Source organism: Notothenia rossii, assembly GCF_949606895.1.
Source record: "Notothenia rossii genome assembly, chromosome: 1".
NCBI lineage: Eukaryota > Metazoa > Chordata > Actinopteri > Perciformes > Nototheniidae > Notothenia > Notothenia rossii.
This window is the reverse complement of record NC_136912.1, coordinates 49,374,824-49,854,823: the sequence shown is the minus strand read 5'-3', so window position 1 is coordinate 49,854,823 and position 480,000 is coordinate 49,374,824. Positions and strand designations below refer to the sequence as shown.

At 42.4% G+C, this 480,000-nt stretch overlaps 12 protein-coding genes and 5 long non-coding RNA genes across 37 annotated transcripts in view; 10 read left to right on the top strand and 7 right to left on the bottom strand.

The window, feature by feature from the left end:
* The first annotated feature begins 48,053 nt into the window (after positions 1-48,053).
* LOC307037398 (glycine receptor subunit alpha-3-like) lies at positions 48,054-287,016 on the top strand. The gene is made up of 10 exons (XM_079678243.1): positions 48,054-48,345; positions 109,932-110,062; positions 117,833-117,900; positions 181,495-181,718; positions 182,382-182,464; positions 216,665-216,802; positions 217,315-217,529; positions 278,800-278,952; positions 280,156-280,446; positions 283,227-287,016. Exons 1-10 carry the CDS (start codon positions 48,281-48,283, stop codon positions 283,554-283,556), a joined length of 1,698 nt encoding a protein of 565 aa, XP_079534369.1. The 5' UTR covers positions 48,054-48,280; the 3' UTR covers positions 283,557-287,016.
* LOC307037436 lies at positions 128,239-212,242 on the bottom strand. 4 transcript variants are annotated; one of them, XR_013807679.1, is made up of 4 exons: positions 211,411-212,242; positions 203,171-203,333; positions 202,538-202,605; positions 128,239-128,964 (listed from the first exon to the last, which is right to left on the bottom strand). It is a non-coding gene; the product is annotated as an uncharacterized lncRNA (long non-coding RNA). The 4 variants fall into 4 exon arrangements; XR_013807680.1 differs by having other exon boundaries at positions 211,587-212,242; XR_013807681.1 differs by lacking the exon at positions 128,239-128,964 and adding an exon at positions 155,972-156,797 and having other exon boundaries at positions 211,587-212,242.
* Positions 148,765-150,465, top strand: LOC307028226 (uncharacterized protein; the record flags this gene model as incomplete). The annotated part of the gene is made up of 2 exons (XM_079663064.1): positions 148,765-148,967; positions 149,839-150,465. The coding sequence occupies exons 1-2, from the start codon at positions 148,797-148,799 to the stop codon at positions 150,463-150,465; spliced, it is 798 nt and encodes a 265-aa protein (XP_079519190.1). The 5' UTR covers positions 148,765-148,796.
* Positions 235,016-239,243, top strand: LOC307037376 (E3 SUMO-protein ligase ZBED1-like). Its single transcript, XM_079678209.1, has 2 exons — positions 235,016-236,682; positions 237,387-239,243. The coding sequence occupies exons 1-2, from the start codon at positions 235,788-235,790 to the stop codon at positions 238,394-238,396; spliced, it is 1,905 nt and encodes a 634-aa protein (XP_079534335.1). The 5' UTR covers positions 235,016-235,787; the 3' UTR covers positions 238,397-239,243.
* Positions 245,194-247,189, bottom strand: LOC307037391 (E3 SUMO-protein ligase ZBED1-like). The gene is made up of 2 exons (XM_079678226.1): positions 247,135-247,189; positions 245,194-246,999 (listed from the first exon to the last, which is right to left on the bottom strand). The coding sequence occupies exons 1-2, from the start codon at positions 247,153-247,155 to the stop codon at positions 245,287-245,289; spliced, it is 1,734 nt and encodes a 577-aa protein (XP_079534352.1). The 5' UTR covers positions 247,156-247,189; the 3' UTR covers positions 245,194-245,286.
* On the bottom strand, positions 267,144-271,319 carry LOC307037371 (E3 SUMO-protein ligase ZBED1-like). The gene is made up of 2 exons (XM_079678196.1): positions 270,135-271,319; positions 267,144-269,527 (listed from the first exon to the last, which is right to left on the bottom strand). Exons 1-2 carry the CDS (start codon positions 271,051-271,053, stop codon positions 268,512-268,514), a joined length of 1,935 nt encoding a protein of 644 aa, XP_079534322.1. The 5' UTR covers positions 271,054-271,319; the 3' UTR covers positions 267,144-268,511.
* Positions 287,017-288,300: 1,284 nt separating the features above from the next.
* On the top strand, positions 288,301-323,152 carry hpgd (15-hydroxyprostaglandin dehydrogenase). 2 transcript variants are annotated; one of them, XM_079653328.1, is made up of 7 exons: positions 288,321-288,593; positions 289,289-289,412; positions 312,357-312,463; positions 314,105-314,201; positions 320,609-320,685; positions 320,823-320,986; positions 322,558-323,152. In XM_079653328.1, the coding sequence occupies exons 1-7, from the start codon at positions 288,501-288,503 to the stop codon at positions 322,679-322,681; spliced, it is 786 nt and encodes a 261-aa protein (XP_079509454.1). In that variant the 5' UTR covers positions 288,321-288,500; the 3' UTR covers positions 322,682-323,152. The 2 variants fall into 2 exon arrangements, with proteins under 2 accessions (XP_079509453.1, XP_079509454.1); XM_079653327.1 differs by lacking the exons at positions 312,357-312,463; positions 314,105-314,201; positions 320,609-320,685; positions 320,823-320,986; positions 322,558-323,152 and adding an exon at positions 296,852-300,151 and having other exon boundaries at positions 288,301-288,593.
* A 14,593-nt stretch (positions 323,153-337,745) lies between these two features.
* LOC307047215 (uncharacterized protein) lies at positions 337,746-345,969 on the top strand. 4 transcript variants are annotated; one of them, XM_079694019.1, is made up of 17 exons: positions 338,894-339,371; positions 339,886-339,961; positions 340,309-340,504; positions 340,687-340,888; positions 341,092-341,167; positions 341,436-341,716; positions 341,797-341,847; positions 341,937-341,990; positions 342,097-342,170; positions 342,282-342,353; positions 342,611-342,816; positions 343,000-343,096; positions 343,186-343,348; positions 343,575-343,678; positions 343,837-343,981; positions 344,886-345,012; positions 345,321-345,969. In XM_079694019.1, the coding sequence occupies exons 1-17, from the start codon at positions 339,294-339,296 to the stop codon at positions 345,719-345,721; spliced, it is 2,403 nt and encodes an 800-aa protein (XP_079550145.1). In that variant the 5' UTR covers positions 338,894-339,293; the 3' UTR covers positions 345,722-345,969. The 4 variants fall into 4 exon arrangements, with proteins under 4 accessions (XP_079550148.1, XP_079550145.1, XP_079550147.1 ...); XM_079694022.1 differs by lacking the exon at positions 345,321-345,969 and having other exon boundaries at positions 337,746-339,371; positions 344,831-344,966; XM_079694021.1 differs by lacking the exon at positions 340,309-340,504 and having other exon boundaries at positions 338,965-339,371.
* LOC307047228 (uncharacterized protein) lies at positions 345,612-350,085 on the bottom strand. Its single transcript, XM_079694062.1, has 8 exons — positions 349,203-350,085; positions 347,953-348,623; positions 347,788-347,833; positions 347,304-347,395; positions 347,087-347,197; positions 346,662-346,938; positions 346,124-346,298; positions 345,612-345,742 (listed from the first exon to the last, which is right to left on the bottom strand). The coding sequence occupies exons 1-8, from the start codon at positions 349,221-349,223 to the stop codon at positions 345,708-345,710; spliced, it is 1,428 nt and encodes a 475-aa protein (XP_079550188.1). The 5' UTR covers positions 349,224-350,085; the 3' UTR covers positions 345,612-345,707.
* A 9,770-nt stretch (positions 350,086-359,855) lies between these two features.
* Positions 359,856-362,011, top strand: LOC307047372. Its single transcript, XR_013810401.1, has 2 exons — positions 359,856-361,691; positions 361,912-362,011. It is a non-coding gene; the product is annotated as an uncharacterized lncRNA (long non-coding RNA).
* Positions 362,012-362,667: 656 nt separating this feature from the next.
* On the bottom strand, positions 362,668-366,351 carry LOC307047366. The gene is made up of 2 exons (XR_013810399.1): positions 365,810-366,351; positions 362,668-362,854 (listed from the first exon to the last, which is right to left on the bottom strand). It is a non-coding gene; the product is annotated as an uncharacterized lncRNA (long non-coding RNA).
* A 7,495-nt stretch (positions 366,352-373,846) lies between these two features.
* LOC307042796 (uncharacterized protein) lies at positions 373,847-380,002 on the top strand. Its single transcript, XM_079686908.1, has 2 exons — positions 373,847-375,705; positions 375,933-380,002. The coding sequence occupies exon 1, from the start codon at positions 374,202-374,204 to the stop codon at positions 375,528-375,530; it is 1,329 nt and encodes a 442-aa protein (XP_079543034.1). The 5' UTR covers positions 373,847-374,201; the 3' UTR covers positions 375,531-375,705; positions 375,933-380,002.
* A 13,846-nt stretch (positions 380,003-393,848) lies between these two features.
* wdr17 (WD repeat domain 17) lies at positions 393,849-476,093 on the bottom strand. Of its 13 annotated transcripts, XM_079645636.1 has the most exons (33): positions 475,937-476,075; positions 472,575-472,723; positions 472,157-472,284; positions 471,237-471,420; positions 470,922-471,152; positions 470,264-470,374; positions 464,485-464,625; positions 463,740-463,862; positions 461,738-461,925; positions 461,477-461,645; positions 460,723-460,814; positions 459,585-459,667; positions 459,377-459,463; positions 458,715-458,879; positions 457,776-457,891; positions 457,117-457,203; positions 456,487-456,636; positions 456,283-456,413; positions 455,477-455,602; positions 453,964-454,119; positions 453,098-453,162; positions 452,341-452,473; positions 452,077-452,165; positions 451,358-451,457; positions 451,093-451,232; positions 450,505-450,616; positions 450,230-450,371; positions 449,750-449,852; positions 439,733-439,834; positions 438,340-438,438; positions 395,386-395,453; positions 394,958-395,046; positions 393,849-394,861 (listed from the first exon to the last, which is right to left on the bottom strand). In XM_079645636.1, the coding sequence occupies exons 3-33, from the start codon at positions 472,277-472,279 to the stop codon at positions 394,742-394,744; spliced, it is 3,825 nt and encodes a 1,274-aa protein (XP_079501762.1). In that variant the 5' UTR covers positions 472,280-472,284; positions 472,575-472,723; positions 475,937-476,075; the 3' UTR covers positions 393,849-394,741. The 13 variants fall into 13 exon arrangements, 10 of the variants coding, with proteins under 10 accessions (XP_079501762.1, XP_079501761.1, XP_079501755.1 ...); XR_013801835.1 differs by lacking the exons at positions 472,575-472,723; positions 475,937-476,075 and adding an exon at positions 475,679-475,709 and having other exon boundaries at positions 438,344-438,438; XM_079645635.1 differs by lacking the exon at positions 472,575-472,723 and having other exon boundaries at positions 475,937-476,093.
* On the top strand, positions 399,671-402,565 carry LOC307017206 (zinc finger MYM-type protein 1-like). The gene is made up of 4 exons (XM_079646755.1): positions 399,671-399,693; positions 399,783-399,890; positions 400,166-400,213; positions 400,451-402,565. Exon 4 carries the CDS (start codon positions 400,543-400,545, stop codon positions 401,689-401,691), a length of 1,149 nt encoding a protein of 382 aa, XP_079502881.1. The 5' UTR covers positions 399,671-399,693; positions 399,783-399,890; positions 400,166-400,213; positions 400,451-400,542; the 3' UTR covers positions 401,692-402,565.
* Positions 403,766-410,920, top strand: LOC307017095 (uncharacterized protein). Of its 2 annotated transcripts, XM_079646559.1 has the most exons (9): positions 403,766-405,093; positions 405,763-405,882; positions 406,214-406,883; positions 407,504-407,921; positions 408,146-408,769; positions 408,893-409,163; positions 409,270-409,406; positions 409,533-409,736; positions 410,077-410,920. In XM_079646559.1, the coding sequence occupies exons 4-9, from the start codon at positions 407,505-407,507 to the stop codon at positions 410,854-410,856; spliced, it is 2,433 nt and encodes an 810-aa protein (XP_079502685.1). In that variant the 5' UTR covers positions 403,766-405,093; positions 405,763-405,882; positions 406,214-406,883; position 407,504; the 3' UTR covers positions 410,857-410,920. The 2 variants fall into 2 exon arrangements, with proteins under 2 accessions (XP_079502685.1, XP_079502686.1); XM_079646560.1 differs by lacking the exon at positions 407,504-407,921 and having other exon boundaries at positions 403,768-405,093.
* On the top strand, positions 438,324-439,321 carry LOC307017297. The gene is made up of 2 exons (XR_013802120.1): positions 438,324-438,462; positions 439,139-439,321. It is a non-coding gene; the product is annotated as an uncharacterized lncRNA (long non-coding RNA).
* A 2,968-nt stretch (positions 476,094-479,061) lies between the features above and the next one.
* The window catches only part of LOC307031365, a 12,824-nt gene continuing 11,885 nt past the window's right edge, over positions 479,062-480,000 (bottom strand). Inside the window, exon 2 of the long non-coding RNA XR_013805933.1 lies at positions 479,062-479,775. This is a non-coding gene — a long non-coding RNA (uncharacterized lncRNA). The remainder of the gene's footprint in view (positions 479,776-480,000) is intronic.

Below are 480,000 nucleotides of genomic sequence, written 5' to 3'. Positions count from 1 at the left end.
CTAAAAGTGACTTTTAATGGTGGGTTTTGTATTTAAATGATGGGTCTTATCGTTCTCCAGGGTCCCCGACACAATGCACATAGTCTGGAGCTCGCTGGGGTCCCGCAAATGCTTTAATCACACTTTTGTCCATTTGCCTATCAGTTTGTTAACGAAGTGGACAGAGGCTGTTTTTTGCCCCTAAAAGTGACTTTTAATGGTGGGTTTTGTATTTAAATGATGGGTCTTATCGTTCTCCAGGGTCCCTGACACAATGCACATAGTCTGGAGCTCGCTGGTGTCCCGCAAATGCTTTAATCAGGCGTTTTAACACTTTTCCCCACGAAAATGATTTTTAATCATTTTTTGGGGGCTATATAAATTAATTCCGGTTAATGCCGAGCACAATCGTACCTTTTACTATTTTAATGTATTTGCATGATATATCTTTGGGCTATAAAAGTGACATATTTGGATGACTTTGTCAGTTTATGGAGCTTATCCCACAAATCCCGGATGATCCGGGCCAAATTTGGGAGCTCATAGGCAGCCTGCCATAGGCCCCCACCCGTGGAATGAAAAAAAAATGAGAGAAAACGGTCAATTATATGTTAAAATAATCAAAAAATGAACTTTTAAAATTACATGGGAGAGGGGATCTGAAAATTGGAGAAGGGGAAAAGAAGGGGAGACTTTTCCCCTCCCCCGTTGCAAGGTACAACGGAGAGGGGAATCCAGACTTCCCCTCCTCCGTTGTAAAAAACCGTTCATGTTTTACAAGCTACCTTCTGCACGAAATCGGAAACCCGGTTTTTGAGAGGACTCAGAAAAAAAACGGCTGTGTAACTTCATGGAGGAATTCATCCGCTGTATGTGCACTTTGGCTCGGATACATTTTGTTGCCTGGAGACCCCCCAGCATGGTTCTTACCAAACTTAAAGTTTTTGAACTGGGCTCTGGAGGAAGGTGAGGGGAGTTGACAGGGGACTTTATCCGCCTTATGGGGCACTATTCTCGGATACATTTCAACACTTTTAGCCCTTTTTGATGGTTCTCCAAAAAATAACTCTGACTTTTTCAGAGTGTGGAGGAAGGTAAGGGGAGTTGACAGGGGACTTTATCCGCCTTATGGGGCACTATTCTCGGATACATTTCAACACTTTTAGCCCTTTTTGATGGTTCTCCAAAAAATAACTCTGACTTTTTCAGAGTGTGGAGGAAGGTGAGGGGAGTTGACAGGGGACTTTACCCGCCTTATGGGGCACTATTCTCGGATACATTTTTTCATTTTCACCCATTTTTGATGGTTCTCCAAAAAATAACTCTGACTTTTTCAGAGTGTGGAGGAAGGTGAGGGGAGTTGACAGGGGACTTTACCCGCCTTATGGGGCACTATTCTCGGATACATTTTTTCATTTTCACCCATTTTTGATGGAACTCCAAAAAGACAAGTTAGTCTTTTTTTCCCCCCTTCCTCTTCTGATTTCTCACTGATCGAATGGCAAACGCGACCCGCCATCGGAGGGCCTCCGCCGGCCCGGCCTCGTGCCGGTGCTCTGGCGGTCGGTTCCTCCGAACTGCGGGTTCGACTCTGATGGCCGGGAGGGACGAGGGAAACGTCGGGGGGGTCTGCTGGAGGCTCCTGCTGGAGTCTTGCGTTCACTGGGACCTGGCTCGAAAAACTGGAAACCCTGACTCCAGTGCGGTGTTGCGGCCATGCGCCTCCGGGTACCAGACTCCCCTGCCTCCTCCGTGTTGCGTGGGCTGCGTGGGGGTAACCCTGCGTGTCCGTTACCCTGCGTGTCTCTTACCTCCCAGGCCGACCGATATGAAGCGTTTCCAAGACGAACCGTCTGACTCAGGGGTCCCACCACAGGTTCCGTAGCGGGGTGGAAGTTCCACCTCCCCTCTTTGCCGCGGAATGCAAAACAAACACCTGTTTCTCTCATCCTCCACTGTGGCATAGCGGCCTTAGTCGGCTGCGGCATTCAGCAATTGGCCTTGCTCCGGGCACAGGACCCTACTTCATCAAACTACCTGTTTGATCCTGCGTAACAACCACATATATGCTTGTCTGCAAAGACATTGATCGAATGGCAAACGTGACCCGCCATCGGAAGGCCTCCGCCGGCCCGGCTTCGTGCCGGTGCTCTGGCGGTCGGTTCTTCCAAACTGCGGGTTTGACTCTGCTCCTGGGAGCACATATGCTTGTCTGCAAAGAGGGACATGCCTGGTCCCGCCCAGGTGTTCTTCTACGGCTAGTGTCCAGCCAGCTGCGGTATCATCAAATTTGACCCGCCATCGGAGGGCCTCCTCCCCGGGTCCAGCTTCCGGTGCTTGGCGGTCGGTTCCTCCAAACTGTGGGATTGACTCTGCTCCTGGGAGCACATATGCTTGTCTGCAAAGAGGGACATGCCTGGTCCCGCCCAGGTGTTCTTCTACGGCTAGTGTCCAGCCAGCTGCGGTATCATCAAATTTGACCCGCCATCGGAGGGCCTCCTCCCCGGGTCCAGCTTCCGGTGCTTGGCGGTCGGTTCCTCCAAACTGTGGGATTGACTCTGCTCCTGGGAGCGCATATGCTTGTCTGCAAAGAGGGACATGCCTGGTCCCGCCCAGGTGTTCTTCTACGGCTAGTGTCCAGCCAGCTGCGGTATCATCAAATTTGACCCGCCATCGGAGGGCCTCCTCCCCGGGTCCAGCTTCCGGTGCTTGGCGGTCGGTTCCTCCAAACTGTGGGATTGACTCTGCTCCTGGGAGCGCATATGCTTGTCTGCAAAGAGGGACATGCCTGGTCCCGCCCAGGTGTTCTTCTACGGCTAGTGTCCAGCCAGCTGCGGTATCATCAAATTTGACCCGCCATCGGAGGGCCTCCTCCCCGGGTCCAGCTTCCGGTGCTTGGTGGTCGGTTCCTCCAAACTGTGGGATTGACTCTGCTCCTGGGAGCGCATATGCTTGTCTGCAAAGAGGGACATGCCTGGTCCCGCCCAGGTGTTCTTCTACGGCTAGTGTCCAGCCAGCTGCGGTATCATCAAATTTGACCCGCCATCGGAGGGCCTCCTCCCCGGGTCCAGCTTCCGGTGCTTGGCGGTCGGTTCCTCCAAACTGTGGGATTGACTCTGCTCCTGGGAGCACATATGCTTGTCTGCAAAGAGGGACATGCCTGGTCCCGCCCAGGTGTTCTTCTACGGCTAGTGTCCAGCCAGCTGCGGTATCATCAAATTTGACCCGCCATCGGAGGGCCTCCTCCCCCGGGTCCAGCTTCCGGTGCTTGGCGGTCGGTTCATCCAAACTACGGGTAATCCTGGAGCGCACATAAACAAAGAATGATATTTTACAGGACATGATGGATATGTGTTTTTTCCAGGCTTTTTGGAAATAAACCAAATGTGATTTTGCAGTGCATGATATAGCTCATTTTACCCATGTGATGTTGTGCAGTACATTACTGAGCTCATTTAACGATATGGTCTACCAGGCGAAGTGGGATGCTGCCATTTCCCAACTGGTCTCCGGAGGAATATAAGGAGAGTTGACAGGGGACTCTGCCCAGTGCTCATGAACCAAATGAGGGGTGTGTTAGAGGGGAAAGGCTCTGGCTGTTTCTGCAGCCTCTGCATCTACCTTCTCTCCCCACCCCGATACCAGCGCGTGCCTGCTGTAAAAGGCAGGTGCACGGGCTCTCACTTCCACTAACTCTGAGCCTGGCTCCCGAGCAGCACGTTCTCCCCGGCAGTCCGCCAGCAGATGAAAAACACCCACCTCTCCGCCTCTTCCGAGGGACGAGGGAACCGCGCGGGGGGGTCTGCTGGAGGTTCCTGCCGGGTGCTCCGTACTGCGTTTCACCGGGACCTGGCTCGAAAAACTCGGAACTCTGACTCCAGTGCGGTGTGGCGGTCTCGCCCTGGCCGTCCACCGTGCGCCTCCGGGTACCTGACTCCCCTGCCTCCTCCGGGGGCAGGTGCGAGGGGTTCAATGCCTCCTCCCCCCGCTGCGGCGAAAGCCGGAGCGGGACGGAGCGCCCGGAAGTACTGTTACCCCCACGTTTTGTACCCAAAACTGTCTTGTGAGTTCGTGGCAGAACCATGAAACAAAAAACAATCAATGTATCGGACCCATCGCCAGTCGCGTTGGTGCGGAGGTGGGACCATTTTAACCAGGTGGTAACCCAAGTCCTCCCCTTGGTCCGTGTTCCCTGCATTGAAGCATCGGACCCATGGTTGCAATCAGCAGTTGGCTAACGCATATAAACGGAGAAACAGAAAACCATTTAAATAGAATTCATTGTGTGTGTTTTTGGAAGGATGTTGACCGAATGCCCGGTGTGCAGCCTCCGCTATCTGGCTTTGAATAAGCACCTTAAGCACAAACATGCAGTGCGGAACCTGGATGAAAGAGGCATCATTCTTAAAATGGCCAGTGGTAGAATAAATGTTCGGACCAAACCCTGTCCCATCACAGGGTGTTCGTATGCTGGGAGGAAACTACACCGTCATGTAACTCGTGACCACCCTGAGTTCTCCCGAGATGAGGCATATCAGGTCATGGCAAGGCTGAAGCATAGTGTGGCCCTGCAGTTGCTCCATGACCTCCGAGAGACTAATCCCATCATTGGAATGGCTACATCATTGGATATAGACAATGAGGAGGAATACCCGGTGCACCCTCCACCCTTCTCCCCACATACCGAGTGTGACGAAGAGGACTGCATGCAGGTGAGGCTGGACAATGTGGCATTGAGGGCTCAGAAGGATGCCCTCATTGATGAGGTGAAGACCCTGCGCTCCAGGCTAAAACAGGGTCTAAAACCCAGGAAGCAGAATGCCACTGCTGCTCTGCTTGAGGAAGACGAAGAATGTATACGATTTAAGGGCGTAGCAATCCCAAGTACCCCTGACATGAACTCAGTAGCCTCCGGCAGCAATACCCCTCTCAAGACCCCGGTGAAGACTGTCATGCGGTCCATAGAAGCCTCTGCGAGTGAGACCCCCCTCAAGTCTGTGATGCGGTCCCCAGAAGCCTCCGGAAGCAAGACCCCGGTGAAGACTGTCATGCGGTCCGACAAAGCCTCCGGTAGTGAGACCCCGGTGAAGACTGTCATGCGGTCCCCAGAAGCCTCCGGAAGCAAGACCCCGGTGAAGACTGTCATGCGGTCCGACAAAGCCTCCGGTAGTGAGACCCCTCTCAAGTCTGTGATGCGGTCCCCAGAAGCCTCCGGAAGCAAGACCCCAGTGAAGACTGTCATGTGGTCCCCAGAAGCCTCCGGTAGTGAGACCCCAGTGAAGACTGTCATGCGGTCCATAGAAGCCTCTGCGAGTGAGATCCCTCTCAAGTCTGTGATGCGGTCCCCAGAAGCCTCCGGAAGCAAGACCCCAGTGAAGACTGTCATGTGGTCCCCAGAAGCCTCCGGTAGTGAGACCCCAGTGAAGACTGTCATGCGGTCCATAGAAGCCTCTGCGAGTGAGATCCCTCTCAAGTCTGTGATGCGGTCCCCAGAAGCCTCCGGAAGCAAGACCCCGATGAAGACTGTCATGCGGTCCGTAGAAGCCTCCTGTAGTGAGACCCCTGTATGCCAGAAGACCCGTGCGTCTGTCTCCAATAAGCTGAAAGCTAATCTGGCTAAGGACTGGCCCTCTTCCCAAAATCAATGGTGCACTGGGAAGGGACTGCGGAATACCATGCGTGAAATCAAATTGCCTAAAAGCATGGAGACGTACATTCAGACATACAGAGGTCATTGTGAGGGTCTTGCACCGACAGTAAAACGGAAAGAGAATTGTATGTCCAATGTCAGCCGGATAAAGAACTTCATAGTATTCATGGCCCATGGTTTTGACCGGCTGTCAGACTGGCTGTTTCTAAAAGACACAAAGAGGGTCCGTGGCTGGAGCAAGTATATTTCAGAGTCGGGCCGGACAGTCACAACATCGCTGTTGTTCCTGAAGACTGTGAACCATTTCCTGAGGTACTTGTCTGCATCAAAGCTCCGGGGGTGCAGGCTCACCCAGTCTGATATGACCAACATCATCAGAGAGGTGAAAGCCAACATTAACGATTTGAAAAAGTCTGCCACTCTCCACCAGTTTAAGGTGAAGAGGGACAAGCTGGATCGTCTGCCGAGCCAGGCGGAGCTTCTCGCCGCCATGGCGGCCGCTGAGAAGCGCATCCCTGATCTCCTTGACCTGATGGCTAGCAATCCGACCTCAATCACCCAGTACCTGCTATATGGCTATCTAACCCTCCATTGGAGCCTCCTGTATGGCCACCGTCCGGGTGTGTATGCAAACATGACCAACACGGAGGTCTTTGAGGCGGACAGAAGGGGCACTGCTGAGGGCTACATCATCCACGTGCATGATCACAAGACTGCCAAGACATTTGGTGAAGCACAGCTGGTGCTTACAATAAAGGAGTTTAGCTGGGTCATGCGGTGGATGGGGATAAAAGAGGGCTTGTCGGGTCCTCAGAATGAATTCTTCCTTTTCACATCGGGGAAGCAGGCTTCCAAGAACCTGAACGCTCACTTGAAGAGGGCTTGGGCTGATGCTGGGCTAGAAACAGCCGTCACCTTCACCATCTTGCGCACTGCCCTGGCTGACAATATCAAGCATCACCAAGATCCAGAAAGCAGGTCGATTCTGGCTAGGTTTATGTGCCACGACGTAAGCACTGCAGACCGGTTCTACGCGAATACGCCTGGAATAAAGGAGGCATTGAAGATCCGCTCCATGTTCAGGGCGGCGGCAGCAGCTGCAGCAGCATCATCATCAGAAGGAGGTCTACCACCGTCAGCTACCTCCGAAGAGGATTCAGGGGCGGAGAGCAGCGATACCTCTTCTTCAGGACCGATTGGTACTCCTGATGAGGGGAAAGGGGCCGTGGACTCAACCTTTTTTCCCCGGTGCACTGTACAAGTTAGACGGCTAATATGGCCCCCAGGCCCCTGTTAATCATGTTGTTATTATGTTTATTTTGTATACTGTTTTTGTAAAAGTGGTGTGATAATTAAATAAAAAATAAAAAAAAAACATTAGTATAACCTTGAAGGTTCCCAGGGGCAAATACAGTGCCTGTCATTTTGCAGGATATAATTTAACATGTAACCTCTCCTGGAAATGGACATACTCTGTGCATTTCCAGGAGAGGTTCCATGTTAAATTATATCCTGCAATATCCTCCAAAGAAGGGGTGGTAGTGTCATGAATAAGGCCGAATATGTATGCCGATGTGCGGACGGTAAAGCACCGCAAAATCCACCCCTTTAGGGTAACCAGGGGCATGAAGTTCTGTAGGGTGTGAACATCTGGGTTTAGTCCGAGTGAGGAGTGCTCGAGCGTGGGAGGATGTGTAATGCAGAGGAGGGGAACAAAAGGTGTGTGCAGGAGCAGGGAGAAAAGAGAAAATAAAAAGACTCAAAGTGTTCCACCTTCCAGCAGCAGCAGCAGCGGGCCCGCTCTGTCCGTGGTGCTGAACACCTGCCTGTCTATGTGGAGTACAAAAACAAACAAAGACAAACACCTTTAAGGTCACCAGGGGCGTGAGGTTCTGGTTCTGGCGGTGTGCATGGAGGGGTTTAGTCCGAGTGAGGAGTGCTCGAGCGTGGGAGGATGTGTAAGGCAGAGGAGGGGAACAAAAAAAAACGAATACAAATAAGTTAAAGTGTGAACCTCCAGCAGGGCAGGTGCTGCTGCTGCTGCTGCTGCTGCTGCTGCTGCTGCTGCTGCTGCTAGTGCTGCTGCTGCTGCTGCTGTGAAGGAGGACGAATATCGATGCTTGTGTTCGGACGGTAAAGCACCGCAAAATCCACCCCCCCTTAAAGGTTACCAGGGGCATGAGATTCTGCAGGGTGTGAACATCTGGGTTTAGTCCGTGGGGGAGTGCTTAAGTCCGGGGGCCCGGGGTCTCACGGTGCACGAGGTTATGGAAGTGCCACTGTTGCCGGAGGTCCTTAGTCCGTCCTTTGGGGCTCTGTCAGGGGCTACAGAGAGGTGGTTTTCCCGGTCCCTCTCCTGGAGGTATGAAATAACCTGAGCTCCATGTGAGGGAGCCGTGCTGGAGCTGCTTAGTCCATCCTTTGGTGGTCTTTGAGGGGCTAATGAGAGGTGTTTTCCCCGGTCTATTTGATGGAAGTCTGACACGAGCAGAGTGTGCATGCTTTGAAACTAATCCACCCACGCTTAGCATGCTATTTTAGGGTATAAATCGTACCTTGTCACCATGCACTGTGCTCCCTGGGACGACGCGCCCTCCTGTGGGGACACATGAGAACTGCACTCAAATCACTTTGTGCTTTTTAAACAGTTTAACATATTTTTTTCCACATTTAAAAAACGCTTTCTGCCCTGGAAATCATTTCTAATCATTATTACCGTTATGGAGGGGCTGCAGGAACACTTTCCCCGCCTTGCAAACATTTATTCCTGGTTCAAATAATCAATTTGTTCCGCCTGCTTTGCGTCAGCACCTCTGCGGCTGTCGGATTAACACAGATGAATGCACTTTTAACACTCACGCAGCCAGAATTCCTGCTCTTTTCCTGGGTTACAAAGTGAGGTGACGCAGCCTGTCCTCTGAGTCTCCCCGCCTCTCATAGACTTATTTCTGGGTAAAAAAAGCCATGTGCTCCGCCCCCTGGATCTCTGCATGTGTGTGTGCCTGTGAGTCTGTGGCTACTGTCCACATGCCCGCATTAGGAGGCACTATTTTCGGATACATTTTCTCATTTTCACCACTTTTCATGTTTTTATTATGTATATTGTTATATTATTATTATTATTATTATTATTGTATATATGTATACTGTGTATACTGTTTTTGTAAAAATCATGTGATTATTAAATAAATAATAAAACATGAATATAACCTTGAAGTTTCCCAGGGGCAAATACAGTGCCAGGTGTCAGACTATTTAAACAATGTTTACCCAGGATTCAGACACCTTCCCTGGCTTGTAAAATGCGGTGATGCGCCCTGGAGGTATCAGACTATTTTAAACAACTTTTCCCCGCCTTTCAAACACTTGTTCCTGGGTTATAGCCTGTCATTTTGCAGGATATAATTTAACATGTAACCTCTCCTGGAAATGAACATACTCTGTGCATTTCCAGGAGAGGTTCCATGTTAAATTATATCCTGCAAAATGACAGGCAACAACTCTCTTCCAGACGTTTAAAAACACTTTTCCGACTATTTTAAACAACTTTTCCCCGCCTTTCAAACACTTGTTCCTGGGTTATAGCCTGTCATTTTGCAGGATATAATTTAACATGTAACCTCTCCTGGAAATGGACATACTCTGTGCATTTCCAGGAGAGGTTCCATGTTAAATTATATCCTGCAAAATGACAGGCAACAACTCTCTTCCAGACGTTTAAAAACACTTTTCCGACTATTTTAAACAACTTTTCCCCGCCTTTCAAACACTTGTTCCTGGGTTATAGCCTGTCATTTTGCAGGATATGATTTAACATGTAACCTCTCCTGGAAATGGACATACTCTGTGCATTTCCAGGAGAGGTTCCATGTTAAATTATATCCTGCAAAATGACAGGCAACAACTCTCTTCCAGACGTTTAAAAACACTTTTCCGACTATTTTAAACAACTTTTCCCCGCCTTTCAAACACTTGTTCCTGGGTTATAGCCTGTCATTTTGCAGGATATAATTTAACATGGAATCTCTCCTGGAAATGGACATACTCTGTGCATTTCCAGGAGAGGTTACATGTTAAATGATATCCTGCAAAATGACAGGCAAAAACTCTCTTCCAGACGTTTAAAAACACTTTTCCGACTATTTTAAACAACTTTTCCCGGGCTTTCAAACACTTGTTCCTGGGTTATAGCCTGTCATTTTGCAGGATATAATTTAACATGGAATCTCTCCTGGAAATGGACATATTCTGTGCATTTCCGGGAGAGGTTCCATGTTAAATGATATCCTGCAAAATGACAGGCTACAACTCTCTTCCAGACGTTTAAAAACACTTTCCCCGACCATTTAAACATTATTTATGGCTTGTAAAGTGCGGTGATGAGCCTTGACAGTATCAGACTATTTAAAGGGTTACCAGGAGCATGAGAATATCCTCCACAGAAGGGGTGGTGGTGCCGTGAATAAGGCCGAATATGGATACCGATGTGCGGACGGTAAAGCACCGCAAAATCCACCCCCTTTAGGTTAACCAGGGGCATGAAGTTCTGTAGGGTGTGAACATCTGGGTTTAGTCCGTGGGGGAGTGCTTAAGTCCGGGAGTCCGGGGACTCACGGTGTGCAAGGTTATGGAGGTGCCCATGTCAGGGACACATGCTGGAGGTCTGTGTTCCGTCCTTTGGGGGTCTTGGAGGGGCCACAGAGAGGAGATTTCCCCGGTCTCTGTCCTGGATGAGTGAAATAAACAGAGTCTCCATGTCAGGGACACATGCTGGAGGTCTCTCTCCCGAGAGTGGATGTCCATTGCCTGTAAATTGGTCTAACATTAGGTCTGTCACTTTGGCTAACCGCACCACTGTCTGTCGTCTCCCGCAAGTGGACATCCATTGTCACTTTGGCTAACCGCACCACTGTCTGTCGTCTCCCGCAAGTGGACATCCATTGCCCCTAAATAGGGGTGGGGAGAGAAGATAGATGCAGAGACTGCAGAAACACCCAGAGCCTTTCCCCTCTAACACACCCCTCATTTGGTGCATTGAACCCCTCGCACCTGCCCCCGGAGGAGTCAGGTACCCGGAGGTGCACGGTGGACAGCCAGGGCGAGACCGCCACACCGCACTGGAGTCAGAGTTCCGAGTTTTTCGAGCCAGGTCCCGGTGAAACGCAGTACGGAGCACCCGGCAGGAACCTCCAGCAGCCCCCCCCCGCGCGGTTCCCTCGTCCCTCGGAAGAGGCGGAGAGGTGGGTGTTTTTAATCTGCTGGCGGACTGCCGGGGAGAACGTGCTGCTCGGGAGCCAGGCTCAGAGTTAGTGGCAGTGAGAGCCCGTGCACCTGCCTTTTACAGCAGGCACGCTCTGGTATCGGGGTGGGGAGAGAAGGTAGATGCAGAGGCTGCAGAAACAGCCAGAGCCTTTCCCCTCTAACACACCCCTCATTTGGTGCATTGAACCCCTCGCACCTGCCCCCGGAGGAGTCAGGTACCCGGAGGCGCACGGTGGACGGCCAGGGCGAGACCGCCACACCGCACTGGAGTCAGAGTTCCGAGTTTTTCGAGCCAGGTCCCGGTGAAACGCAGTACGGAGCACCCGGCAGGAACCTCCAGCAGACCCCCCCGCGCGGTTCCCTCGTCCCTCGGAAGAGGCGGAGAGGTGGGTGTTTTTCATCTGCTGGCGGACTGCCGGGGAGAACGTGCTGCTCGGGAGCCAGGCTCAGAGTTAGTGGCAGTGAGAGCCCGTGCACCTGCCTTTTACAGCAGGCACGCGCTGGTATCGGGGTGGGGAGAGAAGGTAGATGCAGAGGCTGCAGAAACAGCCAGAGCCTTTCCCCTCTAACACATCCCCTCATTTGGTTCATGAGCACTGGGCAGAGTCCCCTGTCAACTCTCCTTATATTCCTCCGGAGACCAGTTGGGACATGGCAGCATCCCACTTCGCCTGGTAGACCATATCGTTAAATGAGCTCTGGTATCGGGGTGGGGAGAGAAGGTAGATGCAGAGGCTGCAGAAACAGCCAGAGCCTTTCCCCTCTAACACACCCCTCATTTGGTGCATTGAACCCCTCGCACCTGCCCCCGGAGGAGTCAGGTACCCGGAGGCGCACGGTGGACGGCCAGGGCGAGACCGCCACACCGCACTGGTGTCAGAGTTCCGAGTTTTTCGAGCCAGGTCCCGGTGAAACGCAGTACGGAGCACCCGGCAGGAACCTCCAGCAGACCCCCCCGCGTGGTTCCCTCGTCCCTCGGAAGAGGCGGAGAGGTGGGTGTTTTTCATCTGCTGGCGGACTGCCGGGGAGAACGTGCTGCTCGGGAGCCAGGCTCAGAGTTAGTGGCAGTGAGAGCCCGTGCACCTGCCTTTTACAGCAGGCACGCTCTGGTATCGGGGTGGGGAGAGAAGGTAGATGCAGAGGCTGCAGAAACAGCCAGAGCCTTTCCCCTCTAAAACACCCCTCATTTGGTTCATGAGCACTGGGCAGAGTCCCCTGTCAACTCTCCTTATATTCCTCCGGAGACCAGTTGGGACATGGCAGCATCCCACTTCGCCTGGTAGAACATATCGTTAACTGAGCTCTGGTATCGGGGTGGGGAGAGAAGGTAGATGCAGAGGCTGCAGAAACAGCCAGAGCCTTTCCCCTCTAACACACCCCTCATTTGGTGCATTGAACCCCTCGCACCTGCCCCCGGAGGAGTCAGGTACCCGGAGGCGCACGGTGGACGGCCAGGGCGAGACCGCCACACCGCACTGGAGTCAGAGTTCCGAGTTTTTCGAGCCAGGTCCCGGTGAAACGCAGTACGGAGCACCCGGCAGGAACCTCCAGCAGACCCCCCCGTGTGGTTCCCTCGTCCCTCGGAAGAGGCGGAGAGGTGGGTGTTTTTCATCTGCTGGCGGACTGCCGGGGAGAACGTGCTGCTCGGGAGCCAGGCTCAGAGTTAGTGGCAGTGAGAGCCCGTGCACCTGCCTTTTACAGCAGGCACGCTCTGGTATCGGGGTGGGGAGAGAAGGTAGATGCAGAGGCTGCAGAAACAGCCAGAGCCTTTCCTTTCTAACACACCCCTCATTTGGTGCATTGAACCCCTCGCACCTGCCCCCGGAGGAGTCAGGTACCCGGAGGCGCACGGTGGACGGCCAGGGCGAGACCGCCACACCGCACTGGAGTCAGAGTTCCGAGTTTTTCGAGCCAGGTCCCGGTGAAACGCAGTACGGAGCACCCGGCAGGAACCTCCAGCAGACCCCCCCGCGCGGTTCCCTCGTCCCTCGGAAGAGGCGGAGAGGTGGGTGTTTTTCATCTGCTGGCGGACTGCCGGGGAGAACGTGCTGCTCGGGAGCCAGGCTCAGAGTTAGTGGCAGTGAGAGCCCGTGCACCTGCCTTTTACAGCAGGCACGCTCTGGTATCGGGGTGGGGAGAGAAGGTAGATGCAGAGGCTGCAGAAACAGCCAGAGCCTTTCCCCTCTAACACACCCCTCATTTGGTTCATGAGCACTGGGCAGAGTCCCCTGTCAACTCTCCTTATATTCCTCCGGAGACCAGTTGGGACATGGCAGCATCCCACTTCGCCTGGTAGACCATATCGTTAAATGAGCTCAGTAATGTACTGCACAACATCACATGGGTAAAATGAGCTATATAATGCACTGCAAAATCACATTTGGTTTATTTCCAAAAAGCCTGGAAAAAACACATATCCATCATGTCCTGTAAAATATCATTCTTTGTTTATTTCCATCCTTCAGGCAAATACACATATCTTTGTCCGCTCCAGGATTACCCGTAGTTTGGATGAACCGACCGCCAAGCACTGGAAGCTGGACCCGGGGAGGAGGCCCTCCGATGGCGGGTCAAATTTGATGATACCGCAGCTGGCTGGACACTAGCCGTAGAAGAACACCTGGGCGGGACCAGGCATGTCCCTCTTTGCAGACAAGCATATATGCGCTCCCAGGAGCAGAGTCAAACCCGCAGTTTGGATGAACCGACCGCCAAGCACCGGAAGCTGGACCCGGGGAGGAGGCCCTCCGATGGCGGGTCAAATTTGATGATACCGCAGCTGGCTGGACACTAGCCGTAGAAGAACACCTGGGAGGGACCAGGCATTTCCCTCTTTGCAGACAAGCATATGCGCTCCCAGGAGCAGAGTCAAACCCGCAGTTTGGAGGAACCGACCGCCAGAGCACCGGCACGAAGCCGGGCCGGCGGAGGCCTTCCGATGGCGGGTCACGTTTGCCATTCGATCAATGTCTTTGCAGACAAGCATATATGTGGTTGTTACGCAGGATCAAACAGGTAGTTTGATGAAGTAGGGTCCTGTGCCCGGAGCAAGGCCAATTGCTGAATGCCGCAGCCGACTAAGGCCGCTATGCCACAGTGGAGGATGAGAGAAACAGGTGTTTGTCTTGCATTCCGCGGCGAAGTGGGGAGGTGGAACTTCCACCCCGCTACGGAACCTGTGGTGGGACCCCTGAGTCAGACGGTTCGTCTTGGAAACGCTTCATATCGGTCGGCCTGGGAGGTAAGAGACACGCAGGGTAACGGACACGCAGGGTTACCCCCACGCAGCCCACGCAACACGGAGGAGGCAGGGGAGTCTGGTACCCGGAGGCGCATGGCCGCAACACCGCACTGGAGTCAGGGTTTCGAGTTTTTCGAGCCAGGTCCCAGTGAACGCAAGACTCCAGCAGGAGCCTCCAGCAGACCCCCCCGACGTTTCCCTCGTCCCTCCCGGCCATCAGAGTCGAACCCGCAGTTCGGAGGAACCGACCGCCAGAGCACCGGCACGAGGCCGGGCCGGCGGAGGCCCTCCGATGTCGGGTCGCGTTTGCCATTCAATCAGTGAGAAATCAGAAGAGGAAGGGAAAAAAAGACTAACTTGTCTTTTTGGAGTTCCATAAAAAATGGGTGAAAATGAAAAAATGTATACGAGAATAGTGCCCCATAAGGCGGGTAAAGTCCCCTGTCAACTCCCCTCACCTTCCTCCACACTCTGAAAAAGTCAGAGTTATGTTTTGGAGAACCATCAAAAAGGGCTAAAAGTGTTGAAATGTATCCGAGAATAGTGCCCCATAAGGTGGGTAAAGTCCCCTGTCAACTCCCCTCACCTTCCTCCACACTCTGAAAAAGTCAGAGTTATTTTTTGGAGAACCATCAAAAAGGGCTAAAAGTGTTGAAATGTATCCGAGAATAGTGCCCCATAAGGCGGGTAAAGTCCCCTGTCAACTCCCCTCACCTTCCTCCACACTCTGAAAAAGTCAGAGTTATTTTTTGGAGAACCATCAAAAAGGGCTAAAAGTGTTGAAATGTATCCGAGAATAGTGCCTCATGAGGCGGATTGAGTCCCCTGTCAACTCCCCTCACCTTCCTCGACACTCTGAAAAAGTCAGAGTTATTTTTTGGAGAACCATCAAAAAGGGCTAAAAGTGTTGAAATGTATCCGAGAATAGTGTCCCATAAGGCGGGTAAAGTCCCCTGTCAACTCACCACACCTTCCTCCACACTCTGAAAAAGTCAGAGTTATTTTTTGGAGAACCATCAAAAAGGGCTAAAAGTGTTGAAATGTATCCGAGAATAGTGCCCCATAAGGCGGGTAAAGTCCCCTGTCAACTCCCCTCACCTTCCTCCACACTCTGAAAAAGTCAGAGTTCTTTTTTGGAGAACCATCAAAAAGGGCTAAAAGTGTTGAAATGTATCCGAGAATAGTGCCCCATAAGGCGGGTAAAGTCCCCTGTCAACTCCCCTCACCTTCCTCCACACTCTGAAAAAGTCAGAGTTCTTTTTTGGAGAACCATCAAAAAGGGCTAAAAGTGTTGAAATGTATCCGAGAATAGTGCCTCATGAGGCGGATTGAGTCCCCTGTCAACTCCCCTTACCTTACTCCAGAGCCCAGTTCAAAAACTTAAAGTTTGGTAAGAACCATGCTGGGGGTCTCCAGGCAACAAAATGTATCCGAGCCAAAGTGCACATACAGCGGATTAATTCCTCCATGAAGTTACACAGCCGTTTTTTTTCTGAGTCCTCTCAAAAACCGGGTTTCCGATTTCGTGCAGAAGGTAGCTTGTAAAACATGAACGGTTTTTTACAACGGAGGAGGTGAAGTCTGGATTCCCCTCTCCGTTGTACCTTGCAACGGGGGAGGGGAAAAGTGTTCGGGGCTTCGTCCCGAAGCGCAGAACACTTGAGCCCCTTCTCCCCTTCTCAGAGCCCCTCTCTGTTGTAATTTTAAAAGTTCATTTTTTGATTATTTTAACATATAATTGACCGTTTTCTTTCATTTGTTTTTCTTTCCACGGGTGGGGGCCTATGGCAGGCTGCCTATGAGCTCCCAAATTTGGCCCGGATCATCCGGGATTTGTGGGATAAGCTCCATAAACTGACAAAGTCATCCAAATATGTCGCTTTTATAGCCCAAAGATATATCATGCAAATACATTAAAATAGTAAAAAGTACGATTGTGCTCGGCATTAACCGGAATTTGATTTATATAGCCCCCAAAAAATGAATAAAAATCATTTTCGTGGGGAAAAGTGTTAAAACGCCTGATTAAAGCATTTGCGGGACCCCAGCGAGCTCCAGACCATGTGCATTGTGTCGGGGACCCTGGAGAATGATAAGACCGATCATTTAAATGCAAAAGCCACCATTAAAAGTCACTTTTAGGGGCGAAAAACAGCCTCTGTCCACTTCGTTAACAAACTGATATGCAAATGGACAAAAGTGTGATTAAAGCATTTGCGGGACCCCAGCGAGCTCCAGACTAGTTGCATTGTGTCGGGGACCCTCCACAATGATAAGAACCATCATTTAAATGCAAAACCCACCATTAATAGTCACTTTTAGGGGCGAAAAACAGCCTCTGTCCACTTCGTTAACAAACTGATAGGCAAATGGACAAAAGTGTGATTAAAGCATATGCGGGAACCCCGCGAGCTCCAGACTAGTTGCATTGTGTCGGGGACCCTCCACAATGATAAGACCCATCATTTAAATGCAAAAGCCACCATTAAAAGTCACTTTTAGGGGCAAAAAACAGCCTCTGTCCACTTCGTTAACAAACTGATAGGCAAATGGACAAAAGTGTGATTAAAGCATTTGCGGGACCCCAGCGAGCTCCAGACCATGTGCATTGTGTCGGGGACCCTCCACAATGATAAGACCCATCATTTAAATGCAAAACCCACCATTAAAAGTCACTTTTAGGGGCGAAAAACAGCCTCTGTCCACTTCGTTAACAAACTGATAGGCAAATGGACAAAAGTGTGATTAAAGCATATGCGGGACCCCCGCGAGCTCCAGACTAGTTGCATTGTGTCGGGGACCCTCCACAATGATAAGACCCATCATTTAAATGCAAAACCCACCATTAAAAGTCACTTTTAGGGGCGAAAAACAGCCTCTGTCCACTTCGTTAACAAACTGATAGGCAAATGGACAAAAGTGTGATTAAAGCATATGCGGGACACCAGCGAGCTCCAGACTAGTTGCATTGTGTCGGGGACCCTGGAGAATGATAAGACCCATCATTTAAATGCAAAAGCCACCATTAAAAGTCACTTTTAGGGGCGAAAAACAGCCTCTGTCCACTTCGTTAACAAACTGATAGGCAAATGGACAAAAGTGTGATTAAAGCATTTGCGGGACCCCAGCGAGCTCCAGACTAGTTGCATTGTGTCGGGGACCCTGGAGAATGATAAGACCCATCATTTAAATGCCAAAAACACCATTAAAAGTAACTTTTAAGGGCAAAAAACAGCCTCTGTCCACTTCGTTAACAAACTGATAGGCAAATGGACAAAAGTGTGATTAAAGCATTTTTCGGGACCCCAGCGAGCTCCAGACTAGTTGCATTGTGTCGGGGACCCTGGAGAACGATAAGACCCATCATTTAAATGCCAAAAACACCATTAAAAGTCACTTTTAGGGGCGAAAAACAGCCTCTGTCCACTTCGTTAACAAACTGATAGGCAAATGGACAAAAGTGTGATTAAAGCATTTGCGGGACCCTAACGAGCTCCAGACTAGTTGCATTGTGTCGGGGACCCTCCACAATGATAAGACCCATCATTTAAATACAGAAAACACCATGAAAAGTCACTTTTAGGGGCGAAAAACAGCCTCTGTCCACTTCGTTAACAAACTGATAGGCAAATGGACAAAAGTGTGATTAAAGCATTTGCGGGACCCCCGCGAGCTCCAGACTAGGTGCATTGTGTCGGGGACCCTGGAGAATGATAAGACCCATCATTTAAATGCCAAAAACACCATTAAAAGTCACTTTTAAGGGCAAAAAACAGCCTCTGTCCACTTCGTTAACAAACTGATAGGCAAATGAACAGAAGGGGGAACACGGCCCAGCCGCTGCTCCGCTGCTCCAGACTATGTGCATTGTGTCGGGGACCCTCCACAATGATAAGACCCATCATTTAAATGCCAAAAACACCATTAAAAGTCACTTTTAAGGGCAAAAAACAGCCTCTGTCCACTTCGTTAACAAACTGATAGGCAAATGGACAGAAGGGGGAACACGGCCCAGCCGCTGCTCCGCTGCTCCAGACTATGTGCATTGTGTCGGGGAGCCAGGTCAAACCCCTCCATGCACACCGCCAGAACCAGAACCTCACGACCCTGGTGACCTTAAAGGTGTTTGTCTTTGTTTGTTTTTGTATTCCACATAGACAGGCTGGGGTTCAGCACCACGCACAGAGCCTGCCCGCTACCTCCAGGGCGCATCACCACATTTTACAAGCCAGGAAAGGTGCATGGATCCTGGGTAAACATAGATTAAGTGTTTTTAAATGTGTGGAACAGTGTTTTGTCACTTTCAAAACTCTCCTGTCATTGACCGGAGAATTTGGGTCGATGTTGTATTCAATCTGGCCATTAATATTCCAGTGAGACGAAGTACGTACATTGACCGGAGTGATCCCATGTTAATTTTGTCCAAATACCGGAACATTCCCTAACCCATCATATGAAGTCTGGTGGCGTTTGGACGATTTTCCATTGAATTACGACAACATAGAGTTGTATGGCGAGGGATGCGTTGCCATGGAAACGGCATATGATGACATCCCCTAATTGACATAGAGCTGTTGAGGGCCTGACCATTAATGATAGTCTGAAGTCTGGTGCCGTTTGGACGATTTTCCATGGAGTTATGACAATACCAGGTATTTTGGCGAGGGATGCGTTGCCACGGCAACAGCTTTTGAGGAAAACTCACTATTTTCACAGTGAGGTGTTGAGGGCCGGACCATTAACTGTGATCTGAAGTCTGGTGCCGTTTGGACGATTTTCCATTGAATTACGACAACATTGTGTTTTTTGGCGAGGGATGCGTTGCCATGGAAACGGCATTTGATGACATCGCATTATTGGCGTAGAGCTGTTGAGGGCCGGACCATTAGCCATCATCTGAAGTCTGTTGCCGTTTGGACGATTTTCCATTGAGTTAAAACAACACCGTGTTTCATGGCGAGGGATCTGTCGCCATGGCAACGGCATATGATGACACCCCATAATGGAGTTAGAGCTGTTCAGGGCCTGACCGTTACCCATCATATGAAGTCTGGTGCCGTTTGGACGATTTTCCATTGAATTAACAGAACATCGGGTATTTTGGTGAGGGATGCGTTGCCATGGCAACAGCTTTAGAGGAAAAGTCACTATTGTCACATTGAGGTGTTGAGGGCCGGACCATTAACTGTGATCTGAAGTCTGGTGCCGTTTGGACCATTTTCCATTGAGTTAACACAACATCGTGTTTTTTGGCGAGGGATGCGTTGCCATGGAAACGGCATATGATGACATCGCATAATTGTCGTAGAGCTATTGAGGGCCGGACCATTAGCCATCATCTGAAGTCTGTTGTCGTTTGGACGATTTTCCATTGAGTTAACACAACACCGTGTTTCATGGCGAGGGATCTGTCGCCATGGCAACGGCATATGATGACACCCCATAATGGAGTTAGAGCTGTTCAGGGCCTGACCGTCACCCATCATATGAAGTCTGGTGCCGTTTGGACGATTTTCCATTGAGTTAACAGAACATCGGGTATTTTGGTGAGGGATGCGTTGCCATGGCAACAGCTTTTGAGGAAAACTCACTATTGTGACATTGAGGGGTTGAGGCCCGGACCATTAACTGTGATCTGAAGTCTGGTGCCGTTTGGACCATTTTCCATTGAGTTAAGACAACATTGGGTTTTATGGAGGGGGATGCGTTGCCATGGAAACGGCAAATGATGACATCCCATAATTGGCATAGAGCTGTTTAGGGCCTGACCATCACCCATCATATGAAGTCTGGTGGCGTTTGGACGATTTTCCATTGAATTACGACAACATAGAGTTGTATGGCGAGGGATGCGTTGCCATGGAAACGGCATACGATGACATCCCATAATTGGCATAGAGCTGTTTACGGCCTGACCATCACCCATCATATGAAGTCTGGTGCCGTTTGGACGATTTTCCATTGAGTTAACAGAACATCGTGTTTTTTGGCGAGGGATTCGTTGCCATGGAAACGGCATACGATGAGATCTCAGATTTCATGTAGAGCTGTTGAGGCATTCACCGGTGATATAAAAGTGAAGATTGGGGGACGATGGTACCGTGTCCATTGGAGTTACAGCGACACCGTGTGTTATGGCGAGGGATCCGTTGCCATGGTTACGCCATATTAAGTAACATCAGATTTGACGTAGAGCTGTTCAGGGCCGCAGTGTTAATCATCATGTGAAGTTTGGTGGCGTTCTGAGCATGTCAGTTTGAATTATGACATCATCGTGTTCCATGGCGAGGGATGGCCTAGCATCGAGCGAACGCGAACTTTGGCGCCAAATCACGGCTGCGCCGTGCGAAAGAAATAAAGTTCCGTGATAACTTTAGATCGCCCAAAAAAGTTCCGTGATAACTCTAGATCCCCCATTTGTCGAGAAGCTACCCGACGAATTTGGAGTCGTACGGATAAATTCCCTAGGAGGAGTTCGTGAAAGTGCGGAGGACGAAAAACGCGATAAATCGCATTTTTCCAACGCCAAATTCAAAATGGCCGACTTGCTGTACGTTATTTTATACCCCTCCAAGAGGCTTTTTTGCTCGTCTCCGCACCCTAGATATGCGTAGCGAGTTTCGTTGGTTTACGTGAAAGTTAAAGTAGGGGGAGTTAACGTTAAAAACGGAAGTGGGCGTGGTCTACGCAATTTTTTACGCAAAGTTCCGGTACCAATTACACATCGCTATTTTCACGACTTGTGATGCGCATGCAAAATTTGGTGAGTTTTCACATATGTTGCGGGGGTCAAAAGTGCGCGCAATGTATTCAAATAATAATCAGAAGAAGAATTAAAGCTGCGAGCAGCGTTGAGTGGGTCTTCGACGCTCCGCAGGCTGTTGTCCGCACGTTGACGTCAGTCAGATGTCTCGAGGACTCGGCCGTTGGCAAACGTGGGAAGTTTCAGGCCGATCGGACAACGTACACAGGAGTTACAGCAGTATCACAAACATTGTGTTTGATGGGGAGTGATCTGTCGCCATGGCAACGGAATTTGATGACACCCCATAATACGCCTAGATGTGTTGAGGGCTGCATCGTTATCAAACCTGTGAAGTTTTGGGCCGTTTGGGGCAAGTTAACTGGAGTTATGAGAGAACCGTGTTTCACGGCGACCATTTAGTTACCATAGCAACGACATTTGACGAAATCTCAAAACTGACACATATATGTCTCGAGGGGTTGACCGTTAGCACACATTTGAAATTTGAACACTTTTTGAACATTTAAACAGGAGTTTTAGCAATATCGTGCTTAACGGCGAGGGATGCGTTGCCATGGCAACAGCTTTTGAGGAAAACTCACTATTGTCACATTGAGGTGTTGAGGGCCGGACCATTAACTGTGATCTGAAGTCTGGTGCCGTTTGGACCATTTTCCATTGAGTTAAGACAACATTGGGTTTTATGGAGGGGGATGCGTTGCCATGGAAACGGCAAATGATGACATCCCATAATTGGCATAGAGCTGTTTAGGGCCTGACCATCACCCATCATATAAAGTCTGGTGGCGTTTGGACGATTTTCCATTGAATTACGACAACATAGAGTTGTATGGCGAGGGATGCGTTGCCATGGAAACGGCATACGATGACATCCCATAATTGGCATAGAGCTGTTTAGGGCCTGACCATCACCCATCATATGAAGTCTGGTGCCGTTTGGACGATTTTCCATTGAGTTAACAGAACATCGTGTTTTTTGGCGAGGGATTCGTTGCCATGGAAACGGCATACGATGAGATCTCAGATTTCATGTAGAGCTGTTGAGGCATTCACCGGTGATATAAAAGTGAAGATTGGGGGACGATGGGACCGTGTCCATTGGAGTTACAGCGACACCGTGTGTTATGGCGAGGGATCCGTTGCCATGGTAACGCCATATTAAGTAACATCGGATTTGACGTAGAGCTGTTCAGGGCCGCAGTGTTAATCATCATGTGAATTTTGGTGGCGTTCTGAGCATGTCAGTTTGAATTATGACATCATCGTGTTCCATGGCGAGGGATGGCCTAGCATCGAGCGAACGCGAACTTTGGCGCCAAATCACGGCTGCGCCGTGCGAAAGAAAAGAAGTTCCGTGATAAATCTAGATCGCCCATTTGTCGAGAAGCTACCCGACGAATTTGGAGTCGTACGGATAAATTCCCTAGGAGGAGTTCGTTAAAGTGCGGAGGACGAAAAACGCGATAAATTGCGTTTTTCCAACGCCAAATTCAAAATGGCCGACTTGCTGTACGTTATTTTATACCCCTCCAAGAGGCTTTTTTGCTCGTTTCCGCACCCTAGATATGCGTAGCGAGTTTCGTTGGTTTACGTGAAAGTTAAAGTAGGGGGAGTTAACGTTAAAAACGGAAGTGGGCGTGGTCTACGCAAGTGCGCGCAATGTATTCAAATAATAATCAGAAGAAGAATAATAATAATATAATATAATAATAATAATAATAATAATCTAGGATGACACCAAAAGCCTCCCAGACGTTGGATTTCGCTCTTGAGGAAGAGTTATTGAAAATGCTGTATTCTCCGCTAGAGAGCTTATCCTCAGCCATTCAGAATGTGGCGCGCTCAGCAGCAGATAGATGCGCTGCAGAGGTTATGAATATGCTCGGTCCCGCGGGGGAGGGGTCTGAGGATTTAAACATTAAACTAAATTATTATTATTTAAATATATTTATTATGCAACACCCGCAACCCGACCCGCATCATCTTTGTTTTACCCAGAACCGAACCCGGAAAAAAGCGTTTGAAAAAATACCAACCGCAAATCACCTTTTTTGCGGGTCACCCGTCGGGTACCCGCGGATACCCGACCCGATGCAGGACTCTGGCGTGGGCTACCTACTGTCATGATTTAGGCCGCTTTTGCCCGTCTTTTGCCCTGTTTTGTGTGGGTTTTGCATGGTTATCGCTCGCATTGCGAGCGACTAAATTGATCCTACCGATATCAATCATGCGAGTTGCAGTCACGTGGGCTCACGCGGCCTATCACCCGTCATGATTTCTGAACCTTTTCTGTGCTTTTGCCGGTCGTTTTCCCTGTTTTGTGTGTGTTTCGCAGGTTTATCGGTCGCTGCGCGACCGATTTCAATAGGGTCTTCGCCGACCTAGGTCTCAGACCCTAATTATGTGTTATAGTTGAGTCAATAACAGTGTGTTATTTTGAAAATAATAACAAATTAGAAAGAAAAAAAAGATTTAAAAAATACAGATTTCAGTATCCTGAGGCTCTGAGCCCCATTTCTTTTCCTCCCAGACGGCAACAAAAGTCAGAAATTATACGATTTAAAATAAAACCAATAATTGTGGCTTGATATTGAGTAAGAACATGTTTTTATGAACCATACAGCTTCCGGTCTTCCTATAACACGTAATGCCGTGAGACTACCAATAGAAATACATTGCTTTTAAAATGGAACACGAAAAAAAGGGGAAAATCGTGTAGAACCGTAGTTACAGTAGTAACTATAGCCAGTACTTACACAGCTTAGAACCGTAGTTACAGTAGTAACTATAGCCAGTACTTACACGGCTTAGAACCGTACAGTAGTAACTGTGGCCGGTGCTTAAAAGTGTCAGCCAAACGGCTGCACACTAGATCATATAATATTGGGAGGATGAAATCCTCTTTAATGGCCACACATGCAGAGCACACAGCACACACAGTGAAGATTGTTCTCTGCATCTACTCATCCTAGTGCTAGGAGTCTAGTATTAGTAGCAGTAAATACAACGATATAGCACTACTGCAATCAGAACCATATGTTACCGGGAGCGGGAGCGAGAGCACTGCCCTCACCGGCTGAGTTAAATAATGAAGCTTAACAGTACATGCAAGGTGTTAGCCAAGCGGCTGCTGCTTACAATCAAGCGACCAAGTCAAAACACAAATGTTAAGACCAGTGTTGGGGAAGTTACTTTTAAAAAGTAACTAGTAATAGTTATAGTTACTGCTCTCAAAAAATTAACTGGTTACTTTATTAGTTACTAAATTATAAAAGTAACTAGTAACAAGTTACTTTAGTTTAAAAATAGTAACAATAAAAATACAAGTTTTTGTGTTGTTTTTGCTGACTAGTTCTCTGAAGGCAACAGACTCGACCGTTGCGATGGGCAGCATGTCCTCAACAACATACCTGGCAATCTATTTAGTTGACTCTGGGTGACATGTGGCGATTTGAAAGAATCGTTTTTTGGCTGTTTAGATGGTGTTGCTCCATCTGGGTCACTGCCGGTGGTTGAGACGGTGGGGTCTTTGGCGACTAGTTTTATAGCCCCATGTACATTAGTTAGGTGCAGTGAAGTTCAATGCTGTGAGGAGTCCAGTTCTTTCTCTCACTCTCTGGTCCAGCCTGTCTGCATCACCTGGACACCTTAAACAAACAGATATATATGTAAAGTACCATGTGTACAAACAATATAACTGATTATCTTCTGTTGAATATGTTGGATTGTGTATTGTCCGAGTCAGGGTCCTTTTTATTTTATTGTCACTTTGGAAGTTGTGTTACCAATGCTTACTGTTTATTTGATACCAATTTGGTAATGCAATTCATAAAAACAACAAGGTTTGGGTTCGTTCTTCAGATGACTGTGACGTTAATGTGTAAGCTCAATAATGAACTCCAGCTCAACCAACCATATTGTAATATCTAAGTAATCATCTTGAAATATGACATTAATAATTGTAATATACACACATCTTATTGTGAGGTTGATTTCACATACACTACTTCGACATTAGCTTGTCTACATACTTGAGCATAGCCAATTTAAATTAACCTTAGCATGCATACAGTTCCTAGCTACATAATAAAATATCTCTCTAGGTTACAAGGATGACCTTATTTTATCAACCTCAAACAGAAGTCTGAGAGAGAAGGGGCGTGACTCTAACTGTCTTATACCCCAGGTAGTGCATCACAATCATGCGACAAAGCGCTACCCAATGAACACAGTAGTAGTCGCAGCTACTTACATAAACAATATGATAGGGCTACACAGTAATACATGGAGTCATACAATATACATATTATACCTCAACAATCCATGACTTAAACACTTAATCCAGGATAAAAGCAACATAGTTGCACCTGCAAGGTGAATACAGAACAGCTGGTAAAAAAAAAGAGTTTGAATGCGTACATTAACAGTTTTATGATATCACTGCTCCGTCTAAGACACGAGTGGACCTGAATTTAATTACATTTGAGTGTTTCGTCAACTTAATGTTTGGTTTTAAATAATACTTCACAGTATGCGACAATGTAAGTGTTGCATGGCCAGATACTACGGAAGAGGATTTGAAAAATCTCAGAATTCTGGAATGTTTTGGAGACACTAAAAAAAAAACACAAAAGAATATATATTTTTGACTTTTATTTATTTAGTTTGAGAAAGTTACCGGTGCGCCAAGGAGGAAGTGGAGCACAAAGGAGACAACCATTTCATTGCAGACTGTTATGTTTATGTGGGGAAATGACAGTGCATACATTCGGACTCAGATTTCATTTTAAGGACATTTCGGCCAGGGGTGTAGAGCTATTTGTTTAAACACCGGATTGGCAAAACAGGAGAGTCTGTAAACCAGTCTGCCTTGATCTATGAATTCATGCCCGTGGCTCTCACAGTATCTGATGCCCACAGCTGTTTTATAGAAGGAAAAAAAAATACTCAGAACACACACAGAGCGAACTGAGCAGAGCACAAACAGACTCACATCATGCACCCTGGTGACTGGACTTCTCCTTCATAAAATGAGTAATAGGGGGAATAATTGGGCAGTTCGATGTGTGGTTGTATGTGTAGAAGTGTGTGTGTATGTAGAGGTGTGTGGTTAAAACCAGTGGCGAACCGTCAGGGCCTTCAAGGTATTCAGAGAATACCCTGGAACACTCAGATAAAACAAACCAAAAAATCGATGTAATTATATAAATAAAATGTATATGAAATGAATAAATGAGAATTGTATCTGTGTTGTTTATCTGTAATATTACAGTGTTACGTTGATTTGTTTGTCTTTCTCGTATTTCAGTGGTTTTGTGTTAGAAAAGAGATACAACCAAACAGATATTTTTCTTGGTCTCTGGGTAGAATATCCTTCAAGGTATTGTACATCCTTGATAGAATGCCCTGGCCGTTGCACTGAATGAGAGCATACGTTTGGATTGACAGTTTGATCAACCAATCATATATTGATTTGAAGCCAATGGGCGTATTCTTTGAGAGTTTCCCTCGGTTCCAGGGTACTCTAGAAGGCCCGGTAGTTCACTGGAGAGAGACAGAGGAGATTCGAGATGAATGCGACGAAGCAATTCATGCTGTTTTATTGTTTTTAACGTTGAAATGGCAAGTGCAACAGATGAAGATGAAGTTGTTGCGGAATTGTTATGAGTACCCTTTTCAAGACGACAATTCAGTGAAAAGACGGACATAATAATGGCGGCGGGAGTGTGTGTGTGTGTCTACAGAAGGTCCAGTTGTTATAGACACGGTTCGCCACTGGTTAAAACGTAGCAGCTCTTTAGCTGTTCTAATGAAGATAAAAACAGTGAAGGTGTGCGTAAAAGACACAGCTGGTGATGCACTTCTCAGAGGCTGAGTTACACGTCCCGCTGCCTCCTGGTGCTGCAGCCATTTCAGGAAGTGAATGAGGTTCTCCTTCTCTATAACCTATAAAACAAACAGAATTCTGACTTTTTTCTTGAAAAATAAAAAAGAATTCACATCCCCCACATTTTTTTTTCATGCGGCTCTTTTCGTCTTCCGTAAGATACGGCTCGAGAAGCTGACACAGATAACGAAATATATTATATATTATGATGTGATATGATGTGATTGCTCAGTTACTTTACTCTGGTTACTTGTGTTGTGGCAGATATTTAAGTAAGCTTGCTTAACGCAAATGTAATAATAGTCAGATTGCTCTCAAGATGGGAGGTGATATTCTATATTAATTTTCGTATTCACACAGTCGGGGATTTGTGGACCTCTTCCCTGCAAACAGCAGTTTAAACTGTATTTCCTTTCTCCTGTAATATGACTTGATAGCTTTAAACTCCCCACACTGAGCTCTGATTAGTCAGCAGGCAGTGCTTTCACTCTTATCTGGAACATAACCTGCTCCAGGGCAGGTTAGGTTTTCAGCATAAGAAGTGAATCTGTGTCATAGATTACATTACATTACATTGCATTTAGCTGACGCTTTTATCCAAAGCGACTTACAATAAGTGCATTCGACCAGGAAGATACAACCTTGAAGAAAACAGAATCATATAAGTACATCAGGTTTCATAGGGCCAAAAAAGTTCAGTCCTTTATTAGTATATAAGTGCTTTGTTAGCAATTCTTTGTTAGTAATTATATCGCTCGCAGTGGAGTCGAAAGAGATAAAGTATCTATATATATTATGAGCAAGTAAAGACGTTTGTAAATTCGTGTTTATCGGTCATAGGACCGGAAACTCAGAGTTAACCCTTAAGTTACCTCACTAACTCAGAGTTAACCCTGAAGTTAGGGTCAGGCCATCCTGTGCTATTTGAAAATGGCCCAGTAATACAAACAGAAAGTTTGTCTCAATAATCAGTGTTTAGAGTTTAAGAAAGAGATTTAAATATTGTAGCGTCTCGCTTCAGGAAGACAGGGAGGCTTAGTTTGTCCTTTATCCGGGAGTTTATTGTACAGATCCAGGTTACTGTTGGCCATAACCACGCCAAAACATTCCACTAACCCTGTCGTATTGTCACACTCCGTCATGTCTCCCGCTAGCTCTCTCCTAGCCTCCCGCGTCCCTCTCGCCAGGAACCTCCCTCTTCCAGCCCCAACCAACCAGACAACACTCTCCCACCCAAACCCACAGCTACAGGTCACAATAACCGTCCATCAAAACAGTGGCACGTTCACTAACACTCTGTAAATACAAACAAACTCTGAACAACAAACACATCAAACATCAACATTATAACCAGTCCGTTACACTTTCCCGCCTCGTCAAAGTCCCTCAATCTCGAGGGAATAAACAGAGTCTCTCAGGTGGTTAGGGGGTCTGCGATTTCTCTGCGGCCATGCCTGGTCTGCGGCAGGGGGAGACACGCCCCCAGTGTCCCTAGCCCTATTTAGGGGCAATGGATGTCCACTTGCGGGAGACGACAGACAGTGGTGCGGTTAGCCAAAGTGACAATGGATGTCCACTTGCGGGAGACGACAGACAGTGGTGCGGTTAGCCAAAGTGACAGACCTAATGTTAGACCAATTTACAGGCAATGGACGTCCACTCTCGGGAGAGAGACCTCCAGCATGTGTCCCTGACATGGAAACTCTGTTTATTTCACTCATCCAGGACAGAGACCGGGGAAATCTCCTCTCTGTGGCCCCTCCAAGACCCCCAAAGGACAGACCACAGACCTCCAGCATGTGTCCCTGACATGGAGACTCTGTTTATTTCACTGATCCAGGACAGAGACCGGGGAAATCTCCTCTCTGTGGCCCCTCCAAGACCCCCAAAGGACGGACCACAGACCTCCAGCATGTGTCCCTGACATGGAGACTCTGTTTATTTCACTCATCCAGGACAGAGACCGGGGAAATCTCCTCTCTGTGGCCCCTCCAAGACCCCCAAAGGATGGACCACAGACCTCCAGCATGTGTCCCTGACATGGAGACTCTGTTTATTTCACTCATCCAGGACAGAGACCGGGGAAATCTCCTCTCTGTGGCCCCTCCAAGACCCCCAAAGGACGGACCACAGACCTCCAGCATGTGTCCCTGACATGGAGACTCTGTTTATTTCACTCATCCAGGACAGAGACCGGGGAAATCTCCTCTCTGTGGCCCCTCCAAGACCCCCAAAGGACGGACCACAGACCTCCAGCATGTGTCCCTGACATGGAGACTCTGTTTATTTCACTCATCCAGGACAGAGACCGGGGAAATCTCCTCTCTGTGGCCCCTCCAAGACCCCCAAAGGACGGACCACAGACCTCCAGCATTTGTCCCTGACATGGGCACCTCCATAACCTTGCACACCGTGAGTCCCCGGACTCCCGGACTTAAGCACTCCCCCACGGACTAAACCCAGATGTTCACACCCTACAGAACTTCATGCCCCTGGTTAACCTAAAGGGGGTGGATTTTGCGGTGCTTTACCGTCCGCACATCGGTATCCATATTCGGCCTTATTCACGGCACCACCACCCCTTCTGTGGAAGATATTCTCATGCTCCTGGTAACCCTTTAAATAGTCTGTTACTGTCAGGGCTCATCACCGCACTTTACAAGCCAGAAATAATGTTTAAATGGTCGGGAAAAGTGTTTTTAAACGTCTGGAAGAGAGTTGTAGCCTGTCATTTTGCAGGATATCATTTAACATGTAACCTCTCCTGGAAATGCACAGAATATGTCCATTTCCAGGAGAGATTCCATGTTAAATTATATCCTGCAAAATGACAGGCTATAACCCAGGAACAAGTGTTTGAAAGGCGGGGAAAAGTTGTTTAAAATAGTCGGAAAAGTGTTTTTAAACGTCTGGAAGAGAGTTGTAGCCTGTCATTTTGCAGGATATCATTTAACATGTAACCTCTCCTGGAAATGCACAGAATATGTCCATTTCCAGGAGAGATTCCATGTTAAATTATATCCTGCAAAATGACAGGCTATAACCCAGGAACAAGTGTTTGAAAGGCGGGGAAAAGTTGTTTAAAATAGTCGGAAAAGTGTTTTTAAACGTATGGAAGAGAGTTGTTGCCTGTCATTTTGCAGGATATAATTTAACATGGAACCTCTCCTGGAAATGCACAGAATATGTCCATTTCCAGGAGAGGTTACATGTTAAATTATATCCTGCAAAATGACAGGCTATAACCCAGGAACAAGTGTTTGAAAGGCGGGGAAAAGTTGTTTAAAATAGTCTGATACCTCCAGGGCGCATCACCGCATTTTACAAGCCAGGGAAGGTGTCTGAATCCTGGGTAAACATTGTTTAAATAGTCTGACACCTGGCACTGTATTTGCCCCTGGGAAACTTCAAGGTTATATTCATGTTTTATTATTTATTTAATAATCACATGATTTTTACAAAAACAGTATACACAGTATACATATATACAATAATAATAATAATAATATAACAATATACATCATAAAAACATGAAAAGTGGTGAAAATGAGAAAATGTATCCGAAAATAGTGCCTCATAATGCGCGCATGTGGACAGTAGCCACAGACTCACAGGCACACACACATGCAGAGATCCAGGGGGCGGAGCACATGGCTTTTTTTACCCAGAAATAAGTCTATGAGAGGCGGGGAGACTCAGAGGACAGGCTGCGTCACCTCACTTTGTAACCCAGGAAAAGAGCAGGAATTCTGGCTGCGTGAGTGTTAAAAGTGCATTCATCTGTGTTAATCCGACAGCCGCAGAGGTGCTGACGGAAAGCAGGCGGAACAAATTGATTATTTGAACCAGGAATAAATGTTTGCAAGGCGGGGAAAGTGTTCCTGCAGCCCCTCCATAACGGTAATAATGATTAGAAATTATTTCCAGGGCAGAAAGCGTTTTTTAAATGTGGAAAAAAATATGTTAAACTGTTTAAAAAGCACAAAGTGATTTGAGTGCAGTTCTCATGTGTCCCCACAGGAGGGCGCGTCGTCCCAGGGAGCACAGTGCATGGTGACAAGGTACGATTTATACCCTAAAATAGCATGCTAAGCGTGGGTGGATTAGTTTCAAAGCATGCACACTCTGCTCGTGTCAGACTTCCATCAAATAGACCGGGGAAAACACCTCTCATTAGCCCCTCACAGACCACCAAAGGATGGACTAAGCAGCTCCAGCACGGCTCCCTCACATGGAGCTCAGGTTATTTCATACCTCCAGGAGAGGGACCGGGAAAACCACCTCTCTGTAGCCCCTGACAGAGCCCCAAAGGACAGACTAAGGACCTCCGGCAACAGTGGCACTTCCATAACCTCGTGCACCGTGAGACCCCGGGCCCCCGGACTTAAGCACTCCCCCACGGACTAAACCCAGATGTTCACACCCTACAGAACTTCATGCCCCTGGTTACCCTAAAGGGGTGGATTTTGCGGTGCTTTACCGTCCGCACATCGGCATACATATTCGGCCTTATTCATGACACTACCACCCCTTCTTTGGAGGATATTCTCATGCTCCTGGTAACCCTTTAAATAGTCTGATACTGTCAGGGCTCATCACCGCACTTTACAAGCCAGAAATAATGTTTAAATGGTCGGGAAAAGTGTTTTTAAACGTCTGGAAGAGAGTTCTAGCCTGTCATTTTGCAGGATATCATTTAACATGTAACCTCTCCTGGAAATGCACAGAATATGTCCATTTCCAGGAGAGATTCCATGTTAAATTATATCCTGCAAAATGACAGGCATTAACCCAGGAACAAGTGTTTGAAAGGCGGGGAAAAGTTGTTTAAAATAGTCGGAAAAGTGTTTTTAAACGTATGGAAGAGAGTTGTAGCCTGTCATTTTGCAGGATATAATTTAACATGGAACCTCTCCTGGAAATGCACAGAGTATGTCCATTTCCAGGAGAGGTTACATGTTAAATTATATCCTGCAAAATGACAGGCTAAAACACCCAGGGGATACGTGTTTGAAAGGCAGGGAAAAGTTTTTTTAAATAGTTTGATACCTCCAGGGCGCATCACCGCATTTTACAAGCCGGGGAAGGTGTCTTAATCATTGGTACACATTGTTTAAATAGTCTGATACCTGGCACTGTATTTGCCCCTGGGAACCTTCAAGGTTATACTAATGTTTTTTATTTTTTTTTATTTAATTATAACACCATTTTTACAAAAACAGTATACAAAATAAACATAATAACAACATGATTACAACATGATTAACAGGGGCCTGGGGGCCATATTAGCCGTCTAACTTGTACAGTGCACCGGGGAAAAAAGGTTGAGTCCACGGCCCCTTTCCCCTCATCAGGAGTACCAATCGGTCCTGAAGAAGAGGTATCGCTGCTCTCCGCCCCTGAATCCTCTTCGGAGGTAGCTGACGGTGGTAGACCTCCTTCTGATGATGATGCTGCTGCAGCTGCTGCCGCCGCCCTGAACATGGAGCGGATCTTCAATGCCTCCTTTATTCCAGGCGTATTCGCGTAGAACCGGTCTGCAGTGCTTACGTCGTGGCACATAAACCTAGCCAGAATCGACCTGCTTTCTGGATCTTGGTGATGCTTGATATTGTCAGCCAGGGCAGTGCGCAAGATGGTGAAGGTGACGGCTGTTTCTAGCCCAGCATCAGCCCAAGCCCTCTTCAAGTGAGCGTTCAGGTTCTTGGAAGCCTGCTTCCCCGATGTGAAAAGGAAGAATTCACTCTGAGGACCCGACAAGCCCTCTTGTATCTCCATCCACCGCATGACCCAGCTAAACTCCTTTATTGTAAGCACCAGCTGTGCTTCACCAAATGTCTTGGCAGTCTTGTGATCCTGCACGTGGATGATGTAGCCCTCAGCAGTGCCCCTTCTGTCCGCCTCAAAGACCTCCGTGTTGGTCATGTTTGCGTACACACCCGGACGGTGGCCATACAGGAGGCTCCAATGGAGGGTTAGATAGCCATATAGCAGGTACTGGGTGATTGAGGTCGGATTGCTAGCCATCAGGTCAAGGAGATCAGGGATGCGCTTCTCAGCGGCCGCCATGGCGGCGAGAAGCTCCGCCTGGCTCGGCAGACGATCCAGCTTGTCCCTCTTCACCTTAAACTGGTGGAGAGTGACAGACTTTTTCAAATCGTTAATGTTGGCTTTCGCCTCTCTGATGATGTTGGTCATATCAGACTGGGTGAGCCTGCATCCCCGGAGCTTTGATGCAGACAAGTACCTCAGGAAATGGTTCACAGTCTTCAGGAACAACAGCGATGTTGTGACTGTCCGGCCCGACTCTGAAATATACTCGCTCCAGCCACGGACCCTCTTTGTGTCTTTTGGAAACAGCCAGTCTGACAGCCGGTCAACACCATGGGCCATGAATACTATGAAGTTCTTTATCCGGCTGACATTGGACATACAATTCTCTTTCCGTTTTACTGTCGGTGCGAGACCCTCACAATGACCTCTGTATGTCTGAATGTACGTCTCCATGCTTTTAGGCAACGTGATTTCACGCATGGTATTCCGCAGTCCCTTCCCAGTGCACCATTGATTTTGGGAAGAGGGCCAGTCCTTAGCCAGATTAGCTTTCAGCTTATTGGAGACAGACGCACGGGTCTTCTGGCATACAGGGGTCTCACTACAGGAGGCTTCTAAGGACCGCATGACAGTCTTCATCGGGGTCTTGCTTCCGGAGGCTTCTGGGGACCGCATCACATACTTGAGAGGGGTCTCACTCGCAGAGGCTTCTATGGACCGCATGACAGTCTTCACCGGGGTCTTGCTTCCGGAGGCTTCTGGGGACCGCATCACAGACTTGAGAGGAGTCTCACTACCGGAGGCTTTGTCGGACCGCATGACAGTCTTCACCGGGGTCTTGCTTCCGGAGGCTTTGTCGGACCGCATGACAGTCTTCACCGGGGTCTTGCTTCCGGAGGCTTCTGGGGACCGCATGACAGTCTTCACCGGGGTCTCACTACCGGAGGCTTTGTCGGACCGCATGACAGTCTTCACCGGGGTCTTGCTTCCGGAGGCTTCTGGGGACCGCATCACAGACTTGAGGGGGGTCTCACTCGCAGAGGCTTCTATGGACCGCATGACAGTCTTCACCGGGGTCTTGAGAGGGGTATTGCTGCCGGAGGCTACTGAGTTCATGTCGGGGGTACTTGGGATTGCTACGCCCTTAAATCGTATACATTCTTCGTCTTCCTCAAGCAGAGCAGCAGTGGCATTCTGCTTCCTGGGTTTTAGACCCTATTTTAGCCTGGAGCGCAGGGTCTTCACCTCATCAATGAGGGCATCCTTCTGAGCCCTCAATGCCACATTGTCCAGCCTCACCTGCATGCAGTCCTCTTCGTCACACTCGGTATGTGGGGAGAAGGGTGGAGGGTGCACCGGGTATTCCTCCTCATTGTCTATATCCAATAATGTAGCCATTCCAATGATGGGATTAGTCTCTCGGAGGTCATGGAGCAACTGCATGGCCACACTATGCTTCAGCCTTGCCATGACCTGATGTGCCTCATCTCGGGAGAACTCAGGGTGGTCACGAGTTACATGACGGTGTAGTTTCTTCCCAGCATACGAACACCCTGTGATGGGACAGGGTTTGGTCCGAACATTTATTCTACCACTGGCCATTTTAAGAATGATGCCTCTTTCCTCCAGGTTCCGCACTGCATGTTTGTGCTTAAGGTGCTTATTCAAAGCCAGATAGCGGAGACTGCACACCGGGCATTCGGTCAACATCCTTCCAAAAACACACAGAATGAATTCTATTTAAATGGTTTTCTGTTTCTCCGTTTATATGCGTTAGCCAACTGGTGATTGCAACCATGGGTCCGATGCTTCAATGCAGGGAACACGGACCAAGGGGAGGACTTGGGTTACCACCTGGTTAAAATGGTCCCACCTCCGCACCAACGCGGCTGGCGATGGGTCCGATACATTGATTGTTTTTTGTTTCATGGTTCTGCCACGAGCTCACAAGACAGTTTTGGGTACAAAACGTGGGGGTAACAGTACCTCCGGGCGCTCCATCCCGCTCCGGCTTTCGCCGCAGCGGGGGGAGGAGGCATTGAACCCCTCGCACCTGCCCCCGGAGGAGGCAGGGGAATCAGGTACCCGGAGGCGCACGGTGGACGGCCAGGGCGAGACCGCCACACCGCACTGGAGTCAGAGTTCCGAGTTTTTCGAGCCAGGTCCCGGTGAAACGCAGTACGGAGCACCCGACAGGAACCTCCAGCAAACCCCCCCGCACGGTTCCCTCGTCCCTCGGAAGAGGCGGAGAGGTGGGTGTTTTTCATCTGCTGGCGGACTGCCGGGGAGAACGTGCTGCTCGGGAGCCAGGCTCAGAGTTAGTGGCAGTGAGAGCCCGTGCACCTGCCTTTTACAGCAGGCACGCGCTGGTATCGGGGTGGGGAGAGAAGGTAGATGCAGAGGCTGCAGAAACAGCCAGAGCCTTTCCCCTCTAACACACCCCTCATTTGGTGCATTGAACCCCTCGCACCTGCCCCCGGAGGAGTCAGGTACCCGGAGGCGCACGGTGGACGGCCAGGGCGAGACCGCCACATCGCACTGGAGTCAGAGTTCCGAGTTTTTCGAGCCAGGTCCCGGTGAAACGCAGTACGGAGCACCCGGCAGGAACCTCCAGCAGACCCCCCCGCGCGGTTCCCTCGTCCCTCGGAAGAGGCGGAGAGGTGGGTGTTTTTCATCTGCTGGCGGACTGCCGGGGAGAACGTGCTGCTCGGGAGCCAGGCTCAGAGTTAGTGGCAGTGAGAGCCCGTCCAACTGCCTTTTACAGCAGGCACGCGCTGGTATCGGGGTGGGGAGAGAAGGTAGATGCAGAGGCTGCAGAAACAGCCAGAGCCTTTCCCCTCTAACACACCCCTCATTTGGTGCATTGAACCCCTCGCACCTGCCCCCGGAGGAGTCAGGTACCCGGAGGCGCACGGTGGACGGCCAGGGCGAGACCGCCACACTGCACTGGAGTCAGAGTTCCGAGTTTTTCGAGCCAGGTCCCGGTGAAACGCAGTACGGAGCACCCGGCAGGAACCTCCAGCAGACCCCCCCGCGCGGTTCCCTCGTCCCTCGGAAGAGGCGGAGAGGTGTGTGTTTTTCATCTGCTGGCGGACTGCCGGGGAGAACGTGATGCTCGGGAGACAGGCTCAGAGTTAGTGGCAGTGAGAGCCTGTGCACCTGCCTTTTACAGCAGGCACGCGCTGGTATCGGGGTGGGGAGAGAAGGTAGATGCAGAGGCTGCAGAAACAGCCAGAGCCTTTCCCCTCTAACACACTCCTCATTTGGTTCATGAGCACTGGGCAGAGTCCCCTGTCAACTCTCCTTATATTCCTCCGGAGACCAGTTGGGACATGGCAGCATCCCACTTCGCCTGGTAGACCATATCGTTAAATGAGCTCTGGTATCGGGGTGGGGAGAGAAGGTAGATGCAGAGGCTGCAGAAACAGCCAGAGCCTTTCCCCTCTAACACACCCCTCATTTGGTTCATGAGCACTGGGCAGAGTCCCCTGTCAACTCTCCTTATATTCCTCCGGAGACCAGTTGGGACATGGCAGCATCCCACTTCGCCTGGTAGACCATATCGTTAAATGAGCTTAGTAATGTACTGCACAACATCACATGGGTAAAATGAGCTATATAATGCACTGCAAAATCACATTTGGTTTATTTCCAAAAAGCCTGGAAAAAACACATATCCATCATGTCCTGTAAAATATCATTCTTTGTTTATTTCCATCCTTCAGGCAAATACACATATCTTTGTCCGCTCCAGGATTACCCGTAGTTTGGATGAACCGACCGCCAAGCACCGGAAGCTGGACCCGGGGAGGAGGCCCTCCGATGGCGGGTCAAATTTGATGATACCGCAGCTGGCTGGACACTAGCCGTAGAAGAACACCTGGGCGGGACCAGGCATGTCCCTCTTTGCAGACAAGCATATATGCGCTCCCAGGAGCAGAGTCAAACCCGCAGTTTGGATGAACCGACCACCAAGCACCGGAAGCTGGACCCGGGGAGGAGGCCCTCCGATGGCGGGTCAAATTTGATGATACCGCAGCTGGCTGGACACTAGCCGTAGAAGAACACCTGGGCGGGACCAGGCATGTCCCTCTTTGCAGACAAGCATATATGCGCTCCCAGGAGCAGAGTCAAACCCGCAGTTTGGATGAACCGACCGCCAAGCACCGGAAGCTGGACCCGGGGAGGAGGCCCTCCGATGGCGGGTCAAATTTGATGATACCGCAGCTGGCTGGACACTAGCCGTAGAAGAACACCTGGGCGGGACCAGGCATGTCCCTCTTTGCAGACAAGCATATATGCGCTCCCAGGAGCAGAGTCAAACCCGCAGTTTGGATGAACCGACCGCCAAGCACCGGAAGCTGGACCCGGGGAGGAGGCCCTCCGATGGCGGGTCAAATTTGATGATACCGCAGCTGGCTGGACACTAGCCGTAGAAGAACACCTGGGCGGGACCAGGCATGTCCCTCTTTGCAGACAAGCATATATGCGCTCCCAGGAGCAGAGTCAAACCCACAGTTTGGACGAACCGACCGCCAGAGCACCGGCACGAAGCCGGGCCGGCGGAGGCCTTCCGATGGCGGGTCACGTTTGCCATTCGATCAATGTCTTTGCAGACAAGCATATATGTGGTTGTTACGCAGGATCAAACAGGTAGTTTGATGAAGTAGGGTCCTGTGCCCGGAGCAAGGCCAATTGCTGAATGCCGCAGCCGACTAAGGCCGCTATGCCACAGTGGAGGATGAGAGAAACAGGTGTTTGTCTTGCATTCCGCGGCAAAGTGGGGAGGTGGAACTTCCACCCCGCAACGGAACCTGTGGTGGGACCCCTGAGTCAGACGGTTCGTCTTGGAAACGCTTCATATCGGTCGGCCTGGGAGGTAAGAGACACGCAGGGTAACGGACACGCAGGGTTACCCCCACGCAGCCCACGCAACACGGAGGAGGCAGGGGAGTCTGGTACCCGGAGGCGCATGGCCGCAACACCGCACTGGAGTCAGGGTTTCGAGTTTTTCGAGCCAGGTCCCAGTGAACGCAAGACTCCAGCAGGAGCCTCCAGCAGACCCCCCCGACGTTTCCCTCGTCCCTCCCGGCCATCAGAGTCGAACCCGCAGTTCGGAGGAACTGACCGCCAGAGCACCGGCACGAGGCCGGGCCGGCGGAGGCCCTCCGATGGCGGGTCGCGTTTGCCATTCAATCAGTGAGAAATCAGAAGAGGAAGGGAAAAAAAAGACTAACTTGTCTTTTTGGAGTTCCATAAAAAATGGGTGAAAATGAAAAAATGTATACGAGAATAGTGCCCCATAAGGCGGGTAAAGTCCCCTGTCAACTCCCCTCACCTTCCTCCACACTCTGAAAAAGTCAGAGTTATTTTTTGGAGAACCATCAAAAAGGGCTAAAAGTGTTGAAATGTATCCGAGAATAGTGCCCCATAAGGCGGGTAAAGTCCCCTGTCAACTCCCCTCACCTTCCTCCACACTCTGAAAAAGTCAGAGTTATTTTTTGGAGAACCATCAAAAAGGGCTAAAAGTGTTGAAATGTATCCGAGAATAGTGCCTCATGAGGCGGATTGAGTCCCCTGTCAACTCCCCTCACCTTCCTCGACACTCTGAAAAAGTCAGAGTTATTTTTTGGAGAACCATCAAAAAGGGCTAAAAGTGTTGAAATGTATCCGAGAATAGTGCCCCATAAGGCGGGTAAAGTCCGCTGTCAACTCACCACACCTTCCTCCACACTCTGAAAAAGTCAGAGTTATTTTTTGGAGAACCATCAAAAAGGGCTAAAAGTGTTGAAATGTATCCGAGAATAGTGCCCCATAAGGCGGGTAAAGTCCCCTGTCAACTCCCCTCACCTTCCTCCACACTCTGAAAAAGTCAGAGTTATTTTTTGGAGAACCATCAAAAAGGGCTAAAAGTGTTGAAATGTATCCGAGAATAGTGCCTCATGAGGCGGATTGAGTCCCCTGTCAACTCCCCTTACCTTACTCCAGAGCCCAGTTCAAAAACTTAAAGTTTGGTAAGAACCATGCTGGGGGTCTCCAGGCAACAAAATGTATCCGAGCCAAAGTGCACATACAGCGGATTAATTCCTCCATGAAGTTACACAGCCGTTTTTTTTCTGAGTCCTCTCAAAAACCGGGTTTCCGATTTCGTGCAGAAGGTAGCTTGTAAAACATGAACGGTTTTTTACAACGGAGGAGGGGAAGTCTGGATTCCCCTCTCCGTTGTACCTTGCAACGGGGGAGGGGAAAAGTGTTCGGGGCTTCGTCCCGAAGCGCAGAACACTTGAGCCCCTTCTCCCCTTCTCAGAGCCCCTCTCTGTTGTAATTTTAAAAGTTCATTTTTTGATTATTTTAACATATAATTGACCGTTTTCTTTCATTTGTTTTTCTTTCCACGGGTGGGGGCCTATGGCAGGCTGCCTATGAGCTCCCAAATCTGGCCCGGATCATCCGGGATTTGTGGGATAAGCTCCATAAACTGACAAAGTCATCCAAATATGTCGCTTTTATAGCCCAAAGATATATCATGCAAATACATTAAAATAGTAAAAAGTACGATTGTGCTCGGCATTAACCGGAATTTGATTTATATAGCCCCCAAAAAAAGAATAAAAATCATTTTCGTGGGGAAAAGTGTTAAAACGCCTGATTAAAGCATTTGCGGGACCCCAGCGAGCTCCAGACCATGTGCATTGTGTCGGGGACCCTGGAGAATGATAAGACCGATCATTTAAATGCAAAAGCCACCATTAAAAGTCACTTTTAGGGGCGAAAAACAGCCTCTGTCCACTTCGTTAACAAACTGATAGGCAAATGGACAAAAGTGTGATTAAAGCATTTGCGGGACCCCAGCGAGCTCCAGACTAGTTGCATTGTGTCGGGGACCCTCCACAATGATAAGAACCATCATTTAAATGCAAAACCCACCATTAAAAGTCACTTTTAGGGGCGAAAAACAGCCTCTGTCCACTTCGTTAACAAACTGATAGGCAAATGGACAAAAGTGTGATTAAAGAATATGCGGGACCCCCGCGAGCTCCAGACTAGTTGCATTGTGTCGGGGACCCTCCACAATGATAAGACCCATCATTTAAATGCAAAAGCCACCATTAAAAGTCAGTTTTAGGGGCAAAAAACAGCCTCTGTCCACTTCGTTAACAAACTGATAGGCAAATGGACAAAAGTGTGATTAAAGCATTTGCGGGACCCCAGCGAGCTCCAGACCATGTGCATTGTGTCGGGGACCCTCCACAATGATAAGACCCATCATTTAAATGCAAAACCCACCATTAAAAGTCACTTTTAGGGGCGAAAAACAGCCTCTGTCCACTTCGTTAACAAACTGATAGGCAAATGGAAAAAAGTGTGATTAAAGCATATGCGGGACCCCCGCGAGCTCCAGACTAGTTGCATTGTGTCGGGGACCCTCCACAATGATAAGACCCATCATTTAAATGCAAAACCCACCATTAAAAGTCACTTTTAGGGGCGAAAAACAGCCTCTGTCCACTTCGTTAACAAACTGATAGGCAAATGGACAAAAGTGTGATTAAAGCATATGCGGGACACCAGCGAGCTCCAGACTAGTTGCATTGTGTCGGGGACCCTGGAGAATGATAAGACCCATCATTTAAATGCAAAAGCCACCATTAAAAGTCACTTTTAGGGGCGAAAAACAGCCTCTGTCCACTTCGTTAACAAACTGATAGGCAAATGGACAAAAGTGTGATTAAAGCATTTGCGGGACCCCAGCGAGCTCCAGACTAGTTGCATTGTGTCGGGGACCCTCCACAATGATAAGACCCATCATTTAAATGCAAAACCCACCATTAAAAGTCACTTTTAGGGGCGAAAAACAGCCTCTGTCCACTTCGTTAACAAACTGATAGGCAAATGGACAAAAGTGTGATTAAAGCATATGCGGAACACCAGCGAGCTCCAGACTAGTTGCATTGTGTCGGGGACCCTGGAGAATGATAAGACCCATCATTTAAATGCAAAAGCCACCATTAAAAGTCACTTTTAGGGGCGAAAAACAGCCTCTGTCCACTTCGTTAACAAACTGATAGGCAAATGGACAAAAGTGTGATTAAAGCATTTGCGGGACCCCAGCGAGCTCCAGACTAGTTGTATTTTGTCGGGGACACTCCACAATGATAAGACCCATCATTTAAATGCAAAACCCACCATTAAAAGTCACTTTTAGGGGCGAAAAACAGCCTCTGTCCACTTCGCTAACAAACTGATAGGCAAATGGACACAAGTGTGATTAAAGCATATGCGGGACCCCCGCGAGCTCCAGACTAGTTGCATTGTGTCGGGGACCCTCCACAATGATAAGACCCATCATTTAAATGCAAAACCCAACATTAAAAGTCACTTTTAGGGGCGAAAAACAGCCTCTGTCCACTTCGTTAACAAACTGATAGGCAAATGGACAAAAGTGTGATTAAAGCATTTTGCGGGACCCCAGCGAGCTCCAGACCATGTGCATTGTGTCGGGGACCCTCCACAATGATAAGACCCATCATTTAAATGCAAAACCCACCATTAAAAGTCACTTTTAGGAGCGAAAAACAGCCTCTGTCCACTTCGTTAACAAACTGATAGGCAAATGGACAGAAGGGGGAACACGGCCCAGCCGCTGCTCCGCTGCTCCAGACTATGTGCATTGTGTCGGGGACCCTCCACAATGATAAGACCCATCATTTAAATGCAAAACCCACCATTAAAAGTCACTTTTAGGGGCGAAAAACAGCCTCTGTCCACTTCGTTAACAAACTCATAGGCAAATGGACAGAAGGGGGAACACGGCCCAGCCGCTGCTCCGCTGCTCCACACTATGTGCATTGTGTCGGGGAGCCAGGTCAAACCCCTCCATGCACACCGCCAGAACCAGAACCTCACGACCCTGGTGACCTTAAAGGTGTTTGTCTTTGTTTGTTTTTGTATTCCACATAGACATGCTGGGGTTCAGCACCACGCACAGAGCCTGCCCGCTACCTCCAGGGCGCATCACCACCTTTTACAAGCCAGGAAAGGTGCATGGATCCTGGGTAAACATTGATTAAGTGTTTTTAAATGTGTGGAACAGTGTTTTGTCACTTTCAAAACTCTCCTGTCATTGACCGGAGAATTTGGGTCGATGTTGTATTCAATCTGGCCATTAATATTCCAGTGAGACGAAGTACGTACATTGACCGGATTGATCCCATGTTAATTTTGTCCAAATACCGGAACATTCCCTAACCCCCTGTGTCTCACCACCTGATCCTAGTGGTGTCACTGTATCCCGATAGGGTGCCAACCTGTCCCGGTGAAGGGCAACTATTCTCCATCTCCGCTGCAGTTGGACCCTGTAGACGACTTCACTCAGTCTCTACAGAACCTTGCAGGGCCCTTCCCAGTTGCTGTCCAGCTTTGGGCATCTGCCCTTCTTCCTCTGTGGGTTATACACCTAGACCAACTCGCTTGCACTGAAATGCCGTCCTCTAGCATGCACGTTGTAGTTCCTCTTCTTCCTTGCCCCTGCACTCTGTAGCTGGCGCCTGGCAAAGCCGTGAGCAGACTGCAACCGTTCCTGGAGTATCCTGGCATATTCGAACCCTGGGAGGTCCACAAGAGCGTCGGGGGGCAAGCCCATCATCATCTCGCCCGCCGTGCGCATCTCCCTTCCTAACATGAGGAGGGCAGGGGAGCAGGAAGTGGAATCTTGGGTTGCAGACCGGTACACCATCAGCACGAGGGGGACATGGGCGTCCCAGTCTCTTTGGTGTTTTGCCGTCACTATGGCAAGCTGTTGAGCCAGTGTGCGGTTGAACCTTTCTACGAGGCCATCGCTCTGTGGGTGAAGGGGTGTGGTGCGGGTCTTATGGGATCCCAGTTTTTTGCACATAGCCTTAAATACTCGGGACTCAAAGTTCCGGCCCTGGTCTGTGTGTATGACTTCAGGCGCCCCGAACCTGCTAAACATTCCCTCCACCAAAGCGTACACAATAGTCTCTGCTTCTTGATCTGGTAGGCTGTATGCCTCAGGCCACTTAGTGAAGTAGTCCATGGCTGTGAGGATGTAGTGGTTCCCTTTTTCTGTGCGGGGAAACGGCCCAAGAACGTCGATCCCGATCCTCTCCATTGTGCACCCTACCGGAAACTGCTGGAGCTGGGCATGAGATCTGTCGGTAGGGCCCTTACGTGAAGTGCAGCTGTCGCAGCGGCGACAGTAATCTTCCACATCTCGTCTGTGTTGGCCCCAGTAGAATCTCTGTCGCAGGCGGCGGAGAGTCTTAGAGACCCCAAAGTGACCAGATCCTGGAGTCTCCCGCAGGGTCCTCTGCACCACCACCTGCCACCGTGTCTCTCCTGCAGCCGGTTCCTTCCACCCCCTCTGCAGCACTCCATCACACAGGCGCAGGGCTTCAAACATTGACCATAGCCCTTTAGTGGCACGAGAAAACTCAGAGAAATGTTCCCACCGGGGTTTTTGTTGTGCAGCCACCCAAGCGGTTACCGGCCTGATGTCGACATCCCCCTCCTGATTCTTCCTCCATTCGGCAGCATCTACAGCTAAAAGTCCATGGTCAGTTGATGCCCCGACTGGTCCCACCGCTGCACATATCACCTCAGTCTGTAGACATTCCCTCTCCTGTGTCTCTCTCTTCACGCAGTAGCGGCAGTTATCACTGTAGCATGGGCAGCGGGAGAGTGCGCAGCGTTGCCGTGCTGCACGCCAGGTCTGTGAATTATTGTGAAGTCATATGCTTGTATCTCTTCAATCCAGCGTGCCAGCTGGCCTTCTGGTTCTTTGAAGGACATAAGCCACTGTAAGGCAGAGTGATCAGTCCGGACTGTGAAGTGGAGGCCCCCTAGGTAGTACTTGAAGTGCCGGATGGCGCTGACCACAGCAAGCTGTTCCCGTCTGGTGACACAGTAGCAGCATTCCGCTTTATTAAATGTTCTGCTATAGTAGGCCACTACTCTCTCTCCTTCTGGTGTCACCTGGGCCAGCACGGCTCCTGCTCCACTGTTGCTGGCATCCTTGTCGAGGATGAAGGGAAGGGTGGGGTCAGGGGGGAAGAGGATCGGTGCCTCCACTAGGGCTTCCTGTAGTAAAGCAAATGCTGCCTGACACTCCACTGTCCATGAAAACACCTCTCCTTTCTTTAACAGGCGGTACAGCGGCGCAGCTATGCAGGAAAACCCTTTCACAAACCTTCTGTAGTAGGAGGACAGGCCCAGGAAGCTCTTCAGGTCCTGCACAGTGCTGGGGGTGGGCCAGTCCTTCACAGCCTGCACCTTCTCTCCCATGGTGCCAACGCCGCCCTCCGTTAGCCTGTGACCGAGAAAAGTCACCTCACGCTTCAAGAAACAGCACTTCTGGGGGTGCAATTTCAGTCCTGCTCCAGCCACTCTCACCAGCACACATTTGAGGGCCCGGAGAGCTGATTCGAAGGATTTTCCATGGACGAGGATGTCGTCCAGGTAAACAACACACTCATGGCGGGGGATGTCTGCCAGCACTTGGTCCATAAGCCTCTCAAACGTGGCAGGGGCATTACAGAGGCTGAATGGGAGAACTTTAAACTGCCATAAACCCCCGTTGGTGATGAAGGCTGTTTTCTGTCTGGCCTCAGGGGCAAGGGGGACCTGCCAATATCCGCTGTGCAGGTCCAGGTAGGAGAACCAGGAAGACCATGCCACTGTATCGAGTGCTTCATCGATGCGAGGAAGGGGGTATAGGTCCTTCTTGGTCACTTTATTGAGCGGTCTGAAGTCTATGCAGAACCGAAAGTCCTCCTTCTTTTTCTTGGGAACCATGACTACTGGTGCGGTCCAGGGGCTGTTGGAGGGTTCGATGAGTCCAGCCCGTTGCATCTCCCCCAGTGCTTTATCTGCTGCAGCTTGTCTGGCCAGAGGGAGGCGTTGTGGTCTCATTCTAATGGGCTGTGCATCTCCAGTTTCGATGTTGTGTTTGATGAGAGCTGTCCGGCCAACATCGGCCTCAGACAGTGAAAAACAGTCTTTGAATTCCAGCAAGAGCTGCAGCAGCAGGTTCTGCTCATTGGGAGTTAGTCCATCAGAGTTTCTCTGCCAGACGTCTGTCACTGCCGAAACTCTCTCATCTGCGACAGGTTCTGCAGCAATGACTGGGTGAAGGCAAGGGTCCAGGGTAGGCAGGGTGGGGGTTTGTGCAGGTGCCGTCATCTGGGGGTCGCAACAAGCAACGGCGTCGGACACTGTCTCGGTTGTCTGTTTTATCATGGTGTGGGTCACACGACAGCCTGTCTGGGGTGGCCGCCTACACATCTGAACGACCTGTCCATCTGGAAAAGTGAGTGTACCCCTCTTTGTATCAATGACACAGTCTAATGTCCCAAGAACATCCAGCCCCAGGACGCAATCTTCCAGGTTTGCGACCCACACTGGGCAGCGAACAGACTTCTTTCCCACCCACTATGGTGGGGAAAATAGTTGTTTTATTTCTCACCGTTTCAGGCTTCACCAGGGTTGCTGAAGAATCTGTGTCGACCAGCGCAAAACAGTCTGTTCCCACAATAGTCACTGGGGCATACCAGTAGTCCTCGACCCAGGTTCGGCCCAGCCTGATGATTCGCTCCGGCTGGCCGCCAGCCTCTTCTGTTGGTTGTAACACTTCTGGTTGGTTAATGCACTGGGATGTTTCCTCATTTGAAGAGGGACGGGACACATCATCAGGGTTCCACATTGTCCTGGTTATGCAGACCCGGCCCCGTTTCCCTGGTTAGCTGTGCTGTGAGGGCAATCTCGAACCAGATGGCCAGGCTGTCCACACCCCCAGCAGATCCTCTGACGGGGTCTCGGAGACGGCTCCTCTCTCAGCGTGGTGGCACGCACAAGCTGTGTGAATTTTTCCACCCAGGCCGGCTCTGCTGTATTCAGCTCAATACCACATGCGGCGCTCACCTTCGGTGTGTGGTCATCCGTACTCCATGAAGCAGTACATAGCATCTCTCTCTGTGGCTAGCTCCAAAGCCTCCTGTAGAGACTTGGGGTGGGTGAGCAAAGTTTGTGTACGCAGGTCGGCTGGTAGTAGGCCCTGGAGGAAGTAGTCCCGGGCTAACTCACTCTGGATAACAGGAGGCATGTGAGCATAGGTGCGGTGAACCAGCCCCTCAATCTCATTGGCGAGCTCCCTCAGGGGCTCCCCAGGCCGACGCTTGCGGCTACACAGTTCAGAGCGGAGCAGGCTAGCTGTAGAGCATAGTCCAAAGCGCCTCTTTAAAGCTCCCACCAAAGCATCATAGTCACTGCTAATTTAATTTAATTTCAATCCTTTATTTAACCAGATTGGTCCCATTGAGATCATAGATCTCTTTTTCAAGGGAGACCTGCAGGGTCCTATCATCAGGGTTAAGTAGCAGCAGGCTGGTTAAAGCATCCCCAGTAAGGCACATTGCAAGCTGGAGGGCCTTTTCTTCAGCAGACCACCTGCCAGCCTTGGCTAGCAATTCAAATTGTGCCTGGAATGCTTCCCAGTTAGCTTTGCCATCATACCTGGGGGTTTTCATAGATGAGGGGAGGGCTTCTCTGTGCTGCTCAGTGTGTTGACTCGTGCCTGCCCTCTTTGTCTCTTATTTCCCGCGTGTGGCGTCTCTATCGGGGGAGTAGCCGGAGCGGTCGAAGCCAGCCTCAACGGCCATTCTCATGGTCATTTCTCTCACCCGAGTTGAACTTTTACTTCTGACACCAAATGTAGCGTCTCGCTACAGGAACACAGGGAGGCTTAGTTTGTCCTTTATCCGGGAGTTTATTGTACAGATCACAGGTTACTGTTGACCATAACCACGTCAAAACATTCCTCTAACCCTGTCGTATTCTCACACTCCGTGACGTCTCCCGCTAGCTCTCTCCTAGCTTCCTGTGTCCCTCTCGCCAGGAACCTCCCTCTTCCAGCCCCAACCAACCAGACAACACTCTCCCACCCAAACACACAGCTACAGGTCACAAGAACCGTCCATCAAAACAGTGGCACGTTCACTGACACTCTGTAAAATACAAACAAACTCTGAACAACAAACACATCAAAAATCAACATTATAACCAGTCCGTTACAATATATTTAATATTAATATTTTTTTTGTATTTGCGTGATTTCTTTTTTTCAGGTATTTTTTTTGCATTTGTTGAAGGTGTTTCACATTAACAGATTATACATTTACACATAACTCCCCGATCAGCTCACACAAGTATATCGTGCAAAATTCGTTCTCGATAAATGCTTCATTCAACATGTTTTAGGAATCAAAAATATCTTCAAATAATATTAAACAGGAATTTGCAAACTTTAGTACTTGCTCATAATATATGTAGTTACTTTATTTTGATTTTATTTGTATAAACAACTATTACAATTGTATTAGTTGCCTCAGGTTCAACATCACATACTGGTGACATGACATCAGCTTTTGTGTAATTTCCTCAGGAAATTATACAGATGTAGAATAAAACTGCTCCTGTAAAAAGTATGTTATGTGTATGTTTACTTATTTTGACCCTATAAACAATTTAGGAGCTGCTAATTAAAATTCTAACCTATTAAGTGTGTACAAATTGTAGCTCTTAATATAAATACTTCCAAGGGGGATTTAATCACATTGGGCCTCACCTTGTTCACCTAATATAAATGCCAGCACATGAACACTCTAGTGAGGACTGAATGCTATTCATTCTTGCCCCAGGCTGCTCTTGATGCAAATAAGAACTTTAATCAGCATCTCCACTCCACCCACGCCAACTTTGGCCACATATGGCAAACTGTCATCATCATAGGCTAATTTACAGCCGGGAATCACAACCACATGCGACTCTATGCGATCCTGCCTAACAGAGCAGAATAACGTAGAGCAGGAGACAGATGGAGAAAGAAACAGAGAGGAGAAGAAAAAGGGAAAGAAAACGGGGAGGATGGCAGGATAATGAGCTATAATGGGATACACACACGCACGCACGCGCACAAACACACACTAGCAAAAGGGCATACTAATGCATGGGTGGGTGTTACATTAGATGCAGCTGGCTGGGCTTTTAATTTCAGATGAGATTCAGCTGGAACTGTAACAACACTGGAGCCGATTGGTTGAGCTGTCTGCCAGTCATGCCGAACCGGAGTGGCGGGCGGACCTCTTTCCCCGCGCTCTGAGGGCACACAGCGAGTCCAGAGCAGCGCGTGAACAGCTGGCGTCCGCATTCTCTTCGCCAGTTAAATGTGTTCTGAAGAATGCCTAGCTTCACTGCTGTTTTCGTACTAGTTAACCGAAAACATTGAGTTTGGAGAGTTCTTGTTACTATGGCATGTTTTGTATCAGTTGTCCTCCGCGTGTTGTTTGAGAACAGCTGGAGCTAGAGCTCTATTCGTGGTGCTGAAAGCCTCACGAGCCGAGAAGAGAGCCCCTTCGGACGACCAACATGAGGAAGAAGAGGCTCTCTGTGGCGGGCTTTCTGCTCGCCTGCAAACTAGGAATGTTTCTCAGGTAAGGCCAAGGCTACATTTTGGCAATATAAATGACATGGCTTATGGTTTCTTTATGAACCTACATTGTTTCTGAATGATTTGAAATGGACAAATAATTTGGTAATATCAATAGTTTATCAAAGTTCACACAGACAGTTAAACCTTTGAAATCTTCAAGACTTGACTACATCTTAAAAGTATACACATTTTTGCATTTGTTCTCATTTATTTTTATCCAAATGTCATAACCAGTTAAATACTTCAATTTACTTTACCTATCTTTTTATTTTCGTGAAATGTTAATTAGGCATGCTCGCTGTGTTGTAGTTGAATACTGTGGTTGTTAGCAAGGCCCCCATGACGTGCCGCGGGTGTTCAGGCACATTTTTGTAGTGCCCAAACTGTGGTTTTGCAACTTCGGTTCCAGTCAATTGATAACTGGGCCAATACATATTTTTGCCCATCAACTTACATTTGGATAAGATATTTTATTTTAAAGAGGATTCTTTATCAAACCCCATGGGGAAATTCAGTTTTCCGCTCCATTGTATACACACATTACAAATAAACAGATGCATCTGACCCATAGGTGTGAACTCTTCGCTCGGGTTCACCTTGCGCTTTATCAGTTGAATCCCTGTGAACATTCGTTTGAGATGCCGACGGGGTGGCCAAACTTTTGACCCCACAGTCAAACAACTTGATTTTTTTCGCCATTTTTTGTAAAATAAACACACAGCGCATCGTGCACGCGAGTATACATGCATCGCTTTCTGGCTCCGTAATCACACCAATGCACGTGCAACTTAAGTAACAGGTTCCGACTATTTTGGGGTGCACATTTTGCTGTTTGCTGTCCTTATTTATTTATGTTAAAAACTTAAAGCCACTTTGCCACTGATGGCAACCAAAGATTGACAGGTAGTGCTCACTAAGCACAAGAGCAGACAATAAACTAGTAAATTAATAGTTGCTCATTTAATAGTTATTAAATGAGCAGCCAGCAATCAACATGATGAAGTTACTGTTTAAGGACATTACAGGCAAAAATATCGTTTTTTCATGTAGGCCTACTTGTAATTTTGGATGAAGGTAGATATGGTGCAAAATGCGAGAGCGTTTAAAACCTGATGTGAGCACTTGCAGAAAAAAAAATCTGAGCTTGTGTGCATACATCTACACTTGTATAAAATATCCACGTAACTGTGAACCAAATTTACACTTGTATAAAATATCCACGTAACTGTGAACCAAAATTTGAAGAAAAAAAAAGGTTTTGTAGCTTGTAGAAAAAAAATGAACTTACAGAAGTGATGAAATGTTCACTTGCAGAAAAATACATATTTTTTAGATATATTTTCCATTCCAACTGCAATTTGGTTATTACAACCTCTCAAATCAGTCATTACAACTTGACGAATCTGCTCTGCGGTAGTATAAATCGACGAATCTGCGGTCTTGACTTTTGCTACACTTCTTGCGATAAATCTGTCGCAAAAGTAATTTTCACCTGTAGATGTGGGGGGAGGGGCGAAGGGGCGAAGGGGCGGAGCTATCAGAACGACGAGGCTCGGGTCAGTTACAGAGTGAGGTCGAACCGGATGATTGTGGGGCTAACGGTTCGTGTCACTACCAGTCCGCTGACATGGCGCGTCAATCAACGGTAAGTTTTGCCCATTACTTGCCCAGTATTACTTTGAATATTATTATTGTGATTGAGGATTAAATCCGCTTTGAAGACCATCGTTTTATATCGTGTAGTTTAGTGGCAAAATAACGTCAGTTAGCCAGCTAACGCTAGCTTTGTTGAGTTTATGCTGGCTAAACAAGTAGTGGTTGTAGTCTACAGCAGTAATTAATATGTTATAGCCTACTGCTTTGGCACTAACGGTTGATAACCGTTTATGAAAATAAAACCAACTGAACTGTACTGAAATAATGACAAGTTTTATAATTGTCTTGGGCTCCTGCTGTGTTTTTAAAGCCTTTGTAAATTATCCATGCTATTTTCTATTGAGCTAACGTCGAAGTAGTGTATGTGAAATCAAGCTCACAATAAGATGTGTGTATATTATTACAATTATTGTGGAAGCTATTCACATTTATTTTGTATATTTATTTGTTTTGTAGAGCTAGCTAATTTGCAGCCATGTAATTTTATGTTAAGTTGTGTTCCAGCTGGGATGCTTTTATTTTGAAGGTGATGGGTCAATTTGGGCACGCAGCTGGGTGTATTTAGGACAATCGGGGCACAGCAGCAGCGAGTGAGCACCGCGAAGGTGTATGGTTTTTTACCAGCATCAGAGCAGTATCAAGGCTGAGTCTAGCAAATATTCAACACCTTTTGCTGTATTGTTCTTGCCGAGGTGAAGACAATAAACACCACAAAACGTTGATGCCTTGACTGGACAATGGACTCATTTACTCACTCATGATCTGCATATGATCCGCCGTACCTGGTGCCTCAGTGGCCTTTTGAAGTTTTATTGAAAAACCTCCCTTATTGAAGCGGACACTTTTATTGTTTTTTTTGTGTGGATTTTTTGCACTGCATGGACGTTTGGACTGGAATCACCACCACACTGAAACGGAGATGATCATGCTGATCAAAGGACAAAGGAACATGGACGCCGGCGCATCAGCGTTTGATCTGGAGATCTGAGACAATGCTCATTGACTTTGTGAAACTTTGAATTGCCTGTTAAAGACACGATCGGAGAACAGAGGACCACCCACGGCTTAAATGGACGCCGCACAAACCTACTCCACAACAACATAACATTGGTATGTGAAGGATAATCTGTCAGCTTTATTGGAAAAAAGCAAACTTATTTGGAGTGACTGAATTACTGTTTCGCTACATGTTGATGAATATTGGGAGTTGTTGGACTTGAAAAGACATTTATTCATAAATCTCTGACGTGAAGTGTCAATATAATTGCCTGTGTGAACTCAATCGGACAATATGGAGCAGCTGGTTGAGACAAACGAGACAATGCCTGTGGTTGATTCAAATGTTTTAAGTGTGGAGAATGTTGCTCCGCCCGAGCCCTCTGTAAAACGGGGCCTCAAGTTTACCCCAAAAGGCTTGACGTTTTACATAGAAACGTGCCAAGAAAAGAGATCGGCAAAAATCAAGCATGCCAAAAAATACATTGAACCAATACGTGTCTGGATGAAATCTACTGACAATGTGAAGTCTGTGCAATCTCATTTGCGCAACTTCATCAAGTGTTATGAGGACGCTAAGGACATACAAGAATCTTTTATAGATATGGATTTGCCCGAGGAGGAGTTCAAAAGGCAAAATACATATTTCAATGCAACAATTATGACATTTTGTAATTTCACTGAGTCTGTAAAGGATTGGTTGTCTGCTGCTGGGCACCCTCATGTGGAATCAAATGAAAATGTTGACAATGAGGTGGAAAATAATGACAATGATGTTAGCGATGTTGAAACTGATGTTGAGACTCAAACTAAACAAAGTGCTGTTATTGATGATATCAATCCGGAGGACAGTGCCTCTAACATTTCAGGTCCAAAGGAAAGGCAACACAAAACACACTCTAATGTATCTAAAACATCATCCACCGCATCTGCCAGGCTAAAAGCAGAGGCTGATAAAGCAGCAATTGTGGAGCGCATGAAGGCTTTAAAAAGGAAACATCAGTTGGAAGCAAAAGAGGAGGAACTAAGAAAAGAAAAAGGAACAGTTTGCTCTGGAAACCGAGCTAGCTGCAACTAATGCCAAAATCAATGTTCTGGAAACTACCTCAAAATGTAGCTCCAAAAGGGATGGAATGAACTCTTATCTGGAAAGGAACAAGGCTCAGAGTACAAGGCAACTCAATCCTCAGGCTAATCAATTTGTCCCACTGAGAAATGACAAAAATAATGAATTTCACCCTAATGCCCAGGCTGTCACTGTAAGACCAAAGGAAACCTCACAGACCATCAGGTTTAAAGACACATCACAAACTGTCAGGCCTAAACAAATGGTAGTGTTACAGACGGACCTCAGACCACTATACCCTCAGGCATCAACGGAGGTGGTTCATGATGCTCAACAGGCAGAGCGAGCATCCTCTTTGAATATGACATGCAATAATGACACCCAAAATGACATTGTGAATATCATGCAACGCCAAACTGACATCACTACAATGTTAGTACAGCAACAGTTAGCATCCTCCCTACCAGTGAGAAAAATACCCACATTTGATGGTGATCCTCTTCAGTATCATTCTTTCATCAGATCCTTTGAAAATTGTGTTGAGGTTAAAACTGATAATGCAAGTGATTGTTTACATTTCTTGGAGCAGTTCACCAGGGGGCAACCAAGAGACCTGGTGAAAAGTTGTCAGCACCTACCCTCTGTTCAAGGATACCAAAGAGCCAAATCCCTGCTTGCTGAACATTTTGGAAATGAATACACAATTGCTTCTGCTTATATGGACAAAATTGATAGCTGGCCTCTGGTTAAAGCAGAAGATGTCAAATCACTGAAGTCCTTTTCTCTGTTCTTACGGGAATGCTCAAATTTAACACAGCGAATTATGCACATGAATGAGTTGGACATGCCATCAAACCTCAGAAACATCATGATGAAGCTTCCTTATAAGGTGAGGGAGAAGTGGAGGAGCCATGCATGTGATTTGCAGGAGAAACGTGGTTGCAGATCACTATTCATTGACCTTGTGAACTTTGTTGAAAAACAAGTTAGAATTGCCTCTGACCCACTGTTTGGAAATATTCAGGACTCAAAATGTACCAGCTGCAACAAACCCCCCACTGTCAGTGAACCAAGGCATAGGAAACGGGACACCTTTGCCACCGGTGTCACTGCAATGGAAGAAAGAAACAAAGGCTACATGGATAATAAGATCAAGTCCTTTTCTGCCCAAAGTCACAACAAATGCTGTTTATTCTGCCAACAAACCAGCCACTCACTTGAAAAATGCTCACAGTTTAAGTTAAAGACACAAAAGGACAAGATACATTTCATAAAGGACCATGGAATTTGTTTTGGTTGCTTGAAACGGGGACACATAAGCAAAGACTGCAGGAGTCGATTGGATTGCAGTGTGTGTCAGCAAAAGCATCCTTCAGTCCTTCACATTGAGCAGAAGGGTATAAGTACACCTTTTAATGAAGCACAAGAACCTGTGAGCCCTCTGAGTGTAACATCTGGTCAGTCTCAAACATGTGGCCATATAGGGGCCGGAGATGAGTGCAATGCTGTGTCTTCGATTGTTGCAGTTCAAGTGAAAAGCCAAATGAGTGACAGAGTTGTACAGACCTATGCATTTTTGGATCCGGGGAGTTCCGGTACCTTTTGCACTTATAGCCTTGCAAAGAGATTGGGGCTTAGTGGCAAGCCAGCCAGTATTCTATTGCAAACAATGGGGCAAAAGAAAATTGTGAGTACCAATGTATTGTCTCACTTAGAAGTGTCTGGCATGGATACGGATGATTTTATTGAATTGCCCAATGTCTTAACCCAAAGAGTTATGCCAGTGTCACGTGTGAACATTCCACGACAGGATGATGTGGAAAAATGGCCTTACTTGAGTAACATAAAGCTGCACGACTTGAATGCAGATGTGGATTTGCTCATCGGAACTGATGCAGCAAAAGTGATGGAACCATGGGAGCTGATCAACAGCCAAGATGAAGGCCTGTACGCAGTCAGAACAAGAGTCGGCTGGGTCATTAATGGACCACTTAGGAGTGGAAGTAACGGCAGAGTTAAGACTGGCTGCTCTGTTGTCACAACAAACCGCATATCTGTGGAACATCTGGAAGAGATGCTCATTAAGCAATACAAACATGATTTTAATGAAAAAACATCAGAGAGGCAATTGGAAATGTCGAGAGAGGACATTAAATTCATGAATATAATGAGAATTACTACAGAACTGAAAAACAGACATTATTACATTGACTTACCTTTCAGAGAAGAGGAACCGGTCTTGCCAAGTAACCGCTGTGTCGCAGTCATGGCTGACATCCAGGCCATGTTTCATTAGGTGTGGGTGCCTGATAAACATGTGAACATTCTTCGCTTTCTTTGGTGGCCTCAGGGCAACATTGACCAGGAACCAGCAGAATATCGAATGAGGGTACACTTGTTTGGAGCTGTTTCGTCCCCCAGCTGCGCCAATTACGCCTTGAGGCGAACTGCAGAGGACAATGCAGCTCACTTCCCTCCGGAAGTGATCAAAACAGTCAATCACAACTTTTATGTAGACGACTGCCTGAAGTCTACAGTCTCGGAGAGAAATGCAATTAAGCTTGTAAAGGATTTGACTCTGCTCTGTAGTCAGGGAGGATTCAACCTCCAAAAATGGGTGACAACCAGCCGTTGTGTCTTGACGTCAATCCCAGGTGACATCAGAGCAACAGAGATGAAAGAGCTGGATTTGGACACAAATCACCTACCTATGGAAAGAGCACTTGGACTGCAATGGTGCGTGGAGTCTGACCAGTTCAGCTTTAGGACTTAATTACAGCCACGCCCACAGACCAGGAGAGGTATCTTGTCGGTGGTCAGCTCTCTGTATGACCCTATAGGATTTTTGGCTCCTTTTACAATGCCAGCCAAGTTACTGTTGCAGGAGCTTTGCCGGCAAAACCTGAAGTGGGATGAACAAATCTCCCCCTCCTTCTCCAAACAGTGGTCTGGATTGGCTGAGCGACCTCCAAAGGATGAGTGTATTCCAGGTGGAAGGCTGTATCAAAACCCTGAGCTTTAAAACATCTGTGAAAGCACAAATTCATAATTGTTCTGATGCAAGTGAAGCTGGTTATGGTACAGTGTCGTACCTGAGACTGGAAGGTGGCAATAAGGTGCATGTTTCATTTCTTGCTGGAAAGGCCAGAGTTGCACCTCTGAAGCACATTACTATTCCTCGTTTGGAGCTCACAGCGGCAGTCCTCGCTGTCAGAATGGATGGAATGCTTCAAAGGGAACTACAATGGCAACTGGAGAAGTCAGTGTTTTGGACCAATAGCATGACTGTCATCAAATACATCTCCAATCAAACCAGACATTTTCATACGTTTGTTGCCAACCGAGTCACTGTGATCAGAGAAGCTACAGATGTTGACCAGTGGAAGTATGTGGGCTCCAAGGCCAATCCTGCTGACGAAGCCTCACGTGGATTAAGAGCCGAAGAATTTCTCAAACATTGAAAATGGATTAAAGGCCCAGAATTCCTGTAATTGCCTGAGAGTGAGTGGCCTACACTGGAAATGGATTCAGTCATTCCCATTGATGACCCGGAGGTCAAAAAAGAAGCAGCAGTGAATGCCATTGTTAATGATTCAGAAAATCCAACAGACCATCTCATCAACTACTTCTCATCTTGGAAGAAGCTTAAAACGTCTGTTGCCTGGTTCCTTGAACTTAAAAGACTTCTGTTGCTTCTGAGTCAAAAGAAAAAGGAACTTAAAGCTACCGAAGGTGACAAGGATGCAGGAGTTAAAAGTACAGTTGAACAGAAGCTTAAGAGCTTCAAAACCACACTCGGTGGAAAACTTTTGACTCCAGAAGATTGTGATGAAGCAGAGAAGACAATCATTCATTTTGTTCAGAAACACAGGTTCAAAAGTGAAATTGCCTCCCTCAAACATGGCTTAAATATTGTCTCCAAGGACAGTCCACTGTACAAGCTAGACCCCATACTGGAGGATGACATTCTCAGAGTTGGTGGTCGTTTGCACAAGTCTGCATTACCATCAGAAACAAAGCATCCTGTTATTCTTTCCAAAGACCTGCATGTCTCCCAGCTCATTTTACGTCATATCCATCAACAACTAGGACACGCTGGGAGGAACCACATGTTGTACAGACTTCGACAGAAGTATTGGATAATTAATGCCAATTCAGCTGCAAGAAAGACCATTACAGAATGCATGGTGTGTCGACGGCACAGAGGAAAACTTGGGGAACAGAAGATGGCAGACCTGCCTGAAGAGAGAGTTGTGCCAGACAAGGCTCCTTTTACTACAGTGGGAGTTGATTATTTTGGCCCCATAGAAGTGAAAAGAGGAAGAAGCCTTCTAAAAAGGTATGGAGTTATTTTCACTTGTCTGACCAGCCGTGCAGTACACCTGGAGGTGGCACATTCCCTTGATACAGACTCTTGCATTAATGCCTTGAGGAGATTCATTTGCAGAAGAGGCCCTGTGTCAAGTTTAAGATCTGACAACGGCACAAATTTTGTTGGAGCAAACAAGGAGTTAAAGAAAAGTCTTGCTGCTTTGAATAATGCAAAGATCCAGGATGCCCTAATTCAGGATGGAATTAAGTGGAGCTTTAATACGCCAACAGCCTCACACCAAGGTGGCGTTTGGGTGCATCTCATTCGATCAGTAAGGAGTATACTGACCTCTGTTCTTGGACAACAGGTTTTGGATGATGAAGGCCTGCAGACACTGCTTTGTGAAGTAGAGGCGATACTAAACGACAGACCTCTCACAAAAGTGTCTGATGACCCTAATGACCTCGAGGCCCTCACCCCAAACCATGTTCTTCTGCTGAAGGGAAAACCCATCTTTCCCCCTGGACTCTTTGAAATGAGTGACCTGTACATCAGAAGGAAATGGAAGCAAGTACAGTATATCGCAGAGTTGTTTTGGAAAAGATGGACATCTGAATACTTACTTGTGATGCAAGAAAGGCAGAGATGGGCAGCCCCAAGAAGAAACTTTTCCCCAGGAGATATTGTCATCAGTGCCGATGCTACAGCTCCAAGAGGATCCTGGAAGATGGGTCGAGTTGTGAGTACCAAGTCTGACTCCAAAGGATTGGTCCGCTCTGTGAGCATCCAAACCAAAACCAGCGTCTTGGAGAGACCCGCGACGAAGATCTGCCTGCTGATGGAAGCCAAAGAATATGATCATGGACAATTCTATCTATTTTCTCTTCCTATCCTGTCTTCTAACCATCTGTTTATCTTTCAGTGGCTACAGAAAAGGCGACACAGAAGACACTATGGCTCATGGATAGAAAGAATAGCTCCCTTATATGTTTACATAAGGGTAATTGTGATTCTCACAATTAGGGGCCGGAATGTGGAAGCTATTCACATTTATTTTGTGTATTTATTTGTTTTGTAGAGCTAGCTAATTTGCAGCCATGTAATTGTATGTTAAATTTGTGTTCCAGCTGGGATGCTTTTATTTTGAAGGTGATGGGTCAATTTGGGCACGCAGCTGGGTGTATTTAGGAAAATCGGGGCACAGCAGCAGCGAGTGAGTACCGGGAAGGTGTATGGTTTTTTACCAGCATCAGAGCAGTATCGAGTCTAGCAAATATTCAACACCTTTTGCTGTATTGTTCTTGCCGAGGTGAAGACAATAAACACCACAAAACGTTGATGCCTTGACTGGACAATGGACTCATTTACTCACTCATGATCTGCGTAAGATCCGCCGTACCTGGTGCCTCAGTGGCCTTTTGAAGTTGTATTGTTGTTGACATATTAATGTCATATTTCAAGATGATTACTTAGATATTACAATATGGTTGGTTGAGCTGGAGTTCATTATTGAGCTTACACGTTAACGTCAGTCATATCTGAAGAACAAACCCAAACCTTGTTGTTTTTATTAATTGTATTACCAAATTGATATCAAATAAACAGTAAGCATTGGTAACACAACTTCCAAAGTTACAGTCAAATAAAAAGGACCCTGTCTCGGACAATACACAATCCAACATGTTCAACAGAAGAGAATCAGTTAAAACCAGTGTTGTGCTAGTTACTGAAAACCAGTAACTAGTTACCATTACTAGTTACTTCATTTCAAAAGTAACTCAGTTACTTTACTGATTACTTACACCAAAAAGTAATGCGTTACTGTGAACAGAAACACATTAGTTAATTAAAAAAAAGGGCCCATTAATGCCCTTATAGCTTTCATTGCAGTAATGTTATTGCATTGGAGAATAATACAATCTGTTGATCAAGAAATAGCAATGGAAATAGTAGAAATAGCCTGCATGTGTTCTACAACATACCGGGCAATGGCTTTATCAACTTTTCCCTGGCTAGCAGTCCCTCGGTTAAAATCCAGCCGCTGTTGCCTAGGTGGAGGTGGAGTGGCGTCGGATGAGTATGTGGTCTTAGCTACTAGCTTCGTCCCTGCATGTTGTTTCTGCAGATGTTTCAACAGATTTGAATTGCTGTTTTGGGCAGTAGATAGGATCTTTGGCCCGCCAAGACACAACTTACATTTAACTAAAACGTTCTTTTCTTTGTGCTCGACCAAAATGAAATAGTGAGAATATCTCCAGGCGGAGAAACTCGACTTGAGCTCCACCGCCGCCATGATAGTCTTGTGAGTAAACACAAACACACCCACAGCGCGTCTCCGCATGTGACACAGGAAGTATCTAAGTACAGTTCTCATCTCTGTTCGCCTCGCTGTTGGCGCCGCTCACCAACGTCTGGGAGCCGAGACTATATAAAAAAAATAACGGAGTAACGCACCATGGAGTAACGGTAACTGAGTTACTGAATTTAAAAAATAATACGTTAGAGTACTAGTTACTGCCAAAAATAACGGCGTTACGGTAACACGTTTCTTTGTAACGCGTTAGTCCCAACACTGCTTATAACTGATTATATATATTATACAGTATATATATATATATATATATATATATATATATATATATATATATTGTTTGTACACATGGTACTTTACATATATATCTGTTTGTTTAAGGTGTCCAGGTGATGCAGACAGGCTGGACCAGAGAGTGAGCGACAGAACTGGACTGAACTTCAGCACAGGTACAAAGACTCAAGAAAGTACAGTTTTCATACTGTACAAAGAATCAAGAAAGATATTGGTTTAAATAAATGAAGTATTGACTTTAACACACTGATATACATTCCATTAAACAATACTAAATACTAGATCACCTACACATCAGTGAAGTTGAGGGTTTTTTCCATGCAAAAGGTTACATTTAGATGTTAACAAACAATATGATTTTGTCAGCTTTCTAATTTAATGTATTGAATGCAAAGCTATTTAACACATAGTGAGAACTGCTACTATTTATCTCTCAATATTGTCTGTAAAAACGTGGTAAAAGTTATTCTGTCAGTGAGCCAACAGAGCAAGCTTCTACAGTTGCACTACGTTTTGATAATAAAATATATTTCAAACTGTTCTTTCATAATCTGATTACAATTAAAAATTAATGATATTAACAGCTCCTAAACACACAAACACACCTCTTTCATAAATAACACACTTGTTCCCTTTCATTTTTGTTAGGAAAGGACATGCCTGAAAGACACGACATTTTCTCCTTCTCTGAGGGTGAAGAAGAAGATCCAAGAGGAAAATTAAAAGCTGATGTTATGAGATTTTAAGACCAGTACAGGACATTCACTCAGAAAATACGTTTATTGTGAAAACAAAGATCTGCACACCGAATATTTTTGTAGTCTATCAGGACCATCATTTGTTTGTGACGCTGCCTGCACCTCAGAGAAGGGGTGGTTATAGTCAGGCTTATAAAGTGTGAAGAAATGGGATGCATCTATTTCCACATCTACACTCCATCAGCTGATTATTTCTATTTGCCTCACTTTATGAGCTTCACATCACTTGTGCCTTGTACCGCAGAGTTTGCAACATCACAAATAAAAGTGGCCAATCTTCAGTCAGATGTGAATGTGGAATCTAACATTTTCAGTAAGAATAATGGACAAAAGGAGTGCAAATACAATTTACTGAAATGTGAACCAAAAGTTAATCAAATGTTTTAAATAAAAAGCACATATGGACAGAAGGTGTAAACCTATTAAATGTATAAGTAAACACATTTAGTCAAATAAAGTGACAGACTAGGCCTGTGCAGTTGGTATCAGCTATGCCCAGCATTGGCTCCTCCATCAGGCCTGGTCCTGCTCGCAGAGGAAAGATCCTCAGTCCTCTCCAAACCAACAGACAGGATGTCCATCACACGGAGGTTTCTCCCTGAAGTCTCTGCAGCTCTCTGGACACCACACTGTCTCAATCCGTCCACACTGAATATGAGAGGGGGAAAATGAAAATAATAAATGCTTTAGACAATAAGAAATATAAAGTTGACTGTTGAGTTGCTCAGTTTTTTTAGATTGTCAATACTATTACTGTATAACTAATATATCAGGTTAAGAGGCACATTCAAATAAAGATTGGTCTTTAAATACATTTAGTTGATTTTGTCTCTTGAATTGTTTGTCTAAAGTCAAGGATCCAGAACTGGTACTTAGTTTTAATGATACAGTCTGGTTATTATGCTGTTTGGAGGAGGCATCACAGGTAAGACTACTAACTAGCTACCATCACATGTTCCTTAGCTTGACTTAAATGTATTAAACGTATAATTAAGTGATGGCAAAACATAAATAACTAATGTCATGCAAACATATTAATATTTGCTTGATTCCAGAGTTGAATTTAGCACAATTGCATACAAACGTCAAGGGATTTTAAGATTCTGAAGTGTTCGTTCTAAATAGAAAATAGCATGGATAATTTACAAAGGCTTTAAAAACACAGCAGGAGCCCAAGACAACTATCAAACTTGCCATTATTTCAGTAAAGTTCAATTGGTTTTATTTTCATAAACGGTTCTCAACCGTTAGTGCCAAAGCAGTAGGCTATACTATATTAATTACTGCTGTAGACTACAACCACTACTTGTTTAGCTAGCATAAACTCAACAAAGCTAGCGTTAGTTGGTTAACTGATGTTATTTTGCCACTAAACTGCACGATATAAAACGGTGGTCTTCAAAGCGGATTTAATCCTCAATCACAATAATAATATTCAAAGTAATACTGGGCAAGTAATGGGAAAAACTTACCGTTGATTGACACGACATGTCAGCGGACTGGTAGCGACACGAACCGTTAGCCCCGCAATCATCCGGTTCAACCTGACTGTGGCTGTGACTGACCCGAGCCTCGTCGTTCTGATAGTTCCGCCGGTTCGCTCCAACCCCCCTCCCTCCCCCCACATCTACATGTGAAAATTACTTTTGCAACACATTTATCGCAAGAAGTGTAGCAAAAGTCAAGACCGCAGATTCGTCGATTTATACTGCCTCAGAGCAGATTCGTCAAGTTGTAATAACCAAGTTGCAGTTGTAATGGAAAATATATTTAAAAAATATGTATTTTTCTGCAAGTGAACATTTCATCACTAAGTTCATTTTTTTTCGACAAGCTACAACACTTTTTTTTTTCTTCTGTGACTTTTGGTTCACAGTTACGTGGATATTTTATACAAGTGTAAATTTGGTTCACAGTTACGTGGATATTTTATACAAGTGTAAATTTGGTTCACAGTTACGTGGATATTTTATACAAGTGTAAATGTATGCACACAAGCTCAGATTGTTTTGCTGCAAGTGCTCACATCAGGTTTTACACACTTTCGCATTTTGCACCATGTCTACCTTCATAATTTTGCTTCCATGTTTTCTTTCACTCTAATGGAAATAAAACTTCCAAGAAACACATATAAATGGTGTTCGTTTTACTACCATGTCTGAATTCATCTATAGATTTAAAGCTAATTTGCATTTAAACATAACATTTCAGGGGAAAATACTGATTTGACGAAAGTAACTATCTGGGGAAGTTGTGAGGTGATGTGTTTTTTTGTTATATCCTTTTCACCTGCAATGCCTTGGTAACTGTAAGGGAAACTTCTGCAGCAATGAAGAGTCAGGACTCTCTCTCTGATACTCTCTCTGATAGACCTTTTAACTGGTTTACAGAGAGTTAATCCACATATTGGGGGATTGTGCGTAAACACCTGGGAACACTGGAGATACTCTTAGGCTGACCGAGAGTTGACCGGTCATAAAACTGAGACTAAGTGCAGCAGTACATTCCTTAAAGTGGACCTATCATGCTATATTTGAATAATATAGTGTAGGACCATACCTATATAAGGCATATTTATACTTTTTATTTTTCAAAATACCAAACAGCTGATGCATTTTAGCCATTCCTCATTTCGCTCAATTTAACACTGTCTTTTCATGGGCTGATTCTGTGAGAACAGCACCATCTACAGGCCTGGCATATGTACTACAGCGTCTCCAGCGCTTTCGAACGGCAATGTCCGTGGCTGTCTCCTCCTGATTGGTGGAGTTGGCCCAATAGCCGTAGCGCCACTTCTGTGACGTCACAGAAGTGTTCAAATCTATATCAGTCTGTATCAGATCCGTTGCACCCCCTTTTTAAGAGATTTGGGTATGGAGGAAAATAGAGAGGGTTGTGTTTTCTGACACTTGGTGAGTTCCCTGGAACACCGGGGACACATATTCATGTATAAAATACATACAAAAGTGCATTTTGCATGATAGGTCACCTTTAAAGGAGAAAACAGACGTCAGGGTTGGTGGTAAACGTCAACTGGCAGACAGGTTAAATATCTAGAAGTAAAGACAGAAATATTCCCTCACAGTAACTGCATCCAAATTTGCGCATTTTAATTAGGCCTAATGTGGCGATTGTGATGACGTTATTAGATACACATTTTACTGTGTTCACTTTAAGTGTCTCCCCTTAAGTACATTACATTAGCTTGTATGCCCATGCCATGATAAATTACCTTAGCTAAACCTTGAGCTAACTAATCCATTAGCTAGTAGCCATACCATAGTTAACTATAATTGTTATTGTCTTTTAGCTAATTAGCTGTAAACTCGAGGCACTGGCAGTTTAGTCATTTGTTCATCACCACTCACCTTCTAAATAAGCCAAGAAAAGCCGGTGTTGTGCCGTAGGTTGAAGGCTTGCCGTAGATTGAAGCCCTGTTCGCGGGGATGCGCAAAGGTGGCGTCATCGCCTGTATTGAGCGTTCCTCTAGTTTAATACGCTTTTTTCTCTCTTTTGAATGATATATTTCCCATCAGATTAAACAGCAAACGACTGAATAAATAATTTGTATTATTTTATAGAGGGGCTTCCATATCCGGCAGCCAGCCACAACACCTTCTCTGCCAGATGTGGAAGCCCCTCTTTAGTTTTTCACCTGCTGGGCCCAGAGTAAAATGCTTTTGTGAGCACAAACTAGAGGGGAACAGGCAACACCAGTGTGATTTTGGTGAGTCTATGACTATCCTGGACAAAGTTGTAGGGGGGGTTCCAAATTTGGCAGGAGAAATACCTGCTCTGCTGAATATGTTATGAACAGTGCAGATCTTCCCTATTGACACCAGGATTAACCTAGTCTAAAATAAGGAACATTAATAGTGTGATATAGGCACAAATATAAGATCAATAATACACTTTATTTTAGGGCACCTTTCAAAGCATTCAATGTCACCTTAAAATACAATAAAAAATAAAATATGAGTGGCATTACAATACAAACATGTGTTGAGTAGGAAACCACAGAGGAAAATTACATTCAAAGGAGCAAGTGAAGCTAGTTTGAACACATTATCTTTTAGGGTTGATTGAAAATAACACATTGTCTGACATTATCATATATGTTATATCATTACTGTCATATCATTGCTTACTATTCGTGGTTATTAGACACTTAAACAACAGAGAAGGTTTTAAGAAATAGGACTATACTGACAAATGACATATTATCCTGTCATTGTCTGTTCTGTAGGAAGTAGGAACATAGCAGAGTGGGACTACACTCAAAAACTGAAGTTTGTTCCAATGCGAAGACTGTGACAGATCTGAAAAGTGTCCTTAAAACGAGCCTCCTCGCAATTGTATGCACATTATTTATTCAGCCGTTTGCTGTTTAATCTGATGCGAAATATATCATTCAAAAGAGAGAAAGTAAATAGTATCTTTCGTTTTTCCGCTTAGAAAACTAGGCGAATGCTCAATAAGCGGCTTGAAGTCACCTTCCCTGCAAACAGGGCTTCAATCTACGGCATAACACCGGCATAACATGGGACAGTAAAGTGGGAGGTGCTGCTGCTGTCAGTCTGAAGGGGATAAATCGGATGTGGATGCTTTCATATGGATGGGAGCATACATGGTGCTCATGTTTCTGTTTGTTACATTTAATTCACCCGTTTTGACATTTGCTGTTTATTGCTGAAGATTGCTGCTTAATCATCATTGGTGATTAGTGATTTCAACTCAGGTGTGAATGTTTTCATAAGGATATGTTCATATCAAAAAGGTTGCTGACCCCTGCCACTATATAGACAGAAGGTATTGGGACACTCTTCTTAATCATTGAATTCAGGTGTTTCATTAAGTCCCAGTGCCACAGGTGTATACTATCAAGCACCTAGCAATGCAGTGTGCCTTCACAAACATTTGTGAAAGAATGGTGTCGTTCTAAATGGAAACATTTAAGAACCACAGAAACTCAGCCAGGAAGTGGCAGACCACGTAAAGTTCTTGAGCAGGGATGCCGAGTGCTGAGGCGCATAGTGGGTAAAGTGGCCAAAGCTCTGCTCACTCAATAACTGCAGAGTTCCAGCTCTGGCATTGATATCAGCACCAAAACTGTGGGAGCTTCATGGGTTTTCATGGCCGCACAGCTGCATCAAGCCTTACATCACCAAGCATAATGCCAAGCGTCGGATGGAGTGGTGTAAATAAGGTGTAATGTGTAGGTGGCCCAATACTTTTGTCTATATATAGTGTATATTTGAGGTTGAGGGAGAGAAAAAGAGATTGTGTGTGTGTGTGTGTGTGTGTGTGTGTTTTTATAGTGTATAAGTTAGAAGTCTCAAGTGTTTTCTCCTTTTCTCCCCCTATGTGTCTCAGCACTTCCTTTGTTATAAAGGTCACTTTTAGTTTGAATGTCTGCTATATTTAACTTTGACATGTTTAATTATTCAGATTGTATGCTGCCTAAAAGTTACAGATACGGTTTTCCAAAAGTTTTGAGGATATAAAGGCAGCTGAGAAGATCAAAGCCAGAGTAAATCTTCTTAGAGGGTCATGGATGAAAGATAAAATCTAACCGGCTTATGGTTTGTTATTCAACGGGAGCCGGACAGGATCTGCATCCATTCATGAAAAAAGTCAAAACCTTTTCCGGTTGTTGTTTCCGTGTCTGAAGGCGATTTGCTATGGTCACTTCTATGGTTTCTATGAGTGCAACACCAACATTAATTCAAAAGTCCTGTAGAGAGCACTGATTCAGACAATTGAAAGTATTCAATTTAATTATCATGAGCAATTGTTGCATACTGCATAACACCTTAGCACAGACCCGTTTCTCTTGAATGTTTTAGTGCAGGGGTCACCAACCTTTTTGTCACCGAGGGCTACTTCAAGGGTACTGAGTAATACGAAGGGCTACTTGTTTGATACAAACTTCCTGAATAACATAATTGCACGGTTCACCTTTAATGATAATATTATTATTAATAATAATCAGAATACATATTAATGTTCTGTATGTGAAGGACTGTCTGATCACATGTTAATGTTAATTATTCCTCACAATAATTATTAACAATGATTTACCATTGCTATAGCAACCCAATTGTTTTGTTATGAAAATGTATTTATATTTACACACATTCTCGCGAGATCTATCAGGGGTCGTTGTAATGCTGCGTTCACACTGGACGCGACTTCGCTCTAATCCCTCGAGTTTCACCGCTGCTGCCAGCTGTGTTTACTCGCATCATTCAAACAAGACGCGCTGGCTCGGGAGCTACAACTACAACAAAATGAACATATTTTACCGTGATTAAATTGTAATACACGTTTCTAAATGATGCCGAAGTAACAACATACTGATACCGGTTAGTAAAAACCATGAATTAATGCTTGAAAAGTCTGCAGACAAGACGGCAGGCGAAAAACCTTTTAAAATGCTTGTTTTCTGAATGGAGATTGGGTCGACCAGGCTAAGCTAACGTTGTATATGCTCATTCCAGACTCATAACAACGGCCTACAGACATAAATAAACCAGCGACTGTATTCGCCATGACACAGACAGTCTGTGGTTTGTACTTGTTTAACTTTTGTCCAGTTTCTGAAAAGATATGAGGAGCTGTGATCTCTGTTTGCTAACTGCTAACAGCTAACAGCTGATGTTTTCTGGTTGAACGTCAGTGGCAGGCTGAGATCCTCACCACTGCTGTGTGTGTGTGTGTGTGTGTGTGTGTGTGTGTGTGTGTGTGTGTGTGTGTGTGTGTGTGTGTGTGTGTGTGTGTGTGTGTGTGTGTGTGTGTGTGTGTGTGTGTGTGTGGTGATGAGGTCCATGATCGTAGCTGCTCATGCTAGCTTGTCTCAGCTAAAGGTGGAACGGAGATTTGGTGCGTGGAGTTCAACTCTGAACCTATTTGGGGTCAGAGTTCAATTTCACGCACCAAATCTCCATTTCACTTACATGTACATACAAAATGTGTGCTTTTAAAATGTTATATTCAATATTGTCATTTTAAAAATAAAAATGTATTCAATAATTTTTTTAGACGGAGCTCCATGGTGACTTGTGCTATTTTTAGAACATGCACGCGGGCGACCAATTTCCCCCCTGCGGGCGACTTAGTGCCCGCGGGCACCGCGTTGGCTACCCCTGTTTTAGTGTCTGCCTCTTCTTGCCTCCACATTACAAGCCATTGTCAGCCTCCGGCCTTTTCTGTATTTTGGTTTATGTTTTCCATTGTTGTTGTTTCAGAGCCATTGTTGTTGTTTCAGAGCCTTTTCTAACCCACTCTATGGCAGAGTCCTGCACGGGTCTGATTTTCAAGACCCGCTCCCGCCCCGCACCCGCGACGTGCAATACCGAACCCGCCCCGCTACCCGCACATATTACCAATTAGTTCCGCAACCCGACCCGACCCGTCGGCACAGGATCCGCAACCCGACCCGACCCGTCGGCACAGGATCCGCAACCCGACCCGAACCCGCATATATATATGAGCAGTGAAAACGTGCAATTATTAACACACGCAGTTGCATATTTCTCTCAAAAAGCGTGGGATGTTGGTTATTCTCTCCATCTAGGAGGACACCAAAAGCCTCCCAGACGTTGGATTTTGCTCTTGAGGAAGTGTTGGAAAATGCTGTATTCTCCGCTAGAGAGCTTCACCTCAGCCATTCATAATGTGGCACACTCAGAAGCAGATTGATGCGCTGCAGAGGTTATGATTATGCACGGTCCCGCGGGGGAGAGGTCTGAGGATTTAAACATTAAACTACATTATTATTATTTAAATATATTTATTATGCAACACCCGTGACCCGACCCGCATCATCTTTGTTTTACCCAGAACCGAACCCGGAAAAAATACCACCCGCGAATCACCTTTTTTGCGGGTCACCCGTCGGGTACCCGCGGGTACCCGACCCGATGCAGGACTCTGCTCTATGGTTAATCAAAATAGAGAGAACATAAATATCACTATGCATAAAATAAACTTGTAATGGCCATAACACAAATATTAACAAAAATAAAACATACCTGTATTATAATTATTGTTAGAAGATGAACAAAGAAGCTGCAGACCTTGAAAGTCTTAACATGGAGAATTACATTTATTTAATTTCCTGATTTATGAAAAAGGGACTGAGGATGACAACATATACATAAAAATGAGGTGCACACTTTCTCTTTCTCAGGATTTAGTCTAAAATGTATGCTTTTAATCAGTCTTGGGGAGAAATGGAGGATTATGGCAAAAATAGCAGTTTGGTTTGACTGTAAAACATGTGTACAAAATAAGTGCTTGCTTTAAAAAAGGGAGATTCTTATATATAGTAAAATACCCTTACAATAATGTTTCCATTATATTTCATTTAAAATAATAACTTCAAAATAAGAAAAATAAAACAAATTTGAGTTAACTCTGAAGTGTCAAGGTTGTGTGACTGATAGTATTTCTTGAAATACAACAATATGTAGGAACATAACATGTGGATTAATTTGTAACCCTCTATTTCAGTGTAAACATATTTATTAATGCTCGTAACATTAACACACCATTTGACAAAAAGTATTCAGAAAGCAAGGGGTTTTCAGCATGTGCTATTTTCATATGAATGAACTATTTTATGGATAAAATAGTTAGTATTTCTCATTATTTTTGAATTATTTGAATTTGTTACAAATGATGCAAATTTCATTTCTAGGTTTATGAAGCCAACCGTAACACAGAATGTACATGTTAACAAACCTGATGCATGTTTTAACATTTAAAAAAAAAAAAACATTTCTGAAATGCTCGTCCTCGTAACTAACCCTCTCACAGTTACAAAAGGATTAAGAACAAAATATGAAAAATCAATAGAAGTCTGAGGACAGGAGACGCTGACTTTTTTTTAGAACACAACCTAAGTATGTCTCTTCAAGCATACACAATTGCAGCTTAGCGAGAGAAGCTATGTGACTGCTTTAACTTAAGCAGGGGCAGAAACTAGTGTCCTCTAAAGGCCTCTTTAGAGTGGAATCCATTTCAGGGTCTAAGTTATAATTAAAGAATTATAATTGAAGAATTGCTCCTTCAGGGAACAATACATCATCGATATATCTCTTTACCTTGGGCATATCTTGTATAAAAACAATAAATAAAATCAGGATGCACACAAATGAATAAGGAATATAATTCTGAACACTGATCCACCATTGTGAACAATGTAGATTCACTTTAAATGAGTAATAGGTGTTGAGACCATATCAGAATTAGCATTAGTCAAAATAGGACTTTTGTCTTTTCAGATGTGTTGGCTGAAGGGATAGTGAGAAGAGTTATGTTACAGGAGATGTAGTTGGATTATATGCCACCTTGATTTTGAAGAAATTAAATTAATGGTTACTGCTTTTTCAAACCAGCTAAATTTTCCACAATGCCAGAGCTGTTCCCTTCAACAAAGACGCAAATGTTCAGAGCAGGCATGTCCAAAGTCCATCCAGGGAGACAATCACGGTCAGATTTAATACGGCCCTCAGCTTCGGCCTTATAATGTTTTATTATGGCCCGCTAGCACTGTCAAACAGAATACATCTTTAAAATGTAATTATTTGGAGCGAAATCTGTGCCAAAAGTTTTGATGAATAAAAATAAATAAATTGGATTTGAAAGGTTTGATCCTAAACTTTGAAAAATATAATGATGTATTCGAACTATCATGTCATGTTGCCTTCATAAATTGAAGATAGCCCAGGAAACATTTTCTGAAATCTTTTTATACATAATAATCCCGCTATTTTCGTTCAACTTCCCAGACTATACAGTGGAGGAAATAATGATTTTATCCCTTTCCAATTTTGTAAGTTTACCTACTTACAAAATAATAATTAAACTATAATTTTAATGATAGGTTTATTTTAACAGTGAGAAACATAATATCAAAAATAATATCCTGAAATGTACATCATATAAGAGATATACATTTATTTGCATTTCATTGAGGGAAATAAGTATTTGATCCCATTGCAACCAACAAGAATCCTGGCTCCCACCGACCGGTTACAGAAGTCCTCTTCCTTTAAGAAAGTACTCCTAACATCAACTTGTTATCTGTATAAAACACACCTGTCCACAGAATCAACCACTCAGATTCCAACATCTCCACCATGGACAAGACCAAAGAGCTGTCTAAGGACCTCAGGGACAGGATTGTAGACCGGCACGGCTAAAATAACTGGATGGCCTACCTGCCTGTCAGCCTTCCATCTGTGTACAACCTGGAGTGATCCTGATTTTCTGCCGAAATCTGATTGGCTCTGTCATTTTCTGAGTGCCTGCAACAGGGACGTGCACAGACATTTGGAGGGCCTATTGCTCTAAACTGGAAAAAGGCACTCCCCCCTTTCATCTCTACCCCTGAAGGCCAAGCCTTGTCTTGCAAGATATAATGTGCAGTGTTTCCCCTACCATTGTCTTGGCGGGGCGCTGCGCCCTGCCAACGGAGCCCCGCGTCCTGCCTGAAATTCAAGGTTTTTTTATTTTTTATTTAAAAAAATATATATACAGGACTGTCTCAGAAAATTAGAATATTGTGATAAAGTTCTTTATTTTCTGTAATGCAATTAAAAAAACAAAAATGTCATACATTCTGGATTCATTACAAATCAACTGAAATATTGCAAGCCTTTTATTATTTTAATATTGCTGATTATGGCATACAGCTTAAGAAAACTCAAATATCCTATCTCTAAATATTAGAATATCATGAAAAAGTATACTAGTAGGGTGTTCAACGAATCACTTGAATCGTCTAATTAACTCGAAACACCTGCAAGGGTTTCCTGAGCCTTGAAAAACACTCAGCTTGGTTCAGTAAACTAAATCACAAGTATGGGGAAGACTGCTGATCTGACTGCTGTCCAGAGGACCGTCATCGACACCCTCCATCAGGAGGGTAAGACACAAAAAGAAATTTCTCAAAGAGCAAGCTGTTCACAGAGTGCAGTTTCAAAGCACATCCACAAAAAGTCTGTTGGAAGGGGGAAATGTGGCAGGAAACGCTGCACAACCAAGAGAGATGACCGCAGCCTTAACAGCATTGTGAAGAAGAGTCGCTTCCAGAATTTGGGGGAGCTTCAAAGACAGTGGACTGAAGCTGGAGTCCAGGTATCAAAAGTCACTGTTCACAGACGTGTCCGGGAAATGGGCTACAATAGCCGTATTCCCATGGTCAAGCCACTTCTGAACTCAAGACAACGGAAGAGGCGTCTGACTTGGGCTAAGGAAAAGAAGCACTGGACAGTTGCACAGTGGTCCAAAGTCCTCTTTTCAGACGAAAGCAAGTTTTGTATTTCATTTGGAAGTCAAGGCGCCAGAGTCTGGAGAAAGGCTGGAGAGGAGCAAAATCCAAGTTGCTTGAAATCCAGTGTGAAGTTCCCACAGTCAGCGATGGTTTGGGGAGCCATGTCAGCTGCTGGTGTTGGTCCACTGTGTTTCATCAAGCCCAGAGTAAATGCAGCTGTGTACCAAGAGATTTTAGAGCACTACATGCTTCCGTCTGCTGAAAAGCTCTATGGAGATGAGGAATTCATTTTCCAGCATGATCTGGCACCTGCCCACAGTGCCAAAACCACCAGTAACTGGTGTACTGACCATGGCATTACTGTCCTCGATTGGCCTGCAAATTCCCCTGACCTGAACCCCATAGAGAATATGTGGGGTATTGTGAAGAAGAAGCTGAAAGACACCAGACCCAACAATGCTAATGAGCTAAAGGCCGCTATTGAAGCATCCTGGGCATCCATAACACCTCAGCAATGCCACAGGCTGATTGCCTCCATGCCACGCCGCATTGATGCAGTAATCCGTGCAAAAGGATTCCCAACCAAGTACTGAGTGCATTAATGGACATTTTCAAATGTTTGATTGTGTTTTGCTGTTATAAATCTTTTTTTTTTACTTGGTCTGAGGAACTATTCTAATTTTTTGAGATAGGATTTTTGAGTTTTCTTAAGCTGTATGCCATAATCAGCAATATTAAAATAATAAAAGGCTTGCAATATTTCAGTTGATTTGTAATGAATCCAGAATGTATGACATTTTTGTTTTTTTAATTGCATTACAGAAAATAAAGAACTTTATCACAATATTCTAATTTTCTGAGACAGTCCTGTATATAGCACCAAATTGCAACTGAAGTAATCTATCTACGGTCACGTTTCACATTGAACATCTGCTCTTTTATTAAATAAACTAAACGCCTATGTTATTTATCCAATGTGCATGTTTCAGTGTCCACTGCCTTGCGTATTCACATTCTCCCTCCGCTCTTTTTCTGAAGGGCGGGGCTCCGCTCCCCCCCCACACACACACACACGCGAATGCACACAATCAGAGACAAGAGCGGAGGAAAGGAGGAGAACAACAGCTCTGCTGTCTGCCCGTTTGTGTCCCCCCCCCAGTTTCAAATTCGTTTATTATTATTTTTTAACCGCAAGCCGTTATCGTCGATGGAGAAGGACACAAACAGCCTGCCCAGGTGGACGCGCGCGAACGCGACAACGAACGTAGCATGCGCATTCTAAAAATAGCTCACCGATGGTGAGCAGGTACCGCGGTTTTGAACTACAGTATTGAATTTGACAGAAAACAACAATGAAACGCCAATAGAACAATAGTCTAATGAGTTGGGTGAAAAAAAAGACAGGAGATGTGAGTTGGTTTATTCAGTAAATTAGCTCAGGATAATTGGATGTTCTGTCTACACCTGTTGATGTGAGGCTAATGCAAGATTTGCTAGCTTGATGCTACCGGCATTTAGCGGCAGTGACTCAACAAATTGCCACTTAAAATGTATCGTCAGCAATGTATGACAAGCAGACTGCTTGTTTAATGTTAGATTCACACCAATAGCTCAATATGATCATAACACGATTGCTTTCATATCAGAGATCAGATGAGGTGGAGCTGCCTCCAGCAATAGAGGATGAGGCAGAGAGAAGCAGCAGCAGCAGCAGCACAGGGTTGCAGCAGGTATGTTATATGCTGTAGTCAGGTGATTTAAATGTATCAATGAAAGGAAGAAGTGTAGGCTACATGATAAGAAGGGAATAAAGTTTGAATTAAAGTAATAAAGTACAGTGTAACACTGTACTTTATTACTTTTTAATGTACAAATACTTTGTTACTGTACGATATCAATAACAATAATCCACAGCTCCTCTCTCTGCTCCAGAGGATAACACATTTTTTTCGGGGTACCCGAGCAGCACCCTGCCAAGGCAGTAAACCTAGGGGAAACACTGATGTGATCTCTATTAACCGGAAGATGATCTCTTTTTTTTCTGCCTCTCCCTTTCTTTTGCTGCTTGCATCTGCAAATCTGCTACTGCAAAAGCCATGTCCAATGGCTTTATCTTGTATTTATTCCACCTGGTCATGCCAATCATGTGCGATTCACTGCAGCAGTGCTCCTTCGTTCTTACTTTTGCCTGCCTCCACCTGTTTACACCTCCAGACTTCCATGTAGACCTACTCTTGTACTTATCGTCATTCAGAAACATGCGACAGCTGAAGCAGTACATAGCATCACTCTGTGGAGAATACTCCAACCAGGGGGTTCATCGTACCAGTGGCCCTGAAAAGACCTTGACCAGAGGACGACAGGGTCCAATTGAGTTTGAACATCTGAAGAAGGCCTCATTGTACTTGATATTGTTCTTCTGAACATGGGCTGGATTGGTGGGGTTTGGTAGCTGTAGCAAAAAACAAATTCTGAAGGTGCTTTCACTCTTGTGGACTCTGATGTTACTACCTCATTCTCCATCTCTTCCCTCTCAATCTCCATATCCTCCCCTTCCATCTCTTTGTCCTCAGGTCCTGTCCCTTCATTCTCAATTCCTGTCTCTTTCTCCTCATTTTCAGATTCTGTCTCTATCCTTTCTTCATTCTCTGAGTCTGAACTGTTCTGGGCATCATTGTGTTTTGTCTCAGGCTCACCATCTATCAAATACAATTAAGATAATGTTTTAGAGCTCTTTATAAGGCATTGCTGTTGTGATCTCCTTTTCACACTTTATAGGAGTTCAAAGATGGAGCTGTCTCCAAAAGAAACATTTAAAATATATTCATATTCTTAAACAGAATGATTAGAATCAGAATTAAGTAACATATACACTTAATTCTTTACTGCTATAAAAACCTACAAAGACAACTGGATACTAGTCAGTTACATTTTAGATTGGAGAAGGTTATATCTAGTCATTCATGTGAAAATAAATATGTTGGCTACTTGTATAGAATGTTTGCAACCTGTTGTAAAGCCTTTGTGAACCAGTTATCTGGCCATCTTATCCATATTATACTACAGCTATTAGTATGTCACTAGATCACCAAGCTCTCCAATGCGCTCTGAACTGGAGGCTTAGGGTTAGCCCCCAACAGAGAAATATTAATATCACTCAGCACAGATAGAGGCTTTGCATTGATCACTGATTTCAATATGTTTTAATTAGTTATTAATGTACTCCAACTTATGTAGTTGCTTGACATAATCAGCTGCCCTGCTGGCACCTTTTATCCAGCTCTGCAAAGTTGCAGTCCTTTTAGCTGCCTCCTTCAGATCTCTCTCTCTCTGCTTCTGTCTTGAAGGCATTCTTAAGCACAGAAAAGTAACATTAGGCTATGCATCAAATAACCAAACGATTATTACATTTACTAATTTGAAACGTAATTCACATCATCATCTCATAACAAAATAAGCTGAGGTGACTTGATTTTTAAAATGAAAACAAGGGACATTTTTAGTTTTTTGTCTCATTAAAATATGTAATGTTATACTATTAAAGAAAAAATGGGGACAATTCTGTTTCAATGTAGTTTGACCATTGTAACTGCTGTGCAGACATACCTCCAAATGTCTGTGCACGTCCCTGGGTCTTTAATGCACCGGCACCAATACAATATGTAAAACATGTAATCACACACATAGCGATATAGAACATAAATAATAAAAACGTACCTGGTTTAAGAACACTTTTGTGGTCATACTGTGGAATGAGTTCACACTGAAACGAGATATTCATTCAAAATTTTGCGGGCAAAGTAAAAAAGGTTACAATAATTGTATTGTTGCGAACAAGCACCACACCATTGAAACATCAACTTTGTTACAATTGTATTTCACCTTGCTATGTGTTTATAAAGCATATTTCAAAACGGGGACATTTCCGGGGACAGATTGAGACGGGGATAGGCCACCAAAGCCTGGGCAGGCATTTGGTATGATCACCATAGCCATATGAGGCCGTTCGCCGGAGGGCTTTCCTTTGCTTCCAGCTGTCACATTGTAAACAAAGTCACGTGACTGGTGGCAGATGACAGCGCTACAATACTACTTGTGGGCTTATCATGTTGATTCGGCCCAGCCAAAGAGGGAAAACAGGCCGATGCCCGGGCAACATGAGCCCGTACATGTGCACGTCCTTGGCCTGCATTGTATTTTGATTTTAAATTGAAAAAGATTGCGTATCCTAGTCTGAGTCTCAGTATGATCTTCATTACTGTCTCTGCTAATGGCCAAAACCCTTCTTTAGCATTTCAGTGGCCCTCGACCCATCTATATCCTCAAAAATACTTTACAGTTTTGTGTATGTGTAATGTTGCCAACACACACAACCATACAAATGTGTGACACATTTGGCTGTGGCCTGATCCCCATCACATTTATAATGTATGTCGGAAATAAGGGACCCACAATAGCACAACCTACTATCTGTGTTTCAGATTCAAACAAAATGGGCTGTTTGAATATCTTTAACCACAACCTACTTACTCACCTGCTGTGGTCTAACATGAATTAAATATTGTGCTCACTTGTTATCATTGATTTAGTAGCATTAGTTAAAGCAGGAGCAGCAGATTAAATCAGCAAATAAATATATTAAATACATTACATATATTCAGCCTTTGAATATATAATAGCCTTTGTGTGTGAGAGAGACTGTAGATGTAGATTAAAAGCTCATCCATTATTGATAAGGATCCAATGTTATGCTGTGTTTCTCTACATTCTCTCCTATTGTTCTCTCGTGTTTTAAAAGCAGGAAAGTATAGCAGAGAGGGGGCAGGAAGATGAGGAGGAAAAAGGAATTGCTCAGAGGAGAGAACATGAGAAAACATGGGGAGAGGTAGTGCTACAGTAACCTAAGCAGTTTAGCAGCTGATTTAAGATTCCCCGAGCTGACAACTCTGAGAGTGAGCGCAACTGTTAAGTGCCTTCCAAAGAGAGTGCTCCGGGAGAGCTGGAGCAAAATGGATAGCCTGCTAAGATTGCAACACAGTCTCACAGCATTTCGTGTTATAGTCACAAAATTAATTGATTCGTGTTCACCAACACAATTTCGTCATTTTTTTCGTGTCACACAGAACGATTTTAAAAGCAATGTATATAATAACAAATTAGAAGGAAAAACAGATTAAAAAAAATACAGATTTCAGTATTCTGACACATAACGATTTTAGAAGCAATGCATTTCTATTGGTAGTATGTTTGGTGCCTGCACCAAATAATAACAAATTAGGAGGAAAAAAAGGTTTGAAAAATACAGATGTCAGTATTCTGAGGCTCTGAGCCACATTTCTTTTCCTCGCAGACGGCAAAAAAAACTCAGACATTATACAATTTAAAATAAAACGGATAGGGAAAATGTTTTTATGAACCACACAGCTTCTGGTCTTCCAAGACCCGAACGGACAAAAAGACGTGGTGCAGACACGAAACATACTACCAATATAAATACATTGCTTTTATTGTTCTGTGTGACACGAAAAAAATGCGAAAATCGTGTTGGTGAACACAAATCAATAGATTCAATTCATTTTGTGACTATAACACGAAATATCGTGAGACTGGGTTGAAGATTGACATAAACTAATGAGACAAAGGCCTTTAGAGTGATGGCGGTCTCTCTGAGTACGCTCGCAAACAAGAGCACCACTAAGGGCAAAGACAGTAACAAAAAATTTGGGGCAAATTCATTTGTATACATTACAAGGTTTACCATGTAAACCTGTTAATAGGGCTGCTCGATTATGGCAAAAATCATAATCTCGATTATTTGGGTTAATAATTGTAATTGACCTTTCGCAAAGCCACGCCCCCCCATTGGTTACTGTTGCTAGTCCGACAAGCTGAGAGCCAGATGCGTTAAACAAAGCCATAATGGAGGGTCTCCGTAACGTCGGAGTCGCCTTAACAGACTCATTTTGGAGCAATAACGCAGCAATATCCTCCAGGTCCCGAGGGGCTACAATACGCTATGGAGGGTTATATCCACAGTACAAACATTAGAAAAGAGGGAGGCAAAACACCAATAGAGGCACTTGCATACAGGTCGCAGTGCAAGAGTTAAAAACCACATGAGCAGCTGTATGTCAAATTCGACGGAATTATTATTATTATTTTGGAATAAAACAATACAATCACAAGAGGCATTAAATGTTGTAGTTTGTCTAAAGTTAAATACCGTTTCCTTGGTGGCTTTCTGCATCCACCTTGTTGTTCCTTTGTGGGGGCCGACACCCCGAGGTGCCCACTTGTGCAGCAGGATTAGGGAAGTCGGCAGTAGGCTTTCCATTAACAAAATGCTACAAAGATTAAAGCAAAATATAAATGAATGATTGCCTGTTGGCTTTCTTGTTTGTACTTTGACCACAGGTAGACTAATAACGGAGCTCAGCTGTTCAGACATTATTATGCATCAAGTGATATACATGGTCAAAGCGACCGAGAAGCACACAGCTTACAGCTGTAGTCGTGTGACTTTAGCTAACGTTAGTTAGTGAAATTAGTTAATTAAATTAGTTAGTTAATTTGTGAATGTAATATTTGCTAGCTAGCTAGCTACGTTAGCACGTACAGTGGGGCAAAAAAGTATTTAGTCAGCCACCAATTGTGCAAGTTCTTCCACTTAAAAAGATGAGAGAGGCCTGTAATTTGTAATTGTCATCCTAGGTATACCTCAACTATGAGAGACAAAACGAGAAAAAAAAATCCGGAAAATCACATTGTCTGATTTTTAAATAATTTATTTGCAAATTATGGTGTAAAATAAGTATTTGGTCAATAACAAAAGTTCATCTCAATACTTTGTTATATACCCTTTGTTGGCAATGACAGAGGTCAAACGTTTTCAGTAAGTCTTCGAAAGGTTTTCACACACTTTTGCTGGTATTTTGGCCCATTCCTCCATGCAGATCTCCTCTAGAGCAGTGATGTTTTGGCGCTGTCGCTGGGCAACACGGACTTTCAACTCCCTCCAAAGATTTTCTATGGGGTTGAGATCTGGAGACTGGCTAGGCCACTCCAGGACCTTGAAATGCTTCTTACGAAGCCACTCCTTCGTTGCCCGGGCGGTGTGTTTGGGATCATTGTCATGCTGAAAGACCCAGCCACGTTTCATCTTCAATGCCCTTGCTGATGGAAGGAGGTTTTCACTCAAAATCTCACGATACATGGCCCCATTCATTCTTTCCTTTATACGGATCAGTCGTCCTGGTCCCTTTGCAGAAAAACAGCCCCAAAGCATGATGTTTCCACCCCCATGTTTCACAGTAGATATGGTGTCCTTTCTCCTCCAAACACGTCTTGTTGAGTTTTTACCAAAAAGTTCTATTTTGGTTTCATCTGACCATATGACATTCTCCCAATCCTCTCCTGGATCATCTAAATGCTCTCTAGCAAACTTCAGACGGGCCTGGACATGTACTGGCTTAAGCAGGGGGACACGTCTGGCACTGCAGGATTTGAGTCCCTGGCGGCGTAGTGTGTTACTGATGGTAGCCTTTGTTACTTTGGTCCCAGCTCTCTGCAGGTCATTGACTAGGTCCCCCCGTGTGGTTCTGGGATTTTTGCTCACCGTTCTTGTGATCATTTTGACCCCACGGGGTGAGATCTTGCGTGGAGCCCCAGATCGAGGGAAATTATCAGTGGTCTTGTATGTCTTCCATTTTCTAATAATTGCTCCCACAGTTGATTTCTTCACACCAAGCTGCTTACCTATTGCAGATTCAGTCTTCCCAGCCTGGTGCAGGTCTACAATTTTGGTTCTGGTGTCCTTTGACAGCTCTTTGGTCTTGGCCATAGTGGAGTTTGGAGTGTGACTGTTTGAGGTTGTGGACAGGTGTCTTTTATACTGATAACGAGTTCAAACAGTTGCCATTAATACAGTTAACAAGTGGAGGACAGAGGAGGCTCTTAAAGAAGAAGTTACAGGTCTGTGAGAGCCAGAAATCTTGTTTGTTTGTAGGTGACCAAATACTTATTTTACCGAGGAATTTACCAATGAATTCATTAAAAATCAGACAATGTGATTTTCTGGAATTATTTTTCTCATTCTGTCTCTCATAGTTGAGGTGTACATAGGATGAAAATTACAGGCCTCTCTCATCTTTTTAAGTGGGAGAAATTGCACAATTGGTGGCTGACTAAATACTTTTTTGCCCCACTGTATTTACCTTGGAGCAAACTTATTTGTGTTTGTTGATATTCGCCATCTTCAGCTTTGCATGGGGCCTGCCGCATTTCTTTATCCACTGGCGGCATCTCTCCTCTCGGGTTTTGGGTTTAGGAAACAGGTAAAATATCACCCCCCCCTCTAAGCTTATGGGATATATGCTATCCGATTTCCAAAGACCATAAGCACAACGCTTCACCATTTTCGCAATGAATTTGAACGCTAAGCTTGTCGGACTTCCACAGGGAGCTGCGCACGTGATCGAATATGATTGGACAACGGGCATGTAGGGGCGTGGCTTTGCAAAAGGTAAATTGCGATTATTAAAAGTAGTAGTACTGATAACGCTTTCGTCTCATTAGTATGCATGAAAAGTGACAGATGGGCCCTCCACCAATTATGCAAATGAGCTAAGTCCCGCCTCCCTTTGTTCGGGGTGGATGTTGGTGGAATGAGCTCTCCATTGAAATCAGGACAGCAGAAGGCTTACACATCTTCCGGGGGAGACTGAAAACTCATCTCTTTCGACTCCACTTCCAGCGATAGAATTACTAACAAAGCACTTATATACTAATAAAGGACTGGCTTATCTATCTTAGTTGAGTAGCACTTGAAATGTTTTTGCTCTATGAAACCTGATGTACTTATTTGATTCTGTTTTCTTCAAGTTTGTATCTTGTTGGTCGAACGCACTTATTGTAAGTCGCTTCGGATAAAAGCGTCAGCTAAATGCAATGTAATGTAATGTAATAATATTAATTTAAAAGTAGATATGAATGTATAATTTATTTCATTTTGTATTGGTTTTTCAGTTGATTACCCTGAACGTATAATTCAACAGTTAAAAAGTTCAAATTTGTATTTGTATTAAAGTACAATAAATGATCGCATTTAATAGTAGTAGTACTAATACCGCTTTCGTCTCATTAGTATGCGTGAAAAGTGACAGGTGGGACCCGCCCCCAATTATGCAAATTAGCTAAGTCCCGCCTCCCTTTGTTCGAGGTGGATGTCACACCTAGGTGTGATATCACACCTAGGTGTGAGATCCTTTGATGTGAGGGGTGAGGTGTCATCACACGTAGGTGTGAAATGCCCCTCTGTGTAGCGCCTTTGTTGTCTAATCCTTTGATGTGAGGGTTGAGGTGTTATAACAGGCAGGTGTGATTTCACACCGGCGTGTTATAAGCCTCTGATGTTAATCTAGGTGTTGATTAAGGCAGTCTCTTTGAAGTTGTGCGTGAGACTGTCTCGCCCCCGTCCTCTCACGGCCCCGGCCTCTCCCCCTTTCTCCACCCCTTCCTTTGGCTATGAGGCCAGAAGATAGTGGGGGCGGAGTTAGGTGAACAAAAAAAGAAAGTCTCTTTGAAGAGGGTAATACTAATTTAAAATATCCTATTCCCCCCATGATCTTGTCTTTTTTATTGTTTAATTACTTCACACAACTATAAGGAAGCCCAATATGAAGTTATGTGAGGGTGTATAGGGATAATATTAGAATTTGCTGTATGCAAAAAAGAGAAGTTTTAAAAAAAAGTTTGTTTCCGCTGTATTCAGACAAAGTATGCAGATCCAGAAAAGCTGTAAACACTTAAAATGCATAGAATCAACAGTGTGAGGGTAAATTAAAAATATTCATTTACAAACATACAAGGCTTTTGTCTACTAAAGATCAGTGCAAGGGCAGAGTTTCACTCTGTGGGGGACAAAAGAAGCATCATTAATCACCTGGACAAAGGACTCTTTAAAGCAGAGATACAGGAATAGTACTGCCAGAACGAACGATATCCAAAATGTCTTCTAGTTTACAAACTTCAGCCATTCTGTTTATACGGGGGTCACTACTCATTCTGTTTTCAATCGTCCTCATCACCACACTTATTAAAAGGGTATTGACTACATTCTGATCAATATATACCGAGCGTTTTGCATAGTAGTTCCCCATTTTTATTTTACTTTAAAGAAAAAAAGTCAATGTATCGAAAAAGAAAAAATCCCTGGCTTCAATCAACCGCTGGTTATTTCAATCAGGAGAGACGTGATGTATGGAATACATGTTTATTATCGGGTCACATTATATAAATGAAACATAATGATGACAGTTTATAACAAGTGAATGAAATGGTGTTTGGCGATTAGGCCCAGGTTTTGTAGGATGTCATTCGGGAAGGGAAGAACCATTTCCGATGACCCCCCCTGGGTCTAGACACTGGTGGTGGTGATAAGTGGTTAGGTCCAGTTGGAAGGGAGAAGGTTGAGCTTGGCCCTGAGTTGGAAGCAGGAGGCGAAGGGGTGGAGGAGGGTTGCGCGTTGACACCTGGAAGACAGCTGATGGAAAAGGGGAGAGCATATATAGAGGGATTAACAGGTGCGATGATTAGGCTTGTGAATGGAGGGAAGTGATAGGTTAGCTGAGGAGTGGCGCTCCCTATCCTTTAGTGAAGGGAGCGAGTATTGCCATGACGCGCAATACGAAGTGATAGGTCTTCCTGCCTGAACTTGCGCTGAGCTTCATTTCAATCAGGAGAGACGTGATGTATGGAATACATGTTTATTATCGGGTCACATTATATAAATGAAACATAATGATGACAGTTTATAACAAGTGAATGAAATGGTGTTTGGCGATTAGGCCCAGGTTTTGTAGGATGTCATTCGGGAAGGGAAGAACCGTTTCCGATGAACCCCCAAAAGAAGTGAAAGTATGAAGTACTGAACGTGATGAAATCTTACCTTGTGCGATGCAGTGGAAATCTATGGATGAAAAGAGAGGTTAATACATGTGGGGATTTAGACATACTGATGCCTCCTAGGCATCCTCCCTGGACGTACAGGGCTTCCTGGACGTACAGGGCATCCTGGACATACAGGGCGTCCTGGACATACAGGGCTTCCCGGACGTACGGGGCATCCCGGACGTACGGGGCGTCCCGGACGTACGGGGCTTCCCGGACGTACGGGGCTTCCCGGACGTACGGGGCTTCCCGGACGTACGGGGCATCCCGGACGTACGGGGCATCCCGGACGTACGGGGCGTCCCGGACATACAGGGCTTCCCGGACGTACGGGGCATCCCGGACGAACGGGGCATCCTGGACGTACAGGGCATCCCGGACGTACGGGGCAACCTGACTTCGCAGGGACACATTTTATACAGACCCGAAGGTTACAACCTGGACGTACAGGGTTAGACATGCAAGGATAAACATGAGCCGCGGGGCGAATATACGTGCTGACATGCTAAGAACCACCACCAGTTATATGCATACGTACCAATTTGAAGGTTGGAGAGACCTTTGGATAGCCAGCACGGCACTGAGGTTCGGACGAATGTAGGATGAGAAGCGGTTGTTGTAGGGAAGAGGAACAATTACCTTGATTGCGGCAGGTTTGCTGCACCTATCCTGAACGAGCCCTGAAATGCTCTGAAGACACCACCACCAGTTATATGCATGTTTACCAGAGGTAAGCTGGAGAGATCTTGGATAGCCGGCACGAGCCGATGCCCGGCGAAGAGGGAGATGTAGACAATGTAATGCGGCTGTTAGCTTGAGTACAATGATGCATGAATATCATACCCTGCTTAACATAAGCCATGTGAGCATGAAACCAAATATATGAGTGCAATATGAGCAGCATGAAATAATATTTGCTTAGGTAAATACTGAGACATGACCCATGATATAGGCAGGGCTCAACGCTAACTTTTAAAAGTGGTTGCCAGGCTGGCAACCGGGCATCCGCTTTTGGTTGCCAAAACTGAAAATACGGTTGCCCTTTTTTTAGATACCTTATATTTTAAATAATTAAGATGCTATACAGTTATACATCAACTTAATAATGAACATGTGACACAAGAATGTTCAAATGCTTTACAATAAGTAATTAACGCACTTATTTGAACCTAAGTGGTAGTAAACTTGTCCACCCTCAATTGCTGGTATACAAAATACCAGTAGTGCTGCTGTTGTCCTGTTCTTCATAGATCCCTCACAAATGAATTGAGCAAGTCACCAGTTTCTTGATCATCCGTTGTCTCCCTTTCAAATGTGGGTTTTCTTGACCTTGTGCTGACCCCCACCACAGACCCATTGGCCCTTCAGCATTGAAGTCTTGGATTGGCCAGACTAATATATTTCTAATGTTAAATAAATGAAAACCATTCACAGTTAAACATTTGATATTAATTATTGATGCTGTAAATTACCTTTAATATGTCTAACTATATTTAAAATGTGTTACCTTTTTATAGAAGTGATTATTATTTAATGCAACCATTTTCTATGGTAAAGTTTCGTTTTGCACTTTTATTTTGGTAGTAATAAGATCGGGACTCTTATTTTGAAGGAACTTTTACCGGAAGTGAATGGAAAACATTCCCCTTTGTTTTTCGTTCGGGTTTTACCTTACGCTCCATCAGTTGAATCACTCTGAACATTCATTGGAGAAGTTGAGGTGTTGGCTGAACTTTTTATCACACAGTCGAGCAACTTATTTTTGCTTCGCCATTTTGTTGTAAAACAAACACACGGCGCACCGCGCACGCGAGTAAACGTGCATCGCTTTCTGGCTCCGTAATCACGCCAATGCACGTGCAATTTAGGTATCAGGTTCCGACTGGTCACAACAATTAAACATCACTCTTAAAACGAATATGAACATTTATCTATTTTGGGGTGCACGTTTTGCTGTCCTTATTTCTTATGTTAAAAACTGGTTGCCACTGATGGCAACCAAAGTCCAAAAAGTGGTTGACATTTTCCGAATGGTTGCCAATGGCAACCTGGCAACCGTTACTGTCGAGCCCTGATATAGGACTAGCTTAATTAGCAGTTTAATTACGCCACGGTGAGACGTAGATGCTGATGTGCTGGTTGGGTGATTAGACTGTCTTCTATCATCTTACATGAGCTTCTCTTTCTCCCTGAAAGAAACCCCCCAAAACCACGGATGGGCAGCATCCGTGGCTGTGTTGAAGCTTGAAACTGCGGTACTTACTGAGCATTGTGACGGGTAGTAGTTACCCGAACTGCATAACTCCATGCTGTAACGCGTTACACCCGACACTTTTTGGGTAGATTCAGCGTGTGGGCTGTGGCTCAGCTGGAAAGCAGCCGACCCACGACCGCAGGGTTTTCTTGTAGAAGCTACAGCTAAATGAGATAATGCAGTTAATAAATGTATTCCTGATATGGTTTAGCCTTCTCAGGCTACAACATGGTTAAGTTTATGAATAATATTAAGGAATACGAATCCCTCTTTGCAATGTTTACCAGCCTCCTATAGGCTTTTCAATCACAATCGTTCAACTGGAATGAAAACAATAAGGTTAACATGAAAATAGGATTTTATGTTCGTTGTTTAGAGTTATTCTAAGGCTTTACTCATTGGGAACTCGGTATGAGATAGAGCACAACTGTTGAGATTTCCAATTTGCCTGTTTTACACGCTTTGACCAACAGGGGGATTATGTTCAAATGAAGACCATGATGAAGCCTCATGAGATGAACCCTTTGCGAACCAATTGGCTGGAAAGCTTCGACGCTTCATAAGGCTTCATCTCGCCATCACTACCTGCTTGCCACCTAAGACGCACTTAGTGACCAGTACTGCTACTGAGCCGGGAGGAGAAGTAGCTTCGATGAGATGTAGCTTGAGCCCTGCCTGCCTGCAAGAGGGGTTGTGGTTGAAGCCGGAAGTGGGTGAAGCTTCGCAAGCGATGAGGGCCCGTTCCGCATGAAGGCCGGAAGCGCCGCATTGAGCGGCCCTGATGCCAGTGATGCCCTCTCGAGAGACTGAAGGCGTGTGTCAATTGTTTGCCTGAAGTAGCCCATTTCCATTAAGCCGGAGGAACTTCCGTGGAGCCCAGTATCCTTGTCTTTTTCTTCCGCGTCCGGGTTTGCGGGGTGGCCGGCTAGAACCGCTAGCCAACTGGGGAACGCCGCCTGTAGCTTAATCCGCAAGACTGCGGAGCTGATGAATATATACCCGGAGCTGGGACGAAGCCCTGCTGCTGCTTGCGCGTTGACACCTGGACGACAGCTGATGGAAAAGGGGAGAGCATATATAGAGGGATCAACAGGTGCGATGATTAGGCTTGTGAATGGAGGGAAGTGATAGGTTAGCTGAGGAGTGGCGCTCCCTATCCTTTAGTGAAGGGAGCGAGTATTGCCATGACGCACAATACGAAGTGATAGGTCTTCCTGCCTGAACTTGCGCTGAGCTTCATTAGTCTTCTTTTTCTCCATCCAACTCGGCATGGATCTTTTCAAGTCTCTCCTTGAGGCGTCTGCAATTTTTGAGATTGTGCAGAAAAGCCTCCGAAGCGCCTTGGATCCTCCAATCATCCGTGAAAATGTCTTTATCAATAAGAGTCTGGTCGATCTCAGTAATAAAGTCAGTGAGCCAGAGTCTTTTCATTAACGCGTTGTAATTGTTTGTGAAGAAAAAAATCGGATATGTCATTCAGACAATCGTGCTGCCTCTGGCCGGGGTGACTGACTCGGCATCCGTTACATCTGTATCGATGTATCACCCTCTCCACAATATCAACCAACACCGATTTCACTGTGTCCATAAACAGAGACGTCTTGGCCCAAGGAGCAAAATCAGCAGCATTAGTACTGCAAGATTCGGGTGTCCAAAATGGTGGTGATGATGGTAGTCCAGGAGTTTGTTCCTGGCTGCAACTCGCGGGGGGGGACTCGGTTTTTCTCAGATCCATGGCTAGTTTTCAACGGTCGTCTTAGCGGGGTCCTTAGTTTTAGATGATTTGCTGAGTGGAGGGTGGGACTTATTGCGTTGAATGGGGGGATTCATCTGTAGAATTGAGAGTTTTTAAAAAAGTTCATTCAGCTTTGTAGGTTTTTTTTTTTCAAGAGGTCAAATTTTAGGATAAGTAATAGTTAGTCATGATTTTACGGAATAAGTCAAAAGTATAGTTTGTCAGAAAAAAATAAATATGGAGAAGTCATTGTGTACAATAGTATGTTGAAAATCAAAAAATAAACTCAATTCATTACAAATTAATGAATATTGTACCCAGTTCTAAAGTTTTGAAGCTATTAAAGAAAACCCCATTCCTTACAAAGTACTTAATATTATACCATTTGTTAAGTGTTGCGTACATCAAAGTTTATCTAAAAGTATCTTGGTAGCAGAAAATAACTAAAAAAAGTAAGGTTATCAGAAAAAAAACATTGTTTAACTGAACAAGTGTCTAAAAAAAACGGCCATTAAAATAAATCAAATTCCTTACAAAGTGCTTCATATTCTACCAGTTGTTTAGTGTTGCATACATCAAAGTGTGTCTAAAAGTATCTTAGTAACACAAGAAAAGAGAAAAAAGCATTGATGTCAACAAAAACTGGAATGTTCCATTGAAATAGCATTAAAATCAAAAGTACCTTTAAAGAAAATGTATTCAGACAAAGTATTTTATTTTTAAAGAAATTAAGGTTTTGCATACATAAAAAGTGTATCTTACAGTTCCTTTGTGAGAGAATTACACACAAATCTGCCGAGTATCAGTAAAAAGTGTTAAAATCACAAACTTGACTTCATTTTCTAGTTTTAAGGTTTTGCATGCATCAAAGTGTGTCTAAAAGTATCTTGGCAAGAGAAAAAAGCCAAGATCTGCCTAGGCCATTAAAAAGAAACTGAATTCCTTACAACGTACTTCATATTCTACCAGTTGTTAAGTGTTGCATACATCAAAGTGTGTCTAAAAGTATCTTATTAACACGAGAAAAGAGAAAAAAGCTAAAATCTGCCTAGTGTCAGTAAAAAAAGTGTTAAAATCACAAATTTGCCTTTTAGAGTCACAGTCTTTAAGAAAATAAAATTTTACAAAGTAATTGACATTCTACCAGTTGTACAATGTTCCTACATACAAGTGTATCACAAAAGTATCTTGGTTTCAAAAATGTTTAAGGTTTTGCATACATAAAAAGTGTTTCTTACAGTTCCTTTGTGAGAGAATTACACACAAATCTGCCGAATGTCAGTAAAAAAGTGTTAAAATCACAAACTTACCTTTTAGAGAAACAGTCTTTAAGAAAAAATCTAATTAGACAATGTACTTCATTTCTAGTTTTAAGGTTTTGCATACCTCAAAGTGTGTCTAAAAGTATCTTGGCAAGAGAAAAAAGCCAAAATCTGCCTAGTGTCAGTAAAATAAAACGAGTTCCTTAGTTGTGTTTGGGGTTAGCATCAGACCTGTTGAAGGGGGGCATTACAGTGGGACGAGTTTGTCTGGCTCTCTGAGGGATGGTGTGTGAGAGGATCACTGAAGATCAAACTTAGATCAGCACTTGTCGCAGAAGGTATGCTGTGTGTAAACTCATTATTTTGGATATTTTACACATCAGCAAAAAAACAAAAACATATTTGATTTAAAAAATAAGCTAGATACAAACACATACAGTTTTAAATACATATACAGGACTGTCTCAGAAAATTAGAATATTGTGATAAAGTTCTTTATTTTCTGTAATGCAATTAAAAAAAACAAAAATGTCATACATTCTGGATTCATTACAAATCAACTGAAATATTGCAAGCCTTTTATTATTTTAATATTGCTGATTATGGCATACAGCTTAAGAAAACTCAAATATCCTATCTCTAAATATTAGAATATCATGAAAAAGTATACTAGTAGGGTGTTCAACGAATCACTTGAATCGTCTAATTAACTCGAAACACCTGCAAGGGTTTCCTGAGCCTTGAAAAACACTCAGCTTGGTTCAGTAAACTAAATCACAAGTATGGGGAAGACTGCTGATCTGACTGCTGTCCAGAGGACCGTCATTGACACCCTCCATCAGGAGGGTAAGACACAAAAAGAAATTTCTCAAAGAGCAAGCTGTTCACAGAGTGCAGTTTCAAAGCACATCCACAAAAAGTCTGTTGGAAGGGGGAAATGTGGCAGGAAATGCTGCACAACCAAGAGAGATGACCGCAGCCTTAACAGCATTGTGAAGAAGAGTCGCTTCCAGAATTTGGGGGAGCTTCAAAGACAGTGGACTGAAGCTGGAGTCCAGGTATCAAAAGTCACTGTTCACAGACGTGTCCGGGAAATGGGCTACAATAGCCGTATTCCCATGGTCAAGCCACTTCTGAACTCAAGACAACGGAAGAGGCGTCTGACTTGGGCTAAGGAAAAGAAGCACTGGACAGTTGCACAGTGGTCCAAAGTCCTCTTTTCAGACGAAAGCAAGTTTTGTATTTCATTTGGAAGTCAAGGCGCCAGAGTCTGGAGAAAGGCTGGAGAGGAGCAAAATCCAAGTTGCTTGAAATCCAGTGTGAAGTTCCCACAGTCAGCGATGGTTTGGGGAGCCATGTCAGCTGCTGGTGTTGGTCCACTGTGTTTCATCAAGCCCAGAGTAAATGCAGCTGTGTACCAAGAGATTTTAGAGCACTACATGCTTCCGTCTGCTGAAAAGCTCTATGGAGATGAGGAATTCATTTTCCAGCATGATCTGGCACCTGCCCACAGTGCCAAAACCACCAGTAACTGGTGTACTGACCATGGCATTACTGTCCTCGATTGGCCTGCAAATTCCCCTGACCTGAACCCCATAGAGAATATGTGGGGTATTGTGAAGAAGAAGCTGAAAGACACCAGACCCAACAATGCTAATGAGCTAAAGGCTGCTATTGAAGCATCCTGGGCATCCATAACACCTCAGCAATGCCACAGGCTGATTGCCTCCATGCCACGCCGCATTGATGCAGTAATCCGTGCAAAAGGATTCCCAACCAAGTATTGAGTGCATTAATGGACATTTTCAAATGTTTGATTGTGTTTTGCTGTTATAAATCTTTTTTTTTTACTTGGTCTGAGGAACTATTCTAATTTTTTGAGATAGGATTTTTGAGTTTTCTTAAGCTGTATGACATAATCAGCAATATTAAAATAATAAAAGGCTTGCAATATTTCAGTTGATTTGTAATGAATCCAGAATGTATGACATTTTTGTTTTTTTAATTGCATTACATAAAATAAAGAACTTTATCACAATATTCTACTTTTCTGAGACAGTCCTGTATACTCACTTTCCACAGGGAATGAATCATACGGGGTCCCACCAAAAGAGTTAATCCTCTCTAATATTCCAATTCGTATTTGGTTCAGACTTTCCTGAACTGAGACACACAACAAAAAGATTTGGTTCAAAATCTAAACCACATTATTTGTACATAGAGGGGTACTTTTCCCAAAGCTTCTAAATCATTACGAGCCATAGTGCTGTTACAAAATAAATACAACAGATGCACAGAGGTTGTTTAACACACACCACGCAGCATTAAATAATTACATGATATTATAAAATAAAATAAAAAGTACTTACCAGAGTTTTTCAAGATCAGATCCAGGTCAAGAAAACGCAGAGAGGAAGTATGGTGTTGGCTCATTAGCCCTCTCACTCTTCTTAGAATGATCCTGTGCATTTTTAAAGTTTAACTCCTATCCCCTTATAAACCAAAATAACAATAGCCCTTAATTAACACTGATCATTTTAAAAACCTTAAATCTAATTTAGAGAGGACAACTAAAAGTGTAAGGTGACTGTTTTAAGCTAATTCCACCACATATATATCTTATTTTAACCTTATAATGTATTTACTTTAAAGAGTCCTCTCCTGCTGATATTCAGGTATGTGTCTGCATTAGGGCTGCACGATTTTGGGAAAAAATCTAATTGCGATTTTTCTGACAAATATTGCGATCGCGATTCGATTTGCGATATTTATTTTTAAGCGACCCAACGGAAGTTTATTGTAAAATGCGGCCATATCTCCCGCTAGGAAGGTCCAACATGCTCCCGTCTCTAGCATCCCCGCAGCCCGAGCTACGAGTGAAAGAACTAGAAACTTCCGTTGGGTTGCTTTAAAGTCAAGCTTCAGTTTAAAGTGGACCTATTATACAAAACATGTCTGTGAAGTTTTTTTTTCAAAATACCAAACAGATCACCCATTGTAGCCATGCCTCATACTGCTCATACCCCTCTTTTGCAGCCATGTTAGAGAAACGCGGATTTTGGGTCCTTAGGTTTAAAAAAAAAAAAAGAGGAGGCGGAGCTAATGCCTGAATGATACCGGAGATAAAGTTAAATTCTGCTGTGATAAAATGCAATCCTGTTCTAAACCACATCAAAGATTATTTCTGAAACAGTATGGAGCTCAAATGTTTTTTCTCTTGCGGGTTTATCACAAGATGAGTTCCTTTTTTTTATTTCCTGCTTTATAAACACATACAGGTTAGCTATGAGTGTTAGCGAGGCTTGCTAATGTAAACAAAAACGAGATTACGTCCAAAACACGTCAGGCATTGTTTCTGATAGCAACTTTCTGTGGGTCCGCTGCCGATTTGACGTCATATCAGCAGCAAATCTGTATCCGCTTGTTGTACACCCGTTTTTAAAAGATTTGGGTACTGAGGAAAAGAGAGAGGGTTTTACTTTCTGACGCTGCGTGAGTTCCCCGACGCACCGAGGCCACATATTTATGTATAAAATACATCACAAAGTGCATTTTGCATGATAGGTCCCCTTTAAGATTCACCCTGTAATAGATGTAAAACATGTGATGGAGACTTAATAACCTGACTCAGATGGTCTGTTTAACCAAACCATCTAGGAAAGCTCCATTGGAAGCCATTTGGAAAGGGCAGGCGCTTTCAAAATTTGACTTGGCAGATCGGATCAATCTGTCTATCACCTTCTATCATGGGCCACTTCTGATTGGTTAACAATGGCTGTTGCATGCGGAGCAAAGCACTTCTGATTGATGTTGATGACTGACTCACAAGAAGGAAAAAAAAAAAAAAAAGGAAAAAATGTAAAAAAAATCGCAAGCTTTGCGATTTCATAATGAAAACAGAATGAGGCGGAGGAGAGAGAGAGAGAGAGAGAGAGAGAGAGAGAGAGAGAGAGAGAGAGAGAGAGAGAGAGAGAGAGAGAGAGAGAGAGAGAGAGAGAGAGAGAGGCCCATTGCTTTTACAATAAATAAACATTGAATGTGTTTAATTGAATAGGAAAGGGGTTTAACGTTAGTGGCAGGTTGTGTGTGAGAGAGAATAAATAAGACAGCCCAATATTTAAAAAAAAATCTATAATTTTTTGCAACTTCCCGCAATTTAAAATCACATAAAAACCCTGCATGTTTAATCGCATAATCAAGGATTTTAGCCCGCATAATCAAGGATTTTAGCCCGCATAATCAAGGATTTTTGCCCGCGTTTTTCTGGAGGGTCTACCCTATACACCCTCACATAACTTCATATTGGGTTTCCTTATAGTTGTTTGAAGTAATTAAACAATAAAAAAGACAAGATCATGGGGGGAATAGGATATTTTAAATTAGTATTACCCTCTTCAAAGAGACTTTCTTTTTTTTTCACCTAACTCCGCCCCCACTATCTTCTGGCCTCATAGCCAAAGGAAGGGGTGGAGAAAGGGGGAGAGGCCGGGGCTGTGAGGGGACGGGAGCGAGACAGTCTCACGCACAACTTCAAAGAGACTGCCTTAATCAACACCTAGATTAACATCAGAGGCTTATAACACGCCGGTGTGAAATCAGACCTGCCTGTTATAACACCTCAACCCTCACATCAAAGGATTAGACAACAAAGGCTCTACACATGGGGGCATTTCACACCTACGTGTGATGACACCTCACCCCTCACATCAAAGGATCTCACACCTAGGTGTGACATCCACCTCGAACAAAGGGAGGCTGGACTTAGCTCATTTGCGTAATTGGGGGCGGGCCCACCTGTCACTTTTCATGCATACTAATGAGACGAAAGCGGTACCAGTACTACTACTATTAAATGCGATCATTTATTGTACTTTAATACAAATTTGAACTTTTTAACTGTTGAACTATACGTTCAGGGTAATCAACTGAAAAACCAATAGAAAATAAAATAAATTATACATTCATATCTACATTTAAATACATATTATTCCATTACATTGCATTTAGCTGACGCTTTTATCCAAAGCGACTTACAATAAGTGCGTTCGACCAACAAGATACAAACTTGAAGAAAACAGAATCAAATAAGTACATCAGGTTTCATAGAGCAAAAACATTTCAAGTGCTACTCAACTACCTTTAGATAAGCCAGTCCTTTATTCGTATATAAGTGCTTTGTTATTAATTCTATCGCTCAAAGTGGAGTCGAAAGAGATGAGTTTTCAGTCTCCCCCGGAAGATGTGTAAGCCTTCTGCTGTCCTGATTTCAATGGGGGGCTCATTCCACCATTTTGGAGCCAGGATAGCAAACCGACGTGTTTTTGCTGATGGGAAATTGGGTCCCCCTCGCAGTGCGGCTGCAGCGAGCTGTCTGGCTGATGCAGACCGGAGTGCACGTGCTGGGGTTTACGGTTTAACCATGTCCTGGATGTAGGAAGGGCCAGATCCATTCGCAGCATGGTACGCAAGTACCATTGTCTTGAAGTGGATTCTAGCAGTTACTGGAAGCCAGTGAAGGGAGCGGAGGAGCGGCGTGGTGTGGGAACATTTAGGAAGGTTGAAGACCAGACGAGCCGCTGCATTCTGGATGAGCTGCAGAGGTCGGATGGCACATGCAGGTAGACCAGCCAGGAGGGAGTTGCAGTAGTGTAGGCGTGAGATGACGAGAGCCTGGACCAGAACCTGCGTCGCTTTCTGGGTCAGGTGGGGACGTATCCTCCTGATGTTGTAAAGAGTGTATCTGCAGCAGCGGGTTGTAGCAGCGATGTTTGCAGTGAAGGACAGGTTGTTATCTAGGGTCACACCCAGATTCCTTGCCGTCTGAGTTGGGGAAACAACAGAGGTGCCGATGTTGATTGTTATGTCAAGAGTGGGACAATCTTTTCCCGGAAGGAAAAGCAGTTCAGTCTTGTCAGCAGTTCCACAGGCCCCCTGTAACTAGATGTTGGATCTCAGTGGATCATGTGGGATAGACGAGAGCAGGCCGGTTATATCGATTAGGAGATACACGGGGGCCAGTGATGATTGCGAGAAGACACATAAACAGGAATGGAGAAAATACACATGATTATAGCATGAGGGGATAAAAAACTAAAGAAAATCAAATAAAACACCAGCGATACTTAGCTCTAGTGATGTTACGTATTGCAACGAGGCTTCGGAGCGTGTATTGGGTAATCCCCGAAGCTTTTTGTGAAGCATGTATCGTTTTGGCCAAGTGACGTCATCGATGACAAACGAAGCCTCGCTGCCTGTCGATACCACGTGACTGCTTCCTGAAGCGATTCAGATCGGTTGAACCGTTGAACCACAACGCTCATAATACCCATGGTGAAATAATAAGAACCATATTACCCATATTACCCCTCCTGTACACTCGTGACACGATGGAATTAAAAGAGCTCAGAACCTCACTTATATAGAGGTCGGACCATGTTTAGCCTTTCTCAGGCTACAACATGGTTAAGTTTATGAATATTACTAAGGAATACAAATCCCTCTTTGCAATGTTTACCAGCCTCCTTAGGCTTTTCAATCACAATCATTAAACTGGAATAAAAACAATATTGTTAGCATGAACATATGATTTTATGTTCGTTGTTTAGAGTTATTCTAAGGCTTTACTCATTGGGAACTCAGTATGAGATAGAGCACACTGTTGAAATGTCAAATCTGCCTGTTTTCCACACTTTGACCAGCAGGGGGTTTGTGTTCAAATGATTCAAATGCAGCCTCATGAGATGAACCCTTTTGCGAACCAATTGGCTGGAAAGCTTCAAAGCTTCATAAGGCTTCATCTCGCCATCACTACTTAGAGTAGGATTTGCCTCCTCGTGACTCCAACATGACTCCTTTGTCTTTGTCAGTCTTCGTCTGATGCTGAAGCTCCAGGAAAGAGCTACCTAAAATGGACACCTGATTGCTGATTTCTCACAGCTGTGGGGCCACGCCCCTTTAATTAGTTAACTCTCTGCAGCTGGTGGCCCTCAAAAGGAAATCTCGACTGCCTCCCTCCTGAGTTGTTATTGTCTTTTCAGTGTCACAATGGTTTTAAAATTACATTAAACCCTAAGTTATAAAGTTATGAGTTTAACCCTTAATACAGTTACACCTACTCAATAAAGCTCTTCGTATTCTACAAATGTTTAAATCAAAGTTAACCCTATCAGTCAGTTAGTTCAGTTTTAAGGTTTCAGTCAAATGAGTTGTCCCAAGTTTCTGCCTGACAGATACTGTAGCGGTTTTGAGATTTAAAATCACAATTTCAATCAGATCAACTACAGAGCATTTATACAGAGTACACACACTGAAACAGAGAAGTCTAAAAACAGAATGTTACTCAATTCTAAAAGTCACCCGTTTTTATCCTGTCAAAATCGGGTTGCACACTGTCACTGCACACATTTATCAAAATAATAAATACCAATAAACAAGATCAACAAACATGTTGCAGTGCACTGTCACAACCTGAAAACTCCTTAACATAGTCAACATTTTGGTAAAACATATTCAACATATTCCACTCAGTTAAACATTAAAGGCTGGCCCACCGTCATGGTCCAGAAGTAACAGGAAATAAATGTTGAACTACAATTTAAGACCAAATTAAAATGTTTTGGCCACCATGGCAAATGCTGGTAGGGCTGCTCATGTCATCTCTTAAAGATGTTTTTGCTAGAGACTAGGGCTGCTCGATTATGGCAAAAATCATAATCTCGATTATTTGGGTCAATAATTGATATCACCATTATTAAAAACGATTATTTATTTACTTTGAAAACATCAATTTATTGAAAAAAAAATATTGAACAGTATGTTTTTAACAGTTGATTACCCTGAACTTTAAGTATAATCCCGCTTATTACATGGCCACATTCTCAACAAAGTAACAACATGACTCCCAATATTAATTGAAATGCTTTTATGGATTTAGAAAATGTTTTTATTGATTTAAATAATAGTTTTATGTATTGATTTAAATTGACATGCATCCGCTAAGAAAAATAGTCCGTTCTTAGCGTTTTTTAAACAGTCTGAATGAAACGGCAGCTCTCAGCTGTGTATTTACACAACTAATGGCCCATCAACCACAGCTCTCTCCCCCCCTCCCCCCCCCCCCCTGATCTTTCTTCTCCAGCAGCTAAATTAACAGTAGGTTACTCTGAGTGACCATAGACTGTAAATGACAAGCTTACAGTTAGTGACGTAACAACACCATAAAAGCTGGTGGGTTGAAAGCAATACGGGAGGTAAAAATAACTAGAATAATTGTGATTTATTTATTGTGGCTTTTATGTTTTTAGGTATAAAATGTTATGTAATTCAGGCTTATTGTTCACCCTTCTCTAAAAGCCTTCAACAATGACAATATTCATTGTAATTTAATAAATCCTTCCAACACACATTGTAAAAAATAGCCTACTGTAAGTTAAGAAATCATTTCAATATGTACATCGTACAACAATAACATTATAAATAGTAACATAGCTGAACATGGTATTGCACATTTATCTTTGAGTGTTACTGACCTGAGATGTTTTTATTACATGAATTAAGGTGACTGAGGCTTTTTAACATACAGGGATGCAGACTCATCAGGTATGAAAAAGGTGACAAGGATCCGAGCCCCCGGCTCCCCCACCCCACGGAATGACAGAGGATTTTAGCAGTCAGAACAACTAAAGCAGCAGTGTTAATAATAACAGAAACGCCAAAGAGTCACATCTAATAGAAATATATAAAAGCATTTATTTTAAATTGTGGAGCAGTCCGTTTATAATTTTGGCAGCACTGTTGAGCATTTTGAAAATGTGTTTTCGTGCCTCTGTGCAAGGCTTAAGTCTTTTTATCTTTATAGCCACATGTTGTAAAGTAACTAAGTTCATAAACTCAACAAGTACTATACTTGGGCACAATGTTGAGATACTTGTACTTTATTTAAGTATTTCAATGTTTTGCTACTTTGTTCTTCTACTCTACTACAGTTCAGAGGTACATGGTGTACTTTGACTCCACTACATGTATTTAATACCTTTAGTTACTTCACAGGTCTGGATTAATTAAGTGAAATATAATCAAGTGTTAAATCAGACTTTAGTTCCACCTGGAGTAAATCCACAAGCTACCCTGCAGTATACAAAGTCATTCAAACTAGCTGCACCTTTACCAGCTTTGAGAACACTTTCATGATCAATCATTATAAAACATATCATATCTATTATTCTGAAATGGACCAATCTGCACAATGACTACTTTTACTGTCGCTACTTTCACTATATTTTGATGATAATACTTTTCTACTTTTACTTGAGGAACATTTTGAATGCAGGACTTTTACTGTAACAGAGTATTCCTACACTCTGGGACTATTACTTTTACTCAAGTACAAGATCTGTGTGCTTCTACTTTTACTCAAGTACAAGACCTGAGTGCTTCTACTTTTACTCAAGTACAATATTTGAGTACTTCTACTTTTACTCTAGTACAAGATCTGTGTGCTTCTACTTTTACTCAAGTACAAGATTTGAGTACTTCTACTTTTACTCTAGTACAAGATCTGAGTACTTCTACTTTTACTCAAGTACAAGACCTGAGTACTTCTACTTTTACTCAAGTACAATATATATATACTTATACCACCTCTGTTTATAGCCTATGAAAAAAACTATTAGAAATAGAAGGCTAAAGCTAACGTTAGCAGATAGTGACAATGTATGCTAGCTAGCTAGCTCAACGATTCCTTAAATAATATTGCCACAGAAAAACTTTTCAGTTCACATCACGCTCTGCCGCTCCGACAGGGAGCTCTGCTCTGAACACCTGAACAGCCCGTTCTAACAGCTGTTCACCAGTGGTCCAGTCTGTGCCACAGTGACTCCGGACGCACAGTTAATATTAACAAACGCACCCGTAGGTAATGTAGCTGCTGAAGCTAGACCATCAATTCGGAGCAGCAGAGCCTTATTATAATCCATGAGCAGAGCCGACAGGCAGGAAGACTCGAGCACACAGCTCGTACTTCATTATAATATATAAAAAAAGAACACCAAGCGTGTCATGATGGCACATAACAGCTCACGGCCGCAGATTACTCCGGGTCCCAGCCCCCCCCATACCCCAAAAATATTTGTATTGCAGATCTACATGAATCACACAAACGACTTATTTTGGATTCAAAACGGCGAATTTCGCCGAAAGGTGACAAGTTTGCATCACTGAACATAGACAGAGCACAACTGAAACATAACATCTGAAACGATGTAACAACATAATACACTTGTGGGGATGCTTGGGATGTGAGGAGTGAGGGACACGGCTTAGAACGGGCGTGTCGCCTGGCAGGACAGGAGAGTGTGTGCACCAGTCTGCCTTGATCTATGAATTCATGTCCGTGACACTCACTGTTGCCCACAGCTGTTTTATAGAAGGAAATTCCTTCACTTCATGAAAGTGTTTTAACCACACACACCTCTACACACACATGACGGGTGTTATTTTCCCCATAAGGAACAAGTCGCTGCAAATTATCCTGCTTATTACACGGCCACATTCTCAACAAAGTAACGACATGACTCCCAATATTAATTGAAATGCTTTTATGGATTTAGAAAATGTTTTTATTGATTTAAAAAATAGTTGTATGTATTGATTTAAAAAATAGTTGTATTGATTTAAATTGACATGCATCCGCTAAGAAAAATAGTCCGTTGTTACAGTTTTTTAAACAGTCTGAATGAAACGGCAGCTCTCAGCTGTGTATTTACACAACTAATGGCCCATCAACCAATGCTCTCTCCCCCCCTCCCCCCTTGATCTTTCTTCTCCAGCAGCTAAATTAACGGTAGGTTACTCTGAGTGACAAGCTTACAGTTAGACACAACACTGTCATTGCAAGTGACCCTCAGTTAGTTGACTTTTATGTTCAACTGCTAAATTTGTTACTGATAAAAAAGGGCTTCTACTGTACCTAATTACCTTAACACTAGAACCGCCAGAGGTTTTTGTATAGGCCTACCTAAACCCGTCAAATCCCGCTATTAGAATGCAATTTTTAACAACATAGGGTGCTACATAACACACTTTCAGGAAAAGTCACGTACTGGGAAACTTTAATATTTTATTGAAAAAAAGTTACATTGCACACACACAACACACATCACACAAATTGACCCGATTGGCGGTTCTAGTGTTAAATAAACTCACTAATTAATGAAACCAGTTCAATTCGCATTATTCTTATTCTTATCATTCTTTATGAGTGCAGAAATAGTCTTAAAATCAGATCTGTTTTTTAAATGAAATCTGACGGCAGGCAGTTAGCTCTGATCACCTATGATAAATGCGCCGCACCTAATCGCTGGCCATTCAGCCACAGACACTGTTCGAAATGGGGGGGAGCTAGGGGGAGCTTGGCTGCCCCGAAGAGGGAGGGAGCTCCCTTGATGGCTGACTTTGAGATAAATATGGGGAGCCCAAAACAATCGTGCATATTTGTGTCACACAGATTAGAAATGTTGAGTTTCTGTAAATAACAGTTCTTGAAATAAATAATAGTTATTGTTCATTATAGTTTCTGAATATTTGTTTTATATTTGTGAATATGTCTGGGTGTTGCCATCTGTACGTGGCGGCGCTGCATTCTTACTTACGTTGCTATGGTTATGGCGGTGATGCCGGCGCGGTATTTGAAATGTTCATATTGATATTTTTTTAACTGTGGCTGTGTAATAAAAAATATGGCAAAACGAAAACAGCCAAGCGTCACAGATTTTGGATTCACAAGCAAAGAAGCGAAGGAGTCTAAAAATGACAACGTGAACGGAAAACAACTTTTAGTTGGCCGGCTGTAAGCGGCGTTAGGGTCGAGTTTGACAGCTCCACACCGAGGGAGAGGCCTGCCGATGCGGAGCCTGAAGAGGCTTCAACAACGGCCACATCCACCGGCATAGTGACACCGTCTGTATTAGTAGAAGAGTGTTTTTATAGCAATTGATCGCATCCGCGCTGCTGCGCCAGTCAACAGAGCGTGCGTGTGACATATTTAGTAGCAGGATGTGCTCTGAAAAATAGGGCTCCCCGAAAGCAAATGGGTAATTCGAACACTGGCCACAGAGGTCCCTCTATACAAATCAAACTGTAGAAGGTGTGAAAGCACCTATTGTTTTAAATAATGGTCGGAATGTGACCTGTGAGCCTTCTGAATTACCGTGGGACAGCACATTCTAAACTAAAATGTTCAATCAATAAAGTAACATCTTATCTTATCTTAATAATATCTTCATATTAATAATAATAATAAATCATACAGTATGTGTCCGAAAGGGAGCAGGAGGAAGCAAACACAAAAATATACTGCATATTAAAGCAAACGATTGTAAAGGTTAAAGTATGAGCATAACAAATAAAGAAGTGTAATGTAAACATTTACATTATAATTATGATTATTTAATATATAAAGACTATATATTATTGAATTACAAGATTAGATATACTTTAATTGATCTAAAATATTGATGTGTTCAAATGCTCTTCAAAACACAACTGAAAGTCCATGAAACTTGTCTTTCTGTATTTGTGAATGAAGCGCCATCTCCTGGTTAAAACCTGAAATTGAAAATCTGGCAACGCCCTCTTGGAAAATAGTGGGAGGGCTTAACATTCCTCTATACTGGTCTTTGGCAGGCCGTAGGCAGGAAGCTGTAAGCTGGAGTCCGAAATTCAGTGCTACATCTGTATTTCTAACAAACTCACTACACACATCAAAACAATAGCACTTTACCTCTGCTTACGCCTATATGCCATTTTATATGCTGTGAGCTGATTATCGAGCCTTCATTGTAAGAGTCGCGGGTACACTGTGTATGTGCGTATTCCACTGGAGCGCCCGGTACATTAATGGGAAACCCTTGTTTGTACATCTTCAATACATTTGTAACACTGTACACATGAAGGTTTCTTTTTTCGGATCACCAAAAAAAAATCTCATTCCAAGCTGAACTCAAAGGTTGGCAGCCCTGTTGTTAGAGAGTTGCTGGCATTAACTCAGTTTTGTCCAAAGTGTACCAAAGCCCTGTTCTAAGGCAATGATATTACACTTTTTAGCTCTTATCTCTGTTGTCTACAAACAGCCTTTGCTTCTCTCTCTTACTGTAGACACTTCTGACCTTGTCTAGTTCCCAGGTCCACACTCTGGGTTAGAGGCATTTTGTCCTCCCCTTACTCTGTCTGAGTTTTACGGTTTTATAAGGGGCAGACGCTGTATTCTTTGCTTAGTGCCAATGGTAATTGGATACAAATATGTGTTTTCCCTGTTGCAGAATGTTAATGCTCGCAGATGTATCTGCAGCCCTGTGGAGAAAGCTCTGGCTTTGTATTTGCCAAGTTAAGTCCCTCAGACTTTACTTCCTCTTTTGTTGATTGATGTTTGGGAAACTTGTTGAAGGCTAGTAAAATATTAAATAACCGATGATATTAGACAATCGACTGTTGAGAACGGCCCTGTTTCTGTTATTGCTGTGGTTACCATTGAGATTATGAATGAGGTTACATCAGGAACAGACACTGGATCACCATTGCTCTCTATTATTTTTGCTGAGATCAAATATGCATGTGGTCCAAAAAAAAAGGGTGCGGGGGTATTTGGTGGGGATTGGGAGAAGGTGCCATTGCTTTATTGCTGTTTATTTATTTATTGATTCTGTAAAGTGTTTCTCCTGACTCAAGATGATTCAAGCAAGATTGCTTCCTGCCTTCAACCGGTTCAAGCAAACACATTTACAAGAAAAGGATTTTAAGAGTTCTAGTCTTTATGTCCTTTTCTTCAATAATACAACATTCAGAAAAGGACAATTGTCATATGGATAGCCAGTAGTGTCCTTCCTGGATATTAAATATGTTATCTAATTATCTTCTAAATCTTTCTGCAGTGTTACCAGTAATATGTATTCCTAAAGTGTACTAAAGTACTGTATATTTTTACATGGTTTAGCTATGTTGGAGAAAATGAAGCATTCAATTTTAGTATTACATTATTATTACTATTTAAGACATTTATGGAAGTCATCCTTTTTATGTGTAATTCATTTTTTAAATGATTTGGTCGTATTATAAGTAGGCAGGGGCAGACTTGCCATCAGTCAGTTTTGGAGAATCACACATTAATTTTGACTACGCTTTTTTAATTTAGACATCACCATTTAAATTGCACACTAGGAGGATTAAGGCAGTGTAACACGGATGCTGAGGGCTCCTGCGTTTCCTTGTGTAGTGCTGCCGGAGGGCACTGGAACAAGACTTCTGGACTTTTTTTCTTGAAAAATATATAACAATTGCAGTTCATATAAGCATCCGTGTTTTTACTTACTCAATACCACTGTGCGTAAAGTCTAAAAAACAATTCTCAATCTGAAAGAGGAAATAATGCACCCTGGTGACCGGACGTCTCCTTCATCATTGAAGCAGAATTTGATGTAATGATAAGCGAGCATCAGATGTGTGTAGAGTTCGGACTGTAGCAGCAGCTGTGGTTTTGAGCAGATATGATGAAGGTAAACAGTGGCTGCGTGCTGGCAACACTTGACTGGTTTATTCACCATGCTTGGTCAATTGTGACTGAAGAATTGTGTGTTCATTGACAGTGGTCAGCCACAACCGAGTCATTGTTGTGGGCTGGGTCCAGTTTTGCAGTCCCAGCAGTATAAATGTTCTGACAAAATGAACCAACAACATAACATCAGGGGTTAAATTGGGCCATTCCCGGCACGTAGGCCAACACTCCTCCCTCATCAGCATCTTACCTCTTTAACAATGCATAAAAAAATACTTTTAAAATCAAATGTAATTCAAATGCGTTCTCAGGTCATAGAAAACCTGCTGCATTCCAAATCAAGCGCTCCCTTCACTAACAGACAGGCAGCAGCAGTGTTACAGATGTTCCACTCCCACCATCACCTGGACCTGCTGCTTCCCAGAGCAACACACTCTCAATCCATAATCGTCCAGGAGCGACGTTTGTTCAGGGTCCCGTGGCGTGCAGTTGTGACGCTCCTAGGCTCCTTCCGCTTCATAAAGGGATGCAAATAGCTTTCAACTGATTGCAATGTATTCCCATCTGCGGCGGGATTTGACGTTCATGGAAGCACGGCATTCGTTTGTGTCGGCTGCCCTTAAAGGCAATGTGAGCGTCCGTTCCCATTGGATAACGGAAAATTGTACACCCGGAAGTAAGTATTCCCCTTACTGTCAATTGATTTTACAGTGATATCTGCACTACTCATCGACTAAAAAACACCAGATTATCCCTATTAATTACACAACATTGATTGGTTTAAATTGTGTGCAATGCTTTTGTATTTTTCCCCTTCGATTCGGAGAAACACATATTTTTTCGGAGTAAAGGATGGCAGAAGACACTACATTACCCAGAATCCCCAGCTATCGTTTAGGACTACACCTTATGCTCTTTTTGACAAACCCCGTTTTTTTTCACCATTCATTCCAATGGCTGGCGTCTATGTCACGTGATCTTCAAATCTCTTCCTGGAGAAAAAAAAACATGGCCGAACTTCGTTTTATTCTCGGTGGAAAATGCCTATTTTAAAGTTAGTTTGGCCATTAAAATGGGTTTTCATGTCATTTGATGCGAGAAATATGAGTTGTTATTTCAGATTATGTGTGCAGTGGATGCAAAAACAGGCGGTGTCTGTTGTGCACTCTCAAGACAGAGAAAAGGGGCTTTACTCCCTGTACATCCATGGTTTCCAAGAAGACAGGAGAATTCAGACCCATTCTGGGTCTCCGCATCCTGAATCAGTACATTTTCTGCAAAAATGTCCATATGTTAACGATAAAACAATTACTGGAACTGGTGCAGCCAGGCGATTGGTTCACAAACCATCGAGCTGAGGGACACTCACTTTCATGTCAAAATTACTCCAAAGCACAGAAAGTATTTGCGTTTTGCCTTCCAGGGGATAGCCTATGAGTACAACAGACTACCGTTCGGATATTCTCTGTCCCCACGCACGTTCAGCAAATGTGTGGCCACAGCGTTTCAGCCGCTTTGCAACCATGGCATGAGGGTTTTATTTGATCTCAACAACCTCATAGTCATGGCCAGGTCCAGGGAATGGGCAATGTTCCACACAGCCCAATTGATCCTACACCTAACCAAGTTGGGATTCAGTCAATTGGAATAAGAGCAGTCCCATACCTCACCAGCAGGTGGGGTATCTGGAGATTTTGCTCGATGCAGGCAGACTACGTGCCACCCTGTCAGAGAGCAGACAGGCATTCCTGCTTCAGGCAGTTTGCAGACTGCGACAGGGGGCAACGGTGACAGCTTTGACCTTCATGCAGACTCTGGGTCTCATGGCGGCTGCTCACGTTGTGGTACCGAAGGGGTTGCGTCGCCTGCAGAGGTGGTTTGCCGGCCTTCGTTTAGATCCCAAGAGGCACAAACGACGTCTAGTGACCATCCCCCCCTCAGTGGAGGGCAACCTCCAATACTGGGGGTCCCCAAAGCATCTGCGGAGGGGAACTCCCCTGGGGCGGGTGACCTCCTACATCACGGTGTTCACAGATGCGTCCGTGACAGGATGGGGGAGGGCCCGCCTAGAGAGAGCTATAGGTGGTGGCTGGCCTCTGACAGAAACTCAGCATATCAACCTTCTAGAGCTACGGGCAGTAGTACTGGTCCTACAGCACTTCAAACCCTTACTACAGGTCAAACATGTGCTGGTTAGGAGCGACAACCGCACCACAGTGGCTTACATCAACATGCAGGACGGAGTCAGCTCCGCCACCTTGTTGAGCGTAGCGGGGAACCTGTGTTTGTGGGCCTCAGAGAATGTTTTTATCTCTAAAGCCCCCCACATTCCGGCTATCCTATTTACATGCTTTACGCCTTTCCACCGCTGCGTCTCATGCCCCACTCCTGGAGGGGGTGAGATGAGAACAGTTGTCGGTCATTCTGGTCGCCGCTCGGCGCTGTGGTACACAGAAGTGACACAGATGATGGTGGGCCAGCCCTGGACAGTTCCTCAATTCCGGGGGCGCTGTTTTAGGAAGCGGGTGCAATAGGGGCGTTACCCACTCTGGGCCAACCTCTCCAGGCTTTGCTCCTGAGAGGGACAGGCTGAGAAGGGGTGGACTGTCTGACAAGTTATACAGACTATCCAGGCAGCAAGGGCGGGATCCACCACAGCCTGTTACAGGACGAAGTGGTTTGGATTCCTACAGTCACTGAAAGTGGTACAGCCGGGCGATTGGTTCACAAGCCATCGACCTGAGGGACGCTTATTTTCATGTCGAAATTGCTAGAAAGCCAAAACACAGGAAGTATTTGCGTTTTGCCTTCCAGGGGATAGCCTACGAGTACAACAGACTACCGTTCGGCTACTCCCTGTCCCCATGCACGTTCAGCAAATGTGTGACAACAGCGCTTCAGCCGCTTCGCGATCATGGCATGAGGGTTTTCTTTTATCTCAACAACCTCCTATTCATGGCCAGGTCCGGGAAATGGGCAGATGTTCCACAAAGCCCAATTGATCTTACACCTAACCAAGTTGGGGGTTTGCGGTCAATTGGAAGAAAAGCAGTGGATGCAGCCCCCATCAAGAGTGAGGTGTACGCCCCCATTCACTCACTCCATGCAGGCAGACTACGTGCCACCCTGTCAGAGAGCAGACAGACATTCCTGCTTCAGGCAGTTTGCAGACTGCGACAGGGGGCAACTGTGACAGCTTTGACCTTCATGCAGACTCTGGGTCTCATGGCGGCTGCTCACGTTTTGGTACCGCAGGGGTTGGGTCGCCTGCAGAGGTGGTTTGCCGGCCTTCGTTTAGATCCAGAGATGCACAAACAACGTCTTGTGACCATCCCCCCCTCAGTGGAGGGCAACCTCCGATACTGGGGGTCCCCAAAGCATCTGCGGAGGGGAACTCCCCTGGGGCGGGTGACCTCCTACATCATGGTGTTCACAGATGCATCCGTGACAGGATGGGGGAGGACCCGCCTAGAGAGAGCTATAGGTGGTGGCTGGCCTCTGACAGAAACTCAGCATATCAACCTTCTAGAGCTACGGGCAGTAGTACTGGTCCTACAGCACTTCAAACCCTTACTACAGGTCAAACATGTGCTGGTGAGGAGCGACAACCGCACCACAGTGGCTTACATCAACATGCAGGACGGAGTCAGCTCCGCCGCCTTGTTGAGCGTAGCGGAGAACCTGTGTTTGTGGGCCTCAGAGAATGTTTTTATCTCTAAAGGCCCCCCACATTCCGGCTATCCTATTTACATGCTTTACGCCTTTCCACCGCTGCGTCTCATGCCACACTCCTGGAGGGGGTTGAGATGAGAACAGTTGTCGGTCATTCTGGTCGCCGCTCGGCGCCGTGGTACACAGAAGTGACACAGATGATGGTGGGCCAGCTCTGGACAGTTCCTCAATTCCGGGGGCGCTGTCTGAGGAAGCGGGTGCAATAGGGGCGTTACCCACTCTGTGCCAATCTCTCCAGGCTTGGCTACTGAGAGGGACAGGCTGAGAAGGGGTGGACTGTCTGACAAGTTATACAGACTATCTAGGCAGCAAGGGCGGGATCCACCACAGCCTGTTACAGGACGAAGTGGTTTGGATTCCTACAGTCACTGAAAGTGGTACAGCCGGGCGATTGCCGGGCGATTGGTTCACAAGCCATCGACCTGAGGGACGCTTATTTTCAATGGAAAATCGTCCAAACGGCACCAGACTTCAGATGATGGCTAATGGTCCGGCCCTCAACAGCTCTACACCAATCATGGGATGACATCATATGCCGTTGCCATGGCGACAGATCCCTCGCCATGAAACACGGTGTTGTCCTAATTCAATGGAAAATCGTCCAAACGGCAGCAGACTTCAGATGATGACTAATGGTCTGGCTCTCAACAGCACTATGTCAATTATGGGATGTCCTCATCTGCCGTTGTCATGGCAATGCGTCCTTCGCCAATAAACCTGGTGTTGTCGTAACTCAATGGAAAATCGTCCAAACGGCACCAGACTTCAGATGATGGCTAATGGTCCGGCCCTCAACACTTCAATATAACAATAGGGAGTTTTACCCAAAAGCTGTTGCCATGGCAAACACACCCCTCGCCGTTAACCACGATATTGCTATAAGTCCTGTGTATATGGTCAAAAACTGTTCAAACATTACATGTGTGCTAACCGTCAAGCCCTCGAGACATATATGTGTCAGTTTTGAGATTTCGTCAAATGTCGTTGCCGTGAAACACGGTTTTCTCATAAATCCAGTTAACATGCTCCAAACGGCACAAAACTTCACAGGTTTGATAACGATGCAGCCCTCAATACAACTAAGGATATTATGGGATTTCATCATATGCCGTTGCCATGGCAACGCATCCCTCGCCAAAAAAACTGGTGTTGTCGTAATTCAATGGAAAATCGTCCAAACGGCACCAGATTTCAGATGATGGCTAATGGTCCGGCCCTCAACAGCTTTACACCAATTATTGGATGTGATCATATGCCGTTGCCATGGCAACGCATCCCTCGCCATGAAACACGGTGTTGTCCTAGTTCAATGGAAAATCGTCCAAACGGCACCAGATTTCAGATGATGGCTAATGGTCCGGCCCTCAACAGCTTTACACCAATTATGGGATGTCATCATATGCCGTTGCCATGGCAACGCATCCCTCGCCATGAAACCTGGTGTTGTCGTAATTCAATGGAAAATCGTCCAAACAGCACCAGACTTCAGATGATGGCTAATGGTCCGGCCCTCAACAGCTTTACACCAATTATGGGATGTGATCATATGCCGTTGCCATGGCAACGCATCCCTCGCCATGAAACACGGTGTTGTCCTAGTTCAATGGAAAATCGTCCAAACGGCACCAGACTTCAGATGATGACTAATGGTCTGGCCCTCAACAGCTCTATGTCAATTATGGGAAGTCCTCATATGTCGTTGCCATGGCAACGCATCCTTCGCCAAAAAATGCGATGTTGTGTTGACTCAATGGAAAATCGTCCAAACGGCACCAGACTTCAGATGATGGCTAATGGTCCGGCCCTCAACAGCTCTACACCAATCATGGGATGACATCATATGCCGTTGCCATGGCGACAGATCCCTCGCCATGAAACACGGTGTTGTCCTAATTCAATGGAAAATCGTCCAAACGGCACCAGACTTTAGATGATGGCTAATGGTCCGGCCCTCAACACCTCAATATGACAATAGGGAGTTTTACCCAAAAGCTGTTGCCATGGCAACACACCCCTCGCCGTTAACCACGATATTGCTATAAGTCCTGTGTATATGGTCAAAAACTGTTCAAACATTACATGTGTGCTAACTGTGAAGCCCTCGACACATATATATGTCAGTTTTGAGATTTCGTCAAATCTCGTTGCTATGGTAACAAAATGGTCGCCGTGAAACACGGTTTTCTCATAACTCCAGTTAACATGCTCCAAACGGCCCAAAACTTCTAAGGTCTGATAACGATGCAGCCCTCAACACATCTAGGTGTATTATGGGATGTCCTCATATTTGGTTGCCATGGCAACGCGTCCCTCGCCATGAAACATGGTGTTGTCGTAATTCAATGGAAAATCGTCCAAATGGCACCAGACTTCAGACTATCATTAATGGTCCGGCCCTCAACAGCTCTATGTCAATTATGGGATGTCATCATATGCTGTTGCCATGGCAACGCTTCCCTCGCAGGGTGTAGCTATGGGCTTATTTAGACCAATTGGCTCTACCCAGCCAAGTAAGCATGCGGCTCAGACTTCTCAACGGTCACAACCGGGTGATAAGAAGTTGGGATGCGATGGCTGTTTACCAAAGGCCGGTCAGGGGCAGTGTGGTCGGTTGATGTGTGGGGCGACAGGGCGTTTATTCATCGGGGCTCCACCTACTGTACCCACAGAGTCCAGTAGAGGGTGGAGCCTGTGTGAGATCAAAGGGGGGGTTACGTATTATAAGCCTAGTTTTTTAAGCACAGGTGAAGCCCTCTATCTAGGGGCCCTGTCTTCCCTATGCCGCTCGCTGAAGAGGGTGTAGGATTACAGTCAGGAGACGTAGCTGTCTTATATACTGTGAGCCTGCGCGCACATTCAGGTAGGCTCGCCCTGATTGGCCGGCTACGTTTATACAACTTCAGTGTGTGTGAACGAAACATAGCATTTTATTGATGAGAGTAGTACCCATAGAGTCCAGTAGAGGGCTCCGCCTGCGCTTATATAACTAGGGTTACAATACGTAACCCCCCGTTTTTCTACTTCTTACATTTTATTTTAGTTTTAATCTGCATTTGATGGCGTGTTCATTTGTATTTAGAGTCAGTGTGTGCCTATTGGTGTATCCAACATTTCCTGGTCTTCTGTAAAGAAGAGCAACCAATGTGAACTTATCTCAAACCACGCCACTAGCCTATAAAGCTATTTCAACGAAACATGGCTAAAGAAGAAAATGAAAAAGTGAAAGAAAATGACTGAAAACAGAGACATCTAGGTGATGGCAAATATTTTTGTTTATTCCTTGTCCTCACTACACTATGTTTTTCTCTGCTTATGTTCTAAATAGTGGTAGTTCAGCCTTGATACTGTTGAATGTTACAGTTTGAAATAGAAGTTATTTAATTTTCTATTAATATAAAGTGAGGTCCAGTTACCAGTTAGTTATGGCTACTGTTGACTTGAGTACATTCCGAAGCCCATACTTCTTTACTTTTATTTGAGTAAAGAAGTTTAGTCAGTACAACTTTCTGCCCTTCTTTCTACTTGAGTGATGGATGTGTGTACTTTTGCCATCTTTGCTGTTTTGTTGCAAAAATAAACTGTAAAGTAATTATTGTTATCAAAATGTCAATAGGCCTACTTATATATTAAATAATAATAATAACAAATATAATTATCATTATTAAAACAATATTGATTAAATGGAGTCCATTTGCTTTGAGGGCAAACATCATTGCATTTAAATAGAGACCACTGACTCTCATAATAGTGTAAGGAACAAACTCAATAGGAATCTAATCGCTGTGATTTCTAATCGAATATCATCCCTTCTATTACACACATTGGTAGTGGAAGTGAGCATCAATATCCACTGCCAGGCAGGAATACTGTGCGGCTGTTTCAGAGAGAAAAACCCACATGATGTCGAGCACTACTCGCACACTCCTCGAAGACACATCCCCATCGTTAAGCAGACTCACACAGACAGCAGACAGTGTGTGTGTGTGTGCAGGGGCGCCGTAAGGGGGTGAAAAGTTAGGACGATTCTAAAGGCCCGTGACTGACAGGGGGCCAAACAATTTTAGAACATTAAGAGAAAAATGTTTAAGTAACCAATGTGACATATTTTCGTGGGGCCCAAAATCCCTGGCGGCGCGCCTGTGTGTGTGTTTTGAGGCATGGGCCGGTGTTGTTTACATTTTTGTCTTACAAGTTTTACTCTTTTACAGCCTACTTTCCAAAATCATTCAACTCTGTGGTTGGAAATCTTAGACTCTAAAGTGGTTTCATGCAGTTTTAATCCTCAGGCTGTTCATAACGTCAACATAGAAGCTGGTCACAACAGTGATGAATGGTGCTTCACTTCAGTTGACAAGCAGCAAAGCAGAATACCCAACACACCCTGGTGAGAAAATGTCACAGATGATTATTGTTACATGTGTGTTTTGTGTTCTTACAGTGTTGGTCACTGTAAGGAAGTGGACAGCGCTGCGACGACACGGCCGGTCTCAATGTCTCCCTCTGACTTCCTGGACAAACTGATGGGCAGAACATCTGGATATGATGCCAGGATAAGACCAAATTTTAAAGGTACATACTTCGCTATCTTTGTGTCCATCTGTATTTTCCAACAAGAACACAGAGGGCAAAGTAGAGGGTCCGTGTCAGTTTGATTTTTCGTTTAAACCAAAAGCCAAAAAACGAAAACCAAAGCCTTTTTTCCGTTTTTATTGTCTGAATCAAAAGACGGATAACGAGAAAACCTAATTAAAAAAAGGTCCGTGTATGTTTTGTTAGTTAGATTTTTCGTTAGAACCAAAAAACGAAAATACCAGCCTTTTTTTGTTCTAAATCAAAAACGGGAAACCAAAGCCGTTTTCCCGTTGTTGTTGTTGTTGTTGTTGTCTGAATCAAAAAACGGATAACAAGAAGACCTAATTAAAAAACCGGTCCGGTTTTGGTTTTTGATAAAAACTTCATTCAATTTTTGTTATGAAAAATGAAGAAAAGCAGTCCGGTGGACCGGAAGTTAAACAACATATTTCAAAATAAAAGACACCAGGATATAATGGCAATGCTGTAAAAGACCCAGAAGTCTGACGACCCTTGGCCCCCCTGCTTCCGGCACCCATGCTGACGAGGATACGTTTATTTCTGCATTCTCATGCAGATATGCGTTTATAGAGAATAGAAGTATGCAAGCTCTGTGCATAACTTTATTTCGCTGCAGTGTTTCCCCTATATACAGTGATGCAAATTAGTCGCTTTTTCGGCGCCTCTCGCTTTTTTAGCGCTGCTTTGGGTGACTTGTGTAATTCGTGGAGAACCGAAGACTTTTCTTTTCTTTTTTAGGGGGGGGGGGGTCTGTCAGTCCGTCCGTTAGTCCGTCCGAAAGACGGACAACTTCTCACTTCAAAAAAGAAGAAGAAATCTAGATCGCAAAATAATTAAACAAGCGAGTGCCTGTTTTTCCTGGCCAAGGACAGGTTCCATGAACACAACACGAGCGTAACGTGTCTTCACGTGGTTATGTCTCGTCTGAAAGGAGACTAGACTCGAGTGCTTACCGAGTGCACCGGAACGCCGCTCCAGCTCTTCAAATACTGCAGCACCCATAAGGAGCCGTACACATGCCGCAGTGTTTGCGTGGCTGTGTCTTTAGTTTTAAGCACAGTGGCGATCTGTTGTTATTAGCATCTGGTTAGCTAGCTATGCTAACGAATTTAAAGAGCTTTTCTACAACCAGGTGGAAGAGAGCTCTCTCCTGAGAGTCTCAAATAACCTCAGCTAAGTGAGGTTAAGGCACACCTTGATATGATCATTATAGTTATTAATGAGAACAAATTTAAAACAGGTATAAAATACTATATGACAGTAACAAAAAAGTTGTTAAAAATAACAAGAATAGAGTTTAAAAGGGGAGTGATTTGTAAATGATCCCAAAAGAAAAATCTGCTTACAGTTCTGTTTCAAATGGGTGTTGAAAGATGTACCCATAGATCTCCTCATGTTGCTCTCAAAGTGCACCAGATTGATGCTTTTAACTTCAATATTTAAAAAAGAAATCTTCCCGGGGGATCATGCCCCCGGACCCCCCTAGAGGAGGTTAGGTTCCCCCCACTTAAATCATGTTCACATGGATACTAAATACATTTGCACACATCTTGTGTCCATATCTTTCTGTTTTGATGGTCATGCCGCATGTGCACGGTGCACCCAGTCATGGTAAGATATCTGGATTAAGAGGTTGCTTTTTCTTTGCACAGCATGAAAGAAAAGCCAAATGAATGGGCTGTGATTTTAGTTTTTTTAAGCTGAGGTTGAGTTCAGTCATTTGTACGGCCCTCGGAGGCTGTTGTAAAAATTGAAAGGAAAAAGGTTCCCCACCCCTGCTATAAATAATAATAAAAATCATTGATTTATAACTTAACATCTGTCTCCTATTGATCTGAGTATATTATAAAGAATAGCCAGTTAATTGAAGCATTATAGCACAGGCCTTTGTAAGATGGTATATTACGCTATTTTTTTCCTGCTTCGAATAGTTCTCTCTTTTTTCACCATACCTGTGTTTGCATCACTAAATAGCGGCGGCGAAACCAATGTTTGTTTTTTAATTTTTTTTTATTAAAATAATAATAAATGGCGACCCTTTTTCGTTTTTGATTGTTTGTTATGTGGATTTGTAGTATTGTGGATTTTAGTATTTGTGTTCAGTAAAGGTGTATTTTTGCTAAATCTTGAGACATTGCCACTGTATGTACTGGCAGGGCCGATATTTGACATGGGCGTGATGAAAGTGGGGGATGTTGGCTTATCAGGCGCCCGCAGCTCACAGCCAAAGTGCGAGCGTGGGAGCAAGAGAGCGAGCGAGGGAGAGAGAGAGAGAAAGGGTGCACCGGTACCGGCGCTGTTGTTATTAGAATCTGGTGCTAGCTGCGCTAATGGATATAAGAAGTAGATGTTTCTACAACCATGGTGGAGGAGAGCTCTCCTGTCAGACTGAGAGGCTCAGTGAGGTAAAGGACTCTCTGAGTGTTTAGATAGTTAATTTTAGTCTAAGTCATCTCAGTGGGTCTCAAACAAATATGTGTATGATGTAAACACATATTTCCAAGGCACTCCTTTATAATTGGATAAATAAAAACAGGTTTGAAATCATTCCGATGTATACTATAGACCAAAATATATATATAATGTAAACCAAAAATATTGTTTAACACTAGAACCGCCAACGGGTAAATTTTACCCGCAGCTGTTTTTTTATTGTATGTAACTTTTTTTCAATAAAATATTAACGTCTCCCAGTCCGTGACTTTTCCTGAAAGTGTGTTATGTAACACCCTGTGTTGTTAAAATTGTCAATATGAAGTCAGATTGAAAGAATCGCCAAAAAAATGGCTATTTCTACCTATTTCCGCCAGCGGGTAATATTTACCTCATAGAAATGCAGCGCTCCTCGCGCTATTGATTTTGCGCGTAAACATAAACATGACTTGTTGCTATAGCAACGCCTTTTGTCTACTGCTGTAGATAGAGAGAGAGATTGAGAGAGAGATAGATAGATATATTGATTGAGAGATAGATATATATATAGATTAATAGATAGATAGATAGATAGATAGATAGATAGATAGATAGATAGATAGATAGATAGATAGAGAGATAGATAGATAGAGAGAGCCGGTTATATTTCCAAAATGGACAAAAGAAAGAGACTCATGAACGTACAGGAGGCACTAGCGTTGCTAAACCGTCTGAGCGAAGCAGAGTCTGATGGTGGGGAAGTATCAGGACTGAGTGATGTGTCCTGGGTTTGTTCTGCCTCTGATGGGTCATCTGACAGCGATCCTGAGGCTCCGCGGAACGTGAGGCCGTCCCATCCTGATCCCCCGCTTGCAGATGGGCCAACTGTACCAGCCCATGCAGAAGGTATGATGATTCTTGTTTTTTATTTCCTACTTTTCTACAAATCGTAGGCTATAAGATATCAAGGCATATAGATAATGCCTTTTCTTTTTACAAATGATCTTTTCATTGCCTTTCGAGGATGTAATATTATCAAATAAACATTTATGAAATATACTTTAGTCTAAAGTAGTGTTTTCCTCTCTCCTATTTAGTGTGTGCCACTGAGCCGTCACCAGCCCAAGAGATCGGGAAAGATGGCACAGTGTGGACGGTCATGGAGCCTTGCGGAGGCGCTGGGAGAAGGCAGATACAGAACATCCTCACGGAGTCTGCTGGCCCCACACCAAACGCACGTCACAACATTACTGACAAACTCACAGCATTTATGTGTCTGTGTGATAATGTAATTTGGAGGAAATCCGTGATTGCACAATTGCTGAAGCGCGGAGAGACAGAGCCACCTGGGATGTCTCTATTATGGAGCTGAAGGCCTTTATTGCGCTTCTCTATGTGAGAGGTGCATATTGTGGGAAGAACATTGAGATGGAGAGTTTCTGGTCCGAGCAGTGGGGCAACGCGTTCTCCAACGCAACACTGTCGAGGAACAGGTTTCGGGAAATCATGCGCTACCTGCGCTTTGATAAAAAGGAGACCCGCCGGTGCCGGTTGACCACCGACAAGTTTACGCACGTGAGGAAGGTGTGGGATCGTTTTGTCGAAAATTCAATCGCGTCCTACAGACCAGGGTCCGACATCACTGTGGATGAACAGCTATTCCCGACCAAATCAAGATGTCCATTAACACAGTACATGCCCAACAAGCCGGACAAATTTGGCATCAAGTTTTGGCTGGCAGCTGACGTTGACAGTAAATACATGCTGAATGGCTTCCCTTACCTGGGAAAAGATACCAGCAGGCCAGCAACACAACGGCTGGGAGAGAACGTGGTGCTGAGGCTGGTGGAGCCCTTTGTTGGTAAGGGAAGAAATACAGCCACAGACAATTTCTTTACCTCCCTCCCTCTCGCCAAAGAGCTTCTCGCCAAAAATACCAGCCTAGTGGGAACCATCAAGCGCAACAAGCGGGAGCTCCCACCCTCTGTGCAAGGGAGATCTAAGCTGTTCAGCACTAAGGTGCTGAAGAGTGACAAAATGGTGCTCTCAGTCTACCAGTGCAAGCCGAGGAGAAACGTGACAATACTCAGCACGCAACACCAGCATGTGGCCATCTCCACAGAAAGAAAGAAAAAGCCAGAGACTGTGGAATACTACAACCACTCAAAAGTGGGGGTTGACGTGCTCGATCAAATGGCTCGCCAATATTCGCTGAAAGGTAGGCTATTATTGTTTTTATTATTATTATTATTATTATCATTATTATTATTATTATTATTTTAGGCGTATAGAAAACACTGCATTGGTCAATCGTTTTTACTAAATCCTATGTTTCACTCAGGTGGCACGCGTAGATGACCCGTTGCTGTCTTTTATAATGTGCTGGATCTCGCTGCCATCAATGCCTGGGTGCAGTAAAGGAGCTGCATGAGCCAGGAGAACATACCGAGAAGGGACTTCATGCTCCAGCTGGCACACGAGCTGCGCGCTGAGTGGATGGCATCAAAAGCGCCACCACTTGCGGACCTGCCCTTCAGCGGTGCTGGTCCAGAAGAGCGCAGGAGAATGACCTGCATGGTGAAGGCGCACTGCATGCAGAATAAAATGTTCTGCAATTGTGTCAAGTGTGGGGATGCTGTGTGTGGCAAATGCACAGCCAAGGTGCTCAGTGTTTGCAACAAGAGTGTTTGTGAAGCGTTGTGATCGATGTGTTCGTTCTTATTGTTCTTCTTCTCTGATGTTTTTTGTTATTTGTATATGTTCTGTGTTATCTGCTGTTCAATTATATAACAAATACATTATTATAATCATTTATATTATTGTCATGTTGTTGTTTTTTTATGAGTAGAAGGCTATCAGACGATATGAAGCATTTTTACCTTTACGAAACGCAAGCCTAACATCAAGCGTTTCTTAGCGAGAGTGGGTAATATTTCTACCATGGATTATGCAGCGATCCTTGCGCTGTTGATTTTGCGCGTAAACATAAACATGACGTGTTGCTATAGCAACGCCTTTTGCCTACTGCTGTTCCTATAGATAGAGAGAGAGAGAGAGATAGATAGATAGATAGATGGATATATATATATATATATATATAGATAGATAGATATATAGATAGAGAGATAGACAAATAGATAGTTATAGATAGATAGGGAGAGAGATAGAGATATATACCTAAACAAAACACAAGTCTAACACCAAGCATTTAGATCAGCACTGTTGCGATATTTTATACTTCATGCTATCTGTACAAACTATATAATATGAAAAGCTGAAAGTCCACAGATTATATTGGTATACATTTCATCCCTGTGCGATCAAAACTCACTGTTCTGTATGGTACATTGTACCTTGGAAATCAATGGCGGGTAAACTTTACCCGTTGGCGGTTTTAGGTATACAGCGACCTCTGGCGGTTCTAGTGTTAAAGTTGGTGAGATACAAAAATATGCATAAATTAATAAATGTTAACTGGTCAAATAAGATATAAATGAACAACAAAAATAAAATAAGTTACATTTATTTGTTATTGGCTATGGTAGATTATTGGTTATGTTCAAATACTTATTTAATTATTAAAATGTAAACCGATCTTTTTCATATGGGTGTTTTAGAGTTGTACCCCCTAGATCAGGTCTCTAGTAATTGTGTGCTCGAAGTGCACCAGATTGAAGCATTTTACTTTAAAATGTTCAAAAAAATCTTCCCGGTGGGGGCATACCCCCCTAGAGCAGTGATTCTCAAATGGGGGTACGTGGACCCCTAGGGATGCTAGTGAATTAATTTGTTTGTAAAGTTTGAGAAACAGAGCCTCGTTGCGAGGAAATTATACAGATGGCTAGTCCGCCCCTGAAAATGTCTATGCAAACGTTATTATTAATAATAATTTAAAAAAAAAAATTATAAAAAAAATTAATCAATTTTTATTTTATTTTTTTATTTCTTTATTTTCCATTTTTATTTTGTAATCATCTCGCGACGCCCACTTTGGGAACCCCTGCCCTAGAGGATGCGACGTCCACCCCCCAATTAAAACATGTTCATACAGTACTGAATACATTTGAAGCCATTTTGACGTATATGACCTATGTCAATACGTTTCTGTTTTTGTAGTGTATTTGTCTTTTGTAGAGATTTTTCATGTATTCTTTATATATACAATTTCGTCTAAAATCTCGCCTAGGGCAGCAAATTGTCTAGAACCGGCCCTGGTACTATAGGCCTAAAGAGCCTTTCTTGTGCTGGCAGACACATAGAAACAAATTGGCGGGGCGCACTTCGCACGCGCACACACGAAAACATTCCACGTGCTCCGCGCTCACATTATGCTGGGCCCACGTGCCTTAGCACCGCTGCTATGACTCCATCCTAGGGGAAACACTGTGCTTACTTCCGGTTTGTACGACTTTCGGTTTGTACTGTGTCGGCAAATCCAGTGTCCAGCTTGTCGCTGTGTGACAACCATTGAACAACGTCATGTTTGTTGCATACCTGCAAGATTTACCTGTCATTTAAATGTCAGCGATGTGAACAGAACTGTCACCCTACTTTCACCTGCTCCCAGCAGCAAGCGGGAGAACAATACACCATAGAGTCGACCCCTAAAACAGTTCACACAGTAATGGAACTGTTGTTAAGCATTATTTTGTCCAACTAGTCTCTACATTATGAATTTGATGTTTGTCTAAACTGCTAAGAAGCTGACAGCTGAGTTAGAACAGAAAGACATGCAGGCCATAATCACTAGACGCTCAAAAGAGGAATGTGTGAATGTGCTAGTGAATTAATTTCAATTTCAGGAAAAACGTAAACAAATGTATAGTAGCACAAATATGAGCACATGAGATGAGATGAGTAGAAACAATGGGGCGATGCTGCTATGTCATAGAAAGGTGGTAAAACATGGTGATCGTAATATTTTTTTAAAACAACTAGAAGCCCTTTTTATGAAAGGCTGGGATGAGGCTCTTTCCCATTTCTGCAGTGCAGCTGTGAATGCCAAAATTGGCGGAGCCGACCGGCATAACTTTGGCAGTGACATCAGCACCTTACTCCCGCCTGCTCCCGCCTAATCGTAACAAGAGCAAAAAGGTGGAGCTGAGGGTATGGCTGCTGAGACATGCCACACTGATTGACAGCAGTAGACAGAGCGAGGCAAGGTGAGCTGGCTCTGTAATATCAGGGCCGGACTCCGGCCGGGATTGAGACTTGATCAACATATTCATGTTGAGGCTTTCAAACATATTGGTGTTATAGGGAAATTGTTTGCTAATATGTACATATAGTGTTTTTGAAAAAATAACTCAAAACATCTCCCCTCTCTCTCTGCAGGTCCTCCAGTCAACGTGTCCTGTAACATTTTCATAAACAGCTTTGGCTCCATTGCTGAAACCACCATGGTAGGTAACAGAGATACTGCAAAAAACTATGATGAGTAATCATAAATATATTATAGCAGACTAAAGAGATTTTGTAAGAAGTATTTTAAAAATGTTGTACTCATTCAAATGCGTCCCTAATTTAATCTAAACAATAGCTGGGGATTCTGGGTAGTGTAGTGTCTTCTGCCATCCTTTACTCCGAAAATATATTTGTTTATCCGAATCGAAGGGGAAAAATAGCATTGCACACAATTTAAACCAATCAATGTTGTGTAATTAACAAGGATAATCTTGTGTCTTTTAGTCGATGAGTAGTGCAGATATCACTGTAAAATCAATCGACAGTAAGGGAAATACTTACTTCCGGGTGTACAATTCTCCGTTATCCATTTGGAATGGACGCTCACATTGCCTTTAAGGGCAGCCGACACAAACGAATGCCGTGCTTCCATGAGCGTCAAATCCCGCCACAGATGGGAATACATTGCAATCAATTGAAAGCTATTTAGGTCCCTTTATGAAGCTGAAGGATTCTAGGAGCGTCACAACTGCACACCACGGGACCCTGACCAAGCGTCGCTCCTGGACGATTATGGAGTGAGAGTGTGTTGGTCTAACGTATTAGCTTCCCTAATATTGTGGGAAGTGTTGGGTAATGTGTTTCACAGTTTTGGGGCGTAGTTTACAAAGGCTGCATCACCGATCTTCTTCAGACTCTTTCTGGTGACCTCTAATAGACCTGCATCTGATGATCGCAGTGTTCAGACAGTCCGCCTCGTCCTTCCTGGATGTTAGCGCATAGCCGTGGGAACATGTTTCAAATGGGGGTTGCTGTGGGGATGACACCAGGGCTGATTCTGACCAATGTGCTATAGGCAAGATTTTAGCTGGCAATGAAAAACCTCTACAAAAGACCAATACACTACAAAAAGTGAAACATATTGACATGGTGGACAGCTTATATAACAAGGCTTCAAATGTATTTAGTATTATAACATGTTTTAATTGGGGGGGTGGACTTCACATCCTCTAGGGGGGTCCGGGTTGTCCCCCCCTTTTAACATTTTAAAGTAAAATGCTAGGGTATACTACTCTAAAGCACCCACATGAAAAAGATCGGTTTGCATTTTATTAATCAAATAAGTATGTGAACATTTCCAATAACCTACCATAGCCAATAACAAATAAATGTAACTTATTTTATTTGTGTTGTTCATTCATATCTTATTTTATCAGTTAACATTTATTTATTTATGCATATTTTTAAATCTCTCCAGTTTTAAACTATATTTTTGGTTTACTGTCCTATAGTATACATTGGAATGATTTCAAACCTGTTTTTATTTATCCTAACAATTATAAAGGTGTGCCTTGGAAATATTTGTTTACATAAATTGTGATCAAAACGTTTGAGACTCACTGAGATAACTTAGACTAAAGTGAACTATCTAAACACTCAGAGTCCTTTACCTCACTGAGCCTCTCAGTCTGACAGGACAGAGTTCTCCCTCCACATTATTGTAGAAACAGCTTCTTATATCCGTTAGCGCAGCAGAAGCTAACAACAATCCCCGCCGGTACCGCGGTATCCCCTCTCTCTATCTCTCTCACTTTGGCTGTGAGCTGCGGGTGCCTGCTAAGCCAACCTCCCCCACTTTCATCACTACAGCGCCCATCGTACAGGGCAAATGAAAAATGTAACCGGGGTGAAAAGGGTGTTATCTTTACTTAATTAGGAATGTTGTTACATCAAGGCTGAAAATTCCTTTTTTTTGTATTATATCTTTTGGAAGTGCAGATCCCCTGTCCTCCACAGGGGGTGCTGCAGCACCCTCAGCACCCCTACTTCCCACGGCCATGCTCAAGGTTGGCAAGTATGAACACACGCATAGCCGTGGGAACATGTTTCCAATGGGGGGTGCTGTGGGGTTGACACCAGGGCCGGTTCTGACTAATTTGCTGCCCTAGGCAATATTTTAGCTAGCAATGGAAAAACCTCTACAAAAGACCAATACACTACAAACAGAGAAACGTATTGACATGGTGGACAGCTTATATAAAAAGGCTTCAAATGTATTTAGTATTGTATGAACATGTTTTAATTGGGGGGTAGTCGTCACATCCTCTAGGGGGGTCCCGGGTGTCCCCCCCGGGAAGAGTTCTTTTATCATTTTAAAGTAAAATGCTTCAATCTGGTGCACTTTGAGCACCCAATTACTAGAGACTGATCTAGGGGTTACAACTCTAAACACCCACATGAAAAAGATCGGTTTGCATTTTATTAATCAAATAAGTATGTGGACATTTCCAATAACCTACCATAGCCAATACAAAATCAATGTTAAAACTTATTTCATTTATATCTAATTTTTACATTTATTTATGCATATTTTTTTATCTCTCCAGATTTAAACAATATTTTTGGTTTACTGTCCTATTGGAATGATTTCAAACCTGTTTTTATTTATCCTAATAATTATAAAGGTGTGCCTTGGAAATATTTGTTTACCTAAATTGTGACCAAACCGTTTGAGACCCACTGAGACAACTTAGACTAAAGTGAACTATCTAAACACTCAGAGTCCTTTACCTCACTGAGCCTCTCAGTCTGACAGCGGAGAGCTCTCCCTCCACATTATTGTAGAAACAGCTTCTTATGTCCGTTAGCGCAGCAAAAGCTAACAACAATCCCCACCGGTACCGGTGCACCCCCTCTCTCTATCTCTCTCTCTCTATCTCTCACTCTAACCGGGGTAAAAAGGGTGTTATCTTTACTTAATTATGAATGTTGTTACATCAAGGCTGACATTTGTTGTATTATATTTGTATTTAATCTTGTGGAAGTGCATATCCCCTGTCCTCCACCAGGGGGTGCTGCGGCACCCTCAGCACCCCTACTTCCCACGGCCCTGTGTTAGCGTCTCCTGCTTCCTGGCCTTGCTTTTTGCTGCTGATCTCCGTGGGCTCGTTGCTTCCTGTTTTTTCCCGTCTGCTCGTTGCCTCCTGCCTTCTCTGTTGCTCGTGCTGCGCTCTGCTGCTTAAGTCCTGCGCTCCTCTTACACGCACACCGGTTGCGCATCGCACTGATTGCTGCTGCCGCCGTTCCATGGTGCTCAGTTCAGGGGCAGTGGGAAATTACATTACACACACTTAAAACACAGCAATACTTAATATAAAAACACATCAGATCCCATTAAAACTGACCCTGTCACATCCCCCCATGACTAAAAGTTGGCAGTCTCTGCAACAGTTCTTATGATCTGTAGCGTCCTGGTGGCACTCCCATATTAGGCCTTGACGACCAACGTACAGGTTCCTCCTCTACATCAGCAGGCATTTCGGGGGCAGGAAAACAATAAAGAATAGGCACCCCCATATGTCTCTCTTGTTCTAGCAGTGGGGCTGTGGGCCTAGGTTGTGGCAGAGAACCTATACACAGTTTGAGAGAGTTCCTGTGCAAAACATTCTCTCTTCCTCCCCTCTCTTGCCTTACCCTATACACTAGTCCTGTGTCTCCCACTGTGGCTAGTATAATGTAAGGTTCTGGGTCCCGTCCACCATGTAGCTTACCCTGACCCTGTCTATTCCTGTTTCGGACCCACACTCGCTCACCTGTTAGTAGGGGGGTAACATTCACTTTTTTGTCATAGCGACGTTTTGACTGTTCTGCAGCTTTAGTCATCCTATTGCGTGCTAAGTCGTAAGTATACATTAGTGTATGATGATGGTCATGGACCCAGCCTTCTAACCCACCCTCTGGTTTCTCCTGTATGACACCCAACCCAACATCTACAGGGAGTCTGAGGTGCCGGCCGAACATCAGGTAAGAAGGGGAAAACCCTGTGTGCTATGTGTTGTTGTAGGCTTGCAACAGCTCTGGTAAGTACTCTGGCCACTCTGTTTTTCAGCCTCCATAGTACGGAGCATGTTAAGAAGGGTCTGATTCATTCGCTCTACCTGTCCATTCCCTGCAGGATGGTATGGGCTAGTCCTGCTTTTAGCAGGACAGATTCAAAATGTGGACCTTGGTCAGAATGGAAACGAGAAGGGCAACCGAAAGTCTGAATAATGTGGGACCAAATAGCACGTACTGTAGTTGTAGCTGTCTGATCCCGAGTGGGCACAGCCCAAGTGTAGCATGTGAACATGTATGTCATACCCAGAATATTTTGATAGGAGTCACTAGGCCTTCTGAGGGAAAGGAAATCAAGGGCTACTACCTCTAAGGGGTAAGTGACAACAACAGGGTTTAAAGGGGCCCTTGGTTCTAACCTCTCCTTCTGTAGGCTGCAAAAAACACACCCAGACTGGGAACCCTGCACCTCTTTCTCCATGTCGACCCAAAAGAAGCGCTGTCTCAGAGAGCCCAACGTCCTCTCTGCTCCAGCATGTGCAGTGGCCTCATGGTGATGTCTCCATACCTCTTGACGCTTATGACCTGGGAACACAATCTGGAATATTTGCTCATGGGTGTTAGTCAAGAAATCTTCGACACAGGACCCCTTCACGAACAGAGAGTCTCTTGTATTGTTTTAACAATGTAGCAGTGCCAGTCGTAAGGGCGCTGTGTACAGGTCCAGCAGGGCGGAATCCTTGCTCCACATAACTCTTTACATCCTGCATTTCTGTGCCACCTTGTTGTTCAGCCACCCAGTTGTCAGTCTGTCCCGGGGGGTGCCGATTTAATCTCACCTGCAGTGCTGGTTGACGACTGTTCTGGTGGGGGGCAAGCTGTCGGGAACCGAGAGAGGGCATTTGCATTTATGTTCTCCCTCCCAGCACGGTACTTGACCTCGAAGTTGAAGGATGCGAGCTGCGCTACCCAACGCTGCTCCACTGTACCCAACCTTGCAGACTGTAAATGAGCAACATGGTTATTTTCTGTGTATACAAGGAAAGTATGCAAGGAGTTCCAATTTGAAGGAGCTGTGATTAGCATTGTTACGCTCTGTTGGGTGCAAGCTCCGACTAGCATAAGCAATCAGCCTCTCCTTACCTTCCTGGACTTGAACCGACACAGCTCCCAACCCTTGGTGACTGACGTCTGTATAGACAACAAACGGCTGGGAGAAATCAGCATAGGCTAGAACTGGGGCTTCGGTTAGTGTTCTTTTGAAGTTGTCAAAGGTAGTTTGAGCCTCTGCTGACCAACTTATGTGACGGGATCCAAGGCGCTTGTCATTTGGTATACCAACCAGGAGCGAGTTTAGTGGGCGTGCGACCTTAGCAAACCCGGGGACAAAACGCCTATAATACCCGGCAAGCTCTAAAAAGGCCTTTAGTTATTTGGCTGTGGTGGGGACAGGCCAATCAACAACAGCAGATACTTTTTCAGGGTCTGGCATAATTCCCTCTTGGTTAACTACATGCCCTATGAATTTGACTTGTTGCTGAAAGAGTTTGCACTTGTCTGGCCGAAATTTCAGGCCATTTCCCGATAGGCATTCAAACAACCTCTCCAGGTGTGAGAGGTGCGTAGCAAAGTCAGGGGAATAGATAATGATGTAATCTAAATAGACCAGTAAGGAGTCTATTTTGCCACTGAGGCACTGCTGCATTAGGCACTGGAACATCGCCGGGGCATTCCAGAGCCCAAAGGGCATTCGCTGAAACTCAAATAGACCCACAGGGGTTGTGAAGGCAGTTTTTTCATGGTCCTTTGGATCCATCTCTACTTGCCAGTAGCAGCTGGCGAGATCCAAGGTGGAGAACCACTTAGCCTGGGTCATGGAGTTGAGGGTCTCCTCGATTCTAGGAAGTGGAAAAGCCTCTTTGTGAGTCACAGAGTTCAGCTTTCTGTAATCAACACAGAACCGCCAGCTGCCATCATTTTTTTTCACCATTACAATAGGGGCTGCCCTGGGGCTGGAACTTTCTGTGATTATGCCATTCTGCAACATACCTGCTAACAGAGTTCTCATGTCTTGGTACAACATGGGTGGTAGTGGTCGGAAGCGTTCTCTTGTGGGGGCTGCGTCACCTGTGGGGATGCAGTGCTTGACCGCACCGGTTGTCACGGTTTGTGAAACAAGCAGGACCCAAATGCAGATATAAACTGAAACTTCCTTTATTTCAAGGCTATGAGATATATGTACAATGACAAAAACAGAACACTCACCGCAGAACTAGTCAGGGAACAAGACGAACCGACCAAGACAGACAGACCACCCAGAACTTAAATACACACAAGACTCAATCACACAACAAGACACAGGTGAGGAGGGAGGAGAAAACACAGGGGCCCAGGTGAACATAATCAGACAATTAGACACACCAGGGAAACTAATGACAAGAGGAAAACACAGGGAAAAGGACCAGACAATAACCCAAAGGAAAACATGACATGGAAAACAGCAAAAACACCCAAACCTACAAAACTATAAACGTGACATAACATGAGAATCGTGACACCGGTCCTCCCAAAGTCCTCATCATGGGTGGAGAAAACTTTCTCCCACTTCTGCAACAAAGCTGCTAACTGACCTTGTTCCTCTGGAGCAGGGGTTTTCAAAGTGTGGTTAGGTGAGCCTCCCCTCAGAGAACATAAGAACAGCCGCACCCCCCCTCCCAATTATTATTGCTGTTATCATTATTATTATTATTATTATTATTATTATTGTTGCTGTAATGCAGGGGTATTCAATTGCATTTCAAAGAGGTCCAGTAAGAGAAAATGTAATTAAATGCTCTGTTTTCTCTGTCTACCTTCCGCCATTTGAAATTACTGTTTCTCTCCTCTTGTCTCGTCTCTGTGTGTGTGTGTGTTTGAATCTACCGTGCTGACTGCACCGATTTGATTGGCTGAGTAGCGTCACCTCCTTAAAACATTAAAGAATAACTTTTTTAAACCTTTTTATTTTTATGTTTTAAACATATTGTATAAAACTCCCCCACTACTTGGACTATTCCTTGCACCCCTCTAGAATAAGCCTGAATGGTCTCAACCATATTGCATCAGCAACGTGCACTTGTTATTATAACAAGATCGCAAGGACACTGGTAGCGATCGGAAAATTGAGTGTTGTTCAGTTGGTGTGTTGTGGAACATGCGTGTCCGTGCATGAAAATATACCACACACCCAAGTACAATTGCATGTTCAATTCACTACCCTGGAAGTTAATACAGTTGTTAAAGTTGGAACGGCCTGTGGACAGCCGTTCTTCCTTGCATGTCAGTCGCCGACACCTTCTTACAGAGGACAGGCACATCTAGCTGCAGCACGACCCGTATATTTCCGCACGCCTTGTTCTCAAGACATATTTTTTTTAACATTTTCAACATGGTGGATAAATCCTTATATGCTCCCGGCAACACACTGAACGTCAACTTTGCCTCCTTATTACACTCACCCCTACTTTAGTGGGAACAATGAGTCTGCTTCTTTGATGCACAGAGGAATAAACGCAGATCATCCTCTGGCTGCAGCCTTTACAGGTACTTGATTTTGATCAAAGTCAATGCGGAAAACCTGCACTCACACAGGTAGGTGGAGGTGAAGGGAATGAGCACTTTTACAGCCTTTTTGGCGAGGTGGGGGAACTCTGTCTCCACAGACCGCCACAAGTGGGCAAGAGTCACTTTACTCGTCTTTTTCTCGTTCTTTTGTGTCTCACGCTGCGCCTCCCCTGAAGCTCTCTGGCACCCCCCAGGGGAGGCGCGCCTCACACTTTGAAAACCGCTGCTCTGGAGACAGGTCGGGCCGAACAGCCAGTTTCAGCACTTCAAATTCCTGTTAATCCTCCAGCCCATCACAGACGTCTACCAACCCGACGTCCACCACACCATCTGTACCAGGCGTCAGACTGATGTCACGTGCTCCATGGATGTCGGACTCATTCACCTTGAACAGCTTGCCTAGCTTCTGGTAACGGCCTATGGATACAGGGAAATCATGCAAATTACGAATGTGAATGGGGAGTTGGCCTTGTCTTACCACAGCTATAGTTCTAGCGGCGGAGATGGCCCCAGGCTCCTGTAGTGCCTCCACCAGCCCATGGTAGTCACGCCCTTGCACTCCAGCTTTGGCCCGTCCCAAGACTACCACTTCACTCCTGGCTGGTACGGTGACTCCTTGGCGTCCCAGTTGCATCGCTTCCTCCTTGGAAGTAGGCACACTCGGTGGCGAGGTGGAGCCAGGCTGTCTAGATACAGAGGGAGCATATTTGGGTGAGTAGCACATTTTTTTGCAAAGCAAAAGGAGAACGCTGGTTTGGCTCCGCACGGCACCCCCGCAGCCTGCTGTCGAGACCAGACACCAAGGAGATTAAGGATTGGAGGTCAACCCCCTTACAAACACTGCCCTTAGAGCCGCCTCGCCCCACCGGGTCTCTGCCGCCAGTGTCCGAAACTCGATAGAGTAGTCTGCCACAGTTTGGGTTCCCTGTTGAAAACTTAGCAGACGATTAGCAGCAGAGCCAGAGTAGTCGGGATGATCAAATACAGCGGACAAGTGTTCAGAAAAATCTCCAAAAGAAAAAGAGTCATAATCCACTGGAGAACTCAATGCTTCAGCCCAGGCTAATGCTTTGCCACGATGCAAACTCAGCACATAGTTTATCTTAGTGACATCAGAGGAAAAAGACAAGGGGCGCTGGTGAAATGCCTTGTTGCATTGAAAAATGAACCCTCTGCATTTCTCCACCTCAACAGGGAATGGCTCTGGGTCGGTGGGGAAATCCCGGCATGGAGAGGAAACCTGAGGGAGACTAGAGGTGGCAGGAGAGGCAGCAGAAGAGGCAGATTAAGTCAGGGGGGAGATCTGGTTTGCTCAGGCCGAGATGTGATGTGCCATGGACTGATTGCTTTCAGCTGAAGCTCGGATTAGCTGCTCATGTTGGCCCAGAAGGTTGCCCTGATGAGACAGGGCGTGCTGGACTGTGGAAGGATCCGAACCAGTGTCAGAGGAGTTCATGCTGGCCAGTTCGTACTGTTAAGGTCTCAAAAAGCTACTGGAGTGAACCCGCAATACTAAACCCTAGGAACGGATACTGAAGTTATTTTGAACAAAAAAAGGTTTATTTCCAAACATGCAGGGTCCTATGGGTTTAGGCTGTAGCAGGGGACAGAGCAGGAGAGATGTAATCCAGAAAAACAGGGGATAAGGGAATCCAAAAAGCCAGGGCCAGGGAATATACCAAGAACTGGAGCGGAGGTCAGAATCCAGCTTTCTGGGGTGGCCGAGAGAGCAGGCTGAACCAGGGGAGCGAAGGTACACGGAGGAGCACAGCAGGTAAGGGAGGTGGCTGGGCGCAGCAGGCAGAGGAGCAGGTAAGTTGGTCACACTGGTGGTTTAGACGACAAACTGGCGAGTACTGGATGAGGGAACCGGGTTTTATGCAGGTGTCGGTGAGTAGTTGCAATCAGGGTGACGAGCAGCAACTGAGCAGTTGTGGAGGTGGAAATCCAAAAGTAGTTCAGCCACGCCCAGCCAGGAAGACAGACACACAGACAGACAAAAACAAACAGAGGGAAAAAAGTGGGAGACAGAACTGTGGACCCTCACAGTAGCACTGCTGAGGTGTTATGGAAGTCCAGGTTGCTTTGATAGCGGCCTTCAGCTCGTCTGCATTTTTGGGTCTCGTGTCTCTCATCTTCCTCTTGACAATACCCCATAGATTCTCTATAGCAGGGGTTTTCAAAGTGTGGGAAGGTGAGCCTCCCCTCAGAGAACATAAGAACAGCCGCGCCCCCCCTCCCAATTATTATTACTATTATTATTATTATTATTATTATTGTTGCTATAATGCAGGGGTATTCAATTGCATTTCAAATAGGTCCAGTAATAATCCGGGAGCCAAAGCCTGATTTTTGGATGAACCTTGTTTCGTCTGATAAAGTTTTTTTTCCTGCTGTTTCTTGTAGCTTGGGGGTACCTGGTGATATCCCTTGAGCATTTTTGGATATTAACCCCTTCATGGCCAAAATGCCAAAATCCCAGAAAAATAAGGATTTATGAGATTTCATGCAAAGTACTCAAATCAAATGCACCCAATTTAATTTCTCCAATGTTTATTCAATAGGAGTACAGAAGGGTGCCCACTGATAACCTTTTTTGCATTTTCAGATATTAACCCCTTCATGCCCAAAACCCCTAAATCCCAGAAAAGTAAGGATTTATGAGATTGCAATAATATTGAAATATATTCAAATCAAATGCATCACATTTGCCTTCCTCAATGTTTATATTCATACAGTGAATTGTATTATAAATTAATTAATATTAACCCTTTTAAGCTGACCCAGCAAAACATACTTTTGAAGTGCAGTGAATTCTGCAAAGACAATGCAAACAACTTCTCTCTTTTGCTCACGCAACTGCGTGGCGTTTATTACCAACAACAAAAAGTAAAGGCAAGCAGATTGCTGGATAAAACTTTGCTCATTAGTATATACAAATGACACATTACTGTTAGGATCTCGAGCATCCTGGGCTGGTAAAAGGTTCTTGACAACTTCTGAATGCTTGGACAGTGTCGCCTTGATGTCCACTATGGCTCTTTCCTTGCGGGGGGATTCCATGATGAGTGGTACATCCAGTCTCGATGGGGCATGAGTCCTCCCATGTCACCACCAACTTGTGTTTGTTTGTGCCCCATAGATGGAAAAGCCTGTCTTCAGTCAGTTCCTTAAATATTAATCGGTTGAGCTGTTTCTTGTTTTCAATGGAAGACAACCTTCTGGGCTGGTGGCTTAGTTGATAGTAGGAGATGATGTTTCCTACTGACCACTGTCTCCCTGACATCTCTGGTGACAGACTTGATACTGTAATCATAGTATCTGTCAAAGATGAGGTAGACGTCACTCAGGTATGAAATCAGCTGTGTTTTAATATTATCCATAAAATCAGCGACAGTACCATCAGCTGGCCAGTGTATGGTCCAAAAAAGTGCTGATCCATCAATGACAGTGACATCTGCATCACCGGCATTCCTCCTTGAGACTTCCACCAGGAGTGACTTCTTCAGTGTGGACTTGGCTTTACAAATTCGCATTCCATCCTCTGTGCAGGACCGGCCCGCAGCACTGGCGTTATAGATGTTCGCCTAGGACGCCAGATCTGGGGAGGCGCTGCGCTGGCAGTTCTGGGAGGGAAACATTTTTTTTGAGCATTGGTGCTCATCCTAATTTTCGGCCTTGATGTAACAATATTCATAATTAAGTAAATGTAACACCCTTTTCACCCAGGTTATACTTTTCATTTGCCCTGTACGATGGGCGCTGTAAGTGATGAAAATGGGGAATGTTGGCTTATCTGGCGCCCGCAGCTCACAGCCAAAGTGTGAGTGAGCGAGGGAGAGAGGGAGGGTGCACCAGTACCGGCGCTTTTATTATTAGAATATGGTGCTAGCTGCTCTAACGGATATAAGAAGAAGATGTTTCTACAATAATATGGAGGGAGAGTCCTCTCCTGTCAGACTGAGCCAGCTAAAATCTCGCCTAGTGCTGCAAATTGTCTAGAGCCGGCCCTGCCTCTGTGAACATGGCAGTTGGAACTGGTGCCAGCTCATAGGCAAGGACATCCTTCACGTTAACATTGTGGTCACGGGGCTGAGTCGCGGGCTCTGAGGATGTAAGACGTGTTTCTCCGCTGCTCCTGAGAATGTGACTTAATTTCATAAATCCTGCACAATTTTGGTCTTTTATTGTGGAAAATTAAATAGAACATAAACTAAGGATTCGTCGTACGTGACTTTTGTTAACCAAAACAACTGAAATGTCTTCTGCTGGCCAAAAATCCGAAGCACAGAGAGGAGGCCGCAGCAAAACCTTGCCTTTGCCTGACCTGGCTAGCGCTACTCGAGGGGTGGCTGAAGCTAATGCACTCGACGCTGAACTTTTACAAAGTATGATGGACTCCCTGAAAGCCGAAATTTTTGGCAAAATTGACCCTTTGTCTTCCAGCCTACGCTCCGAGATTACCTCTGTCCGAAAAGGACTAAAAGACTCAATAGGACCATTACAAGCTAAAGTCGATCAACACGGGCAAACTGTGCTTGAGCTTGAACGAGCTGCTACGGACCATAGCGGCCGGATAACGAAGCTGGAAGCTACAGTTAGCAGGCTAACGGCTCAGGCTAAACATGTTGATGATCGGTGCGAGGTCTTGCAGGGGAGATCCAGAAGGAATAATATTCGGCTGGTGGGCATATCGGAGGGATTGGAGGGACCTCGTCCTACTGAGTTTATCGCCAAACTACTTCAGGAAATACTTTGCCTGGATGAAAAGCCCCTGCTAGATCGAGCCCAACGTACACTGCGGGACAGGCCCAGAGAGGGAGATGCACCCCGACCATTCGTCGTAAGAGTTTGTTACTTTCACATTCGCAATGAGATGCTACGTCGGGCTGGGGAACTGTCTCCCCTCCTCTGTCAGGGTAAGAGGATTTCTATCTTTCCCCGACCGTTGCTAAAAAGCGAGCTGCTTTTGGAACTGTCAAGCGTTAGCTGCACTCATGTCCGGGCATTAAAGAGCCTGTGACACGAGTATCCCCCATCATCCAAACCCATCAATTTAAGTAAATATTGTCCACTTGAAAACCGTTACTGAACTGATTTTGGATATTTGTACTTTGATAACCATTAATCTGCCCTTCAATGTTGACAATTTTCTAGATCTTCTCGGGGATTCTTCAAGTCCCGCCAAACTATGTGTGACGTCATTGCGGGCACAGCGCTCCAGCTGCACCGTTCAGGATCCCAGCATCTGCATGTAAACGCACGATGGGGCACACAGCAGCAAGCTCAGACAGCGATGACAGTTTAATTTTGAACGTGTCTGAGAGCTCATATGAGGCTGAAGGATCGGTTTATTTTGTATCTGTTAGAAATTTAGGAATTAGGTGCGTCAATATGGGCGATCATACGGTCATGTAGCCAGTGGTGGACTGGGACTAAAAATCAACCCGGGACTCTCGACCGGCCCACTTCGGTACCACTAGTAAATTGTCAACGGGGGGAGTGGGGGATGTGCTAGTGACTTATCCGACCGGCCCACTTCGGTACCGGCCCATCGGGATTCGTCCCGATGGCCAGTCCGCCACTGCACCCAGCCCAGCCCACTTAAACTGTCAACGGAGGGAGCCTCGCTGCGGGGAAACGGTGGACCTAGTGTCCCGATCGGACTGGGAATAATAATAATAATAATAATCCGTGCATTTTATCCATTAATTTCCCCAACATTGTGGTAAAAAAAAAACACACGTTTAATCCATGTTGGTGTACTACTACAACCAGTGGTGTAGTGGGGATGTTTTTACTGGGTGGACGGGATGGTGGGTGGACGGGAGACACTATGGACACGCTCGTGAACTGTCAACGGGGGGGGGGGCTTGGGGACCTCTGTGTCGCCTGTCAGCGCAACTTACATGATGCCGTTTAGACAATATAATAATAAAGGGCGGTGCCGGCTGTCAGCGAACCGATCCGGCCTTTCTGCGCGACTATCACTCAAATGCGGGACATAGTCTCAATGTGTGGGACGCGGGACAAATAATAAAAATGCTGTGTGTGCAGTCCCGCACAGTGCGGGACACCTGGTCACCCTACACACACAGTTCTGCCCCTCACACACACACGCTTCCAAATCAAGTTGCATAAATGCTTGAGCTACGTTTTTATTATAATTACTGTGAAATATGCCTATTATGTTTTCGTCATTATTACAACAAACACACACTTGCAACTGATAACACTGGCAATGATTTTAGATGTATTAGACTATTAAAAAAAGAAATCATGCTTCAAATAAGTGGGGGTATGGGGTACCCCCGCGTCCAACGCCCACTACACCACTGACTGCAACTACAAAAAGCTAAGGTTTGTTTTCTCATCAGGAAATGCAGACCGGCTCAAACAAAAGATTTTTAAATCATCATCCTCACGATCATTTAATGTATCATATGTTTGCCGAATTGACATGAAAGCACGAATAAATGTAGTTTCATCCACTTGAGTTTACAACTACAAAAATAATCGATTTGTTTTTATATCACATCCAACGGGAGGAAATTCAGCAGCTCTCACTACCGATTTTTAATCCTAATTTAATCATCATCTTCACCACGATCATTTATGTTTATGTTCGCAGAATTGACATGAAAGCACTGACAAATATGAATATACTGTAGTCAACTTCATTAAAACGTTATTAACGTGCCTAAACTCAGTAATTCACCATTTCTACGCATGACAACACACTTTGTCCGTGTTTGGCTCTCTCGCCGCACAGTGAAGCGTTCCCGCATTGACGTCACTTCTGGCTTCCCCCAAAACTACAAAATGAGTCGAAGTAATTTTCCCGCGATGTTCGAAATTATTGATATATATCGGAACGGTATCGCTTTTTCTTTTTTAAACTGACGGTTCGAGATTACTAGTAGCCCACTATTTCATTGCAAAACAGTTGTTGGGTTCGTGTCACAGGCTCTTTAAGTTTGGACTTCTCTACCCAGCGGTGCTCCGAATCACGCTGCCGAGCGGAGACACACATCGGTTTGAAGACCCTACAGCTGCAAATGACTTTGTCAATACAAAACTCAAGAAAGCAGTCACTCCAAGTGCTGTGTGACGGAGCAGGGCTGAGCTTGCAGAGCCAGCTCCTTGTCACACTTTCTTTTTTTTTTGTTCAAGACAACTTGGACTGCATCTCCCAGTAAGTCATTATAGCTTTCCATGATAATTAGTCACTGACAACATATCTAAACGTGTTACGAACATATTAATGTTCTGTTTATTTTGTGCGTGTTTACTCTTCTTTTACCCAGTCAGTTCTCTTTGGGTAGCTTTAGGCTGTGTTAGTAGTAGCCTAGGATGGTAGTAGCTACGACGGAGCGTTTAGCAATTCCTATAAGGTTTGATCGGCGTGTCTCGCATGGGGAGGCACTTCTGCCAAGGTGGGAGGGAGTAACGTGGTTCTTTTACCACAAAGGCTTGTTCTATATTGTGTGTTTTTTGATTGTTTATTTTTTGTTTTTTTCGTGTCGGCTTGGTCTATCAACATTGTACATGTTGAAATGCTGTTATTCGTTATACCTCATTCTGCTTATATGTTATATAATGCTTCCTTGCCTCTTAATATGCTTCTATGGTTTCACCTAAATTAATACAACAAGATGGAGAGGGGCTTCAATTTTGTACCTTGAACTGTAGGGGCCTTAGCAATCCTGTTAAGCGCAGCAAAGTGTTGCACCATCTCAAGCACCTGGGTGCACAGATAACTTTTCTACAAGAAACTCATTTTAGAGTCTCTGATCAGAGCAGATTAAAGGCCAGTTGGATTGGCCATACTTACCACTCTTCTTTCACGGGGAAATCTAGGGGAGTAGCTATTTTATTGCACAAGTCAATTCCTTTTGTGTGTTCAAATGTGACGGCAGATCAAAACAGGAGGTACTTAATTGTTAGTGGTAAAATTAATTCTACTCCAGTGCTTCTTGTCAATGTATATGGACCAAACTGGGATGATGATGGGTTTTTTACACATTTATTTTCCATTCTACCAGATATATCCTCACATTTCCTTATTTTGGGAGGGGATTTCAACTGTTGGCTGGATCCTCAACTGGACTGATCATCGACCCGAAATTGTAAGCCGTCTAGGTCTGCTAAGGCAATTCAATCCTTTAAAAAACAATTTGCCATTTCTGACCCCTGACGTTTTTTTAATCCCTCTGGAAAGGAATATTCATTTTTCTCAAATGTCCACCACACTTTTACTCGTATAGATTATTTTCTCGTAGACAATAGAATTCTTCATTCTGTTAAATCAATTTCCCATAATGCGATATTCATATCTGACCATGCCCCAGTCACTATGAGGATACATTTCACATGGTCTGATAAAAAACCTGCTCCATGGCGTTTCAATAACCGTTTGCTTTCAAATGGAGACTTTGTGGATTTTTTTTCCGCGTCACTGTTGTGGGAGACCTTAAAAGCATACATCAGAGGTGAAATTATTTCTTACAGCGGCTATGAGAGGAAAGTGAGGAGGGAAACACTTAATAATTTAACGAAACTTATTGCACAGCTGGACGCAATTTATTCTGCTTCTCCTTTTCCAGATTTATACAAGGAGCGCCTCTCCTTACAAACTGAGTTTGAGGTCTTAGCTACGGATCACACAACAGAAATGTTACTGAAATCTAGACATACTTATTATGAACATGGGGATAAGGCTAGTAGATTGCTAGCCTATCAACTGCGACAGACATCGTCGTCTCACCAAATTCCCCAGATTAGGACCTCTTCAGGCTCGACGATTGATCCTAAGAAAATCAATGATGAGTTTAAAGATTTGTACGTATCGTTGTATACTTCTGAAAACACATCCGACTCTTCACACTTGGATAGTTTCTTTAACTCACTCCATATACCCACCGTTCACCCTGACTTTGTTGACAATTTGGAAATAAATATTACAATTGAGGAACTGGCTACTGCAGCCCAGTCCATGCAATGTGGCAAGTGTCCAGGACCAGACGGCTACACTGCTGAATTCTATAAGGCATTTTTACATAAATTGGCTCCTATTTTAATTGACATGTTTAATGACTCTCTTTGACTCTTTGACTTTGAATCTCTTAAATTACCCCAGACTCTCACTCAGGCCTCGATTTTCCTCATTTTGAAAAAGAATAAGGACCCTTTGTCCTGTGACTCGTTTCGTCCTATAAGTTTGCTGAATGTAGACTTCAAACTACTGTCTAAACTCTTAGCTTTGCGCCTTGAGTCGACACTTCCCTCTGTTATTTCCCCTGATCAAACAGGTTTAATTAAAAATAGACACTCTTTTTTTTATTTAAGACGGTTGTTTAATACAATTTATAACCAGGGTTGGGTTGTAACGGAATACATGTAACGGCGTTACGTAATCAGAATACAAAAATCAAGTAACTGTATTCAGCTCGCGTTACGTTTGAAAAACGATCAATCTGATTACAGTTACTTTCGTAAACCTGAAGTGAATACATTTTGGATTACTTATTGGAATTATTGGTGGAAAGATTTCCTCACAACATTTAATATTCATTATTAAAGGTACAGCCGAATTATCACAGCGCACAAAAACTTTTACCGCCGCAGATGGACCAAAAAAGGGAGCGTTTGAAAAAAAAGGGGTGGGTCCGCTCAGTGAAACAATAACAACGAAACATGGAGGAACAAAAGTCTGCGTTTAAGTTGTGTGTGTGTAGAGGTGTGTGTGGTTAAAACACATCAGCCTGTGGTCGCCCTTTAGCCTTATGATTCTGAAGGTAAACACAGTGAAGGCTGTTTGTGAAAGGCACTGCACGCTCGTCTTCTCAGAGACTGAGTTAACCCTCCCGCTGCCTCCTGGTGCTGCAGAGATTTCATGAAGTGAAGGAGGTTTTCCTTCTATAAAACAGCTGTGGGCAGCAGATACTGTTAGTGTCACGGACATGAATTCATAGATCAAGGCAGACTGGTGCACAGAGTCTCCTGTTTTGCCGATGCGGTGCTTAAACAAATATAGCTCAACACCCCTGGCCGACATATCCTTAAAATGAAGTCCGAGTTCGATATTTTAATTCATGTCCTGCCAACACTGGCAGGACAGAAGGCGACACGCCCGTTCTAAGCCGTGTCCCTCACTCCTCACATCCCAAGCTGCATCCCCAAAAAGTGTTTTATGTTGTTATATCGTTTCAGATGTTATGTTTCAGTTGTGCTCTTGATAAGCCATTAAAACAGTAAAAACACGTTCAGTTTCCTTTTGCTTTTTGTGTCTCCTGTTCACCAAAACATACCATCTGTGATGGAAAAAGAAAGTAATCCAAAAGTAATCTATAAGTAATCTGATTACTTTTTTAAGACGCGTAACTGTAACTGTATTCAGATGACTTTCAGAGCCATGTATTCAGTAATCAGTAACTGATTACATTTACAAAGTAACCCTCCCAACCCTGTTTATAACCCATCTTCTTCTAGTGCTCCAGAAGCATTAATATCCCTGGACGCAGAGAAGGCTTTTGACCGTGTGGAGTGGGGCTATCTCTTCTACTCCTTAGACAAATTTGGCTTTCGGAAAAAGTTTACGACCTGGACTAAACTGCTTTACTCCTCGCCTCAGGCCTCCGTTAGAACTAATAACAATCAATTGGAATATTTCCCTCTTCATAGGTCCACCAGACAGGGTTACCCTTTAAGTCCTTTGCTTTTCGCCCTCGCGATTGAGCCCCTCGCCATTGCGCTTCGCTCTAACCCCTTCATTACTGGGATAACCAGAAATGGCGCAGAACAGAGAGTCTCTCTTTATGCGGACAACCTTCTTATGTAGCTCTCGAACTTGTCTGTTTCAATCCCTGCTACACTTGCCACGCTGGACTCATTTGGTTTCATATCAGAATATAAACTTAATCTTGGTAAAAGTGAATTATTTCCTCTAAACTCAACCGCACGTAAATGTCCTTTACATAACTTCCCATTTAAAGTATCTCTGCAAAGCTTTACATATCTTGGAATACAAGTTACTAGCACATTTAAAAGTCTCTTTAAGGCCAATTTTACACCCTGTTTAGAACGTATGCAACAAGACTTTGAACGCTGGTCACTGCTCCCTTTAAATTTGGCCGCGAGGATCAACTCAGTAAAAATGAATCTGTTTCAGTGTATACCTATTTTTCTTCCTCAAGCGTTTTTTCTGAAAATTGATAGCTCCATTTTGGAGTTTATTTGGAACAAAAAGAAACCTAGAATTCGTAAAGACTTTCTACAAAGGCCAAAGCCTCTTGAAGGAATGGCCCTGCCAAACTTTAGATTTTACTATTCGGCTTCCAACCTAAGAATCTTACAGTATTGGCTTAGGTCCAATACACTTCATCCTCACCCCGCTTGGCTGGCTATGGAGACTTTTTCCTCTAAGCCTGTGTCACTGACATCACTTGTACACTCCCCCATCAATAGCCAGGTTTCCCTCTATGCTAAAACTATAGTTGTTAAAACCTTCTTAAGGATTTGGAATCAGTTTAAACGTCACTTTGGTCTGCAAGCTTTTTCTACCTCGGCTCCACTAGCTGCAAATCATGTTTTTCCCCCCTCCATATCAGATGGTGCATTTTCTATATGGTCAAATCTTGGTATTAAAACATTTAAAGATTTATATATTGAGAACACTTTTGCATCTTTTCAACAGCTCTCAGAATTGTTCTCTCTTCCTAAACATATTTTTTTTAGATACCTGCAAATTCTGAGTTTTGCTCGCAATAGATATGCTCAGTGTCCTAACCTGCCAGCTGACACGCCTATACTGTAGATGCTTTTCTCACTCAGGTCCCTGTGATTAAAGGAATTATCTTGTGTATTTACAATCAAATCCAAACCCTATCTTCAACCTCTCTAAACTCTGTGAAAGCTGTTTTGGAGGAGGATTTGGGGCAGGAGATCTCAGGGGATCTTTGGGGCAATATTCTTAAGCGTGTGCATACTTCATCCGTCTGCGCAAGACATGGTTTGATTCAGTGTAAAGTTGTTCACTGCACCCATTGGACTAAAGTCAGGCTGTTCAAAGTGTTTGACAATATAGATCCTTTTTGTGAAAAATTTCACCAAACACCTGCAAACCATTTGCATATGTGTTGGTCATGTACGTCTCTGCACAACTACTGGACTTCAATTTTCAGTACTTTGTCAGAGGTAACTGGGACGCTTATAGAGCCTAATGCCATTACTGCAGTATTTGGCATCCCAAACCTGCCTTTGCCTAGGCTCAAAGCAGACCTTATAGCCTTTGCAACATTACTAGCAAGACGTCTTATTCTAACAACATGGAAATCACCGACACCACCTTCCCACAATATGTGGATAAGGGACATTTTTAATAATTTGCAGCTTGAAAAAATCCGTTACACATTGAGAGGCTCCTCCGGGAAGTTCCGGAGTGTCTGGGGACCTTTCTTTGCCTATGCAGGGAGGATGACCTTCCCGGATATTCCGGAATAAGACCCAAATATGTATGTGTGTATGTATATACATATATATTTATATGTGAAACATTTTAAATGTATTTGTACTATTACCTGAAGAGAATGAGATTATGTGTTTGTTTGTGTTTTGTTGTATGACTAAGCCAACTGTTTTTTTTTTTTTGTCTTGTAATGTTTCATATGTTATGTCATCCGCACAACTGTAATTTGACACTGTCAATCACAACCGCTCTGTCATCTCTGTTTAATTTGTGTACGAAAATCAATAAACAAAGTTTATAAAAAAATTAATTAAAAAAAGCATTGCAGTCACTAGAGAACAGTGCAATGGTTCTCGAATAGATCACATTTAGATCATACATTTTGGAGTCGCCAATTGTGATGGATTTGGTTGTTGTTCCCATGGTCTTCACTTTGGTTGAGATGGTGTTGGAAAATCCCTCCGGCCAGGTCTTTTCAAATTGTTCTAACATTGCCTCCACTGTCTACACTGGCAGTTGGAGGGGCTATCTTGCCACTGGTGATGTTCACAATGCTCTCTCCTGGATGTGTGTTGGGATCCAATGCATGGAGGCAGGTGTCTAGTTTCTGATGAAGTCCATCCCTGTCCTTGGTGTCTGCTCTAACCCTGGCTTTAGCCTCCTCCTTGTGATAGAGATGTACTTTTGTTGTATTTGTCTCCTCCTCTTCCATGTCCTTCATGTCTGATTCAATCTTGCAGCAGATGTGGCGGCTCAGGGCCCAGATCTTCAGTGCTTCTGGCTTCAAGGTTATCCCAATGATCCCTCCTGCATTGTGGCTGTACCTCATGAAGGTGGACTCTATGAACTGGTCACTCCACAGGCCGTTCCATATTACACGGATGTGTCGCATCACATGTTGCCCTTGGAGGAAATAGCCTTGGACATGTGGAGGAAGCTTCTCCATGGAACGGAGGTAGTAGAGCCATACCTGCCATAGTTGACATGGCCAGCTGCAAAGTAGTAGGGAAGCATCTTCCGGAATGTGGTCAGATGGAGAAACAAGTCCCCCTCACGTTCAGCCCGGATGTACGACATCATCAGCAACACTGGTTTCACCAAGACCTCAACCCAAAGTTTGGCTGTCCTACTTTGACTAGCAATCTGATCCAGGGCTCTCATCAGATCGTCTGCTTTCTGGAAATGGCCAACCATAATCACACTCCGCAGCACCTCCTCCGCCATCATGCCCAGGGCACGTACATTCTGAGGGAACTTCTTCCCATTCAACATCTTGGCAACCCCACCAAATACTTCTGGCAGGACACTAGAGAGCCCACTTTCCGCCATCAGTGAACCTATAGCCCCAACAAAACTCATCAATGCATGCATACCCCCAAGACGTAAGTGCATGTCTTTGAACTTATCTGGATGGGCCCATAACGCTTGCACTGCAACCCAGTAGAGCTGCAGGTCACATGTCAGCACACTGAAATTCTGACCAGTTTCAGATGTGAGCTCTTGTACTCTGGCCATGGCTGTCATCATTGTATCGGGATCAGATGGCTTCATGTCGATCAGGGGTAAGTAGAGCACTTTTGTCTTGGCCTGGGGGAGAGTACCCTGCTCCCTGCTATGTTTCGTGTTGTATCCATGGTATTCAGGGCAGTTGTGCTGAGTAAGAACTTCCTGTAGAAAACTAAGGTCAGCCTCTGAAGCTCTCGTAACCACAACTACTTGGTGAGCAAGTGACTTCAGGGAGCAGACAGCCTTTGTGGCTTCATCTGGTGGCATTGGAGGCTGTTTGGGTCCCTGGTATCTGTGGATGTCTATATCGTATGGAATGTCTGGTGAATCTTTGGGGATCCTGTTGATCTTTGGATTGGTTTGCTCCTCACCCTCTTCAGAGCTCTGTGAGTACTGTGTAAGAAGGACACCTAGTGAATGTGTGGACTGCTTACCATTCTGAGAGGCTACATCAGCATCAAAATGATCCACAATAGCCTGAACTAGACCATCGTCAGCATTAAATATGCCAGAAAATTTAAAATCTGCTACTGCTGCCTGAGATGCTGATTTCTTGAACATGCAATACTCTGTGTAAGAACAACATACACCATAGGAATACATGCTATTGATAAGCTTCTTGGACGCTACCATTTTTCCTGCTAGGTCTACTTGCAAACAAGTTGCCTGAGACTTGAGAGTACTAGTGACAATTGAACCTTTGAGCAGTGCAGGAAGGGTATTATCTAGCTTTGGAGAAACCTTTGCTAACAACATGAACAGAAAGTCACTCACTGACTCTTTGATCATGTCCTCCTTATTAATGCTGATGTTATAGTGTCCCTTGTCCATATTAATGTTTTTCACATCCTCAATGATTTGCTTGCTAGCTCTCACTGCGATGCTCTCCATGTCATCCTCGTCATCATTAACAAGCCGAAGAGCCTGCGAGGCACAACTAGGAAAAGCAATGATGTCAGCTATCCCAGGTGAGGATAGTACCAGAAGATCACTGCCAAATGTCTGCTGGAGTTGCCGGATGAGGGTCCTCCTAGAAAGCTTATCCCCATGAAGGTCTGTATAGAGTGCAAACAGTTCAACAGAATTCCACATTTTGACCGGTCAGCTGTCATCTTCTCTACAACTGACGTAAAAGCAGGATCTTCGTCAGTGTCCTCTGAACTTCTACCCGCCTGCCCTGGCAGTGACCTAAATTGGACAAATCTTTGTCGACAATCAACATGGTACCGGGAATCTGCAGCATGCAGATCACTAATTGTCCCCTGAAGACGATGTTGGACGATTTTCGAAACAGCATCCTTTCGTTTTCCACAAACTTCTAATAGAGACTGCTTGGTCTCCAATTCTCGGAATAAGAATGCAGCCCTCCATCTGGACGGGTTTTTCTTTTCAATGTTAAGATTGCAAAACTCACCACAGAAAACACAATGCTTTTGACAATTGAAACGTTCATCTAAGTCCCCTGACTGTGAGCGCCTGAAGGAACTTTTGAATCTGTTTCTCCAGCCCTCTGACGTTTGTGCCGTTCACAGTGAATCTTTGAGGTGTAACATGAAACACAACTTTTATGGCATTTCAATTTGAATTCGTTGTTATTGATAAATGTTTCTTGAAGCTCAAAGTGTTTTTCATCACCATACAGATGTAGCGCTTAATTTCAGACGCCTACCCGTGCGGGTCCGTGATCTGCACGGGGTGGGCCCCTGCTGAAAAGGAACCCCCCCCCCCCCCCCCCCCCCCCCGCTGGACTTGATACGCCCCCTTGATAAATACATGTAATTTTAATGAAACCAGCTGCAATGGATCATGGATCCACCAGGGGGAGCCGTGAAAAGCTGCCACACTGGAACTCATGTGAAATAAACAGCTGATAGATCTACAGGTATCTGATGTAGCGGATATTTATTAATATCCATAATGTCACAGATAGGATCATATTATGCGCTAAATAAGAGACATGTAATCATTTAGAAAACACCACCATGTTTTTATTTAACAAAATAATCCATCGCTATGTTTTTTCATCAGGAAATGCAGCCTGGCTCAAACAAACGATTTTCAATCATCATCCTCACGATCATTTAATGTATCATATGTTCGCAAATTGAAATGAAAGCACTAATACATGTAGTTTAATCCACGTGAGTTTACAACAACAAAAATAATCGCTTTGTTTTTATATCAAATCCGACCGGAGGAAAATGCAGCACGGCTCTCACTACCGATCATCCTAATCCCACGGGCAAACAATAATATGTACAGTGTTAATAGTTTACTGTATTATTAGTGTCTAATATTACTGCTATAACAATCACACATTGAGTTGTTAAAAACAGACCGTTTTTTTTTTAAACAGTCTGAATGTGTGTTTACCTGTGTTGGGACTAACGCGTTGCAAACTATCGCACACGACTACCTTTTGCGGTAACTAATAATGTTACTAGTTAACTATTCCCATTCACTAACTGTATCAGTTACTGTGATTTAAATGGTTGCGTTACTGCGTTACATTATGTGATCCAACTGAACCGAATCTCCCTGCGGAAGTAATTTACAGGCGAATACAGCGATGTCCTCTCACAGTACAATGGAAAAGCGAAAGTGACCAGAGAGGAGTGATGATTGGTTAACACGGGGTAACATTTCAGGGTGAGCCAATCAGAGACAGAGTTGGGCGGGTCTTGCCTTAAGGGGAAAATACACAGACACACAAACACTTGCTAACACACACACATACACGGCAACGCCCACCACCAGCACACACACTATGGCAGATGCAAGTATCAGCGAGAGCAGCAGCGCATTTACAACTTGGTGATATAACCACTATTTTCAATTTGTGGGGATAAAGGACGCACAAAATATTATGGTCAAATGTAAACTGTGTGCAGGACAGAAAGCATTGTCCACATCGAATAACAGCAATGCCAATCTCCTGAAGCACCTAAGTAATGTAGCCTACATGGGGCTATAAAACTATTCGCCAAAGACCCCACCGTCTCAACCACCGGCAGTGACCCAGATGAAGCAACACCATCTAAACAGCCAAAAGACGATTTTTTAAAATCGCCACATGTCACCCAGAGTCAACTAAACAGATTGATTGCTGAAAATAGTTTGTTCGTCTTTAGTGTCAGTTGATTATTTATCTAATTGTTACTGCCAAAAGAGTGTATTTCTTGTTTAACTGTTACACTCCCAACATAGTGTAGTTGTTAATGTGTACACTGTGGTGATTGACATTATTCACCCACGGATCTATGGGTTGGGGTATTGTTCTGCACGGACATTTTAGGTCTTCGCTTCCCGGGCCTGAAGTTGTTTACAATGGTTTTCAGATGCTAAATTAAAGTCTAACTTGTACCTTTGATACCCCGCCTCCGACTCCCATCTCTCCGCACCACAACACTGCCAAAAGAGTGTAGTTGTTTTTATTTCATATTGCACTACTTATAACTTGATTGTTGAGGGTAAAATAACAGCTGATAGATCTACTGGTATCTGATATAGTGGATATTTGTTAAGATCCATATGTCACGGATGGGATCATATTCTGTGCTAAATAAGAGACATGTAATCATTTACTAAACATCACCATGTTTTTATTTAACAAAATAATGTTGTTTAATTCACGTTGGCGTAAGTACAAAACCATCGCTATGTTTTTAGATCAGGAAATGCAGCCCGGCTCAAACAAACGATTTTCAATCATCATCCTCACGATCATTTAATGTATCTTATGTTCACGAGTTGAAATGAATGCACTAAATGTAATCCCCGTGAGTTTACAACAACAAAAATAATCGCTTTGTTTTTATATCAAATCCGACCGGAGGAAAATGCAGCACGGCTCTCACTACCGATCATCCTAATCCCACGGGCAGCAATAATATGTACAGTGTTAATAGTTTACTGTATTATTAGTGTCTAATATTACTGGGGATTTCAGAATGGTACTGGATTTTGATTGATTGTATCGGCTTCATATCGTAACATATTCCCGAAGTATGAAATTCAAAAATGTCCCACATTAAGGCAATTCACCCTACATTTAATTATTCAAACAAAATCATATTTCGTTTCTTTTTAACGAAATAAATGTGGTTTAATCCACATAATTTACTGTGTTAATTGTTTACTGTAGTATTGTGCACATTACTTTTCGCTGCTTGTTGCACTCCTGGTTAGAAGCTAAACTGCATTTCGTTGTCTCAGTAGGCCTACCTGTAATATGTGCAATAACAATAAAGTTGAATCTAATCTTGAGCAGGAACAAATGTATTTACTTAGTACATATCTGACATTAACGATTAAACACATTTGTGCATTCTTTAAACCGAGTCAAGCCGACTCCGGAGGTGGCGGCACATTAAAGTGTGCACCTGATTGTTTAACTTGAAGGTGCCTGATGACATTTACTCATTCAAAGAAAATCATATTTAGTTTCTTTTTAAACGAAATAAATGTGGTTTAATCCACAAAATTTACTGTGTTAATTGTTTACTGTAGGCTAGTATTGTTTAACTTGAAGGTGCCTGATGTGAATATTTCCAGCCAAACCATTTACACCTTCCTTTTTTCCCGTCCAAAGTTTGAATTGGAGAAAGGTAATGGTTATCGATGGTGCTTTTATAGCCTATTGTATAATAACTGTGTGATTTATATTACTTTTCAAATGCATATGGCCACCCATTTACACTGTTCTTCCCGTCAAGAATATGAATAGAACTTAGTTAGATCACTTTACATTTCTGCCCCCCACGTCTCCCCGTCCCGAAAATAATAAATAAAATAAAAAGAGGAAACAATTTTCAAGTTCAGTTTTCACCGTTTTATTTAAAATAACTGACATAACAGACACCATACTAGTCCTATCTGCTGCGGAAACCAGGACGAGCTATTTCGGGATCTGTTTTTTGGGGGCTCCTCAGTCTCTCATTTACCCGGCTCCTGATCTTATGCCACTGGCAGTGTTGGGCAAGTTACTTTTAAAAAGTAACTAGTAATAGTTATTGTTACCAACGCGTTACTTTGTAACGCGTTAGTAACAATAACTAAGTCAGGGCTCAATCTTTTTCAACCTCTTGACGGGAAAAAAGGAAGGTGTAAATGGTTGAATGATGAATAAACAGTGAGGAGGGGTACAGTATGAATACACTAGATATACACAGCCGCCCAGCTTGTGAGCAATGAACACCAATGAGCGCTCAGCTCGAGATACCAGCGAGTCGAGAGAGAGAATGATATCTGCATTTTCTCTTTTGGTTTGATTACACATGCTGGGGATGGTGTTTACAAACATTGACCAGACTGTTCACCAGCCCCACCCCCCATGTTGCCTATGCTGTGTTGCGAACTCTTTGTTTAAAACGAATTGGCCATCGGAATGTGTGGAGGAATTCTCCCAAGGGGGATGGTCACATTCCACAGCTCTCCCCCCCACTCCTGTGATCTTCCAACCCCCAGTCTGTAGGTTTGTGTTAGCATATTTCTATGCCGTAATTAATACTGGTCCTCTCACGCACATACATTCTCCTTACAGTAGGCCTATACATACATATATGAGTCCGTGTTACGGACCATTTGTTTTTCTTTATTAAAAAAGTAAAAGGAAGAGCGTCTGAGAGGCGTTTTTGCCCTTTTGCTTTTTACCTTACTAAATGGTCTAATGGTCAGTGGAGCGAGGGAGGCCGCGAAACTCGCGGAAGTGATTTCAAAACAAAAAGCACTCGTTTGCTTGGAACAAAGAAAACGGCCAAGACACACATTGAGTCCAGAAAACGAATGTTATTAATGGCTGTAAATATAATAAGCCTGTGTCTAAAATTGAAAACAGGCTTATTATATTTACAGCCCTTAATAACATTCATTTTCTGGTGTCAATGTGTGTCTTGGCCGTTTTCTTTGGGATCGCTAAATTCCCCTTGTTTCCTCTTGCATACATATATTGTCTTCAGACATACATACATTCTTCTCTTGCATACATATATTGTCTTCAGACATGCATATATTATTGTTAATAGTAAATGTAAACATTGAATGAATGTGCATGACAACAAAATGTATAAATATGAGCATTAAAATATATGAATATGAGAACAAAATGCATGAATGTGTGAGTGACAATGTATGAATGTGTGCATTGAAATATGATAATATGAGAGCAGAATGTGTGAGTGTAAATATATACGTGTATGAGAGTAAAACTGTATTTATGTAAAAGGAGAATATATGTGTGTAAGAGTGAACATGTATGTATGTAAAAGGAGAATATGTGTGTGAGAGTGAAAATGTATGTAAGTAAAAGGAGAATATATGTGTGTAAGAGTGAAAATGTATGTATGTAAAAGGAGAATATGTGTGTAAGTGTGAAAATGTGCTTCATTTTGAATGTCCGATAGTCCACCATTTCCACCGGAAATATCAAACATTTAATTAAAGTGAAAAACAATGAACAAGACTTAACGTATTAATAATAATTTATTATATTTATTCCGTTTGGATGTAGGATTTTTTACTTTGTTTAAAGCAGTGTTCTTCACTGCAGCAGAGAGCTAAGAGCTGTCAGACTAGACATAACCCTGAAAAGTATTATCATCTGAAATTAATCATTATGTTATTAATATGAAATACATATAAGTATTGTTACAACTTGTATTTAGAAATACTCTGTTGTAATTATTGATGCATAAATGTGTTCATCCATTCAATGTGGCATCTGCTATAATTGGGTTAGTGTATGATATTACTTAATAATACAATACATTAGAATATATGATATGATAATTACATTTGAGTTTTATTCATTTCTTATTTCCTAGTTTCTCATTATTATTATTTTTATCGCTCATCTTATTTTTGATTTTATTAATCTCTGCTATCCTGTTTTTCACTCTCACTACTGTGTAAAAACACCCCAACAATATTACAAAAAATATACTGCATAAAGCAAACTATATACTTTATTTGATCGTTTTTCATTATAGTAGCCTGTGAAAACCATAACAAATAAGTGATTAAATGCTACAGTATTCAGCAAACACAACTGCAGAGCTGCAAACATTGCAAACAGACTAAGTTCTACAACACCCAGTTGTCTTTGTGTATTTGTGAATGAAGCGCCATCTCATGGTTAAATCCTGTAATTGAACAAATGGGGAAATTGGGCAACGCCCTCTAGCAATTTCGCAACACCCCCAGCCACTGGGATCCGCTGGGCTTTTGACTGGGACTCACCCATGTGAGTCCTATCTGGAGTGCTACATCTGTATATCTTGCTACACTGGATAATGTTTGCTAATCTGACTGCTTCTGCAGAGATCAAAAGTTCCTTCTTCGCTTGGCAGTTAAACCTCCAACTGAAGTAGCATTCATCAGGCACTGAATCCATAACCAATGTAAACCCTGTAAAGAAAATAAATAATACAAAAAAGGTTAATACACTTACATGTCCATCTATGCTAATATTTTATTCTAATAGCCTACCAATTTCCAGTGTTATTCTTGACTGATTTACATTGAATGATAGCCATGCTAACAGTAGACTACATTAATAGCTAGCATCATGAGAAAGAAAAACAAATGTGACTTGCTCTATCGAAATCAAATCAGTCACATTGACCCGAAGACACATTTTGAGTTGTATACACTGTTGGAAAGAGGAGATTCCTAGCTTTGATATCAGGATTGCTGTTGTACTACTACTGTACATATTTCACATTATATAATGACTGTCACCGAGTCATCATTTGGAGGAAAAGGCCTTCAAAGTGTCCTCTTCTCTGGAATTCATCGATCTGATTGATTAATAAATCACCAAAGTAAAGTCGTTTGTATTACCGGTCTGGGGGAAGCGTGTGTGTGTGTGTGTGTGTGTGCGCGCGTGTGTGTGTGTGTGTGTGTGTGTGTGTGTGTGTGTGTGTGTGTGTGTGTGTGTGTGTGTGTGTGTGTGTGTGTGTGTGTGTGTGTGTGTGTGTGTGTGTGTGTGTGTGTGTGTGTGTGTGTGTGTGTGTGTGTGTGTGTGTGTGTGTGTGTGTGTGTGTGTGTGTGTGCGTGCGTGCGTGCGTGCGTGCGTGCGTGCGTGCGTGCGTGCGTGCGTGCGTGCGTGCGTGCGTGCGTGCGTGCGTGCGTGCGTGCGTGCGTGCGTGCGTGCGGGCATATTTTCCCTGGGGAAGTGTAGGCTGGTGAACAGAACTGTCAACGTCAGCGCATTATGATGCCGTTTTACAAATATAATAATAAAGGGCGGTGCCGGCCGTCGGCGAACCGAGCCAGCCTTTCTGTGGGACAGGGGATGAATGATAAAAATGAGGAGAGCGGGACATCTGGTCACCCTAGCTGTGACGTTAAATTACTCCGTTCTCCGCTTGTAATTATGCCGTTACAAGCTTCAAAGTTATAGTTATCATCTGAATTTGCCGAAACAAGTTTAATATTCTGAAAGCCAAGACTTTGTTTATTTGAAATCAGATGAAAACAAACTTTAACGGACCCTACCGTGTTATCCATGATTACTAGTATAGTAATAGTAAAAGTCACGCCTTACATTCATAATTTCAGCGGAGGGAGGGGAAACGGCGCTGCGGAACAGCAGAGTGGCGAGCGAGAGCTGTCATCTTCCCTTTACAAGCTTCAAACATGTATTTATCGTGAGATATTGTCAATAACATTTTCATATTCTGAAAGTCAAGACTTTGTTTATTTAAAATCAAACAAAACACCCGAGCCCTGAAAAACTAGTTTTTTACACAAATCAACGTTTATTTTGAAATGAGCCGTTGCGACTTCCGACTGATCGAGCGGGTCACAAATGTATATGTGAAATAATAGTCAATATAAGATATAATAGCAGAGGTGGGGACTCGAGTCACATGACTTGACTCGAGTCAGACTCGAGTCGCATATTTTAACACTTGACTTGACTTTGACTTGGTATTCATGACTTGAGACTTGACTTAAGCTTGAGACAGATGACTTGAAAGGACTTGACTGTTTAAAATTAAATATTTGCGTTTGTTTTTGTAGTGGGATATTACGTTTAGTTTTTTCGAAAAACGTGATTATAACGCCATGCGCGCAAACCTGGCAACCCACTAGACGGCAAGAGTGTCAGTTAACATGGCAGCGGCTGGCTTCACTCCAAAAATAGTGAAGTTTAGATTCAAGGATTATTTTGTCGATGACGCTAATAAGAAGAGAACAGCGGTATAGAGAGGCGAAGTCCCTCCCCTTCCGGGAGCCTCCATGGGACCCCGGAAGCGGAAAATTATACATTGAATTCAATGGAGAGAGAAAACGTATCTTTTGATCCCGTTTGAATTGTGCCACGAACTACACATATGATGTTTGTCAATTTAAAAGAACATTTTGCAAGTCAAAAAAATAAAAATGTGTCGTAAAACTGTGAAGTAACAATTTTTGTTGTGTTAAGCCGCTCAGTGAAGCACATGTCTCTGGTCCCGCATAATACGCGTCACCAACACAAAGATGGCCGTCACGTTGGTACATTTCACCTCATTCTTTCAGAATGAGAATAAAAGTATAAAACGAGGTGAAAATCACTACAAGTCTGGGCACGTTGAGAGCTGTACATACACGAAAGGGGAGTTAGTCGGTTCTGTAAGAGCCAGCATGCGGGACCGGCTTTACAAGGTTTCGGTGAGTAACATGAGTGCAATGTTTAACGTTAATGTCAGTCAATAAGGAGGAGAATGAAAAAGAAGATAATGAACCACAGACCCGGCATATAATGACTGCAGTGTGCAGGGCTGTGTTAATTTATGTTACTGTTATCAATAGCATTAGTTGACTGAGAAAACCGTCAAGAAAAAAAGTTTAGCGATGTTACGAGTCGACTAGTATAATATGCCCACGGCTGTGATTGACAACCTGGACAGCCAGTCAGAAGCTAGAATGCCAACCTAGAGAGCCAATCAGAACCTAGAACTGGTGTACTGTATACGGGTGTGTATGCTGTGGATAACATTGGTGTTCACAAGAACAAGGTACACTCCCGTGTTTTGTTTTAGTTGCTCTTCAGATTGAAGCGGCCAGTTTTATATCGACTATACTGTATGTGTGATCTCCTTTTACATCTCGTTGTGTCATTTGAGTTTATTTGCTGTGTGTAGATTCAAGGATTTTGGTTATCTTGTCAATTTGTTTGGTTATCTAGGCACAGCTGTGTGTGACTCCCTCTGGTAAACTGGTATGTGTTTTCCTAATGTAGAGAGCATTGATTAATTAATAAACTACACACTGAGTCTAGATCCTGACCAAATCCTTTTTTTGTGTTGATCAAATGTTTTTCAAAAATGCAATACACATTTAAAAAATACAATGTACAATCACAACCAATACAACACAAATTACAAAAAATACAGAAAAACAAACAATAACAACAATCAGACACGTGGACAAAACTATGGAAAAATAAACCCTCCCACCCCCAGATCTGGACCATCCTTGTATTGCTCATTCAATCTATTATAGCATGTTAACAAACATGGTACTTACTTTATTTGTACAGATCTACATGGGAGAGGATGGCACGATGCAGAGCGCTGTCTGTGGTTGTGCACGGGGGATGTACAAATGCAGCCACGCTGCAGCATTGGCAATATTTGCCATGTGGCAGATCAGCTCCACAGAAGTTGAGTGCCAGTGGAGGAAGCCTGGCACTTCAAAAGTAGTCCAGCCGGTGTCTCAACTCTACCAACAGCAAGAGGAGACATACAACCCACTGGCCAGAGACATCGCTACTGATGATGTAGACTGGTTCAGGTCTGCACTGAGGGGCACACAGTGTGGCATGGCATGGCTTTTGTCACCTGAGCCAGGGCTGCAGCCTCAACATCAGGCCATTTTCACCGTGCCGGAGCTGGTGAAGGAGCATGGGGGTCGGGGGCTTGAGGCAATTCTTGCCTCAATGCGACTGAGCAGAGACCAGCAAGCTGCCATCCAGACAGCCACCGTAGGACAGCGGACAAATCCTCAGTGGCAGTTACAAAGGCAGGGCAGGTTGACAGCCAGCAATTTTGGTGCTGTGCTGAGGTCGGGACTTTCATCCACTCCATGCGCGTCCCTCATGAAGAGGGTGCTTGGGGGGTACAATTTAGACGGAGTCATGGCTGTCAACTGGGGAGTTGTAAACTAGGCCGAAGGGGTGAAGGCTTTTTTGCAGGCCTATCGGGTGACAGTGATCGACTCTGGTCTATTTGTGAGTGAGTCGGGTGTTTTGGGAGCATCACCTGATGGACTTGTGCAAACATCTGCCCTGCTGGAGGTGAAGTGTCCACACAGCCAGAGGAACATGACCATCGCGGAGGCAGTCCAGTTACCATCCTTCTGTCTCCGTGAGGAGGGTGGGTCATACATTCTCAAGAAGAATCACCCATACTGGCATCAGGTCCAAGGGCAGCTGCACATCACAGACCGGAGTCTCTGCTACTTTGTTGTGTGGACCACGAAGGAGGCGATCATCATCCCCATCCCCAAAGACCCTGCATGGCATGGAAATCTCCTCCTCCTGGAGAACTTCTACACTCAGCATATGCTCCCTGTGTTGGCCAGTAGGGAGGAGGACATGTAAATAAACACACACACACACACACACACACACACACACACACACACACACACACACACACACACACACACACACACACACACACACACACACACACACACACACACACACACACACACACACACACACACACACACACACACACACACACACACACACACACGATATTTAACTAATAAACAATAAATCCCATGTTGTTGGAAAAGTAATAATGCTGCATGTATACGTTTTTGTTCAAATATCGCAAGTGTTATCGTGTTATGTGTTCCTGATATCGTGCAGCCCTAATATTAAGGCCTTATTGTCACATGCACAATAACTACAGTGCAGTTTTGGGCAATGAACATGTTAAGTCTCAGGCCCCTCTAAAATAAATGATATTTAAGACATATAAATAAAGAATTACTTTTACTGACCTACTACATAACTGTATTACATGGTTATATAAATAGTTTGAATGATTCATGACTGACAGAAGCTTGTTTTTACACTGACCTGTTATACTCATATCTATTAATGTCTTTGTAACTTCAGTAAACCTCAACAATGCCCCTTCTGGTTTCATGCATCACAGTTCAGTAAACTGAGTAAAATATGAACTAGTGTAATCATTATAATAACTTAGGATTGTAACTCTTTAAAAAAGGTGTAGGTGGCTCTTAAAAGAGCCGTTGTGTGACTTTGGGCTGGTCTCAGCAGTTTAAGCCCTCTCCGCGGATGCAGCGGGCCAGCTGGATGCTCCCCCCGGGGATCGCAGGCTGAAAGGTTTGGGAACCCCTGGCTTAGTCAACTGGCTGGGTGCTGGCTACTTCCTTTATCAGGGGATTTTGCAGGTTCACCAAGGCACAGCAAAGCTGTACCAGCACATTTGCAGTGTTCCTGAGGTGGCAAGGGATCAGGTCCAGAATCCTGAACTCCTTTATTCTGGCATTTGCCCTCTCCACATGGATCCTGTTCTTGGCTATTTCCCTGGTAGCTCTCACTTTACTCTCTGTGAACTTACCCTTGTTCAGGAAAGGGGGAATGTTCACAATCACACCCGCAGGCACAATATCTGAAATTAAAAAGCCCTTGTCTGCCAGGATAAGGTCGCCAGCCACTAAATGTTCCAGAATGCCTGAATGCTGCATAATGGCCTTATCAGACACAGAGCCCGGGAAGAGTTGGCTGCAGAAGTTGATGACTCCATTTGGGGCCACAGAGATGAGCACTTTGAAGGAGTGCATCCCTCTGTAGGAGGAGTACGTCAGTTTGGCTTGGTCCATCTGACTTGGGGCGGCCACGTGGATGTCGGTGCAGTCTACAATCATTCTGCAGTTGAAGGCAGAGGACTGGAAAGCAGCAGGCATGTTGTTTTGTTTTTTTTGCCTACTGGGCACAGTGGATATTATTTTTTCGAACAGCAACCTGTGGAGCAGATGGACCATGGTGTTCACCACATTACCCACTGTTGCGGTACTGCAGTGGAACAGCTGTGCAAGGTGCAGGTGAGGATAATTCTGCCGGATCTTCATCATGGCCATGAAAACCTGGTCTGCCAGCAGGATGCCCTCCACTTTCCATCCAGCGTAATACACAATGGAGCCCTCAAAGCGCTCCACCAACCCCGCCACCCTTTTAAACATGGCCTGGTCAGGAAGCCCTGTTTCCATACGGATGACATCATCAGGTAAGCCTGGTGCTGAATATTTGGCCATTCGCATCCAAGTATCCCCTGCCAGGTCTGCGGAACAACTGGACTGCACACTGGAGGGTCCAGGTTCGGTGTCTGCGGCCTGCACGCTGGAGAATTCGGGGTCAGTTTCTGCAGACTCAGGCCCTTTGCTGTAGCTGTGGTCGCTGGACTGATTAACCGCTAAGCTCCCTTTCTCTTTGGTCCACTCAAATACAGTTGGCCCTTTCTCTTTTCCATGAGGAAAATGGCAGCTGCATATTCTGCTTTTCTCATCTGGCTCCCTGTCTGCTCGTCTACAATGAGAAAAGTATATAATTCATTGCTAACAATCATTTAAACCTGCCAAATAGCCCCCCTACCCATAGTTTAAACAGTCTGCACTCTTTTATTTATCTTGTGAAGCAATTGTAACATTCAGCTTGTGTGTGTTTTAGTTGTCTTTATTTCCAGGTAGAAGAGGACCAAGAGTGAGGAAGTGAGACAGAGCTCTTAAAAGGCAAAACAGTGTGTTTGGCCTTTTAAGTGTGACACATATGTAGTGATAAATGCTTCACCTGACCACTGTTCCTAAATAAAAAAAGTTTTCTGCATCGTCAGTCATTTTTTCCAAATAATTACCAATATTTCACAAATTCTTCATGTAAACTTAAGAGCACAGCTGTATGTTGACTGTCAACTTTGCTTGGTTCATCTTACTGGGGGGCAGCTACATGGATGTCGGTGCAGTCCACAATCATTTTGCAGTTGAAGGCAGAATGAATGTATTATTGACTCAGAATGAAGCACAACTTTATGTCATACAATACATTGACTTTATTTGTAATTGTGTAAAAAAATAAAGCATTGATTAGCAAGCAGGACCTGCAGGAACAGAGAACGGTGATGGATGGAGCTGGGAAGAGAGAAGAATAAAGAAAACAGATCAACTTTATTATCGGATATTAACAATTCAATTTTCAAAACAAGTTGCCGCTCCTACAGTTTTCTAGTGTGTAAAGATGATTTCACATGACCTAAGCAAAATATCACACTCAATACATGTGTGTCTCTGGGGGGTGCATTGTGCCTTTGATGTATATAAATAATATACCATAACCAAATACTATTACGTACAGTGGAAATCAGGTTGCCAGAGCAGGTCAGTGTGCATGTTCCTCAGGGTCTCAGCAGTTACAGGTGAGGTAAAGGAAATAAAAGAGAAAAAGGTCAGTAACAACACTTTAAAGTAACAACACTGAATAATTATCTATTTTAATAATTTTCTCTCAGTAATCACTCAACTACTGTCTTTCCAACAAACAGATTGACTCACCCTCACTGTCATCACAATGACACATGTCCAGAAGAATGTCATGCAAAGCTCCCTGCCTGCCTGCCTTCCTTCGACTCTCCCTGAACTGCTTTCTTAGCACCCGGTGGAGGGCGCAGTAGGCTACTCTTCAAATGTTTCACAAAATACTTACCATGATGACTACTCTTACTGTTTAACATTTTGGTGTACTTCATGTAATAAAATAATAACTTCATGGCTACTAAAAATGACAAGGCTAAGTAATGTAATGCTAACTAACGTGCTCGCTACTCGTCGCTACTAGCTAGGTAGCTAACTTGACTATGTTCCATGCACAACATGTATATTACCTATGATATTACCTGATATGTCTGATCCAGCGAGTCCTGGTCCTTTCATCAGACGGGAAGCGATAGAACGAGCAAGTGGTATGATCTCTTTTGTGATTACAACCTCGTACAAAGCACACAGGCATCTTGTAAAAGTGAATTTATTTGAGCAATCTCTTATATTTATTGGAGGGAATAAATCAGTTATGAAATCTTCTTCTTCGCTTTAATTACGAGTCGCAACCACTTGGAGCATTATCGCCTGTGACATCACATACGGAAGTAGATGGGCGTGACTTCGCCTCAGAGAGGCGAAGTCACGCCCATCTACTTCCGGTCCATGGGACCCCGGAAGCGAAAAGTTATACATTGAATTCAATGGAGAGAGAAAACATATCTTTTGATCCCGTTTGAATTGTGCCACGAACTACACATATGATGTTTGTCAATCTTAAACAATCATTTATATGTCAAAAAAGTCACATTTTGTCGTAAAACTGTTGAAATATAAGACTATGAAAGATACGCGACTACAAAGACTACAAATCCCAAATCCCATTCTGGGTCGCGTATGTGATGTCACAGGCGATAATGCTCCAAGTGGTTGAGACTCGTAATTAAAGTGAAGAAGAAGATTTCATAAGTGATTTATTACCTCCAATAAATATAAGAGATTGCTCCAATAAATTCACTTTTACAAGATGCCTGTGTGCTTTGTACCATGTTGTAATCACAAAAGTGATCATACCACTTGCTCGTTCTATCGCTTCCCGTCTGATGAAAGGACCAGGAGTCGCTGGATCAGACATATCAGGTAATATCATCGGTAATATACATGTTGTGCATGGAACATAGTCAAGTTAGCTACCTAGCTAGTAGCGACGAGTAGCGAGTACGTTAGTTAGCATTACATTACTTAGCCTTGTCCTTTTTAGTAGCCTTACCATGAAGTTATTATTTTATTACATGAAGTACACCAAAATGTTAAACAGTAAGAGTAGTCATCATGGTAAGTATTTCGTGAAACATTTGAAGAGTAGCCTACTGCGCCCTCCACCGGGTGCTAAGGAAGCAGTTCAGGGAGAGTCGAAGGAAGGCAGGCAGGCAGGGAGCTTTGCATGACATTCTTCTGGACATGTGTCATTGTGATGACAGTGAGGGTGAGTCAATCTGTTTGTTGGAAAGACAGTAGTTGAGTGATTACTGAGAGAAAATTATTAAAAGAGATAATTATTCAGTGTTTTTACTTTAAAGTGTTGTTACTGACCTTTTTCTCTTTTATTTTCTTTAACTCACCTGTAACTGCTGAGACCCTGAGGAACATGCACACTGACCTGCTCTGGCAACCTGATTTCCACTGTACGTAATAGTATTTGGTTATGGTATATTATTTATATACATCAAAGGCACAATGCACCCCCCAGAGACACACATGTATTGAGTGTGATATTTTGCATAGGTCATGTGAAATCATCTTTACATACTAGAAAACTGTAGGAGCGGCAACTTGTTTTGAAATTGAATTTTTAATATCCGATAATAAAGTTGATCTGTTTTCTTTATTCTTCTCTCTTCCCAGCTCCATCCATCACCGTTCTCTGTTCCTGCAGGTCCTGCTTGCTAATCAATGCTTTATTTTTTTACACAATTACAAATAAAGTCAATGTATTGTATGACATGAAGTTGTGCTTCATTCTGATTCAATAATAAATTAATTCTGCCTTCAACTGCAAAATGATTGTGGACTGTACCAACATCCATGTAGCTGCCCCCCAGTAAGATGAACCAAGCAAAGCTGACACTCAACATACAGCTGTGCTCTTAAGTTGACATGAAGAATTTGTGAAATATTGGTAATTATTTGGAAAAAATGACTGACGATGCAGAAAACTTTTTTTATTTAGGAACAGTGGTCAAGTGAAGCATTTATCACCACATATGTGTCACACTTAAAAGGCCAAACACACTGGCCAAACACACCTCGTTTACAACTCCCCAGTTGACAGCCATGACTCTGTCTAAATTGTATCCCCCAAGCACCCTCTTCATGAGGGACGCGCATGGAGTGGATGAAAGTCCCGACCTCAGCACAGCACCAAAATTGCTGGCTGTCAACCTGCCCTGCCTGTGTAACTGCCACTGAGGATTTGTCCGCTGTCCTACGGTGGCTGTCTGGATGGCAGCTTGCTGATCTCTGCTCAGTCGCATTGAGGCAAGAATTGCCTCAAGCCCACGACCCCCATGCTCCTTCACCAGCTCCGGCACGGTGAAAATGGCCTGATGTTGAGGCTGCAGCTCTGGCTCAGGTGACAAAAGCCATGCCATGCCACGCTGCGCCCCTCAGTGCAGACCTGAACCAGTCTACTTCCTCAGTGGCGATGTTTCTGGCCAGTGGGTTGTATGTCTCCTCTTGCTGTTGGTAGAGTTGAGACACCGGCTGGACTACTGTTGAAGTGCCAGGCTTCCTCCACTGGCACTCAACTTCTGTGGAGCTGATCTGCCACATGGCAAATATTGCCAATGCTGCAGCGTGGCTGCATTTGTACATCCCCCGTGCACAACCACAGACAGCGCTCTGCATCGCGCCATCCTCTCCCATGTAGATCTGTACAAATAAAGTAAGTACCATGTTTGTTAACATGCTATAATAGATTGAATGAGCAATACAAGGATGGTCCGGATCTGGGGGTGGGAGGGTTTATTTTTCCATAGTTTTGTCCTCTTGTCTGATTGTTTTTATTGTTTGTTTTTTCTGTATTTTTTGTAATTTGTGTTGTATTGGTTGTGATTGTACATTGTATTTTTTTAAATGTGTATTACATTTTTGAAAAACATTTGATAAAAAAAAAAAGGATTTGGTCAGGATCTAGACTCAGTGTGTAGTTTATGAATAAATCAATGCTCTCTACATTAGGAAAACACATACCAGTGTACCAGAGGGAGTCACACACAGCTGTGCCTAGATAACCAAACAAATTGACAAGATAACCAAAATCCTTGAATCTACACACAGCAAATAAACTCAAATGACACAACGAGATGTAAAAAGGAGATCACACATATAGTCGATATAAAACTGGCCGCTTCAATCTGAAGAGCAACTAAAACAAAACACGGGAGTGTACCTTGTTCTTGTGAACACTAATGTTATCCATAGCATACACACCCGTATACAGTACACCCGTTCTAGGTTCTGATTGGCTCTCTAGGTTGGCATTCTAGCTTCTGACTGGCTGTCCAGGTTGTCAATCACAGCCGTGGGCATATCATACTAGTCGACTCGTAACATCGCTAAACATTTTTTCTTGACGGTTTTCTCAGTCAACTAATGCTATTGATAACAGTAACATAAATTAACACAGCCCTGCACACTGCAGTCATTATATGCCGGGTCTGTGGTTCATCATCTTCTTTGTCATTCTCCTCCTTATTGACTGACATTAACGTTAAACATTGCACTCATGTTACTCACCGAAACCTTGTAAAGCCGGTCCCGCATGCTGGCTCTTACAGAACCGACTAACTCCCCTTTCGTGTATGTACAGCTCTCAACGTGCCCAGACTTGTAGTGATTTTCACCTCGTTTTATACTTTTATTCTCATTCTGAAAGAATGAGGTGAAATGTGCCAACGTGACGGCCATCTTTATGTTGGTGACGCGTATTGTGCGGGACCAGAGACATGTAGTTCACTGAGCGGCTTAACACAACAAAATGTGTTACTTCACAGTTTTACGACACATTTTTATTTTTTTGACTTGCAACATTTTCTTTTAAATTGACAAACATCATATGTGTAGTTCGTGGCACAATTCAAACGGGATCGAAAGATACGTTTTCTCTCTCCATTGAATTCAATGTATAATTTTCCGCTTCCGGGGTCCCATGAGCTCCCCCGGAAAGGGAGGGACTTCACCTCTCTATGCAGGGTCTGCAGCATAAAGATCAGTGACACGACCACCACAATATCCAACTTCATTCGTCACTACAAAAATAAAAACACAGAGAAAGGTAGGCTACGTGACTGTGTTGTGTTAGCTAGAAAGCTAACGTTAAGTTTAAGCTACGTTAGACCTGGTTTCAAATCGATTAAGCAAAGAGAAGACAAAACGGGATAAATGAACACTAGAACTGCCAAGGGATTCATTTTGACTAACCCTGATACTGACGGGCTCTCAGGAGAGAGAGAGAGAGAGAGAGAGAGAGAGAGGAAAAGAGATGCCTCGTTTATTTCCCCTGTGTTATTATCAGAAGTTCCTGGAAACTTTTGAATAATGTAGTTCATCTACTTTTAGTAGTTTGTTTAAATGTTTTAATTATGTTGTTTTTGTTTGTAGAAGTCCATCATTCCTTGATTTATCGTAAAATCAATCTGAACATTTTGATCTATTATGATGATAAACTGAAGCCATTTCTAAATTAATCCAATTAAGTATGTTTTAAATTGTCCTGCTTAGTTTATAAGGAAATTATGAAGAGGAACAAATTAAATGGTTTGAAAATGATATCTATGTCGGTGCTGACACTGTTGGCGGTTCTAGTGTTAACAGAAATTTAAATTAAATATGTGTCATGGCAAATGCCATGTATGATTTTCTTACCTGGAGTTCTGCCTTTTTGAACAGACTTTTTGAGTCCTAGCTATGTATCAACAGTTCTGGGGTTAATATGAATCTAATATGATTGTCATCGGTCTAAATTAGATTTCAAATGATTAACTGTGTATGCAAAGAAGATCATAGTGTGGGTTGAATCCATTTTCATAACCACTGTCTTTTAACTGATTTAAATGCGGAAACTGGGCTTATTCATCAGAATTTTGTATGACTTGACTTAACTTGCTTGACTCTCACAACAGTGACTTGGGACTTGCTTGATACTTGTAGGTCAAGACTTGAGACTTGCTCATGACTCGCACATGTAGGACTTACTCCCACCTCTGTATAATAGTGTCCACAATAATATTAGAAATAAAATACTTACAGATTATGCTTCATTAAGGGCATAAAAGAAGTGGACGGATGATCCAAAGAGTCTCCAGTGTGTTTTTGTCTTGACTAGCAAACTCAAATAGCTAGGAATAATACAGGAACTGCACCAACCGCCAATTATACCAAATACAATCTGGAGGCAGAATACAACAAAATCTTGCAATTATGGTTTGATTACATAATCAAAGGGTATATTACACTTTAGACATGTGTTAGACGTGACATGAAAAGCATATTAAAAAATATATATATATATCCATTGTTCTGGATCTCAAAAGCTCAATGGGTGTAGGAAGGTTTATCCAGTGACCTGTTTTGCTGGCTTGCCATAAAAGGGTCAGTATTCATTCATTTAGAACTCATTACCTCCTTTATGAATACACATCGGAGAAAGCTAATTTGGTGCATTTCTATAGAGAATTTAGCATGAAATCTCATAAATCCTTATTTTTTAGGGATTTGGGAATTTTGGGCATAAAGGGGTTAATATCCAAAAATGCTCAAGGGATATCACCGGGCACCCTCTTGGATTTTGAAGAGCTACAAGCTACAAGAAACAGCGGAAAAATAAACTTTATCAGACGAAACAAGGTGCAACCCCACGGCTCCCGGACTATAAGAGAAAATGTCATTTCTTACGATTACATTTTTCCACAGGCCAACAACAGCTTCAAAAAAACAATTTCCCTCAAAGAAAAAAAAAAACATGCCCTGTTGTCGCATGAAAAAAAGTGCAGAAGGAAACATCCATTGAAACTCAGTTTGCTGCTCTTTGATGCTAGTTCAAGCAGATACTTGGCATCTCATCTTGGGTGCAAGTTCATCAATGTTTGGGCTCAGGCTCTGAGCTGAGGAGATCTTCAGGATTGAGTGAAGGTGTGCGTGCAATATACCGGCGAGCCAGATCTAATAGTAATTAGAAATGTTCCTCCGGGCCGAAATTAAATCCACCAAGGGCCTGATTTGGCCCCCGGGCCTTGAGTTTGACACATGTGCTCTACGGCATACCTTACAACCTCCTCAATAAACTCCAACATATCCAGAACTCTGCTGCCCGCCTCCTCACCCACTCCCGCTCCCGAGACCACATCACTCCCGTCCTCCAGCACCTCCACTGGCTTGCCGTTCGTCAAAGAATCAACTTCAAAGTCCTCCTGATTACTCTCAAAGCCCTGAACAACCAGGCCCCCCCCTACCTCACAGACCTGCTGCACCACCACACCCCTTCCTGCTGCCTCCGCTCATCAGAAGCCAACCTCCTATCCATCCCCACCCGCATCAAGCACCGGACCTGGGGGGACAGAGCCTTCTCCGTCGCTGCCCCCTCCCTCTGGAACTCACTCCCACAACCCATCAGAGACTGCACTGACTCACCACCTTCAAAACACTCACAAAAACTCACCTCTTCAATCTGGAGAGTACAAAAACAATGTGTGATTGTTTTTGTATTGCTTGATTTGACTTTAACTATATTTATTTGTTGTTCTTTTCTTTTCACTATCTCTGTAAAGCGACTTTGAGCACCTGTAAAAACGCTAACAAATGTATGTATGTACATGTATTAATATTATTATTAATGTAAACACAGACCCTATTACTTCCAAAACATGTCGCGCATATTTATGTATAAAAGACATACAAAAGTGCATTTTGCATGATAGGAGACCTTTAAGATATTTTCAGTGACACTGTTTTTAAAACCTACTCGAAGGGCAAGTCATCTGCAATGAAAATAATGAAAAGATTCAAACTGTGTCCAGACAGGATGACACAGTGACAGTAGGGATAATGACAGAGGGAGGCAGACGCAGACAGAATCAGAGGAGACAGCCAGACACTGAGGACGCTCAGTGACTCTGACAGCAGATACATTTAAATTGACAAGCAATCAGGCGTGGCCGCACACAAGCTGCTTTACATCAATATTACAAATGGACCAGGACCAAGATATCAAGATTTCATAGTTCACTCAAACACCCTCACCATTATGTATGAGCTTACTGTAACTTTAACCCTAAAAATCATTTATTTGTCTTTCTCACTATTTGTGTTTTCTCTACTTTAGTATTATTATTTTTATTGTTGTCATTGTTATAACAACAAAAACAGTATAGATATATATATATGAAAAGAGGGAGAGAGTCAATAGTTAGTTAGTTGACCTCAGCTAAAGAAACAATTACATTTTTGCAGCAGGCTGTAAACATGTTGAGTTTTGCTGTGCATGTCATTCTCTCATCCGTTGGGATTCACCCACTGACAGCCTGAAGGGCCAATTCCAGGAATTGCAGTTTTGGGCACTTCAGCATTGGCATCATTTCTCAGCAGCAGAGGACAGACTGCTGTGCTGCTCATGACAAGCCTCCTGTGACATGTTGTCATGTTTGTTAAAGCGAGCAAATAGTTGCAATTGGCCAAACTGACCATTTATTGAGTTATTAACCTTCATAAAGCGAAACTGGTTTATCACCATTGATAAACCTTTACAGTATACTCATGTGTGTCTGTGAGTCAGTAATGATTACAAACATTTGTGATGCTTCACCTCAGTGTGTCTGCTGTATAATGAACAGCAGAGAGTGGAGCCTCCTATCAACATGGAGGATTGCAGGGATTGTTCAGACCAAAGTGCCATTTGTAAGTCTGTGTGTGTGTGTGTGTGTGTGTGCGTGCGTGCGTGCGTGCGTGCGTGCGTGCGTGCGTGCGTGCGTGCGTGCGTGCGTGCGTGCGTGTTAGCCTGCCAAGCAAGAACTGTCATGACAAGTTTCCGAATGTTCAATATGGCTTTCATTTCACTTTTATTATTAATCACAATCAAATTAATTGTTCATCACATTAGGCCAAGTGTGTTTGTGTACACAACTGGTGTGATTTATCCTTTCATTCAGTCTAGTCCATAACTATGGAAAATTGTGATTATCATTTATTTTTTTCAATTTCAAATCGGTGTCAGGTGTAGCAGGCTGCTACAGATGGGAACAGAGCTATATGCACAGTTCTGGTTCAGGGAACAGCTGAAAGCATGGAGGAGGAGGAGGAGGAGGAGGAGGAGGAGGAGGAGGAGGAGGAGGAGGGGGGCTGTGTCATCCTTACTATTATGCCAGGATGTGGCGTAACATAGACAATGAAGGGACTTGAAGGAAAAGCAGCGTTTCTTAGGACAGCAGGTTTGGGGTCAGTGCTGATGCAGAGGTGCTGACACACACTGTACTGAGAGCTGAGAGGCACACTGAGGGACACACACAGGCCTTATGTCACAACATTAGGATTAAGACCGTTCTCTCTTCTCACCATCTGTCTTTTTATCTACCCACTCCTCTTCTGCTCTTACAAACACGAGAGTTCAGTAATGACCTCAACACATCAACAGGACATTTCAAATACCTTTTACTGACATGATAATCCAACTTTAGCTGACACGCTACCAACAGGAGGGGGATGGATAGACTGAAAACAAGCATTTTAGGTCTGAGACATACAAATAGATGAGTGGTCATCTCTGTAGTAGTGCAGTTTGTTCTTTGGCTGTACATTTTGCTGAATTTTGTATTCAAGGATATGATGTGAGGCTCACACTCCTCCAGGTAGTTGATACTGGTTTGACTTCAGTCACTCTGTAAGAGGCAGGGGATTCATTTTAGAAGTAGGAAGGGGTGGGGCAAATGTGCGTGTTACCTTTGTCTTGAATTGTGCAAAGAGAACATTACATACACACATGATGAAGGTCTCTAAAGATGTATGTGAATGAATCATTTTGTGTGAATGGATCTTGTGATGTAGTGAAGTTAATTGACACACATTTACTTTAATCCCTTTTTTGTTTATGAGCTGAGCCTCAACACCTATAAATCATCAGAAGGCACATTTATGGAGCATTACGTGTAGTGGTCTTAAACACGTGCCTAAAATAAAAGAATATTATGGTAATATTACCATTTATAAGGCACAGTCACAGTATAACGTAGGGAAAAAATAGGCAGGAGGAGATATTCAGAGTTTCTTTTTTTAAGCGCCTTTGTCGCTCACACACACACACACACACACACACACACACACACACACACACACAAACATACACAGGGCTTAGAGGCGGCAGCTTTATTCACGGTCTGAACACGCTATCTATGTTAAACAGATTTGCTATTGTTTACTCTTTTTTCATTTGTTCACTCAATCTCTCCATCCCTCTTAATCCATTCTCTCTGCTGTGTGTGTGCAAGCAGCGTTTAGTTGATCAGTCTACACAGGGAGACATGATAATGCCACAGGTTTGTCCTCGGAACAACACTTCAATTTGAAACCTGAAGAACCATTTTTTTTTTTTTTTTTGAAGACACATATAAAAGACATTTGGTACATTGACAGGGACCACAGTTCAAAGTTACTAACCATGTAGTCTCTACTATTGTGCATCAATTGACAAGCCATACATGGTTAATTTTCTCTTGAAGGCATACAGTATTTAAGCCACCTTCATAACTCAAACAGACCAGATAGCCAAAATATAAGGGAGTAGTTTACCGACTAACATAACTAAACAAGATAATAATAGCAATAATAATAATAAAATCTAAATAATAATACTAAAACAATACAAAGAGAAACAATGAACATAAATACATAATAAAGAGGAAGGTGGGGGGGGGTGTCCATCAATCAGTAGCCAAAAATGCGAGAGATTGGAAGAAGGTTAAGAAGGGTTGTCACTTAGTGTAAAACATATGGTTCCGCCTCTTAATGAATACTTCATTTTCTCCAATGTTAGAAAAGACATGACATCGCTGCGCCACTTAGCATTGGAAGGAGCTTTTTTGAATTCCCAGTGAAGAAGAAGAAGTCGTCTTGCCAATAACGAAGTAAATGCCAGAATATCCAATTGCCCCGTTGTATCTTTTGTAATCTTCTGGGCACCCAAATATGGCAATATGGGGACAGACTTTCACAGTGAGTGAGAGTATTTTTGAGATATCCTCAAAAAACTTCTGCCAAAAGGAAAACACTAATGGGCAGGAGAAGAACATATGGGATAGGTTGCAGGGAGAGGCTTGACATTTCTCACAGATGTCAATAACTGTGGGATATATTTGTGACAGTCGTGCCTTTGAGAAATGAACCCTGTACAGCACCTTGAACTGTATGAGAGTGAGACGAGCACAGGATGAACTTGTATGGATCCTGTTAAGAGCAGTGTCCCACCAGTGATCACCCAAGCTCACACCTAGCTCAGCCTCCCAGGCAGCCTTGATTTTAGTGGTGTGTGAGCTGTCATCGGTCAGGAGTTTGTTATATATTTGTGAAATAAGTGACTTTTGAAGGGGATCGGAACAAAGAAACTCATTCCATATTTGATTAGGGGGTAGAGAGGGAAAGGATGGAAACAGCGATTGGGTACAGTGTCTAATTTGGAAATAACGAAAAAGGTGAGATGTTGGGAGTTCAAATTCCCTTAATATATCAGTAAAACTACGAAAGGTATTATCCTTATAAAGCTCTCTAAAAGTCCTCAGGCCCTTCTCATGCCATACAGAGAAAGTGGGGTCAGATAAGGCAGGTCGGAATAAATGGTTTCCCAATAAAGGAGCTAAAGTGGATGCAGAAGTCAACTTAAAATGCCTCCTGAATTGGTACCAGAATTTAAGAGTAGAACTCACAACAGAATTATTTTTATGTCCAGAGAGGATGGTGGGAATAGAAGAGGTAAGTAGTGCCATAGCGGAGGATGAGCCACAAGACTGTGCCTCAAATCTACACGATGGAAGATGCACTGACTTTGACCAAAATGAAATCATGTGGAAGTTCGGGAGAGACAGTCCAGCGTTAAGTCTACATCTTTGAAGAATAGACTTATTCTGGGTGCCTTTCCATTCCATAAAAAGCAAGAAATAACCTGATCAAGAGTCTTAAATTGTTTAGGTAGGAATAGAGGGAGACATTGGAAAAGAAATAGGTAGGCTACGTAGGAAGAATGTTCATTTGAACCGTGTTAATTTTACCTATAAGCGACAGAGGTAAACTCTTCCATCTTTGAAGGTCTTGATTTTAGACATTAAAGGGGAGATATTGGCAGCGAAAAGGGAACTTAGTGCTCTTGTTACATTGATTCCTAGATACTTAAAGCCAGAGGGGCTCAATCTGAAGGGGACATCGGACTGGTTCAATTGTGATGCCAGAGCGTTAACAGGATAACATTCGCTTTTGGAAATATTCACTTTGTAATCTGAGAATGAACCAAATTTCGTAAGAAAGGATAACATTGCTGGTATAGAGTTACTGGGGCTTGAGAAATGCAACAATAAATCATCCGCGTACAGGGACAATTTAAATTCCACCCCCAGCCGCGATATCCCAGTGAAAGTGGTTGAGGTCCTCAGATATATTGACAAAGGCTCTATGGCTAAATCAAAAAGCAAAGGAGATCGTTGACATCCCTGACGGGTTCCTCTGGATAAAGTAATATAAGGAGATTGAACGCCATTAGTGGAAATACTAGCTTGTGGGGATGTATAACACGGACACTATTGCGGTAAGCATGTTGTAACTTCCGGTTGTTGTTGTCATCTCCGGGTATCCCGTGTGCCTGTTCTGTTGCTGATAGCTTATTATCTTAACTTAGTCGATCGTTTTAAAACTCTTGATCACGGCAACTGCCTGACCTTGTAATCACACGTTACTACAGCTTAAGCACTCACAAACTCTCCTTCTCTTAGCGACTGTAACTCCACAGTTGCCTACACTCTTTTCGGGTCTGCTAACGGTAGCTACTTTTGCTTGATAGCTAGCCATGGCTCTTTCCCCACCCTCGGGTGCTATTTCCTGCTCTAACTGTCTCATGTTTGGTTACTCCCCTATCTCCTTTACTGGTACCGATACATGTGTTAAATGTTGTATAGTTGTTAAGTTGGAGTCGGGAATCATAGCCATAGAAGCCCGGCTCCGCATCTTAGAAAATAACTCAGCTACAGTAAAGCCCATGTTAGCCGGTGCGGACCGGCAAAAGGTAGCTCCTCTTAGCCGTCCCCCGTCAACTCCCGAGCAGCAGGGAGAATGGGTGACTGTTCAGAAGGGGCATAACGCGAAACCCACAGGTCCCCACCAACCCGTTCACGTATCTAACAGATATTCCCCACTCAGCGAGACACCCGCTGAGAAGCCAACTCTGGTTATTGGTAGCTCTATTATGAGACACATGAATTTAGAGACTGAAGCGTCCACAGTCACATGCATTCCGGGGGCCAGAGCAGGCGACGTTGAGGCGCATCTTAGACTGCTGGCTAAAAATAAACGTAAATACAGTAGGATTGTTATTCACGCCGGTGGTAATGATGTTCGTTTACGCCAATCAGAATGCACCAAACTTAATGTGGCGTCGGTGTGTAGTTATGCTAAAACAATGTCGGACACCGTAATCTTCTCTGGTCCCCTCCCCAATCTGATCAATGATGACATGTATAGCCGCATGTCATCATTTCAGCGCTGGTTGTCTTGGTGGTGCCCAGCAAACAATGTGGGCTTCGTGAATAATTGGACAGCCTTCTTGGGGAAACCTGGTCTGATTAAGAGAGACGGCATTCATCCTACTTTGGAAGGTGCAAATCTCATTTCGGCAAACATTTCAGGGCTCTGTGGACTTAATCCATGACAAACTGGAGTTGAGACCAGGAGGCAGAGTCGCAGTCTTACACGCTTCTCTGCGCTCTCTCCTAGGCAGTCATCCATAGGAATCCCGACCCCAATAAAATACCCAATATTAACGGTGTGTGTGTCTGCCCAAGGACAATTTAAGGTAAAACCTAATAGAGGTGTCCTACATAATAACCTAATAAAAGTAAATGTAACAACTACTACAGTGCAACAAAACAGGAAGATTAAATGTGGTCTCTTAAACATAAGATCTCTAGCATCTAAAGCAATACTGGTAAATTATTTAATATCAGATTATAATATTGATATATGCTATCTCACTGAAACTTGGTTGAGACATGAAGAATATGTCAGCATAAATGAGGCCACTCCACCCAGCCATATCAATACTCATATTGCCCGAGGCACGGGCCGAGGAGGTGGAGTTGCAGCAATCTTTGACTCAAGTTTACTTATCAATACTAAACAAAAATTAAATTATACCTCCTTTGAAAGCCTCATTTTCAGTCTTACGCATCCGACCTGGAAAACTTTGCAGCCAATCTTATTTGTTACAGTGTACCGTGCACCAGGTCCTTATTCAGAATTCTTATCAGAATTCTCTGAGTTTTTATCAGCTTTGGTACTTAAAACAGATAAAGTAATTATCGTAGGTGACTTTAATATTCATGTTGACGATGACACAAATAGCCTTACTGTTGCATTTAACTCTATATTAGATTCTGTTGGTTTCTGTCAGAGTGTAAATAAACCAACCCACTGCTATAATCACACTCTTGACCTTGTTCTGACTTATGGTATTGAAATTGAGCAACTATTAGTGGAACCGCATAATCCTGCTTTATCCGACCATTTCTTAGTAACTTTTGAAGTACTGTTACTAGACTACAAAGCATTAGCCAAAAGCTCCTGCAGCAGAAACTTATCTGTTAGTGCTATAGCCAAATTTAAGGAAGAGATTCCAATACTTAACTCGATAGCATGTCTGCATGTAGGGGAGGAAACTTATACAAAATGTATACCACCCCAAATTGATCATGTTGTTGATAGTGCTACAGATGCGCTGCGAATAAAATTAGACTCTGTTGCTCCTTTGAAAAAGAAGAAAATAAAACAACATAGATTAGCTCCATGGCATAATGCCGAAACCCACAAAATAAAGCAAAAGTCGAGACAACTTGAAAGGATATGGCGTTCCACTAAACTTGAAGAATCTCGTTTAATTTGGCATATTACTCTCAATGAATATAAGAAAGCACTGCGTAAAGCGAGAGCAGCATACTACTCTTCATTAATAGATGAGAATAAGAATAATGCAATATTTCTTTTCAGCACTGTAGCCAGGCTGACAGAGAGCCACAGCTCGACTGAGCCTTCTATTCCCATAGCACTCAGTAGTAATGATTTTATGTGCTTTTTTAACGATAAAATTGTTACTCTTAGAAACAAAATCAATGACCTCTTGCCTTTGACCAGTATAGTGTTATCAACAGCTCCCGGAAACGTAAGTTCTAATATTACACTAGATAGTAAACTAGAATGCTTTTCAGCCATAAACCTTGAACAATTAAATTCAATGATTCTCTCTTCTAAACCATCAACGTGTATCTTAGACCCGATTCCAACTAAGCTGTTAAAATAAGTTTTTCCATTAATAAGCACTTCTTTATTAAATATTATGAATATGTCTTTATTATCAGGCTATGTTCCACAATCATTCAAAGTAGCAGTGATAAAACCGCTTCTTAAAAAGCACAACCTCGATCCAGAGGTTTTAGCCAACTATAGACCTATTTCTAATCTTCCGTTCCTCTCAAAAATTCTTGAGAAAGCAGTCGCAAAACAGCTGTGTGATTACTTAAAAAACTATGATTTATTTGAAGATTTTCAGTCTGGCTTTAGAACACAACATAGCACAGAGACAGCTCTGGTTAAAGTCACAAATGACATTCTAATAGCCTCTGACAAGGGACTTGTCTCTATTCTTGTCTTGCTCGATCTTAGTGCTGCATTTGATACTATCGACCATGATATCCTATTGCAAAGACTAGAGCACTTAGTTGGCATACAGGGAACTGCTTTAGGCTGGTTTAGGTCCTATCTATCTGAACGCTCTCAGTTTGTACGTGTCAACGATGAATCTTCCATGCAAACCAAAGTTAGCCATGGAGTGCCACAGGGCCCAGTGCTTGGACCTATTTTGTTCACCCTATATATGCTTCCGTTAGGCAATATTATAAGGAATCATTCTGTAAACTTTCATTGTTATGCGGATGATACTCAACTATATTTATCAATCAAGCCTGATGAAATTAATCATCTAAATAAAATTCAAGACTGCCTCAAGGACTTAAAAACGTGGATGACCTTACATTTTTTGATGTTAAACACGACCAAAACTGAAGTTATTGTACTTGGCCCGAAGAATCTACGAAACAAATTATCTAAAGATATATTAACTATGGATGGCATTAATTTGGCCTCCAGTGAGACTGTAAGGAATCTTGGTGTTATATTTGATCAGGATTTATCCTTTAACACCCACATAAAATCAATTTCAAGGACCGCCTACTTCCATCTACGTAACATTGCAAAAATCAGGCATATCTTGCCTCAAAACGATGCAGAGAAACTAGTCCATGCATTTGTTACTTCAAGGCTGGATTATTGTAACTCCTTATTATCAGGGTGTACCAAGAAGTCAGTCAAGTCGCTTCAGCTGATTCAAAATGCTGCAGCTCGTGTACTAACCAGAGTTAGGAAAAGGGACCACATTACTCCTGTTCTGGCTGCCTTACACTGGCTCCCTATAGAACACAGGATAGAATTTAAAATTCTTCTTCTCGCCTACAAAGCCCTTAATGGGCAGGCGCCATCTTATCTTAAAGAACTCATTATACCCTATTGTCCTACTAGGGCATTGCGTTCCAAGAATGCAGGGTTGTTGGTTGTTCCTAGAGTCTCTAAAAGTACAATGGGAGCCAGAGCCTTTTCTTATCAAGCTCCACTTTTGTGGAATCAGCTTCCAGTTTGTGTTCGGACGGCAGACACCCTATCCGTTTTTAAGAGTGCGCTTAAGACCTTCCTTTTTGATAAAGCTTATAGTTAGGGCTGATTAGATTCAGCCCCTAGTTTTGCTGATATAGGCTTAGTTTGTCGGGGGACATCTTACTTCTTCCTTCTCTCTGTCTATACCTGTGTACTCTCATGTTCCGATTAACCCAGCTTCCCCAAATTTCTTTCTTTTTGGTGTCTATATACGCCGGGATCCGGAGTCATGGATGATCCTGCGGTCCTGTGTCATGGATTGCGAGTCCTGGATCTTGAGTCGTGGCTGTGGTCCTGGATCATAAGTCCTGGATGGATATCCTCGTGGATTCATCTTCTTATTATACACACATGCATTTCCAAACATTTGGACTACCTATGTTGCAAATGTATTATCTTTTCAATTTACACACGGCATCTATTGCACGTCTGTCCGTCCTGGGAGAGGGATCCCTCCTCTGTTGCTCTCCCTGAGGTTTCTCCCATTTTTCCCTTTAAACTGTGGGGTTTTCTCTGGAAGTTTTTCCTTGTACGATGTGAGGGTCTAAGGACAGAGGGTGTCTTATTGTCATACTGATATTCTGTACAAACTGTGAAGTCCACTGAGACAAATGTAACATTTGTGATATTGGGCTATATAAATAAACATTGATTGATTGATTGATATAAAGAAGGCGTATCCATGAAATAAATATATCACCCAGCCCAAATGTACTCAGTACAGTAAGTAAATAGTCCCACTCAACCCTATCGAATGCTTTTTCTGCATCAAGTGAGATCACTACTTCAGGGGTCGTAGCGGTGTTTTTGGAGTAGATAATATTTAAAAGGGTGCGGACATTGTAAAATAGTTGACGTCCCTTTATAAATCCAGTTTGTTCTTCAGAAACTATGGTTGGGAGAATATTTTCTAATCGACGTGCCAAAGCCTTAGCAAGTATTTTCGCATCCACATGTATTAAGGAAAATGGCCTATAGGAGCTGCAGAGATCCGGATCTTTGTCTTTTTTTAAAAGCAGACTTATGGAGGCTTGTCTTAAAGTGGGAGGAAGAGAACCATTCCGCAGAGATTCCTTATACACTGAGTGTATTAATGGGGCCAATTTAGATTTAAATCTTTTAAAAGATTCTACTGGGAATCCATCAGGGCCAGGAGCATTTTTATTTTTTTACATGTTATTTATAGCGAGGATGATCTCATCTGAGGTTAATGGAGAATCAAGTTATTTTGAAACATCAGGACCTATAGTAGGGAAATTGAGATTGTCAAAGAAAGCGCCCATCTCAGAAGTGTCGGATGGCAATTCAGACTTGTATAGAGAAGAATAGAATGAGCCAAAGACTGAGTTAATGGTACTAGGATCGGTATGCACCGTGCCTGATGAATCTTTTATCTGGAGGATCCTAAGTGAGGCTGCCTGACGACGCAATTGGTGGGCCAAAAGGCGGCTCGCCTTATCACCATGCTCATAATACCTTAAACGTGAGCGTAAAAGAAGGCGCTCTGCATCAGTAGTTGTTATGCAACACGTTCTCACTCCCAACCCGTCACATGTTGACGGTCGGTCAGGGCCCCTCCCCATCACTCTCTTAGTACAGGGTACCCATTGGAAGTCAGTTTTCAACGGGCAGGGCGTCCCATAGACCTTCATAGACCTCCCATAGCGTTGATAATAGACGCCATTTACTCCCCGGCAAATGCTACCCCGACGGTCGGTTGTTATTGTCAATATTAATATAATAATTATTTAGTATTTAATAGTCACACTCGATTTAGCCGATTTTCTTGTTGCCCCAGCTGGTTGACATCTCTTTTAGCAGAAACAAAGGCTACATTAATGTATTAAATCGATGTTAATCCATGTGTGTGGTTGTGGAATTAATGAACGTGCCGTTGTGCGATTGCGGGAGGCAATGCAATCATTTACAAACTCTTCAACCACAACCCTAATAATATTTAAAAACATTTTAGAAGGCCTCACTTTAAGAAGGCCTTTACTTTAATGTAAATTTAAATTTAAATGTGAAGGGATGTGTGTAATGTGGTGATTGACATTATTCACCCACGGATCTATGGGTTGGGGTATTGTTCCGCACGGACATTTTAGTTAACTGGACTTCCTGTTGATGTGAAATCCGAAAACATTTAAAAAATAAAATTATAATACTTTATTCAGAGTTTGCTTGCTTTTCTCTTTGGAGGTCATCACATAACGGCATTGTAATACACGGTTCGGTGAAATTAAATATTACAGATCTTCCGTAGTTCGCTACTTATAGAGGCCTGGTGAGAGGACTTCTAGACAACGTGGCTAACTGCCGCCGAAACTGAATATGTGACGTGGATCATTAAGAAAAGAAAATTTAAGTAACCATCAATCCTCAATAATTAACAATAATAGAACGTTATATTGATAAAGTACTCACTAAACTTACGATTCATTTGACTTATTTTCTTCCAAAAGTTAATTATCCAAAGTCTCTTTACACCCCCTTCTATTTACATGTAATGGTTTGGTCCTGCCCCCAAACGCGGTGCGGCACCGGCGCTTGCAGAGAGTGAAAGCATGCAAGGACTGAGGAGGGATGCTCGTACTTAGCCTACGTACTGTGTCATACCATGTTTCAACGACTCAAAAAGTCAGGCTCTAAGAAAAGAAGAGAAAGGAGAGAAAGACAAGAGAGAGGGACTAAAGGGCGACAGTATGTCACCCAGTTTTTCACAAGAAAAGTGGTGGTCCATGAGTGGTGGAAATTATTCTGTTAGCTAATGTTTTGTTTTTACTAAGCTGACATTAAGTAGGCTACTGTTAATATCTTTACAGACAATTCAGAGGTTTTTCCATTTCACTGCTCTTTTAGCTGACATTTAAAGGTGGGTAGGTAATTCACTTCAGAAACACTTTTTGTTATATTCCATGGAATGCTCTTAACATCCCGATATCAATGAATATATTAAATGCTTTGACAATAAATACATAAAAAAATGTAATCTGTGGAAGCCGTGGCTCTGTAAAAAGCACGACCAATCATCTGAGCCGGCCCGGTTAAAATAACTGGATGGCTACCTGCCTGTCAGCCTTCCATCTGTGCACAAACTTATCTCGTGCCCTCATTGGTCATGTGCGCGTTTGTGTGTGTTGGAGGAGGGGTTCTGTAAGGAACTGAAGGAAGGGGCAGATTTTTTTCGGTTGTGTACTTTCAGATTCTAGCGCACTCGAGCTGGTTTCTCCATTCTTACCCCCCTACCTTTAATAAATGCAGGCACATTTTTAGCGGCTATTCATACTAAATCAGTTGTCCCTCCCCCTGGTGCCAGGACAAACAGATCCATCTCTAAGCTCAGCAGCCCTGTCCCCCCATAATGCTGAACCTGAACCAGCTTTTTTCCCAACTGAAGGAGGTGAGCAGCATTGTGTTGAATGACATGCCACTTAACATATTTGAAGGGAGACTAGAATACAATAAATATATATATATATATATATATATATATATTTTGTATCAAAACAAAAAGCTAACATCTCATTTTAATTATACATAGCCAATGATCTATATAAAACAAAAAACTACTTTTAGTCTATTTGGATGATGGACAGTTTGAAGCGTTGAGTGAGTCTGTATTAGGTCAACAAAATGTTAATCACCGACACTTTGGTTATGATATTAATACTAATGTTATTATATTAAAGCAGGGGTGGGGAACCTCCGGCCCCCGGGCCGTATACGGACCGCTAGACCATTTGGTACGGCCATCGAGGTAATTTATAAACAAAGTGGCCTGTGCCTGGTGGTGGGGCCCAATGTGATATACTTTCAAATCCCTGGAGGCGCCCCTGTACACCATAACGGTGCACAGCTGATAGAAAGGGACACCTGGTGGTTAAAGCACGTTATTGAATTTTATTATTTTTATTATTAGATTTTAATAGGAGACACAGACAGACAAACTAATAAGGCTTTATTCAAACATTAAAGAATACTTTAGGTTAAGGTCTTCTTTTGAATAAGAAAAAAGCTTTGGGGGTATACATATTAAGCCTGACAAAGTACTAATATATTGCTTTCCTGCAATATTAGCTACTGTATGTTTAAGCACTTATTTTAACTGATATTATATTATACTCTTATAAGATGTATGTAGATAGTATAAGAAATGTGCAGAATACGACAGTTTAATTTTGGAGGTATACACACATATTGATAGATGCCTTGTAATGCACTGTTGAGGAACCTGCGACCCAAGTTTTTCATCTCCGACCTTGTCAGGTATTGAACATTCAATAAATACACACAGAATTATTAAATATAAAACACAGAATGTGTGTGATTATACTAAATGATTTACAAATAAACACCACTGCATATTTAAAACTCATCCAAATCCAGTTTTGAATAGTCTGCCGTGGTTCCATCCCATTTCAAAATGCTGTTCGACGCTCGGCGTAGCTCTCGGCACACTGCCACTCAAACATCCAATCACAGAGCTTGAGGACTATCACAGGGTTTGTCAAACATAGCGGAGAGAATACTTACTTCCGGGTGTAAAATTCTCTAAAGCAACTACTATGGGCTGCTCCGTCCCTCGGTCCTGACGGACTCCAAAAGTCCGACATTATACAATCAAACAAATAAATAAACACAAGGATAATTGTGTCTTATTGTTGAGTAAATAACAGTGTGTGGTTTAGAAAAGAATACAAAATTAGAAGGAAAAAACGATGAAACAATACAGATTTCAGTTTTCTGAGCCCCTACTCTCCCCCTAACTGACGGCAACAAAAGTCCGACATTATCCAATTAAAATAAAGAAGTAAAAACAATAAGTGTGGCTTGATATTGAGTAAAAAAAAGGTTGATAAACGCTGTGAGAATGGATCTGCGGAGAGCATTTAGCCGCGATCCCAACTCCTCTATTACCAACGTTCAGGGAGCTCTATGCAAGTCAATGGGACGCCCTGCCCATTGAAAACTGACGCTCAAGGGGTACCCTGTGCGTAATAGGGTGACGGGGAGGGGCCCTGACCGACCGTCAATATGTGATGGGAGTGAGAACGTGTTGTGTTATGAGATCAAATTCAGTCTGTAATTCAACTCGATCTTTGTGTAAATTGGGAGAGAGACAAAGGGCTAATTGCTGATCTATTTGTTTTTATCGTGCACGATATATCATTCATTTTGGCAGAACGAGTTTTATTTAACTGGGCTGAATAAGAGATGATTTGGCCCCGTAGGTAGGCTTTTAATGATTCCCACAGCAGAGAACAAGAGATGGGTTCATTGTCGTTTTGATTGTTTGTAATAAAATCATCAATTGAAGTTGCAATACATGTATTAAATGTGTCATCTGACAACAGAAAAGTATTAAAACTCCACGGCATTGAGTATCGTGGTTGTGGTGAAATCCAAATATCCAGAGAAAGAGGAGCGTGGTCGGAAATTACAATAGGGTGATATTTAACTGAGGACACTTGGTAATACGTTTGGCATCGATGAAGAAATAATCAATTCGAGAAAAGGATTTGTGCAGATGAGAAAAGAAGGAATATTCCTTAATGCGGGGGTTATAGAATCTCCAGGGGTCAACGCAGCCGTTCTTGGACATGAAATCAGAAAGAGTTTTTGACATGAGTGATGCGGTCAGCGTTTTAGGAGAAGAACGATCTAGACTGGGATCGACAACGAGGTTCATATCCCCTCCAAATATAAGCAGGTTATTATGCAATGACGGAAGACATTCAAAAAAGCTTGTTCATGAAGTGTGGGTTATCAACATTTGGGGCATAAATATTGACTAACAATACAGGAACATGAAACAGCGTGCCTGAGATAATTAAATATCTGCCATTGTCATCCGCTATACACTTGGAAGATGTGAAATTAACAGACTTACCAATTAAAATGAAACCCCTCTGGACTTAGAGTTGAAGATCGAATGGAACACCTCAGAAACCCATGGACACTTAAGCCTGACCTGGTCTGTGGAGCGCATATGGGTTTCTTGTAGAAACATTATGTCTGTATTAAGCCGTTTCAGATTAGCAAATGACCTGGATCTCTTCAAGGGGCTCCCCATACCTTTAATGTTCCAGTTTACAAACTTCACTGGTGAGCCAGTAGGAGCGATTCCTAAATTGCTAGTATTGGTGGACATTTACTGAGGACTTTCTATAAAGAGAAAACTGACTATGAAGCACCACCCCGAAAGAGACATAGAGGGAAACAAAGCAATAGAAAAAATAAATAAAATAAAATAAAAAAACAGTAAACAATCCCAGCCCTTCCCACCCATCCCATAGCACTTACATCGACCCCATCCCCAAACGATGGAGAACCCAGTGCTAGGAGTCAAATTCCTATGGCTAACAGCTTGTGACCTAATAGTGAAAGCTAAACTAAGGTACATTTAGGTTAAGCTCCTGCAAACTTGAGATTGATATAGAGCAAGGCACTTATAACCAGATCAACTTCCACATACAGAGAACTTGGTGTATGGATTTAAGTAAAATAAAGAGTAAATAATTGTTCCAGAGGTGTTCATCATGGTGTGTTAAGAGATCCCTTCATTGACCAGTGTCTTAATGAATGTCTCGGCGTCATCCGGTGAATTAAACTGCCTCTCGGTACCTCCATGTGTAATGCGGAGTCGCGCTGGGTAAAGCAATTATGGTGCGGGAGTGCTCGCCAGGTCTCGGCTTCGGCTGGAGGGTGCGGTGGGCGCACTCCAGAAGTGGCTCTTTCCCCAGCTTAAAAGCCTCCTTAAGCAGAGTGGAAATAGCGGCAGTTGTGTTAGTGATGGTTGTTTCTTCCGGTACACCCACGATCCTTACGTTGTTACGCCATGATCTGGCCTCGAGATCTTCGCACTGATTATCCACTCTCTCCAGTTCAGCGGACAGGTGCTCCACTTTATCCTGCAGTGTAGAGATGTCATCAGTGTAGGTGGAGAGCAAAGTTTCCATTTCCCCTACGGTAGATTTCAGTGCACTCACATCCGACTTGATATTCATAATACTGACACTTAAATCCGCCATCACTGTTTGTAGCTCTGCCTTGATGGATGATAAGTTGTCCTTCAGGGCCTCATTGAGTTCAGTTTTAAAAACAGCCGCCATCTCAGTACGGAGTGAAGCGAGCATCACCTCCTTGAAATCGGGGGGGACAGCGGGCCCCGCTGCTCCGCTGCGAAGGGATCACTCGGAGGCCAGGAGGTAGCGTGGTGAGCAGGCCTCTGGGACGGGGCGGACTAATTATTCATACTTTTGGCTTTAAGAGGCATTTTGGTCATCAAAAAGTCGAGAATAAACTGTCAAATACTCTTAAACCAAGAACTATCTCATAAATAATGTGCCTGTAATCACATTTCAGAGCATGTTGCAGGAGCTCCTAAAAGTTGCGTCTTACTCCATCGATCACTCAGCTGGAAGTTTTGTGTTGTGTTCTTAGCAGTGCACCCATTTCCCGGAATCTTTTGGTGGTTCTATAGTTATTTTACATATTTCTATAGACCACAATACACATTTGAAACCATGGTAAAAATGTAGCATGCATTTAGGGTATTACGATAGTGTTCTGCTGGCAGACATGAGGAAGACATAGGACTAGGTATTGAATGCTTAATGCCCAGACACAGTAGTAATGGTGAGACCCCCAGAAAGGAGTCAATAGCTGAGAGAAGGCCTCCCTACCTGCCACCATGAATTCCATCTGTAGGTACAGCAGCTGAGGAACCCCAGGCAGGCAGTGAATCACTGTACAGTACTACAGCTCTGCTTCCTGCATCAGTGAACCCTGAGATGCTAATGATTCCTCGGCTATGATGATTACATGTGTGTTCTCTTAAGAGTTAGGTACCCTCTTGTGTGAGAAAAGTAAAAGCTAATAAAAAAATAACTCAATAGGGTGTTTGAACAAAAATGTAGATATATGTAACTATGTCAAACCTCTCTGAAGAACCAGCACCTTACCGTGGTGGAGAGGTTTGTGTGGCCTGATTAACCTGGGGGCTGTGTTGTCTAGAGCCTTGTGTTCCTGGTAGGGTCTCCCATGGCAAATTGGTCTCAGGCAAGGGGCCAGACAAAGATTGGTTCGAAGACCTCATGAAAGACGAACTAAGAAGTGAGGATACCCGGCCCGGAGGAAGCCCGGGGTCCCCTTCTGGAGCCAGGCCCGGAAGGAAGACTCGTCGGCGAGCGTCTGGTGGCTGGGCTTGCCACGGAGCCCGGCCGGGCACAGCCCGAAAAAGGCAACCTGGGCAACACCTCCCTTTCTCGGTCCCGCGGGCCCACCACCTACGGGGAAAAAAGCGATGGGGTCGGGTGTGCTGCAAGAAGGGTGGCAGTGAAAGCAGAGGGTCTCGACGGACCCGGGCGACAGAAGCTGGCTTTGGGGACGTGGAACGTCACCTCTCTGGGGGGGAAGGAGCCGGAGCTTGTGCGGGAGGTGGAGCGTTACTAGTTGGATCTGGTTGGGCTCACCCCTACGCACAGACCTGGTAAGCCCAAACGTGTAGTGCGGATTAACTGGGAACGTCTGGAGGAGGCCCAAGTTCAGGAGGCGTTCAACTCCCACCTCCGGCAGAGCTTTTCGGGCATCCCTGTGGAGGCTGGGGACATTGAACCAGAGTGGGCGGTATTCAAAGCCTCTATTGCCGAAGCCATGGCGGGGAGCTGTGGTCTCAAGATCTTAGGTGCCTCAAGGGGCGGTAACCCTCGAACCTCCTGGTGGGCACCGGTGGTCAGGGAAGCCGTCCGACTGAAGAAGGAGGCCTTCAGGGATTTGTTATCCCGGGGGACTCCAGAGGCAGTTGCAAGGTACCGACAGGCCGGATGGGTCATGACTCGGGTTGCAAAATTCCGGGAATTTTCAAAGATGGAAACTCTCCATGGGAATTAACGGGAATAAATGGGAATTTATGGGAATAAACTGGGAATTTTCTAAATTGAAGGTTGGCTCTTCATAGGGAACTTACATATAGTTGGGGAAAGTATATTTTAGCATAATCTTGACTAAAACAAACAAATGCCATTCAAGTACACTTGAATATCCATGCCATAGCACACTGCTTACTGCATGGCTATTGAGAAGACACCCCCTACAGGCACTGTGCATTCCTCAATCACATGCACAGATGACTAGTATTTAACTCAACATTCCTGTTGTCGTTCTTCAATGAAACAAATAATTGTTCAATACAATAATTAAAAAAGGCATTTTTTTGTTTAATTTTGCATCGAATATTTCCAAAATTCCCACCTTCACTTCCCATGGAAACTTTCCGGAAATTTACCGGAAACTTTCCGCCCCTTCGCAACCGTAGTCATGACCGAAAGGCCGAGATGGGTTTTCTCCGCAGGGTGGCTGGCTCCCTCAAGGTAGGGACACACCAAGCTGACACCAAAGAACTGACACAGACGGACCCGACTGTTGTGTTGCCTCGCGTCTCTGCGTCTTGGCCAACAGTCGCACTAAAATACACCGCAAAGACTTCAGCCGAAGGCCAAGTAGCATGTACGAACTGCGCATGCGTGAGTGGCAATAACTCTCCTTACCAGCAAGCGGCGGTAGTGTGTATTCGTCATTCAAAAGAGGCAACAACCGGAAGACAGACTGCGTGATACACCGAGAGAAAAAGAACAGACTGCGTGATATAAACAAACAACAAATAGCGTGTGCGTTCCATTTTCACTCTACAGCGAGAAGCTCATGGGGCTTTCCCGAACCTGTGTCGAGAGCTGGAGTTAAATGAAATCTCAGATTTGCCTTCTTAATAGTTTGTTTGGGTCCCTGACTTCCGTTTCGCTTCTCATGCACTGATTTGCTTGCTGAACAGCCAATCAGAGTGATTTCTTTGACCGACAGCCTATGGCCGATTGCCTACCGATTCGATATGTCGAATCAGTAGGTTTTCGGCCAAAAAGGTGTCGGCACGGTCGAAAAGACCCAACGGTGCGGGACACACCAATCTGAGTAGGGCGACAGGACGCTCATTGTCGGCCTGACATCCATTGACGGCCAAAATCGGCTTGGTGTGTCTGGGGCTTTAGGGATAAGGTGAGAAGTTCAGTCACCCGGGAGGGACTCAGAGTTGAACCGCTCCTCCTTCGCGTCGAAAGGAGCCAGTTGAGGTGGTTAGGGCACCTAGTAAGGATGCCACCTGGGCGCCTCCCTAGGGAGGTGTTCCAGGCACGTCCAGCTGGGAGGAGACCGAGGGGTAGACCTATGACCAGGTGGAGGGATTATATCTCTTCGCTGGCCTGAGAGCGCCTTGGGATCCCCCAGTCAAAGCTGGTTGATGTGGCCAGGGAAAGGAAATGTTGGGGCTCTCTGCTGGAACTGCTACCTCTGCGACCCGACCATGGATAAGCGGGAGAAGATGGATGGATAACTTTGTCAATGCATGTGTACATTTATTTATTTATCTATTCCACTGCTTATCAAGGGGACTCTGTTGAGTGCAGAGAAAATACAGCGAAAAATTGAATTTTTTACTGAAAGTGATTGGCAATATGTAATATTACTAATGTACAGTACTTACTGTATATCAAATTGACTTAATTCTGTTAGCCACGCGTGTGTTCACTGTGCACTGACTCTGGCTCTGTTGGGAGGGTAGTGAAGTGGAACAGTAGTGATGTCAATTCCAGTCAGTGAGCATTGTGAGGAGATATGCTCATTTCTCTTCACAGTGCATTCTGGGAATTTTCTAGGGAGCTGAACATGGAGTGAGCATCAGGACACTCGGTTCACTACCAAGGTACCAGTTGGAGTCACCATTCCAAATTATGATAAAAATAAACAAAACACCCTAAGTTTCATCAAAGTGTTTCCTGCTCTACAAAACGAAACTCATACGAAAACATTTCTGAGTCATGCAAAGCCGTTCCCCTCCCCCACCAAAGCCAGGCTTATCTCCTCTTGTTGTTGTAATTGTCCACAGATAGCCTCACGTTACAGGTTACAGCAGCATATTGAACTGCTCTTATCAACCCTGGGTCCAGGTTTGGTTGATAGCATTGAAGTCAGATAGAAAAGTGAGTCACTGTGGTGATATTAACCAATGAGGTCAGGATCTTTTTATACATTTCAAGAAAACTGTTGCAGAAAGAGGACGTTTCCGGCACCTTTACTGTAAATACCAGTTATAATTTGGATTGGGTTCACCCACATGCTTAGAAAGCATCAGGGAAAGCTTCAGGGAATAGATGATGATATGCTCACCTCAGCCGTGACCCTGTGACCAACTGATGCAATACAACCTCTGTTAGTGTAGTAACGAGTAGAGCCGCTTTATAAATGTATGGTCACATGCTCCTGAAAATAGTTTCTCCTGTTGGGTGCAGAGACAACGTGAGCAGATGTATACTCCTTGGTAGAACCAAGGACCAAGAACCAATTTATTAATTTAGTAAAACCTATACTGAGAGCAACAATTAATTCCAATCTCATGTCCTCATGTAAATATCTGCACATTACCATGTATTTATATTACTTTTTTAATAATTTTTGACAATTAGCATCCAATTTGGCTCATCATGTAAATGTGTATTCGGCTATCTGTTGGTTACCTCAGCTTCCATAAAAATGTCCCCTGAATGGAGCGTCTTGTTGTCTGTGTCTGCAGGACTACCGTGTGAACATCTTCCTCCGGCAGCAGTGGAATGACCCCCGGCTCGCCTACGCTGAGTACCCCGATGACTCTCTGGACCTGGACCCCTCTATGTTAGACTCCATATGGAAACCAGACCTGTTCTTTGCCAATGAGAAGGGGGCCCACTTTCACGAAGTCACTACGGATAACAAACTTCTCCGGATATTTAAGAATGGGAATGTTTTGTACTCTATAAGGTAAGTGTACAGCCCTGTTGAACTGGTGGGGGGCAGGGGGGCATCATTTTATTCTCTTGAAAATGTTAATTTGAATGCACTGAGAAGCTATATTCACGGCTCAAGGAGCAGTGAGTAATGTGAACACGTGGAAATGCACTTTTCGCAATTTCATGGCTGGAGGCACACAGTGCAGTTGCTAACACGATGGGATATGGAGGAATGCATTATCTGTGGAGTGAAGACATCAGAATACTGTTTGATGCTTTGATCAGAAACATTACTGGAGAATGTATTTGTACTTTGTTTAAACACAATATGTTTTGTAATAATACAATATATAGTAAATATTTATTTCATGATATTCATTGCATGTTCCAACCACATGCTCATAATGTACAGTAAACAATAGAACCCACAATAATGTGAAGAAAACTAATCATTAAAGACTGGACTAGACTTTGGAATAAAGTGAGAAGTTAATTTTAAAATGATACAAAAACAATCAGATCTTAATAAACATGTCAATAAGAAGCCCTGAGTCAATTTTTTTGTAAAAAGCTTCAAAGATATTCAACTTAATGCTGCATTAATACAAAGTATAATAACATGTGTGGTACATGGACGACCTCAAACCCTGTTACTGTCTATGACTCGTGTTCTCTCCTCTCCCTTTGCTTTCAGACTCACATTAACTCTGTCATGTCCCATGGATCTAAAGAACTTCCCTATGGATGTTCAGACCTGCATCATGCAGCTGGAGAGCTGTAAGTGCAGTAAAACTACCACAGATGTAATTGTGAGGTCCCTTATCAGCATGACCAGCCCTTTTCTCCAACCCTTGTTTCAAAATATGACCTTTCAACTATTTATCCTTCTTTAAAATATTTAACACTACTGTTGTGAAACAAAGTAGTCAGTAATTGGCACACAGAGGTGTAGTGGTAAATACTCACAGGTAAACGGCGTATACACATTATTTGGTACTGGGATGTATTGTACTTAACTTAAAAATACCCACAGATGCATATCAGTGGTACTGCAGAGTACTACTGTATCTATATTACCATGTTTCATAATGTGTTGTGTTTACTGTGCACAAGCTTTGTTCCCTGACCTAGCCTTTAAGGCAGAGCCTCCTTACAGCAACGTAGCCCAGTAACACAGCACCAGCCATGTGTGAAGGACAGACTAAAAAACAATTGTCCTTTCCCTCATTCAATGGAATGTTGAGCCCGTTAGAATTTTAGTAGCTGGCTAATCTGGCACACACACAGCCAAATCTGAAGCAAACAGCTATGTATGTATGAAGCCCAGCATCTGAACGCTCTGATCCAGAACAAGGATCTCTGTTCTCACTCGCTGTTACTTTCTTTATTCTTCACCATTGCCTCCTCCTCTGGTTTGTTATTCATCTCGTTATTCATGGAATCATAGTGGAGTCTTAACCACTCAATGACGCATATGCAGTCTATATGGGTTTGATGACAGGAGCTTCTATGTGTGAGCAGCAGGCATGATTGAATTTGCTTTAAAAATAAAGCTTCTCACATCAATTTCGTACGAATCAACAATGTCAATCGCACATTGTTGATTAATAACTTATCATCACTCAGCCTGTGCTCCAGCACTCCTGCTTCAGTTTATAATACATCTTAGTTGCGATGGCTTCTCCTGTTCCTGCCGTCAGTATCCCCTCTACCTCACTGATGTGTCTGCTGGGATCTGTCTCTTAGCACACAGACCCTGTGGGTAAAGATCAGCAAGCTAAAGCCACAGAGACAGATGTGTGCACGCCACTGAGTGTTGAGCACGCTGCTTGGACTCATACAGGGAGCAGAGCTTGTACCACCTACACAGACAGCACACTGCAATGACAATCTCTGACACTAATTTATAGTTAAGTACGTACATGTGTGGATAAAGATGTGCAAACAATTACACATATACTACTACAAATGTTTTTCCCTGTTATCCCTCATTTTATTTTGCTGCTTACCTCATGTCCCCAGCCCCCCCATTTGTATTCATCCATACATCTTATTCAATTAGTATCCTCCTCTTCCCCCTCGTGGATACAGTATTAAAGTAGACACATTGCTGTCTCTTTTTAAATAAACACAAAGTCATGTTTAATAATGTTGATAGGGTTATGATGACTAACTAATCGGAGCGTAGTGTGGCCCCAGGGGACACATTATTTGTCTTCATTGGTTGTTTATCCTGTTCCGGCCCACTGGCCACAGGCATTCCCGTACAGAGATCCAGCTTTATTTTTTTATTTATATATGTATATATAGTGGATTATTTGTATTCCTGTGTTGCTGCTGTCTCTGAAGAAACATAAAGACACACATACAGGCAGAGGGAGGGAGGGAGGACCAGAGGAAAGGATTCCAGTCATCACATGATGCTTGTTTCAATGTAACACTACACACAGCATATACTGGCGCTATGAAGTGAAATGCAGATTGTTCCTGCTTAGGTTGTCGATTTTGTATACGTTGCAAGATTTTGTATTTGTCACCAGACTGTACTAGTAGCAGTAGAAAGAGGAGTGTTTGAGGGGCTGCAGCTGGAGTTGTGCTGTGAGTCGACTTTCAGAGACACTGTTCCCACCAGGGTCTTTGAGACTTAAAAAGCAGAAGCTTGTGTGGAAGGCTGGGGGGAGGATCTCCTCTGCTTGCTCTCTTGTTTGAAAATGGTATGCATGTTAACCCTTAGATGCATAAGTGGGGTCAAAAATGACCCCGAGGGTTGTTATTCTTCAAAATCTCTGAAATTAAAAGTTTTTACACTTCCATATTCCAGGTATTCCTCATAAAACATGTTTGTGACTTGAGGCCATTTTAATTTTTTTAAATGTTTTTATACATTTTAAGAAATTGCAGTTTTTGTGTCACTACCCCAGTTTTGCATTTCCTACAGAATCTCAAGGGTTTGCTTTGGGAACCTTTGATTCTTACCAACTGTGACTGTCAGGATACATTTTCTGTCCCACTTACACATCTGATGCCTGCAGTCTCACCACCAGGAGGTCAGTTTGACACAGCAGCATACATGTAAGTATTATCTTCATTTATCAACTCCATGACTTTTCTGTGATAGAGTATCATGTTGGTCAACAAAGTAGACACTAGTTAGCTAACTGCTAAATAATGTTAGTAGTAATGTTAGTACTCTGTTAGCTAGCCTACTAAGCTAGCTAACATTACACTAGCTTACTAAGCTAGCTAACATTACACTAGTTTAGTAAGCCAGCTGATATGTGTGTGTGTGTGTGTGTGTGTGTGTGTGTGTGTGTGTGTGTGTGTGTATGTCTGTGTGTGTCTGTGTGTGTGTGTGTGGGTGTGTGTGGCTGTGTGCGTGTGTGTGTGTGTACACATGCATGGCTGTGCCTTTACTTACATATAATATGTAGCTATCTAAGTAAATGTCGGTGTGTGTGTGTGTGTGTGTGTGTGTGTGTGTGTGTGTGTGTGTGTGTGTGTGTGTGTGTGTGTGTGTGTGTGTGTGTCGCAAACACACACCGACATACCGACATTTACTTAGATAGCTACATATTGATTTATAGTTTTGTGTGTCATTCAAACATTGTCTGTTTTTTGTTTTCTCATCTAGACTATCATGGCTACTTGGAGGCCAGCTAGGATACCCGCAGACCTTGCTCGAGATATGATCCTGAACGGATGGGATGAAGAGCCCATCGGTGGGATTGATTCGGAATCTGACATCTCAGATGTAGAGGATCCAGATTATTGTCCACCTGGACATGTCAGGCCGTCTGGGAACCAACCTGCCCCTGCCGAACAAGATCAGTCGGACACGGAGGAGTCCTCTGAGTCCTCCGAAGAGGAAATGGATATTGTATCCAACAGAATGAGCCGCAAGGGCTCTTACTGGGCAGAGTTACCTCCCACCCAGGCTAAAACACCAAGCCACAATTTACTGAGAAGTCGGTCAGGGCCTACACCTGGGTTTAGCACCGTCTCTCCAATAGATGCATGGAAGCTGTTTATCACTGATAGTATATTAGAAGAGGTGTTGAGATGCACAAACATGGAGGGAAGAAGAGTCGCAACAAACAGAGGAAAAGAGTGGAAAAAGCTAAGCAAAGAGGAGCTCATGGCCTTCATTGGAATGACCATTCTTGCAGGAAGTGAGAAAAACTGGGATGTACCAATCCGTGTGCTCTTTGGGAGTCCTCTACACAACCCAATGTACAAGGCCACAATGTCAATTGGACGTTTTGAAGATATTCGCCGTTTGCTGCGCTTTGATGACAAGAGGACCAGAGCCTCCCGACTGGAAACAGACCACATGACAGCCTTCCGCTACATATGGGACCTGTTCCTGGTCAACTGCAAGCAGAAATTCATCCCCAGTGATTGTGTCACAGTGGACGAACAACTTGTACCATTTCGAGGGAGGACCAAGTTTTTGCAGTATATGCCAAGCAAGCCTGCCAAGTACGGCATAAAGATATTCTGGGTTTGTGATGCACGCACCCCTTATGCAATTGATGGAATTGTGTACACAGGGAGACAACCAGGGGAAGAAGTCCAGAAGAATCTAGGGGAAAACACTGTCCGTCAGTTGTGCAGTGGATTCAGACACACAGGTCGCAACATCACCACAGACAACTTCTTCACCAGTGTGCCTCTTGCAGAGCATCTCCTGGAGAAGGGTCTGACTATTGTGGGAACGTTGCGACAGAACAAGCCAGACATCCCTCCAGTGATGAAGGCTTCCAAGTCGAGGGAGGTCCACAGCACTGAATTTGGGTTCAATGGCAGCATGACCATGATCAGCTATATCAGAAAAAAGGGAAAGGCTTTTCTGCTTCTCAGCACAATGCACCACAGCAAGATGGTGGATGAAAACAGCCAAAAGAAAAAAACAGAAATAATCCTCTTCTACAACCAGACCAAAGGAGGTGTAGATACCGTTGACCAGATGGTTGGCTACTACACCTGCAAGCGCCAGACACAGAGGTGGCCCATGGTGCTGTGGTACAACATGATTGATATAGCCACTCTAAACGCCTACTCATTTTTCAGGGCTCAGCACCCTGAAATTTCCACAGGTATCACCAACGCACGGCGACATTTCCTCACAGAGCTGTCAAAGGAGCTTGTGACTCCTCACATAAAAAGTCGACTGGAAGGTACCCCGAACCTACCAACCTACATCACTGAAGCAATGGGAAGGTGTGGAGTGACAAAAGCTGCAAACCAGCAACAGGAGAGAAGCACAGAGGGCCAACAGAAGAGAAAGAGGTGCCAGATGTGTCCAAGAAACAAAGATCGCAAAGCCACCAATTGCTGTTGGAAATGCAGTACCCCAGTGTGCAATGGTCACAGCCAAAAGCAAATAGTTTGTGACAACTGCACACAGTGAATAGAGAAAAGACGTTTGTGTGGGCACATGTGAGTGGACAGTGTTCTGGTCTTATGTATGTTCCTTCTCTTTTTTGTCCTCCAGACAGATGGACATACTAACAATAATCTTTGAAGATTTTTGATGTTTTTTCTTGTGAATTGTTTTTATAAAAAGTTATAAATAAGCATGTTAAATGTAAAATCAGTCTTTTGTTGACCCGAATATAATAAATATAATCACCTTTAACCAAAATTAAAGACATTTTTTTTAATTCATTGCAAAAACACATTGATTCTAATTGGGGTCATTTTTGACCCCACTCATGGAAGAGTGTAGGTATTGGTCGTTCGTGCATCTAAGGGTTAAAAAAAAGAAGAAGAAAAGCCTTTTCACAAACTTTTAGCTTAAAATGTTTTGTGTGTGGCTGTAAGCTTGTACCAGCTGCTTTCTGATCTGGCCAAAGAGCCCTACAATTCACTGACTCGTTTAAAAGGAGCTCGAAGTCAGCTCCTCATACAGCTGTTTGTGAACTTTATTCCTCTTCATTCTTTTTCTCATGTGCAAGCTTCCCCAAGTATGGTCAGTGTGGTCAGAAGATGAATAAGAACAATTTATAGTGAAGGAAATAATCATTTTATCCCTTGCAGATTTTGTAAGAAATGAACAGTCTGTATTTGTAATGGTAGGTTTAGATACAAATATATTTGCATTTAACTGTGGGAAATAAGTATTTGATCGCCTTGCAGAACATGTGTTAGTGCTTGGTGGAGAAACCCTAGTTGGACACACAGAGGTCAGACACTTCTTGTAGTTGGTCTCCAGGTCTGTGCACATCTCAGGAAGGATGCTGGTCCACTCCTCCCTGAAGATCCTCTCCAATCCTTCAGGTTTTCAGGCTGATGCTTGGCCTCTGGAAAGCTTCAGCTCCCTCCACAGATTTTCTATGGGATTAAGATCCGGAGACTGGCTCGGCCCCTCCCTCACCTCAATGTGCTTCTTCTTTAGCCCCTCTTGTTGCCTTGGCCGCATGATCAGGGTCATTGTCCTACTGGAAGACCCCTCCATGACCCATGTTCAGTGTCCTGCCTGAGGGAAGGTGGCTATCGGCCAAGGTCTTTAGGGTACATGGCCCCATCTATCCTCTCCTCGATGCAGGGAAGTGGTCCTGTCCCCCTAGCAGAGAAACACCCCCAAAAGCAGAATGTTTCCACCTCCATGCTGATGGTGGGGATGGTGTTCTGGGGTTATAGTCAGCATCTCTCTTCCTCCAAACACCGTGTGTCGAGTTGATGCCAAAGATCTCGATGTTGGTCTCATCCGACCACATCCTCTTCTACCAAGCCTTCTCTGAATCATTCAGAGGTTTGTTGTCAAACTTCTGACGGCCTCTCATGTTGTTCCTGAGCAGGGGGGGGTGGGCCTACAGGCGCTGCAGGATTTGATCCATTATGGTGTAGTGTGTTACCAATAGTTTTCTTGGTGACTGTGGTCGCAGCTTCCTTGAGATCATTAACTGTGAAGCCCGAGAGGACCCTAATCCGGGTCTGGCCGGTAGTTTTTTCACAAAACTGTGTCTCAGGGCTTCTTAATATTTAAAAAACTATTAACCTGTTAAGCCCTGAGCCTGTTTTTCAGGTCTCAGGCTCATTCCCAGAACAAATGACCATATCTTCACTTCTAAAAGGGTTAAATTAATAATATTTTTCTCAAAGCAAGGTTATATCTGTGAGGATGTAGAAGTTTCAGAATCAATATAGATCTTTTTATTTTAAAGTAAATTCAGATTGAAAATTATAGCGTCCGTCCAAAAATAAAACATTACTTATAGTGAAAACCACCCTTGAATGATGGGATAGTAGACTAAAAGCTTTAGGAATCCACACTATAACATATAATAAGTACCCTGTATCCAGATTGATGCAAAACAAGTGAAATTTGACCTTTTGACTTCTGGGGTCATTTGAGTGCATTTTCCATATCTCTGGCCCCCCTCGTTCGATTTTGATGATTGGCACCTCTTTTTAACCGTTAGAGCCAATAGAATCGAGGGGAAGTTCCAACAATTCATCTAAACATTACCCATTGGTGAATGAGTGCTGCGCAGCCAGAATGCCCTGGAACCGGAAGCTGCGATACACTCTGGTGGCTATCATTAGCAGCTAATATTAAATCTCCGATTTTTACATAAAAATTGAATTATGGATTATCAATATTTTGTTCAAAGTGACAGACACATTGAATTAACCTATGGATTAACCTTAAGCAGCGTTTTTATCGTTTTAATGCCATTGAATACGACTTTTGATCAGAATAAAAGCTAAGGTGAGACGATCTCCCGTGTTTGCTCCGTAATGCTACGTGTTGTGATGTCTGTGTTTGCTTCCCCTGTAGCGAGTTCGGATCGCTCAGTGATGATACTAATACCTATATAATCTGTGGAATCTCAGCTTTAATCAGATATATCGTATGTGCAGTTACGATAAGTAATAATGGTATTTTTACCTTGAGTTCTTTTTTCGCTCAGGGGTCATTTAGACGCTTCTTATGAGACTTGTGTTTTGTTTTGGTAAAAATGGTACTGTCAGTTAGCTGAGTTTCTTCCCGTTAATCTGGTATGACACATTAATAGGTTTTTAAACATTAAGAAGCCCTGAGACACAGTTTTGTGAGAAAAAAAACCCTGCAGCCCCCTCTACCGGGGCTCTCGGGCTTAACAGGTTAATGCGTCATACTCCAGGGTTCGCACGGTCATTGAAAACCTGGAAAAGTCATGGGAATTCCAAACGCAAATTCCAGGCCCTGGAAAAGTTATGGAATAAAATATGTTTTCCAAAGTTTTGGAAAAGTCATGGAAATATAACTAAAGTTGCATCAAATATAATTTATATAATCACCGAAATAGTAATACTATAATGATAATAAATATTGTATCGTATAGTAGCCTAATGAAATGTAAAATGGCGTAAAATAAATGTAACTGTCGCAGTATTTCGTGGGTGAGAGATGTTACCACGCCCCCTCTAACCTACAGTTGCTTATGCCTGTAGAAGCTAGTAAGCTACAGTGGCGTTTTCTCCTGGAGGCCAAGGGAAGCCAGGCTTCCCCTGTTTTTTCGGATTGTAGTTATAATTGTAATAAATAAATAAAAACACTTCGTTTAGTTTCGGAAATTCTTTGTTGTGTGTTGCTGCCGGCCCGTCTCTCCCCCATTCTCATTGAGTATTTTACAAAGAGTGAAACAGCGCCCCTCTAGATGTTATGGTGAAACAGTAGATTGCACTCTCTGTTGCGAGAGGAGGCCAGCCGAAATGTGCTTCCCTTGGTGAAAAAAAATGGAGGGATTGACCAATCAGATGAGGCTCACGTCATGCCCCTGCCAACCTGTGATTGGTCAGGGCCATGCCAAGGGAAGCCAGAGGCGGCTGGCTTCCCTTGCCTCGCAATCGAATCAAATCGCATCAACTTAGTGGTGCAGTGACGCGTCCCAAAAAGCGGAAGTAAGCTGTGCTCGGTTTCCCTCGACAAAATAGCAATGGGATTTCTCCATAGGATTTTGGAAAATAGCTCGAAAAAAGGTCAGTGGAAAACGAACCTGTTAGGTAAATGCACGTTTTCTTCAGTCGGATAATATCCACATGTCTACCCTACTTTTATAATTTTCGAATCATAAATCTAATCGATAGAAGATAGATAACGTCACTGCACCACTCTCACCGCCGTTAGAAAGTAGCAAGCAACTGAAGCAAGTGCAATTATGGAGGGTGGAGATTCGGAGTATTTAATCGAAAATAATTGTACTAAACTTCCGCTGCAGCAGCAACAACAAATACAATCTGATGACAGGCCAATGCCCAAACTGGAGCTGTGTACAACGAGGAACAAAAGAGCGAACCGGACGTAAAACGTTAAAGGTCTCCTGATTTAGTTTGTGAATGAATGCTTATAAGAGTTTCGGCTGGAGAGCGCGTGCGGACCTGTCGGTCTGATAACAGGCGTGTGTAAGTCCTGCATCTGTATGATACAAATGTGTGTAAAATGATACCGGGCGCTGTAATCACTCATCTGGTTACGTTATTACATTGACCACCACACCCCCCCCCCCCACCCCAAAAGAAAGGACGTATTATTGGCTTCCCCTAATGTTTTCCCCACGCCACGCTACTGGTAAGCTATACTATTTGATATAATGCTGCCAAGATGCCAGGGAAGTGCAGATTCGACAACGTATGGCTTCTCAAGGATAAGTACAAATTGTGGCTATCAAAAGACACTGACCACAGACGTGCTAAATACAAACTATGTTCTAAAATAATCGATATTTTGAATATGGGCGAGGCAGCGCTTGCTAGCTACATGAAGGGAACAAAGCACCAGACCGCAGCCGCTGTTGCTAGCAGCGCAATGTCCATAAGTACATTTATGAATGTTGACGCTGCTAATACACCAAGTAATGCTACTTCAGTTTCAACAGCAACGAAACAGACAACGTTAAACGTTCCGTCAAAACATGAAGTTATCAAAGCGGAGATACTTTGGGCTTTAAAAATCATGGATTCTCACTACTCATACAAGTCATCCGAGGACACGAGCCTTCTTTTTGCGGCGATGTTCCCGGACAGCGAGATTGCAGCTCAATTTGCATGCGGTGAGAGTAAGTGTTCCTAGGTCTGCACATATGGGCTTGCTCCGTATTTTAAGAGAATCATTCTGACTGACATTTCTAAACAAATGGCATATGTAGTGCTGTTTGATGAAACGATGAACCACCATTTGCAGTCAAAACAAATGGATGTACACGTGAGGCTGTGGGATGGAGCAGAAGTCAAGACGAAATACATCGGCTGAACTTTTGGGACATTCCACTGCAATTGATATAATTGAAAAGATGAGCAAAGGACTGTCCGAGACGGGAGTGAATAACCTCATTCAGCTTTCCATGGACGGGCCACTCGTGAACTGGAAAGTGTTTGAACTCCTACAGGAAGAGATGCAGAAGCAGGCGGACAAATCGCTTCTCAACATTGGTTCATGCGGTTTGCATGTCCTGCACAATGCATTCAGAGATGGATGCAAAGCTACCGGCTGGGACATTGAGCACATTCTCTCGAGCCTATACTGGCTTTTCCACGATTGTCCAGCTCGTCGTGAGGACTTAGTTACCGCCACTGGATGCAACACCGTGATGCTAAAGTTCTGCTGAGTCCGTTGGATTGAAAATGCCACCGTGTCTGACCGAGCTTTAATGTTTTGATCTACTGGATCCTAAGGTTAAGTCTTTTGAGGCTGTGAAGAAAAGTTCCAAGGATCCGCTGTTCATCCCAAAAGTGATGATATTCAACAGCATCGCAAGAGAGATCAAGCCCTTCCTCACCCTTTACCAGACGGATAAGCCTATGCTACCCTTCTTCAGCGAGGATTTGTTTCAATTCCATTTTACGGAGCATTCACTGGAGATCGTCTCACCTATGCTGTTATTCTGATCAAAAGTCGTGTTCAATGGCATTCAAACTATATAAATGCTGCTGAAGGTTAATCCAATGGTTAATCCAATGTGTCTGTGTCACTTTGAAATTATTCCTGATAATCCATCATTCAATTTGTATGTAAAAAACTGAGATTTCATATTGGCTGCTAATGATAGCTACCAGAGTGTATCGCAGCTTCCGGTTCCGGGGCATTCTGGCTGTGCATCACTCATTCACCAATGGGTAATGTTTAGATGGATGTTAGGAACTTCCCCTCGATTCTATTGGCTCTAATGGTTAAAAAGAGGTGTCAATCATCAAAATCGAACGAGGGGGGCCAGACATATGGAAAATGCACCCAAATTACCCCAGAAGTGGGTTTCTCTTTCTAAATCTCTCTTAAAAGGCCACATTTCACTTGTTTTGCATCAATCTAGATACAGGGTACTTATATGTTATTTTTTGGATTCCAAAAGCTTTTAGTCTACTATCCCATCATTCAAGGGTGGTTTTCACAAGTAATTTTTGGACGGACACCATAATTTACATTTTTTTTACTATGTTCAGTCTGAATTTATTTTAAAATAACAACATCTATATTGATTCTGACTTTTCTACATCCAACTCACAGATGTAACCTTGCTATGAGAAAAAAGATTATTAATTTAACCCTTTTAGAAGTGAAGATAATGGTCATTTTCTCTGGGAATGTCATTTTCGAGCCTGAGACCTGAAAAACAGGCTCAGGGCTTAACAGGTTAACAAGTTCCTCCTGTGTAGTTCTTGGCTGATCCCTCACCTTTCTCATGATCATCAAAACCCCCACGGGGCCAGATCTTGTGTGGAGCCCCAGACCGAGGGCGATTGATGCTCTTCCATTTCTGAATAATGGCACCAACAGTTGTCTCCTTCTCACCAAGCTGCTTTCTGATGGTCTTGTAGCCGATCCCAGCCTGGTGCAGGTCTACAATCTGGTCCCTGAGGTCCTTAGACAGCTCTTTAGTCTTGTCCATGGTGGAGAGGTTGTCAGGTGTCTTTTATACAGGTAACACATTTATATTATTATAACTTTCTTAAAGGAAGAGCATTTATGTAACTGGTTTGTGGGAGCCAGAATTCTTGTTGGTTGGGGATCAAATACTTACTTTCCCCAATTAAATGCAAATACATTTATACCTCTTATATGATGTACATTTCTGGATATGGAACTGGGTAAACTTACAGAATCGGCAAGGGATCAAATAATTATTTCCTTCACTGTAACTGAACATTATGGTTAATGTGAAATTAAATAATACGTGAGAACAATATCGCTTCATCTGTCTACCCGAGGCTTTCAAAAACAACTTCATGATTCTTTGCTATTACAGCTAGCATGAATAGATTGTATCAAGGTTAAGGCTTCCAGCTACCACCGCACCGAGCATGTCCCCACACACCAAGCATGTCCCCACACACTGAGCATGTCCCCACACACCGAGCATGTCCCCACACACCGAGCATGTCCCCACAGTGTCCCTACACACTGAGCATGTCCCCACACACTGAGCATTTCCCCACACACCGAGAGTATGTCCCCACACACCGAGCATGTCCCCACAGTGTCCACACACACTGAGCATGTCCCCACAGTGTCCCCACACACCGAGCATTTCCCCACAGTGTTCCCACACTCTGAGCATGTCCCTGCTGCCTTGGTATAATACCAACAGGATTTTTCAAAAATGTTTTTCATTGCATTGCCTCAGATCTACTTCATATAGTAAACAACAGTGGCGGCCGGCCCACATAAAAATATATATATATATTAGGGCCGGGACTCGATTAAAATAATTCATCTAATTAATTAGAGGCTTTGTAATTAATTAATTGAAATTAATCGCATTTTTAATCACATATAAATATTTGACCTGAGAACAGTGAGAAGCAATTTTTTTCACATGGATTTTAGTATACCATTGAATAATGACTGAATACATAAGCTTAAGCAACAAAACATTGTTTATTTTTTTTCAAGGTGGTACTTAACCAAGACCTACAGAAAAGTGCAATTTTTGCCATAGTCTGTGAACCCTTTGGAACTACCTGGATTTCTGCATAAATTGGTAAAAAAATGTGTTCTGATCTTCATCTAAGTCACAACAATAGACAAACACAGTCTGTTTAAGCTAAAACCACACAAACAATTATATGTTTTTATGTTTTTTTTTAACACACCATGTAAACATTCACAGTGCAGGATGGAAAAAGTATGTGAACCCTTGGATTTAATAACTGGTTGACCCTCCTTTGGCAGCAATAACCTCAACCAAACGTTTCCTATAGTTGCATATCAGACCTGCACAACGGTCAGGAGGAATTTTGGACCATTCCTCTTTACAAAACTGTTTCAGTTCAGCAATATTCTTGGGATGTCTGGTGTGAATCGCTCTCTTGAGGTCATGCCACAGCATCTCAATTGGGTTGAGGTCAGGACTCTGACTGGGCCACTCCAGAAGGCTTATTTTCTTCTGTTGAAGCCATTCTGTTGTTGATTTACTTCTGTGCTTCGGGTCGTTGTCCTGTTGCACCACCCATCTACTGTTGAGCTTCAATTGGTGGACACATGGCCTTAAGTTCTCCAGCAAAATGTCTTGATAAACTTGAGAATTCATTTTTCCGTCGATGATGGCAATCTGTCCAGGCCCTGAGGCAGTAAAACAGCCCCAAATCATGATGCTCCCTCCACCATACTTCACAGTTGGGATGAGGTTTTGATGTTGGTGTGCTGTGCCTTTTTTTCTCCACACATAGCGTTGTGTGTTCCTTCCAAACAACTCAACTTTGGTTTCATCTTTCCACAGAATATTTTGCCAGTAGTGCTGTGGAACATCCAGGTGCTCTTTTGCAAACTTCAAACGTGCAGATCAGAACACATTTTATGACCAACTTATGCAGAAATCCAGGTAATTGTTTGTGCAGATCCGATAAGCATATCGATTGATTTATACCTAGAGTGCGTCAGCATTTTTTCGCTCAGGGCTCATCTAGACGCTTCTTGTGAGACTTGTGTATTGTTTCGGTAAACATGGGTCATATCATCAGTTAGCTGAGTTTCTTGAATGAGTAGGACACATAGAATAGTTTATAACATTTTAAGAAGCCCTGAGACACAGTTTCGTGAGAAAAAAAACGGGGGAAAAAGCCCCTCAGGTTAAATGGGAATTAAATCATTTAAAGTAATTTTGAGTGTTCCCAAAGCCCCGGTGTTCTGTAGTTTGTGTGGACCTAATGTACTGTTGCACAGTTTATGCTGTAGAAACTATGTCCAGGACAAGGTGTTTGGAAGTTTTTGGAAGATTCATTGCTAACCACACTGAAGATTATGGAGGTATTGATCAGTCTTCTCATATTTTTAAGCCTCAAATTGTCCTCCCCCCCCCCTCTCTAACATCACCAGAAGTCATAATTTAAGTGGTCTTTTCTCAACAAAAAAATACCAGCCGCCACTGGTAAACAAGTCTCTTCACTCAGGTGTATTTCCACAGGCCCTGCAACTGCAGCCATTAAAACGCTCTTCAAAAAGAATAACTTAGATGCTTCAGTAATGAACAATTACAGGCCTATATCAAACCTCCCATTTCTAGGTAAAATCATTGAAACAGTTGTTTTTCAACAGCTGAGTAGTTTACTGCATTTAAATAACTTTTGCGGATGTTTTCCAGTCAGGCTTTCGTCCAAACCAAAGCACTGAGACTGCTCTTGTTAAGGTCTTCAATGACATCCACTTAAATACAGACAGTGGCAGAACTTCAGTGTTAGTATTGTTAGATCTCAGTGCTGCATTTGAAACTGTTGACCACAACATATTATTAGACCGACTGGAAAACTGGGTGGGACTTTCGGCAACAGTGCTAAATTGGTTTGAATCCTACTTAAAGGACAGAAACAACTTTGTCTCTTTAGGTAAATACCAGAGGTGGGAGTAAGTCATGTGCAAGTCATGAGCAAGTCTCAAGTCTTAACCCACTATTTTCAAGCAAGTCCCAAGTCACTGTGGTGAGAGTCAAGCAAGTCAAGTCATTGCTCAGGTCAAGCAAGTCAAGTCAAGTCATACAAAATTAATAATAACGAATAACCCCAGTTTCCGCATTTTAATCAGTTAAAATATTGTGGTTATGAAAGGTTTTGTTTTATTTTCAACATAAACAGCAATGGAGAGTGGGGCGCTGAAATTATACCCCAATAAATTCTAAAAGGGCTCTAAAGTGAAAACAGGAGTACAAACCAAATATGTTACATCATCATGTTAAGCCTCCTGCCCTGGCTCCCCTTCAGCAGGGTCACAGCATTTCTCCATGGTCTGTCTAAGGTGCTCCCATATGACACTGACTCATTGTTTTACTTTAGTCTAAGTTATCTCAGTGGGTCTCAAACGGTTTGGTCTAAACAAATATTTCCATCTATTTAATATAGTTGTTCAAAATAAGTAAAAAAATTATTCCAATGTCAGTAAAAAATTAAAAACACAGTTTGAAAGGGAAGTGATTAGTAAAATATGCATAAATAAAAAGAAAGAATGCAGACTAGGTAAGATAAAGATAGGAGAGGAGTATATCAATGATGTGTTATTGGTTGTGAGCATATTCTAATGGTTTTTGGAGTATTGAAATATCTACAGTTCTGTTTCATATGAGTGTTGAGAGTTGTATCCATAAATCTCTTAATTTGTGCACCAGATTGATGCCTTTAACTTAAATTTAAAGAAAGAAATCGTACCGGGGGTGCATGCCCCCGGACCCCCCTATAGGATGTGAGGTAATCACAAATAAAACAGGTTCATGGATAGATAAGTTTGCACACTCATTATATACACTACACATTTTCTTGGATTAGTTAACACCATAGTCCCCAATATATATTTGTAGAAAGGCAGGAAATGGAATTAAATAGAGAACAATGTTTCATTGCGGAGGACCCCCTGTTTTGTGTCCCCCCCCACTTCTCAAGCCAAAGTTACACCCTTGCCCACATATACAGTGCATATGGAGTTGGCCAGATGTATAGAAATTACTGTTCATGGTAATTTGAAAACAAATGCCGTTGTCAGACACACACGACCACAGCGAACACAAACACAGAGCAGAGCTGAGCAGAGCACAAACACACACACACATCATGCGCCTTAGTGACCGGACATCTCCTTCATAAAATGAGTAATAGGGGGATTAATCGGGCAGTGTGTGTGTGTGTGTGTGTGTGTGTGTGTGTGTGTGTGTGTGTGTGTGTGTGTGTGTGTGTGTGTGTGTGTGTGTGTGTGTGTGTGTGTGTGTGTGTGTGTGTGTGTGTGTGTGTGTGTGTGTGTGTGTGTGTGTGTGTGTGTGTGTGTGTGTGTGTGTGTGTGTGTGTGTGTGTGTGTGTGTGTGTAGAGGTGTATGTGGTTCAAACTTAGCAGCCAGCGGTCGCTCTTTAGCTGTTCTAATTAAATTAAACACAGTGAAGGCATTGCGTAAAAGGCACAGCTCTTTGCGCGCTGGTGCTGCACTTTTCAGAGGCGGAGTTAGACGTTCCGCTTCCTCATGGTGCTGTAGCGATTTCATGAAGTGAATGAGAGTCCGAGTTCAAAATATATCTAAAATAATGTATGCACTGCCATTTCCCAACATAAACATTACAGTCTGCAATGAAACGGTTGTCTCCTGTGTGCTCCACTTCCTACTTGGCGCTCCGGTAACTTTCTCTTGCGAACGATATACAGTGTCTTTTTTTTTTTCATTGTCCTTTAGGGGCTCCCTACAATACAAAAACAAATGCAAATATTTAATTTTAAAAAGTAAAGTCCTTTCGAGTCATCTGTCTCAAGTCAAGTCTCAAGTCATGAATACCAAGTCAAAGTCAAGTCAAGTCTTTTATCAATGTTGTCCAAAAATATGCGACTCGAGTCTGAGTCATGAAATCAATTATTTGACACACAGGAAGCCAGTGTAAAGACTTCAGCAGGGAGTCAAGTCCTGTGACTCCCTACAATACAAAAACAAAAGCAAATATTTAATTAAAAAAAGTAAAGTAAAAAGTAAAGTCTGTCTCAAGTCAAGTCTCACGTCATGAATACCAAGTCAAAGTCAAGTCAAGTCTTTTATCAATGTTAGTCGAGCAAGTCTCAAGTCCAAAAATATGCGACTCTGGTAAATACACATCTGAGTTGACAAATTTGACGTGGGGTTCCTCAAGGCTCCATCTTGGGGCCTCTTCTCTTTAACATCTACATGCTACCACTGGCTCAGATAATGAAAAACAACTAAATAATTTACCGTAGCTATGCGGATGACACATACATTTACATAACCATTTTGCCAGGAGACTATTCTCCAATTCAATCACTGATTAAGTTAATTGAACAAATCAATGACTGGATGTGTCAGAACATTCTCCAATTAAACAAAGATAAAACTGAGGTAATGGTTTTTGGAGCCAAGGCAGAATGTATAAAAGTTAGCGCTGAGCTTCAGTCTGCAATGTTCAAAACAACAGATAGAGCCAGAAATCTAGGTGTAGTCATGGACTCTGACCTGAGTTTCATCAGTCAGATTTTGTAATTGTTTTACAATTACTAAATCCTACTATCACCTAAAGAATATATCTAGGATTAAAAGACTAATGTCACAGCAGGATTTGGAAAAACTTGTCCATGCTTTTATCTTCAGTAGAATGGACTACTGTAATGGTGTCTTTGCAGGTCTCACTAAAATATCTATAAGAAAGATGCAGCCAATTCAGAACGCTGCTGCTCGAGTCCTCACTAACACTAAGAAAGTGGATCACATCACTCCTGTTCTGAAGTCTTTACACTGGCTTCCTGTGTGTGTCAAATAATTGATTTCAAAATACTGCTGCTGGTTTATAAAGCTTTGAATGGTTTAGGCCCAAAATACATTTCTGACCTACTGCTAAATTATGAACCATCCAGATCTCTCAGGTATTCAGGGACCGGTCAGCTTTCTGTCCCCAGAGTCAGAACTAAACATGGTGAAGCAGCGTTCAGTTATTATGCTCCAAATATCTGGAACAAACTCCCAGAAACCTGCAGGTCCGCTGCAACTCTTACTACTTTTAAATCCAGGCTGAAGACTTTTCTGTTTCCGCTGCTTTTAATTGATATGTTCATATCTTAAACTGCACTGTAATTTTTATTCATGTATTTTTTCGGTAACACTTTATATTAAGGTACACAAATTAACCATCAACTAGTTGTTAATTAACATGCATATTAGCAGTATATTGGCTCTTTAGTAGTCATTATAAAACACTTATTAATGCCTTATTCTACATGACCATATTCTACAAGTAATACGCCATTAGTTGAGTTTTTCTCAATAACCCTCTAATTAGTGCTTATTTATTGCAAGTAAGGAAGTTGTTGTACATGAGTTTTGGTCTTAATATGCTCTGCTCAATATGGGCCTAATAAGGCAGTAGTACCACAAGAAAAGTAATTCTCCCATAATAACACTTAACAAATATGATCTATTCTTATGGAACAAGACATGAAACTATAAGTGTTAATTGTGTCTAAATAACTCAAAATTAGATATTTATATCTAAGAATATGTTTTGGGGTATTGACAGTTCAGCTACCAATAGCAAGGTGATATTGACCTGTTTGTTTCATATTTGCACATTTATATTTTTGTAAAATGTGTACTAAAGGTTAGACAGGAAGTAGGAAATAGTGAACTGAATGGCATGGCCGTAGACTACTACTAATTCAGGGTTGCCAACTCTCACGCATCTGGCGTGTGACACACGCTTTCACTCTCAATTTCACGCTTTCACGCTGCCCAAACTATTCTCACGCCTAAAACAAGATGAACTGGTGATTGTTTTTGGTTGGTTATTTACAGTGTTGAGTTGACAGCTGCTCAAGCTGTCGATCCACTGCCTTCAAGGCCCCACCACTTTTAACAACGCTAACAGACAGCAGAGCAGTGGGAGCCGGTTGGTCAATCCCCGACCCGTATTGCGCATGCGCAGAATCCTTCTTAACGCCAGGTTTTTCATCAGTGGACGGCAAAGTCTACTGAAGGAAAGGTGGGTTTGCACAGTACACTTATCGAAATCAGTGAATATGTCTGCAGAGGGGGGTCTCACCTCGCGGAGGGGGCCTCATCTTGCGGAGGGAGCCTCACCTGAAGCGCGAATGCGGCGCACATCTATGAGCCTGTGCGGATATATGTCCCCCCCCCCGCCACAAGTTGGCCAGGGGCAGCCCTGATCCAATGATATCAAAATCTCACGCCAGCCAGGTACCCAAAGTTGGCAACCCTGTACTAATTTTCCCTATGCAACCTGAAGAGTAAAAGTGTAAATTCCATCAGAAAGCAATGACTGTAAGTGTAATTTTAAGCCTTACACTTACACTGTAAGGATTAGTAACATGTATTGTGTTTATGTGATGACATTTGGAGATGTTTAAACTAAGGTGACCAGATTTTCAAAATTAAAACCGGGGACATTTTGAGTTTTGCGGTCAATATATCTGTAGTATATAGTGCCGCGAACATATACCATCGGGACGTTACTGATGGGGTGCGGCTGCGGAGTGATACTGTGTGTATGCAAGCCTGCATCTAGGACGCATCTATGTATCATGGCTGTAGACCTGTTAAGTAATAAAGATACATCATACAAAGGTCTACGGATACCTTATTACTCTCCATGACCTGCGGTCAACTATATAGCATAAAGGACTATTACAATATCATTAACATATCCAATTTTCACTGTACACTAATATCTGCTCTCAGATTTATTGCGCGCTCTGATCTTTTGTGCAACGACCCTGTCAAAATCCCTCAACCAATAGGAGGCCAGGTTTCCTTGCGGGTGCATTCGCTTTACTTATTAGAGCGTCCCGTAAGGGTTACTCTTTGGTTTATAAACTACCGACCTCCACGGCTTTATAACATAACATGGTACTGCATAAAAAGGCATCACTAGCTGTACCAGAGCACAGGTCCCCGTCCAATCCTGTGGTAAAACTGAGTACAAGGTTTTAGTGCCACAATACCACCACACATCTGTTCTGGGATACCGCCTAATGGGCATAGCTATACCTGGGAGAAAATCCTGCTTCATTAAAATCAATGTAGAATTGCACCACTTCAGAGTTCCTACTTCGATACCTTTTAGGTATTCCCTTGTGATGCAATCATAAAGTCCCTCGTACGGCGTGAAGTCAGGTGGAATGTCATTCATTTTTACCACTGGATACTTTTGTGCAATGTCTAGACAATCTGCTGGGGATTTTTGTTCATAGAGTTTGTACATACAGAGTTGTCCTCTTGGGTTTTTGTGGGCATTAAATGGAAAGCGCACTGTTCCCAAACTTGGTCGGGCAGCCGCACAGGCCAGACAGTCCGCCATCTTGCTCTGCTTTACAGAGTAAACAACCCAGTCTAACCAGGAATTTGTGTCCTCATATCCTGTTTCTATTGCTATGACTTTCTGTATAGAAGTCGTAGTCAGATAGGTGACCAGTGGATTGTTCACAGATTTAGCAGGGGGAGATTCTGGTTCTGGTTTAAAAAGGCATTCAGTATATTTTGGGACGAAATCAGGGATTACATCAGCTGGTGGGTCAATTATTTTCACTAAAATTGATCCCATTGGGTCTTTTCCAGGAACTTCTATCCCCATCAGTAAATGGAATGCAGTGACGTCTCCCTTTTTCTTGAAATGGGGAGTGAGTGCGCTTTTAAAAGCAATTATTATTGGATTGTGTTTGCTCATATCTCCACTATGGCGACCTTTGGAAAAAGATAGCTGAGACCTAAACGCCAAACCAGGGGGATTGTTATTTCCTTCTGCCCTTGCACTCCAATATACCTTCTCTGAAATGGGACACCATGTATTATCATCTGGCCTTCCCCAAGCATGAATGCACCCATAAACGTCATGGCCCGTTTTGTTTCGCAGTTCTCCACATACAACCACATCACACACATCAAGACTTACCGTAACCGCTTCACCTCTGGGGATGAGTATTTCTAACCCTTCCTTCTGTCTCTCCGCTGATCTTTTGGCTGTGGGGATAAATGGAACTCTCTCAAACACAGCTGAAGTTTTGTTAGTGATATTGGCATTTTCTACGAGTGCACGAATGGATTCGGGTTCTTCATGATGCTGTATCCCCTTCCCAACCAGGAAAATGCCAATTGTGATGAACAGAGCTAACAATGATATTACGATTCTTATCCCTTTGGTGCCCCTTAATTGTTCTGACTTCTTGAATGGCACTTCATCAATTTTACCCATGGTTATATCAGTTCCAGAGTTTTAAAATAATGAGAGCAAAAATAAAATATATAGAAAATAATAAAACAAAAATATTGGACTCTTCTTTTTGAATGGTAGAATAAATAGGTCTCAGATCTAAAACAAGAATGGTTATTCCGTTTTAGTATTCAATCTACAAAACCTAAAGACAATTCGTCTTTTGAGCTGTTTCTATCTTAATATCTCTTGATTTGATTTTTTATTCGTTTTGTTCCAGCTCTGCCAAATCAGTCCTAACTTCCGAGAGCTTTCTGGAAGGTGCCGGTGCAGGGCGACAATGTGTCAGGTGGTGCCAATTTGCTCCTTTTTTACCTTTTATCCGGAGAGCCTGTGAAGTTCTTTCAACTACTTCCCACGGACCCGTCCACCTGGGTTCAGCCCACTTTCTTTTGTGAACTTTCAACCTCACCCAATCACCCGGCCGTACAGGAGTCTCTTCTGGTGTCTCGTCTGGTGTCTCTGCAGTTCTCTGAACCTGTGTAGACAAGACATGGATAATATTACTCAGAGCCCCGACATATTCATCGACTTCTATTTGTCTGATGTCTAAAACTGGGCCTGTCCCTCCTTCTCTAGGAGGCCCTGGCATTGGCCGACCAGTTAACAACTCTGGGGTGAAAGATGTGTTTTAGCACCCTCAGAAGATCTCATTGACATGAGTGCCAGAGGCAAAGCATCTACCCATTTCGTGTTTGTGCCAAAAATAACTTTTGCTATTTTCCCTTTTAATGTTCGAAAAATAACTTTTGCTATTTTCCCTTTTAATGTTCGATTAGCTCTTTCCACTATTCCCTGAGATTGTGGGTGATATGCTGACCCAAACTTATGAATTATACCAAAATATAACTCAACTTCCTCCAAGTGTTTGCTTGTAAAATGTGAACCATTGTCTGATCTTATAATCCTTGGCACCCCATAACGGGGTACGAGTTCTGTTTTGAGCCATTTAATGACTGTCTTTGAATCTTCTTTCTTGCAGGGAATGGCTTCAATCCATCTCGTATAACGATCAATCATTACTAACATATATCTAAACCCTCTGACTACATTGTCTGCTCCCATGTCTGTATAATCAATACAAATGTCTTTGAATGGGGCTTCTGGGACTGGATATCTTCCCATAGGGCACTTGTATGGCTTTTTTACATTGAATGCATTACACGTGTCACAGTCGTTTACGAAGTTTTCAACCATGTCCTTCATGTAAGGATGCCACCACTGTTGTTCAATGTCTTTTGTTGTTCTTGTTTTGCCTACATGAGTGGGACCATGTGATTGTTCTATTAGCAGGTGGCATAACTTTGCAGGTGCGACTAAACGGCCGTCGTGGGCTCTCCACAGGCCATCTACTTCCTTTGCTCCCTTCTGACTCCATTGATTCTGTTCATACACTCCAGCATATTTCTGCAAGTCTTTGATGTGTTCGGTGGTTAACTCCTCTTGAGTATTGGCCTTTGTACATATCATTTGCTTGCTGTACCCTCCTGCTTTCTTTGCTGCCTTGTCTGCTGCATCATTTCCTCTGGATATTGCATTGTTCAATGTTTGATGTCCTTTGCATTTCATTACTGCCACTTGTGCTGGCAACAGTAAAGATGTCAGCAGGAGTTTTAGCGCTTCGGCATGTTTTACTGGTGTCTTAGCAGATGTTAGGAACCCTCTTCTGATCCACTGTGGTCCGTCTATATGCACTGCTCCATAAGCATATGCTGAATCTGTATAGATGTTGACTCGTTGTCCCTCTGCATGCTCCAAGGCTTTGGTGAGTGCCACTACTTCTGCCAGTTGGGCCAAAGCAGGTTGGGAGATGATTTCTGCTTCTATGGTTTGTATATTTTCTCCCTCCTGCCGGACTACTGCATAGGAGGCCACATTCCCGTCATCTCCCTTGTAACAACAGCCGTCACTGTAGAGAGTGAAGTATGGTTGGTCCAGTGGATCTGTTTCTAAATCTGATCTTATCTTGAGATCCTTTTGGGAGACTAACTGACAGTCATGGGGTCTTCCGTGCTCAGTCCTGTAGACATGTTTGTTAAACCACTTTGGTATGTTATATGGGGTTTCAACAGACTGGTCTGAATCTTGATTTTCCTGATTGAGGAAAATGTGAATGCCTGTGAATTTATGAATGCTACTACTCCATGGGCTGTTTTGACTTTCAATGGGTGGCACATTACCACATGTGCAGTTTTCTCAATGACTTTTGCTAGTGCAGCTAGGTGTCTTGCACATCCTGTCTGGCCTAGTTATATATTGTCTAACTTTGAGCTATGGTACATGAGTACCTGTCTCACTCCCCCTTTTTTCTGAAACAGGACTCCATTGACTATTCCACCTGATTCAGAAACATCAAGGCAAAAATCATCATCATAATCCGGAGTGGAAAGGTGTGCCGCTTGACTCAGGGCTTGCTTCCTCTTCGTGAAAGCTTCTTCGGCCAACGTTCTCCACTCGAGAGTAGCTTTAAGATTTCTGTTTCCTGCTTCTGCAATTATGTGTCTCAGTGGTTGTGTCAAGTCCACATAGTCAGGTATGTACGTCCTGATGTAACCTGTCAGGCCCAGGAAAGCAAGCATTTGTTGCACTGTTTTGGGCTTTGGTTGGGAGAGGATGGAAGACCGTTGTGCTGGTGTCAGAGTTGGACTGTTCGAGGAAATCATCCTTCCCAGGAATGTAACCGTTCTCCTTGCGATCTGCGTTTTTTCTTTCTTCACTTTATAGCCCACATTGGCCAGTAGGATTAACAATTGTTGTGTCACAGCCAGACATGTTGCTGCATCTGGCCCCGCTTGAAGTAAATCATCAACATACTGTATCAAAGTTACTCCCTCCGGAAGTTGCAATGCACTGAGGTCTTGTTTCAATGCACTGTTAAATAATCCTGGGCTATCCTTGTAACCCTGTGGCATCCGATTGTAGGTGTATCGCTGTCTTTGGTAAGTAAAAGCAAATATATCCTGGACTTTTGGATCTAATGGTAAGCAAAAGAATGCATTAGCTAGATCTATCACTGTGAACTATTTGTGACTTGGATTAAGATTTTGTAATGCTACATGTGGATCGGGAACAGGAATATTAGCAGTTTTAGTGACATTGTTGACTTCTCTCAGACCATGGACCATTCTCCATCCCTTGTTTCCAGCTTTTGGTACCGGCAAGATGGGAGTATTCCAATTTGAACCGGTGTGTCTGATTACTCCAGCTTGCAACAATCCTTGAATGGCGTTTCCTATTCCATCTATTTGTTCTTGTTTCAATTTGTATTGCGGGCGCCAACATGGTTTGTAATTTTCCATCAGCTCCACTGAGACTTCATGATTTACTAATCCAACATCATAGTCTCCAGTGGTCCAAAGATGTGTAGGCACCCGCATCAGCATTTCTTCTGTGTCCGGATTGTTTGTGTGTTCTCGGCCATGATCTATGTCCAATTCTTGCTTCTCCAATAGCCCTTGTTCCTGGCTATTGTTTCGAATCCTCCACATCGTCTGGTCTGTGGATTGCCACAGAATAAGTGATTCCGTCGCCAACCATTCTGTGTTCAATGCAGTCTTTATCATTGGACCCAATGATCTGGACTCAGCTCCTATGGTCATGGCGAGTGTGACATGAGGAACAGCTTCTTCAGATAAATTGTACCATTGTTTTTGTTCTGGTGTGAATTTTACCGCTGCTGCTACACCCTACGGTCCGACGTAGATGTCTGCTACATTCAAATCTTCCATCCTTCCCTCTTTATCTTCCATCCATGCATCTTGATATTCTTCATCCGGTCGCCTTAGATAATTGTACGTACAATGTAGAGGATCCTGCGGGGGCCCATAGGGTCCCAGTGTATTTATCCATGGCTTCCAGGCCATGTACGTTCTTTGGACATGAGGAGTATCGATTTCCGTGGTGATTCGGCGGCTCCAGTACACAGTGGTTGTGTCATTTTCTTCGTCGTTTTCTGGATTTGCTGCCATCATCATGATTCTCTGTTGTCCATCGTATGTTTGGTGGAGTGGTTTCTGGCCTGGAAATTGGATTATCAGCCCATCTGGTGTGCATATAATTCTCGCTCCTGATTTTACGAGCAGGTCTCTTCCCATCAGATTTATGGGACAGTTTGGGGCATAGAGGAAAGGATGTTGCAGGAGTTGCTTCCCAATTTTTGTGACCAATGGTAATGTATATCTCAGTACATACATTTTTCCCGAGTATCCAACTGTTTTGAGGGTGTGATTTGAGAGTGGTGGTGGTTTTCCCTTTAATTTTGTCAAAAAGGAAGCTGTAGCTCCTGTGTCCACGATAATTTCCACATTTTCCCCCTTAATCTCAATTGCGTCACCTGTGATTGGATCCTCTGGGCCTCCTCATACGTATGGACCACTCCAAGCTGTCAGAGGCATTTGGTTCATGTTTGGCACCCCTCCTCCTGGTTGTCCCTGGAATCCTCTGCCTCCACTGAGTCCTCCCCTCTGTTGGTACTGTGTAGGCATGTACATGGGTGCTTGTGGCTGTGGTTGGACAGGAGTATACACAAGCGGTAGCGGTTGCTGTACTTGGGGATAATACTGCTGTGTCTGGGGCTGGAATTGTGTAGGATTGTATGGTATCTGTTGATACGGACAGTTTCTGGCCCAATGATCCATCTGACCGCATGTGTAACATCCCACTTTTTGGAAACCTCTTCCTCTGCCCTTTCCTCTGAAACTTCCTCCACCTCTTTGTTGGTACTGCATCTGATTTTCTGGCGCCACCTGAGCTTGAACTGTTAGCGGTGTCTGCATTACTGTCTCCGTTTCTATGGTCTTCTCTGCTTTAGCTGCCATTTGCCTTGCCGCTTTCTTGTTTTTATTAGCTTCGGCATCTTTCTCAGCTATTTGTATCTTCACGAGTCTCCTTGCTTGGATTTTATCGTCTTCATCAAGTCCCTTTTTTGCCGCCTGGTGTCTGGTATCGTGGTGAATGAGATGTTGTCTCCATTGTTCAGCGGGTTTATTGTCCAATCCCACCACTTCTTCCAAACGTGCCTGCACTGCTAGGGGAAGGGCTTTAATGACAGAGTTCTTCCACACCATTTCAATAGCTGGAGAAAGATCATGTCTTTCACCCGTGCAAGCCTCCCACACTTCTTCACATTTCTTCAAGAATGCATGCATGTCTTCCCCAGGCTCCTTCTTCAAGCTGCTGAGAACATGAAAACTGCGTGTTGTCGGGTAGATGTGACGAATAGCAGCCCAATATTTTGACCTGATGTAGTTGAATGGGGTATCATCTAGGTCATTTGTGCAATTGGCCTCGGAGTCTATTGCTCTTGCTTCAAGTCGTCCTTCAATCCATCCAAGAAGGGCCCTTACGTCTCCCAAGCATAGGTGGTCTTGGGCTGTGAATCTCTCCAGATCATTCACCCACTTCTGACCTCCTTTTATAAGTGGAGGTAGTTTTCCCACTAATGCTTCCATGTCCCTGTGATTCCATGATTGGTATTGAAATCCTCCATTTCCAGCTGCTATCAATGGCATGGCGCTATGTGCGGTACTCCTGAGTCTTTCAGCTATGGGCCCTGTCACAGTTTGTTGGTTGATTTCGTCACCTCTGTTTTTCCCTGAGGGTGTGGTGAAACGCTATTGTTGCTGTGTGTGTTCCGGGTATCCCGAGTGTCTGCTGGTTTGAGAATGTGCACTGTCGTTGTCTTCTCCATGTCCTTGTCCTCTGTAATTTTGTTCATCAGGAGAGTAATTTGTTCGGCGTGTTCTTTGAGAGTCTTCCCATCCCCGAGTTCTTTGTTCTTGTTGTTCTCTATGTTGGTTCTGGTGTCTGTCTTTCCATCATTTCCCGGAATGTCACATCTTCTCGTTGTCTTTCTGCCAGACGTTGTTGGTATTTATCTTCCTCCCTTTGTCTTTCTGCAATAATGTCATAACTGGCTTTATCTGACTTTCGCATTTCTTCAATAATGTCATTATGTGCCTCTTCTACCTTTCGTCTTTCTTCAGCATATCTGTCATTATGTGCCTCTTCTGCCTTTCGTCTTTCTTCAGCATCTCTGTCTTCCATTTCTCGTCTGTGTTGTTGTGCGTCTTCCTCTGCTGTTTGTGGTTGAAGAGGGAAGATGGGCCCTGCCACTCTCTCATAAGCGGCCATTTTTCCTGGATCTGCACCTGTTGATCTGTTGATTGACTGGAATGACATAGGTATTTGTAGCATGTCTCGCTGAAGTTGTCTATCTGTAGGCATAGTTCTTAATGCGTGCATTTCGGCTAATCGTTTGTGTTCCTCCAGCAGCTGGTTGGATTGAGTCGTGAGCATTCTTACTCCGTATTCCAATTCTTGGAGACGTCTTGCTGTGGGGACTCCCTCCAATTCCAATACTCCTCCCAAAATACCGAACGTTGGGGCATGTATTGAGGGTTGAAGGAGAGTTTTATTTTCTGACATGTAGGGAGGAGGTTCCTCAATCAAGTTAGGATAGAGCTTTGGAGTTTGGATTACTGGAGCGTCTTCCATTTTTTTTCCGCGTCTTCTTCTGCTTGCGAATTTGCTTCTTGGGCGACGCACATGTTTGCCATCCCACTAGCAGAATACTTTAAATGGAGCATCAGACTTGTATATCGTGCTTTCCTTATTTCCGCTTTGTTCATAGCAATCTTTGCAGGTCCATACCAAGAGGGTTGTCCGGCTTTGATCCATGCTTGTTGTTCTCGCAGGTATTCTCCATTTTCATGGTCAATTACTGCTTTTCTATGTGCTTTCGTTGGTGCTGGTTGATCATCAGCTGGATACAGTCCTCTCGTTTGCCATTGTTCCAACAGTTTCTCCATGTGGTTCCATGTCTTTTGTCTAAGATTTGGAACTGTTATAGCATCTGATCTGATTTTATCCTTCCTTTGATATCTTCTGTTGAGCCTGGCTCTGCATCTAGTCTCAACTTAGTTTGTTTTGGTGACATGTTCTCTAATTATTTATTAACTTATCAAAGATGAAGCACTAATCTTCTGGCTAGCACCTTCGTTGCTGTCCGAACTTGAAATCTTTTTTTTTCTTTTCTTTAAGTTGCTCAAGGTTTTATTATTTTTATTTTATTTTTTTTAAGTTATAGTTTTTTTTTTTTTTTTTTAAGTTTTAGGTAAAATATTAATAAAGTTAATTAATATATAAAAATTATGCAAAATTAAAATATGAAATGTTAAAATAAAGTTGTACCGTGTATGGTTTTGACTTTGAAATATGAATATGGTTCAAATCCAAATCTCCTGTGTACAGTGCATACCGAAATGTATGAAATTATGCTAATGTCACTACTTGTGTTAGCTTCAATAAATTGGTGTTTGAAAAAGTATTATGTAAAGTTTCTTCTCTTATAATTAGAAACCACTTGCAATTCTATCTTGGCGATCAAGCATGTGTTTATTTATAACACTTAAAATTATACTTCAAAATGTTATGGTGTTTCTTCTATTTGTGTAATAATTATGTACTACCACCAGAGTGCGCTATTTTAATTTCCAGCTTAATCCACGAGGGAATAGCTGTTGCAAAACTGACTTGTTTTTAACAAGGAGAAACTTATTTTCCTTAAAAATATCTTTAAAATAGGAAGAACATTACACTATGGTTAAACAACACAGCACATAACCGCCAAAACACATTTGCAAACAAGAATATTCACAAAATCGCCAATACACACTTGCAAACAAGAATATCCCAAAACCAGCCAATACACTTTTATCAGCAGAAGTACTTCCAATAGTTCTAACTCTAACAAGAAGTATGATGTTCTTTACAAAATGGAATGCCTAGCCTCAGTGTGTTAAAGCAAACAGAGTACTTCAATTAGCATTTCATGAAATGCCGACTGCCGTGTGGTTCACTGTGAACATGAGGTCAAGACAAGATGACAACTGGTTTTCCAACCTTTGACCTGAAGAACAAAGGGATTTGAAAAAACACCTCGTGGCTCTCACAGTGGAGTTGAAATAATGGTGGGCTGATATTTTGTCTCGTAAATTCAACACACAACACTGTAGTTTAAAATAACATTTCTATTTAGTTTACAATGATAAATGGGCCTCGTACCTTTACGTCATAGTCCTCTACCCATGTACGTAAATGACTTTAAGAGCCAGTATGGTCACCTCTTCTGTTTAAACACGCTATTATGGGACAAAATGGGACGCTATCCAAACACAATCAGAAGAATATCGTCTATCTAACGCACGAATGTCGCACTTCTCATCGTAATCCACCACCCAATGTCTTTTTGAAAACAGAAAAAAGTAACCACTGAAAGCTTCAAACTCCTCAGGCCTTTTCCTTGAAAAATGACTTTTTTAAAACAGCCTCACTTGTGCTGTTGACACAAAACACTCACTCCAATAACCTTAGCTTCAAACTTTGGCTGTGTTTTTGCCTCAAGCAGTCCCGACTGCTTAATGGCCTAAAACCATTCACGTTAACTTAAAACGTAACAAAAGACACCTATTGAAGTGATTGGCTCTAGCCGACATGTAATAACAGACAAACGAATAGCATGCAGGGTTAAATAGAACAAAATAAATTGAACTCACCCTGCCTGTAACAAAGCAACGCCACGTAGTAGGATACCAATGTTTATCAATTTAGGCTTGTTTTAACTTAAATTGCACAGCTATTTTCAGGATCCGCTGGCCGCCGTCAAACACACAGACTTAACATTGTCCTACATAAACTATTGAAGAATTCGATATAACAGGTTTCTCCTTACCTAGTTGATTTGAGCTCTCTGTGTGTTGAACGGATGCCAGGGGGTCCAGCGAGCAGCCTGCTTTAGTCTCTCCCGGTTGTGCGAGGATCACGTCAGGGTCCCCAATTGTTAAATATATTCTTTATTCTCGCGTCCAGGAGAGAAGCTTTAAAATGAGACTAAATGGAGTCTCTGAGAAGATTCAAATGGAATACTTTAATTAAAAAAGGCGCGGTAGTGTTACAGACAGAATATTGTTCAGGCAGAAAACAGCGGTGATCTGGCTCTCATGAGCAAGAGAAGAGAGTGAATCCCTCGTCCGGTGCTATATCCTCTGCTGGCTCCTCCCCGCCAGCCGGCTCGCCTCGTCTCTAATGTCCGTTGTTGCATTTAAACAGAGGATTGGTACTTTTTACATTCAACATATGCTTAACACGCCTTTTCTCCTCATATTCTCTTTCATCACTTTTCATGTAACACATTCTAAACGCTGTAATCAATACTCTAAAAAATACAGAAAATACTTCACGGCTGGTTTGGTTTCCGGTCATTCCGGATGTTGTCACATGCTACTCTCGTCTGTAAACAATAATGTATTCAAATAAACTGTACCTTCATTTAATATTCAGCATGGTAGTATCTCGACATCTATAGTTGTAGTGTTAAATCAGTAGGTTTCGGTTTTAACCACACCATGTCATTTCGCTACTCAATTCACCTCTTTAGGAAATCGTATATTAGCCACATGCTAAATGCTAACCGGAGATGAAGGATTTTCAGAATAAAAGCTTAACTGGTTGTGCACAAGAATTTCTGTTTTTTCAGTATAAAAGAGCATTTAACTTGACAGTATGTTTAAACTACCTTATACCATCAAAACATTGATTTTAAATTTCTAACAAGATCTCGCCTGCTAAAAAGAGAACCAGCTTCGTAGGACCGGAAACCCCAAGTTTTCCCTGAAGTTAGCCGGCTAAGCGAAAATCCTGCTTCGTAGTATACCCCCCAGGTCTCCTATTGGTTGAGGGATTTTGACAGGGTTGTTGCACAAAAGATCCGAGCGTGCATAAAATAAATCTGAGAGCAGACATTTCACGAGCGCACAGAAACAGCCTGAGTGCGAGGAGAAGGTTTTAAGCTGGAACATAGGAAATGTGTAAGCAGCAATATATCTGAGTGCAAGCGTATAGTTTGAGCAGAAGCAGAGCAGATCTAAGCTCAAGCAGGCACTATTTGAGTGCGAGGACAGGGTTTGAGGGAAATAAATTCATATTCTGAACATGAAATCAATAAAGTATGTTCTCAAATTTAAAAACCACGCTCTTGAATAGGGATATAAGATAGGGAATAAGGGGCGGACCTAGCACATTTGGTGCCCTAGGCGAGCTTCACCACTGCGACCCCCCCCCCAAAAAAATCAAAACATCTTAACAGTTATACAGTAAAGTACTGCACCTTTATTTATTACAAGCAAGAACAAGAGCTAAGAATAAATGTAAAGTTCACACTAAAGAATTAAAACAAACAACTTAGCTAACAAACAATAATAATAATAACAATAACAAACAATAAAATAACGTGCAAATTTGCTTTAAAAGAAAATTATGTATTGTAAAATATGTTACACATGTCAAATAATCAAAATATAATATGCTAAATAAACAAACAAATAAATACAAATTACAAATTAACTTTTTCTCAATAACTATTTACATTCCACTCCCTATCATCACACAAGGTTAGCCTACATATTAGCTCCTACTGGTTTCCATTTACAGTGCAATCCTTCTGGCCTTCCTCGCTACAAAGTCATCAATCACATCATCATATGAAATCTGAGCACCAACCTCATGGTTAATACTGATTACAGCCAGAGTTTTAATTTTTGGGAAAACTCCTCTCGGCTGAAGCTACTGTTACTGGTAGCGTTGCACTGATCCGCAGAGCAATACACAAGTTGGGATATATTTCGGTGAGCTGCTTTGTGTGTATGAATTTCAACAACTCAAGAGTTGTCATGCTCTTTGATAGCAAGTCAGGTACATTTTCCAACTCCTGAGCCAGCTCCTTCCCATCCAAATCAGATTGCCCTCCATGGCTTAAGGTGTGTGCAAGTGCCTCTGCTTGCTTCATCAGCTCTTGGTGTGGCAGGTCTGGGAAGTTGTACAGAATGCCAAACTTGCCTTTTACATGTTTAAGATTGGTAAACCTCTCCTTTTGTGCTACCACCACCACGTTAAAGAAGGTTACCTCCAGATTTTGCAAGGCATCCCTCAATGGCTCATCAGGAGACTCATATGAGAAGTGCCCCTTTGTTGACTTCAGCCGCTTTTGCACAAGGACTGCGTCCACATTCATGTCTTCACACATGTCCTTGGCTGATGTTTGTGCAGCCACAAAGCCTGTGGCTCTGTAGGATTCGATCAATCAATCAATCAATGTTTATTTATATAGCCCAATATCACAAATGTTACATTTGTCTCAGTGGACTTCACAGTTTGTACAGAATATCAGTATGACAATACGACACCCTCTGTCCTTAGACCCTCACATCGTACAAGGAAAAACTTCCAGAGAAAACCCACAGTTTAAAGTGAAAAATGGGAGAAACCTCAGGGAGAGCAACAGAGGAGGGATCCCTCTCCCAGGACGGACAGACGTGCAATAGATGCCGTGTGTAAATTGAAAAGATAATACATTTTGCAACATAAGTAGTCCAAATGTTTGGAAATGCATGTGTGTATAATAGGAAGATGAATCCATGAGTATATCCATCCAGGACTTATGATCCAGGACCACAGCCACGACTCAAGATCCAGGACTCGCAATCCATGACACAGGACCGCAGGATCATCCATGACTCCGGATCCCGGCGTATATAGACACCAAAAAGAAAGACATTTGGGGAAGCTGGGTTAATCGGAACATGAGAGTACACAGGTATAGACAGAGAGAAGGAAGAAGTAAGATGTCCCCCGACAAACTAAGCCTATATCAGCAAAACTAGGGGCTGAATCTAATCAGCCCTAACTATAAGCTTTATCAAAAAGGAAGGTCTTAAGCGCACTCTTAAAAACGGATAGGGTGTCTGCCGTCCGAACACAAACTGGAAGCTGATTCCACAAAAGTGGAGCTTGATAAGAAAAGGCTCTGGCTCCCATTGTACTTTTAGAGACTCTAGGAACAACCAACAACCCTGCATTCTTGGAACGCAATGCCCTAGTAGGACAACAGGGTATAATGAGTTCTTTAAGGTAAGATGGCGCCTGCCCATTAAGGGCTTTGTAGGCGAGAAGAAGAATTTTAAATTATATCCTGTGTTCTATAGGGAGCCAGTGTAAGGCAGCCAGAACAGGAGTAATGTGGTCCCTTTTCCTAACTCTGGTTAGTACACGAGCTGCAGCATTTTGAATCAGCTGAAGCGACTTGACTGACTTCTTGGTACACCCTGATAATAAGGAGTTACAATAATCCAGCCTTGAAGTAACAAATGCATGGACTAGTTTCTCTGCATCGTTTTGAGGCAAGATATGCCTGATTTTTGCAATGTTACGTAGATGGAAGTAGGCGGTCCTTGAAATTGATTTTATGTGGGCGTTAAAGGATAAATCCTGATCAAATATAACACCAAGATTCCTTACAGTCTCACTGGAGGCCAAATTAATGCCATCCATAGTTAATATATCTTTAGATAATTTGTTTCGTAGATTCTTCGGGCCAAGTACAATAACTTCAGTTTTGGTCGTGTTTAACATCAAAAAATGTAAGGTCATCCACGTTTTTAAGTCCTTGAGGCAGTCTTGAATTTTATTTAGATGATTAATTTTGCCCACGTGACTGGGCTCACGCGGCCTATCACCCGTCATGATTTCCGAACCTTTTCTGTGCTTTTGCCGGTCGTTTTCCCTGTTTTGTGTGTGTTTTCGCAGGTTTCGAGAGCTTTTTCAGTCTTTTTCAGTAGACTTACTGCTACATCCACTTGCATTGTTTGGGACTGCAGGAGTTTGCTCACCTGCTGAATTTGACTTAACATGTCATACCAGACCACTGTGCACAGTGAAAAGCGGAATGACCCCACTTCGTCTGCCAGAGACTGGGCTTCAATCCTCAAGCAGTGCCTCTCTCACAGCTACGGCTTCATATATCAGAGGCTCCACAGCTTTCACTCTGCTCTCCCATCTGGTTTCTGACCACATTTTGAGTGAAAGGTTGACGTGTTTCTTGAGGATGGCCCATCTCTGTGTAGAGGCAGAAAACAAGCAGTATAGCTTCTGCACAATGCCAAAAAATGATATGGCATCTTTGGAGCTTTTGGCAGCATCAGCAATGACCAAATTGAGTGTATGTGCCCCACAAGGCATAAACAAAGCTCTTGGGTTCAGCAAGATTACATGATCCATTCGCTAATGTTGACAATACAATCAAAATTGCATACCTTTCACCTTGGCACGTTTCTCTTCTTCTTCTTTTCTTCTGTTTTTATACTGCGCCCCGGATGGCTTTTGCATCTTCATAGTTCTCTAACGTTCGTCTTTCTTTCCTCAACGCTCAATTTTATAAACACTTGACCGATACCCATCAATGCACAGCGCTCTAGCATGTTCTGACTGCGAACACCTAAAGCCGCGGCTCTTAGACCGACCGACCGTTTTAGATTTTTGGCTCATTTTCCCTTATGTTAGAATTTCTTTTTTTATCTATGAATAATGGTTGCAGATATAGCAGATATATCTTTTTTTGGAGCCCCCCTCTGTGTGTCGCTCTAGGCAACCGCCTATATCGCCTGTAGGAAGCTCCGCCCCTAACCCCCATAAAATGTTGTTACATGAATAGTGTCGTAACCCCCTCCAAAACAGGTCGAAACTGCAGAGCATGGAGAATAAGAATAAGAATTCTACCAATTACTTCGTGCTCATATAAATATAAAAAGAGGAATCAGCTCTAAGCACCCACTGAAGAGTAAAAATAGAATAATTCAGCAAAACCCTTTGTTAAACATGTCACATATGACTTATATAGTTTATATTCCATGTCCTTTGTGTTGATTAATGTTTTATTAGTTGTTGATAATTGGAATGTCCTGTGTTTGATGGTTTCAGTTGGCTACACCATGAACGACCTGATCTTTGAGTGGCAGGAGAATGGACCTGTCCAAATTGCTGAAGGCCTTACACTGCCACAGTTCCTGCTCAAAGATGAATCAGACCTCAGATACTGCACCAAGCACTACAACACAGGTGACACACACCCACTCAAACACAATCTCACACTCACTCACACACACACTGCCATAAGCAGCATGACACAGTACTGTAACACACATACACACACAATATGAGCCGGTTGCCTCATTTCATTTCATATTTGTATGATCAAGTCAAGAAAAAAGATCTAATCCGAAAGGAAGAAACATCAGTACTGATATTGCCTTTCCATTAAGTATGATCTGACCATATAGAAGACAAACAGAGATGTGGTGTTTTGGATGACTCAGGATTCAACCCTAATCCTGACAGATCTTTGTAGCTATACAGCTGTGTAATCATTTTTAAGACTGAATGCCTGCAGACATCGTTTTAGCATGCACATCCAGAATATCCAAGTGTAGGGGAAGCCTAGGTTGATGCACAGGTCATTCAGCCATTAATGGCTTGTAAGATCAGAATTGCGCCCTGTTTTTCTTCAGAGCTTCAGAAGTGTATCATGAAATGATATGATATAAATAAGCCAATATAATGCTTTGTTGCAGGTCAATTTACTTGTATTGAAGTGCGGTTCCACCTGGAGCGTCAGATGGGCTACTACCTGATCCAGATGTACATCCCCTCTCTGCTCATTGTCATACTGTCCTGGGTGTCCTTCTGGATCAACATGGATGCTGCCCCAGCCAGAGTGGCTCTGGGCATCACCACGGTGCTGACCATGACCACACAGAGCTCCGGCTCCAGGACCTCACTGCCTAAGGTCTGTGATTCTGGATTGTAGCACACGTCTGTTCATCTGTCTCTATTAGTCTGTCCTCCCTCTGCCCTCCCTCTGTCCCCACACATGCAGGCTAGGTGAGGTTGAGACTCTAAATTGCCTATAGGTTTAAATGTGAGTCGGAATGGTTGTCTGTCTGTATTTGTCAGTGTCGTGGCTTCCTTCCTTGTATATCTATTAAGCCACTAGACACCTAAAGGCCCCGACACCAAGCTGACACCAAAGAACAAGACTGTTGTCGCCTCACGTCTCCTGTGTCTTGTTCAACAGTCGCACTGGAACACACCACAAAGACTTCAGCCGACGGCCAAGTAGCACGTACGAACTGCGCATGCTTGAGTGGCAATAACTCTCCTTAAAAGCAGGCGGCGGTAGTGTGTATTTGTAATTCAAAAGACGCAACCGGAAGACAGACTGCGTGATACAGATGTAGCGATTCATTTCAGACAGTTTGAAACGCGAGGGCCGTGATTGGTACGTGATCTGCCCTCGCTCAAGGGAAAACCTCCAGTTTGACTTGAGACCGCCCCCGTGATAGATAAATGTAATTATAATGAAGCCAGCTGTAATGGATCATTGATCCACCAGGGGGTGCAGTTGGGTTCCACACTGGAGCTCATGTGAAATAAAGTGAGATACAGTATGCTGGATGTACAGCGGAACTTTGTTAAGATCCATATGTCACAGATATCATACTACTGTGCTAAATAAGAGACATGTAATCATTTACAAAACATCACCATGTTGTTATTTCACAAAATAATGTTGTTATTCGAATAAAACAAACGGGAGGAAATGCAGCCCGGCTCTCGATTTTTAATCCTAATTTAATCATCATCTTCACCACGACCATTTATGTTTATGTTCGCCGAATTGACATGAAATCACTGACACATATGAATATACTATATTCAACTTCATTAAAATGTTATTAACGTGCCTAAACTCAGTAATTCACCAAAAATATGTATATTTTAATGGAGCTTCGTCGGTCGATCAGGATCCCAAAGTGTAGCGGAGGGATCCTCATCTGGATGAAGGGTGTTATTTTCCCCATAAGGAACAAGTCGCTGCAAATTATCCCGCTTATTACATGGCCACATTCTCAACAAAGTAACGACATGACTCCCAATATTAATTGAAATGCTTTAATGGATTTAGAAAATGTTTTTATTGATTTAAAAAATAGTTGTATGTATTGATTTAAATTCACATGCATCCGCTAAGAAAAATAGTCTGTTGTTACCATTTTTTAAACAGTCTGAATGAAACGGCAGCTCTCAGCTGTGTAATTACACAACTAATGGCCCATCAACCACAGCTCTCTCCCCCCCTCCCCCCTCTGATCTTTCTTCTCCAGCAGCTAAATTAACAGTAGGTTACTCTGAGTGACCATAGACTGTATGGGACAAGCTTACAGTTAGTGACGTAACAACACCATAAAAGCTGGTGGGTTGAAGGCAATACGGGAGGTAAAAATAACTAGAATAATTGTGATTTATTTATTGTGGCTTTTATGTTTTTAGGTATAAAATGTTATGTAATTCAGGCTTATAGTTCACCCTTCTCTAAAAGCCTTCAACAATGACAATATTCATTGTAATTTAATAAATCCTTCCAACACACATTGTAAAAAATAGCCTACTGTAAGTTAAAAAATCATTTCAATATGTACATCTTCTGATGTAACAACAATAACATTATAAATAGTAACATAGCTGAACATGGTATTGCACATTTAGCTTTGAGTATTACTGACCTGAGATGTTTTTATTACATGAATTAAGGTGACTGAGGCTTTTTAACATACAGGGATGCAAACTCATCAGGTATGAAAAAGGTGACAAGGATCCGAGCCCCCGGCTCCCCCACCCCACGGAATGACAGAGGATTTTAGCAGTCAGAACAACTAAAGCAGCAGTGTTAATAATAACAGAAACGCCAAAGAGTCACATCTAATAGAAATATATAAAAGCATTTATTTTAAATTGTGGAGCAGTCAGTTTATAATTTTGGCAGCACTGTTGAGCATTTTGAAAATGTATTTTCGTGCCTCTGTGCAAGGCTTAAAGGCCCAGTGAAGTGTGCACCTGTGCATGATCTGTTATGCTAATACGTATAGTAATGACCAAAATTGTCCATTGGAACCCATATCAAAAAATGTTGGAATAGCAACAAATTTGACGAGTTTGGAATTTTCCGGGGAAATCTGCAGTCGACCTTCGCCTTCGTGGGTGTGGCTTGCGATCTACTGCGTGACGTCACAAGATGGACGCCGCTGCACTGTTTACATTCACCACCGTTCGTTTTTTCTCTTTTTCAAAGTCGAATTTCTCAACGTTTTTGAGCTAGTATTTTCCTCGAAAGTGTGTCGGAGTCGACTGGAAGTGATTGCCAATCGAGAAAACCTGACAATGGAGGCGACAGTGAAGAAAGAGGGATGAAAAACACAGGGGAAACGATGCATTGCCGCTGGCTGTAGTAATGTCAAGTCTGCCGAAGTGGCGATGTTTCTGTTCCCAAAAGATGAAGGTGAGCCTGGCTGGTGTCATTGTTTCGTAGATTATTTGATTGATCATGATAAATAAAGGCCAGTGGTCGATTCGAGAGACAGAGAAAGAGAGACTGAGAGAGTTACAGGGTTGTTGTTAGCATCTGGTGCTAGCTCGGAGCTAACGGAGATTAGCTGTTTCAACAATAAGGAGAGGGAGAGTGCTCTCCTGTGGGACTGAGAGAGATAACGTCAGCTCAGGGAGGTAAACTGTAGCCTAAGTTATCTCAGTGGGTTTGGTCATCTATGTAAACAAATATTTCCATCTATGTAATATTAGTTGTATAAAATAGGTTAAGAAATCATTCCAATGTTTTTTGATTATTGAAATATATGTTTCATATGAGTGTTGAGAGCTGTATCCATAAATCTCTTAATGTTGCCCTCAAAGTGCACCAGATTGATCACTTTCCTCATCTATCCTGTCCGAAAAGCTGTCCAAATCAATCATTTCTCTCACACTAGTATCACTTTCCAGAGTCTCCGCCATGTTTACAATCGCAACTGGGTACATCTTGTGACGTCACAGCCACTATCGTCTGCAACTTCCGTTAGGCTCAGACGGCAAAATTAATAATTCATTAATTATGAATTATTAAAAATTATTTTAGCCATGAACAGGCACAATGATATGTAAGGAATGAAACTGCCATTTCATTTTGGTGCAAAAACATGCACTTCACTGGGCCTTTAAGTCTTTTTATCTTTATAGCCACATGGTGTAAAGTAACTAAGTTCATAAACTCAACAAGTACTATACTTGGGCACACTTTTGAGATACTTGTACTTTATTTAAGTATTTCAATGTTTTGCTACTTTGTTCTTCTACTCCACTACAGTTCAGAGGTACATGGTGTACTTTGACTCCACTACATGTATTTAATACCTTTAGTTACTTCACAGATCTGGATTAATTAAGTGAAATATAATCAAGTGTTAAATCAGACTTTAGTTCCACTTGGAGTAAATCCACCAGCTACCCTGCAGTATACAAAGTCATTCAAACTAGCTGAACCTTTACCAGCTTTGAGAACACTTTCATGATCAATCATTATAAAACATATCATATCTATTATTCTGAAATGGACCAATCTGCACAATGACTACTTTTACTGTTGCTACTTTCACTATATTTTGATGATAATACTTTTTTACTTTTACTTGAGGAACATTTTGAATGCAGGACTTTTACTGTAACAGAGTATTCCTACACTCTGGGACTATTACTTTTACTCAAGTACAAGATCTGAGTACTTCTACTTTTACTCAAGTACAAGACCTGAGTACTTCTACTTTTACTCTATTACAAGATCTGTGTGCTTCTACTTTTACTCAAGTACAAAACCTGAGTGCTTCTACTTTTACTCAAGTACAAGATTTGAGTACTTCTACTTTTACTCTAGTACAAGATCTGTGTGCTTCTACTTTTACTCAAGTACAAGATTTGAGTACTTCTACTTTTACTCTAGTACAAGATCTGAGTAGGCCTACTTCTACTTTTACTCAAGTACAAGACCTGAGTACTTCTACTTTTACTCAAGTACAATATATATATACTTATACCACCTCTGTTTATAGCCTATGAAAAAAACTATTAGAAATAGAAGGCTAAAGCTAACGTTAGCAGATAGTGACAATGTATGCTAGCTAGCTAGCTCAACGATTCCTTAAATAATATTGCCACAGAACAACTTTTCAGTTCACATCACGCTCTGCCGCTCCGACAGGGAGCTCTGCTCTGAACACCTGAACAGCCCGTTCTAACAGCTGTTCACCAGTGGTCCAGTCTGTGCCACAGTGACTCCGGACGCACAGTTAATATTAACGAACGCACCCGTAGGTAATGTAGCTGCTGAAGCTAGACCATCAATTCGGAGCAGCAGAGCCTTATTATAATCCATGAGCAGAGCCGACAGGCAGGAAGACTCGAGCACACAGCTCGTACTTCATTATAATATATAAAAAAAGAACACCATGCGTGTCATGATGGCACATAACAGCTCAGGGCCGCAGATTACTCCGGGTCCCAGACCCCCCCATACCCCAAAAATATTTTTATTGCAGATCTACATGAATCACACAAACGACTTATTTTGGATTCAAAACGGCGAATTTCGCCGAAAGGTGACAAGTTTGCATCACTGAACATAGACAGAGCACAACTGAAACATAACATCTGAAACGATGTAACAACATAATACACTTGTGGGGATGCTTGGGATGTGAGGAGTGAGGGACACTGCTTAGAACGGGCGTGTCGCCTGGCAGGACAGGAGAGTGTGTGCACCAGTCTGCCTTGATCTATGAATTCATGTCCGTGACACTCACTGCTGCCCACAGCTGTTTTATAGAAGGAAATTCCTTCACTTCATGAAAGTGTTTTAACCACACACACCTCAACACACACATGACGGGTGTTATTTTCCCCATAAGGAACAAGTCGCTGCAAATTATCCCGCTTATTACACGGCCACATTCTCAACAAAGTAACGACATGACTCCCAATATTAATTTAAATGATTTTATGGATTTAGAAAATGTTTTTATTTATTTAAAAAATAGTTGTATGTATTGATTTAAAAAATTGTTGTATGTATTGATTTAAATTGACATGCATCCGCTAAGAAAAATAGTCCGTTGTTACAGTTTTTTAAACTGTCTGAATGAAACGGCAGCTCTCAGCTGTGTATTTACACAACTAATGGCCCATCAACCACAGCTCTCTCCCCCCCTCCCCCCTCCCCCCTTCATCTTTCTTCTCCAGCAGCTAAATTAACGGTAGGTTACTCTGAGTGACAAGCTTACAGTTAGACACAACACTGTCATTGCAAGTGACCTTCAGTTAGATGACTTTTATGTTCAACTGCTAAATTCGTTACTGATAAAAAAGGGCTTCTAGTGTACCTAATTACCTTAACAGTAGAACCGCCAGAGGTTTTTGTATAGGCCTACCTAAACCCGTCAAATCCCGCTATTAGAATGCAATTTTTAACAACATAGGGTGCTACATAACACACTTTCAGGAAAAGTCACGGACTGGGAGACTTTAATATTTTATTGAAAAAAAGTGACATTGCACACACACAACACACATCACACAAATTGACCCGATTGGCGGTTCTAGTGTTAAATAAACTCACTAATTAATTAAACCAGTTCAATACGCATTATTCTTATTCTTATCATTCTTTATGAGCGCAGAAATAGTCTTAAAATCAGATCTGTTTTTTAAATGAAATCTGATGGCAGGCAGTTAGCTCTGATCACCTATGATAAATGCGCCGCACCTAATCGCTGGCCATTCAGCCACAGACACTGTTCGAAATGGGGGGGAGCTAGGAGGAGCTTGGCTCCCCCGAAGAGGGAGGGAGCTCCCTTGATGGCTGACTTTGAGATAAATAGGGGGAGCCCAAAACAATCGTGCATATTTTTGTCACACAGATTAGAAATGTTGAGTTTCTGTAAATAACAGTTCTTGAAATAAATAATAGTTATTGTTCATTACAGTTTCTGAATATTTGTTTTATATTTGTGAATATGTCTGGGTGTTGCCATCTGTACGTGGCGGCGCTGCATTCTTACTTACGTTGCTATGGTTATGGCGATGATGCCGGCGCGGTATTTGAAATGTTCATATTGATATTTTTTTAACTCTGGCTGTGTAATAAAAAAATATGGCAAAACGAAAACAGCCAAGCGTCACAGCTTTTGGATTCACAAGCAAAGAAGCGAAGGAGTCTAAAAATGACAACGTGAACGGAAAACAACTTTTAGTTGGCCGGCTGTAAGCGGCGTTAGGGTCGAGTTTGAGAGCTCCACACCAAGGGAGAGGCCTGCCGATGCGGAGCCTGAAGAGGCTTCAACAACGGCCACATCCGCCGGCATAGTGACACCGTCTGTATTAGTAGAAGAGTGTTTTTATAGCAATTGATCGCATCCGCGCTGCTGCGCCAGTCAACAGAGCGTGCGTGTGACATATTTAGTAGCAGGATGTGCTCTGAAAAATAGGGCTCCCCGAAAGCAAATGGGTAATTCGAAAACTGACAGAGCTCCCTCTATAAAAATCAAACTGTAGACGGTGTGAAAGCACCTATTGTTTTAAATAATGGTCGGAATGTGACCTGTGAGCCTTCTGAATTACCGTGGGACAGCACATTCTAAACTAAAATGTTCAATCAATAAAGTAACATCTTATCTTATCTTAATAATATCTTCATATTAATAATAATAATAAATCATACAGTATGTGTCCGAAAGGGAGCAGGAGGAAGCAAACACAAAAAGATACTGCATATTAAAGCAAACGATTGTAAAGGTTAAAGTATGAGCATAACAAATAAAGAAGTGCAATGTAAACATTTACATTATAATTATGATTATTTAATATATAAAGACTATATATTATTGAATTACAAGATTAGATATACTTTAGTTGATCTAAAATATTGATGTGTTCAAATGCTCTTCAAAACACAACTGAAAGTCCATGAAACTTGTCTTTCTGTATTTGTGAATGAAGCGCCATCTCCTGGTTAAAACCTGAAATTGAAAATCTGGCAACGCCCTCTTGGAAAATAGTGGGAGGGCTTAACATTCCTCTATACTGGTCTTTGGCAGGCCGTACGCAGGAAGCTGTAAGCTGGAGTCCAAAATTCAGTGCTACATCTGTATATACAAACTGAAAGAAATTATTTAAGCATTGTGGCTGGCCTGACCTTAAAGTACTGCTGCTACCACATTCCATGCATCAGTAATTATAATCCAAGTTCTCATTCATAACACTCCGTTCGATGTCTCACTATGGGATGTGCCTCATCGCGGAGCAAACAGAAGCATCAATCTCATTTACGCCAATTCTGATTGGCGGGTGATCTCGACGTCATCATCAGGGAATCCACCCCCTATAAGTAGCTTGTTCCCCGACTGATGCGTCATTCAAACACCTCTTCTCGCTTCAGAGCACATCTCTTATCGGCGGCCGCGCAGCTTAACTGTCCACAGACGGAACCAAGCTATCCTAGCTAAATTCGGTCGACGGACGCTCGCGAGCTACCCTTAGATATTCTTCGAAGAGCAGATTGTAGGTATTAACACACCAGTTAGTACCACATTCGACCTCACCTTTTTTTACCTTTTCTCCGGAAATCGATAGATAAGGTTTTGACTCAACCTAGCTGCACACCACGCCGCTAGCTTGTCTCCCTCGCTATCGATACCACGACGGCGAGGACGTTTTCTTCTATTCTCATACCAGAGAAGAAAATAATTAAGGGCTATTAACACACCAGTTAATACCCCTTTCGGAAATAAATCTACGCCGTCGCTTTTCTCCGGACTAAGGACGAGTTGTTAGATTTTTCCCCGGCAACTTTCCTGCTGAGAGCGGGCCCTCTCCACGCCGTCACCACGACAGACAAGATGGACGCCTCTCTCCCTCACACCAGAGGAGCCGGGAACTCGGTTGCAAGGCTCTGTGGCTGTGGGTTCAAGATCTCGGACACAGACACACACCAGGTCTGCTCGTCCTGCCTCGGGCTGGAACACCATGATGTGGTGGAGGCTGTCGATAACCCCGGCTCGTGCGGGCATTGCCCCCGCATGTCCCGAAAGAGCCTCCGCCGACGCCTAAAAACTAGCCTGGCGAGATGGGACCTCCTCACGTACTCTGATGCGCCGGAAGGCTATCAGGACACGAGGACGTCCCCCGCTAAGATTGAACCCCGCACTGTGTCGGTCTGGGGTCCGGCGCTAGCTGCAGAACCGCGACAAAATTGAGACTCTGAGGGTGGGAGACATGTCATCTCTGCTGACTCTAAGGAGAAATCAGCAGGAGATGTTCACAATGTCTGCCGGGGACTTTCTCGAGACAATAACACAAGGCTACGGCCTCCGACCCAATGATGCCCCCCCCCTCCTCCCTCGCTGTACTCACAGGCCTGAGAGAAGAGATTCTCTCACCTATAGAGAACAAGACTATATCTGTGATACCCGTCGAACAAAGTCACAGCGGCTCTCATTGCAAGTATTTCTCCGTTCTCTAACGGAGAGGGAACGGAACTCGGCCAATATTGAGATTGTTGAGCTCCAAGCAGATATCTTAAAAGACACGGCTTCAAAATGCTCACTCACACATCTTTAATATGTCTCGTGCGACAAGAAGGACGACTGGCTCACATCAGTCAACCTGGGAGATGCATGTTTACGCACTCCAGCATATTACCCACACAGGGAATATCTGTGATTTACATCTCAGGGTGTCCCTTACAAGTGCGGACTGCTTCTCTTCGATCTGTTCTCAGTCCAGGAGGGTTTGTATGATGTACGGAAGCCGCGATAACCCCGTTAGGACAACAGGGTATTTGCCTGGCAACCTACCCTGTACGACTGGTTGCTTCTCGCACAGTCAAAACAGGGGGTTATTACACGGACAAATGTCCCCGTAATACACCTGCTCGACCTGAGTTTCATCATAAACACAGAAGGGAGCATGTTGTTCCCAGCCCAGACTGTACTTCCCCCGAGGGAGTTTCGGCAATGGACAGCTGCCCTCAGACTGAACCCCGCGCGACATGGCGCGCGGAGAGTAGTGGTCTCTATGAGATGCGTAAAATGGCACTGCGCCGCCGGCTGCACTCGACTTTAACTAGTAGGCAAGCTTATGGGTGCTGTCTTATCGCAAAGAGCGATCTCCACGGACGCATGTCTGACGGGCTGGAGAGGTATTTACAAAAGTCGACATGGGAGGGGGTTTTCTGGAAAAACAGGAACCTCCAACGGTCGCACGTAAATTACCTAGAGTTTTAGCGGTGTTCCCCACCCTAAAACGCTGTATGTCTTCTATCAGAGGACACCATGCCCTCGTGAGGATGGATAATACGACAATATCGTATAAACCATTAAGGAGGTTTTGCGTTCTCCCCAGTTACATGCTGGCACGCAAACTGATCTTGTGGTGCCGCAGTCGCCTCCTCTCCTCGAGACTGAGACATGCACCAGTTGTGACGAACCTCGGGACAGCCCTGCTGCCCAGGGGCGTATCACCATATGCAGACTGGAATTCACATCAAATGGTTGTGAGTCAGCTGTGGGTGTGTCGCGGCTGAGCCGCGATAGATCTGTTCGCATTAAAAAGATTATCCTCATTATCAGCTGTTATTTCAATGCGCGGTCTAATAAGCACCGTTGGGCGTAGGCGTACTCGCGGAAGTTTGACCTCCGGTTCCCCCGCGCGCATTCCCACCCCTGGCTCTGAGAACCGATCTCTGACCAGAGTGAGAGAACAGCACCACGCATTGATCATGATAGTTCCGCACTGACCTGTAATGTACTGGCAGGCGGGGATTTATCAGTGGCTGTGCGGTCAGCCATGACAGCCCCCCCCCCCCCCCCCCCCAGGGACATTCTGTCCCTGGAGGAATGATGTCCTTAAAAGAGGACACACCTCTTTCCAATGTCCCGGTGGAGTGATTCTATCATTTCCGCAGGACCTAATTGGAAGCACAGGATTTTCCAGGTCACTAGTGTCCTTATGGGACTTGACAGTGGTTTCAGATGGGCTCACTCGTACCTCATTTGAGCCTCTGGGAGAAGCTGTCATGAAGCATCTGTCACTAAAGACAGGAAGTTTTGTGTCATAATGACCAACTCTTTGTGTCTGGGCTAACCCTTACAGGTATAGGCCCGTTAATAGGCGACGGTTCTCCCACCGAATAGTAGAGACCATTGCTTTGGCCTATATGAGTCGGAAATTGCGGGCACCTTCGGGTTGCTTGCTCTTTAGACTCGGGGTCTGGCTACACCCTGGGCTGTTTGCTCAAGGGTGTTTCCATCCAAGACATTTGTGCAGCGACGGGCTGGTCCTCGCTGCTCACTTTTGTCCGCCTTTACAGGCTAGACGTCTCTGCTCCCAGTGTGGCCCGGGCAGTGCTGGGCGCCCCGCTGAGTCAGAGCTCTACCTGTTAGGTTCTGGTTGGTTTGGTGATTTTCGAGATAAGCTCGTCTGGCAATACGGGAGTTACGATTTCCCATAGTGAGACATCGAACGGAGTGTTATGAATGAGAACTATAGGTTACTTACGTAATCCCAGTTCTCAGAGTAACATGAAGTGAGATGTCTCACCAGACGGCCCTCCTTGCTATGGTGAAGCGAGAAGAGGTGCTTATTTTGAATGACGCATGCGTCGTGGCGCAAGCTACTTATAGGGGGTGGATTCCCTGACAATGACGTTGAGATCACCCGCCAATCAGAATTGGCGTAAATGAGATTGATGCTTCTGTTTGCTCCGCGATGAGGCGCATCCCATAGTGAGACATCTCACTTCATGTTACTCTGAGAACTGGGGTTACGTAAGTAACCTATATATTATATTAATATACAACATCATAACACTGACAGGCAAATGATGTATCATCATGTACATATGTATCCTCTGACTTGTATTGTACTATAGCTAATTGTATCCTAATTCTAATTTGTTAACTAATGGCTGTAGAATGAAGGTACGAAATAAAGTGTTGTATTTTGCAGTAGCGGTAAAAAGTGGTTTATTATCAAATGTAGAACAAGTGGTTTATTCAAATGTAGAACAATCAATGTATCAATGTAAACAATATCAATGTAAACAATCGACTAAAATACAATAAGATAAAAATAGTAAGTAATAGGCCTAAAATAAAAAAAAATAGCCACATTGGACAGGATCCTGTGCGTTAAATACTTGAAGAAGCTATTGTCCACCTCATGCAGGAAATGTGGCAGCAAATTACGTGCCAACTGAGTTGGTCTTCGGTTTCTTCATTCCAGATCGCCATTATGTAAAATAAATTATTGCGTCCAGGTGAGATGAAAATGAAAAATAATAGCCGTCTGTGTGTGCCTTCTTCACTTCCGTTTTGCTTCTCATGCACTGATTCGTTAAGCTGAACAGCCAATCAGAGTGATTTCCTTTGCCGACAGCCTTTTGCCGACAGCTCCCCATGTCGAATCGGGGGCGGAAGGTGTCGGCACGGTCGAAAAGACACAACGGTGCGGGACACACCAATCTGAGTAGGGCGACAGGACGCTCATCGACGGCCTGACATCTATTCGACAGCTATCGACGGCCGAAATCGGCTTGGTGTGTAGGGGCCTTTAAACAGACCGTTTTCTTCCTTTATATTTGTGTTACTTACAGTTTGAAGATTTTCTTGGCCTCCCGATGGTTTGGATGGTATTAAGCGATGGGTTTGCTCAAAAATAAAATAACAAACTTTTACATGTGCAACAAAGAAAAGAGGCCATTAAAATATTTAAAACAAATGAGCCAAACTCAAATAAAATAACAAACAACTTAGGTATTCTTTCTTCTTGATAAGGCTTATATAACTTAATAACTTAAAGGGTAGTTTTACGGTTAAAAACTGTTCCTCGACGGCGTCTTTCTAGCAGATTGCCCATCACTGTCACTTTTAGAGGAGGCGCCGTGGGATTTGTAGTCTTTTATAGTGCGTTGACTACCGACGTCACAATTAGGTGGCCTTTCTTATCAAAAACTAAATACTGGCTATGATATTCTGGCGATACAGGGCTTTGCTCTAGATCCCTGCACGTAAGTGAGCCAAAATAGATATACAGTGAGTCTGCTGTAGTAAAGGGAAAAACCTAACGTTTTTCTTTGGGATCTCCAACATGTAGCTAAAGTGTATTCATCAAGATACTGACCTGGAATCCGGTTTTCCGTTAGCCGGTTTTTAGCTGGTAAAATGTATTAAAAAACAGTAAATTCAAAACCTGCCAGTCAAAATTTCCGGTAATAATTTTCATACAATAATGCTTAGATAATGTAGGCTGAGTGGCATTTTTATAAGTACAAAACTGGTGGGGCACAATAAACAACTTATTATTTAGCGCTGGTGATGTACAGTAGTCTAAGCTCTCTCGTCTCCTCTTCATAACTACACTTTTCGAGGCACACACACACTTACAGCCAATCAGCTCTGACTTATGAGATGACGTTTTAGTGGAGCTGCAAGCGCTTTGCCCCACTTCTTTTGCCTGACACACATTGAATTAAAAACTACTCTGAGCATGCACAGTGTAGTTTTCACAGCCAGTGGCACCCCAAGACACTGGGGCCCCAGGCAGAAGGGACATGCCATCAAGCAAAACCGACAGTATGAGCCAGAGGTGGGACCAAGTCATTGTTTTGCAAGTCTGAGTCAAGTCTCAAGTCTTTGCGCTCAAGTCCAAGTCAAATCTCAAGTCAGGATGGGCAAGTTCAAGTCAAGTCCATGTCCTAAACTTTGACAAAGCGAGTCATAAACAAGTCATTATGTGCTTTTCACCAAATGTAATGACATCGATGAACAGAATAATACTTAATAATCAAACTGCTCTTTATTAGTCCCATTAATAATTTAATAATCCATTTTTTTTCTGCTGGTAAAGTAACGTGGTTTTTTTCTATTTTAAGAGGGATCAGTAAGGTAAGGCTACCATGACGGTTTGATTCAGAAGGAGTTCAATGTATAAGATCCCTGATGTTGACGTAACCAGAATGTTTATTTCCACTGGTTACAACATGTTATAAGGGATCCACAATCTATCTTTATGCAAGGGATAATGTGCAGCGAGGCAGTCTCTATGGGGAAAAGAACACCTGCATCTAGATCCCTCTGCAGGTGGTACTTTGAGTATATTTTGATGCTGATACTTTTGCACTTTTAATTGTAACATTTAGAATGCAGGACTTTTTATTGTAACCGAGTATTCCTACACTCTGACTTTTACTCAAGTACAAGAACTGAACTTGTCCCACCTCTGACAATAAATCCTGAGTGGTTACCAAAAACCTGCTCTGAAGGTTATTTTCATTTTACAAATCCTGCACTCAGCTTTGCTTTCTCCAATATCATTGAAATGCAGCCAGATGCTGCTTCTTTTTGCGGTTTTCTCTCATTTCTTGACTTTTTCCGACGCGCTTGCATTTAAATCCGGCTCCCCGTCTCCCTGTCGCTCTGTGCAGCTGGCCTGTACCACTACACCTGCTGTGCCCCCCACCCTTCTTTCACATAATGGTATGATCCTAATGTGTCCTCGCATATGATTGGCCGCATGGTGGCCCAGCTAAATAAAGTCCCGACCCTGCCTGCAAGGATTCTCAGCAAGAGTAGGAGCGGCTGGAGATTCTGCTCTCCCCGACGGGAGTCTGCTCTTCTAGCGGCATCTCGCGATCGGCGTTTTGGAGACCTCTGAATTAAATTATCAAGTCACCTCAAGTCAGAAGGCTCGAGTCCAAGTCAAGTCCCGAGTCATTGGTGTTCAAGTCCAAGTCGAGTCGCAAGTGTTTTGTGATTTTGTCAAGTCGAGTCTCAAGTTATCAAATTGGTGACTCGAGTCTGACGGAGGCCGAGAGCCGAGTCACAGTTATCAATAAACATGGAAGTTGGGGAGAAAGAGAAACACAGCGCACCGAAAAATACCTAAAATAATCAAACGTTTGGCAACACTTCGGATTGTTCAAGAAAGGCGGTCAACTTGAAAATCTCTCGCAAATTGTTAACGATGCCGAGCCGCTTTAAAGTGCACAAGTAGTACGAGGAACTAAGCGACGCACATAAATAGGCGACATGGGGTCTGCGGCTGAAAAGATAAACCTGAAAGTTAGACATATGAGTTAAATCACTCAGTGAGGTGTTCTGTCAGAGAAAGTGGTGTTTAGTTTACAGCAGCCTGTGACTGCCAATCATAGTTTAAATGTCTTCCTTACTGTAAGCAGTTTGTGAAAGGTTATTTTTATTCTTTATTGTTCATATAGAAACCACTGCTTTCTGCTCACTGGTGAGTTAGCCTATGAGTGTTAAGCACATCAGGCTGGCAGCTGTATAGAGAACCGCAGTGACGCGTCCTAAAACCCGGAAGTAAACTTCTTCCGGCTCCTTCGTCAAAAACCAATGCAATTTTTCCATAGGATTTTGGAAAATAGCTCAAAATAAGGTCTGTGGTTGTCACACATTTAAGAGAGGGATCACGTTTTGTTCAGCCGGATAATCTCCACATGTGAACCCTACTTTTATAATTTTTGAATCATAAATCTAGTCGCCAGAAGCAAAATGCTAACGTTATGCTATCAACGAACTACAAACTAGTACGGCAGCAGGGTCGCACGACTTCAACATCATGCCAACTTAAGATTGTTTCAACTGACTTGCACTGAAACTGCACTTTGAACACTTTAAATATATTATTAACATTTTAAACTGTATACCCCGGTTATCTAGGCCCTTTTTGTTTTGTTTAATGTATACCACGTTTATCTAGGCCCTTTTTGTTTTGTTTTATGTATCCATGTCACACTGTGGGAAACGATATTTCGATATTTCTGGATGTATAACACATGCCGAATTTTTTACAATAAAGCTGACTTTGACTTTCGCGTGCTTGCATATTTTAACAAAGCTTTTCATTTTAGCCACACTGAATTTAACTAGAAGTCATGACTGTGTCAATTACCAGTCTGATATTGTTTTACAAAGATGACAAGAAGAGTGTAGAAAGAGGAGAGAACCACTACAAGTCAGGACACGTAAAACAGTGCAGCCTAGATGAAGGTGTGCTTACCGGTGTTGTCAGGGCTAGCATGAGGGACAAGGTTTATAGTGTCGGTGAGTAGTGAATAGCAAGAGTAACGTTAACCTAGAGTTAATTTATTCACATTAGTGACATTAATTCCCATCAACAAATCCATTTTATGTGTCACATGAAATCTTTATTACAAATATTACACACCAGAAAACACAGAAATATCCATGAAATAAACATACAGTAGACTATAAAGAATTAAAGGGATAATTGGGAAGGCATTACAAATGTAAATATATTTTGAATAATAAAACAATCCCCCCACCACAGGTATCTACAGGAGAAGAGGGAATTCTCTCCACTAAATGTGAATGCCCATGTGAAGAATGGAAATGCAGTCATGCGGCTGCATTAGCCATCTTTGCCATCCACAATTTCAGCTGCACTGACACCCCTTGTCAGTGGAAGAAGCCAAAGGCAGCTAAACGTACACATTCAGTGGAGGAGCTATTTCCTCCAAACAATAACTAATTCAACCCGCTGATAAGAGAGCTCACCTTCGAAGATCGTGACTGGCTGAGGGACAGAATCGGGGGCAGGTTCTCAGGAATTTCTTGGCTTCACTCCCCCGAGCCAGAAGAGGAACGCTACAGCTTGGAAACACTTACTGTTCCGGAAATTATCAAATATGATGGGCATCAGGGACCTGAGGCAATTGTGGCAAGCATGGTATTGTCTGAGGAGCAACAGAGGGCAATTCAGGTGGCTACCACTGGTCAGCAAACCAACCCAAACTGGCATTTGTTCAGGAAAGGAAGGTTGACTGCCAGCAACTTTGGAGGTGTCCTGAGGTCAAAGCGTGTGACTGCTTCCGTTATTGCCAGGGTGCTAGGGCAACAACAGGCCCTTGATGGTGTTTTGTCTGTACAGTGGGGGACTATGAATGAATGTGAGGGTGTCAGGGCATTCACCACTGCAACCCAGATGCAGGTCCATGAGTCAGGTTTGTGGCTCTCCCAATCAGGATTGTTGGGGGCTTCTCCAGATTGTCTGGTAGGGTCTTCCGCTGTGCTGGAGGTAAAGTGTCCCTACGGAGCCAGGGAAATGACAATTAGTGAAGCATTGCAAATCAAGGGCTTCTGTGTCAGTAAGGAAGGAGAAACATTCAGCCTGCGTGAGGAACATCCTTACTGGCACCAAGTGCAAGGTCAGCTTCACCTCACTGCAAGAAAGAAGAAGAAATTAAGAAATTGTGAATCGTTTTTAATTTACATTTACTCCCCTTTGCAATGTTGTGGTTGTTAGAGTGTTAGGTTTCCTGTCACCTCGTCTGTTGGGAAGTGTTAAATATGTTCGTTATTCTCGCATCCAGGAGAGAAGCTTTAAAATGAGACTAAATGGAGTCTCTGACAAGATTCAAATGGGATACTTTAATTAAAAAAGGCGCGGTATTGTTAAAGACAGAATATTGTTCAGGCAGAAAACAGCTGTGATCCGGCTCTCATGAGCAAGAGAATAGAGCGAATCCCTCGTCTGGTGCTGTTATATATATCCTCTGCTGGCTCCTCCCCGCCAGCCGGCTCGCCTCGTCTCTAATGTCCGTTGTTGCATTTAAACAGAGGATTGGTACTTTTCACGTTCAATATATGCTTAACACGCCTTTTCTCCTCATCTTCTCTTTCATCACTTTTCATGTAACACATTCTAAACGCTGTAATCAATACTCTAAAAAATACAGAAAATACTTCACGGCTGGTTTGGTTTCTGGTCATTCCGGATTTTGTCACATGCTACTCTCGTCTGTAAACCATAATGTATACAAATAAACTGTACCTTCATTTAATATTCAGCATGGTAGTATCTCGACATCTATACAGATGTAGCACTGAATTTCAGACTCCAGCTTACAGCTTCCTGCCTACGACCTGCCTAACACCAGTATAGAGGAATGTTAAGCCCTCCCACTATTTTCCAAGAGGGCGTTGCAAGATTTTCAATTTCCGGTTTTAACCAGGAGATGGCGCTTCATTCACAAATACAGAAAGACAAGTTTCATGGACTTTCAGTTGTGTTTTGAAGAGCATTTGAACACATCAATATTTTAGATCAACTAAAGTATATCTAATCTTGTAATTCAATAATATATAGTCTTTATATATTAAATAATCATATTATAATGTAAATGTTTACATTACACTTCTTTATTTGTTATCCTAATACTTTTACCTTTACAATCGTTTGCTTTAATATGCAGTATATTTTTTGTATATTTTTGTGTTTGCTTCCTCCTGCTCCCTTTCGGACACATACTGTATGATTTATTATTATTATTAATATGAAGATGTTATTAAGATAAGATAAGATAAGATGTTACTTTATTGATTGAACATTTTAGTTTAGAATGTTACATTACATTGCATTTAGCTGACGCTTTTATCCAAAGCGACTTACAATAAGTGCATTCGACCAGGAAGATACAACCTTTAAGAAAACAGAATCATATAAGTACATCAGGTTTCATAGAGCCAAACATTTCAAGTGCTACTCAACTGGCATTTAGAAAGCCAGCCCTTTATTAGTATATAAGTGCTGTCCCACGGTAATTCAGAAGGCTCACAGGTCACATTCCGACCATTATTTAAAACAATAGGTGCTTTCACACCTTCTACAGTTTGATTTGTATAGAGGGACCTCAGTGGCTGAATGGCCAGATTAGGTGTGGCGCATTTATCATAGGTGATCAGAGCTAACTGCCTGCCGTCAGATTTCATTTAAAAAACAGATCTGATTTTAAGACTACTTCAGCGCTCATAAAGAATGATAAGAATAAGAATAATGCGTATTGAACTGGTTTCATTAATTAGTGAGTTTATTTAACATAGGGCTGGGCGATATATCGAGTTTTGAATTTATATCGATATATTTTCATGCGCGATATAGGATTACATCATATCGTATATATCGATATATATTAAAACAAGCTGCAAGTTGCTGCAAACTCCGCTGCAAACTCTCTCTGCCCCGCGGCCCGCCTCTCTGTATCTCCAAGCAGCAGCAACGGCGCCCTGCCGCCTCCCCCTCACTACCCCCTCGCCCTCACCCCCACCTCCCGACATTTGCATGAAGAAGCATGGCAGCAGCAGCGAACAATCCGGAGATAGAGGAGGAGACAGAAAGGAGAGAAGGTGATACAGAAAACGAGGATGAACTGGTTGTTAAGAAGAAAACAAACGGCTCTCTCATTTGGAGATGGTTTGGTTTTCAAGCGGCAGACGTGGAGCAGAAAAATGCACTTTGTAGACAATGCCGGAAAAAAGTTGCAACGAAAGGGTCGAGCACAACAAATCTCTTCCACCACTTACAACAGAAGCACAAAGTGCAGTATGAGGAGTGTATTAAACTGCGTGCTGCAACCCAGACCGTGAAGACTTGTCAGCCTCCTGCCTCAAAGCAAATCACGCTACACAACTCACTCACACGTGGTGTGCCTTATGAAAAAAAAAGCGAAAAGTGGCGTGAAATAACGAAGGCAGTGGCATATCACTTAGCCAAAGACATGGTCCCCACGTCGACTGTGGAGCAGACCGGCTTTGTAAAGCTGCTAAAAGCTGTTGACCCCAGGTACGAGTTACCTGGTCGAAATTACTTTGCAAGAGAAGCCCTGCCCGAGATGTACACCGAAGTGAGAGAGCGTCTCCTCGCCCGGCTCGCTCTAGTGTCTCACTTCGCACTGACCACCGATATCTGGTCCAGCAGGACCTGCGAGCCGTACCTGAGTGTGACAATACATTTCCTAGATGGGTGGGAAATTAAAAGTGCCTGTCTCCAGACCAGCTACTTTCCCCAGGACCACACCGGGGAACACATAGCTGAAGCCCTGCAGGATGTCCTCGTAAACTGGAAGCTCAAACCAACGGGACTGGTCGCTATAACAACAGACAACGGGACTAATGTGGTTAAAGCAGCGCGACTTAACAAGTGGATGAGGATGCAGTGTTTTGGACACAGACTTCACCTGGCCATCGGTGAGTGCAATATTGAATTAACTAATATGAAATTAGAAAATAATGTTAATAAAATAAATAACTTAAACGGATAAACTATGTGCATGTGTTGTGTAATGTGTAAATTAAAGGCGTGTTGGTTAAAGCTATGTTGTAAAAACCAGCAACAAATGAATGCAACAGCTGTATAGTTTAAGACCTGTGTTATCTTAAAAAAAAATGTATTTAAAATCCACTGTCTCCTCTCATCTGTTGCTCTCATCCACTGTCACAAACCTCACAGTCTGACTGTAAATGCACACAAAGAGTCTTAACTATTGACCACAAGATAAACTATTTAAACTGTGGATCATACAGTACCACTTCTGAAATTTAAAGTTGGCTCCATAAACTGTCAGACCTACTGGAGTTGATGGGGGTGTTTGTGTGCATTTACAGTCAGACTGTGAGGTTTGTGAAAGTCGATGAGGGCAACAAATGAGAGGAGATAGTGGATTTTAAATACATTTCTTATTAAAAATTGCACAGATCTGAAATTATACAGCTGTTGCATTCATTTGCTGGTAGTTTTTACCAAAATAATTTTAAATAACATGCCTGTAGTTTACACATTACACAACACATCCAGCATTAACACAAATAGTTGTGATTTTGCCTTTGAGTGAGCTGCCTCTTTACATGTAAAAAAAAAATTAAAAGGTGTTTTTCAATTTTGTGTGTTTCAGGACATGGTATGGATGACTCCCGCATCACCAGAGCTATTTCTCTCTGTAAGAGAAATGATGTCAGTAGTTTTTCCTACAGCTGGAAGAAAAGAAGAGAACTAGCTGAAGTGCAGGTCCAGCTGGGTCTGCCAGGTCACCAGCTTATCACAGAGTCAGCCACCCGCTGGGGATCAAGGCTGCAGATGATCAACAGGGTCCTAGAGCAGGAAAGAGCACTTGCTAAAGTCCTGTCTGCCGACAAGAAAACCAGACCCATCGTTCTTACCTGGCAAGACATCGAGGTCCTGGAGGCAGTTCAGAAAGCACTGAAGCCACTTCAGGACTTCACTGACGCCCTTTCAGGAGAGGACTACGTGACCCTCTCCTATGTCAGACCTGTGCTGCACCTGTTCAATACTAGTCTGCTGGCACCTGAAGAGGGGGATAGTGAGCTGTGTAACTCCATCAAGACCAAAATCGTTGATTACCTCAACGAAAAATATGCAGACCCCTCCACCAGTGAACTGATGGACATTGCCTCATTTGTCGATCCACGATTCAGGTCCACATACATCCCTACAGAGAGAATGGATGCACTGAAAGAAAAAGTCATGGTGGAAACAGAGTCTCTGCTAGATGAGGATCAGGTGCCTGAGCCTGCAGACCAACGGGAGGCAGCAGTGGCAGTGCCACCCGCAACTAAAAAGAAGAAATCACTGGCAAGCTTTTTCAAGCACAGCACAACCACCAGCACCCAACTCACACAGAGGGAAGCAATAGACAACGAAATGTCTAGCTACCTGCAGTCCGCTTGTGTAGACGGTGATGCTGACCCACTGAAATGGTGGAAAGAGCATGAAGTTGCCTTTCCAAAACTGAGCTGCATAGCCAAGAAATTCCTCTGTGTGCCAGCTACCAGCTCCCCTTCAGAAAGGGTTTTTAGCTGCAGTGGAAACATTGTAACCTGCCACAGGGCTTCTCTGAAGCCTGACACTGTTGACAGGCTAGTTTTTCTGGCACAGAATCTGTAAGATATACAGTAGTAGTTGGTCTGGCCTGTTATTTTTCATCTCTTATGTTCGTTATGCGAGATTTGCACCCAGATAAAAGATGCACTAAGTGATTGATTTATGTTCAAATCTGCTAACATGTTTAGTTTACAAAGAACTGTCTACCTCAGTTACTTTAATTTACAAAGAACTGTCTACCTCAGTTACTTAAAAGAACAAACCAGTCTTATTTTTGATCTGTATGTGCACATTTTGCACAAAGTTATTTATTTTAATTTATTTTATTTAAGTGGTAAGGCACTAAAGACGCAAGTAAGGTGTGGGTGAAAGAAGGAATTGAGGGAGTGATGGAGGAAGGAGGGAGGAAAGGAAGGTCAGAAGGAGTGAGGGGAAGAAGGAAGGGTTTAAGGAAGGAAAGAAGCAAGGAAGGAGGGGGAGAAAGAAAGAATTGAGGGAGGAAGGATGGAAGAAAGAAATCAGGGACAGAAAGAATATGAAATGAAGGTAGTAAGGAGAAAAGAAGCAAGGAGGGAAGAAATTATAGAAGGAAAGAAGCAAGGAAGGAGGGGGGGAGAAAGAAGGAACAGAGGGAGTGAGGGAGGAATGAAGGACAGAAGGAGGGAGGGAAAGAAGGATTTGAAGATTGAAGGAAGGATGGGGGAGAGAAGGAAGGAAGGCAGTAAAGAAGCAAGTAAGGCGGGGGAGAAAGCAGTAATTGAGGGAATGAGGGAGGATGCAAGAAAGAAGGAAGAATGGTATCTTTATTTATTTATGCTGGTAGTTTTTGTTCCTGAATTATTTCATGCATGTTGATGTGCAGCTTCTAAACGTTAAATAAAGTGCCTGTGTGAGGTTTGGCTTCAAACTAGGACTGTCTGTTTTGTTTTTACTTTACGGAAAAAATATCGAGATATATATCGTATATCGCCATTCAGCTAAAAAATATCGAGATATGAATTTTGGCCCATATCGTGCAGCCCTAATTTAACACTAGAACCGCCAATCGGGTCAATTTGTCTGATGTGTGTTGTGTGTGTGCGATGTAACTTTTTTTCAATAAAATTTTTAAGTCTCCCAGTCCGTGACTTTTCCTGAAAGTGTGTTATGTAGCACCCTTTGTTGTTAAAAATTGCATTCTAATAGCGGGATTTGACAGGTTTAGTTAGGCCTATACAAAAACCTCTGGCGGTTCTAGAGTTAAGGTAATTAGGTACAGTAGAAGCCCTTTTTTATCAGTAACAAATTTAGCAGTTGAACATAAAAGTCAACTAACTGAGGGTCACTTGCAATGACAGTGTTGTGTCTAACTGTAAGCTTGTCACTCAGAGTAACCTACAGTTAATTTAGCTGCTGGAGAAGAAAGATCAGGGGGGGAGGGGGGGAGATAGCTGTGGTTGACGGGCCATTAGTGTCATGTCCAAGAAACTTATAGTGAAAGCTTATTCTTTATGTTAGAGTTGTCATGTCCCTTTGTCTTGTGCTTTATGTCTATGCCCTTAATTATTTCTTCCTCTCATTTCAGGCCTCCACGCTCCCCGCCCCTTTCTGTCTCCTGCGTCCTTGATTATTTTCCCCGCCCTGATTGTTTCCATCTGTGTCCCCTTTACTTACCTGTGTATATATTGTGTTAGCTCCCTCCTGTTAATTGTCAGTTTGTTGTCACTCGAAGACCTACGTATCGGCTTACCTCAGGGACCTTTCACGGACCTTTCACGGACCTATGCTATAGATCACGATTCTAGTTTTCCTCGAAAGAGTGTTTTGTTTTCCTTATTTTATTACTGTGCAAAATTCCAGTAAAGTCTTTATTTTGAAACGCTATCTGAGTCTGAGTTTTGAGTCATGCAATTGAGTTCATGCCTCAGTGTTCACCCCTTGACAGTACGAACTGACCATCAAAATGAACTCAGTCGGCTCAGATCAGATTAAGAACGCTATCCGCTCTCAGGGCCAACGTCTTGGGCAACAAGAGGAGCATATGGACACCATGCAGCAGGGAGTGCAGAATCTAACCAGCAGCCAGAGGGAACTACAAACATCGGTGACGACCCAAGTTAATCTACTGGCAGCAGAGGTTCAGCGTGTGCTCACTCACCTGCAGGCTGTTTCTCCTCCTACGACTCCTCCGGTTCCAGCGGTGACCGGATTCGATCCCAACCGGGTTACTGAGCCGCACAGTGCTTCCATGCGTCTGGCTCCACCCGAAAAGTACTCCGGAGACTCAGGGCTGCCGGCCGTTCATCGTGCAGTGTGAGTTACACTATCACCACCAACCGGCTGCTTTTCCCACGGACAATTCCAAAGTGGCTTTTATGATCTCTCATCTCTCCGGCCGAGCAGCAGCGTGGGCCACGGCAGAATGGTCCCGAGGCTCGCCTATCTGCGGGTCTCTGGAAAACTTCATAGACACTATGAGGAAGACCTTCGATCAAACCACGCCGGGCAGGGAAGCAGCTCGGGCTCTGATCAAGCTGCGACAACATCAGCGGAGTGTGGCTGACTACGCCATCGAGTTCCGGACTATGGCAGCCGACAGCGGCTGGAACTCCGCTGCATTGTTTGACGCTTTCGTCAGCGGTCTCTCGGATTCTTTACAAGACCAGCTGGCGCCTCTCGATCTGCCCGCTGACTTGGACTCTGTCATATCCATGGCTATAAGGATAGACAATCGTTTGATGGAGAGGAGAAGGAATAAATCCAAGGATGCGGTTGATCCGCCTCTGCAGAGGAGACGCTCGCCGCTGGATATTACTTCTTCTTGGAGGCTCCGTCACCCCTCACCACCTGCGTTCCGGACAACAGCGCCCCCTGGCTCCGTGGAGGAGCCAATGCAGTTGGGCCGCGCCAAGCTGTCGCTGGCAGAATGTCAGTGTCGATTCAAGGAGGGTCTGTGTTTCTACTGCGGGCAGCGCGGACCACAAGCGGCTTGTCCGGTAAAAGAGGAGGCTCACCAATGAAGAGGAGTACGTTGGTGAGCCGGATCTCTTCCTCTGACTTTCCTCCTCGCACCCTGACCCGGATCCAGGTAAAAACAAACAATGTAGTTACTCATGGTGTTCTCATTGACTCAGGGGCGGACGAAAGTCTTATGGATTGGGGTTTAGTTAAAAAATGGGACATAAAAACTAAACCTCTACCCCAGCCTCTTGAAGCGAGTGCTCTCGATGGGCGGCTGTTGTTTAAAGTGACTCACCAAACAGAGCCTTTGGAAGTAAGATGTAATGATAACCACCACGAGACAATGTCTTTTCACTTATTTAACTCAGCCCAACATCCACTCATTTTGGGGTTTCCCTGGTTGAAACTTCATAACCCTCACATAGATTGGCAATCTGGGAGGGTGGAGGAGTGGGGAAAGAATTGCATTGATCACTGTTTTAAGCAGGTAGCAGAGATTGACAGGAGATGTAACACTGGGAGTGTTAGGCAGGATACAGTCCCAAAAATATATCTTCCGGATGTACTTTCAGTTCCTTCCTGCTACCACGAACTTAGTGAAGTCTTTAGTAAGTCCAAAGCTCTGGCTCTTCCTCCTCACCGCTCCTATGACTGTACTATTGACTTGATTGCCGGGTCTCCCATTCCTAAGGGTCGACTTTATGCCATTTCAGGACCTGAGAAAGAGGCCATGAAGGACTATATTGATGCCTCCCTCAAAACAGGGCTTATTCGTCATTCCTCATCCCCAGCAGGTGCAGGGTTTTTTTTCGTGGGCAAAAAGGATGGGTCTCTTAGGCCCTGTATCGACTACTCACCTCTCAATGACATTACGGTTAAAAACCGGTACCCCCTCCCTCTCATCTCGTCCGCTTTCGAGCAGCTTCAGGAAGCCAAGGTTTTCACCAAGTTAGACCTGCGTAACGCCTATCATTTGGTCAGGATCAGGGAGGGCGATGAATGGAAGACGGGTTTTAACACACCTTCAGGCCACTATGAATACCTTGTAATGCCATTTGGATTTTCAAACGCTCCTGCAGTTTTCCAGGCTACGATCAACGACGTGTTGAGGGAGTTTCTGAACCGTTTCGTTTTTGTTTATCTGGACGACATTCTGATCTACTCCCCTGACCTTCACACCCACAAACAACATGTCCGCCTGGTTCTACAGAAACTGCTCCAAAATAGGTTGTTTGTCAAAGCTGAAAAGTGTGAATTTCTTGTAGAAACAGTCACTTTTTTGGGCTTCATCATTTCCCCAGGTCAGGTTAGGATGGACCCAGAGAAGGTTAGCGCAGTAGCCTGTTGGCCTACCCCTGACTCTCGCAAGAAAGTGCAGCAGTTTTTAGGCTTTGCTAATTTTTACAGACGTTTTGTGCGGAGCTTCAGCGCTATTGCAGCCCCTCTTCATGTCCTCACGTCCCCTCAGGTGGCTTTTGTGTGGTCTCCTCAGGCTGAGGAGGCTTTTTCTCGGCTGAAAAAGATGTTCACCACTGCCCCCATACTTACCGTGCCGGATCCCACTCGCCAGTTCGTGGTGGAAGTGGATGCCTCCAACGAGGGGGTGGGAGCGGTCCTCTCCCAGCAACAACAGAAGGACAACAAACTTCACCCCTGTGCTTTCCTGTCCAGGAAGCTCTCCCCGGCAGAGAGAAATTATGATATGGGAAACCGTGAGTTGCTGGCCGTGAAGTTAGCGTTGGAAGAGTGGAGGCATTGGTTGGAGGGAGCCGAGCATCCTTTTGTGGTCTGGACCGATCACAAGAACCTGGAGTACATAAGAAAGGCCAAAAGACTGAACTCCCGCCAGGCTAGGTGGACCTTGTTTTTCAACCGTTTTGACTTTGTTCTTTCCTACAGGCCGGGGTCTCAGAATGTCAAGCCTAACGCTCTGTCCCGCCTGCAGTCAAGGAGCCGGAACCCATCATCCCATTGAACCGGGTGGTAGGAGCGCTGACTTGGCCAGTAGAGAAGGAGGTAATACGTGCCAATGCTGGAGCTCCTGCACCAAGGGGTTGCCCGCCTAACCGGATTTTTGTTCAGGAGGCCGTGCAACCACAGGTGATCCACTGGGCTCACATTTCGCTGCTCACCTGTCACCCCGGAGTCAAGAGAACTATGTTCATTATTAAACAACGTTTCTGGTGGACATCCATGGAGAAGGAGGTGAAGGAGTATGTGGAGGCGTGCCCTATCTGCGCTCGAAACAAGACATCTTCCAGGTCGCGAATAGGACTATTACAACCACTCCCTATTCTCAACAGGCCGTGGTCAGAGATCTCCATGGACTTCGTCACTGGCCTGCCCCTCTCTAGAGGTAAAACCACAGTTCTCACGGTAGTGGACAGATTTTCCAAGATGACACATTTCATTGCTCTGCCCAAGATGCCCTCAGCTAAGGAAACGGCGGAGGTCATGATGCAGAATGTGTTTCGGCTTCATGGTTTCCCTAAGGATATTGTCTCAGACCGGGGCCCCCAGTTTGTGTTACGCTTCTGGAACGAGTTCTGCAGCCTCATCGGTGCCACGGTCAGTTTCTCGTCTGGATACCATCCGGAGTCTAACGGCCAGACAGAGCGCCTAAATCAAGAACTGGAGACCTGCCTGCGCTGCCTGGTGTCCCAGAATCCATCCTCCTGGAGCGAGCACCTCACCTGGGTTGAGTATGCACACAACATCCTCCCTACTTCTGCCACGGGCCTGTCCCCGTTTCACTGTGTTTATGGCTACCAGCCGCCACTGTTCCCAGCCACGGAGAGGGAGGTCACGGTCCCGTCTGCCCACGCTCTGGTCAGGCGTTGTCGGCGCGTGTGGGCTGCGGCTAGGAAGATACTCTGCAGGAATGCGCAACTGGTTAAAAGAGCAGCAGACCAAAAACGCCGACCAGCCCTTGTATACCAGCCAGGCCAAAAAGTCTGGCTCTCTACACGAGACCTTCCCCTCCACGTACTCTCCCGAAAACTGGCTCCCCGGTTTGTGGGTCCTTTTCCCATCACCAAGGTCATAAACCCAGTCTCAGTGAGACTACGGCTTCCCAGGGCCATGAAGGTACATCCCACCTTCCATGTAGGGAAATTAAAACCGCTATGGTTCCCACCGTCAAAACCCCCCCCCCCCGCCCCCCCGGATGATCGATGGAGGTCCGGTTTACACGGTCAAGTCACTATTGGCTAGTCGGAAAAGGGGTAGAGGGCGACAGTTACTGGTTGACTGGAAGGGTTATGGTCCTGAGGAGCGGCAATGGATTCCTTCCCGCTTCATCATGGATTTTGACCGCCTCAACTCAGAGGAGCCTGGGCCGTCAGGAGCCGTCCCTAGAAGGGGGGGTACTGTCATGTCCAAGAAACTGATAGTGAAAGTTTTAGGGCTGCCCCCGACCAAAGATTTTCCTGGTCGACCACTGGTCGTCAGGTAAGGCCACTGGTCGACCACTGATCGACCAGTGGCGCGAATGAAAGCGCACGCAGAGACAAACCGCCTTTTTCGCGCAACCGGCAAGTAATTAAATTATGATTCTGAATGTGTTGGAAAAATCAACAAGGAGACTGTCCTAACATTTTGTTAATTTATTTCAACACAACACACCATATAAAAACATCACACAACTTATGAACTTTTAAAACCAACACAATAACTTTATAAAACAAACAAAAAACAGTCTTCTGTTAAAAAACTAAATTTAAACTATATTTTTCGTTTCTTTTAAACATGTAAAATAAATATAAATTATATAAACAAACGAATAAATAAATATAGGCTCAAGCCAACTTAAATATTGAAATATCAGTGCAAAAGTAAACAGGCCTACAGAGAAGTATTCTCAACATGAAAATAAAACTTTCAGTTTTTTCCTGAGGTCGGAATGCAAAAAAAATGATAAATATACCGCAAAAAAATAACTTAAACACTTCAGTTGAACGAACGAAGAACGAAAACTATAAACTACAAAACTATGGTGTTATATTAGGCTAGGCCTATACCTGACTTTCAGGGTTTCCCTCCGATCTTAGTCTTCTCATATTATGAGACAAGAACACGAGTTTGTCTGTGTTGTCCGGGAGAAGTGAGCTCCGCGTCTTGCTCACAATGAAGCCGGCTTTGGAAAATATGCGCTCCGATGGCGTGGATGTGGAAGGGATGGAGTGGATGCGCTTAGCTGCTCTGGCAAACTTAGGATAGCGTTCGTCATTCATTTTCCACCAAATCAGTGGTCCCTTGTCAACCTTGGTTCTGTCCTCCAAGTATGTCTTCATTTCATTTTTCTCTTCTTCCGTCTGTTGATCTTCATCAAAGGCCATCAGCATTGATATGTCCTGCTGCTTTTCCCTTTGCCTCTTTGGTGTGGGCTCACTTTCCTCTGCGCCGCTGCTGTCCTCTCTCTGAGCAGTAGCTTCTTCTGCTGGAGATAAACTCTCAGCCAGATCCCACACCGTTGTGTATGCATCGTCCCGTTTCTCTGCACCGAGGAATGACAAGCTCTTGAACCGTGGGTCAAGGACTGCAGCTTGAATATATATGCTGCCCTCCAGACTCCCTGTGAGCTCCCACCTTTTGTCGATTTCCTCTGTGATTTTTTTCTTAACTGCCTTCACGGTCGTGCTGTCATCATCACGACTCAACAAGTGGCGCCTCTTCATGTTGACGAGCATCGGCAGCGTAGCAGACAGAGATGCGTTTATATCTTGTGAGAGCAGCTCGGTGAGGGTGATCATGGGCCTCAGCACTGAGACAATGTCCTCCGCTGTCCTCCATTGGGCAGTTGTGAGATCCAGATCTCGGTCAGACTGATGGGTGGTCCCGGGTTCTGAAAGCACAGCTGTAACCGGACATCTCTGTTCCAGAAGATGCTCCAGCATTGAATAAGTGGAGTTCCATCGTGTGGACACATCTTGTATCAGTTTGTGTTCAGCCACATTCTGTTGCTTCTGTTTCAAAGTGAGAGCTGCTGTTGCCTTGGCACTTTTTTTGAAGTGTCCCACAAGGCGTCTGGCAGCAGCAATCACTCGGCAGATGGGATCTAATTTAACAGCCGCGTTTATGCACAACTGCAAGGTGTGCCCCGCACAACGAATTCCCTGGACATTACCCCAGCACGGGTTTTGAGATAGCTGTTTAGCGCACAACACCATATTAGCGGCATTGTCGTGTACCACAGCGACCCTCTTTTCTGGCGGAATCCCAAACTCCTCCATCACTTCGCTGAGTCGCTCTGCTATGTTGGCAGCTGTGTGGCTCACCTCCAGCACTTTAGTCTCCAACACGAATGAATGTAAAAGCCATTTTTGGGAAATAAAGTGTGCCGTCACAGTCATGTAACCATCCATTTGGTTGGAGGTCCATGTGTCAGTAGTGAAGCTGACTGCTGTGCAGGCTTTAAGTTTCTCCAAAAGTACCTGTTTGGTCGTGTTATATTTGTTTTTAATGGCGTGCATTACGTTGTCACGTTTGGGTACAGTGTAACCCGGTTCGATGAACTTCATCATCTGTTTGAACCCTTCCCCCTCGACAATGTTTACAGGTCTCATGTCCAGTGCCACAAAATCTGCAATTTTGTCGGTGATGTCTCTCTTCCTTTTCTCGGAAAGAGGGGGCTTCAAAACGAGTGTTGTCTGTGAGAGTTTCAATGGCGGCTGCGAAGATGAAGTTGAGGTAGATGCGGTGGCCCTATCAACGTATAGTGGATGAGCCTATTGAGAGAAATGCACATTAATTTAAGTTTACACTAATAGCCCATAATATGATAATACATTTTATCTAACAGACTTTTTATTAAGGCTAGAGCCGCAGAGCGTCCATCTTTTAATGGCTTGAACGGTACTTACATGTTTCAGGTGATAAGTCATGTTTGTAGTTGATGAATGATAGGAGAATATTTGCTTGCAAAGTTTGCATATCACTTTCTTCGGGTTGTCTGTAATTTTTTTCGAAATGCTCCCAAGCTCTTGATTTTACGCCTGACATGGTTAAAACTATCAGCTTATCTGACGTGAAAACAAGTGACTCACTGTCACCTCCTGTTTCCCGTTTTTTTTTTTTTTTTTTTTTCTCAATCTGTTTTTTTTTTTTTTTCGGCGACCAACGACCAATTAAATCTTGACCTACCAAAGACTCTTTGTCCGACTAACCTTTGGTCGACTAATCGGGGGGCAGCCCTAGAAAGTTTATTCTTTATGTTAGAGTTGTCATGTCCCTTTGTCTTGTGCTTTATGTCTTTGCCCTTAATTATTTCTTCCTCTCATTTCAGGCCTCCACGCTCCCCGCCCCTTTCTGTCTCCTGCGTCCTTGATTATTTTCCCCGCCCTGATTGTTTCCAACTGTGTCCCCTTTACTTACCTGTGTATATATTGTGTTAGCTCCCTCCTGTTAATTGTCAGTTCGTTGTCTCTCGAAGACCTACGTATCGGCTTACCTCACGGACCTTTCACGGACCTATGCTATAGATCACGATTCTAGTTTTCCTCGAAAGAGTGTTTCGTTTTCCTTATTTTATTACTGTGTTTAAAAAACGGTAACAACGGACTATTTTTCTTAGCGGATGCATGTCAATTTAAATCAATACATACAACTATTTTTTAAATCAATACAACTATTTTTAAATCAATAAAAACATTTTCTAAATCCATAAAAGCATTTAAATTAATATTGGGAGTCATGTCGTTACTTTGTTGAGAATGTGGCCATGTAATAAGCGGGATAATTTGCAGCGACTTGTTCCTTAAGGGGAAAATAACACCCGTCATGTGTGTGTAGAGGTGTGTGTGGTTAAAACACTTTCATGAAGTGAAGGAGGTTTTCCTTCTATAAAACAGTTGTGGGCAGCCGTGAGTGTCACGGACATGAATTCATAGATCAAGGCAGACTGGTGCACACACTCTCCTGTCCTGCCAGGCCGTAGAACGCCCGTTCTAAGCCGTGTTCCTCACTCCTCACATCCCAAGCTGCATCCCCACAAGTGTATTATGTTGTTACATCGTTTCAGATGTTATGTTTCAGTTGTGCTCTGTCTATGTTCAGTGATGCAAACTTGTCACCTTTTGGCGAAATTCGCCGTTTTGAATCCAAAATAGGTCGTTTGTGTGATTCATGTAAATCTGCAATAAAAATATTTTTGGGGTATGGGGGGCTCTGGGACCCGGAGTAATCTGCGGCGGTGAGCTGTTATGTGCCATCATGACACGCATGGTGTTCTTTTTTATATATATTATAATGAAGTGCGAGCTGTGTGCGCGAGTCTTCCTGCCTGTCGGCTCTGCTCATGGTGGATGTATAATAAGGCTCTGCTGCTCCGACATGATGGTCTAGCTTCAGCAGTTACATTACCTACGGGTGCGTTCGTTAATATTAACTGTGCGTCCGGACTCACTGTGCACAGACTGGACCGCTGGTGAACAGCTGTTAGAACGGGCCGTTCAGGTGTTCAGAGCAGAGCTCCCTGTCGGAGCGGCAGAGCGTGATGTGAACTGAAAAGTTTTTCTGTGGTAATATTATTTAAGGAATCGTTGAGCTAGCTAGCTAGCATACATTGTCACTATCTGCTTACGTTAGCTTTAGCCTTCTATTTCTAATAGTTTTTTTCATAGGCTATAAACAGAGGTGGTATAAGTATATATATATTGTACTTGAGTAAAAGTAGAAGTACTCAGATCTTGTACTTGAGTAACAGTAGAAGCACATAGATCTTGTACTTGAGTAAAAGTAGAAGCACTCAGGTCTAGTACTTGAGTAAAAGTAGAAGCACACAGATCTTGTACTTGAGTTAAAGGAGAAGTACTCAGATCTTGTACTTGAGTAAAAGTAGAAGTACTCAGATCTTGTACTAGAGTAAAAGTAAAAGTACTCAGATCTTGTACTTGAGTAAAAGTAGAAGTACCAGAGTGTAGGAATACTCTGTTACAGTAAAGGTCCTGCATTCAAAATGTTCCTCAAGTAAAAGTAGAAAAGTATTCTCATCAAAATATTGTGAAAGTAGCGAGAGTAAAAGTAGTCATTGTGCAGATTGGTCCATTTCAGAATAATATATATGATATGTTTTATAATGATTGATCATGAAAGTGTTCCCAAAGCTGGTAAAGGTGAAGCTAGTTTGAATGACTTTGTATACTGCAGGGTAGCTTGTGGATTTGCTCCAGGTGGAACTAAAGTCTGATTTAACACTTGATTATATTTCACATCATTCATCCACATCTGTAAAGTAACTAAAGATATTAAATACATGTAGTGGAGTAGAAGTACACCATGTACCTCTGAACTGTAGTGGGGTAGAAGAACAAAGTAGCAAAACATTGAAACACTTAAATAAAGTACAAGTATCTCAAAATTGTGCCCAAGTATAGTACTTGTTGAGTTTATGAACTTAGTTACTTTACACCATGTGGCTATAAAGATAGAAAGACTAAGCCTTGCACAGAGGCATGAAAATACATTTTCAAAATGCTCAATAGTGCTGCCAAAATTATAAACTGACTGCGACACAATCAAAATAAATGCTTTTATATATTTCTATTAGATGTGACTCTTTGGCGTTTCTGTTATTATTAACACTGCTGCTTTAGTTGTTCTGCTAATATCCTCTGTTATTCCTCATTTTAAAGCCGATATTCCGTGGGGTGGGGGAGCCGGGGGCTCGGATCCTTGTCACCTTTTTCATACAGATGAGTTTGCATCCCTGTATGTTAAAAAGCCTCAGTCACCTTAATTCATGTAAGAAAAACATCTCAGGTCAGTAACACTCAAAGCTAAATGTGCAATACCATGTTTAGCTATGTTACTATTTATAATGTTATTGTTGTTACATCAGAAGATGTACATATTGGAATGATTTCTTAACTTACAGTAGGCTATTTTTTACAATGTGTGTTGGAAAGATTTATTAAATTACTATGAATATTGTCATTGTGGAAGGCTTTTAGAGAAGGGTGAACTATAAGCCTGAATTACATAACATTTTATACCTAAAAACATAAAAGCCACAATAAATAAATCACAATTATTGTAGTTATTTTTACCTCCCGTATTGCTTTCAACCCACCAGCTTTTAAGGTGTTGTTACGTCACTAACTGTAAGCTTGTCACATACAGTCTATGGTCACTCAGAGTAACCTACGGTTAATTTAGCTGCTGGAGAAGAAAGATCAGGGGGGGAGAGAGCTGTGGTTGATGGGCCATTAGTTGTGTAAATACACAGCTGAGAGCAGCCGTTTCATTCAGACTGTTTAAAAAACGGTAACAACGGACTATTTTTCTTAGCGGATGCATGTCAATTTAAATCAATACATACAACTATTTTTTAAATCAATAAAAACACTTTCTAAATCCATAAAAGCATTTCAATTAATACTGGGAGTCATGTTGTTACTTTGTTGAGAATGTGGCCGTGTAATAAGCGGGATAATTTGCAGCGACTTGTTCCTTATGGGGAAAATAGCACCCGTCATGCAGATCAGGATCCCTCCACCACGCTTTGGGATCCTGATCTGCCGACGAGGCTCCATTAAAATATAAATATTTTTAGTGAATTACTGAGTTTAGGCACGTTAATAACGTTTTAATGAAGTTGAATACAGTATATTCATATGTGTCAGTTATTTCATGTCAATTCGGCAAACATAAACATAAATGATCGTGGTGAAGATGATGATTAAATTAGGATTAAAAATCGAGAGCCGGGCTGCATTTCCTCCTGTTCGTTTTTTTCGACTAAACAACCTTATTTTGTTAAATAACAACATGGTGATGTTTTGTAAATGATTACATGTCCCTTATTTAGCACAGAGTATGATATCCGTGACATATGGATCTTAACAAAGTTCCGCTGTACATCCAGCGTACTGTATCTGACTTTATTTCACATGAGCTCCAGTGTGGAACCCCACTGCACCCCCTGGTGGATCAATGATCCATTGCAGCTGGCGTCATTATAATTACATTTATCTATCACGGGGGCGGTCTCAAGTCAAGCTGGAGGTTTTCCCTTGAGCGAGGGCAGATCACGTACCAATCACGGCCTTCGCGTTTCAAACTGTCTGAAATGAATCGCTACATCTGTAGTTGTAGTGTTAAATCAGTAGGTTTCGGTTTGCACCACTCCATGTCATTTCGCTACTAAATTCACCTCTTTAGGAAATCGTATATTAGCCACATGCTAAATGCTAACCGGAGATGAAAGATTTTCCGAATAAAAGCTTAACTGGTTGTGCAGGAGAATTTCTGTTTTTTTTCAGTATAAAACAGCGTTTAAACTGACGGTATGTTTAAGCTACATTATACCATCAAACATTGATTTTAATTTCTAACAGTCCCTCCTTACACACCTAAAAGGTGTGTATCTAATACTGAAATCAATGAGTTCTTCATCTGAACTTTGCATAGCACATAACTCATGTTACAAACATACAATCAAAATGGAATGGTTCAATAGCCCTAACTTTACAAAAATACTTTGACTTGGTTCAAACATAAACTTTTTTTCTTGTGCATAACTTCTAGTGTTTACATTCAATATCATTCTTCAAAATAGCAGCAATGGCTTGGTATCAGAACATTTCTTCATCCCTCCTTCAACAAAAACCGTTCTCATACCACGCTCAGTGTTAAGGCACTTGTTTTTACAAAGTGAAAAGAAACTAACCATTTTAGAATAGCAATGATTTATACAACATGAAATCAACCATATTAGAATAGTATAAAATAATAAAGTCAAATAAAATGGACTATCTTAGAATAGTGTAAAATTAATTGGAATAATACAAATATACTATCTTGGAATAGTATGAAGTAAATTGAAATGGATTCACTCCATTTTAGCATTTTAATTTTGCTCACTTCTTCACATGATTTCATCATTTAAAGAATCACATCGGCTGGACAATCATTGATCAATCTCATCTCCGAACATCCATATCATTTAAACAAACTCATCATTGTCATCAACATCTGTATACGGGGGTTGGTTGTCTTGTTCTGCTAGCATTTGTAACTGTCTCCTCATGAGAAATGTACCCTCCCTCCTTTCATACCATTTAAGGTATGAAAGTAATATGTTCTCTAGAAGGGGCCGTTGTGCGTTCTACTCTGGGGTACGGCATTCTAGACAGTCATTTCTGGGAGAAGATTTTGGTCAGTTACAACAGTTGTAGAATTTCATCACTTAAAAGTTCCTACTCAGTAACTTTGGGTGGTCTGTTCTAATGCAGTGATAAAGTCCCTGAAATGGTGTGAGAACCGGTGGAATATCAATAACTCATTATACTAATTTATTTTCAATTATGGTCTACTTAAATAACTATGCTAACCCCTTTTACAGTGTGTGGAACCTTGGGTGCCCGAGCATGTGATAATTACTTCCTTCTTTAACAAGGATTTTAAAAACAGAAGTCATTTCATTTAATGGTTTGTAGTTTAATTCAGGAATTTACACTTATGGCAGGTATGTTTCTCCTTTAAATAACATCTCTAAATGTCAGGTCATCTGGTGAATGGATGATTAGGAGCTGGTGGCGCTTGTCTTTTTAAACTGATACTCTGGTGCCGTGCGCTCCCTCTGAAGCTGCAAGTAAGATTTAAAACATCTGCAGGGTGGGTAGAGCGACCCCTTCTCCCTGAATGATATTTGTTGTAAAATATGCACCATCACAATGAGTGATCCAAGGCCCCCGCATGTCCCAATTATATTAGTTTATTTAAATTAAAATGTGCAATCTCTCTTTGCCCAGTGTCTTTTTAAAACTCTACATCTTGGACGAAAAACAAATGTTATTACCACCTTAATCTTCCCTCCTGAGGTAATAACCATGCTTCAATGGAGAAATCAATACTCTGTTCTGTAATACTATCTTTGGCTTGGTACTAGCTCTACCTTTAACTTTTTCCATACAAATAAAGATGTGTCTGCTTTTATAGAGTGGTTACTAAAACCATCTCTTTAAACTGTAGGTCTATACTGTAACAAATTAAATCTTACCCAAATTCACACATGAATAAAAAACTCTTAAAGAATAATTTGTTCATATGATGAAAAGATTGAATAATATGTTCTACCCTCAGTGTGTTTTTAGGGTTATTTAATAGTTTCCTCTTTTTTTCTTTATAAATTCACCAATTGATTAATTCATGGCTAATAAATATTTTTCTTTACGTATTTCTCGTTGGTGAATAAGTGTGTTTATGTGTAAACTCACTCACTCCCGTTTTCCTTCTCTCTCCCTCTGGTTGTCAAGCCACGACCCCCTCACATTCTGCCGGACCATGCCAACTCCTCCATCCTTTCCTCTCCTCCTTCCACCTTCTCCTCAGTCCATCCGCTCTTGGATCCTTCCGCTGTAACTCTTTTCAGTGTCCCATCTGCTTTGCTTTTCATCTCCTCCTTTACAGTCTCTACTGGTTGCATGGAGGGCGTATTCCGCTCTCATGTCCCACACTCTGCTCTTGTGCCCAAATCTTGTGGCTCAGCTTGGAACTTCAAGTCCTGTAGGGGACCGATGAGAGTGTGCCTTTTTATGTCACCTGTAGTTCTGGATGCCTCAGGTGGAGATGGTTCAGCTCTGCTTCTCTGTCTGTTCGATGGAGGAGGAGGAGTCTACCGTGGTGAGGTCTTTTGTCTGCTTGGAAGATGGGGTCGTAGCGGTCTGACAGGCGGATAGACAGAGAGAGAGAGAGATCTCGGGAGGCATTACATATAGTTAAATTCTAACACACCGAGGTAAAATAAATCCAACCTTTTCCACTCTATTTTCCTAATCTTACTATCCATCTTAGTTGTTAAATGTCATCTAAACACAATTCATGTCTACTAATAATTTTACCATATCCCTAAACATTGCTTTCACCCACTGTAACACGTTTACTCCAATTAACTCTTTCAGGAAACCATTTTCTTCTATACATTTAAATACCTACATGTTTCAAGCACCACGTATTTCACACTATAAAAGAACGTCTCCATATTTTCTCCATCACTTTAAATCTCACTGTTATTTAGAACCGTAGTAACTTTTGTGACTGGACATATCTGCAATGTCGCCACTATCTGCTGGGGAATCTTGTTCATAGAGTTTGTACATACAAAGCTGTACTTGTGGGTTAGTAGCCTGTGTCTAACAATCATTTTCAATAATTGTTCTCAGATAGGTCACCGGTCGGTTGTTCATAGCTTAACAGGGGGTGTTTCTGGTACAGACTAAAACATGGATCCAGTGTATTTAGAAATTCCCCTAATCTGTAAATCCCCATCACTTACATATCCCGATCACTTAAACCCATCTCATCATTTGATACAAGAACTGCATATAGGGGGGTGAATCATCTTGATTATAACTGCCTCACCTTTGGGAACGAGTATTTCTAACTCCTCCTCTTGTTGCTCAGCTGATCTTTTGGCTCTGGGGATAGGTGAAAGTCTCTGAAACACAGCTGGAGTCTTGTTAGTGATGTGGGCATTCTTTATGAGTGAACTAATGGTTCCATGTTTTACTTGATATTGTACTCCCCTTCCAACCAGAAAGGTGCCAAGTGTAATGAGCACAATCAACAATGCTATTCTGCCTCTTATCCCTCGGGGACCCCACAATTGGTTTGGCTTTGTTCTTGTCATCATCTCTATTTTATCCCTGGTTGTGTCAGTTACAGAATTTAAATAATGAGTACAAAAATAACATATACAAAAAATTGGACTCTTTTTCAGATGTAAAACAAAAAATAGGTTTTCACATTAATGTACAATCTATAAAAATCTATAGACAATTTGTCTTTTGAGCTGTTTCTATCTTTATCTTATTTCTATTTATTGTTTTGTTCCAGCTCTGCCAAATCAGTCCTAACTCCCAATAATGTTCTGGAAGTTGCCAGTGAAGGGTGACAATGTGTGAGGTGGTGTCAATTTGCTCCTCTTTCTTTACCTTTAAACCGGAGCGTGTGTGAAGTTTGTTACAACTTGTCATGCTTCCGTCCACCGGGGATGAGCCCACTGACTTTTGTGAACTTTCACCCTCACCCAATCACCTGGCCGAACAGGAGTCTCTTCTGGTGTCTCGTCTGGTATCTCTGTAGTTTTCCTAGCCTGCTGTGTAGACAAAACTTGCATAATATTACTCAGAGTTCTGACATATTCATCCACTTCTATTTGTCTAATATCTAAAACTGGACCACTCCCTCCTTGGAGAAGGCCCAAGCTTCGGCATACCTCTTGTTGTTATGAGACCTATTGTTAACTACATGTTATTATTTATTAACTACGTCACTGAAATCAACATATCTGTATAATCATGACACTCCCTCCTTTGAACATAAAATGCTCAATTAATATTGCAATGATTACCCTATTATGAACAGGACATGTAAAACACATAACTTTGGATTAAATAAATTATAACTTCTCCGTGTACCCACAAGGGGTACAAAAATATCGTATGATGTATGGTTTTCTGATGGTATAAATGCATATTCACAAAAAATGTGCCATTAGCACTTCTAATAGGTTTACTTGTTTCAATAATGGCTTTTGTCATGGTATTATGCATTTGTTGATATGAAAAACAATACCCCTGATGTCGCTAATGCGTCTCAATAATTCTAGGATTAGAGGATTTGTTGACACTGTTGAACTAACATATGATAAGATAATATTTCTCCAAACTGGAGGGAAAATATGAACTATTCTCACAGAGAGTGACCTGCATGAAGGGCTGGTGCCCCTCACTCAAAATGAGATATTGCCTTACGCACTACACTATAAATCATTAAAGTTACTCAAGAATAAATAAATAAAAACTGATTCTTGAAACTGTTGTAAAAACCCTACAACTTCTTTCTCCAAGCTCTCAATCAGTGTTATGTTATTTAATCTTCGGCTCATGCCTTAAAAGAGATACTTCAGACCGATTATGAAATTGTGTTTATGAGAAAAATGTAATCTGACTACATAAATCACATAATTGTTTGATTAAAAACTGCACTTCTGGCTAAGAATAAATGAAGTTCCCCTTTAAACACAGCCCCGGTCTTCTGACGGGGTCTATCTATGTACTGGCTGGAAAATGTTGGGCCAGTCTCTGTCGCTCCGTCACAGTTCTCCCGCTAACAGTCACTCTCTAGTTCAGCTGGGTTCTTGTTGACTTCTTCACTGGTTTGAGACAAGCGACCCTATTGGAACACCTCCCTTTGTAGCCAGACTTCACCACAGCAGAATCGAGTTTCTGTTTTCAGGTCTGGACAGCTTCACGTCAGGTGTATCGCCGCCCCTTGCATATTTTGGGTGGAAGCCCGTCTTCTTGACCTCACTAGCTGTGTGGACACAATAGTTTTGTTGAGGTTGATACAAGGCTGTCAGTGGCATTTGGTTCATGTTTGGAAATCCTGTACGTCTTTGACATCTCTGGGACCCCCTGCCTCCGTTGTCATCATGGAAACTGCATGGTGGGCCGTTGTTTGGTGCATGTGGTGGGTATTTCATTTGTTGCTGTGGACAATCTCTAGCCCAAGGGCCCAGCTGATTGCATATGTAGCATCCCTCAAACCGGAGAAATTTTCCTCTGCCTCTGCCTCCTCGGAAACCTCCTGGTTGTTGGTTCTCCATCTGATTCTCTGGCACTATCTGAGATTCAACTGTTTGAAATGTCTGCCCTGCATTCTCTGGTTCTTCCTGAGCTTGTATTGTTGGAGGTATCTATCCTGCCTTCTCTGATGTAGCTGCCATTTGCCTTGCCGCTTTCTTGTTTTTATTAGCTTCGGTATCTTTCTCAGCTATTTGTATCTTCAAGAGTCTTAGTTGTAATGTTTTAATTTCTTCGTCTTTTTCCCTCTGGGTTGCTTGGTATTTCATATCGTGGTAAATTAGATGTTGTCTCCATTCTTCAATGGGTATAGCGTCTAATGCCACCACATCTCCCAGGCTTGCCTGCACTGATTGGGGAAGGGCGTTAATGACCACGTTCTTCCACAGCATTACGACAGACGGTGAAACGTCATGTCGTTCTCCAGTGCAGTCCTCCCACACTCCTTCACATCTCTTCAGGAAGGCATACATGTCTTCCCCCGGTTCTTTTCTCAGGCTGTTGAGGGCCCAATACCTCAACCTGACTTTGTTGAAGGAAATGTAATCTGGAGAGTTGGTGCATTTGGCCTCGGAATCTATTGCTCTCACTTCAAGTCGTCCTTCAATCCGTCCGAGCAGGGCCCTCATGTCTCCCAAGCACAGGTGGTCTTGGACTGTGTATCTCTCCAGATCATTCACCCACTTCTGACCTCCTTTCGTGAGTGGAGGTAGCTTTGACACTAATGCTTCCATGTCCCTGTGAGTCCATGGTTGGTATTGAAATCCTCCTCTTCCAGCCGCTATCAATGGCATGGAGGTATATGCACCGGTTCTTCGTTTTTCTTGTTCTCTCCGTTGTCTATCTGCCATCATGTCCTGGGATCATACATCTTCTTGTCGTCTTTCCGCCAGAAGTTGTTGGTATTTATCTTCCTCCCTTTGTCTTTCTGCAACAATGTCATTATGGGCTTCAACTGACTTTCGTCTCTCTTCAATAATGTCATTATGGGCTTCAACTGCCTTTCGTCTCTCTTCAATAATGTCATTATGTGCTTCATCTGCTTTTCGTCTCTCTTCCATTCCTCTGTTGAGCTGCTCTTCCATTCTTCTGTTGAGTTCCTTTTCCATTCTTCTGCTGAGTTCTACCACATGTAAGCTGTTTGTCAATCCTTGGCTGGCATCTTCCAGATGGAATACCAGACTTGCAACCATAACTTTTCTTTTTTCAGCTCTGTTCATAGCAATGTTTTCAGGTCCATACCAAGAGGGTTGTCCGGCTTTGATCCATGCTCTTTCCTGTTGTAGGTATTCAGCATTCTCATGTTCAACTACAGATTTTCTATGGGCTTTCGTTGGTCCAGGATGATCATCTGCTGGAAACAGTCCTCTCGTTTGCCAATGTTCCAACAGTTTCTCCATGTGGTTCCATGTCTTTTGTCTAAGATTTGGAACTGTTATAGCATCTAATCAGATTTTTATCCTTCCCTTGATATCTGCTGTTGAGCCTGGCTCTGCGTATAGTCTCAACTTCGTTTGTTTTGGTGACATGTTCTCTAATTATTTATTAACTTATCAAAGATGAAGCACTAATCTTCTGACTAGCACCTTCGTTGCTGTTCGTCCGAACTTTAAATCTGTTTTTTTTTTTTTTATTTAGTTGCTCAAGGTTTTATTAATCTTTTTTTTTTTTTAAGTTATAGATTATTTATTTTTTAAGTTTTAGGTAAAATATTAATAAAGTTAATTAATATATAAAAATTATGCAAAATTAAAATATGAAATGTTAAAATAAAAATTGTACCGTGTATGGTTTTGACTTTGAAGTATGAATATTGGTTCAAATCTAAATCTCCTGTGTACAGTGCATACCGAAGTGTATGAAATTATGCTAATGTCACTACTTGTGTTAGCTTCAATAAATTGGTGTTTGAAAAAGTATTATGTAAAGTTTCTTATCTTATCATTAGAAACCACTTGCAATGCTATCTTGGCGATCAAGCATGTGTTTATTTATAACACTTACAATTATACTTCAAAATGTTATGGTGTTTCTTCTATTTGTGTAATAATTCTGTACTACCACTATTTTAATTTCCAGCTTAATCCACTAGGGAATAGCTGTTGCAAAACTGACTTGTTTTTAACAAGGAGAAACTTATTTTCCTTAAAAATATCTTTAAAATAGGAAGAACATTACACTATGGTTAAACAACACAGCACATAACCACCAAAACACATTTGCAAACAAGAATATTCACAAAACCGCCAATACAAACTTGCAAACAAGAATATTCACAAAACCGCCAATACACACTTGCAACCAAGAATATCCCAAAACCAGCCAATACACTTTTACCAGCAGAAATACTTCCAATAGTTCTAACTCTGACAAGAAGTATGATGTTCTTTACAAGATGAAATGCCTAGCCTCAGTGTGTTAAAGCAAACAGAGTACTTCAATTCATGAAATGCCGACTGCTGTGTGGTTCACTGTGAACATGAGGTCAAGATAAGATGACAACTGGTTTTCCAACCTTTGACCTGAAGAACAAAGGGATTTGAAAAAACACCTCGTGGCTCTCACAGTGGAGTTGAAATAATGGTGGGGTGATATTTTGTCTAGTAAATTCAACACACAACACTGTAGTTTAAAATAACATTTCTATTTAGTTTACAATGATAAATGGGCCTCATACCAGAGTCCTGCATCGGGTCGGGTACCCAAGTAAAACCCAAGTAAACAAAGATGATGCGGGTCGGGTCGCGGGTGTTGCATAATAAATATATTAAAATAATAATAATTTAGTTTAATGTTTAAATCCTCAGACCTCTCCCCCGCGGGACCGTGCATAATCATAACCTCTGCAGAGCATCAATCTGCTTCTGAGCGCTGTACATTCTGAATGGCTGAGGCGAAGCTCTCCAGCGGAGAATACAGCATTTTCCAACACTTCCTCAGGAGCGAAATCCAACGTCTTGGAGGCTTTTGGTGTCCTCCTAGATGGAGAAAATAACCAACATCCCACGCTTTTTGAGACAAATATGCAACTGCGTGTGTTAATAATTGCACGTTTTCACTTCTCATATAATATGCGGGTTCGGGTCGGGTTGCGGATCCTGTGCCGACGGGTCGGGTCGGCTTGCGGATCTAATTGGTAATATGTGCGGGTAGCGGGGCGGGTTCGGTATTGCAAGTCGGGGGTGCGGGGCGGGAGCGGGTCTTGAAAATTAGACCCGTGCAGGACTCTGCCTCATACCCTTACGTCATAGCCCTCTACCCATACGTAAATGTTTTGACTTTAAGAGCCAGTATGGTCATCTCTTCTGTTTAAACACGCTATTATGGGACAAAATGGGACGCTATCCACAGAAAATCAGAAGAATATTGTCTATCTAACGCACGAATGTCGCACTTCTCGTCGTAATCCACATGCAATGTCTTTTTGAAAACAGAAAAAAGTAACCGCTGAAAGCTTCAAACTCCTCAGGCCTTTTCCTCGAAAAATGACTTTTTTAAAACAGCCTCACACTGTTTTCTTAACACAAACACTCACTCCAATAACCTTAGCTTCAAACTTTGGCTGTGTCTTTGCCTCAAGCAGTCCCGACTGCTTAATGGCCTAAAACCATTCACGTTAACTTAAAACGCAACAAAAGACACCTATTGAAGGGATTGGCCTCTAGCCGACATGTAATAACAGAAAAATGAATAGCATGCAGGGTTAAATAGAACAAAAGAAAATGAACTCACCCTGCCTGCGACAAAGCAACGCCACATGTGGTAGGATACCAATGTTTATCAATTTAGGCTTGTTTTAACTTAAATTTACGCAGTCTTTCTCAGGAGTCCAACTTACCAGACAGACACACACTCCTATTGTTCACTATGTAATCTATTGAAGATTTTGAATAAACAGGTACTTCTTTACCTTTCTGTATGGGCCCGAGTGTATGTCTGCCAGCATTGTTCAAGCTCCTTTGAAAACTGCAACTGCTCTCCCGGTTGTGCGAGATCACGTTGGCCGGGTCGCCAATTGTTAAATATGTTCGTTATTCTCGCGTCCAGGAGAGAAGCTTTAAAATGAGACTAAATGGAGTCTCTGAGAAGATTCAAATGGGATACTTTAATTAAAAAAGGCGCGGTAGTGTTACAGACAGAATATTGTTCAGGCAGAAAACAGCTGTGATCCGGCTCTCGTGAGCAAGAGAAGAGAGCGAATCCCTCGTCTGGTGCTGTTATATATCCTCTGCTGGCTCCTCCCCGCCAGCCGGCTCGCCTCGTCTCTAATGTCCGTTGTTGCATTTAAACAGAGGATTGGTACTTTTCACATTCAATATATGCTTAACACGCCTTTTCTCCTCATCTTCTCTTTCATCACTTTTCATGTAACACATTCTAAACGCTGTAATCAATACTCTAAAAAATACAGAAAATACTTCACGGCTGGTTTGGTTTCCGATCATTCCGGATGTTGTCACATGCTACTCTCGTCTGTAAACAATAATGTATTCAAATAAACTGTACCTTAATGTAATATTCAGCATGGTAGTATCTCGACATCTATAGTTGTAGTGTTAAATCAGTAGGTTTTGGTTTGCACCACTCCATGTCATTTCGCTACTAAATTCACCTCTTTAGGAAATCGTATATTAGCCACATGCTAAATGCTAACCGGAGTTGAAGGATTTTCAGAATAAAAGCTTAATTGGTTGTGCACGAGAATTTCTGGTTTTTTCAGTATAAAACAGCGTTTAAACTGACGGTATGTTTAAGCTACATTATACCATCAAAACATTGATTTTAATTTCTAACAGAAGATATCAAATATTAGTTTCATGGAAGTCACCCCGTCACATATAAGAGCATTAAGACATACAGTACATAGGCTAAAACAAAACATCTAAAGATATAACCTTGCACTTTGATAAGTCTCGTGAACATTTTCACTATTTTGACCTTTTTATAGATCAAAATTGAACTAAAGAAATAAATGGTAGATTAATCCATATTGAAAATAGGTGTCAGCTGCTACACATATTATAATAGTTATATTTCTTAATTAATTAAGATAAGATATTACTGTATTGACCCCAATTTGGGAAATGTTTGTGTTGCAGCAGCATAACAAGAAAAACCAAATATAAGTTATTATATATATATATACAAAAGTATGTGAGGGATGGAATATTAAATTGAATATAAATATAAAATGTACATGTGATTTTACGTCCAAGAGAAGCTATGGAGCAGAGAGTTCTCTGCCAGCCAGAGGTGATTTGTTATTAGTTCAATATGTCAAACTGATTTCCCTGACTACAATCTTTAGTTACATGGTGAAACGTTATGCTGCTTGTACTAATTAGACTTATCATATAAGCCACACAGGTTTTAATAGGATGTATTCATTATCTTTACTTATGTTGCGGTCTTTTCAGCAACGCCATCTCTAAATCGGCGATACGGTCACTACCCATCATTTATATTTCACCGTGACATGGACAAAAATGTAACGTCAGCTTACCTAATAGCACGAATCCAGACTCTCCTTTGGAAAACATTGGCCGGGAAACGATAGAACGAGCACGTTTCATGCGAAGACCTTTGGCTGCAACCCGGAGCAAAGCAACAAACCATTGCGTAGCTAACTAGTAGCGCTAGCTTTAGCTAACGTTAGCTAACGAAACGAACTGCCGAGTAAAATTGGAAAACACTGGTAATTAATTATTCTATAATTTGTAAAACTACGGTTTTAAAAACGGCAATTTCAAAAATACAGATTCTAATGGTCAGATATAGATATACAGATACTAAAGATAGGCAGGTACTTGCTTTCAAGCAGAACACGGGGGAAAACCATAGGGGAAAACAAACTTAGCGGGAGTGTTTACGTGTTCGGTGTAATGACGTAGAACGGCCTCGACAATTTCTGTAGTCCTATTCAGCCACTCGGTAACAACCATCGTTTTTCAGACACGTAAACTCTTCAAAAATCACCAGTGGGGTCACTGCTGATGTATTTAATGTCGTAGAACAAAACGTGATTTATCTCTTAAATTTTTGTCAACCACAGACCTTATTTCGAGCTATATTCCAAAACCCTATGGAAAAAATGCATTGCTTTTTGACGAAGGAACCAGAAGTGCTAAAAATGCTAACTTACTTCCGGGTTTTATGATGCGTCACTGCGGTTCTCTATGCGCATTGAACTATGGCAGTTGTTATTTGCATATTTTTAATCCTGGGCGATGCATCCTTAAATTGTTTAACAGTGAGGTGTTATACAATTGTACTGTACTCTGGAGACAGAGAACACTACCACAAAGGACTGAAAAGGCTTGTTTGTGAAAGTGGTTTTATTTTTAAAGTAAAAAAGAAACAGCATAATGGGGTGCGCAGTACTAGTAGAGAGAACCAAATATGTGAAGCACTTTTTTATAAGGAATAAAACAAAAATCCTCTGTTGTAGCATATTGAATTGTATCATTATTTTGCATTGTGTTGAATCGCATTGTATCGGCCCGAACCTACGTGTGTACATTATAGTTGCGTTTGTAACATAGACTGTTATTGAAACATGACCGGTAAGTTTAGAATTTGTCCGGTAAAATAAATGATTTCCGGACACTTGACCGGCAAGAAAAAATCCTAGCGGAAACCTTGCCTGGAAAATGAACAGTGTTTGTTTTCACACATTATATGACAGCATGGGCGTCGCAGCCATTATATCAGGGTGGGACAAGTCCCCCCCACCTTTTAAAATGGTTAGTTTAGACCCCCCCACTTTTACCATATGGAAAGTCTGTGAATCGGTCTATCCACTCGCCGCTCTTTGTAGAGCGCTTTGTCAGTGCTTCATTATCAAATCCATTCCACTTGCTTTTTGTGAGAATGCCCAAATAAATGAAACTCCGTACCATATTTTCACTGCTACTTTGTACCAAGGCAGATTCTCAGAGCCGTACACATGCTGCATTTTTTGCGTAGCTGTGTCTTTAGTTGGAGCCCAGTGGCGATCTGTTCATCTGTCATATCATACAATAAAGCCATCGAAAATAATAGGATACAGCATTAAAAGTTATTCTGGGTCTTTGAGTGTCATAGCTTGGCTGTGTGTGGCACGACGAGTGCATTTTGTGTGAGCAAGCGAGAGAGAGAGTAAACGAGGAAGAATATCACATTTTTCACAGGTCCTGGCGTCCGTACAAAGTTATACAACTTTGTGAGCATCCTAAAGCCCTTAAAAACAGGATACAAAAATTGAATAACAGTAATAAGAAGAATTCCTCCAATAACAATAGGTTCCTCGCACTTCGTGCTAGGACGCCGTTGGGTCCTAGCGCTCCATGCTCGGGCCCTAATAATAATACATTATATTTGTATAGGGCTTTTCAAGGACTAACAATCGCTTTACAATATGAGGGAAGGCTAGGGTGGGGGGTATACAGGGTTCAAGTTATGTGGGAGCCAATGGGAGCTGATCAATAAGGAGGGGTCTGAGCTCCCACGGACGCAGTGAAATCATACATCTGTGGGGGTCGCTAATCAGTGGCGGCGGCAGAGTATTTTTGTTGGGTAATCTATGGTAGGGCTAACCCATATAGTAGTGGGGCTCAAATCAGTATTTGCAATGTAATTACATCAGTGACGTGCAATGAGGTTCATGGCTGTTGAGGCACTGACTTTTTCAGAGTCAGATTTACAAATATTATATTTTGACCTTAATCGAAATATTCTGTTATTTTCAAAAGCTTTTTTAGTCTGATGTTTCGATTCATTTTAAACAGAACGTTCAACAAAAGGATACCCAAAATCTAAATATTGGATTGTTCTCTCTTAGTAAGATCCAATTTTCATTACAATTGTGGTCTTACCTTGACTTGAAAATTAAGTCCATGCTCTCGTTCTGGACAACAATCTATTACTTTTTTGTAAAACTCCTCCTTATCTTCCTCTAGTTTCAAAAGTCTAGCTCGTTGTTTGTGTCTTCCGTCTCTTTGTAGAATAACAGTAGCAACAAGAACCTGTGGGCTCACGTGCGCTCCCTTCAGTGCAGCAGAGGTTATGGCTGCCTCCCCTGGTGCTTTCTCATTGCCGTTGTATGATGAGACCAGCGAGCCTAAATATCATATAAACGTGAAATAAGTTATTTCGAGACTATGGAGGAGGCGGAAGAGCTCGCCCTCGCGGTTTGGGTGGTGAGGCACACAGCTCTCGCCGCAGGGACGCTTCCTCCCACAGCCCGTCATTTCCGGGAGGACGGCCCATCCCACTCCGAAGCTCTCTGACTGCGCGGAACCGGAGCAGAGGCCTGTGGGGATCGCGCAGCCTATCCCCGCCGGTGCCGGTATTGACCCGGTTCCGCGGAGGTAGAGGGAGCCTGAGCCATAGGCAACATACGGCTGAGCTGCGACTTTTCTGCCTCCAAGCGTCTGACAACGAGAAACTCTCGTCATCCTCCTCCCCGGCAAACGGAGCCATCTGCCCCGCTGGATTGGCGAACGTGAATGGCACCGCCTTGGCCATATCCTGGTCCCCAAACACTCGAAGCAGAGGTGGTGGGGATCGGCGCCCGCTATTAAGCCAGGGCACGAAGGACAGGCCCGGGTCTCTAGAAGTGGCGACTCCTTGAAGGTACGATAACTCATTTCTTCTTTCAAACGTTTTACTTTTCCCTGTCAGGTGTTGTCCTGCTTGCTGAAGAGAAAGGGATGACAGTCAGGAGGCGTAGCCGCCTTATATACTGTGGGCCTGCACGCGTATTCAGATAGGCTCGCCCTGATTGGCCGGCTCGCGTATCATTGGTGAGAGTAGTACCCTTAGAGTCCAGGAGAGGGCGGAGCCTGTGTGAGAAAGAACTTAGGTCAAAGTTCTCTTTCGAGGATAGACCGGTTTACAGTCCATCCTAGAATACTGCCAACTTATTTCTTACCTCCATCCGTAATCCGCCATTAGCGAGGAAGGATAAGGAATGTAAAATTATTATTTACTGTGTGTGTGTGTGTGTGTGTGTGTGTGTGTGTGTGTGTGTGTGTGTGTGTGTGTGTGTGTGTGTGTGTGTGTGTGTGTGTGTGTGTGTGTGTGTGTGTGTGTGTGTGTGTGTGTGTGTGTGTGTGTGTGTGTGTGTGTGTGTGTGTGTGTGTGTGTGTGTATGTTTGTAGGCAGAGAGTAGAAAGGGTAACCACTTATCCCAGTCTTTTCCAGTATCAGATACAAACTTCTTTAGCATCCTCTTGAGGGTTTGGTTAATACTTTCAACAAGGCCATCAGTCTCTTGGTGGTAAGGAGTTGTCTTGATAGCTTTTATACCCAACTCCTTATGCAGCTGACCCATCAGGCGGGATGTGAAGTTGGTTCCCTGGTCCGTCAGAATTTCCTCAGGGATTCCTACACGAGAAAACAGCTGGACAAGAGCACTGATCAACTTTGGGGTGGTTATAGACCGGAGAGGAAAAGCTTAAGGAAACCGAGTAGCATAGTCACATACCACAAGAATTTACTGGTATCCTGCTGAGCTTTTTTTCAGGGGCCCCACAATGTCCACTGCATTCCGCCTGAACGGGGCTGTTATCACCGGCATGGTTTGGAGGGGTGCTCGGTTTGATTTGTGAAGAGGACTAGTTTTCTGACACTCTGGGCATGTTTTACAATATTTCTGCACATCAGTGTACATTGAAGGCCAAAAGAACCTCGAGGCAAGTCTGAGATATTTCTTATAGTGACCTAGATGTGCCCATGGAAGTGTGTGTGCAAGGTGTAGTACCAGGGATCTGCAGCTACCTGGCACAACTAATCTCCTGCCGTCTTGCTATTCCCCCTCATAAAGGAGGTCATTGTGGACAAAGTGTAGTGTGTAGTTGTGTGTAGTTGAACCTTTTCATATTTAGGTTTGTAGCAAGTAGAGGGCTACTGCTGCTGCGTGTGTGTGTGTGTGTGTGTGTGTGTGTGTGTGTGTGCGTGTGCGTGTGCGTGTGCGTGTGCGTGTGCGTGTGCGCGTGCGCGTGCGCGAGTGTGAGTGCGAGTGCGCGAGCGTGCGTGCGTGCGCACACGTTAGTTGTAAAGACCCCCATAGAGCTCAGTTTATAACTCGAACCCTGGGGGTATAGGACTATCAAACTTGATCAACCAACAGCGACTCTGATTCAGACTCATGAGGCAGGAAGTCGAGCTTAAAGGGAGAGTATACAAGAGGAGAAGAGATGAGTTTTGAAAAGGGACTGGAATACTGTGAGGGTCTCAGAATAGCGGTGATCTTTGCATCAAACACAATACTTCACTCTAAACACAATACCTCACTCAAACACAATACCTCACTCAGATCCATCAAGCAGTCACCTGGTGCTCAGAAAACAACCTCCTACTTAACACAGCAAAAACCCAAGAAATAATCATCGACTTCAGGCGAAAGCCACAGCCCAAATCACCTCTATCTATCTCCGGCAAACTCATTTCCACCACAGAATCACTCAAATTTCTTGGCACTCACATAAGCAATAACCTCAAATGGAAGACCAACACAGACCACATCTTCAAAAAAGCCAACCAAAGGCTATTCTTTCTGCGGCAGCTCAAGAAATACAGAGTGAGGAAACATCTCCTAATCCAGTTCTACACAGCCATCATCCAAAGCATCCTCACATCATCCAGTCTGGTACAGCAGTTCAGACAACCTCTCCTGGAATAAACATCAACGTATTGTCAATAAAGCATCAAAAATCACCTCCAGTCCCCTTCCATCACTCGAATCACTTCACCAACAACGAACTGTCACAAGGGCAAAGAAAATCATTTCTGACCCCTCCCACCCAGCTCACCATGTCTTCCAACTTCTGCCCTCAGGGAGGCGCTACAGGTCCCTGTCCACCAAAACCGCCCGCTTCAAAAACAGCTTCTTCCCCTTTGCAATACGGACACTAAATGGACTCTAAATAACCCCAATGAACAATCACAATCAATCACACCTTGAACTTTATGTATATATGTCATGATGTATGTATTTGCCCATTCCAGCGGGGCGGATGGCTCCGTTTGGGGGAGGATTACGAGGACTTCTCGTTGTCGGGCACTTCCGGGTCCGGCGTCGATGAAAGTTCACCGTCCAGGTCTAAGCTGGTGATGACCATGGCGGCGGAGCGTGTAGGGCTACCGCTACCCCCACCACTGCCGCCGAAACCGGTGAGCCGCCTCTGCGAGGGGTTCTATGGCCTGGTCCGCGAGGCGCAGCCAGCCTTCGTTTCGCCCCCATCGCCAGATATCTGGCAGTGTGTGGAGTAGGGCTGGGCGATATGGAAAAAAATGTTATCACGATATGTTTTTCCATATTGATCGATCTCGATTCTTATCACGATATGTAGTTTTTGCAGATGCTGCCAGTGTGAGGGACATCCTGAAGCTTGAAGAAACAAGAGATTCACTGAAACTTTATAATAAAGTTTAATGCCTTCCAATAGTGAGAACAAAATGCTTTCGCTCATACAGAATAAAAAAAAAAAAAAAATTATTAAATAATAATAATCTCAAATATTTGTACAAAACCAAGGCAGTACAAAACCAAGTGGGTCAGACCCTCTGACACATTAAAGTGCTAAACATAAAAAACATGTGTAATGTGTAAACATAGTAAACCAGTCACAGTTATTCTACATCTTGTGCAGTAGTGAACATCATTTACCCCATTACAGGTTTTTTGCAAGAAAGACAAGTCTGTTCACCACATCTGGCTTTAAAGCTGCCCTATGGCAGGACACAATATTGCCACTTGTACTAAAAGCACGCTCTGAGGGTGAGCTGGTGGCAGGAATACATAGATACCGCTTTGCCAGGAAGCTCACTCTGGGGTATGATGTGCAGTGGATTTTCCACCATGCCAGGGGGTTGGTCTCACCGTCTACTTCTGGAGCTAGCAGGTAACTGTTCAGTTCAGCCTCAACATCCTGCTCATCTGTTAGACTAGAGGTAGAAACAGAGTAGGACTTCTTGAAAAAGCTGCCCAGTGTCTTCCTCTGCATTTTGGCTGGTGGAGCTGAAGCTGTAGCAGTAGCAGTAGCTGTAGGTGTGAGAGTAGACTGTGGTGTGCTCTGACAGTCACCCAGGATCTGTGCCACAGCTCTGGATTTCACAGCCTCTACCTTGTCACCTTGGATGTAGCGGGTCTTGAACCGAGGATCAACAAGAGATGCCATGTTAAGGAGGTCATCAGTGGCATCATCATCATACTTTTCATTCAAATATGTGGTGATAGTAGTTTTGATGGCCTTCGTTAGCTCTGTGTCATCCTCTCCTGGCTTCAAGACCTCTGTATTGAAGAGCTGTAGGACAGGTTTCACACAAGAGACACTGACATGTGCTTCACCAGAGAGGGCATCAGTGAACTCAACAAGTGGATTAAGGGCCTTGTGTACAGACTCCAAGACCTCAATGTCTTGCCATGAGAGAGCCAGGTGCCTTGTTTTTCTATCAGCAGATAAAACCTTTGAAATGGCCTTCTCCTGCTCCAGTACTCGTGCTATCATTGCATGGCGAGAACCCCACCTGGTAGGTGATTCTGTCATCAACCGGTGCTCAGGTAGGTCGAGCTCCTTTTGTGCAGCTGTTAGTTCTTTTTTCTTCTTCCATGAGTATGAGAAAGTACTAACCACTTTTTTGCTCACACCCATGGCTCTCTCTATTCTCTTGTCTCTCACACTTCGCTCTGTAGATGACAAAAATGTAGTATTATTAGTATTAAGTATTATTTAAAAATTAGTTTCTGTCTTATAATAATAAATCATAATATTGTCATGACATCCTTGATATGAAAATCAATTAGACTACACACATAAACATATTTTTCCTCAATTTAAGTTGAGTACAGTGATAGAATATAAACTCTTCATTCAAATACATCTTAGATGCAAAATGTTAGTAATGATCGAATTATCACCTAGTATCAGTATCAATAGTTATAAAGTGATAGCCTGTACATTGGTTTATTGAGGCATGTAAAGTGAAATAATTTTGTTTTCAGATACATTCCTATTTCTATTCCAATTTATACACATCAGTAATTACCAGGTGCAATAATTACATAGGCTACTGAGTCCCAGTTACCAATTTTGAGAATATACTTTATGAAGAATAAATCACATTGTTACTATCATTTCATGAGAAGAGGTAAAAATATACATTTTATTCCAGCTTTATGGGCAACAGTGTATAAGAATACGAATCATTACACTGAGCTATTATTAGAGCTGAAAATGTAGCCTTTGACATCATCATGAACTTTTTTTATTATTAGCCTATCATCATGAACTTACCAATGGCAAGGTGCAGTCGATGACCAAAGCACTGCAGCCGGGACCAGCCTTTGAGGGAAACAGCCTTGACAACGTTTGCACCGTTGTCTGTTGTGATGCACACCTGTCGGTCTTCCCTAAGGCCCCAGGATTTGAGTGCATCCTCCAGCCCCTGGCTGATGATTTCCCCAGTATGGTCCTCTGGGAAGTATGCTGTCTGTAAGCATTTGCTGTGTAGAGCCCACTCCTCGTCAATGAAATGAATCGTGAGACTCATATATGGCTCCGATGTACGGCTAGACCATAGATCGGTGGTGGTGGCAAAGTATTTAACATCATTCAGATGAATTTCCACCTTACGACGGCATTCATTATAAAGCTGTGGCATCGCCGTCCGAGAAAAGTATTTTCTACCAGGGAGCTCGTACCCGGGGTCTAACACTTTGATCAGTTTCCTGAAGCCTTCTTTTTCCACTGTGTACAGGGGCATCATATCTTTAGCGAGGCAATAAGTGATAGTGCTCGTTATAGTTTTGCTCCGCTTTGACTGTTTTTCATACGGGGCAATGGCTGCAAAGCACGACTGGATGGATTGTTGTTTATTGATGTTACCGGGCGACGTGTGTGTGTGGCTTAGCTTCGTGTGTGGTGTGCTAGCTTGAGCCCGCAGTGTCACACTCTCTGTGTAGTTAGTGGGGTGGTGCCTTTTCAGGTGATTGAAAAGGTTAGTCGTATTCCCCGTCCTGGCTGGTACTACCCACCGGCATATTTTGCAGACCGGCTTCGTCTGCTCCTGGTCGCTTTTGCCGTAACCGAACCATGTCCACACAGCTGACGTGGTGTGACATTTTTTGTCAACTATGTCTTCTAGTAGGCCTACGGTGTCGCTTTCGCGTTCGCCAATAATTTCACTTTCACGGTCCTCTTTAGTTTCGCTCATTTTTGACAACTTCTTTGTTCATCCCTTTCTCCCTCTGTCTTCAGTCTCACTCTGTAGCCACGCTGCTCGCTCGTGGGCGTGTCCTACCGGCATACAGCAGCCAAACTGATACTGGTGTTGTTGCGCCTAGGCGGCCTACTTTTTATTAAGATGTCATATCGAATAATATGTCCCAAGCATAATATCGCAATCGATCAAAATTGTATCGCGATCCCGAACCGAGATCGAATTATCGCCCAGCCCTAGTGTGGAGGCATCATGGCGACAGCCACTGAAGACGAAAGCTCCAGCGGCTGGTATGGTGGGGATCCCCAGGGTGCAGGGCCGCACGGACACAGCGTGTCCCGGCGTGCCCCCCCTTGATGAGAGCCTGGCTGCCCATCTGCTCCCACAGGCAGCAGGATGGGCGGAGGATAAAAAGCCTCTGCCCCTGCTGCCTCGTGACCGAGAGACGCTGGAATATTTCGATAAAATATTCCGGCTCGGAGCACAGATGGCGGCAGCAGCGAATAATCTGGGTGTGTTGGGTGTGTTGGGCGTGTCGCTGATTACTCCTCAGCAGGACGCCCCCGCCTCTCCATCTCAGGATCGGAGTGATTATTTGGACCGCAGCATCGGGCAGATGAATAATCTGATTCATGGTGTGGCCGCCGCAGCTGGCCGTGTAATGTCCCTGGCCACAGTGGGATCACGCCACTTCTGGCTGGGACTCACGACTCTCTCCAGGAATGATCGTGATGATCACCTTGGGGCCCCCGTATCCACGGAAGGGCTCTTTGGATCGATCTCATCGGTCACACAGCGTTTCAGACCCTTGGAAGAACAAAAGTTGCAGCTCAGCCTTATGTTGCCTCTGGCTCTTCCTCAAAGGGGAGAGCGCTGCGCTACAGGGAGAAGGAGGGAAAGGCGCTGGTTCAGAGCACCCATGGCTCCCGCTGCTCCCTCTACCTACTCGGCTGGTCCCGCGGAACCGGCTCAATACCGGCACCCGCGGGGATAGGCTGCGTGATCCCGACAGGCCTCTGCTCCGGCTCCGCGCCGTCAGAGAGCTTCGGAGTGGAATGGGCCGTCCTCCCGGAAATGACGGGCTGTGGGAGGAAGCGTCCCGGCGGCGAGAGCTGTGTGCCTCACCACCCAAGACGCGAGGGCGAGCTCTTCCGCCACCTCCCACTGTAAAGTCATGAAAAGATATGTGTTTGTGACGAATGCATTGAATAAAAACAATTGCATTTATCCCAGAGTAAGAGTCATCTCTCTCCACAATTCCACATTCCCCCATAATGTCTCGTTGAATTCGGCAAGATCCGTTTCACACGATGTTAACTGGGCACCCATTATGCGACACGGTTCCCCACTCGCCGCCCCCGTTGTAACTCCAGTAAAAGAGGCAGCCGGTGGGCGCGTGCATGTCAGTGTGATAAACCGCAGGAAGTGCTGTCAAAGCAATATGCGGGTGCAGGGACCAGGGGCAGTGTGGATAGAACGGTGGGTTATGTATTGTAACCCTAGTTCTATAAGCACAGGCGGAGCCCTCTACCTAGGGGCCCTGTCTTTCCTATGCGCTCACTGAAGAGGGTGTAGGATGACAGTCAGGAGGTGTAGCCGCCTTATACTTTGAGCCTGCGAGCACATTCAGGTAGGCTCGCCCTGATTACCGGCTACGTTTATACAACTTCAGTGTGTGAACGCTTGCGTATCATTGATGAGAGTAGTACCCATAGAGTCCAGTATATGTGCTTATAGAACTAGGGTTACAATACGTAACCCACCGTTACGTACAGTGGCGTTTCTATATGTACAAAAGTGGTGGAGCACAAAAAATGTAGATGTCTATATATAAGCTTCTGCAGTGACGTGAAGTGAGGTTCATGGCTGGTGAGGCACTGACACTTCAGGTTTACACATATTATATTTTGACCTAAATCAAAATATATTATTATTTTCAAAAGACTTATTAGTCTGATGCTTCGATTAATTTTAAACAGACAGTTCAACAAAAGGATACCCAAAAAATGTAATTTTATCATGAAATATTGAATTGTTCTCTCTTTGTAAGATCCCATTTTCAATAAAATTGTGGTCTTACCCTTGGCTTGAAGATGAAGTCCATTTGCCTATCCTTCTGGACAAAAATCTCTATAACTTTTTTGTAAAAGTCCTCCTTATCTTCTTGTAGTTTCAAAAGTCGAATCATAAATCTAATCGATAGATTTATGATTCAAATATTATAAAAGTAGGGAAGACATGTGGATATTATCCGGCTGAACAAAACTTGCATTTATCTAACACAGTGGTCACCAACCTTTTTAAGCCCAAGATCACGGACCTCGGCCTAGGTGAAAGGCGAGATCTACCTATTGCAGAATTGAGTGAAAAAGACGACCCAGACAATGCTTCTAATTTGAGGCCTTTTATATAAGCTAATTGCATCTGAATTACTGTTACAATGAAGGCTCCATAATCAGCTCAAGGCATATAGGCAGGGGTAAAGTGCTATTTTTTATGAGTGGGGGGCAGACCTCACCTCCTCTAGGGGGGTACTCACCTCCTCTAGGGGGGTCCGGGGGGACGGTCCCCCGGGAAGATTTTTTTTTAAATATTGAAGTTGAAAGCATCAATCTGGTGCACTTTGAGAGCAACATGAAGAGATCTATGGATACATCTCACAACACCCAGATGAAACAGAACTGTAAACAGATTTTCTTTTTCTTTATGGATATTTTACAAATCACTCCCCTTTCAAACTGTAATCTTGTTTTACTGCCATATAGTAGGCTATTTCATACCTGTTTTTCATTTATTCTCTTATTGTTTGTATAACTATAATGATCATATGAAGGTGTGCCGCGGAAATAATCTTTTGAATAATTTGTGACAAAACCGTTCTAAACACTCAGAGAGTCCTTTAGCTTACCTGAGCCCCTCAGTCTGACAGGGGAGGACTCTCCTCCAGCTTGTTGTGGAGACAGCTCCTTATGTCCGTTAGTGCAGCTAGCTAACCAGATGCTAACATCACGGTCCCCGCTAGCACCGGTCCCTCTCTCCCCTTCTCTCCCCCTCTCTCCCTAAATGCGCTATTGCCACACACACACAGAGCCGAGCTTGAATGACACAAGCACACGTGTATTTCCATGCAACTCTCTGATTGGTCTGGTGACTTGCCTCTGTTGCATTCACTGAACACGGGAAATTGCAGTCCTGCCGTCCTCTCTTGTGTTATGACTCATGATGAGGTTCACGTAAAGCACGGTTAATGTATTATATTATTGAGGTGTCTCAAATGTATGTCAATCAAGTGGCACCTGCTAACGGGGTGGTGGATGATAGGTTTACATCTAAAAACGTATTTTTCAAACATTATTATTTTAATTTAATTTTTCTTTCTTTTGTTACTTTTTTTTTTTAACGGTCCGCGATCTACCCGCACCACACTCACGATCGATCGGTCGATCGCGATCGACTGGTTGGCGACCACTGATCTAACAGGTACGTTTCCCACAGATCTTATTTCGAGCTATTTTCTAAAATCCTATGGAGAAATCTCATTGCTTTTTTGTGGAGGGAAACGATGCGCAGCTTACTTCCAGGTTGTATGACGCGTCTCTCGTCTCCTCTTCAAACACCACACTTTTCGCGGCACACGTACTTACAGCCAATCAGCTCTGAATGATGTGAGATGACGTATGGTGGGGATGGCAGCTCACTGCCCCTATGGTCATTGTTTTTTGCCACACACATTAAATAGGACAATACTCTGAGCATGCGCAGTGTAGTTTTTACAGTCACCGTGCACTTAGACAGTGAGAGGGAGGGAGGGCATGATCGGGTTTTGTCCCACATGGCTCTAAACAGCTCAATAGGCACACACTGTAGACACTAATGAGAAGAACACAGACTAAAACAGCAATGTGCAGACGAATCAGATGATTAAACAAGATCTTAAAATATATTTTATATATATTTTAATTTAATTTTTGCATTTTGTTGTAATCATTATTTTTTTAATACTTTCTGCTGACACTAGGTGGGGCTGTGCCCCACCTGCCCCTAATGACCAGTCGCCACTGGTTACGTATCGTTTCAAAAATCAAGTCCTTAATAACAATAATAAATTATATTTATATAGCGCTTTTCTTGAACTCAAAGACGCTTGCCTATCACCCCTGTTACATCTATGTTCACCTGTCTGTTTTAAAATTAATTTGAAGATTTTATTGATTACTTTTAAAGCTCTTAAGGGATTACATCACTGACCTCGGGAAGGGCTCTGCTAGCTGTTCCCAAAACCAGGCTAAAAACGAAGGGTGACCGAGCTTTCTCCGTCAGAGCTCCGCAGCTCTGGAACTCCCTGCCCGAGAATCTAAGGTTGGCAGAATCGGTTCTTAATCCATGTAAAGCACTTTGTGACGTTGTTTTTGAAAGGTGCTGAAAATAAATGAAGTTATTATATTATTATTTATATTTATATTTTATGCTACTTCTTACTTCTACCCAACTACAGTTCAGAGGTAAATGGTGTACTTTTACTCCACTACATGTATTGAATACCTTCAGTTACTTTACAGATCTGGATAAATGATGTGAAATATAATCAAGTGTTAAATCAGACTTTAGTTCCACCTGGAGTAAATTCACAAGCTACCCTGCAGTATACAAAGTCATTCAAACTAGCTGCACCTTTACCAGCTTTGAGAACACTTTAATGATCAATCATTATAAAACATATCATATCTATTATTCTGAAATGGACCAATCTGCTCAATTACTTCTTTTACTGTCACTACTATAACTAGATTTTGATGTTATTACTTTTCTACTTTTACTTGAGTAACATTTTGAATAAGAGTAACACTCTGGTACTACTTTTACTCAGGTACAAGATCTGAGTACTTCTACTGTTACTCAAGTACAATATCTGAGTACTTCTACTGTTACTCAAGTACAAGATCTGAGTACTTCTACTGTTACTCAAGTACAAGATCTGAGTACTTCTCCCATACACATAAAACCTTCTGGACCTGCCTCACGTTCCCACTTTCATCACCAGCAAGTCTTTCATTCAAGTGATCAAGGAATAGGGGAATTATTCAGTGTTACATGGTTATTCTAGGTTTTTCACATACATTGAAAGTAATAGTTTTGCCTTCAGTATCATAGTGTTTAAAGATACACAGTTCATGCACTTTGAAAGATTTGCTATTTAATGTATTTTGTGTCAAAGCAAAATGTAATCCACAGTTTAGTCCAGATATACTCCTATTGTTTAGCGTAGTGATTCTCAAATGGGGGTATGCGGATCCCTGGGGGTACGTCGGGGTACTGCAGGAGGTACGTGAGATAAAAAAAAAGGTTGATAAAAAAAATACCATGCATGATTACAAAAATAATCATAGTACAATTAGTTAAATTGAAAACCCAATTTTATATGAAATATTCCTAAAACTACCAAGGGTTCAAGATCCGTTCTTGTGCTTTTCAGGTGCTTAACTGGTTCTTCTCTGTTTTTAAAAGTGTGTGGTCACGTTCTAGTGACTTTGCTCAGCGCTACTGCTTGTTGTTACAACTTGTATATTTGCCATATTCGCCATGAACCCTCCTGTTATCCTTGGGGGCAATTTGACCCCATTCAATGTTTAACGTATCTAAAAAAATAGTTCACATTATTTTTTATTATTTTAGTATTTCATGACTTTTCCTAATTTTGTGAGGACTAATGGCTAAACATAAAATGAACATGAAGATCTTTTTTAAATGTCCTGTACGCACTTTGTACGCATTGGTGTTCCTTGTCGACAATTTGACCTCAGGCTGTTTTAGTAGTATAAAACATGTACAAATTTCAATATTTTACACATATTTGTGTTGATATTGAGGTGACTATTACATGCAAAGGTATCATTGTAAAAAAAAAGCCGTACACGATCGCTGAGGACCTAAAACTCCTATATAGTATCATTGCAGTGTTATTACATAATTTGTTTAGAATTACACATTTTTTTAAGTTACAACGTTGTTGTTTTTTTAACCCTTTCATGCATTGTGGTCACTACATTAGAGACTGCTAATTAAATGCTGTTTTCTTGTTCTTTATAGGTTTTGCATGATATATAATTTTATTCATTGGTTTGTTAAACATATATTACCTAAAATCTGTTGTTAAAAAATGCATAAAGATGAAAATATCCTTAGTCTGTTGTAATTCATGCATGAAGGAGTTAATAAATCACACACTGATTGTAAGGTTTCAGCGTTAGAGTTCTGTTAGTTTATTGTTTTGTGTTTATTCTTGTGGCCTTGCATTTTATTTTGATGATGACTCTGTCCTCTCTTTTCAGGTGTCTACACTTCCTGTCGTTGTGTGTCACCTGCCAGCTTGATTGTGGTACCCTGCTCCTTATTGTTTTCACCTGTGCCCCATTAACCGTTGTGTGTATATGTAGCCCTGTTCTCCTTTTGTCTTTTGTCGGTTCGTTTTGTCTCTAGACCAAGTCCATGTCTGTACTCCCTCGTGAAGACCTTGAGCATACTAGTCAAACCTAGTGAACTATTGAGTATCCTAGTAGATCCTAGAAACCATTATCTTTGTAAAGTCTTTTTGTACCATTAGTTGAACCTAGCGAACTTGTGAGTATCCTAGTTGATCCTAAAACCTTTTGTATAATAAAAGGTATTTTTTTAAATCAAAAAAGAATCGTGCATCTGAGTCTTTGTGATTCCTTCGTGTCACTGATGGAACATCACTATATTGTAATTATTTATATAGGCTTTTTATATCAAAAATGTTCGGGGTCGGTCAGGGGATACTTGGCTGAGAAAAATGTTCAAAGGGGGTACATTACTGAAAAAAGTTTGAGAAGCACTGGTTTAGCGTGTGAGGAGTTTTGAAAAAGGGAATTCAGTATTGAAAGAACTGAGAAGGCAATTGTGAAAAAGTGTATTCTTTGCTGTATTTTCTTTAATAAAAATATAAAGATAACATGCCAGCAGTCTGCACATCCTGCGTTGTTTGAAGTAAACAGAATGTGTTTATTTGTGTATAGTGTCAATTAGCTGTGTTAGGCTGTTTAGCATGTCTAGCATTGTTTTTACATTTTGATGAATCTGCACCATGAAAAGACAGTTCCTGTCGTACCCAAGGACATAATTGTGTCCATCTGGGTCAAAGGGTAGAACTCCCAGGCCTTTGGTGCAACGTGTGTGTGTGTGTGTGTGTGTGTGTGTGTGTGTGTGTGTGTGTGTGTGTGTGTGTGTGTGTGTGTGTGTGTGTGTGTGTGTGTGTGTGTGTGTGTGTGTGTGTGTGTGTGTGTGTTCATATCCTCTCCTTAGACCTGACATTTTTCTCAATGTTTATTGGTGGATTTTTTTGTACGGGAAAGCACGAGTGTGTGTTAATTACACACATCATTTATCTGCTAAGGTAAGCGTGACAGGGAGTCTTGCTCTGGTATCTTGCTGTATGCATGACATAAATCACAAATGTAGCACTTTCTTACGTAACCCTTATTTGCACAGCCATCTCTCTCACACATGCTGTGCACACACCTCAACATCAAGGCTGTGTGTGTGTGTGTGTGTGTGTGTGTGTGTGTGTGTGTGTGTGTGTGTGTGTGTGTGTGTGTGTGTGTGTGTGTGTGTGTGTGTGTGTGTGTGTGTGTGTGTGTGTGTGTGTGTGTGTGTGTGTGTGTGTGTGTGTGTGTGTGTTTGTGTGTGTGTATAACATATTTAATGTGTGTATATGTGTTGCAGGTCTCATATGTGAAGGCTATAGACATCTGGATGGCAGTGTGTCTCCTGTTTGTCTTCTCTGCACTTTTGGAGTACGCTGCTGTCAACTTTGTGTCGAGACAACATAAAGAGCTGCTGCGCTTCAGACGGCCTCACAAGACAAACAGGACTAAGGTATAGAAAAACCACCTGTTTTCTACCTGAAAACAGGTGTTCACACACATGCACTGTTATGTTGTTCTCACATCTGGCGTGATGCTGCCACCTCGTGGCGGCATGCAATTCCAAGTTTCTACTGGGTTTATTGAGAGGATGAAAAATAAAAATGTCACGTCATTGAGTTGAAACAAACACCATTCCTGATGCACAATAGATATAAAGTGTCAGGTCCTCTGGCTGTGCACGCATGAGCCTCTCTTACCGTATTAGTGCATGATGCTGCATGGCTGTCACTGCTCTTTGGTTCAAAGTTGTGTTGTGTCTCTGACGGAAAGATACAGTAAGTTTCACTGCTTGCTGAGGATCTCTGTGTTGGGAAAGGATCGACTCCACATTCAGTCAACATGCTTATGCAAACAGCCATTAGAGTAGCTGCAGATTAATCAATCGGTTTAAGAGTGGACAATATGTTTGAACTTGTACAAGTGTTTTACTATTACAGTGTATAAAGGGGTACAGTTTGAAAATAAATAGAGAATGAGATATAACCAAAACACCAGTAGAGAGAAGCCTTTTGATGAAAAACACTATATGAATGAATAGTTACATGTGTAAACCACCAACTGATACGTTGACTGAATGAAGGAGTGACCCGCCCCCGTGTTTGGAGGCCATTTGCTTTTCCTTTGTGTTTCTGTGTGTTGATCACTGGTGTGCATGCTGTCCCGGTAGAGCAGTGCAGTTGGTCCTGAGTAGCTAGCTGACTCCCTGCGTCGTGTTAATTTTGACAACGGCCTCAAAGCAACACACACCCCATATGGATCTATGAGCAACATCTACACCAGCAACCGCAGGGTAACGTGTGTGTGTGTGTTTGTGTGTGTGTATGTGTGTGTGTGTGTGTGTGTGTGTGTGTGTGTGTGTGTGTGTGTGTGTGTGTGTGTGTGTGTGTGTGTGTGTGTGTGTGTGTGTGTGTGTGTGTGTGTGTGTGTGTGTGTGTGTGTGTGTGTGTGTGTGTGTGTGTGTGTGTGTGTGTGTGTGTGTGTGTGTGTGTGTGTGTGCGCGCGTGCGTGTGTGTGTGTGGGGGGCGGTCTATGTTTGCATGTAATTGAGCATGTTTCACTTGCATGTTGGAGGCAATGTGTTGTTGCCCCCCAGTCAGTGTAAGGAATAATAAGTGAGTATTCATTTCTGATGTGGAAAACCCTCGTCCCACAGGAAGGGGAAGTGCATGAGAGCAGACTGACCTCCACTCCAAGCAACAGCAAAGGCGTGAAGGCCAGCGCCAACAACACTGTGACTGCATCGAATACCCCCGCAGCCACAGCAAACCCTACCCAGAATCCACCTGGAGCAGGTGGAAGGGGCAGAAGCATTGAAGAGATGAGGAAGTTATTCATCGACAGAGCCAAAAAGATTGACACAGTGTCGAGGGCCGGCTTCCCTCTGGCCTTCCTCTTCTTCAACATATTCTACTGGGTCCTTTATAAGATCCTGCGACATGAAGATGTACATAAGAGATAAGGAAGGAAAGAGTGGAGATTATACATAGAAAGTATGAGTGCTCACACGCACGCACACACACACACACACACACACACACACACACACACACACACACACACATCCTTATACCACTATGCATATGAGGACACTTTGTTAACTACCTTTAATTCCCTGTTCCTTAACCCTGCCCTTGGCCACCATTCAGGACGTCCTCTAAAATGTCCTGATTCTGAGGCAGTAACTCTTATACCAGTCGTCACTAACATTGAGTATCCAACAGTGTGCTCTCCAGAACATACTGACTTATGAGAATACCTGAATCCCACCCTGTCTGAACACAGAGTCTATATAAAAACAGCGTCTCCATTCAAAGAGCCATTATAAATTCACAAGTTAAAACTATCGCCCATGAAGGATGTATCCACATCATCAATCTGCGGAGGAATGGAAGTATTTGAAAATGAGCAAGAGGCGAGGAATTCATGCATTGATGAATAAGTTATGAGGTGACAAGAAAACTAATTAAAAATGAATGTGAGTGAGATACAAAAAGAGAGCCTTAAACCAGCATTATGACATACATAGATGGTCCTTTTTAACACACCTTGGTTTATAGCAGATTCATAAAACTATAAGAGAACTGCTGAGACGGTTGAATGATGTGATCGGTTAAGCCCCTGTCACACTGTCCCGAAATTGACACCCGATGGACACACGATTAAGGAAATGTTCAAATTCGGCTCTGATCGTAACAACATCGGGCCGTTCGTGAGGGCATCTTAAGCCATTGTACGACCGCCGGTGGAGTTTCTCAGGCTGCAACTTTGTGAGCGGCAACTTCGTAAGGCACTCTTGAGGGCATCATGTCAAATCGTGAGGGCATCTTGTTATCATCGGTGCCATCGGGCATTCACCCTCACTCTGATCGGGGCGAATGCCCGATGGCACCGATGATAACAAGATGCTCTCACGATGGCCTTACAAAGGGCAAAATTGATACACGAACTCAACACGAAAATGAACCTTCGCAAGGTCCTTCGGCAATTTTTTGGCATGCCAAAGATTTTGCCACCGCTCACGAAGTTGCTGCCAGAGCCTAAGAAACTCCACCGGTCATACGATGGCTTAAGATGCCCTCACGAATGTCCCGATGTTGTTACGATCAGAGCTGAATTTGAACTTTCCCTTTATTGTGTGTCCATCGGGTTGTTTTATTGCACAACAAAATCATGCAAACATATTATGTAAATTACCCAATTTGTGTTCTGTGAAACTGAAAAGGATATAATATATTATTTTGAAGGCGAGTTGACAGGAAGTTGTTGTTGCTATGGAAACAACATTACGGAGAAAACTTAATATCTTCTACATATAAAGACGGATAAAGTAAAGAACAAAGTCTGAAAATATCAGTACAGTATCATAGTACTTTAACATAATCGTTTTTGTTACTTTCGTTGCAGTTGTATGTCTTAAATGTAATGTAAATGTTGCCTTTGTGTGTGGTTCGGGGCCATCTTCGTGCGAAATTCACAATTCCATATTCTTGCGTCCATCGGGAGTCAATTTCGGGACAGTGTGACAGGGGCTTAAAGAGGGGAGGCTCTCTATCACCTGTCCTCATATCTCAGCAGATGTGATTGAGGTTTTTCTACTGAGCACCCAGTGTGTGCCGTGCTTTGCCTCTTGTTTATGGGATGGTAAAACCGTGTGTATTTATAGAAATAGTAAGGACACGTAGTGCAGCTGTGTGACTGGATGAAATGATGCGTTTACAGCAGGCACTCTGAGGTGTGTCTCGTCACAACACTATGCACAGATTACTGCTGCTTCCAAAGGAAAGTGAAACAAAGGACACAACATGGCACACAGTGGAGAAGGGTTAGCACAACTGATCGATTAAAATGTTACTTCAATTCTTCAAGTGTACATTTACATTGAGTGGCATTCTCAATGAAGGTACATTTCTGAGTCAGTAGGGCAGTTCTCACAGGAATCCTCATTTGTTGGCTGATCTGTTCCCTGTATCAGATATCAGGCTCACACACTTGCAACATCTCACAAGGTGTGTCCTTACAGAGGTGGGAAGTGTGATCAGAAGCTACCCACACTACATAATACAACTGATCACTACTGAGCAGGAGCCTTAAAACAAATAAATCATTGAAAAGACAATGGGTATACATGTGACCAGTGAATGCACATGGAACTATGGGCAGCTTCACTTATAAAACATCTTCAATTACAAGTATCCAAAAAGGGAAGAGTTCAACCTGGTGGTTTGCATTCAGGAGTCATTAAGACACGTCGTTAAGATAAAGGTTTTCTTTAGTTTCTGATGCTACTCACTATACAGTCAGTGTTTTTGCTCAACACCTAACAAAAGCTCACTTCCCCTTTAAGGTGGTTGTACTGAAGATGCTTCCTGAATTCATGTTAGTGTGTAAGTTTTTATCAAATGTCCTCTTCTTTATTCTGATATTATGACTGAGACCTCCAACGCTGTGCCACAGACCAAGGACCCCTGAGAGAGAGGACATGGGATTATCACTGTGCTCCTTTACACACAGTAAACTGAAGATATGGGAAGATCACAAGTATGAAGAAACTGTATTACAAAAATCGGTTATGATAAAAGACTGCTCAAGAGTCTACGTCATGTACTGGGACAGAATGCAGATGGAGAACACTGCTCAAAGAAATAGGAAACATAAGGAACAGCAACAACAGCACACTCACACACGCATGAGCTTCACACTGTTTTGCCTACTTGTGTCTTACAGCTCGGCAGCCTGTGTCCCCCCACTTTCAGCCTCACCTCAGCCTCTCAGGGACCACCAGAGCCCCAACTGCACACGACTGTCTTCATGCTATCAGACAGAGAGAGGGACTGTTCTCACTGTGACTGCTGTTTCCAGTTCACACTCATATCACACACAGCTCCTTCTGACTGCAGGTGCCTCAGAACCATTCAAAGTGTTCCTAGCTGTTCAGAGAAACAGAATCCCTGCTGTGCGTGTTGGCAGATAAACACATTAGTTATGTCAGTGTGTGTGATCAGCCTAATCTACTTTGTCTTTGTTTCATTTTCAAGTCAGCCAATGCAGATTTAAAAACAAATATTTCAAAGGACGTGATAAAAAACTCACTTCTCAGTGCGTCTGCACATATGAAGTGCCTATCAACCCACAAACTGAAACATGTGATTCAACAAGCTGTTCAGATGTGGTTCCACTTCCTATTTCATATTCCCCTCCCCCCCAGCTTGAAAACTACCGTTGCAATATTCTCTTGCAAGCCAATCAGAGCAGACTGGGGTTTCCAGATGGGGGCTTAAAGAGACAGGCTCTAATTTCAGAAAGGGGGGGGGATTAAAAACAGGTTTGTTCAAGCAGACGAGAAAAAATGTGTTTCTAAAGAATGTGAACATGTAGCAGATACACCCAAAATGTACAAGTTTACAATTATGTGCTTCTTTAGACAGACCTCATTTAACACGTTCCATGTGCCGGCGTAGAAAGAAGTGTAATGGGCAGGAAATGTCAGCATGGGGAGGACATATGTTGTTTGGGATGTAAAGTGTCCCTTAAAGTCAATATTGGTCTGCAATTGGTGGGATTGAAAATAACTTGGTAAACAATATTTGAGTCTGTTGCCAAACTATTGTTGCTTTCTGAAATGTTGACCTTAGAGTACACACTCTTTCTTGGAATTTCATTGTGTTTCTAGGAAACAACTTGGCTCTGACTTGAATTCCTGTCAGCTGTTAACATCAGCCGAGTTTGTGTTAGAAAGTGGAGCTCTGCACAGCTCTCTATGTGCTTTGGGTTTCTACTGCTTTGCATCTATTCCACACAAATGAGGTGGTACAGTGAGCCCACTTCCTACAAATCATCAACTTTCCTGCCAACTTGCTCATGGCATACCATAGTATTTGAGTGGATCAGTTCAAAGTGTTGTTCAGTGTGACTGTAGAGTTGTGATACTTGCTTGAGATTTGCCACATTAGATCATGGTGATAAGACGGTCAACTTCTCTTGTAGAGACAGTTGATGTACATACTCTAGGGAAATCAATGGAACATGTTGACTGCCTACATTCAGCAGTGTAAAAGCTGATGGTGAAGAATACAGAACATGCAAGCTAATATATGCAACATAGTCCTGTATGAATCATTGAACTACAGTCACTTATTAATGTGTGTGCCCTGATCCAGGATCTGCAGTTCCTGAAGCCCTATGACTGCTCAGTGCGGGGCCACTGCACTGGGGCCTCCCATGTTCTGTCAAGAACCAGAGAGTAAAGGAGCATTCTGGTGTTTTTGCATGATTTGCCTTATTTACTATTTCACATGCACAAATATTTGCGTTATTTCAACTTCTTGCTGTTTTTCTTCATTGAAACATTTCTGTCGTCAGGCTATCTACCAAGGATTTATGTTTGTTGATATATACTTTATATATCAGATCATTTGCATCTATGTTTCAAATGTAATGCTCACTGATTTTGCCTGGTGGTAAATAACAACATTAACACCTACTAGCTGGTTTTGGAGATCGGCTGCCAGTCTCTATTATGTGTAGCTGAGTTCTACAAAGAGAGACATTTAGAATTTGAACTAATATTATATCAGTCATAAACGTTGTGGACTCACAGTGAGTCTGATTTAGTGTTTTTGCTGATGTTGGTGAGAGATGAACCAGAAAAGCGGAACACTTTCATTTGTAATATGCTTTCTTTGTGTTTTCATAAAGGCAGTGAAGTGTTGTGCTGAAGCTACAGCTTGCCTGCAGCCACACATCTCAATCAGAGTTTCCCTCACAGGGCTCACTGTGTGGAGAAGCAGTAGATGGTCAAACATTTCACAGTCTGTGACATGGCTTTTGAATTGAACATGAGTTGTGTTTCTGCTTGTATTGTGGTGAAAGTGTGTGGAGAGTATTTAGTGTAATGATTGTGCTCAGGCTGTCAGGACTTTCTCATTTCAAGTCAGAGGTGGATTTCATCAAACTGACAAACAAAATGTATTTCGTTGTTGGAAGTTTCTGTCAGAATTAAACGTTTTTAAACACAACACAACCAATAAGTAATGATATACTGTATGCTTGTTATGCTGTTATGCTTCTGGGTTTAATTGTGGAAAAAAGGCAACCAAGAGTACAGAGTTGAGAGCACACATGCATTTTTTTGTAAAATAAGATGTGCATATTTTACATAGTTCTAATTTAATCCTATTGTATTTTGATTAAAATAAACTTGGTAGCCACTTCTTAAAGTGGACTGTATGGGTCCTTTCTGTCTGCATACCTCACTGTTTATACTTTGCATAGATAAGCTGTCTCGTGGCGGAGTGGGACAGCGAGTCCAGCAGGACATTTCTCAATCTATATGTTGTGCTTTTTCCTTTAAATTATCAATTTAAAGGAAATATTTGTACTTGCACAATGGCTTGACACAATGCCTAATTGTTAAAAGGTTGGTCTAACAGCAGCTGCAGAAATGACCTTCTCACACCTTGGGGGCCATCCCTGCAATGTGATTGGCATCCACATTAACTGAACTGTGATTGATTGGCCAAGTCAACCAGTAAGAAACTGTTAGATTCTTCAGTGTTATTGAGGTATAAATTAATAGTGGATGCAGAATTCCTGAATGCTGTTATCTGTCCCGCTTCTTTGCTCTCTACACAGACCTGCATTCAACCAAAGTCCGCTCCAACGACATAGGTCAATACCACACGGACTACGACGGAACCTAGAACCTTTCCATAACCAAATCTGTCCCAATGCCTGTCGATAGAGATCAAATCAGCTGCAGTTAGTTAGCATGTCTGGCTAACTAGCTTTGTACTTATGGTATGTGCAGATGATCAGTGTGTATGGTAATGTTTGTGCTCACCTGCTCTTTATCGAATATGAATACATTTACACTCAAGCTAACAAAGACTCACTTTTGAATTTGCTCTCACATTAATTTCTATTTTCTAACGCAGGGGTTCCCAACCTTTTTCCCCGAGAGCCCCCCCAAATTACTCCTGTTGGAAGTTGCGTCCCCCCCCCACACACACACAAGGGGGGGGAAACAGACAAGGCAACAGCGGTAATTCAAGTTTAAAAGTCTCAAAATGCTACAACTACTGTCACAAACTGGATGAATGTGAAGTATTTTGTTAAAAGAGGATAAAAGCGTAATTAAGGAGCATTATTGGAGTGACTTTGATGGTTATTGGACTCAGGATTCATTAATTTGGGTTCCCGCTGTATGAAGAAATTAAAGGACGGCGCGGAAGTGGAAGCAATTCACAAAGGGATTAAACTGTTTAAAACACATGCTCAAAGTAAGGCTCAAAGCCGGATTTTGCCGATGTGTTTATGTGGATTCAAAAGTCGTAAATAATCTACAAAATGGAGGAGACCGATCTGATCGGAGCAACTGTGACCAATAATCCAACTGAAACCGGCATGGACAATGACTATGTTTTAAAAATGTGCTTATCCAGAAAAGCCTGGTTTGGACACTTTACGGGCAGAAGAAACATTTATATTAAAGAAAGAATTATACATTTCTGTCTTTTTATCCCTTTAATAGCTACTAACTTGAATTTTTATTCAAATTAATTAATCAATTATTTTGTATACGTTTATTGTAATGTACACAATCATGTATTGTGTAACAATTATTATTTAAAAAAAAAAAAAAGTCTAAATATGATATTAGGACTCAAATCATCTGAGGCCTGCGATTTTTGGCGCCCCCCCAGGTTGGGAACCACTGTTCTAACGCATAAGAAAAAAAGGAGGTTAGGATTAGTATGAAACTAGGGTGAGTTAACAATCCAGAAATGCTGCAAGAAAAGATGAAAAGAAGAGGCTTGGTGATCCATGTACAGTATGTGTCTGAATTGGACCTGTATTGCTATAAATGGATAAAAACTAACTTTATTTTGGTAAATTGTTGTCTTGTGATTTCAAAGCAGAGGTCGGTAGTCTGGTTTCCAACGACTATTGAAACCCTCATATACCTTCATATGGTCGGGACCCAGAGTGACACAGTTGATGACGGAGGGAAGGCAGGTGGAACCCCCCCCCCCCCAGCGGCAGGATGTACAGGAGGAGCCTGTGCTGGTGGGGGGGGGGGGGGGGGGGGGTGCACCTCCAGAATCCTGCTCAAAAAGCAGGAAGGATGTAAGATAAGAAGGAGGAGGGAAGGAAGGGTGTGAAGGAAGGAGGAGGGATTTGTTAGGATGTTCCTGAAACTGATTTTTGCAAATGATAAATAGTGTTGTTTTTGTATAAACAAAAGCTTGGTGTTTTTTAGAAACCCACAAAGAAAACATCTTGGCTGGAAGTCTTTGCTTTACGTAAAGCACCAAAGCGCTGCAATCACACTTCTGTCTTTTCAGCACTGTTTGGTTCCCATGGATTCCAGCACAGCGTAAGAGTGAACATGCAGAGACCTGAACCTTGTGTAATGTATGACTGAACAGTGTTGCATATTGTGTAACAGCAATTACACAAATACCTCACAAAAAGACAACATAGAGGTGAAGAGGAAAATGTGAGATTTACAGCTGTTTTCCAGATTCTCTTTATTATGTCAACAAACATATTCTTGTACTAACAGTGGCGTGTAGAGCTCAGGTGAAACAGGAGAGGCAAGAGGGGGGTGCTTTATAAAGCAGGAGGAGCTGCAGGAGGAGGAGCTGCAGGAGGACAGGTACAACAAGCTGCAGGAGGACAGGTACAACAAGCTGCAGGAAGCTGCAATTATTATCCCACAGAGTTTACATAGCCTCTCTCACTCTCCCTCACACACAGAGCACTGTTTGTATAGACTGATAAGCTGAGAGGGGGGGTGGGGAGGAGGGAGGGAGGGATAACAGCCCAGCTAAGGGAGAGAAAACACACACAAGGGTGAGAAAGCCTCTGCATGCACACACTGAGAAGGACAGAAGAAGAGAAGCAAAAACAGAGAAGAACATATACCAGAGAGAGAACCGAGGGGGAGGCGAGTGAGAGACAGAGGGAGGAAGAGGAAAAGTGAGGGTCTGCTGGATCATGCCTCTGAGAGGGAAGGTGGCTCTGGTGACCGGGGGAGCTCAGGGCATCGGGAGAGCCGTGGTTCAGTCCCTGCTGCAGAGCTCAGCCAAGGTCAGTGTGTGTCGCCACTTCCCTGACTAACACACAGCTATCACTTTAGAAAGGAACTGAACTTCTCAAATAACATGTTTTTCGTTTTTAAGAAGTTAGCTATGCCATATGCTCTGTGCACTTGCAGCTCTGACAGTCACACTCAGACAGCTGTAGGTCTGCTTGATTAATGAGATGTCCACCTCTTCGGAACCTTTTGGAAACATTTTCTCTTTCATGCTTTACTTCACTTTTTCTAGTAATGTTTCATTTTGAATACACCGTAGTCCTGCTTTCAAAGGTCAGCATGTTGAAACAGAGCCAGTGTTAACTTGCCTGAGATGATGAGTCTAAAATAATAGTATATTAGGTTATATATACATTATACACTGCTTTAAATTGTGTTGGAGATGAGCAAGTGGCATTTTGGCCGGAAGTGAAAGCAACACTTTGCATGGCAAAAAGGCTTTTGAAAGAAGTTGATCTGTTTCTGAGAACGTTCTTCACACCCTGCCGGCTGGTGAACATGTCTTCATGTCCTCTAGGCTCACACGTGTCTAACCACAGACCTCACTCAGCAGAGTTTGCAGAAGTGATCCTTCATCAAGCTTCTGCAGAGATGGATTTAAATGTTGAGTCTTACTTCCTCAACCTCTGCTGTTAATCCGCGTCTGTGAATTCAAAGAAACTCCATCTGACTAACAGTGGTCCTGCAGGTGGCTGTGGTGGACCTGAACAAGACGTGTGGAGAGGAGAGCAAGGCACTGCTGGACGCCGAGTTCGGAGAGGGACACTGCCACTTCATTCCCTGTGATGTGTCCAATGGAGATGCACTGAGAGGTAACACTGTCCACACAGAGGAGACATGACCACTGACAACAATGCCCCTCTCACCCAACCTGCAGAGCTAAACACTCTAACACACAGAAGAGACATGACCACTGACAACAATGCCCCTCACTCCCGCAACCTGCAGATATAAACACTCTAACACACAGGAACACATACGAAGGGCTGGGCCCCTCTCTAGAGGTGGGGTATACTGCCTCATAAATTAAGTTATCATTTAGCAAAATCAATGAAATGAAGGTACATTATTCTTGATACTTGAATATGCTTTATGGAAAGAAAAAAAAACAGACTTCATCACAGCTTTCCAGAGGGTTTCACTTATTTTGTAACACAAATTGTTGCAGCTCATCCCTTAAAAAGAAGCCTCAGATTGCTTATAATAATGTGAAATATGAAGGGTTGATTTCAAGCTTGTTATGTAAGTTATTGGGCTATTTTTATCAACTAAGATTGACTGAATATATAAAAAAAATGATGCTTATCTTATCGATACTGAGAAGCAATCGGCTTATCGGTATCGGTACTCTTATCGATACTTTTCAATAATTATGTGCTCAAAATTATAGACATGAATACGGGTGATCACCCGGGTATCAAAATCAATTGATCATTTACTAATTCTGATGACATGTTACTAATGATTTATTACTCAATGAGTATTCCTAAACTCTGGGACTATTACTTTTACTCAAGTACAAGATCTGAGTACTTCTACTTTTACTCAAGTACAAGACCTGAGTACTTCTACTTTTACTCAAGTACAAGATCTGAGTACTTCTACTTTTACTCAAGTACAAGACCTGAGTACTTCTACTTTTACTCTAGTACAAGATCTGAGTACTTCGACATTTACTCTAGTACAAGATCTGAGTACTTCTACTTTTACTCAAGTACAATATATACTTATACCACCTCTGTTTATAGCCTATGAAAAAAACTATATGAAATAGAAGGCTAAAGCTAACGTTAGCAGATAGTGACAATGTATGCTAGCTAGCTAGCTCAACGATTCCTGAAATAATATTGCCACAGAGAAACTTTTCAGTTCACATCACGCTCTGCCGCTCCGACAGGGAGCTCTGCTCTGACACCTGAACGGCCCGTTCTAATAGCTGTTCACCAGCAGTCCAGTCTGTGCCACAGTGACTCCGGACGCACAGTTAATATTAACGAACGAACCCGTACAGATGTAGCGATTCATTTCAGACAGTTTGAAACGCAAGGGCCGTGCTTGGTACTTGATCTGCCCTCGCTCAAGGGAAAACCTCCAGCTTGACTTGAGACTAGTGCTGCGTACCGGTACGCCGAACCGGTACTGGACTTGTAAAAAGTTTCGGTTCAAGTCCGGTTAAAACCGGAACGTCAGGAACCGGTACTTACGTATATTCTCCTTTTTGTTCTAAACCATCTAAAACCTTCCATAGATCGAGAAATTTCCGCTGAGAAAAGACGAAAAACATTGTTTTGGCTTCTGATATGGCGGCCATTACTGAGCTCACGAAGTCTCGCAAAATATCGCAACTGCTCGCGAGATCTGTGTGACGTCAAGGGAAACTGGCTTAGACATAGTGGACACTGACAGCGTGGGATGCTGGTTGCCATATTTGGTAGTGTTGCTAAGCTAACTCCTTTGTATGTATGGTGATATAGTGTCTGCCGAAAGAGCAACACTTCACCCAGACAATGTCAATATGCTGTTGTTCTTGAACAAGAACACATAGACTTTTACTCTTGCATATTGAGTCTTGTATGTACATCAGTATGTAGTTGTGTTGTGTAGTTAGTAACACATGTAGAGTTCTAGAAAATACATGGTGTAGACACAAGGTTGGAAGGGGGCACAATAAACCTGACGAGTTTGAATTTGAGTTGATTATGAGTTTATTTTCAATTGATAATTAGCTTCCAATAAGTTCACTTTAGTTACTCACACAACTTGACACAAGTCCGGACTTATAAGTCCGGACCTGAACCTGAACCTCTGGACTTGAGTCCGGACCTGAACCTGAATGTGAGTCCAGGTACACAGCACTACTTGAGACCGCCCCCGTGATAGATAAATGTAATTATAATGAAGCCAGCTGCAATGGATCATTGATCCACCAGGGGGTGCAGTGGGGTTCCACACTGGAGCTCATGTGAAATAAAGTCAGATACAGTACGCTGGATGTACAGCGGAACTTTGTTAAGATCCATATGTCACGGATATCATACTCTGTGCTAAATAAGAGACATGTAATCATTTACAAAACATCACCATGTTGTTATTTAACAAAATAATGTTGTTTAGTCGAAAAAAACGAACAGGAGGAAATGCAGCCCGGCTCTCGATTTTTAATCCTAATTTAATCATCATCTTCACCACGATCATTTATGTTTATGTTCGCCGAATTGACATGAAATCACTGACACATATGAATATACTGTATTCAACTTCATTAAAACGTTATTAACGTGCCTAAACTCAGGAAATCACTAAAACTATTCATATTTGCCTCGCCGGCAGATCAGGATCCCAAAGCGTGGCGGAGGGATCCCCATCTGGATGAAGGGTGTTATTTTCCCCATAAGGAACAAGTCACTGAAAATTATCCCGCTTATTACATGGCCACATTCTCAACAAAGTAACGACATGACTCCCAGTATTAATTGAAATGCTTTTATGGATTTAGAAAATGTTTTAATTGATTTAAAAAATAGTTGTATGTATTGATTTAAATTGACATGCATCCGCTAAGAAAATGTTTCCGTTGTTACCGTTTTTTAAACAGTCAGAATGAAACGGCAGCTCTCAGCTGTGTAATTACACAACTAATGGCCCATCAACCACAGCTCTCCCCCCCCCCCCCCCCCCCCCCCCCCCCTCCCCCCCTGATCTTTCTTCTCCAGCAGCTAAATTAATTGTAGGTTACTCTGAGTGACCATAGACTGTATGTGACAAGCTTACAGTTAGTGACGTAACAACACCATAAAAGCTGGTGGATTGAAAGCAATACGGGAGGTAAAAATAACTAGAATAATTGTGATTCATTTGTTGTGGCTTTTATGTTTTTAGGTATAACATATTATGTAATTCAGGCTTATAGTTCACCCTTCTCTAAAAGCCTTCAACAATGACAATATTCATAGTAATTTAATAAATCTTTCCAACACACATTGTAAAAAATAGCCTACTGTAAGTTAAGAAATCATTTCAATATATACATCTTCTGATGTAACAACAATAACATTATAAATAGTAACATAGCTGAACATGGTATTGCACATTTAGCTTTGAGTGTTACTGACCTGAGATGTTTTTATTACATGAATTAAGGTGACTGAGGTTTTTAACATACAGGGATGCAAACTCATCAGGTATGAAAAAGGTGACAAGGATCCGAGCCCCCGGCTCCCCCACCCCACAGAATATCGGCTTTAAAATGAGGAATAACAGAGGATATTAGCAGAACAACTAAAGCAGCAGTGTTAATAATAACAGAAACGCCAAAGAGTCACATCTAATAGAAATATATAAAAGCATTTATTTTAAATTGTGTAGCAGTCAATTTATAATTTTGGCAGCACTGTTGAGCATTTTGAAAATGTATTTTCATGCCTCTGTGCAAGGCTTAGTCTTTCTATCTTTATAGCCACATGGTGTAAAGTAACTAAGTTCATAAACTCAACAAGTACTATACTTGGGCACAATTTTGAGATACTTGTACTTTATTTAAGTATTTCAATGTTTTGCTACTTTGTTCTTCTACTCCACTACAGTTCAGAGGTACATGGTGTACTTTTCCTCCACTACATGTATTTAATACCTTTAGTTACTTTACAGATGTGGATGAATGATGTGAAATATAATCAAGTGTTAAATCAGACTTTAGTTCCACCTAGAGTAAATCCACAAGCTACCCTGCAGTATACAAAGTAATTCAAACTAGCTGCACCTTTACCAGCTTTGAGAACACTTTCATGATCAATCATTATAAAACATATCATATATATTATTCTGAAATGGACCAATCTGCACAATGACTACTTTTACTGTCGCTACTTTCACTATATTTTGATGAGAATACTTTTCTACTTTTACTTGAGGAACATTTTGAATGCAGGACTTTTACTGTAACAGAGTATTCCTACACTCTGGTACTTCTACTTTTACTCAAGTACAAGATCTGAGTACTTCTACTTTTACTCAAGTACAAGACCTGAGTACTTCTACTTTTAATCAACGGCTCAACGATTCCTTAAATAATATTGCCACAGAAAAACTTTTCAGTTCACCTCACGCTCTGCCGCTCCGACAGGGAGCTCTGCTCTGAACACCTGAACGGCCCGTTCTAACAGCTGTTCACCAGCGGTCCAGTCTGTGCTACAGTGACTCCGGACGCACAGTTAATATTAACGAACGCACCCGTAGGTAATGTAGCTGGTGAAGCTAGACCATCATCTCGGAGCAGCAGAGCCTTATTATACATCCATGAGCAGAGCCGACAGGCAGGAAGACTCGAGCACACAGCTCGTACTTCATTATAATATATAAAAAAAGAACACCATGCGTGTCATGATGGCACATAACAGCTCACGGCCGCAGATTACTCCGGGTCCCAGCCCCCCCCATACCCCAAAAATATTTTTATGGCAGATCTACATGAATCACACAAACGACCTATTTTGGATTCAAAACGGCAAATTTCGCCGAAAGGTGACAAGTTTGCATCACTGAACATAGACAGAGCACAACTGAAACAGATCATCTGAAACGATGTAACAACATAATACACTTGTGGGGATGCAGCTTGGGATGTGAGGAGTGAGGGACACGGCTTAGAACGGGCGTGTCGCCTGGCAGGACAGGAGAGTGTGTGCACCAGTCTGCCTTGATCTATGAATACACTCACTGCTGCCCACAGCTGTTTTATAGAAGGAAATTCCTTCACTTCATGAAAGTGTTTTAACCACACACACCTCTACACATACATGACGGGTATTATTTTCCCCATAAGGAACAAGTCGCTGCAAATTATCCCGCTTATTACACGGCCACATTCTCAACAAAGTAACGACATGACTCCCAATATTAATTGAAATGCTTTTATGGATTTAGAAAATGTTTTTATTGATTTAAAAAATAGTTGTATGTATTGATTTAAAAAATAGTTGTATGTATTGATTTAAATTGACATGCATCCGCTAAGAAAAATAGTCCGTTGTTACCGTTTTTTAAACAGTCTGAATGAAACGGCAGCTCTCAGCTGTGTATTTACACAACTAATGGCCCATCAACCACAGCTCTCTCCCCCCCTCCCCCCTTGATCTTTCTTCTCCAGCAGCTAAATTAACTGTAGGTTACTCTGAGTGACAAGCTTACAGTTAGACACAACACTGTCATTGCAAGTGACCCTCAGTTAGTTGACTTTTATGTTCAACTGCTAAATTCGTTACTGATAAAAAAAGGGCTTCTACTGTACCTAATTACCTTAACACTAGAACCGCCAGAGGTTTTTGTATAGGCCTACCTAAACCCGTCAAATCCCGCTATTAGAATGCAATTTTTAACAATATAGGGTGCTACATAACACACTTTCAGGAAAAGTCACGGACTGGGAGACTTTAATATTTTATTGAAAAAAAGTTACATTGCACACACACAACACACGTCACACAAATTGACCCGATTGGCGGTTCTAGTGTTAAATAAACTCACTAATTAATGAAACCAGTTCAATACACATTATTCTTATTCTTATCATTCTTTATGAGTGCAGAAATAGTCTTAAAATCCAGACTCGGTGAGGACACTATCGATACTGACTCAGCAATCACTGTAAGTTATATTCTTGTTTAAATAGACTTCTCTGTTTCATTTATTCTACTCTGTATAATTGTTCTGTAGTTATTGTAGCTAAAACGGCGATTTCTGAGAGATTTTAAAATCTCAGATCTGCTCAACTCCAGGCGTAACTCAGGTCTCAGTGAGTCACGCCCCTCAAGTGTGCATTACAATTGGTAGGAAGACTCTGCTGATTGCGTGAAGTGCAAAACGCTTCCCAGCTGAAAAACATTTTAAATAGCGCATTTCAAATCAGAATAACTCAGTGTGCTTCCAGACTCGGTGAGGACACTATCGATACTGACTCAGCAATCACTGTAAGTTATATTCTTGTTTAAATAGACTTCTCTGTTTCATTTATTCTACTCTGTATAATTGTTCTGTAGTTATTGTAGCTAAAACGGCGATTTCTGAGAGATTTTAAAATCTCAGATCTGCTCAACTCCCGGCGTAACTCAGGTCTCAGTGAGTCACGCCCCTCAAGTGTGCATTACAATAGGTAGGAAGACTCTGCTGATTGCGTGAAGTGCAAAACGCTTCCCAGCTGAAAAACATTTTAAATAGCGCATTTCAAATCAGAATAACTCAGTGTGCTTCCAGACTCGGTGAGGACACTATCGATACTGACTCAGCAATCACTGTAAGTTATATTCTTGTTTAAATAGACTTCTCTGTTTCATTTATTCTACTCTGTATAATTGTTCTGTAGTTATTGTAGCTAAAACGGCGATTTCTGAGAGATTTTAAAATCTCAGATCTGCTCAACTCCAGGCGTAACTCAGGTCTCAGTGAGTCACGCCCCTCAAGTGTGCATTACAATAGGTAGGAAGACTCTGCTGATTGCGTGAAGTGCAAAACGCTTCCCAGCTGAAAAACATTTTAAATAGCGCATTTCAAATCAGAATAACTCAGTGTGCTTCCAGACTCGGTGAGGACACTATCGATACTGACTCAGCAATCACTGTAAGTTATATTCTTGTTTAAATAGACTTCTCTGTTTCATTTATTCTACTCTGTATAATTGTTCTGTAGTTATTGTAGCTAAAACGGCGATTTCTGAGAGATTTTAAAATCTCAGATCTGCTCAACTCCAGGCGTAACTCAGGTCTCAGTGAGTCACGCCCCTCAAGTGTGCATTACAATAGGTAGGAAGACTCTGCTGTCGCCCATCAGCAGAAAATAGTTAACTAATTACAGGGGCGTGCCCCCAAAGCTGTGAGAACTGAGCAATCAGGTATCCATCTTAGGTTGCGTTTTCCTGGAGCGTCAGCTTCAGCGTCAGCCAGACGAAGACTGACAAAGACATTAAGAGTCCTGTGGGAGTAAGACTGACAAAGACATTAAGAGTCCTGTGGGAGTCACGTGGGAGGCAAAGAGGAGGCAAATCGTACTCTGATTGCGCCAAGTATCGCTGGTGTTATTTAGTTTTATTCAATTCTCTTGGGTTCTCTAGCCCCTCATGCTATAATCATGTGTATTTTCTGCATTCCTGTTCATGTGTCTTCTCGCAATTATCACTGGCCCCGTGTTTCTCCTAATCGATCTCACCGGCCTGCTCTCGTCTATCCCACATGCTCCACTGAGATCCAACATCTCGTTTCAGGGGGCCTGTGGAACTGCCAGTCAGCTGTCCCTAAGGCTGACTTCATCTCTGGCTACGCTTCCCTGCAGTCTCTGGATTTCCTTGCTCTCACGGAGACCTGGATCACTCCATCCAACACATCCACCCCAGCAGCTCTCTCCACAGCATATTCCTTCTCCCATACACCCAGACCCTCTGGCAGAGGAGGTGGCACTGGTCTCCTGCTCTCTCCCAACTGGAGCTTTTCCCTCTTCAAGCTACCTAATTTCACTCCTTCCACCTTTGAATTCCATGCCGTCACAGTAACCCATCCTATACAATTAACCATTGTTGTTCTCTACCGTCCACCAGGCGCCTTGGGGGACTTCTTGGAGGAGTTAGATAATCTCCTCTCACACATCCCTGAAACTGGCCCTCCCGCTGTACTTCTCGGAGATTTCAACCTCCAGACAGGGAAGATATCTGAACTAACATCTCTGTTAACCACCTTTGCTTTCTCACTGTCTCCATCCCCACCAACTCATAAAGCTGGCAATGTCCTTGATCTCATATTCTCAAGGAACTGCTCTACTTCTAACGTCTCTGTAAACCCGCTCCACACATCCGATCACTTCTTCATTTCATTCTCTCTACCCCTTTCCAAACATAACAACCTAATCTCTTCTAACTCTGCTCCTGTCCGCCGTAACCTCCGTTCCCTCTCCCCCTCTACCTTTGCCTCATCGGTGCTCTCAGCCCTCCCTTCCTCTGACTCGTTCCAACTCCTGCCTCCAAACACTGCTGCAAAAACTCTCCTCTCGACTCTCTCATCCTCTCTGGACTTTCTCTGTCCTCTCACATCGCGGCCGGCTCGTCAGTCCCCTCCTGCTCCCTGGCTAAATGATGCACTGCGTGCTAATAGAACCATCCTTCGGGCAGCAGAGCGGAAATGGTGGAAATCCAAACACCATGACGACCTCCTAACCTATCAGGCTCTCCTCTCCTCTTTCTCTGCTTCCATCTCTCAGGCAAAAAGCACTTTCTTTCAAGATAAGATCCAATCTTCCTATTCCAATCCCAAAAAACTATTTTCTATCTTCTCCACCCTCTTGGACCCCCCCAAAGCACCTCCCCCCTCCTCCCTTCTGTCAAGCGACTTTGTTAACCATTTTGAAAAAAAGGTTGATGATATTCGCTCTTCTTTTTCTGACTCACCTTTACTCACCGCTGGGTCACCAGACCCTCCCTTCACCCACACACTGACCTCCTTCACCTCTGGGTCACCAGACCCTCCCTTCACCCACACACTGACCTCCTTCTCCCCTCTCTCTCCAAGTGAGGTTCTTACCCTCGTTACCTCTGCCCGTCCTACCACCTGTTCTCTGGACCCTATCCCCTCAAACCTCCTTCAGACTATCGCTCCTGATATTCTACCATTTCTCACCCATTTCCTCAACACTTCTCTAACTTCTGGTCACTTTCCAAACATTCTCAAGGAGGCAAGAGTAAACCCTCTCCTTAAGAAACCCACTCTCAACCCGTCTGATGTTATTAACTACAGGCCCGTCTCTCTCCTCCCGTTCCTGTCTAAAACACTTGAACGCGCTGTCTTTAAACAACTCTCCTCTTATCTCCATCAGAACAACCTTCTGGATCCGCACCAGTCTGGTTTCAAGGCAGGTCACTCAACAGAAACTGCTCTCCTTGCTGTCTCTGACAAACTGCACACTGCTAAAGCAGCCTCCCTCTCCTCTGTCATCATCCTTCTGGACCTGTCTGCTGCATTCGACACGGTGAACCATCGGATCCTCCTTCGCACTGTCCAAGAACTTGGAGTTTCAGGCACTGCACTTTCCCTCCTCACCTCATACCTCAACGACCGCACCTACAGGGTTACTTGGAGAGGGTCCGAGTCCGACCCTTGTCAATTAACTACAGGGGTCCCTCAGGGCTCGGTTCTTGGTCCCCTCCTCTTCTCCCTGTACACAAACTCGCTCGGGTCTGTCATTAGCCCGCATGGTTTTTCATACCACTGCTACGCTGACGACACCCAACTAATTCTGTCCTTTCCCCGCTCAGAGACCCAGGTCGTCGCACGCATCTCTGCTTGCCTAGCAGACATCTCTCGGTGGATGTCTGCTCATCACCTCAAGCTCAACCTTGACAAGACTGAACTGCTCTTCCTTCCGGGAAAAGATTGTCCCACTCTTGACCTAACAATCAACATCGGTACCTCTGTTGTTTCCCCGACTCAGACTGCAAGGAATCTGGGTGTGGTCCTAGATAACAAACTGTCCTTCACTGCAAACATCGCTGCTACAACCCGCTGCTGCAGATACACGCTTTACAACATCAGGAGGATACGTCCCCAGCTGACCCAGACATCAGCGCAGATTCTGGTCCAGGCTCTCGTCATCTCACGCCTAGACTACTGCAACTCCCTCCTGGCTGGTCTACCTGCATGTGCCATCCGACCTCTGCAGCTCATCCAGAATGCAGCGGCTCGTCTGGTCTTCAACCTTCCCAAATTCTCCCACACCACACCGCTCCTCCGCTCCCTTCACTGGCTTCCAGTAACTGCTAGAATCCACTTCAAGACACTGGTACTTGCGTACCATGCTGCGAATGGATCTGGCCCTCCCTACATCCAGGACATGGTTAAACCGTACACCCCAGCACGTGCACTCCGCTCTGCATCAGCCAAACAGCTCGCTGCACCCGCACTGCGAGGGGGACCCAAGTTCCCGTCAGCAAAAACACGTGGGTTTGCTATCCTGGCTCCAAAATGGTGGAATGAGCTCCCCATTGAAATCAGGACAGCAGATAGCTTAGACTCCACTTCGAGCGATAGAATTACTAACAAAGCACTTATATACTAATAAAGAGCTGGCTTTCTAAATGCCAGTTGAGTAGCACTTGAAATGTTTGGCTCTATGAAACCTGATGTACTTATATGATTCTGTTTTCTTAAAGGTTGTATCTTCCTGGTCGAATGCACTTATTGTAAGTCGCTTTGGATAAAAGCGTCAGCTAAATGCAATGTAATGTAATGTAATGTAATCTGTTTTTTAAATGAAATCTGACGGCAGGCAGTTAGCTCTGATCACCTATGATAAATGCGCCGCACCTAATCGCTGGCCATTCAGCAACAGACACTGTTCGAAATGGGGGTGACCCAGGGGGGAGCTTGGCTCGCCCGAAGAGGGAGGGAGCTCCCCTGAAGGCTGACTTTGAGATAAATAGGGGGAGCCCAAAACAATCGTGCATATTTGTGTCACACAGATTAGAAATGTTGAGTTTCTGTGAATAACAGTTCTTGAAATAAATAATAGTTATTGTTCATTACAGTTTCTGAATATTTGTTTTATATTTGTGAATATGTCTGGGTGTTGCCATCTGTACGAGGCGGCGCTGCATTCTTACTTACGTTGCTATGGTTATGGCGGTGATGCCGGCGTGGTATTTGAAATGTTCATATTGGCTCTGGCTAACTCTGGCTTTGTAATAAAAAATAGGGCAAAACGAAAACAGCCAAGCGTCACAGCTTTTGGATTCACAAGCAAAGAAGCGAAGGAGTCTAAAAATGACAACGTGAACGGAAAACAACTTTTAGTTGGCCGGCTGTAAGCGGCGTTAGGATCGAGCTTGACAGCTCCACACCGAGGGAGAGGCCTGCCGATGCGGAGCCTGAAGAGGCTTCAACAACGGCCACATCCGCCGGCATAGTGACACCGTCTGTATTAGTAGAAGAGTGTTTTTATAGCAATTGATCGCATCCGCGCTGCTGCGCCAGTCAACAGAGCGTGCGTGTGACATATTTAGTAGCAGGATGTGCTCTGAAAAATAGGGTTCCCCGAAAGCTAATGGGTAATTCGAACACTGACAGAGCTCCCTCTATACAAATCAAACTGTAGACGGTGTGAAAGCACCTTTTGTTTTAAATAATGGTCGGAATGTGACCTGTGAGCCTTCTGAATTACCGTGGGATAGCACATTCTAAACTAAAATGTTCAATTAATAAAGTAACATCTTATCTTATCTTAATAATATCTTCATATTAATAATAATAATAAATCATACAGTATGTGTCCGAAAGGGAGCAGGAGGAAGCAAACACAAAAATATACAAAATATATACTGCATATTAAAGCAAACGATTGTAAAGGTTAAAGTATGAGCATAAAAAATAAAGAAGTGTAATGTAAACATTTACATTATAATTATGATTATTTAATATATAAACTATAAACTATATATTATTGAATTACAAGATTAGATACACTTCAGTTGATCTAAAATATTGATGTGTTCAAATGTTCTCTTCAAATCACAACTGAAAGTCCATGAAACTTGTCTTTCTGTATTTGTGAATGAAGCGCCATCTCCTGGTTAAAACCTGAAATTGAAAATCTGGCAACGCCCTCTTGGAAAATAGTGGGAGGGCTTAACATTCCTCTATACTGGTCTTAGGCAGGTCGTAGGCAGGAAGCTGTAAGCTGGAGTCTGAAATGAAGTGCTACATCTGTACATACAAGTATTCATTAACTTTAAAACATTAATATTTACCTTCCACTCCAATAACTCCACCGACTAAACACCAGGGCTTGTCCTTTCTGATGTTGTCTTTGTAGTATTCATGGGTTATGTCATACAAAATAGTGTGTTTTTCAACTTCGATGATGAAACGCTCTTCATCCATTTTGGGTGTTGTGTTGTGAAAGGGGGTCTGCACACGGGTTTATTTGGGGGATGGGCCTGGGCCGGATGAACGTTCCTCTTTTTGCCTGCGCTGCGCTGCGTCAAAAATAGGATTCATCCTATATTTTAGAAATTCTTTGCGGCGAGGAGCTTCTGGGATGCTTCGAGCCGCGGCGCAGCACGGCGCAGCGGGTCTGGTGGGATCAGGGGGTTAGCCCTAGCAGTATCGCTAGCAGCCACATTGTTTAGGCTGTCAAATACACTGCACCGTTTTAGATTCAATGAGTGTCTCGTTTGCAAATGCTTCATTAAGTTGATTGTGTCACCCCCTTTACAAGCAACTAATTGAGTACATAGATTGCACCTTGCACTATCACCACCAGGGCAGGAATTTCACGAGGGCCACGAGGGCCCTTGATTTGAGCCTGGAATGCACCGCTCGGACGGTCTATGATGACAGTTGACATCAGTCTAGGACAGGGCTATTCAACTACACATTCAATTGGGCCAGAATTTATAACTACAAAATTCAGCTGGGCCAGACATTCAGCGGCCTGTAAAAAGCGGGTAGTGACACATTTTAAACCAACACATATTACTGCGATGAAAAACATGCAATTTTTATTCATCGTTCATCCAACAAAGGTACGTCAAAAAGTGCATAAAAACACAACAAATTAGCATTAATTTAACAGAATCTGAAAAAAAGTGCACTGTTGTAGCATTACATTTGTTTGCTTTAGAAGTCAAATATTCAGGTTTTTTTTTTTTTAACCAGGCACATCACAAAGTGCATTTACTGAATACAATAATAGCACTCTTAATAAATGTCCTCACATACAAAAAAAACAGCTAAAGAGCTCCAATGCAACACAAAGAGGTAGTACTGTAGCAATACTATTTTTTCACTTTTCAAGTAATAACAAAAAAATCATACGTTTTGGTCACATTTAACCCAGACACATTACAAAGTGCATTTAAATGAATACAGAAAGAACTGTCAAACCCTTCAGTGCACAAACCCATAACAAGGGATACGGGTAACTATATGAATGAATACTACACTACACGTCTACTATAGTAAACTAGGTGCTTACTATCACCTCATTTGTGATTTGTCATCGCTGACTTTCACAATGGGAGAAGGGACATTTTTAGTTTTGAACAAGAGCAGTGATTTATGGCTCATAGGATGTCAATGCAATCCTAAGACATTGGTGAAGAGTGCTGTCAGTCAGGGAGCAGCGAGTGCTACTTTTGATTGAGTTCATGTGTGAAAAGCTTGATTCACATGTGTATGTTGATACAAACATACTGAGCACAGAGATCGCTACTTTCTGAACGTTAGGGAACTTCTGTTTGTTGACATCACTCCAAAACTTTGCTGGCCCGTTAGTGCGCTGCATGTCAATAAGTTCCAGTGTATATTTCCCCTTGTCGATGCAGGGGAGGGGACCACTTCCTTTGCTCTGGTTGATACGTCCCCCTCTATTGCAACAGTGAAGGGGTCTCTGGCAAAGCCCATCATCACCACTGTGGGCAGAGCAAGTCCATCCAATCGACCGGCAAAGTTCTCTTTCAACCTCGCAATGAAATCTGTCATCACATCCGTGATTTGTGCCGGAGATGCGATGTGTTTGGGGAGCGTCGGAAAATGCAGCATCTGACCCGTGCTCAAGTCGGTCGCGAAAAGGTCCAGCTTGACTTGGATCTGCTCCACAAGATCAATGACCGTTTTGTCTCTGTTTACGCTTCAGAGTTGAGAGAGACATGTTTTAGAGTTGCTATCATAGGAAAACCGTTACTAGCACCACTAGATGCACTTTCAAAAAACGTGCTGCGTTGTGGTTTGGTGGTTTCTATGCAATGCGGAGTGTTGCGTTCATGGTCTGTACTAGTGTAGGAATTTGGCTACGGGAGGCTGGGCCACTCAGGATTTGGTTCTGGGCCGCATCTGGCCCGCGGGCCGCCAGTTGAATAGGCCTGGTCTAGGACCTATCTCCGCCCACCCCCTCACGCATTCATGTGCGTAGGACGTTCTAGGACCTAGCTAGCTGATTCTCCGCTCAAGAAAAGGTTGAGGTGAGGTAAGGTTTTGTGATGATCCTGTTTGCCGTTAAGTTTTTCATTTGTCCAGCTTTAAGTGTAATTTTATGGATAACATTACTATTTCTTGCTCGTATGGTAATGCATAATTATAATATTTTGAAGTGTTTTTGTTACTACTTGGATAAGTTATCAGGGTTCGTACGGGTGCTTGAAATCCTTGAAAATGCTTGAATTTTTACGAGGTGTTTTCATGACTTGAAAAGTGATTGAATTTTGGGAATGGTGCTTGGATTTGAGATAAAGTGCTTGAAATTGTAAATGCTTTACTTTTACAATAAATTGCTGTCTGACTGAATAGTTCGCTCTTTAGATTAAAAGAAAATAAAGAAGTCGGAGCGCCCTTAGTTGCTTCGCTTCTACATAAAACAGCTCCGCTCCGGCCTTCCCGCGCTATGCGCGCGACCTGCAAGTGTTTTATTTGTGTGACCTGGGCATTCTAATGAGAGAATGACAGTATGCCAGGAGGTTGCTGTTTTAACGAGCGTTGGCTATCCGAAAAGAAATACAAGCTGTGGCTAAAACGAGGATCAACCCAACGATTCGCCTTCTGCACAGTTTGCCACAAAGAATTTCAATTATTCGCGATGGGAGAGTCTGCGCTGACGAGCAATATGAAAGGTAAGCCGTAGTAGAGCATTTTGGATTAGGCTAACGTTGCATGTTACGTTTGTTTAAGCTAGTAACGTTAGCGAACTCGATGTGGGATAATTGCTTATGCAGGTGACAATAATAAAAAGGAGCGTACCTATGTCAGTATGTGCGACAGTCGCCATCCTGTGGTTTTCAGAGGATGAAGCACATAAAAGCAATGTATTTCTACTGGTAGTATTTTTCGTGCCTAAACTTGCTCCATCGAAATCAGTCACATTGACCCGAAGACACATTTTGAGTTATACACTGTTGGAAAGAGGATATTCCTAGCTTTCTAACGGAGGAAACATATTTTCGTTTGTATTAATGGTCTGGGGGAAGCTCGCGAGTGTGTGTTTGTGTATTTTTGCGTTTGTGTGTATTGTGTTAGTTTCCCGGGGAAAACACTCACGAGAAACACCGGCTGTTGTTATGCCTGCTTTGACGTAAAGTTACTCCGTTCTCTGCTTGTAATTATGCCGTTACAAGCTTCAAAGTTGTATTTATCATCTGAATTTGCCAAAACAAGTTTAATATTCTGAAAGCCAAGACTTTGTTTATTTGAAATCAGATGAAAACAAACTGTAACGGACCCTGCCGTGTTATCTATGATTACTATACGCAAGGGGTCGGCAACCCCTGGCACGCGTGCCAGCATTGGCATAACCAGTGGCACACTAGGAATAAGTGGAATAAGTGTGCAAAATATTTAAATTAATTTTCGGATCCTGAACGCGAGACCGCCGCCAGAGGTCGTCTCCCCGTTACCTGCAGAAGGAAGCCATGCACGCAACGCAGCCCCGCTCTTTAACTCCAGGTGACTTTCTGCCGCTTTCCTCCGTGGTGCAGTGCTGATCGTTTCACCACGGAGGAAAGCACTTCACTAATTGCAGTACCCATAATGAGCTGTACAAATGACGCAGTTTTTGCGTGGCTGTGTATTTAGTTGAAAGCCCAGTGGCGATCTGCTCATCTCTCATCGAAATAATATGCTACAAAGGGGCGGACTGGCCATCTGTGTGTTGAACTTTCCTGTCGGCTCCCAGACCGTAGTCGAGGAGGGCAGAAGCAACAAGCTTCAGGTTCAATAACCCACTTTAGCTTAAATGACTGGAGAGAGGCGAGCTCTTCTTGGGAGGACGTTGCATTTATTTAGCTGTTCTTCTGTTTCACAAAATACATCACAGACCTCTGTTTTTCTGCTTTCCCGTTTCACTTCCAGAAACATATACACGTTCCCTCACTGTCGCTCTACCATCCACAAACACACATGCACAAGCCGCACCCCTCTCTCTCTCTCTTAAAGGGACAGCGATCTCATCTCACTCTGCATGACCCTAATATCATAACTTGTGTGTTCTGGAGAATCACAGAACGGACGATCGTCCTTATTATTATGCCGTTTAAACCAATTATTTAAATGTGTTTGTTAAATTCGGCATCATGTAAGTTGCGCTGACAGGTCCACACACTGCTTCCCCGCGGCGAGGCTCCCCCGCCCTCCAGCTGATAGTTGACGACCGTCAAGCTCCTCAACCCCCCCCCCGTTGATAATTATCGATCGTTGGCACGCTGATAACATTTTTAAAATGGCACTTCATATCAAAAAGGTTGCCGACCCCTGCTATACGCCATACATTCATAATGTCACCGGGAGGGAGGGGGGAGCATCGCTACGTAAAAGCATTAGTGCGAGGGAGAGCTGTCATCTTACCTTTACAAGCTTCAAACATGTATTTATCGGGAGATTTTGGCAATAAAAGTTTCATATTCTGAAAAAGATTCCCTGGAAACCTCCAAAACTCTTACACAGAAAGAGGATCTCTGCACACGCTTTTTTTTATATCAGCTTTGTGTTTCAATGGTTTTGTCCTAACCTTGGAGAGCCGTATGTTTACTGCCACCCTAAAAGGACCTAAAAAATGTTTAAAATGTTAATAAAGAATTTATTGAAAAGTTAGTTGGCTGATTGTTTTATATTGGCTCAGCCAGGTTATATGGGATGCCCAGTCTACTATATATGATATGGGTCACTCATTTTACAATATTAAACTTTGTTTTCTTATCTTTAATTTGTCATCCTTATGTAGAATGCTATTACGAAACACACATTTGGTTGTTTATAGCATAAAGAACATCGGATTTAATGTGAGGTAGGGAAATAATCATTTGAGTATAAATATGTGCATATAAATATGTAATTTACAACAGCTGTACGCTGCTTGAAAAGCTTGAAAATGCACCTTGAAAATGCTTGAAAAGTGCTTGAATTTGACTTTGGAAAAGGTGTAAGAACCCTGAGTTATGTTGCAGTTGTGTTCTTTTTTTATTATTATCTAGCGCTAGGCAGTTAGCGCTGTGTTGTTAGCTGTCAAAGACCTCTGTGCAGACTTATTTGACCACCGGCGATCGCAGACGGAAGTTCAATGTTTGCTGCTCGTTTATATCGCCCAATTTTCAAAACGCGATCAAAATACCCATTCACATGTCTTGTGGCATGCCTGAACTGTCTACATACGACATTGTGCGTCACCATAGTAGGGAAACTTTCCTCCCATTATGGTCCAGATTCTTGTTGGAGAAGGGAAGAATGTACCCCAATCTGCTGCACCTAATACAAATAGTCCTAGTTTTTCCTGTCTCTACCTCTCAAGTTGAACGGCAGTTCTCAGTAATGAAGAGAATGCAGGGCGATTGGCGTTTAAGCCTGCACACTTCAACAATTGAAGATCTACTCCTCATCAAATCCCAGGGTTGTGCTCCTGCTGAATATCAAAGTGATGAAGCTGTGGCAAGATGGCGGGCAGCTGGCATCAACAAAAGGAGACCCAATATTCATCCCTATGGTCAAAGGAACCCCAAAAGTCCAATTCTCCCTGACTCGTCATCATCTCCATCTTCAAGTGACTCAGAATAAGGACGCACCTTGACGTAGGCCCACTACCACAGTCTCACAGTGAGCCAAACATGTCTGTGCTATAAGAATCCTTTGTAGTTTTAATAAAGAATTTGTTTAATTGCAATTTGGTGTCCATTGAATGCTTAATAAATATATATAAAAGTATTGTAAATGCATATACAATCGTAGTCACTTCATATCGTATGTTAAATCATTGTTTTAATTTATGGCCTTGGTGCCCTGGCTTTTGGCCTTTGTGCCCTTAAAAAATTGACAACTCAAAAGGCCAAGTGGCCTTGCCCCTAAAATGACGAAATTCCAGGCCTGATCACCACTACATTTTTTAAAGTGCACCCAGACCTTCGATCGCTTCGCTCTGTCCGCCATGCCTGCGGGAGTCTCACAACAATAATAAGAGCGCTGTTGAGAGAGATGACGAGTGGCATTTAGGCCCATTCCCAAACCGCCCCCTACACCCTACTCCTCCGTTTGCACGTTCACGCGGAGGGTCCGCCATATTGAGGGCTGTTCCAAACCAACTAGTGTGGAGGGGGAGTGGGCTATTAAAGAGCAACTTGCAGGTTAGAGACACCAGTGAATAAATGTGTAGGAAAATGTTGAATACACTAGATTTTCCAAAACATATACAGAAATATACACTACAGTGACATCTGGCGTCGTTTTAGTAAGACATTTTCACTTCCGCATGTGACGTAACATGGGGGAAACAAGGGGGAGAGCGGCCGGTCTAACGTATGAATAAACATGGATCACAATGCTAGTTTTGACACAGAAGAGGTTGGAAATATATATTCGAATGCATATGATTATAATTATGAGCCTGCTAGGCGTCCAAGAGACCAGGAGCAGCCAAGGATTAGAAAAAAAAAGAAGAGAAATGGAGCTTTGGTGTGTGGAGAACCAGTGGAGAACAGAGCAGCTGTCTTGGTGAGTGACCGGCGTTAGCATGTTAGCTAACGTCAGTCACATCACAACATTGTAAAGTTAGCTATCATATATCAGGCTATAACTAAAGTATTATTGATAATATAGTAACGTTACTGGCAGGACTGTTGATACTGATCCATAACAGAAACTAATGCGCAAGTATCAGCCGTATCTCGCGTTACCGAATGCAACTCCACACTACGGTGCTGAACGGAGGGGAGACGCGAGATACGGCTGATACTTGACGATCTGACGGAGAAAGGTTGTGGAGCCTCCGTTGATATGCCGTTGTAAATGACTTGATGGAAAGCAGGTGTGTAGTCAGGGAGGGTGCACAGCTGATTGCAGCAGGTGAGTGGAGGTTGAGCCGGGAGCCAGGAGTGACAGCCACCACGCACACACAAACAACACAGACAGGGGGAAACAAACAAACACAAAGGAGACGGCTGGAGCAGTACAGCCACCACAGCGTTACCTAATGCAACTCCACACTACGTCTTACGGTGCCGTGTACCGGAGGAGAGAGAGAAATCAGTGAAGAGGGGGGAGAGAGATGTAATAGGGTTTCCTGATAAAGCTGTAGAGACGGAGTATGTGCTGCAGGGAGGTGGATGCACAACGCACCCAGGAACGAACGCTAGCTCCGGTCCTTTTCCCGTGAGGGAAACTGTGGACTCGATGCCGTGACAGGCTTGAGTTTGTGCAACCTGCACAAACACAAGCTCACCATGATTACAAATGGTGAAATGCAATGTAAAATTACCGAAAAAATAACAGCTCACTAAATCACAACCGCTCAAACCAACTACAAACTACTACCGCGGATTAGGCAGATAACGAGTCCGAGAAAGTTAACTCCCCCATGTGTCGTAATATGACGCATTTGACGTATGACGTTAAAAAAAGCAGTATTTAGTAGCAGAGCTCAAAACGGCTCCTTTTCCTCTGAATTCCTGCCCTTATGTCTTGTAAAACATATCAAATCCTGCATTAACATTTTTAATTGTAATTTTCAGGCAAGGTTAAGCATAAATGTAGTAAAAAAAAAACAACCTGCAAGTTGCTCTTTAAGCCCTCAAACAGCGAGTCTGCATCGGTGCTGACTTGAGACCGGTCTCTACCTGACCGTAGTCAACGCTGTGTGTGTCCGTCAGGAAAGTAAAGTAGTTCCAGCAAACATCCACTGATAAACTGCGATGTTAACAACCTCATGATAACCTCATATTTTTTTAATTTAGGATCATACCTGTGTTTAGTCTAGAAAAAGGTAAATGTGTGCATTTTATTATGAAGTTGTGTATATTTACAGACCGTTGCAAAAACTAAGAAGCTTATAAACATCAGGTTTAAAACTAAAAGAGCTTTGAAACACAATGAAAGATGTTTGGAGTTTTATTTGAGTTAGTCATTTAAATTTTTTGTCAAAGAGATGCTGATTTGAAACCGCTGTTACATACAGTTACGGCATTTCCTTTTTCTGCCGAAGAGAGGGGAGGCCGTCCCAAAGCTTGCTGCTGTATTTACTCCCTCCATCTGACAGGAGGGAGCCTCGTTGAGCTGCGAGTGTGGCTACAGACGGAGTTCACTCCGTCACGGAGGGGTAGGGTCGAGGGAGTGGTTTGGGATTTGGCCTTAAAGTGGCCAATCAGAGGGGTCTCAAACTGGATACATCACACGGGATGAGGATTCCCAACCAACCAAAATGGTTTAAAGTTAAACTAAGGAAGTAGACGTAACACATATACCGATAGCAGCACCGTTTGTCCGTTTGAAGACCAGACGAGCCGCTGCCTGTGGATGAGCTGCAGAGGTCGGATGGCACATGCAGGTAGACCAGCCAGGAGGAAGCTGGACCAGAACCTGCAATGCTTTCTGGGTCAGGAGGGTATCCTCCTGATGTTGTAAAGCGTGTATCTGCAGCAGTTGTAGCAGCGATGTTTGCAGTGAAGGACACTTTGTTATCTAGGGTCACACCCAGATTCCTTGCAGTCTGAGTCTGGGAAACAATAGAGGTGCCGATGTTGATTGTTAGGTCAAGAGTGGGACAATCTTTTCCCGGAAGGAAAAGCAATTCAGTCTTGTCAAGGTTGAGCTTGAGGTGGTGAGCAGACATCCACTGAGAGATGTCAGCTAGACAAGCAGAGATGCGTGTGACGACCTGGGTCTCTGAGCGGGGAAAGGACAGAATTAATTGGGTGTCGAATGGCGTAGCAGAATGAAAAACCATGTGGGCTAATGACAGATTAGAGCGAGTTTGAGGGACCCCTGTAGTTAATTGACAAGGGTCGGACTCGTACCCTCTCCAAGTTACCCTCTAGGTGCGGTCTTTGAGGTATGAGGTGAGGAGGGAAAGTGCGGAGCCTGAAACTCCAAGTTTTTGGAGAGTGCGAAGGAGGGTCTGATGATTCACCTTGTCGAATGCAGCAGACAGGTCCAGAAGGATGATGAAAGAGGAGAGGGAGGCTGCTAAATGGTGAATGGGCCGTAGTTGGCCCCCGGGCCTTAGTGTAGACACCCCTTCTCTAACACGTTCATTACTAATAGCCACTTCTTATTAGTGAGCCTGCAGACGGTTGGACAGCTTTAGGACAGTTGTCCTGTGGAGGGGACAGCTGCAGTCAGCAGGTGATCTCACTCAGGTGTGTCCCTCCAACAGGCTGTAGTCACATGATCTTTATGTTTACTGTTGTGAACATGCAGAATGTTGCTCTGCATGTCTGCTCCTCACTCACCTTCTGTGTGTGTGTGTGTGTGTGTGTGTGTGTGTGTGTGTGTGTGTGTGTGTGTGTGTGTGTGTGTGTGTGTGTGTGTGTGTGTGTGTGTGTGTGTGTGTGTGTGTGTGTGTGTGTGTGTGTGTGTGTGTGTGTGTGTGTGTGTGTGTGTGTGTGTGTGTGTGTGTGTGTGTGTGTGTGTGTGCGTCTGCATCTGTGTGTGTGAGTGTCTGGGTAAGAAAGAGAAACAGAGGAGAATGAAAGTGTGAGTGAGAGAGTGAGGAACAAGGTTTCATTGTCTGTTAGTGAAGAGGCAAATCCCTGCAGGCTAACGGCTGAGGAATGCTGTTTAGTGTTCCTCACTGTGATTGTGCTGCTGTTGATGTGGACACATCATGTGTGTGTGTGTGTGTGTGTGTGTGTGTGTGTGTGTGTGTGTGTGTGTGTGTGTGTGTGTGTGTGTGTGTGTGTGTGTGTGTGTGTGTGTGTGTGTGTGTGTGTGTGTGTGTGTGTGTGTGTGTGTGTGTGGTGTGTGGGGGTGTGGGGTGTGTGTGTGTGTGTGTGTGTGTGTGTGTGTGTGTGTGTGTGTGTGTGAATTGTGGGGTGTGTGTGTGTGTGTGGAATGCAGCAGGTGATGACACACACACACACACACACACACACACACACACACACACACACAAACACACATACATACACACACAAACACACACACACACACACACACACACAAACACCATGTATACATCACTTCAGGGGACATTACATTGACTTACATGCATTTCCTGGAGACTTATCCCAACCTTAACCATAACCAACACATGCCTAACCCTTATCCTAACCAAGTCTTCACCCTAAAATTAATGATTCCCCTTATGGGGACCCATCCATTGTGTCCCCATAAAGGAGGTGAGTCCCCACACGTGACTGTGTAAACAGATGTAGGTCCCCACAAGTATAGTAATGCTGGGCTACACATACACACACTCACACACTCACACACACACACACACACACACACACACACACACACACACACACACACACACAATGTTTATCCCCTCATTCACACTTTCTGTGTCGTATTTGTGTGGATATTGAACATGGTTGCACTTCTGTCTATGTCTTTATTCCGTTTGGCATCATGTATGAGGAAACAGAACAGGGGGTCGAACCTCTGCAATGAAGGGCCCCCTCCCTGTGTCTTTCAAACATTAGAACAAGATACACTCCACATGGATCTTGTGCTTTGGTTTATCTAGTCCTCTAACATGAGATAAAAGCGGACAGAGCGATCATGTTATGGGTGTTATTCATATTTTACAGAAAACGTGTGTACAGGCTTTTGGGATCATGTGTGATCCTGTGACGCTTCAAAAACTCACCTCTTCTTCATAAAGCTGAACCTCAAGAGGTCAGTGTGGTGTGTTTGGAGTGTCAGAGGACCGGAGGACACACTGAGGGGACACCTGAACCTGAACAGAGTCATAGCACACACTCCTGATCCGCAGGGAGGTCAGGGTGGAGCTGATTTTTGTTGTTTGTGTGGCAGAGGCCTTCCAGAGCACCGTGGAGCAGTTTGGCCGTCTGGACATCGTTATCAACAATGCCGGCATCAACAATGAGAAGAACTGGGAGAAGACCATACAAGTGAACCTGGTAAGAGGAAGAGAAGAATGCACTTTAACACCCTCAGTGTTTGGCCCTCCATTTCTTACTGTGTGTGTGTGTCAGGCTCTCTGTGGCCCTCAGGACCACGACCACCTCAGGGGGCCTGCCCACCTGCCAAATATGAAAACATAATGAATTACTCAAATGACTGAACACCTTAAATAAAAAAATGTAGGTTTTAATATATTTCAGTCATGCATCTTACTTTTATTGTATAAATAGAACAAAAGCATGACCAAGGACTTCACTACCTCTGATAAAGAAAATAATTGACCTTGTTGTTATGATCATAAAATGCTGTTGTGATGATTCTCACAATGTGATGAATTCAACTGCAAGTGTTTAACCCTGTCAAAGTGTGCTTGAGTGTAAGAGAGTAGATAACGTATTTAAAGTCAAGTTACTTTATATAAAAACTGAGAAACAGCCATTAAACATGGGGCAAGAAGATATTACAAGAATAAATAAACCCTGAAGGATCCCCCCCTGCAGAGGATGGAAAGATGTGTGTAGTTTGACAGAATGCAGGTAAGTCAGGCTGCAGCATCACAGACAGTGACCCATGCTCCTAACATGTGGAACCTCTGGACGGGAGGCCAGACGTAAGTTAAACAGTTAATGCCGGCGGGAAAGCCCGGAGGTGACTCTGATACAAACCAAACACCATACAATGTTCCAATGATGAGAACATATCTGAAAAACCCTAAACTTTCTGTCGAGAAGCTGCAGTAGAATATAGTCTGGATACTGCAAGGCGTAACCAATGATACTAAAATATAATTCAAGGAAAGCTTTTGTAAAATACATACAGTACTCCATGACTAAAGGTGAGCAGAAGAGGGTCCTGCTGGGGGAACTTAGACACCTTAGGGTGTGGAGAGCTCTCTAGGACCATGAGAATATCAGACACACTGCTCCATTACAGTGTCGCTTCCTTCAGGAGGTCCTCCTTATTTGAAGATTCCTTCAGGATGGAGAATGTGTTCCTAGAAACACTACAGCTAGCAGGAACACAGGCGTAAAATGTGACAAATATTATACAGAGCAAGAAGTTTATTAAAAGATGACAAAAAGTGTGAACAAATAAAGTATCTAAAGTGCTGTACTGTGAGAGAAAGACCTTGTACCTTAACAGAGACTCTGAGCGGTGGAAGACTCTACCTTATATCTCATCTGTCTCACGTGTGCTTGCTCTTATCAAATCCTCAGATAAGAGTGTTTTTTATGGACAGGGTTTTTGAAGTATCCCGTGAATGCGTTAGAGCATGTAAACAGGACATCTGAATTTCAGAAACCCAGGCACTCCTTATCCAGTTTATGAGAAACCCGAAAATGATATCTACAGTGGGAACTCCCCCCCCCCTCTAAACAGGACACTTAAGTGGCCTGAAATAGTTATGCCAAAATGTGTAATTAATCACAGTTGAAAAAGCATGCAAACATATGCATTAACTGTATATCCACAATTGGGTTTCCACAACAAAAAGCTTACAGAGAGAGGAGCGAACAGATGTCCTCTGAAAACACAAGCAGAAATAGCTTTACTGATCAATAGGGTCACATGTTTCAATCTTGGTTCCTGCATTGGTCGACACTTGCCTGCAGAATGATCTCCTCTTGTCTCTACAGACCTCTGTGATTAAAGGGACCTACTTGGCACTGGAACACATGAGTAAAGAGTACGGCAAGGAAGGAGGCATCATCATTAATGTATCCTCTATGGCAGGTAACACACAAACACACACACACACTCGCACACACCACTGTTACTTCAGATCTGAAGAGAAAACATGATGATAAAGGCTAAAATACCAAATTCAAGGCTTCAAAACTGTGGTCCTCAAACCAATGTGTCTAAGTGGACTATGTCCTTTTCTTATTTGTAAAGTCTATGCTTAGCCTAACATTGTCACTTTCACAGTTTTTTTTGTTTTTTATTCCAATTCAAAGTCCATCTGTGCGTGGGTTTATCGAAGAAAGGTAATTTAGAAGCGGCATTTCGAAACTGTGCACAAACGCTACGAGACGGAATTCCCTCCTAATTCTGCCCTACGCTCCCAAAAGGGGAGGGACCAGAAAGGACAGCTAAATGCACAGCAGTCCATTTTCACCAGGCCCAACAACAAGAGCAAGGCTGCTACCATAGCTTCTTATCGTATCAGTCACGTTCTTGCCAAACACATGAAGTCTTTCAAAGACGGCGAAGTTGTGAAGGAAGCATTCCTGGAGGCTGCCGACGCGCTTTTGGGGACAGTAAAAATAACAGTAGCATTTCAAGAGGTTTTTGATATAATAAAAACTCAAGTTAGATACTGTTATTAATCAGCTGTAAATGTTTGTTTGTTTGAACTTATTCAATATAATTATAGTACAAAATGGTATAAGAATGCAAACTTAAATTGATTATAGTCTATTATCAATTCAGGTTAAGAAACTAGTGTTGCTTGCATCCTATTTTAAAAGGCATTTATTTTTATACTCGACTAAAAGGCAACAAAAAAGGGTTTAATTCTATTAACTTTGTCTTTTTTATTGCACTTTGGCAGCAGATTCCTGTGTAGCTTTAGATCTGAGTTATCTTATTAGTAAGCCTGATTTATACTTTTGGAGCAACACTATTTTTATATAATGGCAAAGAAAGGGTTCAGAGTCTTTTCTTTTTTTCCTGTGTCATATGTGCAGTGGTGGCTCCAGAGTATTTGTGTTGGGTAATCTATGGTAGGGCTAACCCATACAGTGGTGGGGCTCAAGTCAGTATTTGCAATGTAATTACATACACGCTCCCCTTGACAGTGAAACGCCACGCGTGAGGTTTAGATTATTTCCCTGTCTCAATCCAAATTGAACTGTATGAAATAAAAAGGCCCATTTGTCTTCTAGTAAATAAAAAGGGCGACATGGAGCCAATCCTCCAATTTCCCCACAGGTGAAAGAGTTGACATGCTGAAAACCCAACCCCTGCAGGGGGGTCTGGGGGGATTGTCCCCCAGGAGATTTTTTGAAATACTAACATAAAATACACATTCTGGTACCCTCTTGAGAAGAAAAATAAATAAATCTATTACAACACGACATATTTAAAAAAATGAATGCCATTTTAGTTTGTTGTTAATTTGTTCTGAAAGCTGAACCTGCTGCTCCTCACAGAGAGAAGAGGGAAGAGGCTGTGTGAATGACTTTACATTGTGGATAAGGGTGGATAGCCCCCATTGTTCTGTGTGTCAAAATGAAAGACAGCCCACACACCTATCGATCATCAAACCGTGGGGTCTTATTTCATTACGTGTTGATTTCTATCAACACGTAATGTTGTATCGATGTATATAGAGATGTACTACAGCAAAAGTATTCTCCGTCGGGACTTCCTGCAACAACACCACGCCTTTATCGTGATTCTGATTGGCCAGAAGACATTATCAAAGATGTTCTATTGAAGTTTTCAAAACCGTTTCTAGTCTTCGGTATTTCCAGACATGTGGCTACTGAAATCAATCTTACTAACTGCTGTCTGTGCAATTTACTTCGCTCGAGTTGGCGGATTTTATTTAACGTACTTTAACATCATTTTTCATGGTGGTGCTAAGGTGGGGCTAAGCCATTTCTTGGTACGGCTGTAGCCTATCCCAGCTATACCCTGGCGCCGCCACTGCATATGTGGCAGCACTGTTCAATGTTTCTTGAAAACATTACCCACTGTAGTATGTGACGTGTCAATAAACTCCAACTCTGTATCAACAACACTGTTGTGTAACATCAGTTAAATACTTATATGTGTGTAGATTAGAAAGAGGTAAGATAAAGGATCTGCAGTATTTTAGGAAGTATTCATCGTACAAAAGTCAGTTTTATACAAGTAGAAGTGTGTATTTACCTGATCAGTAATGTCATTTACCTGATCAGTAATGTCAGTAATGTCAATGTCGGCTGTCAGTAATGGCTACGCCTTTCTATTTGGAGATAGCTCTCGGTTTAAAAAAAGGTTGGGCATCCCTGTCCTATACGATCATTTCCTGATAACGATGAAGCCATAGCCCCACCTCTGCTGCTCACTGCAGTAGCAGTAGCAGTAGCTACTGTCAGTAGCTACTGCTACTGCTACTGACCACAGATGTTTGTTCAAAATCTACAGCTCCTCTACCACAGCCATCAGCAACAAGTGGACATGGAGAATGACATGAACTACATGTTGCTAAATCCACTGTGGGGCATAGACAGAAGGGCAACCATGGCAACCATACTCAGGGGGTCTTCTTAGCTGCTTTTGGTGTATTTGTTGTGGAAGTACAGCGCCACTTACAGGCCCGGCATATGTACTACAGCGTCTCCAGCGCTTTCGAGAGGTCTCTTGTGAACGGAATACTTTTTTTTAATCTAATTCGGTTCGTTTGCGTTTGCGTTCCCGTGTAAATGGGGTCTTAGTTTCACCCAACCCCCCTTCACACACCTCCCTCTGAGACCCTTCTACAATCTCTTTCACTTACTGTATGCAGTCGGAATCAGTCTATGATTTTGTAAATATCTGTTTCCCTTTGAAACAAACTTGAAGGATATGATAAATGTATCATTTTGAAAGGATATTTAATGCATACATTTATTTTTATTTTTTCCAATGGCATATGTTAACTTGATTTAAACGACCATCATGGGCTCATGATATCAGTTTTTAGTTTTGATTCTTAGTTTTGGTGGCTTATTTAAAATGTCAAAAGCAAACAGGTTTAATGTGGAAGCGTAATATAACCGAATCGCACACACTGCTCCATTTCCCTTTAGTCACTAGCTACTAGGTCTACTGTATATTCCTCAAACTGCATGGCTCAGATTGCAATGTAGAAAACTAAGTGGGTCTTCAGTAGTTTCCCTGAGAACACTGTCACTGAATGACACCAGAGGGTCTACATCTCTATCATGAAGTAAAAATGTGGATTATGTAATCCTGAGCTCTGGCGAAGACAAACTGAATGAGAACATGACTGGAGCCTGACCCTGTTGGATGGGGGAAGGAAAATGTGCTTTCATTAGCTGGGTCCGTGCTGCACTAAAGCCATTTGAAGTCTCAAGTTACAGGGGTAAGAATATGAGTCACTACTGTCTTATTTAACTGTGTGCACAAATTTGAAATATATAATAATAATAATATATTTTATTTATAAGCGCACTTTTCATTTGCGTAAACAAAACTCAAAGTGCTACAAAATTAAAAAATGTGAAACAAAAACAACAAAAACAATAGAAACAATTAAAAACAATTTTTAAACAATTAAAACAACATAATAAAAGCTTTGACATTCATGCCGGCATGGCATAATGTGGGGGATTTAAAAATCTAGTTGAAGGCTATTCTAAAAAAATGCGTTTTTAGGCCTTTTTTGAAAGCCTCCACAGTCTGTTGTGTCCTCAGCTGGTTTGGGAGGGCATTCCACAGTCTCGGAGCAGCGGAGCAGAAGGCTCGGTCTCCCATGGTCTTCAGTTTTGTCCTTGGTGGGATGAGGAGGTTTGCCTTTATTGAACGTAGGTTCCTCGTGGAAGTTTTTGGGGTGAGCAATTCCTTGATGTAGGAGGGAGCATTTCAATATATGCACTGATGAGTGAAGAGGATGATTTTGTAGTCAATCCTCAGTGAGACCGGCAGCCAGTGCAGTGATTTGAGGATGGGTGTGATGTGTTCGTACTTCCGCATATCCACTTTGAAGCTTTAGTGACACCTCAGTAGTAGTTTCAAGCACGTAGCACTCCTCCCCAAACATTACCCTTTCTGAGACACAGGTATTCATTTATGTAAGAATGTCACAGATGATTCATTTGTCTTGAAGCAAGAGAACAGATCTTCTCTCTCCTAGAGTGTTTGTTCTGTGGGAAACACACAAAATAAAACACTACCATGTGGGCGCAGATACACACCTGTTCCCCTGGTTCATCTGCTCCTCTGTGTCATGCTGATTTGTTCTCCTGAGGGGGGTTGGTTTGTGGTCAAATATCCCCCAACTGTTCCGCAGTGTGCTGCCCTGTCAAAGGTTGTGTTTAGCTGGAAATTAGGTTGATGTTACTGTGCCCTCTGTCTTCTTCGGGTAACTGAAGCATAGACTTTTTTAATAAAGCGATGTTAACAGTATGTACTCTGCTGCTGTTTTATTTCATTTTGGTTCTAATACTGTTAGAGTAAGTTTAATATCTGAGTGCAGGCTGTTCTTGTGGTGGAAGTTGACTTTCATCTGGTTGAGTCTACTGCAGCAGTATCTAGTTATTTTATTGTCGGATTACAAATAAAGTGGGGGAAATAAGTATTTGATCCCGTGCAGATTTTGTATATTTTCCCACTTACAAAGACATGAACAGTCTATCATTGTAATGAATAGAGAGTAAGAATATCATAAAGAAAATCCAGAAATGGACCTTATACGAAAGATAAATATATATTTGCTTTTAACTTTGGGAAATAAGTATTTGAGTTTTTTATATTCTTACTCTCACTGTTTATATAAACCTACCATTACAATGATAGACTGTGCATTTCTTTGTAAGTGGGCAAACTCACAAAATCGGCAAGGGATCAAATCATTATTTCCTCCACTGTATATGTTACTTATGCTGCTTTTAGGAGGAGAGTGGCTATCTACCACTGCACTGACAATGTGTAGTGAAGTAAAAGCCACTGGGGCAGAGGTCAGAGAGAGGTCAGAGGTCAGCAGACGGTGATGTCTGCAGGCCACTCTGAAAGAACTAATGCTGTTAAGGCCCTGACACACCAAGCAGTCACCAGAGAACTCGCCGAAGCCGACGCCGACTGTTGCGTCGCCGTGTTCTCCTGGGTCTTGGCCATGTGTCGCACTGGAACACACCGCAAAGACTTCAGCCGAGCACGTACGAACTGCGCCTGCCTGAGTGGCAATAACTCTCCTTACCAGCAGGCGGCGGTAGTGTGTATTCGTCATTCAAAAGAGGCAACAACCGGAAGACAGAGAAGAAGAACAGACTGCGATATAAACAAACAACAAATAGCGTGTGCGTTCCATTTTCACTCTCCTCCATCGAAAACATGTTTTGTGCGGTACTGGAGCTATCAGCCATTGGAGTGCTGCTTGTGGAAGACATTCTCAAGCAACCGTTTCGCTTCTCATGCACTGATTCGCTAGCTGTACAGCCAGTCAGAGTGATTTCTTTGTCCGACTGCCTGTGGCCGAGGCACGGCCATGAAAGGCCAATTAAGGCGTGTCACGGCCGATGGTGCGGGACACACCAAATTGAGTTTGGGCGACAGGGCACGCTTCGTCGTCCGACTAACGAAAATGGCAAATTTCGGCCTGGTGTGTCAGGGCCTTTAGTGTAACGTTGAGGCCTGCATCATGGTGTCCGGGCAGATAACATTACATACTTGCCTAACAACCGCTACCATTATTTTGTTTTTGTTTTTTCAATATAAATAAAACCCTTTTTTTTGAAAAAAAATGCAATTTGTAAAGAAAAAGGGTTTTATCAATACATAGCTTTTAGATGTCAGCATTATTCTGACATATGGCATCTTTTCTCTATTTGAGATGAACGAATGTGTATGCATGTTCCTTGTTCAATAAAGACATAATAATTATACATAAAGAACAGTAATCAGATGCAGATTTGTTACTGTGCACTTCAGCTGGATTTCTGTAGGTTTAATAACATTCCGGAGGATTTTGTTGGTTATTGTAGATCAACAATCCACATCTACAGGAGCCCGGAGCAACAGCCGACGCACAGAAATCATGTTTCACTTATCCCCCCTGATAACATTGTTTTCTTGCATTTGTCGCCGGGCTCCCAGCCAGCGAGCCGTCTACAGTTTGAGGACAGGTTGAGATTGTTCTGGCTCTAAGACCGCTAATCACTCCCCTTACCAAATAACACTACGAGACTCTGAGCACCAGCTATCCTGAGGGAAGCTTCTGAGGGAACCAGATGGTTCCATCAGTCTTTCCTTCCCAGGTGGGACAAACCATTTGCAGGTCAGGACGTCTGGAGGCCCCAGCAGAGTTTCCTCTGGGGCCCCCAGCAGAGTTTCCTCTGGAGGCCCAGGCAGAGTTTCCTCTGGGGCCCCCAGCAGAGTTTCCGCTGGCTGCTGGTGACATGTCTCCTCTCTCCTTGTTCTGTCTGACTCAGCCTTCCTACACTCCCCTCACCAGCCTGTCTACACTGCAACTAAACATGGAGTCATCGGCTTCACTAGAGCTATGGCGGTAAGACACACACACACACACACACACACACACACACACACACACACACACACACAAACGCCACACACACACAAACACACGCACACACACAGTTAACATGAAGCTACTGAAAACTCCGCTCGCATCCTGTCTCGCAGGACGCATCCTCACAGGGCGATTACGGCGTCCGGATCAACGTTCTGTGCCCGGCCTTCGTGGACACTCCTCTGCTGCACTCAGTGGAACACGAGGACAACATGGGCAAGTTTGTCAAGTTCAAGGACGATTTCAAACGAAACATGAGCAAGTTTGGAGTTTTACAGTAAGTTAACAAACAAACATGTCTCTGATAGTTTAAATAATATGTTATGTATGTTTGTTTACATAACATGTTTATCTGTGTAATGATAATTAGATGTTTAACTGTTCAGAATTTGTACTGACACAGCAAGGGTTTAAAAGGTCTTAGAGTCTTGGTGGTTATAAGTCTTGCCAATCGTTGTTTTGATTAAACATGAGCCAGTTCAGCACTGGGCATCTAAGTTGTCTAAGTACAGAAAAGATCTAAAACATATATTTGATTAATGTCTGGTTACTCATGAGTCAGTGAGAAGTCAGTGAAAAGTCAGTGAGAAGTCAGTGAGAAGTTGAGCTCAGGTCATTGAAGGACCCACATTCTGAACATGACCAGAACATGTCCACTGCCCCCTGGTGGAGGGCTGCAGGACGTGGCTCATTGGCCCCCTGAGAGCTTAAGGGGCAAAAATACAAATCCAGTTACATGTCAAATCTTTTTTTCCATAAAATGGGTTTATTGGTGTCATTTAAAATCTTTGTTATCACGCTGATGTGTGTACTGCACAAGTAGTTTGGTGAAGGGTGAGAGACTTCAGGATGTGAGCTGCACTTCTATCCTCTGCTGGCAGCTTAAAGTGGACCGTCGTGTTGAAATCCGACACATAAATGACGTTTCTGAATAATGAATCACGAGTCTGTACAATAGAACATTTGTCAAGTTGAGGTTTTTATGGATATATTATGGTTATGTGTGTGTCTGGCAGATGGCAGTTCCTTTATATCTGTATTTTGAAGCTCTTTTTTGGGATGTTGGAAGGAATTGGAGAAGCGTTGTCTGTTTATTTGGTTTATTTAGATTAGACTGTTAAATAACCTGCATTTTATTTATTTTTTTAATATATGAAAAGCTTTAAAGTGTGTGGCATTTTACATGCAAGGTTGTGTTATATTGTGACAGCACACTCCATGGTCTGTAGTGTGTCATAACTGAAGAATGGAAAGTACATCAGCACAGCTCTGGTTTTGTATAAACTGTATAATGTAAGTCTTTGTTGTTTTTAATGTGAAAAATGTGAATGCAAGTATTATGAATACTGAGATGGAATATGAGTAGTGGTCACAGTTATGTGTTTCAGTCACAGGACGTTCAGCACACTGATGAATTGCTCTTTGTACCTAAGATTGTGTCTGTGAGCTGATGGTGATTTATTCTCTCCAAACAACTGCAGTGAAATGTGCGCTCGAGAACACTCAGTCTGTCTCTGTCCTGTTCTGATTACATTATTTCACACAAGTGGCCCAGAGTCCACTTGGCAGCTGAATGATACTTTATCTGTCTTTATTTATTTGGACCCGTTCTAAGAGACTGAACCAAAGCATGGTCAGAAATGCTCTACACTTGAGAAGAGATCAGAGAATCAAATGAAAAATGTTCCAAGGTCCTCCCTTCACAGCTTGTTATTAACTGTGAACGTACCGCCAGGCTCTGAGGAACCTTCTTACACTGTGCAGCTCACACACACACAAACGCACACATCACGAGTGACTCACTATTTCCTGTGTGTGTGAGTTCATGTTGTCTGTGTTTGTCTGCAGGCCTTCTCTGATCGCAGAGGGCATGATGAGGCTGATCATGGACTCCAGTCTGCAGGGGGCAGTGATGAAGATCACATGCTCCAAGGGAATCCACTTCCACACCTATGAACCCATGTCTGCCTGAGCCTAGACACACTGGCCATTTCTCAATGTCGAGTAAACCTGCTGCAGAGCCACTATTTCTCATCGAGTGGTGCCAAAGGACTGTTTAAATGCATGTTAAATGCCCAGCATTCTGTGCCACTCAATGACGTAGTATCCTTGAAATAGTAGCTCTGCAGTAGGTTTACTCGACATTGAGAAACGGCCACTGCCCCTGATTGAATGTGCTGACCTTCATTTGGATGTCCTTCCATATGTCCCACTTCTGTCACAATATGCACATATTATGTTCCAGCTTATACATTTGTCAGAAGACAGTTTTAGTGTGTATGAAGACAACGGAGCAGCTGCTCCACTCACTGTCTGCCTACAGAGAATACTGCTCACTAATGTGTTACTTTGATTTTATATTGTGAAATGTTAATAATGGCAATCTGTTTGTAATTTATATTTATATTACAGTATGTGTCATTAATAAATTATATAGATGAAATATATGTGTGTTTCAAATGTTTCCACAATGCAGAAAATAGGGTTTCATCTTAATGTCACTGTCACATGCTGAGACTGTGGATAACATACACTTTTGTTGATCCCGTATGGAAACTCAGGTGTCTTAGCAACAACAAGGGTAAACAGGATTGGACAGATATGAATTCAGACAAGGATAGTAATAATTATAATTACTATTATTATTATTATTATTATATAAAAGGTATAATAATAATAATCATAAAAATAATAATAATAAAGAAATTACAGAGTCAAAACATGTTAAAAAAGTGAAAGTATAAGTTAAAATGTAAGGTGTTTACATACAGTTCAGCCTGTCCTCCTACAAAAAACGACCATATAGATTGTTCATGCTCTTATTACGACCCAGAGACACTTTTTAAAGTGTATGTTATTTCTTACACGACCACTAGTGGTCGTGCAAGAAACAACATACACCCGTTAATTGCAAACGCTCTGGAGGGACGTTTATTCACAAATAATCCTAAATTGTGGAATAGTTTGTCCATTACAATGCTTTTTGATTAGATTTATAGCGAGAACTGTATATTGTACTCTTAGAATCCACGTCCAGTCGATGTGTAGGATCTATAGTTTGATAGATATTACGAAGATGATTTGAGGTCCCGCCAGGATAACGTGTATGCAGCTTCCATGTAAAGTTAGCGTTAACCTCATGGGGTGAAAACAGTTTTTCCGGTCTCCAAGTTTTCATAATAAAACCGGATATATTCCCCCTCACTGTCAAATGATTACACAGTGATATCTGCATTACTCATCCACTAAAAAACATCAGTTTATCCTTGTTAATTACACAATATTGATTGATTTAAATTGTGTAAAATGCTTTTGTGTTTTTAACCTTCGATTCAGAGAAAAAAATAGTTTTTTCGGAGGTTAGACACTACAGTTTCCGAAAACACTACACTACCCAGAATCCCCAGCTATCGTTTGGGACTACAACATCCGCCTTGCTTTACAAACCCCGTTGTGATTAGTCATCAAGCCCTGTGATTGGATGTTGGAGTGGCAGTGCGACAAGGTTACGCTGAGCGTCAAACAGCTCGATGAAATGGAATGGAACCACGGCAGACTTTCCAAAACTGGAATTGGACGGGTCCAGCCCCCCCCCCCCCCCCCCCCCAGAACTGCTATTGTGTGTTTCGCAAAATGTTCTTTGGTATGTGTCTACTGGTAATTGTAGTTTTAAAAGACCTTTTCGTATTTCCCACAATTAGAAGTTGCCAGTATTAAACTGTGTACACCCTAGAAGTTTAGGGGATACGAAACACAGTGGGGTTATCAAATGTAAAACATATAATTAATAAATGGGTGAATTAATATACCCACATGACACCTAAGGTCAGAAGAGCTTTATTTAACAGCTGGTCTTATGTCTGTGACCCCTCCTGTTGTTCATTGATAAGCCTGAAACATGCACTTGTCAAGGTTCAGAGGCACATTTTGCAAATATGGCAGTAGCCATCGATCATTTTAAGATAAGATAAGATATACTTTATTGATCCCAAGGTGGGAAATGTTTTTGTTTCAGCAGCATGTACTACTTTGTTCTACTCCACTACAATTCAGAGGTTAACCTGGTATTTTCACTCCACTACATTTATTTGAGTTACTTTGCAGATTCTGATTAATGATTTGAAATTTAAACAACCCTTAAATCAGACTTTAGTTACAACTGAGTCAAATTCAGGGAAGGTGATTGTACTTTGTCAGACTTAATATTTATCTGTGGGTACCCCCAACGTTTTTTTCTTATTTTCAAAAGAATGTTTTTGTCTTTTTACATTCTTAAAGTATTCTTTAATGTTTAAATAAAGCCTTATTAGTTTGTCTGTTTTGCACATCCTACTATTAATATCTTTGGACGTCCTGCACTAAACTGTTTTATTGTAGAGATCACTACAGTATTTTTTTGATATTTTCTATTCTATATTTCTATCATTGACCTTCTACTTTCCCACGATGAAAGTGTGTACCCTTAATATTTTTTTCATCAAATATAACATAATTTCAACAAAATATAACATAAATTCAACAAAATATAACATAGATTTCAACAAAAAAATTCAATAATGTTTTTTAACCACTAGGTGTCCCTTTCTATCAGCTGTGCACCGTTATGGTGTAAATATAACCTATCGACCAATTGGATCAAATATAAAAGTCAGCCAAATTAATGTTGATACTGCAAGGAGACGTAATTTGTGAAAATAAATGTAAGATGTTGTGTAATTCCTGACATATATATGATTGACGTCACATATTCAGTTTTGGCGGCAGTTCTTCCAGTTTGTCCAGAAGTCTTCTCATCAGGTCTCTATAAATAAAGAACTACGGCAGATGTGTAATATTTAGGGCTGTCAGTCGATTGAAATATTTAATCGCGATTAATCGCATGATTGTCCATAGTTAATCGCGATTAATCGCAAATTAATCGCACATTTTTTATCTGATCTAAATGTACCTTAGAGGAATATTTTTCAAGTTTTTAATACTCTTATCAACATATGAGTGGACAAATATGCTTTATGCAAATGTTTATTATCATTTGAACAATGGCAAATATTCTCATGAATATTAAACACAAAAAAATCTGAACATTACAAATATTCACCTCAATTCAACCTGGAACCTCTCTGATACATACCTGCCAACCCTACCGATTTGGGCGGTAGTCTACCGCTTTTGACATGTTTCTACCGCCTACCGACTTAGCTGGCTCTCCCTACCGATTTTCAATCTTCCCAAACTATAACAAATAAAAATGACACTCCATAGACACTGGACTCGACTTTTGGTGGACACCGTTTGCAGCGTGATCGCATCATACAAACAGTAGTCCTCTGTGTTTCTGAAAAAGAAACAATGTGCAGACCGGGGTAACGCTGCGGGAAAGGCAGCGTTACCCCCGACGAGGCATTTGAGTCCTGCAGGATTTCCCCGTTAATATCAGTGTCTCGAAAACACATGTTGGCGACTGAAAGACATCCAGTGTTTGGTCTTTTCCGGAAGCACCCTACAGTGTCTCAACTGAAAGAGGGCCATAAGCACACACAGAATATAATGCAATTTTGAGATTTGGGGATATTTATCTCCCATTCTTTCACTTTTTCTGACATTTTCAACACCAAACATGTCGTTAATGTGTTTAGTGAACTACAGCAATCTGAAAGCCCGAAAGATATTTCGCTTTGTGCAAACCTTTGACTCTAATATGTCAACAACATGAAACAAGAATATGAACCTGGCTTTATCCAATGTTCACACAAGAGTTCTACATCCTGACACATCCTTCATCTACACTGTCTCAACTGAAAGAGGACCAGAAACACATTAAAAATATGATAAAATGTGGAGACTTTGGGATATTTATCTCCCATTCTTTTACTTTTCGGGCATTTTACAGACTAGACATGTCGTTAATGTCACTGTTTACCAAACTACCACTTTTTCTGAAAAATGCATAAAATGATGCAATATATGTTAAATACATGGTTTATACATGTAATTACTGGGGTTCCATTTCTTCTGATTACCTAATTTGGGAGTGCAAATTTGCCACGCGCAAACCTACCTCTTTTGGATTTGGAAAGGTTGGCATGTATGTAATACAATACTGTGTGTGTCTGTGTGTGTGTGTTTGTGTGTGTGTGTGTGTGTGTGTGTGTGTGTGTGTGTGTGTGTGTGTGTGTGTGTGTGTGTGTGTGTGTGTGTGTGTGTGTGTGTGTGTGTGTGTGTGTGTGTGTGTGTGTGTGTGTGTGTGTGTGTGTGTGTGTGTGTGTGTGTGTGTGTGTGTGTGTGTGTGTGTGTGTGTGTGTGTGTGTGTGTGTGTGTGTGTGTGTGTGTGTGTGTGTGTGTGTGTGTGTGTGTGTGTGTGTGTGTGTGTGTGTGTGTGTGTGTGTGTGTGTGTGTGTGTGTGTGTGTGTGTGTGTGTGAGTGAGTGAGTGAGTGAGTGAGTGAGTGAGTGAGTGAGTGTGTGAGTGAGTGAGTGAGTGAGTGAGTGAGTGAGTGAGTGAGTGAGTGAGTGAGTGAGTGAGTGAGTGAGTGAGTGAGTGAGTGAGTGAGTGAGTGAGTGAGTGAGTGAGTGAGTGAGTGAGTGAGTGAGTGAGTGAGTGAGTGAGTGAGTGAGTGAGTGAGTGAGTGAGTGAGTGAGTGATTGATCGATTGATTGATCGATCGATCGATCGATCGATCGTTGGAGCTATGTGCAACTCAAGGCATATGCTCGAACGGGATTTGCCTGGACGCTGTGATCATGTTGCGCACACTACCCGTGCTGAGTGTGCTGACTTTTCGTGCAATGTCCCGCTGTCTGGATACCTGCATAAAGTCAAGTGCTCGGCGCAGTTTTCGGCGAAATGTCGCTCCTCTGTTTTAATTTAAACAGCTCCTTATATCCGTTAGCGCAGCTAGCTAGCACCAGATGCTAACAACAACAATACACGTAAGGTATCTCTCTCGCTCGCTCGGGCCACACATACACACACCCTCCCGGTCCTCCTGATGGCCAGTCAGGGCCTGCCGGTGAGCGTGGAAGTGTGGTCTGCCACAAGCGGGCGGCAGGAGCGGGGCTGTCAGCATCAGCTTGTAGATGGTATTTTAAACTTGATGCGCTCTGAAACTACGGGGCGGCCGAGGACAAAAAATACACATGCGTTCAAATAATTAGTGGCGTTTTTTTTTTTTGCGTTAACGCGTTATTATTTAATGCAGCCGAACCGTATATTACAATCCCGTTATGTGATGACTTCCAAAGAGAAAAGCAAGAACACTCGGAATAAAGTATTATTATTTATTTTTTAAATGTTTTCGGATTTCACATGGCATAAACACCATATCCCAATGTGAATTGCGGCTAAACAATCCAATCACTGAGCTGAGGATCTTTCCTACGTCTGTTTCCTGTATTGTTCCTGTAATGAGAGGATCACATAAATCACATTTATGCTACATTGAAGGGTGGAATTGACTACACATCTTCAGAAACATAATTTGCTTCAGATATAACTCATAGCAATAATGTAACCATTAAGAAAAGCCAACTGCATTTAAAACCCAGTTAACAAACACTAGGTAAAGTATTTTCCTTCAGTAATGAAGATGTAATTCCAATGTAGACACACCTGGGGTCGCTGTTCAGTCTGTTACGCTGAGCCATGCATTGTCCGGAACGTAAAAGGGACGAAGAAGACGAAGTGAAGTGACGTACTTCCGGTTCAACATGAAAACATTTCCAGTTAAACATGCAAAAACAAATCGCTAAATAAAAAGATAAAACACTGGCATCTAATTTACGTTAGAATAAATAGAATGGTTTTGAACAATAGATGAGAGTAAAATCTACGTCACTTTACAGCCCCGCCCACTTTTGGGGAAACCAACGCTGTCATTTGAACAGCGATCAAGCCTGAAGCCACAGAGCTCTTCTTTTACTGTCCTTTCTTCTTAGAGGAAGTACAGAAACACGTAACTCTGGATTTGTTTTAATGTTTGAGGTGCAATAAACAACAAAGCAGATTTTTGGCATGATACAACTATTATTTTCTGCCTCGCTCATGAGGCTGGCGAAATTACAGCCTTGCCTACTGATTGTTGATTTCAAATGTGTGCTCTAAAATGATATTCGTTAAATGACTATTATCATTATTATAAGCAAGACAATAAATGGAAAAGATATGTAGAAAATAAACGTATTTAAGATAAGTTCATAACAAACGTAACGTGGGAGAAAATACGTTTCTAATTAAAAATAATTGAGAATGCAGTTTAGTTCTGTGGGAACGTAATTTGTAGGAGACAGGGTTGACAGGCTGACGCTCCCGTTGATTGAAAACGCTCCTGGGGGTCGTATTATGGGTCGGAACAATCAACCTATTTGGTCGTATTAGTTGGAGGACTTGTTGATACAGTTAGTGTAGTTAAGGGTGTGTAATATCAATTCACTGGCGACTTTATGAGGTACACCTGTTCAACCGCTCGTTAACGCAAATATCTAATCAGCCAATCACATTGCAGGAACTCACTGCATTGAGGCATGTAGACATGGTGAAGACGACCTGTTGAAGTTCAAACAGAGCATCAGAACGGGGAAGGGGATTTAAGTGACTTTGAACGTGGCATGGTGGTGCCAGACGGGCTGGTCTGAGTATTTCACAAACTGCTGATCTACTGGGATTTTCACGCACAACCATCTCTCGGGTTTACAGAGAATGGTCAGAGAAAGGGAAAATATCCAGTGAGCGGCATTTCTCTCGGAGAAAATGCCTTGTTGATGCCAGAGGTCAGAGGAGGATAGACTGGTTCAAGATGATAAGAGGCAACAGTAACTCAAACAACCAGTGGTTACAGCAAAGGTATGCAGAAGACCATCGCTGAACACACAACATGTGGAACCTTGTGCAGACGGGCCACAGCAGCAGAGACCCCAAAGGGTGCCCCTCCTGTCAGATAAGAACAGGAAACTGAGGCTACTATTCGCACAGGCTCACTAAAACTGGACAATAGAAGATTAGACATTCGGACGGTGGGGTCAGAATGTGACGTCAAAACATGAGTGTTTAGGTTTAGGCTGGTGGAGTGGTGTAATGGTGGGGGGGATATTTTCGCCCCTTAGTAACAATTGAGCATCATATAAGCCCCACAGCCTACCTGAGTATTGTTTCTGACCACGTCCATCCCTTTATGACCACAGTGTTCCCATCTTCTGATTCTACTTCCAGCAGGATAACACGCCATGTCTCAAAGCTCAAATCATCTCATACTGGTTTCTTGAACATGACGATTAGTTCACTGTCACTCTAATGTCCTCCACAGTCACCAGGGGCCTCATTTAGAAACGTGGCCAATTTCTAAGCAATCTTTGCGATTTATAAAAACTGACTGGAAAATGTGCGGTCCTCCACGTTTTTACGCACAAGAACGGGAGAAATGAGAAACTGCAAAACCGCTGGCAGAAAGAAGAATAGAGAGAAACATGTGAACATAATACCATAAATCTAAATATTAGCTCCCATGAATGATATCTATCTGAATAATTAATTAGCAATACTGATAAAAAGCCGATTGATGTCACACCAGTCTACGAAGTTCTCCACCCTGTATTCCTCCTCGTTGTCATCTGTGATGCAGCTGACGATGGAGGAGTCATCTGAGACCTTCTGTAGGTGGCATGAGCCGGAGTTGAAGCGGGAGTCGGAGGTAGAGGGTGAACGATATCAAGTCTGAAATGTTACTTGCATCACAGCAGCTCCATGTGTAACATCAACATAGACAAATATCAAATCATAATACATGAAAAACAAACATTTAACATAACAGCCAATCAGTTAGAGAAAACATCTTCATGACCCTTTAGCGTGCATTGGGTCTGGGATTCAGCTCTGTATTTACTGTGATGGTGCACAAAGGATGCTTCAGTCTGACTTTATTGATTTGCGGGACCCAGTATCTCCGATTAGATGGTTGCAGTTCATATTCGCTGTTCAGAGTATGGCGGCGGAGAAAATAAATTCTTTGTTTTGTCCTTTTGCACAGATATTCAATGTGCTCTATCCATGACAGCCGATGGTCAATCATTACACCCAAGTATTTGTATGATCTCCCTGCTTGATTTGATCTGTATGGATTACAATGGGGACTTTATGGGAGTCAGATGTTGAGCCAAAAACGATTTCGTCAGTTTTCTTGGTGTTGATCTCAAGAGCATTGCTATCAGTCCACTCGACCACCTGATGTGTACCCTGTCGGTGCAGCTCAGGGTCGTCTGTGTTAATGAGCAGAGATATTATTGCAGTATCATCAGAGTACTTAATTATAAGAATAAGAATAATAACTTGGATTTCTATAGCACCTTTCATGATACCCAAGGTCGCTTTAAAAGGAAGAACAGGAGTATAAACATAACAAAACAAAAGGCAGTCAGACGAACAGTTAGACAGACAAAACAACAAATAGATTTGGGGCCAAAGTCCTTGGCAGACAGATGGGACTTGAGGGCCCTTTTGAAGGCGTCAAGTGTGGGGATGTTGTGGAGCAACATTAGCCTGGTAGAAACCGGACCTCGGACCTCAGCAGCGGTGATGGAAAACACCCCAGTTGAGATGGCAGGACTGAGGGAGGGTTCGTGGATAGTCCTGGGAGCGTGGCAGAGAGGAGCCCAGTCGGGGTATTCCAGAGCGGGGATTCCACGGATTGCAGAGCACGACGGTGAGCTCATTTTGCTAATGGCAGGACGGCAGAGGCTAGGAGCTAAACAACAGCCAAACATAATCAGCTGAGCAACGGAGATGGCAGAAACACAAAACCAGAGCAGAACAGTCTTTTCGCTGTGTATGTGAAAAAGATTTGACGGCAGGGAGTGATAGACACAAGGAATAATCGTTGGCAAGAAGAGTAGCGAAAAACATGCCAGCGTCCAGTCTAGCCAATTATGAATTGATTTGGTGTGTTGGTACGACAATCATCAGTGTAGAGAGTAAAGAGCACAGCTGAAATCACGCAGCCCTGGGGGGGAGGGGGCTACATTGGTTGTGATGGCAGATGACAGGAGTAGTATAACTGATACTTTTTTGGTTTTTCAATCACATTAGTATGCATAAAAAGTGACAGGTGGTCCCGCCCCCAATTATGCTAAGTCCCGCCTCCCTTTGTTCGAGGTGTTATCACATGTTGGTGTGAAATGCCCCCCTGTAGTAGCGCCTTTGTTGTCTAATCTAATTAGCCTTTGATGTCTGTCCTTTGATGTGAGGGTTGAGGTGTATAACATGCAGGTGTGATATCGCACCGGCATGTTATAAGCCTTTGATGTTAATCTATATGTTGATCAGGGCAGTCTCTTTGAAGTTGTGTGTGTGAGACTGTCTCGCACCCCGTCCCCTCGCACCCCTGCCTGTCACCCCTTCCTGTCACACCCCCCATGTGAGGGGTGATATGTTATAGCGTGTAGGTGCAATATTTCCCCGTGTAGTACAGCCTTTGTTGTCTAATCGAATTAGCCTCTGATGTCTGTCCTTCGATGCACCCTTGTAGTAGCGCCTTTGTTGTCTAATCTAATTAGCCTTTGATGTCTGTCCTTTGATGTGAGGGTTGAGGTGTTATAAAATGCAGGTGTGATATCGCACCGGCATGTTATAAGGCTTTGATGTTAATCTATGTGTTAATTAAGACAGTCTCTTTGAAGTTGTGCGTGAGACTGTCTCGCACCCCGTCCCCTCGCACCCAGCCCCCCTCTCGCCCCTGCCTGTCACCCCTTCCTGTCACCCCTTCCTGTCACCCCTTCCCGTCACCCCTTCCTGTCACACCCCCCCTTCATTTGGCTATGAGGCCAGAAGATAGTGGGGGTGGAGTTAGGTAAAAAAGAAATCCGTGCAGACTGGATAAAAAGCCAGTCATTTCCACTCATCAAGTCACCTTTTCAAAAAAGAAAAATGGCCAAGAGACGCATCGATATGGGTTTAATCAGCGAGATGCCTGTGACAACTTACTGCCATCCGTCGGGAGCGCCAGTCAAGAAACGGATGCAGTATATGTGCCGGGTTCAGACCCTCCGTCTGAGGCTCTTAATGAAAAATGGAGTCTGGATGTGTGAGACTGTCTCCCCCCGTCCCCCTCACACCCCTTCTTCTCCCCCGCTTTCTCTCCCCCCTCCTGTCAACCCCCTGATTTTGCTGTTATCCTATGTCAGAAAGATAGGGGGGTGGAGTTAGTTTAAAAAAAGAAATACGATCAAACTAGATAAAAAGCCATTAATTTTCACTCACTAAGTCACCTAAAACTTTATTGTCCTCTCTAAATTTGATTTAGGTTTTTTTTTTAAATGATTTGTGTTAACTAAGGCTGTTTTCTTTTTAAGCTGTGTGAGATTTTTAACAAATGTTTAATTAGTTTATTACAGATGTAGCACTGAATTTCGGACTCCAGCTTACAGCTTCCTGCCTACGACCTGCCAAAGACCAGTATAAAGGAATGTTACGCCCTGCCACTATTTTCCAAGAGGGCATTGCCAGATTTTCAATTTCAGGCTTTAACCAGGAGATGGCGCTTCATTCACAAATACAGAAAGACAAGTTTCATGGACTTTCAGTTGTGTTTTGAAGAGCATTTGAACACATCAATATTTTAGATCAACTAAAGTATATCTAATCTTGTAATTCAATAATATATAGTCTTTATATATTAAATAATCATAATTATAATGTAAATGTTTACATTACACTTCTTTATTTGTTATGCTCATACTTTAACCTTTACAATCGTTTGCTTTAATATGCAGTATATGTTTTGTATATTTTTGTGTTTGCTTCCTCCCGCTCCCTTTCGGACACATACTGTATGATTTATTATTATTATAAATATGAAGATATTATTAAGATAAGATAAGATGTTACTTTATTGATTGAACATTTTAGTTTAGAATGTGCTGTCCCACGGTAATTCAGAAGGCTCACAGGTCACATTCCGACCATTATTTAAAACAATAGGTGCTTTCACACCGTCTACAGTTTGATTTGTATAGAGGGAGCTCTGTCAGTTTTCGAATTACCCATTTGCTTTCGGGGAACCCTATTTTTCAGAGCACATCCTGCTACTAAATATGTCACACGCACGCTCTGTTGACTGGCGCAGCAGAGCGGATGCGATCAGTTGCTATAAAAACACTCTTCTACTACTACAGACAGTGTCACTATGCCGGCGGATGTGGCCGTTGTTGAAGCCTCTTCAGGCTCCGCATAGGCCAAGTAGAAGCACTCAGGTCTTGTACTTGAGTAAAAGTAGAAGCACAAAGATCTTGTACAAGAGCAAAAGTAGAAGTACTCAGGTCTTGTACTTGAGTAAAAGTAGAAGTACTCAGATCTTGTACTTGAGTAAAAGTAATAGTCCCAGAGTGTAGGAATACTCTGTTACAGTAAAAGTCCTGCATTCAAAATGTTCCTCAAGTAAAAGTAGAAAAGTATTATCATCAAAATATAGTGAAAGTAGCGACAGTAAAAGTAGTCATTTTGCAGATTGGTCCATTTCAGAATAATAGATATGATATGTTTTATAATGATTGATCATGAAAGTGTTCTCAAAGCTGGTAAAGGTGCAGCTAGTTTGAATGACGTTGTATACTGCAGGGTAGCTTGTGGATTTACTCCAGTAGGAACTAAAGTCTGATTTAACACTTACTTATATTTCACATCATTCATCCACATCTGTAAAGTAACTAAAGGTATTACATACATGGAGTGGAGGAAAAGTACAGCATGTAACTCTGAACTGTAGGGGAGTAGAAGAACAAAGTAGCAAAACATTGAAATACTTAAATAAAGTACAAGTATCTCAAAATTGTGCCCAAGTATAGTACTTACTTACACCATGTGGCTATAAAGATAGAAAGACTACGCCTTGCACAGAGGAATGAAAATACATTTTCAAAATGCTCAACAGTGCTGCCAAAATTATAAACTGACTGCTACAGAATTTAAAATAAATGCTTTTATATATTTCTATTAGATGTGACTCTTTGGCGTTTCTGTTATTATTAACACTGCTGCTTTAGTTGTTCTGACTGCTAAAATCCTCTGTTATTCCGTGGGGTGGGGGAGCCAGGGGCTCGGATCCTTGTCACCTTTTTCATACCTGATGAGTTATGTTAAAAAGCCTCAGTCACCTTAATTCATGTAAGAAAAGCATCTCAGGTCAGTAACACTCAAAGCTATAATGTGCAATACCATGTTCAGCTATGTTACTATTTATAATGTTATTGTTGTTACATCAGAAGATGTACATATTGAAATGATTTCTGAACTTACAGTAGGCTATTTTTTACAATGTGTGTTGGAAGGATTTATTAAATTACAATGAATATTGTCATTGTTGAAGGCTTTTAGAGAAGGGTGAACTATAAGCCTGAATTACATAACATTTTATACCTAAAAACATAAAAGCCACAATAAATAAATCACAATTATTGTAGTTATTTTTACCTCCCGTATTGCTTTCAATCCACCAGCTTTTATGGTGTTGTTACGTAACTAACTGTAAGCTTGTCACATACAGTGGCGTTTTCTCCTGGAGGCCAAGGGAAGCCAGGCTTCCCCTGTTTTTTCGGATTGTAGTTATAATTTTAATAAATAAATGAAAGCACTTCGTTTAGTTTCGGAAATTCTTTGTTGTGTGTTGCTGCCGGCCCGTCTCTCCCCAATTCTCATTGAGTATTTTACAAAGAGTGAAACAGCGCCCCTCTAGATGTTACGGTAAAACAGTAGATTGCACTCTCTGTTGCGAGAGGAGGCCAGCCGAAATTTGCTTCCCTTGGTGAAAAAAAATTGACGGATTGACCAATCAGATGAGGCTTACGTCATGCCCCTGCCAACCTGTGATTGGTCAGGGCCATGCCAAGGGAAGCCAGAGGCGGCTGGCTTCCCTTGCCTCACAATCCAATCAAATCGCATCAATTTAATGGTGCAGTGACGCGTCCCAAAAAGCGGAAGTAAGCTGCGCCCGGTTTCCCTCGATAAAATAGCAATGGGATTTCTCCATAGGATTTTGGAAAATAGCTCGAAAAAAGGTCAGTGGAAAACGAACCTGTTAGGTAAATGCACGTTTTGTTCAGTCGGATAATATCCACATGTCTACCCTACTTTTATAATTTTCGAATCATAAATCTAATCGATAGAAGATAGATAGCGTCACTGCACCACTCTCACTGCCGTTAGAAAGTAGCAAGCAACTGAAGCAAGTGCAATTATGGAGGGTGGAGATTTGGAGTATTTAATCAAAAATAATTGTACTAAACTTCCGCTGCAGCAGCAGCAGCAACAACAAATACAATCTGATGACAGGCCAATGCCCAAACTGGAGCTGTGTACAGCGAGGAACAAAGGAGCGAACCGGACGTAAAACGTTAAAGGTCTCCTGATTTAGTTTGTGAATGAATGCTTATTAGAGTTTCGGCTGGAGAGTGCGTGCGGACCTGTCGGTTAGATAACAGGCTTGTGTAAGTCCTGCATCTGTATGATACAAATGTGTGTAAAATGATACCGGGCGCTGTAATCACTCATCTGGTTACGTTATTACAATGACCACCACACCCCCCCCCCCCTACCCCAAAAGAAAGGACGTATTATTTGCTTCCCCTAATTTTTTCCCCACGCCACGCTACTGGTCACATACAGTCTATGGTCACTCAGAGTAACTTACTGTTAATTTAGCTGCTGGAGAAGAAAGATCAGGGGGGGAGGGGGGGGGGGGGGGGGGGAGAGAGCTGTGGTTGATGGGCCATTAGTTGTGTAAATACACAGCTGAGAGCTGCCGTTTCATTCAGACTGTTTAAAAAACGGTAACAACGGACTATTTTTCTTAGCGGATGCATGTCAATTTAAATCAATACATACAACTATTTTTTAAATCAATAAAAACATTTTCTAAATCCATAAAAGCATTTCAATTAATATTGGGAGTCATGTTGTTACTTTGTTGAGAATGTGGCCATGTAATAAGCGGGATAATTTGCAGTGACTTGTTCCTTATGGGGAAAATAACACCCTTCATCCAGATGAGGATCCCTCCGCTACACTTTGGGATCCTGATCGACCGACGAAGCTCCATTAAAATATACATATTTTTGGTGAATTACTGAGTTTAGGCACGTTAATAACGTTTTAATGAAGTTGAATACAGTATATTCATATGTGTCAGTGATTTCATGTCAATTCGGCGAACATAAACATAAATGATCGTGGTGAAGATGATGATTAAATTAGGATTAAAAATCGAGAGCCGGGCTGAATTTCCTCCCGTTCGTTTTTTTCGAATAGCAAAATTATTTTGTTAAATAACAACATGGTGATGTTCTGTAAATGATTACATGTCTCTTATTTAGCACAGTAGTATGATATCCGTGACATATGGATCTTAACAAAGTTCCGCTGTACATCCAGCGTACTGTATCTGACTTTATTTCACATGAGCTCCAGTTTGGAACCCCACTGCACCCCCTGGTGGATCAATGATCCATTGCAGCTGGCTTCATTATAATTACATTTATCTATCACGGGGGCGGTCTCAAGTCAAGCTGGAGGTTTTCCCTTGAGCGAGGGCAGATCACGTACCAATCACGGCCCTCGCGTTTCAAACTGTCTGAAATGAATCGCTACATCTGTAACTATAAGGAAGTCTCTTTTATGAAGAGGAGTAATAATAATTTAAAAGATCTTAATGACCCCCTGATCTTGTATTTTTAATGTTTAATTACTTAACACAACTTTAAAAGCCCCTATGACGTTGTTGTTAACTAAGGATGTTCTTTTTGAAATTGTACGGCTTGTGAACTGGATGTTCTCTTAAGTTGTATGGCTTGTGAACTAATGTTTAATTACTTTATTAGCTACAAGGAAGTCTCTTTGAAGAGGGTAATAATAGTTTAAAGATCTTAATTCCCCCTTGATCTTGTCTTTTTTATTATTTAAAAATGAAATACTTTGTCTAAATAGATGTTATTTAAGAATGTGACTCTAAAAGGCAAGTTTGGGATTTTAACACTTTTTTTAATGACACTAGGCAGATTTAGCTTTTTTATCTCGTTGTCTTTCTCTTACTTTTTGGATAGAGCTTTATGTATGAAAACTTTACAACTGGTAGAAAGTTAAGTACTTTTTCTGAACAGATTTTCTTTAAGACTGTGACTCTTAAAGGCACTTTGGGATTTTAAGACAATCCAGTTTTCTGGAAATAACTTAAATGATTTTTGTTTTTTCTCCAACAAAGATACTTATAGTTACACTTTATTGGATGCAAAACTTTATAACTTGGTAAAATATTAATTGATTTGTAATTAATTGAGTTTCTTAAAGAATCAAGCACTAAATGGAGAGTTTGTGATTTTAGCACTGTTTCGATGAAACAATGCAGTTTTGATAACTTGACTTGACTAACATTACTTTTTTAAATATATGTTTTTTTAGATGACTTTACTGATTTTTGTTTTTTCTGCAACCAAGATACTTTTAGATACAGTTTGTTGTCTGCAAACTTTACAACTGGTAGAATGTAAATCACTGTGTAACACTTTTTATTTTCTTAAAGACTGTGACTCTAAAAGGCAAGTTTATGATTTTAACACTTTTTTACTGACAATAGGCAGATTTTGGCTTTTTTCTCTTGCCAAGATAATTTTAGACACACTTTGAGGTATGCAACACTTAACAAAAGGGTATAATATGAAGTACATTGTCTGAATACACTTTCTTTAAAGGCACTTTAAATCAGATTGTAACGCTATTTCAGTGGAACAATCCAGTTTTGTTAACATCAAGGCTTTTTTGTCTTTTCTTGTGTTACTGAGATACTTTTAGATACACTTTGATGTATGCAACACTTAACAACTGGTAGAATATGAAGTACTTTGTAAGGAATTTGGTTTCTTTTTAATGGCCTAGGCATATTTTGGCTTTTTTCTCTTGCCAAGATACTTTTAGACACACTTTGAGGTATGCAAAACCTTAAAACTAGAAAATGAAGTACATTGTCTGATTAGAATGTTTTTCTTAAAGACTGTTTCTCTAAAAGGCAAGTTTGTGATTTTAACACTTTTTACTGACACTGTGCAGATTTGTGTGTAATTCTCTCACAAAGGAACTGTAAGAAACACTTTTTATGTATGCAAAACCTTAAACATTTTTGAAAATAAAATACTTTGTCTGAATCGCTATTTCAGTGGAACAATCCAGTTTTGTTTACATCAATGCTTTTTTCTCTTTTCTTGTGTTAACAAGATACTTTTAGATACAGTTTGTATGGCGGCAAATCTCTGTCATAAATCGCGAGGGCATATGAGATCCACGCGAGCACAAGTCAAGCAGCCGTGGACATATATTATTTTCGCGAGCACTAAAACGGCACTCGCGCGAGAGCAATATTGAAGCCTGCAGGGGAGAAACATGCCTTGAGCATGTGCAGCATCTACATGAGCTCTCCTTGGTCTCCTGCGCTCTCGCGAGCAATTCCTGCTCTTCTGCTCGTGAAACTCTGGCCTGCTCTCGCGCGCGGAGAAATGTTAGGAAGTGGGCTTACCGTGTCCCAGTAACACCAAATCTAATTGGTTACACCTCTCCTCTTTTATGATTGGCCGTTTTCAAATGAAGAGGGATATCGGAGCGGGAAAGCCCCGCAGAAGAAGAATGGCTGACGACAAGGAGGTACGTGCAAAAACCGGTACTTTTAGCTATGCATATAGAAAACAATGGTTTAACATAACTATCATTTTATCTGCTTGACGGGCATTTAAGATATTGACATTGCATTATTTACAAGCCACGGTATAAGAAGAAAGTGACACAGCTGTCTGCCCGCAATAATAAAAGTTAGCTAAAGTTAACTGTTAGCAGATCTGGATAAACAAGACGACATGTCTTTGCACTGTGATTGTGACAATCAATTTGACTATTTCTTGTTTGTGTCTGTTTTAGATAGATAGATAGATAGATAGATACTTTATTTGTCATTGTAACAATTACAGCGAAATTACATCGACTCAAAGTCAAAGTGCCAGTGCGCAACAACAAGACAATAATTTAAAAACAGCAAGACAGTATAGACAGTATAGTAAGACATGATCCATTTACACTTGAAGTGTTATTTGTCTAAAGTGTTTATGTGCATTGTCCCTATTGAAATAAATGATTAAATGAAAAATGCTATCTATTTTAACAGATAGAGTTACAAAATGCTGCCAGGCGTGTCGTTGAGTTGCTGAGAAGTGCCTTGGCTGAACCAACTTCTCAAAATCGTAAGTAAAACTAGGGGGAGATCACTTGTCTTCACAGATTCATCTAATGGTCAGTCGTTTACAAAAAATTACAGCTGCAGTCTTGGCCGGAGGAAGCACGCCGAGGTGTTTCAGTGACAGTTTTACCAACCTATATTAAAACCAGAGTGAAAAACTGAATTTCCCCATGGGGGATAATTAAAGGTTCATCTTCTTCTTGTTCTTCTTCTATTTATTTTCAGGGCTTGTGACTATCTGGGTAATGTTTAATTAATGAAGCCTTTATATATTCTAACTACTTTACGTATTTAGTACTCAGTTTATTTAGATTCTAGGGAATCATAGACATCTTTAAATTGTGTTCACAGATGAAGTACAGGTTCAGGGAGAGCAGGTGGAGGTGGGCAACAGACAGTCTACTATACAGGGACAGCAGCAGTCTGCTCTTGGCAACAGGCAGCAGGCTGGGACAAGGCAGCGTCAGGCAGTCCAGGGGCAGAAGCAACAAAGGACCCCTGGCTTTCCTTCTACAGCAGGAAATACAGTGGACCAAAATATGGCCAGGTTTGGATCCGTTAGGAAATAAAGATAGTTCTGAACTGAATTGCCATTGTAATAACTCGGCAATTGGCTATAATTCAGCGTATTTTTTCATAGAAATTAACGCTCTTCAGATTGTTTAGAATGAATATATTGTATAACAGCTTCTTAAATGCCTCTCTTACACATTGTTTTCAACTCCTCAGGGCTTTCCCCGGCCTATTCAAATCGGGTAAAAGTTATACCCCATCTCCCAAAAGAAGGGCTGTTAGGTCAACCCCAATCCAGTTCTTTCTGCTCAATAAGAGCACAGAAAGAACACCAAAGTCATCGGATGAAATGGTCCTTCTCCAGGCTGGACTCGGCAGGAGGACTCTCAATATCCCCGAAAATGCTGACCACTCCCAGGTAAGATAGAAAAAATAATAAGGGGAGGAGTCAAGATAATATAAGAAGCACTTTATTGATCCCAATTTGGGGAAATTTTTTATGTATTACTGTAGTTTCCCAATCCACTGAAGTACTACTGGTCACAAATCAGCTTCAACAGTGGTGACATGTGTGGAGGGTTATAGTTCTAACTGCACACTTGTTTTGCTCTTCCCACATAGATATCATATATACTTATGGAATCATATTCCAAAATGGTACCATTGGAAGGGGCCTGGATGCTACATAAAGCTGCTGGTAAGATACAATCTCCCTTATTAAATTCAACTGTGGTCTAGTATTTCTGCAGTTAAATCCTATTTATACCCTCTATCTTCTCCTACAATAGCTGCTCTTATAATAGCTCATTAATGCCCTTGATGGTTAGCATATTTACCTACCCTCTTGTTTTTAGCAATCCATGAGAAAGCCTAACACTGCAAGTGTGCATCTTGTTAAAATCAACTGCCTCCCCTAGAACATTCTGTGCATTAAATAACATCAACTTGTTTGTATTCCCACATAGGAGGATCAGGTCAGCGGAAATTAAGTGTTTTGGCACCTGAGGCAGAGGGTTACACGGGGGCCTACCTTGCCAAAGCTTTAGGTGGAAAAGGCTGTCTCTATATAATGCCCATCCAGGACACTTTGGACACCTCCCCCTTGCCCTACTCATCGAAGGAGTTCGAAAATATGCCAAAAGCCAGATGTGCCACGTGTCATCTAAGCATGCCTGTCCAGCTGTTGGCTTTACATGCACAAGAGTGTGAACCAAGCAGCTGTTCTGACCGCATGGATCTGGAACCGGTAATGTTATTCCACAAATAGCTATGCAGGATCATTATCATCCTGAATCGACAGCTTTTTTAACTGGTTACGATTTTCAGGATCTGGACCCAGATTTAGATGAGTCTCCAGCTACAAGCAATCCTGGGAATGTAAGCTCACTAATATTGTAGGTGTTTGTTTCTAAACAATTTTCATTGTATGTGTCATTAATTGGCAGTCTTTCTACATTTTATTATAGGCTTCTCCAAGTGTGCTCCCGTGTAGGACCTCCTGTTCTAAAATCGATATTAAGGTAAAATCAGGGCATTATTTATTAATTACATTATTGCAGATGATGAAGGTTTCTGCGTCTCAGTAATTCACTTGAATATTTGCTCTGCTTTTCTGTATTTTTAAAGGTGGCCTGTCCAATGTGCTCAGAGTTATTTCCTGAGTATTTGGTTGAAATACATGCCAGCACTTGTAGAGAAAGGTTTTTTTTTCTCCTATTATGCACATTCTTTATATAATTTTTTCTTGCAGTGTTAGATATTGTAAACCATGATTAAGGCATGCCCCATTGAAATATTTTTTCCCTCATCAGTACATTGCAGTCGACACAAATTATCGATTTGGAAGAACATGCCAGTGAAGAACTGACAGGGCGAGAGAAAAGGTAATATGCTTCAAATGTACCTGTAATTGCTTATTTTAAACAAAAACGTCCTGCAGTTATTGTGTTCACTATTTGTGTTAATTGTACTGTTCATCAGTTGCCCTGCATTGTTATTGTTATGCCTTGAATATCATTTAAAAGACGCCACTTTACATCAGTCAGGGGTCGTCAGTTTACTCAATGATACAAAAGGGGTCTCTTAAGGGAAAACGTTTTGGATCCAGTTGTCTAATCAACTTCTAATTGTTTCCTTCAAGTCTTGCTGAAGCCATCGAAACACTTAGTGGACGAGTGGACACAACGACACTCTTTAATGTTAGTGTCACTAGGGAGGACATGTTTGAAAGGGGTTTAGGGCAGTGGAGACGTCAGAAGAGGTCTTCTCCCAAAAACCCTCTCCGAGTGTCTTTCATTGGAGAGTCTGGAATTGACCATGGGGCTCTCAGGAAAGAATTCTTAACAGGTATATGTTTACTTCCTTATAATAAATGAAAATATTCCTCAGTGTGTGGCGGTTCTCTGGTTGCATGCAATTTCTGTGCTTGCACAGGTTAAGGGCTTTGCATGACGCATGCTGTACTTTAACATATACAGTGGTCTAATTGAGATTATCAATGTATTGATCCACTTTTCCTTTCAATTATAGAAATGATGGCAGGTGTTGAAAGGAAGTTTTTTCAGGGAGGGAGTACAGGGAAAACCCCCAAGTACTCAATTACTGACTACCACAAAGAGCATTTCAAGTATGTAGAATTGTGTTCTGCAATGTCTTTTCGATGTTTATTTCATTTATTAATAATGTCTATGCATTGATTAAACTTTGTTAATGCAGGACAGCTGGAGAGATTATGGCAGTCAGTATAGTACAAGGTGGTCCTCCACCTAACTTTTTCAGAGAGTGGTGCTATGGATACATATCCACTGGGGAGATTCATAGAGATTCCATTTCCAAGGAAGATGTTACTGATCCAGAGCTCAGCCAGCTTATGGAAGAGGTAATATTTGTCTTCTCCTCAGATATTAAGCGTCTTTGGGTCTAGAAAAGCGCTATATAAATCCCATTTATTATTATTATTATTATTATACTCCTTCATATAACATGACGTTTGTTTTAGTATGGTTGACACACACACCTCTTTGTAGTGTAATTTTTTTTTAATTCTTAAAATAAGCTAAGGCTCCCATGACTTACTGTGTGATACTGTTTTTCTAATTGCAAAGGTTGAGATAGCTGAACCTGAAGCTATGTACGACCTTCTGGATCGGATAACAGCATGCGGGTACAGTGGTCTTGCAACGTGGGAGAGGAAGGAAGACATAATAAAGTATGTACATATGCTAAGTGATTTAACCCATAACAACCCATGTTTGAAACCAATCAATTATTCCTTTACACTCATACTTCATATTGAGTGTGCAGTCACTCTTTCCCTTTTTTATGTATGATTTTATATTATTGCTGTTATCTGTTACTGAATTATAGGGCAATTATCTTGCACTCATCGGTCCGCACTCTACCAATGCTGCAGCAGATATGCTCAGGCATGAAGCTGTATGGCTTGTGTGAGATGATAGTACAACAACCACAGCATTTCAGGGATCTGTTCGTCGCTGGCCTTCATGAAAAGGTCAGTATTATGTCTCTAGCTGATTTTACCACTGAATTTCAAACCTTAACCCTTTAACAGCCAGCGCCACCATTTGGTAGAGCAAATGTTGTGTCTTGATATCCCGTTGAAAAAATGTTTTAAAAGTTTAACTACCTGATTCAGCCATCTCTACTATTTGGTTGACATGTTATGCACAAAACAACCTCTAGATGTCACTGTGGTTAGAACAGAAAGCCATTCAGCTTTCCACTGAGAAAGTTGGCATGCTAAAAAAATCACTGCTGAAGAAATCACTCTTTTTGGTCAACTGTTGTAAGGTAACCATATCATTTTTGACATATTTTAATGTCAGAGCACTGACTGAACATAATTAGATAACTTGATGCACAAAAAAAGTTTTTAACAAACTAAACTAGCAATATAACTTTTTCAGAGTTTCAGAGATGTTTTCCAATACAATATGGTAAATAGATAGATTCATGGTAATATTACTACATCTTATATTACATTATTACTACATCTATACTGCCTTATGAGTCTCAGAGTGAAAGAGTGATAATAATTTATATAGCAGCTTTCATGCATGGCATACAGCCCAAAGTTGCACACAGATGAGCAAGTTAGGCCAACACAGGATATAGACATTTGCTGTTAGGCCAGTGGTTTCCTGTTAGGCCAATTCAGCATCTACAGTAAGATGAGCACGTTTTTTTTTTGTATTAAAAACACTTAACATTACTTTTTATATCAATATCAATATTGATACCTTTTTTTTTTTTTTAAATGTGCTATGTGTGTCCCATTTGATAAAAAAAATGCAAACAAATAATTTTTCCATAGTTTTTTTTCTTGGTCTGGCAATTAAAGGGTTAAGCTCATCCAACTTTGAGCATACATCATTTTGTTTTTTCATCTCTCCAAGCCGGATGCTGAATTCCTGATGGGAGCCATATCTCCAGTCTTCAGCGAGCTGGGCTCGCTGCGACGCCAGAGTGAATCGAAGATTGTTAACTTTTTACAAGACTTCATCCAACACATTGAAGAAGAAGGTGATACTACTGCCCTGACATTTTATAAACGTATTTGTTCTTGAATTTTACCCCCGATTACGACAGGCAACTCAATGACAGCTTTGCATACCCTTTTTATTCATGTTTACATGTCTCAGTTTAAACACAACTTTGCATTCATGATGGTTGCGATGAAACAATGACAAGTAAAGAAGGACTGGCTAATGAGGTTTTTCTTCTTCAAAATATCCACATAAAAAAACTATTTAAAAACAATAGCCATATTTATTGACATTGCTTAGGTGAATATATGCATTTCTTTGTATTCATTTTCAACTTGTTTTTAGAGGAAGAAAAGAGCTTCGTGGTTGAAGAGAGGGGGACCCCTGTGAAGATAACAGAGAGTGATGAAAGAGACTCAAGAGAGACAGAGTCTACAGGTGAAGCGGCAAAAGATGAAGAGGAGATGAAGGAAAAACCCAAGATCACTGTTGGTTGCTTCCTTCAATGGCTTACGGGGCAGGCACACGTCCCCATCACCTCAACAGAGAGAGAGATGTTTAAAATCTTAATTGAGTTCGACCATGATTGCAGCGTGCGCTATGGTACACACACGGTATGCTTTCCCGTAGTGAATGCATGCTCCAACTCCATTACCTTTCCGACAAGGCACCTCGGCTCATATCCGGAGTTCCTGAGCATCATAACACAGGCTGTTATGAGTAGCAGGGAGTTTAGCCGCTCATAAGAGTCATAGAATCGATGTTTTCTGGATTAGGGTTAGACAGTCTTTATTGCACTTTATCTGACAAGGTTTTCATTTGTTTTCATTTGTTCAAGATGAGAATACAGTCAAACTTTCAAGTGACATACTGTTCTCGTCAAAATGTTTTGGAAACAAATGGTGAAGTTGGGGAACCATTATAGTTTTGAGCTGTATTTTGTGTCGATTGTTTCAATTTAATGGAATAAAAACCCAGTCACCCGTTGTGCCAAGTAACTTTACTCTTTCATGAAATCGGCATCATGACTTATTTTACTCTTGGTACTTAAGTAACACTTTGAACAAAGGAATTTTACTTTTACCTCATCTGTTTCATTCAAGGGAGCTGTATTTCTTAAGAGCCACATCTTTCAGCTACATACTCACGGCAGAGTAAGTACAGTTCCTTGACCGGAGTGTTTGGGTCAATTTGCTGAAATACTGATTGAAGTTCAGTTGTGTCTTCTGGACTCAAAGGGCAGTCGAATTCGGGGACGACAATCCCTGCATCCTCTTCTTCTCCATCGTGGTCAGCAGCAATTTCCCAGTCAACATCTGGCTCCTAATAACCATAACAGAGGTTTTGAACACTTTGGTGAAATAAATGTCTTATAAACAATATGGAACAATGACATCAAGTAATAAATTACTTTCTTTCCCTACTCTTGGCATGACCATTTTCTGGGCATTTTATTCAGTTTGTGTTATTTTAACTGTAAAAATAACACAAACTGAATGAAATGCCCAGAAAATGGTCATGCCAAGAGCAGGGAAAGAAAGTAATCTTTTGACAATGTATATTACACAAAGTAAATGGTAAGTAATTACTATCGTGGGATTGCCCACAGTACTGAGTATGTAAGTCGCTTTGGATAAAAGCGTCTAACATGTGACATGTATTGTAATACTGAAACGAGATCAATACCTCTGGGCTCTCCGGCTGATCAATGTTTGTCTGCATCAGTCCAAGTTGCCATAACTGCTCTGGACATTGGTTCCGTTCAGTGCTGAGTGGATGATGGTTCCAGCCTTCTGTAAAAATCCCCAAGTCCATCTGAAGTCGGGGAAGAATGATGTAGTGCACACAGAAGAGGTCGTCTGTTGATGAGATATCGAGCAGACCATCCTCTTCGAGGGAAAGTAGTATCGCAGAGTACTTGTTGATGACAATGACTCTTACATCACGCCAAAGACGCTCAATCCTATGGATGAAAATACATGGTTTAGGGAAAACCAGTTCAAGTGATCTATTTTCATGCTGGCCTAGCATGGGTTAAGTGCAAGGTGCTTGGTCTACACATCAGATAAGTTCACCTCACTAATTGAGTTACTAAAGATGCTGTAATTTACCTCTGGTTATGAACACTTTTACCAGAGATGAAGCTTCCACGGTCGGTGCCGCGAACCGAAAACATGAATCTCGCGATCTGTACGTTTTCTACTCCTTGGTCTCCTCTGACCCTGAAATGTACACAGTTGACCAAAGGACTGTCAAAGAAAATACTCATCCAAAAGTGTCACAGTATTGATCTAGTTCTCCAAAGACTGCTTTTTTCTGTGAATTCACCTTAAAGGCACTCCATGTCTTTGTGTTGCCTCTAAGAAGAAGCCATAGGCTGTTGACGCACAGTTGTTGGTCGAAGCACCCAAGTACATTACCTGCAGAAAAGCAGAGAATATTTAAGAATAGGGCAATTACACACAATAACTAGACAACATTCTGTTAAACTGTGTATTATAGGGAAAAAAAGGCAGAGATTAAAGAATTCCTGTTGCAATAGAAATAAGCAAACAATACTGACATACAGTATACTGACTCATAATACTTGTGCAGCAAAAATAGGCAATGCACAAAATCTCCTTTATATCTACTTTGACTTTGCTGCTTCCTTTTTAGTCCATACACTTTCTCCATTTGGACCAAATTCCTTAAGCAAAGCCAGGACACAGCGTTGGGACCTCTTTTGTGGTTTTAAGTAGCTAGTCGGAAACTCGTACAAAAAATACATGTTTGTTTAATGTGTGTCTACTGAAGTGAAATGCAGTCTTACCTTTCTCGAATACCCGTCCACTCCACCAAATAAGACAATGTTATAACTGGAAAACCAAAGAACACACTGTTATAGCACTCTGGAATTGAAACACTGATTCTCCAAAACTGGGACATTACAAAGAGATTATTTCTTAATCACTTAGCGAAATATAAATACCACTACCGTATCAATTTGTGGTTGGTATCCACGTGCACAAGCGACAGAGGCCCTCGCACTGAATATGTTCTCCTCACAACACAGCCCAGACTAGCCAGTCTGGAGAGGATGCCTATGGAATCCACTCGATGCATTGAGGCAGCCATTCTTGTCCATTGTACACGTAGACCAATGGATAACAACCATCCTTTGACCATTCGGTATCCAGCAGTGGGCATGTCATTCTTGATGGATATGACCACGTTATCCAACTCCTCATCACTGATGGAGCTATACATTTCTGAAACAGATAAGCCAAACTCTCTCATCCTTCTAAAGACTGTGCTTGAAGAAACACCTAGCAGCTTAGCAATGCAAGGCACCGATAGGTTTGTCCCCAACATCTCAACCAACTGCTGCCTCTCAATTTCAAACTTAGGACGTCCTCTTAGACCAATAACTGATCCCACTGCTGTATTTGGGGCTTCTGAATCTAAATATTGCCTAAGTAGTCCAAACAGCTCTTGAAGAGCTTGGATTATTCCTTGCGGTATGTCAACATGTCTCGAAAGTGCTTGCAGGAGGTACAGCTCCTGGCGACATGCAAACTCCAGGAAATCCAGGTCAAGTGGTGCTCGAATGAGTGCAAGCTCAAACTTCGACAGGAGTCTCTCCAGGATCTGCCGTTTCAGAATATGCTGTGAAGAAAAATAAAGTATTAAATAGTATTTAATTATATTTTTAAGAAATGTGGTAAATCTTTATTGAAACAATTATGTCAAATACAGAATAAGGCACATAAACATCATCATAAACGTTCCAAAAAATAAACTGAGGGCGTTTGAACAGAAAAAAAAGAGGTCATTCAGAAATTAAAGTGCCAAGAAACTTGCAAAATTCTTGGTCTTTTTTACATTTGCATCATTTTAAACTTTTTTTGTATAGTATTATTTATTTGAGAAAGGCAATAAAAACTGGGGACATTTTGAAAAAGCGACATTTGTGAATAAAATATTTTGCTAGAGTAATCAAAATTGTTAATTCCAAATTCTGTTTTTGAAAGCTACATTTTATATTATCATGTCAAGACCGAAAAGTTAATTGGTTCTTATCTTTATAATAGAATTGTTTGAATACTTTTGAAAAATATGTATAAAAATCTATTATCTAAAAAACTCAATCCATTTATAAGTAAGGACGGCTCTTGTGGAATAACCACAGAATACAGAAGCATGCCTTTTATTAAAAACAATCATTAGTAAAGTAAAGTAACTTACGTGAGACGTTTCCACAGCCATATTTCATCACGTTGGAGGTTGGAGGGACTTTCTGGTTTAGGTTTAAATCCAGACAACGGCCAATCATAAAAGAGGAGGGGTGTAACCAATTAGATTTGGCGTTACTGGGACACGGTACGCCCACTTCCTAACGTTTCTCCGCGCGCGAGAGCAGGCCAGAGTTTCACGAGCAGAAGAGCAGGAATTGCTCGCAAGAGCGCAGGAGAGCTCATGTAGATGCTGCTCATGCTCAAGGCATGTTTCTGCCCTGCAGGCTTCAATATTGCTCTCGCGCGAGTGCCGTTTTAGTGCTCGCGAAAATAATATATGTCCGCGGCTGCTTGACTTGTGCTCGCGTGGATCTCATATGCCCTCGCGATTTATGCTCGCGAAAATAATATATGTCCGCGGCTGCTTGACTTGTGCTCGCGTGGATCTCATATGCCCTCGCGATTTATGACAGAGATTTGCCGCCATAAGTTTGGTGTCTGAAAACTTTACAACTGGTAGAATGTCAGTCACTGTGTAACACTTCTATTTTCTTAAAGACTCTTACTCTAAAAGCCAAGTTTGTGATTTTAACACTTTTTTTTTTTTACTGACACTAGGCAGATTTAGGCTTTTTTCTCTTGTCAATATAATTTTAGATACACTTTGAGGTATGCAAAACCTTAAAACTAGAAAATGAAGTACATTGTCTGATTAGATTTTTTCTTGAAGACTGTTTCTCTAAAAGGCCAGTTTGTGATTTTAACACTTTTTACAGCCACTCGGCAGATGTGTGTGTCATTCTCTCACAAAGGAACTGTAAGATACACTTTTTATGTATGCAAAACCTTAAACATTTTTGAAAATAAAATACTTTTGTCTGAATACATTTTCTTTAAAGGCACTTTTGATTTTAACGCTATTTTAGTGGAACAATCCAGTTTTGTTAACATCAATGCTTTTTTTCTCCTTTCTTGTGTTATTAAGATACTTTTAGACACACTTTGATGTATGCAACACTTAACAACTGGTAGAATATGAAGTACTTTTTAAGGAATTCAGTTTCTTTTAATGGCCGTTTTTTAAACACTTGTTCAGTTAAACAATGTAGGGTGCTTTTTTCTGATAACCTTACATATTTTAGTTATTTTCTGTTACCAAGATACTTTTAGATACACTTTGATGTATGCAACACTTAACAAAGGGTATGATATGAAGTACTTTGTAAGGAATGGGAGGTGTGTGGCGCAGTGGCTAGAGCCTTGTTGTTCGGATCAGATGGTCACAGGTTCAAACCCCACTGCAGTCAGCATGTCGTTGTGTCCCTGGGCAAGACACTTCACGCCAAATTGCTCCTGTGGGGATTGCCCACAGTAATGAGTATGTAAGTCGCTTTGGATAAAAGCGTCTAACATGTAATAATGTAATGAATGGGGTTTTCTTTAATGGATGCAAAACTTTAGAACTGGGTAAAATAGTCATTAATTTGTAATGAATTGAGTTTCTTTTTTTATTTTCAACATACTATTGTACACAATGACTTTTCCATATTATTATTTTTTTCTGACAAACTATACTTTTGACTTTTTCGGTAAAATCCTGACAAAACTATTACTTATTCTTAAATTTGACCTCTTGCTGCTTGGTTGGAAATGATAGATAAAAAAGCTACAAAGCTTAAAGAACTTTTTTAAAACTCTCAATTCTACAGATGACTCCCCCCATTCAACGCAATAAGTCCCACCCTCCACTCAGCAAAGCATCTAAAACAAAGGACCCCACTAAGACGACCGTTGAAAACTAGCCATGGATCTGAGAAAAAGCAAGTCTCCCCCCGCGAGTTGCAGCCAGGAACAAACTCCTGGACTACCATCATCACCACCATTTTGGACACCGGAATCTTGCAGTACTACTGCTGCTTATTTTGCTCCTTGGGCCAAGACGTCTCTGTTTATGGACACAATGAAATCGGTGTTGGTTGATATTGTGGAGAGGGTGATGCATCGGTACAGAGAAGAAATCTGCAACGGATGCCACCAAGATGGTCGCAGCGGAGTAAGCGCATCTCAAGCTCATCCGTTTGTCGCTGTTAAATTAGCTCTTTAAAGCTCATATCATTGATCCACATGATCTGAACCCATGAACATTTGAATAACTTAAAATACATAGTAAAGCGGCTCACTACGGTCTCTGGATTATTGTATTTTTTGCATTTGCAACTATGGAGGGAAACATGTCTCTGCAAACTTTGTGGGACGCGATTCAGCAAATCAAGACCGACATGCTGACTCACATTGACTCAAAAATGGATCCCATTCAAAGTAGCTTGAGCAGGATACACAATTCCCTGTCCAGTTTGGGAGACCAGGTCAATTTGTTAGAGCAGCGTGTCGGTGCTAATGAGGCCAATGTACACAAGTGTGTCGCTCGAGTCAAGCAGCTTGAGAAAGACAACTCCTTCCTAATGTCTAAAGTTGATGACTTGGAGAACCGGAGCCGACGTTCTAACCTTCGCTTCGTAGGAATCCAGGAGTCCGCTGAAGGCAGTGACATTATCGGCTTCATGTCTCGGCTCATCCCGCAGCTCCTGGGGCCAGATGCCTTCCCTACCCTGCCGATCATTGAGAGGGCACACAACTCACCGACTGCCAGGCAAAACTCCCGTGCCATCCCGCGGGCCATCATGATCGAGCTGCTGAACTTCCAGGACAAAGTGAAAATCCTTCGTCTTGCCAGGGAGAAAAAGTCTCTGGACTACAACGGGAAACACATAACAGCATATATCCCGATTTCAGTCCACAGACACACAGAAACACTGAAAAAACTAAAACACAGAAACACAGAAAACAATGAAAACACAAAAAAAAACAGGCTTGTGTGCTAGTATGGTTTTTGAATAAACACATCAGTATTTTAAAAAGTCGATGGGGGGCTGATACAATTTGACTTTTTAAAATGAAACAAAGATACAGTGGGGGGGGGGCAAAGTACAAACACTCTGTTTCTGACTAAATTAATCCTGGCAGGTTTATGTAAAGTATAAGTGTCTTGTTCAGATAGGAAATCTTTAACTGCAGACACTTATACTTTACATAAACCTACCAGCATTGATGCCAGAGCACTGTGCGGCGTATTGCTGTGCAAATCGGCGGACGATTGCGAACAGGGGTCGGGGGATTACTTTTCACAAGTAAGATTCAACATTATTATTGGTTGTATTTTGTAAATAGAATATTATTGTACTGTATTGATGTCCGCCAGTGAAATCGTAGCCAGCAAACATTATGTTTACGGCCAACTGAGACTTTATAAATCATACTGTATGCTGCTGTAACAAGTGAATTTCCCCGTTGTGGGATGAATGAAGTAAAATCTAATCTAATCTATCTAGGAAGAAGAAGGAAGAAAATAAGCTTGACCTCCTTCTTAAAAAAATGTTGTGTTGACTCTCTCAAATCTCCCGTTTTTATTTTGAAGGTTTCCCAAAGACAAAGATATGAGGAAGAAGTGGGAAGTTGCTTTGAGGAGGGAAGGGTTCACTGCAAGCGAGTCATCTGTGATTTGCAGTGAGCATTTTAAGCAGGACGAGTTTGACAGGACAGGACAGATTGTCCGACTCAGAGATGGTGTTATTCCCTCCATCTTCAGCTTCCCGGTTCACCTCCAAAGAGTAGGTGTATCATCATAAGGCTATTAGTATTCATAAATGTAAATATTCTATTATCAATAACAGGGCAGGGTGAAATACCTATCCCTGTGTGTGCGTATATATATATATATATATATATATATATATATATATATATTCTTTTCAAGTATTATGCTTCTTCATTTTAGCCGGAAAAGGGCAGGACTACATCTACTTCCAGAAAAGCTGAAGAGAGCCTGTCTGTGGCCCCTCAGGACAACCCATAAGCTTCAACCTCACACTCACAACCTCAGCCTAATGATGTGAGTATTTCTATTTTCAACATCATATCATAATGGTCCTAGACAAAGTAAAATCTCTCTTGTTTGCTGCCACTCATATTAAACACACTCACAAATAAGCCCATACACACACAATTGAAGACATGTTGAACATGCATTCCTGGCACACTCACACAAACACACGCATGATGCTGGCAGTGGCTTTGACAGGTGATGACTATAAGAAAGAATGTGGGCCATACTCTAGTTGTGTCAAAGTGATGTGTGTGAAGTGAAACATCACTCAAACCATGTTCATCCCTCTTTCTACTAGGATCATAGCTATGTCTTGCCTGCTTCTCCTACTGCTCTTAAGGCCAGACTCAATGAAGCTTTAGCAAGAGTGGAGAGTGGAGAGCGAGAGAGGAAGAATGCCATGGCTAGAGAAAAGAGGGCAAAGACCACAGTGAGGAGCCTTTTGGGGGATTTGAGGGAAAAGAACCTCATTAATGAAGAACTCAAAGAGAGGCTTGATTTCTACTCAGGTAAGATGAAATTAGCACTTTGAAATTCATGTGCATCTTACTCGTACACTCTTTATTAAACTCCTTTGTTATTATATGAAGGGGACTTATTAATTTTTTCTCATACAATTTCAGATCTTCAAATAGACTTGAAGGCAAAGCAGGGCCATGAGTACTCAAAGGACCACAGAGAGTTTGCCCTCACACTCCATCTACATGGTCCAAAGGCATACAAATACCTCAGAGAGACTAAAAATGTTCCCCTCCCTCATCCACATACATTACAAAGGTAGTCTTAATGTTGTTCAATTTCATTTTTGGAAATTACGGTTGCAAATACGTTAAATAACTACTTCTCAATTTTTTTACAGGTGGCTGTGTTCGGTGGATGGCAAGCCTGGCCTGAACAAGATGATGCTGGATATGCTGGAGAGAAAGTGCCAGGAAGACCAGGCTAAATATGGATGTGTTGCACTCATGTTGGATGCCATGGCCATCAGAAAACATGTGCAATATAATCCACATAACCAGTCAATGTCTGGTTTTGTAGACATGGGTGATGGAAACAATGAGACCGATGTTGCTACTGAGGCTCTTGTGTTCATGGTGGTTGGCCTACAAGGACATTGGAAGGCTCCCATTGCATATTACCTGACGAAGTCTCTGTCACCTGAAACACAAAGGGCCCTTCTCAGTCATGCTTTGGAGGAGCTGCATGCACGGGGCATTCGGGTGGTATCTGTCACGATGGATGGGCATGCCTCCAACGTCAGCATGTGCAACCAACTTGGGTGTGAGCTGAAGGGAAACCCACAGGAGCCTCTTAAAACCAGTTTCCCGCATCCCTCGACTGGTGACAAAGTATTTGTAATGATGGATGCATGCCACATGCTGAAGTTGGCACGTAATATTTTGCAAGTAAATTATGATTGTTGTTGACCTATTTGTACAAGTTATGTCTCTGCTGCTAAAAGTTGTATCTAAATATTGTTGTCTGTTCATTTGCACAGTTATGGCTGGACGTCATGATCAACATTTTGCTGTTTGTACTTGTTTGAGCAGTGACTGAATCTTTCTCTGCAGGCATACAGTCCAATTGCAACGACCACCGGAAAGATCAAGTGGAGGTTCATCAATCATCTCAATGATGTGCAAAAAAAAGACGGGCTGCATGCTGCCAATAAAATCACAGACAAACATGTCTACTTTGAGAACCACAAGATGAGGGTGTCCCTGGCTGCACAAACACCGAGTCGCTCCGTGTCAGTTGCTCTCCGCACAATGAGGGATCTTAGGTACTCTCAGTTTAAAGACTGTGAGGCAACGGCAGAATTCATTGAGGTAAACAGTTAGTGATTATAGAACCATGTACGTGTTTTTTTTTTAAATAATTGATCAAAATGTGATTTGAGCATCAGGAACAATTTGTTGATAATTCTCTAAGTTCAACATGCAAATATTTTCATGAACCGTGATATTGCATATTCATAAATACAAAAGTTTGTATATATGTATGAATTAGACCTTCACAAATTTTAGAGTGGTAAAGCTCTGTGTGAAATTTGCTGTAGCACAAAGCAGGCCTATTGAGAGAAGGAAGTCAAGCTAATACTAAGTTTGCATGTTGCACGTTGAACATACAGTTTAGAAATAAGTACTCTGTTCTCTTTATATCTTGAATAGATGAGTATTGATTACAACTATCTGATACCTAATGAAACACTATAATGATAGTGATTTAGATGCCGATATTTCTTTATAGATTATTGACAGGCTGTTTGACACAATTAATGGACGCAATCCTCGTGCCAAAGGATTCAAATCTCCCTTGGGTGCTTTGAATTGGATAGAGAGGAGAGCATTTTTGTCAAGAGCCAGCGAGTACTTGCTCACTTTGGTGACAAAAGAGGGAACACCACTTCACCAATCTAAGAGGTCTATTAAAATAGTGCTTGTTATTCATGCATGAAAAGTTCACGACATGAGTTCAACGATACTCTGTTCCGTTATGCATCGAGTTCATAAGATGCTCTGTTCTCTACATCAGGTTCATATGATGCTACTGTTACAATGTTTTTTCCTCTAGTTTTGTCTGCTAACATGATGCTCTTTTATTTAAATGTTTTTCTGTGTTCAGTTTTGTTTGTTGGAATTATCTTGTATTCATTGTTTTTGAGGTCCCAGATGCTTCTGAATAGTATGTATTACACAACATCAAGTTTTGCAGGTGTCAGAAGGAGGGTATGTATGTTGAAATGATGTTCTCTTGTTTCAATGTTTTTCAACCTGCAGTTTCGTTTCTATTTGAATTATCTTGTATTCAGTGTTTTTGAGGTCCCAGATGCTTCTAATGGTACGTATTACACAACATCAAGCACATGTAGCTGTCAAAATGGTATGTATTGCATGTGTTCTTGTATGTGTTCTTGTTCTCAAGTTATCCCAGTTCTGCAATTACATTGTTCCTAGTTAGCTAAGTGTCCTACAAGTATACTGTATATGTTTTGCCATGATCAGAGTAATACAATGTTTTTCTTTTGCAGGTACTTGTCAGTCATCGGATTTGTCATTAACATCGACACGTTGATGCTGATGATTCCTGAACTGCTCCAAGTTCAGCGGTATGTCCTCACCTACAGGTTCAGCCAGGATCACTTGGAGCTCCTATTTAATTCCATGAGAGCGTCAGGTAGGGTTGATGTTCTTTTAATTGCAATAAATTCTGAAAATGACTTATGAGTAATGTATGTATTGTGTGCCTGTTTTCCATACAAGGTGGCTGGAATAACAATCCATCTGCACGCCAGTTCAAGGCCATCTTCCGCCGTCTGATGGTTCGGTGTGGTGTTTCACCTAGTGAGACAGGCAATATGGCAGCCCAAGATCACACTGTGTCCCTGTCTGCGGTAGAGATGTCCTCTGCTGAAACTGCTGAAGAGCACCCATCTCCATTCGCCAACATTTCGGCTGTTGTGAGTGACCACAGCTATCTTCCCACTCGGTTTGGTGGTCTGGTGGAAAATACGCTGGTCTACATCGCAGGATTTGTAGTCCGGCAGATTCTGCGAAAGCTGTCCTGTGATGTGTGCCGTGCAAGCTAGGTCAAAGATGCTGTACCTTCATCATTTGATGAGAGCTACCACCTTCTAGCCATGAAAAACAACGGTGGCCTAGTGATTCCATCACAAGGCACAGTGAAGGTGCTGAGAGCTGCAGAGAGGGTGATTCGCCAAGCTTCAACAATGCAAGCTCCAAAGGTGTCGACAGTCACCTACATCGTCCAACTTGTTGTCATTGGTTGTGTCTGTGTTTCTGAAAATAAGACTACACCACATTGCCAAACTCACCTCTCTTGACCTGCAGAAAGGGAGTACGAGAAAGAAGCTCTGCAAAACATTCCTCTTTCAGGGCTTTTAGCTCATTTAAACTTTCATGAGCAACTTTGTGTAAATATGGTTTGGGGTGGGGTAGTGTCATGTTCTTGTGTTTAACTTGAAAATTTACATTTTTTATATAGATATAGATTTTCATTTTCATTTTTTCTGACATAGATATAGATATTCATTTTTACTGATATATAACTTCTGTCTATGTATAATGTATTATTGTTTCTTCATTTTTAAACTTATTAAAATAGCTGAGTAGTAGGCATACACAATCTGCTTCTGCTTCTCTATCATATACAGATGGAGCACTGAATTTCGGACTCCAGCTTACAGCTTCCTGCCTACGGCCTGCCAAAGACCAGTATAGAGGAATGTTAAGCCCTCCCACTATTTTCCAAGAGGGCGTTGCCAGATTTTCAATTTCAGGTTTTAACCAGGAGATGGCGCTTCATTCACAAATACAGAAAGACAAGTTTCATGGACTTTCAGTTGTGTTTTGAAGAGCATTTGAACACATCAATATTTTAGATCTACTAAAGTATATTTAATCTTGTAATTCAATAATATATAGTCTTTATATATTAAATAATCATAATTATAATGTAAATGTTTACATTACACTTTATTTGTTATACTCATACTTTAACCTTTACAATCGTTTGCTTTAATATGCAGTATATTTTTGTGTTTGCTTCCTCCTGCTCCCTTTCGGACACATACTGTATGATTTATTATTATTATTAATATGAAGATATTATTAAGATAAGATAAGATGTTACTTTATTGATTGAACATTTTAGTTTAGAATGTGCTGTCCCACGGTAATTCAGAAGGCTCACAGGTCACATTCCGACCATTATTTAAAACAATAGGTGCTTTCACACCTTCTACAGTTTGATTTGTATAGAGGGAGCTCTTTCAGTTTTCGAATTACCCATTTGCTTTCGGGGAGCCCTATTTTTCAGAGCACATCCTGCTACTAAATATGTCACACGCACGCTCTGTTGACTGGCGCAGCAGCGCGGATGCGATCAATTGCTATAAAAACACTCTTCTACTAATACAGACGGTGTCACTATGCCGGCGGATGTGGCCATTGTTGAAGCCTCTTCAGGCTCCGCATCGGCAGGCCTCTCCCTCGGTGTGGAGCTGTCAAACTCGACCCTAACGCCGCTTACAGCCAGCCAACTAAAAGTTGTTTTCCGTTCACGTTGTCATTTTTAGACTCCTTCGCTTCTTTGCTTGTGAATCCAAAAGCTTGGCTGTTTTTTTTCGTTTTGCCATATTTTTTTATGACACAGCCAGAGTTAAAAAAATATCAATATGAACATTTCAAATACCGCGCCGGCATCACCGCCATAATCATAGCAACGTAAGTAAGAATGCAGCGCCGCCACATACAGATGGCAACACCCAGACATATTCACAAATATAAAACAAATATTCAGAAACTGTAATGAACAATAAGTATTATTTATTTCAAGAACTGTTATTTACAGAAACTCAACATTTCTAATCTGTGTGACACAAATATGCACGATTGTTTTGGGCTCCCCCTATTTATCTCAAAGTCAGCCTTCAGGGGAGCTCCCTCCCTCTTCGGGGGAGTCAAGCTCCTCCTAGCTCCCCCCCATTTCGAACAGTGTCTGTGGCTGAATGGCCAGCGATTAGGTGCGGCGCATTTGTCATAGGTGATCAGAGCTAACTGCCTGCCGTCAGATTTCATTTAAAAAACAGATCTGATTTTAAGACTATTTCTGCGCTCATAAAGAATGATAAGAATAAGAATAATGCGTATTGAACTGGTTTCATTAATTAGTGAGTTTATTTAACACTAGAACCGCCAATCGGGTCAATTTGTGTGATGTGTGTTGTGTGTGTGCAATGTAACTTTTTTTCAATAAAATATTAAAGTCTCCCAGTCCCTGATTTTTCCTGAAAGTGTGTTATGTAGCACCCTATGTTGTTAAAAATTGCATTCTAATAGCGGGATTTGACAGGTTTAGGTAGGCCTAACCTCTGGCGGTTCTAGTGTTAAGGTAATTAGGTACAGTAGAAGCCCTTTTTTATCAGTAACGAATTTAGCAGTTGAACATAAAAGTCAACTAACTGAGGGTCACTTGCAATGACAGTGTTGTGTCTAACTGTAAGCTTGTCACTCAGAGTAACCTACTATTAATTTAGCTGCTGGAGAAGTAAGATCAGGGGGGGAAGGGGGGAGAGAGCTGTGGTTGATGGGCCATTAGTTGTGTAAATACACAGCTGAGAGCTGCCGTTTCATTCAGACTGTTTAAAAAAACTGTAACAACGGACTATCTTTCTTAGCGGATGCATGTCAATTTAAATTAATACATACAACTATTTTTTAAATCAATAAAAACATTTTCTAAATCCATAAAAGCATTTCAATTAATATTGGGAGTCATGTCGTTACTTTGTTGAGAATGTGGCCATGTAATAAGCGGGATAATTTGCAGCGACTTGTTCTTTATGGGGAAAATAACACCCTTCATCCAGATGAGGATCCCTCCGCTACACTTTGGGATCCTGATCGACCGACGAAGCTCCATTAAAATATACATATTTTTGGTGAATTACTGAGTTTAGGCACGTTAATAACGTTTTAATGAAGTTGAATACAGTATATTCATATGTGTCAGTGATTTCATGTCAATTCGGCAAACATAAACATAAATGATCGTGGTGAAGATGATGATTAAATTAGGATTAAAAATCGAGAGCCGGGCTGCATTTCCTCCCGTTCGTTTTTTTCGAATAACAAAATTATTTTGTTAAATAACAACATGGTGATGTTTTGTAAATGATTACATGTCTCTTATTTAGCACAGTAGTATGATATCCGTGACATGGATCTTAACAAAGTTCCACTGTACATCCAGCATACTGTATCTCACTTTATTTCACATGAGCTCCAGTGTGGAACCCCACTGCACCCCCTGGTGGATCAATGATCCATTGCAGCTGGCTTCATTATAATTACATTTATCTATCACGGGGGCGGTCTCAAGTCAAGCTGGAGGTTTTCCCTTGAGCGAGGGCAGATCACGTACCAATCACGGCCCTCGCGTTTCAAACTGTCTGAAATGAATCGCTACATCTGTAGACCATTAGTGTTTTTTATATGTGTGTATATGTGTGTGTGTGTGTGTGTGTGTGTGTGTGTGTGTGTGTGTGTGTGTGTGTGTGTGTGTGTGTGTGTGTGTGTGTGTGTGTGTGTGTGTGTGTGTGTGTGTGTGTGTATATATTAGCCTATATTATATATCGTGTGTATTTTGCAAAATACCTATCATATATAACATATAGGCTGTCAAATACCAGAATATTCTATTCCTGTTAAGCCTACTATGAATATTAAAATACGCCGAATCATGTGTCCGGTATCATGCCTACATATATGACGTTGGCAGAAAAAAACCCCAGTGAAAATCAGTTTTGTATTCAGCGAGTTATGATTGATTAAATGCGCTGACACATCATTGCGCCTGCCAGACAGATTGCACTGAGTGGAGCGGGTGACCGGTCCAAGATGGCAGCCCCACGGCTCATCAGCGCCAATAGAGAGGCGAAGTCCCTCCCCTTCCGGGAGCCTCCATGGGACCCCGGAAGCGGAAAATTATACATAGAAGTCAATGGAGAGAGAAAAGTTATCTTTTGATCCCGTTTGAATTGTGCCACGAATGACACATATGATGTTTGTCAATCTTAAACAATCATTTCCATGCAAAAAAAGTCACAGTTTGTCGTAAAACTGCTGAAATATAAGACTATGAATAATACGCAACTAGAAAGACTACAAATCCCAAATGCATTCTGGGTCGCGTAAGTGATGTCATAGGCGATAATGCTCCAAGACTGGTTGTGACTCGCAAAGCAAAGAGGAAGAAGAAGACTGATTTATTCCCTCCAATAAATATAAGAGATTGCTCCAATAAATTCACTTTTACAAGATGCCTGTGTGCTTTGTACGAGGTTGTAATCACAAAAGAGATCATACCACTTGCTCGTTCTATCGCTTCCCGTCTGATGAAAGGACCAGGAGTCGTTGGACCAAACATATCAGGTAATATACATGTTTTGCATGGAACATAGTCAAGTTAGCTACCTAGCTAGTAGCGAGCATGTTAGTTAGCATTATATTACATGACTTAGCCTTGTCATTTGTATTAGCCTTAACATGAAGTAAACCAAAATGTTAAACAGTAAGAGTAGTCATGATGGTAAGTATTTTGTGAAACATTTGAAGAGTAGCCTATCGCCCCCTCCACCAGGTGCTAAGGGGGCGGGAGGTAGGCTAACCCCACATTAGTATCAGCGATCTTTTCTACTTAATGCTATCTGCACAAATGGTTAACATTGACCATTAAAAGATCAGGCAGTTCAGGGAGAGTCGAAGGAAGGAAGGCAGGCAGCTTTGCATGACATTCTTCTGGACGTGTTTCATTGTGATGATAGTGAGAGTGAGTCAATCTGTTTGTTGGAAAGACAGTAGTTGAGTGATTACTGAGAGAAAATTATTAAAAGAGATAATTATTCAGTGTTGTTACTTTAAAGTGTTGTTACTGACCTTTTTCTCTTTTATTTTCTTTACCTCACCTGTAACTGCTGAGACCCTGAGGAACAAGCACACTGGACTGACCTGCTCTGGCAACCTGATTTCCACTGTACGTAATAGTATTTGGTTATGGTATATTATTTATATACATCAAAGGCACAATGCACCCCCCAGAGACACACATGTATTGAGTGTGATATTTTGCATTGGTCATGTGAAATCATCTTTACATACTAGAAAACTGTAGGAGCGGCAACTTGTTTTGAAATTGAATTTTTAATATCCGATAATAAAGTTGATCTGTTTTCTTTATTCTTCTCTCTTCCCAGCTCCATCCATCACCATTCTCTGTTCCTGCAGGTCCTGCTTGCTAATCAATATTCATATTTTTTTACACAATTACAAATAAAGTCAATGTATTGTATGACATGAAGTTGTGCTTCATTCTGAGTCAATAATAAATTCATTCTGCCTTCAGCTGCAAAATTATTGTGGACTGCACTGACATCCATGTAGCTGCCCCCCAGTAAGATGAACCAAGCAAAGTTGACATACTCAACATACAGCTGTACTCTTAAGTTTACATGAAGAATTTGTGAAATATTGGTAATAACAGGTTTAAATGATTATTAGTAATTAATTATATAATTTTCTCATCGTAGATGAGCAGACAGGGAGCAGATGAGAAAAGCAGAATATGCAGCTGCCATTTTCCACATGGAAAAGAGAAAGGGCCAAGTGTATTTGAGTGGACAAAAGAGAAATCCCAAATACGAAAAATAAAATTATACAATTTACAGATATGTATACAAATAAATATATATCCTATATACACTATCATGTATAATGATGTTGTATGATGTAGAAGGAAGTGTGGTAGATAACAAGTAAATATAGAGTTACATACAGATCCATGTTACAGCAAAAGATGGAATAACTAAGAAGCACGCAGTATAATAATAATAATTACACGCAACAATTAAATAACTGCTCAGCATCTCCACCACAATCCCAATCTGCTGTGTCCTGTTTTCCTCCCCTCTGCATAACACCCCATCACACATACGAAACACAACGCAGAGTCCGAGGGTGTTAAGAGTATGTTTATTTAAATGTCCTCCTCTCTACTGGCCAACACAGGGAGCATATGCTGGGTGTAGAATTGTTCCAGGAGGAGGAGATTTCCATGCCATGCAGGGTCTTTGGGGATGGGGAGGATGATCGCCTCCATCGTGGTCCACAGCAGCAGAGACTCCGGTCTGTGATGTGCAGCTGTTATATAATATACAATACATTTTTTTGAAAAAACATTTGATCAAAAAATAAAGATTTGGTCAGGATCTAGAGTCAGTGTGTAGTTTATTAATTAATCAATGCTCTCTACATTAGGAAAACACATACCAGTGTACCAGAGGGAGTCACACACAGCTGTGCCTAGATAACCAAACAAATTGACAACAGGGATGCAAACTCATCAGGTATGAAAAAGGTGACAAGGATCCGAGCCCCCTGACCCCACAGAATATCGGCTTTAAAATTAGGAATAACAGGATTTTAGCAGTCAGAACAACTAAAGCAGCAGTGTTAATATTAACAGAAACGCCATAGAGTCACATCTAATAGAAATATATAAAAAGCATTTATTTTAATTGTGTAGCAGTCAGTTTATAATTTTGGCAGCACTGTTGAGCATTTTGAAAATGTATTTTCATGCCTCTGTGCAAGGCTTAGTCTTTCTATCTTTATAGCCACTGGTGTAAAGTAACCAAGTTCATAAACTCAACAAGTACTATACTTGGGCACAATTTTGAGATACTTGTACTTTATTTAAGTATTTCAATGTTTTGCTACTTTGTACTTCTACTCCACTACAGTTCAGAGGTAAATGGTGTACTTTTACTCCACTACATGTATGTAATACCTTTAGTTACTTTACAGATGTGGATGAATGATGTGAAATATAATCAAGTGTTAAATCAGACTTTAGTTCCACCTGGAGTAAATCCAAAAGCTACCCTGCCTGCAGTATACAAAGTCATTCAAACTAGCTGCACCTTTACCAGCTTTGATAACACTTTAATGATCAGTCATTATAAAACATATCATATTATTCTGAAATGGACCAATCTGCAAAATGACTACTTTACTGTCGCTACTTTCACTATATTTTGATAATAATAATTTTCTACTTTTACTTGAGGAACATTTGGAATGCAGGACTTTTACTGTAACAGAGTATTCCTACACTCTGGTACTTCTACTTTTACTCAAGTACAAGAACTGAGTACTTCTACTTTTAATCAATTTCAAGATATATACTTATACCACCTCTGTTTATAGCCTATGAAAAAAACGATTAGAAAACGAAGGCTAAAGCTAACGTTAGCAGATAGTGACAATGTATGCTAGTTAGGGCTGCACGATATGGGCCAAAATTCATATCTCGATATTTTTTAGCTGAATGGCGATATACGATATATATCTCGATATTTTTTCCGTAAAGTAAAAACAAAACAGACAGTCCTAGTTTGAAGCCAAACCTCACACAGGCACTTTATTTAACGTTTAGAAGCTGCACATCAACATGCATGAAATAATTCAGGAACAAAAACTACCAGCATAAATAAATAAAGATACCATTCTTCCTTCTTTCTTGCATCCTCCCTCATTCCCTCAATTACTGCTTTCTCTTGCAAAGTAATTTCGACCAGGTAACTCGTACCTGGGGTCAACAGCTTTTAGCAGCTTTACAAAGCCGGTCTGCTCCACAGTCGACGTGGGGACCATGTCTTTGGCTAAGTGATATGCCACTGCCTTCGTTATTTCACGCCACTTTTCGCTTTTTTTTTCATAAGGCACACCACGTGTGAGTGAGTTGTGTAGCGTGATTTGCTTTGAGGCAGGAGGCTGACAAGTCTTCACGGTCTGGGTTGCAGCACGCAGTTTAATACACTCCTCATACTGCACTTTGTGCTTCTGTTGTAAGTGGTGGAAGAGATTTGTTGTGCTCGACCCTTTCGTTGCAACTTTTTTCCGGCATTGTCTACAAAGTGCATTTTTCTGCTCCACGTCTGCCGCTTGAAAACCAAACCATCTCCAAATGAGAGAGCCGTTTGTTTTCTTCTTAACAACCAGTTCATCCTCGTTTTCTGTATCACCTTCTCTCCTTTCTGTCTCCTCCTCTATCTCCGGATTGTTCGCTGCTGCTGCCATGCTTCTTCATGCAAATGTCGGGAGGTGGGGGTGAGGGCGAGGGGGTAGTGAGGGGGAGGCGGCAGGGCGCCGTTGCTGCTGCTTGGAGATACAGAGAGGCGGGCCGCGGGGCAGAGAGAGTTTGCAGCGGAGTTTGCAGCAACTTGCAGCTTGTTTTAATATATATCGATATATACGATATGATGTAATCCTATATCGCGCATGAAAATATATCGATATAAATTCAAAACTCGATATATCGCCCAGCCCTAATGCTAGTTAGCTAGCTCAACGATAATATTGCGACGGGGAAAAAAAACTTTTCAGTGCATATCACGCTCTGCCGCTCCGACAGGGAGCTCTACTCTGAACACCTGAACGGCCCGTTCTAACAGCTGTTCACCAGCGGTCCAGTCTGTGCCACAGTGACTCCGGACGCACAGTTAATATTAACGAACGCACCGTAGGTAATGTAGCTGCTGAAGCTAGACCATCATCGCCGAGCAGCAGAGGCTTATTATACATCATGAGCAGAGCCGACAGGCAGGAAGACTCGAGCACACAGCTCGCGCTTCATTATAATATATAAAAAAAAAGCTCGCGGCCGCACATTAATCCGGGTCCCAGACCCCCTCCCATACCCCAAAAATATTTTTATTGCAGATCTACAGGAATCATAAAAACGACCTATTTTGGATTCAAAACGGAGAATTTCGCCGAAAGGTGACAAGTTTGCATCCCTGGACAAGATAACCAAAATCCTTGAATCTACACACAGCAAATAAACTCAAATGACACGAGATGTAAAAAGGAGATCACACATATAGTCGATATAGAACTGGCCGCTTCAATCTGAAGAGCAACTAAAACAAAACACGGGAGTGTATCTTGTTCTTGTGAACACTAATGTTATCCACAGCATACACAGACACCACACAGTTCTTAAGGAGAAAACTAGTTGCTAAAACAAAACACGTTAGTGTACCTTGTTAGCTAGCTGACATTAACCTTAGACATTGCACTCATATTACTCACTGAAACCTTGTAAAGCCGGTCCCGCATGCTGGCTCTTACAGAACCGCTCCCTTTCGTGTATGTACAGCTCTCAACATGCCCAGACTTGTAGTGATTTTCACCTCTTTTTATACTTTTTCGCCTCATTCTGAAAGAAACAGGTGAAATTTACTAACGTGACAGCCATCTTTGTGATGGTGACGCGTATTGTGCGAGACCAGAGACCTGTAGTTCACTGAGCGGTTTCACACAAAAAAAATTGTAACTTCACAGTTTTACGACACATTTTTATTTTTTTGACTTGCAAAATGTTCTTTTAATTTGACAAACATCATATGTGTCATTCGTGGCACAATTCAAACGGGATCGAAAGATGACTCTTCTCTCTCCATTGACGTCAATGTATAATTTTCCGCTTCCGGGGTCCCATGGGTCGGAAGTAGATGGGCGGGACTTCGCCTCTCTATAGGCAGTAGCGGTCGATGCGGCGTCTACTCTTTATATGTCTATGGCTGCTCCCGCTCTGCATAATCTGTGTAATATGTAGCCGAGAGAGAGAGAGAGAGAGAGAGAGAGAGAGAGAGAGAGAGAGAGAGAGAGAGAGAGAGAGAGAGAGAGAGAGAGAGAGAGAGAGAGAGAGAGAGAGAGAGAGAGAGAGAGAGAGAGAGAGAGAGAGAGAGAGAGAGAGAGAGAGAGAGAGAGAGAGAGAGAGAGAGAGAGAGAGAGAGAGAGAGAGAGAGAGAGAGAGAGAGAGAGAGAGAGAGAGAGAGAGAGAGAGAGAGAGAGAGATGGGGGGAGGGACCGGTGCCAGCAGGGACCGTGTTGTTAGCACCTGGTTAGCTAGCTGCACTAACGGACATACGGAGCTGTTTGTTCCACACTATGGTTCCACAACAAGCTGGAGGAGAGTACTCTCCTCTCAGACTGAGAGGCTCAGTTGAGCTAAAGGACTCTCTGTGTTTAGATAGTTAACTGTAGTCTAAGTTATCTCAGTGGGTCTCAAACGGTTTGGTCACAAATTATTCAAAAGATTATTTCCGCGGCACACCTTCATATGATCATTATCGTTATAAAAAAAATAAGAGAATAAATGAAAAACAGTTATGAAATACTATATGGCACTAAAACAAGAATAGAGTTTGAAAGGGGAGTGATTTGTAAAATATCCATAAAGAAAAAGAACATCTGATTACAGTTGTGTTTCATATGGATGTTGAGAGATGTATCCATAGATCTCTTAATGTTGGATTGATACTTTTAACTTCAATATTTAAACAAAATCTTCCCGGGGAGCATCCCCCCGGACCCCCTAGAGGAGGTCCGCTCCCCACTCATAAAAAATAGCACTTACCACTGCCCAGAGTCATAGAGATATAAGAGTTAGGACACTCCCATAGACCTCCGTTGTAAAAAATGGCGGCGCCTACTTCCGGGGTATGGACATCGAAATAGTTCCAAATATTGTCATTTGGGCGTTGGACCTCTTTCACTTACATTACGGCCCCTCGATTAGTTCCAGAGGTAAGTTTGATGAAATATCGAACTCTTTTGAATTGTCAGCTGTCTATATTGTCTCAGAGGCCCTTTATGATGCTTATACTGGTCTTCATTTGTATATGCACAGTGTAATTATCTATATTTTATCTTGGTTGTTACAACCAATTTTGCTAACATTGCCTGCTAGTTATCTAGAGCAACTTCGTCAGCTTTGAAGGTAAGATTTCAGTAATGAATCGCTAGCAGCTTATACAGTATATCAATGATGCTGGGTAACTAACAAGCAGGATTTAGATTGATTATGTGTTTTTTTTTTTTTTTTTGGCTTTTATCTGCTGAACCTGACCGTGTCAGCCATCCTTAGTCGGCTTTTTCTGTATGATATGAGTTAACTGCTAGCACTAGTAGAAATGAGGTGGCGTTTGTGATAAATATTTCATTTAATATTTAATTGAATTTTGGGATATCCTAACATTTCATTATGTGACATGTTGACTGTACTTAGTTTTTTTGTGTACTGTTCTGTGTTAACTCATCTGTACTGTACAACTAGCCTAGCGCTACTTTTTAATGCTTGATGGCATGCTAGGATAGATTCCTTTGTATTGTAATATACACACTAGTTTAATGATTGTTCTTCAAAGGTATTATTCAGTCTTAAAAAAATAATAGCCTACTGAACAGCCTACTCTACAGCAGTGAATGAAGGATGAGCCTAAAACATGGTCATGCATCCAAAATGTTTATTTTTAACAAAATAAACACTTTTTAAAAAATAATAAGCACATATGAAACAGATGGTTTTTTTTGTAAATACTTGCTTACCCTAATCCTTTTTTGTAAATAGTATTGCTTTTTTATAAATAGTTGCTTTTTTGTAAATAGTTGTTTGTAAGTATTTGTAAAACAATTGTTGTTCGCACAATTATGCTTCTGTTTTTCACTTTTTGGTGTCCATTGTTCAGCCACTGTATTGGTAAGCAACCATTTGTTTTGGCCAAAATGTGTTATTCACACTCCTGACTCCAGTTTGATGTGCTGCATTCTCCTCTGAGTGGTCCTGATTTCAGACAGAGATCATGGCTTGGAAGGTTTTATATCCTGTAGTGCTTTTGAAACATAATAATAATAATAATAATAATAATAATAATAATAATAATAATAATAATAATAATAATAATAATAATAATAATAATAATAATAATAATGCATTACATTTTTTATTAGAACGCTTTTACAGGTGCTCAAAGCTCTTTACAATTACACATTACACATATTAGACATGTAAGAGTCATTACTGTGGACATTACCCACAAGAGCAAATGCGGGTAAAGTGTCTTGCCCAAGGACACAACGGCCTGACGCAGTGGCGGCCGAGGCGGGATTCGAACTGGAGTTCACCAACGCCCCTTGATCTGAACATGGTTCAACAGGAGCTTCTGTAAATAGTTTTGTAAATAGTTTTAATATTTATCATAGTAATCATTTTCAGTCTCCCACTCTGTTTCAATTTAATTTATCGTTTCTTTGCCCCACCATATATTTTGTTGTCCAAGGGCACTAATTTGGTCTGTGTTGAAGATTGTTTTACACTTTAGATTAATCAAATTGTGTTTTTTGGCTGAATTAATCTTTTTCTGTTTAACCCTAACCCTCTTTGTTCTCCTTCTCATTCATTTTACTTTGTTTTGTTCTAACACACATCACTTTTTCCATACACTGTTAATACTTTGTTCGTCCCTTTTACTTTGTTCTTCCTGTTCTTGTTCAAACACATATATCAATTGTTCATCCACTGTTGTGGTAAAATGATATTCATAGTCTTAACATGATCATGCTACCCATGCTAACATGAACACAAGCTTTTCCCTCCAAAAATGTAAAACGTATCTAAGTAATAGGCTACCAAGCTTTCCGTTGTCACCCTACCTCTCCAAATGCAAAACTGTCAATAAAAAGTATGCAATAATGCAATTACAGCTGAAAAAGTACTTGGGTGTGTGTGTTTTTTTTCTATATATATTTACCAGTGGCGGCTGGTGGAAATTATTTTAGGTGGGGCTATTGTAATGGTGAATAAACCACACAGGGAACATTTTGAGAAATTACTCCTTCAATTAAATTGGCTACACTATTTCATCGTTGCTGTTGTATGATTGGTGTTTACCTACGGTAATTAGCGTCTACAGCACCTCCGCTTTTAGGGTTGACGTAGACCCAAACGTTGCCCGGAGGTCCCCCGGTGTTGTTGCGGGAGCTGCTGCAAAACAAACGCTTATTTCTTTTGCAAAAGGTGCGGTGGGCTTCAAACACGTTCCCCTCCACTGGTTTCAACCAAGCACTAAATTAGAGGTTTTCCAACCAAATACAGTTGAACTGACACTTCCCCATATTAATTTGTAAGTAGATTCGAAGATACATGAGTTTCTGACTGCTGCAAGCTGAAGCTTGGTTGATAGGTTACCAGTGTTGGGCAAGTTACTTCCAAAATGTAATATATTACATATTACTTGTTACTCTCTTTTGAAAGTAATAAGTTACATTACAATATTACTGTCTCTGAAATGTAATGAGTTACACTACTTTAGTTACTTTTTAGTTACTTTCACCAAAATAACCGCAAAATAATGGCTAGGTATTTTAAATGCTAAAATGTAGTTATTGTACATCCAGTGAAGGGAATGTGGTATAGCATAACAACTGTAGGTCCTTAAGGCTACTAACAACTTTTATTACACGGCTTAGTTGAATACTCGATTCTGATTGTAAATTCTTAACATGTGACACGTTGTTAATACAGCAGTGCAGGCCACTGTCAAGGACTATAATGAAGATTTCTAAGGAGGATCAAGAAAGAGAAAGGAAAAGAGGTTAAAAGACGGAGCGCTGGACGTCAGATAAATCACCAGAAGAAGGCAGAGAGGAAGTAAACCATAACAGGACACGGAATGGGCTCTGTAGTTTGTTTAGTATATGGCCAAGTACAGGCCCGGTTCCAGAACAAAATGACTCAGGGTGCATCTGAGATTACAGGGGGCGCAGCAGTAGTAGGTTTACATGAGCAGTAGTGGCCGGCAACAGCAATGAAAAATAGCATTGATGGTCCCCAATGAACAGATTATGGCATTTGTTATGTTTTGAAACCAAGCAAGTGAGAACATTTCAAGTGAGTTAAAAGTGCAATCCTGAAATATTTCATATAGTCCAAAGTGGGCTATGGCAAAGAAAAGCACAAAAGCTTCAAAACTGTATGATAAAACAAATGAGAACATATTGTAAATCAAGGCAAATATGATTTGAACCAGCTCATGGTTTGAAATGGCAAACATTGAAAAGCAAAAGTCTTATTAAAACCATGTACTACATCATCACCTTGGTCCCATCTCTGGAAAGAGAATATTTACTGTGCTTAAAAACTGGTATCACATCATCATGTGAGGTTGACTTTGTGACCTGGAGAACATTTCAGCTGCAACATTAGCTCGTTGCTCAGCTTGGGATATGAGATATTTTTGTAGCCATTCGTGGTGAAGGCATCTGTGCTATTGTATGCATTATTTTTGACCCAACATTTATACAGGCATGGCAGAATATGGCACTATTTTCACATGAATATTCCATTGTCTATTTGTATACCACGAGCTGCAAAATGACCGCCTGACCCCACTGTACAGGCAGGTACTTGTTTAGACATACCTGGGCAGACTCTGTTTTGCCGTGGTATCCTGGCACTGTTAGAAATTTAAAATCAATGTTTTGATGGTATAATGTAGTTTAAACATACTGTCAAGTTAAATGCTCTTTTATACTGAAAAACCAGAAATTCTTGTGCACAAGCAGTTAAGCTTTTATTCTGAAAATCCTTCATCTACGGTTAGCATTTAGCATGTGGCTAATATACGATTTCCTAAAGAGGTGAATTGAGTAGCGAAATGACGTGGTGTGGTGAAAACCGAAACCTACTGATTTAACACTACAACTATAGATGTCGAGATACTACCATGCTGAATATTAAATGAAAGTACAGTTTATTTGAATACACTATTGTTTACAGACGAGAGTAGCATGTGACAACATCCGGAATGACCGGAAACCAAACCAGCCGTGAAGCATTTTCTGTATGTTTTAGAGCAGGGGTGGGGAACCTCCGGCCTCCGGGCTGTATACGACCCGCGACACCATTTGGTACGGCCCTCGAGGTAATTTATAAACACACGCAAAAAAGAAAAAAATTCAAGAAATCTAGACCGCAAAATAATTAAACAAGCTTGTTTTTCCTGGCCAAGTTCAGGGTCCTTGAACACAACACGAGCCTAACGTGTCATCACGTGGTATATGTCTCGTCTGACAGGAGTGTAGTTCTAACGGAGAGCACCAGAACGCGGCTCTGGGCCGGGACTTCACAAATTGCAGTACCCATAAGGAGCCGTACACATGCCGCAGTTTTTACGTGGCTGTGTCTGTAGTTGTAAGCTCAGTGGCGATCTGTTCATCTGTCATACTGATCATACAGTCAATAACTTTGTTGTTATTAGCATCTGGTTAGCTAGCTATGCTAACGAATATAAGAAGCTTTTTCTCCAACCAGTGAGGTAAAGGCACATCTTTATATGATCATTATAGTTATAGAAAAATAAGAGAATAAAGTAAACAGGTATACAATACTAATATGACTAGAATACTAATAAACAAGAATACAGTTTAAAAGGGGAGTGATTTGTAAAATATCCATAAAGAAAAAAATCTGCTTACAGTTCTGTTTCATATGGTTGTTGAGAGATGTATCCATAGATTCAAAATCTTCAATAGATTACATAGTGAACAATAGGAGTGTGTGTCTGTCTGGTAAGTTGGACTCCTGAGAAAGACTGCCTAAATTTAAGTTAAAACAAGCCTAAATTGATAAACATTGGTATCCTACCACACGTGGCGTTGCTTTGTCACAGGCAGGGTGAGTTCAATTAATTTTTGTTCTATTTAACCCTGCATGCTATTCGTTTGTCTGTTATTACATGTCGGCCAGAGGCCAATCACTTAAATAGGTGTCTTTTGTTGCGTTTTAAGTTAACGTGAATGGTTTTAGGCCATTAAGCAGTCGGGACTGCTTGAGGCAAAGACACAGCCAAAGTTTGAAGCTAAGGTTATTGGAGTGAGTGTTTTGTGTTAACAACAGTGTGAGGCTGTTTAAAAAAAGTCTTTTTTCAAGGAGAAGGCCTGAGGAGTTTGAAGCTTTCAGTGGTTACTCTATTTCTGTTTTCAAAAAGACATTGCGTTGTGGATTACGGCAGGAAGTGCGACATTCGTGCGTTAGATAGACGATATTCTTCTGATTGTGTTTGGATAGCGTCCCATTTTGTCCCATAATAGCGTGTTTAAACAGAAGAGATGACCATACTGGCTCTTAAAGTCAAAACATTTACGTACATGGGTAGAGGGCTATGACGTAAGGGTATAGGGCCCATTTATCATTGTAAACTAAATAGAAATGTTATTTTAAACTACAGTGTTGTGTGTTGAATTTACTAGACAAAATATCACCCCACCATTATTTCAACTCCACTGTGAGAGCCACGAGGTGTTTTCTCAAATCCCTTTGTTCTTCAGGTCAAAGGTTGGAGAACCAGTTGCCATCTTGTCTTGACCTCATGTTCACAGTGAACCACACGGCAGTCGCCATTTCATGAAATGCTAATTGAAGTACTCTGTTTGCTTTAACACACTGAGGCTAGGCATTCCATCTTCTAAAGAACATCATACTTCTTGTCAGAGTTAGAACTATTGGAAGTACTTCTGCTGATAAAAGTGTATTTGCTGGTTTTGCGAATATTCTTGTTTTGCAAATGTGTTTTGGCGGTTATGTGCTGTGTTGTTTAACCATAGTGTAATGTTATTTCTATTTTAAAGATATTTTTAAGGAAAATAAGTTTCTCCTTGTTAACAACAAGTCAGTTTTTCAACAGCTATTCCCTAGTGGATTAAGCTGGAAATTAAAATAGCGCACTCTGGTGGTAGTACAGAATTATTACACAAATAGAAGAAACACCATAACATTGTGAAGTATAATTTTAAGTGTTATAAATAAACACATGCTTGATCGCCAAGATAGAATTGCAAGTGGTTTCTAATTATAAGAGAAGAAACTTTACATAATACTTTTTCAAACACCAATTTATTGAAGCTAACACAAGTAGTGACATTAGCATAATTTCATTCATTTCGGTATGCACTGTACACAGGAGATTTGTATTTGAACCATATCCATATTTCAAAGTCAAAACCATACACGGTACAACTTTATTTTAACATTTCATATTTTAATTTTGCATATTTTTTATATATTAATTAACTTTATTAATATTTTACCTAAAACTTTAAAAAAGATATATATAATTTAAAAAATAATTAATAAAACCTTGAGCAAATAAAAAAAAAAAAAGATTTAAAGTTCGGACGAACAGCAACGAAGGTGCTAGTCAGAAGATTAGTGCTTCATCTTTGATAAGTTAATAAATAATTAGAGAACATGTCACAAAAACAAACTAAGTTGAGACTAGACGCAGGGCCAGGCTCAACAGCAGATATCAAGGGAAGGATAAAAATCTGATCAGATGCTATAACAGTTCCAAATCTTAGACAAAAGACATGGAACCACATGGAGAAACTGTTGGAACAATGGCAAACGAGAGGACTGTATCCAGCTGATGATCAACCAGCACCAACGAAAGCCCATAGAAAAGCAGTAATTGACCATGAAAATTGAGAATACCTGCGAGAACAACAAGCATGGATCAAAGCCGGACAACCCCCTTGGTATGGACCTGCTAAAAGCGCCATAAACAGAGCTGAAAAAATAAAACCTAGAGTTACAAGTCTGGTACTCCATCTAAAATATGTCAGCCAAGAATCAACGAACAGCATGTATGTGGCTCAAGGAGCAGAGCTCACAGCAAAGGAAGATAAGAAAGAAAAGACAGAAGAAGCTCCAGTAATCCAACCTTCAAAGCTCCTTCCAAGCCTGACAGATGCGCCTCCTCCCTACATGACAGAAGAATACAGTTTCTTTCAACCCCCAATACAAGCTCCAACTCTAGGTGTTTTAGGAGGAGTATTGGAGTTGGACGGTCTCCCCACAGCTACACGTGTCAAAGACTTGGAGTATGAGGTAAGACTCCTATCTGGTGAGCTCAACAGAAAGATGGAAGAACTCAGCAAAAGTATGGAAGCACAACTCAAGAGAAGAGAAGGCGAAGGTTCTCCAGACACCACAACCGTAACTGAAGCTGGAAGACTCAAGAACTGCTCAACACTCACGCTACCGGTGATAGCGGCTGGAGAAGGAGGATTGAAATACCAATCATGGACTCACAGAGACATGGAAGCATTAGCGGCAAAACTACCTCCACTTACACAAGGAGGTCAGAATTGGGTGAATGATCTGGAGAAATACACAGTCCAAGACCACCTGTGCTTGGGAGACATGAGGGCACTGCTTGGACGGATAGAAGGAAGACTAGAGGCAAGAGCAGTGGATTCCAAGGCCAAATGCACCAACTCTCCAGATTACATTTTCTTCAACAAAGTCAGGTCGAGGCATTGGGCTGCCATTCGTCAAATCTACCCAACAACACGCATTTTACATGCCCTCAACAGCCTGAGAAAAGAACCGGGGGAAGACATGTATGCCTTCCTGAAGAGATGTGAAGGAGTGTGGGAGGACTGCACTGGAGAACGACATGACGTTTCACCGTCTGTCGTAATGCTGTGGAAGAACGCGGTCATTAACGCCCTTCCCCAATCAGTGCAAGCAAGCCTGGGAGATGTGGTGGCATTAGACGCTATACCCATAGAAGAATGGAGACAACATCTCATTTACCACGATATGAAATACCAAGCAACCCAGAGGGAAAAAGACGAAGAAATTAAAACATTACAACTAAGACTCTTGAAGATACAAATAGCTGAGAAAGATACCGAAGCTCATAAGAACAAGAAAGCGGCAAGGCAAATGGCAGCTACATCAGAGAAGGCAGTGCAGATTCCTCCAACAATTCAAGCTCAGGAAGAACCAGAGAATGCAGGGCAGACATCTCAAACAGTTGAATCTCAGATAGTGCCCAAGAATCAGATGGAGAACCAGGAGGTTTCCGAGGAGGCAGAGGCAGAGGAAAAGTTCTCCGGTTCGAGGGATGCTACATATGTAATCAGCTGGGCCCTTGGGCTAGAGATTGTCCACAACAACAAATGAAATACCCACCACATGCACCAAACAACGTCCCACCATGCAGTTTCCATGATGATGACGGAGGCAGGGGATCCCAGAGATGTCAAAGACGTACAGGATTTCCAAACATGAACCAAATGCCACAGACAGCCTGGTATCAACCACAACAATGAGGAAGCTTAGAGGACCGGACCATCAGGTGATGCATCTTCAGCACTAGAGTATTTTGAAATCCAGCTACATAGAGCCACATATGTCACCACAGGAGGGAGAGGTTGAATGTTATTTAAAAGATAATGAGTAGAATATTGCATTTACACATAGAGCATCCACAGATTAGAAGTAGCAGAGTAGAACATTTAGCAGACTATTTTTGTAATTATGAGAAGGAAAATACATTACGAGTGATGTTGTTCCCCCACACAGAAAACTATTGTGTCCACACAACTAGTGAGGTCAAGAAGACGGGCTTCCACCCAAAATATGCAAGGGGCGGCGATACACCTGACGTGAAGCTGTCCAGACCTGAAAACAGAAACTTGATTCTGCCGTGGTGAAGTCTGGCTACAAAGGGAGGTGTTCCAATAGGGTCGCTTGTCTCAAACCAGTGAAGAAGTCAACAAGAACCCAGCTGAACTAGAGAGTGACTGTTAGCGGGAGAACAGTGACGGAGCGACAGAGACTGGCACAACATTTTCCAGCCAGTACATAGATAGACCCCGTCAGAAGACCGGGGCTGTGTTTAAAGGGGAACTTCATTTATTCTTAGCCAGAAGTGCAGTTTTTAATCAAACAATTATGTGATTTATGGAGTCAGATTACATTTTTCTCATAAAAACAATTTTATAATCGGTCTGAAGTATCTTTTTTAAGGCATGAGCCGCAGATTAAATAACATAACACTGATTAAGAGCTTGGATGAAGAAGTTGTAGGGTTTTTATAACAGTTTCAAGAATCAGTCTTTATTTATTTATTCTTGAGTAACTTTACTGATTTATAGTGTAGTGCGTAAGGCAATATCTCATTTGAGTGAGGGGCACCAGCCCTTCATGCAGGTCACTCTCTGTGAGAATAGTTCATATTTTCCCTCCAGTTTGGAGAAATATTATTTTATCATATGTTAGTTCAGCAGTGTCAACCAATCCTCTAATCCTAGAATTATTGAGACGCATTAGCGACACCAGGGGTATTGTTTTTCGCAGCAACGATGATGCATAATACCAACAAAAGCCATTATTGAAACAAGTAAACTATTTTTTGTGTTAATGGCTGATTTTTTTGTGAATATGCATTTATACCATCAGAAAACCATAAATCATACGATATTTTTGTACCCCTTGTAGGTACAGGGAGAAGTTATATTTATTTAATGCAACGTTGTGGGTTTTCCATGTCCTGTTCATAATAGGGTAATCATTGCAATATTAATTGAGCATTTTATGCTCAAAGGAGGGAGTGTCATGATTATACAGATATGTTGATTCGGTGACGTTGTAGTTAATAAATAATAACATGTAGTTAACAATAGGTCTCATAACAACAAGAGGTATGCCGAAGCTTGGGCCTTCTCCAAGGAGGGAGTGGTCCAGTTTTAGATATTAGACAAATAGAAGTGGATGAATATGTCAGAACTCTGAGTAATATTATGCAAGTTTTGTCTACACAGGCTAGGAAAACTACAGAGATACCAGACGAGACACCAGAAGAGACTCCTGTTCGGCCAGGTGATTGGGTGAGGTTGAAAGTTCACAAAAGTCAGTGGGCTGATCCCCGGTGGTCGGAACCGTGAAAAGTTGTCACAAACTTCACACGCGCTCCGGTTTAAAGGTAAAGAAAAAGGAGCAAATTGACACCACCTCACACATTGTCACCCTTCACTGGCAACTTCCAGAACATTATTGGGAGTTAGGACTGATTTGGCAGAGCTGGAACAAAACAATACATAGAAATAAGATAAAGATAGAAACAGCTCAAAAGACAAATTGTCTATAGATTTTTATAGATTGTACATTAATGTGAAAACCAATTTTTTGTTTTACATCTGAAAAAGAGTCCAATTTTTTGTATATGTTATTTTTGTACTCATTATTTAAATTATGTAACGGACACAACCAGGGATAAAATAGAGATGATGATAAGAACAAAGCCAAACCAATTGTGGGGTCCCCGAGGGATAAGAGGCAGAATAGCATTGTTGATTGTGCTCATTACACTTGGCACCTTTCTGGTTGGAAGGGGAGTACAATATCGAGTAAAACATGGAACCATTAGTTCACTCATAAAGAATGCCCACATCACTAACAAGACTCCAGCTGTGTTTCAGAGACTTTCACTTATCCCCAGAGCCAAAAGATAAGCTGAGCAACAAGAGGAGGAGTTAGAAATACTCGTTTCCAAACAAGAGGCGGTTATAATCAAGATGATTCACCCCCCTATATGCAGTTCTTGTATCAAATGATGAGATGGGTTTAAGTGATCGGAATATGTAAGTGATGGGGATTTACAGATTAGGGGAATCTCTAAATACACTGGATCCATGTTTTAGTCTGTACCAGAAACACCCCCTGTTAAGCTATGAACAACCGACCGGTGACCTATCTGAGCACAATTATTGAAAATGATTGTTAGACACAGGCTACTAACCCACAAGTACAGCTTTGTACGTACAAACTCTATGAACAAGATTCCCCAGCAGATAGTGGCGACATTGCAGATATGTCCAGTCACAAAAGTTACTAAGGTTCTAAATAACAGTGGGATTTAAAGTGATGAAGAAAATATGGAGACGTTCTTTTATAGTGTGTGAAATATGTGGTGCTTGAAACATGTAGGTATTTAAATGTATAGAAGAAAATGGTTTCCTGAAAGAGTTAATTGGAGTAAACATGTTACAGTGGGTGAAAGCAATGTTTAGGGATATGGTAAAATTATTAGTAGACATGAATTGTGTTTAGATGACATTTAACAACTAAGATGGATAGTAAGATTAGGAAAATAGAGTGGAAAAGGTTGGATTTATTTTACCTCAGTGTGTTAGAATTAACTATAGATAACGCGTCTCGAGATCTCTCTCTCTCTATCTATCCTCCCGCTACAACCCCAACTTCCGAGCAGACAAAAGACCTCACCACGGAAGACTCCTCCTCCTCCATCGAACAGACAGAGAAGCAGAGCTGAACCATCTCCAACTGAGGAATCCAGAACTACAGGTGACATAAAAAGGCACACTGTCATCGGTCCCCCACAGGACATGAAGTTCCAAGCTGAGCCACAAGATTTGGGCACAAGAGCAGAGTGTGGGACATGAGAGCGGAATACGCCCTCCATGCAACAAGTAGAGACTGTAAAGGAGGAGATGAAATGCAAAGCAGATGGGACACTGAAAAGAGTTACAGCGGAAGAATCCAAGAGCAGATGGACTGAGGAGAAGGTGGACGGAGGAGAGGAAAGGACGGAGGAGTTGGCATGGTCCGGCAGAACGTGAGGGGGTCGTGGCTTGACAACCAGAGGGGGAGAGAAGGAAAACGGGAGTGAGTGAGTTTACACATAAACACACGAAAAATACGTAAAGAAAAATATTTATTAGCCATGAATTAATCAATTGATGAATTTATAAAGAGGAAACTATTAAATAACCCTAAAAACACACTGAGGGTAGAACATATTATTCAATCTTTTCATCATATGAACAAATTATTCTTTAAGAGATTTTTATTCACGTTTGAATTTGGGGAAGATTTAACTTGTTACAGTATAGACCTACAGTTTAAAGGGATGGTTTTAGTAACCACTCTATAAAAGCAGACAAATCTTTATTTGTATGGAAAATGTTAAAGGTAGAGCTAGTACCAAGCCAAAGACAGTATTCCACACCAGAGTATTGATTTCTCCATTGTAGCATGGTTATTACCACAGGATAACTGTTAAGGAGGAAATAATATTTGTTTGTCGTCCAAGATGTAGAGTTTTAAAAAGACACTGGGCAAAGAGCGATAGCAAAGTTTAATTTTTTTAAAACTAATATAATTGGGAGTAATACATGGGGGGTCTTGGATCACTCATTGTGATGGTGCATATTTGTTCAAACAAATATCGTTCAGGGAGAAGGGGTCGCTCAACCCACCCTGCAGATGTTTTAAATCTGACTTGCAGCTTCACAGGGAGCGCACGGCACCAGAGTATGAGGTTTTAAAAGACACCATTTAATCAGGGATGACCTGACAATTAGAGATGTTATTTAAAGGAGAAACATACCTGCCATAAGTGTAAATTCCTGAAATAAACTACAAACCATTAATGAAATGACTTCTGTTTTAAAATCCTTGTTAAAGGAGGGAGTAATTATCACATGCTCGGGCAACCAAGGTTCCACACACTGTAAAAGGGGTTAGCATAGCTATTTAAGTAGACCAGAATTGAAAATAAATTAGTATAATGAGTTATTGATATTCCACCGGTTCTCACACCATTTCAGGGATTTTATCACTGCATTAGAACAGACCACCTGAGTAGGAACTTTTAAGTGATGAAATTCTACAACTGTTGTAACTGACCAAAATCTTCTCCCAGAAATGACTGTCTAGAATGCCGTACCCCAGAGTAGAACGCACAACGGCCCCTTCTAGAGAACATATTACTTTTATACCTTAAATGGAATGAAAGGAGGGAGGGTACATTTCTCATGAGGAGATAATTACAAATGCTAGCAGAACAAGACGACCAACCCCCGTATACAGATGTTGATGACAATGATGAGTTAGTTTAAATGATATGGATGTTCGGAGATGAGATTGATCAATGAATGTACAGCCGATGTGATTCTTTAAATGATGAAATCATGTGAAGAAGTGAGCAAAATTAAAATGCTTAAATGGAGTGAATCCATTTCAATTTACTTCATACTATTCCAAGATAGTATATTTTTATTATTCCGATTAATTTTACACTATTCTAAGATAGTCCATTTTATTTGACTTTATTATTTTATACTACTCCAATATGGTAGATTTCATGTTCTATAAATCATTGCTATTCTAAAATGGTTTGTTTCTTTTCACTTTGTAAAAACAAGTGCCTTAACACTGAGCGTGGTATGAGAACGGTTTCTGTGAAAGGAGGGAGGAAGAAATGTTCTGATACCAAGCCATTGCTGCTATTTTGAAGAATGATATTGAATGCAAACACTAGAAGTTATGCACAAGGGACAACTTTTAGGTTTGAGCCAGGCAAATAATTTATTTTGTATTTCTGTAAAGTTAAGCCTGTTGAACCATTCCATTTAGATTGTATGTTTGTGATATGAGATATGTACTATGCGAAGTTCAGATGAAGAACTCATTGATTTCAGTATTATACACACCTTTTAGGTGTGTAAGGAGGGACTGTTAGAAATTTTAAATCAATGTTTTGATGGTATAATGTAGTTTAAACTTACTGTCAAGTTAAATGCTCTTTTATACTGAAAAACCAGAAATTCTTGTGCACAAGCAGTTAAGCTTTTATTCTGAAAATCCTTCATCTACGGTTAGCATTTAGCATGTGGCTAATATACGATTTCCTAAAGAGGTGAATTGAGTAGCGAAATGACGTGGTGTGGTGAAAACCGAAACCTACTGATTTAACACTACAACTATAGATGTCGAGATACTACCATGCTGAATATTAAATGAAAGTACAGTTTATTTGAATACACTATTGTTTACAGACGAGAGTAGCATGTGACAACGTCCGGAATGACCGGAAACCAAACCAGCCGTGAAGCATTTTCTTTATGTTTTAGAGTATTGATTACAGCGTTTAGAATGTGTTACATGAAAAGTGATGAAAGAGAATATGAGGAGAAAAGGCGTGTTAAGCATATGTTGAAGGTGAAAAGAACCAATCCTCTGTTTTAAATGCAACAACGGACATTAGAGGCGAGGCGAGCCGGCTGGCGGGGAGGAGCCAGCAGAGGATATATAACGGCACCGACTGGGGGATTCGCCCTTCTCTTCTTGCTCAGGAGAGCCAGATCACAGCTGTTTTCTGCCGGAACAATGTTCTGTCTGTAACACCACCGTGCCTTTTTTAATTAAAGTATCCCATTTGAATCTTTTCAGAGACTCCATTTAGTCTCATTTTAAAGCTTCTTTCCTGGACGCGAGAATAAAGAACATATTTAACAGCACCTGCAGGCCGCAGAGGGGCGGCGTAGTTTCGGGCGACGAAGACTGCTGCTCCGGGGGCGAGGGCGGCGAGTCAGGCGGGAGTAAGCTAGTGTCCACAACGGAGGGTAACGTGATGTCCCCATCTGACCTGTTGCTACTGTCTGCAGTAGATGCAGTGTTGCTGGCGTTTAGTGATGGTTGCTTTAACCATTTTCGTATTTGATTATCCACAGATGTGTGTCACTGCTGTGGAAGCACTTTTGAAATGATGCACGCGCAGCGGAGCAGGTCACGTGCACCTGACACAATTTGTTGTTTGTATTTTTCGCTCTGTTCTCTTTTTTGAATAGAGGGTGCATAACATTCAACTTCCCCGAAGATCCCGACGCGAAGCCTGAAGGGTAAACACACCAGGTTTATTAATCTACCCGCACAATTTGTCTGGTGTCGGAATGTCTCGCTATGTTAGTACATTCAACAAAACACCATTTAATTTCGGGTTAAAATGTGTTGTAACTGCGTTACTGAGCATTGTAACGCGTAATATATTACCCAAATTTTATTAGTAATGCATTACATTACTTCGTTGCAGCAAAAAGTAATATATTACTGTAACTCCGTTACTTTTGTAACACACTTCAGGTTAGAATATCACATGTAGCTATTTTAATCACCTCTCAAACTACCTAAACTAGTTATAGATATGTTTAGTTTTACTGTCGGGTCACTCATTACTGGATCCGCTGGTATAATGGATTGCCCGATCGGGCAACCAGCAGGTGAGGCTTCATGGCCCTAGCTAAATACTAGATGGCCCCGGGCCATCGGGCAGCCCTTAATGTCGAGCCCTGGCCTACTGTAAGTTAAGAAATAATTCCAATATGTACATCTTCGGATGTAACAACAATAACATTATAAATAGAAACATAGCTGAACATGGTATTGCACATTTAGCTTTGAGTATTACTGACCTGAGATGTTTTTATTTCATGAATTAAGGTGACTGAGGCTTTGGGATGCAAACTCATCTGTATGAAAAAGGTGACAAGGATCCGAGCCCCCGGCTCCCCCACCCCACGGAATATCGGCTTTAAAATTAGGAATAACAGAGGATTTCACCAGAACAACTAAAGCAGCAGTGTTAATAATAACAGAAACGCCAAAGAGTCACATCTAATAGAAATAAATAAAAGCATTTATTTTAATTGTTTAGCAGTCAGTTTATAATTTTGGCAGCACTGTTGAGCATTTTGAAAATGTATTTTCATGCCTCTGTGCAAGGCTTAGTCTTTCTATCTTTATAGCCACATGGTGTAAAGTAACTAAGTTCATAAACTCAACAATTACTATACTTGGGCACAATTTTGAGATACTTGTACTTTATTTAAGTATTTCAATGTTTTGCTACTTTGTTCTTCTACTCCACTACAGTTCAGAGGTACATGGTGTACTTCTACTCCACTCCATGTATTTAATACCTTTAGTTACTTTACAGATGTGGATGAATGATGTGAAATATAATCAAGTGTTAAATCAGACTTTAGTTCCACCTGGAGTAAATCCACAAGCTACCCTGCAGTATACAAAGTCATTCAAACTAGCTGCACCTTTACCAGCTTTGAGAACACTTTCATGATCAATCATTATAAAACATATCATATATATTATTCTGAAATGGACCAATCTGCACAATGACTACTTTTACTGTCGCTACTTTCACTATATTTTGATGAGAATACTTTTCTACTTTCACTTGAGGAACATTTTGAATGCAGGACTTTTACTGTAACAGAGTATTCCTACACTCTGGTACTTCTACTTTTACTCAAGTACGAGATCTGAGTACTTCTACTTTTACTCAAGTACAAGACCTGAGTACTTCTACTTTTACTCTACAAGATCTGAGTGCTTCTACTTTTACTCAAGTACAAGATCTGAGTACTTCTACTTTTATTCTAGTACAAGATCTGAGTGCTTCTACTTTTACTCAAGTACAAGATCTGAGTACTTCTACTTTTATTCTAGTACAAGATCTGAGTGCTTCTACTTTTACTCAAGTACAATATATATATATATACTCAGTGCTTGAATTGGGCCGGTACTCACCGGTACGCAGTACCGGCACTTCTGATTTTTACCCATGTGGTACCGGCACTTCTTAGTAAAATGCATTTTTTCTCCAGTAAAATGCCGGTACTCAGCCGCCGGCAATATACGTATATATTGTAAACGCAACGCAGCGCAAATGTGGGTCTGACTCTGCCTCACAGAGGGTGACTGACTGTCTACATGACGTGGCCTGCCAACATTGCCACTTTCATACAGATCATACTAATGCCCTCGATTGGTCTCTGTGTGTCATTCAAGCTCGGGAGGGTGTGTGTTGGTGTATGTGTGGCGCGAGCGAGCGAGAAAGCGCGCGCACCGGTTACGTGTATTGTTGTTAGCATCTGGTGCTAGCTAGCTGCGCTAACGGATATAAGGAGCTGTTTCAACAACAAGGTGGAGGGAGAATCCTTTGCTGTCAGACTGAGAGGCTGATAACTACAGCTCTGGTGAGGTAAATTACTCTCTGAGTCTTTAGATAGTTAACTTAGTTTAAGTTATCTCAATGGGTCTCAAACGGTTCGGTCACTATTTATGTAAACACATATTTCCATTTGAGGGGGTAGTGATTTGTAAAATATGCATGAATAATACAAACAAAATGTTAACTAGGTGAAAAAAGGTAAGATAAACTTGTTGAGAGCTAAAACTAGTCTTTGCTGTTGCCTCAAAGAGGAGCAGGGGGGAGACGAGGGAGACAGGAGAGGCCGATTCAGGAGCCCAGACACACTCACAACTATAAATGAACCAAAAACAAATAAATAAACAAGTTTCAATGTTTTTTCATATTGGATATTGTATGTTATTGGTTATGGCCATGTACTTATGATTTAATGATTATTTAAATGTATACATTTTTGTTTCATATGGGTGTAGTCTCTTTATTTCCCCCTCAAAATGCACCAGATTGATGCATTTAAGTCCAACATTTAAAAACAACTCTTACCGGGGGAGCATGCCCCCGGACCCCCCTATAAGATTTGAGGCCCGGCCCCACTGTTCCCAAATAGATTTGCAAATTGTTTTAAATAGTAACCCATCTCCATATGTTTCTTTTTGGGTAGTAGATTTAAACTAGAGGGCTATCACTTTGTGCAGCAACGCTATTGACAAATAAATCCAGCAAAATGGCACAAAAAACTGGTAGTGGCCTCAGGGACGAGGAGTCATTTAACCAGCCAGTAGGAGTCAAGCTTTACTTTATTTTATATCCATAAAGAAAAAGTAAATATTTTTACAGTTGTTTCATATGGATGTTGAGAGGTATCCATATATCTCTTCATTTTGCTCTCAAAGTGCACCAGATTGATGCATCTAACTTCAATATTTAAAAAAAAAGAATACCGAGGGAGCATGCCCCCGGACCCCCCTAGACTAGAGGGTGTCAGGTCCACTCCCCACTTATAAAAATAGCACTTTACCACTGCACCCCCTCTAATCTCAGATGCACCCTGAGTGATTTTGTTTAAGTACAGTGAGCCTTTCTAAAATATACAGAAAAGAGACAAACCCACCAGCATTATATGATATACTATGACTTTGTGCCAAATACTTGTTGCTGATTTAGAGTACTGGCACCTTTTTTATTCCAATTCAAGCACTGTATATACTTATACCACCTCTGTTTATAGCCTATGAAAAAAACTATTAGAAATAGAAGGCTAAAGCTAACGTTAGCAGATAGTGACAATATATGCAAGCTAGCTAGCTCAACGATTCCTTAAATAATATTGCCACAGAAAAACTTTTCAGTTCACATCACGCTCTGCCGCTCCGACAGGGAGCTCTGCTCTGAACACCTGAATGGCCCGTTCTAACAGCTGTTCACCAGCGGTCCAGTCTGTGCCACAGTGACTCCGGACGCGCAGCTAATATTAACGAACGCACCCGTAGGTAATGTAGCTGCTGAAGCTAGACCATCATCTCGGAGCAGCAGAGCCTTATTATACATCCATGAGAGCAGAGCCGACAGGCAGGAAGACTCGAGCACACAGCTCGCACTTCATTATAATATATAAAAAAAGAACACCATGCGTGTCATGATGGCACATAACAGCTCACGGCCGCAAATTACTCCGGGTTCCAGACCCCCCCATACCCCAAAAATATTTTTATTGCAGATCTACATGAATCACACAAACGGCCTATTTTGGATTCAAAAGGGCGAATTTCAACAAGTTTGAATCAAGCACAACTGAAACATAACATCTGAAACGATGTAACAACATAATACACTTTGATGCAGCTTGTGATGTGAGGAGTGAGGGACACGGCTTAGAACGGGCGTGTCGCCTGGCAGGACAGGAGAGTGTGCACCAGTCTGCCTTGATCTATGAATTCATGTCTGTGACACTCACTGCTGCCCACAGCTGTTTTATAGAAGGAAAACCTCCTTCACTTCATGAAAGTGTTTTAACCACACACACCTCTACACACACACCTCTGGACACACACACACACACACACACACACACACACACACACACACACACACACACACACACACACACACACAGTCTGAATGAAACGGCAGCTCTCAGCTGTGTATTTACACAACTAATGGCCCATCAACCACAGCTCTCTCCCCCCTTCCCCCCGATCTTTCTTCTCCAGCAGCTAAATTAACTGTATGTTACTCTGAGTGACAAGCTTACAATAGACACAACACTGTCATTGCAAGTGACCCTCAGTTAGTTGACTGTTATGTTCAACTGCTAAATTCGTTACTGATAAAAAAGGGCTTCTACTGTACCTAATTACCTTAACACTAGAACCGCCAGAGGTTTTTGTATAAGCCTACCTAAAACCGTCAAATCCCGCTATTAGAATGCAATTTTTAACAACATAGGGTGCTACATAACACACTTTCAGGAAAAGTCACGGACTGGGAGACTTTGATATTTTATTGAAAAAAAGTTACATTGCACACACACAACACACATCACACAAATTGACCCGATTGGTGGTTCTAGTGTTAAATAAACTCACTAATGAATTAAACCAGTTCAGATCTGTTTTTTAAATCAAATCTGACGGCACGCAGTTAGCTCTGATCACCTATGATAAATGCGCCACACCTAATCGCTGGCCATTCGACCACAGAGCTCCCTCTATACAAATCAAACTGGAGACGGTGTGAAAGCACCTATTGTTTTAAATAATGGTCGAATGTGACCTGTGAGCCTTCTGAATTACCGTGGGACAGCACATTCTAAACTAAAATGTTCAATCAATAAAGTAACATCTTATCTTATCTTAATAATATCTTCATATTAATAATAATAATAAATCATACAGAATGTGTCCGAAAGGGAGCAGGAGGAAGCAAACACAAAAATATACAAAGTATTAGCATAACAAATAAAGAAGTGTAATGTAAACATTTACATTATAATTATGATTATTTAATATATAAAGACTATATATTATTGAATTACAAGATTAGATATACTTTACTTGATCTAACATATTGATGTGTTCAAATGCTCTTCAAAACATAACTGAAAGTCCATGAAACTTGTCTTTCTGTATTTGTGAATGAAGCGCCATCTCCTGGTTAAAACCTGAAATTGAAAATCTGGCAACGCCCTCTTGGAAAATAGTGGGAGGGCTTAACATTCCTCTATACTGGTCTTAGGCAGGTCGTAGGCAGGAAGCTGTAAAATGGAGTCTGAAATGAAGTGCTACATCTGTAGTATCTGTCCCCGGCTGTTTGAAGAGCAAGCATGGGAAACAAAAGACAGTGTTTATCTCTTTGCATCCAGCTAGTCACACACACAGTTACAATCACACTCCCTGTAATTGACATAATTAATAGATAGTTTAGCTTCTCACCATAATTTGCTGTGGCCCACTGATGTTAACGATCGTAACTGAAAGGCTGCCTGTCAAACGTAAACATTCAGCCACGTGACTCGCAAACTCTCGCAAGAGTTTTACACAAGACGGATCCTTTCTAGCCATAACCCTGCAGCGGGCGCTGACATTGGCGCCCGGTGATCATCAGATTTGATGACGCTGATTGGCTAAAATTATGTTTCGGAGCCATAGTTTACAGATAGCAACAGTCAGCTGCTAGTGGCTACTGCTGCACTGGTTGAGGGCTCCTCTCTTAGCGCCCAGACGAGAGAGGGTAATGATACACGGGCAAGGCCACGCAGGAAACATGTGACTTATCAGTAACTTTAGACATCGTAACACCATTTTAAACGAGATTTTATTGTAGATTATACATTTTACTGATACAAATTATATAATATTTACCTTGTTCATTAAAAATTAAAATTAAAAATATATATTTAAAAAAATATATATATTTTTTAATTTTAATTGTTTAAATTTTTATTGTGGGAAGAGGTGGGGCTCTTAGAAAAATCTATGATGCATGTGTATTATCCTCGCAACTACAGTCATTAAATGTCCACTTTTGTGTAAGGTTTGAGGGTGTGGTTCTGCAAGCCTCAATTACAGATTCGCCTGTCGCGGCGCGCGCAGAGGCTTTTTAGTGGGCGCGTCACCGGGATGCCAGGGGTGGTTCTCACGGGAGGAGGAAGCGTATGTGTGGTGAATGCGGGTATTCAGCGGGATATTTAAGTTTCCTCAGCATGTCTATACAGTATATGTTCAAATGCAACGGGGGAAGTAACTGAAAGTAACCGTATGTGGATATTGCATCGACCAACCTCGAAGCACGTCTCCCTGGAGAGGAAGCGCACAGTGAGAGAGATTCTCTCCAACACAGGGTGAGATCGCTCCTTTGTGCCACGCCGATCATCGTGTTTTCCTTTTTTGTGGATTATAACCTGAAAAGGCCTACAAACATTTCTGTTTTTGCCGCCGACAGGCGCAGGAGTAACAGCCTTTTTTTTGTATCAATGAACTACACTATGGCCTGGATTAGGCAGTAAAGACAATTTCAATGTATCGCGAGTGGACTTTTTATTGGGTTTTATTTGTTTTGTTTGGCTCGAAAAACTCTGAATACATTTGAATAACGCAGAAAACCTGTCTTTGTTTATTTTGTTAATGTGTGCATATAGACTTTGGTTAATACATTTCCGTGGGGACTATTTTGTGGGAAGAGAAGATTATCCGTTTATTATTTCTGTTTACCTTTTATAATATTTCATTCAAGAACCCCTTGTGCGTTTAATTAACACAATTATTTTTAGATAGTTGGTCGTTACATGTCTGTCCCATAGAAGAACATGACAGCGCAGCGCAACTATATACTACGGACGTGACTGCCCTGGCAGTGACATCAACATAGCCTGCTTGTGCTACCATTCTTTCCCCTCAAAATATAGTTAAATAACGAAACTTGGAAATAGTGCCAATCCATACAAAGTGTAACCACATCATGTACATATGAAAGCAATCTTTAAAAAATAACAGCGTTGGTTTAATCTAGCTCTATTTTGACCATGTTCGTGCGGTTTTTGCCATAGAGAAGCATTTCCCCGGAAGTGCGTTTTGAACTATCCCGGCATACATAAACCACGTGACCGGCTGGCGGTGACATCAAAGAGTGTCGTAACTCTTTCTCTCTAGGGCTCTGCCCCTGCCTATATGCCGTGAGCTGATTATCGAGCCTTCATTGTAACAGTCGTGGGTGTACTGTGTGTTTGCGTGTGGGGAGTGTTGCAGTAGAACATTCCACTGACCAAACCGTTTGAGACCCACTGAGATAAATTAGACTAAAGTGAACTATCTAAACCCTCAGAGAGTCCTTTAGCTCACCTGAGCCTCTCAGTCTGAGAGGAGAGTCCTCTCCTCCAGCTTGTTGTGGAACAAACAGCTCCTTATGTCCTTTAGTGCAGCTAGCTAACCAGATGCTAACAACACGGTCCTTGCTGGCACCGGTCTCTCTCTCTCTCTCTCTCTCTCTCTCTCTCTCTCTCTCTCTCTCTCTCTCTCTCTCTCTCTCTCTCTCTCTCTCTCTCTCTCTCTCTCTCTCTCTCTCTCTCGTTGTGAGTGGACCGGTGAGCGTAGCAGAGAGCGTTTGTTTAGAGTTTGCAACTTTTCAAACCATTGTTAACAATTCACTTTTCTCTGGGTGATAGTTGATGTCTTTGTGCATCACTTCACCGACTTTGGGTTTTGTTGGTGGTTTTGTTTGGTTGCACTGGTGAATTGTTTGCCTAATTGTTTGCCTAATTGTTTGTCTAGCGGCTGCAGCTGCAGTAACGCCGCCCGGCTTGGCGTTCCGTGGCAGCTGCGCTGGGTTAGAGAAGCTGACTCGCCAACACGCCATCAAGCTCTCTCCACCTGTCGGTGTGTCGGTGGAGGAGTGTGGTCTGGCTGTGGGGGCTGTGGTGGGATATGGCAGAGTTAAATCTGCCTCCTGCATGAATAGTGCAGTGGTAATTTTTTTAGACTGCAGTGAGAAAGCTAACCAGCTGGTGGAGAGCAGGCTAGTGATTAAAGGGATGCTGTTACCCGTGCTAACCCTTGTCACTCCAGCTAAAAAAGTCATCATCTCTAATGTGCCCCCGTTTCTGAAAAACGAGTTGTTGGAGAGAGAGCTGGCTCGACACGGGCAGCTTGCGTCTCCCATTAAGTTGATCCCCCTGGGCTGTAAATCCCCACACGTCAAGCACGTTCGATCTTTTACGAGACCGGTGCTTATGGTCCTGAAGAATGATGAAGAGGATCTGAATCTGGTTCTCACGTTCAAAATTGATGATTTTGTGTATACTGTATATGTTACGTCTGACATCTTCAGATGTTATGGTAGTGGAGTGGCAGGACACCTGATCCGCGCGTGCCCGGAGAGGGTGGGTGACGCACCCACTGTGTCCGTGCTCGCAGCGGGACCGACGGTGTCCGCGGCGGAGCCGCTGCCGTTTGCCTTGTCCGAGGCCGGGCCGCCGGTGTTCCGGATTAACTGGTTCCTTCGTTAACTGGTTTCCCGATCAACTGGTTCCCGATCAACTGGGGTGATTTTCGATCGCTTCTTATGTTGTTTACATACATCTTTTGTTATATTTGGCTCGATAAGAAGACTTTGATGCACATTCAGTAGGCCTACCAGTGTGTGAGGTTGTGGTTACGATGGAGATATCCGGACGCGAACAGCGGGGACTACATAAAGAAAAACGAGTTGACTGGGGAAGTCTCTTCAAAACATTGCGAGCTCCAATAAATCATTTAAACCAGCTATTGTTGCCAGACTTATGACTGAATATCGTTCTTAATGTGATACCAAGTCCATCTGAGACCTGTGTACACCTTCAGACAGCCTCCAAGTGAAGCACATGTTGTTTACTCAGAGTTTGAAAGCAGCGTGGAGAAGTCTTCAGCTGTGGTAATCCGCTCGAATAAATCCTTAAAACCAGCTATTGTTGCCCGGTTTATCACTGAATATCGTTCCTAATGTGATACTAAGTCCATCTGAGACCTGTGTACACCTTCAGACAGCCTCCAAGTGAAGCGTACGTTATTTACTCAGAGTTTGAAAGCAGCGTGGAGTCTTCAGCTGTGAACTGTAAATTGTAATCCTCTCAGGTAAACATCCGCCCAGGTAAAAATGGGATCCGGCCAGGTTAAACTGTGTTACGACTTCTGTGGCTATCTACCAGCGATCATGTTTAATATGAAAGACTACACACACATTTATCCCTTATAAAAACAGTATTCTCTGTACATCCATCGCTGTGTGGTTTGGATCCCAACAATCATCTGTCCCAACTATGGTGTGCCCTTAGCACACCATAGGGGACGTGATGCCTATGCTGTAAAGTATTTTATTTTGGTGAGTCTGTCGCAAGACAGAAAAGACAGCCAGTATTGCTAGAATATAAACCTTTTTTTAATTGCATTCTGTTTCTAGCGCAACAGCTTTGGTCCAGGTTTACATCCTATCAGCTACTGCATTAGAAGACAGCAACAGGAAATGGGGGGCCTATTTAAAAAGTTAGTGTTTAAAAATGTCTAAAATAAATAAATATTATAGCATAATGTTGCATGGCAAATGTAATGACACACATGGCCTGATTTGCATATTGGAACTTTATGTGTGCACTGGAACACATTTATATGTACAATTAACAGTTATCACAACATAATGTGGGCTCGCAGGCTGATGAACTAGGATATCTGATCTTGGTGGGTCTTAATGAGGCTTGATACAGACCTCAGTCACTAGCCTATACTATTTCTCAGCAAATGCCTACTATAATATGTATATTATAAGTGTAGATACATTCGCTCACATTATAAATGATGGTCGGGTTGCATCTTTCTGGAACTTTTTAACAAGGTTCATCCAAGACATTAAAGTGCGGTGGTCTAATACTTTCTGTGTATCCGTGGCGCACCAATATGGCCCGAGTGATTTTTGCTGTTGGGACTGGGGTTTGAGTCCAGCATTAACTTTTTTGTTATTTTCATGTCGATGGACACTGAATATTATGTTTGAATAGAGGATTCCTAATATTGTTTGCCGAGACCAACATTAATGACCCATAAGCGTTTTAAAGTCTAAGTATCCCTGCACATGCAGCAATGACATTTCTGCTGCTATCTTTGCAAAACGAGTTAACAGTTACATCTTATCTGGATGAGTGCTGCAGAATACTGTTTTTATAAGGGATAAATGTGTGTGTAGTCTTTCATATTAAACATAATCGCTGGTAGATAGCCACAGAAGTCGTAACGGAGAGGATCCTCACGCTGGGCCAGGTGGTGGAGGTGTGTGGCCCCCGCCTGGACAACGCTGCAGGCCTGGCCTCACGTCTGAGCAGCCTCCTGCTTCCTGCTGCAGAGGCACTGATCGCTGCTTACTGCAACGGATTGAAGTCTCCAAATGACAATGACTCTTTTCCAGAAATGCTTTTCTTGATCTCAGTTGTGAGGGGGTTTTTTTGTGTGAAAGTTAAACAATGTTACTGATTTTAAGTTTAGCACCATGTCAAACAAAACGTTTATTATTTGGTGATAATGTGTGTGTCTCTCTCTCTCTCTCTCTTTCTACCACATATCCACATGGTGGGAAGTGCCTTACAGCAGGCTGTGTATTCAAAATACTGTAAAAGAGAGGTAAAAGACTATTTTTCTTCCCCATCTTTGATTTCTGTTTATATTAATGCTTATGTTTGCTTGTATTCATCTTCTTTTGACCTTTTATGCTTCAGGAATCAAATCAGAATAGATGTTTGATCACAGAACACATGTGGTTATCATTGACATCAGTATCTTGTTCAACAATGGATTATCCGTTTATTATTTCTGTTTACCTTTTATAATATTTCATTCAAGAACCCCTTGTGCGTTTAATTAACACAACTATTTTTAGATAGTTGATCGTTACATGTCTGTCCCATAGAAGAACATGACAGCGCAGCGCAACTATACTATGGACGTGACTGCCCTGGCAGTGACATCAACATAGCCTGCTTGTGCTTCCATACTTTCCCCTCAAAATATAGTTAAATAACGAAACTTGGAAATAGTGCCAATCCATACAAAGTGTAACCACATCATGTACATATGAAAGCAATCTTTAAAAAATAACGGCGTTGGTTTAATCTATCACTATTTTGACCATGTTCGTGCTGTTTTTACCATAGAGAAGCTTTGCCCCGGAAGTGCGTTTTGAACTATCCCGGCATACATAAACCACGTGACCGGCTGGCGGTGACATCAAAGAGTGTCGTAACTCTTTCTCTCTAGGGCTCTGCCCCTGCCTATATGCCGTGAGCTGATTATCGAGCCTTCATTGTAACAGTCGTGGGTGTGTGTGTTTGCGTGTGGGGAGTGTTGCAGTAGAACATTCCACTTACCAAACCGTTTGAGACCCACTGAGATAACTTAGACTAAAGTTAACTATGATTTCTGTTTATATTAATGCTTATGTTTGCTTGTATTCATCTTCTTTTGACCTTTTATGCTTCAGGAATCAAATCAGAATAGATGTTTGATCACAGAACAGATGTGGTTATCATTGACATCAGTATCTTGTTCAACAATGGAAAATGTGTTAAGTATTCTTAATGTTGGTGTATTTCAGAGTCTGTCTGCACTCCAGAAAATGTCTTCATAAAGCACACTAAAAAGCAACACTTTGAACAAAGTGATGTACAGAGAAGGTAGCTGACAAAACATTTATCACAAACAAAAGACACATAAACATCAATAGACACAGCTGATAGGCACACATAAACCACATGGAGAGGATTCAGAGTTTGGACAGATCAGAGTGGACTGGGGGGGCTTTATTCTCTACTCACACTATTCATTCCAATGTCCAGCTTTGACAGTGATACAGTTTAGTTTGCAGCTCTCCAACAATGTAATACAGCCTGTAGTTTCTCCATGAAACAGATGTTCTGCATTCTTTTCTGTCAGTTTGACTTTTGAGTTTCCAGGACTTTCAGCAGTACATTGCACTTGGGCTTTATGATGTTTCAAGACATTCATTTCACATTTCTGCAATTCCTTTAACAGTCATCATCCTCATGTGTTTTCTGCATGAAATCCTGTACTAGATCATTTTTTGGTGTAGCATTACAGTTGTATTATTTATTCTATCTAAACGTTATTCTGCTGTATCATCAATATATGTGCAACAAAATATGCAGTGGTTGCTTTATTTAAGTATGTTCTTTTCTTTTTTTTACAACAATACAGGAAAGTATTTCAGATTCATACCCTGTATATACATATGAATATCACATATGCCACTCAACCCGAACCCTCCTTCACACCTGAACCACAATGAACCATAATTATGGGTCATTATAATACAGAGGGCCAGTTTGCTGAAGCACAGAAATGTGTGTGTGTGTGTGTGTGTGTGTGTGTGTGTGTGTGTGTGTGTGTGTGTGTGTGTGTGTGTGTGTGTGTGTGTGTGTGTGTGTGTGTGTGTGTGTGTGTGTGTGTGTGTGTGTGTGTGTGTGTGTGTGTGTGTGTGTGTGTGTGTGTGTGTGTGTGTGTGTGTGTGTGTGTGTGTGTGTGTGTGTGTGTGTGTGTGTGTGTGTGTGTTAAAAGGGGTTTATGCGGAGTCCTGTTCCGAGAGGGGAGAAAGGGTTTGCCTTTGCCCACATTAGTGCATCATTAAGAGAGATGGCTGATTTACCGTCCTCCAGGAGAAATACTGGACCCTGCACACAAACAAATAAGACAACAAGAAACATCACAAGTTGTCAAGACATGTGAGTGTAGATTCGCACAAAGCAATACACTGAAGGAACACACACCTGTATTCTGTTTCCAGTGAAGCAGGACAGCTGAACATCTGAGTGGCTGGGCAGATTGGAGCCTGTCACATAATCTGCTCCACACAACACTGAAGCAGACACATGTTGTTCTGGTTAAACATTTATCCTAATCTCATTTTCCTATCATCAACTTTCACACAATACATAATCCATATTAATATGGAGCCTAGCAAAACTGAAATTTGCATCATTCATTTTTCCCTGTCAGCACTCTCCACACATCAGCAATTATCAGGATAATGTTCATCAGGGCAATAAACTGCACCGGGGGCTCCAGCTCCTGACAGACCCCCCGGTACCAACACTTCAACAAGATCCAAGAGCCACAGCAACATGTAATATCTGTCTGAGCGGTGTTTTATTTCTATAAAATCCCCTCAAACTATGTTTAGAACTGTTATTTATACCAGAGTCTGTTGGCGGGATTCTCCTCTGGACGCAGATGAATTCTTCTCTTTGACACTCTGAAGGAGAGCTGTTAGAAACACAGAGACAGAGGTACAATTGTGAAGTGATGCATATGCACATAAGCAATGTAGAGGCGTCATATTGATAATGACAGTCACATCTCCCAGGCAAATTAAAACAAATGGTTGAATGTTCAAAACATACAGTATGTACATAGGATGTCGTGGGTGACCCTTTATACTTCTTTAAGAAAATATGAAGGATCAACATCCTCCCTCTCAACTTTAAACGTGTCCACTATTGCAGCCCCCCCCCCCCCCCCCATTTCCCATGATGTGCCTGACTATGTTTATCCACTGATCATTCAAAGTGGGTTTGCTACTCAATGTAGTCTAATTGCAGTCTGACCATCTTTGTGTGTGTGTGTGTGTGTGTGTGTGTGTGTGTGTGTGTGTGTGTGTGTGTCATTATTACATTGTGTGGCCATGCATCAGACAGCCCAGTCACACCGTGGGGTCCAATTCTCCAGAAATGTTACCTCATATTCATTAAAATGAAGGTCAGAACTATGCCCTGTGAAGTGTTCAGGGTTGTCCCCAAAAATCACTTTTACCGACTTAGTGTTTATAAGTGTGCTAACAGGAGGTAACTCAGTATCGGCCACTACTGGCCAAGGCAGGTACTGCATCCCACACACACATTCCATTCTCCACACACACTTTGCTGAACTGCGCATGTGCAAGCAGCCATCTTGTAACATCTTTAGCTTTTTGATTAGCTGGTAGCACTTAGCTCCTTAGCTAAGTGTCTTTGATGAAATACAGAATTAAAAACACAAATGTATACATTTTTGGTGAGTTTGACTTGTGTTGTCACAATAACAAGCAATGAATCATTAATCAGGTAAATAACATAAATATAAAAAGATGTGTGAGATTATAGACTACAGCTGTTGTTAGCATAAATTCTAACTTAACATTGAAAATGCCATAGACAAGCTAAACGTTAGCATACATGCTAACTTTACATTGAAATCGGCTTAGACAAGCTAACCGTTAGCATAAATGCTAACTTAACATTGAAAACGCCATAGACAAGCTAAATATTTGCAAAATGCTAAAATATTATGTTCTAACTCCCAGTTTCCAATGAGTCCGTCTGCGCCGCGGTTTTGGTCTAGCGCCATAACCCACCGGACGCGTCCCAGAAGTGTTTCAGAAGCGTAGCGTTGTGCAGGCTCGCAGTTTTGTTATTGATTGAGGTTTAATTCGGGTATTAATTAACTTTAAAACATTAATATGTAGTTGTTACCTTCTACTCCACAAACTGCAGCGACTAAAAACCAGGCCTTGTCCTTTCTGATGTTGTTCAGCTAGTAAGCATTGGTTACATCATATCAAAGTGTGTTTTTCCACTTCCATGATGAAAACCTCGTAGTCCATTGTGCGTATCGTAGTGGAGGTGTTGTCAGGGCCGGCCCAACCCATTAAGCGACATAAGCGGCCGCTTAGGGCCCCGCAGCCACTGAGGGGCCCCCTAGCAAAAAAAAAAAATTTTTTAAATGTAATTTTTTTTTTTATCTCAGTACACCGTTGCTCTACTCTAAAGTCGCATCTAAAACGCGATCTGATCTAGCTGTGTATATTTTGTTATTTTTGATTGTTATATTCAATCCAGTGTTCGAAATGGGGGGGAGCCAAGGGGGAGCTTGGCTCCCCCGAAGAGGGAGGGAGCTCCCCTGAAGGCCGACTTTGAGATAAATAGGGGGAGCTGCATATTTGTGTCACACAGATTAGAAATGTTGAGTTTCTGTAAATAAAAGTTCTTGAAATAAATAATAGTCATTGTTCATTACAGTTTCTGAATATTTGTTTTATATTTGTGAATATTTCTGGGTGTTGCCATCTGTACGTGGCGGCGCTGCATTCTTTACGCTACTTACGTTGCTATGGTTACGGCGGCGATGCCGGCGGCGTATTTGAAATGTTCATAAAAAATATGGCGAAACGAAATCAGCCAAGCCTCGCAGCTTTTGGATTCACAAGCAAAGAAGCGAAGGATTCTAAAAATGACAACGTGAACGGAACAACTTTTAGCTAGCCGGCTGTAAGCGGCGTTAGGGTCGCGTTTGACAGCTCCACACCGAGGGAGAGGCTTGCCGATGCGGAGCCTGAAGAGGCTTCAACAACGGCCACAGCCGCCGGCGCCACCTGCACTAGCAAACCTGACGATGCCCATGACCTGCCTTTTAACTGGACACAGAAAAGATGGAGTGAGTGGAATGAAAGCTATCCATGGCTTTTCATTCCACTCACTCCATCTTTTCTGATGAATGTGGATATGAGATTTGCAAAGAGGCAAAAAGTATATTGATCTCTCTGCCGCTCGCAGAAAAATCCACCGGAGTGCACCTTTCACAAGAAAGGATTCAGGGAAAAGTCAGCAGTGATTAAAAGAATAACCTGCGGAAAAAGATTTATAATCACCATAAGGGCCAGGCAAACGAAAAAGCGATCGAGATTTCGGAGAGGAGAAAAAAAGATGTCCTACCAAACAAGCTATTGGCGATCAATGTTGACCTAATGCAGGAAACATATAGATCTTTCAGGTCTGCCTATATGATTAGCAATAAAATAAATAAATAGGGCTCCCCCGAAAGCAAATGGGTAATTCGAACACTGATTCAATCTCATTAGCTACAGGCATTTGAAGCTTGTAAAGGGAGGATGACAGCTCTCACTCGCCACTCTGCTGTTCCGCAGCGCCGCTTCCCCTCCCTCCGCTGAAATGATGAATGTAAGGTGTATAGTAATCATAGATAACACGGCAGGGTCCGTTACAGTTTGTTTTCATCTGATTTCAAATAAACAAAGTATTGGCTTTCAGAATATTAAACTTGTTTCGGCAAATTCAGATGATAAATACAACTTTGAAGCTTGTAACGGCATAATTAAAAGCGGAGAACGGAGTAACTTGACGTCACAGCAGGCATAACAACAGCCGGTGTTTCTCGAGTGTTTTCCCACAATACACACAAATGCAAAAATACACAAACACACACACACACACACACACACACACACACACACACACACACACACACACACACACACACACACACACACACACACACACACACACACACACACACACACACACACACACACACACACACACACACACACACACACACACACACACACACACACACACACACACACACACACACTCGCGGGCTTCCCCCAGACCAGTAATCCAAACGAAAATATCTTCCCTCCGTACTATTTTGATAATTTGCTCCGCTAATAATCAATCAGATCGATCCAGAGAAGAGGAAACTTTGAAGGCCTTTTTCTCAAAATGATGACTCTGTAACAGTCATTATATAATGTGACATATTTTGCTTAATATTTGGAGTACAAAAACAATCGTCGTGGCGTAGGTGTTACTCTCATCTATCTCAGATAGAAGATATGATTGGAGACGACCAGCCAATCAGAATTGACCTTCTCGAGTTCTCCGATTGGTTGGTTTTGTGGCACATTTGTAACGCTGTGACAACTTGAGCGAGCAGGCAGGCAAAGCTGAGCGCTCAACTGTGGTGCCTTCAGTTTGCATGATGTCTGGCAAAAAAAGGACATACGCCTCTGGTGATCAAAAACGAAAAAATAGAAAACTTAATGAAGAAAAAAGGCAAGACAATAAAGGTATGTAACTTCATATTATGGCTCTGTCTCCTGTCCTGTGTCCCACTAACAATAGTTGGATAACTTGGATTTGGGAGTATTCTAACTTACTTACTACTACTACTTACTTTCTAGCTAACCTTACAGCTAGCTAACTAGCCAAGTTATCATTATTATCTCAGCCTTTCTGTAGAATAATGCGATGCTATTAACGTTACTGATTAATTTACTTTAGAAAAGTTTAGCTCAGGCAGCAAGTCACACTCGTAGCTAATGTTAGCTAGGTATATGTGCTTGTTTCATATTTTGACCAAGTAAACCAATTTCCCCTGGGATTAATAAAGTACTATCTATCTATCTATCTATCTATCTATCTATCTATCTATCGAACTATCCAAACATCATTGTGTGGGTTCTAAGTTCATGTAAATGCGAGTATTCATTGGCTGAATATTGAATTAGCTATATAAAGCTACTATGTTCCATTTGATGTTCCATTTCAAGTCTGTTTCCATAAAGCTTAACTCTGTAACATACTCTCCTCAGGAGCACTTCTGAAGTACTTTGGAAGCCCACAGCAGGTGCCAGCACACACCACAACGTCCACTGAGGACACTGTTGGTGAGTTCAAATGGGCCCAAAGTGAGAGCTTTCTGAATTTGGAATATTAAGTCATTACATTACGAATCATATATTTCTTTATTCCATAGCAGGTCAATCAACCTCCACCGCTGCTGTTGGTGAATGTGAAACCACAAGGTCAGCTGTTGGCACCAGTGACTCCGATGTCATCCAAGAAACCGCCTCAGACAATGCTGGTAAATGATGTGTTAAGTGTATAGATTAAGCCCATAGAGCTAGCTACAATTGCCATTTGTCGAAGTTCTATTGAGCAAGCTCGCTGTTCATTGCTTATAATAAATATCTGTCATGCATGGGGCAGGAGTTTGATGATACCTGTTTTTAAGGACTGATTCTGGATCAGCACTTTGGAGCTATCTCAAAAGCAGCGCCATAGTGGTGAAAAGACAGCTGATCTAGAGACAGTCCTATAGTCATATATTAAACAATGATATACTTCTTTATTCCATAGCAGTTCCATCAACTTCCATCACTGAAGAAACCACCTCTGACAATGCTGGTAAGTTTAGGCCTACATCAAAGAGACCTTAACTTTGTTTGTCAAGAAAAGCAAAGCACTATATGTCCAATCAATCATGGTATTATTATTTTTATTATTATTATTATTATTATTATTATGAATATTATTATTACTATTGTGTTCAATCATTCAACTGTGTTGTTCATTGCCAGGAACATCAACTTGTAAACATGTCAAGTAACAAAAACTTATTTTTTTAAATTAATTTCCCTATAGGTATTTCTGTACCCATTGAAGTTGAGAGCAGTACCATTACGCCTACTACACCTACCTCTGTAACTTCTACTCCTTTTCTCTCTGGTTCACCAATGGATCCAACTGGGTGGCCATCAGTACTTAACGATCACGTGAGTACAGATCTGGTGATTAGGGGGCCAGTACAGGTGGACAGAGATTTTGTATTCCCGAAAACACCAAACAACAGAAGCTTTCATTATCATTACATGTTTAGAACACTTGTAAATGGTGAGAAAGTTAAGCGAAGCTGGTTAATATACTCCAAGAACAATGATTCAGTCTACTGCTTTTGCTGCAAGTTGTTTTCCAAGAAATCATTAAAGCTCATAACAGAGGGACAACAGGACTGGGTGAATATTGGCGCATTACTGAAGCTACACGACAACAGCCCAGATCATGTGAAAAGTGTGTTGACTTGGAAGGAACTAGAGCTCCGTCTTAGAAAAGGGAAGACAATAGACAAAACAGAGTTGTACCTCCTGGAGGCAGAGAAGAAGAGGTGGAGAGAGGTGCTCATTCGGTTGGTTTCCATCATCCAATCTCTGGCAGAGAGGAACCTGGGACTTAGAGGGACTGTTGACACCCTGCATAACCACAACAACGGGAATTTCCTCAAAGAAGTTGAGCTAATTGCCAAGTTTGACCCTGTTCTGAAAGAACACATCAGACGCATTGACAGTGGAGGAAATTACACTACATACTTGGGTAAAACAATCCAAAATGAACTCATGTCCTGTATCAGTAACACAATACTTGCAGCAATGGTGGCTGAAATCAAAGAGTCCAAGTATTTTGCCATCATTTTGGATTGCACCCCAGACGTCAGCCACCAGGAGCAGATGACTGTTGTGATTCGAACAGTGAGTGTGAAGAAAAGGACTGAGATCAGGGAGCACTTTCTGGGGTTCATCATAGCCCCTGCATCCACAGGGCTTGGTTTGTCTACACTCATTTTGAACAGGCTGGAGGAGCTGAAGATCCCCTTTGAGGACTGCAGAGGACAATCCTATGACAATGGTGCAAACATGAAGGGCAGAAATAAAGGGGTGCAGGCCAGGCTGTTGGAGAAGAATCCTCGAGCTCTGTATGTTCCTTGTGCAGCCCACACACTGAATTTGATGGTGGCGGATTCAGCCAAAGGATCAATAGATGCTACTTGCTTCTTTGGTAATGTTCAGAAGCTGTACACCTTGTTTTCAGGTTCTCCCCATCGCTGGTAACCTACAGGGCCACTGGGTTCACAGATGATCAGGCCACAGCAAAAGAGCTCTGTGGAAATATGAATGTTGAGGCAGTGCTGAAAGAAAAGAGGCTGCGGAGCAAAAAGAGGCATTTTGCCTACGAGGCAGCTGACGAGGCAGTGGCTGATGCCATGACGAGACTGGAAACAGGATTCTTTAATGTTGTGGTGGACTGTGGCATCCAGTCTTTGGAGGACAGATTCAAGTCCCTGGGGGAAGTAAGAGACAAGTTTGGAGTGCTTCACAACTTCCATAATCTGGATGATGAGTCACTTACAGACCAATGTGCCCTGCTGGGAAAAACATTGACCTGTGGCGAAGAGGCAGACGTTGACTGGAGAGAGCTAGCCATGGAGATGCAAAGCCTTCCAGAGCTTCCCAAAGAAGATATGACCACATTGGAGATGCTCACCTTCTTAAATGAAAACGAGCTGTGTGAGATCTATCCAAATCTTTGGATAGCGCTGAGAATAGCCTGTACCCTTCCAGTGACAGTGGCGTCCGCAGAGAGATGCTTCTCGAAGCTCAAACTGATAAAAACATACTTGAGGTCCTCCATGGCCCAGGATCGCCTGAGTGGAATGGCAATAATCAGCATAAACCACCAGATTGGCAGCCAGATCTCCTATGATCAGGTCATCAATGACTTTGCCTCCAGGAAAGCAAGAAGAGAACAATTCTGACTGTACGTACGAGAGGAACATTTGTATTTGCATTTGTTTTTTTACATTTCATTTCATTGTTAAGCAGTTTGTTTTGCACATATTATTTAATCCTTTAAAGGTATTTTTGGATCTATTTATATATTCTATTTAGTGTTGAGTGTTTTTTATTAAAAATATCTATCTTTGAACAGTGATGGTCACTTTGTCAGTCTTTTTATTCTGTACTGTCAGTTCATCAGTGCTATCTGATATGACTACTTTATTCAAGTTTATGTTCATTTGTCAGAGTAATTTTGATCCCCTAAAATGTGGGATCAAATGTAATATTGGACAAATTAACATACACTTCAACAAAGTAGTCATATTTAATACTTGGTCACAGTATGCACTTTAACCTCATAGTCCTTGTTTCATTTCAAATCTAATGTGCTGGAGTACAGACTCAGAGCCACAACAACAAAACATATGTCACTGAGGACTGAGGAGTTTCTATATTTCTGTTCACTGAGTTTATATAGTCATTAGTTATAGCCTAGGTAGTTATTTGTAGTCAATTTAAAGACTGTGCTGCTCTTCTCAGGTCCCACTTTAGTGTTTACATGCTTATTTGTACAATATGTGTGCTCATACTAACATCATAAGACAAAAGTTGGTTCCGTGTTGTGTGTAGTGAGAACGCGCTAGAGTGAGGGGGGCCCCAAACAAAATCTTGCTTAGGGCCCCCAAAAGTCTAGGGCCGGCCCTGGGTGTTGTGATGAAGGAGGGGGGGGTCTGCTAAATTAGTATATGTGGGGGATGGGCCTGGCCCGGATGCTCACCTTTCCACTTCCTACGAGGGGGGGCTGCCTGCCCGACTTTACGGCTGTGCCGCGGCAAAAATAGGATTCATCCTAATTTTAGAGAAGCGCTGCGCCGAGCCACCTCTGGGACGCGTCTGAGCCGTTACGCGGCGCGTGTGGTGGAATAGCACCCATTGACTAGAGTGGCCGCGATCCTTATGACCGCCGCGGCGCAGCCGTAACACGGCGCAGCGCGGCGCAGACGGACCCGGTGGAAACTGGGGGTAAGAGTGCTCAGATCTTGTGCTTGAGTAAAAGAGTACTCAGATATTGCACTTGTCACCTTTTTCATACCTGATGAGTTTGCATCCCTGTGCGTATATATATAACAAATATTACAAATCTAAATGTTCTTAACCCTTTCATGCATAGAGGTCACTAAAGTGGACAGCTAATCAAAAAGGTGTTTTCTTGTATGTGAAGCTGACCGTTGAGCGGCCCGACCAAGCAAGGAGGCAGAGTCAGAACGTCCCAAATATAACCCGGTGTGGGCATTTATTAAAATCATAGACCCATGACTCACAGCCTCAATCTCGCTGTTCTCCCTGAACACAGTCAGCAGCCACACGGATCTCACACACCACCCAACAAAACAGGAAACACAGAGCCTAAATACCCACACTAATTAACCCAACAAGACACAGGTGAGGGGGGAGGAGACAACACAGGGCACCAGGTGCACACAATCAACAGCAACAGACATGGGGAAAGGGAACACTTTTCAAAATAAAACACATGTGCAATATACAAAGCCCGAAGCTGTCAGTCCACAGTGACGAAGCCATCTTCGCACATTGTATATGCATTGTTTCTTTTTGCATAGTTGCACCATCAGCCACTACATGATAGGACCCTATTGCATCATCCCATACACTGCTACTCAGTGCCAAGTCAGTGTAAGTGCATGATACATGTCTCTAAACCAAGATGGATGACAGAAAGCCACATGGACCAGGTCAGCCATCTATATCTTGCCAATCCTTTTATGGAAAGCGTCCCCTGCAGGTATAAAAAATGTGGTGACATCAAGTAACAACTAAGGAATCACATAATTCATAAATTATCAAAGTATTGATTTTATGTTTGCAGGAAATCATGATTAACCACCACTACGAGACTACAACTCGTACTTGTACTGCTGCTGTTGTTCCCAGGGCCGTCACTCCCTACAGGCAGATCATGCAGACTGTGTGGGGCCTCACCTTGTGGAGGGGGCCAGACCTTGCTGAGGGGGACCTCATCTGAGGCGCACCTATGCGCTTATGTGGCGCAATTAGGGTGGCGCGGCACGGTTTTGCCGCTGCGAGGCTCCACTAGCACTCATCAAATAACTGTGCGTGGGGCCTCAAATTGGCCCCTGGCCCTGGTTATTCTTGAAAATACTTCATCTGCAATATCTTTTTGGGCCGTAAATCCATATACTTATTTTATTATAATGTAATTTTAAGTTTCCAATCTTTATTTATCATTTTTTCAAAATGTACATCTCTTCAGTTCAAACCCTAAACGCATACTGTCCACCTGAAAATCTATTTGAAAAAACTATATTAAAAAAAACTAAAGTTCAAATCTTGTTTTTCATGCCCCAAGAGCAATAATAACACTTGGTTAAAAAAATCCTGACTGAGGTTTTCATAATTCATGCATGAAATGGTTAATAAATAGCCTTGTTTTAATGGTCAGATTGGGTCACCTTGATTTAGATATTGGGACATTCCTGGTGGGCGGAGAGAGGAATTCTCATTGTGATAGCATGACCACCCTTACAGGATGTGTTGACTGTTTAAAACAAGCGCTCCATATGAGGAGAGAATGGAGAGAACCACGTGGATTTCTTTTTGCACTTCACTGGCAGTGGGATTGTAGCAAATGGAAAGGTAAATTATGACTATACATTTAAAATGCACATATTTTACTGAACATTAACCAGGTAGCTTACATTCAGACTATGAAACTGTGTTTGCACGCTTTAAAATGTAGCAATCAACATGAAGTAACTCAGTAAAAAACAGTTATAGCAACAGGTTTTGTATATTAATAATTTCACTTTGGAGAGATTGCTACGTCATATTAGCAGGCTAGCTAACGTAGCTAGCATTGAAACACCTGCTTTGTCTGCTTCAACCTAGGGCTGCTCAATTAATCGTATTTTAATCGCAATTACGATTATGGCTTGCAACGATTACGAAAACAAGGTAATCGAAATAAAACGATTATTTTTTTTCAAATTTTAAATTATTTTTGTATTGGTTTTTCAGTTGAATTGTAATCACAGTTCAGGGTAATCAACTGTTAAAAACATACTGTTAACATTTTTCTTTCTCCAATAAATTGATGTTTTCAAAGTAAATGGATAATCGTTTTTAATAATCGTGATATCAATTATTGACCCAAATAATCGAGATTATGATTTTTGCCATAATCGAGCAGCCCTACTTCAATATATCAACTAGATGTAGTTGTCTAATACTTAAAGTATTTTTAATGAATTGCAATAATTATGGTGGTGTCTGGTCACATTAATGCTTCATTGTTTTTGATTATAGGATACAAAATGGTGGGACTGAGACGCAGGAAAGCCCCCCTCACAGATGCGATCGAACATGCGAGCAAGGCAGTTGACAGGACTGCAAAATTGGAAGTGATGTACATCAACTGTTTTAAAGGTATTTCTTTTTGTCATCAGTACAATTTGTGTTTTTATGTTCAAAGTTGTATCAGATCCTACAACCTTACTAGTACTTAGAGTTAATTGATTAAAGTACTGTTGCATTAATTGCATCCTCATACTATTGATAGATTTTGTATTGAAGGGCCTGATGGGAAAGCTGAATTGTTTGCCTGGTCTAGTGTGCCAGGATAATGTATAAATCAAACCAGAGCTAATAACTATTATTACTATAAAACTAGTTTTGGTGGATTTGAATAAAAAACCATGGCAAGAAGATGAATAACCGTCCATTTAATCATTTTAATAATAACCTGTAATTGGGATAGGTCGAGGGGTCTTTGCCACTTCTCATTTCCAAAAAGGAGACTTTGTGGTGGAGTACAGAGGGGAATTAATACATTCTGAAGAATCTCAAAGGAGGAGGAGGATATATCATGTCAGCTGTGCTGTCTTTATGTTTGACTTCTACTGGCAAGAAAGAAGATGGTGGTAAGTCCTAAATACAATTTTACATATTTGAAATTGAGTTGCAAGTTGTTATTTCATGAACATAAAACATGGTTTATTTTTATTTATTAACATACATGCAAATTAGTCGCTTTTCGGCGCCTCCCGCTTTTTTAACGCTGATTTGGGTGACTTGTGTAATTCGTGGAGAACCGAAGAGTTTTTGTTTGGGGGGGGGGGGGGGGGTCTGACTCATGGACTGACGGACAACTTCTCTCTTCAAAACATAGACTTTACTTGGGCGGGCCGCCCACGTATAGCCTATTAACGGCCGCCAAAGTATATTTTTGTATCCATCCGCGAGCATGACTAGTGGACAAATGATCCCTCGCTCTACGCCTCCTGTACCTGTTCGCTCTGCTATCGCGTGAAGGGTCTGCTTGCTAACAAGCAACCAACAGAAGACAAACAGGAGTCACATGTTGTTGCACATCAGTCATGCGCAAATGACTCGCACTTCTGCACCAGTCAGTTGCGCAAGCACCGCATGTAAGTACATTTTTCTGTTGGCTGTTATAACATCATTAGCTCTAAAGTGCATGTATGTTATGTATTTTTACCATAGACTATATATAAATGGTATTTTTTGTATAATACAATTGTATTGCATCAGCTAATTGTATTGCGTCAGCTAAATGAAATGTAATGTATTGTAGGCTATATAAGCTTTATTTGTACCTAAAGGTGATCGGCCCTCCGATTAAATCGGCAATTTCACTCCAAATGACTCCATTAATTATTAAGGTACAATTCCAAACGTGTACACCCTTTTAATTTTAATTTGGCAAATACTCCGTAAGCTCAATAATAACATATAAGAGCGATCAACGCGCTAAAATAAATTAGCATTACGCACGCGGTAATTTTATACTTGAACTATATTTCTGTCAAACTGATCAACATAAACGACATGAGCTTAATACTTAGTCATATTTTTCCTGTGCACTGTGGAAATGAACACATGACTGCTGTGTAGTTTACTAGTTTGGTATTGAAGTAGCCATATCTGATATTGAATAAGATTTAGAGGCCTAGCCATGAGTCTAATGAGTGTTTAATAATGGGGACACTTAACCTTAGTGCCAACTCTAATTTGCATTCATTTTCAGAATGAAAGATCTTGAGGAAAGTGATGCACTTGTTGTGAAAAAGCTGGATGCAGGTTGCAAATCCAGCTGGAAGTGGTCATGGCTAAAGCTAGATGTCACAATTGAGGTGAAGTCAGTCAAACACACATTCCCACTGTCAGACTTTTTCAAAAAAGTTGACAAAAAAGGATGTGCTAGATGCACTCTGTGCACAAAAGAAATTAATTATGGCAGCAGGGGCGTGCATGGCCTGTTGGCACACTGTCAGACAGAAATTCACAAACATAAAGTGACCACAATCACAGAAACACAAAGTGTTGCACAGCTCCTCAGAAAGAGCCCATTCCCAGCAACCCCCAAAGCAGCAGCTGACAAGATCAGGGAAAGGATAGCGCCTACACTACCAGTACCTATGTGTGATCGCATATCCAATGCAGAGGTATGTGTGTGTGTGTGTGTGTGTGTGTGTGTGTGTGTGTGTGTGGAGAGAAGAGTAGCCAAGCCAACACAACTGTCCTAATGCTTTTGTGCAATGTTGGGGGAGCTTTTTGTTTTAGAGCAAATGCTAAGTTAAAGGTGCTGTCAGTAGGAAGGTTCGTTGTAGCTAAATTAGATTTGTTTTCCTGAAATGAGTAATCTCATATATTTTAATCTGTTTTCTAGGCAATGGTCCTGGCTGTTATTGCTGAACATTCCCTACCTCTCTCAACTGCACCTGTCCTAGTTGAACTGAGTCAACAACTGGCTGCAGACAAAATAGCACTTAGTAGGATGAAACTGTCACGAACCGCTGCCTCTTACAAGATGGTGCATGGTCTGGGCCACACATTCTCTGAGAGAACGCTCTCCAACTTAAGGAAGTATCCCTTTTCTCTTAATGTAGATGAGAGTACATCTAGCAGTAATAAAAAGGTGCTTGCAATGCTTGTGAGCTACTTTGACCAAGAGCTGAAGGATGTTGTGGTGGAACATTTGGGTTCTCTGGAAGTTGTTAAAGTCAATGCTGCCAGCTTGGAGGAGCTCATCTGCAACTTCTTTAAGGAAAAAGATATTCCCTGGTCAAACCTGGTCAGCATAATGTTAGACTCATGCAATGTGATGCGAGGCAGCAAGTCAGGACTGGAGACAAGAATTAGACAGAACCATTGTAAAACGCTTCTTGATGTTGATGGTGATTCATGTCACCATGTGCACAATGCTGCAAAGAAGTTTGCAGAGCCCTTTGAGAACTACTTGGAGCAGCTGTTTACAGATCTCCATACTGACCACCTGTGGGCATCAGATCAGGTAACTGAATGTCAATTTTGATTTTAGCTTAAGTGATAGATTGAGTTTGTCCCCGTGTTTACTCTAATGTTTTGAGTTGTGTGACACTTAGTCTTGTAAAATGACTTATGTCTTTATTTGCAGATCATGTACCTGAAAGAAATCGCTGAATACATGGACATACCTGCTACAAATCCCAGGAGGTTTGTCTCCCACCGTTGGTTGTCTGCGTATGACGTTGGGATGCAAACAAAAAGACTGCTGCCTGTGTACAAGGTCCTGTACTATGGTTTCATGGGGAAAGAGGACAAAGCTCTCTACCAGGATCCATTGCAGAAGCTATATGAAGACTACCATGTCAGCGAGAAAGCACAGCGAAGGATCACATTTGTGCACCAAGACCTCAGTAAGAAAGGTATGTATATTAGTTTAAACAAGGAACTCAAATTGTGAATGTCCTGTTTCTGAGAAAGTTATTAATACTATAATAAAATGTGTTATCTTTGTTTTTCTTTTGGTAGGTATGACTGAATTGGGGAAGAAGAGGAAGAGCCGAGTGGTAAAGAAGATCTGGTTTGAGATCCAAAAAGTGGACCTGCATCTCAGTGTGTACCTCAGTGTACTGCCAATACTAAAAGAGTATGTGATGGTTTTCCAGGTGAGTGTTTTTTTGTATATACAGTGTATATAACACACACCATATAGAAATAACATGCATATTGCAATTTTATAAACAAAAGATGGTTCAGTATTTACTGAAACGTGCCCTTTCTGTGCATTTAAGGAAAGTCAAACCTTGGTCCACAAGCTGCATGACAAGCAGCTTCAAGTGTTTGTCAACTTCCTGGCTTGCTTTATCAAACCAGAGCATCTGAAGATTTCGCCCAAAGCATTGACAGAATTGGACTTGGCCAACCAGACACTTTATTCCCAGCCCTATATTGGTAAAGTGGCAGAAAACCTGGAAGCAGCCCGTCGAAAACACCCGGTTAGTGTGTGAAATAGATTAGTTAGTATTTAGGTAATGTTATATTAAAGTAAAAAAGAGTCCTGGTGGAAAGAGGCCAGGTTAACCCAAAGGCAGCACACCTCTTACTATTTCACATACATTTGAATATTATTCTTACACCAAATCTCGGGTTTTACCATAGTCATTTTTGTATGAATAATTGTTGCATGCCTTATTTAAACATTGTTTTGCTTGATGTTGACTAGTGCAGGCCATCATTTCACTGATAGCTTTAGTATTGAGAAACGTAGCACTGTGCTGCATGAAACTTAGGATATTCATCAAAGTGTTTTTTGTTTTTGTTTTGTATTTGTGTTAGGATTTCTTTGAAAAGGTGACCAAGGCATATGTGACTTGTGGCAAGTACATGCAGGTCAAATTGCCACTTAAAAGTAAGACCCTACAAGCCTTGTCCTCTATTGATCCTGTTGTGAGGGGCCATTCAGAAGCAGGGACTCAACTGATGAAGCTGGCAAGAATCTTGCAACACCTAGTTCCTCCAGAGAGTGACATCACCCAGGAAATAATCAGATACAACGTTGACTTAACACTGGCACAGTATCACGAGGGAGACAACATGGTCATGTGGTGGGCTCATGTTATGAGCACAGGGAAATATCCAGCTCTCAGTGGGGTTATCAGAGGTGCTCTTTCTATCTTCCATGGGCCCATGGTGGAGTCCTCATTTAACTTAATGGGAGATATTCTTGACCCTAAAAGCTCAAGAATGAACATTGCCACGCTCGATGCAATTCAGACAGCAAAGTATGCCATGAAGTCTAGGGGCATGACTGCCACCATGATGTTTAAGAGAGAAGACGAAAAGTTTGGACCAGTTGACAGAACACTGTGCCGCAACATGAGGTCTGCTGCAAGAAGGGATAAAGCACAGAGAGAGGAGAGGCTTATGGAGAAAGGGAGGAGACAGGTGGAGTATGGCTTCAAGAAAACATGTGCAAGTTCCCAAGAGAGCAAGAGGACAGCACAGCAAGAGGAGAAAGAAGCAAGGTTGAGACATGCAGCTAAGCAACGGAATGCTGCTAGACGTAAAGCAGTAGAAACACTTGTGCAAGCAAAGAAGAAGAAGAAAAACCCTTAAAGTCAAAAGTGTATAATATCTACCTGTAAATAATAATAATAAAAACCCTTGATTTATAACTTAACATCTATGTCTCCTCTTGATCTGAGTATATTATAAAGAATAGCCAGTTAATTGAAGCATTATACAGTTCTGTTTTATATGAGTGTTGAGAGATGTATCCATACATCTCTTAATTTTGCCCTCAAAGTGCACCAGATTGATGCATTTAACTTCAATTTAAAGAAAAAAATCTTCCCGGGGGAGCATGCCCCCGGACCCCCCTAGAGGAGGTGAGGTCCCCCCACAAATAAACAGGTTCATATGGATAGGATACTAGATAAGTTTGCACTCTCATTGTATATAATGATAATAGATATGTTTCATTGCGGAGGACCCCCTGTTTTGTGTGTCCCCCACTTCTTAAACCAAAGTTACGCCCTCGATAATATCTACCTGTAAATAATAATAGTAAAACCCCTTGATTTATAACTTAACATCTCTGTCTCCTACTGATCTGAGTATATTATAAAGAATAGCCAGTTAATTGAAGCATTATAGCACAGGCCTTTGTCAGACGGTATATTACGCTGTTTTTTTTCTGCTTCGAATAGTTCTCTCTTTTTTCACCATACCTGTGTTTGCATCCCTGTATTAAAGAGCAGGTTAGAGACACCAGTGAATAAATGTGTAGGAAAATGATGAATACACTAGATTTTCAAAAATATATACAGAAATATACACTACAGTGACATCTGGCGTCGTTTTAGTAAGACATTTTCACTTCCGCATAAAAAAGCCTCCGCACGTGACCTCCCGCGTGTGACGTAACATGGGGGAAACAAGGGGGAGAGCGGCCGGTCTAACGTATGAATAAACATGGATCACAATGCTAGTTTTGACACAGAAGAGGTTGAAAATATATATTCGAATGCATATGACTATAATTATGAGCCTGAAATGCGTCCAATAGACCAGGAGCAGCCAAGGATTAGAAAAAATAACGGCCATCTGAGAGAAATGGAGCTTTGGTGCGAGGAGAACCAGTGGAGAACAGAGCAGCTCTCTTGGTGAGTGACCAGCGTTAGCTACAGTTAATGTTAGCTAACGTCGGTCACATCACAACATTGTAAAGTTAGCAATCATATACCAGGCCAGTGTGTCCCCTAGATGGAGTCATAGCAGCGGTGCTAAGGCACGTGGGCCCAGCATAATGTGAGCGCGGACCGCGTGGAATCTTTTAGTGTGTGCGCCCCGCCAATTTGTTTCTATGTGTCAGCACAAGAAAGGCTCTTGAGGCCTAGTACCAAGGCCGGTTCTAGCCAATTTGCTGCCCTAGGTGAGATTTTATATGTAAAGAATAAATGAAAATCTCTACAAAAGGCAAATACACTACAAAAACAGAAACTTATTGACTTTACTTTACTGCCTAGTACATACAGTGGCAATGTCTCAACATTTAGCAAAAATACACCTTTATTGAACATACAGTAACACAAATACTACAAATCCACATAACAAACAATCAAAAATGAAAAAGTGTCGCCACTTATTATTATTATTATTATTTTTATTTATTTTTTTGGGGTACCTGGCTACCTAGCGGCGCGCATATTTCAGCAGCGGTGCTGCGCCGCCACTATTTGTATATAGGGGAAACACTGCAGGCTATAACTAAAGTAGTATTGATAATATAGTAACGTTACTGGCAGGACTGTTGATACTGATCCATAACAGAAACTAATGCGCAAGTATCAGCCGTATCTCGCGTTACCTAATGCAACTCAACACTACGGTGCTGTGTACCGGAGGGGAGACGCGAGATACGGCTGATACTTGACGATCTGGCGGAGAAAGGTTTTGGAGCCTCCGTTGATATGCCGTTGTCAATGGCTTGATGGAAAGTAGGTGTGTAGTCGGGGAGGGTGCACAGCTGATTGCAGCAGGTGAATGGAAGTTGAGCCGGGAGCCAGGAGTGACAGCCATCACGCCCACACAAACAACACAGAGAGGGGGAAACAAACAAACAAACAAACACAAAGGAGACGGCTGGAGCAGTACAGCCACCACAGCGTTTGCTAATGCAACGTCCACACTACGTCTTACGGTGCCGTGTACCGGAGGGGAGAGAGAGCAGCGAAGGGGGGGGGAGAGAGATGTAATACGGTTTCCTGATAAAGCTGTGGAGAGTATGTGCTGCAGGGAGGTGGATGCACAACGCACCCAGGAACGAACGCTAGCTCCGGTCCTTTTCCTATGACGGAAACTGTGGACTCGATGTCCTGACAGGCTGGAGTTTGTGCAACCTGCACAAACACAATACTGCACCATGATTACAAATGGTGAAATTCAATGTAAAATTACCGAAAAAATACCAACTCACTAAATCACAACCGCTCAAACCAACTACAAACTACTACCGCGGATTGGGCAGAGAACGAGTCCGAGAAAGTTGACTCCCCCATGTGACGTAATATGACGCGTTTGACGTATGACGTTAAAAAAAAGCAATTTTTAGTAGCAGAGCTCAAAACGGCTCCTTTTCCTCTGCATTCCTGCCCTTATGTCTTGTAAAACATATCAAATCCTGCATTAACATTTTTAATTGTAATTTTCAGGCAAGGTTAAGCATAAATGTAGTAAAAACAAAAACCTGCAAGTTGCTCTTTAAGTGTTGATGCTGCACAAGAAGATTCCAGTCTAGGAAGATTAGTCAATGATGACCACAAACATCCAAACTGCAAAATGAAGATGGTCGTGCCAGAGAACAAGCCACACCTCTGTCTCTTTGCTCTTCGAGACATTAATCCTGGAGAAGAGATAATATACGATTACGGAGGAACTGATTGGCCTTGGAGAAAACAGGTTTGAAAAATATATTTGCAAAATTTCAAGTAGATTTGAGAACGATTTATTTGCTTATGGCTGTGTTAGTAAATATTAGATTAGGAGTTATTCTCTTTCCTCGCATTTTATACTAACAGTTGTTTCTACCTTTCTAATTTTTGGTACAGGTAAATGCACCGTCTTATCAATAATAATAGAGATGTCTATTAACAAATGGAGCCGATCACGTGATTTTCAAAAGATCGGAATCGGGAGGAAAAAAATCGAGGATCGGGATTTATTTTTTATTTTATTTTTTTTATAAATACTTTTTTAAAATTTTGTATTCAATGTTACAAAACAAAAATGACCATGTTCAAGTCTTAAAGTTATCCTGAGGCCTTAGTTTTGGTTTCAAATTACACAACATCATGTATGTGTTGCTTCTTTGGGGCTTGTTTTCATAGACCTGGTTGCTTATTTCTCTCAAATCTGGCAACAGGGTGGGCAGGGCGCAGTGTCTAATTGTAGCAGTAAGCTAACGAGTACTGATAAGCTTTATTTTGTTTTGATCCAATGCTGCACAACTGAACTGATCCAATGCTGCTGTGAAAGATAGAAGCTATATCCATGTTGGATAGAATATCCAATTTAAATAAAAAAATAACCTTAAGGGACAACTTGAATGCTTTTTTTTCTCTTAATGCATTGCATAAAGATCGGATCGGGAAAAATCGGTATCGGCAAATTGTCAAAATCAAATGATCGGAATCGGATCGGGAGCAAAAAAAGGTGATCGGGACATCCCTAAATAATAATGTTGAATTATTCTTCAGGTTGGAGAGCAAGCTACTGCCATCGAGTCTTCTGGGGCTGAGTTCCCCAGTACGAGTGAGCCAGCTCCTCAGAGATCTTCAATCTCCGACGCACAGGTATGTCTTCAATGGATTTTTCCCTTGACTTAATTTCCCTAATAATTCAGTATTTACAAATGTCCTGCTTTATTGATGTTTGGTATTGGCATTTGATGGTTCAATTGGCTTTTCTGTAGATCAGTGTGTCTCTGAATGTGTGCTGCTGAACACAGTCAGGTTTTTGTGATTAAATGGGGTCCAGTCAGGGGACCTTAAGCAGAGTAGTTTCACACACACATGTCAGGGGTCCTGTTGTTGTGGGGTCAATGGTAACTGGATGATAAAGTAAATATTTAATAGAAAGATTATTTAATATTTATTTTTAATTCATGTTTTAGTCCTAATAAATCATTGAAATGTTTTTCATACGTTTTTAAATCAAGACATTTAAAAAAAAAAAATGTTTAAATGATACTTATATTAACAATGTAAGCCGTTACTCTTTCCATATGATTATAAGTAGGGCCGGGACTTTAACGCGTTAATTAAGATTAATTAATTACACAAACATTAACGTGTTAAAAAAATTAACGCATTTTAATCGCACTTATTTTTGCCCTGCGGAACGTTTCTCACTGGATGAGTTTCAGGCGTACCGATTATACTGGAGCACCAACTAACGTTCATGACTTCAAACAACAACAAACCACAGTGAACAATAGTCAAACATGAACGAAGAAGCTGATGAGACCGCTTTGGTTGGCCCCGTGGATGGGAAATTTTGTTTTAAAAAACGGACGGATGGAAGCGTCGATAAGAGCACGGTTGTATGCAAATTATGCAAAAAGGAATTTGCATATCACCGCAGCACATCAAGCCTCAAGTATCACCTCAATGCAAAACATATAGCAGCTAGCGTGGAAGCTAGCGTGGACGTTAGCCCGACTCCGAGTACAAGGACCCACACCATACTTGCCCTCAGAAATCGGGAGCATATCAAAATGCAAAATTGGGGGGGGGGGTGCTAGTGGATCGCCGTAGCTGTTAGATTAACATTAACATGCTTATTGTAGTTGTAAGTGCCAGGGTTCGTACGGGTGCTTGAAATCCTTGAAAATGCTTGAATTTTTACGAGGTGTTTTCATGACTTGAAAAGTGCTTGAATTTTGGGAATGGTGCTTGGATTTGAGATAAAGTGCTTGAAATTGTAAATGCTTTACTTTTACAATAAATTGCTGTCTGACTGAATAGTTCGCTTTTTAGATTAAAAGAAAATAAAGAAGTCGGAGCGAGCTTAGTTGCTTCGCTTCTACATAAAACAGCTCCGCTTCGGCCTTCCCGCGCTATGCGCGCGACCTGCAAGTGTTTTATTTTGTGTGACCTGGGCATTCTAACGAGAGAATGACAGTATGCCAGGAGGTTGCTGTTTTAACGAGCGTTGGCTATCCGAAAAGAAATACAAGCTGTGGCTAAAACGAGGATCAACCCAACGATTCGCCTTCTGCACAGTTTGCCACAAAGAATTTCAATTATTCGCGATGGGAGAGTCTGCGCTGACGAGTCATATGAAAGGTAAACCATAGTAGAGCATTTTGGATTAGGCTAACGTTGCATGTTACGTTTGTTTAAGCTAGTAACGTTAGCGAACTCGATGTGGGATAATTGCTTATGCAGGTGACAATAATAAAAAGGAGCGTACCTATGTCAGTATGTGCGACAGTCACCATCCTGTGGTTTTCAGAGGATGAAGCACATAAAAGCAATGTATTTCTACTGGTAGTATTTTTCGTGCCTAAACTTGCTCCATCGAAATCAGTCACATTGACCCGAAGACACATTTTGAGTTATACACTGTTGGAAAGAGGATATTCCTAGCTTTCTAACGGAGGAAACATATTTTCGTTTGTATTACTGGTCTGGGGGAAGCTCGCGAGTGTGTGTGTGTGTGTGTGTGTGTGTTTGTCAGTGATGCAAATTAGTCGCTTTTCGGCACCTCCCGCTTTTTTAACGCTGATTTGGGTGACTTGTGTAATTCGCGGAGAACCGAAGAGTTTTCGTTTTGGGGGGGGGGGTCCGTCCGTCCGCCCGCCCGTCCGTCCGTCCGTCAGTCAGTCCGACTAACGGACAACTTTTCACTTCAAAAAAGAAGAAGAAATCTAGACCGTAAAATAATTAAACAAGCGAGTGCCTGTTTTTCCTGGCCAAGGGCAGGTTCCTTGAACACAACACGAGCGTAACGTGTCTTCACGTGGTATATGTCTTGTCGGAAAGGAGTGTAGACTAAAGTGCTGATGGAGAGCACCGGAACGCCGCTCCAGCTCTTCAAATATTGCTGTACCCATAAGGAGCCGTACACACCGCAGTGTTTGCGTGGCTGTCTTTAGTTGTAAGCACAGTGGCGATCTGTTGTTATTAGCATCTTAGCTAGCTATGCTAACGAATTTAAAGAGCTTTTCTACAACCAGGTGGAAGAGAGCTCTCTCCTGAGAGGCTCAAATAACCTCAGCTCAGTGAGGTTAAGGCACACCTTGATATGATCATTATAGTTATTAATGAGACATTAGAGTCTAAATGAAAAACAGGTATAAAATACAATATGACAGTAACAAAAAAGTTGTTAAAAATAACAAGAATAGAGTTTAAAAGGGGAGTGATTTGTAAAATATCCAAAAAGAAGAATCTGCTTACAGTTCTGTTTCATATGGGTGTTGAGATGTATCCATAGATCTCTTCAGGTTGCTCTCAAAGTGCACCAGATTGATGCTTTTAACTTCAATATTTAAAAAAAAATCTTCCTGGGGGAGCATGCCCCCGGACCCCACTAGAGGAGGTAAAGTCCCCCCCACTTAAATCATGTTCACATGGATAGGATACATAATACATTTGCACACATCTTGTGTCCATATCTTTCTGCCACAACCATGCACGTGCGTGCATGCGCGAGTCATGGTAAAATATCTGGATTAAGAGGTAGCTTTTTCTTTGCACAGCATGAAAGAAAGGCCAAATTAATGGGCTGTGATTTTAGTTTTTTTAAGCAGAGGTTGAGTTCAATCATTTGTACGGCCCCCGGAGGATGTTGTAAAAATTGAAAGGAAAAAGGTTCCCCACCCCTGCTGTAAATAATAATAAAAACCCTTGATTTATAACTTAACATCTCTGTCTCCTATTGATCTGAGTATATTATAAAGAATAGCCAGTTAATTGAAGCATTATAGCCAGGGGTGCACATAAGTGGTACGCAGGTACGCATGCGCGGCAACAATCTGAAAAGCGTACCGTCACTTGTGTCACAAAGCGCATTTGCGTACCGATGTATATGTGAAGCTTTTCCAGAAGGCGGTTAGATCATCGGACGACGGAGTTGGTCTCCGTGTGCACAGACAGGGCTGCTGTTAACGTCGGCCTGTACAGCAGCACTGCGCTAAAACAGCTGATCACAACGTTCACACGCTCTGTGGTCACGAAGCTCTGCACTCTACTACTACCCCCCCCCCCCGTTGACATTCGCGATACAGAGGGCTTCATGGGAACTTTGAGGGGAGCCGGAAGTTGGAGTACCAAACACTGACTCCAGGTACTCATCTGAGTACCTCACTGAGAAAGTTGTGTGCACCCCTGATTATAGCGCAGGCCTTTGTCAGATGGTATATTACGCTGTTTTTTTTCTGCTTCGAATAGTTCTCTCTTTTTTCACCACACGTGTGTTTGCATCCCTGGTTTGTGTATTTTTGCGTTTGTGTGTATTGTGTTAGTTTCCCGGGGAAAAAACTCACGAGAAACACCGGCTGTTGTTATGCCTGCTTTGACGTAAAGTTACTCCGTTCTCCGCTTGTAATTATGCCGTTACAAGCTTCAAAGTTGTATTTATCATCTGAATTTGCCGAAACAAGTTTAATATTCTGAAAGCCAAGACTTTGTTTATTTGAAATCAGATGAAAACAAACTGTAACGGACCCTGCCGTGTTATCTATGATTACTATACGCCATACATTCATAATGTCACTGGGAGGGAGGGGGGAGCATCGCTACGTAAAAGCATTAGTGCGAGGGAGAGCTGTCATCTTCCCTTTACAAGCTTCAAACATGTATTTATCGGGAGATTTTGGCAATAAAAGTTTCATATTCTGAAAAAGATTCCCTGGAAACCTCCAAAACTCTTACACAGAAAGAGGATCTCTGCACACGCTTTTTTTTACATCAGCTTTGTGTTTCAATGGTTTTGTCCTAACCTTGGAGAGCCGTATGTTTACTGCCACCCTAAAAGGACCTCAAAAATGTTAAAAATGTTAATAAAGAATTTATTGAAAAGTTAGTTGGCTGATTGTTTTATATTGGCTCAGCCAGGTTATATGGGATGCCCAGTCTACTATATATGATATGGGTCACTCATTTTACAATATTAAACTTTGTTTTCTTATCTTTAATTTTTCATCCTTATGTAGAATGCTATTACGAAACACACATTTGGTTGTTTATAGCATAAAGAACATCTGATTTAATGTGAGGTAGGGAAATAATCATTTGAGTATGCATATAAATATGTAATTTACAACAGCTGAACGCTGCTTGAAAAGCTTGAAAATGCACCTTGAAAATGCTTGAAAAGTGTTTGAATTTGACTTTGGAAAAGGTGTAAGAACCCTGAAGTGCACTGCCTTGCGGCCTGTAGCACCGTCCTTGATGGAGCATATGTGTGGACTGGACCTGCATTTTACAGGAAAGGAGTGAGCAGAGAGCAGAGTAGTTGTCGATTCTTGTTCTGTTTTCTGTGAATATCTGCCTCACCCTCTCAGACTTTGAGTTGCGCGTGCTACTAAAGAGACGTGTTACCATGGAAACCAAACAATGGTGTAGCTGTATTAAAGTCCGAGTGGAAACAGTCGTGTGTAAATCTGATTTTGTCAGAAATCGGGAGAAATGCGGGAGAAATTTGACCCCGGGAGAGGGCAATGAAATCGGGAGTCTCCCGCGAAAATCGGGAGGGTTGACAAGTATGACCCACACCCAACCCACACTAGGGCCAGGATAACTAAGTCCACGTCTGAAAAAGAACCAGCTCACTGGATTGCACTCAACTGTAGACCACTTGGAGTGGTAGAAGATAAGGGGCTGCAAAAGGTACTACAGATTTCATCGTCTGACACAACATATGAGCTGCCAGTGACAAAAAGAATCCAGCAGCTTTATGACAATGAAAAGGAAGATAAAGAGAATTTATTGGAGAAAGCCGAATGTGTTGCCCTGACTGGGGATCATTGGACCTCGGTAAGCAATTCAAATTACCTCTGTGTGACGGCACACTTTATTGACATCTTCTCACTGTTCTTAGGTCAAATATTTATATGTGATTAAAGGCCATGTAATGCATCTATCACAGGTGTTTTTTAACATGTAGTTTAGATATCACCAGAATAAAAATAAATAAAAATGTTTAAAGTTTCGTCATAATTAAATGACATATACGTTAAAAACCGATGTTGGTTCCGAAGTTTGCCGAGTACGCCCCCGATCACTCCCGAACGAGCGGTGACGTCACACGTGGCTAACATTGCCATTTGATCAAATCAGTCCAAATCGCAAGCAACGCGATAACTTCAGACAGCGACAGCGACAGCGATCATTCAAGCTCAGATTCGGTGGGTTATCTGGATTCAGTTACAGAAGTAGAGAGTGAACCAGCTAGCCTTTCACTTCAAGGCATCTTGCCTTATAAGTACAAGCCTCCTGCCCAGCAATCGAACAACGAGGCAGAAACTTGTGAAAGAGAAGCGGATTCCGCAGCCGGCGAGACTCGAGTCGGCAATACTGAATGGTAAATTCTGTTTTATTTAATTTGACCTGCACTAAATGTCGATCTTAATTTGTCATCTGTTCCTCACACGTCCGGCAGATATTGTTTTGTTTTTTAATGTTATGTACAATATTCAGGTGTACATGTCAATGCTGTGAAAGCATGCCCACTGCAGATGAATGTGTATGCTGTAGAGAGATCTGGCAGGTGATGGAACAAATAGACAGTTTGCAACCTACTGACCAGATAGCAGAGTCCTGCATCGAGTCGGGTATCCGCGGGTACCCGACGGGTGACCCGCAAAAAAGGTGATTTGCGGGTGGTATTTTTTCAAACGCTTTTTTCCGGGTTCGCTTCTGGGTAAAACAAAGATGATGCGGGTCCGGTTGCGGGTGTTGCATAATAAATATATTTAAGGCGAGACACGGCAGGCAAAAACATCGTTTTTCATGCCCATGTCAATTTTGAGATTTTGTGCTATTTTGATTCAATAAGATGTTTTCTTTCAGGCTTTTGGAAGGAAAACGTACAAAATACACATTTAGGTGTTTATTTTACTATAGTTTGTCTATTTCCGTCGGTAGATTTCTCCTAAATTCACCAAAAGTTAGCAATCTAACGTAACATAAAGTGCCGTGACCGCTGTTTGCTCCATGTCATGAGAGGTACCGTTGGAAAGCTCAGGTTCTCCTGCACAATCTCATCGGATCCAAATATGGTCATTTCCTTTGTATCAGCAACCAATCGTGAAAGTACAAAGGGGTCATCTGACCAAAGAACGGAATCTTATTGGCTGGTGTCAATTTCTGACAACGTGATTCGTTCAGATGCGTCACGTGGTGCGCCATGACACTTCCTTGTTTATATTTGCGCTGAAAATTTAAATCTCAAAATGCCGAAACATCCGCGAAAAAATCGTTCAAAGAGAAGAGGACAACAATTGTCACTTGCACGTAGCAAGGTAGAAGACAAAACAAATGACCCCGAACCTGAAAAACCTTCACTTAGTGCGTCAATGCGCAAGCTGTCACCCAAAGAGCAGGAGGGTTTAGATAGCGCCACACAGCAGTGGCTGATAATACATGTAGCGCGGCTGAATGAACTGCTCAGTGGGTTGATTTGCCCAAATTGCGCAGGGACAGGGCTCAAAGTTAACATCGATCCGCAAAACCATGGTTTCTGTAGCAGCTTAATTTTAGAGTGCAGTCTGTGTGATGGTGGGTACCGCAAAAGTGTGTACACATCTACACGTCTTCAAGACGAAACCAGGAAGGATGTTGCTTTTGATGTGAATGTGAGAATGGTGCTCTTAGCGCACGAGTTAGGCTTGGGCTATGCAGCTCTGAAGAAAATAAGCAAAGTGTTGGGGATTCCTGCACTTCATCTCAAAACCTATCAGAGACATGACAAGAGAGTGACAGGTATAGAAACAGGATTGAGACCAAGAAAACTTGAACTATTGAATTCAGAGTATAACTTATCAGGACATTCAGTTGACTTATTTTTTTCTCTTATTAGTGACAGAAATAGAGAGAGGCCTGGAGTCACTTCACAGGACAAGGGAGCAGGTCAGGCAGGCTTATGCAGATGTGGACCCAGATGTTGCAGAGTTGCTGAGGGAGGATGCAGAGGCAGTTATAAACATCAGCGTGTCATTTGATGGCACATGGCAAAAGCGAGGCTTCACATCCCATTATGGGATCGGTGTGTGCATTGACATCCTTACTGGATTGGTGATAGACTATGAAATCCTATCATCCTATTGCCATGCTTGTGCTCTAAAGGGAAATGCCAAGCAAGAGCAAAAGATTACAGAAGAGGAGTATGACAGTTGGCGACAGACACATAGTGATTGTGCAAGAAACTTTGCAGGGTCAAGCAAGGCAATGGAGCAGGAGTCAGCCAAGAGGATGTGGGCCAGGTCTGTGAATCGCCACCAGGTGCGGTACACAGAGATGTTGTCAGATGGGGATAGCGCAGCATTTAGGGAGGTGGTTGCACTGAACCCATACCCTGGGCATGAAGTGGTGAAATTAGAGTGCATTAATCATGCCCACAAGCGAATAGGTACAGCACTCAGAAAAATGAGTTCACAGAAAAAGTTAGGAGGGAAGGGTGTAGGAAAGCTGACTGCAAAGAAATGCAAAACTTTGCAAAATTATTACAGGGGGGCAATTCTCAACAACCAGGGTTCAATCGATAAAATGAAGGGAGAAATATGGGCAGGTCTCCTCCACGGCATGTCTACTGATGACAGCCCCTTACACACCAGGTGCAATCCCTCCTGGTGTTGGTATAGGAAAGCAGAGGATAATGGGGAAACACCTGGTAGCCACAAAGAACATGCTGGAAACTTTTTAAAGCGAGAGGTGGGGGAGAAGCTTATCCCTGTGTACCACCGCATGTCAAGTGACAGCCTGCTCCAGAGAATGCAGCATGGAGGTACTCAAAATGCCAATGAGTGCCTCAACTCTGTGATATGGGCGCGGTGTCCAAAAACGGTCTTTGTGGGGAAAAGCAGGGTTGAGGCAGCTGCAAGTATGGCCATCTCCACCTTTAATGAAGGTGCCTCTGCCATGCTGGCTGTTATGGAGAAGTTGTGGCTCCAGAGCACAGCTGTTACTGTCAGCGCAATGAGACAAAGTGATTTGCTGAGAATTTCAAAAGCTGAGGCCATTACATCTGCTAGTTTGAAATATAGGCGCAAGAGTCTAAGCACAGCAAAAAAGGTGAAAAGACATCAGCAGGAGATGCAGGAGGGGCCTACTTATGGAGCAGGCATGGACTAGGGTGGCAGTTCTGCAGTGCGTGTGTTACTGTGGTCGTAGTGTGTGTGTGTTACTGTGGTTTTGTTCATCAGGTACATACTGTGTTACTCAGTTTTCAGTTGTATTGTGTTTTATATGTTCTATATTGTTGTTGTAAGTATTACCGGTAGATTAGATATTGTGTCTGAAAATAGTGTCTTCCAATAAAAAAAATATGGAATTTGACAATACATATCTTTAAAGGTCGTTTTCTCAAAATGAGTTTTTTCTCCTACTCTGAGCACAAAATGTCCACTTCAGTAGCACGTAGACACACCAAACCTTCCAGTTATATTCCTATCCATATTCTGAAGGCTTTTACAGAAGGGTTTGTTCATTTATCATTCATAGCCTGAATTATATAACATTTTATACCTAAAAACATGGCGAAAATTGATATTTTAGGGCTGTTGACAGTATTTTCTGATTTATTTAGTGATAAAAAGAGATATAAAAAATCCCTTCTGTAAAAGCCTTCAATTCTAATATGACAACAAAATGAAACAAGAATTTTTAACCTGGCTTTATCCAATAAAAAAAAAATAATCGTTTCCTGAAATGTGTTAAAATATGCGCATATTTAATGAGATTATGGCTAATTTGCATATTTAAACATGCTATTTCTGAAAACTTTTAATACAAAAAACAATTGCCTTATTGTAAGTAATTAACTGGAGAAATTTCTAGCTGATATCTTTAAGTTAAAAAAATTACCCTATTCACCTGTAGTGTCTCGCCTTAAACAATAATAATTTAGTTTAATGTTTAAATCCTCAGACCTCTCCTCCGCGGTACCGAGCATAATCATAACCTCTGCAGTGCATCTATCTGCTGCTGAGCGCACCACATTCTGAATGGCTGAGGTGAAGCCCTCTATAGCGGAGAATACAGCATTTTCAATAACTCTTCCTCAAGAGCGAAATCCAACGTCTGGGAGGCTTTTGGTGTCATCCTAGATGGAGAAAATAAACAACATCCCAGGCTTTTTGAGCCAAATATGCAACTGCGTGTGTTAATAATTGCACGTTGTCACTGCTTATATACAGGACTGTCTCAGAAAATTAGAATATTGTGATAAAGTTCTTTATTTTCTGTAATGCAATTAAAAAAACAAAAATGTCATACATTCTGGATTCATTACAAATCAACTGAAATATTGCAAGCCTTTTATTATTTTAATATTGCTGATTATGGCATACAGCTTAAGAAAACTCAAATATCCTATCTGTAAATATTAGAATATCATGAAAAAGTATACTAGTAGGGTGTTCAACGAATCACTTGAATCGTCTAATTAACTCGAAACACCTGCAAGGGTTTCCTGAGCCTTGAAAAACACTCAGCTTGGTTCAGTAAACTAAATCACAAGTATGGGGAAGACTGCTGATCTGACTGCTGTCCAGAGGACCGTCATTGACACCCTCCATCAGGAGGGTAAGACACAAAAAGAAATTTCTCAAAGAGCAAGCTGTTCACAGAGTGCAGTTTCAAAGCACATCCACAAAAAGTCTGTTGGAAGGGGGAAATGTGGCAGGAAACGCTGCACAACCAAGAGAGATGACCGCAGCCTTAACAGCATTGTGAAGAAGAGTCGCTTCCAGAATTTGGGGGAGCTTCAAAGACAGTGGACTGAAGCTGGAGTCCAGGTATCAAAAGTCACTGTTCACAGACGTGTCCGGGAAATGGGCTACAATAGCCATATTCCCATGGTCAAGCCACTTCTGAACTCAAGACAACGGAAGAGGCGTCTGACTTGGGCTAAGGAAAAGAAGCACTGGACAGTTGCACAGTGGTCCAAAGTCCTCTTTTCAGACGAAAGCAAGTTTTGTATTTCATTTGGAAGTCAAGGCGCCAGAGTCTGGAGAAAGGCTGGAGAGGAGCAAAATCCAAGTTGCTTGAAATCCAGTGTGAAGTTCCCACAGTCAGCGATGGTTTGGGGAGCCATGTCAGCTGCTGGTGTTGGTCCACTGTGTTTCATCAAGCCCAGGGTAAATGCAGCTGTGTACCAAGAGATTTTAGAGCACTACATGCTTCCGTCTGCTGAAAAGCTCTATGGAGATGAGGAATTCATTTTCCAGCATGATCTGGCACCTGCCCACAGTGCCAAAACCACCAGTAACTGGTGTACTGACCATGGCATTACTGTCCTCGATTGGCCTGCAAATTCCCCTGACCTGAACCCCATAGAGAATATGTGGGGTATTGTGAAGAAGAAGCTGAAAGACACCAGACCCAACAATGCTAATGAGCTAAAGGCCGCTATTGAAGCATCCTGGGCATCCATAACACCTAAGCAATGCCACAGGCTGATTGCCTCCATGCCACGCCGCATTGATGCAGTAATCCGTGCAAAAGGATTCCCAACCAAGTACTGAGTGCATTAATGGACATTTTCAAATGTTTGATTGTGTTTTGCTGTTATAAATCTTTTTTTTTTACTTGGTCTGAGGAACTATTCTAATTTTTTGAGATAGGATTTTTGAGTTTTCTTAAGCTGTATGCCATAATCAGCAATATTAAAATAATAAAAGGCTTGCAATATTTCAGTTGATTTGTAATGAATCCAGAATGTATGACATTTTTGTTTTTTTAATTGCATTACAGAAAATAAAGAACTTTATCACAATATTCTAATTTTCTGAGACAGTCCTGTATAAGAGGTCTATGATTCTGTCAAGCAGTCATGTATAACCTCATATTTATTTTGTACAAGTAAAATACAAATATCATGTTATAAGCCAATTTGTAGCCATTGCTACATAATAGTACTACATAAGATTTTATTTTTCTCCAAATATATTTATAATCTGTATACTTTTTTTTCATTAGGAAGTATCGATATACAGCTTATCGACAGTTTGTACGTTGGTGCTGGGGTGTACTCGGCCCAAAAATCAGAGTCCCGCTGCCTGCATGTGCTGTAACCGAGATACGGAAGACTTACCCTGAACCGGGAGGCCGCTATCAGGAATTTCAATGGCCAAATCTGTAATTTGACATAAGTCATGCAGCTGAACTGGTTAAAATGGTTTCGCATGATGTAAATAATTTACAAAGTACATCATTTACAATATTATTTTTCCAAAGAAACATGTAAATATAACAACATTTTCCAAATCGCAAATTTGTAAGATTGTATTAATTTACTGTTTGATAAATAAAAAAGGGTTCTTTTGTTAATTTTTCACTTGTAACATTTTATCTTTATTGCAGTGTACATTAGTCTATTTTGGTATATGTGCGAGCCCACAAATAATTAAAAGTGGTACAAATAATAAAGATATTCAGACGTAATTCATTTTTGGCCTTACTTATTTCACTTCAACTTTTATATATTTCAGTCACTAGGCAAGTTCACTGTACTCTGGTGAAATTTAGCTCAAGCTGGCATAACACCTGTAGTAACTTAATTCTGACCCGAGTTTTGTGCACAATCTTCCAGCACCCATGATCAATGTTTATAGCAATCAGGAAACATTCACAGCTCACAACTACACATCGCTTCCCCATCATGAATTGTTAGATAAAAAAAGTTTAGCGAGGTCCGGTTACACATATGTTGAGCGAAAATAGCGGAAGGATACAAAACAAACAATCCAGACGAGGCTGGTGTTTGCCACATGTGACGTCACACAGCTGGGTTAATGGCTGGCAAGCTTTTCGCTACCGGAGCGGAATAACACGGGAAAGTGGCACACATTTCATGTTATTTGGGGGGTATTTATGGAAAGAATCATTGATGTTGATATGTCAAATGAAACAGTGGAAAGTGATGAAGCGATTTATTAACACAGAATAACATTTATTTTGGACATTACATGGACTTTAAAAATGCGATTAATTTCGATTAATTAATTACAAAACCTCTAATTAATTAGATACATTTTTTTAATCGAGTCCCGGCCCTAATTATAAGTTAATTAATTTGAAATAGCACTTCAACATTTGAATAATAAATGTTTTATATTTCATTCACTGTTATAGATTCAGCCAGAAGCTAAAGTAATGGCTTTGCTCTATATTGACACAAATCTAATGTCACGTTGCTCAATGAAATGGTACATGTTATAAAAGAAATATCAAACATTTTCGGTTTTCTTAATGCTAGTTCAACGACATATCCATACATCAATGTTTGCATGTTATGTTAGCATATTCTTTACTATGGTTTATTTTCTTTAGCATTTAGGTGAAACAGAGTCCCATCTGTTAAAGAAAAAAGATGGGATGATGGTTTCCCTTGTAAACTACACAGATTCAGACGAATCTCAGAGTCCGTCCCGAATTGCCATCCATGACGATAGCTCTCAGGTATTGTCATACATTCAGTTTTTCGTGTATTATGTATCATATATATATATATATATTTCTATTTCTATTGATTTATTGGTACAAATGCCAACTACATACATTTATTTTGGACACTCCATGGATGGAGTCCAGGTACTGACATTGAACTCAAAGAAGACAAAGATATTTTCCCAATGCTGAGGAGGACTAAAAGCATACAGGTAAGCAACATTTATGTAGAGATGATCAATGTACTAATCCCTATATTTTGTTACTGGTGGTTTCAATGCATTGTAATTTTAAAGTCTGAATAGCAATTGTTTAATAGGTGAAGTAATTTATCATTTCTTTTCTTAAGATCACCAGCCAGATTGAGTTTGATTCAGATGAGTTATTTGACCCCAGCTCAGCGGACAGTGGAGAGGAATATATTCCTAAAACGAGTGAAGACTCTTCTGGTACAGACACAAGCAAAGTTATTGACCTAGTCCACAAGAAAGACAGCATGCTTGGACGCCAAAACTTTCAAAAGCTGTCTCACATCAGATATGAAGGTCTCTTACCAACCCAAGTAAACAGTAGTTCTTCACAGCAGGTGCCCAAGAGAGGACGCTCCCCCTAAAGAAGAGATAGCAATTATATTATTAAACGCAAAAGACAAAGTTTAGGCAGTGGATCCTGTCCCACAACACGAACCATAGGGGGTAAATCGTTAAAACAGGGTATGGTTGGCGAGACTGGATTCTTATCTGAAAACTCGACACATGAAGTTGAACCAAATCTTCCTGATGGGGCCTCTTCCCTTCTTACAGAAAACAAAGTAGCTGAAGGTTCACGTTCACCTTGCATACCTGCCGTTTGTAAAAAGGAGGATGGGTCAAGAATGTACAACAAAAAGCAATATTGTTTGTACTGTAAGATAGGAGTTGGAAAAATAGCAAGGCATTTGGAGCATGCGCACCACAATAAGCCTGACGTTGCACAGGCTTTGTCCCTCCCAAAAGGTTCTAAAGAAAGAAGATTGCATTTGGAACATTTAAGAAACAGAGGCAACTTCGCCCACAATGTTGAGGTATTAAATGCTGGCGTTGGAAATCTTGTTTCTCGCAAGCAACCCCAACAGGACTCTCAAGCACAGAATTTCCTCCATTATGTTTATTGTCAAGGATTGTTCAGCAAGAAACTCCTTTGGCGGCACATGAAGATCTGCTAGTTCAAACCGGATGTTCCACAAAAATCTGGCAACCCGTGACACGACCCGTGTCCAGGCCCCGTCTGCATTTGCTGTACCTCCACCACCTGGCGTCAAGATAGAGTTTTGGAAGCTGTTAAACAACATGGTTCAAGATGATGTTTATATTGCTGTCAAATCTGATGTATGTATCATGGAGTATGGTGAGCACCTGTATAAAAGGCTTGGATATGATGTTGGCAAGCATGAATACATACGGCAGAAACTGAGGGAGCTTGGAAGTAGGGCTGGGCGATATGGTATCTAAATGATATCGCGATATTTACTGACTATCGCGATATACGATATATTTAAGCAATAGCTCACGACAGTTCGTGGTATATGCTCATTATATCACAGCTAAGGGGCGTGGTTCGGCCCGACGCGAAGCGGAGGGTCGACAATCACTCGCGTGAACCAAGTGCCCAAGTCTTGCCCTTAAAATTGGACTTAGCTTGAAAAAGATGTCAATGCTTGTTGAAAGCCGTGCAAACGTACAGAGCAACTACTCAGCATCTAAAGATGCTTGTACGTTCCGCAGAGTATATGAAACCCGATGGAATTAACTGATTTATGCCGCATCACTGAGAACCCTTCAGGAATCCAAGTGGAATGCTCCTCAGTTGCTTCCATTTACAAAAGATGTCCAGACTCTCCATTCTTATTTAGATGTGAAACAACAAGAAGTTCACAGTAAATTGTCTGCAGATAAATCTCCCCAGACATGGTCACAGTTAGCAAAGGTCACTTTGACACAAGTCATTTTGTTTAACCGACGTAGAGCATCTGCATATTTGTTTCAAAATCCATCACATCCTCAGGAAAATATAAATATTGCCCTGTCAGAACTAGAAAATAAACTATGTAAATACTTCAGGAGGATAGAGATAAAAGGAAAGAGGGGAAGAAAGGTCCCTGTGCTTTTGACCCCAGCAATGCAGCAAGCACTGGATCTGCTCGTCGGTAAACGGCAGGAATGTGGGGTTCCTAAGTGGGGTTACTTGTTTGCGAGACCATCTGCTTTCACCTGCTACCGTGGTTTTGATTGCCTTCGATACTTTGCCAAGGCCTGTGGTGCAAAGAATCCTGAAAGTCTCACCTCTACAAAACTACGCAAGCAAACTGGAACTCTGTCTCAGGTTCTTAACCTCACCAATACAGAGCTGGATCTGTTGGCGGATTTTCTCGGCCATGACATAAGAGTGCATCGGCAATTCTACAGACTTCCTGAGGGCACCCTTCAGCTTGCTAAGATCAGCAAACTTCTCATGGCCTTGGAGCAAGGACGCCTGGCAGAATTCCAGGGCAAGACCCTGGAGGACATCCGCATTGATCCTGAGGGTAAAATCTTTTTTTACATGTTCATACATGAAATACCATTTCTGTTTCCAAAGTAATTGTACTTGTATATAAAAACATATTTTTCTAGGTCATTATTGGAGCATGTCAGACTTAATTTAAGTGCATTGTGCTTCTACTAATTAATTCTTCATTCTCCTTCCTCTAACCCCAAACTCACAGAGAATGTGCACATGGACAGCGACAATGAGGCAGTGTGTGAGTCAGACTCACAAGGTAAATATTATTTTTAAGTGGGACCATGCTATGTCCCATTCAAGTTTGTGGGATATGATCCTGATCTTTAGTACTATACCATTTTGTATCGGCAAGTCAGATTGTTGTAATTACCATCATTTTGATTAGATTTGTGAGCTACTTCATAAAAATACATTAAATATTGCATCATAAATACAAAATTGTAAGACTTAAATTACTGATGTGATATGAATGAAAGATTACTTTGATATTACAAAGCAGTTCACACTGTAGCGCTCAGCTGTAAATAAAAACAGCGTAGAAATACAAGTTTGTTTGGGAGGAGGGAGAACACAGTAAAGAAAGGATCAGATTTGTTTTTAGCCATTATACACCCATTGAAAAAAGCCGGATCAAATCTTCGAGTTTTGGTTCGAGATATTTCTAATTTTCTTGCAACACATAATTGATTATTTTGTTTACAGAGGTTCAAGCCACATCCACTCAGATGGAGAATAAAACAACAATGAGAGATGGGAGCAATACAGATGAAGCATCGCAACGGGGCCCCATGACACCTCCACCAGCCGCTCAACCACAGACCCAGAGAAGGCAAAAAGGTCAACTTTTTAGACCATACTTTGTTACTGAATGCTCTTCCATGGTTGATGTAATGTTTCATGGTTCTACACTGACATATTTTAGATCTGCTTGTGTATAATGTTAACTCTTTTGAATATATAACATTACATTTGCATCTTCTATTTGCTCTCTTGTATTTTCAGTTACTGGTTAGCAATTTTTCTTTGTTTCAATCCAATGTAATGAGGTTATTTCAAACGCATTAGAGCAGGGGTGCCCAGACTTTTTTGGCTGGTGAGCTACTTTTGAAATGACCAGCTCACCGAGGTCTACCAACCACAAATAAAATCCCAAATTGCAAGGGTTGCTGAATAACACGTTTTATTTATACATGGGATAACTACAATAGGGCTGCAACAAACGACTAATTTGATAATCGATTAATATATCGATTAATGAAACGATTAATCGACTATTCTGACTATTACTACCTTGCACAATTTCTCAAACGCTCTTATTTAGCCATCAACTTTTAGATTTAGCTTGAGGTTGTTTCATATGTGGAAACTAACAATGAAGACAATAAAGATGAATACTTGATTCAAAAATACATATATTATTAAATTAACAACAAATTGTGAACAAAATTAACATTGCTTTTTATTTGAATTAAATAAATAATATTTCACATCAAAAGAAACAACAATGTTTTAACAAATCTTATTAAATAATCTGACAGAACTGTAAACAGAATAGCGGAAACTTTAACAAAATAAAGAGTAACTCAGTTACCTCTAATCATTAACCCATGTTTGTATCATTGAGTTAACTCCGTGTGTTGCTGCTAGCATACATAACACCTGACGTGGAAAAGTTACTCGTGGATGGGGCTACAGCGCTACTAGAAAGACAGTCGAACCCGGTGCATTCCTCCGTCTGAATGTGGTGCACTTTTGCTAAATGTTTAGACAAATTGCTCGTTTTACCGCCCTTACATGCTAAACACTCTTGGCAAGGAGCATTGTCCACCTCAAGACGGGTAACATTTAACCACACCTTGGAGCGCTTCTCTCCGCCATCTCCTCCATGTGTTGCTGCATGTAGCAGCCGCGTGTGTAAACTGCCCCGCCCCCTCGCACACAGACGGGAGACAGAGATCTCGTCTCGATTGGAAAGATCGAAAATACACCGACCATAGACGCATTTGTTTGTCTTTTTGCATGTTAGAAACGAGTTGGCGACACTAAGACAAGATAAGACAAGATAAGGTTTTTGTAGCAATAATACATGACCTTTCTCTTTCTCAACTCGCTACTCGGAGGGAAGTCGCTGTCATGCCTTGTGAACACTCCGATAATGCCTCTCCACGTTACCTTTCTTTGGCAGAGCTACGCTTGCTTTACAAGTAAGGCAAATAACCTTTGAATGTGAAATCAAAAAGAAAATATTCTTCCTCCCATTCTGGGTGGAAGTGGTATATCTCTAGCTTCTTGCTCGGTCCCGCACTCATTTTGTTGTTTGTCTCTTGTTTGCCTCTTAATTTGAGTTTTCCCGGCACTTGACTGATTTTGTATCGCTTTGCATTCTGGGTTAACAGACTGGAAAGCAATAGGTCGCTTTTTCTGTCAATCAAGTAAACTCCTGAATGAAGTGTCAGGGAGGCAAAGGGAGGAGGGATCAAAACCTGTTTTGTCTATTTTTACAGAGCTGGATTTTTTTTTTATGAATGACTCGCGATCTACCAGCATTGCCCCCGCGGTCGACCGATCGGCAGTGCGACGTACTGGGCACCTCTGCATTAGAGAATGTATACCTAGTTTACCACCAGGATTATGCAGTTAGTTTTGGTACGCTCATGTGTGAGGTTTTGAGATATTCTCCTCTGAAACTTCTGCCTCCATGCCCTTTATATATCTAAGGTCAATGGAATCATAATTATTGCTGACATTCTGGAAGAATTTCGTAAAACTACTTAATGTGTATTATTATTTATTATTATGTTTTGTACCAATCCATATTGATTTATTACCAAATATAAAATGGAGACAGAATGTATTTACATATTATGCTACTTGTGTTATTATTCATATATGTCTATCATCTTTTTCTCTCAAATAACTTTTCCATAGCAGTTCCAGAAAAACACAAAATCATTTATTTGTGTCATTTTGATACAGGTCGGCAGCCTTTCAAGAAAAAGCTGTGGGAAAAGACGGAGATCCAAGCTGTTGAGAAGCTCCTGATGTCCTTCAGTAACACATGTCGCGTTCCGCGGAAAAGCGACTGCGATAAGTTACTTGAAATGGAAGGAGAAGCACTCAAACAAAGAAATTGGTTGGCCATAAAGTTTTACATAAAGAATCGGATCACAGCTCTCAAGAGAAACATTTAAAGCGATCATTGATGTCTGTTGACACCATTCATTTTTGTTGTCAAGTGTAATGCTTGCAAAAGTTAAATGTTTGATGCAAGCCACTATACAAATATATAGATCATACTTTATTCCTTCTTTCACCCCTCATTGATGTCCTCTTAATACCTCCTTTTCTTTTATCTGAATTATTCACAATTTCCTCTTCAACCTTATCTATTTTATCTTCTCTTACCTCTATGCTTTTTAAATCTCATCTCTTTTTTGTAATCTTCCTTTTATCTCAACTACCTTATCATCTCTTCTAGTTTCTCATATTATCTTGTTTTTTTCTTTTTTGTCCCACATATCACATCTGGTAATACATTATTATATATATATATATATATATATATATATATATTACCAGATGTGGGACATTGAAAGAAATGAGGAAATTGAAAGTGTGAAAAGGGACAAGATTAAATTGTTAAGAAAAAAACAAGATAATATGAGAAAATATATTTATATTATTATAATTACATTCTTAAGTAATCTCCCTTTTATGTCGAACATAAAAGTTTTTGAAGGTTACATTCTTCCAGTGACCTTACAACCTCATTTAAATCAGCCACAAGTTGTTTTTTTAAGTCCTTTTTGGGACCTTTGTTATATAATAATGCCGTTCTTAAATGGCGATACCTTTTTACACTAAATCTTCTTTTGAAAATTAAAAGTCTAATAACGACAATCTCCTTGTATTTACTGGAAAGCTCTACAATAACATTGTATTGCTTAAATGGAAATTACAATTACTATTTAAGCAGAATAGCCTTATAAGCATGACTTATATGGCTTCAATGATTAACACTTAGAACACAAACCCCTCTTTATGTAAAAAGTAGGAAACTGATGCAAATAAAGTAAATGTACTGTGAGTCTCATTCACGAGTTCAGACATCCCTGTGTCACAGTGGGTAAATAGACTAATAAAAAGCATTACTATAATAGCTTAAATATTAATTAAAATACTATCAGTACATTGGAATTCAATATAATTGTGTCACTCAACAGAAGCTACATGTTGACACTAAAGGCAAAAATCATTCTGCATCATGATAGCCCTCACTTTGACAGGCAAAGGTGTTACATTGTTACCTAAAGTAAGTTTAGTAATACAGTGTGCAAAGTGACCCAACTAATGTTTGAAACCAGAAAGTTTATTTTTGGAGCCCACACATGACTAAAAGCCAGACAGCGTGTATATATGGACCCCTCCTGTAACTCTACCTGACAAGACCCCTTTAAACGGGTTATAGTCCGGTCAGTGACCTCTACTTTCTCTGATTGATCATTTGAAGTGAAATCTTTGCTTGAGTCCACTTCAGGGTGGATCCCAAAAGGGATGGTCTGGTCAGGTACCCCCAGAATGCAGTGTGTGTGTGTGTGTGTGTGTGTGTGTGTGTGTGTGTGTGTGTGTGTGTGTGTGTGTGTGTGTGTGTGTGTGTGTGTGTGTGTGTGTGTGTGTGTGTGTGTGTGTGTGTGTGTGTGTGTGTGTGTGTGTGTGTGTGTGTGTGTGTGTGTGTGTGTGTGTGTGTGTGTGTGTGTGTGTGTGTGTGTGTGTGTGTGTGTGTGTGTGTGTGTGTGTGTGTGTGTGTGTGTGTGTGTGTGTGTGTGTGTGCGTGCGTGCGTGCGTCTTGATGATGGAATGACTGATCGGGTGACTATAGGAGGACAAGAGTCTTCGCCCTTCCCTGTACATGCAGGGGTGTGTATACATCTTCCTGCTATGTGTCACTCAGCTCCTCCACAAGGAGATTGAGGACAGTAGCGGTGTGGCAGTGGACTTTCGTCTAGATGGCAACCTCTTCAACATAAGGAGGCTCCAGGCAACCACCAAACTGCAAAGGGAGAGAGTCATTGATTGCATTAATGCACTGTGCTCTTGTCAGTGATGCAAATTAGTTGCTTTTCGGCGCCTCCCGCTTTTTTAACGCTGATTTGGGTGACTTGTGTAATTCGCGGAGAACCGAAGAGTTTTCGTTTTGGGAGGGGGGGGGGGTCCGCCCGCCCGTCCGTCAGTCCGACTAACGGACAACTTTTCACTTAAAAAAAGAAGAAGAAATCTAGACCGCAAAATAATTAAACAAGCGAGTGCCTGTTTTTCCTGGCCAAGGGCAGGTTCCTTGAACACAACACGAGCGTAACGTGTCTTCAAGTGGTATATGTCTCGTCGGAAAGGAGTGTAGACTAGAGTGCTGACGGAGAGCACCGGAACGCCGCTCCAGCTCTTCAAATATTGCTGTACCCATAAGGAGCCGTACACACCGCAGTGTTTGCGTGGCTGTCTTTAGTTGTAAGCACAGTGGCGATCTGTTGTTATTAGCATCTGGTTAGCTAGCTATGCTAACGAATTTAAAGAGCTTTTCTACAACCAGGTGGAAGAGAGCTCTCTCCTGAGAGGCTCAAATAACCTCAGCTCAGTGAGGTTAAGGCACACCTTGATATGATCATTATAGTTATTAATGAGACATTAGAGTCTAAATGAAAAACAGGTATAAAATACAATATGACAGTAACAAAAAAGTTGTTAAAAATAACAAGAATAGAGTTTAAAAGGGGAGTGATTTGTAAAATATCCAAAAAGAAGAATCTGCTTACAGTTCTGTTTCATATGGGTGTTGAGATGTATCCCTAGATCTCTTCAGGTTGCTCTCAAAGTGCACCAGATTGATGCTTTTAACTTCTAAAAAAAAATCTTCCTGGGGGAGCATGCCCCCGGACCCCACTAGAGGAGGTAAAGTCCCCCCCACTTAAATCATGTTCACATGGATAGGATACTTAATACATTTGCACACATCTTGTTTCCATATCTTTCTGCCACAACCATGCACGTGCGTGCATGCGCGAGTCATGGTAAAATATCTGGATTAAGAGGTAGCTTTTTCTTTGCACAGCATGAAAGAAAGGCCAAATTAATGGGCTGTGATTTTAGTTTTTTTAAGCAGTTCAATAATTTGTACGGCCCTCGGAGAATGTTGTAAAAATGGAAAGGAAAAAGGTTCCCCACCCCTGCTGTAAATAATAATAAAACCCCTTGATTTATAACTTAACATCTCTGTCTCCTATTGATCTGAGTATATTATAAAGAATAGCCAGTTAATTGAAGCATTATAGCACAGGCCTTTGTCAGATGGTATATTACGCTGTTTTTTTTCTGTTTCGAATAGTTCTCTCTTTTTTCACCTTACGTGTGTTTGCATCCCTGTCTTGTATCTCACAGTCCACAAGACCTCCAGTCTGTTCTTACTGACCGTCAACACCATCAAGACGGAAGTAGTTTGCCAGTGGAGTGCCAACATCCCATCTACACCACCTACCTTCACTGCTGCTGGTGAACAACTGTCTGTTGTACCATCCTTCAGATACCTGGGGAGCATTCTCTCTGAAGACAAAACCATCGACAATAAGGTCCAAAACAGGATAAAGCAGGCATCAGCTGCTTTTGGGAGACTCCGGCGTAGGGTCTTTCAAAACAAGCACCTCCATCTCTGCACGAAGGTCTGTGTCTACCAAGCCATCTGCATCACTACCCTCCTTCACAGCTGCGAAGCCTGGGTAACTTACAGCCGCCACATCAGGGCCCTACAGCAGTTCCACATACACTGCCTTCAGCGCATCCTGGGAATTACCTGGCGTGATCGTGTGCCTCACTCTGAAGTACTCTCGAAGACCAACTGCAGGAGTATTGAGGCCACAATTACTCAGCACCAGCTACGATGGCTGGGCCATGTAGTAAGGATGCCCTCAAACCGCCTGCCTCGCAGAGTGCTATATGGCCAGCTACACCATGGTCGACGCTCTGCTGGAGGGCAGAAGAAGCGCTATAAAGACCAGCTGAAGACTGCGTTAAAGAAATGTAAAATCAGACCTGAGGCCCTGGAGGACGCTGCTGCTGACCGTAACACCTGGCGCCAGCTGTGCCGGGATGGGACCCAAATGCTGGAGGAGGAAAGGACAGCCAGGAGACAGGAGAGGAGACTCAGGAGGAACACGCCTACAGTTGCCGTTGCTACTACCACCACATACTCTTGTCCTACCTGCAATAGGATTTGTGGGTCCAGGATAGGGCTATTCAGCCACCAAAGAACTCACCGATAGAAGTGGACGTCATCATCGGATTCGATGGACAACTGTGTGTGTGTGTGTGTTAGGGGTTTCACAACTACCAATATTTACTAGTCGACACGTTTTTCAAAATAGCAGTCGACTAGTCGTTACGTCATAATAAAGACACACAAAGAGAGGTGTACAACTGTATTTTCTATTGGAACTCATACAGTAACATTAAACACTGCATTTTAATTTGTGTTACATGGCTGAGTAAATAACAAACAGTAACTGGACTCACCAAAATCGACAGCAAAAAACTATTGTTTACATAAATGCCACGTAAATCCAGTGCGCAACACTTTATTCGCTGTCCTCCACGATAACGTCCACCTTTCCATATTTTTGGTTTGAACACCAACGCATCGACATGTGAGGGAAGGAGGCTTGACCGCTTTCGGGTGACAGTGTTGCCTGCCAGGGAAAAAACCCTCTCACTCGGGGTGCTTGTGGCTGGAATAGCCAGGTAGCTCCTCGAAAGCGGTGCACGTTTTCTGCCAACCACTCCAGTGGATTATCCATTGTGGGGATATGCGGTGTCCGCTGGCAGTAATCCCGTAGCTCATCATCCGCATCACTGTTGACCCGTGTTTTCTTGCTGTTCGTTTGCCTCTGTTCAGTGCTGACGCCGGTCCGTTGCTCACTGGTGCTAGCATTACTGCTAGTGCTAGCTGTCGGCAGCGGGTGTCTCATCTTCAGATGGTTGCGCATAGCAGATGCATTTGTATTGTGCTTCAGTACAGCTGTACACAGCTGTACACAACTGACACTTCACTTTGGAGTTGGTTACATCTTCGTTGAAGTACTGCCATACATAAGAATGTCGGACGTGTTTTGTAGTATTTTGCAGTACCTCGTTTGCCTCCATTTTTTTCACGACTAGATGACTAGGGCCTACAGCGCCGACTAGTGGTAAAGGTAGTCGATTAGTTGGTGAAACCCCGTGTGTGTGTGTGTGTGTGTGTGTGTGTGTGTGTGTGTGTGTGTGTGTGTGTGTGTGTGTGTGTGTGTGTGTGTGTGTGTGTGTGTGTGTGTGTGTGTGTGTGTGTGTGTGTGTGTCCTACTTGCTGTTGATTTGTGTGCAGGCTCGCCAGGCATCCAGCTCCACTGACAGCTGCTCGATCTTTAGAGGAACACACACCTCCCTCCGCTTCAACAACTGACTGCAGAAACAGTGAGGAAACATGGTGATTGGCTTACTTTGAAAACGTTAATCCTATCTTAACCTGATTATGGAAACTTTCTAAATCGAAAAATAGTGAATGAGCAGCTTCGCGTCAGGAATCACTGCGGATCACAGAGCCCATTATTTTTGTATTCCTCAGTTCTGGGTTTTTTATAACTGCTTTACCCCATGTGAATCATAAAACTTTGCTAAACATCTTCTAGCTAAATAGTTGCCTATTTAACAAAGCTTAATAGTTATCAACACATTAATAACTGCCACTGTAACTGAGGGAGCAGGAGAGAGTGTGCAGCTGTGTTCTGTGTGTGGGACGTCTGCCAACCAGTATTGTTCCATGGGGGCCAAACTTTGGTAAAGGTTACTTAATTTATGATGGGATAGGCAGGATTTATGGAGCAGTGGGTGCTTTTGTTTTTGTTCCCTTATTAGTATATCAGATAGTGAGGGATTTTTGTTAGAGTTGTGTTTCAAAGAGAAGATTTAGATATAGGCCTTGTTTTGTTATATGTATTCTCAAGCTATATTCTTTTATTTAGCATAATGCCTTTTTCTCCTCCTCCTCCTAGCTTAAAGAACATTTGCTGGAATTATTTTGGTTAATGAATACACTTGTGTTCACTTTCACCCTGACTCTCGATTGTATTGGTTGTTGTGTTACCGTCTCCATTTTCCCCTAGACTTTATTGGGGACGTAACGCCTGGCATTGCTCGGGGGGCGTCACAGTGGAGGACTTCTGCCTGGCTGGCTCTTGGTCCTCTAACTCTACTTTTGTCGTGTTCCACTATGCTAAATGTCAACAAAGTGTACAATTCTTTGCAGATCAATCATTGTTTCTTATCAATAAATGATTTAATTTATAGTTGCTGTGTGGCTTTTTTGTTAGACTTGCCATGTATATGTATTGACCGTTTCATGGCGACGTTGTAAAATACTGAATCACCATCCCTCACGGCCTAATGCGTATGTAGTGTTGAACAGGGAGATGAGAAGCATTTACTTCATCTTTACAACTTTAGAAAAAAGTTACACACATACACCATCAAGTAATTGCTTTTTCAAAAGCACATTGCTAGATATTGTTTTAAAATATTCTAGCAATATATAGATAATTTAAATGCATATTAATGGCTTATTCTGCATGTCCTTATTATAAAACTATGAGGCAACCAAGAGATAGAAGCATTATTATTTATTATGATTTTCCTATATACACTCGTAAACCAGCACTCCTTCTCCAAACAAACACACAAACACACAGTTGTGTGTCTACCTGGTGTATTCGTAGAGGACAGGAACGATGCTAGAGTACTGTCTTCTAATGGCCTGCAGACCTCCAATATATCCACACAGGATCAACAGCTCACTGCGGACTCTGCCCACACACACACACAAACACACACAAACACACACACACACACACACACACACACACACACACCATAAGAGATAAAGGAGTGATTATAAAGTATTTAATTGTCTTGGGACAAAACAGCAAAATGAACATAATTAAAATTAAAGCTGCAAGCAGCGTTGAGCTGTTGTCCGCACGTCGACGTGTCACGCAGGTGTTTTCCGGACTCGGCCGTTGGCAAACGTGGGAAGTTTCAGGCCGATCGGACAACATACATGGGAGTTACAGCAGTATCATAAACATTGTGTTTGATGGCGAGTGATCTGTCGCCATGGCAACGGCATTTTATGACACCCCATAATAGAGAACCGCAGTGACGCGTCGTAAAACCAGGAAGTAAGTTAGCATTTTTAGCACTTCCGGTTTCTTCCTCAAAAAGCAATGCATTTTTTCCATAGGGTTTTGGAAAATAGCTCGAAATAAGGTCTGTCGTTGACACAAATGTAAGAGATAAATCACGTTTTGTTCTACGACACTAAATAAGTCAGCAGTGACCCCACTGGGGATTTTTGAAGAGTTTACGTGTCTGAAAAACGATGGTTGTTACCGAGTGGCTGAATAGGACTACAGAAATTGTCGAGGCCGTTGTACGTCATTACGCAGAACACGTAAACACTCCTGCTAAGTTTGTTTTCCCCTGTGTTCTGCTTGAAAGCAAGTACCTGCCTATCTTTAGTATCTGTATATCTATATCTGACCATTAGAATCTGTATTTTTGAAATTGTCGTTTTTAAAACAATAGTTTTAGAAATTATAGAATAATTAATTACCAGTGTTTTCCAATTTTACTCGGCAGTTCGTTTCGTTAGCTAACGTTAGCTAAAGCTAGCGCTACTAGTTAGCTACGCAATGGTTTGTTGCTTTGCTCCGGGTTGCAGCCACAGGTCTTCGCATGAAACGTGCTTGTTCTATCGTTTCCCGGCCAATTTTTTCCAAAGGAGAGTCTGGATTCGTTCCATGAGGTAAGCTGACGTTACATTTTTGTCCATGTCACGGTGAAATGTAAATGATGGGTAGTGACTGTATCGCCGTTTTAGAGATGGCGCTGCTGAAAAGACCGCAACATAAGTAAAGATAATGAATACATCCTATTAAAACCTGTGTGGCTTATATGATAAGTCTAGTTAGTACAAGCAGCATAACGTTTCACCATGTAACTAAAGATTGTAGTCAGGGAAATCAGTTTGACATATTGAACTAATAAAAAATCACCTCTGGCTGGCAGAGAACTCTCGGCTCCATAGCTTCTCTTGGACGTAAAATCTCATGTACATTTTACATTTATATTCAATTTAATATTCCATCCCTCACATACTTTTGTATATAATAACTTATATTTTGTTTTTCTTGTTATGCTGCTGCAACACAAACATTTCGCAAATTGGGATCAATACAGTAATACCTTATCTTAATTAATTAAGAAATATAACTATTATAATTAGTGTAGCAGCTGAAACCTATTTTCAATATGGATTAATCTACCATTTATTTCTTTAGTTCAATTTTCATCTATAAAAATGTCAAAATAGTGAAAATGTTCACGAGACTTATCAAAGTGCAAGGTTATATCTTTAGATGTTTTGTTTTAGCCTATGTACTGTATGTCTTAATGCTCTTACAGTATATGTGACGGTGTGACTTCCATGAAACTAATATTTTATATCTTCCCAACAGACGAGCTGACAGGAAACCTAACACTCTAACAACCACAACATTACAAAGGAGAGTAAATGTAAATTAAAAACAATTCACAATTTTTTTAATTCTTCTTCCTTGCAGTGAGGTGAACCTGACCTTGCACTTGGTGCCAGTAAGGATGTTCCTCACGCAGGCTGAATGTTTCTCCTTCCTTACTGACACAGAAGCCCTTGATTTGCAATGCTTCACTAATTGTCATTTCCCTGGCCCCGTAGGGACACTTTACCTCCAGCAGAGCGGAAGACCCTACCAGACCATCTGGAGATGCCCCCAACATTCCTGATAGGGAGAGCCACAAATCTGACTCATGGACCTGCATCTGGGTTGCAGTGGTGAATGCCCTGACGCCCTCACATTCATTCATAGTCCCCCACTGTACAGAAAAAACACCATCAAGGGCCTGTTGTTGCCTAGCACCCTGGCAATAAAGGAAGCAGTCACACGCTTTGACCTCAGGACAGCTCCAAAGTTACTGGCAGTCAACCTTCCTTTCCTGAACAAATGCCAGTTTGGGTTGGTTCGCTGACCAGTGGTAGCCACCTGAATTGCCCTCTGTTGCTCTTCAGACAATGCCATGCTTGCCACAATTTCCTCAGGTCCCTGATGCCCAACAGATTTGATAATTTCAGGAACAGGAAGTGTTTCCAAGCTGTAGTGTTCCTCTTCTAGCTCGGGGGAGAGAAGCCAAGAAATTCCTGAAAACCTGCCCCCGAGTCTGTCCCTCAGCCAGTCACGGTCTTCGGAGGTGGGCTCTCTTGTCAGCGGGTTAAATTAGTTATTGGTTTCAACAGTCACATTAAAACAGTTACTAAATCAGCTTACTCACCTAAAGAACATATCTAGGATTAAAAGACTAATGTCACAGCAGGATTTGGAAAAATATGTCCATGCTTTTATCTTCAGTAGACTGGACTACTGCAATGGTGTCTTCACTGGTCTCACTAAAAAATCTATTAGAAAGCTGCAGCTGATTCAGAACACCGCTGCTCGAGTCCTCACTAACACTAAGAAAGTAGATCACATCGCTCCTGTTCTGAAGTCTTTACACTGGCTTCCTGTGTGTCAAAGAATAGATTTCAAAATACTGCTGCTGTTTATAAAGCACTGAATGGTTTAGGACCAAAATGCATTTCTGACCTCTTGCTAAATGATGAACCATCCAGATCTCTCAGGTCTTCAGGGACTGGTCAGCTTTCTGTCCCCAGAGTCAGAACTAAACATGGTAAAGCAGCGTTCAGTTATTATGCTCCAAATATCTGGAACAAACTCCCAGAAACCTGCAGGTCCACTGCAACTCTTACTACTTTTAAATCCAGGCTGAAGACTTTTCTTTTTGTCGCTGCTTTTAATTGAACTATTCATATCTTAGACTATACTGTAACTTTTATCAATGTATTTTTTCTTTTAATGTTTATTTTATTAGCTTTCCTTTTTAATGACTGATTTTAAATGCCATTTTCTTAATGTCTTTCATTTTTTGTAAAGCACTTTGAATTGCCTTGTGTTGAAAAGTGCTATATAAATAAACTTGCCTTGCCTAATAAAGATTTCATGTGACACATACAATTGATTTGTTGATGGGAATTAACGGTACTCTTGCTATCACTACTCACCGACACTATAAACCTTGTCCCTCATGCTAGCCCTGACAACACCGTTAAGCACACCTTCATCTAGGCTGCACTGTTACGTGTCCTGACTTGTAGTGGTTCTCTCCTCTGTCTACACTCTTCTTGTCATCTTTGTAAAACGATATCTGCTGGTAATTGACACAGCCATGACTTCTAGTTAAATTCAGTGTGGCTAAAATGAAAAGTTTTGTTAAAATATGCAAGCACGCGAAAGTCAAAGTCAGCTTTATTGTCAACAATTCTACATGTGTTATACATCCAGAAATATCGAAATATCGTTTCCCACAGTGTGACATGTATACATAAAACAAAACAAAAAGGGCATAGATAAACGTGGTATACCTTAACAAAACAAAAATGGCCTAGATCAGTGGTTTTCAAAGTGGGGGCCGCGGCCCCCTGGGGGGCCGCCAGGGGGCGCTAGGGGGGCCTCAGAAAATTGGAGGGAAGATAAGAAAAAAAAAGGAAAGACAAAAAAAAAAAATTCTAATTATTTTTTAATAAATATTTTAAATCTGATTTTTAAAAAAAAATCATAATTATAAAATATAATTTATAATAATGGAACATATAATTTGCCATAGTCATCTTTCTGATTGCCTACCAGTCAAAACATCGTTCACGACGCCATGACGTCATGTTTAGACCTGGCGGTTTGCGCCATTTATCAAGCTGCTTTGCTCCTCAAGCGAGCAAGCTAGCTAGCTCAAAATGGACAGGTTTTTGACAAAGAACAGGTCAACGGAACCGACCAACAGCCCTGCTGTGGAGGACACTGCTGCAAAAAAACCTAAGAACTCCTGGCCAATTAAAATCAGAAGGTACGAGGCAGCGTACATTAAGTATGGCTTTACAGCCATACAGAAAAATGGCCATGATTGCCCGAAGTGTGTGCTCTGTCTGGAGACCCTCTCAAACGAGTGTTTAAAACCTTCGAAACTTCAGCGTCACTTGATGCAAAAACATCCGGCAGAGGCCGAAAAAACGGCAGACTTCTTCAGACGTAAAGAGGAGCATTTGGCCAGGCAATCTGCTGCATTCACACAGCAAGCTACCGTTCCCGAGCGGGCCCTGAAGGCATCATTTTTAGCTTCATACCACATTGCTCGTGCAAAAAAACCTCACACAATCGGAGAGGATTTGCTTTTACCAGCTACCAAAGACATTGTCCGAGAATTGCTTGGCGAGGATGCTGCTAAAAAAAATTACGCTGTCCCACTCTCGGACAACACCGTCAGCCGACGGATTGGTGACATGGCGCAGGACGTATCTGCTCAGCTTTTGGAGCAGGTGAGAGCCAGCGAGTACTTCGCTCTTCAACTAGATGAGAGCACAGACATATCGAATGAGGCCCAACTGCTTGTGTACATTCGATTTATTTCCCAGGAGAGATTTGTCGAGGAAATACTGTTTTGTAAAGCACTTGAAAGAAGAACCACTGGGAAAGATATTTTTCAAGTTTTGGACGATTACATCGAGTCTAACGGATTGAACTGGGCCCGCTGTGTGGGGGTGTGTTCGGACGGAGCCGCGGCAATGACCGGCAAGATCAGTGGAGTGACCGCTCTCATTAAGCAGAAAGCCCCGCATGTAGTCGCCACACACTGCATGCTCCACCGTGAGGCACTTGTCGCAAAAAGGATGGATAACGAGTTGAATCAGGTACTACAGGAGGTTGTACAAGTGGTGAATTTTATTAAAGCCCGCCCCTTGAAACACAGACTGTTTACCCTGCTTTGTAATGAGATGGGCGCCCGTTTTGAGGGGCTGCTGCTTCACTCAAACGTGCGCTGGCTGTCACGGGGCGCAGTTTTGAACCGTGTCTATGAGCTGCGGAGGGAGGTTGGAGAGTTCCTCTCTTCTGAAAAGCATCAGCTGGCAGAGCGGTTCACTGATGCAACCTGGATCCGCAAACTTGCATACATGTCAGACATTTTTCTGCATCTAAATGTACTGAACCAAAGCATGCAAGGACGTGACACGTACATACTGCAGGTGCAAGACAAAGTGCGTGCTTTTTCCAAAAAGATTATGCTGTGGTCAAACAAGCTCCAGGAGGGAGTCACAGAGATGTTCCCACTACTTCACCAGGAGCTGCTGTCATGTGATGATTTGGGCTCCATCTCTCCAATGATCCAGTCCCACCTGGAGCACCTCCAAGGATATTTTAAAGACTATTTCCCTGACCTTGAAAACACACATTTAAACTGGGTTAGGAACCCCTTTTCCCCCGGTGTCGGTTCTAGTTTGGACATAAAGTCACAGGAGGAGCTGATTGAGATGACAAACTCAGGGGATTTAAAACTAAACTTTGAGGCTCTTCCCCTGTCTAACTACTGGCTACATGCAAGAAAGGACTATCCCACCTTGGCTGACAGGGCACTGAAATGCCTTCTCCCTTTTGCAACAACTTACTTGTGTGAGTCTGGCTTTTCAACTTTAAAGGTACTCAAAACTAAACATAGAGCACGTCTACATGTGGACAATGACATGCGTATGGCACTGACAGACATTAAGCCCAGGCTTGACAGACTGTGTAGGAGCCACCAAGCCCATCCCTCCCACTAGTGTGATCACTGTCTGTCACTTCCAACACACACACACACACACACACACACACACACACACACACACACACACACACACACACACACACACAAACACAAAAGAGAGGTTTGGTTTCTTTTTTCTGTTTTTGTATCATCAACAGTTTGTTGAAAGGTTTGTTATTCAGTGGGAATATAGTGTTGAACTTACAGAACCAAGTCAGTTTAATAGATTTTTTTTCTTTTTTGACTGAAAACTTTTGAAGACATAATGCAAGAAAGACAAAAAAAAAAAACTCTTGCATATGTAAATATATTTTCTGTAGGGTAAAATGTATTGCAACATAGTGTCTATAATAAGAAAAACATTGTGGTGGAACAAAGATGCCCTGCCATACAAATCTTATTCTGTGTTGAAAACATATTGTTAATATTATTCTCATGCTAAACAAATGTAATAATTACAGTATTGAATAGAGAATAAAAGTAACAAAAACGTTCTTAAAGTTGATGTGTGACATATTTTGTAGCATTGTTGGTTGGTTTGCAAAGGGGGTCCCCGGCCAGAAGCTAATGATTTTTGGGGGGCCTTGGCATGGAAAAGTTTGGGAACCCCTGGCCTAGATAACCGGGGTATACAGTTTAAAATGTTAATATATTTAATTTAAAGTGTTCAGAGTGCAGTTTCAGTGCAAGTCAGTTGAAACGATCTTAAGTTGGCGTGACGTTGAAGTCGTGCGACCCTGCTGCTGTACTGGCTTGTAGTTCGTTTATAGCATAACGTTAGCATTTCGCTTTTGGCGACTAGATTTATGATTCAGAAATTATAAAAGTAGGGTTGACATGTGGAGATTATCCGGCTGAACAAAACGTGATCCCTCTCTTAAATGTGTGTCAACCACAGACCTTATTTCGAGCTATTTTCCAAAATCCTATGGAGAATTTGCATTGGTTTTTCAAGAAGGAACCGGAAGAAGTTTACTTCCGGGTTTTACGACGCGTCACTGCGGTTCTCTATACGCCTAGATGTGTTGAGGGCTGCATCGTTATCAAACCTGTTGAGCATGTTCAACGGAGTTATGAGAAAACCGTGTTTCATGGCGAGCATTGTGTGGCAACGGCATTTGACGAAATCTCAAAACTGACACATATATGTCTTTAGAGCTGTACTGTTAACACACATGTGAAGTTTGAACACTTATTGACCTTTTACACAGGAGTTATAGCAATATTTTGCCTTATGGTGAGGGATGCATTGCCATGGCAACAGGTTTTGAGGAAAACGTACTATTGTCATATTGAACTACACAGCCGGAAAAAATCTGACTTCCTTACAGAGCCCCTCCTCCAACACACACGAACGCGCGCATGACCAATGAGGGCACGAGATAAGTTTGTGCATAGATGGAAGGATGAAAGGCAGGTAGGCCATCCAGTTATTTTAAATGATAAATGATTGGTCGTGCTTTTACAGCGCCATGGCTTCCACAGATTACATTTGTGTATTTATTGTCAAAGCATTTAATGTATTCATTGCTATCGGGATGTTAAAGAGCAACTTCCAGGTTAAAGACACCTGTGAATACATGTGTAGGGAAATGATGAATACACTAGATTTTCCAAAAAATATACAGAAATATACACTACAGTGACATCTGGCGTCGGTTTTGTAAGAAATGTTCACTTCCGCATAAAAAAGCCTCGGCACGTGACCTCCCGCGTGTGACGTAACACGGGGGACACAAGGGGGAGAGCGGCCGGTGTAACGTATTAATAAACATAGATCCCAATGCTAGTTTCGACACAGAAGACACAGAAGAAGTTGAACATGAATATTCGAATGCATATGACGGACCACAACCTTATAATTATGAGCCTGCTAGGCGTCCAAGAGACCAGGAGCAGCCAAGGATTAGAAGAAATAACGGCCATCGGAGAGAAATTGAGTTGTGGTGTGAGGAGAACCAGTGGAGAACTGGGCAGCTATCTTGGTGAGTGACCGGCGTTAGCTACAGAATGTTAGCTAATGTCACATCACAACATTTATAAAGTTAGCTATCATATATCAGGCTATAACTAAAGTAGCATTGATAATATAGTAACGTTACTGGCAGGACTGTTGATACTGATCCATAATAGAAACTAATGCGCAAGTATCAGCCGTATCTCGCGTTACCTAATGCAACTCCACACTACGGTGCTGTGTACCGGAGGAGAGACGCGACTTACGGCTGATACTTGACGATCTGGCTGGTTGTGGAGCCTCCGTTGATATGCCGTTGATGAAAAGCAGGTGTGTAGTCGGGGAGGGTGCACAGCTGATTGCAGCAGGTGAGTGGAGGTTGAGCCGGGAGCCAGGAGTGACAGCCACCATGCACACACAAACAACACAGACAGGGGGAAACAAACAAACACAAAGGAGACGGCTGGAGCAGTACAGTCACCACAGCGTTACCTAATGCAACTCCACACTACGGCTTACGGTGCCGTGTACCGGAGGGGAGAGAGAGAGCAGCGAAGGGGGGGGGAGAGAGAAGTAATACGGTTTCCTGATAAAGCTGTGGAGAGTATGTGCTGCAGGGAGGTGGATGCACAACGCATCCAGGAACGAACGCTAGCTCCGGTCCTTTTTACTATGGACTCGATGTCCTGACAGGCTGGTATTTGTGCAACCTGCACAAACACAATACTGCAACATGATTACAAATGGTGAAATACAATGTAAAACTACCGAAAAATACCAGCTCCTTAAAACACAACTGCTCTACTCAACGCAACTCTGCTATACCCGCGGTCAGAGAGCGGAGATGTGTCCCCTGTGTGATGTAATATGATGCGTTTGACATATGACCTTAAAAAAAAGCCGTTTTTAAGAGCAGAGCTCAAAATTGCTCCTTTCCCTCTGAATTCCTGCCCTTATGTCTCGTAAAACATATCAAATCCTGCATTCACTTTTTTAATTGTAATTTTCAACCATGTTTAAGCATAAATGTAGAAAAAATAAAAACCTGCAAGATGCTCTTTAAGAGCATTCCATGGAATATAACAAAAAGTGTTTCTGAAGCGAATTACCTACCCTACCTTTAACTGTCATCTGAAGTCTGGTGCTCTTTTTACCATTTTCATAGGCGTTACAGCGACATCGTGTTTTTTAGCGGGGGATGCGTTGCCATGGAAACGGCATATGGTGACACCCCATAATTAACATAGAGCTGTTCAGGGCAGGACCATTCACCATCATCTGAAATCTGGTGCTGTTTTGACCATTTGCATAGGAGTTACGACAACATTGTGTGTTTTGGCGAGGGATGCGTTGCTATGGAAACGGCATATGGTGAAATCTCAGATTTCACGTAGAGCTAGTGAGGCATGGACCGGAGATATACAAGTGAAGATTGGGGGATGATGGGACCGTGTCCATTGGAGTTACAGCGACATCGTGTTTTATGGCGAGGGATGCGTTGCCATGGTAACGCCACATTATGTAACATCAGATTTGAAATGGAGCTGTTCAGGGCCGCAGTGTGTGTGGCGTTCTGAGCATGTCAGTTGGAGTTATGACATAATCGTGTTCCATGGCGAGGAATCGCCTAGCATCGAGCGAATGCGAAATTCGGCACCAAATGACGGCTCCGCCGTGCAAAAAAAAAGATTTCCGTGATGTCTCGAGACGCTACCCGACGACTTTGGAGTCTATCGGATAAAATCCCTAGGAGGAGATATTTGAGTATGGAGGAGACGAAAAACGCGAACGCCAAATTAAAAATGGCCAACTTCCTGTACGTTATACCTCTCCAAGAGGCTTTTTTGTTCGTCTCCGCACCCTAGATATGCGTAGCGAGTTTTGTTCGTTTACGTGAAAGTTAAAGTTGGGGGAGTTTACGTTAAAACCAGAAGTGGGTGTGGCCTACGCAATTTTTTACGCATAGGGTCTTCGCCGACCTCTGGTCTCAGACCCTAATAACTGTTAATAGTAATAATGAGATAATACATGACCTTACTCTGTCAAATTGGCCATGGTGAGGCAGTCGGTTCTGATGTAACTCATCAGGTCCAGGATGGGCTGAACACTGTCCACTGTCCAATCAGACCCAGCCAGCTGTTCTGGTGGGGAAGAAACAGGGAGAGATAATAGTCAGTGCTTTTTGAGGACAAAAACAGAGGTACATTCAGATTGTTTTACTCAGTTTGACACATTAAGAAGATATTGTTTTAACTAACTTAATTAGATATGCATATATATTAGTAACTTGTGAAAAATGTATTGATCGTACACTGTATTTCAAATAAAATAAAGAGTGCAGATTTCTTCATAAAGATTGGTTTGGAAGCTGCTTATTCCTAGATTACACACAAACATTGTCAATCACACCGACTGACGGCATTAAAATTGCACTCTTAGAACACACTACGCTACCATATAATAGTGAGGATATTATATCATATAGGTAACCACACACGGCCAACAATGAAACAAATACCTTTAACGTGATCCAGACCAATCCACAGGGCCTTCTCAGGTTCAGAGCTCAGCAGGTGGAATTTAACTGCCAACAACAAATCTCCTTCACATATGGCTGCTTCTGCCAAGGACTTACAATCCTCCAATGAAGGAAGACCGCACTTGAATGACAAACAACACATAGTGCTTGTCACTATAATCATCACACATAATATCATCAACATCAGACATGGAGTCTCTCTTTTATCTCCTCCACAACATGTCTTAGATCTACCTGAATGAGTGCCAACTCACCCTCTTATGAAAGAGATTGATTTCTGCAGGGCTTCCTGGGTAATATGCACACAGCTTAGCCAGTAAAAAGTCATTGTCAGGAATCATTTGCACTAGGTCAGCAGAGAGCTCCCTGAATGTAAACAAGGCACAGATGAAAGTTTCTTCTTGATGGTGTTTAGAAGCAGCCGCTGTCAGTGTTTGATGAGCACAGGTGGAGTACCCTGCTCTTCCACAGGCACTCACATTGAGAAATTAAGATCTAAATTCCGGCTGACTAATAAAGTCCAAGCCAAAAATTGTTTGGCAGTCAAAGGGCTAATTCATAAACTTCATCACGGACATGTGTCATTATGCAATGTCCAACATAGCCCGTAAAGAAATAACGGTGTTCAGCTAGCTGGATATGAGCAACATGGGGTTTGCAACAAACTAAATTAAATGTAACATTGTACATTACAACAACATCACAACATTTTGAAGGATTAAGTAGCCCAAAGAAGCTCAAACTGGTTTGATCAAACATTCAGATTTTGATGTATTTTTAAGATGTACAGAGGAATAATGAATGTTACACACAATGGTGCACATGCATGGATGGAGACGTACCATGTAGGTGTCATCATGTACTTCCTGGCCAGGAGTTCAAGACAGTATGCAGTGCTCTGATTAGCTGCCTCTCCAAGGACTATACCCACACATGCAGCCAACTCCAGCTCATTACCTCGGATATGACTTGACATGGCTAACTAAAAAAAACACACACACACACACACACACACACAATATTTTTTTTAATCCACTTTCTCAGAGAAATATTAAAACTAACAAATGCAAGTCTGCTGCAGGTAAGCGCACAGACGGTGGTGTGCACCTTGATGTTGTCCACAGCGAGGTGGCAGCATGCAGCCAGAACGGAGCATCCATCCTGGAAGTACCACTCAGCGAGTTCCTTACAGACCTTATGGAGGAGACTGGACAAACAAGCCAATATAGCCAGGGACTTTTATAAATACGTCTCATCTCCTCATCTCATTTTAGAGAGCATTTAAATGAGACTAAACATTTCCTAGAGTTCCACTCTAATTATGAGTTCTACAAGTGAAGTTAGAGACTCTGAATGAATCATAGTCAGCAGGACATGTACCAGCTGAAGTGAAAGTGAGCATAAGGTTGACCAAGCATGACAAAAACTGACATAGAGAATTGAGACAGAACTAAAAATAGTATTCAAAAAATACCGGCTACCTAAGACTAACACTAAGAATATTTTAATTTAGATATGATTCTCTTCTTTAAATTAATAGTTACAATAACAGTTTGATCCCTCGTGTTTTGGAAAGACAATTCTGCCATTTTTGCCATGCGATGAAAAAAGAATAACTTGTCAAAGGTAACAACCAAAGATATTTAATTAAAAATTCTGGTGTGTGTGTGTGTGTGTGTGTGTGTGTGTGTGTGTGTGTGTGTGTGTGTGTGTGTGTGTGTGTGTGTGTGTGTGTGTGTGTGTGTGTGTGTGTGTGTGTGTGTGTGTGTGTGTGTGTGTGTGTGTGTGTGTGTGTGTGTGTGTGTGTGTGTGTGTGTGTGTTTTACCTCTGGTATTGTTGTCTGCTATCCACATCATTAGTTGTGTGGTTCACTGTGGAACTGTGTGGTGCACGAATGTTCCCTTCGCACGCTCCCTAAAAATATAGAACATCATATTGTTTTTAATTTTGTATTATTTCTTGTCGATATTTTCACAACCATCAATTTATCCTTAACCCCCCTCCTCTTTATTCATGTATTCATGCAGACTTAAAGAGAAAAGCCGTTCCCGTCATTGTGTTCCCACCCTCTCACACACACTCTGTGTACCTGTGCTATCATCAAGGCTTCCTGAAGCTGTCCTCTGCCAGTGAAGAAGGTCACCAGTTGTTCTATGTCTCCTGTGGCGATGCCGTATGGGATAGCATCATCGTTATCCTCAGCCATCAGCTGCTCAGCTCTCCTGTCACATGAGCACATCACAAACATTCATATACATACCATAAACAACACATAAAGATTTTGTCTCTGTATTCATATTTAAAATAAAGAAGATGGCACACTTAATAACTGAATTTACAATTCAAGATTTATGCTAGTATGAACACATAATAAGGCTTATCATGGTCAGAATACCTTTTGACTATCGCTCGTTACAGAGTGTTTCCCTGTAGGCTGCATCTTGTTGGTTATTGTTGAGGACAGAGTTAGTGCTTTTATTATGATGGCTTAACATATGACCTGATAGTGAGAGCCTCAGATATCCCTCTGAGGTTATCAGGTCTCTGTTTTGAAGAATGTCTTTGTATGCAAGGTTTTCACATTGGATCGCATTGCACTATTCAAGTGTTGCTCTTATTTTGCCACCTCTTTTGATCCAAGGTTAGGGTTAGTAGCATTGTGGCATTGCTCAGTGATGCACACACTGAGACAGTAGCATCATGTGATTAGCAAACCTGTTTAACAGTCCTCCTAGCAGTTTACACTGACAGACTTGTTTTTGTTTCACTTTTATTGTTGTTCACTGACACTTTTATTGTCAGAAGCTGACAAATAAAGCTGACAAATAAACGTAACCATAGTTTACCTCTGCATGAGATTCTTCCAGTATTTCATGGAGACTCCTGGAGCCACAGACAAGGCTTTCTCCCACTGAAAGAGAGGGAGTAATCAGCCTCAGTTACATTTGCAAATAATTTCTTTCTTTTCATATCTATTTGTTTCTAACATTAGACGAACTGAGTCGTTTGTCAGAAGTTGTTTGATGATGCTCAGACGTCTCTCTCATGACATGTTCTTCGTAGACATTTGAAAGTGTATTATGACAGTGTGAGGCCGTCTAAATCTTTCCTATGATATGACATAAGCCTGTTACTTGACGATATTGAGTGTTTTAGTGTGTGTTTGCAATGTGTCCTAAAAAGGCATGTGTAGAAAATGCAGTGCTTACTTTACTTACTTTTCAATGCTTACCTCTGCTCATGTTTGTCAAACACTGAAGACAGCTCTCCATTCACTACTAGAGAACTGTCAGTACTATTCTCTCAATCTTTCATAAAGAGTTTAGACAGTATCTCTCTTATAACTATTCTTTGACCAAGGACTTTCTTGCAAATAAATAATATGTATCCATCTCAGTGATCCTCTGAACTGTCATATGTGCAGTATAAGCGCATACATGCTGATATAAATGAAGTCCTCATTATCATTTTCTGCGCTGCTCAAAAATAGTTTTCCAATCATGCATAGACAATAATATCTATTTTAATGGAGACCAGCAAATAGATGTTTGATATTGACTGATAATATTTAGTTTTGTTTAAAGTACAACACCATTTAGGTCGACATTGTATTAAAGCATCAAAAGGGAGTGATGTGGAGCCAGCCAATAATTAAGGAGCACATTGTTGAATATTGAAATGGATAAACACACACACACACACACACACACACCTGTCCCAGCTCCACCATTAATTCGCAGTATCGTTGGACCTGTCCCAGTCTCAGATGGATGTCTGCGGCTTCTTTCAGCCTCTCCTCTTTACTGGGGGCACCGATCCCCCCTCCAAATTTAGACATCTTTACTATAGTGAGCTCCTGGGCTTCAGACTGAAAAAAAATAGAACAGGTCAAACTGGAGTGAAAACACTTGAAATACACTGAAACCTCTTGGACTTGGCCCAAAAAAGAAAGCTGCATTCAGTGTAGTTATGTAGTATTTAAATGAAGAGGATAGCATGATAAGTATGATAAGAAAGACGTACATTTTTATAAGTGGTCTTCTAGTTCAGTGGTTCTCAACTGGTGGGTCGCGACCCCAAAGTGGGTCGCGGACCCGTTTCGAGTGGGTCGCAGATGTGTGAGTGAAAAAAAAAATTTGGAAAAAAAAAATTCCTTTTTCTTTTCTTTTTTTGGGGGGGAAAAAGTCTAACTTTTATTTTGAAGGCCCGATTTGCTAACGTTGTGCATGCAGTAGGCGTTGGACTGAAAGTACCGGAGACCATAAACGGTTTTGAAAACTTCTGTCACGTAGTGATCATCTTCTCAATAAAACATCTTTGCTGATGTTTTTTCGAGTCTTCTGGCCAATCAGAATCAAGATTGTAGCCGGAAGTCCCCACGGAGAATAACTTTGCGGTAGAACTATTCTTTATACATCCATGGGTACAACTTCAGATAAAAATTAACACATAATGAAATATGACCCCCGGTTTGATGATTGACAGGTCACAGAACCATGGGGGCTATCTACCCTTACCCACAATTTAAACTATTTCACACAGATTATCTCCTCTTTGCTCTTCTCTGTGTGTGGAGCGGCAAGTTCAGCTGCCAGAACAAAGTGAAAAAAAAACAATGGCATAAAATATTAATAATATGTCGTAAATCTATTTTTTTTCTTCTCAGAGTGTACCAGAATGGGTAGTTTATATGTTAGTATTTCTAAAAATCTCCTGGGGGAGAATCCCCCCAGACCCCCTTCTGGGGTTAGGTTTTCAGCACGTGTGCCTTTTTATGTTATACAGTTCAGCTTTGATTCCATCATCTCATTAAACCTTATTTAAAAGCATTATTTTGTTCTGTGAAGGGATATAAGGGATATATGCACTGTACTTCACTTCAATTAATATGGTATGCTGCAAAGCCTATATATTACTGCAGGATTTTTTGTTGAATAGATTTGAGTGGTTCAAAATGTCGGGTCGCGATCTATTGACTAAGGAAAAAGTGGGTCCCGAGGCCTGACCAGTTGAGAACCACTGATCTAGTTAAATCATGATACTATGAACTAAATATAGTCCTGTATTATAATCCTTTATTTATTTTCATAATCTTTCATTATGTTCTTTATTTTCTGTATGTACTGTGCTTTTCCTTATCTCTGGCTAGGTTACTGGGTCAACATGTATTTGTTTACATTAGCAGAGCCTTGAACCCGTTGAACAGTAACTCAGAGGATTCTCACCGTTTTAAACTTGAGCAGGTGCTTCATGTGCATCACCCCCCCGCTGTAACTGGGAGGCAGCAGCGAGTCGTCCTGCCCGCTGATCACTGACACCAGGTCCCACAGGTTGCTGCTGCCCCCTGGAGGCTGAGCAGGGAAATGTACACACAGGTTCAGAAATACAAGGAGTATTTAGGATGAGATAAGATAGACTTAGAAGCAATATAAAAAACGAATGGATCTTTACAATATGCCAAATGACACACATTCTATTGGAAAAAGTGTTTGGAAATACACTTTAATGTTATTAAGTAAAAACATTTTGTATACGTTTATTATTTATTGTGTTTAGTTGTAATATAATATTACAATATTTATACTAAAAACAGACAATCCCAAGTTTAACATAAGTAACAAAAAAAGGGGGGGGGGCTTTATGTTGACTCATTCAGATTCAACTAAGCTAAACCCTGGACTCTGGACAATGTGTTACTTGACTGGAGTAATGTCAATCAAATCTATGTTTATGGGCAAAATCTTCTCACAAGTCTTTGGAAGTGAAATATCATGTTTAATATACAGTACCAACCCAAGAGAGGACCTAAACAAATTAGATATATTTTAATTTGATATTGGTATTTATACACTGAATTCTAGATTTGTCCTATCTGCTGGGCCCAGAATACGGTTAGTTGTTTATCAACAATAAATTAGGGAGAGTGTAAACATGTTTAGCAGCATAACATAATGCATGTTTGTACAATCTGAGGCAAAGTGTCCTTTCATCACACAGCATCACCAATGAAGAACGTTCAGAAAGCAGGTACCGAAAAGCACTCAGAGAACCAGCGCAGCTTCTTGGCCCTGATGTCACAGCTCAGTTTATCCAGCTCCTGCTTGATGTCTCGAGACACTTTCCCACAGAGCAGCGGGGGGGCGCCGGGGACCATCGCTGTGTCTGCACACACACACAGGCAGCAGGGTTACAGGAGCTGTAAGGACAGAGGGCGTCCTGAAGGGCGAAGTCTGACCTGTGCTCCCGTTGATCCTGTCCCAGGGCTGCTCCGTGAGGATGTTCAGCAGCAGAGGGGCCACCAGGGGGGCGAGGGACCACAGCCGCACCGTGCTGTCCCTGCTGCAGCTAGCCATGGTGAAGGGGCGGCTCTGATGACATGTTAAACCTGCACACAAACACACACACGTTTCAAAACATAATGTCGGCACTAGTGACTGCAATATTAAACTTTCTAAACCCGTCTCACAACATTTGAGGCTACAGCAGGGATACTATTACAGATCATCTAAAACTGAATAAATACATTATATTATATATTAAAAGAGACAATCATATAAATACATTTTAGTTTTTTGACTCATACAGTATATAAAATAATTCAATCAATCCCGTTAGAATTGAATCACAGAAACAAAATGAATATATAAAGACTACAACTAAACTTAACCTATAGCAAACACACTGATAAATAACTCAAACTAACATTTAATTTAAAAGTCAAAGCTAAAACTAAATCAAATCTCTGTAAAATTAAAAACAATTATAAGCCTTGAGTACAGAATTCCATATCTCATTTGAATGGCCTGACTTCCGTGAAACTGGCAGTTTTCATCCCATTATTATGGCAGGGGGTGTTCAGTCTTACCGTACACATCTGCTCCATGGTCGTAGACTGTATCTAGACATGTTCCATCTCTAGTGTCCCACACTCTGATCGTATAATCCCAAGACCCTACAAAATAAAACAACATTTCACACTTTAAAGAACAACTACTCTGACAGTGCAGTCCCATCACTGTGAAATGTAAAGTACATCACACAGTTTAAACACAGAGGCACTTCAAAACCATATCAAAAGTTAATATGTCATTTGTTGGTCAGGTGAAGGGACTTGTTTCAACGTAAAATCAGCCATCTTAGCTATGTATTGTTATGGATGCAACAAATGAAATGTCAGCTGGCTTTAGCGAATCAGATATTCTCCTATTGTGCCATCATTTTTTTTCATTTAAACAGGAGGTAAACCCATACAAAAGTGAATGTATCGGCTCATAAGTAGGAGCATTTATATTCTGTAGGGCTGCCAATAGATGCTACTGAAGAGCCACTACCTTTAAAATGATTGAAAGTAGGAGCCATGATGTTGACATTTTTAAATCATTTTAATTCATCAGCTACCTGTCAAATTCTACATTGCACTTTAGAGAGGTTCTAGAACTGAACACACATACACAATGACAACATATTGATTACAAATCAGTCGGTTTAAAAGAAGATTACTATAAACAATGTTAGTGACGCTACCTGAAATGAGGAGGTACGGAACCTCAGTGTTCCATAACAAGCCTCTGACCGGAGCTGTGTGCCCACTCAGCACGTTGATACAGGCGTCCTGTGTGTAGTCCCATATACGGACAGTCCTGCACACACACACACACCCCCCCGCCCACACACACACACACACACACACACACACACACACACACACACACACACACACACACACACACACACACACACACAGACTCACACACACGCATTACATTGACTTACATGCATTTCCTGGAGACTTATCCTAACCTTAACCACAACCAACACATTCCTAACCCTAACCCTAGACCTAACCAAGTCATCACCCTAAAATGAATGATTCCCCTTATGGGGACCTCCATTGTGTCCCCATAAGGGAAGCCAGTCCCCACACGTGACTGTGTAAACAGATTTAGGTCCCCACAAGGATAGTAATGCTAGGCCACACACACACACACACACACACACACATACACACACTTTGTTACATGATTACTTGATTTTATTTAGATTTAATTTTTGAATATGTTATGCTTGTTTACTTTACTATGTAATTTGCAGGTTTATTTACATATGACTGTACTTTTAATAAATGCCGTGAATACATGTTGGATCATGAATGTGTGTGTTTATTAAAAAATCATAATACAAAATAAAGGCCTGTTGACTTGCTGTGCTAAACATCTCCAATAACGGAAAAATTATAAAATAACTTGGTGGGTCTAAGAAAAAAAAAAGATATCCTAAGAGTAGCATTTTGTAGTTCACACATTTAACTTTGTATTTTAGGTTTATTCAAATTGTATTCCTTCTTCTTTTTTTGTAAATTATCATTTGATGCAGCAGCAAGAACGATTCTTAATAAAATGTCCATATTATTCAAGAAAAAACAATACCTGTTCTTATTTCCCATAGCTCTGTGTGTGCACTCACCCATCATCTGATCCAGAACACAGTATTCCCTCTCTGAGTGGAGACCAGCGCACATGGAAGACTTTGGCGAGGTGTCCAGTGAAGACCTTCAGAGGCTGGTCGGAGCTGGTGGCCAGGTAGTACACACGGACATTTTTATCCTCACAGCCTGTAGCGATCATGTCCCTGCAGGGGAGAGACAGGCAGGGGGAATTGTGAAACATCCAGACGGTGACTTAACACCTTCCATTTCTGACAGTAATAATGTGCTACAACATTTCTATAGACGTGGTGTAGACAGTGGTCGGATTTTACAGTGACATCAGCTGTTCACCCCAGCTGTACAGTGTGACTGTTTGGTATGAGAGTAGGTATGAGAGGAGAATAGAGACACTACATATATGTAGTGTCTCTATTCTCCTCTCATACCTACATGCTTTACTTTGATTGGGCTTCTTTTTTATATAATCCTGCTTTGTTTAACTAGTAATATCTTGTCACTATGTTTTAATCGTTGAAAATAAGTTGTTTTTTCATTTGAGGTATGTCAGGTCCAGCTGTATTTAAACTGTTGAAATGATTCAAAGCAGTAAAGAAAAGATTATTAGATCTAATAACATGGATCAGTTCCATGTCCCCCCCCCCCCCCCCCAAAGTAAGACGGCTGTGGATTGACGTCCTACTTGTTGTTCTGGCTCCAGTCACACCCAAACACCGCAGCAGGATGTTTGTACTTATGGAGGATTTTACCATCGATGGTCCGGATGATACTGTTTTCAAAACAATACACAATATGTAAACCTTTATATGAAGGACAGATATATATATATATATATATATATATTAGCAATAGAACAAACTTTAGCCGGAACAGGGAAGATGAGGACTTACCAGAATCCATCTCCACTACAGGTAGCAATCCTCTTGGAGTCCTTATGGCTCCATGATATGCAGAATATACCATTCTTACCATGCTGAAGGAGGACACAGAGGTTGTCAATGCACACACCATAATACCATCAGCTTAATAAGTTGAAGTTACATGTTTCACAAAATAATTGTTGGCGAGGATAGACTAATCAGTACTGGCACATTTCCACTGCAGGACCTCGCACGGCTTAGTACGGTATGGTTAGGCCTTGGTAGGCCAGGCTCACTTAAAGCTGCTTTTCCATCACAGTTTAGTAACAGGGGTAGTAACTATAGTAACGCAGTGTAGGTGGGCCGATCGGCTGTTCGGCGGGCGGAGCAAAGCTGTGTAAAACTGCTGTGACGTCATCTTCAATGTGAACCACACAAAACCAACATCAGCCGTTAGCTGTTAGCCCTCAGAGCTCACAGCTCCTCATATCTGTTCAGAAACTAGACAAAAGTTAAACAAGTACAAACCACAGACTGTCTGTGTCATGGCGAATACAGTCGCTGCTTTATTTATGTCTGTATAGGCCGTTGTTATGAGTGTGGACGGTCGGAGCATATATAACGTTAGCTTAGCCGATCTCCATTCAGAAAACACGCATTTTAAAAAGGTTTTTCGCCTGCCGTCTGTCTGCAGATTTGTCAAAGCATTAATTCATGGTTTTTACTATCCGGCATCAGTATTTAGTTACTTCGGCATCATTTTGAAACGTGTATTACAATTAAATCACTGTAAAATATGTTAATTTTGTTGTAGTTGTAGCCCCCTTGCCAGCGATTCTCTCTGACCATTCAGCAGTCGAGAGTGTTTACGTCACTGGTTTAGCATATTCAGCCCGGTTATTGGCCTGGTAAGAACCTCGATTTTGGAGGGCCAGAAAAAAGCCCTGAGTACTACCCCTAGTGGAAAAGCAAAAAAAAGCGGGCCTGGTTTGGCCCGGCCCGCTTAAACTGTGCTACGTGCTGCAGTGGAAAAGCACCATTAGAGAGCAAACTCTCTAGCTGGTATGGAAACAACCCTTTTCAGAGTGTCAGTAGAAGAAAAGGAGAATACAGCATACACTAATGCTACAGGGACTCAGCTTGAAGTCATTTTTGAAGTCACAGTAACCTCATTAAAGCGAGTGATGATCTTTCCTTTCCTGACGTCCCAGATGAACGCTCCATTACGAGACGTTGCGCCTGCTATGCAGTTCAGATCTCCTTCAAAACACAAAGGTCACCACATTTCACATTAGGCACAGATGATGCACTTTACTAAGCTCTTGGGATGGGAACAAGGGGCAACCTCTGAGTCTGGAAAGTAAAGCAATACATTGCCAGCAGGGGTGACTCCATTGGTAAAAAACATTGACTGTATAAAAGACTGTGAGACTTCTCACTGAATCTTTTCCTAAATAGTTTATGATCTCAAACCCAGATGAAGTCTCCTTCATTACAGCATGATTCAGGATTATGGCATTTATTTATTAGTATTTATGATGGTCCCAGTTAGAGTAAAAAATAATTGCGGTTACATGGTGAATGACAGGTCACAGGTTGATATTTTCACCTTATAACACTTTTAAAGTTTAATGTAAAATGTTGGATATCCTAAAAGTATCTTGTTCAGCATTCAGTTGTACTTTGCTCCACCCTCTCGGTCACTTTTGGTTCCAAAAGGCATAAACGGCCAAGTGCCAAACTCGAGGTTACAAAGCTGTAGTGCACACACAGTGATGTCACAGTGACTGGTCATTTGTTATGTCCAGTCTATACATGGGACAACTAGAGTTTCTTTATATGAACCTGACATGTTTGTGCATGTGTTTTGTGGGCTGCTAACATCAGATTGGATTCTTTATGTGTGTGTGGAGTGTATCTACCTGGAGCCCAGGACAGTGAGTATACCACTCCTTCGTTGCCAGGCGAGGTGTAAACTGCTGTCAGAGTGTTTGTGTCCCAGATTTTGATGGTTCCATCAAAGCTAGCAGTGGCCAGCAGGTTGGGGTCGTCTGGCTTAAACTTACAGTCAAAGATAGTCTCTACATGCCCCTGGAAACAACACAACACGGTTTGATTCTTTTCTTTCAGTCATATGTAAGCATGTGTAAGCTGTTACGTTTACAAAGAAGGTTATAGAATACCAAGTCTCGTAGAAAGTCCCACTTCTTGGCCCCCATGTCATATAGCCCCACCCCACCATCCATGAAACAGCACACAGCATGGCCCGGAGGCAGAGAGAAAGACCGGTTCTGGGACAGGGTTGGGGGAGGGACAGCCTCACTGGTGGAACTGGTGTGCTGACTTTTACTGGGAGAGCAGGAACTCTGAGCTTCAGACGGGGAGGGGTGAGAAAACATACATTGTGTTGTAGAAAAAACAGTCTGAACCTAATGGAGTAGAGCTAAACAAAAGGTGCCTTACAGGATAAGAAAGAAGTAGGCTACTTGTAGTAGTTATACCAGTATAATAGTAATATCCAGACAGAGAACATTTAAGAACAAATATGTGTGTATTGGTGGCTAACACACAGCTGTCATCTAGAACAGTGGTTCTCAACCTGTGGTACGCCAGCTCCCGCTAGTGGTACGCGGAGGGATTTTAATTGTTTTTATTTTAATTTAACCAGATGAAAACATTGAGAAAAAAATCTCATTTACAATGCTGACCTGGCCAAGAAGGCAGCAACGTTACACGCTCTTACACATAACACAGACATAAAAAATACAGAAAACATAACTAGCCTTGGTAAACAAAAAGATGAAAAGCAGCCACTACATTGTGCACATTTGGGACAGTAAGGCACACTACTTACTGCAGGAGCAGCTGGTGGTAAGGACCTCAGACAACTTCCATTTAAAACAGGCTATAGGGACAAATGCCATCAGTTTGAGGCTTGATTGAATAACATTAATCACAAAATAAATCATACTATCAAAATACTACAACGAATGAAAATAAGCTTGAGATAATTGAAACTGTGGTTTAAATTAGTTCTAATAGGCTATTGCTGTTTTTAGATTTAGAAACGAAAACATTTTTTTAAATGTATTTCTGGCGTTGCTAATGATGACCATACTACTCGTGAACGATTAGCGAACGTTGCAAGCAAGCTAAAGAAAGAAGAAAGCTGAATGATGTTAAAAACGTGGCTCAAAACGGGAGGTATTCGGAAGAGAGGTACAGAGGAGAATATTACCAGCGAAAGTGAACGAGTGAATGAGGAGGAGGACAGTCATCAACCGAGCACAAGCGCAGGCTCCGCCAGCAACGCAAAAGTGATATGCACAGCCGCTGTGATGGAGGACAGAAGTGACTCAGGAAGAAGGCATTTGCTCAAATAATGGAGAGAAGGCTGTGACCGAGGTCAAACGCTGAAAAAGCACACACTTGTCCTTAATTGTTATCTTTTTTACTTTCTTTTTTACTTTGCCACCACATAAATGGAAATAGCAAACATCAGCAGACTGAAGATGAGCTATTAGCCCTTAGGCTCATCTGCTCCTGGAGGCTTTCATTATTATTGTGGAACTGAATTCCCAAGAGGACATTTTCTGTTACGATGTGGGTTGTTGCAGGAGGCCTACATTCTCACTTTGGTACAGGAAATGACGTGTGTAAAGTTGTCATTTGTTGTGTGAGAATAAGTTATTATTTTGTTCTTTATGTTCTCACTTGTGGTGAGTGAGTGAGTGAGTGAGTGAGTGAGTGAGTGAGTGAGTGAGTGAGTGAGTGAGTGAGTGAGTTAGAGAGAGAGAGAGAGAGAGAGAGAGAGAGAGAGAGAGAGAGAGAGAGAGAGAGAGAGAGAGAGAGAGAGAGACTACCCTTTGTACATGTAGCTGTGGCTGAAAAAAAATAATGTTATTATGAATGCATGAACTGTGCATAGACTGTATTTTAACATTGGTCATATGGTGGTACTTGGAGAGACAACTATTTTCTCAGGTGGTACTTGGTGTAAAAAGGTTGAGAACCACTGCTCTAGAAGAATACATCTGTGGGGAAAGAGATGTGGATGTTGTGTAAAACTTGAACAGAATGTTGTTTGATACCAGCATGAAAAATAACTCCCGTACAGCAGAGATTCATGGGTTTTTGAGTATCTACCACCTTGGTTAGTTCATTGGGTTTTCTCCCAAGTGTTACCTTTCTTGGCAAGAGGGGAGTTCAGGACATGCAAAGCGTGAAATCCAGTCTTTTTCAGTTTAAAGCTGTCCAAAGGAGTGGAGCGAGACACATTCCAGACCCTCAACACCCCAACCTGGGAGTCTGCAGACAGAGAGAGGCAAACCACTTAAAACATTTCAAAGGTGTGTTTCATAAGACAAAATGTTCCAAAATGTATTTTGGTCTGTAAAACTTAGCAGGAAAATAATAGTTTTGAACAACAAAACTATATTAAAAGGCCCCTGCTACACATCCGGACTCACATAGATGATTAGTGCCAAACCTTTTAAGCAGAAGATTTTCCAAAAGAAAGGTTTTACTGAAATTGCATGTGTTTAAGTAGTAAACAATTGGACATGGATTTCACTGCATGAGATGTGAGAGGTTGTTAAAGGCAGCCCCCAACGAGTTATCCAATTCAATACATCCAGCCCTTTCCTGTTTTGGATTCTTTATGCATCATGGAGGCATGTGACTTTATTCCAGAATTCAAGGTAACACAGAGGGACTAATTGATGGTCATGATGGGGTAGCAGGGTTTCTTTGATATAAACTTCATCTATTATTGAAATGGTCTAATAGTAAATGAGGTCTTAAGAAGCCAAATGTAGTCAGTAATATGCAAGTAAAAATGCATCTACTGTGTGCACATACAGATGGCAACAACAGGTCCCTCAGAGCAGTTTGGCAGACCATACACACCTCCCACACACACAGTGTTTACCTCCAGTGATGAACATGCCGGGGGCTGAGGGGACCCAGGCCAGACACTGCACCGAGGCCGCAGCGGAGGGGAAGCAGAAGGACGTGATGCACACCAGGGCCTCGCTGTCCACCAGCCGGATCCCATTGTGCAGGTTAGACACTAAGAAAGACACATCGTGCTCATCACTCAGCATCTGTGTGAAATAACAGACACTAAGATTTTTGTAAGAACCAATAACTGAATGGGTTACAGAGCAGATTAAGTGTTTGGATTACTAGCATGTGTGCAACTCGATTTTGACAGGATAACAACTGGTGACTTCTAGAATTGTGTGAGTAACATTCTGTTTTTAGACTTCTCTGTTTCAGTGTGTGTACTCTGTATAAATGCTCTGTAGTTAATCTGACTGAAATTGTGATTTTAAATCTCAAAACCGCTACAGTAGCTGTCAGGCAGAAACTTGGGACAACTAATTTGACTGAAACCTTAAAACTGAACTAACTGACTGTTAGGGTTAACTTTGATTTAAACAATTGTAGAATACTAAGAGCTTTATTGAGTAGGTGTAACTGTATTAAGGGTTAAACTCATAACTTTATAACTTAGGGTTTAATGTAATTGTAAAACCATTGTCACACTGAAAAGACAATAACAACTCAGGAGGGAGCCAGTCTAGATTTCCTTTGAGGGCCACCAGCTGCAGAGAGTTAACTAATTAAAGGGGGGTGGCCCCACAGCTCTGAGAAATCAGCAATCAGGTGTCCATTTTAGGTAGCACTTTCCTGGAGCATCAGACGAAGACATTAGAGTCCTGCGGGAGTCACGAGGGAGGCAAATCCTACTTTGATTGAGCTAAGTATCGCTGGTGATTTATTGGTTTTTTTAGCCCCTCATGCTATAATCATGTGTATTTTCTCCATTCCTGTTTATGTGTCTTCTCGCAATTATCACTGGCCCTGTGTATCTCCTAATCGATATAACCGGCCTTCTCTCGTCTATCCCACATGCTCCACTGAGATCCAACATCTAGTTTCAGGGGGCCTGTGGAACTGCCAGTCAGCTGTTCCTAAGGCTGAGTTCATCATGGCTACGCTTCCCTCCAGTCTCTGGACTTCCTTGCTCTCACTGAGACCTGGATTACTCCATCCAACACATCCACCCCAGCAGCTCTCTCCACAGTATATTCCTTCACCCACACAACCAGACCCTCTGGCAGAGGAGGTGGGACTGGTCTCCTGCTCTCTCCCAAATGGAGCTTTTCCCTCTTCAAGCTACTTAACTTCACTCCTTCCACCTTTGAATTCCATGCCGTCACAGTAACCCATCCTATACAATTAACCATTGTTGTTCTCTAACGTCCACTAGGTTCCTTGGGGGACTTCTTGGAGGAGTTAGATAATCTCCTCTCACACATCCCTGAAACTGGCCCTCCCGCTGTACTTCTCGGAGACTTCAACCTCCAGACAGGGAAGATAGACGGACTAACATCTCTTTTAACCACCTTTGCCTTCTCACTGTCGCCATCCCCACCAACTCATAAAGCTGGCAATGTCCTTGATCTCATATTCTCAAGGAACTGCTCTACTTCTAACCTCTCTGTAAACCCGCTCCACACATCCGATCACTTCTTCATTTCATTCTCTCTACCCCTTTCCAAACATAACAACCTAATCTCTTCTAATTCTGCACCTGTCCGCCGTAACCTCCGTTCCCTCTCCCCCTCTACCTTTGCCTCATCTGTGCTCTCAGCCCTCTCTTCCTCTGACTCGTTCCAACTCCTGCCTCCAAACTCTGCTGCAGAAACTCTCCTCTCTACTCTCTCATCCTTTCTGGACTCTCTCTGTCCTCTCACATCTCGGCAGGCTCGTCAGTCCCCTCCTGCTCCCTGGCTAAATGACGTGCTAATAGAACCACCCTTCGGGCTGCTGAGCGGAAACGGTTGAAATCCAAACACCATGACGACCTCCTAACCTATCAGGCTCTCCTCTCCTCTTTCTCTGCTTCGATCTCTCAGGCAAAAAGCACTTTCTTTCAAGATAAGATCCAATCTTCCTATTCCAATCCCAAAAAACGATTTTCCATCTTCTCCACCCTCTTGGACCCCCCAAAAGCCCATTCCCCCTCCTCCCTTCTGTCAAGCGACTTTGTTAACTACTTTGAAAAAAAGGTTGATGATATTCGCTCTTCTTTTTCTGACTCACCTTTACTCACCGCTGGGTCACCAGACCCTCCTTTCACCCACACACTAACCTCCTTCTCCCCTCTCTCTCCAAGTGAGGTTCTTACCCTTGTTACCTCTTCCCGTCCTGCCACCTGTCCTCTGGACCCTATCCCCACAAACCTCCTTCAGACTATCGCTCCTGATATTCTACCGTTTCTCACCCATTTCATCAACACTTCACTAACTTCTGGTCACTTTCCAAACAGTCTCAAGGAGGCAAGAGTAAACCCTCTCCTAAAGAAACCCACTCTCAACCCGTCTGATGTTATAAACTACAGGCCTGTCTCTCTCCTCCCATTCCTGTCAAAAAAACTTGAACGCGCTGTCTTTAAACAACTCTCCTGTTATCTCCATCAGAACAACCTTCTGGATCCGCACCAGTCTGGTTTCAAGGCAGGTCACTCAACAGAAACTGCCCTCCTTGCTGTCACTGAGGAACTGCACACGGCTAAAGCAGCCTCCCTCTCCTCTGTCATCATCCTTCTGGACCTGTCTGCTGCAGGTCAGATCCTCCTTCGCACTCTCCAAGAACTTTGAGTTTCAGGCACTGCACTTTCCCTCCTCACCTCATACCTCAAAGACCGCACCTACAGGGTAACTTGGAGAGGGTACGAGTCCGACCCATGTCAATTAACTACAGGGATCCCTCAGGGCTCTGTTCTTGGCCCCCTCCTCTTCTCCTTGTACACAAACTCGCTCGGATCAGTCATTAGCCCGCATGGTTTTTCATACCACTGCTACGCTGACGACACCCAATTAATTCTGTCCTTTCCCCGCTCAGAGAACCAGGTCGTCGCACGCATCTCTGCTTGTCTAGCGGACATCTCTCAGTGGATGTCTGCTCACCACCTCAAGCTCAACCTTGACAAGACTGAACTGCTTTTCCTTCCGGGAAAAGATTGTCCCACTCTTGACCTAACAATCAACATCGGCACCTCTGTTGTTTCCCCGACTCAGACTGCAAGGAATCTGGGTGTGACCCTAGATAACAAACTGTCCTTCACTGCAAACATTGCTGCTACAACCCGCTGCTGCAGATACACTCTTTACAACATCAGGAGGATACGTCCCCAGCTGACCCAGCTCCCTCCTGGCTGGTCTACCTGCATGTGCCATCCGACCTCTGCAGCTCATCCAGAATGCAGCGGCTCGTCTGGTCTTCAACCTTCCTAAATTCTCCCACACCACGCCGCTCCTCCGCTCCCTTCACTGGCTTCCGGTAACTGCTAGAATCCACTTCAAGACAATGGTACTTGCGTACCATGCTGTGAATGGATCTGGCCCTTCCTACATCTAGGACATGGTTAAACCGTACACCCCAGCACGTGCACTCCACTCTGCATCAGCCAAACAGCTCGCTGCACCCGCACTGCGAGGGGGACCCAAGTTCCCATCAGGAAAAAACACGTGGGTTTGCTATCCTGGCTCCAAAATGGTGGAATGAGCTCCCCATTGAAATCAGGACAGCAGATAGCTTGCACATCTTCCGGTGGAGACTGAAAACTCATCTCTTTTGATTCCACTTCGAGCGATAGAATTACTAATAAAGAATTGCTAACAAAGCACTTATATACTAACAAAGGACTGGCTTATCTCACGCCAGTTGAGCAGCACTTGAAATGTTTTAGCTCTACGAAACCTGATGTACTTATATGATTCTGTTTTCTTCAAGTTTGTATCTTGTTGGTCGAACGCACTTATTGTAAGTCGCTTTGGATAAAAGCGTCAGCTAAATGCAAAGTAATGTAATTTAATGTTATGTGTTGGCAAACACTGACAATAACGGAGTGGTGAACCGTCAGGGCCTTCAAGGTATTCAGAGAACACTGGAACACTCAGATAAAACAAATAAAAAATTGATTTAATTATATAAATAAAATGTAATAAATGTAATAAAATGTATATAAAATGAATAAATGAGAATCGTATCTGTTTTGTTGATTTGTTTGTCCTTCTCGGACCATGCACTACGCATTTCAGTGGTTTTGTGTTAGAAAAGAAAGCAACCAATCAGATCTTGTTCTTGGTCTCTGGGTAAAATATCCTTCAACCATGGTATTCTACATCCTTGATCGAATACCCTGGCCGTTGCACTGAATGAGAGCGTACGTTTGGACTGACAGTTTGATCAACCAATCATATATTGATTTGTAGCCAATGGGCGTATTCTTTCAGAGTTTCCCTCAGTTCCAGGGTACTCTAGAACAGTGGTTCCCAACCTGGGGGGCGCGCCAAAGATCGGAGGGGGGGACACCAGGCCTCAGATGATTTGAGGCCAAATATCATATTGAGACTTTTTTTTTTTACTTTTTTTTTTTTAACTTTTTTTTTTACATATAATTGTAACGCAATACATGATTATCACTAAAAGCCTTGTCTCTACATTACAATAACATATAAAAAAATAATTGATTAATTAGTTTTAATACAAATGTGTTAAAATTAGTAGCTATTAAAGGCATAAAAAGACAGAAATGTATAATTCTTTCTTTAATAGAAATGTTTCTTTTGCCCGTAAAGTGTCCAAACCAGGCTTTTCTGGATAAGCGCATTTTTAAAACATAGTCATTGTCCATGCCGGTTTCAGTTGGATTATTTGTCACGGTTGCTCCGATCAGATCGGTCTCCTCCATTTTGTAGATTATTTACGACTTTTGAATGCACATAAACACAGTTTAATCCCTTTGTGAATTGTTTCCAATTGCGCGGTCCTTTAATTTCTTCATTCAGCGGGAATCCAAATGAATTAATCCTGAGTCCAATAACCATCAAAGTCACTCCAATAGTGTTCCTTAATTACGCTTTCATCCTCCTTTAACAAAATACTTCACATTCATCCAGTTTAGGACAGTAGTTGTAGCATTTTGAGACTTTTAAACTTCAATTACCGCTGTTGCGCCGTGTGTGTGTGTGTGTGTGTGTGTGTGTGTGTGTGTGTGTGTGTGTGTGTGTGTGTGTGTGTGTGTGTGTGTGTGTGTGTGTGTGTGTGTGTGTGTGTGTGTGTGTGTGTGTGTGTGTGTGTGTGTGTGTGTGTGTGTGTGTGTGTGTGTGTGTGTGTGTGTGTGTGTGTGTGTGTGTGTGTGTGTGTGTGTGTGTGTTTAGGGGGGGGGAGTCATTTGGGGGGGCAACAAGAGTCATTTGGGGGGGTTCTTGGGAAAAAAGGTTGGGAACCCCTGCTCTAGAAGGCCCGGTAGTTCACTGGCTCGAGACAGAGGATCTAGATAAATGCGACGAAGCAATTCATGCTGTTTTATTGTTTTTAAAGTTGAAATGACAAGTGCAACAGATGAAGATGAAGTTGTTGCGGAATTGTTATGAGTACCCTTTTCAAGACGAGAATTCAGTGAAAAGACGGACATTATAATGCCACGGAGGAAGAGGGGGGGGGGGGGGGGGGGTGTCTACAGAAGGTCAAGTTGTGATTCGGTTCGCCACTGCAATAACGTTATGTAGTATAAATAAAAATTGAGTTTATTGTTCCATTTTGTTTGTGTTGTTGTTATTGTTTTGCTCTTTTTAAATTCAAATAACTTCAGCAGATATAATCCTGGTGATGATGTTAATATTTTGTCCAACCTAGTAAATAGTCAGTTGACAGAATGTCCCATTCCAGAGCGCTGATTGGGTCCTCTTCATCTGTCCCTTCCAATGACTCGGGACGCAACACGTGCTTTTGGCCTTTACTCCCTTAACAAGAAAGGGCAGATGGATCAAAGAGCAGCTGTGTGTTTACAGGAACATGCTTCTGGCTATGGAACCTAAGGAGAAGTGTAGAATTCAACTTTATAAGAGAAAATACGATCAATGGTCGAGACGCATGGCGCTTATGATGAGATCTTCTTACATGAGCAAAGCTATAGTATCTGGATGGGAATGGAAATGGCAATCTGTCTCCAAAGTATAACTTCACAGACCTTTATTTTTATAAACAGTATGCTAAGAAAGAATTTCTTAGGGAGGCTGAACGCCAGGAAGGGTACTCTGAAGAAGATGTGGTATTCATTGAATTGACTTCACTGAGAAACTTTGATAATAATCATATGCAGTGAAATGAAACACAATTTGTACTTCAAAATCATATACATTTGTTATAGTGAGCCCCAAACTAAATACCTCCAAGCAATGAATGTAAGACAAATGAATATCCCAAGTGGCACACAAATACTGTACATGTATGATCATTTGTGGTAACCACATTTAATTGAGTTGAGAAAAGCCCCTTTCTTTCAAATACCTGGCTGAAAAACAGACAAACTTCCATCTGTGTGTCCAAACACCAGTTTGCCTTTCTTGGTTGGGTGCCATCTGAAGAGACAGATGTCTGACAGGAAGGAGTGGGCTTCTTTATGCACTGTGACCCCCGGGTCAGGCCCTCCATACACCCAGATGTACAGCGGACCACGTTGGGAGACAAAGGCCACTCCGTCAGCTAGGTTCCAGCACCAGCTGACTGAGGCAGGGACACCTGGGGAGCAGAGGAGACACTGTGAGACATCCCAGTACTCAACACACCGCCTGTCAACAACACCTGCTGCAGCTCATCATCCACCTTTAGTGTTGTCCAGTCGGGCAACAGCCTTTTGTTCAGCTACGTTCCATATAATGAGCAGGTTATCAGCTGAGGATGATGCAAACAAGTCTGGGTTGTCAGGACACCAGCTGATGGCTGTGATGGTCTTCTTGTGCTCAGACATGATGGACCTCAACTTATATTCATTGTACTGCTGGTCCAACTAAACCAAGGAGACAGAGAAAATGATAATGAAGTAAAATAAAGGAAAAAACATCTATGCTCATGGGTTAAACATCAATTCTGCTACTGCAATTTTTTGAAACCGCTCTGCAGTAGTAAATAATTGTTGACAGAGATGAGAGTTAGCTTGAAGTGATGCATTGCAAGCTGTCAATAACATTAGCACAGCAGAGACACAATGTAGGAGCCCTCCATGTTATTGTTTGCATGTCATTTTATTTTCATTACCGACTGTACTCTATCTTTCAGTATTCTTTTTGAAAACCTGGTGGGGGTGATTAGACACACAGGGGTGTGTGAGTGGGTAGGTGAGGAAAGGGAGGGAGAGCACACAGTATTTACTTAGTATCATGGAAACTTGTATGTGTCCCAATGTCCTTTTTTCTGGCAGACACAAACAGAAGACGCTACAGACGCTACAGAATCAGAGCTTCAAACTACAGATGGAACAACACAGGTAGAATTTCAAAACTGGTATTGTAACAATTTCAACAAACTAAACTACATCTGACAACTACAAAACGTCCTTTTGTGTGTGATCACTGCTACCACCTACCTGGGTGTTAATGGCAACCGGAAGAAAAAACCTTGGGACATGTACAAACCGCCAACAGTGTGTGAGAGCTGCTCACACAGCTAACTGCTAGCATAATGTGCCATTTTAAATGTAAGACATTCACCGCCCTCATGAAAACAAAGACAGACAAGTAGATCACCTGGTAGATGTATATAGCCAGAGTGGCGCAGTAGGCGAAGCGCTCTCCACTGGCAGCACACACATCTTTGTTCCAGGGCTGACAGCCTGCTGCCAGCAGACCTACCTGCTTCACCCGGGACATCTCACCTGGAGACACAAACACACATTTATGAAGGTTTATCATGAACCTTTTACGAGATGAAATCTTTGCATAGCTTTAATTCATATGTTCTGTGTATTTCCATCTTATGTTAAATGTAGACTAATAAGCATCGGTCTCAGTCGACAGTGGAGGAAATGATGATTTGATCCCTTGCCGATTTTGTAAGTTTACCCACTTACAAAGAAATGAACAGTCTATCATTTTAATGTTAGGTTTATTTTACTAATGAGAGACAGAATATCAAAAAGAATATCCTGAAACATCAATTGGTTACCTGTATAAAAGACACCAGTCCACAGAATCAATCAATCAGATTCCAACCTCTCCACCGTGGGCAAGACTAAAGAGCTGTCTAAGGACCTCAGGGACCAGACTGTAGACCTGCACCAGGCTGGGATCGGCTACAAGACCATCAGAAAGCAGCTTGGGGAGAAGGAGACAACTGTTGGTGCCATTATTCAGAAATGGAAGAAACACAAAATGAGCATCAGTCGCCCTCGGGCTGGGGCTCCACACAAGATCTCACCCCGTGGGGTTTTGATGATCAGGAGAAAGGTTAGGGATCAGCCAAGAACTACATGGGAGGAACTTGTTAATGATTTCAAGGAAGCTGGGAGCACAGTCACCAAGAAAACTATTGGTAACACACTACACCATAATTGCCGATAGCCTCCTTCCCTCAGCCAGGACACTGAAAAAGGGTCATGGAGGGGTCTTCCAGCAGGACAATGAACCTGAACATACGGCCAAGGAAACACAGGAGGGGCTAAAGAAGAAGCACATTGAGGTGAGGGAGGGGCCTAGCCAGTCTCCGGACCTTAATCCCATAGAAAATCTGTGGAGGGAGCTGAAGCTTCCAGGAGCCAAGCATCAGCCTCAAAACCTGTAGGATTTGAGAGGGTCTTCAGGGAGGAGTGGACCAGCATCCTTCCTGAGATGTGCACAGACCTGGAGACCAACTACAAGAAGTGTCTGACCTCTGTGTGTCCAACTAGGGTTTCTCTACCAAGCACTAACACATGTTCTGCAAGGGGATCAAATTCTTATTTCCCACAGTTAAATGAAAATATATTTGTATCTTTCATATAAGGTCATCTGGAGGTTTTTTTTGATATTCCTACTCTCTATTCAAATGAACCTACCATTACAATGACAGACTGTTCATTTCTTTGTAAGCGGACAAATTGCAAAAATCTGCAAGGGATGAAATAATTGTTTCCTTCACTGCAAATAACTAAATAAATAAATTAAAAACATCATCCCTAGATTCTCAGTCTCTAAATGACTGTAATGTAAATGTATGATTAGTCAGCAGAAATATTATCATCTGTGTTCTTGCATTCTATTGTTAGGTGTTGTTATGCAGCACCAACGTCGCTACTGAAATCAATACCTCTTTAAATCATATTTGTGATCAATAATTGAATGTCAGTGAACAGCTCTGTTGATACCAGAGTATGACTCACAACATGCAGCGGAGCTCAACAGCTAGTAAAGGATAAGATGATTAAAGAAAGAGAGGATTGAATTAATCTGTGCTGTGATTGGCTGAAACGGCTGCTTATCTACTGAGTAATTAGTGTCCCTGTGAGGAACTGACCAATGACTGAACCGTATATCTGAATGATTGTGCTCATAGTACGACTACACAAAGCAAGAATCTTAAAAAGACTCCTGTAGAAAAACATTGTTTAGTATTAGTAATCTTGTTTTATATTTAGGGCAAAGCCCCCCAAAAGGGTCTTTTGCTTGGATAACTGTTAAACCAATCCCTTTGTATCTACAGGCTGTTGCTGTGTAGCATCTTCACTAAAACGCTCCTAGAAATAATAAAAGATGATCTTCACACTCATAGAAATGTAAGAGCGTCGAATGTCAATAACATGGATAAAGAACTGTCATCGGCTTGTCGTATTTATACATTTTTAAATCTAATTTGTCCAACCTTTACAATAGCAATCATTTTGAGGCTTCATGAGAAAGGCGGGTCCCCTAGACAGGGGTGGGGGGTTTCCTAATAAGGGACATGTTCTTATTGACCCGTGACCCTGTAAGCTCTTCCTGTCAGGTGCCAATCTGCTAACCACGTGCAGTTGTCCCATTGTTGAGCACACAGCACATGTCTTGAAACACGGTGAGGACTCGACCTGTACTTCCTCTCAACAACAGATCAAATATGTTAGTTTATGAACTGTCACCACCTTATTTTGGGCTTATTGCATGCAACTACAGATTGATTACATTGTTGTAAATGTTGTTTCTTTTCTTATGTACATTAAGCTATATCTTTGCAATCAATTGTGTCATGGTTTAAGGCATATCCTTTATTTCTTCGGTGTATTTAGTTTTGAATTTGAGTTTTTGTGTTTCTATCATGCAGAATGTTAAATGACATGTTTGTTAATTCAATGGATCAATCTTGTCTGCACCATAGGCTGCTGTTTTAAGAAAAGTGAACGCTTGTATACTGCAACTATTAGGAACGTTCACTTCATTACAATAAAATGTGATACAGACATTTCTGGTTTATCTGGAAAATATGGACTTTGGTGATATCAACTTTTCTCTAGTGCCACCACAAGGTTACATCCGTGTATTTAAGTTAGATGGCTCAGAAGCTGGATTGTCATGAAATTACACACATTCATGTCCCCTTTCGAATAAATTCTTATCGCTTAAGTGTCCATTTATAATTTATCTAGCACCATGATCAGGCCAGATTTTCAATTTCAGCAACTCAGTGGTTTAAGACCAAAAACCTGCAGGACTTAAGACGTTCCCATCAGCCTCAGCTGTACTTCATTTTATTGCTAAAATGCTTATGTTATCAGGCAAATAAACGAGTTTATTTAGATGTTAAATATAGCTTTGTCCTCAGGAAGAAAGCCGGCACCATGTTAACCTTAGTAACTGCTGTTTCAGGTAAACACAGTAGTTTCCATTTGAAATCTGATGGGATCTTATCATTTTCTTAAATGGGTCTATTAACACTAAATGTGCTCCATGGAGACCATTTAAGACTTGCCATCTCTAAACGCTGCTCTCTATAGGGTATAGGCTAGATCAGCTCACACTCTTCAAAACAGAATGAAAGCATAACAGATGCCGCTCCAATAAAACATGTCGTCGTGAGACAATGTGCTGCCAGCTCTCAATGCTCTTTTAGCAGCATGTATTAGATTGTAGCTTATAAATACCCGGTTATAAGATAGGCTACCAAATCTATGTTTTTCCTTACAAATTGCAGAAGCCGCGCTCCATTTTTGTAGGCGATCAATAGGCCCCAGCAGGGGATGTATATATTCAGACCCAAACACCAATACTGACACCTATGCAGACCCGTTACAGGAGCTAACACACACTCCCTCGAACACTCACTATATTCCCCCTTCATTGCTGCAACCACTCGCCACAAACGCGGTTTTGCGGTTTGATGTGGTGTTTAAAGGCTAATGTCCCTCAGATAGAGGCATCAACAGATCCGCAGTGTTTGAGCCCCTCGAGTGTCGCAGGTCCGCGTTTAAAGTGCAGCAGGTTAGTGACGGACAGCCGCAGCGTGTCATGTCTGTGATGCTGTCCGTCGTTTATGTGTATATTCTAACTGCAGGTCGGTGGAGGCTGTCGGTGTTTCCTTACCGTTAGTTGTCGGCTGGCGCGTGCAGCACGGACAGCTCCAGGTGCTGAAATGCTGCTCACGGTGCTCTGCAGGGGGCGGAGCCTGATGGCGGCGGTGGTTGGTCCTTGTGGATTATCCTTCTGCTCAGCTATTGGCTTTCTTGGTGTGTGTGTGTGTGTGTGTGTGTGTGTGTGTGTGTGTGTGTGTGTGTGTGTGTGTGTGTGTGTGTGTGTGTGTGTGTGTGTGTGTGTGTGTGTGTGTGTGTGTGTGTGTGTGTGTGTGTGTGTGTGTGTGTGTGTGTGTGTGTGTGTGTGTGTGTGTTACAAAAACCGTTGATGAGAGGGAGAGAGGGGGATTTATTGTCAATAATGATATACAGAATAAATGATCATTTAGAAGGTCACTATGGTGTTCATTCCAAAATAACAAACAAACAAACTGAATAACCGGTGAGTAAAACTGTTTCAGATAAAAGCAGTGCACAAAAACATTACTTAGGCTAACTTTAAAATGGAGTGCAGTTTAAATATAGCCTACAGTCGCGAAAATGTACAGACTCAAGTAAACTGTACCTTAAAATTGTTCTAAACTACATTACCAAACTTACTATTGTTAGTTCACTGAAAGAATACTAGGCTACATACTAGTCTATTGGGAACAAATGCCTTATGCTCACGGGCGGATCTACCGGGGTGGCATGGGGAGGCAACCCTGCCACCCTAAAAATAGCCTTGCCACCAAAGCCCCTAATGTTTTTTCTGTAGCCCCGGACAATTCTCCCTCAATAATATAATAAATTAACCGTGCTTTACCTGAACCTCATCATGACACTATAGGATGGCAGGAATGTAATTTCCCGTGTGCAAGCAGAGCCGGCCCGACCCATTAAGCGACATAAGCGGCCGCTTTGGGCCCCGCAGCCACTAAGGGCCCCCTAGCAAAAAATAAATAAATATTATAATCTCAGTACACCGTCGCCGTGATAAGTATGTTTAATTAATTTTGTTAATATGTCTAGATTGCCTACTCTCAAAGTCATGTATTATATTATTGAGTCAATAATATAATACATTAACCGTGCTTTACCTGAACCTCATCATGGCACTAGAGAGGACGGCAGGATTGTTCAGTGAATGCAACAGAGGCAAGACACCAGACCAACCAGAGAGTTGAATGGAAATAAAAATCTTTGTTATTGGCTGACAGGTACATATCCTGTGAGCTGTGACAATGTTTAAAATAAACTGTCAGTCGGACTCAGAGTTTTTGAAGATGGACATAAAAAATGTTTCTTAAAAAAGATGACAATTCTCAAGTGGTGGCTCACACAACAACCCCAGAGCCACCACTTGAGCCAGGTGAACAAGGTATGTAAATGTCAGTAAACTTCCAAGTTATGCGAACAGGTAAGCAAAGCATAAATTACAGCTACGTTGACGTTACTTTGAATCGAGGGGGTAAGCTAAACCTTCAGCAAGTAGCTATAGCTAGCCAGATATATTCAATTTAAACTTTGTCATACTATCTAAATTTAATGTTTTTTTGCGTTACTTGGTGATTTCAAAGAAAGCTCTCTGGGAAATGTTGACTTACTGTCAGTGTTCGACATGAAGCTAGAAGCTACCTTACGTTACACAGTTGATCCTGAGGGCTGTCAGTTAAAGTGTTTCATTGTTAGCTTAGCAAAGCATCAACTTAGCACTGAAATATATGGATGTTATGTGACAGTATTTCTGAGAAAAAGTCAGCTGAAATGGTGGCATAGTTACCACTGCTTTATGTGTCGACAGCATGTTTGAACGTATTTGCAGCAGTAAATGTGGCTGTTTGGCCACTGACGTTGCCATAACACCTGAATTTAAATGTGCAACCTCTTTTTGTGACAGATTTTTGCATGAAATTATAATTCTTCTGAATGATATTCCGATTGAGAGCTAGTTTCTGTGTGAACATTATGAGATGGAAAGCCAGAGAATAAATGAAAAACTGTTATGAAATACTATATGACAAAACAAGAATACAGTTTAAAAGGGGAGTTATTTGTAAAATATCCATAAAGAAAAATCTGTTTACAGTTGTGTTTCATATGGTTGTTGAGAGATGTATCTATAGATCTCTTAATTTTGCTCTCAAAGTGCACCAGATTGATGCTTTTAACTTTAATATTTAAAAAAAAAAATCTTCCCGGGGGGGCATGCCCTCAGACCCCCCTAGAGGAGGTTAGGTCCATCACCCACCTAAAACATGGATAGGATACTAAATACATCTGCACACTTTTTATATGTTGGCCTATGTCCATAGGTTTCTGTTTTGGTGGAAGTCATAGGTGCGCTACTGGTCGACGCCACTGATGTGCCCCCCCCCCGTGGTAAATGATTTCCCCCCCATTCGATTTATTCTAGAGCCGACCCTGACAAGACGCGAGCCTTGTAATCCCTCCCCCGGCCTTGGCGCGAGCCTCGAAATGTGATTGGCGGCGATTTCATTTGAACGGGATGGCGCAAAACGAGAAGCATTCGGTCTACAATGACAGAGAAGAGACTGTCAAGTTTGGCTGTACTCAGCATTGAATCAAAAGGCACTAAAGCTTTGGATCTTAATAAGTTTGTGAGGCGTTTTGCTGAACAAGATGGTAGTCGCCACATTCAGCTGTTAAAAACTGTTAAGATGATGACTGTTAAGACACTACCAGTCAAAAGTTTGAACATACCTTCAAATTCGAAGTTTTTTTATTTATTTTAATTTGTTCTTCATTGTAGATTTATACTGAAGACATCAAAACTATAAAAGAACACATATGGAATTATCTAGTAAACAAAAAAGTGTTAAAAAATCCAGAATACAATTTATATTTTGCTGGCTACTGCAGAATGCTGTGGTATCCATGCTGGTTAAGTGTACCTTGAATTCTGAATAAATCACCAAGTGTGTCACCGGCAAAGCCCCCCTGGCTTTCCAAGTTAATATTGATTGATATGATTGCGATTAAATCAGCATATGCTTCTGCCAGAGGATGCCACCCCTCAAAATCTCCTGCCACCCTCTTGCCACCCCACGAATATTTTTCTAGATCCGCCCCTGCATATGCTTGTTTGAGCCCAACGAAAGGAAATTTAATATTTTACCCTACAACACTCAACATAAATCAGAATCAGAAACAGGTTTATTACCAAGTAGGTTCACACGTACGGGGAATTTGACTTGGTGTTGTAGTGCATACATAAAAGTAAAACAAAAATAAAAAAACATAGAACTATTTTAAGAACACAAAAAAAATACTATTTACATTGAAATACAATGTAATAAAATATAAAATATGTGCAGTAAAAAAATAAACTGATATTATCAACATTGTGTGCATTAATGTAATGTATAGAGTCTGCGTTGAGGCTGAGGTAAAGTGTCAGTGGGGACCGGGCCTTGTTGAGGTGGCCGTAGCAGAGGGGAAGAAACTGTTCGGGTGACGAGAGGTTTTGGTCCTGATGGAGCGCAGTTTGTGTCCAGGGTGGGAGGGGTCGACCACTATCTTCCCTGCCCGCCTCAGGGTCCTGGAGGTCGTGGAGGGATGGCAGATTGCAGCCGATCACCCTCTCTGCAGAGCGGATGACACGCTGCAGCCGGCCATTATCCTTGGCTGTAGCTGTGGCATACCAGATGGTGATGGAGGAGGTGAGGATGGACTCTATGATGGAGGTGTAGAAGTTCACCATCATTGTCTTTGGCAGGTTGAATTTCTTCAGTTGCCTCAGGAAGAACATCCTCTGCTGGGCTTTTTTGATGAGGGAGCTGATGTTCTGCTTCCATTTGAGGTCCTGGGCGATGATGGTGCCCAGGAAGTGGAATGACTCCACAGCAGTGACTGGGGAGTCAGAGTGATGGGGGAGTCAGAATCAGACACATCTCATAACCCAGAAAATATGGTGATACAAAGAGAACATGACATACATATTACAGAAGACTCAGCAACTATATACATATATATTCATTTTCTGAAATATGTCAGGTTTTATTAAGAATGTTTGTCCTTTAACCGTTTCAACTTTTTAAATGCAAATCCCTTTGACTGGGTGCAGGGTAAGCATAG

Bases quoted from the DNA above. Each gene is read 5' to 3' on its own strand.
- wdr17 (XM_079645629.1), bottom strand. The intron at 470,375-470,921 runs GTATTTGAAAGA...TTTCTTGTTAAG, and splicing joins TTTGTCTGTTTTTCAGCCAG to GGAGTAAAGGCCAAAAGCAC. The intron at 450,372-450,504 runs GTGAGTTGGCAC...TTGTCATTCAAG, and splicing joins TCAATCTCTTTCATAAGAGG to TGCGGTCTTCCTTCATTGGA.
- LOC307047215 (XM_079694019.1), top strand. From the start codon at position 339,294: ATGATTGGCCGTTTTCAAATGAAGAGGGATATCGGAGCGGGAAAGCCC. The intron at 342,817-342,999 runs GTATATGTTTAC...TTTCAATTATAG, and splicing joins CAGGAAAGAATTCTTAACAG to AAATGATGGCAGGTGTTGAA. The intron at 343,097-343,185 runs GTATGTAGAATT...TTGTTAATGCAG, and splicing joins TACCACAAAGAGCATTTCAA to GACAGCTGGAGAGATTATGG.
- LOC307037391 (XM_079678226.1), bottom strand. From the start codon at position 247,155: ATGACTTATCACCTGAAACAT. The intron at 247,000-247,134 runs GTAAGTACCGTT...TTCTCTCAATAG, and splicing joins TGACTTATCACCTGAAACAT to GCTCATCCACTATACGTTGA.
- LOC307037376 (XM_079678209.1), top strand. From the start codon at position 235,788: ATGGCAGCAGCAGCGAACAATCCGGAGATAGAGGAGGAGACAGAAAGG. The intron at 236,683-237,386 runs GTGAGTGCAATA...TGTGTGTTTCAG, and splicing joins CAGACTTCACCTGGCCATCG to GACATGGTATGGATGACTCC.
- LOC307017206 (XM_079646755.1), top strand. From the start codon at position 400,543: ATGGATCCAACTGGGTGGCCATCAGTACTTAACGATCACGTGAGTACA.
- LOC307042796 (XM_079686908.1), top strand. From the start codon at position 374,202: ATGTATGTGGCTCAAGGAGCAGAGCTCACAGCAAAGGAAGATAAGAAA.
- LOC307047228 (XM_079694062.1), bottom strand. From the start codon at position 349,223: ATGGCTGTGGAAACGTCTCAC. The intron at 347,198-347,303 runs GTGAATTCACAG...TGTACATTTCAG, and splicing joins AGACATGGAGTGCCTTTAAG to GGTCAGAGGAGACCAAGGAG. The intron at 346,299-346,661 runs GTATTGATCTCG...TATGGTTATTAG, and splicing joins ATCAGCCGGAGAGCCCAGAG to GAGCCAGATGTTGACTGGGA.
- LOC307037398 (XM_079678243.1), top strand. From the start codon at position 48,281: ATGAGGAAGAAGAGGCTCTCTGTGGCGGGCTTTCTGCTCGCCTGCAAA. The intron at 110,063-117,832 runs GTACATACTTCG...CTCTCTCTGCAG, and splicing joins GATAAGACCAAATTTTAAAG to GTCCTCCAGTCAACGTGTCC. The intron at 117,901-181,494 runs GTAGGTAACAGA...CTGTGTCTGCAG, and splicing joins CCATTGCTGAAACCACCATG to GACTACCGTGTGAACATCTT.
- hpgd (XM_079653327.1), top strand. From the start codon at position 288,501: ATGCCTCTGAGAGGGAAGGTGGCTCTGGTGACCGGGGGAGCTCAGGGC. The intron at 288,594-289,288 runs GTCAGTGTGTGT...GTGGTCCTGCAG, and splicing joins TGCTGCAGAGCTCAGCCAAG to GTGGCTGTGGTGGACCTGAA. The intron at 289,413-296,851 runs GTAACACTGTCC...ATCTCGTTTCAG, and splicing joins CAATGGAGATGCACTGAGAG to GGGGCCTGTGGAACTGCCAG.
- LOC307017095 (XM_079646559.1), top strand. From the start codon at position 407,505: ATGAAAGATCTTGAGGAAAGTGATGCACTTGTTGTGAAAAAGCTGGAT. The intron at 407,922-408,145 runs GTATGTGTGTGT...TCTGTTTTCTAG, and splicing joins ATCGCATATCCAATGCAGAG to GCAATGGTCCTGGCTGTTAT. The intron at 409,407-409,532 runs GTGAGTGTTTTT...TGTGCATTTAAG, and splicing joins AGTATGTGATGGTTTTCCAG to GAAAGTCAAACCTTGGTCCA.
- LOC307037371 (XM_079678196.1), bottom strand. From the start codon at position 271,053: ATGAGCGAAACTAAAGAGGACCGTGAAAGTGAAATTATTGGCGAACGC. The intron at 269,528-270,134 runs GTAAGTTCATGA...TGTCATCTACAG, and splicing joins TCGACTGCACCTTGCCATTG to AGCGAAGTGTGAGAGACAAG.